The sequence below is a fragment of the Eublepharis macularius genome, chromosome 1 (genome assembly GCF_028583425.1).
Source record: "Eublepharis macularius isolate TG4126 chromosome 1, MPM_Emac_v1.0, whole genome shotgun sequence".
Lineage (NCBI taxonomy): Eukaryota > Metazoa > Chordata > Lepidosauria > Squamata > Eublepharidae > Eublepharis > Eublepharis macularius.
The window spans coordinates 164,334,086-164,910,801 of NC_072790.1; the positions used below are offsets into that span (position 1 = coordinate 164,334,086).

Here is a 576,716-nt window from a genome sequence, read left to right on the forward strand (position 1 = left end):
AAATCTTGAACCTGATTCGGTACTCCACTGGTAACCAATGCAGCTGGCGAAGCACCGGCGTAATATGCTCCCACACCGGTGCTCCAGTAAGAACTCGCCCCACTGCATTCTGTACCAGCTGTAACCGCCAGATCAGGCCCATGGGAAGCCCAGCATAGAGTGCGTTACAGTAGTCCAGTCTAGAGGTGACCATTGCTTGGACTACTGTAGTTAGGTCACGGGGAGACAAATAAGGGGCAAGCTGCCTGGTCTGCTGAAGATAGTCTGTTTATAGTTGTCAGGGCTGTTGTGCTTCAAATCAATCATGTTAGAGGTCTATATATAGGATATGAAGCATGAACAAACCTGAATGCGTGTACATGGTCCAGGCTTGTACACAGTGTATTTGCCTCCTTTTGCTAAGAATAAATATTTAAATTATTTAAATTTAAATCATTTTTTTCCAGAAAATTTTCCAATGCAAATTTCCCCAGAAAAATCCATGTTGCTGATCCTAAGGAGTGTTATACCTTTCTAAAGCCATTGATGTCAACTATCTTAAAAGGATATTACTTAGCTAAGTTGCACACAAAGTCCAGTTTAGGGGCATGACACTTTTTTCATTTCTAAAATTTAATTTGTTTTGTTTTCAGTGCTTGCAGTGAGAAACAAATTTTTTTTTGTTTTCCATCCAATTTAGATGACAATTTCAGTGACTGTACCCCTCTCTGACGTCTTATCTCTCTAAATTTCAGAGAGATGAAAGAAAAGGTTCCAGTTTTATAGAAAGTTATAATGAAGGGTTATGATTTTTTTTAAAAAAATGGATGCTATAGCATTAAGGAAGTTGTTTATCCAATTATCATGGAATGTGGGGAAACAGTTCTATCCCTGGGGATTCGTATGTGACAGAGTAGGCAACAACAGATATTTGGAATCTCCCCAAAAGCTGGGAGCACTACACAATAGGCAAAAGGAAGCATCTGAAGCCTTAAGAAACCAAGCTACAGGGCTGAGGGCAAAGCTGGCATTTGGGAGCCAGAAAGACAGCAGGACAGAAAAGGGATGTGCACTACGATCAGTATTAATCATACACAGATAAATTCACAATTTGTATATACAAATACAACACACAACAACTCAATAAACTACATGTGCTGCAATCATACAAAGACAGACAGATGTAAACTAACTAATCTGTAAGGGAAAGGGATTAATCTGGGAAGATGCCAAGTGTCTGGGCAGCTGATAAATTTTGGATGAGCACAAACTAAGAAATCTGGAGTTCCCTGACTTGGAATCTTCCAAGTGTTGTGGGAACTCACAAGTTACAATAAAACACAGAGGGCAAAGAACCAGGTAAGGGAGAGTGCACCAGGAGAGCTGACATTCAGGGAACAGAGCAAAGCAGGAAGATTTCAAGATGCACTAAGCACACTTTGAGGGCATTTAGCAGCTTAAATAGAGGAGCAACAGAACAACAGCAAAGAAAGCATTTGATTTTCCCAGGCTTGGAGAGAGCCCGGAGATTCAGGTGATGTCAGCAGACAGGTACCTTCTTGGCTGGAAGTACAGCAGCAGAAGCTCTCCTATTTGAAAATGTCCACATAAAAAAAGAGGGGAAGGTGGCATGTTAGAGGTAGACTTGGAATGTATCATGGAAGATGAGAAAGTTTAATTAATTAGAGATTGATGTTACTGTCTTAGAAAAGAATGTGGCAAGACAACAGAGCACTGTATCAAAGCAACACAATGCAAATGCAGAATTCACAGAGCCAACACCTTCAGATGGGCAATAAAAAGGGTCGCATTTATTTATTTACATTGATCAAATGGGCTCTGCAATGCCCACAAGCCAAAACCCCATTCTAAACCTAGTCACAGTGTGGGCCATTGGTGGAATATAGAAGACCTCCTCTTACCTGTGCACCTCTGACTTTACAGGCAAGGCCAGTATGGCTCCGAGCCTTGATCCATCACACACGTAATCCTTGTCAAGCCTTCATGTTGCTCGAGGGCAGTGTGCCACTTCCACTTCCACAGGCTTTTTAGGTCCAGATATTGACACCACTCAAGAGTTTCCTGTTTCAAGTCCATGAAGGCACTGAATTCCCAGGCCTGGCCAGAGGTTAACCCTTTACCATCCAAATGATGCCCCAGGGCGCTCATTCAAGCTATACTGCATACTATTCCAGCAACTCGACCCTTACTGCTACCACCAACATTGGCTACAATGCCTAGGCATCACTAAAAAACAAATAATTTCCTGTCACTCTTTTCAGAGTAGAGTAGGCAAAAAAATCCCACCTAGCCTAGTGCCAATCTGCCGGAGGGGAAAGAATTCCTACTTGGCTCTCAAATTGATGACCAGCTTGTACCCCTGCTGAAATAACAGTAGTGTGGGTGGGTGTTCCCCTCACTGGTGATCAAAAACGGTGGGGCAGATGCCTGCCAGCCCTACATGGCCTCCATCTTCTCAGCCTTCAGCTCTGTCTCAAAGAATGTATCATCATGACTTGAGGCTGTCCTCTCCACCCCCGCTACAAAACACTCTATTCCCAACGTCACTCGTGTGGCAAGGTCAGGAACATTCTTCTTATAGGTATGGCAAAATACAAAATAAACTACATTATACTTCTACTCTGGAGTACTTGGTGGAAATAACTCCCCAATTCTTAATTACCACCAAGTACTCCAGAGCAGCTACTAATCAAGGTGCATAGAATTGTAGAATTGAAAAGGACTTGAATTTTTCTGGTCTACCCATCCCCTGCCCATAATAGATAAGCATCATTATCAGAAATCCAAGATTATCTTGTACAAAATGAATCTGTTAATTTGAATGGAGAAGCTGTAATACTTGCTATCCCAGCTGGTACTTTGCTGGCTTTCTGGTCCAGTCTAAAAGCACAAAACAAAGGTATTGGTTGGAACAGAATTATCAGAGAGGAAGATCAACAGGAGGGGCGCTGAAATTGACCATGTTTTGTTCATTTACTAAATATATCAGCTATCTCTGGATATAATGCCATTGAGCTGAGCATTTCTGTTCATACACATTGGCATAACTTTTTTGCATTAAGATGGTGCTTTATGCAAATCTTCCTACAAGGCATTTATGCCGGCCTTTTAAAATAAGTTTCTACTCTTCATGCCACATTGAACGTTTTGAAGTCCTCAGAAAGACAAGGCGACAAGAATATAACCCATGCTACTTTTAACCTTCTAAGATTATAGCTGTAACATATTACTTGAAATTTCAGTTAGTAGAAATCTTGACACACTCTTAAAATCATAAAGGTGAAAAAATTAAGACTGTTGGGAAGAATTACACAGTAGCATGCATTTCTAAGCAAAATGAGGTATACCATTTCAAGCTGGGTCGGAGAGAAGAGATGGGAGCAACTGCTGTGAATAGCTCCCCCTCAAATCCATTAAATAACACCTTTAATTCAGAGGCCTGCTCATGGATATTTTGTTTGTTGTGGTTACTCTTTATTCCTTATAATTATCATATATCAGGTGCTCTTAGATATAAATATAGGTGTTCCTGAGGAATAATCACATGCTGTCTGAAACACTAGAGAAGAATAACCCCAGCTCTCACTAAATGGTGCACCTGAGCAGAGCCTGCACCATGCTGAACCCTGTCATGGTGGTGTTGCTCATGACTAGAGATGGGCACGAACAGCAATATGAACTAAAAAAACCCATGAACAGCCCGTGAGGCCCCATTTTAAATGAATGGGTGGTCGTTGCAAGCCTTGTTGCTGTTCGTCAAGCCAGACAGTCTGGTACCTGCAATCAATTCCCATGGCAACTCAGGCAGGGATTGTCTGAACTCTGTCTGAACTCCTGCTGTTGCCCTGGAAACCCCAATCTAAGCCCAATTTAGCTTGATAGGCAGGTCTTCCTTCCAAGTGTGGACTGGAGCTCCAAATTTGTTACAAGAGGAAAAGACCAGGGCAGAGGGGGGCTCCCAGTTCTGGCTTTCAGGGAGAGACAGCTGCTGTTAGAGAGACAGGGTGAGTGCATTGGAGCTTGAATTTTCTTTGTGTGTGGTGGGATAGGGATCTACCCCTTAAGGTTCCAGGGCTGCTGCCAGGCCCTGGGGCAAAGCTATTATTTATTATTGGTACCTTTCCTGCTGCCTGCTCAGGTAGGGTTTCTGGGAGTGGTGCAGTAGGGATCTTGATGGCTGGAGGAGAGCCTGCTGGAACAACGAACATGTTCGTGACAGGATCATGTTCGTCAGTGTTCATTGTTTGTTGTTTGTGGATGGCAACGAACAACAAACACCATGTTCGGGGGGGGGGTTCTGTTCTGACAAAGGAGCTGCCACTGCATACCAAACTACTGGAGATTTTTAAAGACCTCAGAGAAAAACTGCCTATCGTGCTCATATATTTTCCCTATTGAGGCAAACATGAGTCTGGGATATGCAATTTTGATCAGGAAAGCAACTTCAAGAAGGGGGTTAAATGCCCCTTCTCCAACACTAATGCTTCTATTGACTTGGTAGTTTCCTTTGGCTGCATTGCATTTTTTAAAAAGCGTAGAGATCCTGTCATGGATTTCTCATGAAATGCATGGTTTGGCCTTGGTAATAAAAGGAACACATTGTCCATACTAGGAAAATGCTGGATAACTCCACCAAATGCCATTTGTTAAAACATCCTATTTTATAGCATATTTAATTATTATGATTAATCCATGCCTATTTGTTGGTTGAGAAATTCAATAAACTGACTTCACAAATAAAAACATATACTACTAATTCCCCTTAGCTTATCCCCTGCTGATTAACTTCCCCCTTAGTGACAACTTGCAGAGGAGCATTTGTGTTGTTCTGCTGCAGCCAAAAACTGCTATGGCATCTTAAGATCGATAAATGTGTAATGGGATAAATGTGTGCAGAAGCCAGAGCATCTTTCTTCAAATGTCATATGCATCAGATGAAGCCGACTCCCAAAAGCGTATGCCATAACAAATTCATTAACTTTTAAGGTACCACAAGATTACTTGTCACTTTGTAGTAATTTATCAATCTGGAATTGGGTACAATATATTCATTACATGAATTTTCCTCAAAGAAGCCATAAAATAGCAAGAACAAAAGTCAAAAGCACCCAATCTGTCTAGCTAGCTCCTCATTCCCCACTGCCAGGGTAGGGGTGGGGGATTTTGCCCCACCTCTTTGCCATAGAGATTGGGAAAATTCTTAGAGCACCAATCATTGTAGTGATTTCACTTCCCAGTGTTCACTCAGAAGTGATGTCCCCATGTCACACAATGCACCTCCACTCCAACAAGCTCCTGCTAGTGCCAGGCACAGGCCTAGAGAGCAACTTTTCCTCTTGCCCAGTTCTTGTGATCCAGGAGGACTGGAAGTGAAGCATCCAGCAGCAGTCTGATTCCTGTAGTTCTAATTACAACTACCCAAGTAAATTTGCATCTCGTGTTTATTCTGCTATATATACATTCCCATTCTTCTGCAACTGATTCTATTAAATATTCACTGAATAAAAGATGTGTAACCCTATTATTTATATTTCCTGTTTGCTGTCTGTCAGCTAACGTTGAATAGATTCTAATCAATATATTTGTAATCCCTCTCCTATGAAAGAAAGTCTTAAGAAACAACTTCAGTAGTATTACACATACAAAGAAACCCTAAAGAATAAACCAAAACAAAGTCAACTTAGTCTGGATTTCCATAAAGTCCAACAGTCTTACAAAAATAGTACATGCCAATTTAGTTCTCACAATATCAGAATCCCCGCTAGGAAAAAGAAAGGAGGAGGGAGTAGAAATTTAAAAGTGCACCGCCTAATTCAGCAACTACATCAATGTAAGGAGCTCTGTGTTTGTGGTGACAGAAAGCACGAGAGAGAGAGAGAGAGAGAGAGAGAGAGAGAGAGAGAGAGAGAGTAGTTTAATGTGTCTTTCAAACTACTGGGAGCTTGACGGGAATGTTTGATGAGAAAGAAAAAAAAGGTGCTCCAGATTCCTTTTCCTACTTGTTTCTGATTCTTTGGACTAAAATTGTCAGAAGTTTGTGGTGCAGAACATCTTGGGGAAAGTAACCCAAAATTGCTGAGTGGAGAAGAAGACTTTAAAAACATCAAACACCTACAGCAAGGTAATACTGATTATTTCCCTACAATTTTTTTACAGATCTAATTTTTGAAGGTGGTAGGAATAGTGGGGGTTGAATAAATCAATACTTTTACAATTATTATTCTTTTGCAGTTTTAAGCTATATGCATGTTAGGGGATTCCCTGAAGGTAAGAAGTATAATGAAATTGCATTATAATTGTCATAGATTTTATACATTATTAGTGTGCCCACAAACTGCACACACACATAAATAGCATCTAGGTTTTATTGATATTATCTTACTTCAAAGTATTTTACAGGCAAGGCAGTAGATATATCATTTGTGTTGTGTCTTAAACTTGTATTCATTTTCAAGTGTGGCTTTCACCACTCCACCCCACCACCCCACCCTTGCCGTATCAGAATTGCACAAATATTTGAATTAAGATGTTGGTCTAATGTTATTTTTGTTTGTAGCAAATTTCTGTAAAGTTAGTCTTTTGTAAATATTTATTGCTATCTGCTGAGCAATGACATTGTAGTTAGTCCACTGAAAAACGAGGGACCTTCTTTAAATTAAGGAGAATCTGGCCTTGCTCACAAAACCAACTGACTGAGCCAGTTGAAGCACATTCATGAGGGACAAATTCCAGTTATGGTGCTTAACTGATTTGAGAATTACATGCTGGGTATTATACCAATTTCTGGTGGCAAAGATCAATATTGCATTTTCATACATCTGATTCACAACTTATGCCACAATTAATTTTAAATTGCTATAAGATTCTTTGTTATGCTGAATTGAAAAAGCTGTGTGTGTGTGTGTGTGTGTGTGTGTGTGTGTGTGTGTGTACACGCACACGCACGCGCATGTTGAATGGCTGCTATTCTAGTAAGACTTTGAAGAGGGCTAGCACTATCAAACTTGTCATTACAGCTCACCTCCTCCTAGAGAGATTGGATTCTTGATAAGTCAGACCAGTAGCAACATGTATTAACTGCCCCAAGCAAGCATTTCAGAGAGCAAAAGAGAGCTCTGAATGCTTGGTTGATATCTGCATCACTTTCAGGACAATAATGACATTAGAAATCTCAGGAAGGAAAACCAAAGGACACAGTCTGTCATTTCCCTCTCTCTTTGTTTCAAATTATTTGGAAAGCTAAACTGGTCCAAGTGGCAAATCAAAAAGCAGCTAAAATTGTTATTCATTAACACATCACACTGCAGCAAAAAGTATTCAGTCAAAGGCACAAGATTTTATAACAAGCATAATCAGGCAGCTTGCATTTAGGCATGTTAAAGAAAGTATATATTTTTACAAGGAGCACAGAATATGTTCCTTCAACCATTTCTCAGGCAACGGGATACTTCTAGATTTAGCCCACTGTTCGATGAAAAGATTTCTCTTTTGACTATATCCAAATAAAGAGCTATTTGCTGAATACAGATTGCCACCAGATTTTGAACAGACTTGTTTCTCATCTAATTTTAATATGATCTGACAAATTGCTTGGCAGAGGTGAGGTTTCTGGAATAACATGGAAATGCATTCATCCCTTTTTTGTTGTAGAAAAGCATGAATAAAACTAAAAATCCAGGAAACTCCATTACTGGCATTGGTTAAATATGACTCTGGGCTGAGGTAAGGGTTGATTGAAGCACAGTGAAAGCATGCACCTTTATTTTATGTTGCAATGTGCATGGCTATTTTATCACTCACCATTGCAAAGGCTTCTGAGGCCTGATCAGTGGTGGTAATATAAAACATCAACTCTCATAGAATACCTTTGAGATGGGAAGTGAAAGTACAAGTTCCAATTAACTGTCTTCACCATCCAGAGATTTATCATCCAGACAAAAACTCTTACTTAAAACTTTGTTTAGTCAAATTTTCCATATGCTTGCCAATGTTAGCTTTCTTTTTTAAAGCAGTATTTTGTTTCCAGGTTCTTAAAATTGCACTGCTAAATATAAATTAAGTAGATTATCACTGGCTAATCTGGAAAACAATTTTTAAAAAAATCTATGTGGAGCTTCAAGAATGGTAAGGGCACCACATTCCTAGAGTGGATATACTGGATTGTCACACATGAAACTGGAGGCAACAAGCTGAAGGAAAGTCAAAGGTTCCATTCACATGTTTACATGGCCTCAATGCATACTCAAGGGCAGGTGTTACCAGGTGTTATGGCTGAGTTCACAAGTTATGCTGAATCAGGGAGATGGACTACATAAATTGTGAACAAAGGCATGATCCCATCTCTCCTGTATATATTCAGTGCTAAAGGCAGATATGCACAGAGCTGGACCTGGACATGTTTCCCCCAAAGAAACTGATATGCCTCACTCATCCTCTTTGGCTTGGTATGGATATTGACTAACTTATCCTGCCAATCAAGAACTGAGAGAAAATGATGGTGAGGCAATCAAAGGATTCAGCCCCCTCAGCAGGTGAGCAGGTGCTTTCCTTCAAGTAGTTTAGACCTAGACATTTGCTGTTTCAGATCACAGGATCAGTCCTATGGCTCAGTTCTAAAATGAAAGTCCTAAGACATGTCCAAAAATAATTTACCCTTTCAGTTCCTACAAGCCCACGGATCCAGGGTAAATACACCTATTTATTTACCAAATTGTAAACCAGTATATCACCTTACCAAATGATATGGGAAATTTTACCTGATCAGAAATCTTGATAAATGGGAAATTCCCAAACTGACCTCACCACTTGGCATGAAAATACAGACAATATTCAGCTTGGTCAAACATAACCAAGAAAAAATTACTTGCTAAATACTATCATACACATTAAACCATAACCGCAGGGGTGCAGGAGCTTATTGTAATTACCCTATGATGGCAGAAAGGAGAGCATCACATGTTTAAGATTCCGCACACATTATATAATGCACTTTCAATGCACTTTATTAATCGTTTGAGGTGGATTTTTTGTTCCGCACACAAAAAAATCTGTTCCAAATGATCTGTAAAGAGGATTGGAAGTGCATTATCCAACGTGTGCGAAATCACTCCTAAACTGTTGTTTATCATTATTTCACATGATAAGATAAGGTCTGTTGGAACAAATATATCATAATCTTAGTTAATTTTAGATGAGAGGAATGTCTTGTTATACATCACAATATGTTTATAAATTGCTCTTCAGCACAGATGTAGCTTCCGTGCCATATATTACACTCCATCTGCATAAATACATCAATGTGGTTTTGACCCATGTTGTAAGACTATTATTTGAAACAATTTTTACTTTCAATATATTTTAAATAAACATCGACGGATATGGATGATCCTTGTAATATTTACAATGTAAGTGTGTAGCGATCTCTTTGAAAATTAATTACTTCTATAGTTTATTGGCTAGTTTCCTGGCTGGAACCCATCTATCACTACTGCTAAGCAATCTCTTTTCAAACCCATGATTCCCTTTAGAGCAAACAGAGTTTGGACAACATGGTGCACGATAGACATTTGGATTTCCAGCCTATCCCAAACCAAGAATTAGGGTAAATAACATACATGATTTTATATTCTCTAGATAGATTCTGCCCTCCATTGCTTTTATGAACTCATAATAAAAAGCCCCATGGCACAGAGTGCTAAGCTGCAGTACTGCAGTCCAAGCTCTGCTCATGACCTGAGTTCGCTCCTGGCGGAAGCTGGGTTCATGTTGCTGGCTCAAGGTTGACTCAGCCTTCCATCCTTCTGAGGTCGGTAAAATGAGTACCCAGTTTCCTGGGGGTAAAGAGTAGATGACTAGAGATGGGCACGATCGGCATTACGATAGAAAAATACCCACAATAATGGCATTCGCGCAATCAGGACCCGGCAGATCGGTGCCGTCCACGGCAACCGATCCAGCGTTCGGGGGGGGACTTCATCGGGGCTTGATTCGGGCCACCGGGATCTGATCGGGGATGCAGACAATCAGCCGCCAGTAATCTATTCCCGGGGCAACGGAGCCAGGGGAATGCCTGAGCTGTGTTTGCCCTCCTTCTGTCGCCCTGGAAACCCGAATGGAAGCCTAGTTTGCCTTGATTAGCAGGGCTTCCTTCCAACCACGGAGCAGCAACGCAGTCACCAGTTGGGAGAAGAGACCCAGGGGAGGGAGGGGGAAGGGGGTGTTCTGTAGCCATGGGCACTCCAAATGTTTTTTGTTTTTTTTAAAAAAACGAGGCTTTGTAGGAGGAATGGCTGTTTTTCTGTCTGTCACTCTCTTTTTTTAACCTGCTTTTAAAACACTGTACTTTGTGGGAAAACCTCATTCATGGCTCTGTGTGTGTGTTTAAAATATGCTTTTGGAAGACTGGCGCTTGCTTTTAAAATCGGGTGGGGGGGAATGGAGGATTCTGTTCCTGCTTTTTTTAAAAAGCTGGCTGAAACATGTTGACGGGGTGTGTCTCTCTATTTGGAGAGGCAGGGACGGGTTAAAAACTCCCCCCTGCTCTAAGAGTGTGTGTGTGTGTGTGTGTGTGTGTGTGTGTGTGTGTGTGTGTGTGTGTACGTCCCCTCCCTCAGGGGAGGCGGCTCGTCGCCAGGTTAAAAACTCCCCTCTGCTCTAAGTGTGTGTGTGTGTGTGTGTGTGTGTGTGTGTGTGAACGTCCCCTCCCTGAGGGGAGGCGGCTCGTCGCCGCCTCCCCATGCATGCCGGGCCCGGCGGTCGCCTCCACCACCCACCTTCCCACATAGCTTTGGCCTCCCCAATCCGATCCACAGATCGGAAACGAGAGATGATCGGTGTGGATCGGTGATTTGGGGCCATTGCCAGCGCCTATCCCCAATCAGCTTGATCGGTAATTTTTTTTGGATCGTGCCCACCTCTATAGATGACTGCGGAAGGCAGTGGCAAACCACCCCGTAAAAAGTCTGCCAAGAAAACGTCGTGATGCAACGGCCCCCATGGGTCAGTAATGACTTGGTGCTTGCACAGGGGACCACCTTTACCTTTAATGCCAATAAAGGTTGCTGCTGCTGCTGCTGCTGCTTTTATAAACTCCTATCAAGAACTTGTATGGCAGAAGCCCCCATTTGGACAGAGGTTGTGCAGAATTGCTTCCTGGTTTATTGTGTCCACAGAAAAAAGCTAGTTACAATTCTCGCCTTTCCTACCACTTAATCCTTGCCATTAAAAAGACTGCCTACACTGAAATATGTCTTCTGCTCATGCCAGATGATGGTTAGACTTTGATGAGCTTCCAGGCAAACAGAATTCCAGAGCTGTTAGGCAGCAATCAAGAAGTTTTTTTCTGTGTGCACAGATTATGTTAACAGGAGGTTCTCAGTTGATCTGACAGATTATGATCACACACAGAGCAAGATTCACTCTTTTAGCTATGCTGGGTCCAAGCCGTAAAGAGCTTTTTAATCCAAACCAAGCAACCAGAATGGAAGAAGGCAATGAAAATGTGAGGAAAAAATCAATGTGATTTGCTTCTGAACAAAATGTTTTTTTTTTCATCTCAAGGACATACTTTTGAAGTCTGAAAGGCACACCACCCTTGATGCATGTACCGTTCTGTAAGCTTCCTTTAAACAGATGTCCAAAGCAATTATTTGGGGTGTTTCTGCAACAAGTTTAGCATTGTGTACAGTGCATCCCCTCATAATGACCCTACTGAAGATTCTGATCTGAAAAGTCTTCAGAGATACTGAACAGTCTGTTAACTAATTTACACATTCAAATGTTTGATATCAGCCCACCCAAAAGCTCAGAATACTACTCCAAAACAGATAATAAAGTCTCAATTTATAAAAGATACCAACACAATGCTGATAGGGTTGCCACTTTCTGGGTGGGGCCTGGACATTTCCTGGAGTTACAACTGAACTCTGGACTACAAAAATTAATTCTCTAGAGAAAATAGCTGCGTTGGAGGACAGCCTCTATGGCATTATACCCCACTGAGATCCATCCTTTCTCCAAACCTTGCCACCCATTCTCTCCCCACCAATCTCCAAGAATTTCCTAATCTGGATTTGGCAGCCTTGAATTACCATCTCTATAAGGACCCCACAAGTACATTGCTTCAAAAAGAGGCATAAAACTGTGGATTGGGAGAGATTCCAATGGAAGAACATTCCACAATGGTGGAACAGCCATACAGTGCCTCTCTGTGCACTATTAATACAGTGCATTGGTGAAGCCATTAAGAAAGTGCCCTTGGTCTACCACAGAATTTGTAATAGGGCCAAGGAGAAAGAGACTTTTTAATGCTCAGCTATTTCAACAGTGTTTAGGGCTTTATGGTTCAACAGAAGCACTTTGAATCATATCTGGAAGACAATAGGAAGCTAGCACAGACATCCCAGTGAAGAAACGGTGGAATAAAATGGGGTTTGGGATCATACCCAGCATCCTCAATCTTTGCACATTCAGCAAAGAATCCAAACCAAGCCCTGTACAATATAAAGTTGTACTCAAGTAGCCTTTTATAATAGTCTTCTCCTGAACAGGTCTTCTCCTGAACACATGGAGGTCAAAGATGAAGCCAGCAGGTATATCCCTCAAATTCACTCACCTCGGTTGCTTCCACATGCTCCAATTTGGGGGGGGGGGGTTTCCCTGTCCCAAAGCCACATCTTCCCAATCCGCTTTGAGAACTCACCTTTCACATGCATCGTCCTCATGCATATTTTGTGGGTGTTTGTTGGGGGGAGGGGAAGGTACCAAAACAGAAAATGCATTATCTGCGCCTTTTCACAAATGACGTTGGCACATTCCCACCCAACTTTCCTTTATTTTTTTTGAGTGCATGCAGGACTGGGCTATACCATTGTCCTGTCTTTCAACTTTTGTAGAAACTGCTAGGGGAGGTGGGGGGGGGAGTGCTGCTAGAGCCCATTGTGATTGACAGTCCGATTGCTAAGTGATCCAATGTAGCAAGCACTGCAATATGACTTCCTTTCTCGTAATAGTACAAGGACTATTTTAAAATTTTTAAAAGGGGGGGGGATTATATGATTGTGCATGTGAGCCAGACACTCACATGTATCCAGGGGTAGGAGGGGTTGGAGATTTGTAGGAGGGCTCTTTTGAAGTGAAAAAAAGCCTCCAGATGCATCGATATGGTAGATAATCATGCAAAAAAGCAGCATCAAAAATGAAAATGGAACAAAACAAGTTTCACCAAAATAAAAAAAAAAACGCTTTTAAAACCGGGATCATCATGACCCCTTTGCACATGAGAAACAATCACATATGTGATGAGTGAAATAACCCACTAAAGTTCTGTTAGCAGGCCATCCCATTAAGGTCGTGTGGAAATGACCTTTATGCTGCACATTATCTGCACTATTTTGAAAGTCTAAACAGAACTACAGAACTATAGCCTTAATGTTACAAAGACATGAATAAATCTTGATAGGTCCAAAACTGACAAAAATACTTGCAGACTTCTCACTTGGTGGTGAATGGTTCTCCTAGCCATAGTTACAGCTGGGGCTTCCAAACTTCCAACAACATATTTAAATATCTTGGAAACCTGAGCACGATGTGACCATCTATTACAAGCGCCCCATCTCCCTCAAGGTCCAAGCCTTAACCCTTCAACTAATTCAACAAGACAAAATTCATTCCACGTCAAGAATTCAGAACTTAGATCAAATTGAAATGACAGTTAAAGCTGACAATCAACAGCATAGTAGTAATACAGAAATCAGATCTCCATATGGCTCAACACAGAAGCCTCATATGCAGATGGAAGAGGAAAAGGGATGAGAAGAAATTCTTTGGAAACCCTCATGGAAAATCCTGTGGGTTGATGAACAAACCCACAAATCTACTCCACCACTGTCTTCAAGGATAACTTTCCCCAAAATGAATAAAACCAGTTGTAAAGAAAATGGCTCTTCTTTTCAAACTGTGACCATCTTAGAATCTTTGTTTCAGGAGAAAAGCCTAGTTTACAGAGCTTGTTAGAAGACCAGTACACAGCGACCTTGGAGATAAGAGATTGCTTATTGGGGAGGTTTTCTCAGTGCCTAGCACCAATTAACATTCCTGAGAACAGATCACATATTGTTTGCACCTGTGGGAAAGGGGGGAACCTAAGCTGCAGATAGGTTTTGTTTCTTCCCACTCATGGGTTTCATGCTAGCAACAGTGACATCAATTTTGAGGTTATGATTGGCTAAACATGCCTGAGCCAATTGAGACCCTCACTCTTAAAGTTAGTTAACTTTTTAAAAGCTAGAAGGAGAAGCTAAGCAGAGAGAGAATCTAGCTTCCTTTTGAAGATGGCTACCCCAATGCAGCCATCATTTTGTTTGCTGTTATGAACTTAGAGCAATGGTCCTGTTTGTCTCTATGGAAGAGAACTTGTACCTAATTGTGACTGACTTCTGAATTACTGTGACTTGTTTAGTTAGAGCTAACTGCTAAGTCTTTGTTATTTTTCCCCACAGTCTATCTTGTCTTTTTGGATATCTTTGCACCAAATAAATAATTATATTTTTTAACTTGTTGTGGTTTTTGACTCCAGTCTTAAACCTCAAAAGGCTGAAGATAGTGTCTTCACCCAAAACCACCTACCAGGTAAAACTTTGTTGAGAAACTCTACTTGCAAACCAGTTTTGCCAGGTAGACTTTCTGGTTAATTTCCCTGAAGGGCTGGGAGATTTGTCCTTTTGCTCCTGTGCTGTTGGGATAGATGTTGGCTACCACAGCTGATGTGAGAGCAGTTTGCCCCCTCAGTCGGAATGAAAGGCAGACACCGTATTTGGGATCTAAAATGGGACGCTTTATTAAATTACAACATGCAAACATCAACTACGGCAAGAGCCTAACTAGCGGTACAGGTCGGGCCCTGGGGTCACTCCTAGATCCCGCCCCAACCTGTCTGGGTAAGTCACTCGCTGCCCTGGGTGCAAGCCATCCATCGAATGGCTGGGACCTGGCCTGGCCAGGTGAAGTGGTTCACCCCTTTAAAGCTCCCCCACCCGGCCGTACAGCAGTGGGGGGAGACTAGCTTATCCAGGGGTTCCCCACCCAGTCCTTGCAACTGGGCCATACAGCAGCCATCCGCTCCTGACAGACCCCAATTCCCCACCAATGGGGAGGTGCCAAGGGTGCTCACCAGCCCGCTCAAATTTTCCTCTAACTTAAATCCTTCCCCCAGGGAAATTACCTCAGTCCCACCATGCCAACTACTTCCCTCATCTCACAGTGCAAGGTAGGTGAAAAAACTCCAATCCCAATTGCCAATCAGGGACAAAGAGAGAAAAAATCCTACCTGGCCCCCAAAAGGCTACCGGCTAATCCTGCATGGCAATAGGGTAAGGTAGGTGGGCCAAGCACGAGGCGCGACTGCGAGCAACGGGGGCAGAGAAGCCTAGTAAGGCTGCAAACTCTACCCACCATTCATAGCCCCGTATGCAGGGCGCACCTTCTGCCTTCCTCCTTCTGAGGAGGCAAAGAATGGCCACCATCCTGAGTGGCTATTGCCACTGGCTGGGATGGCCGAACTCTCACTGGCAATTTTGTAACTTTGATTCAATTTTGTAACTTTGTTTGATTCAATTTTGTAACTTTGTTTGATTCTATAAGGATGCCCAGCGTGGACTTCTCCCTGGCTTGGGGTGAGGGCACACAGCAGCATCTTTGACACCAGTCTAAAGTAATTCCATAAATATCCACAAACATGACATCAGCACCTCAGGATCATGTATGGTTGACTACAAAAATACCTATTTAAATGTATCTATTTAATTTTTTAATTTATGCATTACTTTTCAGACTGACAGCCTACAGTCTAAAAGAATAAAGAGGGTGCAACTTTCATTGTTGACCTCTTGACAGAAACAGTCATCTCACATTAAGACTTTTTTTTGCATGTTTATATTTCTTAAACTTTACTCTTTTTTTTGCAACACTGAAAAATAAGCTGTGCTACATTTTTGGAAAATTTTATTGTATCTGGGTATAGGCACAGTAAAAGATTTGCACTGATTGTCAACACTTCTTGTATGGGTGCCTGTTTTTTTTAATTTCTGAATATGTTGGGCACAAATCAACATATGCTGCTCCCACACAAATTCCATTGGAAAAATGCAGCATTTGTGGGAGCAATAGCTGAGAGATTGTGCCCACTTATCATTACTGACAAAGCCAAGCACAAGCACATACCCCTAGTGTGCTTTGGCATCCAATTAGTCCAACAAGCTATTCAAGTCAAATGTATTTTTTTACAATTTTGGCCAAGAATTGTATTTGAACATACTGGTTTTCTTTGAAGAATGCCCATATTTCATGTGTTGTTTCGACGAGAATCAAAATATCTATCAGTCTACTGCCTCCAGGGTAGCATTCATGGCTAATATGTGATGTTTGTTTTCAGTGTCTCTGTAGGTCACAGTTCTCAAAATGTGAGAGTCACAAGTGCAAGCCTAAGCAGAATTACACCCCTCTGTGTACACTGAAGTTAGAGGGTATAAACTTGCTTACGGTAGCACAGACAGTTCTTTAGACAGGAGGACTGGCTTTCCTTCCTGTTCCAGATGCTCTGCAACGTGTAGCTTTGGCCCGAGGCAAGGGTTCTCTGAACAGAGATGAACAGCAACTTCCAAAGAGCTCTTAGTCTTTGGCTCACAGTCTGCATCATCAGACAAGTCAGCCAATGGGGCTAGGACTGGGCCAAGATGTAGTTTGGTTTATTTAGGTAGTATTTTTCCATGGTAAGCTGCTTTGGGTCCCTGCAGGAAGAAAGCAGGATATAAATTCTTAAATATATCAATAAATAAGGAGGTGGACAGATGCTGAAACTACTGTATGAGTGGTCAGTTCCCACTACACTAATATGGCAGTTGGTGTGGTGGTGTGTATAGGTGCTACCCAGAAGAAGGGGTTTGTTGTTTTCTGTTCCTCATAACTAAACTTTAAAAATATTAAAGAAAACTCATTTCAAGATTTAAGAACCCACATTCTAGTTCTCCATATACATTTTTCATTAAGTCTTATTTATTTATATAAAATTTGACTACATAAATCCTTAACATGTTTTTAAATCTAATTTATCTTCACAATTATTATCTGAGGTAAGCTGAGAAGTCAAATAGTGATCCATACCACCAAGGAGTTTCATAGCTGAGCAGCAGTTTAAACCACATTCCTTTATATAAGTTCAACATTTTGTCTACTGGAACTCCCTGGCCCTCATAAGTTTTAACTTGACAAATTCTAGCTACTTGCATTACAATATAGGGAAAAGGTATTGCCACACTTTAATTCCACTATACCTGTCTATTTCTCATATTTACAAAGGTTCCCCGAAGGCTTCCTGGTTTTTAGTTGCTACCATTTCCCCCAAAACGTAATTTATGTTCAGTACCAACGAATAATCAGTGTGACATTGCAGGTACGGTGTTACACATAAAAATGTTATTTTCTGGCACCAGTTGGTTACCATATATAACTCATGGTATGCATTTGATAGCATTTAGCTCTTCAGGACCAAAAAAGAACTTATTTTTCCCCAGAGCACCTGTGTGCTCATTTGCAATGCCAATGTTAAAAAATTAACAAAAATAATGCCAGATGGAAATTATGCCAAAAGCAAGGAAGAGAATGTTATTCCTGGAGACTAGAAAATTGTCATAAAGAGTGAAGGGGGGGGAGTATAAAATAGGCATACCTATGCCCTATCCTATTTAAATAGAAACATTAGAAACGGATAAGCCTTAGTATACGTTAAATGCACCAGATCATCAATCTGTAAAATTATTCAGCAACCTAAAAGTATACTTTCATTTACCTGTTAAAATGGCTTCCATAGATTCTTCTGGATGCCTGCTATGATTTCTTCTCTTTCAACATCAAAAATCTATGCTAATAAGCTGTTATCAAACCAAGATGGCCCAGCCCATTGCATATAAAGTATTTGGCATGAGTAACATTTCAGAAGCCCAAAACTGCAGGGGCTTTTGATAGGATTTATTATGGAGAAAAACAATAAAACAAAAATACAACACCAAATTTTAAACATATAAACTAAGCAGCCAAATTTAGAATGCTTAAAAATAGAGGTGGGCACAGTACGGAAAACAGACCTAATTTTGTCACGGTCCAGCCCAGTTCACGGTTCATGGGACTCGCCTTTTTCACAAACTTTGGTCTGTTTGGGGAAGTCTATTGGTCTGCAGTCTGTGAGTTCAAACATCCTGGCTCTGTTCGATCAATTCCCTAGGCAATGGAAGGGACGTCTGCTGACCTTCTGCAGCCCTTAAAAACTTGATGGGCAGTTCTGCCAGAGAGCTCCCATTCTGCTCTATGCAAACAAGGAGGAAGAATTAATTCTTTAAGCAACAGAGGGCTGGATGTTCTGCAGCCATGGGAACACCAAACTTAGCCCTCAAAACCTTGATAGGCAGTGTCAGGGCATGGAGACCTCTCCCCACCCCAACTTACCTGGAAGACCCAACAGCTAGGTCCCGCCAAAGTCCAAGGAGGAGGAGGCGGCCACCCCTAGCCCGGGGGAGGCCCCCACAGCCCCTGCAGCAGTGGGTGCTGGTGCCGCTGGAGTCATAAGCCACTGCAATGTGGCAGCCATAACAAAGCTGGCGGAGGCCCAGGCGGGCAGCCCGATGCCACCGGCCCATGCCACTGCCAGCGTAGCGAGGCCAGTGTCACCTGTCGGGGCTGGGAAGCACTGGCTGGGAGGCCAGACAGGCAGCAGCAGGCTGCAGGGGGGAATAACACACAGCGAGCTCTGCAGTGCGCCTGCACGCCAACAGGCACGCTGATGCTGGGCGCCAGGCCAGCCAGCCCCGAGCTGCGCAAGGGCAGAGTGGGCCCTGGAAAGAGCCCTGACCAAGGGGGTCGGGAGGAGGGCCCTCTCACAGGCTGGAAGGGCCACCCTTCATGAAGGAAGGGGGCGGGGAAAGAAGGCATCGGGGGAAGGCGGGGAGAGGCATGAGGGCTGTCCCATAAAGGCAGGTGGGGCAGGAAGAGCTGATGATGCATAGCTGGGAGACCAAGAGAGAAAGCAAGAGTGAGAGCAAGAGAGAGAAAGAGAGAGGGAAGAGAGCCAGAGCAAGGTGGCCAGAGGAGGTGAAAGGAGGGGAGCAGAGATCCAGAGAGGGTCGTCCCAGCCAGGAGAGAGAGGGAGTAGGGTGCTGTATACCCCCTCCATTTCCCCCCCCCCACCTCTGAGACCCATCTCCGCTCCCGCTACAAGGAGGGGCAGCCCTGGCAGCAGCACCCTCCTCTGGTTCCTATGTCCCAGCAGGCGACGCTCACAGGCAGCTCTGCCTGCCAACCAGAGAGCTCCCATTCTGCTCTATGTGAGCAAAGAGGATATTTGTACTATCAAGTCTAAACACTGAGAAAGCAGGAGATCAAATTTGTAACATAACAGTGCATGGGAGTGAGCGGGGTACAAGGTCAGAAGCACTGAGAATTTCTACAGTCCGTTAAATAAGACACCTGTAGCTTCTATAAGCCTGTGAATACAAAACAGTTATGGCATTGGTAATATGACATCAGGTTACAGTATGAAACATTGGTTCAGAACAGCATTACTGGTTCAGCATAAAAATAATGGCATGGATGCAGCACAGACATGACAGAGGAAGAATAAATTCCCTACGCAACAGAGGGATGGATGTTCTGCAGCCATGGCAACACCAATCTTAGCCCTCAAAACCTTGATAGAAAAGAGTCCAGTAGCACCTTTAAGACTGACCAACTTTACTGTAGCATAAGCTTTCAAGAACCACAGTTCTCTTAGTCAGATGCAAAACCTTGATAGGCAGCTCTGCCTGCCAACCAGAGAGCTCCCATTCTGCTTTATGCAAGCAAGAAGCAAGAATTAATTCCCTAGGCAATGGCTGGGAAGGTGTCTGTGTGGTGAGTGAGGGGGCTCTTCCCCCACCCTTTTCTGTTTGATTTTGCTTCATTGCAACTTTTTGTTGCTGCAAACCAATGCAAGTCCATTGGCATTTGCGACTCCTAGTATCTACTGAAAGTTTCCTGGGGCGGCCGGTTTGGGGGTCTGTAACTCAGACCTCTGAAATGCAATCTTGGCCAAACTCAGTGGGTGGCTGGAGGAGAGCCTGCTGAAGCCTTGTCGCAAGTTTGGCATCCCTAAGTGCGAAGGGGACGGTCCTAGGGCCCCCAGAAGTGACAGACTACAGACCGATGAACCAGTCCGTGAATAGGGATGGTCCATGAAAAGTTTGTGATCTGTGAAATTGAAAATTGATGGACCATGGGCCAGCAGTCCATGGAGCTTTCCTATGCCGTGCCTACCTTTACTTCAAAACCATCATAATACTAAAATCAGTATAGATCAACAACTTTCACAGAGGTGAAAGCAAGGAGTCTCGTCATGAATAAGAGTCAATCAACTAAATACCTGGTTAAAGATAAAAACTCTTCACCTGGCACTTAAAACAGGACAATGTTGATAGCAGGCAAACAGTTACATGTAAGAAATTCCAGAGTGAAGATGCTCCTACTGAAAAGGCCACCTCTAGTAGCCTCTAACCTCAGTACTAAAGACAGGAGCACATGAAGAAAGTTCTATACAGTAAACCAATTAAAAGTGTTCTATTATAAGGTTGCCAACAAACTGGAGAAAAGCACAGACATGACATTTCTGCCCTCCTAAAGATGGTCCCAGGCTTAATGGAATGTTATTTACAAGGTGATATCTCCTACCTCTATGCAATGAAAAGCTTCACCTACCCACAACAGACAGGACTTTTTCCCCTCCAGATTATTGGCAACTCTACTTTCCTTGTAATCTAGTGGACTGGGGGCCCTGAGACAAACCATTTAATCAAAAACTCCCATTGCCCCACCAATGCACCCTTTGCACATGTAGAAATCAAACACATTATTTCAAAATTGTATTCATATTAAACTTCATAGTCAATCTTGCACTCCCTTACTTTCTTTCCTCAGCTTTTTTTCCTGAAGAAATCGTATGTATATTATAAATATAATTATAAAAATATACATTGCAAAGCCATTTTCACCAGTTTACTTTACTGTACAATATGAAGAACACCTTGAGTCATAATGAGAAAGAGGGGACTATAAGTAACATACACAGGCACTTTAACAGCTGCACTTGTTGGATGTTTTAATTACATCATGTAACTAAATGTATTTCATACATTCACAAAGCAGAATGACAAGCCTTGCCCTTTTTGTAGGCAGCTGTGTTCCTCTTTTGTTTCTGGCTGTGACAGCTTTCGATAGCCTAGACTTTGGCAAGAAGCTGGACGAGCCATGTGTTGCGTTGCCAGGTGTTGCCTGATTCAGTCCACCAGACCTAACCATGGCTACTCCGACAGATAGACCCATAGCACCCCTAGTTGTGGGGCATATGTCACTACAAGGCAAACTATCAGGCAGCAGCTGCCTCCATTCAGGAAAGAGATTGTACCAGTAAAGCTAAAACAACAGGAAGAGACGTTCTGCAAGAGCTGCCTCACTTCAGCAGGTTCTGTTCTCCCCATTTCTGTTCAAGGGAATCTGTACAGCATCTTTACATTGCAGTAGCAGAGGTAGAAAGCAACCTGCTGTACTGCAGAGACCCAGTCAGATTGACCTTATTGCACTGCTGTATACAGGAGGGCACCAAGGCATACTTGGTACACACATGCTAGACTACTAGAAAATCTTACTGAAGCCAAACAGGTTTGGGTATTGTCCATGCCCAGATGAAATTAGAAGCCTTCAGTTCCATAATGGAAGAAAAGTGGAATATCATACTGCTGTCTTGCTGTTCCTGTCTACCTGATCAAGTCCCAACTGTCTGGTACTTGTCTTATTTTTATCTTTTGAAGGTGGCTTAAATTTTTTTGTTGTTTTGTTCAGCTTCCTCCCTTGAGTCTTTAAGGCTGCAATTTCCTGTGAGTAAGCACCACTGAATAAAATGAGACTTTCTTCTGAACAGACAACTTACTCCCTGAATCAAGTTGTGGGTAGATGTCTGTAATGGATATACATATAAATTCATGGGCACACAAACACTAGGGCCCAATGTAGTGCTTAGCCTACAATGTCACACACTGGGATTGCTGAGGTATATTTTTAACTGTTGATAAAAATATGTGGTTGGATGTATTTGTCAAAAACATTCTCTTAATAAGAACACTCACTTTGTCTTTAAATTAAAACAAGCTATAGTAGAGAGAATGTATACAGCAGCTGGAGCAGGGCCTTCATCAACATGTAAAAACATGGAGTGGCTTGCCTAGTGATTGTTGGTATAACAAGATGGTTACTTGTGCACCACTCTGTTTCTGGCTGTGAAATGTGGGAGGGCATGATGGCTGGCTAACTGGAAGCATTCTGGTTGCAATGTCTGACAAGGGATGGAGTGAGATGGCCTTGGGCTAAGAGGAGCAGCACTCCCATTCAGGGTCATTTATTTCCAGAAAGCTCTGAAGCATACCTGACGTGTTGCGCCAGACAGGATAACTGTGTATGGGATCACTATTGATAAATCAACATGGATTGCACCTGTGCAGTCTAAAGAGGAGACGGGAAATTCTTCCAGTCAGTCACTTCTGGAGATTGGGGGGGGGGGGGGAGACATACAAATGGACTGTATTTTCCTTTTTCTCTTATTTTACTAGGGGGGTCCCTTCCTGTTTGAAACAGCTGCTGCTCTGTAGCCATTTCTGAAAAGCAGTGGGAACTTTCTTTTTCTCTGCTTAGCTTCTTCTTCAGCTACCAGCTGCTTCTTAAAGCGCCATACAGCCTGAGGCAGGGCCTGGATGGGAGTGTCCCGGAGTTACCTTCATCTATTTAATTGTGTGCATTGGGTATGGAATAAGAATGAGCAACAAACAGGAGCCTGGCTTAAGGGGAGGTATTCTATTGATCAGTCTGAATTTAGCACAGACTATGAGTGCCTTACCACATATCATTTTTCTTCACCTAGATATTAATATGCCATTTTAATGTATGATTAACTACATGAAGGGAGACTATGTAAACAGCACAGAGTTGAATGAAATTCTACTGCTGAGCAGTCCTGTACAGAAAGATGTCAAGCTCTGTGTGGACATGTAAGAAAAATTTATAAAATCAACCCTGAGGTGTTTTTCACTGAACCAGGTCTTACACATAAATTCTTTGCTCCTAGACTAAATATGTACCTTCAGGGGAAAGTTGGCATCTAAAATAGTTCCTGGGCTACAAGAGGTACAATGCAAAATTTACACAGTACTTTGGTCTCTTTTGTGACCAGAAAATCTATTTAATGTAAGAATATAATTTCCATTCAAAAGCATAAATTTCAGCTTTGGAAATAGAGGTGACTTGGGTCTGAGAATTTGGGTTCAAGTCGTACCATTGTTATGGGCTAATTGGAAATATATGCACTGGAGATTTAAACTGTTTTTCTACAGTTCTTCATTCTCTCCCAGAATTCCCAAGATTCTCTAGGGTAAGGTCAGGTTTCTGGCCTGGGCTTAGAATGGAGATGGCTTAAATTGCACTGATGGATAATCCTTGCTGGATTTTGTACAAAGGACATTTGTCCCTGTTGATATGTTGGAGGAGCTACCTTTGATAGTTTCAGTCTTTTATGTCTGATTAGCCAGAGGATTTCCTCCAGGGGGAAGAGGCAACAGACTGGAACTTGTCTTGTTGTGGAGTTCTTGAAGCGTTAATTTTGTCTTCTATATTCTTCAATATTTATGTGAGGCTGCTGATGAATCTCAACCAATGCTTTGGTTTGGGTGTCATCAGTTTGCTCCATATTTCATTATTTCAGCCTACAAATGCAGTTGTCTTAGTTCTGAATCAGTGTTTTGAAGCTGTGATCAAATGGCTAAGGCAGAACAAGAGAAGCTTAATCCAGACAAAGTAGAGTTGAAGTTGGTAGGAAAGGCTGATGTTTAGGAAAGAATGAACCTACTTGATTTGGGCAGAGTGACATTAGATTTTGCAGATCAGGTTAAAAGCGTATAGCTCCATCCCATCTCTGCTATTTGAAAAGTAGATCAAGATGGGTAGCCGTGTTAGTCTGTCTGTAGCAGTAGAAAAGAGCAAGAGTCCAGTAGAACCTATAAGACTAACAAAAATGTTGTTAGTCTAATAAGTGTTACTGTCAGGCTATGGATGACAGGCTATGGCAGATAAATCACTGTACCATTGCAGCAAGAATCCAGGCTCTTAGTTAAATGGTTTTATTCAGAAATCAAATCATTTCCATAGATATGTCCATAGGGTTACTCAGAAGCAAGGTAAACTACTAAGCAGTAAGGATCAATTTGACAGGAATGGCAGCATGTGAGAAAACCTTTCCTCTTAACTCACACGTTTACTCCTTCCCCCTCCCATCAGTCAAACAGGACTTCTGGCGTGAACACGTCCTGAGAACGTCTCACATATTTGTACTATCTAGTCTAGACACTGAGAAAGCAAGAGATCAAAGTTTTAACAGTGCATGGGAGTGAGTAGGGTACAAAGTCAGAAGCACTGAAGTTTCTACAGTCTGTTAGATAAGACACCTGTAGCTTCTATAAGCCTGTGAATGCAAAACAGTTATAGCATTGGTAATATGACATCAAGTTACAGCATGAAACACTGGTTCAGAACAGCATTACTGGTTCAGCATGAAAATAATGGCATGGATGGGGCACTGACATGACATTTACTTAGGGGTGCACGCTGGTGGAAAATTCGGGTTTCCCACTTTGGGTTTACCCAAAGCAGGGAACTGAACCAGAATAACCCGAATCACGAAGTGGCAAGCTGCTTTGGGGTTTGGGTCTTTAAATCGCTTTGGTATGCTCCGTAAAGATTCAGAGCATACCAAAGTGAGGGGGAAGCTTTGCTCCAGCCCCTCCACCCACACACACCCCACTTAGCCCACACCCCATTTACCTCACAGGGATGCCCAGCTGGGCAGTGGGAAGGTGCACTGCCATCTCCTCCGCTGCTGCACCAGCCAACCTGGTGGAGGGAAGGCCGGAGCCGGCTCCTCCACCACCCACACTGCCTCCTCTGCCACCGCAGCACCCAGCAGAGCAGCAGGGAAGGCCAGAGCCAGCTCCTCCACCACCCACGTTGCCTCCTCCACCACCACGCTACCAAAAGAGGGGGGCAAATCCGGTGGACCAAAGGTCAAAACTACAAAACCCACCAGAATTATAATTTTTAGTTTTAATTTATAAAAGTGCCAAAGTGCAATGCAAAAATGCAATATCAGTGAAATAACTTAATAAATACATAAATAGGTGTTCAAAATACAAAAGGTGCGTCCATACATTATATACAAAATACAATAAATGCAATCAACAATTCACAGTCCGAAATATAGGAATAAAGTGCAAAGTTCCAGCGAGGTGGAAAAGCGCTGCTTGGTGGAGAGCCAACCGAGTGTCTTCTCATGAAGATTCACAGTCCCAAAATAAACCCGTTATGGTGCCGACGGGGTTTAGCAAGCAATATTTCTATTTAACCCGTTTCGTGAGGCAAACTCACTTCATCATCAGGCATGAAGCAATTAGGACTGACTATGCTGTAACATGGAAGACGTAAGAAACTTATTACAAATATGATTCAAACACCAACAAACGTATCTCTTCTCTTAATTAATGAAGTTGTACTCACAAATTCACAACAGTTCTATGCTCTGCTCTCCCACTGCTCCAAAGTTGGTCTGCGGACTATGTGATCAATTAGTGGGACTCAACAATTTTATAAAGGAAGGGTCTGATTCCATTACACAAGTTGTGGGTGAAATCCCGCAGGAACTTAAATATAAGAGACATTCAGGGAAAATTATAAATAACACGATAGATCCATTTCCTGATTAAGCCCATGCGGGGCCAAAGTGTCTAATTTAAATATCCATCTAGATTCCACTTGCAGTAATAATTTACCCAGGTCAGTGGCATGGGGACGGACTATCTGGTCGATGACAGAGACCCTAAATTCATTGTTAGGATGTTTGCATTCGAGAAAGTGACTAACCAGAGGCGCTTCCACGACCTTATTCCTAATCCTTGAAATGTGCTCTTGGACTCTTACTCTTAAAGCACGGGTGGTGCTCCCTATGTATGATGCAGGGCATTTACACTGGATTATATAAACCACATTTTCTGATCTGCAGTTGGTAAAGCCCTTCTTGGAAGGTAATAGGTCGGGTCGAATGACCTCATGCTTCACCATTAGGCTGCATACATTACAGGAACCGCATGCATGATGGCCTGTAGGTCTTATTGCGGTTTCCTCGGCGCTGGTGAATTCTGATTGGATCAGGATGTCTTTAATTGAGCATGTGCGTCTGTAACCTACTGCCAGCCCAGTCTCACACCCCTTGATAGTCCTAATAATATGCCAATGTATCCGAATGATGGAAATAATGCCGCCACAGCAGCCAGCAGGGCACCGTGGAAGGCCAGAGCCAGCTCCTCTGCAGCCCAAGCTGCCTCCTCTGCCACCACAGTGGCCAGTAAAGGGTTGGAGAAGCCCAGAACCAGCTCCTCCGCTGCCTCCACCACCACACCAGCCAGCTGGGCGCCAGTGAAGGCCAGAATTGGCTCCTCCACTGCCCACGCCACCTCCTCCTCCTCCACAGCTGCCAGCCACAGTGGAGAAGGCCTGGATCAGCTGCTTGGCGGGGATCTCCCTGCCAAATAGCTGATCTGCAGATTTAAATGCCCCTTTCCATGCTTCTTCACAATGGCACAGGAAGGGGCATTCAAACCCCCACCAGCTGGATCAGCTGGTTGGAGGGGATCTCCCCACCAAACAGCTGATGCCTGGGTTTAAATGCCCCTTTCCCTGCTGCTTCGCAGCAGCACGAGAAGGAGCATTCAAATGCCTGCTGGCTGGATCAGCTGCTTGGCGGGGATCTCCCCAGCCAAGGAGCTGATCCTGGGGTTTAAATACCCCTTTCTGTGCCACTGCAAAGTGACACGGAAAGGGGCATTTAAACCCCTGACCTGAAGCTCCCCGAAGTGATACGAATCACTTCAGGAAACTTTGATTCAAGATTTCCAAATTGGGCCCATCATGCTAGGCCTGATTCAGAAATCCTGAATCATTGCAAATCGGGTCCAATTTGGGTACTTTACCAGAATCGGAAACCCAAATTGCACACCCCTAGTGCTATTGGACTCTTGCTCTTTTCTACTGTTTGAAAAGTAGAGACCAAAGAGTATATTCTTTCTGTTTCATTTGATTTGGTAACTCTTCCCTTTTTTTTACCTAATTGACCTGGCCATATTTAGCCATGTTTTTATAATTATGTTGCTGGATTACTATAGTTCACTCTACATAGGGCTGCCCTCAGACACAACCAAAAAACTTCCATTGGTTCAGCATGTAACATCTGGGTTATCATCAGCACATGGGAACATATCTTGCCTATTTTAAAACAACTACATGGACTGCAAGTTTGTTTCCAAGTTCAAGTCAACAGGCTGGTAAAAGCCTTTAAAGAACTTCGTGGTCTGGGACTCACATATCTGAAAGAATGTCTCTTCTCATATTTATTTGTGCTCCAATTATGTTCCTTTGGTTGCCCCCTTTTGACAATTTCCTCTCTCAAGGTTCCCCCTTAATGTGTGCAAGAGCCCATTCCTTCTCGATAGTGGCTCCAATTTTATGGAAGGGCCTCTCTGAGGAGGCAGAGAGGGTACTGCCCTTAGGGTTTTTTTAGAAACCACGTTAAGGCTGTACTATTTGTTAGGGTGTTTAGGATCTGAGCTCCAGGCGTTTTAATGGGCACTTTTAAAGTATTTTTATGATTTTTTTTTTCTTGAAATATGTTGTGCCCAATCTTGCCAGATCTTGGAAGCTGAATAGGGTTGATGCAGGTGAATACTTGGATGGGACTGGCAATGGCAAGCCACTTCAAAATGTCTCTTGAAAATCCTCTGGGATCTCCATAAGTCAGCTGCAACTTGACAGCACTGTACAAACAAACACACACACAGTCTTAATTCTAAGTCACAAAGAGAAAAGTAGGATATGGATATTTTAATAAATAAATAAATAAATAAACTGCTTAGTTTTAAAGTAATATAAGTCAATGATGTCAATGTGACCTAAGGGAAGTTGCTCTCCCTCTTAGTCTCCGTTTATCATTTGTAAATTGACAATCATAGTAACCTACTCGGCTCAAGCCTTAAATTACTTGAGAGGGAGTTTTGCTGCTTTTGCACTAAATACAGTCAGGCGGTCTCATTATAAACAGTTTTTCAACACATGGGATTTGTAAAAATAAGGAAACAGGGGAAAAAAACTTTTCAGAATGTGATGATAATTGTACATCAAAACTACTTGCTAGCAGACATTGTTCCATTCCATTTTATTCAATTTATTCCATTAATGGTGTTATTGTAGTGATTTGATGATGCCATTGTCCTTATCCTTTAATATATTGTTTCTTTATTTTAATACATTGTATGAATAGTGAGGTATAAAACTGACATCAGATAGTGAGATACCAGATTTCCCTTTTTACCCCCCTCTTTCCTACCACCCCCCATCCTGATCCTTTTTAAACCTAATAAAATATATGAGATTCCAGATTTCTGCAATTTTTCATTTTTCATTATAATCTCATCCTTCCTTATTTTGTGGGTGTCAGTTGGTTTCATTTAATATCTCCTCATTTTTATTTAGTTCCTCTTCATACTGTACTTTCCCCCGGTATTTGCAAGAATTCCCCCCCCCCTTTTTAAAATTATAGTAACTCAACAAAACAAAAATACAAAAGGGTGTGACATATAGGTTAAAAAGATGTACAATAAAAACCACCCTTTAAAATACCGTATTTACCAACAAAGTACAGAGCAGTGAGTCACAAGCATTGTCTCGTATCAAGGAACAATTCTAATCGTTTTAAGAGGAATCATCTTGTGTATTTGAAGAACAGTTGAAACAGAAGTGCTGGCCGCTGTCATGCGCCCTTTTAATCCCACTTTGTTTGATATTTTGTCCTATGAATGTTTGAGGAAATTGTATTGGAATCACTTTTCAGTTGTTATTTATCTGTGTGCCTCTTTTAAGTACTGATAAAATAGTAGTAATTGACATTGTTAATTTCTATTGTATTTGAATATATCCATAATTTTCCGTCAGTGAATTCAAGGTGGTTTTATTGTACGTTTTTCAACTATGTGTCACACCTATTTGTATTTGTATTTTGTTTGTTTATTGGAAGAGTTTCCTTTTTTAAAAAAAAAATCATAATAACATGGGCTAAGCTATAAAGTGACTTCCAAACTTAAAAGGAGCTATATATAAGAGAAAAGAAACTATAAAAAAAGTTTTCTGCATCAAAGGAAACATGCAAAAATCAAACTAAAAATCCCATTCTTTTTTTTAAAATAGCTTTTTATTAGTTTTCTCATATAGGAATAGGGGAGGACAAGGGGAAAAGGTAGGGAGGGAATATCCAATATATATCATAGAGTCTGCTCGAGTTAGAATTCTGCTTATCTGTCCTTTCATCATAACATTTCATCAAACATTTAACTGTGATTATTAATAATATATTACAGTAGTGTCTTCATATAGTTACTACATTCAAGTCACTATATTTGTTTTTTATCCATTCATAAAATGGTGTCCATGGGGCTGCAAAATCTTCTTCTATTTGTTCTTTCATTAATGAAGCTAGTTTATCCATTTCTGCATTTTCCATTATCTTCGCTATCAATTCTTCTTCTCGGGGTATTATTGCTCTTTTCCAGAAGGATGCCAATAGAGTTCTTGCTGCTGTTACTCCATGAATTATAAAATATTTCTGATCTTTTCCAATTTCTTCTGGTACACAATTTAACAAAAATATCTCAGGTTTAAAAGGGATTGTACATAGTAAAATTTGTTGTAATAGGTTATGCACTATTATCCAGTATTTGTGGACTTCTTTACATGTCCACCACATATGATAAAATGTTCCTGTGCGTTTCACACATTTCCAACACTTGCTTGACATATTTTTATACACTTTAGCTAGCCTATCTGGTGTCAAGTACCATCTATAAAACATCTTATACAGATTTTCTTTAAAAGCAACTGATTTAGTTATTTTAATATTAACTTTCCATATCTTATTCCATTGCATCATTTAAAATCCCATTCTTAATGCATGATGGCTCCATGAGCATAATGCTTTTTCACTACTTAGGTGAAAATTATTGGATCATGAAGGTCCTATGATATGTATATGAGAGGAAGTGTATGAGTGATGAATGAATGAAAGCATAAACATTACACAGGTGTTGGCCAGTTGAGTGTGAAGCTGAATTCCTTAGGGAGGGGGGCAGCTGGAGTAGAAGTTAATTATCCTAAAGAGATTTCACATTTCTGCCATTTAAAATTTTGCAGTTTATGTTGCATTCTGAAGCCATAACTGTAGTGTTAGATGTTCAAGTGAAAGCTTATACCCCATATTCTGGTGAACTTTGTGAACAGCTAACACACATTCTGAATGCTTCTGACACTTTAATAACAATACTTCAACATTTTCAATTAGTATACCATGATTAAAAAAATATAAAAATAGTGCTTATCTTCATCTTCAATAGTGTCAAAAAGGCACTGGACAGATCAAACAAGCAACATCACCAAAAGGGTTTTGTATAATTCAGTTGTGCATACTAAACGTAGAAGGAGAGGCTTAATAAAACAGTAGGAGGAATGTGGTGGTATAGGGCATATTGGGTTGGATCCAGGTATTTGCTCAACCTGGAAAAATTGATTCCCAGGGTGACAGGAAGTAATGGCATGAAAGTGAGCAGGCTGCAGTGAGAAAGGGGAAGGAGCAAGAAAATGCAAGTTCACTCACCTCAGTGATGCACATGCCTATTATGCCTAGAGCCCTAGGAATCAATTTTCTTGGAATGAGAACAGGCCACTGTTCCTTTTGCTGATGGTTTGCTTGATGTAGCCCATTAACTGGTCTCAAATAAGCTGTGAGGAAAGAGGGAGGGCAAACTGGATCAGGACTGTAGTATTGGAGTACAACAGTACCAACAGTAATCTCTCTGCTCTGTTTCCCCCAACAAAATCACACCATAGCTGCTGTTAGTCATATTCCATATTTAGCACACTGATTATGAGAATAGTCTGCAAACAGAACATCTTTATGCCCAACAGTCAAATTTGTGAGCAAGTAGACAGAAGCCAGAATAACAGATGTCTGCGTTCCAGCTAGAGATGGGCACGATCCAAAAAAAATTACCGATCAAGCTGATCATGGATCAGTGCCGGCAATGATCCCGAACTGGAGATCCACACCGATCATTTTCGGTTTCCAATCCGTGGATTGGGGATCGAGGAGGCCAAAGCGGAGGGGTGCCCCGCTGTTCCCAGCTATGTGGGAAGGTGGGTGGTGGTGGCGACCACTGTGCCTGGCAGACATAGGGAGGTGGTGACAAGCCGCCTCCCATCAGGGGGCGGGGGGGGTCTGTGTTTGGCCATCAGAGCTGCCTCTCAGGGTTTGCAGGGATGAGATTGGAGTGCCCATGGCTACAGTACACCCCCTTCCCCCTCCCTCCGCGGGTGTCTTCTCCCAACTGGTGAGTGCTTTGCTGCTCCGTGGTTGGAAGGAAGCCCTGCTGATCAAGGCAAGTTGGGCTTCCATTCGGGTTTCCAGGGCGACAGAAGAAGGGCAAACACAGCTCAGGCATTCCCCTGGCTCCGTTGCCAGGGGAATAGATTGCTGGCGCCTGTGTGTCTGGCTTCCCGATCCGAGACCGATCACCCCGATCAAGCCCCGATCAAGCCCCCCCCCAAATGCTGGATTGGTCGCCGTGGACGGCACCGATCCGCCGGGTCCCGATCGCGCGATCACCATTATCGTGGGTATTTTTCGATCGTAATGCCGATCGTGCCCATCTCTAGTTCCAGCACAGAGCAATCTGCACATGGGACAAAATATTGTACTGCATGTTCTGTTGCCTCAGCATATGTCTGAATCAGGCATTGATGTATGGGAAGGGGACACATTCAGTAGCAGCCAGGAACATGTATTCTTGCATGCAGAATGCAAGCTCTGTATACCATACATCACTTGTCTCCTGCTTTCTTTCAAGGAGCACAGGATAACGTATAAAGAGTTCAAAGGTGATCTCCAATTCAGCTGCTGGTTAACTTTGGTTTTGCTTATATTCAGAAACAGAGCTACATACAGCAGTTGCTATTCTCTCCACTAGAAGCATAGTAGTAATCCCAAAACAAAGTTGATCAGGGTGTTTATAGCTATGAGGTCCTAAAGAAAAGGACCTATACAGTCGGCAAAAATATATCTTGTATAATGGACTGAGTAATCCTTCACCAGTTGCTCAGTTTCAAACCTTGTAACTTAAAGTTCGACTGAAACTCTCACACCCTGCTCCAGTGGTGGTGTATTTTCTTTTGCCATTCCATTTTTATAAACTATGAAATTTGACACACTAAGCTACCTTCTCTGGCCAAGCCATAACTGAGTCAACAATCTAAGCAATTTCTTGGCTCTCAGAGCCTGTAAGAATGTGTGCCAAATAAACCATTTAGTCTCTAAGATGCCAGAAGATATTTTATCCAGTTGTCTGGTTATATAAGCCACTGTACTGAAAAGGGTGCTCCTAGGATCATGAGCAAGACCCCCAGCCAGCGTAAGAGGATGTCTAATCCCTTCATGCCAGCAAATGAACCCAGACCTCCCCCAGCCTCTGCCACAGGAGCAGAATGGATGTGGCTTCACTACACATGCCACAGCTGTAAAGGCTCACCATCCACATCACTTTTTAATTTTTTTGTCTAGAACAGCAATTTAACCCTGCACTGCTTTACTGCAGTAGCAACTGTTTTCATAACTGTGTTTTTATTAAGATGTATTTCAATTTTTCCAGAAAAAAATTAGAGTGTTAACATTTTAGCTGTTACATTTAGATGGTAGTGATTATAGACTTATGCCATTAACAACAAAAGTGGGTTAAAGGAAAAGGAATCTGTCAAAAGCCTTTAAATCAATATGAAGCAACTGTAGCAACTATCTTTTGAAGACCATGAATCAAGGTAAGATTCTTGTCCTACTGGCCAAAGGTATGATACTTTTTTGTTCGGAGTGTGGCACTTGGACTATTATTAATTCAGGACAAATGAGAGCCACTTTAAAACTGAACATGTCAATATGAGTTTTGCATTCAAACTAGAACATTAGAAAACTCACTCATCAACTTGCCTCTCAGTGGAAAGATGCCCTTCTTTAAATCTGTGCCATGAGTAGGAATTCATCTGTTTGGAATCAATCAGAAGGAACATAAAAAGAACCTGGATCCGACCAGTGATCCATCTAGAGCAGCATGCTATTTCACACAACAGCCCACTAGTTGCAGTGAAGAGCCAAACAAACAGGGCATAGAGGTTGAGGCCTTCCCTTGATGGTGTCTTCCAGTTCTGGTATTCAGAGGTTTGTTGCCTCTGTACATGGAGATACCTTTTAGAATGGCTAGTAGCTATTGATGAATTTCTCCTCCATGGAAGCAAAAGTATCATCTGGTCCAAACTGCATAGCAGGACTATCCATGCTTTCACTCATAATGCCCACACAATCCAGACAGTTTTGTTGTAGAAACTAAGAAGATGAGCTACAAGGTACAAAGAAATGTGAAGGTGATGACAACTGTATCATTGTAAGGGTGGCGACATGACATAATCTTTCCATTCTAAGATGAGCTGTAAAACAAACTGGTAATGCAAGTTTTCAGCATAATGCAGCTTAAATGGAGAAAATCTCACTGTGGCTAGTACCTCCTCTGATATTGCAAATCACAGTATCATAGAATTTGACCCATATTTATAGACCATCTAGTCCAACTCACTGTTCAGTGTTAGAAATCCAAAAATAGAGCATTCATGTCTGTCCAACCTCTGCCTGAAAATCTCCAGTGGTGGAGAGCCTGCCACCTTTCCATTACCAGCCCTTCTTAAAGTTTTCCTCATCAATCTGTGCCCCAGGTTTGAATCACCACTCTGCCATGGAAGCTGGCTGAGTGACCTTGGGCCATTCACCCACTCTCAGCCTAATCAACTTCACAGGGTTATGATGAGGAAAAAATTGAGAAAAAGAGAATATTATCACTGTTCTAGCATGACAAGAATAAAGTGGGGAATAAATGAGGTATAACTAACTAACTACTAACTAACTAACTAACAGAAATTGCACAAGGAAATAGAACATGTAAATTGGTTCCCCTATTCCCATACCAAATATTCTTTGTATCTTCTGAAAAGTTAAATTTCATTCAGAGACCGTGAATTGAAGGTGATCATGTTTCCCACAGGCCATTTGCTTGTGTTATTTTAAAATGGCTCATACACACTTACTGTTTATTATATTATTGCTGCAACATCTACTATTGAAGAAATAAATATTTTTATGTCTGGACTCCCATGGTGGATCTCTCTCTCTCTCTCTCTCCGTTACGAGGCACTTCTTTATCCTGCATGGGCACCTAATAGAACTGCACATACTTATATAATACACAGAGGAGAGTGCTGGTTAAGGATATGAAGGGAAGCCAACATTGTTCAGTTAGTGACATCTCATCCAAATGGTCTGAAGCTGTTAATCACAAACTGAAACTCAATGTTATTAAATTAAACATACGGTTATACCCAAGACTTGTGTAGTATAGTTTAATAGTTCTGTGATGATAATCCAATTTTACTGTGCCCTCAAAGTCAGTCACTGTAGGGTCATCCTCTGGCCTAGTCCGTGACCTCAGGCTTGTATCCTTCCACTTGGTTCAACCCTTTGCAACTGGCACTAGACTTTTTTTATATTTCCAGATTTATAAACTGAGAGCTAACTTGAATCTGTTTCCAAATTCAGCTCTGTCTTCCTTTCCTCTCTCGTCCCCCAGTCCTTTTCTTGTCCCTTCTCAACTCTTTAACAAATCTTTTGACCACTTTTTTTTTCGAATACAAACTGTCTTCTCCCTTTGCTTCAAGCCTACCCTCCTATTGTTTCAAACACAAGCACATTTCTGTTGCCCAGACTAGGACATTATACACTCTCTCTCATCATCTGATGAGTCACAGATGGATTCCATTGAACAGCATTGTGCTTGAAGTAAAGAAAAATGACACGAGAGTTCTATGTGACTTTTGGCATGTGAATGATCCAATGTTGAACTTGCATCAGAGGAAACTGTACTCAGATCCCTGTTTAACCATGCAGCTTACTGGGTTCCTTGGACAAAATTCACTCATTGAGTTTAGTTTCTTTCACAGGGTTGTTGTCAGTATTAAAGGGATAATTCTTTTGTCTCCCTCTAGTTGTTGTCTTCCAGAAGGGGAATACCCAGAAGGTGAATACTTTTTAAATTTTGTTTGGCATTCTCCCAATGACTTATTGGCCCTCATCCTTGGTTTCGGTGCTATGTGTGTTTATATGTTTTTATTGAATTATTTAATATATACCATATTTTAAAAGTAGTTTTAATGTTGATATGTTTTAATATTTTGATATTCACCACCTTGGGGACCCTATTTGGGTGGAAAGATAGCATAGATAGCATAGCATAGATGGCATAGAAATGTTTTAAATAAATTTTTAAAAATGATCCCATATATATATAGGAATATATAGGAATAGGATAATAACATCACTGGTACTTGAACTGTTTTGACTCATTCATACAAGCAAATCTCTCCTGTTCGCTCAACTGGTAAATGAATGTGTGTTACTTCAGTGGCCAAGATTCAATACGAACAAGTGTAATTTAATCTACCACTGCCACCACTGTATTAGCAGTATATTCCTTAAAGTAAAAAAGGCAGATCATGTAGATATTATTAAATAACAGACTTTTGAAATTTAAGCGTGAAAATATTGGATTTTTACTTTTCAGTGAACTTTATTAAAGCTCCTGGACTCTCACTATGAAGGTTATTGCAATGGTTTTGGGTAAGTATTTAAGTAATAATCACTTCCATACCAGTGTTACATAGTAGTTAGAGCGTTAGAGGGTCTGGGAAACCCAGGGTCAGTTCCCTGCTCTGCCTTGGACGCTTGCTGGATAACCTTGGGCCAGCGACACACGCTCTCCGCCTAACCTATTTCACAGGAGTGTTGTGAGGCTAAACTGGAGGGGAGGGGGAGGAAAATTCTGTAAGCCATGTTGGATTCCTATTGGGGAGAAAGGCAGGATATAAATGAAGTAAATAAAAAAATAAATAAATATTGTCTCCCTATCCGTTTCATTTGTTTGTTTACTGTTATGATCTGCCTTGTAGACTCAGGACAGCTCATGTCAATTCTACTAGAGGAGTCATAGCTCAGTGGAAAAAATATCTAGAGCAGCACTGAGACAGAGCCCTGTCTCAGATTTCTGAGAGCTGTGATAGATAGACCAATTGTTTGACTTAATTTAAGACCAATTCATATTCTGGGGAAAGGCCATGGCTTACTGGTACAGCATATGCTTTGTTTGCAGAAAATCCTGGGTTCAAACCTGGCATCTTTAATTTAAGGTTCTCAGGTTACAGGTGTTTGGGGGCAACCTCTGCCCAAGACCCAGGGCAGACTCAGAGCTTGGTGGACCAATGAGCTTAGTCCTACGTTCAAAAGATACAAGAATCACTGTGTGTAGTCCATAACTCTTGGAAACACAAAGGTGGCAAACTGCATCAGAATACTGATGGAAAATTAAAATATTTATGAAATTTAAATAAAGGCAGAATTTAAGTGAATTTAAGAAAAATCACATTTCAATTTTCATACATCTTCATGCTACTAGTTGTGTATTTACCTCATATTTTTCAACTAATTCTGTTTTAGCTTTCCTCCTGAATTGTACATTTGCAAATAAAGAAGTGGCAAAGAAGAACAAAAAATCTAAACTATGTAAGTAAAAAAGGAAGCATAGTAGTGAGCATAGCTGGTTCAAAACAGAAGTTTCACACATATTGAAATCTGTATCTCTGTTACAGAATAGGCCCTGATTAGTACTTGGATGTCAGATCACCAAGGAAGACCAGGGGCACTATGCAGAGGCAAGCAATGGCAAACCACCTCTGAACATCTCTTGCCTTGAAAACCCCAGCAGGGGTTGCCATAAGTCAGCCACAACTAGATGGCACTTTTCACCACCATCTCTGTTTAGATGCTGCCTTCTGTCTTTAAAAAAGACATCGTAAAACCACTTATAAAAAATATACCATTACATAGAATGTGATTCTTGGCCATTTTGCTTACAGTTTTTACATATCTTAGGGAGGAAGCCTAAGCAGGTATCCTCAGAAGAAAGTCCCGTTATATTCAGTGGGGCTTACTCATAGGAAAGTATTTTTAGGATTGCACCATAACGTTCCCAGATAAAGGGCCACTTTATTATTAGATATATGATTATTGTTGTGGATTTTCCGGGCTGTATAGCCGTGGTCTTGGCATTGTAGTTCCTGACGTTTCGCCAGCAGCTGTGGGTGGCATCTTCAGAGATGTAGCACCGAAAGACAGAGATCTCTACAGCCTGGAAAATCCACAACAACCATCATTCTCTGGCCGTGAAAGCCTTCGACAAGATATATGATTGTTTCTGCACTATCAGGATGTTAATATTAAAAATAACTTTAGACTTGTGTGTTTACAGATGCTCCTCAAATTGAATGTGATATCAAGGCTGCAAGAATTATGAATCCAGAGTTCATTGCAAAGTGTCCCCCAGGATGTCAAGATGCTAAATATCGAGTCTATGGCACAGATATCTATGCTTCTTTTTCCAGTGTGTGTGGTGCTGCTATTCACAGGTCAGCAAAGGAAGAGGAAAGCATTCTCAGCAGTTGAAACTGGCAGCATGCGAGGGAAGAGTTCTACAAATTCAGCAGCTCTAAAGTCAGCTAGTTGGACTAATAACCCTTTTTAAGTCCCTTTAACTTTGTAAATTTGGTGTAATGATTAGACATGGGCACGAACAGCATTACGAACAGAAAAAAACCCATGAACAGCCCAAATCTGCTTTTCGCGAGCAAGCTGTCTGTGAGGCCCCATCCTAAATGAACAGGTGGTCGTTAAAAGACGTGTTCGTTGCTGTAGGCAGCTGTTAGGCAAGCCAGACAGTCTGGTGCCTGCTGCAATCAATCCCATTGGCAACCGGAGGGAGGGACTGAACTCTGTCTGAACTCCTTTTGGCTTTAACCCTTCAAAGTACTTCCAGCAGAAAGGCCCATTTTTGCCACTGTGATGAGAAAATGACAGCCAACAGGGAGACCCGTGGATCATGCCTTTCCCAGGGTGCAATCTCTCTGAAACTTGGAGGGTCTTCAGAGGACAATGATGACTATGTCCCCTGCAAATTTGGTGGGTATTGGACATTGGGAAGGTCAGTTTGTGGGATGTTTAAAGGGCCCTGCTCCTTGCACGTGGCAGGAAAGGGCCCTTTAAACTATCAGTTGGCAGGCGGCGGGGGGAATCCCTCCCTGCTGCCTGCCAGCTGATAGTTTAAAGGGATCTTTAAAGGGCCAGGTAAGTGGGTTTGAGGGGAGGGGGGCTGAGTGGGGGGGGTTGGGGGTGGTTCTGGCCCCCACAAATAACGAACAGGGTGTTCGGTTTTTTTTTTCCATTCGTGCCCATGTCTAGTAGCGATTACGAGCAGTGGGACTTTAATCTGGAGAACCGGGTTTGATTTCCCATTCCTCCACTTGAAGCCAGCTGGGTGACCTTGGGTCAGTCACAGCTTCTTGGAGCTCTCTCAGCCCCACCCACCTCACAGGGTGATTGTTGTGGGCATAATATGACATACATTGTAAACTGCTCTGAGTGGGCGTTAAGTTGACCTGAAGATAGTATATATATTGAATGTTGTTGTTGTTGTTGTTGTTGTTGTTGTTATTCCTGCCAGCAGCTAACAAGGTGTAACACTTACTTACATTCATATTGCACTAACAGTATTCGGGGGTGAAGACATGTTTAATGAAAATAAAACTCACATTGGGAAGCATCCTATTTTCTATGGTGGTTGTGGGTTTTCCGGGCTGTATTGCCGTGGTCTTGGCATTGTAGTTCCTGACGTTTCGCCAGCAGCTGTGGCTGGCATCTTCAGGGGTGTAGCACCAAAAGACAGAGATCTCTCAGTGTCACAGTGTGGAAAAGATGTAGGTCATTTGTATCTACTCAGGAGGGGTGGGGTTGAGCTGAGTCATCCTGTAAGAGTTTCCCAGGGTGTGGAATGCTAATGGCGGGAGGCTTCACTGTATCCTGAGGAGGTTCTTTTGCATATGGATTGGTACTTGATGTGCTAATCTTCTCTGCAGGGCTATTGTCGGGGATAGAATGTTTTGTTAGCCTGGTGTTTTTCAGAACTGGAAACCATGCTCTGTTCATTCTTAAGGTTTCTTCTTTCCTGTTGAAGTTTTGCTTATGCTTGTGAATTTCAATGGCTTCCCTGTGCAGTCTGACAAAGTAGTTGGAAGTGTTGTCCAGTATTTTGGTGTCCTGGAATAAGATACTGTGCCCTGTTTGCGTTAGGCTATGTTCAGCCACTGCTGATTTTTCAGGTTGTCCAAGTCTGCAGTGTCTTTCATGTTCTTTTATTCTTGTCTGGATGCTACGCTTTGTGGTCCCGATGTAAACTTGTCCACAGCTGCAGGGTATACGGTATACTCCTGCAGAGGTGAGGGGGTCTCTACTGTCTTTTGCTGATCATAGCATCTGTTGTATTTTTCGGGTGGGTCTGAATACTGCTTGAAGGTTATGCTTTTTCATAAGCTTTCCCATCTGATCAGTAATTCCTTTGATATATGGCAAAAACACTTTTCCTGTAGGAGACTGTTTTTCCTTGGTTGTTTGATTCATCCTGGGTTTGATTGCTCTTCGGATTTCATTTCTGGAGTAGCCATTTGCCTGAAGTGCGTGGTTTAGATGATTAATTTCCTCATTGAGAAAGAGCGGCTCACATATCCGTCTTGCACGATCCACTAATGTTTTCATTATGCCTCTTTTCTGTCGGGGGTGGTGATTGGAGTTTTTGTGTAAGTACCGATCAGTGTGAGTTGGTTTCCTGTAGACCTTGTGACCTAACTGAAAGTTTGCTTTGCGGATGACCAAGGTATCCAGGAATGGGAGTTTTCCCTCGATTTCTTTCTCCATTGTGAATTGTATGTTCAGGTGGGTGTTGTTGAGATGATTCAAAAACCCCATCAATTCTTCCTCCCCATGGCTCCAAATGATAAATGTATCATCCACAAACCGGAACCATACACTAGGTTTGTGGGGTGCTGATTCTAGAGCTGTTTTTTCAAAGAAGATGCCAGCCACAGCTGCTGGCGAAACGTCAGGAACCACAATGCCAAGACCATGGCAATACAGCCCGGAAAACCCACAACAACCATCGTTCTCCGGCTGTGAAAGCCTTCGACAATACATCCTATTTTCTCTTGGCTTTGCATCTGAAATGCCAAGCATGCATACCTGTGATTTGAACATGTGCAGAGCTATCTGTCTTTCCCTGCTTTCATACAGACCATCTGACATTTTATTTTTATAAATATAGATTTATCCATTGATTTGTCACTTCATTAATATAAGTACCCCAAATTACTTCGTGAATTATTGGGATGTGTCTTTGTGACCTCAGAGATGTCCATCAATGCTGTGCATAACCAGCTTGTGATGAAAACTTGAAAACTTGCTGATCCATTCTTTTAGAGCAGCTGCCCTGGGCCCCACACTGGTGAAAAGACGAAAAGCAGGCTCTGCTGCCTGCTTGTACCCACCCCATCTGGGGCTTGAGCATCCAGCTTCTAGAAGTGGCTTCTGCCCACCTCTCACCGCACCAGCAGTTGGGCAGCAGCAATTTTTGGGATTTTCTCCCATTCTGGATTTTTTGGATATGGCTTCTCCCTAGGTCCTGTGCAGAGCATAGAAGTAGAATGGTTCTTTCTTTCCCTCAGTATTAAGAAAGATGAGCTATAGAGCAAAATTAGGAAGAATGAGGTAATGAAAGTCAATACTTTATTACATGTACTCAGACACACTTTCTTATAATCAAGAGACAATTTGTACTATATGAATGCATGTCCAATACTCACATTTCTTTGTATGAAGGGCCAGATGGGATGGGATGACTGCTATTCTATGCATGGTGGACAGAGAATCCAGCTAGTGTGTGAGCCTCACATTCCAACATCCACACAAGGGCCTGATATTCAGATCAGATGTTCATGTGTACTGCTGTCAGAAAAAAATCCAACCACACACTATATACATGTGTACATCCAATACAAATATCAAACCCTACGCCACCCCATAGATGTTCAGAAATGGGGCTGATGTGCTGAAGGGAAGTTGAATGCTTTAGTGTGTTTATGTGGCTTAAAGCCATCTTAACCTCATCCCATGTAAATGTGATCTGACAGAGAAAAATGGATTTGCCAGATTTGCTTCTTTAGAATTTAAAATGTGGGGAGCAAATTTCAAGACTAATAAAAAGCTAAAAATGAGCATTTTCTTTTCAACATAAGAAATTATGTATGTCCTGAAAAGATATTAGCTATAGATTTTGAAATAAAAAAGTTTTTAGCTGCTTAGCATATATGTATTATATACATAATTAGAAAACAAATGTAGCTTTCCTTTTGGACTAGGGGCTAATTCCCCAAAATACCGCCACCTGCTTAGAGAGATATATTCAAGAATTTTCTTAAATTGCCATTAAAATAGTATAGAGAAATTTCATTCAGTTCATTGACTGACTCAAAACAAATTCAATAAGCCAAGCAGATAATATATGAAAATGGGTAGTGGAATCAATGACCAATATAATGGCCAAGTTTCAAATACTTTGTGTTCCAGGCAGTTGCTCTATGCATAAAGATGGTTGTTGTGAGGAAAAAATGGAGGAGAGGAAAATGATGTTGTAAGCTACTTTGGGTTTCCAATGGAGAGGAAAGTGGGGTATAAAATAACTACAAACGTGCTTGAGGACTACTTTAGACATTAAGAGGAAGTGGCGAAAGAGGAAGCATTGATGACTTTAAGTTCTCTTCCCTACACTTCTCACTCCAATCCAATGGCAAGGAGATACACATTCTCTTGAAGTAGGAGCAGAGTGTTTATCCTCCTTTTTTCAAGTGAGACAGACTGTAACTAAGTTCCTATCTAAGAAGGGTGAATGAATACACATATTTAAAGAGTTGAGGTGCACCCACTGGCCCTGCCCTCCCCTTATATATATCCTGTGGAACAAGTGTACGGGAGGGGCCACAGTTCAGACACAGATCCCCTGGGTTTTTTTTATTTATGTCATTTATAGTCCACCTTTCTCACTGAGGCTCAAAGTGGATTACACAGTGTGAGATTAGTACAGTCAATTTCCAGGACGTTTCCATAAATAATGTCATAGGGTAAATAAACACAATTTTACAAAGATATAGCATTAGTAAGAATCCAAGACAAAGTTGAAGAAATGCTGAAACAGAATATAAGCAATTCTAGGGCTGACATTAGACCACATGAAGCACAAGTAGCTCATAGGAGCACATATTTAAGACAACAGGTAGTATGTAAGGCAACATAGTGGTGAAGTCTATCGTCCTTAACTCATTCGCGAAACATCTGAGAGCCCCTTCCTACAGTACGAATGCCTTTTTGAATAATTCAGTTTTGCATCATTTGCGGAAAGTTAGGTGAGTGGGGGCTCTCCTGATCTCCACAGACAGACCATTCCATAGGGTGGGGGCCACCACAAAGAAAACCTGTGTACAGGCTGCTGTTGATTTCACCCATGTGCAGGGTGGTACCTGCAGGAAACCCTGTTCAGCTGCCGTGGAGGAACATAGGTAGGGAGGTGGTCTTGTAGGTATGCTGGGCCAAGGCCATGAAGAGCTTTGTATGTGATAACCAATACCTTGAACTGAGCACAGTAGCTGCTAGGTAGCCAATGGAGTGACTGCAGAATGGGGGTGATGTTCATGCTCCTGCTCACTCCTGATAGTAGTCATGCTGCAGCATTTTGCACTAATTGGAATCTCCTAGTTAATTTGGATGGGAGATGTACGTATAGTGCATTACAATAGTCAAGTCTTGATGTTATTATAGCATGGTAACATGCAGAAGATCCTAGTTTCAAACCTTGCAATCTCCAGTTAAAAGGATCAGGTAGTAGGTGGTGTGAAAGACCTCTGCCTCAGACCTTAGAGAACTGGAGCTAATCAGAGAAGACAATATTCATCTTGATAGACCAATGGTCTGACTCAGTATAAGACAGTTTCACATGCTCATGTGGATGCACTAGGTTCTGTCTGTGAAGTCAAGACTTCTGGCAAATTCAGGGTCCCTATTACAGATACAGGACTTAAATGCTTGTCATGTCAAAGGTTCTTGTCACATGCTGTATCAAATGCATATCAAGAGTGGAAGAAGCAGGCACAATCCCACTTCCCCATGCCCATTCACTCTTCTTGGAGAGTAAGGTGAACTTCCTTCAAGAAAAGAAGCTCTCACGAATCTCTTCGCCTGTTTGAAGCCACATGTTAAACTCTATACAGTCTAGATGATATTTCTAGGGCTTATACACATGTAGGTGCAGTTTTATGCTCCAGCGAACTTTTATAAGTGGAGGATGCCAGCATGTTTGTCCTAACTTCCCCTCTATAGAACATATGTTGCTTGTTTAAGGAGTTTATTGGAGATGATCTATGGCTGGGTTCCTGACATCTGTAGTAGTTTTGCACTTTGGTTAGGTTTGTGCTAGTCTCTAGAAACAGGGCTGGAAAGAAACTCAAGGGTCATCTAGTCTGATACCCTGCACAATGCAGGAAATTAACAGCTCTCTCATTCCCCCAGTGACCCCCTTGCTTAACACCCAGAGGAAAGCAAAAAACCTCCAGGATACCTGGCCAATTTGGTCTGGAGGAAAATTCCTTTGTTATCCTGTAACAATTGGTATTTCTCTGAGCATATAAAAATGATCAACCTAGCACCGGCTCATCTCTTCATGCCCTCCCTTTCCCAATCTGCCTGAATTCATATTCATGGAGTCATCATAGGTACCAGGTGTCTGTCTATCTTCTTCTTAAAAATCTCCAAATAGGGACAGTCCATCAATTCCCAAGGAAGCCTGTCCCACTGAGGAACTGCTCTGTCAGAAAGTTCTTCCAAATATTTAGTCAAAAACTCCTATTGATTTAATTTTAACCTGTTGTTTCTGGTCCAACCCTCTGAGGCAACAGAAAATTCTCCATGTGATGGCCCTTCAAAAACTTGAAAAGGGCTATTATATCACCTTTCAATCTACTCCTTTCTGGGCTAAACATACCCAACTCTTTCAACCTTTCCTCATAGGACTTGGTCTTCAGTCCCCTCATCATCTTTGTTGCCTTTCTTTGGGCATGTTCCAGCTTGTCAACATCCTTCTTAAACTGTGGTGCCCCAAAGTGAACACAGTACTCCTAGTGAGGACTAATTGGAGCAAAGTAAAGCGATACCATCACCTCACACAATCTGGACACTATACTTCTGTATAAAATCACATTTGCCTTTTTAGCTAGCATCACACTGCTGACTCATGCTCTCAAATAATAATGTAGATTTGAGGAGGGGCCTTTTCTTGGTAGTAGAGCATCTGCTTGGCATGCAGAAGGAATTTTATTCCACCAGGAATTAAATTCCAGAATAATTTAAATTTCTCCTTTTAGTAACCAAGGGTCAGGCTTTTTTGTGGTACTATGTGGCCTTGAGGATAGGAATGGAATGACAGGTACTCTGAGATATTAAAAAAACAAACATTTATTTTTATAAGAAGCGTAATAGTTTCATATTATTTCTAAAACTTGATGGTTTCAAAAGAGTAGTTCTCAGTTCTTAAAGTTACTTTACTTAAACCCAGTCACACAGATCTTCTCAGAGGGCCAAGCTACACATGACGAATGACACTTGAATGGCAAGTGTATTTCTCCCTGTTCACTTGCCCTCCACTCAATCCACTTGCCGTTCAAGTGTCATGCGTCATGTGTAGCTTGGCCCTCAGGCTTCACACACAGGTTGCCTGCTTTTAATATTAATTTCTCTCTCATTTACAAGTAAGACCTTTTCTCAAGCGCACACAGTTTGCCTGCTTTTCCCTGACTGAATGTTCTTTCACAAACACACAGTTCAGGTTTCCACATAGGTCATATTTCTCTCAGAACTGCTTAAAAATACTAAGGCTATACACAGCTTGCCTCTCTTGCCCTGACTGAATCTTTTTTCTCCACTCAGAGAGCGGAACTACAAGTGACAAAAGGCACAGGTTGGACACTTGTTAGCTTCCCTCAAGTTTTGATGGGAAATGTAGGCATCCTGGTCTCGCAGCTTGGCTCTCTGACTGCTGTCCAATGGACTTTTCAACTGTCACTTGTCCAACATTCCGCCAAGCTGCCCTGACTGAATCTTTTTTCTCCACTCTCAGTCTAAAACTGCATTCACTCCACCCACACTCTCAGTCATCAACCGATCATATCACTCACTCATCTCTCTCTTTCACCCCCACTCTTCATCTGTACCACACTAAGCATTTAAAGACACATATACACATTTACTTAAAATCATTACAAATCCCCCCCCCCTGTCCTTAAGTGGAACACATCTCTTTTTCAGAAGAGTTGTGTGCAGCTTCTTCTGACTTATGGAATGTTTTATTGTCTTTGCAGTTCCTTTAAGTCCATTTCTCACTCTTCTATGGGTTTATTTTAAAGTCTTTGGTGTCTAACTTGTGTCCCTTCTCTGCTGGGGTGTCATCTTACTCTCTGGGATGTTTCACTGCTGGGCTGAGTTCATCTTCTTCTCTGGGATGCTCCACTGCTGGGTGGAGGTCTTCTTCCTCTCTGGGATGCTCCACTGCTGGGCTGAGGTCATCTTCCTCTCTGGGATGTCCCACTGTTCCAGGTTCTGTCCCTGACAGTTTAGAATGGCTCAGGTAGTAGGTACTGTGAAAGATGTCTGCTTGAGACCCTAGAGAGCTGCTACCACTCAGAAAAGACAATACTGATTTTGATGGACCAACAGTCCAACTCAGTATAAGGCAGATTTGTGTGTATACTCTTTTGGAGATTAGGTCAGACAGACCATCTTCATTACGACAATCAAATTGGTTGGGCAGGATGGTAAATCTGACCAAAATTTGGAGAGGACAAGGATTTGCAGGGAAACCATGAATCTCCCATATTTGGAAAAAAAATACAGTCATACAGGGATCGGGTTGGGTTTTGATTGCATAAACATTCTTAGCGTCGCTTATTCCATGGTAATAATGAATTAATCTCCAGGCCTTCACTGGCTATTGCTTACTGATCTCAATCAGGAACTGCAGAATCTTTTATTTGTACAAAAGCTTGATTATGTATCTGTTGGGAATGCTTTATGATAGGGGTTTAAACTAAATGAAACATTAGGTACATTCAAACTCAAAATGATAATTCTCAAATTATAGTTAGTAAGTACCTTCTCATTACTGGACAGCAGAATATACATCTCAGTGCATTAACTCTTGGGTTGGAACATCCATTTCTGAGAAAGGTAGACCTAGAAGGCGAAGTTGCCATTTAGAAGCAGACAATAAAGACTAATAAAAAGATGGCACTTTTTAGCATGGTAAAGCACAGGTAAAAAGTAGCTTTTTGGCCTGGTGCAGTTATGTTTGTGATATGATTGTCTTGTTTTTGCAGTGGTATAATTGACAAGTCTGGAGGGAAAATTCTTGTTCAAAAAGTTTCTGGACAATCTGGTTACAAGGGTAGTTACTCCAACGGAATCCGATCACTCTCTTTGCCACGATGGAGGGAGTCCTTCATTGTTTCAGGTACGGTATTTTATATTTTTTGAATTACTAATCAGATGGACTGACAATGTATTGTTTTAGGAAGCTAGCAGTTCTCTCCAGTGTCTCAGGCACAGGTCTCTCACATCTGCAACTACCTGATCCTCTTAAAAAACATGATACCTTTTGCATACCAAGTAGATGCTCTGCTACTCAGCCAGGGACCCTTTGATCCAGGAGAATTTATTTATGTACTTACCACACAAGATTTAATCTATACAGAGTTTAATTGTGATACATTAGTATTCAAGAGCCCCCACCTTAGCTGACATGTATGCAAGCAGTTAGTTCATGCAGTAAAAGAATAAGAATTTTAAAATATCCATCTTTATATGTGAGGGAATGAAAAAAAGGTAAATAATGGAAGTCAATAGACTTTAGCAATGCTGGGTTGCTGTATAAGAATAACAAAATGGGCCTAGTGATTAAAGATTTTTAAAAAAGAGAAATAATCCTTCCAGAGCAATGTCAAGCTGCAAAACTTCCACTGATTTTTAAAGAGCTGCTGGATTTAATCATTGGTAGATGTTGTTAATAATTTATGTAGAGAAGCACACAGGGAGATGCTAAATGTAAAAGCAAATGTGAGTAAACAAACTGCAATAAGTCATCTGTCAGTGATATCTAGCAAGGAAAATTCAGAAGGCACAGAAGAGTTGCTGCCCTCGCTACCAAACTCATCATCAGCAAGCCAATTGCAGCATTGAAAACAAAAGCTATACTGACATTGTGTGCCCACTTATGAAGCACGAGCTGTTTGGGAGTTGCCCGCTTGGCCAATAAGGATCTGTATAAAAGCCCATAGAAAAGAAAGAGTTCGGGCTGCCAAGTCAGGAAGCAGAATGACGTGAACACCAGGCAAGTTCAAGAGGACGAAAATGAAGAACCCACTAGGAGGTCTGCAAAATCAGAGTAGTTAAATATGCTGGCTTGTATGTAAATGAATGACTCCGTTCAGATCAAAAGTAACATCTTGGCAGCAGACTATGAAAATCTTTTGCTCTGCATCTCTCCAAGTGAAACAAGTATGGGGGGAAAGCGGAAGCTATCTGCTTTGCCTTCAACTCACTTTGCATTTCAATTTTTTTAAAAAATGCTTTTAATTATTCTATTTCTATAGTATTTATTTAATACATAAAATATTCTTTGGTGAGGCTGCAGGGAAAACAAAGTATATGGATCTTAATTCCACTCAGACTTCCCTTCTCTTTTGTTTAATTAATTAGCATTTTTAGCCCTAGGCAAATTAGGTATTGTACATATCAGCCACAATGCAACTCAATCACACAACTTAAATCCATTGGAGCTTTAACAGTGCAGTTACTTCAGTCTAAGCCTTTTCAGCCTAAAGAATCTATCGGTCCATCTATATACAAAGAAGAATAAAAATAAAATCTAACACAGAACTGAATACGTAAATAAGAATTGCATCAGCCATTTGCAGCATTAAATATAAATGCAATGTTCTTATAAATGTCTGCTTCATGAATCTGAAGAAGTGAGCACTGACTCCTAAAAGCTTATACTGGATTAAATTTTGTTATTATCTAAATCAAAAAGAGTCCAGTAGCACCTTGAAGACTAACCAATTTTATTGTAGCATAAGCTTCCAAGAATCACAGTTCTCTTCGTCAGATGCATGGAGGGCAAAAAGAAACTGGTCAGATATAGAGGAGGAGAGGGGAGGGTGGAGTAGATGCAAACAGCTCCTTCTGATATGGAGATGCAAACAGCTCCTTCTGATATGGAGATCAGTTTGCTTCTGTTGAGGAAATCAGTTACCTCTGATAATGAGATAACCATTCATAGTCCCTATTCAGTCCCAGCTTGACAGAGTCAAATTTACATATGAATTCCAATTCAGCAGCTTCCCGTTGGATTTTATTTTTGAAAGGTTTCTGTTGAACTACAGTGACCTTTAAGTCTTTGATGGAATGTCCTGGTAGACTGAAGTGTTCTCCCACTGGTTTCTGGACGTTGCCATTTCGAATGTCAGATTTGTGTCCATTTATTCTTTTGCGTAGAGGTTGGCTGGTTTGTCCAATGTACAGAGCAGATGGACGTTGTTGGCACATGAGGGCATATATCACATTGGAGGATGAGCAGCTGTAAGAGCCAGAGACAGTGTAGTTGATGCCATTGGGTCTACGCAAAAGAATAAATGGACACAAATCCAGAGGTAACTGATTTCCTCAACAGAAGCAAACTGATCTCCATATCAGAAGGAGCTGTTTGCATCTACTCCGCCCTCCCCTCTCCTCCTCTATATCTGACCAGTTTCTTTTTGCCCTCCATGCATCTGACGAAGAGAACTGTGATTCTTGAAAGCTTATGCTACAATAAAATTGGTTAGTCTTAAAGGTGCTACTGGACTCTTTTTGATTTTGCTACTACAGGCTAACACAGCTAACTCCTCTGTTATTATCTAAAGAGTTTTACCATAGAGGTTTTGTCCAAACCCTACAGTGCTACACCATTGTTGTGATGGCAATTTGACATCTTTTCCAGTCATTTACTGGAATGGCATTGTGCCTTCAACATAACATCACCCCCCTCATCCCTTCGCCTACCTCTCCCTCCCTGTGCCTCCCTCAGCTCCCTACCATTCGGCCATGGAAGCTGGCTGGGTTACTTTAGGCCTGGCACAGTCTCTCAACCTAATCTACCTCATAGAGTTATTGTGATGATAAAATGGAGAAGAGAATGATGTAAGCTGCTTTAGGTCTCCATTGAGGACAAAGGTGGGGCATAAATGAAGTAAACAAATAATAAATAAGGCTCTAGACTGGGAGGGGGGAATAAAAGAAAAGCTGGGAAGGAAAGAAGGAAGCAGGGAAAGGGGAGAAGGGGTACCAGGAGGAGAGAAAAGGGAAACAATGTATGTAAGGATATATGGAGGAAATGAAGTGAGCCTGCAAGTCCTTGCAAGTTGTGTGTCTCTGGGTTTGTGTGCAAAGGTAACTGCACATTTTTGAGGAGCTAGGTGTTGTGTTTGTGTTTCACTTGCTTACATGATTTACATCTTGGTTGGTTCAATAGAATTGGTCTTGGAACCATATCCTTACAACGAAATGTGAAGTGATAAGAAAAAACAAATAAAATTCACAAGCTGATTCCTCAGCATTAAAGCACCTTTTCAAATAATATCCATAACAATGTTCCAGTCCAGCCATTTGTTCTTTTGTGTCACAGAGCCAAGTGTGTAGCAAGTCTTGCAACAGTTGCAAATCCTGGGTAATGGGTGAAAGGCAAAATGTAAACTTCAAGTGAGCTGAAGATTGATTTATGCTCTAAATATGTATTCTAATTTTGCATTAAATGTTCAATGTATAATCAGTGTCTTAAAACACGATTAATTTTATTTCAAGATTCCTAAATCTTGTTTTTTCTTGTTTGTCTATTTTCCATAGAGGGCAAACCCAAAAAAGGTGTGCAATATCCGTCCATTCTTGACTATTCATCTGTCAAAAGCCCATCTGTTAAAGGAGGCAAGTGGTTCATTTTCTGCTGAAGTTGATTTTTCCTTTTGAGTGTGTATGTGTCTCCCTATATGTAATGAAGTTATGTCCCAATTCAGTGAGTGAGTTCCAAACCCCTGTGGTCTCCTGCACTGCTGGATGTAGATGTGCATTTACAACTGCATTATGTTGCTCATCAGCTGCACTGTCTTTTGATGGAGTTAGAGGTAGCAACTCCAATATAATCACCTGTTGTTATGCTGACTAATTGCCCATACTAGAGGAATTAGTGAGACCAACAAAACTGATATTTCTTCAAGTTGTTTTCAATCTTCACTACTTACCAAGAAAAATGTTAATTGTACACTGTCAGAAGATCTAGCCAAAATATGGCAGAATTTCCATTTCTTGCAAGAATCTTCTAGAAGATGGGGCACTTAATAATTATTTGAGAATAATGAAGAAGTAGTATTTGAAGAAAACGATTTAACCTCTTGAGAAACATTTATATTATTAGTGTATTGTAATTGTTATTATTTTAGTTTCTTTTTTTGTCCCAACCCCTCTTTAAAAAGTCAGCAATAATTTATTTATTTATTTATTTTATTTTTTCAATTTATATACCGCCCATCCCCAGGGGCTCTGGGCGGTGAACAGTTAAAATCGATAAAAACAAGAACTAAAATCAATATACAAATAATAAAACAAATTAACAAAGTGCAGTGGTGGGGAGAACCCTCCCCCACCCCAAAGGTGGGAGGCCGACATGGCACCTCCCCCTTCAATCACCGAATGCCTGGCAGAACAGCTCTGTCTTACAGGCCCGGCGGAACGATAATATGTCCCGCTGGGCCAGGGTTTCCATTGACAGAGCGTTCTACCAGGCTGGGGCCAGGACTGAAAAGGCCCTGGCCCTGGTTGAAGCGAGGCGGGCTTCCTTAGGGCCGGGGACCACAAGTAAATATTTATTCGCTGATCGAAGCGATCTCTGGGGAACGTACAGGGAGAGGCGGTCCCGAAGATATGCCGGTCCCAACCTGCTCAGGGCTTTAAAGGTAAGAACCAACACTTTGAACCTGTTTCGGAATTCAACTGGAAGCCAGTGCAGCTGGCGCAGGACAGGTGTGATGTGTGACTGGTAAGGTATACCAGTCAGGACCCATGCCGCCGCATTCTGGACCAGTTGTAGTTTCCGGATCAGGCCCAGGGGTAGCCCAGCATAGAGTGAGTTACAGTAATCTAGCCTGGAGGTGACCGTTGCATGGATCACTGTAGCCAGGTCCTGGGGCGTCAGGTAGAGGGCAAGTTGCCTGATCTGACGAAGATGGAAAAATGCAGACTTGGCAACCGCTGTGACCTGGGCCTCCATCGATAGGGAGGCATCCAGGAGCACACCCAGACTCTTTACCACTGGCAAAGTTGCCAGTGGTGTCCCATCCAGAGCAGGGAGCTGGATCCCAACATCTGGCAGCCCCTGTCCCAGCTGCAGGACCTCCGTCTTCACTGGGTTCAATTTCAATTAATGATTAATGAATTAGTTTTATCACATGATATCAGAATATGTGGAGCCCCAAGGAAAGAACAAACAGACGCACACACCCCATGTCTATTTCCATTAGAGAAAACAGTGCTGGAGGGAAGATACAAACTCCTCCCCCGCCTTTAGAATATTCCAAGCTGCACAGAACAATCAAGCAGTTTTTAAAGGTGAACCTCCAAGAGTATGTATGACTGTAAAGGTAGGTTGGGGGACTCCCAACCCAGCTCACATCTTAGATGCACCCTTTATCATAGCTACAGGCTATTCTTCAGAGTACCAGCCCACTGGAAACTTCTCTGATAGGCACCACAGATCAATGCAGGGAAGACACAAGATGTTGCTGTGTCTTTCCCTGGAGGCAAGACTTGTGCAGTTACAACATTCCCTTTCCTTCCTTCCTTCCTTCCTTCCTTCCTTCCTTCCTTCCTTCCGAGATGCACAGATTACAGTAGCCATGTAAACAGCCTCTCATGCAAATGCTCGTTCTCACAAATTGTGTCTGTTGCTGGACCACTATTCCAGAGGCCACCGCCACATGCGTCAAAGTACCGGAATGGGATGCTGCTGTTTGTCAGAAAAGATGTGTAGTTTTGACAGTTTCTACACATAACATATCACATATCTCTTTAGATTAATGTGCCACATTTAAATATTAATACAGGAACTTCACTGCGCAGAGAATATCTGACAACTGCATCACCATTACCAGATACCCAAATAGTCACCTCAATACCAAAACCCACCATTATGACAAGAGAATTTGTCAGCACAACTCTAAAGCCAACAGCACTCCCAACCACTGTTCCCACAACAGTTACCACCAAAGTAATGATGGTTGCAACCTCAAAGCATCAGCATGCAATGCATAAAGTCAGGGATATAGGTGAGTAGAATGGAATACATTTGAAACTCTAAGCACTGTACAAATAGGCTTGTGGGATGTTACAAAATACTGTCATCTACAAATATCATATTACTTGGGCCATTGAAATAATTTCCATAATCTCATCTTTCGTTCTCCATATTGATTATGGCATTTATTGTACCTGCAGTAAGAGATGCTCTTGTTTGTTCTTAGGTTCCAGCCATGTCCATCCAGCTTACTCGTCAGTGGAAGCTGTAGCATCAAGTAAGTGCAGGGACAGGGATACAACATCATCATATCAAGGCTGTAATCCTAAACATATTTGCCAGAAAGTAAATCCCATTTAAATCAATTGGGCTAACTTCTGAACACATATAATTAGGATTACACTGAACACCCGTAGTTTCATTTTTAAAAAGTAATTCATTTGGTCCCTTCCACAAAAAAGGAAGTAAATTATCCCTGACAAATAGATACATTAAAGCAGCAATCCTATGAGATTTCTTTGGAAAACCAAAGGTAGTCAAGTGTAGCAAAGACTATGGAATAGTGATGGTTAATGGTTGTTGTGGGTTTTCCGGGCTGTATTGCCGTGGTCTTGGCATTGTAGTTCCTGACGTTTCGCCAGCAGCTGTGGCTGGCATCTTCAGAGGTGTAGCACCAAAAGACAGAGATCTCTCAGTGTCACAGTGTGGAAAAGATGTAGGTCATTTGTATCTACTCAGGAGGGGTGGGGTTGAGCTGAGTCATCCTGTAAGAGTTTCCCAGGGTGTGGAATGCTAATGGCGGGAGGCTTCACTGTATCCTGAGTGAAGCCTCCCGCCATTAGCATTCCACACCCTGGGAAACTCTTACAGGATGACTCAGCTCAACCCCACCCCTCCCGAGTAGATACAAATGACCTGCCAACATCTTTTCCACACTGTGACACTGAGAGATCTCTGTCTTTTGGTGCTACACCTTTGAAGATGCCAGCCACAGCTGCTGGCGAAATGTCAGGAACTACAATGCCAAGACCACGGCAATACAGCCTGGAAAACCCACATCAACCATCGTTCTCCGGCCGTGAAAGCCTTCGACAATACAGTGATGGTTAAGTATACTGAAAGTCAGCAAAAGTGCTACAAAATACTGTTGTTGTTTTAACATATTATTTTTAGAATTACTAATGTTACTGAAAAAGTGATGATGTTAACGTCTTTCTGAATGATGTCTTTTTTGCACAGATAATGCACAGTGGTTACTAATTTGCTAGCACATTGTCCCAGCAAATGCTCCTCTAGAAGGGAGCATGCTTTTCATAGAATTCAGGTCACTAAGTTGAGTTGCTAGAAAATCAATGTATCTCTCACTCAATGAATGCATTCTCCCCACCCCCCACCCCTTTTCTTGGGAACTCTGTGTAGAATGTTGTATCACAAATTAGTGTTGTACAATTCAAAAATTGTTTTAATTCAGTATCAGAAAACCAGGAAGGTCATGGTTATAAGTTATAACTTTTGTTAAATATCTGGATTATTGTTTTCATTCCAGAAAGTCACATGGGGGGGGATCTATTTTAATAATTATTGGACCAATACTCACAATTTAGTGAAAACAGTAATCATGCCCTTTCTGAACTAAAAGGAAAATTTTAAGTGCTTCCCCCCCACACCCTGAGGCATTAAGAGTGGGGAAGGGGTTGGAAGACCTGGCCTCCAGATTCTGCCACGGACAACCTGGGGGCTGAGGCAGGCTTCCTCTCTTTCTTTTCCTCCCCACTGCTGCTGCCTCTGAGAGGTACTTTAAAATGCCAATGTGCTTTTCTACCTCCTCAACATGATTCCCAATTCTGATAGTATTGAAAGCATAAATATTGGAATCAGGAATTGTTGGTGGGGGAGGCTTTTGCAGTATCCGATATTTCCAGTCCAATATCCAGCAGCCCACACCTATCACAAATGTTATAAGCAGTTACTGGCTAGTGTCCATGACGTCTGTAAAGACCAATGAATAGTTTTATCTTCCTAATCCTTATCCTGGTTCTGTGGACATTTATAATTTATAAATATATATTTTTGTTGTTTAAAAATTAGAGGTTGTTTGCTCCCTTGCAGTCCTGTAGCAAAGAAATGCTCCTTAATAAGCCTCCCAAAGCTGGCAACCACCAGTAAAGCAATTTCTTACCCTACTGAGTTCTACCACCAAATCATGATACCGTCTGCCCTTTTTAAAGTGCTATTCACTTGCTTAATTCGTCAGTGCACTTCTAACCAAACAAAGAAAAGCCATCAGACAAGATTTGTCCCTTGCACTGTGGTGATGCCTCCTGTGTTGAAACTCCCAGAATATTTGTTTTGTAGAGATGGAAATTCTCCGTTTTTGAACGGGTCTAGCCCAAAGGACCCACTAAGAGGTTATAGGAGCCATCCTAAGGAGATCTACTCACAAGTAAATTTCATTATCTAATGGGGCTTACTCACAGGAAAGTGTCCTTAGGATTGTAGCCTATAGCAGTACGTTAAATATTGGGGGGAGGGGGGATGCTTAGCTGTCCCCAAAACTCAGTTTCCATTCTGAGCAGCCATTTATCTTACATATATATGATGCATTCTGGGAATCCAGCTTGGCTAATTTGCATTCATCCATGTTATGGAGACTAAATGGAAAAGCAAAAAACCCCACTTTCCAATGCTTTAGTATCTGTTAAGACTGGAAAGTTATTTTATTTACTTTGTTAAATATTGTTACAGTTGAGAATTTTTTTAAAAACTTTTTGAGTTTTAGGAATGTTGCCATTTCTTCTTATAGATGTCTAATTCAGTGCATCGTTTAAAAAGTGGCCTTAGTGTAAAACCAAACAACCTTAGTGGTTTATCAGTTGTTTATACCACTTTAAGAACCTGAAGTCAGTCCCACACTGGAGGCATTCTTTGCCAACCGATCGATACCATTCTGGCATTAACTGCATGTAGAACTACAGCACAGGATCTATAACTGGTGAATTTTACACCATTTGAAATAATCCACCAGAGGGATTTTCTTATTCCCGCAGTGAGTGGTTCTGATCTGACTCTCCCACTGTTTATTAACATCTGTTGAAGTTTGCCACCGCAACCTTTTTTAAAAACGTGAGCTGTTTTTAGCTATTACTTAATGGCATCATGTTATTCTTTTATTGTTACTGCACTGCTGTTAAGCAGCCAATCTGCTAATCCTGCATCCAATGCCTAGGAAGCAATTTACACAACTCCTCCCTGCCCCAGCTGGAAACTCCAAATCCTCCCTCTCAGATTCAATATTCCCCATGGAAACTCTACACTAAGACATGGGCCAACTCTTGATAGAGTTACAAGTTCTGATGGTTTTTTTAACAATTGTGGCAGCTATTGCTGCATTGCCTGGAGCCCGCAGGTAAGATGATAACTAGTGTTGTTTCTTAATGGTGCTTTAGCGCCAATCATTTTTTTAAAAAATAAGGATGACAACAGCAGATGTTGCAGCATAGCCTGCTGCTAACAGGACAGGATTGTAATGATCAAGGTGGACCAACTGGAACATGGGGGAGGGGGGCATTCTTAACAGTATGCCCCAAGCAGCAACCCCTAGTCTGCATTACACCACATGACTGTGATATTTCAAAATAGCACAGAAATCATCCACAGCACAGAAGCCACCTTGAGTTCTTAGAGGAAGGTGAGGTATACATGTTTTAAGGAAAATTTAAAAAATGAATTATACCACTGTTTCACAACATTAGAAAATAATCACAACAAACTGGCATAATGAAAATTGGAAGTAACATAAATAAATAATAAGTGCAGAACTGCAGGTTATTATTGAACTCATCTGGAAATGCCATTGAGACTGATGGCAGTTGAACTGCAGCTGATTTGTGGATTGAATAGAGACTCTGAGTGGACATCTCATTACCAGAAGTAACTGCCTTAAGGCATTCCATTCAGATTCAGCAATGGAGGGACGGGATCACACCCAGCCTGGATTGTGCACTCCACCTTTTTTATGACTTTTGCAACTGATTTACATTTACATGGCCCTCACTTTCTGCACCCTTTCCTCCCTCCCCTCACCACCTATATATCTCTGGCCAGTTTCTTCATACCCTCCATGCATCTGACGAAGACAGCTGTGGTTCTCAAAAGCTTATGCTACAATAAAGTTGATTGGTCTTAAAGGTGCTACTGGACTCTACTATTTTGCAACTCCAGACTAACATGGCTAACTCCTCTGGATCTATGGGTTTAAGAGTTATAGTTGAATCAAGGGAGCTCGGGGGGGGGGTCTCTAAAAGAATGCTCAGCACCTCATTATCAGGATTCTTCAACCCATTCCATGGATGGTTCCACAAATCAGCTGCAGTTCAACTGCCATCAGTCTCAATGGCATTTCCAGATGAGTTCAATAATAACCTGCAGTTCTGCACTTATTATTTATTTATTTATGTTATTTCCAATTTTCATTATGCCAGTTTGTTGTGATTATTTTCTAATGTTGTGAAACAGTGGTATAATTTATTTTTTTTATTTTCCTTAAAACATGTATACCTCACCTTCCTCTAAGAACTCAAGGTGGCTTCTGTGCTATGGATGATTTCTGTGCTATTTTGAAATATCACAGTCATGTGGTGTAATTCAGACTAGGGGTTGCTGCTTGGGGCATACTGTTAAGAATGCCCCCCTCCCCCATGTTCCAGTTGGTCCACCTTGATCATTACAATCCTGTCCTGTTAGCAGCAGGCTATGCTGCAACATCTGCTGTTGTCATCCTTATTTTTTTTTAAAGTGATTGGCGCTAAAGCACCATTAAGAAACAACACTAGTTATCATCTTACCTGCGGGCTCCAGGCAATGCAGCAATAGCTGCCACAATTGTTAAAAAAACCATCAGAACTTGTAACTCTATTAAGAGTTGGCCCATGTCTTAGGACTTAAAGGTCACCATAGTTCAACAGAAACATTTCAAAAACAAAATTTGACTCTATCAGACTTGGATTGAATAAAGACTATGAATGGTTATCTCATTACCAGAAGTAACTGCCTTAAGGCATTCCATTCAGATTCAGCAATGGAGGGACGGGATCACACCCAGCCTGGATTGTGCACTCCACCTTTTTTATGACTTTTGCAACTGATTTACATTTACATGGCCCTCACTTTCTGCACCCTTTCCTCCCTCCCCTCACCACCTATATATCTCTGGCCAGTTTCTTCATATCCTCCATTCTTCTGACGAAGAGAGCTGTGGCTCTTGAAAGCTTATGCTACAATAAAGTTGATTAGTCTTAAAGGTACTACTGGACTCTTTACTCTCAAACCCATGTAAGTGTATCCTGTAGACATGTCTCAAGTATATACATCACGGTGTGCATCCAACCATCCACAGACTTCTGAGAGTAGGACTTGACCTCTTCCCCTTCCTACTGCATCCCTATGAGTCTCCTGGAAATTTTGCTCCTGGAGATCAGTAGACCATCAGGAACAGCACAAGGGGCAAAGTGGGGGATCTGCAGTGAGGAGGGGACAAGCCAAAATCACTGCCACACTTCTGCAAATACAAATGCTGTACTGTTGGAGGAAGTGTGTGGTTTGATACATACCAATAATATATATATAACTATAAATGTTGACTAATATCTTAGATAAAAATTTTAAATCCAATTTTAAGGATTAAGGATTAGCGAAAGAGTCTTTAACTTCACAAGCTATGACATTAAATTTTAAATTTACTTTAAAATAAATGCCTTATAATGGATTTGAAAACTGTAAGTGATATTCTCCATTCTAATGCCTACTTCAGGGCAGATTCAGGCGGTGCAAGGGAGAATTCAGAATCAAGGTATGTCCAATGACAAATAATGTAGATTAAACACATTTTCTAATTAAAACAAAGTTGAAGTTTACGAACTGACCAATAAAATATTTTTAAAGCATTCAGAAGCACTTCCAGCTACGCAAGTAACAGAAATATCCCTCGCATGAATGCAGGTAAAGCCTTTGTATGACTTATTTTGCTAGTTTCTTTGTAATAATTCTGTCTTCTTGTGTCTCTTGAAAATGAAATTTTGTAATCCCATTTTAAACATGTTTCTTCAGAAGCAAATCCTTCAGATTGGTCTTACTTTCCAAAAAAGGTTGCCAGGTCCCTATACCCTTCCAGCAGGAGTGGGGCGGGGGAACCTGGCACTTACTTCGTGCCTCATCTGTGTTATTTTTTGAGTGCGTGCAAAACGTGCACGTGTGCACGCACCCAGCACTTGTGTGATGATGTTATTTCCATGAAATGGTATCATCACACCGGCCATAGTGTGCTCCCACACTTTGCCTGGGGCTAATTCTGGGCCGAATTACACCATGAGAATATGAGACCAGCGACACCTTCAAGACCAATACAATTTTCAGGGTATAAGCTTAAACCTCCCTTCTAGAGCTTTCTAGAGCTTTCTAGAAGGGAGCTCTGAGCCTCTGACTCTCAAAAGCTTATACCTTGAAACTCAAATCCTACTGCACTACTGAAAACCAGCACAGCTACTTGCCAGAAACTATTGCTTCATCAGAAGAGGTTGAATAAAATAAACTGGATTGGCTTGATTAAACATTTTACAAATCTCACGCTAAGCTCTCAGGAGTCGGACTTTAACAGACTTCTGCACGACATGATCTGGATTGAAATGCCTAGCCTATTGAAATTAATTGAACCTGAAGTGTCTGATATATCTTAAGTGACTTCATTTTCCCCCCTTCCAACTAGAGATGCTTGGACGACTAAATAGCACTACATATTCAGCCCCCGGACCTGGATAGCCCAAGCAGGCTCAGCCTCAACAGATCTCAGAAGCCTAAGCACGGTTGGCTTTGATTAGTAATTGGATGGGAGAATTCTAACAAAGACAGAGGTTCAGAAGCAGGCAATGGCAAACCATTTCTGTTGGTCTCTTACCATGAAAACTCCAGCAAGAGTTGCCATAAACCAGCTATGACTTGAAGGCACTTTCCCCCACCAGATTAACAAGAGGGAACCTATCTTCTTGTCTTCTGAATATAATTCATAACACACGATCATTACATTGAATAACAACCTATATTGTTAGAAAAACAGACTTTTATTTATTTATTTAGGTTTTTTACTAAAAACTTTACTAAAATAAATCTCTTTATGGTTTTAGCCTGGTCTAGTGCCCAGACTTAAGATGATTGAAAGTGATTTGTGAAAGACAATGCTTCCCATCATATAAACATGTCTTCCATCCCATTGTCTCTTCTGGTCAAAAGGAGGTTCAAGTGAATTAAAAACAATATAAAAACTGGCAAGAACCAGAAATAAAAGTGAAATAAGTATACACACCGTGAGAATTAGTTTCTCTTTCAAACTGCTTTTAAACTACCATCGGTCTCTCTCTTCAAGGAGTGTCAAGTAGGCCCAGCTTCCAGAGAAGAATAAATGCAATATATGGAAGAATCTGTGCAGCAATTTACAGAGTCATGCACATTATAAAGATTTTTCTTAAAAAACAAAACAAAAACCATAGGCTCAACATTTTAAAAGACCAGAAGAGAAAGGACTGGTTCTGTACTATAAATATAAAAGTGTTCTTTGTACATAGAAAACGCATCCTTTTTCATCCTAGAATTTATTCCTCTGTAAATCTTTTTGTCAAATCACAGGTATTCAACGCCAAGAACCAATTGCTTCATTCCGAAAGCCTGCCAGTTCTACTGTAAATCTGGGTAATTTTTCATTTCAGCCTCTAGTAGTTTTTTTTTTTTTTTTAAACGGGAAATTTGGGATTTCTACAACATTTGATGTCTGAGCAGGGCTTTTTTTCTGGGAAAAGAGGTGGTGGAACTCGGTGGGTTGCCCTCAGAGAAAATGGTCACATGGCTGGTGGCCCAGCCCCCTGATCTCCAGACAGAGGGGAGTTTAGATTGGGCAATCTAAGCTCTCCTCTGTCTGGAGATCAGGGGGCGGGGCCATCAGCCATGTGACCATTTTCAAGAGGTTCCGAAACTCCATTCCCCCACGTTCCCCCTGAAAAAAAGCCCTCTGTCTGAGTACATTTTTCCTCCATTGCACTGGGTTTCTTCGCCTGAACAGAAGCTAGGGTTGCCAGCCTCTAGATGATGGCTGGATATCTCCCAGAATGACAACTGATTTCCAGGCCCTTGGAGCAAATGGTTGCATTGGAGGGTGGACTTTATGGCATTATACCCTGCTGAGGTCTCTCCCTTCCCCAAACCCCACCCTCACCAGGCTCCACCTCCCCACCCAAATCACCAGGCATTTCCCAATCTGGAGGTGGCAACCCTAAAAGGAAACCCCGGGTTCTTTCACCAGGACGTCAATGGGCTCAGACTAGAGTAAATTAATAGGACTGCATCGCAAAATTATTCTTTCCAGCCAACATCACTCATGTTGATTGAAAAGAGTTCTGTTTTCTTGGAAGTGGGCCGTATATGGCATCAGGGGCTGCCCCCCTAAAAAAAAAAGCCTTCCACCAAATGACCAGCATAATTACTATAGCATGTTGTAGGGCTATTTGCCAGCAGCTGGCAGAACTGAAACAAGTGATGAAATGTTCATCCTGACACACACAGTTTGTCACACCAGACTTCATCAGTATTGATAACATCAAATGGATTTTTTCTTACCCATGTTATAAAAATGTCAATTCTTTTGAAAACTTAGTTCAGAATAAACAGCTGTTCACAAAGTACACAAAATTCTTAGTAGTGCTACATTCGGCACAGTTTGTGTTCACATCTTGTGTTGATCTTATGTGCAGTTAGTTCAGAATACACACTTGTAATGTTTGTATTAAATGTCCTGCCTACTTCCAGAAACATTATTTCACCCCCTTCCCTGGTGTACTTTCCATTCAGGGTTTGCTTCAAAATCTGGTTAAGAGCATTTATCCTGACAGTCAATTCATAATTTCCTCTAGCTATTTCCCATACATGTAAACAAATTATATAAGACATCACTTTGCTCACTAGCTTATTCCTGGCATCAGCTTCTTTGGTTTGTGTATGTGTTTTACACTGCAATCCCAAATACATGCACCCTTAACCTCAGTTTTTCCAGAACACTGGACTAATGCAATACAGAAGCATTCCTATGTGCCAAAGCACACCCCCCCCCCAAACTATCGCATCAAGGTGGGTGCCACGCACCTGCAAAGTTCTCAAATATGTAAATGGCTCTATCAGCCTTGCAATCTAAGTGGACAGGGATGACAAAGAGCAGAAGGAAATTCATAGCACAAGAAAGGAAGAAAGATCAGACTGGCTAGAAAATTCTGGGAACAGAGTGAATACAGCTAGGAGTTTTAGGCCATTGGGCAGAGTGTGTTACCAGGCTTACTCAGCATGCTTCATGCTTACAAACAAGTGTATCGTTTCAAATTGTGTTGATTTATACCTAATCTTTCCTTTCCCTCCTCGGTTCTCCTGCCTCCATGATATCTCATAATACAAATGAAAACAATTAATTTCACAATATATTTAATACCATACACACAACAGAATGATAAATCTTCACCTTATGGTAGACAGCTGTGTACCTCTGCATGCTGGTCTATTTCTTCATAGGCTGACCTGTAAAAAGGATCCTGCTTGGACCATTGAATTGTAGGCTGCATGCTCAGGCTTGGGAAATTCCTAGAGGTGAGTCCTGGGGAATGTGGGTTTAGGGGAGGGAAGGGACCTTAGTGGGTTATAAGGCCACAGAGTCCACCCTCCAAAGCTGCTATTTTCTCTAGGGGAACTAATCTCGGTCATCTGGGCATCAGTTGCAATTCCAAGAGATCTCCAGGCCACACTGGAGATTGGCAACCGAATAGATTCTGTAGCTTGGCTCTGGGTGAATCAGTATACCAGGCATAGCAACTAGGGTTGCAAGTCCCCCACTGAGGGATCCCACCCTCCACCCCTGCCCATGCTTACCTGGCCGGCAGGGGGGAAAGCGGGGGAACAAGCCTCCTGGGGCGTGGTCCTTGGTGGCACACCATGCTCCTGTGCACTGCAGTGGGCCAATTTTGGCCCAAAATGGGCCCAATTAGGCCCTCTGCAGAATGCAAGAGCCCTGCTGGGGCAGTGCAACAGACCCTAGACTGCTCCTGTGCTTTACAGCGGACCAATTTAGGCCCATTTGAGGCTGAATCGGGCCTATTTGGGGCCGAATTGGGCTCATTCTAGGCCTAAATTGGCCCACTGTGGAGCACAGGAATACTCCAGGGCCTATTGCTCTGCCCTGATAGTGCTCCCATGATCCACAGATTTCAGCCCAAAATAGGCATGATTCGGCCCCAAATAGTCCCGGTTCAGCCCCAAACTGGATTAAATTGGCCTGGTGCAGAGTGCAGGAGCACTTCAGGGCCCATCATGCCACCCTGGGAGCACTCCCAGGGCAGCACATGGCCTGCATGATGATGTCACTTTCCAGAAGTGATGTCATCGCATAGCTCCAGGAGCACGTGCATGCATGTGAGGACAAGACTAAGGTAAGTGCCAGATCTCTCACCTCCCATCTGGAGGGTAAGGGGACCTGGTAACCCTACTAGCAACAGCTCATCCCTCAGCACCCCAATAGTGGTGAATGGTCACACTGTCAAGCTGCTGCAGCTCCATTCAGAGAGAGGATTATATTAATAAATCCAGTACAATAGCAATGTGTAGCTTCGGTTACTGACTTCCAGGTGAGGTCTGGAGATCTTCCAAAATTAAAAATGATCTCCAGAGACCATATCCCATGGAGGACATTACTGCTTTAGAGGGGGAGTCTATGGCATTATACCCCACTGAGGTCCTTCCTCTCCCCAAACTCTACCCTCCCCAGCTCCACCCCTTGAACCTTTAGGAATCCCAACCCAAAAAAGCCTATGACAATAAAAGCCTGTAACAGCAATCCCACAGGTTTGCATCTTCACAGACCATGAGCTCTAGGCCTCTGCCCAACATTGCCCTGTGGGTGCTACACTATAAAATGTAAAGGAGGCTCAATCAGAGTCTCCCATCCATCCATCCAAAAGTTTACCTCAAGTTCCCAAAATGTTTATTGAATGTTTCTTAACATTTCACTTAAAGCCATGAATGTTGTATATATTCCTGTTATTCCCCTTCTTATAATAAAACTCACTCCTGCAACACAGTTTTAAAAGGGGCTATTTTAAAAGTGTGCCATTTGTTCAATTAACTTTAGATTACGTTCTTAATTTAAATAATTATTATTCTTCCCTCATGTGTAAAAAAGCTACGGAAACAGACTTATGGAAACCTGGATCAAGCCTATTTGATACAGGTAAATACATTAGAGAAAGTCTTTTACCTGCCACCAACTATGTGAAGAAACTGTGAGGTTGTTTCTGAGATGAACAGGTGACAGCCAGAGACAGGGCTTTTTCAATAGTGGCACCTCACTTTTGACTGCCATTCCCCATGAGACCCATGAGAGTGACCCCATAGGTTACTCTCTTTTAGGCATATGTCAAAAACATCTCATATCAACCCCTAGCCTTTAAGGGGTTGATATTTTATCATCATTTTTAGTCTGAAAACTAAGCTGCTTGGTTATTTACTAATTATTTTAAGCTGCTCAATTATTTATGTTTTTATGTGCTGGCTAGATTTTTAAAAATTCCATATTTTAATTAAATTTGTAATCTTTTATTCTTTTATTATGTTTTATTTTGTTGTAAGTCACCCCTGGGAGGTTCCCAGGAGAGGTAGCATAAACATTTTCTAAATGAATACATTTCCTCTCACTATTTTATGTTTTATAGTACATTGGACCAATAGTGGCCATTTTCACACTACTTACTTGCTTCTGGAACATTGTGAAACGTAGCACAAAAACTGTGGAAGATAGCGCCTTCTCGCGAGAGTTTTGCGCGATGTCGTGCAAAACTCTCATGAGAAGATGCTATCTTCCGTGGTTTTTGCGCTACATTTCACGATGTTCCAGAAGCAAGTAAGTAGTGTGAAAATGGCCAGTGTTTGCTGCCATGTTGCTCCAAAAGCAAAAGCAAAACCAGTAACACAGTTCACGTAATACCTTTTATTAGGACCAAACAAAATAACACAAAATGGCGTGTAAACTGTTGAGTTCACCAGAACTCTTCGTGAGGCTGGATGTTACAAAATAAGAACATTAAAGGGAGTAGAATTAAAAAACAGATGTCTGAGGCCATAATTTTAAAACCTGTTTGTGCCAATCTTCTGTGCTTAATGCTGAGCAGGCATACAGATTTAAAATCATGCTGATATCAAGTTGCACCTTGGCTTTCTGAGAGCAAGAAGTAGCAAATGGTTTCTCTCTGTTGAAAAAACAATGGCCAACAATTGCCTCTGCATCCTTCTAACAATCAGACGAGACTCTTGAACATAATGATAAAAGTAGATTCATCTAATGAATATTATGTCCACAACCTGTTCGAGCCTGTGGGCACCTTTGACATTTTGACCCAGTGTGGTGAATGCAACCATTAAATGGCTGCTGCAGGAGGCAGAGCCAACCACAAAATGTCAGGGAGCGAGGTAATGCATAACTAATATTACCTCTTCGACATTTCAGGCAGAAGTTCTGTTTAATGGGATGCATTTTTAAATGAATACATTGTTTAAAAAAATATTTTCTTGCGTATACCTGTAGCTTACCTTCAATCATGGAGTGAATATCCTTGTAGTGTGAAGGCAGCTGCTGCAAAAGCAACATTTTAAAAAATCTGCACAGCCAGTCATCTCTCCAATGGCCAATCAGACGCCCTGTTCTGCAAACAGCCCCACCTGGCCCTGCTCACTTTCTGAAAACACTTGGTGGGCACCAAAAAATGTGTTGGCAGGCACCATGGCACCCATGGGTACCATTTTGGGGGACCATGGTATAAGTTGTTTTTAATCTCTTGATGACAGGCAAGGTTAAGTCAATGGGCTCAGAAGGGAGCTACTTTGTTTAGGATTGTACTGTAAAACTTTCCTGCATATATAATTCATATCTTATGTAGAACTATTTGTAAACTGGCCTTATTTATTCAAATCCCTGCAACTCCAGATTCTTAGAGAAATACAACTTAAGACACATTTATGATCTTTCAAACTTTTGTGATTCCATTTCATTTAAGACATGTTGATGAGTGCTTCCACTTGTTGCTTTTATGCCTAGATTGCAGAAACCAGGGTAGAAATTCAAGTCCTCTCTGCAGTCTTCCCCTGTGCAGGGATGTCTCATCCAATAGGCAGCTCTAGGCGACTGTCCAGGGGCCAAACAGACCAGCTGCCTCCCTGCCTGAGAGCCAGTTTGGTGGTTAAGAGCATGGGACTCTAACCTGGGGAACAGGGTTTGATTCCCCACTTCTCCACTTGAAGCCAGCTGGGTGACCTTGGTCAGTATAGGAGCACTCTCAGCCCCACCCACCTCACAGGGTGTTTGTTGTGGGGATAATAATAACATACTTTATAAACTGCTCTGAGTGGGCATTAAATTGTCTTGAAGGGTGGTATATAAATCAAATGTTGTTGTTGTTGTTGTTGTTGTTGTTGTTAGGGAGGTGCCCCACACCACTATGGAAAGCCGGAAGCAGGGAGCTTGTTCCCTCCCTCAGGAGAGAACAAGATAGGGCAGGCTTTGCTCTCCTTGCAGGTGACTAATGCACTGGCTACAGGGTGAAGGGAAGATGGATGGCATGTTCCTGCCTCCTTCTGCCTCCCTGTGGTGCAAGGGGAGGAGAGGAGAGGAGCAACTTAGGCATTGTCACGGGCTGGGCCAGCCCAAGCAGGGTGGTTCAAGTCCAAACCTTAAAGCCAAAGTCAAAGGGGAGTTCCAAGAGCAAAAGCCAAGTCAAACCGGTGGTCAGAGCACGAGATAAAGCCAGGAGTGAGTCCAGAGTCCAAAAGCAAGGTCAGGCACAGTCCAAGGTCAGTCACCGATAGTGTCAGGTCCAAAAGCAGGCACGGGCAAGGTTCACGAAACACGGAGTGGTTGCAAGCAGTAGACACGTTGCTTCCACGCCCAGCAGTTCCTCCAGACTGGCTCTTATAGCCAGGCGTGGTTTTCAGCCAGCTGCTGGGGCTCTATCCTGTCACTACTCATCATCACTCTCCAGCAGCTGGCGTTGGCTTAAGAGGCGAGCACTGCGCCGTCTCTCCTGGAGTTCCAGTCTCTGGCGCTGCCTGCGGCGTTCCTTGGGTGTGGGTGAACCTGGGGGGGTGGAGGCTCTTCGCTGCGCTGCACCTGTAGAAGTCCCTGGCTGAGCTTCCTCTGTAGTATTGGAGCTTGAGGGTGCTGGTGCCTCAGCTGCTGGCTGTAAGCTCTGATCAGCCAGCAGCTGTTGCTCCTGATTGCTGGCTTCTGCTGAATCAGGGCTAGGGCTGGCTACACAGGGCTCCTCTTCTCCAGAGGAGTCCTGGCTGGCTACACGAGGCTCCTCTCCTCCAGAGGAGACCTCACTCTCAGACTGGGCCATGACAGGCATCCTGGGCATTCTTGCATAGGGAATTCAAAATCAATAGAACAAACCTGCTCATGTGCAAGGGGTGTCTGAGACACTTTCTGTACTGAGGAGTTTTGCAGAGTCCAGCTTGGAAGAAGAGAAGTAGCTATCCTGACTTTCCATGTGGGCCAATTTTCTATTTACAGCACTGGTCCTGAGTACAAGGCTCAAGCATAAGTAAGATGAGAAATTGCACACTTCACTACGACCTGGGAGTTGGAGGGGGACAATCCAGGCTGCCGACCCACTGTCATGGTCAGCTTTGTTTATGTCACCATTTCAGAAATAAAATCAACTTTTCTTACATGACTCATGATGAGACTGTTGTAGACATTGGATGGGATTGTGTGTTTTTGAAGGCATGTTAAAGTTTGCATTGGGCCCAAAGGATATGAATCATGATGGAGCCAGGAAGTGGCATCATGAATCATGATGGAGCTAGTTAGGCAGCGGTATCAATTTTGATGCACAGATAAAGTTGTTCTTTGCACAGCATACCAAGCTTGGATTCCAAAATTTTACTCTTCCTGTATTTCCTTGAGCCCCAAGCAGTGGTCACACTTTTTAATACAGTTAAGTAGAGCTGAGAACAGTCAATAAACCAATCACTAAAATTTTGGTTGATTAATCAGTGGAAACATTTTTAAAATGAAGGCAATTTTAAACTAGTGAATCTTAAACAGAGTTACTTCCATCTAAATTCCCTGAATTCAGTGGGCTTAGACTGGAATAACTTTGTTTAGGATTACACTGTCTCTCAAAAAGATACCTCTGTTGAGTTGTTATTGATATGTAACGTTATTTACATTTTATTGTTCTTTAATCAATCTCTAATTAGTCCTTATAAGGTGATTTATCATTGCATTTGTAAGAGCTTTTTGTTTTGACATGTTCATGGTTTCTTTCTTTCTTTGCATTTTTAATTAAATAAGCATATTATTGAACATTCCAGGTTTCAGTTCCAAAGAAGACTTGGTCCCAAAACCTTTGGAGCCAGTTTCCCAGGGAAATCCAAGTATGTGAATAAATTGAAATGTCAGAATGGAGATAGCCATTCCTTAATTTTTTATCCTGGCCTATAATATACTCCTCTGATCTTTTTTGGGGAGTGGGAGGTGTTCTGGTTTGAAATTTTTTTCTGAGTGAAGCTGGACTGAGCTTGTATTTTTAATGATGGGCCATTTCCACACATCCCAATTATAGCGTGAACCTCGCGCATACTTTCGCTCTCTCCCCGCTAGAACCCAAGAATACCTGTCTTATCCCACTTCCGTTTATTCTGCGTTGTTCCGCATTATACGCAGTTGGTGGGAACTTCTGAAGATGATTCTTAACTTTGGGGAACGTACTGCCATTGTGGAAGCCCGCTCCCCTTTTCCTTTTGCTGGTGGGCAGTCCAAACAATTAAAAAAAAAAAAAGATGGATTTTGCGCAATTATGCAATTATGAGTTGATTTTTTTGGAGTGAATGATCTAATTTTTTGTTTATTTACCGTGGGTGCCTGGCAATTTGCGTAGTTCCGCCTATCTCTATTGGCCGGCCGGCTTTTTTTTTTACTTTAAAGAAATGCTTTCCACAGTTGCAATGTTTCAACGGGCTTACCGGTTTCAAATGTGTTTGCTTATTCTAATCTCATTCAAGTACTGAAATTTTATCCTGATGTGATTACAGCACTGACTTTCCAGTTTCCCTTCTACTCTGGCAAACTGCGGAGTCACACCAGTCTGTTGTGTGACTCGCACTTTGGAAAGTACAGTCATTGAGGGAACTCTTTCGCCTATCAACCAGTGCAACCAATAGCCCTCAAGAAAAATTTGCTGGAAAAAGAGCAGGCCTATCACAAGCCACCTTGTGGGATGGGCGCCGGATTAATCTATTGAAATAGCGAAATTATGCAAAACTCAGTCTCCAAACAAAAAAAAAGCAGAGACAGGGGGCGGTAAGGCCCCCGACATCAACTGTGACGGGGGCACTCACTGCCCACTGCCCCGTGATTTCTGATGCCAGTGTGAACTGCTGGGAGCAGAATGATGCGGCACGATGTGGGACAATGCGCAATGAAGCCGGTAGCTGGTAAGCGATTCATTGTGCCAAACTTGCGCAATTTTTGCCCATGTGGAAATGGCCATGGTTTATATAGAATCAGTACAATGTAACGGTTACAGTGCTGAATATTGAACAGGGGAGACCTGAGTTCAATTCCCAACTGAGTTAGAAGTTCACGGGGTGACCTTGGACCAGTGAATCTTCCTTAGCCTAGCATACTTCTCAGCATGGTTGTGTGAGTAAAATATAGGAGGGGTGAACCATGCATGTCGCTCTGAGCTCCTTAGAAGAAATATGGGATAAAAATGTGATAGAGAACTTGTTTTTAATTTGACTACTAATTTTGATGCCTGCTGGTTTTTTCTTTGAAGCCACCTTGGGTTCTTTGGAAGAATCCAGTAAATAAATGAAGTAGAAGTTCTATCCTTAGTTCTTGTGTCTTAATAGCTGTTCCCCATCCTCCATACTTTTGTCTAATCTGTTTTCAAAACTTTTTATTAAAACAGGCCATGTGAAATATATATAATTTCAAGACTAAGAAGTGTGTGTGTGTGTGTGTGTGTGCACGTGCGCACAAACGTGTGTTATGCTTAGGTTGAGCATGACATTGTAACAACCAGTGAAGGCTCTGGTTTTGATCAGTGGTGGTGCTGGAGGAAGAGATTAGCCTCTTCTTCTTCCTTTGCCCCTCTGATGTAAATTTCTCACCTCTACAAAATAAAAGCTATTTATTCTGCAGTGAGGGGGGAGGTCAGTACAGGTATCACCTTCTACTTTGGGTCTAAGAGCAGCTTGGAGAGGGGCTCATTTGAACTGGGATGTGGTATGACGAAGAGCTTAACCCCACCCCATTCTATACACATAAACACTGACAGTGCTCAGATCAGAATCAGAGCTCCCAGTAGAACTCCCACATTGTCTCCTTTGGCTGATGTTTTATTCTAATTTAAGTACATTGAGATGCTAACATAGTTGATCAAACTGCTGTCTTTTTACAGAAAGATTTAACATGGTCGACAATGTATTGTAGAAGGCTTTCACGGCCGGAGAACGATGGTTGTTGTGGGTTTTCCGGGCTGTATTGCCGTGGTCTTGGCATTGTAGTTCCTGACGTTTCGCCAGCAGCTGTGGCTGGCATCTTCAGAGGTGTAGCACCAAAAGACAGAGATCTCTCAGTGTCACAGTGTGGAAAAGATGTTGGCAGGTCATTTATATCTACTATCTATCTATTTATATCTATATCTAGATATAAATGACCTGTCAACATCTTTTCCACACTGTGACACTGAGAGATCTCTGTCTTTTGGTGCTACACCTCTGAAGATGCCAGCCACAGCTGCTGGCGAAACGTCAGGAACTACAATGCCAAGGCCACGGCAATACAGCCCGGAAAACCCACAACAACCATGGTCGACAATGTTGGTAATTCTACAAGCCAAATCATGCAGAGAGCTAGTTTCATGTTATGTTTTTGTTATTAATTTTTTTTTATCAGAATGTTGATTCCAGTCTTCTCCCATGATTACAATTTTTTAAAGATTTCCTCCCTTCTTTTAATATACATTTATTGGCCAATATGCCTGGGTATGTTATCAGAAAACATCGTCTGAGAACAAAAACATTAATTGCCATTTAAGTTTTGATTCCTTTCCATTTAATCAGTATTTTCTCACCAGCTTGTAAAAAAATAGAAATACGTTGTGAACTCTTGAAGATATCATTTGCAGGTCACTAAAGATCAAATAGTTCTTTAAATTAAAGGGAAGTCTGTTTTAACTTTGGGTGTGTCTGGCGTTCTGTGAACCAAAAGAGTAAGATGAGTAGGGACTTAAGTTTTTAAATGTCTACAACGAAGTTTTTAAATACCTGATCTGGAGAGACAGATCTGAAATCCACAAAGGAGATTATCATTCTTTGAAGAACTACTTTCATGTCTGGCAAAATAGCAATTGCCACTTGAATACAGTAGGGAATTTTCATTCCAAGGCTAATTAAAAAATACTTAAAATAGTTGTAAAAAGAAGAACGTAGGATATAATACAATGCAGAAGAAGTTGTGAAAGTCACACTGGCCTCTGTAGTGTGGTAAAATATTTCACATTCATACAGTATACTACTTAAGTGTGCAGATACAGAATAATAATATAGCAAGACTGAATGCTGCTTTGTATTACAAGAAAACACCTTGCATCTGGAAAGCTAGATGAGAGGAAGAAGGGTTCTAGCTTAGTAATCTCAGTGACATACAAGTTTTGTATGTTCAAGGAGATTTGTCTTGCAGGGGAGCCAGTCAATCATGAAATGTCTACCTGTATTTATCAATGATACAGTCCAGAAAGAGGCTTGTCATGTTCAGAACTGCTCATCTAGAATGCCTCTTAAAGTACAAATCCTGCAATGCTATTGGCCGCAGCTTGATTATTATCAGGCAACATGTGCATATCACTTTTGTAGTCATTCCATTGGCTTCCCATCACTGCCTCTCTCCCTATGCTCCACCGTGGCAGCTTCACTCCTCTGAGCAGGTCTTCTTCAGGTGGGCAAAACTGGAATCTGCCTGTACATATGTATTCTCTGCTGTGGCCTCTACTTTATGGAATGGCCTGCCTGTAAGGAAATGGTTTAGAGAGATATGTTGGAAAGGGATAGGAACTGTAGACTATACTATTGCGTACTGTCTGTTGCATACGGAATAGTTTCACATAATTTAATATGTCATGTCAATTTGCTTAAGTTTTGTTTCAGCATAGTTTTTAGCTCTATATTGGATTTCTGCTTGTTTTCAAATTTCTGCAATCCTTACTCTATGGTATTGTTTTTTAAAGTCCCAGACGTTGATTGTATTGACTTGTACTATGTAATCCCCATTGAGTCTCAACAAGAAAGACAGACTGTAAATAAATAGTTATCAAATGTAATTTCAGGTCTTGAGCATTGTTTAATTAGAGCATGTTCTGTTCAAATACCCATAAATCAAACTCCTCAGTTATTCTTTTCTAATGAGAGTAAGCAGAATATTAGTTCTCTGCTAAGTTTTGGTATGTTTTTATATCTCTGATAAATCAGAGAAGGAACATTTATCTGCTCTGCTTAAGATAGATTAGGTATTCGGATGTCTTATAGGAAAGACATGGAGTTGTTAAATTAATAGATTTTTAAGCCAACCCCCCACTCCCAGATAATACATCTATCCCAGCTAGAGATGGGCACGAACTGAAATACAAACCAAAGTTCAGCAAAAACTGGGCCAGTTTGTGGTTTACGAACCGGCGGTTTGTCAGAGCCCATTTCTTTTCTTTTCTTTTCTTTTCTTTTCTTTTCTTTTCTTTTCTTTTCTTTTCTTACTAAGAAAAGGGGGATACAGAATAAAGAGGGATGGGGAAAAGAAGTTCATATTATATCACTAATACATTGCACCGTTCAATCTAAAATATTTCTTGTCACATCAATATGTTCTGCAGATCAGCCACTTATTTGCAAATTTTTCCATTCATTTTAAATAGTCAGAACCCATTTCTGACGAACCTCCACGAACTTTAGGCTGGTTCATTTGGTTCATTTTTTGGTTCATCACTGCAGACAGCCTGGTGCTGATCAATCAGTTTCCTAGGAAACATGGGATGGACTTCCTGCAGACTTTCTGCTGACCCGGAAGTAATCTTCTGCTGGCCTGGAAGTGACCTGCTGCTGACCCAGAAGTGATTATTTGCTGACCCGGATGTGATGTTTTCACGAACCAAATGAACTGGTTCGTGAACTGGGGCAGGTTCATGAAAACCGCATAGTTGGGGGGGGGCGGTTTTGGTTCATGCCCATCTCTAATCCCAAGTATTTTCTCAAACTATTTGCAAAAAGAAAAATTATCAGAAAAAGAAATACCAGAAACATTCACAGACCATTATAAAGAATTATACCAAACTGATTATCCAACATAAAAGGTGTTGTTTTAATTATATTTTCATGCCTAAAATTTCAAAAGATGATTAATATTGTTCAAATGCCCAAAATTCAAGATAAAATTAAGAAAGTAGTTTAAAAATGTAAGATTAATAAAATACCTGGGCCAGACAATCTATTGGGAGAATATTGCAATATAATTATGGATCTCTTAATGCAACCTGTAGAGATCCTTTTTAATAAATCTTTGCAAGATTGTATTATACTGGTTATGTAGAAAAATGTATAATTACTTTAATCTACAAAGAAAGTAAAGACTTAGACATTGTTGCTTCATGTGGACCTATGTAGTGCTGAATGTCCACTATTAAAATTTTTTATCATTACTTGCAAACAGATTAAATTCTCTAATGTCTAAATACATAAATTTGAACCAGACTAGATTTGTAAAAGGAAGAACATTAATAACAATACTAGGCGTGAAATATCTGTAACCATGTATGTTGTAACGAAAGAAAAAGAAACATTACTGGTTTATCTAGCTGCTAAAAAGGCTTTTGATCATCTTGAGTGATAATTTATTATCCAAAACTTCAAGGTGGAAAATATATTGGGTAATTTTTAAACAATTCAAAAAATATATTATCAACCAAGAGCAGTATTGCAAATGAATAATAATAATAACATTCGATTTATATACCGCCCTTCAGGACAACTTAATGCCCACTCAGAGCGGTTTACAAAGTATATCATTATTATCCCCACAATGAACACCCTGTGAGGTGGGTGGGGCAGAGAGAGCTCCAGAGAGCCGTGACTAGCCCAAGGTCACCCAGCTGCCTTCAAGTGGAGGAGTGGGGAATCAAACCCGGCTCTCCAGATTAGAGTCCCGTGCTCTTAACCACTACACCAAAACCCTTTGTATTAACAATGGCACATGCCAAGAATGCCCATGGTCAGCAATATATATATATTGCTAGTGAAGAGCACTAACAGCAAATTGATTCAATGGAGCCTACAACTCCAAGATTACAACTCTGATATAGTACACATCAGAGGTAACAAGAAAGTCGTCGCTAATGTACTCTATAGGACCACCTATAGGACCACCTCAAGCAGGTGGTCCTATACACATGTATATGTTGTAAAGGTTAAATGTTATTAATGTAACTGTAAGTTTTAGAATGTTTAGAATGTTTAGAATGTTTAGAATGTACTCTATAGGACCACCTATAGGACCTGCCTCAAGCAGGTGGTCCTATACATATGTTTATGTTGTAAAGGTTAAATGTTATTAATGTAACTGTAAGTTTTAGAATGTTTAACTATTGATGTTGTTTTATATTGTTTATGTGCATGGTTCATCCCATTGCTTCAGAGAGGCTTGAAGAACCTCACCTTGCGCAATGTTCTCAAAGGGTGGGACATATGACAGAATGCACTTTAAAGAAGGTTTCCTAAGTGCGGCACTAGGCACAGCTGGAAGGGAAAAAGTTAACAATTGCCTGGAATGAGAGCTTGATTGACAGGCTGCTCCCTCCTCTCTTTGATTGGCCAGTCATATCCTGCTGTCAGGATGACAGTTGGTTGCTGACAGGATTTTGAGGAGAGTTTGTGTGAGAGTCTGACAGAGAAGGTCAGACATGTTCCCTTCTGGTGTAAGGGAAATCTTTTGCCCTTACTGTAACATCACTGTCTTGAGGAGAAATTCTAGGTAAGAATTCCCAGTGTAAAAGCCAGCACAAGCTGAAACCTGTTTACATAGCCACAAAAGAACTGGGGATGTGTTTTTGGCCGAGTGATTGGGTAATAAGCGGAGATTCCCATTTAAGTCAAGTGAAGAAGGGTTATATCTTCTTAGGTGAAGAATATTAATTCCTACCCAGTGTCTAAAGGGGGTGTTGACTCTGAGGAGGACCCCGGGTCTATTGTAAAGGGGAAACAGTTTTGAACTAACATCAGGAAACCTGAGTTGTAAAAGGGAACTCTGTGAAGAAACATTGTTCCTGTGTTAAACAAAACACCTCTCATTATTAAGGATTAACAACATAGAAACTAAGCTTAAAGGCAACTATTTTGCCTGTGACTTAAGGGGTATTATTGTTCTACCTACAAATTTTACCTCAGCTCTTTTATTTCCTGACTGCCCTTATTCCTTCCCTTGCTGTTCAATAAAGTTGTTGCTTTTTTGAACATTATAGAGTCTTCAGTACCATTTCCAACACAGAGGAAGTGGGCTCCTTCTTTCCATCAAGTTTCTGGGCTGGGCTAAAAAAGGGAAAAGTATAATTGCTTATCAGAGTGGAACACAAAACGAGCTTTAAAATCACAAACAGAGACACCCTACTTGGGGCTACATAGGCCAAGAATGTCCATAGTGAGTGAGTGAGTGAATGAGTGTGTATCCTCTCAGATAAATGAGGTACTAGGATCAGCATAATTAGGATCAACAGATAAAAGGGGTACTAACAGGAGATAAAGAATACAAATGAGCTTATATACATAAGATGTAATATTAGCAGGAACTGATTGTTTAAATTACTTAAAGCAAATATTGGCCTACTGTAATGAATATGGTTTGGTCTCAGAATACTGTTTGAACAAGTCTAAACTTGAAATGCTGGAAATAAAAAAATCCGGTATCATTTATAATTGACATTTATAATTGTTCTTTGACTCTCTGATGAAGTTAGCTGTGGTTCTCGAAAGCTTATGCTACAATAAAGTTGGTTAGTCTTAAAGGTGCTACTGGACTCTACTTCTTTGATTTAGTATGTAATAAATAGAAGTAGTTGTATTATGCAATATTTTTATGTATGTGTATGTGATATGTGTTATATGTGAAATTATACAGAAATTTTGAAAAGGAAAAGCATGGATTATTTTGTGTATTATTTTTTCAGATTGCAAGGTTGATTTATCATTCTTGATAGATGGGAGCTGGAGTATTGGAAAACGACGCTTTCAGATTCAAAAACAATTCCTCAAAAATGTAGCTCAAGCCCTGGATATTGGTGTAGCTGGTCCTCTCATGGGAATCATTCAGTATGGGTAAGAAACATATATATTATCAGACCATATGATGTCTCCACATCTTTATATGTAGCTATGATGCAAGAATTTTCTAGAGACATTAGTTTTTTTTTTATTTCAGTAGAATTGAGTCTCATGAAGTTACATAAGACCCCCAGGAATTAGTATTAAAATGTTATAGGATTCCCAGCCTATTTCTCTCAGTACATCACCATAAAACAGGGCCCATTAATTATCAGTTTCAGCACTGCATTCTTTGATCAGGAGCTCAGTTCTACAAATGATTTTAGTACCTATGGAAATGAAATGGATGAATGTATAGTTGGTAAACTCCTAAGTACACACTAAGCTGGATTCTGCTATTAATGATATACTCTTAAAGTAACCTTTAAATGTCCTTTCCTGGGGATAACACAAGGGAAATTTCTCTATATAAGACTTTATTCTGTTTTGTTTGAATATAGTGATGAGCCATCTACTGAATTTAACTTGAAGACCTATTCAAATTCTAAAGATCTGAAAAATGCTATTGAGAAAATACTACAGAAAGGAGGATTATCCAATGTTGGTATGTAACTTGAATGTTACATTTACACCTAATCATCTTAGGAATCAGAAGACCAGCAACAGTGGTATGCTAGATATTCTAGACATATTAAGGTCAAAACCTCTCTCAAGTCACTTCAGTCCATTTCTGGTTTTTTCCCACGAATGGAAAATATTATTTCCTCTAGAAAATTATGAACTAGCACCTGAAAGACCTATCTGAGTAAAAAACATATGACTTTGTGGCATAAATGCACCCATAGTGGACTGTGACGCCAAGTGTGGTACTGCTAGCCTCAGTGTGGGGTTCCAAACAGAAACTATAGCCTGTGTGGTATAATGGTTAGAGCATCAGACTAGGATCTGGGAGACCCAGATTCAAATCTCCACTCTACCATGAAAGCTTGCTGGGTGACTTTGGGCCAGTTATACACTCTTAGCTTAACCTAAGTCACAGTGTTGTTGTGAGGATAAAATGGAGGAGAGAAGAATGATGTAAACCACTTTCTGTTCCCTTTGGGGAGGAAAGGCAAGGTGTTTGTTTGTTTGTTTGTTTGTTTTTTTGTTTGTTTGTTTGTTTGTTTGTTTAAAACATTTATTAGCCATCTCTCTACCTTGCAAGAAATCAAGGTGGCTTACAATATAAATAAAATAAATCATAAAAAGAATAAAAATGAAGTTTAAAACCGTAGTTTAGGACTGCCAATAAACATAGAAACAAAGTTAATTAAAACCAGTGCTAAATAAAAACATGTTCAGCTGCTTCCTGAAGATCAGCAGTGAGGGGGCCAGGCACACCTCACTGGGGATGCTGTTCCATAATCGTGGAACTGTCACCAAAAAGGCGCTCTCACGTGTACCCAGCAGGTGAGCTTCTTTAGCTGATAGGACAGTCAGGACTCAGGAGAGACTCTCCCTGTGATCTTAATTTCCAGGCAGGAACATATGGGAGAAGATGGTCCTCTAGATACCCCAGTCCAAACCATGTAGAGTTTTAAAAGACACAACCAACGCTTTGAATTATACTCAGGAGTAGATTGGTAGACAATATAATTGCTGTTATATAAATGAAGCAAATAACTAAATGAATACCAAATGCCTACATTCTATGGAAAGAAAATAAGTAATAGGGTTTTCATGGAACAATCCATCCCATCATTCACCTTCTAAAACCTTTGCCATCCCTTGTTGATGTGGGGATTCGTGGGATGGCCTTACAGTGGCTAGTCTCCTTTCTCCACGGTTGGGACAGAGGGTGGTGCTAGGGGAGCAGTTGTCATCACATCACCCACTGGTGTGTGGTGTCCCTTAGGGGGTGATACTCTCTCCCATGTTTTTTAACATCTACATGTGTCCCCTTGCCCAGCTGGTGCGAAGTTTCAGTTTGGGTTGTCATCAACACGCAGCAGACACCCAAATTTATCTACTGATGGACGGCCAGCCAGATACCACCCCGGACAACCTGACCAGGGATTTGGAGGCTGTGACTGGATGGTTAAAGCAGAGCAGACTTAAACTGAATCTAAAGAAGACAGAGGTCCTGTATCTGGGTCGTGGGCTGTTGGGTATGAGGATCTGGCTCCCATCCTACAATGGGGCGCCACTTCTGCCTGCTTTGTCACTAAGGAGTCTGGGTGTGGTCTTGGATATCTCCTTATCGATGGAGGCTCAGATCACGGCAGTTGCCAGATCAGCATTTTATTACTTTTGTCAGGTCAGGCAGTTTGCCCCCTACCTTTCATCCGGCAACCTAGCAACAGTGAACCATGCAATGGTCCAGGTTGGATTACTGTAACTCAATTTATGCTGGTCTGCCCTTAGGCTTGCTCTGGAAGTTACAACTGGTCCAGAACACAGTGGCATGTCTTTTGATCGAGACTGTTCTGGTCACTTGTGACACTTGTTCTACGCCAGCTGTACTGGCTCCCAGTGGAATTCCGGATCCAGTTCAAGGTTTTGATTCTGACCTTTACAGACCTTAGTGGACTGGGACCAGCATACCACCTATCACTCTATATTCCCCAGAGAGCACTCCATTCAGCAGGAAAACACCTACTGGTGGTCCCTGACCCCAAGGAGGTTCGTCTTGCTTCGACAGGGTCTGAGACTTTTTGGCCCTGGCCCCAACCTGGTGGAACCCTCTGTCTGAGACAGTCTGGGCCCAGTGGGATTTATTATCATTCTGCTGGGCCCGCAAGACAGAGATGTTCTTCCAGGCCTTTGGTGGTTGAGGCAAGTGGGCCTCCTCCCTGGCCCCCCACCAGAGGGGGGAGTACTTCCTGGTTTCTGCTTTTATTTGTTGTTTGCCATCCGCCACCATGGACCCAAATGATTACATGTGGGATTGTGCAGTATGCAGTGCTGAGAGAGGGTTGTGCAATTGCAACTGCTCTTTTAATGCTACCAGTTTTGTCTGTATTGTATATATATAATGCTACTAGTTTTAATTGTCTATATTGTATTGTCTATATTGTATATTGTATTGTGTTTTAACTGGATGTTATCCGCTCTGAGCGGAGAGTGGATTACAAATTAAATTAGTAATAATAATAATAGTAATAATAATAGTAATAATAATAGTAGCCATTTGTCCCAATCAAGCAAGGATGATACACGTCAAGGCAGAGTCCTTGAAGGATATGGAAATCTACAGAGAGGTTTTATATAAATGCACATTAGGATGTGAGAAGGCCATTTTGACTGCATGGTTTTTATGGGGGCTCACATTTTCACAGACAATGCAATATGGATGGAAGTGTGCATTGCCCTTCAGTTGTCTCAGGCTATATGCATAATGCAACTAGAGTATGGCCATTAATATTTTTGGCTGTTTTTGTTCCTTTCTGTGGTACCGAGTGCACAAAAGGATTATGTGATTCATAAATACCTTATGACTGGAGGAGTAGCTATCTGTCTCCTGGTGGAGTCCAGTAAGTACCAATAGGAGATTTGGTAAAATGTCTATTGGAGTTATTGAAGATCATGCATCTGGGCCTAAGCTATATAATATCTAAGATAAACACCATTCATAAGAGGCCATGGGGGCACCTGGAAGACCTCTCTAAATTCCATTACAATGCTGTCTGCCATTTTACAGTTCCTGCTGTTCTTTTCAGTATCCAATACTATATAAAAATTTATTAATAGTGAGAAGCTTTCTCTTGGAATGCAACATATGCATCTTCTAGTAGGTAAATTAGAACAACTACACTTTGTGTTTTTTTTCTTTCCATTTTCTTCATAGGGAGAGCGCTTTCCTTTGTCAACAAAAACTTCTTTGATGATTCCAATGGGAACAGAGGGGGTGCACCCAACGTTGCCATAGTGATGGTGGATGGATGGCCCACTGATAAGGTGGAAGAGGCTTCAAGGCTGGCAAGGGAATCTGGCATTAACATTTTCTTTGTCACCATTGAAGGGCCAGATGAAAACGAAAAGCAGAATGTTATTGAACCAAATTTTGTGGACAAGGTAATAGAGACTGGGGTACATCAAAACAGAGATAAGACAATTGTTTTAGTACCGTGAACGGATTCACTTTGAAAAACAGTGGAATTTGAACTTTTCCCTCTACTTTTTTGGAGACACTCAATATAGAAGTGGGACGTCTTTGTCCAATATATGCAGAAGGTTGACTGGCTACTGCTCTGGCTTGTAGCTAAGGTGCAGTGAGTGGAATAAAATAGTAAGAGCATGAAAAGTACAAGAGAAGTAGTAAAGAGAAAGCAATCAATCTACTTCAAAATGTAAATCAAGATGAATAGTGTTAAGACATGTTTACTGAACACTGTGTGCCATTGCCTAGTTTTTCTCCAAGATATATGAAAATTCTGGACCCACTTCAGTTAGAACTCATTCTCAGAAACTATATAGTTTAGACTGGTTACACGTTACAGAATGTCCATTCAACTGAGTGAAGCTGGCATGCAGCTGTGGCTAGGAGCCTGGCAAATGAGCTCATGTAAAAGAGGCAGAGTGGACTTTGGGCACCGTCCTTCAAAAAACAACTTTCTCTCCCCCCGGACGCTCCTTCCTGATAATTCTGTACACTTTCTGCTGTCACTCTGCCATTAAGTACATTTCATGGAGCTTCAAAGGCCCTTAATACCTTCAGCTGGGCAGTCTCCAGGTTGAATTTGACTGACTAAAAATCTTGATTTTGTTTTGGTTTTGAAAGGGGCAGAGCTACAGTGAGCCTCTGTGCATTTGCCAGATTGGAAATGCAGAGTTAAACAAGATACAAATCCATATTCTATGATCAATGGTACCCTGACCTTAGATCATGGAAATATTTAGGAGATCAAAAAGGAGGTCAGAAAGAGATGTAATGAATCTTCAGTATGTACACAATAGGCTTCATTCAAATGATACTTTTGCAACATGAACACTGCTCTAGTGAAATGCATAAACAGAGACATGTCATTCCTTCCCTGAGATAGATGCTGCTGGGTTGTGAAGTTTCCCACTCACCCATCCACCCACATGGTTCTTTCTAAATATGTTACTGAAATAAGTTAGGAATGGACCTTACAGTGTGCTAAAATGGTACCTTTTCACATGAAGTTGTTATATGCCGAGTTAGACCAATGCTGTGTAACATATTGTCTTCTCTGACTCCAAGATCTCCACTTTGCCTTCTTTCCTAGTCTGCTTCCTCAAACCCTTTCTTAAATGGGATAGGCCAGGAACTTTTTGCATACATAGAAAGCATGTGTTCTGCCATTCACACTGTAGATGCATAGATGCATAGATTTATCAGAGAAACAATCACAACACATCTATAAATTAAAATGCAAATGCGCTCTTTTTGCTTCCATCTCTTTTTCAGGCTGTATGCAGAACCAATGGCTACTATTCAATCAATGTTCCCAGCTGGTTTAGCCTGCATAAAATAGTGCAGCCTTTAGTAAAACGAGTATGTGACTCTGATCGCCTAATGTGTAGCAAAACCTGCATAAATTCAGCAGACATTGGGTTTGTCATTGATGGGTCCAGCAGTGTGGGCACTGGTAACTTCCGTACCATCCTCCAGTTTGTAGCCAACATTAGTAAAGAGTTTGAGATTTCTGATACAGATACACGCATTGGCGCAGTGCAGTACACCTATGAACAGAGGCTGGAGTTCAGCTTTGATAAGTACAGCACTAAACAGGACGTCCTGAATGCCATCAAAAGAATCAATTATTGGAGTGGAGGTACCAGCACTGGAGCAGCCATCAACTATGCCTTTGAACAACTCTTTAGCAAGTCCAAACCTAACAAAAGGAAGATAATGATCCTGATTACAGATGGCAGATCTTACGATGATGTCCGAGGGCCAGCAACAGCAGCTCATCACAATGGTAAATATTATATCCTAAACACCCATTTAAATAGCTACAGCTGTGTATTACAATGCAGCTATTGGTCAAAAATATTGCTTTTAAATCTTGCAAACTCTTCTTCAAGTGCCAATTTTGCAAAGGAAATATAGTGCATATAGCTTACTCAGTTATGATTATGCCTCTCCCCCACACACAAATGTTGACACACCTGCCAAACATTGGCAGAGGGAAGGGGGAAAGACAGGTGAGAAGCACCAGACATTAAAGAAGCACAGGACAGCAGGGAGCTATGCTTTGTTGTACTTTGTACAATTACTATACTGGAACATGTTTTCTAGTGGTAATAGGAACACTACTTGAAATGTGTCCAATCAAATGCACATGGCTTTGCCCAGCATTAAGTACCACAGGGAAGGGAGAGATTGGCATTCCTGTGTTAACTAGCCTTCTCCCTCCAATTTTCTATAAATTATCTGAAATCATTGATACCGCCACAGTTCCCTGTGATGGACTGTGATTAAGTGCACAGCTTTCCCCCTCCCACAACAGGAGCTCTGGAGAAGATGTCAGACTCAGAACTGGCACTGAATTGTCAAGCTGCTTGATGCAACTGCATTTAGGAGAAGAAGCTCGCTCACACTTTTGGGCAGACACCAGTCATCTTTTACTTGCAGACTTCAAAGCTTAATTGAAATGTAATATGGTTTGGAACTATCACAAAGATCCATTACATGCTTTTATTTTTCACTTCAGGAATCATTGCCTATTCAATAGGAATTGCATGGGCTGCCCAAGATGAGCTAGAAGCCATTGCAACTGACCCCGATAGAGAGCACTCGTTCTTTGTGGATGAATTTGATAGCCTTTACAGATTTGTTCCGAGGATCATTCAGAATATTTGTACTGAGTTTAATTCACAGCCACGGAACTGAGCAGAACAGCACATTCCATTGCGTGCTGTATCAATGACTATCACACAAGGTAATACAAAATCTTATCCATGGGCATAACCAGTTAAGACAGTCAACTTGAGCTCTGATCCCTATACATGGCAATATGTGTGGACTGTAAATCATTGCCTCTCTCTTTTGTAGGTTTCAAATCTTATTTAATAGAAATACAGATATAATCCTTAGATTAATTCAGTTGACTCAAAGCCACTCTTTGAAATTACATAGAACAGGGAAAGATGCTCCAAAGTCTATATTACCTAAACGCATGTGATTTAAATCTTGGCTGTGTTAGAGACTTTATGCATTAATAATATTGTATTCCACCCTTTGGTGCAAGCAAGAGAATCAATGGCTAGACTTCATGTGACTTTCAAATGTTTTCATTAGAAGAAGACAGCATTTCCAGCTCATGAAAAATTCCACTTTATCCTGTTAGACTCCAAGTTCAAAGATGTTAATACACAATCCCAGTATTATATATACAATTTCAGGGGGTGCTGTTCTAGAAGTCCTCTGGGGGCTTCTGGTGGGAGGGGAAGCTGAAAAGACCCAAGATGCCAAGTAGCAGTTGCTCACAGTGCTTAGGATCTTGTCTTTTAGTTGGGATTTGTTGACAAAAGTGGACAGTGTGAAGCAAGCAAAGAACAACAACAGGTAAGAATTGAGAGATTTGGAATTGTTAAATCTGGAATAAAAATGAGTCAGTGCAACCTAGGTATCACTTTTCCTTTGGCTACTCCTTCATTGTATATTAAAGTTTTGCTGCATCCCTGTACAGGAAGAGTAGAAATATCTGGAGTAGCCCTGGGCAAAAAGATGTTTGTTGATCATTGAACCAACATGATTGCTGCAAGTCATGCTAGGCCAATTTTGCCTGTACCCCAAAAAGGAAATGAGAGGGAAAAACACATTGTTCCTCCCTTCTTGTCCTCACAAAGAACAGGGCCGGGAAGCTGCTCAGGTTGTCAACCTCCAGGTGGGACCTAGAGATATCCTGGAATTAGAAGTGATCTCCAGACTACAGAGATCAGTTCACCTGGAGAAAACGACAGCTTTGGAAAGTGGATTCTATGGCATTATACCCTGATGAGGAGCCTCCCTTCCTCTCACCCCAAACCACCAGGAATTTCCCAAGCTGGTGTTGGGAACCCTAAAGCTACTTCATGCCTTTCTGGGACACTGGTATCACAAGAAAATGGAGGAGGAGGATGAAAACATGCCTTTGGGTATAAGTCCTGAGTTCCTTGTGGCATTGCAAACATCTGTATCTTCAAAACCCACATTTTAAGTTAAAGCTGCTCACCTTTTATAGCATTAACAAATATAAAAATTCAGGCAATGTGCCAGAATATCTTTGCAAAGGTTTGGTTGATAAAATGTGATTTGTAAATCAACATTTTTTTTACTTATGTACTTGTATATTTCAAACAAGGAAGCAGCACTCCTTTTCCTTTTCTAACATTTTAAGGATATTTCATAGTAAGTTACTATAACCTTTTACAATAAAAGATAAGTGTGTGTGTATATATTAGGTCTCATGCCTTTGGATTTTCAAACACCTGTAAAACTAATGCCACAGTTTTTTTCACTAACATCCAAGGGGCTCCATCTCTATTTGGAACCAAAGACTGCATTGCAGACTATTTCGCTGCTGGATACATGAGGAGGCTGTCAGTACTAGTAGTCCCTGTGGAGTGACAGCAGCATTCTGGTGCTGAAAAGGTCCCTCCTAACTAATGAATGGGAAACCCTCTCATAGGGAGATGCCAATGATCCATCTAGAAGCTTCTGCATGCAAATTATGTTTCCCAGCATCATGCGATGGCCAGCTGTCATTAGGCTTATCCTTCTAACTAGGAAAACAGCCAGGATTATTCTTCATCGCTGCAGCAGTTTTTATCACTACTTAACAGTGGGGCTAGACTAAGGACTTTAAAAAGTTCATCTGCTTTTATGGTCTACATTCCAGTGCCATTCCACAGGCTTGTTTATTTGAAAGATTTAGATTCCACTATTCTTTCTTGTAAGCCTTCAAGGCAGCTTAAGGAAATACTTGAACAAACTTCATTAGGAATGGGCTTCCACCCTAGAACTGATTTCTTTCACCCTGCATTTGACATATACATCAGAAGGCCAATACATCTGGTGGAGCAGAACAAGCTCTTCCAGAAAACATCCCAACTAATCTCTGAATGGAGCAAGAAATAATGCTCAGGTCAGAGGGAAGAGGACTGCTCCTGCCTCATGTTCTTCCCAACAAGCTCGATGATAGTTAGAACGTTCACAGGTAGAAAGTTGATGAAATTGCCCCTTGCCAGTGGCAGCCCTGGACTTGATAGTGAAGCAAGAGCAAGGCCTCCCAAGAAGCAACCACTTACACACTAAACCAGGAGCAGAAAAGATAACATCTAGGATGGGGGCACAGCTGCTCCACACTGTTCTTCTTTCACACAGCTGGATTAATGGCAAAGTGCACAAGATGGAGGTTGATGGAATTTGTGCCACCTCTGAGCCCCAGCATCTTTTTTTCAATGCCAGTTTTACCCATACACCAAATGGAACTGCAAGTACTTTTGAACTGGTTTATTTACCAATTTTTTAAATATACATCCTTTTTCTTACAGAAGATTAAGAGAAAAATTCCTTCGTCAGAGAAAAAGACTTTGGACATTAGGGGAAAGTTTCTGACAATATTGTCTCTTGACAGACTTACAGAGATATCTTCTCTAGAAATTAAATACTCTATATTTTTATGACTGTAAGCTAGTTCACATGCATGATGGCAACATTTAAGGCCCAACTTGCATGTGTGAATGGGTCAGACTACTTTCATATATCCTTGTATCAATGCAAACACAAAGATTTTCAATAGGCTTTCCAGCTGCCAGTAATCAAGCACACAAAGAAGTAAAGTGATGTATATATGAGAACTAAGCTTACAAGAATTACCCTAGTTAAGTTTATTGAAAACAATTGGCACCATAAATTGAAATGATTAAAGCTTGTGGATTTAAGTACATCCATAGGCAAAATGTGTGGTAGGCTTTGTAGCTTTCATATACACTAAAAATGAAGAAGAAACGGGGAGGATCTTTAGCAACCTCCTTCTTTACCCTCTCGGGTCTTTTTTCTAGAGAATGGTTTGAAAAAACGCCCTCTCTGACTTCATATACCTTAAGCATTAAAGGAAAAGTCATACAAGGCATTATGGCCAACTCTAAAACATGAAATAATATGTGTGTGCATGCACGCATGTGTGCTATTTGACCTTTTCTAAACAGCCCAGAATTTTCTGGTCTCTACAGTAACTGAATTTGTAATTCAGTACCATCATCAACCACCAAAAACCAAGAATGATTTTCCTTGCAAGATACTAAGTTTTGAGCACAACCTACTGTATTGTATAAACCATTTCCAAGATAATGGAATCATGCCATCCTCACATCACTTCATTATTGAAGGCCTAATCTTACAAAACCAACACCAATGCAACAAACAGTGCAAATCTAAAAAGAGTTACTCTAGTCTAAGCCCATTGGAATCAATGACCTTAGACTGGAGTTACTCTGTTTAGGATTGCACTGAAAGTCATTCACAGATCTGTAGAAGCAATTGCTGGCATGTACTTTTCATATGGTGCCTGTAGACTTGCTTCACACATTTAGGGGGGAAAAAGAACACAAAGATGTTGAAAAATAGTATTTATTAGCACCCATTTTACATAAATACACAGTACAAAGGACATTTATTTGCTGCTGTAATATTTAGTAAAGCTGCTCTGTATAGTGTTACTTCAGAAAGGTCCATTTGATTTTACTCAACATAGAATGCAGGAACTGTACACAGAAATCCCATTTTGCTTAATAGCTGTCCAGTATAACTGCCTTCATTACTACCTCGGCATTTCCTCATTTAAACTATGTATTAATAAAAGATTATCTGTGTATACATAAGAACATTTGGCAAGCAAACAAGTTTATTCAAATTTGCTGTGGGTTGCTTTTCTACCCTATTTTAGGCCTATTTTAGATTTAAAAACGATCACACTCATTTCTCTGTGGCTATCTGTTCTGTTGAATATTACCAAGTTTTGAGAAAAATGAGAAGCTATTTTAAGATCTTCAAATATACATCCTTTAAATATTAATCTCATACTAAATGCTGAAGGATTAAGTAGTAGATTCTTATGAGCAAAGTAGCTCAACTATTGTTTAGTGAAGTATTGGTTGAGGAACCTTTTTGTGGCCGAAAAGTTCTAAAACGCACCACAAATATTGAGTTGGATCCAGTGACTTCCTTCTGCTAAGCAAGGAGTTTTCTGCCACAGCAAAACTTCTCACTTAGCAGAAGTCAATCTTTGGATTCAAACTATGGCCTTATTAATGCTAATGTGATGAAAACATTTACAATACTCATTAATACTTATTGCCCTCAAATGACTAACTTATTCTTGTCAAACTTCAGACAAACCGATACATGAAATAACATAACTGGAAAGCTTTTATGGACTGTGACAGTGAAACAAAACAAAGATAGAATGCATTAATGAATAACTAGACTGTTTCCCATTAAAGTTTCCTGTTGCTAAACAACATAAAAGCTTTATTTAACAGAAAGGTTATTTCCACTTTCACTCAGCAAAGAACGTTTCCCCAGCTGATCAGTATAATATAGGAAACACAGCAGCATAGCATATGTGAACCAGTGCTCTTTTTCCTTTCTAGAAAACCAATTAGAGCACCAACCATGTTCTGTGGTACACATACCCATGCAACATTCCCATTCACACAACACAGAATGACCAGGATACACCTGCCGTTGGTCTTAACTTAATCCAGTCTCTACTAACACTTCATAGCTTGATTCTGTCACAATAATTGCATGCACAAGCAATAACTTCGGGAGGTCCTAATAACTGGTATTTTCCACATAATGAAAGCTTCAAAATAGTAGGGTTCCATATTACAATTATTACAGAAGTGTGAACTAGTCCACAGTATAATGCAACCCTAGCTGCATCAGACAAAGGCAGCTTTGGCTCACAAAAACTTACACCTACAATAAAATTTGTCTTTGAGGTGCCATGAGCAGCTCTTATTTAAAATGCAGTCCTAAGTAAAACACACGCGCGCGCGCACACACACACGCACGCACAGAGAGTTCTATTTGATTTAATGGTGCATGCAAAAATCCAGTTTTAAAAGTGGCTTCACCTTCAGTTGATCTATGTCTATAGAATGAAAATAGGGTTTAAAAGTACAAGTGTTAAACATAAAACCAGTTGATTAAATTCAAACCTCTCCCCACAGGGCTTACAGAACAGTGCAAAAAAAACCCAGATCAAAACAAGGTTTTGCTTGTTTATCAATATTTAAATGGAAGTGTATGACCCCCAAAAGCTAACGATATATAGCAAAATCCAAATTAGCTTGTTAAAAAGCACTTCAGCCAAATCAGGGAAGACCCCCCATCAAGACATGAAAGTGTCTGTGAGGGGTGACTGAAAGTTTTTCACCAAATACAATGTTAGTTTCAGGTGGGTAGCCAATAGCCATGTTGGTCTGCAAGATTCATCCAGTTGCACATTAGAGACCAACTAGATTTCTAGGGCATGAGCTTTCAAGAATCAAAGCTCCGATGTATTGTCGAAGGCTTTTACGGCCGGAGAACGATGGTTGTTGTGGGTTTTCCGGGCTGTATTGCCGTGGTTTTGGCATTGTAGTTCCTGACGTTTCGCCAGCAGCTGTGGCTGGCATCTTCAGAGGAGTAGCACCAAAAGACAGAGATCTCTCAGTGTCACTGACTGTGACACTGAGAGATCTCTGTCTTTTGGTGCTACACCTCTGAAGATGCCAGCCACAGCTGCTGGCGAAACGTCAGGAACTACAATGCCAAGACCACGGCAATACAGCCCGGAAAACCCACAACAACCATAGTCAAAGCTCCCTTCATCCGATACAATGTTGTTGGATGTTCTAAGCCATCCCTTCTTGCTTCCCAGTTAGTCAACAAGACTATGCAGTCTTAGGGAAATTGCAAAAACTGATAGTCAAAATGAAGTATAACTACCTAACTTCCTAACTACCTTTTCCCTTTAACTGAACTCCTATTGCTATAATTGGCCAGTAGTTATTTTGTGTTCTTTTCCGTTTGCTCAGATGCAGGGCTTCAGAGAGTCACTGGCTGTAGCACAAGAGATCCTTTCAGTTAATTTGGACTGCTCAGTTACAAGACTTTACTTATTAAAATGTTTTGTCTAGTTTCAAAAACTGTCCTTTCTTAGAATGGCACAGATGCAATGGCACTGAAACCCATGTTTATCATAAACACCTGACTATGACAGGAAATATTTTGAAAGGCGCCCAGTCAGAAATCCAATTACATTCAAAACATTAATTCCTAGAACAACAAAAACAATTATTGAAAGTCTGACCAGTAGTCTTTATATAATATCTTTGGTTGCTTTTTATTAAGTTCTCCATGTAGGCAATAAGTGTATTTGACTTGGCAAGAAGTTATTTCTTTTTCTTTACAGAATTCCAACAAAACCAACTGCGTGACTCCTCTATGCTTAATTCACTGGCGTCAGAGCTTACATTTTGCCAGACTTAGAGCAAGTCAGATGAGGACCCTTACTTCCAAATCAAGTTCCTATATGTGATTTTCAGGATCTAAACACAATTTTGAAGTACTAAAGCCTAATGGATCCTAATCACATGAATCACAGAAAGAGAGAGGGCAGAAAAAATAATTCTGTCACATTGCAGTATGTGTTTAATCTGCTGATCCACTATAAGCACATCTTGCCAAATTAATTGTAAATACTCAAGCCAACTGTGGCAGAAAATTCTGGTTTCCCCACCTGCCTCTTCTATAGGTCCAATAAATAATTTTAATCTATTTTATCTAGCTCACTGTAATTCCACATTCTTCAGTCATAAGTGCCTAAATGAAGCTAAACTAAGGGTCCAAACAGAGGCAATGTTGGGAAGTCTGCAATACCTTCCCAGCATATTTAAAACAGATTGATTAGCTGATGTGCAATGCCCCAACTCAGATTAGAGTTGCAGCGCAGGGGCAGAAAAGGCCAATCCTTCCTCAGTTTTGCTAATTACAGCTGAGGCTATTAGCCCCCAAAAGCCAAAAAAAAGGCAATCAATTGTCTTTTCTCCTTTCTATTGCTAACAATACCATGGCATGATTAATAAAACTACACAGGAAGGGTTAAACTATTTCCTCCCATTTTCCAGTCCTAATCCAAAATTCAACCCCATGCTGTCTTCTAAAAACATTGTTTTGTATCCAACAAGAACCACGTTAGGAACATGGACCTCATGGAGTGTGCCTTTTCTGCTTCCTCTGTAGGCCACTGAGTCCCCTGAAATTTTGTCCCTGGGAGCAGCAGACCCTTAAGCACATACCCAATTATTACCAAGACAGATTCTACAACCAGGATTCAAAGGGCTGTTTAGGTTTGCATAGCTTCTGTGGTATTTTTTTCTTTGAATAATTCTCATCCCTGACCATAAACTCCTTTTGAAATGCAAAGAAATTTCCAAAGTAGGTTTCAATGTGGTGGTGATGGTGAGCGTTTCTGTTGTCAAGGAACTAATGATGTCGCTGAGCTTTGGATCCCCCATTTAAGTCTCAGGCGTTTGTGGACCTAATGAATATTTGCTAATCTGGAGAACAAGAAATAGCCTTGAGACCACCCAAACCCAAAGGGATAGCACAATTTAATTTATTTACTTCATTTATACCCCACCTTCTCCCCAGTGGGGACCCAAGGTGGCTTACATAATTTTCTTCTTCATTTTATCCTTACAACAACCCATAGATTAGATTGGGAGTATGTGACTGGCCCAAGGTTCTCCCAGCAAGATTCCATGGTAGAGTAGGGATTCGAAACTGGGTCTCCCAGATCCTAAGTTGCAAAAAAATAAAAAATAAGTTGCATAAGATGTATTGTCTTACAGAACTAAAGATAGAATTTTAAACTGGGTAGAAAATAGTGTCTGCACTAGACAAATCCTGATCTTTTATAACATTTAAAATTAGTAAGGGAAAAGTCGTTTGTTCCATAAAAAATGCAGACCCACAGAACACGTTTCTTTGAAAACGAACAAGCCGTTCCATTCGGAATTTTGTTCCTTGGTTCATTTCGTGCCCATCTCTATCAATGGTAAAGCACAGTTTGCATGTATAAGGTCCTAGATTCAGACCTCAGTTTCAAGGAATTCAGGTACAAGAGGTGTAAAACTTTTCAGTTAAAGTTTGCAGTCTGTTTTTGGTATAAAATAGCTCTGCATGAAGTAGAACAAGCCTACTCTATCATATGCTCTTTTTATATGTAACCTCACCCTGAGATCTCTAACCAAAGCAGAGCTATCTGCTTACAGTTTATCTCCGTTCTCCTATTAAACTCCTAATATGGATTTTCCTACTGTTCCATTCCGTTACGTGCGCTATTCAATCCATCGCCCAGGCAACGGTGGCAGTCTTTTGGTTGCCCCCAATCTGAGGCCTCCACGTTTGATTGGCAGCTGTTCCTGCGAACTATAGAGCTCCCACTCTGGCCCATCCAGCCAGGAAAAGGGCCAGCCCCTCAAAGTAGCTGCCAGCAGTCACTCCAGTTTTTGCCACTGCAAAGAGAAAATTACAGGAAAGGGGGGGACCCATGGATCATGCCTTTCCTGGGGTTCAATCTCTCTGAATCTTGAGGGGTCTTTTGAGGACAGTGAGTACTATGTCCCCTGCAAATTTGGTAGGTATTATACATTGGGAAGGTCAGTTTGTAGCCCCTCAAAGTAGACTCCAGCAGACACTCCAGTTTTTGCCATTGTGAAGAGAAAATGACAGGAACGGGAGGGATCCATGGATCATGCCTTTCCCGGGGTTCAATCCTTCTGAAACCTGGGAGGTCTTTAGAGGACAGTGAAGACTAGGTCACCTGCACGTTCGGTGGGTATTGGACATTGGGAAAGTCTTGTTTAGTTTGGCTGTGAGTGTGAAGGTGCTCGAACCGGTTTGGAACCGGCTCAAGTTTGACTAATTCGTGGTTCATGTTCCGTGAAAATAAACAAACCACCACGAACCACGTGGTTCGTTTCCCCCCCGTTTCGTGCCCTTGTCTACCCACTGAGGTTAGGCCACTTTCAAGTCACAGGTGAGCCAACAGTATGTTTGAATAAATCACTAACTCCTTGATTTTTTAAAGCCAACCTGACAAGGTGGTGGCTTCAGTGCCCTTCTCCCCAGTGTTTTTTTCTTTGTAGATTTTTAAAACATATATAGGAACCAATGAAACATGTAATACCCCCAACCTGTATTCTAGTCCCAGAAAAAATTTACCACATACTTTTTCTGAATGTGCAGATAGGCTCTTAGGCCTTCAATATTTCTCTACCTTTTTCAGTCTATCTAAACTTTTTATAAAAATATATGGAAGAGGTGAGGATGTGGTTTTCACAGGTGAGGTTTCACTTGACTTAATTTGCTGTGTAACTTACACTGGAAATCTGTGCTGTCTGGAATTTACTTTTGATTTTTTCTGCCTTCTATCCTGCATTAATTTTCATATACTACTCAAGGATGCCTCAAAAGTGCAAATGGTCCAATATCTCCTATAGCGTCTATGCAATAACAATGTTATATAAAAGAAAACAGACATGGAACAATCCTTGGGCAATCTGTAGTTTGGATTGCACCACTAATGCTAATCCCTGGTCAGCCAATTTAAACTAGTGGGGAATAGCTAGGCAGGTGTGGTGCAAACTTGTATGTGTTACAATGGGTAAGATCCAGACTAAATTGTCGAATAGCAGAATTGAAATTTCCTGCCTTGCCCCAACTACAGCCCACTGTACAAAATGCTGCTTCTAGTGGGATAGAAGACCATCAGAAATGGCATGAGGCAGTCTAAGGAATCAGTCAATTTAATCTAGATCCAACCCAATAGATTCACAAGTTCCTTCTACAGCTAAGCTCCTACATGTACATTCACCATGCAGTGATCAAAGTCTCAAGAGACGTTGCATGTACTCAGCCCCTCAGATCAATCCCTCACAGGTAAAGTCTGTATAAAACCTGACATCACCTTAACTATAATACTTTTCAATGAAGGCAGTTACTAGTTCAGCTATAACTGAGTGACAGTAAAAAGGAGGGGGAGAAAAAAGATGATCTGGTGATTAAACAGTCTGTTTCGAGTGCTTATAAACGCACAGAAGAGATGCCACTCAATTCTGCCAGGCAAGTAAAAGTTATTTTTCATCTCTAACTGGTGAAAGGATCTCAAAGAACTTTTATTACTTGTGCACAGTATGATGCAGTCTATATAATGCAAGCAGGATACTGACAAAGAGCCTAAAAAGTACAAATACAGAGCCCACAACTGCATGGTAGAACTATTTTTTTGATTTCCAAAAGCACTCGGCCTCGAGCTATTTGCCTCTTTTAATAGTCACTTCATTTGAAGTAAAACTCACTAAGCAGGATGGAGCATCTTTCAATCCACATTTGAGTAGAAACTTATTACATCCATGATTTAACCAGAATGAGTCTTAAAAACAAGCATGCTGACTTATTAATTATATGTACAGCAGTTTAAATATCAGCAACTGTGTATTATATTGCTTAAGCAAAGAGCACAATACTCATACATTTTATCCTTTGTACTCACAAAGCCTGAAGAACTGTTAATACTAAAACATTAAAATTACCAATAGAATATTCCCTTAGAAGTATTTTAATACATTCTGTTTACAATCTATATCTATATATATATCTGTATATAATCTCTTCTCTCTCTCTCTATATATATATCTGTACAAACACATAATATACACAATTTCATGTATTTGGTTTTCCAAATAAGCCTTTCTGATACCCTTAAAAATGTACATCAAGAGGACAAGGGGCATGTACATAAAAGTAATATAAATAAATGCTTATTTATGTAGTTGGACCTTCCACTTTGACTCAAATTATGTGGTAAGATGATGCCTATATATTTTAATTTACTTTTGTAATGTTATGTCTAACAGTGCAATCCTATGCAGAGTTCCTCCAGTCTAAGCCCATTGATTTCAGTGGACTTAGACAAGAGCAACTCTGCATAGGATTGTACCATAAAGGTTCTGTTTTTATTTAAGGGAACATACTGCACATCAGTATTGAGAGGAAATATAAAAAGTTTCTTCACATAGATTTGTGTTTTGAATGGAGCATGTAACATCTTCGAACCAAAAAGAAACAATCTAAATCTCTATAACAGAGCACCAAATAATTTAATCTGAATTCTTCATTGCTGGCTGATGTTTGATTATGTTCCAAATGAATCTGTTGAAGCCTAAACTTTTTTACAAAAGTGGCATAATTTGAAGCTCATGAAGCTGCTTTTGTGATTCCAAATACCTATTCCTAACCTGCAAAGTCTCTTGAATGAAAACATGATGCAGACTACCTTTCCTACAAGGATAACACCATCTACCTGTGGTCACTTCCACCAAGGACTACTATAACCTCACACAATTAATGACAAACAGTACAACTATACTAAAACATTTCAGGGATATAAGAAACTGCACAGGTTCAAAATTTTAAAAAAATCTTTTCAGTACTCTGCAGCCGTTTTCACACTAGGTGGACAGCAACTGAATCTCTCTCACACATAAACCGTGGCACATATAGTTGGCTTCAGTTCATGCTGCTATGGAATGTGAACGAAATAACCGTGTAGGCCAACTTGCTGAACTGGAACATATTTTCTCCTTCAATCAGCAATCCACAGGGAAGATGCAGATCAAGTAGGAAAATCCTTCTTGGCTGGCCCCGTCCACATGGCTAAATCACACAAATACTCCTTCGCAATAACACTGAGGGAGAAGTAGTCTCTCAACCCTGGGGCACTGCAAAAGGGAGTCTGAGGTCATATGACAGTGGTGCTTCATTCAAGACACAATGAAATTATTGTTTGGATGCAGCTAACATGCTTTTCAAGAGCAAGACCTTTTAAAGCCTGCACAGTTAGTCTTTCATGTTTAGTTGAAAAGGGGTAAGTTCAAAATGTTACTAAGCTCCATATGCATAACATCTGAAATAAGTCACATCCCTTGTAAACAGTGCATGCCACTCGGGTATCACATGAAGATGGATTAAAGGCTAATCTGTGGTCCCAGCCACTTCTTAACACATTCTTTCAAAGGTTTAAATAAAACATACATTTTATGCCTTTTATATATTTGCTTTTAATACAGTATGATTAGGGAAACATATTACCACATTAATATTTTTAAATATTTAACATCTTAAACCCCGTCCACCTAACATTACAGCCAGCAGGCTAAGGTTAAATCAAGTATTATTCTATATACATCATCCAGCAAGAGGAACCAAAGAAAAGAGAAGATGGGATGATATTAATTGGGTAGATCCAGGAGTCACATGAATCACCAATGTTTAACATTATTTAACTGAAGCACATGAATAAAATTCTTCAGTTGAAGAACAGGCAGAGAAGCTACCCTGCATCCTTGTCAACAACTCTGCATTGCTGAAACAGTTAACAAAAATTATGGGGGATCTCCATTTGTCACAGGCCTGCCTGGACAAGTATTGACACCATCAATTTTTTTTAAAAAAAGGTTCTTCTCCAGACTGTTTGAAATAGAGTATCCCAGTTGAACTCATGTGATGACTCTTTAATTTAAAAAAGAGCACCTCGCAAAAATAATCCTCCACCCCCCAAGACTAACATTCATTTGAATTAAAGGACAAGACTCTTGTTCTTGTCTTTTGTACAGCTTGTTATAAATATACGGCAGCTAGAAAGTAGGTAATTATTGCGTCATACGAAGACTTTAGCAAGTGCATCTGCTCCTCCACTGGCAATATAACATTTGGAAGGGTGGAATGCCACGTCATGAATAGATTCATCATATTTTTTGCGATGAGCTGTAAATTCTTGAATGCAAGTCTTGCTTTCAAGGTTCCATAAGCGTATTGAACAGTCATGGCCTATGTTAGGGGAAAAAAGAAAAAAATCTAACCTTTACAATCAACATTAAATTCATTAGGATACTTAAAGAACAAACACTAGGAGTACTTACTGCCAGACATCAAGTACAGGCCATTTGGGTCAACAGCTAAACTTGTGACTGCATCCAAGTGGGCTACCATGGAATGGATCAGTTTTCCTTTGCAATTAAAGATGAAATGTGATGTTACAACTTTTTTCACAAATTAATGCATTGCAGAACTTTATCAGAGTTTATTATAATGTGATATTTATGCTTTAAAAAGTTAAATGAAGTTAACTTTTCTTATTGGAAGAAGATAATTCAAGTTTTGATTCTTCTGGAAAGATCACTTGACTCTACTTGTAGACAGATCAAGACATGTAGCCATGTTAGTGTGTCTGTAGCAGTAGAAAAGAGCAAGAGTCCAGTAGCACCTATAAGACTAACAAAATTTGTGGTACAGTATGAGCTGTCGTGAGCAACAGCTCACTTCTTCAGATACAGATACATATCTGAAGAAGTGAGCTGTGACTCACGAAAGCTCATACCCTACCACAAATTTTGTTAGACTTATAGGTACTACTAGATGCTTGTTCTTTTCTACTGCTACAGTCCAATTGCACCAACAAAACTTTCAGGGTATAAGCTTTGAAGAGTCAAGCTCACTTCATCAGACAACTCTGCATCTGTAACAGTCAATGTCTCTTTAACTGCATTTTGCTAAACCTGTTCCCCAGATTTTGGATAACTGGGCTGCTTTTTTCTTGGTTAAAATTGGAGGTCACTTCTCTCTTAGACACTTATGGTATATTTTCTCAATTACCTCCAAGAAGAACAGGCAGGTATTTTCCTTGGAATTGCAGATAATGTGCCCCCCTGCATTTACACTCTCTCCTTTGCCTGGAGACAGGGATGTAGCAGTTCATTTGGTACAATGGAACTGCTTCCGGGAGTCACCTGAATCTTTTGGCTGAAATAAGGTTTTGGCTCAAGTGGGATGATGCAACGGCCCGTATAGTCCGTGGATACAAGGCCAGAGAGCAGAGTAAAGGTAACAATACAAGGAGCCATTAACTGTGTTGGATCATGGTGGATGCACTAAATATGATGTGTTACTTTTTTCAAAAGACATTTCAACCATTTTTAAAGCACTTTGATAGAAAGTTTGGGAGTTTATGTCCTAAACAATCTGACAAAGAGAACTGTGATTCTCGAAAGCTTATGCTACAGTAAAGTTGGTTAGTCTTAAAGGTGCTGCTGGATTCTTTCCTATTTTGTCCTAAACAATGTTACCATCAATTTCAGTAAAATAAAGTAGACCTAAGGGTTGCTTCTTATACATTACATAAATAGGTACAAAATATATTCCTACTGCCAATCAGTTATGAAGAGAGTACACTACTCAAAGAGAGTTTACCTTTAAAATAAAATAGGTGTCACATCTGTGTACTGAGTTGCTGTCTTAAAGCATGCCTTGCGAAAGACACGATTTAAACTTTGTTGTGGCTCAGATTTTAACGAAGTAATCTTCACTTACTGTTGTTTTAATAAAGTAGTCTTGTTACTAAGTTCCCAATGAACTTAGGAGGAGGTACCCAGAAAGAAATTTATATAACTGAATAATGTTGTTGTCTACTGTACAGTTTATGAATCTCTATATATAAAGATAAGTGTCCTGACTGACTCATCAATGCCCAGCCCAAACCCCTGGACCTAGAAATGTGAAATTTGTGGAGAATGTTCCTTTCATGATGTAGAGGCTCACTAAGAAGGGATTTTAAGAAATTCACCCCCTAAGGGGGTTAAAAAGGGGTAAAATGTGTTTTCCTAAAGGTGTGTGGCAGGTAGGCTGCTGCCTGCTTGCGCTCCCGCCCACTGCCAGCTTGGCCACTCTTCCCTAATTGGGCCAGCCTTTCAAGGTCATTTGCATATGCAGGCTAATTGGGGCTCACAACATTCCACATCTAATCCCCCCCCCGAACAGCTGGAACACAGAGATCATTTGCATATGCGGCCTGATTGGTCCTTACCCCCCACATTCTAAACAGTCTGCGGTTACTATTAGGAGTCATTGAATGTGTCCTGAGGTCAAGTGCACCTCTTAGTCTGCCCCTCAAACTTCACTGGGGTTGCCAATCTCCCTGTGGGGCCTGGCTTTCCTGTGTGGCTGGCAGGCTCCTGCCTGCTTGCACCACCCTCTTTCTGATTGGTCAGCTGTGGAACTTTGTATTCTGAGGTAAAAATCAGGTTACATACCCATAAGTATCATAACTGGATTTAAAGTAGTTAAATACTGCAGCAAAGCATGGGTATCAAGCTAGTATTTAATACATGGAGATAGAAGATGGGGTGCTAAAATGCAGAATAAAGAGGTTCTGGCAGATCTTCAAAAAGATACACAAAAAATGTCCATAATCCTTGACAATAAGTCACATACTACAGAAGACTTGAGGGCACAAATCTTCTCTTTGGCCCTATCATCCAACTTTCTTCGATATACATACATATCAAGTATTGCTGAGTAGGATGCTATAGCTTTAATATGAATACTACATTAGGACAATTTCTTTCAGCAGCACAGTTTGGCCAAGAGACTTTTAGATTCTTTATTTTACAAGTCAGAGAACTTGCAAAATTCTGTTTCGAACTTTACCTGTAACTGTTATTTTTATGTGACATGACCCTCAAAGGAAATCCTTACCTGTGTTGTTGTCATAGAATTTGATGTGTCTGTCCTCATGTGCTGTGATACTAATTGGAAGAGTTGGATGGCTGATTACTTTGTTTATTTGGCAAGAAAAGCTAGTAGCTAAGAGAAAATACAACACATACAATCATCTCCAAATGAATGTTAAGCTACATGAGCTACAAACTAACAGATAGATCTAGCAGGCTAGGCTGGTTCAAAATACAAATTATATTTAGCTTACTCAAAAAGCTTCTATGCTTCTTTACACCTATTCAATACACTAGATGAATGAAATCATGCCTCTACCCACAACCAATTAAACTTTTCATTTAGCCAGCACTGCACATTTTCAGACAACTCATTGAATTTCAAATCCATAATGAAGCTTTATACTGCAAGGAAGTTCCAATCCCATAACATTTTTAATGTATTTGTCATTTTTATTGACAAGGAGAGGGGAAAATCAAAATGTCTAGAGGCAATATATAGGAAAAGGAAACATAACAAAGGGAACTGAAGATCAGATAAGGTGCAAAATCCTGGCATATGATTGCCATACCTTTTGTCTCTTTAGAACTTTTCCTGGGCTATATCGTTCATACTTATGCTCACATGATGGCCCATATACACATTATGGCCAACAGCCCACAACAGATAAGGCACAAATCGCCTGTGTCCTAAACATCTATCACTGGCTATAGGAATAAAGTTTGGTGGGATGTTCCAACCCCTCCCTCACAGGAAGAACTCCCAGAAGAAGGAAAACCATGCTGACCCCAGCCATTGGTCAGAAGATAAGCAGCAGCTGCAAGGAACTGGCTTCCTCCCTCTCTGCCAGAAAGAACTTTGCTCTAGCTAGCAGCTGATCCAAGTCTGTAGGAATGAAGAAAAGGGGACACAGGCCTCTGCCTCCACCAGAGAACTACGGGCTCCTAAGTAAGCTCAGTAGCTATGGGATAAAGGGCCAAGTCCTCTTGTGGATCGAAAACTGGCTAATTAATAGGAAACAGAGAGTGAGTATAAACGGGCACTTCTCACAGTGGAGGGTGGTGAGCAGTGGGGTGCCACAGGGGTCGGTATTGGGTCCAATGCTTTTTAACTTGTTTATTAATGATTTGGAATTGGGATTAAGCAGTGAAGTGGCTAAATTTGCAGATGACACGAAATTGTTCAGGGTGGTGAAAGCCAGAGAGGATTGTGAGGCACTCCAAAGGGATCTGTCGAGGCTAGAAGAGTGGGCATCCATGTGGCAAATGAGGTTCAATGTAGCCAAGTGCAAAGTAATGCACATTGGAACCAAAAATCCAAAATATAAATACAAGTTGATGGGGTCTGAACTGGCGGAGACTGACCAAGAGAGAGATCTTGGAGTCATGATAGATAACTCACTAAAAACGTCAGCACAGTGTGCGACTGCCATAAAAAAAGCTAATGCTATGCTAGGGGTTATTAGGAAAGGGATTGAAAACAAATCAGCCGGTATCATAATGCCTCTGTATAAATCGATGGTGAGGCCTCATTTGGAGTACTGTGTACAGTTCTGGTCGCCACACCTTAAAAAAGATATCATAGCACTGGAAAAAGTACAGAGAAGGGCAACTAAAATGATTAAAGGGTTGGAACACTTTCCCTATGAGGAAAGATTGAGGCGCTTGGGGCTCTTTAGCCTGGAGAAAAGACGACTGAGGGGAGACATGATAGAGGTTTACAAGATAATGCACGGGTTAGAGAAGGTAGAGAAAGATGTGTTTTTCTCCCTTTCTCACAATACAAGAACTCGTGGGCACTCTATGAAATTATTGAGCAGTCGGGTTAGAACAGATAGAAGAAAATACTACTTTACACAAAGGGTGATAAACACATGGAATTCGTTGCCACAGGAGGTGGTGGCAGCTACAAGCATTGCCAGCTTCAAGAGGGGACTGGACAAATATATGGAGCAGAGGTCCATCAGTGGCTATTAGCCACAGGAGATAGATGGTATTCTCTTTGTGGGGAGGTGGTGCTCTGTTGTCTTGGTGCTGGAAGGAAGGCAGTGGGAGGGCTTCTGGTGTCCTGGCCTCACTGACAGTCCTTTAGATGGCACTGGATTTCTAGCCACTGTGTGTGACAGAATGTTGGACTGGATGGGCCACTGGCCTGATCCAACATGGCTTTGCTTATGTTCTTATGTTCTTATGGGCTCTTTCCTAAACTGCATAAATATGCAACTTGGCACCAGCTAATTTAAGACAACTCTTCTTGACTCTGCACAGCGGATCGATACACTACAAAGTGAAACACCACAACACTAACTTAGGAGACCTATACTTTCTGCTTTTAATGTGCACAGTGGGGACTTGTACACTCCACCTGTGGGAAGATCCACAAGCTTCCAGGTAACTACTGGGGAAGAATAGGTATCATTATAGGCAAGATAACCAAGTCCTATTTTACACATTGTGGTAGAAGGAGAGAGGAGATGCATTGGCACATGTGCACTCCCCATTTTTCTGTAACATATGAACACGCTCTGTCTCCTCTCCATCTGTTCACATCCCGCATCAAATTAATATTTTATATTCTCTAGGAGATCTTCAGAGCTTTGCATAAATTCTGTTGCCCAAAATTGTTTCCAGAGGTGTCTGTCAGTCTCTGCTTCCCAACCGTCTATAACTCCACTTCCCTTAGAACTAAGCCAAATGATGAGAGCCAGTTTGGTGTAGTGGTTAAGAGTGGCAGGACTCTAATCTGGAGAACCAGGTTTGATTCCCCACTCCTCCGCCTGAAGCCAGCTAGGTGACCTTGGGTCAGTCACAGCTAGACATGGGCACGAAAAGCATTACGAACAGAAAAAAAACCACAAACAGCCCAACTGTTCACGAGCAAGCTGTTCGTGAGGCCACATCCTAAATGAACAGGTGGTCGTTAAAAGCCTGCCTTCGGCAGCCGTTCAACAAGCCAGACAGTCTGGCGCCTGCTGCAATCAATCCCCTTGGCAACCGGAGGGAGGGAGGGACTGAACTCTGTCTGAACTCCTTCTGGCTTTCCTTCTGGCTTTAACCCTTCGAAGTACTTCCAGCAGAGAGTCCCATTTTTGCCACTGTGAAGAGAAAATGACAGCCAACGGGGAGACCCGTGGATCATGCCTTTCCTGGGGTGCAATCTCTGAAACTTGGGGGGGTCTTCAGAGGACAGTGATGACTATGTCCCCTGCAAATTTGGTGGGTATTGGACATTGGGAAGGACAGTTTGTGGGATGTTTAAAGGGCCCTGCTCCTTGCACATGGCAGTAAAGGGCCCTTTAAACTATCAGCTGGCAGGGGGGAATCCCCCCCCCGCTGCCTGCCAGCTGATGGTTTAAAGGGATCTTTAAAGGGCCAAGTAAGTGGGTTTGAGGGGAGGGGGGCTAAGTGGGGTGGGGTTTGGGGGTGGGAGTGGTTCTGGCCTCCACAAACAATGAACAACAAACATGTCTGGGAACAGTTCATGTTCATCCATGTTCATTGTTCGTGGATGGCACCGAACAACAAACAAGGTGTTTGGGTTTTTTTCCCCGTTCGTGCCCATGTCTAGTTACAGCTTTTAGGAGCTCTCTCAGCCCCATCCACCTCACAGGGTGATTGTTGTGGGGAAAATAATAACATACTTTGTAAACTGCTCTAAGTGGGTGTTATCCTGGAGGGCAGAATATAAATCAATGTTGTTGTTGTTATTGTATTATTTATCATTCCACTTTCTCTCTTTTTCACCATTTCTAATCTAGGCCATGACACATTTTCTTTGGTTGTAGGAGCAGCCTCATTTTTCACCCTACAGAGTTTTGTATTAATGATCATATTTTCTAATGATTGCTACCTCAAAATGTAACCCTAAGCTCTCATAACATTATTAAAGCTATGCCAGATGTATTGTTCTATATAAACAAACAGGAGTAACCCTGGTTGTCATCACAACAGAAAACATTCTTAGGCAAAGTGATAAACTTTGAGTTGGATCTAGTCAACTTTTTTGCTCATTCTCAGTCAATTTCTCTCCTTAGTACAGCTCCTATTCCTCATGGCTTATGTTCATGCAGGTCATGCAGGTCCCACAAACCCAAACATAGCCCTTTTGGTGATCAAAGAAGACCACTTTCCCCTTTTTTCACCAGCGGAAAAACTGATTGGATCCAACCCCTCAAAACTTCCACTAAGAACTATTGAGAGACATTACAATAAAAACATTGTTGAAAATACTAGGAGCCACAATGAAATTTATAGGTGCCATGGCAACTTGGCACCTGAAATTTATCAAGCCCTGCTCTAATCTCATTAGCAGTATGAATTGTGCCACCATTTGTTAGGACTAACTGAAGCAGGACAGTATCCTAAATATCAGTGATAACCCATTAAATGCTCCCACCACACAATAACATTCTGGATACCTACTAGTATCTATGCTGGACTCCAAGGTGAGAATCCGTTGTCTTGTTTCCATGTTAAAAATGCTTGTTTTCCCACTGTTAAATGATGCCACCATATGGCTTGGGTCACTGCTCACAAGGTCCACAGAAGACGGAATCCCCATCTCTATTTTTAAAAAAGTACCAGAAAGAATTACACACAGCTTATTAGTCTGAAGTCCTCTCTTCCAGTGTTCCATACACCCACCTGTACATGCGGTTTCTCTGCTGTGTTACTCTGTTGTTTTCTCTGTTCTCCCCACCTTGTGGAATGGCCTGCCTGAGGAGATCAGGAAGGCTCCCACACTCCTGTCGTTCTGCAAACTATGTAAAAGAGTTGTTCTAGAACTTTTCTATAAAGGTAATGGGGCTATACTATAACAGAACAGTTCAGGAAGACACTTTATAAAGGGAAAGGGACTGTGAATTATACCATTATATATAGGAGCTATTATCAGTTGGTTGCACATATCACTCGGTTGTCATTTCATTGTTTTCTACTCACTGGTCATTGGTAACACCTATATTTAGCACTAAAAGAACAGCTCCCTTCTGTATTCGTGCCAAAGACTGGGAACTTCATTTTTCTAAACTTTCTTCTTCATCAGGACCTGTTAATCATATGGAAGAAACTCCTGAGTGATTACCCCCATGGCCTAAGGTTTTGCCTGCAGAAACTGAAGAACTCCTCGGCAAAATGAAAACTGGGAAGGTGCCTGGTCCAGATTTGATCCCTATTGACCTTACCAGCATCATATTGCTTGGCAGAGCTCAATTTTGCCTCAGTGATAATTTTCTCAGTGATACATGAAATTGGTATAATTCCAATGGTTGGAGACAAGCTATTATCATCCCCATCCATAAAAATCTCACCAATTATTGTCTAATGAGCCCTTTGTCTTCATTAGGAAAACTTTGTTTCCCTGTTACTACAAACTTTATTAGATTTGGTGACTTATGAAAAGGTTCTAGGCCCTTTAAGTGGAAAGCCCTTATGGACTTTCTGCATGAGATGAAAAAACAAACTGATGATTTGTGAATTTGATTTCTAAGAAGATAAAGTTGGGAAAAATAAATAGAAATGAAAAGGTAAATTCTGGAGATATCAGAACTATACATTGTTTATAAAGATATGATAGGCGATGTAGAGAAAAATGGAAATGAAATATGTATTATTTGTCTTTGTTTTTTTCCTTTAATTTTTGTTCTTTTCTTCTTGTTCTCTTTTTCTACACTCCCCCCTTATTTTTTTTTCTCTCTGCCCTTTTTATTGGGCTTCTACTCTTACTAATAAAACAATAAAGTATTTAGAAAAGGTTCTAGGCCCTGAGCAAGCAGGCTTTGTTACTGGAAGATCTACAATAGACCATTGTTTAGTTTTATATCACTTAGCCAGGAAATATAGACACCAAAGCAGGATTACAGCTGAACATCAACAAGACAAAAGTAAGGACTACTGAGAAATTACACAATTTTAAAGTTGACAATGAGGAAATTGAAATTGTCCAAGATTTTCTATTCCTTGGCTCAATCATCAACCAAAAGGGAGACTGCAATGAAGAAATCAGAAGAAGACTGAGACTCAGAAGAGCAGCTGTGAGAGAGCCAGAAAAGATCCTTAAAAATAAAGATGTCTCTTTGGGAACCAAGATAATCCAAAACTATGAGATAATCCAGACTATGGTATTCCCCATTTCTATGTATGGATGTGAAAGTTGGACAGTGAAGAAAACGGACAGGAAGAAAATTGATTCATTTGAAATGTGCTGGAGGAGAGTTTTGCAGATACCATGGACAGCCAGAAAGACAAATAAATGGGTACTAGATCAAATCAAGCATGAATTCTCTCTAGAAGCTAAAATGACAAAATTGAGGCCATCGTACTTTGGTCACATCATGAGAAGATAAAATTATCTGGAAAAGTCAATAATGCTAGGAAAAGTGGAAGGTAGTAGGAAAAGAGGAAGACCTAAAATCTGATGGCTGGATTTAATAAAAGAAGCCACGTCCTCTGGTTTGCAGGATCTGAGCAAGTCTGTTAATGATAGGATATTCTGGAGATCTTTCATTCATAGGGTCACCATAGGTCAGAGGCGACTTGACGGCATATGAAACACACACACCAAGAAGTAAGCTATAAGTGGCTTTTATGGACCTCCAGGTGACCTTTGACTTGATTCCAAGAAATCTTCTATGGGACAAACTAGGGAAAACTTTGACTGATCAAGGACTGCTACGGTTAATAAAGACGTTATATTATTCTCCTTCAGCTTGGGTTCGTTATAGTTTGGAAAGCCATTTGTCCAACTCCCATTACAGAAAGGCGACTTACAAGGATGCTTGTTAGCCCCATTATTGTTTAATTTGTATATAAATGATATGGCACATTTTTTGAGAAACCTTAAATTTCACCCACCAATATTAGCCTCCAATATCAGTGGTATTATATGAGGACGACATGTTTTTGCTAGCTAGGTCTCCTGTGGGCCTTCAGCATTTGTCGAAAGCTTTTTCAGAATACTGCAATGCAGAAGGATTGACAATAAACCATGGGAAGTCTAAGGTTATGGTATTCTCTAAATCTATCCCTATACAGAAATACCTTTACCTTTACAGAAATACAACTGGCAAGTTAATGGAAAACCTGTAGAGCAAGTAACTCGGTTTTGTTATTTAGGAGTCTATTTTCAAGCTAATTTGGCGAGGAGGGCCCACCTTAAGAATGCTCATAACCGGTCCTTGGTTGTGACAAAGGCCATAATATGTTATCTTTATAATAAAGGTGGTCAGTTTGCCCCTGCTGCTATTTCAGTTTCTAATGCAAAGTAAGCGGTCAGCTTCTTTACGGAGCTCCAATATGGACTGAGGCCTGCAGAGAGACATTAGATTCCCCTTTGCTATTATTTCTGTGGAAGATCATGGATGTGCCAAATTGTGTGCCTAATGTCTCTCTACTGGGCCTGAAATCTCTGGAAGCGTGGGCTTGGGCAATGGAATTTGGGCTTTGTCTCTATTTATTAAAATCTGATTTATATGTCACATGGAAGAAATTAAAGGAGACCAGGCTTAACAGTAATGAGTTAGTGAACATGGGAAGGTTAGCAACATGCTCTTTGGTGAGTGAACTCTTGTATATTTTGGATTTTTTGAGTACTGTGTAGAGACCCCGTACAGTATGCTCTCCTTTATATCTCAGATTATCCTATCCAAAGGCGCACTTATGAGACTTAGATTTTTTAACTGTTCCACAATACAGGAGAGCATTTATGCTTGCAAGACTAAATTTTATTCCTTCTCAAGTTAAGAAAGGTGTAATACAAAGGCTTCCATATTCTGATAGACTTTGTGACTATGCTACTGGTCAGATAGAAACTCTAGAGCACAGTTTATTGGAAAGTAACATTTTCCAAGGTATAAGGGATGTATGGATTACTCTTCTTTTCTGTGACAATGAAGGGTTGGCCATACCAGACAAGGTAAAAATACTTCTCTGGAAAGTGTGAACTTAGGAATAACACTGGCTGTAGCCATTTTTTTTGCTTATATTTTTAAATGCAAAGGAGTTAAGTGTAGTAATGTCAGAACTTTTAAAAATGGAGGGGGGGTATTTTTATTTTTGTAGTATGTAGTGTGGCATTGCTCAAGGCCTGTTAGCCAAAGGAGCAGTATCATTAAAGTTTTCTACTCATTTAATACCATTTTTCTTCATTATATCCACACTGTATCGTGCCTAATATGCTATGCTCACTCAGATTTCAGCAATCCTACTCCTAGTACACTGCTCATTCAATGTTTCCTCATATTGATTGTAATGGCTTACACTGTCTGTGCTTATTAGATGCCTCTTTGTATGGATGGTTAACAAATTGAGACTCTAAGTCTCATTGAGAAAGGGAAGCAATATATAGAGTAAATAAATAAATCTATATGAAAGTAGCCATATTCCAAGATATCAGGAGTATTAAAATGTCAGTAATTACAAGTTTATCTGGCAAAAACAAAAAATATAGGGTTTCAGCCAAAGTTTCCATTCCACTAGTGGGTGTGCCTTCAGGCAATGGAAAGGGGCAATCTGCTGGGCAATCTTACGCCAGTGGAAGGCACCTTGGGTTGAAGACAGGCTTCATTGTTAGGAAACCAGAAAACTTTGACTCCAACCCATAGTCTCTTAAGTGCCAAAATAAATGTCTGAATGTTGGAATATTAAAAATCTATTTCAATCATGAACCATCTTCCATGAGTCCAATTATGAGTCCTTCCATGAGTCCTATTAACAAAGATATCTTCTGGCCCTACAGCAGGAGATGTGTCACTGCACACATCTGCAAGGAGAGAACTGCAAGGAGAATTAAGTGCTGGCTGACAACGGTGCAAAATATTGTGTGTGAGCAACTACAAATACATTGAAGGGAAGGTAGAGATTCTGAGTGGACTATGCATACAGTCCACTCAGCATACAGCATACAGAAGGAGAAGTTCAGAAACACATTCTTTTTAAAGAGAATAACAGAATACTGCTAAGATGCTGTACATAGAGTGGCTACTTAACAAAACAGTGTATGTAATTTGTTGCTAAAATTGGCCTCTGTACCAGATGATTGGAAAATAGCAAATGTTACCCCAATTTTTAAAAGAGGATCAGAGGGGATTCAGAAAATTACAGGCCACTTAGCTTATGACAGGTAAATCAGCAGAAACTGTAATCAAAGATAGAATTATTAGGTATGTAGAGGAGCAAAACCTGCTGAGGGGGGATCAGCATGGCTTCCGCAAAGGAAAGTCCTGCCTCACTAAGTTCTTTGAGCAGGTTAACAAGCATGTGGATAAAGACAACCAGTAGACAGCATATACTTGGACTTCCAAAAAGCTTTTGACAAGGCATCTCACCAGACTCCAGAGAATATACTTAGCAATCATGGGATATGAGGACATGTCCACTTATGGATCAAAAGTAGTTTAAATGGCAGGAAGAAGAAAGTAATCATAATAGACAGTTCTCACAATGGAGAGAGTCAGCCATGGAGTCCCAAAAGGATAGGTACTGGAATGGTGCTATTTAATTTGTTCATAAAAGATTTGGAATTGGGGATGAGCAGGGTAGTACCCAAGTTTGCAGGTGATACTAAATTATTCAGGATGGTGAAAATCATGGCAGATTGTGAAGAGCTACAGGACGATCTTTTTAAATTGGGTGAGTGCACAACCACGTGGCAAATGAAGTTCAATGTCAGCTTTCAGGCTTTAAAACAAGGGACATGGCTGTTCGCTCAGACACATACACTCTGTTGTCGCCATTTATTCTTCCTGTTTCTGGGCATGGAAATTAATCCTTTAGTTAGTTAACATCGTTATTTTTATAAAATATCATAGGGTCCATGACAAATCCCTAAATAAATTGCTGGTTCTGCTGTGGTTCAGAGAAATCATGGTTCTTTATACCTGCTAATATATGAATAAGAAAGGTCATCAATTGCTCTAAGGTCAAAGGGAAAGGAAATATCTCTGTGTTCACAGTACCCACTCTCACAAGCACACCAAATGGAGACATGTCAGCAGAACCATGATAAAATCAGTCTCTGGTAATTTGTATCAATGCACACTGTATTTCTCTGATTTATCCTGTAAATCAAGGCTATTAGGGTATGGACTTCCTTCCCTTGAAGACTTGTTTAGGATATTACATCCCCTCAGAATCCTGTTACTCACATTTTAGGTGTTACATTAAGCGCATCTTCTGACCCCGATCCCCATGTATCCAGACCTCCATTGCCTAAAACTCTTATGGTTAATCATAGAGTTGGAAGGGGGCTTATAGACCATCAAGTCCAACCCTCTTCCCAATGCAGGATTAGCCTAAAGTCCCTGACAAGTATTTGTCCTGCCATTCCTTGAAGAATGCCAATGAGGGGGAACCATGACATCCTTAGACAGCTGATTCTACTGCTGGATTACTCTTAATGTGAAGAAGTTTTTCCTAATGTCCAGCCAGTACCTTCTCCCTTCTGTAGTTTAAACCCATTGTTTCAAGTCCTATTCTCTGTTGTCAACAGGAATAGCTCCCTTCCCTACTCTAAGTGACAGCCTTTTAAATACTTAAAGAGAGCAATATCTCCCCTCAGCCTCATCTTCTCCAAACTGAACACTCTCAGGTCCCTCAGTCTTTCCTCATAGGACTTGGTCTCCAGGCCCCATATCACCCAAGATGGTGGCGTGGATGGGAGCAGGGTTGCTAGTTCCTGCTGTTTGTATTTTACTTATAGTTATTTCAAGCTGCTTTTAGCTTCTGCTCTGCCTTTTACAGCATTTCTAGCTGCTTTTAGTTTCTGCCCTGCCTTTTTTCGCAGGTAAGTTTAAATTTAAGAGAAGTAGTCCTTTGGTTATCATCTTACTATTACCTTTCCTTCACTATCCACAAAAAGCAAAATGACCTGCGGGACGGATTAACGCTGAGCTGAGCCAAGTTTATATCTGACGTCTCAGTGTTGGCTGCTGTGGCACTTTGGTGTTACTGGCCACCCAACTGCCCAGTGTCTTACTAGGCTGAACTGGAGGTTTGGGAGCCGGTGAGCCAAAGTGCTTAGAAGATGGCACCTGGAAGAAGTGCTCTGGATGGGTGTGCGGGTGTGTGGAGTGAAGTGATTATGCTGCAGAAGTCATTGGAGCTAGGTCATGAATTTGCCGGATTGGAGGAGAGGACGGTTTGTCGAAGCCTGGGAAAAGCTGTAGGGAGCCGGTGCTGTGACTGTGCAGCAGGCACTGTATGTTTCTGTGCCCTGCCTGCCTTGCCAAGATGCTGCAAAATCTTTGGGCAGACTTGGGAGCAATCGGGCAGTCTCAGAACTGATCAGAGGCCTCCAGAAACCTTCAGAAACCCCCAGGACTGTCGGTTGAGTCTGGATGCTAGGCTGTCTTACTTCTGTAGTTGGAGCAGAACTTTAGGCGCTGCACCCACTTCCCAAACTGGCTGGACTATCGTGGGCCTATTATTGGCCAGAGTTTAGGAGCTCCTCCTTATGGTACCACCTAGAACTTCTTCCTGACCACGGTATAAATTAATTTGTTTGAGGTTGCTTCTCTTTTCTCTTATAAAATCATGACCCTGCTGTTACTAGGATTACCACTGGCTGTTTTAAGAGCGTTGTATAAATGGGCGAGTAATACTGGGCTACAGCCCTTTTAGCCAGTTCTGCCATTATTTAATTGTTGTAATCATTGGAAATTAATGGTGTTATTACTTACTTAATTGTAATTATTGTCATAACCTGATTGATCAAGTTGGTGGGAGTGGGGTTAGCAGGATTGTTTTGTAAATTTTATCTAAGATCCCAGTTAAGGGTAGTCATTGCCATATTGTGTAGTACGTCTCTGAATCTCAATTAGGATTGCTGGGAGATGGGAATCATGGTGGACATGGGGGAGGAGACTGGTGAGGGGCTGGGGATCCCAGTACTCCAGGGACAAGGGAGGTATGGTGGTAAGACAAGATCTTGGAGGGGAAGGGCATGAAGATATGGGATGGCTCAGTGTCCTTCCAACCTACATCCCATCCTGAGGCATGTTAGTTGTGGGGCTAGGATGCTGAAGTGCCTCCCACTGGCACTGCTGTTGTGTAATGCCAGGTCCATAAACAATAAAACAGATACACTGCGGGATCATTTTGCAGTGAATAACATGGACTTGGTATGCGTGACCAAGATCTGGGTGAAGGATGGCGAGACGGTCACCTGGAATGAGCTGCCCCGATCTCCCCACCCCGGGGTTTCGGTCCTTCTTCAGTCCTGGACAGATGGTTGTGGGGAGGGGTGGCAATACTCATTCGAGAGTTGTTCTCCTTCAGGCTGCTCCCTGAACCAAAGATTATTGGCATTTACTGTGTAGGCCTGAAATGGGATGCTGAGTTTGGCTATCTGGTGTACTATCTAGTGCACCAGCAGCTATCCTGTTGAGCCTGCTGGAGGTTGTGGCGAGATGGGCTTTGTAGTACCCTAGGCTTTTAGTCTTGGGAGACTTCAGTGTCCATGCTGATGATGCTGCCTCCTCACAGGCTGTGGACCTGGTGTCTTCCATGGCAGCACTAGGACTCTCCCAATTTGTTTCAGCCCTCACGCACCAAGCAGGCCACACACTAGATTTGATCTTTGGAGTGGGGATTCATGTGGACCTAACTGTAATTGAAGCAGTGCCATGGTTGGACCACGTCTTCCTGAAAACTCGCCTAGGTGCACCAGCCCCCACCCCCCACATAGGTGGCAAGACGGTTTATGCTGGCCCATGGAGACTAATGGATCAAATTGGTTTCCAGAACGCTCTGTGAGATCCAGTGCCCCATGGTGGTTTGTTGGATGAGCTGGTGGAGGACTGGCATGTCCGTCTCTCCGAAGCCATTGACGAAATCCCTCCCCATTGCCCACTTCCCCCCCCCATGCCATGCTCTCCCCCTGGTATACAGAGGAGCTATGGTCTGCAGCTGCTAGAGGAGGTAAGGGCTTTTTGCCTTTCTTGGCTGTGGTGGGTTAAGCTGAGAAGCTAAGGGTGGTCCTCTCTAGCTTTGGGGCTTTTTGTGTGTAGTTTTGTGTTGATTTGAGTGTAGTTTTGAGGCTGTGTGTGTTTGGGCTTGATTGTGTTTGAGGGTGAGTGTGTTTGTAAGGCTGCTGGGGGTTGCTGGAGTACAAGCCACACACCCCCTTTGTGCTCACCTCCTGTGCTTAGCAGGAAGTGACCTTTTGCATTGAAAAGGCAACTGCTGGGCAGGGGCAGGGCAGAGCAGAGTCACCTGGGCTCAGGAGCACATGGTCTGCAGCTGCTAGAGGAGGTAAGGGCTTTTTGCCTTTCTTGGCTGTGGTGGGTTAAGCTGAGAAGCTAAGGGTGGTCCTCTCTAGCTTTGGGGCTTTTTGTGTGTAGTTTTGTGTTGATTTGAGTGTAGTTTTGAGGCTGAGTGTGTTTGGGCTTGATTGTGTTTGAGGGTGAGTGTGTTTGTAAGGCTGCTGGGGGTTGCTGGAGTACAAGCCACACCCCCCCTTTGTGCTCACCTCCTGTGCTTAGCAGGAAGTGACCTTTTGCATTGAAAAGGCAACTGCTGGGCAGGGGCGCGAGCCTTTGGCGCGAGCCGAAGGGCGAGAGCTAAAGGGCTCTTGGCCGGGGGATCATAGCCGTTTTCCTTCCTCTTAGTGTGTTGTTCCTAAAACAGAATAATGAAGTCAGAATGCCAGCAGGGGGTTGGGGGCTTTCCAGTGTATTGCACTGAGTGTCACATGTATGACTATCTGCCTTCTGGTCAGAAGTCCTGGATGTGTGCTCGCTGCAAGGAGCTCCTGGTTCTCAGGGAACGAGTACGTACCCTTGAGGCCAAGGTGGCTGACCTGGAGAAGCGGAGACAGTTAGATAGGCACGAGGACAAGATTCTCAGGGACAGGATAGATGTGTCCCACTCTAAAAATGGCAGCGTTCTTGTTGTCAAGGAGAATGAGGATCTTGTGGAATCAGGGCACCGTACTGAGGATAAGGGGAACATGCCCTCAGAAGGGACCTCTTCTTCAGTTGGTGAGCAGGTTTCCTTTCGCATCAAGGAACCATCCCTGGGTGGGGCGGGAGGGAGGCTCTTGGTAGTTGGTGATTCGATCCTTAGACAAGTAGATAGCTGGGTGGCACAACCGCGTTCTGACCGTATGGTGACTTGCCTGCCTGGTGCGAAGGTAGCGGACATTACGCGTGTTATAGATAGGCTGGTAGATAGTGCTGGGGAAGAGTCAGCGGTCGTGGTCCATGTTGGAACCAACGATGTTGGGAAATGCAGTCGTGAGGTCTTGGAACAAAAATTTAGGCTGTTAGGCAGGAGACTCAAGGCCAGGACCTCCAAGGTAGCCTTCTCAGAAGTGCTACCTGTTCCACGCGCAGGGCCAGAGAGACAAACGCAGATCAGGAGTCTCAATGCGTGGATGAGACGATGGTGTAGGGAGGAAGGGTTCAAGTTTGTTAGGCACTGGGATTCTTTTTGGGACAAGCGGGAGCTGTACAAGAGAGACGGTCTCCACTTGTCCCGAGAAGGAACCCAGCTGCTGGCACTTAAAATCAAAAAGGTGGCAGAGCAGTTTTTAAACTAAATGCTAGGGGAAAGCCGACAAGAGATAAAGTGTCTCTGGTTCAGGATGGTTCATCTCAGAGAGATGAAGGGCTAGGTATAACACTTCTACAGGGAGATAGATTAGAGTTGTCAACTGAGATGGAGACAAACAGTGCAGATGACCTAACTACGTCTCGAGGCAAAGTGTGCCGGGGAAGTTACAGGTGTTTATATACAAATGCTAGAAGTGTCCGAGGTAAAATTGGGGAGCTGGAATGTTTAGTGTTGGGCGAATCCATAGACATTGTGGGCATATCAGAAACTTGGTGGGATGAGGAAAATCAGTGGGACACGGTGATTCCTGGATATAAATTATATCGGAAGGATAGGGAGGGAAGGGTTGGTGGTGGGGTGGCTCTATATGTCAGAGAAGGTATACATTCCAGTAAGATTGAGAAGGTAACTGAATTAGATTCGCTTCTGGAAATGCTATGGGTTGAAATTACGGGCCCAAATGGAAACTTAACTGTGGGAGTTTGTTATCGCCCTCCAGATCAGAAAATAGAGGAGGATTATAAAATGATGACAGGATTAAAGATGGCTGCTAAACAAAAAAACTGTGTTGTAATGGGTGATTTTAACTACCCGCACATTGACTGGGCCAATGGGTGTTCGAATCGGGGGAGAGAAAGTGAGTTTCTAGACTGTCTCAATGACTGTGCTATGGAACAGATGGTTACAGAACCTACTAGGGGAGAGGTGATCCTGGATTTGGTCCTCAGTAATGCTGAAGACCTGGTGAGAGATGTAAATGTGATTGCACCACTTGGGAACAGTGACCATAATGTTACTGAGTACAACATATGTATAAATAGGAAATTGCCAAATAAGACCAACACAGCCATGTTTAACTTCAAAAGGGGTAACTTTTCTGAGATGAGGGGGTACGTGAAGAAGAAACTGAAAGGGAAAGTAAAAAAGGTCAAAACACTTGGGGAATCTTGGAGACTATTTAAAACTACAATCCTGGAAGCTCAAATTAAATATATACCGCTGGTTAGGAAAGGCACAAATAGGTTTAGGAAAAGGCCAGCATGGTTAACAAGCAATGTAATAGAAGCTGTAAAAGGTAAAAAGGATTCTTTTAGGCAGTGGAAAACTAGTCGGAGTGAGGTTGATAAAAAGGAGCATAAGCTGTGGCAAAAAAAGTGCAAGTCTGTGATCAGACAGGCAAAAAGGGAATATGAGGAGCATATTGCAAAGAACATAAAGAAAAACAATAAACAATTCTTTAAATATATTAGAAGTAGGAAACCAGCTAGGGAGGCAGTGGGGCCCTTGGATGACCAAGGCGTAAAAGGATTACTAAAGGGTGATAGGGAAATGGCCGAGAAGCTGAATGCGTTCTTTGCTTCTGTCTTCACTGTGGAAGATAAGAAGTGCATGCCCACTCCGGAAGCACTGACTTTGGGAGGGGTTTTGAAAGACCTGAGTCACATTGAGGTGACGAGAGAGGAGGTTATGCGACTGCTAGATAATTTAAAAACTGATAAATCACCGGGCCCAGATGGCATACATCCAAGAGTTCTGAAAGAACTCAAGTGTGAACTTGTAGATCTCCTCACAAAAATATGTAATCTGTCATTAAACTCTGCATCTGTTCCTGAGGACTGGAAGGTAGCTAATGTTGTCCCCATCTTTAAAAAAGGTTCCAGGGGAGATCCGGGAAATTACAGGCCAGTCAGCCTGACGTCAATACCGGGTAAGTTGGTGGAAACTATTATCAAAAATAAAATTAGTGGGCACATTGATGACCAAAAGCTGATGAGGAAAACTCAGCATGGGTTCTGTAAGGGAAGATCTTGTCTCACCAATCTGTTAGAGTTCTTTGAGGGAGTGAACAAACAAGTGGACAAGGGAGACCCGATAGATATTGTTTATCTTGACTTCCAGAAAGCTTTTGACAAAGTTCCTCATCAAAGGCTCCTAAGTAAGCTCAGTAGCTATGGGATAAAGGGCCAAGTCCTCTTGTGGATCGAAAACTGGCTAATTAATAGGAAACAGAGAGTGAGTATAAACGGGCACTTCTCACAGTGGAGGGTGGTGAGCAGTGGGGTGCCACAGGGGTCGGTATTGGGTCCAATGCTTTTTAACTTGTTTATTAATGATTTGGAATTGGGATTAAGCAGTGAAGTGGCTAAATTTGCAGATGACACGAAATTGTTCAGGGTGGTGAAAGCCAGAGAGGATTGTGAGGCACTCCAAAGGGATCTGTCAAGGCTAGAAGAGTGGGCATCCATGTGGCAAATGAGGTTCAATGTAGCCAAGTGCAAAGTAATGCACATTGGAACCAAAAATCCAAAATATAAATACAAGTTGATGGGGTCTGAACTGGCGGAGACTGACCAAGAGAGAGATCTTGGAGTCATGATAGATAACTCACTAAAAACGTCAGCACAGTGTGCGACTGCCATAAAAAAAGCTAATGCTATGCTAGGGGTTATTAGGAAAGGGATTGAAAACAAATCAGCCGGTATCATAATGCCTCTGTATAAATCGATGGTGAGGCCTCATTTGGAGTACTGTGTACAGTTCTGGTCGCCACACCTTAAAAAAGATATTATAGCACTGGAAAAAGTACAGAGAAGGGCAACTAAAATGATTAAAGGGTTGGAACACTTTCCCTATGAGGAAAGATTGAGGCACTTGGGGCTCTTTAGCCTGGAGAAAAGACGACTGAGGGGAGACGATAGAGGTTTACAAGATAATGCACGGGTTAGAGAAGGTAGAGAAAGATGTGTTTTTCTCCCTTTCTCACAATACAAGAACTCGTGGGCACTCTATGAAATTATTGAGCAGTCGGGTTAGAACAGATAGAAGAAAATACTACTTTACACAAAGGGTGATAAACACATGGAATTCGTTGCCACAGGAGGTGGTGGCAGCTACAAGCATTGCCAGCTTCAAGAGGGGACTGGACAAATATATGGAGCAGAGGTCCATCAGTGGCTATTAGCCACAGGAGATAGATGGTATTCTCTTTGTGGGGAGGTGGTGCTCTGTTGTCTTGGTGCTGGAAGGAAGGCAGTGGGAGGGCATCTGGTGTCCTGGCCTCACTGACAGTCCTTTAGATGGCACTGGATTTCTAGCCACTGTGTGTGACAGAATGTTGGACTGGATGGGCCACTGGCCTGATCCAACATGGCTTTGCTTATGTTCTTATGTTCTTATGACAGATGAAGCGGGAGTTGAGATGGCTTGAGCAAGTGTGGCAGCGGTGTTGGGACAAAGAGGCAAGATAATCTTACAAAGCGTTTATGAAAGCCTACTAGGTGGCGAAGGTGGCGAAGAAGGATTTCTACACTGCCTCCATAGGGTCTGCAAGCTCACATCCAGAACAATTAATAACATAATAATCACATTTAATTTATATACCACCCTTCAGGACAACTTAACGCCCACTCAAAGTGGTTTACAAAATATGTCATTATTGTCCCCACAACAATCACTCTGTGAGGTGGTTGGGGCTGAGAGAGCTCTGGAAGAGCTATGACTGACCCAAGGGCACCCAGCTGGCTTCAAGTGGAGGAATGGGGAATCAAACTCAGTTCTCCAGATTAGAGGCCTGCCGCTCTTAACCACTACGCCAAGTGGCTCTCAGTTATTTCAAGTGGGTCAGTCACTGGTCTCCCTATCTCAGGGAGATCGCCAAATTAGGAATTTGGATATTAGCTGTGAGACGTTTAGGAGCTTATTTGCAGAAAAAATCTTGTTGCTCCAAAGTGACCTACTGGCCATGGTTGATACAGTGAGGGAACTGGAGGCCCCTTGGCTGTCTTCTAGTCTAATTTTAGATCACTTCAGCCTACTCTCCCAGGAGGAGGTTGACGGGATCCTGTGGCTGATAAGACCCCCCACATACTCCCTGGACCCCTGTCCTCATGGCTGATAAAGGCCAGTGAGGATGGGCTGAGGGCCCCACTGGAGGCCATTGTCAACTTGTCTCTGAGCTCTGGTGTTTTTCCAGGGGTGCTCAAGGAAACTGTGGTGAGACCTCTTTTGAAAAAAAAAAAACCTTCATTGGACCCCACTGACCCATCCAGTTACCACCCAGTATCGAATCTCCTGTTCCTGGGTAAGGTGATTGAGCAGGCAGTGGTGGAACAGCTCAATGTTTTCCTGAAGGATTCCTCTGTCCTGGTCCTGTTTTAGTGCAGTTTCCATCCCAGCCATGAGACAGAGACGGTGCTGGTTGCCCTCACAGATAATCTTCCTAGACACCTGGACTGGGTATGTCGGTGCTGCTGGTGTTGTTAGATCTCTCAGCAGTGTTTGACGCAGTCAACTATGAATTGTTGACTGCCTTACAGTGGCTTGTCTTCTTTTTCCATAGTCTAGGACAGAGGGTGGTGCTTGGGGAGGAGTTATCAGCATGCCATTCATTGGTGTGCGGTGTCTCGCAAGGGGCAATACTCTCCCATTGTTTAACCTTTATATGCGCCCCCTTGCCCAGCTAGCACAAAGTTTCAGACTGAGTTGCCACTAGTATGTGGATGACACCCAGTTGTATCTGTTGATGGACTGCTGGCCTGACTCTGCTCCAGAAGTACTAATCAGCGCTTTGGAGGCCGTGTCTGGATAGGTGAAGCAGAGTTGACTGAAGTTGAATCCCTCGAAGACGGAGGTCCTGTACTTAGGTCATGGGCTGTTGGGTTTGGGGATCCAGCTCCTATCCTTTGATGGGGCACAACTTGTGCCCATTCCAGCAGTCAGGAGCCTACGGATGACGCTGGATACTTCCTTATCAATGGAGACTCAGGTTGCAGTAGTTGCCTGGTCTGCCTTCTTCCACCTTCAGCAAGTCAGGCAGCTTGCCCCCTACCTTTTGGCCCATGACCTAACGACAGTGATCAATGCAACGGTTACCTCCAGGTTGGACTACTGTTAATTCGCTCTATGCAGGGCTTTCCCTGGGTCTGATCCGGAAGTTACAACGGGTCCAGAATGCTGCTGCACGTGTCCTAACCGGTACTCCATATAGAGCTCATATTACTCCCATCTTGCAGCAAATACACTGGCTCCCTGTAGAATTCCAGATCAGATTCAAGGTTTTGGTGTTGACCTATAAAGCCCTTAGTGAACTGGGACCAGCATACCTGCGGGACCACCTCCTGCCATACGTACCCTGGAGAGTGCTTAGATCAGCTGATAAACATGTACTGGTGGTCCCTGGCCCCAGGGAGGCTCGACCAGAGTTAGGGCCTTTTCAGTCCTGGCTCCAACCTGGTGGATCTTTTATCCTTTCAGCAGGCCTGTAAGACAGAGACATTCTGCCAGGCATATGGTTGAGGCTAGTCTTTTACCCATCTAGTAAGCCTCCTTACTGGTCTCCTTTTAGGGGGAGGGGCTGTGTAGCCATCTCCCACCCCTTGCAACCAGAATGGCTGTTTCCTCCTTCCCTCTCCTCCCCTTAAGAGTTCCCCCCTCTATGCACTATTAGAAGGGGTGGTTGGTAGGGGCTGCATCCTGGGAATCGTAGTTTATTGTATTTTTACTGTATTTTATGCTTGCTAGGATGATCTATTCTTATTATGTTTTTAATGTATTTATACCCTGTTGTGACCTGCCCTGAGCCTGCTTGTGGAGAGGGTGGGCTAAAAGTCCAGTAAATGAATAAATGAATGAAACAGCCTGGTTGCTCTTCTCTACACCCGTTCCAATTTGTTCACATCCTTTTTGAAGTGAGGCCTACAGAACTGCACACAATACTACAGGTGGGACCTGACCAACACAATATAGAGTGAGACAAGGACTCCTGTGATTTGGATGTTATGCCTTTGTTGATACACCCCAAGACTGTGTTTGCCCTTTTTTGCTGCTGCATCACACTGAGTGCTCATATTTAGCATCCCATCCACCCCTATTCCAAGATCTTGTTTTACCCAAAAGTACCCAAAAGTGGCTACCCAAAAGTGTATTCCTCATCCAGTATGCATGCTTTGCATTTCTGTTACCCAGGTGGAGAACCTGGCACTTAACCATGTCAAATTGCATCAAATCTGCCTTCTTTCCGAGTGTGTTCAGATCTCATTGATTTCTATCCCTATCTTCAAGAGTGTTTGCTACTTTTCCCAGTTTAGTGTCACCTGCAAATTTAATGAGTAATCACTTCACACCTTTGTCCAGATCATTTATAAAAATATTGAAAAGCACTGGGTGAAGAACCGAGCCCCGTGACAATCCACTGGACACCTCTCTCCAATCAGACACGATGCCACTGACAACTACTCTTTGGGCATGGTTATCCAGCCAGTTCCCTATTTGTCTAACAATCCTAGAGTCCAGTCCACAGTCCACCAGTTTACCATCAGAACATCATGAGGAACTCTTGTCAAAAGCTTTACTGAAATCAAGATAAACTACACCGACAGCATTCCCCCAATCCAGTAAGCCTGCCACTTAATCACAGAAGGAGATGAAGTTGGTATGGCAGGACCTGTTGGGGACAAATCCATGCTGACTTCCCTGTATCACCATGTTGTCTGTCAGATGCTTGCAGATTGATGCCTTTAATATGTTCCAGTATCTTTCCTGGGACGGAAGTCAGGCTGACTGGCCTGTAGTTCTCAGGATATTCTTTTCCCTTTCTTGAAGATTGGGATGACATTTGCCCTCCTCCAATCTTCCAACACATCACCTGTCCTCCAAGAGGCTTGGAAGATGATTGACAAAGGGTCTGCAAGCTCTTTTGAAAGTTCTTTAAACACTCTCAGGTGTACTCCATCTGGCCATGGGGATTTGTACACATCCAGTGCAGCAAAGTGCTTCTCAAAAACTTCTCTGCCCATGTCAACCAACAGCCCTGAAGCCGTTTTGTCCGCTACCATTGCTAGGTGGTCTGTTCGCTCCTTCAGGGAGAAAAATGAAGCAAAGTAGGCACTGAGCCTTTCTGCCTTCTCCCTGTCCTCTGTCAGAGTTTTCCCATTTTCACTCAGCGATGGGAGTATCACCCTCTTCTCCTTCTGTTTGCTCCTCGTGTACCTGAAGAACATTTTTTTGTTGCGGTGAGCCCCTCCAGCCAGTCTCAGCTCATTCTGAGCTTTGTCCTCTCTGCACTCCCGGCGCCAGGGTCTCTGGCGCCTGTGGCAACCCCCCCCCCCCCGCGCGTGCACAGCACACACGCACCACGGACTGCGCGATGACATCATCACGCAGCGCAAGCCAGGGCATTCGCTGGCGGGTAGCTGGGGTGGCGGGTGGAGGCTGCTCCGCGCTCTGCATGCCACCCCGGCAGCGGCTCGTGGCTGCTGCGCCCGGCTGGGGGTGTGTGGCGGCAGTGGCGGCATGGGGCTGGCTGGCTGCAGCAGCTGCGGGCCAGCCACGCCAGCTCTGCGGCGCACGCCTCCGCCCCCGACACCCCCTCCGGTGCCTCTGCAGGGCCCTCGCGCCTGAGGCCACCTGACCTCTATGGGCGTGCCGGCCCTGCCTCTCTGACAACCGCCCTACAGTGTCTAGCTACCCCTAGATACTCTTCTTGGAATGCTTCTTAGATCCTCTACTGCATTTCTGTCTTGCTGGGACAGTGATGGCTTGAGCTTGCAATAGCTCTTCTTTTAGGAGGGCCCACCCTGCACTTGCTCCTTTCCCTTCAAGCATTCTTGTCCATGGAATAACTCTCATATCTCTAAAGTTTGCCCTACTAAAATCTAACCTGCATGTTTAGCTACAAACAGCAAAAGGAGTTCTAGGAGGACATGATCACTTCTTCCTAAGGTTCCCACCACCGTTACCCTATCAACCCTTTCTTGTTGGTTAATATCAAGTTCAGTATAGCTGAGCCCCTTGCCACTTCCTCCACCATTTGAGAAAGGTTAGGCAGGTCAGGAAGTTTTGTGACCCTGAACATGTAGCAGAGTTGGTCTCCCAGCCTACCTCATGGAAGCTGAAGTCTCCCACAACTACAAGATTGTGTTTCTTGGCTACTCTATTAAGCTGCTCATGGAGGGCAGAATCTACCTAACCTCCTTGGTCAGGCGGTCTGTAACAAACACCAACCACAATACTGCTCATCCTTCCCTCACTTATCTTCACCCAGACACTTTCCTCTGGGTTGTCACTCTCCTCTTCCAGTATTTCCTGACTATCAAGCTCTTTCTTCACATACAGTGCCACTCCATCTCCTCTAGAACACTCCCTGTTCTTGAATAACTTATACCCATCCACTACTGTATCCCAGTCATGGGAATCATCCTACCAAGTCTCTGTAATGTCTACTAAGTCATGTCTTTCCATCTGCATTAGTAGATCAAGTTCTTCCTTCTAACTGCCCAACCTTTGGGGATTAGTATATAGGCACTTGCAATATTCCCCCTCTTTGACCTGGCCTTCCCAGGTGGGCCTCTTCTATTTGCTTTCTATTTGCTTTCCTTCTTCCCCAAAATTCCTATGCCAGTTGTCTCCATTCCTCTGTGATATCAGTTTAAAGCCTTCCCAAGGAATCTCCCCTGGTCCCTTCTGAACACATTCTACCCTATCCTTGACAGGTGGAGTCCATTGCATGCAAGCAGGCCATCATCAAGAAAATGTAGGCCATGGTCCCAGAATCCAAATAGCTCCTGCTGGCACCATGAATACAGCCAGTGATTCACTTTCATAATCTTCTGTTCCCATTGCATTCCTTTTCCTCTGACAAGCAGGATTGAAGAGAATACCACCTTTGCTCCCATTCCTTTCAGTTGCCTCCCGAGGACTTCACAGTCAGCCCTAATGTGTACAGTGGTGTTCATGGCCGTCTTTTGTTCCCACTATATCCCATTTGGACCATCATAAATGGATATTGGTCGATTGGTTTGATTAGCCCAGCCATCGAGTCTATGATATCCTTGATCTTCACCTCTGGCCAGCAAATCACCTCTCAGGCCATGTGGTCAGGCCTGGTCACATGAAGTTCCATACCCCTCAGTAGAGTCACCAATCACCAAGAGTTTCCTTTTCTTTCTAATGTTATTTGTTTGTAGCTTCATGGCACTCCTACTTGTTCCTTCCAGTCCTTGTTGCACATCTGCCAGTGATTCTGTCATGCCATCAAGGGCCTGGAATTGATTACTCAGCACCAGTGGCATCGAGTGCTGTCTTGTTCTGCACTTTCTGGCTCATGCTGTCAATCTCTGAGGAGGTTCATTTGGAAAATGTTCTGTTTCATTGTCCTCTCCACCACTCTCCCCATCCCTTTGCAGGCCTGAAGACTTTGTTGATGAAATCCTCTTTCTTTGATCTCTTAAAGTGTACTCTTGAAGAGTAATCCATCATGTACTATGTTTTCCCATTGCATACTCAAGCACCCCAACTTCCACTCTTAGCCCAAATTAATCCAAGGTGTCTAGCTGGCATGGAGAAACATAACAAGTGTCCAGATTGATTAGTCTCATCTACATAATATTCAAGTTGTCTTAGTATAAACGTAACCTTAGTATAAACGTAACCCTGACTTTCAAGCAAAGCCTTTGCTTTGCTTGAAAATCAAACTGTACCTTACTTGGAAGTCACAATTATTCATCTATTCATACACCAGGTCCTTTTGAGGATTGCCTTAGAGAAGCCCAATCTGCCCCACCAGAGTTCCAATGGACAGGTTGCATTATTTCTATTTCTGACCCACATTTAAACGTACACTAGGAAAATCATAGCTCCTAGCCCTCACTCTGCAAGCACTGATCCTGGAGGTTATTTTGCTGGCTGAATTAAAAAAGCCCCAGACTGCATTTGGAGAATCAGTCTAGAAAAAAGACAGTTAAGGGGAGACATTATAGAGGTTTATAAATTTATGTATGGGGTGGATACCATAGATAGGGGGAGTTTTTTCTCCCTCTCTCCTAATACTAGAACTCAAGGGCATGTAATGAAATTGTTGGGAAATAGACTCAGAACAGACAAAAGGAAATACTTCTTTACTCAACAAGTAATTACATGGTGGAATTCATTGCTGAGGAAGTAGTGATAGCCATGAGCACAGATAGCTTTACAAGGGGATTAGACAGATTGATTGAGGAGAGAACCATCATTGGTTATTAGCCATGGTGACTGAAAGGAGCTTCCATATCCAGAAGCATCAGATTTTTGAATACCAGTTCTAGGAGGCAGCAGCAGGGGAGGGCCTTAGCCTCTATGCCCTGTTTGCCCTCCAAGGCAACTAGTAGGCTGTGGTGTGAAACAGGATGCTGAAAACAGGGTTAACATACCTGTAACTTATGTTCATCGAGTTCTTCTGTGCTGACACACATGGGACTGCGCAGGCGCAGGCCAGCCGCCGGAAGATTTTTCATCGCTTTCCTCAGCTCTGAAGGGGCCGTTGGGCATGCGCCTCAGCGACCGTTTCCCGCCCAAATGGTCACATGTTCCAAAAGCGACCAACGGCCCCTTCCCTCAGTTCAGCCTTGCCGCCGCTATCCCATACAGAATTTAAGTCTCCTTCACAATAATTACCAATTGAAGAATTCTCTCTTTTTTCTTTCTTTTCTTTTTTTTGGTAATAGTAGTTCACAGCGGGGCAGGAGGGAGGGATGTGTGTCAGCACAGAAGAACTCAATGAACATAAGTTACAGGTATGTTAACCCTGTTTTCATCTTCGTTATTCTGTGCCTCCACACATGGGAGAGTACCAAGCTTCACACAATAAGGAAGGTGGGGTGAAATCCAACTCAATTTTATTATGTACCAAAAACATTAGCACAAGATAAATAACTTGTTCAAAAACATTAAATTTGTTCAATAAACTATATACGTATATACATATACAGAGTTTCAGTCTCCATCATTGGAGCAAAGCATTCAAGTGTATTGTTATGAAAACAAGGAGTGGAGGACAGCCTTGGCCACAGCAACATCTTGCTCTGCATTAACATCCATAGCATAATGTTTTACAAACATGTCAGCAGATGACCACATCGCTGCTTTGCAGATGTTAACCAGCGGCACACCCCTGATCAGCGCTGACGAAGCTGCCTGAGAGCGTGTGGAGTGAGCACTGACCCCCAGTGGACAATCCACCCCGGCCAAAGCATAAGCCTTAGTAATGGCCAACACTATCCATCGGGACACTGTTTGGGACGATGCCTTGTGACCCCTGTCCTTACTTCCAAAGCAGACAAAAAGATGGGGGCTGCTACGGAAGTCCTTTGTCCTGTCCAAATAAAAGGCTAAGGCCCTCCACAAATCTAAAGTGTGAAGGGCCTTTTCCCCTTTAGTAGATGCATTCGGAAAGAACACAGGTAACGTGATCTCCTGCGACAGGTGGAAGGTGGACACCACCTTGGGTAGAAACTTAAGGGATGGTCGCAGGACCACCCTATTCTTATGGAAAATAAGAAATGGGGGGTCAGCCCTGAGTGCTGATAACTCACTAACCCTTCTAGCAGATGTTACAGCCACCAGAAACGCTACTTTGTAAGACAGTAAGTCCAAAGGGCATGTAGCTAACGGTTCGAAGGGAGGCAGCATCAACCTAGATAGTACTAGGGAGAGAGACCACTGAGGCACTGGTGGTGACACAGGCGGGTAAAGATTAAACATCCCCTTTAAAAACTGATGAGATTTATGGTGTGAGAACACCGTACAACCATCAACCTGCTCGTGAAACGCGGAAATAGCCGCAAGGTGTACTTTTAGGGAGGTAACCCTAAGCCCTTGGTCTTTCAAATGACATAAGTAGTCAAAGGCGAACCCTAAGGGGCTACTAATAGGCACTACATTCCTTGAAACTGCCCAAGCCTCAAACCTAAGCCACTTAGCTTTGTAAGCCTGTCTAGTGGAGAGTTTCCTTGCATTTAGCATGACTTTCTCCACTTGCTCAGAATAAGTTACAGGCAGGGTAGAATCCACCAGACAGACAGGTGCAACTTCTTGGGCTTGTGGTGGAACAAGCTCCCGTTCAGCAGAAGATCCTGCTGGGGAGGTAGACTCACATACGCCCGATTGGACATCTGCAACAGTTTGGGGAACCACACTTGTCTCGGCCAGAAGGGTGCTACCAGAATGCAATCTGCATTGTCGTTCTCTATTTTGCACAACACCCTCGGTATTAGCAGGAATGGTGGAAACATATAGTGCAACCTGTATGTCCACGTAAATTGGAAGGCATCCCCAATAGAGAGGGGGTCGCTCCCCGCCCTTGAACAAAATATTCGGGCCTTGGTGTTTGCTGACGTTGCAAACACATCTATGCTCAGTTGGCCCCACATCTGGAAGATCGGCCAATGTACTTTACGTTTAGTTCCCACTCGTGGTCCAACATGTGCGCCCTGCTCAGGGCATCTGCCCGAACATTGTCTGATCCCGCTACATGTATAGCACGAAGCATCACACCATTCTGGATCGCCCATTGCCAAATGAGGGTGGCCTCCCTGCAGAGAATCATAGATGCTGTGCCCCCTTGCTGGTTTAGGTAATACATGGCAGTCGTGTTGTCCGTCTGCACCAACACCTGATGGTTTTGTAGAAGTGCTGCAAGGGACACAAGTGCAAAACGAATAGCTCTTAGTTCAAGAACATTAATATGCAGGTTTCTTTCCCTTTCTGACCATACATCCTATACGCACACAGCACCACAATAGGCACCCCATCCCTGCAGGGACGCATCTGTGGTCACTGTAACCTCAGAATGCAGATAGCCAAACAGGGTCCCCTTAAACAAGTTGTCATCTGACAGCCACCAGTCAAGGGAGGATAGAATGACCCTAGGTATGGATAACTTGAGAGACGGAGGGTGGCGCATAGCATCGTACCTCCGCACAAACCAATTTTGAAGCGGACGCATACGCAGTCTCGCAAAGGGTACTACTGAGGTAGCAGCTGCCATGTGACCCAGTAAGCATTGTATCATGCGCACAGATTGGAAACAATTTCTCTTCAACATGGAAACCAATCCCTTAAGAGACCTGGCTCTTTCCTGTGGAAGTAGTGCTTTACCCTCAACTGAGTCTAATACTGCACCAATGTAAGAGACCTTACGGCTGGGTACCAGTTTTGACTTATCCAAATTTACCAGCAGACCCAAACGTTTGCATGTGCTCAGTACTAACTCTACAGCGTGCACAAGCCCAGCCTCAGAGTCTGCCACGATGAGCCAATCATCGAGGTAAGCAAAGATGGCACAGCCTTTCTCTCGAAGGAAAGACACCACAGGAGCCACACACTTGGTAAATACTCGTGGCGCCGTGGATAGGCCGAAGGGAAGCACTCTATAACGGAACACCCTTCGCTTGTAAATGAAGCCCAGAAACTTTCTGTGCTCCTCTAGTATTCCAACATGGAAATAGGCGTCCTTCAAATCAAGGACAGCAAACCAATCCCCCTTCTTTAGCAAGGAAATTACAGCAGACAGTGTGACCATCTTAAACTTTGTCACCTTTAGAAAGGCATTGAGACCCCTTAAATCTAGAATGGGACGTAAACCCCCATCCTTTTTGGGGACTAGAAAGAAACGAGAAAAGAAGCCTTTCTCCGACTCCTCGTATGCCACCTCCTCCACAGCACCCTTGGCCAAGAGAGATATGATCTCATCCTCTAGCTCAGCCATGGTATTATTCACAGCCCTTAACGGTGAGATACACCTAGGCAGTTCAGTGAATTCCAGCCCATATCCTTTGTTCACAATCGTTAAGACCCATGAGTCAGATGTTATTGACTCCCATTCAAATAGGAAAGGCTTCAGCCTGTCCGAGAAAGTCAGGGCTGTGACTGGTTCATCCCGTCAGAATTGCCTCCCTGCTCCTTGTGGATCTTTTTGCTGAGCAGGAGGTTGAGATGGACGGGGCTTGAAAGGCCTACGCCTCTTGGGTTACTGCGCAGGAGTGTAATGGCGCTGAGTAGCAGGATAATGTTGGAAGTAAGGACGTTGCTGGTATCTTCCATGGTACTGGTACGGGTTGTATCTCGTAGGGTACCATGGCTTAAAAGCAGACCTGTCTGCCGAGGTCACTCCCAACGACCGAGACGTCTGCCTATCCTCCTCCTTCTTCTTCAGCGCCTCATCCGTGGTCCTTGAGAAGAGGGAATCCCCTTCAAAGGGCAGATTCTCAATTTTGGTCTTCACCTCTTGCGGGAGAGCCGTTGACCGGAGCCAAGAGTGCCTTCTCAGGATCACCGCTGATGACATACTACGGGCTGCAGTATCAGCTGCATGGCTCCCCGCATTCATCTGCTGCTTAGAAAGGCGAACGGCTTCATTTTGCAGCAGGGACACCACCGCCTTCTTATCTGCAGGCAAGTCAGCGACATAAGAAGTCAGCTTCTCCCACAGGTACAGCTGATAGCCAGCCATGATGGTTTGGTAGTTGGCTATACGGAGGGCCAGGGCCGTCTGCCCAGGGCGTCCATCTTCTTCCCCTCCTTGTCTGGCGGGACGGAAGAGGAACCTGACCGTCGGTGCTGGATTTCCTCAGCAATCAGGGATGAAGGTGGAGGATGTTTGACAAGCGATTGCCACGTGCCTTGCTTGATCTTGTACATCTGCTCAATCCGTTTTGATGTAGCCGGCAGATCCGAAGGCACTTTCCACACCTTCTCCACTATTTCCTCCATGCCCTCCAACATAGGGAAACCCACCGTAGCTGGGTTGTCACCATAGATGCGGCACAGGAGCTTGTCCTTCGTCTTAGGCATGGCCGAAGAGATATCAATCTCCAACGCCTTTGCCATATGGGCTATCTGGTCGGCGTAGATACGGAGATCCTCATAAGAGGAACTCGTACTGGGAGCCACATTGTCATCTGGAGACGGCTCCGACAAGGATTCAGAGCAATACTCGTAGTCAACAGCAGCCTCCTCCTCATCAGAAGCAGGAACCGACACCTCATCAGCTGGAAACGGTGGTGGTAGCCACTCACGCTGCCTTGATGTTGATGGCCTCGGATTCGAGGAGTCGTACCCAGCAGGAGCCCCCTTCCATTGGCAATGGTAAGCAGGTGGAATATAGGAGGCCTGCCGGTGTCATGATGCCAAGGAACACTCGGAACCGACACTTTCCACATTGGAGAAAGGGAGCCGACTCTGAGTGGAGGAAGCTGGAGACGCGGACGAGCGCTCTCTGGGTGTGCGTTGGATCCGACGAGGGGCAGCCGGGCTCGGTTCTGGTGACGGGGAACGATGCTCACCCGAGACCACGACATATGCCCCCGGATCCGGTACTTCCTCCGGAGCAGAACGGTCTGGTGAGTTCAGATGAGGGGAAGGCGTGCGTGGATATACTAGCACCACCTCATCAGCAGACTTGTGCCGTGGGGACCAAGAGTGCCGATGTTTGGACTTCTTCGGCTTCTTTGACGGCGGCTCCGAGCTGGCTCTCGGATCCGACGCCCTCTTGGTGGAAGACTTCTTGCCAGCGATGTGTGGTCTCGGAACCGCAGTAGCCTTCGGATCCGGCATCGGAGTTGACAGGCAGGTAGCATCCGACACCATCGGATCCGATCCTGAAACCGACTTCTTCAGATCCGACTTTGACGACGCCTTTTCTCTTGGCGATTTTTGAGACATCGCCACTTGTGAACCCGCTTTTGATACTGCTATACTTGCCGGTCGAGATGTCGACACCGACTTAGCAGAGGCCACAGAGCCTGCTCGTGAATGCCATTCGGCCGAGGAGCTAAGGGCAGCCTTTGGGGAGGACAACAGAGTTTTCCCCGCCACCGAAGGGGGTCTGGGAGTCTCCTCTCCATCCAACACTTTCTGCCACAGCGATGCCTTCAAGCACGCAGACCTCTCCTGTCTGGCCTTATGGGTAAACTTCTGGCAGATCTTACACGTTGGGACAATATGACCCTCCCCAAGGCAAAAAAGGCACAGATCATGCCCATCTGTTTGGGCCATCTTCATCTGGCACTGAGCACAGTGCTTGAATAAGGCCTTAGAGGCCATGTTTAAGGGGTTCAGCAATACGCGTCGTCGAGTAACAGTCTGAGTCAATACACACCAAGTCCAAAATCCGTCCAAATCAGTCAGAAGAAGAGTAAGTCAAGTCTGAAATCCAAGTCAATACCGAAATAATCAATCACGGAGTAAGCAATCAGTATAAAGCACGGAGCTGCGAAGCAGACGTTCCCTTCTAGCGGCGGCAAGAAGAGAACTGAGGGAAGGGGCCATTGGTCGCTGTTGGGACATGTGACCGTTTGGGCGGGAAACGGTCGCTGAGGCGCGCGCCCAACGGCCCCTTCGGAGCTGAGGAAAGCGATGAAAAAACTTCCAGCGGCTGGCCTGCGCCTGCGCAGTCCCATGTGTGGAGGCACAGAAGAACAAAGATGAACCACTGTTCCAATCTACCAGGCTCTTCTTACGTTCTTAACATTTTTCAGAAAACAAGTAGTCTTACGGGCCAAAAAGTCAAATACAATTTCTTTACGGCTAGATTCTAGCATCACATTTAAGTTACTTGTATTGATCTGTGATGTACAACGTTACAAACAGCTGTTCAATCTGAAGGTAACCAACTGAATGATGGGACTACTCCATGTAAGCAGTTTAAGTACTGCACTGTTGAAAAGGAATAGTTCTCATTCACCAGGAATTTCCTTTTCTCTTGGCACTGGCTGGAATTTATTTCCAGTCTTGCCCCACTGAAAGGTAAGAGCTCCAAGGCGCAAAGAGGTAAAGCTGCAGTACCGCAGCTCAAGCTCTGCTCACAACCTGAATTCGATCCTGGTGGAAGCCGGGTTCAGGTAGCCAGCTTAAGGTTGACTCAGCCTTCCATCCTTCTGAGGTTGGTAAAATGAGTACCCCAGGTTCCTGGGGGTAAAGTGTAGATGACTGGGGAAGGCAATGGCAAACCACCCCGTAAAAAGTCTGCCAAGAAAATGTCGTGATGTGACATTCCCCCCATGGGACATTAATGACTCGGTGCTTGCACCTTTACCTACCCCACTGAAATCTCAGTAAAAGAAGAAAACTCTGTTTTGTAGATTTGATGGGAACTGGCTTTTTATTGTATTCTAAGTGCCAAGGAAAACAAACACACCTATGAGAATTTCAAATTTGTTACTTATTCCTCAAGAAGGAAATCAGTGGAGGGTTCAAATATATAAAACTTACTTGTATATTTTTATTGCAGAAAATTAATCACTACCCAAATATCTTTAAAGGTATCAGTAAAGATTAAATTAAATGTTTATTTCTTATACTTCTTAAGGTCAGAATAAAGAACTATATCAAGATACAGTTGAAGGATATGTGCATGGTTGTTGTGGATTTTCCAGGCTGTATTGCCGTGGTCTTGGCATTGTAGTTCCTGACGTTTCGCCAGCAGCTGTGACTGGCATCTTCAGAGGTGTAGCACCGAAAGACAGGGATCTCTCAGTGTCACTGAGAGATCCCTGTCTTTCGGTGCTACACCTCTGAAGATGCATTGATGTGAAGATGTGCATGCATTGGTGGGAAAATGCACCACAGTAAAATGAGGTATTCTCTTTGCAGCATTTATGGATTTAAAACAAGCTTTCAATTAAATCACAAGAGAGAAACTTTAAACTAGTAAAATCCGTAACAGATAAAAAGTTATTATGGCGAATGCAATGACTATTATTCCAACTCCTCGGCCCAAGTTCGAACGAGAATTTTAGGATAACTAACACAATAAATTCCCCCAAACAAGTGTGTTAGGCAAGGATGCTTATTGGCCCCTCTTGTTCGATCTCTATATAAATGATCTAGCTATTATTTTAAGCTCCCTATTTGTCGCACTCTCTTTCTTTAGCAGATTAAAAAAATACCATTAATGTTATACATGTATGATGCCTTTCTTCTTTCTCTGAATATTGTCTAAAGGAGGGACTTTTTATAAATACCCAGAAATCTAAAATCATGGCCTTTTCCAAAGCAAGAAATATTCCTGAATATAAATGGCAAGTAAAAAGAAAGAAAATCAACCAGGTTCGACAATTTGATTATCTGGATATCATATTTCAAACCAATCTAAGCTGGAAATTACATCTGTAAAGTATTAAACACAAAGTGAAAGTATCCAGCAACGCCTTAATTAGCTTTTTTCATACTTGGAGTGGGAATTTTACACCTGGAGCAATCAAGGCATTTAATTCTAAAGTAATTCCCCAAATAGTATATGGTATTGAGGTTTTGATTGATGCGGTAGTTGAATTAATTGACCAACTACCAATGCAAATTTTCTGTAGAATATCAGGCATGTCAAACTGTGTCTCTAGGGTAGCTCTCAGAGCACAGCTAAATCAGAAATCTCTGGAAACTTTAGGACGGCAAAGATCATTTCTGTTATATCAAAAGATGCTTACGATCAAGGAGGGGCTGCTAAGTTGTATTAGAAAGGAAAAAGGTCACTGAAAATAGATTTCAGTCACCGGGCTTTAACCCAAATCATGTATATGAGAAAACTTCCTTGGATTTTAGTTGTACAGAGGAGAGAATATGATGAATATGCTCAATAGCCACTCATGGCTTAAACCCCTCTAATTCTATTCCACAATATGTTTTTTACTTAACGGTGCCCCTCCTATAGAAGGGTGCTTATGCTGGCTAGGCTAAATGCCTTTCCATCTACGGTTACTGAGGGCTGCTATACTGGTATACTTATTTGGATATACTGTGTAAATGTGGAGGTGGTCAAATTGAAACTTTGGAGCATATTCTGTTGTTTTGTTGCTTTGGGGAGGACTTGAGGAAGAAACATTTAGGGAAGTTTCTATTTTATAAATTATATTTTTTGCAAAGATTAATTCAGATGTTATTATTAGATAAGAAGTTGAGAGAGAGAGAGAGAGAGAGAGAGAGAGAGTATAAGCAGAGCTGCTGCAGAGGAGGCTTTAGCTGCTTTGAGTGAGTTCATTCTGCTTTTTTTGTGAGTGAGAGTGAGAGAGTGAGTGTGTGTGTGTAAGCAGAGCTGCTGGGGTCACCTTTGCAGAGGAGACTTTAGCTGCTTTGAGTTCATTCTGCTTTCCATTACATTCAGGGGTTTCTGTGTATGTGTGTGCTGCTTGAGTTCATTCTCTTTTATTTTCATTGGGGGAGTGGGTGGGTGGGGTTGTGTGTGTGTGTGTGCTTTGAGTTCATTCTGCTTTCTTTTCATGGGGTGGATGAGGCTGTGTGTGTGTTGCTTTCATTCTTTTGTTGACTGAAGTTGACATTGTTATGGTTCCTACAGCTTTGGAAAGCAGATTGGTTCTGTGTTAGTTAAATATATCAGTTATGGTTATTTGTATTAGTGAATCGTTAATTGTAGAGTTGATTTTATAATAAAACCATTTAACATCTTGACTATTTTCTTTGTGCTTTTGAAGCAATTTTTCTCCAGGTAGGCTTGCCAGCTCTGAGTTAGCAAATACCTGGAGATGTTTGGAGTGGAGCCTGAGGGGTAAGTGTTGCCTTCTGACACACTTCCGGAGATGTCAGGGGGCGTGGCATATGCAAATCAGTTATGGCAATGACATACTTCTGGTGATGCTAAGGGACGTGGCATATGATAAAGAGTTATGCTATGAGTTCCTGCAGCGCTTTTTCTACAAAATGACCCCTGGATAAGAAGATTAAGATAAGAGATTATTAGATGAGAAGATTTGAAGTTTTTTTAAAAAAATCTATTTATGGTTTTAATTGTATAAATTAATTTTAATGTGTTTTTAAAATGTTGTAATCCACCCTGAGCCCTTCATGGGGAGGTCGGAATAGAAATTCAAAGAAAATAATTTTTTTAAAAAAATAATAATGATAAAAGGATTATGTTGTTGGTTGCAAATTTTCTGTCAGAGGTAATTAAACGTAAAAGGGGGATAATAATAGGGTTGTTTCAGCGTGATGCTATTTGTGGCCAATTGGCTGTTAAAGCAATATCATTTAAGTAAGGATATGTGCATGTATGAGTTCAGCATATTCTGTTATAAATAATTCAGATCATGTGTGCACACCTACACACACACTCTTATACAAATGAAATGTCTTATTCTGATCCTGGGAATCTACTGCTTTAAAAAGAGTGCTAAGAGATAATGATCCACCAGCATTAAGCTATATAAATATGTCAGAAACAGTTATCAAAAAGGAATACTGGTAGTAGCATTATTTTAACAGTTCTAAGATTCAGAATGATATTCTTTACCTTGATTATCATTAAATATGTTCAATGCTGGAGAGATCTCCAAAGCTTTCCATAACCGTATAGTGCCATCTGCTGAACAGGACAGCAAGCGCTGGTGTGTTCCACTGTAAACCAAACCCCACACTGCATCTGTGTGGCCTATAAATGCACCTCTTAAGACAGAAGGATCTGTAAACATATATTTTCAGAATGAAATCCAGAAAAACGTATAACTTAAAATTTCTAAAAAACATCTTGTGTACGTCAATAAATTGAAAAATCCCAATTTCCGTTTTAGCATTTTGTTTTTAAGACTAGGCTCTACCTTGTTCTTGATGATACTCATCTTGCCTCCAAAATTACTCAACACTAAACATGGACATGAAGCGAAATGCGAATCAAATCATGTAACAAATAGGGCCAATTCGTGTATTGCAAAAATGCATTTCGTGGGGCTGCGTTTTTCACAAAATCCACGACTTTGGGGGCTGATGTGTTTGATTTGTGAATGCTTCATGATGCCAGACAGGCTGGCGCCAATCCATTGCTTCCTTAGGCAACATAGGCCCGGAATGTCTGCAGACCTTTTGTTGCCATGGAAACCCCAATTTTAGCCCACATAACCTTGATAGGCAGCTCTCCCTGCCCACCTGAGATTTCCCATTCTGTTCTATGAGAGCAATGAGCAGGGGGGAGATGGGCTTTTTGTAGCCATGGGAACACCAATCTCATTCCTCCAAACCCTGTTAGGCAGGTCTGTCTGCCAACCAGAGAGTTCCTGTTCTGCTCTATGTGAGCATTTCTTATATAAGGCACAACTCTGTGCCTCCTGCTTTCAGTTCCAGTAGACAGGGAGAGGGAGGAGCTGTTGCTGGGATGTGGAGTGAGAGAGAGTGGATTTGGGAGCTTTTGGCTGGATTTGCTGCTGCTTCAAAAGAGACTTAAAAGCCTCTTTCTTATTTTCTGTTCTTGTCCTTGCTGGGAAGGTTGTGGGGTTAGGGTGCCTTTGAAGTCTCCCTGTGAGTTTGGCATCTCTGGGTATGAATAGGGCCATTGTAGGGCACCAAGATCTGATGAATCACGAACCTAATGAATCGTTTCATGAAATGGGACAATTTTGTGGAAGTTCGTGGTTCATGGAACACGACGAACCACGAAACTCAGGGTTTGTTTTTTCCCCGTTTCATGCCTATCTCTACTCAACACATTCTGAACTACTCCTTCCATATCTTTTACCTGTTTATAAACTCTTGCCTATCTCTGACTGCTTCCAAGTAGCAGAACTGTCTCACACAATCTCTTATACTGCATTCCCAGCTCATCTGGTTCATTTTACATTATTTCCTCAATATACCCATTCTGTGATTTCATATTGAGACCCACTGCATTCAACACATTGTCATATATATTTAGTGAACATTAGCAAAATTTGGCCAAAGGGGGACACTTACCATAGGAATCATAGGGATCAATATTTGGGTTTGTAGTATTCCAACCTTGGATGAGACCATCAGTTCCCCCACTGTAACACTGTTCCCCACTGCTACTCATTACCACACACAGCACTGGACTACTACAGTAGAAAACATGTCAAAAATACTTTGATTAATGATTTTTATTGTCAGGGCCAGTTTGTCAACATCACATACACAACATCACATACACATCGCATGCACATACACAACCAAGATTACATATGTATAATATTCTCTAGAGGTCTTGGAAATAAAAGGCTGGTTCACAATACTTTTTCTGGGCACAGAAACTGGGCTGGCTCACTGACTTTTCCTTGTGAATCCCACAATGAAAACAGTGAAGGCATTCTAAGTATTCAACCTTATTCTTTTTCTCTCACACACTTTTCTGTCACTGATATGAGAATCAAGTTCCTTGTCTCAGAGGCAAGGTGCTATGCAGAATACAGGCATGAAATTTTGTTACTTGGAGAACTTACTATTTTCAGTAAATGAATACAATAGGGATAGGCAAGAAGCGCTCTTCAGGGAGAGCTTTGATGAAGAAATGACTAGATCCTGGGTAAAAGGTTTAGCCATTGGTACTGAATGGTAGTGATCAAGGGAAAGAAGCTGCTAGATTTGGCATTTGTTTGGATGTGCTGGAAAACTAGCAAGTCACAGCTTTTCTGAAGTTACTTGCCTGAGGCAACTCCAGCCACAAGATGAAGCCATCTCATGATGGCTTCCTGGATTGAATCAATCCACAATTCAACCCATAAAAATGGTTGCATGAATAAGATACAAGAAATTATTTTTATTGTTGACTATTTTACTTACTTATGTGCTCTGAAAGTGTATATAGGTTCAACATCAAGAGAAGCACTCCTAAGGAAAAATAAAAATAATAGCATGTTAAAGATTTATAGGGCATGAACTACTGGCAAACATTTGATAAAGCTTCAGAGTTAACTTTCAAGTTGCCTTAAACATAATACAAAAACTTTCTAAAGATTAATCTATTTATGTACGGGTAATGAGATAATGATTTTTTATCTCTGGGTGTACTCTTCTGGTGATTTTGACTGTTACCCTACTGAAAAGAAGTACTTCCAAGTAATCAGTAAAGAAAATGGCTGTGGGGTAAACAACAACCAATAGTCAAATGCTTTCCTATATCAGAAGAAAAGTAAAGAGGCTCCTAAGAAGCAGATTAATAGTTTACAGTTCACAGTACAATTCAAGGGCTAGCTATAATAAAATCTAACATTTAAAAAAGTTATTATAAATATTAACTAATAATTCATGCCCAGGCAAGCCCAATCATCTCAGAAGCTAAGCAGGTTGGCCATGGTTAATAACTGGATGCGAGACCTTCAAATAAGAACAGAGTCACTATGCAGAGGCAGGCAATAGCAAACCACCTGTTAGTATATTGCCTTGAAAACCCCAGCAGGGGTCACCACAAGTCAGCTACGACTTGACAGCACTTTCGACCACCACCACCAATTCACTAGACTCATTCCCCTTACCAAGAGGCTATGGCAACTGGCTATGCTAAACAGTGCTAATGTTCCTTATTTATTTGCTTCAATATAAGTTTAGTTTCAAAACTACAGACATTTAAATTAGAATCAATTTTTCAACTAGCATGTGTGACGGACTCAGCTTCAGATGCTGAGATTTCCAGCACTTTTAGTCCTAGGACTAACGTGAGGAAAACCAGCACTAACTCCTACTTAGACTCAAGAGATCTGGGAATTATAGAGGTCCAAGGAAGTGGGTAGAGAGGAGTCTCCCCTTCAGTGCCAGGAACAGGGTTATAGCTTATAACTATAATGCCTGCCCAGTATGTAGGAAGCTTTGTCTCAGTGGAGCACCCTTAAGGTCTGGAGAGGAGGGAAAGTAGTGTTTGTGTTTGGGTATATAAAGTGTAACATCTGTGAAGCAGATGTTCTTTCTCTGAAAGAAGCCAGCAACCTAGTGTTATACCAAGTGTTTCGTGCCCCACACAAGTGAAGATCCTGTACAAAAACCTTTCTGTTTCTTCAGTTCAAACACCTGCCTACCTGCTTTTTGACTTTAACCTACTGTAAATACACCTTCTGTTACCTTTTGAACCTCCCCAAGCCTTTTGTGCCAATTTCTGCTAAAGGGAAGCGCAAACCCCTGATCTGTTCCCTATTAAGACTTGGCTGGGTAACCATTTTTAATGATCCTTAAGGGTGGGACAAGAAGGAAAGTTGAAACTTATCATCAACCACGCTACCAGAGGCTTTCCAGCCCAGTATACAGCTTCACAGGCTTAAAGAGGAGAAGTTTTACCTCAGTGTAGGGGAAGGTCAATCTAAGTCTGAGTTGGACGTGGGTTTGTGGCAGCATGCAGCTTGTCTATGAAGTAATTTTATAGTAAAGGGGCTGGCACCTGTACTAACAAAATTATGAATTCTGCATTTTCTGTTCTTAAAGTAGTAAGATATGTTTTAGGTATGAATTTTCAAAAAGTAAGTAATGCACACATTTCAACTTCCCCCATGATATCCATTTTTCCTCTAGGCAATGAAGGGGAAAGAATGGGAGTTATCCCCCCTCAACTTCAGGTTTTCTAGTAAATCTATATGCTCAGAATCAATTAAAGGAAAAAAGGTGGAGGGGAATCCTGAAAAGAGAGATATAGGGGATAAAAAATAAATTTCTTAATTGTTCCCTGCTCCTGTAATACCTCACAAGCCTCCAGCTTGTGTAATCTTCAACAGGGTTCGATCTAACAGGGCTCAATCCAAAAATAGTCACTTGAAGAGATGATGACCAATTGTTTAATGGAATCTACTTTACATTCTGTGCCAAAACAGATCAGAGAATAGTGGATCACCTCTTCTCTATAAAACAGAAACCTTTTGTAGGTTGCCAGTTGTAACATACACAGATGAAAAAGTTACCAAGAGAATGGAGGGAAAGAGAAAAGAAGCAACAATGAAAATCTTTGAAAAATATTTTAGATGGCTGCCTAGCTCACATTCTCCAAGGAGAAGGTTTTTATGATGTCTCTGTTGCACTGAGAGAGAAGGTGATGCCCTGCCTAACTGAGGCATGCGTAGTGCATCTGATCATCTCCTAGTGAGTGGGGCAAGTGCCAAAAGTCCTTTTTTAGTGTAGCTCTTGAACGTCTGCACAACAGGCTCAAGTTTCCTACAAATACAACAAAACCACCTAATTCCTCCAGTGGGACATTAATTATTTTATGAGATGCACAACCTACAGTTTTCATTTCAGTATATCTACCAAAAATGACCTTACTTTTTTGCTGGAGAAGTTTTTTGTAGATTCCACATTTTTAATGTGTGGTCCTCTGATGCTGTTATTAATACTGGTTCAACAGGATGGAAAGCTAGACCTCTTATTCCGTCAAAATGGCTTCTTAAGGTAAACTTGGGATTCCAAGTCTTCCTCAGGGCATCTTTATTGTTTGCTATCTGTTTAAATAAAAACAAAAACCTATAGTTTAAGGAAGCGTAACGGAAAAATATTAATCAGTATTGATATATATTCACTTTCCTGTTCCTAAACATAAAAGTAGGACTCTCTGTTGGAAGAAGTAAAATGGAAATGTGATTTCCCCCCCCTTTCAATTTGATTCTTTTTTTAATTGCAACAGTACAACTGAAGAATAAGGTAGAAATAAAAATAGCAGAAGGGTTGTACACCCCAGATTCCTGCATTCTAACAGTGAAGTCTACACAACAGCATGAGATATAAATTCAATGGAATAGGCCTAATGAATAGTGAGCAAGTTATGGATATTCTACCTTATCGTTCTTCCATAACTTGCTTCAGCCTCTGATAAAAGCTCCCTTGGCTCTGAAGTCTGGACTTGCCCTCACTCTTTCTGTCATATCCTGTACATATACTTGGTACTGAAAATGCTGGTTTTTCAGCACTGCAATTTTCTCATCAACCACATCACTCCAAGGATGCTTATTTGTGCTACCTCCTTTCCCCTACCTTCACAACTCAATTTGCACAGAAGGCGGTTTCTTTAAATATCTACACAGTTGTTTGATTCTTTCCATTGCTTTACACTCTGTGCCATGGTGGCTGTCAAAAGATTTCAGTTGTTCACACAGTTAATATCCAACAATAAATCCCCTCATAATGGCTAGCAATAATCAATCTTTAAACTGGTCCCATATTAAAAAAGCATCTGTTGGTTATTCCTGAACGGTAAACAACTTTCTATAATTAAAATAACTGATCAAATGTTATCCTACAAGCACACAAGAGCATGCTGCCTGTAACAAAGCAGTTTCTGAAAGTACAGGAATCAGTGCAGCATAGAGAATCATTTAAGGATTTTATAGAGATGATATTCACAGGAAACCAATTGTCAGTTATGACTGTAAGAGCACTCTTATGAAAGTAACCATTCATTTAATCTTAGCAGACTGTGTATATATTTTCTGTTAATTTTCTTCCTCTCACAGGAGAGGGAAAGAGGAGCAACAACATTCAAGAAGATATGGAGATAAGGAACATAAGGACAGTCTTTAATTTTCTAGGCATTCGCTCTTGCTGTCTTTACAATCCTGTAATCAGGTCACTATTATTCCCAATAGGCATACTGCTTTACACAGTGCATAACTGCCCTGTGAAACTGGCTGCCACAGGAAGAAGAGATGGCTGCCACTCAGATGACTTAAAAGGTATATTAGACATTCATGGAGGATAGGTCCATCGGTATCTGTCAGGCATGATGGCTGAATGGGATTTTTATATTTGGAGGCATGCTACTACCTCTGAATGTCAAATCCTGAAGAGCATTAGCAGGGGGAAGCTTTGGTTTCTCCCGTGGGTCTTCTGGAACAGCTGGAAACAGAATGCTGGACTTGATGGACCAAGGAATGAGGTCAAGGGAAGAAGCCTTGTCTGGTCCCTGACAGAGACTCTATGGCACAGATAATTTGATTATTGGACTTCACTATGTCCAAATGGTGGTGGGGTCTAAGTATCTCCTTTCAAGGTTGCCATCTTGGTCACTAGGCTGGACTTCTTTGCCTGTAATACCTGCTAATTTCTGCAGATTAAGGTGCTGTTAATGGGTTGGAACTTTCTGCTTCTTCCATCAGAGGACCTGCTCTGATGGAACAGGGAGAAGGAAGCAACGTTGCTCCTTCTTCCTCCTCACTGCAGCCACGAATCTCCATGGGTCCCATGATCCCAGGAATTAACTTACCCACAGGTGAAAAGTGTTAGGTGGAAGGGCGGGAGGAAAGCAGGGAAAGTCAACAATCCTTATGTGAGCAGATCACTGGATCCACCTCATGTTTATCACCAGACAACAAAAAGCTTCTAGTAAGCTCTTTTAACTTTCCTACTTACTTCAATAGACAGAACCACTTAACCATTTTGCATTTACAGAAAAGACTGTGTACAGATCTGCCTTCCCACCAAGTGAAGGAGGGACACATTTGTACATCAGAGCTAGAAAGTATATCTTTTATGAGCAGCATCTGTCAACTATTTAACAACATTGTCTTATATCTTTGATGAAAGGACATACAACTCCTAAAAACTGACAAGTGGAAAAGAGTACACTATGCACTACAACTTACATCGTAGGTCAGTGAATCTGCCTCATTAGCTACTGTAAGGCCTGCCAATTCTCCAAGACCAAGTTCACTTTCAAGGGCCTCATCTGCTCCCATAATAAAAGATTTTCCAGATGAAGGAGGGAATGTTAAAGCTTCCACTGAAAGAGAGAAAATAAAAGCACTCCATAGTTCCCAAAGCTGTGTATTACATTGTTACTTGCAAACTATTCCTAGGAAATTTAGTTTAGTAACCTCATAAAAAAAAGTTTATGATGAATCCAGAAGGAACCAATACTTGCCAAAAATAGATTTCCTAAATGCATATGGCCTTGGAAACTATAACCCTCAACACAATTAGATACAAAAGAGGCAACAGTATATAGCTAACTGCACAAATATGAGAGCAGAAACCTTTAGGGCCATTACATTCTGGAGGAAAAGATCTTGACTATTGAGGGTGAGATGAAAAACTGCGAAATATTGCTATCTGGCATTTGGGGCTGCAGCATGAAGAGAGAATTAAACAGAACTCCCCCCTCTCTGCATCAGCAATTCAGAGCAAGCTCTGTGAATAAATAGCTTTGCAAGAGGGGAAGGGAGAGGAGGTTTTTTAAACGGGCACATTACATGCAGATCTTAACCCTCTTCTCCCTTTATAACTTTGATTAAAGAAGAGCAAACTAGTGCAGGGGAAGAGATACCGTAACTCTTCTCATGCTGCTTTCCCTTTTTTTAAAAAAAAAACACATTCTTCAATTTGCTTTTACCCTTGCTGTGAAAAAAATATATATAAATACTTGCAAAATTTTAACCAGCAGCTCAGGAGCAACAAGTTTTGGTGGGAAAGTAACACAAGTAAAAAAGCTTCTCATCCTGATGCCGGTTTCTCCCTGCCAGCTGCAGCCCCAATAGCTGCATTCTCTTAAAAAAATAAAAAAACAGTTGGGTGGAACAGAACTGCAAAGAATGTGTAGTTTTACCTTCAACCTCTAAACTACAATATGGATTAAAGTGCTTAACTTTGGCTCAATCTCAATTTGCCTTTAAGGCCAAAAGAGAAACTGTTCTAGGGAGCCCCACGGATAGAATTCCCTTTCCCCCCCAAGTAGCTGAGGCACAAGCTTTCTCTCTGCATCAATCCTGAAATGACTATGCGAACTAGCTATGTGTCCTATTGGAATAACACACAGATCTGGATAAAGAACTTACATGCTTGCCCCAATGGCATTATCAGCAGTTCTGTAGAGTCATTTCAGGTCAGGAAAACAGCAGAGGAAAGAAGGCTCAACACCCCTCACCCACAGTCCTAATCCAAATCAGGCTCTGATGCACCATACTTTTAAAAGAAAAACGGTTGAGAATTCATAAGCAATGAAGTCATCAAGGATTTTCTGGAAGACAAACTTTGAGACAATACTTAGCTACTTTGTGGTGGTGCAGCAATGCTTTATATTGATACGGGGCATTAAGAGCTTAACCCCACAATAGCAATTTGCCAAGTCCTGAAAAACTGCTACACAAGTAATTGCTTTTAATGCATAGAAATGTGCAAGTATGCCAGATGGGGACATCAAAACAGCACAAAACAGCAAAAACATGAAATGATCTACTCAAATAAAATAATGTACAAGCAGAAAGCATTTCAAGCCAATATGAAATATACAGACTTATACACATACATACATGCAATACTAACCTTCATCTGTTCTGTTTATCTCATGTTCAATAAGTCGTGAAGTACTAGGTCTAGTGGGTGGTACAACTGATGGTTGTAATGAAGGCAGATCATCAACATCTCTCAAGTTAGCAAGCATATCTTGTAGTTTTGACCTGTTGGGCCCTGGCCAAAACACAAAAATGTGCAAAGGTTTATGTAAACTTTATTAATAGTAAAACTATTTGTATTAAACATGTTATTCCAACAATTGTCAATGGATGCTATCTTTAGCAAACGTGAAATCTTAAATAAAATTAGTGGGCCCTTGTGGCCAGAAGTAAACTAAGTTTGTGGCATGAAATAAGATGTTTGAAAAAGGAAGTTATGAATGCAACTGAAATTCTGCACATACATTTCATGGACTTGCATGATAATGTAAAATACATCCAACCGACAGCAAATGATAAAATGATTTTTATTTTTCCAGAAATTACAAACACGTGTGCATTACATTTTTGTGCATAAGTTCTGAAATTTTCACAAAATCAATCTTTCATGTGGTTATTTTAGCTTGGTTGTGTCATAATCTAAAGAATACGACAATTACTTTAGAACAAAAACAAAAGCAAAACAAATCAAGCAAGAGTCATTGTTTTGTTCTTCCTGAAGCTACATGTGGTGAAGACTCATGCCCTTCTCAACACTTACCTGCATTTTGCTCCATCATTTTCCCACATCCCTGTTTTGATTGTTTTATATAGGACTGAGGCTGAAACATATCTTCGGTAGTTTTTCCTGTTGTAAGTTTAATTAAGAATGGGAAAATATCTTACCCACAGTCCATAACTGTTTGTCCTAATCTAGTAAATAACACAGCTATCTCTAGGCAGCTAAAGTGTACTGTAATATGGCTGAACTTCACATACGTCAAAACGACTTTTCAATACAGCCTTGCAAAATCACAGAAATTTTCTCATGGCAGAAAAACTCTTGTACCCAAACCCTGCTAAAATGACAATCTAAATCACAACCTGGCAAACTTAATATTTGCTTTGGGTAACCTAAGTAGGATTTTGCAAGATTGTATCACTGCCTGCAAAAACACACAAAATTCTATAGGCATGTGCATTCATCACTGATTAGTCTGGAAGTATAGAGGTTTTACAGCACATCATTCAGGTTTCCACTCTGCTCTGGATTTCTCATCTTAACTTCCTCATCTAATAAAGCCAACTCATCAGTTTTAAATTCCTCTAGATTATATGGAATTAATGTCTCTTCCAAGAGTGTTTGCAACTGAACAGATGCTTTCAATTTCAATAATAATGGTAAAAAGCTACTTGACTTATTTTTCATAGGACCAATAAGTCAATGTTCATAAAACAGTGCTTGGTGAAGTGGAGAGGGAAAATAAATTCTGCTCTTTAATCAAGTGATCCTACTGAAACATTTAGGTGTCTCGTTCAGAAAACTGTGCCAACATTCTAAGAAACAATCTAGTAAATCAGAAAGCAATGGCCAGCAAGTTATCAAAGAACTGAGCCACAGAGCTCTGAAGCTCTTTGCCTTAGACCTGAAACATTTAATGTTCTGGTTTTAGAAAGGAGGCAAGTTGTTGTTTTCCATGCCCATGGTGTCCAATCTTTTTGCTAAATGTCCCACTCCCACTTTAATTAGCGTAACACAGTTCATATAGACCTATGTCTTCATTTTTCACAACGTGTTACTCATCAAGACAAACACAGCCTACCATTTACGTATTGTGACCTACCAGACGTGACACTCCCCATTTCTGCATCCCTAGTCAAAAAGTGGGGGTTTATATTGAGCCTTGACAAACTACAATATATGGCTAGTGTGTGGTGTTTACTGTGGTAGGGTCACAAGTTGTGCAGGCATCAAGGATCTTATGTTCCAGTCCAAAGTGCTTCAAATTATTGCTGTCTGAGCCACTTGCTATACGCATTCATATTCCTTGCAAGTTATAAAGTGAACCTCAAACTGGGGTGGGGGGCTGTTAAGGGATATATGGAAGAGTGAGAGGCCATCTTTGGCCAAAGTGGGCAAATAGGAATTAAAGGATTTTTATCACTTATGTTAACAAATTCTACCATCTAGTGTGCCTTTTGCAACTGAGTCCCTTTGAATATTACTAAGAATGAATTTTGTCATGTTCCATGTTGGTACAGTGATCCAATTATATTTTATATTTGAACTTCATTCTATGAACTTAACAAAACTTACACTACGGTATAACTTGTTTTTAGATACAGCCTCTGAAACATGTTATAAGTTAGCACTTAATAAGATAATCATATACCTTATCCACATGGGGGAAGCTTATATTTTAGCAACTTTGCAAACACACTGACAGTGACACTTCTTTAAAATTAAGCATATTCTTGCAAATGCCTTAGCATATTTCAACTCTCTCAATTATGTGCCGTGGTTTCATCAAACACCTACAAATATTCTCATAATATATCTACTTCATCTGAAACATAGCACCTGATACTGAATACCAAAACACCTCTCACTACATATTTTTAGAGTACAGTTTTCAAATAATAAATTTATATTACAAAAGATGTAACACACACAAAAAAGGTATGATACACAGGGCTAGAAAGTAAACTTCGAATACTGAGCCAGTTGTTTCCCTGGCATGAAAACAGAACTTCAGATAATGAAGTTTGACAAGGGCTGATGATTTTACTAGAAGGCCTAGTAAGATTTATTTTTCCATTTCGAGCCCTGCATTCAAATTATGAGGACAGTATGGCTTGTATGAATTAAACATTAAATACAAACAGGGGTAGAAATTAATTTATCAACTTCCACTACTGGTTAAAAATATGTCCAGACCAACGATCTTCTGTTGCACTTTTTATGTACTGGTTTAGCTTGTCCCTGAAATTGCTCTTTATAGGGTTTTCATATGCACACGCTTTTTTTGCCAAAACTATGTGCTTGCTTTTTGCTTATATGTGTGCAGAGAGCTGTACACATGCTTCCCACTTATTCCTCTGAGCCCCGCAAGAAATAAAGAGAGAGAGAGAGAAAGGGAGGAGAAGGAGGGGAAAGGTCATCCAGATCTCAACAGGGACTGATAAAGTTTTGTGACTTCATGTAACACTGCTTACTTTGCTTAGGGGGAATCATCTTATAGCTCAAGCAAAAACTTCAGCTGGTTTGGACATACTTTAGCAAGAAGTGTATATTTACCTGTGATTTCCAAATATGTTTATTAATGGCTGTATTAACAATTTTCCTCCCAATTATCCTACTGGATAAAAGCAGTACCCCTACAGCTAATAATTTTGTATTTTGAATATCATTAATTTCAACCCCTTTTAAATCAGTAAACAACAGGAAAGCAGTCAGGAGCAGCAAAGTAAAAGAGTAAGTAGTTTGAGGAAAACATTGAAAGATAGATAGTATTGGCGAAGTGAGAGAGGCGGGATTTATGATCTTAAGATGCAATGTTTTCCACTTACTCTTCACCCCCTTTTTCCCCTTGCGCTCCTTTTTGTATTGTTCCTTCAGTTTGGTTATTACTCCCTGGTCCACATTCCAGGCTTCAGGCATGAGACACTGGTCTTCCTTTTCTAGACAAAGTAAAACAAATGAAACATCCTCTTTATGTCATTTAATTTGTTTTGGAATTGAAAGAGGCAGCAGCTACTGATACACACATTTTTATGTCAACAACTGAAGCTGAAGCACTGCAGTTGAGACTGCCTTTCCATTTCATTTGTTCAGAACCTTTAAGAAAAAGAATGATTTGGGACGGTAGTTACTGAAGAATTACAAATTCTGCCCCAATTCAGGTCTGAATAGAAAGTATTTCTTCCTTTGTTAATTTAATTTTTAGTTACTCAAAGTCTATTATATTTTAATCATCCTTTTGCATTACTTAAGCATTTGAACAGGCACTTAGCCTTAACTGCATTTCTTTTATATTTCACGTGAGCTCAAAGTGACAAAAAAATCAAAGAGAATCTAGACATGTTGCTGTATCAGAGTGCAATGGGAACAGCAAGTCTGGACATTTCTCCTGCACAAGTGAATGTATCTTTTAACTGTGATATTTAAGAATTTCAAGACATAATGCAAGGAATACATCCCTAATTTAAACAGTTTTCAAGTTATGACAATACACACTTCAGCTACAAACAGCATAGGGCACACAACTGTATTCCCAGTTTATGTTTCAAGATAATCAGTCCCAGAGAATACTTTTTTTTACTTGTTATCTGTTCTTTGACAAAAAACAGCAACACCCAATTCCACAAACCACATTTTAAACAAATACTGTGTAGATGCAAATTCTCAGACTGCAACCAAAGGCAGCTTCTCTCAACTGCTATAGATCCAAACCAAGAGTAGTGTGAAAATACAAACTAAATGAAGAGATACCAACTAATGGGGAAAGAGGCACTTCAAAATAAGCTAATATTAAACATGCCACCTGAACTGATCTTGCTAGTCCATCTCGTCTAGCTGAGACACCACAATGTTTGCCATATCTTGAAGCATGCATAAAAATATAAAATAATGTCCTCGGAACTATTTTCAAAGTGCAATTTAGGATTTTTTTTAATGTTCTACAATCTGTTTACCTAAGATTGCTTGTATTATAATGAGGACATGAAGTTCTGTTGGAGCACTCTCTGTTTGCAACACTAGGGAGAAAAAAGTTGCAGGGCTGGGCACTCCAGGCCCAGATGATGGGGTTCATGTAACAGATAGCTAAGCACTGCTACCACCTCTATTAGGTCCTGTAGAATGGCATTCCTCTTGCTGCCCCCAACACTTTGGGTGGATAACAGGGTTGCCTTAGCTGCACTCCACCTCAAATGTTATCTAGTAATGATATAACCCCTTTTATCTCTGGTTACCCATCTTATGCAATGACACATATAGAATAAATCAATTCAATGCCTTGCTTATTTTAAAAGAAAAATATTTAAAACCCTAGCCTCTTCCAGTATAGTTAAACAAGTCTCTGTTTATTGTATGAACCAAGCAATGCTCTATTAATTTGTATACATGAAAAGGTCATTTTCTTCCTTTCATCACTGAATACTGATACAAAGCAGCATCTTCCCAGTCTATTATCCCATGCACACTTACCTGGGAGTAAACTCCACTGAGTTCAGTGGGACTTAACAGTAAATAAGTATATTATCGAACTTAACAGTAAATAAGCATAATTGGTCTGCCAGAATAATTAACCACAAAACCATGTTTTCAAGCTGAATGGAAGAAGCATTCACATCAGTGCCAAATGAATGATCCACAGAAAAATAAATGGAGCTGTAGACATAAGAGACCATAAAATGTTCAACAAAATGGAAGTGACAAATTCAAAGAATTGAGAGAGTAAAGATCATCAGGAAATATATAAGTTAGAGCTGGAGGATCTCATAGAACAGATCTGTGAGATCCTCTAGCTATGAAACTTTCCCCTTCTTGTCGCAGGATCCATGTGCTCCTCAAAAACTGGAGAGGGAGAGTCAGAGGGCTTTTTAGACTAACATTAGGCACAATATGGAAATAAGCAGTGAGAACAGGGGACAGTCTCTCTACCCCTTTGGGCAAGAAGCAACAGCTCTCAGATTCACCTGTGGGCCATATTGCAGGCGATGCAGGGGAGGTAGGCGGGGAGACGATATGGCGGCCGCCATGTTGAAGTGGGGGTGGGGAATGACCAGGAGCCAGGGGAGCACACCCAGGCACATCCAGCACAGGCCCTTGGTCTGCGAGGCTGGTCCCCTCCCCCTCAGCAAAGGGGGTCTGGGGAGTGAGGAATGGCTGGTGCATGCCCAGTTGGGGGCTGTTAGTCTGCCTCACTCCCAGGTGGCAGGGGATGTTTCACACAGGGATGTATAACCACGTGGCATCCCACTGGCTGTCATCCTATGGTTTCCCCCCCTCAGCAGGGGTCTGAGGAGGTGTGTGGGTCATCAGCTTGGCAGGTGGGTCAGCTGATGTTCGGATCCGTGCCCTATGCACACCTCCACTCCCTGAGCTGTAATCTCAATAAAGTTTTGGCCTTCTTTACCTCCAGCACTGTGTGCGTGTGTTTTTGTCACCATGCCCCCTCCCCGCTCTCCTCTCCCACTTAGCACTCACCTGCAACCATCCTGCACACAAAAAGGGACTTTGCAGGAGTAGGTATAAAGTTTACCATAATTCAGGATGAAATAGAATAGTCAACTGAGACTGCACTAGGCAAGCAAAGAGTCACAAAGGAATGCTTCAAAGGGGTCAGGAAACTACTGCAGAGCAACATTAAACGAATGCCATAATACACATTTGCTTGTGTAAGACTACAAGAACATTGCTGTAAACTGGTATGACAGATACTTAAGAAACAAACATTGAAGGCAAAAGCATATTTTAAATCTTATTTTGACATCTGGATCCACTGGAAGAAGACTGTGGACCAACTTCAAATAACTAGCAATTACAAACAGGTTCAGATAAGGGGGGGAAATAAGAAATGAGCGCAACACATTGATTGGCTTCAGAAATATTGCAAACTCCATCTGAGGACTTCCCTGCTCACAATGTTACATTTCCCTACTTGAAGATGAGAAGTTAGTGTGCGAGCACATACCCCATTTCAAGTCCAAACCTTTAATGCTGATGAACATCAAAAATCTTGTTGGTCTGCCTCAGAACATCACTTGCACAATGAGAGTCTCAGGAAACCTATAACTGAATTAATTGTTTCCTTCCTAACAACCATCAACATGTACAAAGTTACAGCAGATGAATGACCTACAAACAGCCAGTATAACATTGTATAATTAAAAACATCTGCTAGATTTTTTTTAAAAAAATAGTTATTTTTATATTATGCTTTAAATAATACTCCAAAGAATAAAGCCAGCTTTTACCCTATAGAATCCTACACTATGCAACTAACAGAGAACTTTAGGTAACTTTCTAAGAAAACAATTTTTTCTAGACAGAAAATTAATACAGGAAAAAGGGGATGGGGTGGCAGGTGTATTTGTCCATAACACCACAGAAGTGTTTACTTAAGGATATTTCAATCCCAGTAAAAGTGACAACGGGTTTTTATGCTATGTTTTTAATTAGATTCTTTTAACTTTCTTACCCCAGTCAGTACCATCTCCTGAACTTCTGGATTCTCCATCTCCTTCATCAGATGTAGCCAAGAAGTCAAACTCCTTCAAGGCTTCTTCTGTATCTCTGTCTTCACTACTATCAGAAAGCACCCTTTTCCTGACAATCTATGAGGGACAAAACATTAAAATAAAAAACCGTGTTATTTTTAATCCAGTGCTAAACAAACACATAAAATGCAAGCAACAAAATAGAGTCTGAAAGATATATACATCATTCCTCAGTTTAATTCTACCTGAAAATAGTAAGTGATGTACTGTGTGTTTACAGCTTGGTATAAATATATTCCAAGTAACATATAATCAGTGATTGCACTGCGAAAACAAATCTGAGAAGCTAAAAGGAAGACATGCAGAATTTTCAAGTGGTCAGGAGGGGAGGATAGTTGTACAATAGAAGGAAACAAACTTATTTGATTGACAGTATATCAGTACCACAACTTTAATCACATTATAAATAAATAATGGCTAGGTGTACTGAAATGGCTACAAGAATGAGTTGTGATCTGGAAGGTTTCCAGTTCAAATCTCACTTTTACCACAGACTTAGGTAGCCTTAGGTAAACAAATTTCTCTCAATATCAACCCCCATTTGCAATATGGGAGATGTGAACACTGGCCCTCCCTTGCAAGGTTTAAGGAATTATTGTGATAACATGTGAGGCGCATTGAACAATAAAATGCCACATTAAATCCAGGTTACAGAACCCAGTTTTGGGTTTGTATAGATTTTGCTAGATTGGCTTGCAAATGAACGCTCTGTAATAAAGGCCTTTCATGTTTTTCTATATAAACATGTATCATATACACCCACAGTCATATACACATTTTGTCGTATCAAGGAAGAAAAGAGCCTTCACTGTAATTGTTGTTTCAGTATTAGCCTACCGTTGAAGTATCCATGATTGTTCTCTCTCTCCTATCAATATCATCATCGTCATCTTCATCACTGAATTCAGCAGCTGCATTTTCAAGGAATTTAAATGTCTCTAGCAGTGAGGCAGAGTCTGTCAAATCTGGTTTCCTAGATAAACAAAATAAAAACAGCAACACAATTTATTTTGACTCTGTTTACTTGTGTTCATTTTTATAATCCAAAATAAAATAAATCAAATTTATAATTAATCTTAATATTCACAATATAGAGATGCAAAAACAGTAACCAACTTTGGTAACTATTACAAAAACTGAAATTATGCTTTAAAGATGTTCACATTTGGATAAAACATTCTATACATTGTTACAAGTACACTATTTTTTAAAATGCAATGAGAATAGCTGATAGTTCAAACAGTCAACAGTGACATAAATATCAGGGATGTGCGCTTCGGGTTTCAGTAACCTGAAGCAAACACAGATCAACCTTGATTTGGGTTGATATGTGTTTCCCTAATTGGCCCCAGCAGAGCTGCCCCAATTCAGGAAACCCAAAGCAGAGCAACCCGAAGTGATTCAGGTTGCTTCGGGTTGCTCTCTGTAGCCTTTTTCCCTTGGAAAAAGGAAAAAGGCTTTAAACGGCTCTTCTGTTCCCTCTTCCCTCCCCTGAGGTCAGGAGAGGGAGAGGGGGCATTAGGGAAGGGACTTGAGATTGGCTGACATAACAAGCCAATCACTGCAGCAGCTAGCAGCTCTTCATTTCCCGATTGGTGGTTCTCTGGGAGTACACTGTGATTCTCTGGGAGGACATTGTTTTTTTGAATTTTTTAAAAAAATGCTGTTGCAGTGAGTGGCTGGTTTGAATTGGGGGCTTGTGCAACTTAAGCCATAAATTGGCAAGCTTGCCCTGCTTAAGCCATGTGCTTGCCTCTCTCTGGGCTGGCTGTGCTGCTGCTGAGTGACTGCTCCTGCTGCTGAGTGACCTGCTGCTGCTGCTGCTTCTGCTGCTTGCTTCTGCTGCTGGACCAACTGGATTTTACTGGGCTACCCTGGTGGACCTAGACAGGACTGTCTGCAACAGGTTTGAGAGTCACTGACTCACATTTTTTTTCTATTGGAGGGAGAGGGTGGTGGTTGATTCTCTAGTCTTGGTGGCCTGAAGGAGGGGGAAATTGTGGGTAAATCTTCTGTTTGATTGCTTCTTAAATATTGCTTCTGTTTAATCATTGCTCTGTGTGTGTGTGCTGGAGAGGGGGGGCTGAGTTTTGGCCTTGTTCTGTGCCTTGATTCTCTTGTTGCTGCATTTTAATCCATTTTAATGCATTTTAATGTTGGGCAACTGGGAGGGAAGCACACTTCTTTTACTGCTGCTGTGAGGAATTTGGTGCTGCCTTTGCTGTGTGTGGGCTTCTTTGATGCAGTTTTGCTTCTAGGGGTCCACTGATTCATTTGCTTCCTGTTTACTGAATTGCTTTGCTGGGTGCTGTTGACTGGAGAGGGGAGGTTGCATATTTGGGGAGGTTTCTGAGAGCGTTCTAAAAAAGGGGCTTTTAAAAGGTTTTTGGTAGTTTTTGGATGTGACACTATGGTGCAGTTCCTGTTGAGCCATTTCAGTTTTGTTAGGTGAGGGTGTAATGAATGTTGTACTGATGCTGTTGTTGTATGCTGTAACCCAACCTCAGCCCACTTGTGGGGAGGGTGGGGCAGAAATCTGAGAAATAAAATTTTTAAAAATTATTTTTGGTGTGTTTTTGGTTGTGTTTTTGATTCTCTGGTGTGATCGTGGGGGTTGATTTAATCTAGGACTGTAGATTGTGATTAAACATTGATGTGATGTTTTTAATGAAACTTGGGAGGCCGTGGGAGGAGGGTTGGGAGAGGATCTCCTGAAGGTTTGGTGATTTTTGCATCCAAAATGCCACCCCCAGCCTCCCAGAACTGCCCATTTGGTTTGTGCTGAATTCAATGAATGATTCTCTGGCGTGAAGTTGATCCCCTTTCATCAGTTTAGCTGTATTGAGTGAGGTTGATCATTTTTTCACTTCTAGTTGCTCACTCATGTGCTTCATATGGTTTTGTGCATTTTAATCAATTTTTTCTTATTTTGATTCTCTGGTGTGAAGTTAGTCCTCATTGGAAATAACGTGGCTGGGCGGACCTCCTTTGGGGGGCCATAACTTGGCCCCCCAAGTCCAATCTCCCTAAAACTTGGGAGGCCTTGGGAGGAGGGTTGGGAGATGCCCCCCTGAAGATTTGGTGCATTTTGCTTCCAAAATGCCACCCCCAGCCTCCTGGGAACCTTCCCCACAGTTTTTCCCATAGGAAACAATGGAGATAGGCGGCAGCTGGGGGGACCTTCTTTGGGGGGCCATAACTTGCCCCCCCAAGTCCAATCTCCCTGAAACTTGGGTGGCCGTGAGAGGAGGTTGGGAGAGGGTCCCCTGAAAATTTGGTGCAATTAGGGAAGAAAATGCCTCTCCAGGCCCCCGGATAGCTGGGAGCAGTGTTTCCCATTGGAAACAATGGCCGAATCTTCCCTAATAAACCCGAATCTGCTTAAATACCTGAACCCGAAGCAGCTTGCTGCTTTGGGTTTCGGGTTTACCCAATTATTTTTTCCTAAACCAGAAGCAGGAAACCCAAATCTTTTGGGGGTGCACACCCCTAATAAACATGATGACCTATATATGGTATTCTCCATTTTTTGTCTCAGCATTGAGAAGTTATCTTTTCACTGATACTGTTAGATGTTTATCAGAGTTACAACTTTCTAAGGGCATTGACATTATTGTATGTCTCCTGGTGTCTATATTATTGCTTTGGAATTTTAAAAAATAGAAATATACACTTGTTGAATTTAATTCTTCCCCAAGATATAACAGATACTTTCTCAGGCAAGACAAAATTAAGCCATGATGCAGATGCTCCTCAGTACATTACCAGACATTACAACTTACCTAAAAAAGTTCATGTTTGGAATTAGGAAAACAAATAAAAGGTTATCGTCAATTTCTGGATATAAAATATTGCCATATCAAAAGGCGTGGAATAAGGATTGCAATATTGTGGTAACAGAAGATAAGTGGCAACAACAGTGGGGCAATTAAATATTCACCACCAATATAATAAGTATTAAGCTACAAACTGTAAAGCTGATGATGAGATGGTACTTGACACCATCTAGGTTGCAGCACATGTCCCATTCGATCTCCCCTTTATGTTGGAAGGGATGTGGGAGTAGAGGGACATATATGCATTGTTAGTGGGATTGTGTCTATATCAAGCAGTTTTGGAGTAATGTACTTAAATATATAGAGAAAATGACCACGTATCAGTTACCTCTCCAGCCGGAGGTGATACTACTAAATGACTGGCATGATATCCCCATCCCAAAAGAAAGAAAAGCTTTAATAGCTCAATTGTTGGCAGCGGGTAAATCCGTTCTCGCGGCAGCCTGGAAGAGTGAAAACTGCCCAACCATTTCCAACTGGTTGCTGAAGGTCTGGGATCTCTTTATTTTAGCCAAGTTGACTGACTACACCAAACAACGTGAAAACCCAGATTACAAATCACATTTTATTGAATTTTGGTTTCCAGTTCTGGAATTTCTGTCGACAGATAACTATACTAAACAAATTGTTAAACCTAAAGATTGTTTTAATGTTCTACTTAGTTTGTAAGAGTGTCTTTATTCAAACTGTATAAATCTTTATGACGACGGAGTCATAATTTTGTATTTGCAACCATTTAGATTGCCTAGACAAATGTTAACTAATTGGTTTCTCTGTTTCCTTATACATGACGTTGATTGTTCTTGTCTCTCTTTATAAATACAATAAATACATTAAAAAAAAGAATTAGGCAAACAAAGAACCGTAGAGGTAAAAATTTTGGATTAAGATTTATGAACATTACACAACACTGCTGGATCTTGAGTTCCAGTGATTTGATTCTTGAGCATGCACAGAATTTAAACATCTCTCAATTAACCCTTTGCTTGATCAAAAACTACTAGGGAACAGTCAACCAACACTGCAAAGAGACTGAGCAAATCACATGACTTCTACACTGCATGCCCAACACTATTTTCTACACTATAGGCTGGAAATGGATATTTGAGACTAAGCAGACTAGCCAGTTTTCATTACAAGAGGCATCTAACAAAATGGAAGCAGGACCAGTTATCAGAGCTTACCCTTATGCCCTATGAGCCAGGGTGATTCTGGGGAGTTGCTATGAAGCCTTGGGCATTTTACTGCCAATCCTGATAAAAAGCAAAGTCTATGCACATGTGTTTTTTTCGGATGTGCATTAAGCATATATTAATAGGATCTCTCAAAAACTGCTCATACATGTACCATCAATAGATTATTTTCTTTAGTCAACTAGTACCATATTATAGAAATGACTCACATTATAGTCCTGTTCATACATACTTGAAATGGTCTACATGGTGTAGAAGAATAAGGTTCCCTACCTTTCACCTCCAGCCTTGCTAGCCCTCCTCCCATTAATTAGAAACATTTAAATGGGATTTTTGCACACAGAATCCTACACACACACAACTGATTTCAATGATCTTTGAATCCTCTAACTGAGGGGTAAAGATCACACACCTGTAAAGATCACAGACCTTTAAATGTCACTATCTCAGTCTACTGTTTCTCTGTGTGACTTACATTGAAAACAAGAACTACAGTCTGTGTCCATATCAGGATCAAAGAAGAGATAGACACAAGTGAGGTTGTCTGATCCCCACCATGAATATCTTTTACAAGATTTAAAGAATGTATGAAAGGAAGGCATAAAGAAAGCCATCACTTAATTTTTAAAAAGCAGTTTCCCCAATGCATACCTTTTACATATCAATGCATTCCAGTTTTCCCAATGCATACTCCCTTCGCGGGACTCTAATCTAGAGAGCCGGGTTTGATTCCCCACTCCTCCACTTGAAGCCAGCTGGGTGACCTTGGGCTAGTCACAGCTCTCTGGAGCTCTCTCAGCCCCACCCACCTCACAGGGTGTTTTGTTGTGAGGATAATAATGACATACTTTGTAAACAGCTCTGAGTGGGTATTAAGTTGTCCTGAAGGGAGGTATATAAATCGAATGTTGTTGTTGTTGTTATTACTACTACTACTACTACAAGTAACAGCCATATACCATGTACATTTGCTGTACAAAGAGCAACTCTTACCAGTTACACAGATCAAGCCTTACTGCATCCCTTCTATAAACGTTGCTTCAAATTAATCTCCCTTAAAAAAAAGATTTCTTTGCTATTTTGAGCTACTATCATGCAGAAAGCACATCCCCATAAGCCACTGGAAAAAGCATGGGAAACAGAAGTAAAAATTAGTAACAGAACTAGAACTCTTATCCTGTTCACTGCCTGTTTACAGACCAATTCACTAGTTCATGCTGTTCTTGATGGAGCTTCAATATAGAAAGCAACAAGAATTGCAAAAAGTATTATATTCAACGTGTAAACCTCTGTGGTGGTTTCCAGACAAGAACAGACTTCAGTAGTTTCCCTGCTGCTGAATGCTGATACAGGAAAGCAGCAAAGGGACTTCCATGTGGCAGGCTCAAGGGGGACACTGCCACTTTATCCCCATGAAAATCATTCAGATACTTGCAGGGGAGGGGGGGTGACTTTGAACAGGAAAGGAAGTGTTCAGCGTTTGGCTCTCTTCCTGGCATTTATTCCAAGTGGAAACAATAGGTTCTGCTCACATTCTGACTAGGCTTTGTGGCATTAGCACACACCCAAATCTGATGGCCACACTGTGTTGTCAGAAAAGTCAGGTGAGGAGAGGAAGAATTACCCTTATTACAAATTGGCAATGTGCTATTATGTTCCCAACATGTCTCTGGAAGAAGAGGTCGCTATGGAAAAATGGTACCAAAACAGCAACCAAATGGGGCTGCAAGGATTAGCAAACAGCATAAGAAGGTAAACATGGAAGGGGATTTTCAAGACTTCAACCCCCTATCACTTTTTGAACCAAGATGTTTGCCGAAAATATTGAAATAAGCCTAATTTTAAAATGCAGGGTTTTTTTTTAAGTGAGTGAATTTTGACTTCATTGAAATGTAGATTTTAAAATGAAGTCACTACTATGGCAAAACCTTACTTGAATAATTTTACCAATTCATCTGAATCATAAACAACTTCAAGGATACAACTTGAAATCCATTTGTTAACAGGCTTAATTATGATCTGATTAAAATAAATGTTATTATATGTCAAAGTAAGTTATTTAAAAAGACATTTAACAAGATTTCCTGTTTCACAAAAATGAAATTTATTGCCTAAACAACCATTTTTCATATCGTCTCCATTAAGACATACACAGACAGTTTTTAGCAATGGTGCCATCAGTATTTAACACAGTTAGGGCTGCTCCAGTTAAAAATCTGATTTTTAAAGAATTTAAAATTTAAAATGTGATTTTTAAAAACCTTTTTATTATTATACATTGTATTTCAGATGTCAAACAATGCAGCCTCAAGAAGTATTCCAATTTGCAAAGAGAAAAGTAACATCATTAAATAATGAAGCAGGGGTTAAATTAAAAACCAGCTGGTTTACTAAGCAAGGCTAGAGCACACTGATAAGGCAGTTTTTGTTTTTCTTCTGCCAATGATGTTAATAATAAAGATCATCCTTTACATTCACAGCAAGCACAGGAAAGTCTGAATGTTAATAAAAAGTTAATTTTTAGTATCCCCTGCTGAGTTCATTCATGCTGAGTGATGGTACTTATCTTTTGTAAAACCTGTGTGCTGATCTGAAGAACATGTCTCTCAGTAAACATTATAAAACATGTGTGAGTAGGATTATATCTGCAAATTATCAAAATAATGTTTCCATTCATGAGCTTGAAATCTTCCAGGATCCTAAGTCCACATGATGCTCTCCACTGCAAAAGTTTTCATTGGGATCTGTACATTAGTAAATACAGTGGCTTGTGTAAAACTGACCTTGGCAGAATGAATAACTCTTCCTTAAGGAAATATTGTGCCATCTTTATATCACCATGGGGAGCCATTAAGTGTTTTGCTCTTTTAAGATAAATGGTTTTCTGTTAAGTATTCTTGCACTTGCTGATTTATAGCCACTCTGATAATAGTTTTTTAAAAGCTCATTCTCATTAATAGAGCTGTCCCAGAAAAAGAAAAAGAATTTCACAAAACTGAAGTCCATAAAGCCAGAGATCTTCAGCCAAGCAATTTAGTTCTTCACTACTCCAAACTCAAATTTGTAACTGACTATTTGAACTTTTACTTGTATGGTTGCACTTTATTACTACAATGCTTATTTGGCAGGGCACTAACAGTCCTGTTACATTCCAGGACACAATACTACATCTTAACAAAATAGACAAGTCACAGATGCAACCATGGTCCAATTTCAGCTTAACGACTACATATCACAATATACTTTTTAAAAATAAAAACAACTATCATAAATAACTTCTTGCATCCTTTATTTCTTAAAAAGTTTCAGGGGAAAAAAACCAAGCTCACTCCATATACTTTACTTCAAGTCCAGCATGTTACGTTTAAAAGCATAATCTGGAACACACTGTCAGCAATACTTGCCCAATCATCACTTTTTCTTTAATCTCAGCTTCTGTTCCGTTCACCATCGAGTCTTGGTTTTTGTCATCTTCCCCAGCTGGCCCATCACTGGAGAGGCCCAGCAAAGTTCGTACCCGTTTTGATTTCACATCCAGTATTGTGTCAGTGTATCCTACCTCTTGCAGATATCTGTATTAACAGAAACCATGCCAGTTACTGAGGAGCTGCCAAGAAAGATGTTAAAACTGATTTCTATGATCTTCCCCAAACTGATCTATAATTAAGTGCTAAGAAGAATGGGACAGTGTGCTGATGCAACAAGCTTACAAATCATCTTATACCAGCTGTGGAGAAGATCATCTCTTGCGGTGCCAGTCTCTACAGTCTCCAAGAAAAGCAAAGAGCTCTGCTGTCAGTTTATCAACAATACAGAATTCATTATATCTGCTATAAGGCAAAACAATTCTTGAGACATTTTCAATTACCACAACATTATTTTGTAAATACAGTAACTTTTACATGCAATTCTTCATTTAAATTTGCAAACATTAACAAAACACAGATTTTGACTAAGTTATTTTATACTATAATCTCCAGGATCTAAATTACCCATTCTACCACATTGCACTTCCCTCTATTTATCCCAGTGTGACATAGGGGTTAGAGTGTTCAGATGAGGACTGGAGAGACCCAGGTTCAAATCCCTAGCTGGCTAAGCAGTTCACAGGTTGGCCTTAGGCCAGCTGCACATTCTTAACCTAAGGTATCTGACAGGATTGTTATAAAGATAAAATGGAGGAGGAAAGAACCATGTATGATGCCCTGAGTTACTTGATGGAAGGGTGGGATAAAAATATAATAATCCCTATTGTCCTACAATAAGCATTTCACAGATTTGTAGAGAAAACAATTATGTAGCAAGCATACATGGCTCAGTTATTCACTATGCTCTTGAAGTTTGTTTGTTTGTTTATACCCTGCCCTCCCCACAAATGGGCTCAAGGCGGCTAACAACCTTCATAAAACACAGTGAATCAATCAAAACCATATAATCAATAATAATCTTTAAAAGTCATTAAAATAGACCAGATGCAGGCTATTTAAATAAATATTTGGGAGTCCGTATATGGGCATAGTTGTTTATAACTTGACAAATTAAGCAAGGGATAATACTTGCTGGATGTTAAGTTAGCTTAAAACATCTCTGCTTTTATTTTTTTAACAAAAATGTGCATTGTTTTGGGAAAACTGGATCATGTTTTGCTCACCAAATCCCCCTAACTCCATCAAACTCAGCGTTTTTGGTGCACGGGCTCCTTCGGTCTCACATAATTCCTAAAAAATTCTAAGAAGTCTATAGATAACAGAGGACTCTCAGTAGAAGTGGCTTTTAGGGGAATGACTACTATTTTATTTATTTATTTTCATTTACAGACTGCCTTTCATTCTGGGAGACAAGGCTGATTACTATAGAACTGTTCAGTCAATCAGTAAACTGGTTACAAAATTTGTTAATATTTGAACGGTACTATTTGAATCTAACAGCAAAGATACCTACTAAAATAAATCTATTCAGTCAAACAGCAAGTGGATTACAATTTACAAACTATAATATCTGAGTCCAATAGGAAAACCTCCTAATAAGGCATAATGCAGTGGAGCTGGGACTGGAGAAATGGAAGAAAAATGTTATCACTAATAGAGATCTTTAAAAAATATATTTTAAAAATATATTTTTTAAAAAATAACTATAGAAAGTGCCAAGAGCAATGCAAAAAGACAAAAAATAACCAAAAATATATAATAAAATTCCAAAGAATAGAACTGTGTAGTTAAAACAATGTAAATCTGGTTCCATATATAAGTACCTTCCCCCTTATGTAAAAATTACTGAACAAATGTACCCAGTATGCATAGGGATGTCATACATTACAGATAGCTTACAAATTACCAGGTACTATTATACACATCATAATATAGGTCACATAGACTGTATGCTTCTTTGTTGGGTACTGTCTGCTAATAATAATAATAACATTCAATTTATATATTGCCCTTCAGGACAACTTAATGCCCACTCAGAGCGGTTTACAAAGTATGTCATTATTATCCCCACAACAAACACCCTGTGAGATGGGTGGGGCTGAGAGAGCTCCAGAGAGCTGTGACTAGCCCAAGGTCACTCAGCTGGCTTCCAGTGGAGGAGTGGGAATCAAACCCAGCTCGCCAGATTAGAATCCCGCGCTCTTAACCACTACATCAAACATACAAGACATATGCCTACCAGGGAGCTTTCCATGTTGCTAAACATGCCATGTATACATTGTTTCAGAAAGATTTCAACTTTGTACTTGGCTTTATGATTGTTTTTCAAATTTTCGGCTACCATACCATATTGTATCTCTTTCACTGAATGTCATCACTGTTGTCCATTATGGTACTTTGCTGTTGATTAAATTGTATTTTCATTTGCACTGTGTAATCCACCTTGGATCTCAGTGAGAATGGCGGTATCACCACCACCACCACCACCACCACCACCACCACCATCATCATCATCATCATCATCATCATCATCATCATCATCATCATCATCATCAACATCATAATTTAAAAAATGATGTGTATAATAGTATCTGGTAATTTGTAAGCTGTAGTGTATGACATTCCTATGTATATTATGCATATCTGTTCAGTAATTTTTACACAAGGGGAAGCAACTTTTATATGGAACCAGACTGACATTGTTTTAACTACACAGGTTTATTATTGTTTGGAATTTTATTATATATTTGTACTAATTTTTTGCTTCTTTGCATTGATCTTGGCACTCTGTTTTGAGCTAGCATCAGGTAAAATAGTTTAGAGCTGGCATCAGCCAGCATCAGGTAAATCAATTGCCATCATCATCCAAATGTGCTGGAAACAAGCATACTAGGGCAAATAATAGTTTTGGTGACACTTACTGTCTGAGCAACTGGCGTCCCTGTTTCCATATTAGCTGACTATTTGGCTGTAAATGGACTTCATTTTCATTCCCTTCATCTACCAAAAGAAAACCAGGTTTTTAAAAGCACAATAAAACACATAGCTGGGAGACTTGATTTTCTCAGTTTTATGATCTGGAAGTGACTAAACATTCAGAAGTGCTGAAAATCAAACTGAGAAATGCATTGTAGAAGCTGTGGACCAAATTTAGGACCAAATTAGACAAAGTACTAAAGATCTATGAATGAATCACAGAGATTCAGATCAGGATGGCAGTTTCAGGGGGGTTCTTTTCCCATGACATTTTTCAGCCTCACATAGTTCCACCCCCAAAGAGCCACTCTTTGCTTAAAGAAAACATACAGATTGCTTGCATGCTTCCCCCAAAAGAGCACCTGCATATTGCCCTGTCCCCACACCAAAGCCCCAACCTGATCCTGTCACTGCTATGTATCCATTACAAAAATTTCAAAAGATCCAAGAGTGGATTTCTGGCTGGCCCTTAAAATAAAGTATATTTTACACCACCCCTTGGTTGCCACCCTTTTGGATTCCTTTTTTCTTAAGTTCTTGTGAATTTTTCTGTATTTAAGATAGAAAAAATGTTAATTTACATCTGAAGAGTAATGTAAATTTACTCAATTTTTTTGCACAAATAACAGCAATTAGAAAACTATAAAGTATTGGAGAACAAGTACACATTGCACACAATAATCCAAAACAGAATATATTTTAATTAGTTCAATCAGTTTATTACTCCTCCTAGTGAATTTTTTTCATTAAAAGGGGAAATTCTTTGGCAATCAAGAAATTGTGGAGCTCTGGTCATATATACTTGCAACTTGGGGAAATGAGGATATGCAACTGTATTTTTCTAAGAGAATTCCTCTAGGACTTCCATCCTAGATTACAAATTCACTTTGTTTTAAAGTGGGCACAAGAACCAAATAAGAGAAACCACAGACTGCAATATATGATAGGAAGACTGTAGATGGACATAATTAATGTTACATACTGGAAATAAATGTCAGTTTCAGAAGCTCAATATAAAATTTGTTACCATGGCCCCAGATTAATGTCCCCAACATTAGCATTTGCTGATACATCCAGAGCAACACAGCTTTCATTTAAACAGAAGAGGGCACATTTGTAAAGGAGACTCGAGAGCAACCTTTAAACGAAGCTGAAGGATCACCTCAGTTATTCCTTCTTCTTGTTATGCTCCATAGCATAAGTGAGGCATGTGCAGAGAGGAAGTCTTTTCCTTAAAGTTTTCTGATGAGAGCAAAAGGAATTACTGCTGCTCTTCCTATTCTTAGCCACTCAGCTGATCACTAAGAAAAACTTAATTCATCCTTCTATCTCCAAGGGAGACTGAGTTTTATCACATGACTATATTTAAAAAACACTTTTCTCACTTTTACATTTGTTTGTTATTTATTGAACCATTTTGGGGTAATCTGTATTACACATTTTAAAGAAATAAGTAACAAATACTAAGAAATTATTGTATGGTTCTAGATTTATCTCTTATTATTTTCTAAAGTTAATAATCATACTGAGACATAGCAACTCAATATTTTTACTGCATGACCCCAACCAACACTGAGAAGTAGCCTGCCTACCTATTCAACAACCATTCAACTTGTAACTATATTTATGGTATAAAAACAGTGGGTCAATTCAGATACAACACTGGTACCAGGATTTAAAAATTGGATGAGAGAGAGCAGACATAGGTCCTCCTTCTCGCATGATTTACAATTCATATTTTGAATTCCATTCTGTATCCAGATCAAACAACTGCAACTGGTTAAAATAAAGAGTCACTTACTTCTATGCTCACAGTTAAGGCTTGGTTATAATCAGGGTTTTAAGGCAAAAATGTCAGCTTCCCAGGCTTAACTGTTTTGTTATTCACACATTTGTACAATATAATCCGTTTTTCTTCTTTTCACACAAAATTAACTCTTACCAGAATCATAGTTGGGAGGTTTCATGTCTCCCTGATTTAACTCTGTACCATATTTTAACTTGTGATATTTAGCTCTGAAAAAGAGGAAAAATCAGTCAGTGTGCATAGATATTCATTGTCTCTCTTTTAAAGGACCACTATAAGAAAATATTGTGTTCCCATTCTTTTCCAATATACACCCTGCAAATATCCTCTCAAGATGATTTTTCTTAAAATGTAAAGAATAGTCTAAATAATTTCATTGTTACTTAAACATACTTGACTTTTATTCTGCCATTGTTGGAAATTCATATATCTCACTAAGCAGACTCCTACAAAAAGGACCAGTATGATTGCCAAACCTGCAATCTAAAGACGTGAAGAATTCAATCCAGCTGTGCATAGTAAGCCTGCCAAACAGCCACAGAAAAACTAAGAGTTGCTGCCAGAGCAAGAGACATAAACAAGTAATACTGCCAGGAACAGCACTAAGAGAGATCCTGCCTCAAGGAAAAGGCTTCAATCTTCCATTGGTTTGAAGCAATGAAAAAGGCAAATAAATTCCTTATTTTAAAAATATGATTCATAATCTAACCATCAGCAAGAAAAGTATGAAATTTACACACTGAGTGCCCATTAAAGGTTATAACTTTTTATCACCTACAAAAACCTGTGAGGTTAAGACTAGACATGGGCACAAACAGCATTATGAATGGAAAAAACCCATGAACAGCCCATTCGTCTGTTCGCGAACAAGCTGTTCGTGAGGCCCCATTCTAAACGAACAAGTGGTTGTTGCAAGGTTGCCTTCGTCAGCCGTGTCCGGGGTCAGCTGCCCAGCCCCCGGACTTGCTGACAGGCAGCAGCGGGAGGCAGCCGAGAGACTGCAGTTCAACCACTCTGTCTGACAAACAGAGCCAGAACCTGCCTACTCCAGGGGGAAGGGGCGAAAGGCCAAAGCCTCAGAAGGCTGGAGGGAGCAGGGAGAAGCCAGCTAGTCCCACCCTCCAGGGGGAAGAGAGGGGGCTAAGCAGGCTAGAGGAAAAGGGCCAAGGCAGGGAGAATAGGGACCCAGCAACAGCCCAAACAGAGCCCTTACCTGCCAAGGAGGAGAAGCAGCCACTACAGCCCAGAGCCACACCCTGGCTAGAGGACAGCAGCCTGGCTCAGGAGGTGCTGGGAGCCAAGCCTCTCCAGGTGGAGCTGCCACAGGCATTCTGGGGGAGGAGATGGGTAGTCCCGCCCGGCATCAATGAGCAGGCAGCCCAGAAGCTGGCCAGGGCAGCTCCTCGCGAGCAAGGCCAGGCATGCTCAGCAGCACAGAAGCCGGCTGGGGCAGCTCCTCGTGAGCAAGGCCAAGGAAACCTCAGCTGGGGATGGCTCGCATTCAACCCCACCCTGCCAGCAAGGCAAGGAAGCCAAGAAGGGATTAGTGGTAGGAGGGGAACACCTGAGGGAAGGCACAGCTGGGCCAAGTCAGGAGAGGGAACAACCCTAGAAGGAGTGATGGCGTGGAGTGGAAGCAGAGCAATGCGAGAGCAAAGGCAAGGAGGAGGCAGCGGAGGCGACGGCGGCGGCGGCCAAAGAGGGTGGGTGGCACAGGTTGAGCAGGCCAGCGAGTGGACTGAGAGGGAGTCTGGGTGATGTATACTGCCCCTCCTTCCACAGAGCAGGGACCTGCAGTATCCCTGGCGCCCCTCTGACGTCAGGGCCGGCCCAGCTGGGGGCCCGCCCAGCGGCGGCAGCGACAAGCCCTGACAAGCCATTCGTCAAGCCAGAGAGTCTGGCGCCTTTCAATCAATTCCCCTGGCAACAGAGGTAGAGACTGAACTCTGTACTCCTTCTGGCTTTAACCCTTCAAAGTACTTCCAGCAGAGTCCCGTTTTTGCCACTGTGAAGAGAAAATGACAACAAAGAGGGAGACCCATGCATCATGCCTTTCCCGGGGTGTAATCTCTCTGAAACTTGGGGGGTCTTCGGAGGACAGTGAGGACTATGTCCCCTGCAAATTTGGTGGGTATTGGATATTGGGAAGGTCAGTTTATGGGGTGTTTAAAGGGCCCTGACCCTTGCACGTGGCAGGAAAGGGCCCTTTAAACTATCAGCTGGCAGGGGGGAAATCTCCCCTGCCACCTGCCAGCTGATAGTTTAAAGGGATCTTTAAAGGGCCACAAACAACTAACATGTTTGTGAACAGGGTCATGTTCGTTACTGTTCGTTGTTCGCGGATGGCAACGAACAATGAACAGCTTGTTTGGGTTTTTTTTTCCTGTTCATGCTCATGTCTAGTTAAGACTGAAATATATTGCAGTCTGATGGACGCTAAGAGGCTACAATATTACTATATTGTATTACTATACAACACTACTTTATATAAAAATTTCTATCTACAGTGTGATCCTAAGCAGAGTTATTCCAGTCTAAGCCCAGCATTAAGTAATGTGCATTAATATTTGTATGATATTTTACAGTATTTATGCTTTATTTTATTTAGATATTTATACCCCACTTTTCTCCCCAATAGAGATCCAAAGCAGCTTAACACATCTTACCGATTATTAAAGGGGAATACCAACAGATAAGGCAGGGGTTTTATATATTCTGTGAACTACAAGAATGCAGAATGATATGACTCTGTAACTTTCACAAAAGACAGACCCTGGACCCAAGAGACTGAGGTGGACTGACCATGTCCTACAAGGGCTGGAACGATCAGCATCAGTTAAAGGGGATAGGGACGCCCAGAAGGAGATGGAGAAATTGGCCTGTCTAATAGGATTCTGGAGAGAACGATTTCCAAAACTGTTCCCCACAGAAACACACAAAATCTCAAGAAAATTTAGTTTGTTCCCCCAAATAGTAAAGTTCATTAGCAGGGCAGCAAACAAAAGCATCCACAGACAAACTGGAGTTTGGCATAGTCAGGGAGTCCCCAAATATACACAAAAAAATTACACTGCAAATTAAAACAGTACCACAGCTCCATAAACCATTTCCTGCACAGGGAATATTAAACACACACATATGGGGGCGGGGGGGCGGGGGGCTGGCCACTGTTAAGACCCAAAGAGCTTAGACTATCCCTAAGATTTGGGTCGGAATGCAGTTTCCCAATCATTAGCCTCTTACACAGTTTCTTGCATGCCCTCAAATTGTCACATCTATTATTCTCAAGAGCAACTATACCACAGCATTTCTTTAAATACGGTCAAAGCAGAAACCAGCCAGAGAAGCAGCTTGGACTTTAGACGACCAAGGAATAAAAGGGGGTATAGCAGAGAAGCTAAATGAATTCTTTGCATCTGTGTGGAATGTTTGGGGCATGTACTGAGGATACAGCCACTATTTTCAGGAAAGTAGCCTGAAGAATTAAGTCAATTAAGTCAAATAGAGGGGAAGTTCTAGACCTATTTGTGGAAATTAAAAAGTCTCCAGGTCCTAATGGTATACAACTGAGAGTTTTAGGGATCTCAAATGTAAGACTGTCAATCTACTTGGCAGTAAACTTGTCACTAAAATTAGCCACTGTACCGGAAGAGAGAGAAACAGTGTTGCACTTACCTGTAACTGTTGTTTATTGAGGTCTTCCGTGCAGGCACACATGGGACTGTGCACGCCGATTCAGAGGTTTTATTAGCTGAAAACCACCAGGGAGCACCCTCACCTCCCACTCCACATGTGCAACCATTTTCCCGCCGAAACAGCCCCTTAGGAGGAGGGGGCGCTCCTGCCACTCTCAGTTACTCTTTCGCTGTCATACTCTCTAGGTAAGTAAAGAGTCTTAGTGGAGAAGGAAGGAGGGTATGTGTGCCTGCATGGAAGACCTCGATGAATAACAGTTACAAGCAAGTAAAACACTGTTTTTCATCTTTGGTCTTCCTGTGCAGTCCCACATGGGAGTTTAACAAGCTATTTACCTGGGCGGTGGATCTCAATGTCTTTACAGGAATATCGATTGAAGACCTGCTATATCTACTGCTGCCTTCTTTCTGTCAAGGATTTCCAGGGCATAGTGCTTAACAAAGATGTCAGCCAATGACCATATCGCTTCCTTACAAATGTCCTGGATTGGAACCCCTCTCAGCAGTGCTGCTGCTGCTGGCAACCTAGTGGAGTGAGCATGCACTTCTAGGGGGCAAGGTAAGTTAGCATACTTATAACACAGCCTTATTGCTTGTACCACCCACTTCGAAATGGTTTTTGCGTTGGTCTTTCTCCTATTGGGTCCAGCAAAACAGACTGTCACGGGCTGGGCCAGCCCAAGCAGGGTGGTTCAAGTCCAAACCTTAATGCCAGAGTCTGAGGGGAGTTCCAAGAGCAAAAGCCAGGTCAAACCGGTGGTCAGAGCACGAGATAACACCAGGAGTGAGTCCAGAGTCCAAGAGCAAGGTCAGGCACAATCCAAGGTCATTTACCGGTAGTGTCAGGTCCAAAAGTGGGCACGGAACACGGAGTGGTTGCAGGCAGTAGACACGTTGCTTCCACGCCCGGCAGTTCCTCCAGACTGGCTCTTATAGCCAGGCGTGGTTTTCAGCCAGCTGCTGGGGCTCCATCCTGACGCTACTCATCGTCACTCTCCAGCAGCTGGCGTTGGCTCAAGAGGCGAGCACTGTGCCGTCTCTCCTGCAGTTCCAGTCTCTGGCGCTGCCTGCGGCGTTCCTTGGGCGTGGGTGAACCTGGGGGGGTGGAGGCTCTTGGCTGTGCTGCACCTGTAGAAGTCCCTGGCTGAGCTTCCCCTGTGGTGTTGGAGCTAGAGGGTGCTGGTGTCTCAGCTGCTGGCTGCAAGCTCTGATCAGCCAGCAGCTGTTGCTCCTGATTGCTGGCTTCTGCTGAATCAGGGCTAGGGCTGGCTACACAGGGCTCCTCTTCTCCTGAGGAGTCCTGGCTGGCTACATGAGGCTCCTCTCCTCCAGAGGAGACCTCACTCTCAGACTGGGCCATGACACCGACAAAGAGTTGTGAGTCTACTCTATATGTTTTAGTTCAGACCATACAGAAAAGGATCGCTCCCCTAATATCTACTGTGTATAACGCCTTTTCTGCCTCATTCAATTGATCACAAAAGAAGACAAGTAGCACAATTTCCTATGATACATGAAATTTTGAAGCACCTTTCAGTAGGAAGTCCAATTTTGTCCTCAACATGACCTTTTCTGGATGGACTTTCAAGAAGGGTGGGTCAACACTCAGAGCAGCTAGCTTACTCACCCGTCTTGCTGATGTGATGGCCACTAACAGTATGACCTTCAATGAAAGCAATCTCAGGTGACATGTCGCTAATGATTCAAAAGGTTTAGCCATCAATTTTGTCAACACTAACTGTAAGGACCATTGAAGTACCACCCTTTCAGCAAATGGGAATATGTTCAGATCTTTCAAAAATAATTTAGATGTATGGTGAGAAAACACAATCTTATCATCAACTAGGACATGAAATGCCAAGATAGCTGCCAAGTATACTTTAACAGAAGAGTTAGATAAACCCTTCTGTTTCAGGTCCAACAAAAATTCCAGGACTGTGGACAATGTGCAGTCAGTAGCACTCAAGTCTCTGACCTTCACCCAGGCCTTAAATCTGTCCCATTTTAGATCATAAGAGTGCCTGGTCGACAGCCATCTGGCGTTCAGGATGACTTGTGTCACTCCTTGAGAGAGTGTCTTATTAGGGACTAAGTCAATTTATTCAACCGAGACTGCATGGATAGTCGTGAATGGAGAGTTAACCAAACCATGTGGAATACAAAGAGGCACAAGACAAGGTTGCTCATTGTCACCTTTGTAATTTATACTGATGCTTGAAGTTTTGAATAGGGACATAAGACGAGAGAATTCGAGGTGTTAAGGTGAAACAGGAGAACTATAAACTGAGAGCCTTTGCAGATGATTTGGTGTTGTTTTTGGAGGACCCTTTGAAAGGAATTGAAACTCTAATGACAAAATTGAAAGAATTTGGTGTGGTGGCTGGTTTTAAGGTTAATAAGCAGAAAACCAAAGTCTAAAATATGTCTAACCAAGTTTAAAACCAAACTAAAAATATGAAAACACAAGATCAAATGAAACTTGAGAGCAAAACAGGGTTTAAAGTTGAGAAAAACGTAAAATACTTGGGTATTACTTTGTCAAATACGAACTGTACGTTATTCCAAAATAACTATATTAAGACTTGGATAGAAATTAAAAGGGATAGGCTAAGATGGGATAAAATTCAATTATCTTTGTTGGGAAGAATAGCTACAATTAAAATGGATGTCTTACCTAGAATGTTATTCTTATTTCAGACAATTCCTGTATTGACAACAGAGACATCATTTAAGCAATGGCAGAAGGATATATCGAGATTTATATGGCAAGGCAAAAAGCCAAGGGTTAAATTTAAAGTTCTACAGGATGCAAAAGAAAGAGGAGGTTTGGGCCTCCCAGATTTGAGATTATATTCTGTGTCTGTTTGGTTTGGATGAAGGAATGGATACCGTTAAAAAATAGAAGATTACTGGACCTGGAAGGGCATGATCTAAAATTTGGGTGGCATGGGTATCTACGGTATGACAAAGTTAAAGCCAATGCAGAGTTTAATAATCATTATGTAAGGCGTGTAATCGTGAGAGTATGGAATTAATACAAACTTAGGTTTTGTTTGAAAATACCTCTCTGGCTGTCATCGCAAGAAGCTCATTTTAGAAGGGAAATGGTTAGTCCACCTAAATTGTTAACTTATCAGGATTTATTGGAATTCTCTCAGGACCAAGTTAAAATTAAATCAAGAGAGGACTTAGCAGCAGAAGGGCACGCCTGTCAGTGGTTTCCATATATGCAAATTTTGGAGAGATTCAAAATAGACAAGAGTAATTATGACTCTGAGAAACCTAAAACTGAATTTGAAATAGCCCTTTGTACAAATGATGAACATGTTATTTCTAAAATGTATAAACTTTTGTTGAGGTATGAGACGGAAAAAGAGCAAGTAAAAGAATGTATAATTAAATGGGCAAAAAAATGTGGACATGATATATTAATGGAGCAATGGGAAAATATGTGGACAAGAGGGCTGAAATTTACATTAAACTCCAGTATTAAAGAAAATTTTTACAAAATGATGTATCCTTGGTATATGACTCCTGAAAAATTGGCTAGAATGTATAAGGGGGCGTCAAATGTATGTTGGAAATGTGCTAAACAAGAAGGGACATTTTTTCATATGTGGTGGACATGTAAGAAAGCAGAGTTTTTGGTTGCAGATACAATCATTGATGCAGAAGATTTTGAAGATTAAACTTCAGCTGAAACCAGAGACTTTTCTGTTGGGAATAATGGACAGCCAGTTGGAAAAAAGTTTTAGAACACTGTTTTTATACTTTATTACAGCAGCAAGAGTACTTTATGCACAAAAGTGGAAAACTACAACATTGCCTACAGTGGAGGAATGGTTGACAAAAGTTTTGGAGTTTGCGTTAATGGCAAAACTTACTGCATTAATTAGAGAAAGGACATTAGTTAACTTCTTGACTGAATGGAAACCATTAATAGACTTTTTGCATGAAATGGATAACAAGGATTTGTTGACATCTGGATTTATGGATTAAGAAACACGAACAATAGAAAAAAGAGGGGGTTTGTGACTAACTTAGAATAAGTGGGACTCCAGAAATGATATATACTTGTTGTGGAGAAAATGGGAACTCAACTTGTGGTGTAATTTAGGGGGGGGGGTGTTTTCTTTTTTCTTTTCCTCTTAATTTTATAGATATATGTATTGTTAGTGTGTCATGTTTAGAATTGTGTGTTTTTTCTTATTCTCTGTTTATTGTTTATTATGTTATGGTGTATAGTTTACAGTTTAAATAAAGAAAATTCAAACACCGAGAGAGTGTCTTATTGCCATTACTAACCACGCTGTAAGTTTGAGTCTTGATATGTCATGGTGGAGGATCCCCTTCCATGACAATGGATTCAATTTCTCAGGGAGATGGAGTTGACATTTCAGTCTCACTAGCCCGTGGACTAGGGTTGCCTGGGCCTGTAAGGGGTCAACACAATTGCCCTCGTCTGGTCCGCCTGCATCTTGCTTACTACCCTGGCTAACAGCAATATTGGTAGGAAAGTGTAATAGAACCGCCCTGACCAATGGAGCTGAAAAGCATCTCCTAATGAACCACGGCCTTGTCCTCCCCTTGAACAAAATAATCTGGTTGTTGTGGATTTTTTGGGCTGTATAGCCGTGGTTTTGGCATTGTAGTTCCTGTGTACAATATATCTCCCTCTAAATGGCTAGTAATTAACCAGTCATCTAGATACGGATATATACAATTCTGAGTCCTCAAATAGGCCATAATCACCGCCATGCATTTGGTAAAAACATGGGGCACCATGGAAAGCCCAAAGGGCAAAACTTGATATTGGTACACCTTTCTGTCATAAGTGAACCACAGAAACTTCCTATGTGCCTCAAAAATAGATAAGTGGAAGTACATGTCCTTCAGAGCAAGAACAGCAAATCAACAGTCTGGTGTAACAAGTGTCATAACTGTATGCAACGTGGTCAATGAGTATTTGTCATGTGTGCACAAACCCATGCCATTGATCTGCTTACTGTATATCTACTGTATGATTTTATGCCGTGCTCACTTTGTGCTTTGTAAGGTAGCCACATGTCATGCCATTCTTGGCTTGCCTGAAAACAAAAGTACTAATGCTGATTTCACAGAGAAAGTAACCAGGCTGTTATCTCTGAAAATATGCGGTGCTGGCCTTGCAGCTGGAACCAAAAATGTAATTTCCCAGGGGACAGAGACTTTGCTTTCTTTGTAATCTTCTGCCGTTTCTATCCCGACTAAGCTATTGTGTTCTCACACAACTGCTTATATTTTCGCACCTAAATGCAAACTGCTCCAAGGGAGGGGGAATAGTACTCCCTATATCAATAGTGCCTTTGCTTGTGTAATCATTCCTGCTAACCTTTCCCATCTGGATGTACCCATGAATGTAATGGATCTCTGAATAAAGACCTTTTCAACCAATGAACTGGAGTGCTTGCTGTGAGGGGTCTAGGGGTATATCTGTCATGGACTGCCGCCCCTAGAACTGACAGTATTAATAAATGTGTTAAGTTCTTGCAAATCTAAGATTGTCCTGTGTCCCTCTTCTTTTTTGTCCACCATGAAGAATCTGGAGTAGAAACCTAACTTAGATTCTCCCTCAAGTATTTGCTGTACTGCTTCCTTGGCTATCAGAGCTTTACACTCAGCTTATAACTCAGGACATGCCAGTGCACCAGCCAGTGATATTGCCTCTGTGCAGGATGTGAATATCCTTGATAAGGCTGAAAACGGCACGCTCTCCCCTTATATTACAATTGTCTGAAGTGGTTCCTTCCTTGTCCTTGATGAGCGGGGGGTAACACTCCATAAGAGTGCACCGTTAGTCTGTCCTTCCATTCCCGGGAAAGATACTCATTATTTTTTTCAGAAAACAGTCTTTCCCTTGAAGGGCAAGTCTTCCATTTTGTTCCTGGTCTCCACAGGGAGTGCAGTAGCCCTCAACCAGGCTTGGCAACACCACTGCTGATGCCATGGCTCTCGCTGATGTATCAATCACGTTCCTGCCAGTATTTATCTGATGCTTTGCCAACCTTGTGGCCTCCTCCTGGATCACTTTTATAAAAGGTCTTTGGTCCTCAGGCAGTTTAGAATGGAAAGCAGCCACTTTACCCCATAAGAAAAGCTGGTATGCCCCCATCATTGCAGCATAGTTGGCATTTTTATTATCAGAACTGCACAGGCATAAATTTTCCTACTCAACACATCCAGTTTCCATCTCTCTTTGTCAGAGGGAGTGGAGTGTGTACCATGCCTCTGCTGTGTTTGCATTTCCTCCGTGACCAGCAAGGAGTGGGGAGGATGGATCGACAGGTGAGAGTAGGCACCATCCTTGGTCTTGTAGAGACTCTCCGCCTTTTTAGTAGTGGCGGGGGTGTAAGCAGGCTTAAGATTCAATGTGTTAATTAATTCTACGAATCCCTCTACCACCAGGAATGCGATGTTGGATGTAGATCCCGAGTACAAGTGCTGCAAGATTTTATCTTTAGGTTTGGGCTCTGCTGATGAGATATCTATCTCGAGAACCCTGGCCATCCTTAGCAGCTGTTCTGTGTAAGAACAAAAGTCATCAGTCGGTGATGTCTCCCCTGTCTCTCCCATTGTTCCTTCAGGGGATGTCTGAAGGTGGGCTAGGACTGTTCCTGCCCTGATAGGGGTCTGTCTCAGCCTCCAGCTCTGATAGCTGAAAGGCCATCCTGGAACTGGAAATAGAGTGATGTCTTCTCGAAGGTGCAGGTGATGATTCCCTCTACATCACTTCGGTGAAGAAAGTCTTCCCTGGGTCTATCTCATAGGTAGATGGTTCCCTTCAGTACTAAAGCCTCTAATCTCAGGAGTAATAACATTCTTCCCTTGGAGAGCGATGAGATCTTTGCCTCCTGCAAGGAATTTCTCCTTGTTCTTCGGAGGAATGCACGGATCATGACACGAAGTGACTGAAATGCGACTTACAGCAGGCTGAAGGAGTGTATGGTGGGTCAACTACCAGGACCACCTGTTCTATCCACTCCTATTGCTGAAGTGCACTCTGGAGCTCCTGTGTAGACAGATGTTTCGTCTTTTTGGTTTTCTTCCTCGGAGGCTCCTCCTCCGACATTTCTCTCTCAGTCAGATCTGACTGCATACTTGGTGTCAATGCCCCCCCCGGGTGCCTTTGACGTCGGGCGTTGGGTACCAATCGTTGGATCCAACCTCATCGAGGACCTCAGTTCCGAGTTGGATTGACGTGCTCAGGACAGATCCAGAAGGCTGGAGACCTCGAGTGAGGTTGAGGGAGCTTGGCTCCGAGGAGTCTTCAAACCCGAACAGATCAGATCCAGAGTAGTAGACCCTTTTGATAAGGTACCTCACCAAAGACTTGTGTTTGAGCTTAACAGTCATGGAATAAGAAGACAGGTCCTCTTATAGATTAAAAGTTGGTTAAATGACAAGACGTAGACAGCAGAAACAAAAAGAGTTCTCTTAACAGAGAGAAGTAAGCAGTGGAGCCCCACAAGGATCAGTACTGGGGCCAACACTATTTCATTTGTTCATAAATGATATGGAACTAGAGTGAATAGAGTACTTGGCAAGCAAATGACAGAAAACTATTCAGGATGATGAAAACCAAGGCTGAATGTGTATAGATGCCCAGGAGGATCTCCACAAATTGAGAGGGCAACAATGTAGAAAATGAAGTTCAATGTAAGTAAGTGTATGTTGATTAGGGATGTACAATTTGGGTTTGGAATTCGGTAAAAATTACCAAATTTTACCTAATTCGGTAAAATTTGGTATTATTGAACTGAATCCTGTTTTACCGAACCCTGTAATACCGAACTTACGTTTACTGAATTTATTTGGTTAAATTTGCCCACTCTGCCCTTGCTGAGTCTTCCCTTGCTGTCCTTTGCAAAGGAACAAGAAGAAAAACTGCTTTCTGCTTTTTTTGACCTGATGGGAGGGGGGAGGAGGGAGCTGGAGTGAATCAGAGGCAGAAGGAGGAAGGAGAGGAACAGGGAAGGGAAGGGAATGGAGGGGTGAGTGTGAGTGGCCAATCCTTGCAGCAACTCTCCTTCTCTGGCCAATGGGATTCTAGAAAAGTAGAATATCTTTTTTAAACTGTCCTGCAAAGAGTTAAATTGAAAGTTTGTTTGTTTGGTTCAGCTTCTCTGTGGGTGAGGTGCTTTGGTTAACTGGTTAATTTTTGCCAGTTCTTTGGAGGGGAGGCGTGTTTTCCCCTGCTGTTAGCCGCTACTTCTTTACTAGTCTGTGTTTCTGTTTTCTGTTGGCATAGAGATTTGGTTTGTTCTCTGTAGATTTTTGTTGGTTGTTGGGTTGATGTTTGTACAGGTTCACTTTTAACTAGTGGTGTTTGGGTCATGTACTTTGGGTTTCCATTTCTGAGAGTGCTGTGAAGTTTTAAAAAGTGCTTTTAAGGTAGACTAGTTGTAGGTTTTGTTGTAAACTAGCTAAACTAAATTGCTAGCTTTTAGGGATCAAATAGAGGGTTTTTTCCTTTAATAGGCTTGTATAGGGATTAAGAAGAGTTCAGGTTCTATTCTGATTCTTCTCTAGATAAATAAGCCGCCCATTAGTGCATTTTAACTAGGATTTCCCTGCCTACCTCTGGCTCCCTTGGAGCGAGGCCAGGCACCTTAGAAGTAAGTTTTTTGTTTAAGGCTTTCCTGTAGATTGGGGTTCAATTCCTGAAGAGGAATTAAGCTGCTTCCTGGTAGTGTAGTGCCACAACAAACCTAAATAGGGCCTTTTAAAAAGAGATTTCTGTGCCCATCTTCAGGTCCAGTCCCACAAAAAGCAAGCTTGTAGAATAGGTAGGTAGATTTTAAAACAAACTGATTTTTGGCTAGGTGCTTTGGGGGGTGGGCAGGCCTGTTTAACAAGGTTAATAGTTACTAGTTAGTGTAGGATCCAGGGGACAGAAAAAGGAGATCAGAGAGGCGCCCTGGGGGGAAGGCGAGGGCTAAGACTAGAGGAGGGGAGGGCTGTGGCTGTCCCCTAACCTGAACAGAGGAGGCCCTCTCCAGCACAGCTGCGTTCACCAGCCTGACTTCTGGTGACAGCAAGAGGGTTCCAAGGCCCTCTTTTCTGAGGCAGCTGCAGGAGCACCACCCCCAGCACAGATGCCTGAGGCAGGAGCTGGCCCTGGACAGGGGCCTGCTGCTGAGGCTCCTCCTCCTTCAGCTGTTGAACTCAGGGGCAGCATGAGGAGTCTTTTGGGATGGGCTTGGGGGACATGAGTTTTCCATCCATCATGCTCATCCCAGGGACTCAAAGAATGTTAGAGGAACTGGCGGAGGGACCCACCATCAGTGAGATTGCCCCAGTGTTCTCTGAGGCTTGAGCATTTGGTGGAGCAGCAGACCACCCTCACAGCATGGTTCTCTGAAAGCAACACTTGGAGGGGGGAAGGGGAGTTCAGTTGAGAGGATTGGCTCACCATTTCCCAGACAGTGGAGATCCTGAGGCCCTTCAAGGACTTCTCTGTCATAGTCTCATCTGACATGGTTACCCTGGATCTGGTCATTCCTCTGGTGCATATGCTCCAGAGTGCTATGGCCTTGTTCCTGGACCCAGATAAAAGATGTGCAAACCTGGTTCCAGGAGTGCACGCACTTGTGAGAAGGCTGCAGCAGAACATTGCGTTCCAACTTCAGACCCTCACCGAAAAGAAGTCATATATGTTGGCAATCATGTATGACCCTTGCATCAAGAGCACCTTTACCAAGTAGGCCAGAAACCTCACCAGAGTTGTGTGGGTGAGGCGTAGGCAGGCCAAGAGGGGCCTCCTGCCAGTAGAGGGGAAAGAGGAGGGACCCAGCTCTGCCTGCCTCTTCTCAGCACCAGGAGGTCCATGGAGATGGAAATGCTGTAGCATGCCCTCGGCCCCTCTGGGAACACAAGGTGCATGATGCAAGATTCAGCAGAGACAATAGTCAGGGACTACCTTGCAGAGCCCTGCAAGTTGCTGTCTCTGCTGAACTACTGGGCCAAGGAGGTGGTCTGGCTGGACCTCTCTCTCAAGGCTCTCGGACCTCCTCTCATGCTCTCTGACAAGTGTGAAGAGCAAGCGTGTCTTTTCCCATGTTGGCGACATTGTCAGCTCACATCACACTCGCCTGCTCCCTTGGAGAGTTGATAAGTTGGTCTTCTTGAAGGTCAACACGTGGCTCTTTGATTTCTCAACTCTAGACTTCCTGTGTGAATGAAGTGAGCCCTCTTTGTGGCCTGAACCCTCTGGGAGTCTATGAGGTGAGAAAAAAATGATCTTTCCAAGATTTAAAAGTTACACAGAAAACCAGCAAGAGAATGACAGTTGATTCATTTGGCACGATATGCGCACACTGCAATTTGTATTCCCCTCCCTCCCCAAACCAACAGCCTGTGTTAGCACAAATTTCTGCAGGTAATTGAGAACCAAGGTCCCAGAAATGTTGCCGTCTTGCCACTGGGATGGGAAGAGTCAGGGAGGAGATGTTATTGAAAGTAGAAAATGACACACACCGTGCGTCATCGAGGAAACCCAGAGAAGCACCCAAATGAAGCTAATGTTAACTGAACTGCACGGACGGCAATCGAAACTCCCCTCTGCCCGGAGATCAGGGGCGGGGCCACCAGCCATGTGACCATTTTCAAGAGGTTCCAGAACTCCGTTCCACTGCGTTCCCCCTGAAAAAAAGCCCTGGATTGTTGTAATATTAACTTTTCTCACTGCAGAGTTGGGAGGGATGGTTGATGTTATGTTGCTGTTCTACTGTTAACTTTCCTCAGTGCAAGGATGAATTAATTTATAACTATAAAATTCATAAGTGAGCATGTAAAACTATTATTTGGCTTATATGGAATTTAAAAGTTGTTCTACTGTTAACTAATGTAACTTTCCGAATTGCAGCAGGGGGAGGGATGCTGGTTGATGATGAAGGGTACTACTGCACAGAGAGAATTACTTCCACCTTTTGCAGCTGTGTTCAGTGAATGCCACTGTCTTGGGCTTGTGGCTGGGTACTGCTTGGTTCTGTTCTGTGGTGTTCCCCAGCAGCTGAACCCAGTGCCTAGCTGCTGTGAATGACGCTGGTTCTGTTGAGCTCAGTTGCAAGAGTGTCCCTTGCTTCAATTTGGTTTGAGTGGAATAGATGACAGTTGGTCTCCTTGCATCAGTTTTGTTATTGGCGGGGGGGGGGCATTCCCTTGCTTGAGTTAATGTCCAGTTGCAAGACTGTACAGTTATAAATTAACTTACCCCTGCATTGAGGAAAGTTAACAGTAGAATAACATAACATCTACCAACCATTGCTTCAGTTTGGTTCTTGGGTGGACCATTCCCTTGCTTGAGTTTGCTTCCCTTGCTTGAGTTTGCTTCCAGTTGCATGATTGTCCCTCCTTGCTTCAGTTTTGTTTGGGTGATTCTCTGGTGTGAGGTTGGTTCTCATAGGGAACAACGGAGAGTGTCTGGTCAGCCTGCTCAAGAGGTGCTGGGTTGGGAGGGCTTCAGTTTGGTTTTGTTGGGCTGTCTGGTGTGAGCTTGTATCTGGGAGTGTGCCTGTGGCCATGGCAGCCTTGGTCTATGTGTTTCTGCAGTAGGACTCAGCTTGGAGTTTTTTCCCACAATAGAAACAAATGGAGAGGGGGGCCATGAAGTAACCCCCCCTCAGGTCCAATCTCAATGAAATGTAGGAAACTATAGGAAACAATGGCCAAATTTTACCAAATTTGCTTTGACTTACCAAACTGAACTGGAGAATCAATTTGGTATTTGGGGAATACCATTTTTTTTTCCAATTTGGTATTATTGAACCAAATCAACTGATTTTTTTTTCAAGCACACATCCTTATTTGTCTAAACTTACTGAGACTGAGAGGGAGAGAGACCTTGGGGTCATAGAGGATAGCTTAATGGAAGTGTCAAACCAGTATAGTATAGCAGTGATATGCTCGGGATTATTAGAAAAGGGACTGAAAATAAAACCATTAATATATAATGCACCTCTACAGGTCAATGATGTGGCCTCATTTGGAATACTGTGTGCAGTTCTAGTCACCATATCTTAGAAAGATCACTGCAGAGCTGGAAAAAGGAAAGAAGAGGGCAACCAAGATGACTGATTAGGAGGTTGGAGCACCTTTGCTATGAGGCAAAGCTGAAGAGTCAGGGACATTTCCATTTAGGAAACAGACAATTAAGAATTGTTATATCAATATATCGATATTTAATGGCTGATTTTTTAAAAAAACTGAAAAAGCTCCAGTGGTGCTGGAGTGTGTGGGTGGGTGGCTGCTGGCCACTGGACCAAGGGGCTAGGGCGGGGAGAGGAAACACTGGAGAATCTGGGATTTCACAGTCTAAAAAAAGATGGCTATGGGAAGACATCATAAAAGCTTATAAAAATACGCATGGGGAAGTGAAAGTAAATACAGGGAACTTTTTATCCCTCTTCCATAATATAGAACTTGAGGGCACCCAATGAAGTTGCTGGGAAATACATTTAGAGCAAATAAAGGGGCCCCTCTGGAATAGAAACAGCAAGTAAAGCAAAGGAACAACCTGCCAGAGGGCAGAACACAATATTACTATATCTAATGCTGAAATATATATTATTGGATTTATTTTTTATTTTTATATATTACTTTCTTATATGAAAAATGCTAAGTGCTGAAAGTGCAATCAAAGAACAATAAATACCATAAATACAATGAATACAAACTATTACAAAGGTCCTTATCAACAATAAATACACTACTTAGAACCATAACAGGATGCAATAATCCTATAAAGTCCAATTTTTAAAGTCCAACTAGTGAAGACACAATGCAAAAGTACTTATAAAGGTAAGTCACTATTTCCAAATCTTTATTCACTGTTTTTTCTTCTTTTGCAGATATATGGATGTGGCTCAAACCACTAGGAAAACTTCCCAGGGATTCTCCAAGATGAAAAGGTCTTATGAAAAATTCATAGTTGCAGATGGGTGGAGCCTAACGGGCATTGCCAGCGTCTACTTCCCATTTCATGATCAAACTTTATCAAAGGCTCACAAAATAACAGAACATCCACTGTGGAAAGATATTATAATAAAATATACCGAAATAAATTCCTATGTCTATTTTTGCAAATATAAAGAAATACATAGCACATTACTGACATACAACTTTTAACCAGTCAGTCTCATGTTACCAAGTTGGTGTGGTATGGACGGAGTGGTTCCCATAAAAGGGGCATGCTACACAATACTGAATATAAATTCATTAACTTACCATCAAATATTCAATTTCATTGTTCAGACCCTTAGGTGCTAGTGAATTTAGTTTAAAAATCCACTCTTTCTTTGTAATAATTTTTGTTGTAAACCAAATCCAAGAGATGGTTTAAGTACACTCAACACTGAGAATTTAAAGACATTGCTACCAGAATGACAATTTACAAAATAAGAAACTAGAGGTGCATCCATGATTTTATTTTTAATTCTTGATTTATGTTCTTGTATTCTAATCTTTAAAGGTCTGCATTTTTCCTGGGAAGGTAGTTTTCAACATATCAACTTTTGGGTTGTTACCGTATATAAATACAGGGAGGGTAAACTAGGGGTGAGCCCTTTCAGGAAACCTACAGACAGGGAGTCATATTAGCATTTTTCATCATTCTATCCTGGCCCTTTAAGAAGGCATATTTCTATGGGCCAATATTTAAGAATCAAAAGAAATTTTACCAATAATAAGACTTTTGAAAAAGAGAGTAAGTTTTTGAGTGAGCCATTTTTGGCAAGAGGATATCCAAAACAGGTTATAGAAGCAGCCAATAGGAAAGCTGTTCATACCCCCCGTAGTGCGTTATTAACACCTAAAAACAGGGAATCCAATAGGTCAATCAGATGGGCAATTGACTACATCCCACTGTCCACTAAAATTAGCAAAATTGTTGGCAAGCATTGACATGTTGTAAGTGACTTACCAGGGTCTGCAGAGGCTCCAATGTTTGGATATCATCGCACAAGGAATTTAAGAGATATACTAGTGCATTCAAATTATCAAGAAGTTTCAGCCAAATTTTCAGAACCAATAGGGCATTTTCCTTGCAGAAATTGTAATATATATAACCTTTCAATCAAGGCATCACCTATTCTGAATCCCAGTATAAACAAACCACTCTCTGATTCCACCCTTTCCACTTGTAAAACAGCTAACGTCATATATGTGATACTATGCCCTTGCCAAATGTTATATGTAGGGAGTAAGTGTAGACCTTTAAAGATTAGAATACAAGAACACAGATCAAGAATTAAAAATAAAATCATGGATGCACCCCTAGCTTCTCATTTTGTAAATTGTCGTTCTGGTAGCAATGTCTTTAAATTCTCAGTGTTGAGGTTACTTAAGCCATCTCTTGGATTTGATTTACAACAAAAATTATTACAAAGAGAGTCAGAGTGGATTTTTAAACTAAATTCACTAGCACCTAAGGGTCTGAACAATGAAATTGAATATTCTTATTTTTTATGAATGTCATTGTTAACATGTGCTGTTCCTTTAATATTTGATGGTAAGTTAATTACCTATGAATTTATATTCAGTATTGTGTAGCATGCCCCTTTTATGGGAATCACTCCGTCGATACCACACCGACTTGGTGACATGAGACTGACTGGCTAAAAGTTGTATGTGAGTAATGAGCTATGTATTTCTTTAAATTTGCAAAAATAGACATAGGAATTTATTTCAGTATGTTTTTTTATAATATCTTTCCACAGTGGATGTTCTGTTATTTTGTGAGCCTTTGATAAAGTCTGATCACGAAACGGGAAGTAGACGCTGGCAATGCCCGTTAGGCTCCACCCATCTGCAACTATGAATTTTTCATAAGACCTTTTCATCTTGGAGAATCCCTGGGAAGTTTTCCTAGTGGTTTGAGCCACATCCATATATCTGCAAAAGAAGAAAAAACAGTGAATAAAGATTTGGAAATAGTGACTTACCTTTATAAGTACTTTTGCATTGTGTCTTCACTAGTTGGACTTTAAAAATTGGACTTTATAGGATTATTGCATCCTGTTATGGTTCTAAGTAGTGTATTTATTGTTGATAAGGACCTTTGTAATAGTTTGTATCAGGGTGGATTTGATTTAAATCAAACTGATTTAAATCACGATTTAAATCACGATTTAAATCACTAGTCATTAAGACTTGATTTAAATCATAGTTTTCTACATAAAGACTAATTCTTGCTGGTATAACTTTAGTATGCAAGTAGATGCCTGCCTTACTGATAGGTAAAGGAACTTCATTAAAGTATTCCCAAACTGGGTCTCTTTTACGGCCTGCTGCCATTATAGGTTTTTTCCTCCAAGGAAGGAATGTGATAAACCTCAGGTCATACACACAAAAGATCCAAAGACTTGTGCAGTATTGTGCTCAAAAAGTTTCACTTTCATTTTGTACTGCTTGCCCCTCCCTCCTCACACTTAGTTTCTTCTTGTGCAGATCTATTCCACTCCAAACAATCAGAAAAATATTGTTTCTATTCACTGAACTTCTTGAAACTTAGCACTGAAGGGGTTGATTCTGTCTTCATAGGTTTGTAGAACAATAGGATTAAGGTCTTTTTCTCAACTCTGTTCATGTTATAACATTTTTGCTGTGAAGAAGAGGCATGTGATCTCTGCTGAGCTGACACAAATTCAGTTTTGAGAACTGCAAAACCAAGCATCTGTGATAATATATTGTAGGCAGAGAAACTGCCCAATAATCTTACAAAAACCTCTGGAAGAGCATGACATTGTGAATGGATTAATGGAATTTATTTACCAAAAAAATTAAACATATACAGCCTTATTCTACATAATTAAAAACTAATCTTTATTTCATGATGGAATAACCTTTGGATGGTAATATATTTTCCTCAAAAAACATTTTATTTTAAAAAATCCGATTTAAATAAAAAAAAAATCCGATTTAAATAAAAAAATCTGATTTAAATTAAAAAAATCTGATTTTTTTGATTTTTTAAAAAAAATCATTGATTTTTATCCACCCTGGTTTGTATTCATAGTATTTATAGTATTTATGATATTTATTGTTCTTTGATTGCAATTTCAGCACTTAGCACTTTTCATATAAGCAAGTAATATATAAAAATAAAAAAGGGAAACACGTTTAGGGCAGACAAAAGGAAATACATCTTTACCCAGGGTCACTCTACACATGACTTCATTTACAAGTTCTACACAGAGCCAACCCATGCTCAGTAAACACACTCATCAGCTCCAGGGAATGGTTTCTATTAAAAAAGGAGAGTGTAAATGGACTCGGAAAGCTGCCACTGGGGGGAGGGAGAGTTCCTGCCTTTCTCCCAAGCTTTTTTCACTTGTGAAAAAATAGTGTGGAGGAGAGACATTTCCCCATTTCTGCTACTCCACATGGAAGTATTTTGTACACGTGAGGAAGAAGAGACACTCCCCCCTACATACACACACACTGGTTTTGCTTGGGGGGAAAAAGCTTGGGAGAAAGGCAAGCACTCTCCCTCCCGTGGCGGCAGCTTTCCAAGTCCATTTGCACACTCTGTTTTTAATAGAAGCCAATCCTCAGAGCTGACTTGTGTCTGCAGGTCAGCTCAGAGCACAGAGCACAGGTTGGCTCTGTAGAGAATTCGTAAAAGAAGTAACATGTACAGAGCACAGGTTGGCTCTGTAGAGAATTCGTAAAAGAAGTAACATGTAGAGTGCCCCTTAGTAATTAAACAATTATAGATCATTTTAAAAGGATATTAGACAGATTCATGGAAGAGACATCCATTGATGGATACTAGCTGCGGTACAGAGCAAGAAAATCTCTGAATAATGGTGCTGGGAGGCAACAGTATGGAGGGCCTCTGTCCCTCTGCCCTATTTGCTTAGCCCTCCAGTGTAACTGGTTGGCTGCTGCATGAAACAAGCTGGACTAGATGAGTCACTGGTCTGATCCCGTAGGCTTTACAACAAAACTTTCCATGTGGAAGCCCCACTGTCACTGTGTTGTATTGACCACAGCAGAAACAACAGGAAAACCACATAAGCCTATCCACACGTGGAAACCACTACTGACTAAGGTCTCTTCTGATGGTGTTCACCAACAAGTTAGCTCTAATGATGTTCAAACAGAGCTCCACTCACATCATAGATGTTTCCCAGCTCCCTCATTCAGCTGCAGCTTCTGGAATCCTACAGCCACTCTGGAGGGTTGGGGAACTCTTAGAATAGCATGGAATGTAGGTGTGGGGTTCTACAGTGAGAAGGGGAAGCAAGCAGGAACTGTGTAAACAGAAGTGCCCTTCCACTCATGAAAGAGCTTGGATCCAATCCATTACTTTCTGTAACTCAAGTGATATATACTACACTCATGTCAAAAATGATGCTATACTCTTCTTGTAGAAGCAAACAAGAAAAAAAATCTCTACATTGAAAAAAATCACTAAATTGTCTCATTACCACCAACTCAAAATCTCATGTACTCTGAATGACAATTGCACCCCCCCTCCCATCTCCTTTTATTAGAATCATGGGTCAACATGTCCAATCCAGCCCCTTTTATTTAAACTGGCCCATTTTGGTTTAGGATTAACTTCTCAAGATCACATAGCACTCTATACACAAAAACTCATATAGCAGGTGAAATAGGTCTGTGATATAAAGTGTGATGTAGTGAAAGGGAATAGAGATCTGATTTTTCTGATGTAACTATCTTTAAAAAAAATAGTCTCAAAGTTTAGTCTCAAGCTTAAAAATTTCCAACTGTGAAAATCATGGATCATATCAGAAAATGGAAACTTAAGATAAGCCCTCAATTATCTTCAATACAAATACAGACAAAATTCTATTAAACAGATAATAAATCAAAGTCTCTGTTTCAACCTGGGTGGATTATTTATCTTCTCTTGAATCTGTTTTTTTCCTTTTGGTCAACAGAATTCCTCAAAAGTATTTCTTAGTCTGAAAAAGATACTGAAGATGCAGATCTAACTAATATCAGCATCCTCTGCATGGTGAATTTTACATCAGACTTTCTGCATATTTGGCCCATGAGGATCAGATTCACTTTATTCATCGGTTCTGGAGACTGAATTGGGGTATTTTGACCATGTGTGCAGAACTCTAGAGAGATATTGATGCAGTACAGGTCCAGAACCGATGAAAAAGTTCCATGTGGAAAAACTCATCCTTATCTGTACCAATGCTGACCTCTGAAGTATTGTAATTTGACTGATCTTCCTGAGTATCTTAAGAATTTACAAAGGAGACCCTCCATGTGGAGTTGCATGATGTTCTTGACAACCGATTTTTTTTTATCATAATACATCTTTCCCCTTATTTTTTAAAACTTAAATGCCTTCAACTCCTCCCTAAAGAGTTTTAATTCTTTATCTAACAGTGTTAACTTTTGATTCATAGTTCTATCATTCTGAAACCCCATTATTCTGAAACTTTTTCATCTATGGAAAATTGCAGTTTTACCACATGTTGAAATAGCCTAGGGAGGGGGGGGTTATTTTCCCATTAGACTTAAATCAGTAATAATATTAGCTGAATTGGGGACATCATGATGCTGCTCTCAGCTTCAGCTCTTCCAAATTTCTATCAATGTCCAGCTTTTCTCTTAACTGGCCTAGAAATCTAGATTTATCACCACACCATTGTAAATACACTGCTCCTACAGAAACTGCTAGATTTTTTTTAAAAAATCTAATATGATATTTCATCCTAATCTTAATAGCAAACTTGATCTTCTGGGCACATCTGGGGGCTGATTACTTTAATTAGACGTTATTTATGCCTAAAGCCTTCTCTCAACTTAACATGCTTTAGCTACAAGCCAGCAATGAGCAGTTCAGACAACATCAGTACAACAGTCCAGGTGATTTGTCAACACTATTTTATCAACTGGTGCACTGGTCAGAAGATTAAGTGGTATTTTAAAAAGGTGTATTCGTTGCCTTTGCATTTTCACACAATCCCTTCAAAATTTTATAGTACACTTTAGAACATTAAAGTACTTATTTAAAACCAAAATTGAAACAGTCGTTACAATCTACATCTATCTCATCTTCAAAACCTATCACTCATGTCTCTCATTTGTTATCAGTGGTTTGTCAGAAGTTTTCTGCAACTAAAACCTGGAAGTGTTCCCTCTTTCTATTTCATATCAGATAAGAGCTTAAGGCAAAACTCAAGAATAATCAAAGGACAAAATTTATTTTTATATGCATTAACATCTAAACTGTAACATACAGCTGTTTTGCACACATACAGCACAAGTTATGGCATTAGTGTCTCTTGTGGGGAGGGGAATGTGGAAATAATAGGGATTTGAGGGACATTATGCTTTTAAAAAATTTGATAGGCAGTTCCTGTGATCACAATTCAAAATATAATAACTGAATATTAAGCATAGTACCTTTCTTGTTTAAGAGCATATTCCAACATTTTTATTCTTCGCACTAGATCCTTCTTCAGATTCTCTTGTCCTTTTCTTTCCCCCTGAAGAAAGGCAATTTGGGCCTGAAAAAGACAACACTTTACATAGAAATGTTGTTTTAAAAAACCAAAGCCTAGCTGCTTCCCTACAACTGTTCAATGTTAACAATTGAGAATTTTTGAAATATTTACAATATTACCTAAGTTCTTGAGGCAAAGAAAGCCCAAAATGTAAACTGTGATCCAGCATATGCAGTGAAACTCTTAGGAGTCTGCTCTTGTGATGTAACCCTCTACGAATAAAATGAAACAGAGGTCCAAAGGAGCTCTGATTCATGAAAGTTCATGCTGGAACAAATTATAATAGTCTTTAAAATGCCACTTCTGTTTAATTTTGCTCCAAACAATTAACACTGTTACTGCTTTGAAGTTACCATCTACTAATAGAATTTATGACAGTTACAAAACAATAAGGCCCAACCATCACAGGCAGTTCACAGATTTCTAACTACAGTACCAAAGAAACCTCTCACTTCCAAACAGAAATACTTGTGGATTTTTCTGTTCCAAGGTATCATTCATAGAAAGATGTCATCTGCCACTGCTGGAAACTTAAGTGGCAGGGCTTTTTGCCTTACTATTCTCAGCAGGAGATTATGTGACATTAACATGGTTAACTTTCTATTACCCTGTGTATTGACAGTTTGAATTCAGAATATAATAAACAGTTATGATGTGCACCGAGAGAGTTCCATATATTTATTTTAAGGGAGTTGTTTTTCTAGCCCATTCACTATACCAATGAAGAGAAAGCAGTCCCACAGAGCATACACAGGTGAGAATGTCACTATAAAACTGTATGGAAAGAAGTACAGCCACCACCCATCAAAATGTGCCACGAACTTCTCTTACTGTTGATAATATACCCATAAGCTGTATCTTCCAGACTAAACTGTAATACAACCAGTAACACAGTGCTGAGAATAAATAGCTGAGATGAACAAGGGCTTCCATGTTCAAGGCTTTTTTTTCAATGATCCAAGAACCAGCATGATGTAGTAGTTTCAATGTTAGACTAAGACTTGGGAGATCCAAATTCCAGTTGCCCATAGCCATGAAGCTCACTAGGTAACCTTGAGCCAGTCAGCTTTTCTTAGCCTAACCTCTTTCAGAAGGTTGTTTGGAGAGTAAAATTAGGAGCGGAGAACCATGAACACCAGCCTGAGCTCCTTGGAAGAACAGGTGAGGGGGAAATGTGATAAAATATGAAGGCTTTGATGGTGGTAGAGATACAGCACTCACTTTCTTTTACTTGAAAACTTCCCTAATGCATTATTTGAAATAGTCAAAATATAACACCCAATAGCGTGCTATGTTAACTCAAGCATCATCTGTTTGCATACCAGAGGCATCAACCAAAGTCTGACTATAAAATATTTAACAGTATTTTGATACCAGGAATGCAAATCATATACTTTTGAATGTAGCCTGACCAACCCACCTTTAAGGTTATCCCATAGACACTCCGAAGGCAGTTTCATGTGATTCATTTTTACACATACACCCTAAAAATATCACCAACAGGTTCTGTCACCATTTCAATTCAGTTGACACAATTTCTTAATGAAGATGGGGAGGGGCTGAAGTAGAAATAATATGTTTTCTCTGTATGGGTGGAACACATTCTCTAAAGTTCAAGACCAAATGTATTCAACAGTACTAAACCAAGATGAAATCTACCTCAATACACAATTTAATACAGAAAAAAACATATTAACCTTTCAGAATTAAACAAAAGCAAATAAAGATGACAAAGCTAAATAAAATTTAAAGCTAATTATTCAGAGGGAGAAGGTCCAACCTTTTTAATTCTCCTATATTTTCAAAGCAAGTTTAAAGTGCTAAAAGCTAACCCAAGGTCTTAGTTGACACTGCTGCAGTCATCATCCCTACCCACAGTATTACTACCTCCTTAAAACAAGGGATTACTGAATCATTTCATATTAGGCCGTGTGCACAACTTTTCCTATCCTTTTTACCTGGAGTGCTATTGCTCTTTAAGGGAAACTAAGATACATAAACAGACTTGATAGTGGCACAATAATAATAACCAGTTTTCAAATCCCCAGGTCCATCCACCTAACAAGTTTCTACTTCCAAATTAATTCTAAAGCTATTTTTACACAGCTTAAAAATGGATCTTAATATGAATATTAAACAATTAACCCCTTTTCAGCTTCTTGTTATGAAAAGGCAGAGAAGCATAACTGATCACCCCTTGGTCCCCCAATCTTATTGAGCTTCCAGGTTCTTTTGGAATTCTGACACAGGCTGATGGTTACAACCACAAAGCCAGGCACAAAATGTCAGGGACTGAAGTTATGCATGCATACATAACACTAATACTAACTCTTCAACATTTCAGGCAGAAACTCTGCTTAACAGGATTTCTTTTAAAATGAACATATTGTTTTAAAATATTTTCTTTTATCACTACCTTCAGTAATGTAGTGAATATTCCTGTACTGTGATTGCAGCTGCTGCCAAAGCATTTTTAAAAATCTTCACAGTGAATCAAAACTCCAATGGCCAATCAGGAGCTATGCTGGGCACCCCATTCACTTTCTAAAAACACAAGGTGGGCACCAGGAAATGTGTCAGTAGGCATGACAGCACCCACAGGCATCACACTGGGGATCACACTGACATAGACCTAAGAACTATTTGACACATATCTCAATTCCCTTTCCTAAAGATTCCTCAAAGCCAGGATCAAAGGGCAACTTACGAAGATCCTCAATGATATAAGCATTATGGCTCAGGCCACAGGCATCTGTACTACTCAAAGGGCACAAACAGAAACATTATTGCAGTCACCTATAAAGAGTTCACAGCCTGTCTTACCCTATCCCAGACACCCAACACAGCTACCTAAACTGACTACAGGGCAATCTGTTAAGGGTAGTGCACTGACTACAGGTGCAAGAAAGGCACTTGTGTTTTCTTTCTGTAAAGCACACATGCTTCTATTTTGTGAGGTACAAAATTCTCTGTGATACCTCAGGCAGCTAGCTAAGGGTGACAGGGTGCCTGCAAGAAGTTATCTATGTATGCTGGGGATCTAAGAGTATTCATTTTGAGAGGGTTTTTTTTTTTCAAATACTAGGTGTATCACAGTATGCTGCCCTTAAAGAGAGACTTTAGAACGAGAAAAATATGAGCCTCAATAAGAATTAAATGCTTCAAAATATGTTTCTCTGAAAATGTTACATGTAGTCCCACTCACCATCTGGAGGCAATCTTTCTCAGAAGCCCAGAGACTGCTTTAACTGACCTGACATGTTTTCCAAAGTTCAGGCCACTCTATGTAACTAACACATAACAGTAAGACTAGGATAACATGATTTCACACTGGAACTCCCCAGCCCATTTGTTCAACAAAATAAGATGCCACTTTTAATAAGAGTGCATATATGCTAATCTTTTTAAGACTTGCCTAATAGTATTATTTTATTTCTTTAGTCATATTGGGCATTCTTAACCTTTAAGTATAATTAAAAATAGAGATTCCATCCCACCTCTTGGAAAGCTGTTATATAATTTGAATAGCTCAAACACCTCAGTTTCTGAAGGCATTAACCATCCTACACATACCGTCTTTCACTACATTCAGTTCTCTTTCCAAATTAGACTCCTAGCTTAGCCAGGTGCATACAGGCATACTCTCCCTCTCTCTCTCTCAAACACACACCACGTTTGATTAATTGAATCCATTTAAGCAACGTGCAATAAAAATCTAATATGGGAAATCATGTTGCTAATAAGAGCCTAGTGTTGTTGTTGTGTATACTTCATACATAGTCTGAAGCAGCACAGTGTTATCAGAATAACAATGACTACAAAAATTAATGAGACCTGAAGACCAGATAGACTGCAATATGAAGTGAAGCTTTACTATTCATTACAGAAGATTTAAATGTCACAGATAGTGCTCTACTTAAGTGCTTTACTCTGACCATTTTGGTTCAGCTAAAATAATGTTTAAAACAAGAAAAAGGCTGAAATGAAAGGAAGAATTGTCAACTGCTCAGAGCACAGCAAGAGTAGGCAATAGAATCAGTGTTTTATGAGCACTGATAAAGAAATCTTGAAGAGCTAAACTTCTCGACTTCTGTTAATTCAAATTACCAGTATTTATAACTTGGTATTTAGCAAATTTCTATGCCATCTATACCATAGCTATTATAGAGACAAGTAAAGCTTATTGTACTAACTGGATGATGCTCGTTCCCATACCATTTTATGTACTTTTTATGATAAATTATTGTGCCTCATCTACTACTTACTTTATAGTGCTGTTCCCAAAACGAAAAAAGTAACAGAATTGGAAGAGGGCTTTAGCTCTATCCTGAAAAGAAAAAGGACTCAACCCAGCTGTAACTGGCAGCTCCAGATGGGGATGTGCATCCTCATTTTCACTCAGGCAGTTCAACGAGGACTGAGTGAGCACTACATTAAGAATGGTGATCCTCTCACCCAGAAGCCTATCTCAAGTCACATCTGTGGCAAATGTGGAAAGCTGCTTTTATGCACGTATCTTTTTTACTTTTCTGGAGTAAAACTTATGGTTGGAAAAAAAGGAAAGCATCGATTTAAGAAAAAGGGGAAAGCATATTTATTTCCATACCACTTTTCTGCCCTGACAGCAGGCTTACATATTGGGTTCACAATAACAGAAGACTATGACTGAATTCACACGTCCCAGCATAGTGCTAAACTATTGGAATGATAGCGTCTTCCTGGTGTGATTTCTGACATCATCGCACCACAAGAGCAGAATCGTGGCGCGATGATGTCAGAAATCGCGCCAAGAAGACGCTCTCATTCCGATAGTTTAGTGCTATGCCGGGATGTGTGGATTCAGCCTAAGTTATGATAATTAGACTTTTTATAGGCAGTAGTGACTGTTAACAGGGAAGACAGTGGTGCTCCCATATGCTGCTCCTTTCAATAAATGACTTGGGAACACCAATTCCAGTTCACATATTGATGAGATTTTCCCTGAATAATGGTGCTCACATTAATATAGGTAGAACGTTACTTGCTGTCTCTGGGAAGACTTTGAGTCAGATTGAGAGAGTGTTCTAAACATAGAACTGACAGATTCCAAATTTCAATTTTTCACTATACAGCATTCTATTTATCCTTCTGTATGTTTTTTTCATGAAAAATACAAATTCCCAAAGACATTTCCCATAGACACTTGATTTATGTTTTAACTGAAAAGCAATTAACAGCCCAGGACACAATAAAATACAGGTGATAACTAAATCAGAGTGCATCCATAACTTCAGTAGAGAGCTTACTCTGCAAACGCAGTCGTCTTATTTTGAGAACACACACCATCTTCCCCTACCCTGGCAACCAATGGGGTGACAGATGTCGCAGCCAGATCGCCCTCATCATCTTCCCCTACCCCAACTGAATTCTTCAGGACTCCTGTTGAATATAATTTTGTTTACCCACACCAGTTTATGAATATAATCTCCACAAAAAGTTGTCTCTCCACATGCGTTTACAATACTCTTTTAAAAATCAAGAAAATCAGATTCTGTATTTACATAAGCAAAACATTACTCCTTGCACAAGTCAACCAGAATGCTTATCTGTTCTGCTTTCTAAAGAGGATGATGTATTTTGCTTCGCTATGTACAGGAGTTCACTGAAAACGGGTAACACTTGTCTTACTCTAGTAATGAGCATACAATTCAGGCTTAGTGATAAAATATGCTTACTAATTTTTGATTTTGCCCTCACTGGGAGAAGAGCAGCAGCCAAGATTGTTCTGAATTTCTTAGTCTAAAACCACTGTTCATGTGTAGCCAAAAACTACTTAAGACAAATACTGTTCCCAAAATGTTGCTATCGCAGAATGAGATTTCTCCCTCAAACAGTACTTTTTCATTTAGAATACTATCTGCTTTTTTGCAGTTTGAAATGCTGTTATTTCTAGATGCAAAAGAAGAAAAGGAACTTTGATGTCACCTTTCCATCCCAATACACTTTCTCAAGAAAAAATTATGAGTTAACCATAGCACCAACAGAAATTTTCCATAGTTATCACTGCAGACCAAAGTGTGTACTTTAATATCAAAATGTTATTTGTTTTTCCAACATTTCATCCATGGGTGACAGCCATAGTCTGGCATGCTTTAAGCTACATCCTTCTATGATACATGGCAGTGGGCTGAATTCATGACACAATCCAGAAAGCTAATTTAAGAGGAATAGATATTCTACAATATCTATCTAGATGGATATCTAGATGGATACAATATCTATCTAGATGGACTTTTGACTTTTTTACTTTATTTATATCTCTTGGGAAACTATAGACCTCTATGTAATTATGTGAGTACTTTGGGCTCCCCCTCTAAGGTTCAAAAAATGATCTGCTGTGCAGCGTAGAGGACCAATCTAATTGTGGACAATAAGAGACTTGCGGAGGGGAAAAAAAGAACAGGCTGGGGAAGGACCTGGGACTTCCTTCGGTACATTACACAGGCAATGCAAAACCTGTAAAAAAGCCACCCTTCATACAGTTACAACTGAAAAGTCCAGGTTGAATGCTATCATCCTTTTATAAGAGTTCACTATTCACTGAGTCTTCTCATGTTACACAGCATATTAAAGTGTGTTTTTTAAAAAAATCTTTCCTGACTTGTGGTCAGAAAAAACACCAACCTGTTACTGCAGAAAGCATTTTGAGGAAGGTAAAGGAGAGGTAGAACCTAAGTAAGAACAGGCATGATGGGTCTCATAACAATGAAGTAGGTATTAGGACTTTGGGATGCATGACCTATCACACTCAACTACTTTATTAATCACATTATTAATCTTACATACCACAATAAGCAAACAGATGCCAAATACAAAGAGTTGTATACAGCACATCCAAATGAGTAACTAATCACCTTGAAATCTCCAAGGCAACAATCATTAACAGCATGGCTACTGCAGAAACCAGGCTTGAGACATGATCATTATACTACAAACTCAATTGACAGCCTCCCACTTCCAAACAATATCCTTGCATGGTATTTCAGAACACTTTGGAAACAACAGGATCTGAAATGACACTCCTTCCCTCTACAGCTGGATTACATAATGGCTGTGTTCATCCAAATCAAATCTTCAATGAAGTCCTAAATGGAGAAAGAACACCAGCGAAGTGGCAGCTAGTCTGTCAGAACAGTTTCTCAGATTGCATTTCACCCACTCTCCACTTAACATCTTTTCAAATCTCAAAAGTATGATTAAACACTATCATTTATTTCCTTGGCTCAAAACAAATCCATGGTATTTCATATTTCTAATTTCTGAAATTTCACTGTAAATTATATGGAGGCTACCAGAAAAAAATGTGAATCTTATGTTACACAGACCGAGATTCTTAGTTCTTGTATAATAATACAACTTTTAGGTATAGAACCAATGAAATTTGAACACATATTGACATATCATTGTCATTAATTATCAGGTTTGATATACAGCATTAGATGACTTGATGCAAACAAGTTTAACTAGAGACAGCGAGAAAATAGGAAAGTATTATTTTTTAAAAATGTAACCTTTTAGAAGTCAAAATGAACAGGATTATGGTATGAAGGGAAAATAGGTGGAAAAAAATTAAAATGCTCAGCAACACAAACAGAAGGTCCGTCCAAGTTGTACTAAAAAAAAATAAAAGAGTCTAGAACTAAGTCTTCTATACACAAAGCTGTCGCCTAAACATATAGATATTCGCTATTGTTCCTGGAGTATTTTTATTGCCAATAATGAAACAGTGTGCTAGTGGTTGCCCTCTTTCATTCCATTCTGCACTATCCACCTTGTGTCTCAGCAAGAAAACTGGACTATAAATAATAAACTAGACTCAGACCTCATGTTAGATATGGAGGACTGAACAATTAATTCTGTACTGTACTTCTCATGTAGAAATATGGCTGAAGCTATTTTTTTTTAAGATTATAGAACAATGATGAACTTCTCTAGCAGCCTTTCCCTACTTTAAAAAATGTAAAGCAGCAGATGCCTCAAGTTTCACCAGGGATTTTTGTTACCCTTCCTCCCCATACAGTGCCCAGTTCAATAATGTGCATGTTTACCCAGAAGCGCTACTGAATGTAATAGGACTTACTCCCAAACAAGTATGCACAAAATTATAACATAAACTAGTTTAGGTTAAAGCTTGAAAATTCTCAGAACCCAGATCACACCAGACAATTACTATATATCTGATCAAACATTTTTTCCAACTCTTTTAAGTTTTAAATTTTAATCACAGTTTTTTTTTTTAAAAAACATGAAAAACTGCCACATGAAGCAGGGAGATATCTCTGTGACTGACAAAAAGGTCAACCCATCAGTAGTGAACAAATCCTGCTTCCACAACAAAGCAGAATAGCCCTCCACCTCTCAAGTTCAAGCTAGGGGAGAAGATTGTGCATATGACCAAACGGTGGACAAACTACTTAAATTACATGCATCTGTATATACACCTGATTGGTTGCTTCTTCAACAGGCTGAGGTACAGAAGCTGCCTCCCCTAGTTGCTGTAGTCTATCATTTAAGGCTTTTCAGAAACCATTAAAATGTGAAACACCTGAAGGACCCAAAACCTAAGACATTCAACTGAAAGTAATGGGGCTACTCCATTGTAAGTATAAAATCTAAACCCTTCCATCATAAATGCTGGCAATTCTCCCCAAATATTTGTCTTATAATATTCTGAGTTTAACAATATACAACATGTAGACTTTATACTTCTTGATACTTGTATAAGTTGCAAACATGCACTAATATTAAACACTATGCACATGCACATCCAGTGACCCCACTTATAAGAGTCAGTGTAGTGCAGTGGTTAGAATGTCAAACTAGGATCTGGGACAATGAGGTTCAAATCCCCACTCTGTCATGGAAGATTGCTGGGTGGTTTTGGATCAGCAAAACACTTTCAGTCTAACCTACTCACAGGGTTGTTGTGAGGATAAAATAGGAAAGAACATAAGCTGCTATGGATAAACATATGGAGCAGAGGTCCATCAGTGGCCATTAGTCACAAAATATAGATGTCTAGGGCAGTGATGCTCTGTATTCTTGGTGTTTGGGGGAGCAATCAGTGGGAGGGCTTCTAGTATCCCTTCCCCACTGGCAGACCTCCTGAGAACACCTGGTTTTTGGCTACTGTGTGACACAGAGTGTTGGACTGGATGGGCCATTAGCCTGATCCAACATGGCTTCTCTTATATTCTTATGTTCTGCTTTGGGTTCTCATAGGGCTGAAAGGTCGGGTATAGATGAAATAAATATAAATAGTGACTAGATTTCCACACATGCCATACATATCCAAAAGTTTCCTCGAAAATTCACAACAGACCCTAACTGAAATATCCATTTTCCCCCATTCTGCCATACTTTGGTGTGCCTAAGAAATAGAAACTAGGGCAGGACTACACAGCAGCAGGACGTCAGCATCAGCGTCTTCCACTGAGTTCTATATAGTAATAGTAATACTGTTCTACTGGCATCAGTGGGGGAGAGGAGGTAGAAAAGTCTCTCACCTGTCAAACATAACAAGCCTTTAAGGCTCCATCATTACATGGTGATTGTAAGGATATCTGAAACAATATGTCAAGTGTTCTGAACATTTGAAAAATGGGTGCAAAATGAAGACCAAGATGAGAGACATCCACACTAGTCTCACAGCAATAAAAGCAACGAGTTTTACTCTCAAAAATAATAGAACGGTAGACACACACACACACAAGTATACATAACAGGAACCACGAAGGAAACGAGTCGTCCAAGGGCTTCCAACTCGGGTGGCTCTCCCCTGAGCAGCAGCCAGAGTTTTCTTTCTTCAGAAAAGCAACAACCACAGCCTCAAATTGGAAACTCTCCCCACCTCATAAGTCCAAATGGAAGCTAACAGCTGGCTGCAGCAACTGGGCGGGGAAAGGCTCTCTGCATATACTTAGAGACGCAGAGTAGCACAAAGGCCCCAGAGCGAGCCCAGGCACCGAAAAGCTGCCCTGGGGCTCAGCCCGGACTCCTCTGAAACGCCGGGGGTGGGGGTAACGTATGTACAGAGGAAAGATGTACACGCGTCTGTGTGCGTACACGCATCCTGTTGACAGGCGATGGGAAAAGACGCTACCTGCAACTCCGCCCGCTCCGCCTCCCACTCGGCTCTCTCGGCCTCGAAGCGGCCCCACTCGTGCTGCAGGAAATGCAGAATGCCGGGCACGCTGTACTGAGCCCGCGCCGCAGAGGCCGGCGCCGGCGCCGCCGTGGACCCCCCAGCAGCCACAGCGGCAGCTGCAGCCGCCGCCGCCGCTGCCGCCTCCCCCGGCTCCAGCCCCGGCCCAGCCCCACCCGGAGGCGGCGGCAGCAACAGCGCGTTGTTGTTGTTATTGTTGCTGAAGAAGACGCCAGGCCCCGCCTGCTCGTCCATGGCCGGAGCCGTCGTCGCGGCCGGAGCCCCCAGCGCCGCCTGGGCAGCCCTCACAGCAGCGCCGCCGTCGCCGCCCGCACCGAGCCGTCAGTCGCGCCTCAGGAGAAACAGCAGCGGCGGCAACAGCAGCAACAAACTGGGCGCGTCCGGTCGGCCGTCAGCGCCTGACAGCCTCCCCCGCCGCCTGCTACCGGGCGCCGCTAGGGACAACACGAAAACGCGTTCTGCATCGGCAGAGCGGAGGCAGACTGGGAAGTGTAGTTCCTATTCGGCACTGGCCAGATTCCGCGTTAAGTGCGAGGCGAGTCTGTAGAAGTACCTCACCAGTTACGGCCAGGCAGATCACCAGTCATGCAAACCTCTTGCCGCGCACAAGTAGTTTCTCCGGCAAGATTCGTACCCTCCCGTTGCCTTTCCGGTTGTGAAGTAGTAAAAGGGCTTTTCGAGGAGTGGAGCGAAGTAGAGCGATGTAAGAGAAAGGGGGATCCCTTGGTTCCCTATACTCCTGGGTAATATTGTATCAGCTAAAGGCCCTGAAGTTTTTCTAGCCATATGAACATACTATTTTTGAAGAAATAAATGTTTAACTTTTTGAAATACAACATAAATACTTTATTATGGAGAAACTACATTTAAATAAAATTCTTTATTTTTCCAAAATACATACAATTACACAGGCAAGTATATTTGATCTTATTGCACCATGTGTTGCCTTAAGTTGCAGCTATAGCTGTGGGCAAAAATATGTTCTATTACAATGTATCTTTTATGCTTATGTACTACTTCTGTGTATCTAGTTGTTCTTTCAAGGAACAGCCTTCATGGGTTTAGGATCTTTTATAGTAACTTGCTGAGGCTCGGAGTTAGTAACTTGCCGAAGATGATCGATTTAGCTTCGTGACTGAGCAATGATTTGAACGTTGGCCAACGTCCTTATAACATAGCTAGATGAAGCTGCTGTATGCCATTGGTCTACTGAAGTGAGTACTATCTACTCTGGCCAGGGTCGCCAACAAGCCTGGAGGAAAATGTCCTCTAACAGAGGATGGATGGAATATTATTTTCTTCAATGCCATGAAAAGCTTCAGCTGCCCATTTCTACACATTAACCCTTTATTAAGGGGGCAGGCAACTTGTTATCAACTCTTTATTTCAAGATGCGCACCATGTCTTTAGAAGTACATGCAAGTTTAAATTCTTCTTAGATCAGCAGTCAGGCCCCTTCCTCAAACTAAGCTCTAGTTTGAGCTGGTTCTGTCATTCTGATCCAGCGTGATTGTTGGAGAAGCTTGTTAATGCAGCAGCAACCCTCCTCCTTACTTTTTCCAATCTTTTAGTTTGGAATGTGGTTTCCTACATAGACTTGGCCATGTGGATCCACAGCACAGTGACCTCAAGGCTAAACTATTGTTATGCCTGCTCTGTGGATATGCCCTTGAAGTTAATTCTAGGTGGTACAGAATGCAACTGCTTAGTTACTATTGGGAGATAAGTAGAGTAGTATGCATATTACACCAATTCCACAGTCATTCCGTTAGTTACCTATCAGTTACCAGGTTCTGTTCAAGGTACTGGTTAACATATACAAAGGACTTCATGGCCTTAGACCCTCATATCTTTAGGACCACCTCTCTTGTAAAGCCACACGAGAGCTTCGCACATCTGAACAAAGTCTCCTGAAGGTGCCACCTTGCGTATGAGCAAGATCAATAGCTGCCCATACATATGCATTCTCTGTTGTGGCCCTCACCTTGTAGAATGGTAAGACTCCAACACTTGTGTCATTCCATAAATTAAGTAAAACAGAATTTGTCAGAAGGGCATTTTTATAAAGGTAAAAGGGATATAAGGGAATGGAGTGGCTCAGGAAGAGTTTTATATAGGGAAGAGGACTATAGTCTGTGCTACTGTGTATGACTTTATCTCTGTTTTGTACTATTATCTGGTTATTACTGCATTGTTTTGTACTTTTGTAATTCCATTTCCTGCATTGCTTAACATCATGTCTGATAATTTTGTACTATTTCTATGGTTGCCAGGTTCCCCAAGGGCCAAACCTGGAGGGAGGGGGCAGCAAGGTACTTACCTCCCATACGCTTCTATCATGCCAGAAAATGATGTCATTTTCCAGCACAATGTGGGAGTATGCACGCTTCTCTCCCCTGGGTGTCTCTCGCACCACTGGCTAGGTGAGTGAGACCAGGGAGTGGCAAGTGGGGGCAGGGAGGCTGGCAAGCCAAACTTTCTAATTTTGTAGTCCTGGGTCTATTGCATTGTGTTTAGATGTGTCTTGATGTTTCAGTGCATTGTTTTAGACTGTGTAATCCATTTTGAGTCTCAGGGAGAAAGACAAACTATAAGTAAATAAATAAATATACTGAAAAGGTTGTCTATTGTTTTGGTAAGTCTATTAGTGCTATTGTTTGGGTAAATGCAGTTACTGATTTTAAAAAAAAGGTTTTGGTTGCTTTAAATCTGTTGTGAGCAGATTTTCTAGAGGCATCTAAGAAATAATTCAATTAACTAAGGTATTTCCCCCCTGAAAGTTTCAGTAGTAGATAAAAGGATGCATTTATTATATTCTTCTTTTCAGCTCCCATTTTACCACCACTATAGCACAAAACAGCAACCTAATTAATCAATATGTTTAAAAAGTTACTAATTCAACTCTCTGTAGCACAGTTAAATGTGTGTGCAAGGCCTATTGCAGCTGAAACCGCTTTTCAAGCTGTGCAAGCAACTTCAGCCTTCCATTAAGATCCTAGAGCTTTGGGGCATCCAGAACTCTGTAATCAAGACACAGTATGGTGCTGAATGAAGGGGTCAGTTGTATAGAGTATGGACTAGCATAAATATTATTTTGATACACATATGCCAGTTGTGGCAAAACTGAAGTTTGACTTACTGATGGCTAGAGGCTCCGGTTATTTTGCAGAACTAGATGATAAAAAAGTCTGATCAGTTTGGAATTATAATTTGCATTTTTCATTGAGTGTCACTCAATAAACCCTTGTTCTTAGGAATAATGCGCCTACATTTACAAGCCCCTTTTCTTCCGTCTATGGTTGTGTGTCTGAGTGCAAGAAACCCTAAAGGCTAAACTAGACCTCCTAAGCAGACTCATTTGTTCAAACCTCCATCTGCCTCAATCAGTACCAGGAGGACCAATTTTTGCAGCAAAAGGGGAGCTAAACCGAAACACATAAAGGGAGCTGCAATAGCATTGCCAACTCTGGTTTGGGAAATTTCTGACGATTTGAGGATGGAACTTGGGGAGGATGAAGTTTACAGAGGGGAGAGACTTCAGTAGAGCATAATGCCATAGAGTCCACTCTCCAAATTTTCTCCAGGGGAACTGATCTCTTTCCTTTGAAGATCAGTTGTAATTCTGAGATCTCTCCAGGCCCCAGATGGAGGCTGGCAACCCTAAGTGCCAATCACTTCTAGGAATAGGGCTGCCAATGGACCTGAAGAAACATGCCCTGATCTTTTAATAAAGGTTTAATGAATGCAAATGTGCTGTTGAAGCTTTTCATGGCATGGAGGTAAATAGCATCCCATTAATCTTCTGTTAAAGTAACAGGGATTTTTTTTCTCCAGAATTGTTGGCAACCCTACTTAGAGATGCTTGGCTCAGCAGCTTCTAACTCTACACAAAGTATAGCCTGGCAGGCCAGCCATCTACATACCTGTATGTTTGTATGTAAGTTGCACACTGAGGTGGTCATTGTTAGTATCAAACTAGATATGATGTTCTCCTCATGGCAGCTACAAGGATGATGCCATTTTTAAATGATTTTAAAATACTGCAAGGGCCCAGTCCTGCAGCGTAGCACTCTTGTCCCACCCAGACACCTTTTCAAGTGCTGAACAGCCAGGGGGGGGGGCGGTGTTGACTAATCTGGCACTTGGTAAGGTACAGGTGGTGATGGTCCAGAGCTCCTCAGCCCTTGCAACATTTTTAAAAATCACTTTAAAATGGCAGTGGCCATGAAGATGCCATCACATTTAGTTTGGCCCTGACCAGTGTTCCCGCTAATGTGAGCACGTTGTGATACATGGATTTAGAATCCATGTATGAATGACTGCTTGAATTGTTGCTTTTAAGTGAGAAACAATACAAATTCGTTTGTAGTTTATGTATGTATGTTTTGTATTTTTGTAGACTGAATTAAAAAAAAAAGGCGTGCTCAAAACGTAATGCAAGTTGTTGTTTCAGCTCACAGAGTAGATTTTTAGCTCACAACACCGCACAGCTAGAGGGAACATTGGCCCTGACTGGAGCTTTTGTGACTGTGCCAACACAGCCAAATCAGACTGGATTAGGCAAGATTGATTTTTCCATAGAAGTTCCACTAAAATAAATGGAAGACTGAAATGTGGGCTCAAAGTCATAGCATAAACTAATAGCAGCAAAAAAAAACCCTCCAATATTATTAAAAGTTGCGACTTTCACAAAATTGCTACTACTTCCAGTAAGCAGGATCTTTCTTTCATCAACTTGTTACAGATGGGTAACCATGTTAGTCTGCTAGTGTCTTTAGAAGGGAGCTCTGACTCTCAAAACTTATACCCTGAAATTCTTGTTGGTATCTACGTAGGGTGCCACTGGATTCAAATCCTGCTGTTACATGTAGTAACTATTAGTAGTATGTATTTTTGCAGCAAGTGTTTTGATAGTGGACAGGAACTCATAACTGCAGATGGGCACGATCGGAATCACAGTGTGAAAAAAACCCCGATAATGGTGTTTGCGCCATCGTGACTCAGCTAATCGGTTCCGTCCACGGGAACCGATCCAGCGGTCGGGGGTTTGCTTGTTCGGGACTTGATCGGATGGATCGGTTTCTGTTCAGAATTGCAGACACTCTTGCGCCAGTAATTTATTCCCAGGGCAACGGAGCCAGGGAAATGTCTGAACTGTGTTTGCCCTCCTTCTGCCGCCCTCGAAACACGAATGGAAGCCCAGCTTTCCTTGATTAGCAGCCTTCCTTCCAACCACGGAGCAGCAACCCAGGGGAGGGAGGGGGAAGGGGGTGTTCTGAAGCCATGGGCACAAAGGTTTTTTGCTTTTTAAAAAAACGGGGCTTTGTAGGAGGAAAACCTCATTCACGGTTCTGTGTGTGTGTTTAAAATATGCTTTTTGAAGACTGGCTGCTTGCTTTTAAAATTGGGTGGGGAGGAATGGATTGGAGGATTCTGTCCCTTTAAAAAAAAAAAAAAAGCCCACACACCCCTTGTCCTGGGGAAAGACGAACAGCGCGGGCAGCCTCCCAGCCACCCGCACTGCCTTTTGCCTTTCCCGCAGGACAAGGGGAAAGGCAAAAGGCAGTGCGGGTGGCTGGGAGGCCGCCCGTGCCGTTCTTCTTTCCCCAGGACAAGGGGTGCATGGGCAAGCCGGCGGCCCCTTGTCTTGCAGGGCAGGTGAACGGCGCGGGCAGCCTCTGAGCCACTCACGCTGCCGCCAGCTCCGCAGCGCACCGGGACAGCCGGCTTGCTGTGTGGGGGGGGGGGCAACCTAGGAGCGCGCGCGCACGCGCGCATTGCCCTGGGCGCTGGCAACCGTAGATCCAGCCCTGGGAATGTCCCCTCCCTGAGGGGAGACGGCTCATTGCCGGGTTAAAAACTTTTCCCCCTCTAAGTGTGTGTGTGTGAATGTCCCCTCCCTCCCTGAGGGGAGGTGGCTCATCGCCGCCTCCCCCTGCCCGCCGGGCCTGGCGGCCGCTGCCACCAACCACTATTCCTATATTGCTGGAAACAGCGAGGCGCACTCCCGCGTTGGCCTTCCCGATTCCAGATCGGAAATGGGACTTGATCGTTTAGAATCAGTGACCTGGGTTCAGCGGCGGCCCGGATCCATGAACGGCTTGATCGGTATTTTGGGGGGGATCGTGCCCACCTCTACTCATAACTAGGCTGGGGTGGAGAGACAGAATAGGGTCTCCATGAATCTGAACTGTGACTTTAAGGTGCTTTTGACTTTGAAATGACCCCATGATTGGAAAAGGTAGTCATATGTAGAAGTAATTAAGGGTAGCAGGCACAGGCCTACACCCATCATGAGCCACACTCCTTACAATAAATTCTGGTATGAGGAACTACTGCAACCACCACCTCTGAGTGCCTGTCTCCTATGTGAATCCTTTGATAAGGCTGGAACCTGTAGTTTTATGTACATAATAAAGTTTTATAGCCTTATTTCATAGCAGCACTCAAATTAGGCTGTTCTTTCTTCTTTGTTTCTGCTGCTGAGAACAAATCATTCTAATTAGTCATAAAACACTTTCAAAATATTTAAAAGTGAAAATAGATTATATTTGCAAAATGGAACCTAGACTGATACTCATTTTCAATTCTGTAAGGATTATGTTAAGTTTCTATTTTAAAAACAATCTTGCTCAGCCAGTTTTAGCTATAAGATCATTTGATGATTCCCACTGCATTGCTGAAAACAACTCAGGCTTCTGTGACAATAAATCAGCCTCGCCCTACAAAAAAATCCATAATTTACAAGGTTTGTGTTGTGTAATTTATGAAGCCTGCAGACAGTCCTCAACCAGTAGCATGACAACATCTAAGATTAGATGAAACTGCTGAACACTCAGACAACAACCTCACGGCACTAGTAGAGCCAGGTATGTCAATTATGGACTATGCAACAATTTCATACAAGGAAAGTTCCCCTGTAAAACAACAGATCCAGCTGATCAATGATGCTCTCAGTGGCTCAAGCCATTTTTGAATGCCTTGTTGCAGACACCAAACCTAATAATTTAAAAGGAAAAATTAGCACTTGTTCTGTGGTCTCATGGATAATCATCGCCAATCGTTCTAATTGAGCAAGGTGGTAGGTGGAAGTTCCCCATTGTTAATCAGTACATCGGGTTGGATCCTATGGTCTATTTCTAGCAGTACAGAGTGCTTCTACCAATGGAGAGGATGGCAGTTACTGATCCCCCACCCCCTTCGCAGTGCAAAACACATCTCATGTCCCAGTGCTGTTACAGGTTGTCAGGGGGCGGGGGCGGTGGGTACTGTTAGCAGTCAGACCCCTCCTCCCACTGAGAGCCAATTTATAGATATAAAAATCACAAACTTCCTTCCTCATATAGCATAAGTGCAAGACACTGCCTGGCCTGAAAAAAAACAATACGGCTCACAGCCAGATAGAAGCCTGGAAAATATTTTAGGAAAATCAAAGCAGTTGGCTGACTAAAGACCCCCTCCATGCCCTGGAGAAACGCATAATTTAGGACAATACATCTTCCAAGAATTCCTGACTAATCTCATCCAGGTTGTGCTTCACTTCCCCTCACCCATTTATCCTGAGTAAGCACCACTTAATGCTATTCACTAAACTTGGTAGCTTTTCCTATCTGGTATTCAAAGGGTGATCAAGCACTATTTACACCTATAGTCCACCTCAGGTAGACCCATTAAACCTCTCCCAACTCATTATCCACCTCCATAAAACTCGTTAAGTCATTGTTTTAGGAGCTAAGATGTCAGCTTGCCCCAGGGGGCATTTTGCCCTATATCTGGATTCCCTAGCCACCAGCGAGCGCATGTCCTTAGATCAATACATACACTCCCAAATCCATTTGGGTCTTCTCTTCTTCTCCATGAAATGCTGGCTGTTTCACTGCTGCCTCATTGGACCTCCTCTTCAAGATCAGTAATTATCACTTTCCCTCCTTTTCTTCCCTGATTTTCTCTTAGTTAGCTTCAAACGTGTGCTGTGTGTGAAGTTTGTACGTTTGCCCTTTTATTTCTCTTTTAATAAAAACATTGCCAGTTGAACATCTGGCTGGTTAATTTTGAAAGTTCTCTTAAGGGAATAATCCCCATAAACATAGGCGGAGAATCCCAGTTACCCCCTCTCGCTTGTCTCCTTTAAGCTAATTTCCTCCAACTAATTAGGAGACTGCCTATTTGGGTAACAGCACATCAGGTCACAAAGCACAGATGTATTAAGGATAGTGTATACTACTAATTTTTATAGGGTGATAGTAACACTTGAGCTTACCCAGAAAGCCTATTCCTGAGTTCAGGAAAGCACTGAATCCAATACTGAACATGAGGGCGTTCTGTGGAGGATCTTTAACCATTATGTTAAACTTTTGGCTATAATATCAGGAGGGTTGTCAACAATATGCTGATAATATCATGCTTTACATCTCATCATCTAAGCTTCTGGAAGCTGTTGTAGCAGTCTTGCAGCGGGGGTCAAGTGGCTGAGGGTAAACAAACAAATAGCATGTTTGGTTGATGTTGATCTACTTGTCTGAGAGTACTGTTGGACACCAACTTATTGACAGATAGGCAGGTTGTTGCTTTTTGTAGGAGCATCTCCTTTCAATTATATCTATCTTGTAAACTGGCCCCTTGTTTAGACTGTTGACTTACCCATGCAGATCCACACTATCTTAACTTCCAGATCAGATGACTGTTAAAATGATCTGTTCAGGCGTCAGCTGCTCAGAACATCTCCAGTGCTGCATCAATTGCATTGGTTACCTATTTCCTTCTTTACCAAACCACACCTCCTCACACAAAGTATCTTCCTCAGACAGCCTTCTCCTTGTGAGGCCCTCTATTAATCACATGCTTTCTCTGTGATACCTCCAGTCTTCTACAATGGCTTACCAGAATGGGTGTAAAGAGCACCATCCTTCATTACATTCAGAAAGACATGTGAGATGGTTTTGTTTCAGAAGGTAAACTGGGCAGATGTGACTGTGCTTTAACCTGTGTGCTGTTTTATGTTGTCAGTGGCTATTATGTTTTTGTGATCATTTGATCATTTTTGTTGCCTTGTTATCTGCCTTGAGTCTAAGAAGATAATGTGGAATATAAACATGCTGAATAAATACAGGAACTCTGAACATGGTCAGAAACCTTGTCCTTTGCCACAGGTATTTGGGATAGAAAGCAGAATCTCTTTTAAATGCATAATGTAAGAGACTCTGAAGGTAGCTTTTAACATTGTTTTCAAGATTCATCACTAGTGAATACAAATTAAGCATTACTTTTGATGCACCAATCATGATAGAAATGTATTAGGAAAAAGAAAAAAAATCCTCTCTTTAAATGAAGCAAGTTGAACAGTAAACACAACAGAAAATTTCATCCTCTGCCTTACAATTGCTAGAAGGCTCTGAAAAAAATCTTTGGAATAAAGACCATTGAAAGTGCTCAAAGGCTCTTTCTGGGGTCCAGACCTGCAGAGGCCTGTGATAGAGAACCTTTATGAAGGATTATTTATACAAATCCATGGAAGTTAGATCTATCAAAGGCATTAGACAGGTTAGCGAATTGGAACCTCCCTCTCTGGCGGGGGCAGAGACACCATGTACTATCGCCTTTATGCACAGGTTGTGAGCCTGGTATAATTATTTGGCTGCCTGCTCTTGGAAACAGAATGCTAGACTAGCTGGGTGTCTGGTCTACTCAAGCAGGGAAGCACTTATGTTATTATTCCCAATTTGCATCAAATAATTCTTTCCCTTTATTTAAGGCAATTTTGCTGCAGGGTGATTTTTCTTTCTTTTTGTTTTTTGGAGCCTCACACATTACACAGGCCATAAAGAATAACATAGCATGTTGTTATTCTTTTATTATATCTAGAAAAAATAGGTTGGCCAAAACAGTTTCCTTATGGCAACTGTTCCAGAAGCATCAGCTGTAAGGTGTTAGAATGACTCTACACACTGATTAATGAGCTTGCCATAATGACTTTGAACAAGCTCCCTATTCCTGGCAGGTAAAGGAGATAGTGTGGAAGATCTCCATGTAACACGAGAGATCCATGAAGTGAGCTGCTATACAAGTCATACAGGTGTTATGAAAGAGCTGCCAGGCAGAGACTGCCTTTATCATGCTGTATATTTTGTCCTCTAGAAAGCGTTTTAGATATATAAAGATCTTTTTGCTTGAACAACATGCTAGCTTGCAACTGAAAAGACAGTCCCTTATTCCAGGCTGTAAGTGACTCATGTGACCATTTCATATGTTGTAGCTCTGTCCCCTAAAAGCTGAAGTCATATTTAACAGGTTCCACAAAAATGAGTGGTGCTGAGGGAATCCAATTAACTATGTGCATATCTTCCCCCCCCCCCCCGCCTTTGAAGTGTGCTAGTCTTGAGAGTTGGGGAATGCTCAAGAAGAGCGTGGTATACTGCATGGGGGCGGGGGGGGGGGGAGGAGAACAGCTACAGTTCTAGATGATATTGGCAGAAATCTCCCCATACTTTTTGTGCAAGCTATGAAGTGAACAGAACAAGAGATTATGCTAAGGAAGGAGGGGTGGCTCTGTACTGCATTCCACTCTGCTTTCAAGAGTCCCCTGAGTATGAGAGCAGCTTTGGGAGGGCACAGGGGTTGGGCGAGATCCTTTTCATAAGCCCATTCTGTTCATGGTTCTTTGGATCCAAATCTTTGTTGTTTTCTTTCAGACTACCCTATGGAATTTACTTTTAAGCACACTGATCTGGAATGGAAAAGATATAATTAATATGTTTGATAAAATATCCAGATCTCTACTTTAAATGGAAACATGCATTAATTCACCTGAAGTTTCTTGTGTTAAATAAGAATGAAACTGATTTCCTCCTTTCCCTCTCAAATGTGTATGTGCATGATGGACATATATTACCCAGCCCAAACATTCCTAACACCCAACAAAATACAACACAAAGTGTTTCATTACGGGAGATAGTTTAACACAAGATTCCAATACATCAAACCTATTCCATTTCATAAAAATCTATGTACATACAAATAATATTATGTCCCTTACAATGTAGTCGTACCACAAACCTAAGAACATAAATGACTAGTGGTCAGCCTCAAACACATAAGAGAGAGACAGAGAGAGAATGAATGCTATACAGCAGCCGAGATGGAAGGAATGATGTATTGCTTGGTGATGGATTTTATGATCGGTTCCAATAAGAAGAAATCAGAAAAAGCTAGTTTTGAGTTTAATTGTTGGAGTGGAATGTACTGTGGGTGGCGGTTGCCTGGCAGCTGCCTTGGCTTTGCTTGCCTGACTTGCTCGAACTGCAGTTTCCAGCCGTGTTTTCAGCTCAGGGGCTGCTCCCATCACTGTCTTGAAGGCATGAGGGTAGAGGGGCCCAATACGTGTGAGGTCTTGGAGGGCAAACTCGTGGAGTTCTTTTGATACCATGGATGCAGAGGAAAAAGCATTTTCATTCAGCAAATAAGATATGAGGGTGGGAACAAGCAGGGCAAGCAACTGCACTCCTAGAATCAATAGAAGCAGAGACAGAAATTTAATATTTTAAAATCAGGACATTGACGCAGGGCTTCACATCATTTATTTCTGTTAGAAAAAAGTCACTATTCCATTTTTCCTACTGCAAATCTGAAAGAGACCTGACAGCAAAGGAACTATTTTTAGGATCTGCTCACAACTCCACACTGAGCTCAGTTCTAGTACAGTATTTCCTAAGGTACTCTGTTACCATGGGGACAGATATAGCATAAAACTGCATTTAGCAATACATAATCAGTAGAAGAGCAGAGTCACAACTTTTAGATACTTTGTCAATAGCTAGGATAATTTGTTTAGCGTATCCCAAAGCATGTAACCTGCAGTATCACAGATCTGTTAGCTACAAACGTATGTCATGTTCCAGAATCCCTCACATGAATGTAGCTTTAGTGGAAGAATCAGTTGTGTGCAAAAATAAAAAGACACCTTTGCTTTTCCCACGGAAATTAATGACAAAGAACAGGGGAATGCCATGCGTATAAATTGCTGGATTAGAGCTATAATCTTCAAACGCAGCACTTCAGACAACTGATTTCTGTGAAAAGATACTGTTCTGAAGTTATTATATGTTTGAGGGCAGAGTATTCTGAATTCTTGATACCTGGGGTACAGTTTCTTTCTGGATTAAAACTGGAAGCACACTTCACTCTTACTCTCTAAAATACATAAACTGCAAGACATCTCCTTGGGCTGCAGCATGGCCAGTTAATATTGTATCCTGGCCTGCTCTCAGTCTTGCCCATTTGTATTTAAGGAATTTCACTGCATCCTTTACTCTTATTTGGGATTATGTTACTGGCCATATATTAATAAATATTTTGGGAAGAAAGATCAATGCTGCATGGAATCATCCCATCCCAATGTTAAGAAAGAGTGGTCAATGCAAGGCCCTAGTGTGGGTCCTAGTACAGAATTTGAGAATTAGTGTTCTAGCGAAGCAGTATACTTACTATTTTGTTCCTCACCAAGAGCAACCAACGTTTCAAGAACTTTAATTCCTTCCTGGACTGCTAAAAGCTCTGTTTTGTTGTTTGGTCTGTTTTTTTCAACTCCTTTCAGTTTCTCAACCATGACTGGCGCCAGTGAACGGATGTATGGGGTTGACAGAGCACGATTGGTGTGTTGGAATACGGAAAGAAGAAGCTGGTAGCATTTGGCTTGAACCTAATCAATATATAACATTGATGTATTAGTTTAAAATTTGCTATGAAACTAACACAACTCATGAAAGAGAAAAAAAGTAACTAAAACTTCTTTGTATTTCTGCACCATGTCTTGCAAAGACAGAAAGCACTCAGTGTGGGAGAAATGTGCTCCATAATAGAGCACCACCTCTGCAATGGATGGCATGCTGCAAAAACTGAAGAAAGGATCAGGATCTAAGCCAGTATTACTCAGAACTGAATTATAAAAAGAGGAATGATGGCAAAAATAATACTTTTACTTATGACTAGGGCTTTCAGACTTTATTATCTACACTGAGTCTTGAATACAGTAGGATTTAAAATCCTATTAAATGAAGCGATTCTAATATTCAGTCTGTATCTCCTTTACCTTAGTGAAGCAATACTGGTCATGGTAGAAAGCCCTAGGATTATCTAGGATGGGTGAACCATCACCTTTACTACACTCCTATTTGAACTCACAGTTAGAACCGTTTTATTAAGGCACCATCTCTCCCTGAACAAACCCACAAAGCAGCTTTGGTTGTCTAATCTGCAGCTCCTCTCCATCCCTCCATGCAGAAGTATGAGAACTGTCACTGTTCCATCTTGGGCTTTTATACTGGCAGTCCATCTGTTGTGGTAGAAAGGTGCAAGATGCCAGGTGATCCAAATTCAAGTAGGAACATAGGAATGGGGCTATAAACAGCTCAAATTACAAGTTGAGTGGAGATAACCAATTTCCCAACTGCCAGTTAGGGACAAGACAGATAGCTATTTGGACAACCTGAGTTGGGTCATAAAGGGTTGAGATATGTGACCTAAACTGACTGGAGAACAGGGTGTATAGTGATCCATGTGGGATTTCACTCCCAAATTTGTGACAAGGCAAAGGGAAACACATTCAGCTGGGGCAGAAAGGGTTAAAAGATCTGGACACCCTGTCAGAAGTGCTCTAGTTAGGACCAGTTCATCAATGAGTAGGTCCCAAGGTAACAACAGTGTCTATACAGCTTAGATTAACCACATATGTTTTGGTACCTTTCTTAGTTCTGCCATAATCATGTACTGCTGTGATATACTTTTGCTAGGTACTTCTGCTCTGGGGTCTAAACTTATGTTATAGTAAATAAAGATCTTTATTTACTATGTTCTTCATTGCCTTGCTGCTTCTTCCATGCATAGGTTAGAACCTCTTGGCTAGCAAACAGGAAAAGTGGGGTGAGAGCAACAAGTGCAAACATTCTACACATATGCATGGAGCACCCCTACTGGCACCACAAGCTGCCAATAGACAATGAAAAGGGCTGAATTTGCGTGGTGGCAAGTTCCCCATATAGCCAGTGGGAAAGGGAGCGAGTCCTGTGATATGCACGTGTGTCAACTTTTAGAAGGCTATGGCTTCAAATAGCCTTCTGAAGCCAGTGAAAGAGATTGATACTAGTTCCTTTTCTGTCCTGATCCTTTTGTTATTATTAGAGGTGTGCATGGAAAGAAACTTCAGCTGATTCAGGTTCAGTATAATGAACTGGGGGGGAAATCCGGTATTCCCCAAATACTGAATTCATTTTCCAGTTCGGCTCGGCAATACAGAGCAAATTCGGTAAGATTTGACCATTGTTTCCAATGGGAAACCTGATTCAGGGCTTTCTGGGGGCCTGGGAGGGCATTTTTGACTGAATTTTACCACATTTGTTGGGGACCTACTCCTAACTGTCCTATAACAACCCCCCCCCCCCAAGATTCAGGAAGATTGGACTTCGGGGGGCCATTTTATGTCCCTCCAAAGAAGGTGCCCCCATTGTTTCTATTGTGGGAAAAAGTGAATCCCACTGCAGAATCATATTGCTCATGGGTGCCATGGCCACAAGCACATTCCCAATTACAATCTCCACACCAGATAGCCCAACAGAACCAAAATAAAGCTCCCCCAAAACTCAGAACCCCCTAAGCAGGCTGACCAGCCACTATCTATTAGTTTCTGTTGTGGGGGAAAATGAGTCCCACTGCAGAAAAACAGAGTTGCACTTACCTGTAACTGTTGTTCATTGAGGTCTTCTGTGCAGGCACACATGGGACTGCACATGCACAGGCCTGCCGAATGGTGAAGTTTTACAGCTAAAAATTCTTCTAAAGAGCACCTGTCTCCCAGAGCGCATGTGTGAGCGTTTCCCACCGAAAATGCCTGCCCTCCTGTGGAGATGGAGCCCCCACCCTCAGTTCATCCTAGCTGCCGGCCTCCCCATTAATTACAAGGAGAACCAAGCGGGGTAGGAGGAAGGGTATGTGTGCCTGCACAGAAGACCTCAATGAACAACAGTTCATTGCAACTCTGTTTTCACTGTTGGTCTTTTTGTGTAGTCCCACATGGGGGATAAGCAAGCCACTTACCATGGAAAAGGGTCGGTTCTCTACTGGAACAATGATTGGAGAACTGCTTGGCCCACTGCTGCCTCCTTTCTGTTTGCCACATTGATTACTTAGTGTCTGATGAATGTATCAGGTGATGCCCACGTGGCTGCTCTGCAGATATCCTGAAGAGATACGACTTTGAAGAATGCAGTGGATGCTGCTTGTGATCTGGAAGAATGGGCATGAACCTCCAAGGGGCAAGTTAAGTTCATGTTTTTATAACATGTTCTGATAGCCTGTATAACGCATCTTGCAACTGTCTGTGACGTGGCTCTCTTCCCCTTATTAGGTCCTGTGTGGCACATGAACAGCTGATCATCTGTCCAGAAAATGGCCATGTGATCTAGGTAAAATAAGGTTGCCCTACGAACATCTAAGGAATGTAACTTTCTCTTTGCTTCTCTTGTGGGTGTAGGGAAGAAGACTGGCAGTATGACTTCTTGTGACATGTGGAATTTTATGACTACCTTGGGAAGGAATTCTATGCTTGGTCTAAAGACTACTTTCTCTTTGTGAACCTTCATAAAGGATGAACTCACCTGAAGGGCCACTAGTTCGCTAACTCTTCTAGCAGATGTGATAGCCACTAGGAAGGCCACCTTCATGGACAGAAAACACAAGTCGCATGTGGCCAACGATTCAGAAGGTGAAAGCATTAATTTAGCAAGAGCTAGGTGTAAAGACCATTGATGTACAATGGTAGCTGCTTTTGGGAACATATTTTGTAACCCTTTAAGAAACTATTTGACCGTATAATGGGGAAAAAAACACTTTTTTTTATATACTGGAGCATGAAAGGATGGTATTGCTGTTAAATACACTTTGATGGATGAGTTTGATAATCCATTGTGTTTCAATTGTAACAAAAACTAGTATGTGTGCCAATGGGCAGTTGTATGGGCCAATTCCCCTATTTTTACACCAATCCACAAACTTTTCTCATTTAAATGAATAAGATTTTCTGGTGCTAGGTTTCCTAGCGTTCAAAATGACTTCTGCTATCTCTTGCGTAAGTTTCCCTACTGGAGAACCAGCCATGCCATCTGTTTGAGTCTGTTTATATTATAGTGTTGTGCTCCTCTGTAACTGAGGCACAAGGGGTACATGTTGAAAGCTGCTCCCTGAAAGTTGTACCAGTCGATGAAACCATGGTTGCCATGGCCAGAAGGGTGTCACTGGTCCCATCTGACTGGATTTTGCTGATCATCCTTGTTATAAGGGGAATGGGGAGAATGCGTAAAACAGGCATCCTGACGAGTTTATTTGGAATGCATCCCCTATGGAGGCTAGATACAGACTCTACCCCCCACCCCACCCCCAGAGCAAAATTTGGGGGCCTTCCAGTTTTCCCTTGTGGCAAAAAGATCTATCTCTGATTGACCCCATTGGCAGAAAATCTGTCTTATGTAATGACCCTTCAATGACCATTCATGGTTGGACGAGCCTAGCCTGCTCAACTTGTCTGCAAGGACATTGTCTTCTCCAGAAATGTGAACTGCTTGAAGAATGATGCTCCTCTCTATGGCCCACTTTCACATGTGTATTGCCTCCAAGCACAGCGTCCTGGATTTTGTGCCACCCTGCTTGTTTAGATAGAACATTGCTTTTGAATTGCTGATAAGTATTTGTACATCCTTCCTGTCACAATATCTGCAAACAAAGTAAGGGAATAACTTATGGCTCTTAATTCTAATATGTTAATGCGTAATTTTTTCTTCTCTTTTAGCCATAGCCCATGTGCGAGCATGTTGCCACAATACACACACCCCCAACCTGATGCAGAGGCATCTGTAGTCATTGATATATCAACCCCTGGTGACCCAAAGTCCACTCCAGCTAGTGGGTACATAGCTAATGTCCACCAAGTTAGTGATTTGATCACAGCCCTTGGAATGGTAAACCTTTTCCTCTGTGAGTACACAGTGGGACGGTAGACAGAAACAACAACTGTAGTTTTCTCATGTGAAGTCTGGCTATAGGGATCACAGCCGTAATGGCTGCCATCAAACCCAGCAATGCTTGTATGGTGATGGCGTGTTGAATCCTCCGTCTAGAGAACAGTTTTATCATATTTCGTATTTTCTTTGCTCTCTCCAATGGTAAGAAAGCTTTGTTTAGAAACCCATCAAAGATTGTGCCTATAAATTGTACCCTCCTGGAAGGATTCAGATTAGACTGTTTAAAATTAATTAGGAACCCAAGTTTCTGGCATGTCTCGACTATAACACCTATCTGCTTTTGCAACTTTTCTTTTGTCTTTATGGCTGATGCTGTCCGTCTGCTGTGTTGGAGGCAATACTCCGTAAGACCTTGTGGTCTGTCTGTCCTTTTTCTTTTGGGACAAATATTTGTCCGTTTTAATGGAAAATGAGGTTTGGCCTTTGAAGGGGAGATCTTCCACCTTATTCCTTGTTTCCACAGGTAATGCCATGGAATGCAGCCAAGGATGTCATCTGAGGACTACAGCAGATGCTAAGGCCCTGGTGGAGGAATCTGTCATGTTCCGCCCCGTATTTATCTGTTGTTTAGAAAGCTTTATGGCCTCCTCTTGGATGACCTTGGCTAGCGATTTCTGGTCTTTGGGTAGCTTGTCCACAAATGAAGTCATGCTATTCCTCAGGAATATCTGGTAAGTCCCCATAATCGCTATATAGTTGGTGATTTTCACATTTAGGGCTGCTGAAGTGTAGATCTTCCTCCCTAGCCCATCCATTTTCTTTCCCTCTTTGCCAGCAGGAGTTGAGTGAGGACCTTGCCTATGCTTTGATTGCATCTCCTCTGTGATGAGGGATGATGGTTGCGGGTGCGAAAACAGAAAGGAACAAGTGTCTTCTTTCGTCTTGTACAACCCCTCAGCCTTCTTTGATGTTGGTGTTAATGAAGCTGGTTTCTCATAAAGTGATGTAATCATCTCCACAAAGCCCTCAATAATAGGGAAGGTGATATTTGCTGGGTTGTCCTTTGGTTTTGGCTCGGTGGCAGAGACGTTGCTGTCCAATGATTTTGCCATCTTAAGCATCTGTTCTGAGAATAGCTGAAAATAATCTGTTCAGGAGACAGCCCTGTCGGTTGTCTGTGCCTCATATCCAGCGATCAATCTGATGGTAAGCTTGGGCTCTCTTCATCCTGGAAGGGTTCCGGATCTGACTCAAGTAGCTGGGATGCCATGGAAGATTTAGACATGTAATATAGATTCTTGTGTCTTTTAGCTTGACTAGGTTCCTCACAGGTGGATGAGGCAGACTCCATTCTGTATGGTTCCCCAAATCAATGCCATAAGCAGATGGGGTTTGTTGTCGGAACCAAAGCGAGCACTTGTGGGAGCAACAAGGATGAGAGTGCCCCCATTCCAGTCTCTTTGATCTGGGGAAGCCCAGGGTAGCTGGCCCTTTTCCTCTGAAGAATATCCAGACTGCGATCTAGAGTGAAGTGACAATGTTTTTGGGACCCTCTATGATTTGGATCTCAGGAGAGTCTCTTTTGACATCAGCAATATGCTTGGTCTTCTCCGATTTCTGAAGGCTGCGTTGTGATTTTAGCCACGCCTTTTTCTTAGGTGGTTCCTCTGGAACCTTTTTGCGAGCTTCCCTCTCTATTGCTGACTCTGGGCAAGAGTCAGTGGTAGTCACTCTCCTTGACTCCGCGTGATGTCAAGACAGTTTTGCCCTCATCGGTTCCAAGGGTCTGGTGTAGATGCCGGCTCCAAGGTTGTTCCAGAAGGCTTTGTATCTCAGAAGTCGGTTGTCAGATCCAATGATGTATGCTCGGATCTGAAGGGCTCGTGGGTCTCGAAGCCAAAGCCAGCGACGGAGTCGAATGGCATTTTTGGGTCCAAAGTGGTGCGGTCAGATCCAAAGGGGCACGCATGCCTGAAGTTGATGGTTCCATATTTGTCAGATCTGATTCACAACCAACTCCGATAGAGCAGAAGATTTTTTCGTCTTCGTAGCTGGGCTGCTGGATGCAGAAAGCACCTGCTTCAACAATAATGTTTTTAATCTAGCAGCTCTCTCTGCCCACACCTTTGGGGTAAATTTTTGGCAAGTCTTGAAGGCCGGGACGTTATGGCCCTCCCCAAGGCAGAGATCATGCCCATCTGTACAGGTCATTTTTGTAGAACATTTTGTGCACCTTTTAAACAATGCTTTCTCTGCCATCTTGCAGGTTTTTGTAACGAATTTGGAAGGGTAGTTCTTGGTATAAGAAGAAGCAGCTACGATGCATGCTGAAAAGAACCTCTCTGTCCGGCAGCAAAAGAGAAACTGAGGGTGGGGGCGTGCTCCGCAGAGGGCGGGCGTTTAGGGCAGGAAATGCTTACGCATCTGCTCTGGCAGACAGGCGCCCATTAAAAGAATTTTGTAGCTGTAAAACCTCACCATTTGGCAGGCCTGTGCATGCGCAGTACCATGTGGGACTGCACAAGAAAATCAACAATAAACACAAGGATCATGGCTGCTATGGCCACAGGCACACTCCCAATTACAATCTCCACACTAGACAGCCGAACAGAACCAGACTGAATCCTCCCTCAAAACCCCAGCACCTCTGAGCAGGCTGACGAGCCACTCTCCATTGTTCCCTATGAGGACCAACATCACACCAGAGCATTACCCAAATCAAAATGAAGCAAAGGATAGTCTTGCAACTAGCAGCAAACTGAAACAAGGGACTGCCCCCACCCTTGAACCAAACTGATGCAAGGGGAACACTTCAAATAAATAACAGAAAATTAGAATAGTAATTTTAAGGTTATTAAACAATAGCTCAGTTTATCTTTCTACATCTATTTTGAACTTAGCAAATGCTTGTTTTTAAGACCTTTTCCCCTTCCCAAATATAGCTAGATTTTTTGCTTTTCTCTTTTGTATCATGTGAATAACATAGAATTCTATAATCATAGGGCTGGAAGGGACCTCCAGGGTCAACAGGTTTATTTTAAAAACTCAAGGCTCTATCCAGCTAAGTTAAGCTCCTTTTGTCATTGTTTTCAGTGATAGATTCAAGCCTGTGTTGCATCTTTTCTGCTGAAATAAATCGGACTGAAAATTATTATGTTGTAGGAAGCTGGTGTTGTTGAACACATTGCCTAGACTTGTTTAACTGTATTTCCAGTTGCAAGACTGTGTCCCCCCCTTGCTTCATTTTGGTTTGGGTGATTCTCTGGTGTGTATTAATATTAGGTTTAATTGTATATGGCCAAAGGCCATCACAATACAAAGTTAAAAACAGTAAAAACAGAAATCTGTCTTACAACTGTGATGTTGGTCCTCATAGGAAACAATGGAGAGTGGCTAGTCAGGGGGTGCTGGGTTTTTTGGGGAGGCTTCATTTTGGTTCTGTTGGGCTGTCTGTTGTGTAGATTGTAATGGGGAGTGTGCCTGTGGCCATGGAAGCCATGATCCATGTGTTTCTGCAGTGGGAGTAGTTCCCGCCCCCCACAATAGAAACTAATAAAGAGTGGCAGGTCAACTGCTCAGAGGGTGCTGGGGTTTTGGGGGGGAGGCATTCATTTTGGTTCTGTTGGGCTGTCTGGTGTGGAGATTGTTATTGGGAGTGTGCCTGCGGCCATGGCAGCCATGATTCATGTGTTTCTGCAGTGGGAGTCATTTTTTTCTCCACAACAGAAACTAATGGAGAGTGGCTAATATGTCTTCTGAAACTTTTGTAGATTTTCTTTTGCAAAATGCCACCCTCCCATCCCCCTGAACAGCCCCCCGTTTTCCTCATAGAGAATGGAGAATTGAGGTGGCTGGGGCCAAACAGGAGGGAAGCAGTGATTCTTGCTGACTGCAAGAAACACTGCTGCCAGGGCTCCTGAAGTTTACCGAGTAAATTCGGTAAACTTCAGTTCGGTATTGTCGAATTGCTTCATCAATATTGGATTAGGTTCAGTAATGCTGAATTTTATCGAATCAGGTAAAATTTGGCATCTTTACCAGAACCTGAATCCAACTCACACATCCCTATTGATTATATTAATTGTTATTATAGCTGAGCATTTAAAATTTTTGTTGTAAGCTGCACTGAGTACCTTTGGGGAGAAAAACAGAGTACAAAAATTTTAACTAACTAAATAAATAAAATCTGTATAACTTTGTACTGTTTTACTGTATAAGTGAATTCAAGCTACATATTGCAACTGTTAATGATAGGAAGCAATGACAAGTAGTTTAACCTGGTTCTAAAGAATGAATCAGCCAGATGCACAAAGGACAAACATAAGAAGGCCTAAGGTATGCCATCCCATGCTCACTGCATTCCAAAAGCTGGAAAAGAATAAAGGTTACTCTATTATTGTTTGTATATTTTGCTGTGTCACAGATATTAAGGAGACAGAATTATGGGTTCAGTGGATTAGTCAAATAAGGCTTCTCTTACATTCCAGAGCAAGCACTTTAAAATGTTAAATTGAAAACACGTTTGCACTATGCACATACTAGCCAGGTGTTGCACACTTAATAACCTGATTTATAGTCTAATGCCACAAGCCATCATGGAAAATTCATGTACAGAAGTGGCTTTGGCACAGGAATCCCTTTGCTAGAACAGGATCCAAAGCACTACCTGCATAATGAAAATAAAGCCAACACTTGTCTTATGGAGCAAGATGGCATTTTTTGTTTATGAAAACTGTATATGACATCAGCCAGTTTGGCAATGGAAACCAAAACCAACACATTTTAACCATTTTCTTTCCAGACACAGATTAATGTAAGTAACAAGATCATACACAGGGTTTTAAGTGAACAAGCAATACCTTTTCAAAAACTTCAGAGGAAAGAGTGGATTCTTAATTACCACTGGATGGTAAGCTAGAGGGCACTACATTCCTCCTGTATGAAAAACTCACCCATGGATCACATGAATTCAGTGCAGTTTTGAATCTGCTCATACAACCGTTCTGTAATGACTGCACTCCAATTATTTCTGTGCTTGCAGACCACAGGAAGAGTGCAATAGCTGTCAGCATGCTTACTTCATCCAAAACAGGCTTTGAGGCCTCTGAAAAAAATCCAAAGAAAACAGGCTGAGAGCTCATACTGAAAAGTTTTGGGATTTGTTTTCTCTTTCGTTTGAGTCAAAGTAATCTTTGACAAAACAAACTGCTGAATTGAAAATGCATAGGAATACATTTACCATATATGGAAAACTGCAAACTCTCAGCAAAACCCAATACAGAGTTTTTAAAGCATTAGGAAGGCCTTTTAAAGGCTATAAAGTAGGAGTATTAATCTTGTCATGTCTGTCCCATCCATGCCATTATTTCAACGGGGCTGCTGGGCCGCCTTATTGAGATCCTAAATGGCTCATTCGACTGTTCCATTAGAAACAAATGCCCTCAATCCTGAAAAAGTTCTATGGCTTGTACTACAAAAAACCGCAAGTCCTCTGGGTTTCCATCAAATCTGGCTTCCAATTTAAACCATCCTTGCGGCGGTCCCGCACCAGGACCTCCGACTCCCTGATGCCCTGCTGACTGCTGGATCGGGGCCGCTCTGGGGGGTTGCTGGAAGGGTCCCTGCACCATGTAGGGTGTGTTTTGTGCGCCATCTGTTCCATATACAATAGGGGCTGCTTGAGTCACCACCCCATGTGGTGGTGGAAAGAGTTGCACCCGGGCCCCCAACACTCTCCAAGGGGGGGTATGCTGTGGGGCCTCCTGGTAGTGGATGGCCCATTTGTAATCCTGTCCCCATTGGGACTACAATCTGGGCTCCCTGGTGCTGGTGAGCCACTGGCTTTGGGACCATGACCCATACATTAAGTAGTCCACTGGGGAAGTGATTTTCAAAGGGGATCGTTGTACGAGATATGTGTGGACTCAGAAAAGGGGCCGGGAAGCGCCCTCCCCTTTAGAGACTGTTATTAACCACCGAGGAGGAAAAAGCCATTCCCCTTGAATATCAGGATTTAAAACAAGTATTTGATGAAAAAGAAGCTGATGAACTCCCCCTCATAGAGACATGGACTGTGCTATTGAATTAATTCCAGGGGAGAAGTTACTTAAAGGGAAATTGTACTCTACGTGCCTCAGAGATACGAAGGAGCTGAGAGACTTTATTGATAAAAACTTGGCATGAGGATTCATCCGCCCTGCCAGCTCCACCCATGCCGTGTCTGTATTATTTCAAAAAAAGAAAGACGGGAGGTTGAAACTATGTACTGATTATCGTGGAATAAATGCTGTATCCATGTCGAATGCTTACCCCCTCCCGTTGATCAGAGACTTGCTCAGTGTGATGGCGCAAGGAAAAATCTTTTCAAAATTGGACTTAAAAGATGGCTACTTTCGAGTACGAATAAGGGAGGGGGATGAATGGAAAACTGCCTTCAATACCTCACTGGGGCAATTCGAATATCTTGTGATGCCTTTCAGCCTGCAGGGGGCACCGGGTGTGTTCATGAATTTAATTAATGAAGTGCTGCACAAGTGCCTGTACAAAGGTGTGGTTGTTTACCTAGATGACGTGTTGATTTATTCTCCTGATAAAGAATCCCATGTGGAATTGGTCAGAAAGGTGCTGACGGCTTTAAAGAAGAACAAACTACCAGTGAAATTGTCTAAATGTGAGTTCCATAAGGAGGAACTGGATTTTTCGGGTACTGGGTCTCACATCAAGGACTTAAAATGGACCCGGCAAAAGTCCAAGCCATAGTGGGGTGGGAACCCCCCAAAACAAGAAGGCAATTGCAATCGTTTCTAGGGTTTGCTAACTTTTACCGACCCTTCATAAAAAACTGCTCAAATTGCTCTCCCCCTAACAGACTTGCTAAAGACCAAGGGGAGGGGAACACAAAAGAAAAAGCTTAGTGCTAAATTGAATTGGACTGTGGAATGCCAGGAAGATTTGAAAAGCTGAAAAAGTTGTTTATTTCAAAACCGGTTCTACGGCATCCCGATGAGAATCGGAAATTTGTGGTCCAGGTCAATGCAAGTGACACTGTCATACAAGGGGTCCTCCTACAACTGAATAGAGAGGGAAAATTGTATCCTTGCGCATACAGTTCTAAAAAATTCTCTGAAACTGAACGCAATTGGAGAGTATGGGGAAAAGAAGCTTTTGCGGTGAAATTTGCACTTACCACCTGGCAACATTGGTTAGAGGGGCCAAAAATTCCTTTTGAAGTACAGACTGATCATAAAAACTTAAAAGCGTTACATACACCCCGTAAGCTGAACGTCAAACAGTAAAGATGGGCGGAATTCTTTTCCAAGTTCAACTTCACACTGAAGTACCTCCCTGGCCAATCAAATTTCTTAGCAGACGCACTTTCGTGCATGCCCCAACGCGACAGCCAGGAGGAGGAGATAACATACAGTTTTCTCACCAGCTCAACTAGGAGGAGCGGTAACGACACAAAGCCAAGCTGCGAAAACACAAAACAGCACGAAATCTGATCCCTCAGAATGGGGAGAGAGGGTAAAAGCTGAAACGGAAAAGGAGGGGGGAAATGTGCCCAAAGCCGATCTGAAACAAGAGGGAGATGGACACTGGTACAGAATGGGCAAATTATACATCCCAGCCAATTTAAGAAAAGAAATTTTGCAGCAATGCCATGATGCCAAAACTGCTGGACATTTTGGATATCTAAAACCATACAGTTAGTACAAAGACAGTTTTGGTGGCCAGCTATGATAAAAGGATGTTTCTCAATATGTATCTTCATGCCCAATATGTATAATGGGAAAATCTAGGAGGGGAAAAACCCCTGGACTGTTGCAACCCTTAGAAACGCCCCCTAGACCATGGGCTGTGATTTCAATGGACTTTATCACAGACCTTCCCCCTTCAAAGGGGTACACAGTAATCTTAGTAGTGGTGGGTTTATTCTCCAAGTAGGCTCATTTTATTCCCTGCACTACTATTCCTACAGCCAAGAAATTGGCCAACCTTTTCATGAAGCATACAGTCAAACTGCATTCATTTCCTACTAAAGTAATATCTTGGATCAAGGTGTACAATTCGTTGCCAACTTCTGGCGGGAGCTTTTGAAAGTTGCTGGTATTGAACAAGGTCTTAGCTTCGCCCATCATCCTCAAACCAATGGACAAACTGAATGCACAAATCAAGTGCTAAAACAGTTCTGAAGATGCTACATTAATTATCAACAGGATGATTGGATTGATTTTCTTGATTTTGCTGAATAAGTGTATAACAACTCGCTACACAGCTCTACAGGAGCTCTACAGGAGCTCCTCCATTTAAAATAGTACATGGATATGAAGGAAATGTCTTGTCTTTTACTACAACACCTAACCTCCAGCAGTCAGGAGATTTAGGAGAATGGTGGACTAATCTAACTTCCCAATGGGAAATTATACAAAAGACTTTGGACAAAGTAAAAGAGGACTATAAAAAGTTTGCTGACAGAAAACGTTCTGAACAGTGGACACTGCAACCAGGAGATTTTGTGTATTTCTCCACAAAATATATAAAAGGGGAGCAACCAAGCAAAAAATTAGGATGGAAATTCTTAGGGCCATTTTTATTAGGAAATTAATCAACAGACTGTAGAAATAGAGCTCCCCAAAAACTTAAGACAAATCCATCCCGTTTTCCACTTCAACCTTCTGAAAAAGGCTCCCCCACCTGATCAATGGCATCCAGAAAAGGGGGGCACACATCCAATGCTAATTGATGGACAAATTCATTATGAAGTAAAAGAGATCTTGTACTCTAAACTGAAACACAACAAACTATCTTGTCAGGTGGAAAGGCTTTGATGAATCTTATAGAGAATGGGTAGAACAATCCCACGTGAATGCTCCTAGACATATTGCAAAGTTCCACAAACTTTATCCTACTAAACCTGGCCCTTGAGAAGAGAGGGCCATCTTTGGGGAGGCAGAAATGTCATGTCTGCCCCATCCATGCCATTATTTCATGCTGACCTGTATTTCTGAACCAGTGTTTCATGCTGTAACTTGATGTCATACTGCCATGCCATAACTGCTTTGCTTTCACAGACTTACTGAAGATGCAGGTGCCTTATCAAACAGCTGTGGAACTCTCAGTGCATCTGACCTTGTACACTGCTCACTCCCATGAATTACTGTCTCAACTTTGATCTCCTGCTTTCTTATTGTCTAGACTTGATAACTGAAGTATGCAATAAATTCTCAGGAACGTTTCGCACCAAAAGTATATATTTACTGATGGAAGGGGGAGAGGAGTAATTGTCTTTAAAAGGAATGATTTTCTCCCATATTGTTATTCCTGTCAACCTGTTTTTTACTGCTTAGTTGCTAACCTTGCTTCTGAGTAATCCTATGGACGTATCTGTGGAAATGATCTGATTTCTGAATAAAACCATTTAACCAAGAGCCTGGATTCTTGCTGTAATGGTACAGGGATCTATCTGCCATAGCCTGTCATCCATAGCCTGACATCTGCTTCCCCCCTCCCCATACTCCAATATGTAATTTATTTCATTACTGGTGATGTAGAGGTTCTGAACCAGGGTCTGATTTGAGGTAATGTTGATTGGAAAGGCTGAAGTCCTGAAGGGCATGGAATCCTGTTGACACTAACTAATTCAGTTAAGACCCATAGGGTTATTCTGGAGAAGTGAGTTAATGTTGCTGCAAAAAGCATTCTTCCAGCTTCATTTAGCCTGGAGGATGGCTCCCTACCTTGATTTGGCTGATCTGTCCATGTAGATCCATGCTATGGTTATCTTGATGATAGTATATTATAATGAATTCTACATGGGACTGCCCTAAAAGACAACTCAGAAACTCCAGTTGGTACAGGACACACAGACTGGCTAATATCAGGCACTAAATGGGCAGTGCATTCTACAGACAGTCCATTGGTTGCAGGAAAGGGGGGGGGGAGCCAGACAGTTTAAAAGCCTGGAAAATATCTTATCCAGAGGAAACAATGGAAAATGGTGGGTCAGCTTGTTCAGGGGCCCAAAGAATTGGATCTTGGGGTCCAATCCTCCTGAAATTTGGGGGGTCTTTAGTAGACAGTCAAGAGTAGGTTCCCTGCACATTTGGTAGAATTCACTTAAATAATACCCCCCTCCTCAATCCCTGACATTTTTCTCCATAGGGAATGATGGCTGGTTAAATATGGGATACTCTGGGATACTGGATTTTTAAAAAAATCCCTGAAACCTGGTCCTGGACCCAGATTACCTGGATTTTTTTTCTCTTTTGGTGTACACCCTAGCCACAATAAATGGGCCAAATTTAATTTAATGGTAGCAGCATATAGGCAAAGTAAACAATAAGAAACCACAAACGTGTGGCCGTATGTAAGGGGGGGGGGTCACACTCAACAACTGCTCATTCACGTGGATTCTCTGCAATGGTTCCCTTTGTAGAATGGCTTGCGCCTGAGGTGGTCAATAAGGCTCCCACATTTTTGTCATTTTGACAAATGTGCAAAATGCAAATGTTCACAAGGGCATTTTTCTAAAGAGATCAGAGCTGTAGTATAACAGAATAGGATGGGGGGAGGGTGTCATGCGATCATGGCAGACGCCCAAGTTCCTTGCCCCAACCCCTGTCTCTTATCTACAATCTAATTAAAGCATTTTAAAGCAGCAAGCCTTGGGGAAAAAAGATGGGCTAAGTCAGGGGAGGGAAGGGGAAGCCCTCCGGTTCGACTAAACCCCCTATGAAAGCATTCCTATCTACAGATCTCCTGTTTGCTTATTTTTTACCTATCCTGATTTAGTCTTTATCTAACAGACAACTGAAAGAAAACCAGTTAGTTTTTTGAAGCTAAATTTGGATATGGGGAGCCACAAAGGCTCCCAAATCATCTAAAATCAATTGCATACTGTTAAAAACAAAACAGGAGAAAAAAATTCTTTCCTACTAAATAATTTGGCAGAAAGACAGTAAAATTGACCATCTAGAAGGTAATTGTAAAGAATGTTGGCACCCATATATCTTTTTACATCTGTCAGTCCCTGGCAGTTAGGTCCCTCAAGCTCTCCATAGTTAACACACAGGTGTTCCAGCTGAAGCAACTTTATTGAGATCCATACAGTTCAGAATGTTCACACAAAGGTGGCAATTGGCAGAAGTGACAATTCAAACAAAGGCATTATTAATTATAGGGAAACTTCCCACCCTTCGGTCCGTTGACATTCTGGCCCAAAACCCCAAAGAAGACACATGGGAACTGATTAGATGGAATACAAAGTGAAAATATCCCAGTCTCTGGGAAAAGAAACAACGTTCGCTGCTAGCAGCTCACCTTCAAGGACACTTGCTGGAAATGTGAAAGTAAATATTTTCAACAGATAATGGAGAGGCCGCACTGGCTCTCCTGCATTTTATGTTAGCAGTTTAGACACCCTCAGATGATATATGCAGTACACAGAATATAACTTTGGCAAACAGTTATGATCAGCACAAAATGCATAACACAATATTGGCAGGTATGCTGGCATACATGACAACATCCAAGACGAATAATATCAAAAGACAAACAGTTAAAATCCTTATGCACAGGTTTGGGATACCAGTCAAACTGCTCCATACAAGTAAAACATGCTTTTCTAATGGGTGGAAGCAATGAGGCGAATCAGAAATTTTAACGCGCCATTGGTGGCATAACATATATACAAAAAAACTTTTGGGACAGTAAAATCAAAGTAATAGAACTTATTATGTGGCACCCAAAACCACATGGTACATTTATCTGAATCCCTGGTCCTATTAACCAATTTCAACAATTAGAATACACAGTTGTATATAATGTAAATATTTTGTAACAAACAAGTTATTTTGTAGGCAAGTAAATCCTTGGTTTAGGGGATAGGAATTATAATTCCAATTGATTAAGCTTGTTTAATGTCTACTTTATATTAACTTGTTTGTACAATTTAAAAAACCTTTTGAATAAAATATAATTTTTTTAAAAAGGTCATGTTTATAAGAGATAATATTGTAGACTATTGCAATTATTCTATGTCACCTCCTTTTTTAGTATCTTCTACATTTCTAACCCTACTTCTTCATTATGGTATCTCATGCTACAGATAATTTTTGTTGCCTTAGACTAGTTCTTTGGTTTGCATTGTACGTTCCCTGGAGGGCATAATGCTCTGCAGACTAACATTTACTGGTGGTCCCTGGCCTCAAGGATGTTTGCCTGGCCTCAACCAGGGCCAAAGCCCTCTCAGCTCTGGCTCCAGCCTGATGGAATACCCTCTCAGCTGAGATCCGGGCACTGCGGGTCTTACTACAGTTCCACCGGGCCTGCAAAATGGAGATGTTCCGCCAACCCTATGAAAATGGTTGAGGAGCTGGCGAACTATCCTGCTGATCCCTTGCCTGGACTGTTCCCCTTCTAAAGCCTAACTGAAATCTGTCGTGCCTACCCACAGTGATATGTACTGAAGTTACTGTCCTGCCACATTTCAGAGGTCCTTGTTGGACTGTATTTTATTGTTTTATATGATTTTAAATTGAATTTTGTAGTATTTTATGGTATTTATATATTGTTGTGATTGTTGTATTATGATATTGTGACCTGCCCTGAGCCCACTTGTCAGGAGGGCGGGATATAAATTCACTATATAAATAAGTAAGTAAATACATAAATAAATAGTTTTCCAGTTCTGTAATCTTACTCCTTCTGCATTCTTTATTGGCCTTTGCTGCCCGATTGAATTTCTTATTTTTTTTATTTGCCTGAAGCCTCAGTGAGAAAGGTGGGCTATACATGAAGATACTATTATCAATCATTATCAACACATTAAATTGTTCTCCATAGCAAATTGTTACTTCAGCTTAATTTTTAACTAGCTTCAGTAATTACAAGCAAATTACCTGGTTGAGAGTATTCCAAGATGGAAGCCAGGGTGCTGCGGATAAGGTTTGTCCACTGTTTGTGAATTTCTTCATTCACGGCCATTGGAAGCATTACAATGTTTTTCAGACCTTGAAGTGCTGCAGTGACTGTTGGAGGAATCTGATTTCCCATTGTTTTTACAGCAGTTTCTTTCAACACTTGTGTTATTAGAAATAGGATTGTGGGTAATATTGTCATGCATCCTGAAACAAAAATATTTAATGGCAATTAACTGAAAGTAGTGTCGTACACAATGACACAATCCACAGATCTGTTAGGGGATGGGGGGGGCAATGCATACACTGGGCTCTATACAAGTAAGCAATATTCTGTTCTCTTCTGTTGGATTACCCTTATTGTTATGTATGCAGTAGGGGTGTGCAAGAAAAAAAATTCGGATTTCCTGCTTCAGAATTTCTGAAGTGGGGAAAAAAGTTGGAAATAGTCAGCTGGAGGGAGGGGGTGTTAAAGTGTAAAGCGCTCCCTGTGCCGTTTGTGTGCCGGCGAGCTGGGCAGCAGCTTGGAAAGGAGCATTTCACCCCAGCAGGCGGCACTCAGCCACTTGTTGGGGAAACCCCTGACAGGCAGCTGATTCAGGGGTTTAAATACCCCTTTCCGACCTACTGTGAAGCAGCATGGAATGTCGGGGGGCATTTCACCCTCGCAGCCTGGACTCAGCTGCTTGTCAGGGAAACTCCCGACAAGCAGCTGATTTGGGGGTTTAAATGCCCCTTTCCGACCTGCTGCGCAGTGGCACGGAAAGGGGCATTTCACCCCCGCAGCCTGGACTCAGCCGCTAGTTGGGAAAATGCAGCGGGCATTTAAACCCCTTGACCCGAAGCTTCCCAAAGCTATACAAATCGCTTCGGGAATCTTTGATTCGGGGTTTCTGAAACGACCCCCTAATCTTTGCGAATCGGGTCTGATTTGGGTATTTTTCCTGAATCGGAAAGCCAAATTGCACACCCCTAGTATGCAGCATTACCCAACTCACTGAAGATAAACAGGATGATTCTTGAATGCACGGAGTTCCAGTGCATATCAATTCCATTTGACCACGTTTGTTTTTCTTTCCTAATTTTCAAGAGATAACAACATGACATTTCGAAATTGTCATCTTCCTAGGCCTTGGGATGAGATAAATACTCCTTTTACTGCCACCAATAAATTCAAGAGCTTCTAAAAAACTGTACTTTAGTACATAAAAACATTATATATTCTACTATACAAACTATCCTTACAGTAGCCTTGGATCAAAACCTGTCCACACAGTCTACAAAAAGCCCCGAGTTCTTCCCTGAAGAGCAAAATTCTTCCTTGAAGAGCAAATAATTGCCATACAGTTCTGTTAAGCGATACCATTTTGCACAAATAATGAGCACTGAACCCAATCCAGAGTTATTTTAAGATAGTCTCTGGATACTGTGAAAGAATGAACCTCCAAGTGTCAGAAGGAAAAACACATTAGAGTACCCAGTACCAAATCACACCAGGAAGAGGCAGCAAAGTGGATGCAGAACAAAAGGCAGACTAGTGAGTTGTGGCAGCGGCTTATACTATTTCTCTGGGAGTAAGTAGCACAGGAGCCTGAAAGAGGGCTATGCCACCAGGGGAAAAGATCACTATCATTTGATTTCTGGAACCCACTAGGCTGTTTAAATACTACCATAAGCTTGCCAATATCTCTGAAAGTAGAACAAAGAGATGGCATAGGAAATATTTCATACTAGCTTTCAAACAGATGTTATGGATTCCTATGAAAGCTCTGCTTCCATTTATCAGAAGGGGCTGGGACAGTTCTAGCAAATTTCTCTGGGTTGTCAGTGCCACTTAACCACCCAGACTCCATTTTTGGGTGGCTGTTTTCTATGTTTAATGTTTTCCTTTGATCGCTTAGCATTTTTTTCTGCAAAATACATGAAACAACACATCTTAAGAAAGATTTTTACATTACCAGCTGGAGAACACAGAGTGGGCAGGTCAGACAGAATGGCAACAGTGGCAGCTACGAGGCGAGCACTTTCTTCTGGGAGTTGGGCTCTGTTTGAGATATGAGTTGGAGAATCTGACATTTTTGTGCTTAGATGGGGCATGTGCCGTACTAGGATAAACATTAGAAGTTCCATGGCAGCAAATACAAGAGATTTCCCAGGCACAAGACCCCCACTTTCTCCGCCTTCACCCAAGATAGTGCTAGTGTCTTTTTCCTTTATATCTTCTTCATCTGAACAAAGAAATATTGGATAAAAGAAAATACTTTTGAAAAATGAAAAATCCACTACAAGACATACACAATATAAAGAGGCTACAAAGTCATGCATAACAAAACTAAAAGCGTAGCTACTCTTACACAGTATTCAAAACATAAAACCAATTAAAATTTAGAATTCTAAATATTCAATGCCTGTACAGTTTGCATTTCTTTATTTTTACAAAGAGCATAAATGATAGAATCAAATGTGACAGGATGCTTATATTATTAGCCAAATGAGATATATACTGACTTATTTGACTTTTCATGGTTTCTGATAACACTAACAACAATACTAACATCTCCATCTCATGCAGTTATAGAGGGCCTCCGGTCTACCAGTTCAGTTTCTCAGGAAGTGGAAGGGCTGAAGCAGGACAGAGCAGGCACAATTCCAGTGTGGATGTACTTCTCCAGAACTAGCCTGTTATGCTTTATTGTCTAATCACATTGTTATATTTGAAGATTATTAGTGGCTGTCGTGAGAACTACATTTCTTGCTAATTGGCAAGGTGCAAGTTTTACAATAAGTAAACATACAACGAGAAAGAATGTTTCAACATCTAAGAACTAGAAGTACTTTAATTTCATTATTATTAAAATATTTAATATCTCATCTTTTCTGTTGGCTTATCGTGAAGTCCTTTTACCTTACAATTTAGCATAACACATTTGCTTTGCTCTCTACAGAGACAAGTCATAACTTACAGATCAAGATATATTTTTCCCAATTAGCAAACATACAAATAGGAGGAAGATGACTTTATATAGCCTGTTTCCTAATAAAAAAACTTTGCTCTAATACAGTTAATTAGTTCTTCAGTTTGGATGCTATATCGAAAAAAATGTGTGTATCTTACTCAATGTGTTTCTTTTGTCTTGCAAATGATCTTGAGCAGCTCTTACTATCTGCTGCACAACTCCAGTAACAAGCAGCTGGACTGAAGGAGGATTGCAGGTCAGCAGGAGACGGTGGAGCACACTCAGAAGTTCAACACCAAGAAGCTATTACCAACAAAAGATTATCCGAAAGTCTTCAATAACTTCAGACAAATTTACTCCCCTATTCTTCACTAACCCCACAAATATCACATTTAAACTGCGTAAGAAATTCTTACACTACCGCATTTTACGAAGACTAAGTTGGGGTCTCCAAACTTTTTGAGCTTGCTGGCACTTTTGGAATGATAACACAGGATGGGTGCAACCCAAAAATGCCTGCAGGAGGCAGAGCCAACCACAGTATGTCAGAGAGCGAGGTTATGCATAACACAAATACTAACTCTTCAATATTTCAGACAGAAGCTCTGTTTAACAGGATGACTTTTAAAAATGAACAAATTGTTTAAAATATTTTCTTCAATACATATAGCTTACCTTCAGTCAAACAATGAGGATCCTTGTGACTTAGTGAGCACAAAGTGCAAGTTTTATGCTTATGCTTGCTTCTGTTGATTTCATAATTATTTTTTAAACAGAGAAAAATCAGGGCAAGACTTTAGACAAACATTTCCTAAACTTTTTTACTCCATGAAATAAGCCATGTCATTTATTATTCAAACAATCCATTTACAGTTCTGCATGCTAAGATAATTCTACAGTGAATAGTTTGTACTGAGAATGTCCTATCACTATACCTGATCTTCTGCAATATGGATTCTGGCACAAGGGGAATCCAATAGAGTGTGCAGTGCTTGTAAACAGGATGTGACATGTTCAACAGGTTCTTCTGGCCGAGGGGAACAGAGGAACTGTATACTGACACCTAAAAGCAAATTATTTCAGCTTTTTAGACAAAACAAACTTTTGGAAAATGTGTTAATAAAACATTATCTACATTAAATGTCTGCATGTATGTGAAATACTGATTTTAATTGTGTTTTAAAAATATGGCTGGGCATAGAATTGCATCCATCATACTCAGCCAGAGAGGATTCTTCTGAACTAAAAGAAATAATCAGATTTCCTCAAAAGTTTTAAATTGGCCTGTTTCTGTACTCTAATGAACCAGTGGCCTTTTAAAACAAACAATATTTTTAGCTGATAATATAACATTGTTCTATCACTCTAGAATTCTGAAATAATAGCATGCAAATATTACCCAAAATCAAATGCATTCTATCTTTGTTTATCTCTTGCAAAGGTTTGGTGGTAGGTGGTGTTCCTGGTGCTGGATTTAACATAATTGATGTGGCCCGTTTCTGTGGATTAGGTGTTGCTGTTGATACTTCTTCAATTGATTCAAAAGCAATAAATCCTGTACTGTTCAGCCACAGTGCAACTGCATGTAGAATTGGAGCCCATGAATTCCGGTAATGCAGTCTAGCTGTATCAATGGTCTCTGGAGTATAAAATGCCCCACCTGTTAAGCCAAATATTACATTACATTTTTAGCATGAGAGTGGTAGTATAACAGGCAAAAACAGTAGAAAGCACGTTAACTTTTCTTGCTTGCAGCATTTTGCTAAGATTGCAGAAAACTTAGAATTTCTGATACACACATGTGCACAAACCAGGACAAAGGGAAAACGGTAAAAAATTATATACACATGGCAGCTCACTATGAATATATTTAATTATGAACATGGCCAAATCTGTTGACACTTAAATCCAGAAACTGGAGCCATGATTAGACAAGATAGATCTTTCTACAAACCTGAAATAAAACCTACATTTGCAGAAAATCTGAAATCTTAAAACACAAACAAACACTTGAGGGGATAACACTGCAGGCTTCTGCTCTCCCTGGAGGCAGGCAAGGAGGAGTGACCCACACACCAACAGGAAGAGGAAGAAATAATCGACTTTCTGCCTCCCTGATTGGATGGTGGGAATCACCCAAGATGTCCTCTGCCTCAGAGGAAGAAATGTGGAATTTCCACACTTGACATGTTATTCTTGAGAAGGGGAACCTTTGTATTTTGATTGTTTGAAATACATATATATCATTGTTATTTCACAACAAGTTATTTATATGGATTACTACATTGTTAACAGTGTGGTATTTGTACCCTACAGCCATGTACTTTGTACTTTATTTGTACCCTACCTATGGTGACCCTATGAATGAAAGACCTCCAAAATGTCCTATCATTAACAGACTTGCTCAGATCTTGCAAACTGGAGGACGTGGCTTCTTTTATTGAGTTAAGCCATCTTGTTTTGGGTCTTCCTCTGCCTTCATCTTTTCCTAGCATTATTGAATTTTCCAGTGAGTCTTGTCTTCACATGATATGACCAAAGTATGATAGCTTCAAAGTCTTTCTACACAAAAAAATCTGACACGTGAAGAACATGTGTCAGAAGATGCAATGTTAGCTGGGAAGGGTAGTTTTAAAAAGACAGAGCTAGTGGCAGGGCAAAAGCTTTGCTATACACTGGAGCTGTGTGAAGAGGCTGTGAAATGTCAGAAGGGAAACTTCAGCCCATTATAATCTCTCCAAGTCCGGCTCTGGAAGGCAGCTCCAGCCCATTTCCATTCCTTGCTGCCCTCTGGTTGAGATCCCATACAGTTTCAGACTGGTGAGGTGAAAGTGACAAAGCCTTAGGGAGGCAAATATGAAATTAACAAACCCTCTGAAGAACAATCTCCACCAGCTCTGTCTTTTTAAACTACACTTCTCGGCTAACATTGCAGCTCCCTACACTTGATGAACACATGCTGAGGCATCTTGTATAGAGAGACTCTTAGTTTTGTCATTTTAGCTTCTAGGGATAATTCAGGCTTGATGTAATCTAGAACCAATTTATTTGTCTTTTTGGCTCTCCGTGGTATTTGTAAAACTCTCCTCTAGCTCTACACTTAAAATGTATCAGTTTTCTTCCTGTCAGCTTTCTTCATTGTCCAACTTTCACATGCATACATAGTAATGGAAAATACCATAGTTCAAATGATCTTGATCATCTTCCCCAGAGAAACATCCTTAACAATCTTTTCTAGTTCCTTCATAGCTGCTCCTCCAAGTCTCAATTTTCTTCTGATTTTCTTGGTTGCAGTCTCCCTTTTGGTTGATGATTGAGGCAAGGAATAAAAAATCTTGAACAATTTTAATTTCCTCATTGTCAACTTTAAAATTGTGTAATTCCTCAGAATTCATTACTTTTGTCGACTTGATGTTCAGCTGTAATCTGGCTTGGGCACCTTCTCCTTTAACTTTCATCAGTTTCACTTTCAAGTCTTCTTCACTATTTTCTGCCAGTAAAGTGGTGTTATCTGCATATCTCATATTATTAATGTTCCCTTCACTAATTTTCACTCTACCTTTCACTAAATCGAATCCAGTTTTCCTTATGCTATACTCTGCATTGAGGTCGAACAGGTAGGGAGATAATATGCATCCTTGTCTTGAAACCTTTGCCAACTGGAAACCATTCTGTTTCCCCATTTCTGTCCTAATAGTTGACTCTTATCCAGAGTACAGGTTGTGCATCCAAATAATCAGATGTTGTGGCACCCCCATTTCTTTTAACACTCTCCATAGCTTTTCATGATCTACCCAGTCAAAAGCTTTGTTGTAATCTATAAAACATAGGCTGATTTTCTTCTTTGTAAATTTGCAATGTGACCTTGAGTGCCTCTTCCTTTTCTGAATCCAACTTGAACATCTGGCATTTCTCATTCCATATATGATAAAATAATATTTGCTATAGAATTTTGAGCATCACTTTGCTTGCACGTGAAATTAACACAATGGTCCAATAGTTGCTGCTCTCTTTGGCATCCCCCTTTTTTGGAATTGGATTGTAGACTGTGTTTCCAGTCTGTGGGCCATTGTTTTGTTTTCCATATTTGTTGACAGATTCTTGTTAAGATTTTGATGGACTCCGTTTCTGTAGTTTGAAACAGCTCTGTTGTATCCCATCTACTCTCGGTGCTTCCCCCCCCCCCATCAGTTGCTTGTAGTGCAGCTTTCACTTCACTTTTTAAGATTTCTGATTCTTCGTCAAAAGATTCTTCTTTGAAAATGTCTGTCATTCTTCCTTCCAGAATGTGCAGAATACCATATTAATTAAATTAACATATTATTACAGGATCCAGAGAAAACCTTATTGTAAATAATACCCAGCACTCAAAGTTAAGAGAAAAGTATGTTTTATGAAGTATAATGCCTTTTTATTTCTTTCTGTAGTTGGGAGCTGTCAAAGGCGCTGCCGCATGTCCTCACCACAAGCCAGGGATAAGTCCACGCTGGGCACCTTTATAGAAGCAAACAAAGTTACAAAAATTGCCAATGAGAGACTCCTCTCACATCAGCTCTGGTAGCTGCCACCAGACCTTTTATCTATCCCAACAGCACAGGAGCAAAAGGACAAATCTCCTGGCCCTTCAGGGAAATTAACCAGAAAGTCTACCCTGCAAGGCTTGTTTACAAGTAGAGTTCCTCAACAAAGTTTTACCTAGTAGGTGGTTTTAGTTCAAGACACTGTCTTCAGCCTTTTGACATTTAGGAGTCAAGAACCACAAGTTAAAAAATATATTTATTTGGTGCAAAGATATTCAAAAAGACAAGATAGACTGTGGGGAAAAATAACAAAGGCTTTGTAGTTAGCTCTAACTAAACAATCCACAGTAATCCAGAAGGCAGTCACAATTAGGCACAAGTTCAAATTACCTCAAGTTCTCTACCATAGAGACAAACAGCAAACAAAATGATGGCTGCATGTTAGGGGAGGGTTTTTTTTAGTATTCTGCAGCCAATTTATAAGCTCCCCTATTGCCACTTACCCACATATATTTCAAGACTCCAAGACACAGTGATTACAGAAGAAAAATGGTTTTATTTATTTCAGAATAAGCCCAGACACATATCATCTCTTTTTAGGCACATATGTGATAAGACCAGTAGCATTGGAGGTAAATACCCTTAACACTGATTGTTTACAGAATACTGGTTATTTGTTTTACAGAGTAAAAGATCTAAAGTTAAAACAAATAATACATTCCCCAAGATACATGGTACCCAATGGGTCTGATAGACGGGACAATCAGATTTTACTGTAAGATAAACATTTCAATGCTGGAGTCATAATTTTGTCATGGGTTCAAAATTCTTCTGGGAAATAACACAGTCAAGGTTAAAATCTTAGTTGGAAAGTGAAAACAAAAGAACATGTTTGTAGATAAAAGGAATTTTCTCGCTTCACTGCAAGATTGAGCTGACCTGTAGTTTAATCCCAGAAGCCAGGGAGAAAGAATCTGCTAACGACGTAAATTTGCCTCTTGTGTGTGTGTTCAGCTTCAATTGTGTTCCCATATAGGGCATTAGGTGAAAGGTCCTTAAAAAAATCCCTTAATACTGCACTGGGGTAGCCATCTTCAAAAAGAAGCTAGGTTCTCTCTTGGCTTAGCTTCTAGCTTCATGCTTCTAGCTCCAAGTGTCTAGCTTAGCTTCATTGGCATTGCTAACTAAGAGTGAGAGTCTCAATTGTCTCAGGCCTGTTTAGCCAATCAGAACCTCCAAAAGTGATGTCACTGTTGCTAGCATGAAACACTTGAGTGGGAAGAAATTGAACCTATCTGCAGCTTAGGTCCACCCCTTTCCCACAGGTATGGGATGTGTTCTGTTCTCAGGAATGTTAATTGGTACTAGGCACTGAGAAATACTCCCTAATGAGCAATCTCTTATCTCCTAGGTTACTTTTTACTGGTTTTCTATCAAGCTCTGTAAACTAGGCCTTTCTCCTGAACCACAGATTCTGAAATGGTCACAGTTTGAAAAGAAAGGCCATTTTCTTTACAGGAGCATATTATATATTTCCCTAATTTATTTTGCAAAATCCATCAAAAATGCATTGAGTGGTGTTGTACTGCAAGGCCAGTACTGCAAATGTCAATGAACTATGCATGAAACAGCTTCCACTCTCCATAGGAATGTTAATGGAGATTTCTGCACCCGCCCCTACCTTCTAACCTGAGTGTTAAAAACTCGAGGCTTGTGAGATATGTTAAGGGATGGTTTCTTTTAGGAGAAGGGAGTAAATATATGAAAGAAGCTGAGCCTGCCAAATTCTGTCTTCTCAGATCATGTCTTTCCAAATCTGCCTTTCAGTCTGTACTTAGGGGCCTGCAAAGATTGTGACCTGAAAGGAGGCGAGATAAACCAGTAGAAAATTCCACCCAGCGCACAATAACATATAATGGCAGAACTCTTGGGCTAGATGAATAGTTTCTTGCTCACCTGTAATTGTCTTGATTTCTGATGTTTAGAACTAGGTGAGCAGGTCATCTAGTCCTGAACTTGCATGCTACAAGGAAAGACAGAGGTATTTGGCCACAGCCTAGGGAAAGGAATTTGCACGTATATCCCAACCCAAATTTCATCTCCCTCTCTTCCAAAACTATATAACCTGTCAGAGTTTCTGCCTTATCTGCAGTTATAAGAGTTATAGAACTTACGTTCAAAGTAGTCAGAAGAACACTTAAAAAAACAGAGTTTCGCTTACCGTAACTGCTGTTCATTGATGTCTTCTGTGCAGACACACATGGGACTGCGCGTGCACAGGCCTGCCGACCTGATATTTTTTCTTCCAAGCAGAGTCCACTAGGGGGCGCTCGTCCGCCGACTGCGCAGGTGCGGGACTTCCCACCCAAACGGCATCCGGCGACGGCGCCCCTTTACCCTCAGTTTCTCCATTGCTGCTGTCCAACCCTAAAAACACAGGTCAGGAAGGACACAGCGGGGTAGGAGGGAGGGTTGTGTGTCTGCACAGAAGACATCAATGAACAGCAGTTACGGTAAGCGAAACTCTGTTTTCATTGTCCGTCTTCTGTGCATCCCCACATGGGAGACTAACAAGTAGCTTACCTCGGAGGTGGGTGTGTCCCTCAAAGGAAGAGAGATTGGAGAACAGCTTGTCCCACCGAAGCCTCCTTCCTTTCCATAACATCCATCGCATAGTGCTTCGCAAATGTCTCCGAAGAAGACCAGGTAGCGGCATTACAGATGTCCCGCAGCGGAATGCCCTTCAGGAAGGCTCCCGAAGTAGATTGCGCCCTGGTAGAGTGTGCCTTCACTTCCAAGGGAGAAGGTAGGTTAGCCTGAGAGTAACAAGTCTTAATAGTTAGGGATACCCAACGAGAAATAGATTGAGAGGAGGCAGCCCTAACCTGTCAAGCACCACGGTAACAGACAAACAGCTTCTTATCCCTCCTAAATGCAGCCGTGCGGTCCAAATAAAACAAAATCGCCCTACGCACATCCAGAGAGTGGAGGGCCCTTTCCGCTGCGCTAGCCGGGGCAGAAAAGAAAACTGGAAGGACAATGTCCTGAGAAACATGGAATTGTGTCGCCACTTTGGGCCTAAAACGAATATCAGGCCGCAACACCACTTTGTTCTGGTGGATTTTAAGAAAAGGAGGGTCAAATCTGAGGGCAGCTAATTCACTAACCCTCCTTGTAGAAGTGATTGCCACTAAAAAGGCGACCTTAAGGGAGAGCCATTTCAGGTCACAAGTCGCTAGAGGTTCGAATGGGGCCTTCATAAGCTCTGCTAGAACCAGCGTAAGGGACCACTGGGGCACAACAGCAGTGGCCGGGGGAAACACATTATTCAATCCCTTCAGGAACGACTTCGACAGACTGTGCAAGAAGACTGTCTTCCCATCAATTTTGTGATGAAAGGCCGAAATGGCGGCTAAATAAATCTTAACAGACGAGTTGGATAACCCATCATCTTTCAGGGACAACAAAAATTCAAAAATAGACGCCAACTGGCAGTCCCAGACATCTAGTCCCTTAAGAGCAGCCCAGGCCTCAAAACGCCGCCACTTTAGTGCATAAGACTTCCTGGTCGTGTCTCGCCGAGCGTTAAGCAAAATTTGCGTCACTCTATCTGACATTTCCCCTTGCCCAGTAAGCGCCAAGCTGTGAGATTCAGTCTGGGTAGATTGTGATACCACATCCCCCTGTCCGAGAGGAGGTCCGGGCTGAGCTCGAAGCAGTAGGACAGTCCCCGGGACAGAGACAGCACGTGCTGGAACCAAGGCTGGCGAGGCCAGAAGGGGGTCACCAGGATCACTCGGGAGCCCTCCCGCTGAATTTTGCTGATGGTCCTTGATAACAACGGAAAAGGGGGGAAAGCATAAAAGAGATGACCCCTCCAGGTTAGTTGAAAAGCGTCCCCCAAAGAGTGGAGACCTAACCCCCCTCTGGAACAGAACAGGGGGGCTTTCTTGTTGGACTCCGTAGCAAATAGGTCCACTTCCGGGAACCCCCACATCAGGAAGACTTTGTTCAAGTAACAGTCTGTTAAAGTCCATTCGTAATTGTCCTGTACCATGCGGCTCAACTTGTCTGCAACAACGTTCGAAGTGCTGGGAATGTGCACCGCCTGGACGTGAGTGTGACTGGCCTGGGCCCATTCCCAGATGCCGATGGCCTCTTCGCACAGAACTCGCGAAGTCGTGCCACCCTGCCTGTTCAGGTAACACATGGCTGTACTGTTGTCCGTATGGACCTGCACAGATTTCCCTTGTAGTGTATCTGTGAACGCAATAAGGGCGTAACGAATGGCCTTTAGTTCTAACAAGTTAATATGACTATCCTGCTCAAGGTCAGACCACATGCCATGGGCTCTGAGTGAGCCACATTTCGCACCCCAGCCCACATTAGACACGTCAGTGGAAATGGTAATTTGGGCCTGTACTGGACCAAAGGGAACACCCTGGAGGAGGTTAGACTCCACGCCCCACCAATCCAGGGAACGAATGATTCCCCTAGGTATAGAGTATTTCCAGTTCTGAGAGGTTACCTCAAAGTCATGGACAGATAGGAACCACAATTGGAGTGGTCTCATGTGTAAGTGGGCAAAGGGGGTGACCGCTGTAGCGGAAGCCATCAGCCCCAGTAGGCGCTGTATCGTAGCCGCAGATTGGAATCTGCACCTCCTAAAAAGGGCAACCATCCTGCAAATCCTCTGCGCCCGTTCAATTGGAAGGAAGCCCTTATTGGCAACTCCGTCGAGCACCATACCAATGAAGGTAAGTCTCCTAGAGGGGAGAAGGGTAGATTTGTCAAAGTTAACCAAGAGCCCCAAACGGGAACAGGTGCGTACAACACACTCTACTTGTTTCTGAAGAGCTTCGGCCGAAGACGCTGCCAGAAGCCAGTCGTCGAGATAGGGGTACACCGTGCAACCTTGCCTTCTAAGGAAAGTCACTACAGTAGATATGCATTTCGTAAATACCCTGGGGGTGGAAGACAACCCAAAGTGCAAAACCTGGTACTGGAAAACCTTGTCCTCGCAAGGAACCGAAGGTATTTCCTATGATCTGGGTGAATAGCTATATGGAAGTACGCGTCCTTCAGGTCTAGGACAGCGAACCACATATCATCTGGCATAAGCTGTAGCACAGTGGCCAGCGTGAGCATTCTAAACCATTTAGCCCTGACAAATTTATTCAACCTTCTCAGGTCGAGGATAGGGCGTATACCACCATCTTTTTTGTCCACCAGGAACATCCTGGAATAAAATCCCAGAGGGGAAACATTAGGAGGAAGAGGTTGAATTGCCCCCTTTTCTTGTAAAGCTAACACTTCGGCTTGTAATCTGTCCGAGGAGGTTTGCTGCGAAAAATCAGGCAGAGACAAGTCAAGGTAACTTTCAAACTGAACTTTATAGCCAAAAGAGACAATGCTCAAAACCCAACTATCGCTAGTAACTTCGGACCAAGTCGGTGCAAATGCAGACAGTCTGTCCCCAAACACTACAGGCCGTCCATCATCTAGTCAGAACTGTTTGGTCTGAACAGGGGGTTCCTTAGGATCCGAGACTTGCCGGTTTCGACGAGACCTGTTATTAGGTCTCCTACGCTGGTAGGGAGCAGAGGCCTGTTGGTAAGGCCTGTAGGACCCATAGGGAGGATACGAATGAAACCTCTGGTAGCGCCCCCGGTAGTTCTGATAGGAACGGTATTGGGTGCGGTGATCAGTTGGCTGTCTGGAAGAAAGAATGCCATAGGACTTAGCCGTGAGGCAATCTTTGCGCTTTTGGGACAGGTAGTCATCTGTCTTAGAGGAAAACAGAGTCTGTCCCTCGAAGGGCAGGTTCTCTACCTTATTGCGTGTTTCTACAGGCAACGCAGTGGTACGGAGCCAGGAGTGACTGCGCAAAACAATAGCTGACGCAAGTGATCGGGCTGCTGTATCAACAGAGTCACAGCCGGTGTTAATTTGCTGCCGAGACAGACGTAAGGCCTCATCCATGATGACTTTAGCCAAGGGCCTCTGGTCATCAGGTAACTTCTCGAGGAAGACGGCAACTCGGTTCCACAGGAAGATTTGGTACGCTCCCATAATGGCAGAGTAGTTTGCAATTTTCAAGGTCAGCGCTGCCGAGGAATAGATCTTTTTCCCCAGCGTATCAAGCTTTCTGCTCTCCTTGTCCGCAGGAACCGCGTGCGTGCTCTGGCGTTGCCTCGCCTGCATCTCCTCAGTGACCAATGATGAAGGAGGAGGATGAGAGAAAAGGTAAGGACAGTCATTGTCCCTGGTCTTATAAAGGGCCTCCAATTTCCTCGAGGTGGGATATACAGAGGCAGGCTTTTTGCAAGTAGAAGTGATGACCTCTGCCAAACCCTCGGTCATGGGGAAGGCAATAGTGGACAGGTTGCCAGACTGCACATACTGGAGGATTTTGTCTTTGGGCTTCGGGTTGGTAGTAGAGACCTCTATCTCCAGACACCGAGCCATACAGAGCATCTGTTCCGAGTAGAGTCTGTAATCCTCAGATGGAGACACCCGCCCGGTTCCGACAATGATCTCCTCTGGTGACGGATCCGAGGGAGGGCTAGGACTCGATTCTCGGATCCGGTCAGAAGAGTGATGCGAGAGACCTCTTTCAGGAGAGTCGTAACGTGAGTATGCACTACGAGCTCCCTCCCCCCCAGTCCTCTCTGCCGGAAAACGGAGAGTACGAGCGGTGGGATCTTGGGTAGCCTGATCGATCAGCAAGATAATCCCCACCACCGAAATGAAGGGATAGATCCTCCCGAAAGGGAAAATCCCTATGGCTGGTCACAATTTCCCCTTCCTCTCCAGATGACGAGCAGGATGGAGATCCGAGGGGAAGGCGTCTTAGGCCTATCCCAGGAGGAATGATCGGTCTGGACCGAAGTGGACAGACAATGCTTGGCCTTCTTTTTCACCTTTTTCCCTGCAGAAGCCTCGATAGAAGACGCCGAGCTCCGCTTCCGATCTTTCCGCTCCTTCTTCTCCGATAAGGTAGGTTCGAAAGTCGGATCAGATCCGAGCGCGACTACGGGACGCTCAGCCGAGCGATCCGAGCCTTTAGATCTTGCTGGCTTAGTGGAAGGAGGGGCCGGATCCGAGGGCATCGGTTCCGGGGTCTTCGGATCCCCATCGTTCGGTTCCTTCCGAGATGATAAAATCGGATCCGACGAAGCCTTCTTGGCTTTCGGAGCCAAAGGAACCGCAGACTCCGAGTGTGAAGAAGACCCCTCCCGGTGCTTACGGACCTGGGTCGGATCCGAGTCCGCTCGAAGAGTCGAGGGAACCGCTGGGCTCTTAGGAACCGATGTACTAAGGAGGGCCCATTCCTGGGAACGCAGTCTATGGGAAGGAGTACTGCGGGCCGAGCCTCCGAGGGAAGGTGGTTTTGGAGAGGAAGAAGGGGCCCCGGTAGCACTCATGGCCCGATTCCACAGCAAGGCCTGTAATCTATGCTTCCTCTCGGCCCTGGCCTTGGGAGTAAAGCATTGGCAGTGCTCGCATTCCTCCACCTTGTGGCCCTCCCCTAGGCATTCCAGACAAACTGAATGACCGTCGGTTTTGGTCATCTTGGTGGAGCAGGTAGGACAGAGCTTGAAAAGGGCCCTCTCAGACATCCTGAGAGAGGATCTCACCAGCAAAAAGAACGAAGATCTTAGATACACTTTCGGTTTCTCTCCGCAGCAGACTAGAAGACTACACCGGTCGGCGGCAAAAGAGAAACTGAGGGTAAAGGGGCGCCGTCGCCGGATGCCGTTTGGGCGGGAAGTCCCGCGCCTGCGCAGTCGGCGGACGAGCGCCCCCTAGTGGACTCTACTTGGAAGAAAAAATATCCGGTCGGCAGGCCTGCGCACGCGCAGTCCCATGTGGGGATGCACAGAAGACGGACAATGAACTTGTAATTTCCAGGACCATTGGGGGAAGGGAGAAGATTCAGGTCAGATGATGTGTGCCTTATGGTACCCATCCCCTGCTCTTCCCTACCAGCTTACTAAAAGGTGAAATCTTGAGAAGTTCAATTTCCCCTCCCCTCTCAATTCCTTTCCCCAAACTGAGGTCTAACTTCTCTCGGCATGCCGTGGCTCATGGAGAATGTTTGGGGCTCACCTGGCTATTTTATTTCTTTTTAAATTTGAAAACTATTGTTTTTATGGGAATCTCACCAATATGGGAATCTTTTGTTTCTATGTGGCTCATTTTGTTGCCCTATCTGCCCATGAAACGCAGTATTAAAGTATAGTATAGAATTATTATGTTACTACTATTATTACAGTATAGTATTGTTACACTCTAAATAAAATCTCATGGCTTACCATCTGGAGGAAGCTGACTTGCAAATTCCGCTGGTAAAGTCAGAAGAGCATAGTCTTTAAGTGCAGCTAACCAGAGACGGCTGAGGGTGGGCAGTTCGGGCTGCACAAGTGTGATTAAACTGTCTGGTGGCAATTCATCTACTGTTCCATAATCATCATCGTCATCATCTCCTCCATTCTTCACTGGCTTCTTTGGTTTGGTTTCTGCTTCTTTTTTAATCTTCATAGCTACAACATACACCTGTTTGACAAAGATCCATGTAAAGTATTATATATCTGACCCAAATACCATTATTCTACCCCAAAAAACATGTAATCATAGACGCAATGGGTGTGTTCTTTGCATTAAGCAAACAAACCCCATTCTGCGCCACAGTAATTCAAACTGTGCATGAGGGTGAATTTTGCAGCACAATTTTAAACCTAATCTTGTATCTGTAAAGGGAATACAAATATTCTTAAAAATGCAGGCTGAGACTCTTAGAATGCCCAGTATCCAGTACTTTTTCCAAACTCTCATATGCTTTGGAGTCACAGAATGCAAACACAATCCAGATTACAAACCATCAATCAGAAGTGTAATAAATGACCTACAGCAGTACCACAAAATACAATTTTAATGAAGTGCCTGTCTATTTAAAAATACAAGAACAGAAACGTTTAATGAGCCAAACGTACAATCAGAAAAATAATCAGAAAATATACCACTCTCATAATTACTAAATTGATTTAACTGAAATGTTGCAATTCCTTTGTGTAGGCACAGAGAAGCAGTTCAAATAAATTTACCTCAACACAGTGTATTTTATTAGTCATTAAAAGTATCTACATAATAATTAAACTCTCAGCCTTAAGAGCGAGAAGGTCTGCACATTAACCCTCTCTTCCAATTCAAGCCAACATGAATAGCAGAATCCACTTAATTAGCTTTGTTAAGGAACCTCTGGACTATGAAATGCTTGAGACATTCATTTTTTCAGCACTTTTAATCAGAGAAATTGATTTACTAACCCTCCTCCCATTCATCCTTACAATGATACAGGTAGGTTAAGTCAGCTGCTATTTTTGTTTGTTTTGCTTACAGGGAAGGGAGGCTGAGAAAAGCAAGATTAGTCAGCAAGTCCATACTTGTGTTAGAACGTCTTCCCAGACTTAAATTCACCTATCAGATCATGCTTGCTCCCAATTCCTATTCTTTTAATGTAAACCAAAATTCTACTTTTTAAATTGTGTCTTTTGTGTGTTTTTATACATGAGGTTTAAAGATAACTTATTTTCTGCTGTATCATAATGCACAACAGAGAAATAAAAATTTAATTTTTTTTTAAATCACTACATCCAGACATCTAAGAGAATTAGGAAGCATCTCCCCTCCTTCACACCCAACAGATGCACAGTGTCATCTCACAGATGGAAACAGCTCATATAGCACTGTTGAGGTAAATTTTTCATCTTAATTTACCTTATTCACAATACCCTCAATAGGCTTTACCAAAATAACCTCAACAGGTATTTAATGGAAGGCAATCCTATGTAGGATAATTAAATGTTAACAGTAGCAAACTGAACAACGATTCCAAGAACTGGTAGAGTTCTCTGCACTTAATATATTCCTGACAAACCATAAAGACTGCTTACAATTAATGCACTTTTCCATCTTCACAAGAGCTAGACTAATTTATTGTTATATAATAACAGCATAAAAAAAGGCTTGCCTCAGCCCAAGCTTTGAGTACTGCCAGTTTTTCCATAGTAGTTGCACTCTCCCTGTACAACTGGGTACAAGACCCCTTTCCTGTTTGCACTTTGTCCAGAGAAGAGACAAGCAGGTTGTGAACACGGCGGAGGTCATTCAGGTCGCTTACCACTCCACTTCCTATCCAGGTGCTACAAACCTACAAAGGAATATAGTAGGCAACATACATTTTATAAATAACCACTCCAGAACGAGAACCAGTCACTTTGAGGAGACAAGGGTTCAAATCCCCAGTCAGTCATGAAGCTCACTAATGATGCTCACTAGTGAACTTTAGTCAGTCACTCTCTTCATTTTTTATTTTTATTAAGACTTATGTATAGTCAAAAGAGAAGCCTAAAAAAAATTACAAAAAAACTAATAAAAACAAACAAAAACAACAAACAACATATAGAAATAACAAGACATACAAATAATACAAAGAAACAACAGAAAAGGAAAGATCAGACTATCAAAACTAAAAATGATTCTGATTTTCTCCGCAACAAATATTGGTATCATTTTCAAATTTACACTTACTCTAAAAATGATTAAAAGATCACTTTTTTCTAACGTTCAAATTCCTTAGTCCATAAATCCACAAATCATCAAATTATTATCTATTTCATGTAAATAATCTATGAAGGGTTTCCATTCATCAACAAACAAAACCCTACTGACTTTTTTCTGCCCCCCCCCCCCATAACACTCTTGATCAGTTGATTCTATATGGGCATATTTGTGTAGATCCCATCAGGCAATTTACAGAGCAGAGCAAATAAGTGGAATAGACAGTACTGGAGGGGGTACCTACAAGGATGCCATTAGGTTAAAAGAAAATTCTGACATTCAGTGAGCACGGCAAGTAGGAAAAGCTGAAACAATGCTTCTTTTTGTACCTGGCAAGCTTTTGCTGTAATGTCTGAAGGGGTATCCTGTGAGAAAGCTGGCCTTAAAGCAGCCCCAACCTGAGGAAGGAAAAACGTGGTAATTCTTGCAAAACAGGTATGTGAAACAAGAATTCAGACACTAATTAAGCTTTGTACCTAGCACATATGAAATATGTAGACGTTGTTCAAGTTTAGCAGTTGTTTTTTAAAATTGGAAATGAAAGCTAATTTCAGAAGCAATTGTACCTATGAGGAGGTTCCATTTCATTATGCATTATTATAATTTTAAATTTGCTCTTCCTAGCTATGTTCACAGTTCTATTTTAATAATGGAAAGGGAGCCTGCAACAAGAGATCAACATATTGTGTGAACTGCCACAGCCATGGCTGCTCATTGCTTCAAGTTCTACAATTTTCTAGTTGTGACTTGGCACACTGAAAAACAAGAAAAGTTTCTGCGGCAAGGGGTTTCCTAAATTATAATAATTAAGGGAAGGAAACTCTTCTTCTAGAGAAATTCATCTTCTAGAGAAAAGCAGTTTTCTTCCAGGAAAATCCTGACAAATAATAAAGACTGAATAAAACCTAAGCAAGGTGCTCAGTGGAAACTTCACATTTACCCTAGATCCTACACTAGCGAGAGACACTGGAATTGGGTCTGCTCATTTTCTTGAACCATTTTGAATTGGCAGAAGCACATAAGATAGTCTTACATTAGCCTGATATTGCTCAAGGATCACATGGCCTGGAAATTCTGGTTCAGGAACAGCCGCAAATTTCTTGATGATGTCTTCAAGTGCTTGGAGACCAGCCATTCGCAACTGGTTGCTATGGTCAGTTGCAGCCATGAATGCCATGCGAATAAGATCAGAGAGGTGAAGAACTAGAAGATCATCTGAAATAGAAGGAAGACAAGCACTCATTAGTTCAGAAATCATCTGGTATTGCAGCCTGCTCCTACCACATCCATTTCACCCAGAAGAACTATATTATAACATGCACATTTGAAACTGTCTCAGCAAACCACCAACAAAAGCTGAAGAAAAGCTTTAAAAATTATGACCTCTTGTGGGTTCTATATATTTCCCCTCCTTAAGATGGGAAATAAGGTTTTAGGAAAACTAGTTTTATTCATGGCATAGAAAATCTAAACTGCAATTAGCTTAACTCACAGTGCTTATTGTTCACAACGGAACATGTGATTACTTCTAATATTCTGCCATTGGGTAGCTGAGATTAAAGGAGCAATTCACTCACAGTACTTTGGAAACAAAAGCTCAATTCAGACCGTAAACAGATCTATTGAAAGAATGCAAGGAGGAGAGAAAGATGAAAAGTTAAATGACAAAAAAAATCCTGTAACTATATAATTTTTGTTGCCCTTAAATTTCTTTCTAAATTGAGCTTAATTTAATGTTAAATTGTATTGGCCTAGGGTTCTTGTAAATGATGCACTGACCAGTTCCATGGGGTTTTGAAGGACCATGTCAGTGTAAGTAGTCAGTAGATTGCCATATTTTAACATAGATCCAGAGGAGTTAGCTGTGTTAGTCTGACAAAGAGAGCTGTGGTTCTCGAAAGCTTATGCTACAATAATGTTAGTTAGTCTTAAAGGTGCTACTGGACTCTTTAACATTTTAACATGCTGTCTTTAAAAAAACCATAATGAACACTGATAAATATATCCAATGCTGTCTTATTTTGTTTTTTCTTTCAACAGAAGTTGAAAAATGTCCTTCTTCATAAGCAGTAACACAAAGATATCTGGGAATTCTTAGAAATTATACACTTTGGCCAAATGAGTTGCAAAAGAGGCAGAATAGGAACATAAAGCTTGAATCTACTCTAGTCCAAAATCTTGCCTCTAATTGGAGAGGTATATGCATCAATGGGCGCTTGTGGGAGCCCAAGCTTTCATTAAAAAAAGATAAGGAAAACTCTTCTGGATCAAAACAAAGTATTCTGCTTCCAACAGCGGCCAGCCTAGTCCTTCTGAGAGAGTCCACAAGAGGCTTTGAAGGCCACCAGCCCTCATCTGCTACCTGTTGCCCAACAATAGGCATTCAAGGGCACACTATACCTGAACCTAGTAGTTTCACTTAGTAATCACAGCTAGTTGCTGTTGACATAACATTTCTCCATGTATTAGCTTTTACCCAGCATGATCAAGATATAGATTATAGTATTTGAGAAAAAAATTTCATCAGTAAAGTAAGCTGTCACAATCTATACCAGCCAAAGCCTTTAAGCAAGTACAAGGCCAGCTCAAGCACAGCATATTACAGTGCTCTCATTTTGAGGTTACAAAGCAGTCATTAAAATCACCCTTGTATCCCAATGCTCCCATTACCACTGTGAAAGACACAACAGTTCCCACATTTTCAGTCATGTTTTAATCTCACAGTTATTGCTTTTAATGGTGAGCTACTCTGAAGTTTCTATAAGTGGGGAAAGCAGCATACAAGTATTTTAAAGGAAGACAAAAACTGCTTACCATGCATGGTTTACAAGGCAAGTCACTGGGCAGGCTAATACTTTTTTCATTGACAATAAGTGTCAGGATGGTACCCAAGAGACTAAGCGGCTGCTTTCTCTACCAAATTGAATTAAGAACTATGAAAGCTAAAGAAATCCCAGTCAAAGTGCCAAATACTAAAATTACTAAATATAGAACAAATATATATCAATATTTAAAAACGTGTATTTGTTTCATGACAATATAAAAACTATTACGGGCTCAAATATAACCTCAGTTCAGATTAAAATCATACAAAAAATTCGAACAAGAACCTTATGCAACCCAGACCAAATGCATTTCACCCATGTGGCCTTCTTCAGTAGCCAAGCATAGTTATTATTACACAGTCAGACAATTCAATAATATGACAATAATTAGTTAGAATTATGTTCCAATTAATATCAATAACTCAAGGCAGGGATATAATTTAAAAGCCTCATTTGGAATCACCCTCTGCTCTAGTCAGGTACGTGTGTCTTGGGTAGTATTCCAATTGTGTACTTGAAAAAGACATTTTAAGAATATCCTTCCTGGTCTGGTCCAAGAAGAATCAATGCTAAATGCAGTCTGTAGTAGAGATGGACACAATCCAAAAAAAGTTAACGATCAAGCTGATTGTGGATTGGCGCCGGCGACAATCCCGATTTAATGACCCGCACTGAGCATCTCCCGTTCCCGATCCGTGGATCATGGATCGTGGATGCAAAAGCGGAGGGGCGCCCCGCTGTTCCCAGCGATACAGGAACAGTGGGTGATGCCGGCAGCATCTGTGTTTGTGTTTGGCCGTCTGTGTTTGGCCGTCAGAGCTGCCTATCAGGGTTTGCAGGGATGAGATTGGAGTGCTCATGGCTACAGAACACCCCCTTCCCCCTCCCTCGGTGTCTTCTCCCAACTGGTGACTGCTTTGCTGCTCCATGGTTGGAAAGAAGCCCTGATGATCAAGGAAAGCTGGGCTTCCATTCGGGTTTCCAGGGCGACAAAAGGAGGGCAAACAGAGCTCAGGCATTCCCCTGGCTCCGTTGCCAGGGGAATAGATTGCTGGTGCCTGAGTGTCTGGATTCCCGATCCGAGCCCGATCGCCCTGATCCAGGCCCCTCCCGATCGCTGGATCGTTGGCCCTTGGATGATAACGATCCGTCGGGTCACGATCGCCATTATAGTGGGTTTTTTTCGATCGTAATGCGGATCGTGCCCATCTCTAGTCTGTAGTCACTTAGTAGTGTGTATTGAACACACTACACACAGGAAGGATATTCTTAAAATCTCTTTTTCAGCAACACAATTGAATTACCACCCAAGATACACGTACCTGACTACATCCCTCCCTTGAGTTACTGATATTAATTGGAACATAATTCCAAATTGGTCCTATATTCAGTCAGGGTCGCATAAGATTATTGGGGGGTTGTATGATTTTAATCTGAATTGAGGCTATATTTGGGCCTGTAATACTTTTTATACTAGTAAATACTAATAAATACATGCATTTCTGTATATTGATATATATTTATGTTCTATATTTAGGAATTTTAATATTTGGCCCTTTGACTGGGATTTCTTTAACTTTCCTGGTTCTTAATTCAGAGTGATCAGTTTAAGCCACCACAAGACTTCTTTGAAGCCAAACTGAGATAGTTATATTATATAGCAAAGAAACCCAAAACAAAACAAAACAAAACAGTGCTCCTTACTTTTAGGGTTTTTGAGTTTGGCAGACCGGGCCAGAGCAAGATCAAAGTGGGCTTTGTTTACATTTTCACAGAGCATGATAATTCGACACAGGCAATCAGCAGCAAATACTCGAGTAGCCCAGCGAGGAGTCACAGAAGGCTTTGATTTATCTTCTTCACCCAACGTTGTAAACATTGTGTCATCATCCATTTCATCTTTTTTCTCTGATTCTTCATCTTTTTCACCTCCCAATGGAGCTGTAGTGCTCATGTCTACAATACAGGAGATACCCTACTTGAAGATGTTTCAATTTTGACCACAGTTTTGAGAAATTGTTTATAAGGTATACTTAATTGTTTCTTAGAAATGGAGTAACATCAGTAGGAAGGATATCTTAGTATGCTTAAACAGCATACTAAAATCTATGCTTCGAAACATGGAAAACAAGATTATACAAGATAGTTTACTCAAATGCAAGAGTAGGGTTTTTTCCCAGATATGCCATAAAAAAAGAGAGGGTCTTAAATTTGCATACAAGTTAATTATTCCAAAAATAAAAATATCTGAATATAACATGGGAGAGGGCACATCTTATATTCAGTATTGTCATCTTTTCAAGTAAATATGGTACAATATTATTAAGATCTCTGCATCTACACCTCAAAAATCAGCCACTACATGGATCAACTCAAAATAAACTTTCAAAACAATAATCTTATTTTAAACTGTTCTATATTGTAATACTGTTATTTTAAACATTTCTATGTGCCTTTCCACACAAATAGGGTCTCCAGGCGACAAAGTTCAAAACATTTCAACATTAAAACATTTGACATGTTAAAATAGCATTTAAAATAAAGCATATATAAAATATTTAAACAAATTCAATAAAACCTATCAACACACATAACACCACAACCATGGAGGACGGCCAATAACAGTTAGTGGAGGAGTATCAAACCAAACAAAAAAGTCTTCACCCACTAGAAGATGACAACTATGAAGGAGGTAGACAAATCTCCCTGGAAGAGGGAATTTCAAAGTTTCAGCTTGCAATTCTTACACAGAGGCACACTGTGTCCAAGTTGCTAACCTGAGACTAAGTTTTTGAGTGAAAATGGCTGAACCAGTTCAGGACTATAAGGCTTGTGGCCTAGCTCAGAAATGTATTTGCAGAGCTGACTGGAAACACCTGTGGAGCAGTGTCTAAGTTCCCCAGAGATTCGATCTTGGAGAGAGAGTTCTCAGAGAGCTCTGTGTTAACTAGGGGTGTGCATCCCGAAAAGATTTGGGTTTCCGGCTTCAGGTTTACCCGAAGCGGGGGGGGGGAGGGAATTCGGAATTATGATTTTACTTGCTTCAGTATGCTCCGTAAATATTCGGAACATTCTGAAGTGAGGGGGAGCAACTCCCCTACCCCCCTCCCACCCCCAGGGCAACCCCTCCACCCCCTACCCACTTACCTGGCCGGAGGGAGAGGGGGAGGGTGATTAGCTGGGCGGTAGCAGCAGCATACACAGCAGCACGAGGCTGCGACGGCCTGGAGCCAGCCGGCTCCTCTGCCACCGCACCACCTCCTGACCTGCAGGGAGATGGGGAAGGCCGGAGCCGCCTCCTTCAGCCCTTCCTGCCCCTCAAATGGCCGTGGCATCGCAGCGGTCATTTGAGGGGCAGGAAGGGCTTTCTCTGCCTCCTCCTCCACCCCGCAGGTGGTGGGGAAGGCTGGAGCCACTGCTGCTGCAGACGCCGGCTGCAACAGTAAGTGGGGCTGGGGGGCTGGGGTGATGTTTAAAGGCCCCTGCCTCTGCTTGCAAGCAGCGGCAGGGCCCTTTAAACTCATCCCCGAAGCTTTCCGAAGCATTAGGAATGCTTCAGACATTTTTTCCAAATCGGATTCCCGAACTGCACATGCCTAGTGTTAACTCCCTACTTTTTCACACAGCTGAAAGGCCAATTAACAGCTTAGCCCTGATTGGTTCTTGAGTTGCTGGGTAATTCACTGAAACTTGAAAAGATGGCTTCTCAGCTCACTCTTTTCCCTCGACTAGTTTTCATCATGATGTAGGTATTCCAGAGAGAAGCTGACAGCTGTATGCTATTCTATCACCTCAGCATGTCCTTACACCGAACCAACTAGGCATGAGAGAGGGCTTGTTTTCTAATGGATGGGTAAGACATACAACAATGGAAACCACTTAGAGATGTTTAAGTTGCTAGCTCTCAAGTTTTAGAAAGGCAGTTTTAATATGTAACAACAGTAAGAATTTCTTGTTTCAATGCTTGTCGCCTAAGAGTGCTTCACGCTTTTGGAGACACTCCTTAATTAATCAACTTATCTTTTAGTAAGCTGAGTCTGGAATTCATGTCTTGTGCACAGGTGCATCCCAAAAATGAACGCTGTAACTGGAAAGCCTGGCCTTTGGGAAAGGAAGAGCTTTTGATCTCACAAAAAGGGAACATGTCCTGCCTGTCTAGTTGCTGGAGTGTCTGTGATCAGCACCTGGAACTGGGAGGTGAGGTGATGGGTCCCCTATACACATCACTCCCAAAAGAATGTAAGAAAGGGGGATCGGGGTTTATTTACTTCATTTATACCCTGCTTTTTCCTAATGGGAACCCAAACCAGCTTGCATTGTTCCCCTCTTCTCCATTTCATTCTCACAACAACCCTGTGAAATAGGACAGGTTCAGGCTACATGACTGGCTCAAGATCACTCAGCAAGCTTCCACGGCAAAGTGGGGATTCAAACTTGTGTCTCCCAGATCCCAGTTGAACACTTTTAACTACTGTACCATGCTGGTTCACTTTCTGAATCATCAGTCAGACTGGAAGCTGAAGCATCTTGGTATTAAACAATGAACATGCTGAGATCTAAAGAGACATGGTAAAAAATGTATGCACACGTTTCTTCTTAAAGATGGTGGAGATAGTGCTTTGAAACTTTAGTGTCAGTATAGTAAAAGGATATTTAAAAATGAATGTTTTTAAAGTATTTGTGCATGGCATAAATATTGGCAGGGTAGTACAGTCACAGGAAATGTAGAATTATCCTGCAACACCCCTTTACATAAGGTAATGAAATTCAGAAGACGTCAATAGCTTGATTCATGCTCAGACTCCAAGAACTTCTATTAAAAATGTTCGAAGAAGAAATTGGAATCAACAGAGCAGTGACTCAGAGGTTTTATTTGCCTATTCAGTACTTCATAAATAACCCTCAGTAGACAGTTTTGTCAACATATCAAGTACATCTTAAATTATCTATAAAACCTTGTACAGGTATACTAAATATACCAAAGGACTGAAGAGGACTAAAATTATGATGCATGTGTAAGGGGAAACATAAATCAATACCCAAATAACTGTATGGTATAAAGCCCAGGGGGGAAAGTAGTTTCCAAGAACAAATAATTCTGTACCACTTAGCTCTCAATTGAGTTACTCCATGATAAATACAACATTAAAATAGTAAATTTTAAAAAGGTTGCAAATAATCTCTAAATTATAATCAAGAGAAACTAATAAAAACTGAGTGTGTTACCTTGCAACTCATTTCCCTCCTTTTTCCCTTTCATGACACTGAAGATTGGGAACTTTCACAAAAATGTTACTTATCATGTATGCCAGCATACCTGCCATGACTGTATTCTGCATTTTATAATGGTCAATGCTGTTTTGTTCTGTTTGCCTGAATTAAATGCTGTAGCTCTGTGTGATCATCTGAGAGTGTCTTACCTTCTGATATTAAGTGCAGGAAAGCCAGTCTCTCCATTATCTGTTGAAAATATGTGCTTTCACTTTTCTAGCAAGTGTCTTTGGGGAGAGCTGCTAGCAGCAAACATTGTAACTTTCCCAGAGACTGGGATATTTTCCTTCGTACTTCATGTAGTCTAAACTAATCTGTTCCCATGCAACCTCTTTGGGGTTTCGCGCCAGAATGTCAACGGACCCAGGAGGCCGGGAAGCTTTCCTATAATAGCAATGCCTTAGTTTGAATCGTCGTTTCTGCCAATCAACACCTCATGGTGAATACCTGTACTGTAGGGATCTCAATAAAGCTACTTCAACTGGAACACCTGTGTGTTAATTGTGGAGGGCTTGAGGGACCTAACTGCCAGGAACTGACACTATTAGTGATACTGGCATGCACACTCACTGGTGGATATTCTACCATTCAGGAATTTTCTTTCCTTAGAAGAGTAACTGAAAGCACAAGTATCTTCTAGATCTTTTCTATTTCAGTTTATGAGGGGAATAAGTTAATTTTTATTTAGAAAATGTCTATGCTGCCTCTCAGAGAAACTACTTGAGGAAGGGTGTGTGCAATATTTTACATTTTAATCAATTATGAAAAGGGTATCATTTATGCTGGTCTTCAGGAAAGAGCAGTATGCAAACTGAACAGAAAATGACTTCTAAATGCAATAAAAATTTTATTTGACACTTACAGGGAATGGGCAGTTCTGGTTAATCAAGATATTGTTCTACCCCATCCCTTTCCCAGAGGAATTTGTAGCAATCAAACCCCACCCTATCAGAAATGCCATAGTGATCTCTCCCAAGCCTGGTGAGACCCTTCTCTTTCTCCAGAGCCATCCTTTGCAGCCGGCAGACAAGAAGGCCAGCTGCTGGGAGCCCTCCCACAGAGATAGCTCTCTACAGCTCAGGCAAGCTGAGGAAGAAGGAGGCACTGAAGGAAGATGTCAACTTGCTATCAGAAGCCCAGCACTGGCCAGAAACATCAAGCTGACCAACTAGAGACATGGGAGTGAGACACATGTGAAGATGCAGGGATATGGTAACTGAGGGGTAGGAGCCTACCCTCTAGGCAATGCAGGATAACTGCTGGATAACAAAGCTTTTAGAGTAAAAGGCTTCCAGGGGCATGAAAACTAGAATCTGTTTAGTCAGATTTCATGGCCACTTTCAGATACTCACCACTGGATGCAGCAAGGACATCCTTACATAACATTAACCAGTGAGAGAGTTTTTCCACTGCTAGAGATGAAAGCATATGCCCCAAGGTATCATGAATATCAGAACAGAGTTTTCTATCAGTCTCATGATCTAACATTCCAAAAAGAACTCCCTCGAGTCCAGTCTCAGTGATGTTAATCCCCTGATGATGGCCATGCATGTCTCTCCGTGAACCAAGTCCTGGAGCAAAAGGATTAATATCTGAAAATTAAGAGACAATTTTCATTAGCAACGGGCAGTAACATCTGACATTCCAGATATTTCTATTAAGTACTGGCAGCACACAGTCCAAGGACATCAAGTTTAAAATATCTTCAATAGTGTGTGGTATCTTCAATTAATTGTGTGGTATCAATTGGATTTTTTTTTAAAAAAACAGTCTCAATCAGATTAAACAGAAATTTATGACATTCTCTAATACACCACTTGGAATCGGAACCTCAGTTCTGATTGATGGCACAGTGCCATCAATACCAGTAGAGTATTATTACAGAGTAAAACAAGTAAAAAATATCAGCTCCTGCCCAAAGGGCAGACTAGGAGACAACGAAGGAAGGTGTGAGATGAATGTATCAAATCTAGTTGAAATTTCCACTGATGGGGGGCAATTTTTGCTGATCCGTCCTCCTGTGGCTGCCTCTTGATCCCCCACTGATGAAGTGAGGACTCCCACTCATTGACAGAAATCCCTTCTGATTTCCCAATGTGAGAAAACACAGCTGAATTTATGTACACTACATTACAGATGGGGATGAGGACTAGGAGTGGAAGACACAAGATAATATAGGAATAATCTAAGTAACTGATGCAATGTATCATTCTGCACCTTGCTTAACACCCCTGTTCATCCAAACTGGCAAACAGTCCCTCAATTTGCAAAGAAGTATTTGTGTATTTTGACAAGTCTATATAAATCCTTATAAAAGAATGAATTAGTGAGATTTAAAAAATCTTGTTGGCTAACAGGCAAGCTGATAGCAGAAACATCTAATAAAAGATGGATAACCATGTACTTAAGGATATAAAAAGTATTTTCTGCCAAGTCACAGCAAAGGTCCCTCTAGCAGAGATCTTTCTCAGGTCTGCTATGCAGAACTGAAATCTGTTTAAGATCCTGGGGATCAAACCTAACCTTCTTATAGCATGCAAAGTTTGTGCTCAACACTGAGCTCATCCCCAGCCTAATCAAGAGAGAATATCCTGTAAAGAACAATTCTTCAGAATATGGAAGGACACATCCATATTGTTAGATAAGACTAAACACTCATGCGCAGGATAGTTGAAATTATATTGGTGTCAAAATCAATATTGGTTATTTTTGTTTGGTTTTAACATATGTAAGCAAAACTTACTCATTCCATTATTTTCTTTATCTCCAGCATTTTTTGCTAAACTCATGGCATATTCACATACTTCTGCTGCTTCTCTCTGAGCAAGCTGCCGTAAACATGCTACAGCAGCCCGACGAAGGAGCAAGTGGGAACTGCACAAGTGAACCTGTAACCAGAGCCAGAGAACAGTCAAAATTGCTGTTTTACTTTGAACTACCTCACATACACTATTCACAACTGGCAATCAACTGCTCACTAAATTAAAGTTTCTATTATATAAGCAATCAATTTAAAAGTAGTTAATATTTAAATACAAAGAAAAGTAATCCATTGACTTCAAAACAGGGTCAAGTATTAATTAAAAGGGAACACTTCACCACAGGATTGAGACATGCTCCATCAGGCCACGCCACTTAGAGCAACTATAATTTCTGCCATCATATGAGAACCCAGATATTCAACAAAAACTACAACTACAAGCACAACTAAAATAAAGAATACAAATGAGCGGCCCTTCCAGGTCTCAGTGATTTCAACAGAAGAGAGTACAGCATGTGTTCAGTTCTCACATGAAAACCAACAGGGCTTTGCAGTGCTTAACTCTGTCTGGATTACAGTAATGTTTACTTCTTTCAATAAACTCCCACTGAAAGTTGTTTACAGATGTGGATTTGACTAAGAGTTAAAGAAAGCTTAGCAGTTAAGAGTGGAGCTATTCAACACACACATAAGACTCCATCTGAAGAACCAATAAACATAACTTCAACAATGGCCAGAAGTACAGTAGTTTCCTAGTGGAGTTTCCCCCCACCCCCATTAAAAGTTTTTAACAAGACCCATTGGATGTGAAACATACACAAAGGGGGGGGGGGAAGAGAGAGAAGCCCCACTGTCCAGGGAGACTCAGTAGAACCAGGGTTTAAAGTCCCAATCTTACAGAGCCCCCCTGAGCCCAATGCATGGGGGTGGTGGTAGTAGGCTGAAGCCATTTTCCCCCAACTAAGACCTGGCACAGAGGCTGGGGAAAAACAAGCCCCTGGCTTTACCAGACTTTATCTGAGTCAGCTACGCTGAGTCTTCACAAAAATTTACAAAGGTAGCTAGGCCAACTTGGCTGGACACTGGTTTAGGTTAAAGCCAGAAACTGAAGAATATTTTGTTTTTTAAAAATTGGTGCATAAAAGATTGTATTTGGAAAGTGTACAAAAAGAACGAAAACGAACAATAAAGATATAACTAGTCCTAAAACTGTACATATCCTGGCAGAGTCTTTTGCCAATCTAAGTCATGATGTTACCTTGCAGGTATACCAGAGCATCCTTAGCAACAAATTTCAGAGTCTGAGGCAACAAAGTGGGTAATAATCCAAGAGAGGCCTCAAAGAGAACCCGCAAAACAAGACACGGCTAAAAGTAGATGCTCTGAGCAAAACCTAAGGTCAAATCCATAACTGACTTTTCCATTTTATGCCTAAAGGCACAGCAACCAAGGAAGAACTTAAAGACCAATCAGTGCTCCATAAAAGGAGCCCCGTGGCACAGAGTGGTAAGCTGCAGTACTGCAGCCCAAGCTCTGCTCATGACCTGAGTTTGATCCTAGCGGAAGCCAGGTTCAGGTAGCCAGCTCAAGGTTGACTCAGCCTTCCATCCTTCCGAGGTCAGTAAAATGAGTACCCAGTTTCCTGAGGGTAAAGTGTAGATGACTGCAGAAGGCAATGGCAAAACACCCCGTGACAAAAAGTCTGCCAAAAAACGTCGTGATGCGACATCTCCCCATGGGTCAGTAATGACTCAGTGCTTGCACAGGGGACTACCTTTACTTTTAACAGTGCCCCACAGAGTCAATGCTCTGCATCTACATCAACTCACATAGCACTGCAATGAGCACATACTGCTCTGCTTCTCGAAAACGCAGCAGGCCAGATAAGCCTAATTGGCTGGATCATTTCAGCCTTGCCTCCCCAACCTTGAAAAGGCCTCATTTACAGGAACGGTGTTGCAAAGCAGTCTTTTAGAAAGTGTTCTCAGCATGATATCACTTGCCCACAATTCTTATAGACTCTGGACATGGCAGGCCTAACTCTTTTGAGCAAACAGGTCAGTTTCCTTACAGAGGGTTCCTTGAGAAGTCTCATCTCCCAAAAGCAACACTTTGAGAAGCTCACTGGACTGCAGTAGGAGAGGGGAAAGAGGCCAGAAAGTCTCATTCTGCTGACAGAAGCACCTTCAATTAACGGAAAATGACCTTTGGATCCACACTGGCATTTTACATAATTGGTGAATATCTTATGTATTCATGGAATTCTAAATTTCTAGCTGTGGTTTGCCCATACCAATTTTTAAAGATGTAAGTTGTAAATTTTATGAAATTTGATGCGATCAGTTGATTTCCAATGTCTCAATGTTAATATTATTTTGTTTAAAAAAGATGCCAAAATGCTCAACAAGTAGATAGATGTGCTCAGCTGAACCACAAAGATGTGTTAGGTGGAATCTTCATTGCTAATGTTCCAATGTATCAATTTTATAGCACTGACAGAATAAATGAGCGTATTTTATACTTACGCAAAGACTTGGAACGAGACTGGAGAGGTTGACGTGCCGTGGTGCAAACATGTGAAGCTGCTGAAGGCAGGATATAGCAGCTGCCTGAACAAGAGAGTCTGAGTGATCTTGTGTAATAGCACACCCCACCAAACACGATGAGCGAATTGTTGAAATGGTGGCTCCATTGCCTAAAGAAAATGATCAAAACAACCTCAACACTTTCATACAATTTTATCTTTCAGTCTCTCACATTTATTTCTACCTCACTGCTTGAAAGGGTTTACAACATTTACAAGTTAGGATCTTCTAAGGCACAGTTAAGAGCCCTTCTTAACAGTAATGCATACTGATTTGAATCATCTGGGTTGTGCCATTCTACTAAACGGTTATAAAGTAAGTAGAATTCTAAGGTGAGTGTGCCCAATTTACAACTGCCATAATCTCCAGCATATTACTACAGGCAGTTCTTGCTGGACTAAAAGACTTAAACTTGCAGTTAGAAAATCAATCTGCTTCCCAAACCAAAAGTGCTGGCTTTTCTCCACTTCACTACTCAAAAGATAACTTCCCATCAGTCTCACAGCTACTATGTAGAGAAGGCACAAAATTAAACTGAAGAGGGAAGGGTTCTGTGCAGTTGTGCAGGGCTATATACTAATCCCACCAGACAACCAACTTCTGTTATTATTTGTACCCCCTTACAAATTAAAACAATTTGGAAAATTCTAGAAACACAAGGAAGGATTCTCACAATATATACAACCTAATGTCATTTGGTATTACTGCCAATTAAACCCAAACCAACCTGATTTTTTACACTCATGGAACTAAGCCAAAAGATCCTAATAATCAGAAGTACTATTCATACACAACATGGAGCAATTGAGCAGGTTTAGAGGTGCTACATAACTGGAGTTTCAGATTATTTGAACCTCATTAAAGAATGTTCTACCATAGCCCACGAACACCAACACTTGAAAAATACTAACTAAGTAATTCTCAATACCCCTTATTCAATGAAAAAAATGACTATGTAACTTAGGAATTTGTAATGGAATTCCTCAAGTAACAATAATATGGAAGAGAGGCAGGGATAGAATTAAGACTGTGATAATAAGCATATTACTTGGGAAGTTTAAAAAAGTATTAAAGCAACTTTAAGATGTGATCCTTTTATTCATTATAAATACTAAAGTCCCACTGAACAATTTATGTGAAGATATGTACATAGCTGGACACAGAATTGTAATGTTTATTCTTATTGCTGTGTAGTCTTACCTTGTAGCTCAGGGCCAACAGTTGTTATTATAGCACCAAGGCATCGACCCAAACACTGGTGTACTTCTGTGTGTGATGGAGGCACAGTCAGAAGTAAGGTAAGAACCAAAGACAAAGTAGGTTCCACATATCCACGGTACATTGGCCCACTGGAGTCCACTATTAAAGCAAGTGAATGAAGGGACCAGGTCTAGAAGAAGAATGAATATTTCTTACCCAAACTTTAGCCTCTATGGCTACCACAGACAAACCCCCTCCTCACTGCTAAGAGGACAGTTTATGGATGGAATATCATAAACTCCCCTTCCTCATGTCTCATAAACCCCAAGGCACTGCCTGGCCTAGAGCAAATGTCAGCCAGGCAGGAGTCTTGAAAATTACCAGAGTGTGACTTAGAGCAGCTGATTGACTGACACCCCTCCATGCCCCAGAAAGAGACGTATAACTTAGGACAATGAGGTCTCCAAAGAAACTCCTGACTTATCCCATCAACATTGATAGGAGTTCCAAGGGGAAGGGGAAGATGGAAGATTATTAGAGAATAGGAGAGGAAACACTTCACAGAGCCTCAGGCATTTAATCCTATAATTCCAGTTATCAGAAACAGCAGGCGGTTCTTCCACCAAGTTTAATGAGGCTGAAAACACTAGTGTATGGCTGGGCCTAATATGTGCTTTGAACAGTGGGGAAGGACACTAGTTTTTTGAGGAACAGTTATGGTTTTCTAGCTATTAAAGACTGAAAAATTGCTGCAACAAAATCTGCTTGCTCGTGATCAGAGAACTTAAGTTATTTTTAAGTGATTATAGAATTTTTTGCCTATTCTGTTTAGATAGCCATGTTTTATATTCTTCTTAAAAGAACTGTGGTATAACCAGAAAGCAGGTTCATGTCACTTAACTTGTGCTGGGTATTACCTATTTACAAGCAAGGAATGTATAAGAACTTACAAGGGTCACTACATTTCCTGCTGTATCACCTTCCCCCACTATTTCCTCTTTCTCTCCCCTTTTACTCTCCCCTTTCCCTGCTTCCTTCTCTCCTTCCGATTCACCAACCAACCTTTTTAAACCTGCCCCCACAGACTCCTGCTTGATTATTTATACCCTGCTTTTCTCCCCAATGAGGATCCAAAGCAGTTCACATCATTCTCCTCTCCTCCATTTTTCCTCACAACTCTGAGAGATATGTTAGGCTGAGAATGTGTAACTTGCCCAAGGTCACCCAGTGTGCTTCCACAGTGTGAATCTGAATCTGGGTCTCCCAGATTCTAGTCTGAAACTCTTAACAACGAGCTCACATTGGCTTTCGTGGGGTGGCTGCTGTTGCACAGAATGCCTTTCTCTCAACATTAAAAAACTGCAGTCTCTTTTCTTGTCACACACTTTAATAATTCAGTAGCATACTTTAAAATGCAGAGGAAGCAGTGGGAAGTTTCTCTAGTCCAATGTCCTATTTTTCACATTGGCCAGTCAAGGCAACAGCCACCCCAAACAGCTGCCCCCCCCCCAAATTTGGCATTCAAGATTATACTGCCTTATGACTATTGTTTGCTTTGATATCCTTGATATAAACTGGAACTAAGACATTCACTATTATTCACAACGCACGTTAACAGTGGAAGGGGAATCACCCCTTGATTGATTCTTGGAAAATGTCAACTTGGCCACCTCACTCTTTTTTCTGTTCATAACATGAACAGAGGGTTTTTTGTTCTACTGTTAAGTTTTTGTTTTGTTTTTTTAACTCCCCAACCTCGGAAGAGATGAGAAAGAATGAGCCTGGAAGGAGACAGGACAAACACAGAATAACTAAAAAGAGGGTAGAAAGGAATGAAGACATACCAGGTTGGACAAACAGGCTTAGCAACATCCCATTTTCCTTTGGCCTTCTTGCACTTCACAATACATGGAGAGCTTTCTAAAAAAAAACCTCTTGGCTGCCAACAACTGAGACAGACTCCACTAACCAGGAAGGCTTATTGCTCCGCCCCTAGTGGCTGAGAGCAGAACTGCACAAAGGTTAAATGCATTTGCTGAATACAAGATGGTTCCAGCTTCAGGAGCCCTCAAGATCTGACAGGACCAGGGAATTTTGTCCCCCTAGAGTCCCTCTCTTGACAGCCCTGTTTGAAGGCTGACTATACTTTTGTGGTTCTCTAGCTGCTAATGAGAGTGTTCATTTCTTAAAACTGCAGGTGCTGCTTCTATTATTGGTGCGATTAACCTTTATTTTAATTTTTTTTTAGATTTGTTTTCTTGCAAACTTGGAGCATTTTTCAGGTTTGTAGAAACAGCCGTCTTGTCTGTTCAGGGCTCCAGTCTCTGGACTTAAGTATTCACAGATGAGTCACATGGAGAATTAGACATACTGATTTTACCTGGACTTCAGGTGACGTTCCATCTTGTGCCAATGCCAGCAGAATGCTAACACTGGTTTTCAGGTGTTGTCCAGAACCTATTCCACCGACGTAACGATGGAGACAGCCAAGAGCCAAGGAATGGCCTGTTCTTGATACAACATCTCTAGCAGATTTCAGCCTGTCAAGATTTTAAAGTTTAATTTATGTGAAGTGTGTGGCCAAGACCAATCAAAACAATGCTTACTGTAAGACTGATTTCTGAGGTGATTTAAGATTAAGCTTTTAGTGGACAATAGTGCTGAAGGAAAAATCTTTTGCACTGATCAACTATATATAAATGCCTGTGATTGCCTTAACATCTTTAGAACAAAAATTAGTAACTATGTATAATTTTGAAGATGTTCACGTGCTGTACTCGGCACACCAAACTGAAAATGTTGTACTATCTGAAAAGAGAAATCTTGGTATCACCATAGAAGGCATTAAGTTTTACTTGGAACAAAACACAGCATACTTGTCAAAGCTGTACTGAGCCATTCGGGCAATGAAAGTTGCTTCTCCAACCACTTGTGCCATTCTGCCAAGAGCTTCTCCTGCAGCACATCTCAGAATGGGATTAGGATTGTCAAGTGCTCCCATAACCAGAGTCAAGGCAGATTTGCGAACTTCTTCTGGACCCAATGTACTCTTATTCTCAGCTAAGCCCTTTTAAAAATGAGAAAAATATAATGAAATTATGCATAAACTCATTTTCAAAGAATAACCTATCACAATTATTGTACCAAGAAATAAATTTCCAGATACAGAAACATTTTAGTCTTGTCATGTTATGATAAATGCCTTATACGGTTGACTCCTAATCATAAATAGTAAAACCCTACTAGTTCTAACTAGGGATGTGTGATTTGGGTTCGGTAAGAAATTCCTAATTTTACCTGATTCGGTAAAATTCAGCATTACTGAACCCTATCCAGTATTGCTGATACAATTTGAATTTATTTGGTAAAATCTGATAAATTTCAGGAGCCACAGCAGCAGCAGTGTTTCTTGCTTCATTGTGGTTTAGGTAATTCTCTGGTGCGATGCTGGTTCTCATAGGAAACAGTGGAGAGTGGCTGGTCAGGCTGCGCTGGGGTTTGCGGGGAGGCTTCAGTTTGGTTCTGGTGTGTAGATTGTAATTGGGAGTGCACCTGTGGCCATGGAAGCCATGATCTATGTGTTTCTGCAGTGGGAGTCATTTTTTCCCCTACAAAAGAAACAAATGGAGAGTGGCTGGTCAGCCTGCTCAGGGGGTGCTGGGTTTTTTAGAGGGGGTTCTTTTTGGTTCTGCTACGCTGTCTGGTGGGTAGATTGTAATTGAGAGTGTGCCTGTGACCATGGCAGCCATGATCCATATGTTTCTACAGTGGGAGTTACTACTTCCCACAACAGAAACAAATGGGGTGGCTGGGGACAGCTTCTTTGGGGGGCCATAAAATGCCCCCCCTCAGGGTCTAGTCTTCATGAAACTTGGGGGGGGGATCTTTAGAGGACAATCTAGAGTAGGTCCCCTGCAAATCTGGTGGATTTTGCTTGCAAAATTCCACCCCAGCCCTGAATAGCCTGCATAGTTTTCCCCATAGGGAATAATGGAGATTGGAGGTGGCTGGGAGCACCTTTATGGATCCCCCAAAGTCCAATCTTCATAAAATTGGGGGAGATCATTAGAGGATAGTTAGGAGTAGGTCCCCAGCAAATTTGGTAAAATTCAGTCCAAAAATGCCCCCTCCCAAACTGCCAGAAAGCCCCAAACTGCGTTTCCCATTAGAAACAATGGCTGAATTTTATCAAATTTGCTCTGCATTGCCAAGCCAAACTGGAGAATGAATTTGGTACTCAGGGAATTGGCACGATCAGTGGCTCCACTGCTTCCTCTCTTAACCCAACTTTTCCTTCCTGGTGATGTCCCAGCAGGCAGATTGGCCTTTTTGCTATTAGAACCATGTGTTGTTCCCTGTTCACCCACACTCAGACCTATGGAATCTGTAATCAACAGACTTCATTTTTTACAGCTGCCCATATGCATGTTTTATCTGTTGTGGTTCCCACTTTGAGGAATTGCCTGCCTGAGGCAGCTGGGAAGGCCCCTACAGTTCTGTAATTCTGCAAACTGTGTAAAAGAGAATTGTTCAGGTAGGCATGGTGCTTTTATAAATGCAGCAACATTCTGGTTTATTCCACTGTTTAGTGTATGTATTATATTGCTCTTACTGCATTTGGAAGAATGCTTTCTTTGCAGCAGCATTAACTTGTTTCTCTGGCAATAATGCCATATTTAGAATAATCTCTAGGCTCTTAACCAAGTCAGTGTGTTAGCTGGACATCCTCAAAAGCAAGAAGCACTGTGTCCTTCAAGACGTTGGCCTTCCCAACAAAATTAACTCCATCTTATCAGCATCCAGTTTCAGCTTGTTCTCCCTTAGCCATTTAACCACTGCAGTAAGGCACCAGCTGATAACCTCTACAGCATCACCAGTCAATTTGGATAAAGAAATATAGAGCTGGGTGTCATCTGGATATTGATAAGAACCTATTCTCAAACCATTAATGATTTCTCCTAAGGTCTTACACAGAGATTGAACAGAATGGGAATAGGACTACAACTTGGTGAAGTTCACAGGCCAAATGGTATACTGATCACAACCGGTCTCCAGCAGCAACCCTCTGAGTCTGGTCCATAAGGAATTATTTAAACCAATCCAAAGTATGTATCTTAATCCTTACTTCTACCTCCACATTTTTCAACAAGATGGTATGGTTCACACCACCAAAGGCTGCTGTTAAATCCAGTAACAACAACAGCAGAAGCAGCAGCAGCAAAAAAAAAAAAAGAGGCACAGCCCTTATCTACATTCAGATGGATATTGCCAACTAAGGTCACCAGTGCTGTCTCTGTCCTGGTTTGAAGCCTGACTGAAAGGGGTCTAGACCAGATGATTTACCTAAGAACTCCTGGAGTTCTGCTGCCACTCTCTATAAACTTGCCAAGGAAGGGCAAATGGTTACCACCTTGAGGCTTGACTACTGCAATACATTTTACATTGGTCTATTCTTAAAGACAAATCAGAAGCTCCAGTTAGTACAGAAATCCAGTCTGGTCACTACTGGGTACTAAGAAGAACATGCCTCTCATATCCATTCTACAGATACAGGTTACCTATCAGTTACCAGTTTCAGTTCAGTTCAATTCAATCTACAAAGCCCTCAATGGCTTTGGACCCACATACCTGTAGCTCTGCAGCTCCTGCTATGCGCCACCTCGTTTCGCATCTAAACTAAGATTTCTAAAAGTGCCACCCTGCAAATGGTTAAGATCAGCAACTGCCTCTTCACATGTATTTTCTGTCCTGTCTCTCATCTTTTGGATCAGCTTGCTTGAGGACAGAAAGTTTCCTATACTTCTACCATTTTGCAGAATGTGCAAAACAGAAATATTCAGGAGGGCATTTTTATAAAGGGATTAGAAAAGTAGTATAATGGAACATGTGAATACCTCTGAATTACTCTGGCACAACTGCAATCATCAGAAAGGAATTTGCTGTGCAAATACACACTCCCTAGCAAGGTCTCAGTTTAAACATTATTAAATTTTAATTACAGAAAAAGCAAAAATAAACAACAGGAACACAGCACTGTATTTTTTGAACCAGGCTCACCTTTAATGCACTAAGAACAGCAGTGAAGATATTAAGCTGAACAGCTTGCTGACGGACACCTTTTGCCTGCTTGACACATTCTGCAAAGTGATCCAACATCTGAAGCCTGTAAAAACAAACAGTAAGGGAGATGTTCATTGAAGGAGAGAAGAAAAGGACCTGGAAAAACATATTCTGGAGGTATGTAATTGATGGTTGCCTCCAAAAGGCCAAGAGCTATGCCACAATGTACAGTAATATAATGTAACTGGGATGACGTAACTGTGCATGTTGAAGATGTTGTAAGAAGCTGCATGCATTGATTTAGGGCTATTAACAGCATCATCACAAGGCAAGCTCTTTGCAGAGCTCCTACTGCACCAAACAAGACTGGGCATAACTGTCTCTGGTTTTGTAACAGCTTAGTAGTGGGCCAATCTGTTTACCTTCTGGCCCTCCACATGGTCAAAAGATGTACACTGGTGAAACTGGATCACTAATCAACTAAAGTAGCACCAATTTATTCCCAAAACATAAGCTACAAAATATTTATGTTTCATTCATATTGGCTGTGCTAATTACAACAAAATAAAGCATGCAAGTAAGTTGTGAAAAGCTTCCCACTCACTGCTGATTAACTTTCTCTACATATACAAATAAGCAGTCCACACCAAGGATTTAAGTTCAAATAGTACATAATGTAGGCTTTTTGAAAAAACATGTATACATTTGTCAATTGCTGTAATTTAAACAGGATTCTCATTTTGATGTTGGTGAATTAAAAAATACAATAATGAGGCATCAGTGTATAAGCTTATTATGACAGACCTGTGTTTGTAGGAAACATGCGGAAAAACCACTCCAAAGAGAGCCACGGAGGCATCAATGACTGATACACCCAGAGGAAGTGGACCGGGTACAGCTTCACCAGCGGGGATGCGCAAGTAAATGGAAGATGGGTCATGCTCTAGAGCACCACTTCCAGAGGCACTGTTTGGCTGGAGCTGTAAAGCATTAGAATATTTGAAATAAGTTTCTAAAATATTTTTCACACATTTAACATTACATATTGGTTCAGGAAAATCTACCTTACTCGAAAGAGTGATTACTTGAGCAAGCAATAGGCACTTTCAAACTTTTCTTGTTCAACAGAAATCTTCTGTTGTTTATTTGCTGCCAAGTAAATCCAAAAATAATTACATCTGCTGGTTGCAGCAAATATGTTCAATATTTCAAATCCCCAAAAGAGACTGAAACATTTTCATTATGATTCACGTGAAACAGTTAATGGTTGCAATCATATAATTACTAAGACTGTGTTACCTCATTTGTACTTGCATGCCCCCCCAACTGGTTACAATGGAATACTGTGAATAAGCTTCAGTCCCTGAGAGGCAGGCACAAGAATATGGGAGAGCAAACACCATGTTTTGTGTCTCATAATGGATCTTGCAGCTATAATCTTGCAGCGACAATAACGTCTGAAGAAAAAACTTTTTTTTCCAGGAAAAACTGGGAAGGGCAAGGGGCAAATCAAGCCCCACCAAGTTGGAAGACAAAAGCATCCCTCCTTGTATTATCTGGCACATGGTACGCAATCACTGACCATTAATGTAATCTGGCTGCTAAGTGCTCTGTGATAGCCTGGGATACCCGATTCAGATCTTCCCATTGTTCACAAAGGATGACTCAGTATCATACTTTCAGTTTTACCGATTTCCTCAACTAGACTTTTTGCTAAAAGATTTTCAGGCACACTTGGTGATTCATTGGTAAGTTTAATAAGAGTTTAATAGTAAGTTTGATCATTTTAGAAGTACAAATGTTTTAGTATGATTCCTGCGGAAGCCTAATCAGCTTTGGTGAGGAATCCCCTGCTCTTACTTCTTCCTATATTTCTTCTCTTATTTCTCTGCTGTCTCTAACAAGAGTAAAGACTAATTCTCCCTCGCCTCAGTAACACCCCATCCCTCATTATTTCTCTGTAAACCAGGTTATCCCAAACTCAGAAATTAGCCCTTTTGGCTAACTATGACTTTCAAAGGCCATGGAACTAAGAGATCCTGGTTCACCTGAATGCAGTAGCTCCTGACCCCAACAAGTGTATGTGTGCTCAACTATAACCTTGGCAGCAACCAAGGGTAGCAACCCATCTTGTCTGGTCACCTCCCTGATTTCTCAGGCTGTATGCTGCCTGAGACTGCAGGGGCGGGGGGAGAGGGAGGGGGGGAGAGATGTTTGATATCAAACTGAAACACTAAGGTAAGGAGGCAAGAACCAAAAAGCTGGCTCATTGAAAGGAAGGTAGCCATGCTCCACTGTGGGCCTGGACACTCCCCTGACAATAGTCCTATTCTTTGGCTTCTTGAGGGTCATCAAAATTTAGGCCATGTTTAAAGATCAGAGTTTTCTGGGCAGTAACTGACCTTTTAGGATCATCAAGGAATCTGCCTCACAATGCAGGGTTCCCTGAGCTAATTAATCATAAGGAAGGCTAGGACATAAGCCATCTCCCAGTCTTTGTTAATGAGGCTTGCCGCTCAGATAAATCGATTAAGCCACTACCCATCCTCTGACCAACAGGCCTAAGCTGGCCACCTGTCAGGTAAACTATTCATATCCATATTTGGAGTTCTCTCTACTTTCCACCCTCCTAAAAATTCAAACCTTCCAATCAGATTCAAACTTTCTAGCCTGAATCCAATCAGCCCCTAAATTTTGTAGCTGGTTTCTGGATCCTACTTGCTACCTCAGCCCCACAGTTGTTCTACTCTTGCTGAAATCACTTAGTCTCCTCTGATCTTCCTGTGGATGGCAAGAGGCTTCCAGTACACATGAGCTTTCCTTCTTCCTCCTGATTTCTATGCAGACTAGGAAAGGTGTATCTTTGTTCTCCACCTTTAATCTATCTCCCTTTATTTTTCAATTCACACTGTACCACACAGATAGCTGACATCCTGCTTTTCTTTGGTAGTCAGGAAGACTAGACACTCACTCCTTTTCTGTCCTTTTCCCGCATATTTACACCTTAAGCTTAGAACTGCTGCTCCAATTGGAATTGGAATCGTTTTGGTTGATATTTTCTAGGTTTTGGTAGGAAATGTGCTTGTGCTATTTTAATAGCATGTTATTATTTACTTAGGAGATGCCCCTCCCCCCTTCTTAATATTTTACACAATCCCTTAATAAACTCCATATATCTCTTTAACCCTTTAAATCTGTTTAAGTTGTTCTTTCCCTGCTGAATCATGCTCCTCACAGCCATTCGTTCCCATTCTCTGTTCAAACAAACAAGCTAATACACCATACCATTCTGAATATGCATGTTCACAAGTTTGCACAGATGAGGTAACAACTGTATAAAGTCTAGTCTTCATAAGCTATACAACACAGGAAATTATAGAAGACCTATCAGGTAATTTCACACACAATTTCTATCTAGATGTATAGAAAAGAAGCACAAAAATGTGATTGATTAATAGATGCTTTAGTGTGTACAGTCATCAGGTGTATCCTCATGAAGGATAAGTCTATCAACAGCTGCTAGCCATAGTGACTAAATGGAACTTCCACATTCAAAGAGAGTAAACCTCTGAATACCAGGACCAAGAGGAAACAGGGTGAGGCCTCAGCCTCTATGGCCTATTGACTCCCCCACCCCCGCAGAGTAACTGGTTGGCTGCTGTATGAAACAGGATGCTTGAGTAGATGTACCACTGGTCTGATCCAGCAGGGCTCTTCATATGTTCTTATGCCTAATGGAGATAGTGGTATGGATGTCTGGAAAAAAGTAGTATGTAGTATCCATCACCCACTAGTCAATGACTTTGGTTTATTAGTATAAGTTCTTCATATGCATGGCAACATTCCTCTGTAACAATCTGACGGACGAAATAAGGAATTTCACATTTTAACTTTAAAGCAGTCTGGATTTAGTAGTTTCAGAATCTAACCTAAGCCTCTAAATATGGAAATTAGAGGAACTGACTAATCTTAGCAGTATGTACTATGAACATGGATACATAATGCAATATTTATTATAGAAGAGTTTTTTAAAAATGCAGAAACTTGAGAACTGGGAAACTGCAAAAATAATGATAATGATTATAATAAAGGTACCTGATTCTCAATAGATTTATTACCTGATCCTCAATAGATTTATGATCTGTTTCCTGTAGCCAGGAGCCAAGAAGTACACTGTCGTCATAATGGCAAAGTGATCTAAGAAGGGATGTTGTAGTATTTGCAGAGTTGTCTGTCAAAGTGAATTCTGCCACTAGTTCCCGAAGGAGGGCATTAAATGATCCTAGAGAAAAAATGTGTAATATAGTCTTTAAAATGTGCAAAATATAGTTTAAAAAAGGCACATCTGTCAACAGTTTAAAAAGGCACATCAGTCAACAAATATAATAGAAGCAAGAGCTGATCCAGTACAATGATAACGTGGCACAGGAAAGCCAGCAACAACTTTTAAATAAGTAACAAAAAAGTTATACAGTCAGCTCCACACATTAAGAGCAATAGTCAACAGTTTTATGTAATTTACCTTCATATGTTTTTGGTGGTAACAAAGCCAAAATGTCATAAAGTCTTAATCGGACCATTGCTGCACTAGCCTTCAAATGAGCTCCGTGGGCTTTGATTACAGAAGGAATGCTATGATGTTAAAGGGAAATGAAGATTACATTTCAGTAGAAAATATTAAAATTAAAATTTAAACTGTTGATTTGGTATACGTATCTATAATTATTAGGATTCCAACCAGTTTTCAAGTTAGAATAGTTAATTATAAAATTAATTTTGTAACAGAAGTGCATTTTCTTATATCATCTTATTCGGTTTAAATTAACCTATCTTTTTATCATTTATCATTTTATATTTTATGTTTCTCAAACAAGATGCATGTCTTCCATGTTCAGAACGGAGAAATAATTCAAAGAAAGAATTCAAAAATTTAAACATTAAAGATGAAACACAAGAAATAAGACTAAGCTGAAATGTCAACATTCTCTTCATTTTGATATTATGTAAAGAGGAAAATAAAATATCTCTGACTATTTTCTGTGCATATGCACCTGCAGAGAACAGATTATTCTAAAAGAATAAGTCACAGTGGAACACAGAAAAGCATACTTACTGAGACATCATTGTCATAGCACATTCAATAGGAGTCATCAATTTTCGAATAACATCTTCCGTTAGAAGTTCAGGACAGTGAGCAACAAAACTCCTCATAGCTAATAATGATAAATATATTAGACAATATTTAATTCAGGTTAGTCAGGTAAGGAATTTTAGTATTTAACAAGCAATGTAATTCAAATGCTGGTAGAAATGCTAATTCCTTCCCCACCAAAAAAGGAATTTAACTTGCACTTTGGTTTGTTAATTAAAATGGCAACAGAATTATCAAAATTCTAAACTAGAGAACTACAGAGAAAGAAAGGACATAAAGGCCTTGTTATACATAGTTGGTTATAACCTGCCTAAAATTTCTGCCCATACAATGGGAGAAGATTTTCACTGATCCCCTCTCCCTGAGGCAGTTTCCCCTAAGCTATTCCAAGGGCACCCCTCTCCTAGGACAATACTTCAGGGTAGGATTCTTGGGTGCTGCAGTACTGAGGAATAAGGGAAGTTCCAACCACAGAAATTTAGGCACGATCCAAGCCACTATCTTCTAGAGTGAAGGCAGGAGTCCAGACAAATTAGTTTCCCTAATCAGACAGAAAGTGTAGTAAAAATCAAATGCAGACTGGTCAAGCAATTCAAGGAATATACTACCACAGGAAACTAAAATCCTGTTCACTAGCATCCATGGTTGGCGGGAAATGCTTTATTACACTAAATGTGGTTGAACTTTCTGCCCAGTGATCAAAATCCACTTCTGTATTTTAAATAGATTACATTACTTGGCCAAAATCTGCTCATGTCTTCTGAATGCTCTATGCCTTGTCAACTTGCCTGAACTCTTTCAGCTGTCAGGTGCTTGCAAATGTCAGGGGCTTGCAATTACCTGTCATACCTGGTCTGCTTACTATGTGCTTATGCTGTATATTATGAATACATATTGGAGCAAATGTTACTTGCATTATCCATTGAACCTGGGGTGTGAAATTATGCCGAGGAAGAACACATTCCCACCGTTATCTGTGAACTTCTTTGAGTCCTCTCTCCTTTCTTGGGGAGAGGTGCCTAGACAACCTTGGAAATTACTACATCATCCCTGTTTTTTTCCTGCTTGGCTGACAGTTAGAGAAAGGAGGGAAGATTAGGAATTTTCCCACTTTGCTGACAGCTGGGGAGGGGGGAGGCGGTTTGAAACTGCCGGCACTGGGAAAGCTTATATATGTAGATGCTTGTCTGCAACCATTATTCCTGGCAAAGATGGTTTAAGTATACGATACTGAGAGCTTATCAATAAAGAACTTTTACTACTTATAGTGAAGACTTTTGAGAGTTGCTTGGCAACCTTACATCAGCTAGGCTTGTGGTGTTATCAGAAGGCCAAACTGCACAATACTTGCAGTTTGGAGAAAAGCCTCACCCTCATGTCATTCTTAAAGGCAATCCTCCAAATAAGCAAAGCTCTTGTGTTATCTGCATGGACTGAAATTGTACCAGAACCTTCAGCTATGAGATTCTTACCACAGAGAGCTCCTGCACGTCCTTCCAAAGTTACTTGCCATGTAAAAGAATCTCCACGAGCCTTCTCTGCTTCCAGCTCTTTCAGAGAACGGGGGAAAACATTTCGCCACAAGAGCAACATCTTGGGAAGATGATAACGAACAACTGAAGGACCTGACCAAGAAGACAAATCACTGTAAAACAAACTAACACAATATAGCCAAGTCAATATAAAAGCCGTTTTTATGAACAGTCTCTTAAATTCCCCCAAGTTCTCAAATCAACCAATTCCTTGTGTTAAAAACGTGTTTGAAAATTACTTTTGCAGTCCCTTAAAAACTGTAAAAGTTTGCCATTTTCACCACTATAGGCATTCAATTCCAAAGGGCAAGAGCCACTGCTGAGTAGAGATGGGCACAAGTGGGGAAAAAACACCGAACAGGGATTAACGAACATAACTCTTTCGCAAACATGTTCGTGTTCGGATGTTCGTCGGGGCCAGAACGGGCCTCTCGGGAGTTAGAAAGCCCATATTCGCAGGGAGTGTTCAGCAGTCTCTTCTCCAGCCATCATCCAAGATTGATCAAGATCGCAATACGAATCTCAGAATTATACATTCCCAAAGCCGGCGCCCCCAGGAAACTACCATTCAACACAATAGGAGCCATCAGTTGATTTTGTCCCCATTTCAAGAGATGGACCCCAGACCCCTGGCGGGCTCGGGAAGGCGGTGTCGGGCCACCTCCCATGTAGGGGGCGGGGGCTTGGCTGCGCACCAGCAGCACCCCCCATGTGCCTGCCCACCAGGCCTAGGAGAGGTCAGTATCGCCAAGTCAGGGAGATGGGCAATGATGGTGGCTGCCCCACCTGGCAGGTTCAAGGAGGCAGTGTTGGGCCACCTCCCTTGTAGAGGGCAGGGGGCTTGGCCGTGCACCGGCAGCACCCCCCGTGTGCCCGCCTGCCAGGCCTAGGAGAGGCCGGTGTCGCTAAGTCAGGAAGATGGGTGTTGCCGGTGGCCGCCCTGCCTGGCAGGCTCAGGGAGGCGGTGTTGGGCTGTCTCCCTTGTAGGGGGCGGGGGGGGCTTGGCCACACGCCAGCAGCACCCCCCATGTGCCTGCCCACCATGCCTAGGAGAGACCAGTGTTGCCAAGTCAGGGAGATGGGCGATGTCGGTGGCTGCCCCACCTGGCGGGCTTGGGGAGGCGATGTCGGGCCGCCTCCCTTGTAGGAGGTGGGGGGCTTGGCCACGTGCTGGCAGCACCCCCTGTGCCCGCCCACCAGGCCTAGGAGAGGCCGGTGTCGCCACATCAAGGAGATGGGCGATGACGGTGGCCGCCCCGCATGGCGGGCTCAGGGAGGCGGTTGATGGACTTGGCTACCACCGGATAACCAAATGTCCCTGAAACAATCTGCTAAGAACACCCTCTAGCAAGACATTGTGGCGTACGAGGAGGCCTTACACATACACACACACACATCCTGGTGGGTCAGAGACCACAAAATACGTCCACCAGATGGGGACAGAATGGCATCGCAGCAGATGCTGATGTCCGTACTTCACATGGTGCGAAGGCTGTTGCTGCCAAAACACAGCGGCTGGACGTGATGCATTGGACAGTTAGGTACATGGGCTACATGTACATAAGTTTCTCGATAGACAGGTGCATAGTTGTATGGGATAAGTGTATAACATAGAGAGATGCACAGATACACTGGATACCTGTATCGGATAGACAGGTGAGACAGATATAGTGGACAGGGATATTGGGGAGGCAAGTGTGTTGCATCAATATAATTTTTGTCGCGTCATTAGACACTTGGAATGGAATAACCAAGGGTGAAAGTGTGGCCACCTGGCTGCCATCGGAGACATGGTGGGCAATTCAGCACCCTAGACAAGATGGCATTGCAGCGGAGGCTGATGCCATTGAGGAACCCTCCAGCCAGCCATGGTGGAGCCGGGAGGACAGTTAGGCCAAACTGAGACCCACAGGTGACGTCACGGATCCACCTGGAAGGAATGCAAAGACTGCTGCAGGAGAACCTTGTCCACCCCTTGTGTGTCGAAGTGGAGGTTGCTGCCAACATCACCCTCCTTTCTGCCTTCACAGAAAGGACGGGACCCATTCCCCACCACTTAAAGGAGACAGCAGGGGCCACATATAGGGTGCACCGTGCTGCACAACTCAATGTGCAACAGCAGCTGAGCTGTCTTGTGCCCAAATGTGGTGGCCGCAGACATTGCCCACCTTTCTGCCTTCGCGGAAAGGATGGGATTATTGAACTGTTCCCCCCGGTGAAAGGGGACAGCAGGGGCCACGTATAGGGGGCACCGTGCTGCACAACTACATGTGCAACAGCTCCTGAACTGTCTCTTGCCCAAATGTGGCAGCAGCAGACATTGCCCATCTTCCTGCCTTCGCAGAAAAGATTGGATGGACGGGAAAGGTCGTTGGGAAGGGTCGGAGAGCTTCCAGAGAGGGAGAGATTGAAAAAGGGACTGGGAATTTTTTATAGAGAGGACGAATGGTTCCCTGCTGCTGTGCGGAGCAGGACCGAGAAGACCATAACATTTGCGAGGCCTCATCTGAGGTACCCACTGAGCTTGTCCCTAGACCTTGGAAACGGCCCCGAGAACGGAGGATGGCTTTAGCAATACCCCACAACTCACAGAAACCTGACCCGAGCAGGCAACAGGACAGGTAATAATAATGAATATGTTGGCACCTGAACCTTGCAGCGGCCACAGGATCTTGAGCCCGCAGCAGCGGAGCTTGGCCAAGAACCTCGGCAGACTGGGGTGGCTCAGAGCTCAGGCCAGTCCAGGTCTAGGGAGGGATATCCAGGCAGTTGGAGGTTGACCTTAATAAAGGTCAACATGTCCACCCAGTCCGGGTGCAGACGTGCACGGCAGGGATGGAGGAGGTCTCCCAGGTGGGAGAACACTCACTCGCTCTGCACGCTGGTGGGAGGGCAGGACAGGATGTTCGTGGCCACGATGGACAAATCCAGCCATACGGCAGATTTACATGACCAATACTCCAATGGGTTGGACTAGGGTGGCTCGGTGGGCTCCACAAGGTACTCTCGCACCATGGTCCTTGCCGAGTCCTCCACCGTGAGAGACTGTGCTGCGGCTAACCACACAGCCCACTGATGAGGACCAGAGATCGGGTGGGCCTGTTTGGGTGGGTCTCTCCTGGCATGTCTGTTCCCACCTCCTCCCCTTCGCTGCCTGCTCCTCGCCCCTGCCCATTTCCCTCCATCCTGCCTTCTCTGCCTGGAAACGGAGCACTGCTCTGCAGAGCTCCTTTTTCCAGCACTGCATCTCGCTCTCCCGCATGGCGATGCTGCCCTTGATACGGGGGTCACAGAGGGAGGCCATTTGGTACGGCACCTCGTGGTGCAGAGGATGCAAGTGCTTGGCCACGCATGCCTGCATCCTCCTCACAAAGTCCCTGGCCCTGAGGAGCAGCTCTTCCTCGTGCTTGAGCTCATTAGCCAGGAACTGGTCGAGCCCGTGGATCAGGGGGATGACCTGACCCAGGCTGGCCTTGTACGAGCACAAGAGCTCGGTGGCCTCCTTAAAGGGTTTCAGCAAGTGGGCCATCTGGGCAAGGACTCTCCAGTCCATGGAGCTGAGGCAGAGCTCCTCTCCTTTCCGCAGAATGTCTGTCAATGACAGGATGTCTTGCAACGGGCCCTTCTGCTCCACCAGCTCCCCCTGGAACAGCCTACGGGAAGAGTTGACGCTGCAGGAGAAGTGGGAAGCGATGCGCTGGCACTTGTCCAGCAGGTTGCGCGTCCACAAAATTCCCTTGTCCCAGCTGTCCCTTGGCTTGTTACCTAACCTGAGAACATCCCTCATGACCAAGTGCAGCTTGTGCGCCATGCACACCAGGCCCGGAAAGGATGCCTTTCTCAGGGCTGCCAACATGTTGCTTCCTGCATCCGTCACCATGAAGCCACGGACAAACTCTTCCCCCCCGCCCCATCCACTCACTCAGAGCTGCCTTGATCATGGTGGCGATGTTCTTGAACATCGTCCATCCCCCTGGCCTGGAGAAGAACTACCCTGTAGCCTGGCATCAACCTTGGCACCTTGTTTCGGTGGCCTGTGCTTGGCCTGGGCTGGCAGAGGTCCTCTGGTTGCCACCAGTGGGCGGTGATGCCAAGGTAGCCATGATGGCAGCCACTCCAGAGGTCTGCCATAAAATGGAGGGTACAGCCATTGGCAGCCAACAGCTCCCTGAGCACCATGTCTCGCACGCACTGGTAGAGGGTGGGCAGGACTCGCCAGCCAACGGTGCGCCTTGACGGCATGGAGAACCATGGGGCAAAATGCTGAAGCAGCCTGCAGAAGCCCACACCCTCCACGATGGATTGGGGGAATACTTGTAGGGCAATCGTCTCCGCCACAATGCGAATGCCTGCCTCCTGAGCCCTCAACCTCACCCTTTTCACCAGCACTATCCCCAACCCCGAGGGAACAACCTCTGCAAGGATGGCCTGCCTGACCATTCTGCGCCCATCAGCAGCACCCTCGGGGCAAGGGTTCTTGCTTGGGGTAGATTCTGGTGACCCTCCCACTGATCCCTGCTCAGAAGAGCTGGTAGCCCTCTTTTCCCCCCCACTGGATGTTACACTGGGCGAGGATGGAACCAGCAGCCCTGGAACCAGAGGGGATAGATCCCTATCCCACCACACACACAAAAAATTCAAGCTCCACTGCACTCTCCCTGTCTCTCTCTCAAAATGCTAGCAACTGCTCTCTCCCACTCCACTGAAACTGGAAGCCAGAGCTGGGATCATGTTGCCTTTTACAACCAGAGGTCCCATGGAGCAAAACAAGGAGATCTGTGGTTGGCAGTTAGAACTGCCTAACAGGGTTTGGAGGGATGAGATTGCTGTTCTCATGGCTACAGAAGACCTCCCCCACCCCTGGTCTTTGCTCCAATGTAACCAATTTGGAGCTCCACACTTGGAAGGAAGACCTGCCTATCAAGCTCAGTTGGGCTTAGATTGGGGAGTGCAGACAGATTTGTTTTCTGGAAGGCTCAGTTCAATGTTAAAATGCTGGCTTAGCATTTTTCTGTGTTACAAATTTATGATAAGATTGATCTAAATTAATCGGAGCTGACTGCTTAGCCATGTTTTTCTGAAATGAAATGGGAGCTTGTCAAACATAAAAGCAATATACATAGGCCAGTTGTACCCTGTCAGTTCAACCTACCTCAGAGGACTGTTTTGAGGATAAAATGGAGATGATTATGTGGTAACCTGCTTTGGATCTCCATTTATTTAAATGAAGTAAATAAATAAATAAACAAACAGTAAGACAGTCACTTCAACACACCTAAAGTCATAAGCGCACCAAGCAAAAGCCATCCAGCCTGTGTTCGCTGTAAAGACAATCTACTGTTTTGTGCAGCAGTTCGTAAGAGATCCTCAGCGATACTAACCACCATCTGAAATTAAGGGAAAGAGACACAAAGGACTATAATTTAGGTCTGAACACAACCAAAGAAAGCTGATAGGCTAATTAGCACAAGATTAGCTGACAAAACAAGCCTTCCTTCATCAGGAAAATTATCATAATTGACTTTTAACCTCAAAGTTATACTTGTTTTATTGTTCTCTGTATCTGCTAAGCTACCCAAAAGTTTTTTTAGAAAAATAAAACAAAATCCTTTAGAGCTCTAATACATATACGAATATTCTTAAATAAAATGCCTCAATAATTTATTTAATAATTTCAACTGTGTTTTATGTTAATGTTATCTTACTGCCCTGACACAGACTGCTTGTTTGCATTATCAGCTACCACCTGATTAACATACTAAAATGTTTTTGAAATGATAAAAGTAAAATCACAGCTGTAAAATATTCAAAAAGTATTGGCTGTGATGCAAAGCAATATGAGTATGCAAGTGACAGTCACTTCCCCCTGCCTGCCCAAGCAGCAAACCTCTGTTCAAGTTTTAAAAAGTGATGCTGCAGCAAAAACCTCAAAAATGTTAAAGCTGTGCCTGCAATTCTTGCCTGTATGCATATATTGTTTCATTGGACCGCAGCTTGGAGCTATTCTCAAACTGCTAATATTATTTTATGACATTTTGCACATACATATGCAATAAAGATTAAATTTTCACAATCTCACCTTTCCTTTTGCATGGGGAATACCTAAAGGACACTGATGCACTCCACCTAACAAAGCAGCCATTGCAAAACTATAACCACTAACAGCTTCTGGTGATGTCTTCAGATTATTTAGCCTTTCTGCACACCGGTCCAAAAAAGGAGTCAACTGGAAAGGCAAGGCCACAGCTACACAGCGCAAGCACCATGCTGCAGCAAGTCGGGCAGCCATACTGGGATGAAGAAGAACTGAAGTAACGGTCTCTAGTAGACCTAAAAGTAACACAAACAATACCAGAACTTAAGAAGCCACCAATACACTTCTGTACAGAAAAAGAGAGGCTGATTATGCCACTGAGTCCCTTCTCTACACATAGCAGAAAGCCAGGAAGAGTGCAGAATCGAAAATTTAAGACTAATTCAATTTTTTCATCTTGATCAAAGCACAGAGATTGCGTGCACCAGTCTTCCCTCCACAGACGGCAAGCTGAACTTCACAGACAGCTATATTGATAATTACTTGATGAAAGTAACTGATGCACAAGAGTTTATACAAATTATTTCTTTTTAGTTTGCTTTTAAATCATTATAGGTGCAAACTAAAGAAAGCCAGAGTTGCTTAAATGGCTTAATTTCTTCTCTGGACTGCATCTGGTATTTAACACCGGAAGGAACTCTGTAGATGACTGTGTGAGCTTATAACTGATCTTGAATTTAATGTCTTACCTGTAGAAGGTTCCTGAATAAGAGGAGATGCAGTGGCATTCAAGCTCTGGACTAAACTCCCAAGCTCTTGAAGGGCACAAACCATCACGTGCTGGCTTGCAGCAACATCAGCTGCTCCCGATTTATTTTCAATATTAGCATCATTCACAACAGCTTCTGTCAAGGAGTATGCGGTGGGGTGGGGAGGACAGAGAAGGAACAGAAATATTACACAGTGTTCTGATAAACTGAGATAAGATAAATAATCATTAATAAATTAATAAAAAAGGAGAAATAAGAGAGTAATTGAGGCACAATGGCTAAGCAACTTAGCTGTGACCCATGAAGAAGAATCAAATCTCACTTCTGCTATAAGTTAAAAAGGTAGGCTTAAGCAAACTAACTAGGTAGAATTAGACAAGCTAACCATTCATTTTTATCTTGCCTCTCCTACAAGGAGCTCAAAGCAGCATATGTTGTTCTCCCCCTCCTCATTTAGATAGGTTAGGCCAAATGACTGGTTTGTGGGGAGAGCAGACTATTAATCAAATCAATCAATCAATCAATCGAATAAATAAATAAGATCATCCTGTGAGCTCCATGTCCAAATAGGGATTTGAATCAGTAGTAGTCTGACACTAGTCTAACCACTATACTAGGCTATTAAGTTGCACTATTAACCTCAGTTCATTCATCTTTAAAATGGAAAGAATAAACGAGTAAGGATATGCCATAATAAATCATTTAATGGTTCTAGTGGACTGGTTGAACCAGAGCAAGGCAGCCTTCTCAAGCCTCAGCCTAAATAGGCTGGGGACTCATCAGGCACAACTCCACTTGCTGGCTGGTGTTGAAGCTGAGGCCACGCTGAGCAAAAATCCTGCAAGGAAACAGCACTCTCTGTATTCTGCTCAGGGTCTACAAGGACGTTACAAGCAGCCAATTTGGCACACTGCCTCCCTCAGCCAGGGCTTTCCATCACCACTACCCCTGTGGAGTGGGAGAGGGTCCGGTGGGGAGAAACAGGCCCGGGCTCAAGTCCTGTCTGGAGCCCTGTCTGGAGGCCTCATGGGCTGGTGGCAGTTTCTCCTGCAGCCTCTGGCGCTGCTGGCTCATCAGCAGCGGATGCTTCTGTAGTGCTGTGTCTTCCCTGGTCTCACTGGTGCTCCACAGCCACCAACCTGGGCTCCTTGGGCTCCTCCCCTGAGGAGTCACTGGGCCAGTCAGAGGAGGTCATGACAGACTGCCTCAGAATGAACTTGCAGAGGTAAGTATTTATACAATAAAGCTATAAGGCTGCTTTTCCTCCACAAATATTTTACATTTAGATTACCAAAAAGCTACCTTTTAGTACCTTCAAAAATAGGCTCATAGCTAGAAAAAAATGTGTCATACTGCATTAATGTTAAAAGGTCATACGTATAAAAGTACTGTGCTATTTAAAACAAACCCTTTAAATTACAGCTACATGAACCACTGAGTACTAGTAAAATCCTCATACTAGAAAATAGCACAATTAGTGACTTGTGTTATCTCTGTCTTACCTACTGCCTTCATCTGTTTACCAATAGCCTGGCAAATGTCTTTAGCAGCAGCAATCTGTGCCTTTTCACTTAATAAACTGCCTACAGTTGCTCTGAGGATAAAAGAAACACATCTTCGAGAATACACAGCTTCTACATGAGTCTGAGTTGCCCGGGGATGAGAAACCAGATCCAGTACATGAGACAAGAACGTAGCAAAATTGCGCTCCAACCACTGACCTCCTAGTGTTGTGACAAAGACTACATAGGCCTACAAATATAAAACACATATTAACACAAAATGGAGAATTTGTTCACATTTCTTAAAAGAACAGAAGGAAAATAAAAGAAGGCAGCTTAATGATCAAGAAATTTCACTGCACACAATAGCTTTCTTTCAGATATAGGTACACATTTTTACCTATGCCACAATATAAATATATTAAATTTAATTCTATATAGCCCTTCATGACATATGGGATAAAATGAAATATCTTGGTATTTTTTATGATTATTTACAGGTATTTATCCTATTCTAGAAATCCAAATGCATTCAGGTATGGCTCCATATGCTGACTTCCATTCATTTCCTTAGATAATGTTGTCAAATAGGAGAACAATACTGATTCAACTGAACTCAGTCGGTGGCTTCTGCTGGCAGATATCATGAACACATTGTAGTTGCCAGATATTTGTTGGATTGAGGCAACCGATGCACACCAGGCAGTTTAAAACAAAAAAAATAAATTTTCAAATTATGGGTAGCTGGTATATCACACCCACACATGAAAAGAATTTAGACTGATATTGGAAGAGTTGCAATTAAGGAAAATACTTAGAGTAAAACAAAGCTTTTAAAAATTAAGCACACCTGAGTAACTCCAACTCTCACTTCTCGATTGACAGATCCTCCTACTTTTAACATCTCACCACCACTTTTTAAGAATCCAGATCCTCCTCGCAGAAAGCCTGTAGCCATGAGCTCCAAGACTTCGTCCAGTGTAGCCCGTTTCACATTCTGGCGCATCACTTCAACAACAAACATTTTTTTTGGTAATTTAATATGTTAAAGAAATATTGTTTGGGCTCATATTGTACTTATGATTTTGAAAAGTACCACTGCAAGCCTTGTTTCACAACAACAAAAACCTACCTGGTATTGCTTCCAAGGAGGAAAAATCTTGAGATGACATTGATATATTATGGTATTCATTCACAAGCCAAATTCTGAATCGTATTTTGGAAACCAGTTCTATTGATTGCATCATTTATCTACATAGGTAGAATTTACTTTAACTACTTGCAAAACTTTAGGAGGAAACATGAAGAATTCTCTAACTTTAGAAATATACATTCCACTTATGTGACAGCATGATGTTGTGAAATCATAAAATAAAGGACAGTAATTTTACAGACAACGAAATTTTCAGTACCTGCTGCTTGCTTTGGTATCAGTGCTGTGGCCATAACTGTTCCCAAAAGTTTGGATACTGAAACTCGTACGCCATAATTTGAGTTTTCTAGAGCCTTAAAACAGAGAGTTGCTACATTTTCTAGTTCTGCTGTCCACATAAACACAGCTTCATTTTGTAGTTCCAGTAGGCACTATTTAAAAAACAAATCGTTGAAAACCTTTAAAATGCTTATCCATCTGTCTGTGAACATAGCTAGCACAACTGTTACAATCACCTGCTTAACTTATAGTTTCAGATAACCTGACTGATATAACTGCTTAAGAAAATAAATTGAAATCCTTACACTTTCAAATCATTTCCAGCTTTCTGAAGATCCTAAACTGCTGTTGATACACTACAGCTATTACTAGATTTGGAACTAGAGACTACTACCGGATAATGGTGGGAACCTCAAGTTCCTTTCCACAAACAATTCTCAATACTGTGCCTTCCTCCACTCCAATATCCTACAACCTCAACCTTGCCCAAAAGTCTTTCCAGTTGTAGACAGTTGAAAATAAAAGGTGAAAGTAGGCTTTTTATCATAAGTAATAAATTAGCATTTTAATGCTTAGAGGAGTGATGCACTGTTTCTCCAATAGCACTTTATTTTTGGCAAGCTCTTACTCATCATCAGCTGGAATCTCATTACAAAAACTTGATTAATATGAGAATAATACGGTGCTAACATAAATTGCTCTATAGAAGCCCAAATGCCTGCCAAACACCATACAAACATGCTGACTGTAATCCCATATCACGCTGCATCTTTTATGTTTTGTCACATCTATTAATGACTGCTGGGACAGACATGGGAGTGCTGATCCCATCCTCAAAGTCAACATCAGTATTACACAAATCACTCAATACAAAAAGACCTACAAATACAAGCAAATTGAGAATTATGTTGCTATAATTTGCAATAAATAAACAAACCTACTTTTGCTACTGCACATCGCACTGCCATAGACCTGTCTGTCAGGAGAGATCGGGCATTCTTATAAATATCACGATGGCAAGAAGCTGCAGCACCCCCAAGACCACTCAGAACTTTCTGTAAACTCATCAATATTTCACTCCGGCCCTGTGACTGGAAATTGCAATGGGATTTTGAAAAAAAAAAGGAGACCAAGAAACAAGGCAATGGTCATAAGCAAGTTGTTTAATATTTTTTATAACCCAACCACTGGTATTAATTTTCATCTTATTTCAAAATATTTAATATACATTGAAATGACATGCTTTCTAGCTCCGCACTACATATTTTTCTTACTATCTCAGCCTTTATGGTTTCCCAGATAATGGCCCCTGCTTCCCAATATTTCACCATTCACAGTGATCTTGGGAACAGATCCCCCACAAATGGTAAGGGTCTACTGTATTGCAGGGCTTTCTTTTTATAAATTTTCATTACATTCACTGCATATTACTAATGTAAGATGACTGCTACTCATTTGCCTCTTGCTGACCAATGAAAAAAATATAAAGAAATGCCACCCAGTCAATTATTGAATTATTCCATTTAAATAAAGGAATCTTTTAAAAGCTTTAGAAAACCAACTAAAAGGGATGCATGATGGACACAACCAATCATCTTGGAAATGCACACAGCTACCACGAGATGTGCACAGAGATGTAGCTTATATAATTCTATGCAGATAATGTATGCATCAAGTTTCTGTAAGGGCAAGAGTTTTTTTTCAAGCAGCCCCATCATTGTGGAAAAATGGGGCAGCTACCCACTGATCACAATACCAGTTAACAGAACTTGCTGACAGCCTAGCAGTCATGCATGCTCTCCTAGAAGTTATCTGGGGACAACCATATTATAAGTGAATTAGACCCAAGTGGCAATACAATAATTAGTTACACAGGGAACAACAGAGAAACAGCCAAATGACACAACAACATTTGTTTGGATCAACTACAGCCTTTCCAAGTCATAGTTTAAACTAATGGCACCAGATGCTATTTCTGACTTCTGGCTTTTTACAACTTCTACCAGCTAAACGTAGAAGGAAAATGAAAAAATACACAGACCATTTAGAATATTACTAGTAACAAAGCCAATGGTGGGAAAAATACAACGGGCTCTAGAAAGGGGAGGGCAGGCATTGCCACCTTCTTCGCTCCTGATCCCAAGCTGGGTGAAGGGAGGGTGGGCATTGCGACCTGCTCAGCTCGTGATTCCAGCTGGACGAAGGCGGGGGGTGGGCATTGCCACCTGCTCCACTCCTGATCCCAGCTGGATGAAGGTGGGGGGCGAGCATTGCCACCTGCTCTGCTCCTGATTCCAGCTGGATGAAGGTGGGGGGCAGGCATTGCCACCTGCTCCACATCTGATCCTGACCTGAGCTTCCCACCGCGGTGCACTCTCGGAGGGATGAGCTGCCTCTTCTGGGCTTCCCTACACAGCAGTGCCCTCTGGAAACGCACCAGGGTAGGAAGTGAGTTGTTAGGAACATAGTTTGCCTTTTATATAGTAGGATACTCACCTCAGCACTCTTCAGAGATTTTAAGAGATTGTTAACTGTTTCTGGGAAAGAACTGCCAAGCATTCTTCCCATTTTTTCATAAAATGCTCCAACACATGCCACAGCCGTGCTGCAAAAAGGTAAAATAATATCTAGCAATGTTATGTCAAGTAAATGGAAGCTTCAAAACAAAAGCTAAACACTGTCAACCCCTGGCTGAATAATTTATATAGTGCACTGAGTTCCCAAGAATCTCTGCATTCTTAGCTTTCATTTTCAATATAGAGTATCTTTTAAAAAAATAAAAGGCATCAATTCAAAAGGATTAGTAGTGAGAAATCAAAACAGATACCAAGCTACAGTACTTACAATGATCCCTGGCCTAAGAAGAGACTAACATTTTAAAAATTTATTTTGAAGGATGACGTGTTCACCACCTTCAATTTGGCATATCAAAAGAGTATTTTGCAAATATAAATTAAATAAGTAAACCACAGCCTTTTATGATTTAAGAATGCTGTACCCAGCAAAATAAATAACATCAGAAGCACATTAACACCAAAAGTGTGTAATTTAATACTAAAGAGAAAAAATTTACAGGGCCATCCTAAGCAGTTATAACCTTCTAAGTCTATTGACTTCAGTGAACTTAGAAGGGAGTAACTCTGCTTAGAATGGCATTATTATTAACCTACAGTTATAAATGGTTGCTACTGAAGATACACAAAAGTGATTATCACAATGACAGGTATGTATTTATTTGCTTCATTTAAAGCCTACCTTTCTCACTGAAACTCAAGGCACATAATAAAATATTTTAAAAATTCCATCATATATCATAAGACATACACTGTAGTAGGACTTGGATTACACAATCAGAAAACAACGCAAACAAATAAAACCCTAAGGCATGGAATACCATAATGCAGAAAGTGAGTTACAAAGATAGAAAACAATGCAATAGAAGCAAGGAGATACATACAATAAGCATTGAAACAGACTGCACTCCTGCTGTGGTATTTTGTACCAACAGGAGTTTCCAAATTGACTTTAAGATCAGACCTGTGTAGAGTACATTACCTGCCTTAAAGAACAATTTAAGCCAATCCAAAGCACATTTGTCTCTTACTTCTACCTCTAAAAATCTCAAAGTGCAGAGGCACTTTTCTGCAGCTTCCCTTAAATCCTGCTAGGCAGCAAAGAAGCAGACCCACAACCATGTCATCCTGTAAGTTATCACTACATACTATAATGTGCTGACCCAGTCCTCTACCACTGTGAGGTAGATTTTCCTTCCCAAACTGACAAAGATTTTTTGCAGAGGTTGGGAAGCCTTTGGAAGTGTGTAACATAGAATTCCTTTTGTCTCACCTTTCAACAACATATATATTGTTGGTTTATTACCCAGCCTAAGCAGAGGAAAAGCAGAGGCCTACGTCTCCTTTAGAATGAAATGACACTAGAGGCTAAGTAAAGTTACTAGCAGATTTACTCAACAGGCAGGGTTGGTATGTAGATAGGCAGGGAAAAGAAAGCTGAGGTAAATTTTGCTTGTTGAACAGAATACTTCACAAGTATGAGGCACAATAGTCTTCTTAATGCTTAGTTTTGAATATTTACAGATCTTAGATGTGAGAGGTTGGTAGTTTCAGACTTATGTTACTTAAACTAAAGTTCCTCCAGAGATTTCACTTCACAGCTTAGGTGTACAGACTTCCACACACAGCACTCTTTTCCTTTTACTCCAAAATCAGGGTATTCCACTGAGTCAAAACCACCTTTCCAGACACTAGGCAGGAATTATTCTTCCACTAAAGACATAATCCTTTTCTTTTGGCTGAAGGGGAGTCTCCTTTTATTATCCACTTCCTTTACCAATACGTTCTAGCTTGTCTGAGTAATATTAGTGCTGGCTTTCCCGCTTTAGTTCATCAACTAAAAGCTTTTTAATAAACCTTAAGCTGTCCCAATAAGGGCAAACTTATTTCCTCCTTTTTCTCACACAGAGGATTCTCAGTCTGACCTTCTCTGGTCAGATTCCAAGCTTTGACTCTCCCCTGACAATCCTGTTAGCTCAAATTTCTTTCTTCTTCTTGCTGGCCAATCACAGAGAGAGGGAACAACATGCCTCCCATCAGGAAGCTGTTTTAACCTTTTACCTGCCTCTCTCTAGATGCAGCATTTGGTAATCTTTGCTTTAATGCCCATTCCGTCACACATACACTCCCCAAAGAATTCTGAAATACACCACACTCAAAGCAAGAATCATTAGAAGCAGCCAGCTACCTTCTGAGTGATCTGTGTTCACAAAAGTTAACAAGCTGACCACAACCTTTTTATCTATTGGTAAAAATATTCTTCTTCTGTTTGCAACATAATACTTACAGTTTGGTTGGTAAGTAGGCAGAAGTATCATCTTTGTTTTTAATAATATCATTACACTTATCTAGTGTTTGAAATACAGTAAAAGTGTCTCCAATGCTGTAGAGAGCAGCTAGATTTTTAGCTAGTAATTTCCGAGTGGGTGGCCCAGGAGAACTGCTGATAAGACCAGTTAACTGCTCAACAAGCTTTTTTTGCTTTTCTTTTACATCTGTCTGTCAACAAAAACAGAAGCAAGTTTATTTATATCAGCCATCCCATTTTAGTGCTTCTTTTGTTCAAGTGATTGATATTCATGTAGTTTTATTTTAGGTTATTTTTGTTATGCATGTTCTATCATGAATCATTTTGTTTTTCATTAAGATAACCGCATATCGGATAGTTTATTACACAAAAACAGTACTAAACTTGTCCATCACTGCTTTCCCCCAACTGTTCGCTGACATTTCTTTGAAAGTACTCATACAAACTGACAAAAAATTTCCTCATATTACTACTGTGCCCAGAAAAACAGAAAAACCTTGAATTAGTTTAAAACTTGAACTCAATTTCATTCCAATCACAGTCTCTCTCAAGGTGGTAGAGTTAATGACATGAAGCATGAGCCCAGCTTAAACGTTTTATATAGTTCAGTGGTTTTTTTAAAGAGTTGGAGCACTCAAAGCTTCAAGATCCAAGCACAAGAATGGGCATATAATCCAAAAGAAATCCTAAAAATAACAGCTGAAAGAAAAGTTAATTTACCTTGTTAGCAGCTACAAGCACTTTGTCAAGGAACCGTAGCCATTCAAAAATGAAAACTGGTCTCTTTGCTTCTGTAATTTGAGCCAATGCCTCTTCATTTAATAGTAAACTGTGTGCAAGCTCCATGGCTAGCTAAGTTCTGACTTTGCTAAAAATGCGCTTATATCCTACAATATAAAAAGAATATATATATACTATAAAACAGCATATTTTACAATTTTTTCTTAGAGCTAGTGACAACTAACACACAACTGATTACCATTCAACAATATTTGGTGGTGGAAAGTGCAGTCAGGTTGTAGATGACTTATGCAGACCCCTCCTCATGTTTTCAAACCAAGGGACTAACAGAGGTGACTTTTCCATTGCCTGCCTCTGCACAGAGACCCTGGCCTTCCTTGGTGGTCTCTCATCCAGTTACTAAACAAGGCTGACCCTGCTTAGCTTCCATGATCTGATGAGATCAGACTAGCCTAGGCTCTCCAGGTCAGGGTTTAGCAGTATTTACTACATCCAAATTTGACAAAACACTTCGGACTAAGCATCTGAATTCATCTTCCAACTTCAACTTAATATAGTTTTGATCCTCTCTATCAACAATAAATATAATTCATTAACATAAAACAAAAAATTGGGGGAAACTAACAAAACATATGAATGTGTAGCATGGCTACACACACACTGGGCCAGTGTCTGGGCCAGTGTGTGGCCATCACTTCAATCCATTAACTGCCCAGGGGAAGTGCAGCCTTAGTGATATAGACTTTAAAATTAGAATTGAATGGTAATGAGAATTAATAATTATAACTATACTAAAATTAAAGTTAATCTTCAGTTTATGCATTTTCTCTGTCTTATTTCAGAGATTTACTTCTTTTAAAATTTACCTCGTGGTCTAAAAAAATGGGGACTGATTATACATTAAAACAGACAAAATGAGCTTTGATTAATGAAAGCTTATACCATAGAAAATTTTGTTGGTCTCTAAGGTGCTACAGAACTCAAATTACCAGTAACTTATAGTACAGCAATCTGCATTTATTGGGTCCAGTGGTTCATTCTCCCTCATTTGATAAATTTGGAAGTGTTAATTTCACACTGAACTTTTCCACTTCTCTTTTTAAAATGTGGATATGGAACAATTACAAACTGATATATTTTCCAATGTTTACTAACACATACTATGATTTTCATAAAGTGCTTATTAAGAAAACAATGCAGTCTGATACCAGAATATGAAAAAATATTCTAGCTGCCAAATGGCTACAATTTGGAAAATATGCACATATACAATACACACTAAAATGATTCATGTACAGAACTAATGCATGCTCTACACAGGCCATGGACACAGCAGAACATGTACCCAGGACTGAGGCCTGGAAATCAGGGCTGCACCCTTTGACATATTCAGCAGTAATACAGGTGCATGCTCCTCTTAGTATGAGCAGAGCACATTCATATATGATAAGAAAGGATTAGGAAGGACAAGGCAACTGAGGTGGGCCAAAGCTATCTGTTGACCCCAGTTTGCTTACACGAGAGAAGTGGAACAAGTTCTAATGATGGGCATACCTGAACCCTCTAAAGAGGAGGGAGGCACAGTTCAGAGGAACATCACCTAGTTCACATGCAGGCAGTTTCAGTCTGTCTCCACTGAAGATTTCCAGACAGCGGCTGTTGGGAAAGATCGTTCTCTGCCTCAGCCCACAGAGAGCGGTGGCAAGGTGGCACAACGCAACCTGGCACTTCCAGGCTTGTGCCACCCTCTTCCTTACAGAGACCTCCGCAGTGACGTCTGGAGTCCGCGAGTCAACAAAAACCGCCCTGAAAGCCTTCTCCATGACGCGCCCTCGCAGGCCGAATCCTCCTGCTAAACCGCCGCCAGCCGATCCCACTCCCCACCTGTAAGAGCCCAACTGCTGCTCCTTTCCACAAAGGCCCCGCAACATCCTCTCCAGACAACGACCTACCTGTTATTACATCAGAGCTTCTCTTTGCGCCCCGCCAGCCGGCCTATTCACTCGGCCACGGTACTTGGCAGAGGGAAGGAAATACCCGACACCACTACACCGGACGCTGCCCGAGCTTCTCCATAGACACCCGAGGAAGCCCCAGCTCAAGCGCAAGCGCAGAAGAGACGCAGGAAGCAAGTTGGAAAAGAAGACGCATGCGCCGGCTTCTGGCCTGTCGCGTTAGGTCGCCCGGTTGTGTGGGTTGAGGAGCATTTTCAGCAGGAGCACTGCGCAGGGGTAAGATGATGGTATAGCGAGTATTGCTGGGAGGTATTAGGTGGTAAGATAGGACAGCAGTCTGAAGTTGTTTTCTTGGATGTTGCACTGGCTTTAATGTTTTTTTCTTCCGAATAAGGACATTTGGGATTGTCTTTCGAGTGAGCAATGGAGAAGTGAAGTATTTTAATTTCTAAACAAAAGCCTTTGACTGCAGCTGTAGGTCCATTTACTTGGCAATGTGACCGTTGACCTCTATGGGATTTATTTCAGAATAAACGTATCTAAGAGCAAGCGCTGCACGATGCTGGGTCTCAGCCCCTCTGATAAATCCCCCGTTTCAGTGGTGGAAGTTAAGAGGCAATGCTAACTAGGGGTATGTCGATAAGGAGGGGGCAGATGTGCGTAACCAGGGGTTCTAAATCATAACGTTGCTGTTTTCAAAGAAAATAAAGTATTTATTGAACATCATACTTGTCAGCATCTGTTAGGTACACTGATGACTGGTGAAACCGCATATCTACATTTGTATAAACCTTAGACTAGTTAAAATGTTCATATGCTTAAAAATGAAGATAAAACGTTATTTACAATGCATTCTAAAATCTAGCAAAATATCATTATTAGGAAAGAACTGCAGGTGGAGTACTACTAAACATGGAGGATACAGAAGAGGACTACATGTCTGATTCCTTTGTTAATGTACAGTTAAGTGGATTATTTTTCTAAACTTGATATCATAATTGTCAGCACCTGTCAGTACACAGATGGACAGTTGAAATTATTTTTGAGGACTTTTGTAACTACATGGTAGTTTTTCAGGTATCCAATGAAGGGCTTATATTTTATATAAAGGGTCTGTCTTTCAGTTGTGCACAGTGCTTCTTATCTACATTCTCAATACATCCCAGAACAATTCTAAAGGAACAAATTGGGAATCTTATTGCACACTTAAGAACATGTATGTACACATCCATCTGTTTTCTGTCTGTTCCTCATGGACATCCTTATACAGACTAACAATGCAATCCTAACCATGTATATTAAGAAGTAAATGAGTTAAATAGGACTTACTTCCTAGTACGTATACTTAGAATTACAGCCTACCTTTTAACTGTCCCATTGTCCTCCCTTCCCAATTCCTTCCCCTGCAGCCCTTTCTTTTGAGTTCTGGATAGTCTGCTTCTCTATATTCAGAAGGCCTGGCACAGAAACTGGTTGGGTTCCAAGTAATTTATATTCTTCCTTTTGCCAATGATGCTAGCCTTCCAGTTCTCAAGTTCTCACAGCATTCTGTGAACCTAATACATTTACAACAATACCATCTTGTAGTAATTTATTACACAGTGTCAGCTATTTGTTTGAATCCATTTCAGTGTTGTATAAATAAGCTTATTCTTTGCAGAAGAATTTATAATTTTATTACCAGAATTATAATTTAGTGTGATTGAAGACACTATTTGCTCAGTGTGACATTTTGTAGAATTTACTTTTTAACAGTGTCATCTTAGGAAGAGCTTTGCCCCTCTAAATTCATTGACTTCAGTGAACTTAGAAGGGTGCCGCTCTGCTTAGAATGGCACTGTAAATTAGTGTTTGACAGTGCAACACTAAGAACACTTTCCAGGGAATAAGCCCCAATGAATAAAATCAGCCTTAATTCTACATACTTAGGATTTCCCCCTTAGATTTGTCAGTTCACTGAAGTGGATCTTGTTGCTATTTCCTTCCATGTTTTATAGAGAGAAATAATTACTATATAACCATTTAACTTATGCTCTTGTTTAGTCAGGATGTCAGGCCAGGAATGCCCATGCTGAGACGTGTAAAAGAAACTTTTAAAAAAGAAGAGAAACAAAAAGAAGCCAACCAAAAAAACAGACAAAAGAGTATAAAAGAACAAGAACAAGAGCAACGTGATAGTGCTTTAAAAATTGCTTTGGGAAATGAGAATAAAGGCTTTGCTATGCTTCAGAAGATGGGGTACAAAAGTGGTCAGCCTCTAGGCAAGAGTGGTGAGTTTGTTACTTGCTTTCAATATGTGACTGTAACATGGTGCCAGTTTCTATAGGGATTGTCTTTAATTCTAAGAAGTTCAGGGTACAGGTCATATCTGCACAAAACTAGCTTGCTAACACTGGTACAGCTGCCAGAATAATGAAAATCCAACACAACGTTTTGAATGGGGTGGAGCGGGGAGCATGCAATCAAGCCCTACACCATCTCTGGTCCAACTAGTTTACCATTCTGTTTCCAACAGTGGTCAGATGCCAACAGACAAAAGCACCCCTCACCTGCTAACTGTTCCCCAGCATCTGATATGCATAATTTTATGGACAGCTAACATATCACACCTTTTCTATATTAAAAAGCCCCAGGATTTTTTGCTTTGCATCTTAAAGCAAACCGTGTGATTATTTTGGTTGCTTTTTTTTGCATTCTTTCCATCTCTTTAATATACTTTTTGAAATGCAGTGACCAGAATTGTAGATAATATAGAACTTTCCTTTTTTAATTGCTGCTGCATTCTGAGGTGACATTTTCAATGAGTTGCCAACTACAATATCAAGGCCTTTTTTCTTGTTCTGTTAAATTTTCACCACTGAACAATTTGGTGTCATCTGTAAACTTTGCTATCTCTCTGTTCACCCCCAGTTCCAGACATTTTGTGCCACTAAACCATGTATTGGTCTCTGACCTTTAGAAACCTTTACTTGTGCCTGGGAGAAAACAGTGAAGCAATAATTTAGGATACTATCAAAGCTAGATGTTTTCTAGTCGAAATGGTATACTGCAGCATTAGAGCTGTATACCAAGTGTGTGCCCTCTTGTGGCAAGAGAGAGCCTACAAAACATCACATAGTACCACTACAGAATCATAAAGCCATAACTCTGGAGAAAGTTGTGGAGCAGAAAGCCAAATCATGTGCATTGTTGGTAAAAAAAAGTTTGGAATGAAGCAAACTTATGAAAGACCATTTTATACTATAGATCAGTTGGAACAGTGCTTGATAGCCTTGGTATATCATTCGTTCTTGATCTGTTCTGCCTCACAGGCTTATTGTAGAAATAAAATGAGCCATCTCTAAGTAAACAATTCTGCGTTTATTGGAAGAAGTAGGAAAACCATTGTGTCTCCTGTTCATTATCTACTGTCTGCTCTTCATAAACAGTATGCTCTCCTTTTCTGCAGGAGAAGGGATTATTGAGCCTATTCCTTTGAACATGAACAAAGGTGTGTGAGAAATCTGTCTTTTACTTATTTTTTTAAGTAAAAATAAAATTCTGAATGTGACGCCTCTCAACATGTTCACCTAAGTGCTTTGAACTTGCAATAGGTAGAAGCGGGCTTGGGCATGAAGAAGTTAAAAAACGAAAAGTTGAAGAGAATCTGGAAAACTACAAAAGAAAACTTCATATGCAAAAACAAGTAGAGAAGCAGGCCACCAACCTTTTCAAGTAATGTACAAGACAATGACATTTATGTAATTCTTTAAAAGAAACATTTTTTAATGCTCATGACGTTTTATGGATGCATGGGGAGAAAGGGTGATTAACCTAGAAAGTAATGCTCTTTATCTAAACAAAAAGAGTGCTCATTCATAACATGCATACATTTGGAGGGTTCAAGGCTGCAACCCTACATGGAGTTATTTCTTTTTTTTTTTTTTTTTTTTTCTCTTTATCTTTCTGATCTCTGATTTGTTTTTTTTTTTTTTTTTTTATATATATATTTTTATTTCAATTATTAACAAAACTGTTTACAATATGAAATACAACATGGGTAAATTGTTAAAAACTACATAACAGAGAAGGGTAAAACATGGAAAGACAAATTCAAGTTGAATGATCTGATATATTTTGGATTATAGATTCAGGATTGTTTGGTATATTTTATTGGGAGGATATAGATTTTCTTTAGAAATGTATTCAAAAAAAGGGAACCATTTTTCCATAAAATTTGTTGTTTGGGGGAAATTTTCAGCTTGATAGATTCCATCATTGATTTTTTCAAATAAAAAATGGTCCCATATTTTAGAATACCAACTGGTAATTGTTGGTACAGTATGTGATTTCCATTTTAAAGCAATTAAATTTTTTGCTGCCATTAAGAAGACATTGATGAGGTCTCGTCGAATTGGTGGGATCTCTATATCATCCCATTGATTCAGAAATATCAGCTCAGGTTTCTTTGGTATTTTGTAGCCAGTTAACAAAAAGATTTGGTGCAAGATTGTATTCCAGAATTCTTCTATGTAATGACATTTCCACCAGCAATGTATATATGATCCTGTATCCCCACATCCTTTCCAACATAAAGATGAACTGTGAGAATAAATAGCTGCTAATTTTTTGGGTGTAAGATACCATCTTGTTAATATCTTATAGGACTGTAGTTTAATACTAATTGTTGATGAATTAAATATTTTAGAGGACCATAATATTTCCCATTGTTCTTTTGATAATATTTTGTCACAGTCTTGGTGCCATTTTGACTGATATGTTAAGGTTTTAAGTTTAAGGTTTTGTAGCAAAATATTATAAATTTTGGAGATTACTCCTTTATTTGAAAGGCCTTTCCTATCTATAATTTGTTCAAATGCAGTCTTTGGTTGTTTCATAATGTCCTTTAAGTTTATAGAAGAGGCTAGATTCTTTAATTGAAAATAAATAAACCATGATATATTACTATTAATTTTTTGCTCCAATTCCGGTTTATCTAGTAAGCCTTCTCGGGAGGCAATATCAGTTAGCCTTGTTATGTTGTTTTGGCTCCATTTTTTAGTGAATGCGGGTGAGAGACCCGGTGGAAACCAATCCTGAAAAAGAAAAGAAGAGAACCTGGAATATTTGGGGGTGATTTTATTTCTATAAGCATCCCATACTTTTAGGATAGCTGTAAAAAAGATGTTTTGTTTAGAGTTTGTTGGGCGGACGTGTTGTTTATTCCATAGAAGATCCTGAATGGATTCATTTTGTTGTGTGTTTTGTAAAAAGTTGATCCAATCCATATGATCTTCCTTCTGTATTATAGAAATTACATCTTTTAATCGTGCAGCTTTTTGATAGAGATCAATATCTGGGAAATTAAAGCCTCCTTGTGTGTTTTTTAATCTTAGTGTTGTAAATGCAATTCTTGGATGTTTATCTTGCCACAAAAATTTATTGAAGAAGGTTTGCCATTGTTTTAAAAGTTTTGGTGGGATTAATATTGGAATTGTTCGAAAGAGAAAAATTAACTTGGGAAGTGCAAATGATTTAATTAGATGGTATCTATCATACCATGATAATTGTTTTTTATTCCAGTCACTTAATTCTGCTCTTATTTTAGCCATTTTATCTATGTGATTTAACTTTAGTAACTGGTTGAGGTCAGATGGTAGGATTATACCCAGATATGGTAGTTTTTTTGGTTCCCACTGGAATTTATATATGTGTTTAATATTCAATTGAGTTGTAGTTGTTGTGTTTAAAGGAAGTATGTTCGACTTGGTGTAGTTTACTTCTAATCCTGAAATTTGACCAAATAAACTTAAAAGATTTGATAAGTGTTGAAGCGATAGGATTGGGTTTGTGAGGTATAGCAGCATATCATCTGCAAAAGCACTGAGTTTATATGTTTTAGAGTTAACTGCGATTCCTTGAATTTGGGTGTTCTCCCTGATTGCTATTGTCAGTGGTTCTAAGGCAATTGCAAATAAAGCAGGTGACAAAGGGCAGCCTTGTCTTGTTCCTCTATGTAGATAGATTTTGTCTGAAGTGTTTCCATTTATTTTGACATGCGCTGTGGGTTGTGAATAGATTGTCTTTATTATACGTCGGAAATTTTCTCCAAAGCCCATATGGTATAGTGTTTCATCTAAATAACATATTTCTAAGGAATCGAAGGCTTTTTCGATATCTAATGATAAGAATAGAGCTTCAGTATGTTGATTTTTGCATATAGACATTAAATTTAAAGTTTTATAAATATTGTGTGTTAAATCCCTGCCGGGCATGAAGCCGGTTTGGTCCTTGTGTATATAGTGAGTGATAAATGAATTAAGACGTTCGGCTATAACTGAAGTAAATATCTTGTAATCTTGATTTAAGAGAGAAATTGGGCGAAATGAGGCTGGGGTTTTATGATCTTTGCCTTGCTTCGGAATTACTATAATAGAAGCAGTCGACCATGAAGGAGGCTGTATTCCTGTTGTTAGTAACATGTTACAAGTTTCAGTAAGGGGTTGTAACAGAAGTGGGGCAAATTTTTTATAAAATTCTGCAGGAAATCCGTCTGGTCCTGATGTTTTGTTGTTTTTTGATTTTTGTATGACTGCTGCAATTTCTTGTGTGGTGATTGGATTCTCCAGTTTTGACTGATGTGCTTTTTCTAATTTTTTAAGATTTTTAAGTGATTGCAAAAAATGGGATATGTTTTCTATTTTTGGTTTTTTTGATGTATATAGTTGATTATAGTAATCTCTGAAGATATTAATTATGTCTTTTGATTTAGTGTATATTTGTCCTTTTTTGTCTTGGATTACCCTGATTAATTTTGCTACCTTCTTTTCTTTTATTCTCCAAGAGAGAATACGTAAAGTCTTTGGTGTATTGAACCAATGTTTCTGTTTTAAATATATGAGATTTTTTTGAATATTATCTGATTCTATGGTTTCTAAAAGTTTGCGTTCATTTATTAGTTTCTGGTATACTTTTTTACTACCATTCTGTTTATGTAGGAATTCCAAGTGTTTAATTTTCCCTGTAATTTCTTGTTTTTGAGCTTTCTTATCCTTGTGAATTCGTGATGTTAATGCTATTAGATGTCCTCTAGTGACAGCTTTTAAAGCGTCCCAAAAAATATGTGGTTTTGTTTCTGGTGTTGTATTTTCTTTCATGTATTGTTTGATGATATTCTCAATTTCCTTAACATGATTTGAATGGTACAGCAGTGATTTACTAAATGTCCAGTGTTTTTCAGTTTTTGTTTCTGACTTAAATGAAATGGTGCAAGTAGTCCAAGCATGATCTGAGTGGATTATGTTACCAATTTCGGTTGAGTTTACCTGATTAATTAATTTTTCTGAAATTAAAATAAGGTCAATTCTGGTGTAAATGTGATGTCTAGGTGAGTAGTAAGTAAAGTCTTTTTCTGTAGCATGAGTTTGTCTCCATACATCAATCAGATTGTGATTTTTAATCAATGTTGCCAATTTAGTATTGTGACATTTCTTATTGGATTTTTTATAGTCTGACCTATCTAATTTGTGATTCATTATGAAATTAAAGTCTCCACCCACAATCAGTTCGCCTTCCTGAAATTTTTCTAGATTAATTAATAGTTCTTCTATAAAGGTTATTTGCCTTTGGTTAGGTGCATAGATGGATGCCACTGTAAGAAGGTGATTGCCTACAGTTCCTTTTACAAATATATATCTACCCAGAGGATCAACCTTTGTAGCTTTATGAAAAAAAGGAGTATTTTTGGATACTATAATTGCAACCCCACGTGCTTTAGAAGTGCCATATGCATGGTATTGTGTCTGAATCCATCTGTCTTTCAGTGTTAAAGGATTACCAGCACGAATGTGTGTTTCTTGAAGTAGAGTGATATCTGGTTTAAGTTTAGCTATATGTGTAAGTATGCGTTTTCTCTTAATTGGATTCCCCAAGCCTCGAACATTATAAGAAATTACTTTTAGTTCAGAACACATATTGTAACTTCTCCCTCCAATTTCTTCTTAGAAATAAATTATTTTTTGTGTTAAAGAAATAGCTTTTAAACAACTTATTTGGTAACAGTAATGCTATTTAGTATATAAAATCTGAACGATAAGACAATTTTCTGATGACAATACAGCACTTGTTATAACTTTACATTTTGATTATACTTAACTGTGTATTATAAACAGTAATACTTCTAATATCCGTAAAGTAACAATATAAACTTGAAGTAGTAATATAACTTTCTAATAACAGTAAAACTCTTCTATAACTCTCAACTTTGTTTATAACTAATTATTTGATATAAAATAGTAACACTCTATAATATAGGAACAATAACAATCCCTATTATCAATAAATTTCTGTTTAACTTGAATTCGATTAATAAGCCAAAAGGGGAAAAAAATAAAATTTAAAAAAAAAATGAAAAAATAATGGAAGAAACTGAAACTTATCCTATATAACCCTCTATAATTCAAGAGATAAACTTCTCTCCTGAATTACTGGAAAATTCCAGAATATCTGGGTAATTCTAATTTGGAAGCTAATTAAATTACTGTATCTTATAATCTGCCCCCCCGAACCCTTTGTTGATATTTTGATGCTATGAATGGCATTTGTTTCAGTCATTGGAATTAGAGCTTCTATTATTTCTAATGCAGAGTTTGAGACTTCAGTTGTGCCTAATCGGTATCTTGCTTCCTTTTTGTGGAGTTGAAGGATATGATCTCTTTCTTTTGTTAGATATGTTGTCTAACTCCATAGGCAGTTCCAGGTTAATGCTCTGTAACAGGCATAATCCAGTTTCTTGGTCTTCTGCTGTGTAGGTCTCTCCTTGTTGTTTTACTTGGAGTTTAGTAAAGTTTATCCATCTATAGTTGATTTTAGCTTTCCTTAAGGCTTCTGTTACTGGTTTAAGTTCCTTTCTTTTATTTAAAATGTCCTTTGGCAGATCAGTTAACACCAGGATAGAAGCTCCTTTGTATGTAAAGGTGTTTTGTGATCTTGCCACCTCCAAGATTTTTTTTCTTGTTCTCCAATCGACAAATGTTGCTACAACATCCCTGGGACTTCTCCTTTTGGGATGATTAGGGTAGCCAAGGCGATACGCTTTGGAAATTAGAGGGCTGATGCCCTCTTCTAATTGAAGGCATGTGGCTAGCCAGTTAGAGAGGAAAGAGATTAAATCTGCATTTATTATTTCAGATTCTTCAATCCCTCTAAATTTTAAGTTCTGCTGACGGTTTGCAAGTTCAAGGGTTTGAATTCTATTTTGCATGTAGTCATTCTCTTTTTGTAAGTCTTGCACATCTCTTTGCAAGGCAATGCTAAGATCCATTGCATTTTCAGCTTTTAGCACTGCTTTGTTAATGTCTATTTTAATTTCTGCAATTTGCTCTGTTAAATTGGAAATTTTTTGAAGGATATTAGACTCCATAGCTTGAAGTAAGGCTGGTAAGCTTAAGTCTGATGAAGAGTTACTTACTCTGCTTTCCTCGGCAGCCATTTTGAGTGTGTCTTTTTCAGCTCTGATTTCTGCTGCTGGTGTTTGGGAGACCAGGAAAAAATCTTGAAGCTTTTTAGCAGCCTTACTGTTTGCTTTCTTCTTTTCTGTTGTTTGTTTGTTCATAGCATTCATTTTACAGTTGTTAGGTTGTTTAAAGGGCTCAGGGTGAGACAGAGCTCAGCTTTAGGCGGCCATTTGCTTTTGCTGCGAAGCCACGCCCCCCCATGGAGTTATTTCTGATGTTTAGGATCAGGGTATAAGTTTGAGAGTACTCATGAATATCTGGCAAGGGAAAAAAAAATTAAACATTTTTTTACTAAGGAAGTACAAATAAAAAATGGAACTAAACCAGATATGAATTTTTCCCCTCTGCTCACAGGAAGTAGTCGTCTCTCTGTGTGGAAGGGAACCATATAGATAGGTATCAGAACCGTATTCTAATGTCAGACCACTTCTTTATGCATACAGCATTACTTAGCTGGCTGTGTTCACTATTCTTGAGCACAATGGAAGCCTTATAAGATACATGTTTCCACATCCAGTGTTCCACACACATCTTCAACCATTTAGTGTGCAGGGTATTTGTGCTTATACTGTAACAAGGAAGCAGGGGCCTGGAGACGGCAAGGGAAGGTTTCTATGTACTCTGAAGGGCCATATTTGTTCCATTGTGGGTAGTACAGCACTGGGGATTGTGCACATAAGGCAGTCTGGCTGCGATAGGAAGAGTTTTGCCAGATACCCGTGGGGCTTATCTCCATGAGCAGAGTCAAGTCAGACTGTGTGATGGGAGGTAGAAGGTGTCCTTCTTTGTGTTAATTAGTTTTAATCTCTTGTCTTTTTTTCAAATTCTTAAAAGTTTTATCAAGATCTAAATACATTTGTTGTTCTTCCTTCAGCAAATTCTCTTTTCAGATAGAACTCCTATAGGGATTAAAGCTGTATGTGCAATTTCTCAACTAATTCTGATCAAAGTAAAAAAAATTCCTGTTTATGTTAACTACCTTTTGAAATCAACAGAATGAGAATGAAGACCAAGCAAGAGGAATTGCAAGTAAAACGGGACCTGGAGAAAAGTCAGAAAGCCTGTCAGCAGTTAGATATGCAGAAAGTAAGGGGTTCATTTGTTTGCAACATTTGTAATCCAAGCATTCATAGTGGGCAATGTATTTTGCACCTCCATTTTGAAGCCTTGAATATAACTCCAGAAAAATATTTCCAAGCCTACATATTGAAACATACTAGCAAGTCAGTTGTGACACTGACAGACTGAAATAAAAGAAACAACTCTTCTGTGGAGTCCAAAAATGCCCCTGCCTGGTTGCCTGAGTCCATAAGTAATTGGCTGTTCTTGTGTAATTTGGTTTACACATGCAGAAAAGTGGGATGGCAGAGTCTTGACAAAACAGGCAGACAATGCATGAATGAATCCTGAGGTGATCTTAAGGTCTGTACCACTTCAGCCTAAGGTGATGGATTCCAGCATTACATTTCCCATAAAAAACTGGCACAAGCCATGATGGACTAAGCTTTAAGCTAGGGGCTGCATCTTGTCCATACAGCAAGGGATAAGGGGAAGAAGTCCCAGTCATGATATATAAAGTTATGCAGAATTTTAAAACTACTGCAACTTCAAGTCAACCCTAATTAAACGTTGTTTACAATAAGTTCAGAGTTTAAGGAAAAGGGATTGCATGTTTTCACTTTTCCTTTGTTCCCTTAATCAGCCTGAAATTCTTCAACAGAATATGTATAGTATTTTTATTCCTTTATTAAACTTTCTTATATTTTGACTATTTATGCCTGATCTCGGGAAAAACACAGCACCTTTCAGTTTTACTCTCTGAAGAGTAATGGAGAGGAGTAGCAGATAAACTCCCCACACATGAGCACAATAGCTCAGACGTGCAAAGCTGCAATAGACCACCATTGTGCTTGATTGTAGGTGTGCAGCAGTTGGTGTAGCAACTAAACATATCCTTTAACCAACTACACAGGCACAAAGTGCTGGATATGCAGCTCCATTTAGAGGGAGATACTCTCAGTTATTAGTGGCAGCTGGTGATAACAATTTTATTTTTTGGGTACCCCTTGGGCATGAAGAGATGGGGTGCTGTTTCCAAGTGGAGACTTGGGATGGCCACAGTTTTTCTGACCTTTTGGTAGGCAACCAAAAGGACTAGGAGGGGCTTACAAAGCCATTCTTTCATACGTTTTTAAATTATTTTGTAGGGCTTTGAACTTCCCAGAGAGGCTTGGTTCTGGTTAAGACCAAGCGGGGAGAAAGATGATGTGGAGAAACAGGAGGAGGAGGAGGAAGAGGAAGAAGATGACTTAAGTGTATGTTCAAATGTTGTTTTAAGCAAGAATATTCTGTGTTGGTATACAATGGTTCCCCAACTTTTTTGAGCCTGTGGGCACCTTTGGGTGGTGGGTGTAATCACAAAATGGCTGTTGCAGGAAGTGGAGCTAAACACAAAAGGGCTACCACCAGAAGCAGAGCCAATCACAAAACGTCAGAGAGTGCACTAATGCATAATTTTAATAGTGACTCATATATCAGGCAGAAATTCTGTTTAACAAGATGCCTTTTTAAATGAACGTATTGTTTAAAAGTACTTTCTTACATATACACAGCTTATCTTCAATCATACAGTGAAGATTCTTGCACTATGGTGGCAGCTGCTGTTGAAGCAACATTGTTTAAACATCTGCACAGCCAATTAGGTCTCTAGTGGCCAATCAGAAGCTTCCCTTAGCCCCACCTACTTTCTAAAAACACTTGGTGGGCACCAGTTAAGGTGTTGATAGGTTAGGTACCATGGTACCCATGAGTACCAATGCTGGGCGCCCCTACTGTATACTTTATAGGTCAAGACATGATTCTAGTAGCAGCCAGAAGTCTTATTTTTTGAGTAATGGGACATTTGAGAAAATATTGTGGGAAATGTCTCTTGACTCATTGTTGCAGGAAAAAGATCTTTCTGGTTCTAACTTTTTCCCTGTCTAAAGCAATGAAACTAAACAGTTATCAAAGTAATCTTGTTTCTGATGTTTTCTTGATGCTGCTTCATTATAACTTAGCATACAATTTATGTATTTGGTGTATTAATGAAATGTAAAAGTAGAAAGGCCTTTGTTTTCTACAAGCAATATTGCAACATGAGAAAGAACTGCAAACTGCTTTACCATATGCTATATATCCTAATTCTCCCATCTACAAGGCAGGAAAAAATAAACAACAATTGAAACTACAAATTTTATAGCAAGTGTATATTATTTGAGCAGAAACAGTCAGACTACCAGCATATTTGATTATCACGTTAAAGCACTGAAAACATTTAACTCTTTACTAGTTTATCATCCAACATCATAGCATATTAATCATTGACAAAATTAGTTATAGTTAAACAAAACATAATCCTTGAAAATGTGCATGTCTATATGTAGGATTTTTCTTACTCTGTAGATTCTTACATAAAAATCTGCATACTGCAAATTAATTGTCATTGATTTATACTGAGACTCAAGACAGTTTACAAAATGTAAAAATCAGTTCAATCAGACAACATAAAACATCCAACAACAATGCAATGCATCTAGTATTTCAGAAATTAGGAAACAAAGCAAACAGGAAACTGTATAAGGCATGATATACCATAAACAAAGCTTGCAGTGGATTACAAAGATACAACACAGTGCACTAAAAGCAAGCTATTGCAGTAACTACAGCCCTTCTTGGACAGTTCTGTCATACTATATTTCTGGTCCCCTTATAAAAATGCCCTCCTGAATGCTTCTATTTTGTACATTCTTGCAAAAGTATTTACGCATTTCAAAATAGAAAATATTTTTATGGCGTTTTTTCAACTGGAAATGCTGGGGCAGGGGAAGGAGGAAGGTTCTCAGGGGGAAAAAACCCAGGTGTGTGGCGGAACCTTCCCCCACCATCTTCACCTCTCTGGTTGAGCTGCAGAAAGTCCTCTGAAAGGAACATCCGATACCAGGATGGTGTTCCGATTTCTTTAAATGCTATTTTTAAGATGGAAAGGAAGTAAAACACCATGTGACTTGACCATCATAAGTAATCTGTAAGAAGAGGGAGCTCATCATACCGGGTTTGATTCCCCACTCCTCCGCTTGAAGCTAGCTGGATGACCTTGGGTCAGTCACAGCTTCCCGGAGCTCTCTCAGCCCCACCCACCTCACAGGGTGATTATTGTTGTGGGGATAATAATGACATACTTTGTAAACCGCTCTGAGTGGGCATTAAGTTGTCCTGAAGGACAGTATATACATCGAATGCTGCTGTTGTTATAGATTTATATCAAGGGTGGTCTTTTCATAGTTAGTTATTTTCAAAATGTGGTTTAGTGGCTTATACATGGAGTGGTATTACATTCCTGAAATTTAAGAAGATATGGGCTTTTTTGGAATTCCTAGATTTGGATTTTGGAATTCCTTAACAGGGTTTTATGCTTAAAACGTTTTATTTTTTGTGCTTTACATAGGCATCAGATAAATTACAAACTTTGACAGCATATTTAAGAGACAAGTATCTGTACTGCATCTGGTGTGGAACAGCCTACGAAGGTAAGAAAAAATCCCTTTTACTTAAAAATACTGAGAAAGTTTTACTTATGACCCAGCTATGCCCTTGGTTTGCTAAGAGTAAAACTCTCAGAAGTAGTATGGTGGTTTGCACCTGCTGACTGAATTCACAAGAAATATTCTAAATTGCATTTATCACTTGAAAACCAAAATGAGTGAAACAGGCATTATCCTGAATCATTCAGGGCACGTAGTCTACTGTGCAGCACTCCCCTCCCCTTTCAGTACCCAGAAAATTCCAATTCCCTTTCAGAAGTTGGCCTCTTGTCGCATTTTCCCCCAAACCTTACTACGTGGTATATGAAGGTATGGGACCATTTGATCATGGAGAAGTTAACAGACAGGATGCAGTTACGAATGAATCCAGCCAAATCTTCAGATTTTTACGAGAAGTGGTTTCCTTTCCTAGATTTCCTCTCTAAGGAAAATCTACTCGTTACAAGGCTACCGTATTATGAGATCGTTAATCCGGAAATTTAATTTTGTGATTGAAACATAGCACTATATCTGTAGTAATTGAATCAATCTAGTTATAGTGTTGTATTGGAAATTTTATCACTACCACTATTGTTTAGTTATATAATCTTTGTTATGATAACATTGTACTGAAAAGTGGTCATTTCTTTATTTGTAATATTTTTTTCTTTAATAAAAAAAAATATTATAAAAAAAAAAAAAGAAGTTGGCCTCTTGTGATTCAATTTCTTTTCTTCATTTCATTTATACCCCACCTTTTTACACAATGAAGACCCAAAATAGCTTACATTCTCCTCCTATCCTCCATTTTATCCTCAAAACAACCATCTGAGGTAGGTTACGCTGAGAGTATGTGACTGGCCTAAGGTCACCCAGCAAGCTTCTATGGCACAGTGGGAATTTGAAACTGGGTCTCTTAGCTCTAGTCCAACATTCTAACCATCACATAACCTTTCACAAGCAAGGTGATGTGCATCTACTTACTGCGTTGTTTGGCTTTTGTTGCCCTAACACAAGTGTAGCAGCCATGCTTACTCTTACTCTTTCTGGGCCTCAGAGACACTTCCAGTTTGAACTTTGACAGACTTATTCAGCTTAATTCAACCTGGTGAATTCTTCTCACTTTTCTGAAGAACAGATGTCTGCTTGAGTTCGGGATGCCCACACAAGAGTCAACCTATGTTATGTTATAATAATGCAGCATCAAAGAAACACCAAAACCCTACTGGAATTGTGTAAACAAAATGCTGCTGATCTGCAAGTCTAAACATTGGTAGATATTTTGAGAATGGACCTTTGGACACTTACTGTGAAGGGCCCTTCTCCTCTGATAAGGAGGACATCTTGGGTGATTTCCACTGTCCAATCAGAGAGGCAGGAAATTTAAAAAAAATTCTTTCCTGCGTACATGGAGGATGGAATTCCTTCATGGGTGGTTCCGTATGAAGTAATAGATCCGAGAACTGTTGATAATGAACAGCAATGTTTAACGTACAAGGAGATTACACAAATACAATATTCAAAGCTGAGAATAAAGACAGAAGAAGAATTGTCTCCTTGCTATGGATGGTTTCAGTACAGACAGATCAGAGATCTTTATAATGCGGACTGCCTGAGGTATAAGATTGGAAAAATCGGAGTTGGAGGAAGTGTTACTCCAAGAAGGCAAGAAAGAAATATCTAAAATTTATAAATTACTTCTGAAATGGTATACAAAGGACGAAACAGTAAAAGTCCAGATGGTGAAGTGGGCAATAAATTTTCATAAAGAGATAACGATGGAGGCGTGGGAGCATCTATGGAAAAATACATTGAAGATTTCAACGTGTACGAACGTCAAAGAGAATGTGTACAAAATGATCTACAGATAGTATCTAACACCAAAGAAAATTGCGCTTGGAAATACCAATATGTCGGACAAATGCTGGAAATGCAGACAGCATGAAGGTTCACTATATCACATGTGGTGGACTTGTGAAGTAGCCAAGCAGTACTGGGGAGAAATAATTGAAGCAATTAATGAGATTTTGCAAATCCAAATTAATAAGAACACAGAACTGTTGCTACTGAACCTTGGAATGGAGACTGTTCCAGTGCAGTATAGAACATTGTTATTTTACATGACTGCTGCGGCAAGACTTTTGTATGCGCAGAAATGGAAGACACAAGAAATACCAACTGTAGAAGACTGGATTTATAAATTGCTGTACATGGCAGAAATGGACAAAATGACAAGGAAACTTAAAGATCTTGACCTAGGGCAATATATTACTGATTGGGGGAAATTGAAACAATTTTTGGAGAAAAAATGGGATGTAAAAGGAGAACTGTGGCAGTTTGAGAATTTTTAAAGAAAAATAAGGATAAGAGAGAGAGGGGGGATCTTACCATATATAGGGGAAATGTAACTATAAGCTAGTATAAGGGTTAGGGGAATTCTTTTTCAGAGTATATGAATAAGGGTATAGTTAAATAAATATACTAATGGGGTATACTATATATACTATATATAATATATTATGTTAGTGGATCAGATTGTATATTATATAATGACTGCGCAGTATGGTGTTGTGTGCTGTGCCACATTGGTGGCAGGGCACACAGTAAGGGTTTTAATACATATTATATTGACAGTAGTATATTTGATAGAATATATGTTTAAAAGGAATAGAATAAGTTTAAACTAAGATTTTTGTAATATATTATATTATATTATACTGGTCTGCTATATTGAGGGGTATAAGATGTATACTATATTGATAGTATAACCGATAGATGTATATTATATTGATAGAATATTTGATAGTATAATTGATAGAAGTATACTATATTGATAAGATATTTGATATATATGATAGAGTATCTGGGAAAAAAATTAGAATGTGCTTAGAGTAAGGGACTTTATTAAGTAATAAGAGGGGTTAAGGGTTGGAAAGCTGTTGGAAGTCGATAGGGAGGGGGGAGGAAAAGGGTGGGGGATAGGGTTAATTAGATATCGAGGGAATGTATGTATTAAATTTGACAAGTATGCTCACCAATAAAAAAAATTTTTAAAAAATTTTCTTTCCTGTTTGGTGTGTGGGACCACCCTTCCTCAGTTCAGGTGACTCCACAAAGCAGTAAACTATTTAAGACGTATCTGTTTTGTTGTCGAGACCTGGTAAGCCTAAGAAACTCAGAAAAAGTAGAAAAGCAACAGGAATTTTAAGGATGAAGATCCAGGGAGGTCAAGATGTCCTCCTTACTTCAGAGGAGGAGGACCCTTCAGGGCAAATGTCCAAAGGTCTGTTCTTCTTCTCAGGCGGAGGACATCTTAGGTGCTCTCAAAGTAGTTTTCACTTTCTGGGTGGGATGCGATCTTCATCTTGGATGATGTGCTGCAAGACTCTCCTTCCAAAGGCTACGCCTGCTGAGTCATATGTATGCAATTTGTAATGTTTTATGAAAGTTGGCACTGATGACCAAGTGGCCACTTTGCATACTTCTTTGACTGAGGCATTCTTTTGGAAGGCCACATTGGTGGCTGCACTTCTCACTGAGTGTGCCGTAACCCCTGTAGGGATTTCTAAATTAGGTTAGAAAGGAAAGTCCCATTAGAAAAGTAGCAGAGCTAGCCTGCTACTGGACTGCTCTTCTTGGAGACAGGAATAGAAATGAGGAGGGGTTGTCCCATGCACAGAACAATAAAGAGAAATAATTTCCTGCCTCCCTGATTGGATGGTGGGACTCACCCATGATGTCCTCTGCCTCAGAGGGTGAACACTCACTGACATTGGCTTACAAAAAGGATGAACTAGAGTGAGAGGCAGGAAGCCTGGAAAATGGTGCCAAAGAGACTGCTTTGACTTAAAATCATGCTTGGTGTAGTGGTTAAGAGCGGCAGGACTCTAATCTGGAGAGCCAGGTTTGATTCCCCACTCTTTGGCTTGAAGCTAGCTGGGTGACCTTGGGTCAGTTACAGCTCTTTCAGAGCTATCTCAGCCCCATCTACCTCACAGGGTGATTGTTGTGAAGATAATAACAACACCGTTTGTAAACCACTCTGAGTTGTCCTGAAGGGTAGTATATAAATTGAGTGTTGTTATTGTTTTTTATCTGCTGCCCCATTTTAAAAATAAAATTGAGGGAAAGGATGTATTGTTTCAAGCCCATCATTATGTTCTGTTGGAGAATTAATTCATAATTAAGAATTCTCTGCCTTTTCAGGTAGCTGAAATACTAGCATGTCTGAGTAACTGGACAATTAGTAACTGCTGAGAGCCATTGCTCCTAAGCTGCCATGTCTCCCCAAAAGGGAAGTCTGTGACAAAAGGTTACCATACCCTTATTTCTATCTGCCTTATCCCTTACTTTCTGAATCACTTGCAAGTAAAAAAATGCTGTAATCCAAATTTTTGTTAGTTGTTCACTGCACTATAACAAAACAAGTAGGAACCTCCTGCTCTTGACAATAGTGGAGAAGATATGACAGTCATGCAGATTTATTTCAACTAGCTGGTCTGCTTTCTTGTTTTTTGATTTGCTGTTATTTTTCTTTTCCAAACTATGTCACCTTCAAAACATTTAACTTCAGTCTAATGACATTTTCTTCTGCCATTTGTATAATTTTTCTCTTTTCTGTATTCAGATCAAGATGATTTATCTTCAAACTGCCCAGGAGACACTTTTGAAGATCATGAATAATTTTCAAAGGGCAAATCCGTGTTTAAAATAGCACAAGATTTATACGGACTAATGATGATGGCTGCTTACTTTTGACAGGACGATGTTTTGGGGGGATTTTATATATTTAAAATGAAGCTACACTCACTGAAACTGTTGGACATTTGAGAATATTTTGGATTTTTCTCAGCTCTCCAAACTAAGGAAATGCTGCACCAGGGCACATCTGACTCAGTTTTTGTTTATTTGTGATTCCCTCTTTTTCATAATACAATAAAGCGTCTTCCCCTGAAGGAAGGCCAACCTACCCTGTCTGTTTTTGCTAAGGGTGGTATATAGGGCTACAAAGATCGTAAAAGTGTATTTCAGAAAAAAATGAAAATAATTTACTAGGAATAGAAAAGGTTCTGTTATCTCCCCTTAACCTCTCGACTCGGGGGGAAAATAAGCAATGCCCTAAGCAAGCAGCAGCCCAGTTACAGAACGAAGGGAAAGGCGCTGTAAGGATCACAGAGAATCGACAGGAGGAGGGACAACCAGTGCTGGCTCCTGTGGCAACTAACAACAGGGAGGGAACGAATTATTTTAAACATCTGCATGCGACCTTTCTACCCAAACATGGTCCCCAAGGTGGCAAACAACATTTTAAAACAATTTAACATTTAAAATAGTTATTGTTTAACATCCAGTTGGTACGAAGTTTCAGGCCTGGGTATCATCAATATGCAGATGACACCCAGCTGTATCTGATGATGGACGGCCAGCCCGACTCAGCCCCAGATGTTCTGGAACATGCGTTTTCAGCTGTGATTGATTGGTTGCAACAGAGTCGACTGAAACTGAACACAACAAAGACGGAGATCTTGTACTTGAGCCACGGGGGACTGGGTTCAGGACTCTGGCTCCCGGCCCTCGCTATGGTACAGCTCGTGCCAGTTCCGAGGGTTAAGTGCCTGTGGGTGATCCTGGATGCTTCCTTGAAAATGGAGGCACAGGTCGCAGCCGTTGTCAGGTCTTTTTTCCACCTGCGGCAGACCAGGCAACTTGTCCCCTACCTGTCTACCTGTGACTTACTACAGTGATCCAGGCAACGGTCATCTCTAGGTTAGACTACTGTAACTCGCTCTACGCAGGCCTACCCTTGAGCCTGACCTGGAGACTGCAGCTGGTGCAAACTGCAGCGGCGCGCATCATTATGAAAGCACCAAATAGGGCGCATATTACACCAATACTACGCGAGCTGCATTGGTGGCCAGTGGAGTATTGGATCAGGTTCAAGGTTCTGGTGTTGATCTATAAGGCCTTGTGCGGACTGGGGCCAGTGTGCTTGAGGGACCGTCTTTCCCCGTATATTCCCCGGAGGACCCTCCGATTGGGAGGAAAAAAAACAGTGCTTCACTTACTTGTAACTGTTGTTCATCTAGGTCTTCCGTGCAGGCATACATGGGACTGCGCATGCACAGGCCTACCAATTTAGGAGATTTTCATAGCTCAAGATCACTAGGGGGCACTCTCAGCGCACATGCACGGCCTTCTTTCCCGCCGAAAACGGCTCCTTAGAGGCGGAGCGCCCCTGACATACCCTCAGTCCTCTTTTGCCGCCCTACAGCAAGCTAAATACCTGAATACTCTAGAGAAGTGGGCAGCTGTGAATAGGGTGCAATTCAACAAAGACAAGTGCACAGTATTACATCTGGGCCACAAAAATGGGAAGCACAAATACTGGATGGGGGATACACTTCTGGGCAGTAGTATATGTGAAAGGGATCTTGGGGTAAGAGTGGACTGTAAACTAAATGTGAGCAGTCAGTGTGATGCGGTGGCAAAAAAAAGGCTAATTCAATCTTGGGTTGTATCATAGCATCAAAATCACAGAAGGTCATAGCCCCTCTCTATACTGCCTTGGTCAGGCCGCACCTGGAGTATTGTGTGCAGTTCTGGATGCCTCACTTCAAAAAGGATGTGGACAAAATCGAGAGGGTGCAGAGGAGAGCGACGAGGATGATCAGGGGTCTGGAGACCGAGCCCTATGAGGAAAGGCTGAGGGCCTTGGGAATGTTTAGTTTGGAGAAGGGGAGGTTGAGGGGGACATGATTGCTCTCTTTAAATATCTGAAAGGCTGTCATTTGGAGGGCAAGGAGCTGTTCCAGTTGGTAGGACCCAAAGCAATGGGCTTAAATTACATGCACAAAGGTACCAGCTGGATATTAGGAAAAACTTTTTCACGGTCATAGTAGTTCAAAAGTGGGATCAGCTGCCTAGGGAGGTGGTGAGCTCCCCCTCACTGGCAGTTTTCAAGAAGAGGCTGGATGAATACTTGTCAGAGATGCTTTAGGCTGATCCTGCACTGGGCAGGGGGTTGGACTAGATGGTCTGTATGGTCCCTTCCAACTCTATGATTCTACCAAGAGTGTAAGCGGGGAAGGAGGGAGGGCATGTGTGCCTGCACGGAAGACCTAGATGAACAACAGTTACAAGTAAGTGAAACACTGTTTTTCATCGACGGTCTTCCTGTGCAGTCCCACATGGGAGATTAAAAAGCTTAATACCTGGGTGGAGGTACTGCAGACTCATCATAGAAAGATTGATTGTAGGACTGCTGTGCCCACCTCAGTCTGTCTAGAATGTCCAGCGCATAGTGTGTGCCAAAGGTATCGGCTGATGCCCACGTCGCCGCCTTACAGATGTCTTTAAGAGGGACACCTTTCAGTAGAGCTGCTGACGACGCCTGGGACCTGGTAGAATGGGCATGAACCTCCAGAGGGGAAGGTAAGTTAACAGCTTTATAACACGTTAGTATTGTCTGTACGACCCATCGAGCTAAGGTTTCAGAGGTTGCCCCGAAAAACACAGAAACAGATTGGAATCTACCCTAAAGGGTTTTACACGATTCAAATAAAAGAGAATCGCCCTACATACATCTAGTGAGTGAAGGGGTTTCTCCGCCTCCGAACTCTGTGTGCGGGGAAAAAACCGGTAAGGATATCTCCTAGGAAAGGTAAAAACTAGAAACTACTTTAGGCAAAAAGTCGATTTTAGATCTAAGAACTACTTTTTCAGTATGAATCTTTAGATAAGGGGGTTCACAGGATAACACAGCTAATTCCCCCACCCTCCTAGCTGAAGTGACGGCCACAAGGAAGGTCACCTTCATAGAGAGGAAATGCAGAGGGCACGTGGCTAAGGGCTCGAATGGTTTAGACATCAACTGGGTCAAAACCAATGGTAAAGACCATTGAGGGACAATGGCCCTAATTGGGGGAAATAAATTGTTTAGACGTTTCAAAAATAATTTAGCCGTGCAATGAGAAAAGATCGTTTTGCGGTCTATTGGAGGATGAAAAGTGGAAATGGCCACTAAATATACTTTTACCAAAGAATTAGCCAACCCCTTTTATTTGAGTTCCCATAGAAAATCAAGAATTTCAGGCGAGGGGAGAGACCGTCCTTACAGGAGAGAGTCCAGGTCTCCATCTTTGCGAGCTTATTCTTACGCAGGTTCAAGAAGGACCTTGCTACCGTCTGATACAGACTTGGCGAGAGGCACCGAACATACCTGGGCTAGTGACTCTCCGATGTTGGAGTCTCCTGACAGATTGGCCCCACGGAAAAAGCATCTCCTACAGATGACTTCAGGGCATATAACGAGCTGCTCCAACGATGTGACATCTACGAAGCTGAAATTTACAGATAAAATCCTGCAACATATATACTCGGGTTCTACCCCTACAGTTGCCTTTCCATTGATCAATGGCTTTGTAGAGTTGCTGAAGGGCTTAAACTTGAAGCCTGCATACACCCCGGCTACCAACAGAAAGGTGGAAAACCTGTATCGAACTAAAGATGACATCGGCACACCCCCTACTCCTATAGAAGTTGCTATAGGAATAGGGACTGTGCCGATGTCTGGAAGAGGGGGCCGAGAGCATACTCTCTAAGACAGCCTTGTCTTGCTTAGATGAATGCTTCTGCTGCTGCTGCTTCTTTTCCAGGCCGGACCCTGCTGATCCCGGAGCCGGAGTCGGATCTGAGGGCTTCGGAACTGAAGAGGGGTCCTCCTGACGTGAAGCCGGTGGAGTAACAGGCGGCACCAAAGGTGTTTGACTCCAAGGAGTCTTCAGGTCGGGAGTCCTCCGTGGGGACACAAAGACTGCAATCGACGTCAAGGGTGGTCGACTTCTAGGAGTCTTTGGAGCCGAAGGTCTCTGTTCCGAGTGGACAGCCGGTTCCGACGAGCTTCAAACCGAGGTGATGGTCAACTCGGTGGCGATCTAGGTTCTGAATGAGTTGATGAAAGTCGGGAGCATGGCATTTTCAAGCCAGTGGACTCAGGGCCAGGTCGATTAGTGGAACCGGATGAGGCAGGTGATGGTGCCGTAGCCAGTAAATCTGGCCACCATAGCACACTTCCAGAAGGAGACTTGCAGTCGACCCGCCCGTTCTGCCCTGGCCTTGGAAGTAAAGGTGCGGCAATGCTTACACGTTTGATTGTTGTGGGTTTCCCCCAAACAGTACAAACTCAAATGGCCATCTGACCTTGTCATTTTCCTATCGCAGGATACACAACGCTTGAAGAGAGCTGTTTCCGACATCGCGGCGAACAGAAGAGCTAGAAGCCTCTACTATCAGCGGCAAAAGAGGAACTGAGCGTATGTCGGGGGCGCTCCACCTCTTAGGAGCCGTTTTCAGAAGGAAAGACGGCCGTGCATGCGCTGAGAGGCGAGAGCACCCCCTAGTGATCTTGAGCTACGGAAATCTCCAAAATTGGCAGGCCTGCGCGTGCGCAGTCCCATGTGGGACTACACAGGAAGACCGTCGACGAACAATTGTTATTGGTCCCTGGCCTCAAGGAGGCCCACCTCACCTCGAGCCAGGGCTTTCTCAGTCCTACCTGGTGGAACGCTCTGTCTACTGAGACCAGGGTCTGGCAGGATTTACTCTTTCTGCCAGGCCTGTAAGATAGAGTTGTTCCACCAGGCTCATGGCTGAGGTTGGGCCTCCACTGGCCGGAGGATGCAACATCTTCCCCCCCTCCCTGTGAAAGTTGCACAACACTGTTTTTCAGCTGTCATGACTGAGATAGCCCTTTCTTAGGTTGCCATTCATCTAGCCTTAGATGGTAGATACACCTGAAGCAGGGCCTCCCAAGATGGCTAGAGTGAACTAGTAGGTTCATATGGGAGAAGGTGATCCTTAAGTTATGCTAGCCCTAATCTGTATGAGGTTTTAAAGATCAATACTTTGAATTGGACCCAGAGGCAAATTGGGAGCCAGTGCAGCTGGAACAAGACTGGAGTGATATAGTCATAATGACCCACTCCACCCCCAATAAGCATCCGCATTCTGTACCAACTGTAATGTCTAGACAGTCTTCAACGGCACCCTACATAGAGTACATTGCAGTAACCAAATCTAGGTGCTACCAGGGCATGGACTACAGTGGCAAGATCTTTCCTGCCCAGAAAGGGTGCAGCAGGCTCACCAACTGAAGCTGGTGAAAGCAACTACTGCCGCCTATTGATCCACCAAGAGGCCCGGGTCCAGCAACACTCCCAAGCTATAAACCTGCTCCTTTAGGGGTAGTGCAACCCCATCTAGACAATGAGATAATCCATTTCCTGGGTCAGACCTTCCCTCCACCAGTAGCACCTCTGTCTTGTTGGGATTAAGTTTCAGCCTGTTAGCCCTCATCCACTCCAAAACTGCTTCCAAGCACTGTTCACAGTGCCTCCCAGTCTCAGTGCCAAAAGGTGGTCCAGAAGGATACCACATTTGATGGCATCAAAAGCCACCTAGAGGTCCAGGTGAATTAACAGGATTACATTCCCCCATCCATCTTCTAGCCACCAGGACAACAAAGGCTGTTTCGGTCCCATAACCAGGCCTGAACCCGTACTGGAACCGATCTAATCTGCTTCATTCAGCAGGTGAAGGAGTCTTCTACATAATTGCCCTCTGGACTTACGGCTGTTCACTCCTACACCCTCTTGTTCCACCTCTTGTTTAACACCAAGCACCAACATTCAATAAAAAGGAGAGAGATGAGTTCTGATTTACTGGTTGGTAGCAGATAAACTTTGTGCTCTCTAAAGGGTTCTCATTTGGCCTACTAGAACAATGTACTTAACTGCGAAATAACTATAAACCCTTTTTCATAGCTATTTTTACTGGACAGTCAAGACCCAGTGATGAACAATAAAGATTTATTTACAGCAAATAAGGTGTGTTTAACAAGGTAAAGGTTTTGTGTGAAATACTGCAGTATAGAATGTATAACTTGCTCTCAACCCTTCCCAGAGATTAAAAGTTTTCCTAATGGGAGTTAATACACTGAAACTGAGCCTTAGTTAACATACACAAACGCTATGGGGAGATTTGATTCCCCTTTCCCTCGACATGTTCTCTCAAAGCTGGAGGTTTACCCTTTTGCCTCATAGTCTCTGGTTCTCAGAAACTGCCCAGGTAGATTTGGTACTTCTGGATAGGGATGTGCAATTCAGGTTCAGTATTCCTTTAAAAATATTACAGGTGATGGTGACCGATGCTTAGAGCCAAAGCTCCTGAACCCTATCCACTCCCTGGAGAATTTATAAAGCATCTATTTGCCTGATACACAAATAATGATGGGAAAGACTTCAGCAAGGAAAAAATAAAGAGACTGCAGCTGAATCCCTGGCAGTAAGTTTACTTCCCTCACAGCGTGTCTAACACTGTGCAGGACCCTGGGAAGAAGTGGATTGTAAAATGGCAGCTGAACAGACAGAAAGCACTGGTGAACACACAGCTTTAACAAAGCATGATTTAAATGAGTTTATGAGCAATTTAGAGCTAAGAATAACAAACAAACTTGCTCAACTAATCGACCCAATTTTCCTGTAGTTAAAAGAAATAAAAGATTCACTAAAAGAAGCAGCCAAAATGGCAGATACTGCATTGGAACTGGGAATCACTTTGCAAGAAGAAATAAAAAAATCAGCAAACCTCTGAAGACAATATGCACAACAAAATAATAGAGCTTGATATAAAATTAAGGCAAAATAATTAAAATTCAGAGGAATACAAGTGGTGAATCACAGAACTTTCAGTGTTTATACTCTACATGGCTAGCAACAGTCTTGGACCTGGAAAAAGGTGTAGCGCCAGTGATTACAGTAGTGCCAGTGATTACAAGAGCTTTCCGTATGCCCCCACCCCCGCCTACACCTCAATCCAGATTTCCAAGAGATATAAGTGTCTAGTTCCTTCACACACAAAATAAAGATAAAATCTTCAGGCTGGCCCGTCTTAAAGGAGGGCTTGAAATATATGAGAAAAAAATAGAATTTTTCCCAGACTTACCACAGGAGATCCTACAAAAACGTAAAGAACTGAGAACAATTACATAAATGCTAACAGAGGCAAACTTAAGATATAGATGGAACCACACCTCAAAGTTAATAGTACATAGAAACAATGCTACACCAAGCTCATGACAATGAAACAAGAAAGAATCTATTAAGCTGCTGAACTTAAAATCACCTATAAAGTGAGACATATACAACGCATCTAAATCTTTGTTTACCACATTCAAACAATGCTGACTTGATCTAAGCTGAGAGGTTTCTATTTCCTCCTGTAAAGCAGATTTTTCTGGCTCTCTTTCAGAAGGGTGAAGTACTTATAGGATGTGATTTAAATCACATAATAAACCCTCATTTAGATGGAACATACAAAAACATGAGAGATAAAAATCAAGACATCTCAAATTTTAAGTAGCATTTTAGAATCACATAACTTGGGAGATGTTTGGTGTATCTTAAACCCAGGAGTAAAGGAAATGACATATTATTCTAATGTTCACGATATATATACTCATATAGACTTTATTTTGGCATCAAAATCATTAATCACTCACATATAGGCTTCAGAAATAGAATTTTATCTGACCACGTGTCATCTGGTAAACAAAATCTCTGATGCAAGGGTCACAATGGAATTTAAATAAGTTATTGAATGAGAGTGTCCATGAACAAATATCTTAAAAGACTCTTATTTTGAGTTTAATTCAAATTGTGGAATCACATTTGATGTTATTTGGGATGCTTTTAAAGCTGTTACCAGGGGTAAATTAATTTCAACTGCTACTGCGTATAAGAAAACTAGACAAAAAATGGTGTCTGATTTAAAATTAAAAATAGATCAATTGGGGAAAAAACATATGAAGTACAGAGGTAAAAAAAAACCTTACTTAAATTAAGCGAACATAAAAAATTGGGCATACTTGAAACTTCTAAAATACAAAAAAGGCGTATTTAAAACATCTTTTTAGATAAAAACCCTAAACGTTGAAGATGGCTCAATTGTAGAGTTTTTAAAAAAATCTTATTTATTTAATAAAATCCTCTCAATGAGATTCATTGACAAAGACTAAAGACACAGTTCAATCTTTTCAAGAAGTCTATCAGAAATTATATACTTCAGAACACACCCACCTACCAAACATCTAATACTTGATTATCTTCACTCCATCAAATTAAATACTAAAATCACTCCTGAACATGGAAACCATACGGATCAACCAATCCATTTAAATGACATGATAAAGGCTACTGAAAAACTAGAAACCAACAAATTGCAAGGTAGATACGGTCTACCTTAGAAAAAACATAGCAAATAGCACCATATCTAGCAACAACATTTAATTATTTGAGGTCAGAGGGGTAAATGCCATATTCATGGAAAGAGGCAAGGAACATAGTAATTCCAAAAGAAGGAAAAGATCATACTAAAAAGAAATCATATAGACCTATATCTATTTTAAGCTTGGACTTAAAAATATTTTCTACAATAATTGCATTAAGACTGAATAAAATAATTCCTAACTATATACACAGGGACCAAACCGGTTTTATACCTGGCAGATCCCTTTCAGATATTAGAAAATCTGAATCTGATCAACCACTGACAAAATAGTAAAATAGAATAATTAATTTTGGCAATAGATGCCAAAAATTATTTGACGTTAGACATTTCATTCTTAAAAATAGTCTTAAAATGTATTGGTTTTGGAACATATTTTCTTAGAATAATAGATACTTTATATCACTTCCCTAAGGCACAACTTTTTATAAATAATTTTAGAACAGATGACATAATGCTAACAAGAGGTACTAGGCAAGGCTGCCCTTTGTCACCCATCTTATTCGCTATCTCAATAGAACCACTAGCACATGCCGTCCATCAGGATCAAACCATCAGGGGAATCACGATAAATTCCACTACACACAAGCTTATTCGCAGATGTTGTCATATATCCATGAGAATCACTAGACAATTTGGTCAAAAATATTCAATCTTTTGGAGGGATTTCCGGCTTCACTATCAATTATACAAAAACGGAACTATATCCCATGTATATAATATTACAACAAAAAAAATATATTAGACCATTATCAATTTAAATGGGTAGTCAAATCTTGGAGGCATTTGGGAATAAACATTCCTCTCAATTTAATGGAACTTTTTGAATTTAATTTTAAGCCTCTCAGCATACAATATACATAATATACTGAAGGACTGGACAAAGATTCAATTGTTAGGAAAAAATGAATTAAGTCAATAATCTTACCAACATTTTTATTCTTATTTCAAAATTTACCAATCAAAATTGGTTCAAAAGATCTAAAATTATGGCAAACAAAATTTAACAAATGCCTTTGGTCAAACAAAGGACCTAGAATTAACATTTATTTATTAACTAGACCCTCAAAATTAGGATTAGGCCTTCCAAATCTTAGCAAATATTATGAAGCAGCTCAGATTAAAAACATCTTATCTTATAACTCACTAAATAAAGAACAAGCATGGCTCTAAATAGAACAAGCATATGTAATGCCTAGTAATTTGCAGGAAATAATGTGGAACAAGCCTAATATGATTTCAAGCAATCCTTTTATGTTAACTACACACAAATATGGAACAAAAATAGAACATTTTTAACACCTGGTACTTCTCCTATAATGACTTTTTTGCAACAAAAATGGTTCCCTCTAGGTCAGACTTTGGATTTTTACAGGAACTGGAGAAATAACAATGCTTATAGATTTTGTGATATTTTTCACAAAAGTCATCTAAAGTCAAAACCTCAAATAGAACTGGAGTATAAGATGGAGATCCCATGGTACCAATATTTTCAAATTTGCGATGTGATTTATAACACAGATACTAAGACTTTAAGAGACAAACCCTTAACCTCATATACTATAAAAAGTATAATTTCTATACTCTACAAATTTTTGAATAAAAAATTATGGTCAACTGTTACTATCCCAAGTTAGGAACCACAGACTTCACCATTATGTTGCAATACGTATTATCTGTTGCTTTAAATATGTACTCCTATATACTACCTGTGCTTCATGTTGTTTAATGTAAGTCCTAGAATTGATTATGTTCTGTTTCAGCAATTCTTCAACTCTGTATTGAATCCTTGCTAATGCTGTATCTTTGTAAACTTGTATTCATTTACCCGATGACATTGTTTATGGAAATGTTCTTGACACTGTATGGAAATGCCTGCCCTTGTCCTTGCTACTGATTGTACTAATCTCACAATATGTAATCCGCCTTCAGTCTCGGTGAGAAAGGCGTAATATAAATTAAATAAATAAATAAATAAAAGGATTGTGAGATAATCATAAAAGAAGAACACTGGAATTGTATTTGGTCCTCTAACTTATATACCACTAAATTTGTAAATATTAGACTCCGCTCTTGTAAAATCTTTGCTATATAGTATCTAACTCAATTAAAACTCTCTTATTCTAAAGCCAGCAAAGACTTTAGATGTTGGAAATGATGTGGCATAACAGGCACATTTAAACATTGTTGGTGGACATGCCCTAAGATTCAATTGTACTGGGAAGTCATATCAGCCATAGAAAAAATAATAGGCTATACATTACACCGTAACCTTAAAATCATATTGTTGAATTTATGGTGTAATAATAATTTACCAAATCTGAAGAAGTACCTAGTGTCTCTATTGTTAATGCCAGCCAGACAACAATAACTCAAGCTTGGAAGAGCGATAAAATTCCTACTATTAAACATTGGATGTTAAAAGTCCGGGACCTAATATTAGACAAAATAACAGATCAAATAGCATCATCAGAGAATCTTAATTACCACCCCTTTTTTACAGAGAGATGGCTCCCCTTTTTGGATTACACCACAAAATATACCTCCAAAGAAACCATTGTACCTAGGAAATATATTGAGACTTTTATCTTTATTAAACATGCAACATTTGTAATTATGTGAACTTTTTCATAAAATTATATTGTATTTAAGTCTGGAACAAAAAACTTCGGCAAGTATACAGTCATATATAGTTGTCAAGAGTAATCCTATGGTTTAGATCTCTAAGGTTCTTGTTTCAATTTCCACATAGTTAGTTGTAGCCATTTGGGTTCTGGAAGAAAAAGAGGACCCTGTTATAGTAGGTTGGACGATGGCAGAATCCTCCAAGGCCAAGTTACTCCCATGATCTGAAAACCTTGGCTTCCTGGGCCAGAAGGAGACAGTAGGACTCACTAACCCCCCCTCCCCCCTGAACCCTGTTGAGAAGCTTGGCAGTCAATAGAAAGGCATACAAGTGACATACTGGTCACAGGTGAGTTAGAGCATGTCCTGATGCTTGAGAGGTTTTGAATAGAGGTGGGAACCTGGGAATTTCACAATTTTCTGAAGTCATGAAAAGGACTATGGTTCTCAAGCTGATTCACTGCCAATCTAAAGAACGTAGGATTCAGTAACCACTCCCCTAGGTCTATCTGCTGTCTGCTCATCAGTTTCTGTGTTTGAGGCACCCTGAAGATGCTGACATTGCACACTTGTCAGGTGCTTTTCTGTCCAATTCAGGAGTCGAGATACCTCTATTTGAAAGGTGTGAGATCGCATTCCACCATGTCGGCTGAATTGTGCTTTTGCTGTGAACTTGTCTGTCTTGGCTAGGAGGTGCCTTCTAACTATTAGATGCTTGAAGGCTAGCAGCACCAACCTAACTGCACACAGCTCAAGCCAAATGATGCTGTGTTTCCATTCCCTCAATGTCCACTTCCCCTGGGTTGTCAGAACCAGGGGAGCTGAACAAAAGTTGCTCCCTTGTCCAAATTCTGCCAGTTGCACCACAAAGTCAGGGATCTGTGTAGCTCTGGTAAAACTGGCAGTCTTCTGTGACAATGACTTAGAATGTTCTATTGGAACTGTCCAGAGTCCACAGAAGGGAATATGGATAGAAACGGGTCCACTGAACCATGTCCATGGCTGAGACAATGAGGTCCAGAATTTTGATTAAAGCCATCTTCTGCCTTCTTGGTTGCAGGTCTCTGAACAACCTGGACTAGGCTGACTTGTTTCTCCTTTGTAAGGAGGTAACAATCCTTGCTTCCAGATGGATAATGTCCTGAGTCAGGTTTAGATGGCTTTTGGAGATATTCCCTAGGAAACCTTGATGGTACAGAATAGGTCAGGTATTGTCTAGATTCCACTGAGTACTCTTCCTAGATGGGCATCGTATTCTTTGTGGACACCCAGGGAGATGAAAAGAGGCATTATACTGGTAGTGGAAACCCTTATAGGTGAAGCAAAGGAACTACCTGAAAGTAAAGTGCATTGGAACATGCAAGTATGCTTTTCTGAGTGTGACTGAGGTCACCTTGATGGAGAGCTTCTAGGATGGATCTGAAGGATTCCATTCAAAATTCCATTTGACTACCATCTTGTTGACAGACTTCAAATCTAGAATTGCTCTCCATTCACCTGATTTCTTTGGCACTAGGAATAGAATGAGATAGATTCCCTTGAAGAGCTGATTCTAAGGCACCAGATCCATGGCTCCAATCTGCAAGAATACGGCCTGAGACATCAGGGAATTTTGCAGAGGATTCCTGGATCCGGGAGAAGGGACCAACTTGAGGATGGCTTACAAACTCTTATCTAGTAACCTGACTGAACAATTTTTCTGTGCTATCTGTCATGTTGGGATCAGTACCAAACATGGCTGAACCACTGCATCCTAATAATACAGTCAGGTAGAGCCAGACTTTTTGCTGAATAGACCATTGTCCTGGGTTGACGGGCGGGGAGGAGGGGGGTTAAGGCTAAACTTTTTCTTGTTCCAAGGTGGCTTGGAGCCTCTGTTGTCCCTTTCCTCAAAGGAAGAGTGAAAGAGACAAAGGAACTCTGCTATCTGTTCTCTCTGTCTCTAGCTGATGAAAAGGAGCTGGATGTCATAGCCTTCCTTTTATCCTCAGTTGATCTCAACTAAAACTTTTTCCAGAGCTGGATCTTCTGGCTAAGATATTTTTCTTTGGAGAGATTAGACTTGGAAAGGTTGACCTTCCAGTGTTTAAGACAGACTGCTGTGAATGACAATGTTGTCCGCTTGAGCTCAGGAACTGAACTGGAGAACATCATGAAAGACATCTGCCTTGAATTCCACTGTCTCCTGGTAGGGTTCATGTTGCTCTCCCTGCAAAGGGGAGGGCAATTAAAAACCCTCTGCAAATGGACCATTCTCTAGGACATTGTTGTGGAGTCTGGAGAGGAATTTGCAGAACCAGCTGGTGACCAGGCAGAGAGAACATGGTCCCCTCTGTGTGCTGCCAAGGCCTCTTTTTAGTGTATGGGAGACCTCCTGAGGTCAAACACTGCCTCTCTTATGGTGCCTGTTCTCCTGCTTTACCCTCTTGGATCTCTCCCGCTACTGAGTTGGAAATTGACAAGGCACAAATCCTTGGAGGTCTGGAGTCATTATAAAAGGTGGGCATGGTATAAAGGGTGTTTGAGGGAGAAGCCCTGCTGCAACCAATCACAAACACTTAGAAAAGGTGGGAAGCCAGTGTTCTGAGCAAACAGAAGCATTCCCATTACATTGGGGGGACAATCATAAGTTGCAGCCATGCAGCTTTGAGCTGCCTGCAAAGGCACTAAAATGGGAGGCCATCCTGGGCAATCCACTGGCAGGGGGTGAGGGTGGCTGCCTCTGCTGATGAAGTTGGAACTGATCCAGAGCAAGCCTGCCTGCTGGTTCCCACCGAGGTCTCAGGGGAGGGCCAGAAAGGTTTTTCAGTACATTTGATGCCTGAGCAGGCAAAACCGGAGCCTCAGATGTTGCTAGGCCTAGGTGGAGCCAGGGGGATCCAGGAAATCCTGGCCAATTGCTCAGTACTTGGGGTGACAATGGCATGGCCTGGTGCCAATCACCACAAACCCATGCTGGGATGATGGCTTGGCTTGGCGCAGTTCCGATGCTGTGTGCTGCAAAGATCTTGCCTTTGAAGGAGTCTTGGCCTTCTTCCTCTTGGTCACTGCAGCTAGAAATTTTAAGGTCTAGAACTCTAGATAACAGAGAAAAATCTCTTTCACTTTCTTCTTTCCTGCGTGGAGTGAGCAGAGCAATGGATTGGGGAAAGTCTGCTCTGTATGGGTCCTCTTAAGGATCATTTTAATTAGCATAAGCCCTGCCTTGGAGTGAGTAGGAGGTGTTACCCAGAGAAGGTTGACTTTCCCCCAGTGAAGGAGAATGATCACAATTATCTGCTGCATCATGTAAGCCATACTTGAAGTACCAATTCACATCTCAATTATTCCTAAAAGTACTGCACAAAAACCTGGTTGAAGGAAACCAATTAAGAATACCATTCTACAGGCAAGGCTGAGAAAACCGATTATCCCTTTTTATTTGCAATTTTTAAGAAACAAGATTACAAATTTGCTAGAAAGGAACTATAGTACAGTGAAGTAGGCCAGTTTCCAGAGCAATGTGGGCCAGCACTCACAACAATGGAAGATTTCTGGAAATCAGGAGATAGAAGAGACTTATCCCAATGAATTTCAGCAGATCTATTATGTTCCAAACCAAGATCTATCAGTAGCAGGGTCCCCTGGTGCCTGGTGGTGAGCAAACTCTTGGCATTTTGCCCCCATTCTCAGGTGGCGGCAAGCCACTTGGTAATCACCCGCCACCAGTAGGCAACCAAGGCAAACACATGGCACATGTGCTCCCAGCAGTGTGGCACAGAGTGGTAAGCGGCAGTACTGCAGCCCAAGCTCTGTTCACGACCTGAGTTCGATCCTGGCGGAAGCCAGGTTCAGGTAACCAGCTCAAGGTTGACTCAGCCTTCCATCCTTCCAAAGTCGGTAAAATGAGTACCCAGTTTCCTGGAGGCAAAGTTTAGATGACTGGGGAAGGCAATGGCAAAACACCCCGTAAAAAGTCTGCCAAGAAAACGTCGTGATGCGACGTCCCCCCATGGGTCAGTAATGACTTGGTGCTTGCACAGGGAACTACCTTTACCTTTTTTTTTTTTACCTCAGGTGGCAGCAAGCCACTTGGTAATCACCCGCCACCAGTAGGCAACCAAGGCAAACACATGGCACATGTGCTCCCAGCAGTGTGCAATGGTATCACTTCCAGAAGCGTCATTGTCATGCTGGCTGCAGGAGTGCTCCTGTGCTTCATGTGGTGTTGATTTTGGCCCCAAACAGGCCAATTCTCAAAGAATGCTGGCACAAAGTGTGGGAGCACTCCCATGGTCAGCATGACGACATCACTTCCAGAAGTGACATTGTCACATAGAGGTTGGGAGTGCTATAGAAGGTTGGGAGTGCTATTTTGTGCAAAGAAAATAATTCCAGTGAGTACCATCCCCTGCCAGTTGCTTAGGGAGACCTGGCAACCTTAACCAGAATACTGATCTTCCATCTGCCCACCCCTGATGTTCAAAGTTGGCTTATTAATCTGCTTGTAGCTTTAACACACACCAGTATCTTCCATGGCACAAGGGTTAAGCAAGCAGCACACTAGCGTTTAATAATTATGTAAACTGATATTAAATAATGAAGGATAGGAATAGGAGACATTAACTGCCTAGAATGTATCCTTTAAAAATGTTTGCCCATTAGAGAACCCATGTGATATAGTAATTAAGAGTGTCAGTCTAGGATCTCGGAGATCCAGGTTTGAATTCCCACTTTACCATGGAAGCTCACTGGGTGACCTTGGGCCAGTCATATACTCTCAGCCTCACCTACACCTTACAGGGTTGTTATGAGGATAAAATAGACATGAAGATAATCATGTAAGCTGTTTTGGGTCATCACTGGAGAGAAAGGCAGAGTATAAATGAAGCAAATAAATAAATTTAATTTTTCAAAGAAAGATCAAAAATCCTCACTTTCTTCCCCAACCCTTTACTTCTTCGATATGTATTGTTACCTCCAGTTTGCATGTGGGGAGGTAGTCTTTTAAAACTAAAATTCATAATGTTTTGCCTTGTGATAGTTTACAAAACTTAAAATTTGTTTTTGGTGCTCTGCTTTATGTACACTTTTCTCATAAGAGCCCCAATTAAAAACTGCTAACCTTGGGGGGGGGGCACAAAAATCTAATATGGCAGCACAGTAAGAAAAGTCTAAAATCTTTTAAAAGTTAAAGGCAATAAAATCAAACTTCCCTCATCACTGCCAGCTAAAATGAAGATCAAACTGAAAGATCTAATTTCACTAAAATGCAGAGAAGCTAATACAGCCTGTCAGTGCGCAGAGGATTCCACAACCTGGAAGACAACACTGCTGCCTTGTATACTCCTGATTATTTGACTTTGCATACTGATTCAGCCTACCGAAACCATCCCCAGCAGATCAGAGCACTCTGGAAGAGGCAACACCCCTTCAGAGGGAAAAGGCCCAAGCAGGCTGTGTACTTGCTTGTCACATATGGATTAGGATAACAGTTTTAGACTTTCAATGTTACAAAGAAATCTTTAGACCAAAATACTGTGATCGTGTACTGAGATATTTGCTACCAACTGTGTACTCTATGTTGTTTGGTTTGATTTAAAATTTCCAAGATCCTTGTTGCTTTTGGTCTGTCACACGGGTTTTCTGAAAGCATTTTCTTAATTAGGGCTCCCTGAAAAAAATAATTAAAATATTAGTAAGAAAAAATTGTAATGGAAGATGGATTCAAAAAATTATGAAATTATGAAAAATTTACTGCAGTATACCTCTGTTGGAAAATCCTCATTAAATGTTTGTGAAAATCTGCATTTTCTTATGTTAGGCCACTCCTGGGAAAAAAATCACAGAGATAAAATACAAGTTAAGAAAAGCTCCACCAACACAATTTTCACTGGCTAAATTGAAAATTGTAATTCTGAAATAGACACCATCTGCCTATTCCCCTGAACTTGGCCAAATAAATGCCTCTTACATTCATAACTGGATAGAGCAGAAGCAAGTGTGCATGTATACCTTAACGCCTAAGGAATGGAGTAGGTAACGATAAAAATTATATCAACACAGAAAGCATATCAAATAAAAGATGTGTGGATTCTTTCGGTAATGGGTAGCGATATAGTGCTTTTTTAAATCCTGTTTTTCAGTTTCAAGAGATGTTTTTAAAAATCTTTCATGATGGACACAAAAGAGTAGTAATGCAAAAGAAGTGTCTTAGAAATACATTTGGCATTCAACATAGCTATATAATATTTTATATAACAGACAGGAGGTCCTTTAAGTGCAGGATATCAAAAATACCTAGAATCCTGAAGTCTGTCATATGTAAATGGATTACTAGAAGAAGAAAGATAACCCCTGAAAATGTGAAAAATGTTTAAGACCCAAGGCTTAGAGAGTCCCTTCTCTAAACACTCAAGTGTACATCCCTGTATGGTTAAAATACTTCCAAGCCACCAATAAAGCTGAGATTTTGTACACAGCCACAAAAGTGGGATACTTTGGCCCCCTCCCGGCCGGCAGCCAAGGGCTTGAGGCCGGGGGCCGCATTTGCCGCCGCGGAGAAAAAGCGGCAGCATTCCCCCGGCCTCGTAGGGCCTTGTGGGAGGAGGCGGGGCTTGGCGCCTTAACAGCACAGCCCTGCCCCCGACTCCGCACTCGCCGCCTCGTGCTCAGCCCACCCGCCTGCCCAGTGACGGTGCAGGTTGCTAACCAGTCGCCTTATGGGGGCTAGGTAGGAATTTTCCCTTTTTTCCCTGATTGGCCTTGGGAACTAAGTTTTTCACCTACCTTGCACTTCTTACTGGAGCTGTGGCTATTGGCTATGGTGGTGCTGTATAGGTTATCACTGGCAGGATTTAGTTGGGGGGATGTTAGCGGGATGGTGAGTACCCTTGGCACATCCCCATTGGTGGGGATATTGGGGGCCTGTCAGGATCAGCTGGCATGCTTTGCGGCAGCCAGTTGAGAGGGCAGGCTGCCTGGTGGGAGCCCCTGGAAAAGTCCTGCCCTCATGCTCTGCGGTGGGGGTGCTTGGAGCTTTAAGGGGGAAACCATGCACCAGGCTGGCCGGATCCCAGCCATGCAGTTGGATGGTTTGTATCCGGGGCAGCGGGTCTCGCCCAGACAGGTCAAGGCGGGGTCCTGGGGAGTGACCCCAGGGCTTGACCTGTACCGCTGGTTAGGCCCTCGCCAGGTTTCACTGGTTGCAGTTCATGTTGTTGCCATAAATAAAAAGTGGCCCTTTATTACCCAAGCCTTGTGTCTGCCTCTTTATTTCAACTGGGGGGGGGGGGATATACATCTAATGGTTAGAACTAGTGATGTTTTTTATCCCTTAACAGGCAAAGATCCCAGCACAGATTTTTCCTATACACTGCGGGGTGGGGAATGTTGGGATGTAAAAACAGTGGCAGAACAGAGGGAAATTGTGCCGCATCTTTACTTGAATCAGACTATGATTTGGGAGAAGGGTACTTCAGTAACAGATGGAATAAGTCTCTACAAACTTGAAGAATGCAAGCTCAGAGTTCTGTATCACACTCTGTGGGTGGCAACTGTGAATACTAGTGGCTCTATGGAAGTGGACCTCTGTTTGTTGATCCAAGAGAACTGGGCTGTACCCTCTGGCATATACATTCCCTGCATACACTGATTCCAGTAGAGAAAGGAAAAGAACCTGCTTGTGGCAATTGTCCGGGGTCAGCAGCCCAGCCCCCGGACTTGCTGGCAGACAGCGGCAGGGGGCAGCCAGGAGACAGCAGTTCAGCTGCTCTGTCTGGCAAACAGAGCCAGACCCTGCCTACTCCAGGGGGAAGGGGCAAAAGGCCAAAGCCTCAGAAGGCTGGAGGGAGCAGGGAGAAGCCAGCTAGTCCCACCCACCATGGGGGAGAAAGGGGGCTAAGCAGGCTAGAGGAAAAGGGCCAAGGCAAGGGGAACAGGGACACAGCAACAGCCCAGACAGAGCCCTTACCTTCCAAGGAGGAGAAGCAGCCACCACAGCCCAGAGCCACACCCTGGCTAGAGGACAGCAGCCTGGCTCAGGAGGTGCTAGGAGCCAAGCCCCTCCAGGTGGAGCTGCCACAGGCATTCTGGGGGAGGAGATGGGTAGCCCCTCCCAGCATCAATGAACAGGCAGCACAGAAGCTGGCCAGGGCAGCTCCTCGCGAGCAAGGCCAGACAGGCTCAGCAGCACAAAAGCTGGCCAGGGCAGCTCCTCGCGAGCAAGGCCAGGCAGGCTCAGCAGCACAGAAGCCGGCTGGGGCAGCTCCTCGTGAGCAAGGCCAAGGAGACCTCAGCTGGGGATGGCTCGCATTCAACCCCACCCTGCCAGCAAGGCAAGGAAGCCAAGAAGGGATTAGTGGTAGGAGGGAAACACCTGAGGGAAGGCACAGCTGGGCCAAGTCAGGAGAGGGAACAAGCCTAGAAGGAGGGCAGGGCGGGGAAAGGAAGCCCTATATAAGGTGGCTAGGAAGAGCTCTGAGGTGGTGGGTGTGAGTGAGGAGTGATGATGTGGAGTGAGAGCAGTAGGATGCAAGGGTGGTGGCTTGCAGGAGAGTTCTGGAAGGAGGAGATGAAGGAGGATGCAGAGGGTAAGCAGGCCAGGTTGAGCAGGCCAGCGAGTGGACTGAGAGGGAGTCTGGGTGAGGTATACCGCCCCTCCTTCCACAGAGCAGGGTCCTGCAGAGTCCCTGGCCCCCCTGTGACGTCAGGAGCAGACTGCCCAGTGCCACGCCCAGTGGCAGCCGCAGCAAGCCCTGACAAGTTGGTGGCCCGTACGGGGAAGGTCGTTCCAACGCAGGCGCCAGGCGAGGGGATGCATCCCAATGCCACTGCAGAGCTCAGACCATGGCTAGAGGCACACCTGGACGAGGTGTGGAGGAAGCTGGAGGCAACCTTCCAAGCAGCTCAGGTGAAGCTAGCACAGGCGGTGGAACACCAGATACAAGCCTGCACCCCCACAGCCACTCCACCAGTGGTATGCGCATTCGCGTGGGAAATTAACCCACCAGCCGGCAAGGCGGTGCAGGGGCTGTGCGCCACCGTGAGAATAGGACGGCAGACCCTACAAGCCCTATTGGACTCAGGGAGCGCAGTATCAGCAATTCGTTCCCAACTTATCCCAGCTGACACCCCAGTGCATCGCTGGGTCCCGGTGACAGACGTGATGGGCCGCACCCAGCCGTACCCTATGGTCTGGATCACAGTGGAATACCTGGGAGCGCTCCGCCGCCTGGAAGTGGCCAAGGTAGCCCACTTACCGCTCCCTATGCTGCTGGGGAGAGATGCCCCGGGGTTCTCCAGGCTACTTAGGGAGGCAGCCGAGGGACGGGCAAACCCACAGGTTGCCCCAGCGCTGCAAGTGGAGGAGGCCCCCGACCCGGATGAGGGTCCCTCTACCAGACCAGGAGCAGGCCCGCAGGCCAAGGAACCAGCGGGACCCCTGGCCGACCGCCCCTTCTGCGAGGCCCAAGGGGCAGATGAGTCCTTACAGCGCTTGCGGGAGACAGCAGCTCGTGAAGAGGACCGAGTGCAGGATGAACGGAGGTCCCAACGGCTTCCCCGCATTGAGAAGCAAGGAGGGGTGTGGGTCCGCCTAGCCCGTGCCCCAAACGGCCAGGGAGAGATCCGCCAGCTACTGGTGCCGGCAGCTTACCGGGCAGAAGTCCTCCGCACGGCCCATGAACACGCTTGGGCCGGGCATCTGGGGCACCACAAGACCCTGAAGAAGATCCTCGAGCAGTTCTTCTGGCCCTCTGTGAACGCGGACGTGAAGGCCCACTGCCGCTCGTGCCCCACCTGTCAGCGGGTGGCAGCCCGGCGCCCACCAAAGGCCCCCCTCTCCCCGCTGCCCGTCATGGAGACGCCCTTCCAGCGCATCGCGATGGACTTTATCGGCCCACTGCCACGCATGCCCCGGGGCCACCGCTTTGCCCTGGTGATTGTGGACTATGCTACACGATTCCCTGAGGTCATCCCGCTTAAGACGATGCAGACCCCGGGGATGATACGAGCCCTGTCCAAGCTTTTTGCCATGGTGGGACTGCCTGATGAAATCTTGACAGACCGGGGGGGGGGCCGTTCCGGGCCAAAGCCATGCGTCAACTCTGCCAGAATTTGGGGATCCGGCAGGTGTTCACCTCGGCATATCACCCTCAGACTGACGGTTTGGCAGAGCGTCTGAACCAGACCGTCAAGGAAGCCTTGAGGAAGATGACACGGGACAAGCCTCGACAGTGGGACCTATACATCGATCCCCTCATGTTCGCCCTTAGGGAGACCCCGCAGGCGTCCACTGGCTTTAGCCCCTTTGAACTGCTGTACGGGGGCAAGCCGCGGGGGATGCTCTCTCGGCTGGCGGAACAGTGGGGTCCCCGCACCAGCAGCCCTGCTCCCCCCATACCGGAGTACATGAGCCAGCTCCGTGGGCGGGTGCAGCAGTCCCAGGCTGAGGCCAACCGCCAGCTGACCCACGCCCAGACAAAGCAGAAGGCGGCCTATGACCGGGGCGCAAGGATGAGGACCTTCCAAGTCGGAGAGAAGGTCCTGGTACACCACTCGGTGTTCCCACGGGAGGAGGGGGACCCATGGAGGGGCCCTTACCAAATTCGGAGGGTGCTGGGCCCCACCACCTATGAGCTGCAGTGCGGGCCAGGCCGACGCCGACGGAGAACCCTGCACGTGAACCTGCTCAAGCGGTGGCATGAGCGGCCAGAGGATGGGTGCGCCTTGGCCGAAGACCCCTTAGACCTCCCAGACAGCGAGCTGCCATGGACCGCTGACGCCCCGGAGTTCGAGGAGCCGAAGGTGGATCCACAGCTCAACCCTGCACAGAAGGCCCAGCTACAGGCCCTGTGGAAGCAAGCGCCCGGGGTCTTTTCAAGACGCCCCGGGGTCACGAACCTGGTGCACCATGCCATCCCCACCCAGCCGGGGCAATCTGCACGGGCAACCTGGCGACCCATCCCCCGGAAGCAGTGGGAGGCGGTGGATCGGGAGACGGAGGAAATGCTGCGCCTGGGGGTGATTGAACCGTCCCGAAGTGAATGGCGCAGCCCCATCGTGTTGGTGCCAAAGCCAGACGGGTCGACTCGCTTCTGCATCGACTACCGGGAACTGAACAAAGTGGCCAAGTTCGACGCATACCCCATGCCGCGGGCGGACGTCCTAGTGGGGCAACTGGGGCCGGCCCGGTACTTGTCCGCCCTCGACCTGACGAAAGGGTACTGGCAGGTACCAGTGCGCCTGGAGGACCGGGAGAAGACGGCCTTCGCCACCCCCCGGGGCCTCTTCCAGTTCCGCCGCATGCCCTTTGGCCTCCACGGGGCAGCGGCTACCTTCCAGCGGCTGGTGGATCAAGTCCTGGGGGACTGTCGGGACTTTGCAATGGCTTACATTGATGACATCGTCATCTTCAGTCCCGACTGGCCCTCCCACCTACAGCACCTGGAGAAAGTCCTCACCGCACTCCAGAAGGCAGGGCTGAAGGCCAACCCCAAGAAGAGCCACTTGGGATTCCAGGAGCTCAAGTACCTGGGATTTGTCATCGGAGGTGGACAGATCCGACCCCCGCCTGAAAAGGTGGCCTCCATAGGGGATGTGCCCCAACCACAGACCAAGCGTCAGCTCAGGAGGTTTCTGGGGCTTCTTGGCTACTACGGGCGCTTCATCCCCCATTTTGCGACCCGCTCAGCCCCCCTGACGGACTGTCTGAAGAAGGGCAGCCCTAGTCGCCTCAGCTGGACGCCGGAGCGGGAGGCTGCCTTCCAGGACTTACGCACTGCACTATCGGACACCACCAAGCTCTGGAATCCGGACTTTGAGAAACCCTTCGTACTGGCAACTGACGCATCGGCCTCAGGCCTGGGGGCGGTCCTGATGCAGGAGCAAGATGGAGGGAGGGTGCCCGTCTTGTTCCTGAGCCGCAAGCTCCAGCCAGCGGAGCAGAAGTATGCCACCATTGAGAGGGAGGCCCTTGCCATCAAATGGGCCGTGGGGGCTTTGCGGTATTATCTGGCGAATAACCCCTTTACATTGGTGACAGACCATGCACCCCTCCAATGGATGCACCGGATGAAAGAGCACAACCCTCGCATCCTGAGGTGGTACCTGTCTCTACTGCCATACCGGTTCACCATTACCTACCGCCGGGGGACCAGCCATAGGGATGCGGACTTCATGTCACGGCTCTTCGAGCCAGACCCCCCCGAGCCAGCGTCCAGGCTAAGAGGGGGTGTGTGTCCGGGGTCAGCAGCCCAGCCCCCGGACTTGCTGGCAGACAGCGGCAGGGGGCAGCCGGGAGACAGCAGTTCAGCTGCTCTGTCTGGCAAACAGAGCCAGACCCTGCCTACTCCAGGGGGAAGGGGCAAAAGGCCAAAGCCTCAGAAGGCTGGAGGGAGCAGGGAGAAGCCAGCTAGTCCCACCCACCATGGGGGAGAAAGGGGGCTAAGCAGGCTAGAGGAAAAGGGCCAAGGCAAGGGGAACAGGGACACAGCAACAGCCCAGACAGAGCCCTTACCTTCCAAGGAGGAGAAGCAGCCACCACAGCCCAGAGCCACACCCTGGCTAGAGGACAGCAGCCTGGCTCAGGAGGTGCTAGGAGCCAAGCCCCTCCAGGTGGAGCTGCCACAGGCATTCTGGGGGAGGAGATGGGTAGCCCCTCCCAGCATCAATGAACAGGCAGCACAGAAGCTGGCCAGGGCAGCTCCTCGCGAGCAAGGCCAGACAGGCTCAGCAGCACAAAAGCTGGCCAGGGCAGCTCCTCGCGAGCAAGGCCAGGCAGGCTCAGCAGCACAGAAGCCGGCTGGGGCAGCTCCTCGTGAGCAAGGCCAAGGAGACCTCAGCTGGGGATGGCTCGCATTCAACCCCACCCTGCCAGCAAGGCAAGGAAGCCAAGAAGGGATTAGTGGTAGGAGGGAAACACCTGAGGGAAGGCACAGCTGGGCCAAGTCAGGAGAGGGAACAAGCCTAGAAGGAGGGCAGGGCAGGGAAAGGAAGCCCTATATAAGGTGGCTAGGAAGAGCTCTGAGGTGGTGGGTGTGAGTGAGGAGTGATGATGTGGAGTGAGAGCAGTAGGATGCAAGGGTGGTGGCTTGCAGGAGAGTTCTGGAAGGAGGAGATGAAGGAGGATGCAGAGGGTAAGCAGGCCAGGTTGAGCAGGCCAGCGAGTGGACTGAGAGGGAGTCTGGGTGAGGTATACCGCCCCTCCTTCCACAGAGCAGGGTCCTGCAGAGTCCCTGGCCCCCCTGTGACGTCAGGAGCAGACTGCCCAGTGCCACGCCCAGTGGCAGCCGCAGCAAGCCCTGACAGCAATTTCCTGTGAACAATCAATAAAAACCCAAGCCTTTGTCAGAATTGTGTCTGTCTCTTCATTCCGAATGGGGGGGGGGGACAAAAATCTCTTTTCTACATAAGTAAGTGCTGGAGCAGCAGAGGTACCAGAACAAATAACTCCAAGATGTTTCCAGTTACTTTTTTCATAGGCTCACTTCCATTGGCAATTTTCTTCTACTGCATGCATTTATGGGATTCCTTTTTGGAATACTTTTCCTATGCATTTATCTTAAGTAAAACATGGAGGTAAAAATTAAGAGGGTTTTCTGATAGCTTACCTTGGATTTCTCAGTTTCTGTTTTAAATATGTGAAGCATTTCATACAAAATTAATCCTAAAGGAAAGATATCCACTTCTTTTCCATATCTGTTCCCTGCCTGCAAAGTATACAAAATATCACATGTACATTTCTATGTCTTAAGAATAAGTTTCAACAGGACATTTTCAAAGAGCTTAATCTCATCGACTTTACAAAAGTAAAATCTAACATGAGGGACAAGTTTGTCTAAACATAAAATATGTATAATTTTCAAAACTACTAGGAACTTCCAGAATGAACAGAAAGACAAAAGCTTAACTTCATAACAAGCCAGTAATATAGCAAGACCTCATCACATTCTTTGAGTATGTTTCCTGCTAATTTTATAAAGGCCTTGCAAAGTGTTATCAGAACCACAATCATAAAATTGCGATTGATGTGAAGTCACACTACAGCACAGATCACTCAGAGTTGGTCCATGTGGACACAAAACAAATGACTAGCTTCCCTAGGAAAAATGTGTCAATGCATGTACACAAAACAGGCTTAAAAAGAATTACCTGTTCAGGGGCCATATAACGTTTTGTCCCTCTGTTTTCTGTTCGAAGTACTGATAGATCATCTACACTTGATGTTACCAATCCAAAATCACCTATCTTTATTTTATCTTCTCTAGATATTAATATATTTAGAGGCTAGAAATGAAAAACACATATTAAGATTTGTTATATTTTTTTTAAAAATCTATTTCTAGTTATACAGTTATACATGGTTACATTTGGCCAGCACAACAAACAAACATAAAGCCAGGATGTGCATAAATGCAGTTTGTTTCTGAGCTCATATTTACACTTCTCCATTTTTGAATAGAGAATCTCACTTAGAAACTGCCCATGATGCAGGCTACTAACAGCATGCTACCAACAATTACTCTTCTAGGTGTTAACAGTCCAAACAGTCTCCTAATTCACCTCAAACTTAACAACTCCCTAGTATACCAAAGAGCAAATGTGCTGTGATGGGAAGGCAGAAGACACATAGATCCAGAAAGCTCAAGATTTTAGGCCATCACTGAGGGCTATTCAGACATTCAGAATCTCTCAGAGCAGACTAAGTTCCATAGGTCTACAGTGATGGACCGTCTTAATGGGTCACTATAATCTATCCCCGTCTTACCCGTGGGAAATCTATACAGAGGATCCACTGATGAAGGCAAAGAAAAAATACCACCTATTATTCATAGTACCCAAGCTGCAAACTCTGAGGACTAAGTCTGGAATTCCTTAAGCAATTTCTCCTGAGGTGCAGACTGGCATTCAAAGGCTTTCCAACTTTATCAGTTTAGAAATACACAATTTCACAGAGCTTTGTGGATCAGACATACTCACAGCAAAACAATGTACACTTAAGTACAATGTACTTTCTTGTAAGTGCAGCTGAGAGAGAAATACTTTTGACCTAGGGGGTTGGAAATATGTTTCGTTCTGGCAGACAAGAGTCTGAATGTACTAAACAAAGAATAAGAAAGACTATATAAAAGAATGAGCATCATATATGTTTAGGTTTGTTTGTGGTTTTAAATTAGTATTACCTAAACTTAGCCTCTGGGATGAGATGGGACAGGACAAATAGAATTCCAGTGCAGAATAAAGCTACCTAACAATTTGTCATCAGCCATTAAATTTTACCTATTATCTATTTACTTACCTTAAGATCTCTATGAATTAAGTTTTTTGAATGAATATACACCACCCCTTTCACTATCTGTTGGAATTTCATTAATGAGTCATCCTTGCAGTTTTCTGTCCCTCTTTTCTGATTCATCCAATCGTCCAGTGTTCCCTTCTCACAAAATTCCATTTTTATGAACAGACATTTATAATCTGTAAGCCGTGAGCTGTAAAAATTAAAAATGTGCCACAATATTAAAATGAAGAATCTGTAAGAGGCCCCTTCACTCACAAATGAAATAAACAAAGTAGAGTTCTACACGTGAAGGACAATCAGGGAATGTACATCACCACCAAAACAATGTGGAAATACACTTTGCCACAACTATGCAATCACAATTTCCCCTTCATCAAACCCCTTCCAAAAATGAGTCACAACTCAAGAGAATCATCAGAATATACCATCTATTGCAGTTAATTTAACATAACTAGACAAATTCCCTCTACAGTGGTCATAAATATATACAATACATATGTCTTATTGGAATAAGCTGTGCACTCTTTCCCCGCTAGTGTGCACTAAACTTCAGTCATACAATGATTCTAAGTTCATCAAGAAAACCGTAATAGGTAAGTCTCTCAAGTAAATGTCCAAAACAATAATCTGAGATGTTTTCCTCATAAGTAATCAATGAGTAATTTCTTTTCAGGTATCGAAGAAGGCACTGTAGAACGCCACAGAGGCGTCCTTCACCCAACTATCAGGGCCGGCGTCTGTAGCCTGTTGTTTCGTCCTATAACCTCTTCCTGGGCGATGACTTTAATACAATACTGTGTGTCTTCTGCTCTGATTCTAGTAAACCATACCTTGCATTGGTGAAGTAACAGGCTGCACACACATTCCCCAGCTGTTACTGCACCAATGCAAGGTATGGTTTACTAGAATCAGAGCAGAAGACACACAGTATTGTATTGAAGTCATCGCCCTTAGTGAAGTCATCGCCCATTAGTGAAATAGGATTGGATACTACTATATTTTCCACTAGTGAAAAAGGGAAGAGGAGCCACTTCTAAAGATGGGCCAAGAATAATGGGGGGAATGAACTGATCTCCCATACGACTCTTCGCTTCAAGATAAATGTCTTTAAAAGATTGCAACATCCTCAATTTAGAGCAGTTATGTTCAACTGCAGAATGTATGCCTCACAACATACATTTCTCAACTTCAATCTACCTCCTCCAGGATACCATATACTATTATGGGATTAAGTTGGCTAATTCTGTCACTCCCATTTTCAAATGCTTAGCCTTTGTTAGGTCATTGGGAGGAAGGGTTTTTCTGAATGGCACTGTATCACATTTACTGATAGGCACAGGATCATAAAGTTTGTAATTAACAGGAATGAGAAAAGATCTGTAACAAATCATGGAGGAGGGAAATTCCATTTTCTTTCTCCTCACCATCAAAATTTTATAAGCAATATTTTACCATCTATCATGGGCAAAGATTTTTGCTACTGTTAGGGAATTTTGGGGTGCTCTATTATTTTCTATATGTGACTGTTTGTGGTCTAAATTGACTAGAGAATTTGTGAATAAAACTCCCCTCTCTCTGTGCCCATCACCCCTCATTCCATCCTGTATTTTGGTTGTAATAACACGATGGCCTGGCTATGCACAGTCAGTTTGTACTCTGAGAACAAATGAAGGCTATAGGGATGGGGTCACAGATGCTTCACTAATGAGTTGGGGATCATAGACTTCATCACCATTTTGCCTTATATATTATCTGCTGCTTTAAATATGTACTCCTATGTACAACTAACGTTCCATGTTGTCTAATGTTAGTCCTAGTTTGAACACTTGATTTATTATTCAGACAAGGAAAGAAGAGGGACCTCATGACTGACAAATAGAGGTGATAAACTTTCCCCCAACAGTTGCCATAGTGTACTTATCAATATTATGATAGAAGAACTCAAATTACATCATGCCATGGATTTACCTATCATCACTTATGCTGTCCTCTGATTCAAAAGTGTCTTTTCCAATCCAGCAACCGTAATACCGGACAATGTTTTCGTGGTCAAGTTCTGCTAGATTTTCCACTTCACGTTCTGCTGCTACGGCGTCTGTTTCTTCACTGGTTGGAAAAAGTTGTTACAAATATTCAAAAAGGTATAACATTCTTGAGTATAAATTAAGTAAGAAGATGGAGAGGAGCAAGATTTTGTAAACATGCAGTTATATACTCTGTTTTATGTTTTTGTCTATTGTCTTTTTCTTTTCATATAAAAACCAAATAACTGTAAAAACAAACATTCAAAAGTGCTACCCTGAAATGATGAGTTATTCTAAAAAACTGTTGTTTATAGGGTTAGATATGAAAAACAAAAAGAGGGAATAATTAGGTAATTATAAATTGTTTTCAAAAATTTTCTGATTTGGAACTCATTGCACAGAAAATATATTAAAAAAATTAAAAAGTAGCACTAGAAAGGCATGATGTTGTATCATTACTATAACTGAGATGTTTTTAAAAATTTCAACCATAAAAATTCCAATCTGATTAAAATAAAAAGATCAGTCTTTACTTTTTTAAAAAACCAACATTTTTATTCACAGAGCACAGAACTGGCATTAACAATCAAAAGAAAAGCTTTCATTTTCTTGCTTACAACTTTAGTAAGATAAAGTTCCATTTACTTGTTTGCTGCTTTTGAATGAAATTGTCCGAAGTCTACAGCCCAGCCCCTGGACTTACCTGGAGAAGAGGACGGGAGACCCCCGGGAGACAGTGGCCCAGATGCCTCAGCAGACAGCCAGACCCAGCACCAGTCAGCCACAGGGGGAAGGGAAGAGACACCCAAGCCTCAGAGGGTTAGAAGGGGCAGGTGGAGGACAGCCAGCCCCACCCTCCAGTGGGAGTCCAGGGGGCCAGGTAGGGAGAATGGGGGCTATAGCAGACAGAGAGGGCCAAGACAGTGGGGACAAGCAGCCAGCAGCGGGCCAAACTGAAGCCTTACCAGCCAGGGAGGAAAAGCAGCCTCAGCAGCTCAGAGCCACGCCCCAGCCTGCAGCCCAGCTGGAAAGCAATAACCTAGCCCGGGGGATGCTAGGAGCTAAGCAGCTCTAGGTGGAGCTGCCTGAGGCATTCTGTGGGAGAAGATGGACAGCCAGCCAAGGAGGCTCAGCTGTGCCTGCATTCAGCCTCAGCTCAGCCAGGGAGGCTGGGCAGCCAGCCAACAAGGCACAGGTGGACCGGCCCAATGCTTCCAGCCAAACGAGCACAGGTGCAGCTGCCTAGGCCAGCTACGGCCATGGGTAGAAGGCAGCAGAAGGGCGTGGTTGGCAGGTAGAGCATGGCTAGGCTGAAGGGATAAAAGGGAAGCCCACCCACAGGGTGGGGTGGGTTGAGTAGGAGTGATAGAGTGGAGTTGGAGCAGAGCAAGAGCGGCGGTGAGGAGGAAAGTTGATGGAGGAGGAGATGGTAGAGATCAAAGGGGATGAGTGCCACAGGTTGAGCAGGCCAGAGAGTGGACTGAGAAGGAGTATGGGTGAGGTATACCGCCCCTCCTTCCACAGAGCAGGGCCCTGTCACCCCTTTGACATCAGGGCCAGACATATCGGTGCCCCGCCTAGCAGCGGCCGCCGCAAACCCTGACAGAAATAACCTTACAGCTAAGGAGGCAAACCACTTAGGCCCCAATTTACCTACAATAGTGTGACTGCCACTGTCAGCAGCACCATAGATGTTCCCAGCTCAGTGTAGGCACATAAAAAAACCATTAACCCATGTGGTTTATCTTGACAGCACGTAACATGAAATACGATGTGGGTATTATTTAAGCACACTGGTGTGGATCCAAAGGTTGCTTCCTGCCAGTATAAATAACTTCAGCCAAAGGAAGGGTGGGGGTGATTTTCACCAATTTTCCTGTTGTGTTGTAGTCCACTGAGCTCCCAGAAATGCTTTTCCTGGTAGAAAGAGAAACTGGCAAAAATTGCCTTCACTTCCCCTGGCAGTTTACACCAGCAGAAAATTACTTCTGAATCCAACCTACTGTCAAGGCAAAGCAAGTTGATGAAAGATTATGCACTAATGTATCTTGGTATGTGAGCAACTGTGGAGCCAACAGTAGCCATGCCATTACAGAAACATAAAAAGGATCTTAGATAAAAACAATGCTGTGCATATTTTCTTTCATATTTTATAAAAGTTTCTCTGCTATAGTGTTTGAAAAAACTTAATACACAGCCAAGCAACTGAACAATAAAGAGATATATCACCACAATTGGTATTTATCAGGTAAAACACAGACAAAACAATAATTGTAATGGAAACAAAGCATATACTTTTAAGAGCCAATAATAGCTTAATAAAGGTAAGCACAGGATTACTTACAAACTGAGTTTCACTCGTTTGACAGCATACTCTCTCTTATCAATTCCATGCTTTGCCTTGAAAACACACCCAAATGCACCACGGCTAATTCTCTTTATATCTACAAATTCCTCAATAAACCTGTTTGAAGAAATGAAAGTAAAATTTAGTGTTATATAAGGCAAAATCTTTGAACATATTAAGGTGGCAATACAGCCGCACGATGGTGACAGTTCTAGATCCAAGAGGTCACGACAGAGGATATAGAGATAATATGCCCTGCTTCCATACACTAATCCTTAGATCAGATTATTATAACATTTACAGTCTGATCCTATATACAGTTACACCCCCCTAAATCACAGAATCATAAGAGTTGGAAGGGGCCTTATAGACCATCTAGTCCACGGCTGGCCAAACTTGCTTAACGTAAGAGCCACATAGAATAAACGTTAAAGCTGCAAGACATGATGTACTGAAGTGACTTCAGAGAAAGAGGCAGATTTGGGGGAGTGCCCTGAAAGTGACATCACAGGAAGGGGCAGGGTTTGGTGCAGTATGCTGGAAGTTCCATCACTGGGAGTGGAGTTTGGGAAGTGCCATCACCTGACCTTTGACCTGGAAGTGACAATACAAAAGTGATGTCACAGCCTTGCTAGGCACCACCCCGAAGTCCCAGGTATTTTCCAAGTTGGACCATTTGGATCACTTGCCTTGCTACTCTTAAATGAAATATGCAGTGAGGGAGGTCAGGAGAGTTCCCACATACTTGGCTTTCTGCAAACAATGCAAAACTGAATTATTCAAAAAGGCTTTTTTACTCACACAAGTCAGTGGTATTGTAGGGAGGGGGGTCTGGGATGTTTCGCCAATAAGTTGGGAACCATAGGCTCCACCATTATGTTGCTTTACATATTATCTGTTGCTCTGAATATGTATATACTGCTTGTGCTTCAGGTTGTCTAATGTCGATCCTAGAATGGATTATGTTCTGTTTCAGCAATCCTGTATTGGATCCTTGCTAAGGCTATGTCTCTGTAAACTTGTATTCGTCTACCCTATGACATTGTTTATAGAAATGTCCTTGACACTGTATGGAAATGCCTACCCTTGTCCTTGCTACTGATCGTACTGATCTCACACTATGTAATCCGCCCTGAGTCTCAGTGAGAAAGGCGGACTATAAATGTCATAAATAAAATAAATGAATAAAATAAACATGAAAAGTATCTGAAAAGGGGAGGATATTAAAATGTATGCATGGTAGGAGAAGAAAAAATAGAAAAGGCTTGGAAATGGAAAAGATCAAAAGGCATAGTTGACAGGAATGTAAAAGTTGGGGAGATCAATACAAAACCACGGATGGGTTCCCTTCCACCCAGCTCCTGTAAAGGCAACTCAGCCACCAACTCCCAGCATTTCCCCAAAGGAAGGGAAAGGAACCCCCACAAACACACACCACGTGCAATTCTCTCTCTCCCCACTGCTCCCTTCTATCCCCTAAGTGACAACCTTTTAAATAATTAACAGCAATCATGTGATGTCTCCCTCAACCTCTTCTTCAAACTCATCATCCTTGTTGCTCTTCTCTGTATCCATTCCAATTTGTCCACATCCTTTCTGAATGTAGGCCTCCAGAACTGCACACAATACTCCAGGTGGAGCCTGACCAATGTGGTATATACCGGGATAATGACATCCTGTGATTTGGATGTTATGCCTTTCTCAATACATCCCAAGATTGTGTTAGCCTTTTTTGCTGCTGCATCACATTAATTGCTCATATTTAACTTCCTATCCACTCATATCCCAAGATCTTGTTCACATACACACACTGCTACCCAGAAGTGTATCCCTCGTACAGTATGCACGCTTTGCATTTTTGTTAGCACTACTCATGTTAAATTGTATTTTATTCAAATCTGCCCACTTTTCCAGTGTGTTTGGATCTCCTTCAATTCTATCCCTGTCTTCATGAGTGTTTTCTATTCCTCCCAGTTTGGTTTCATCTACAAATTTAGTAAGTAAGCCCTTCACATCCTCATCCAGATCATTTATAAAAATATTGAAAAGCATTGGGCCCAAGATTGAACTCTGTGGCACTCCAATGGACACCACCCTCCAATCAGATGTGATGCCACTCATAATTACTGTTTGGTTGCAATTATCCAGTTCCCTATCCATCTAACCATTCTAGAGTCCAGTCCACAGTCCACCAGTTTATCCATCAGAACATCATGAGGAACCCTGTCAAAAGCTTTACTGAAATCCAGATAAACTACATCAACAGCATTCCTGCAATCCAGTTAGCCTGCCACTCGATCATAGAAGGAGATGAGGTTGGCCTGGCAGGATCTGTTGGGGACAAATCCATGTCGGTCAGATGCTTGCAGATTGACATCTTGTTTATTTATTTTATTCGATTTATACCCCGCCCTCCTCACAGATGGGCTCAGGGCGGCTAACAACATTAAAAGATACATTAAAATCACAGAAACATAAAATCAATAATAATTTTTAAAAAATCATTAAAATCATCTTTAACATCTGTTCCAGTATCTTCCCTGGAACAGAGGTTAGGCTAACTGGCCTGTAGTTCCTAGGATCATCCTTTTTCCCTTTCTTGAAGATTGGGGTGACATTTGCCCACCTCCAGTCTTCCAGTACATCACCTGTCCTCTAAGAGGCCTGGAAGATGGTCTACAAAGGGTCTGCAAGCTCTTTTGAAAGTTCTTTAAGCACTCTTGAGTGCACCCCATCTGGCCCAGGGGATTTGTACACATTCAGTGCAACAAGGTGCTTCTCTACAACTTCTCTGCCAGATGGAGTACCAATATATCTATTACAATCAACCACAAAGTAGTGGGAAGAAGTTTTGCCCCCTCCTCTTTTCTATGATAAATGATTCAGAGTGTATTCCACCCATATGGAAGAAAGTTCTGGTGGTACCGATTTTTAAGAATAAAAAGAAAAGGCAGGACCCACAGAACTGTCGCTGAATTACCCTCCTCTCAGTAACTGGGAAACTATATGAAGCTTATTTAAGCATAAGATTGAAAGAATGGATAGAGGAGTAATAAATTTTGAGTGAAGAACAAGGTGGGTTCCGCCAAGGATGCTCTGCAGTCCATCACTGCCTGGTTTTGGCCCATTTGATTGAAAAGCATACTACTACAGTAAATAATCATTCATATGTAGCCTTCATGGACTTACACTCTGCATTCGATAGTATATCAAGAACTAGACTATGGCAGAAGCTAAAGGAAACCATGATCAGCAGGCGCTTGCTGTGGCTACTGACTAGATTATATCACAACACAGAAGTGAAAATCAGACGTAGCCCTGAAGGCCAGACTACAGATCCCATCCCAACCTCTAAAGGTGTCCAACAAGGTTCTTTTTTATCCCCTTATTTATTCAATCTTTACCTCAATGATATTGTTAAAGCAGTTTCAAGACCTACTCATCATGCACCCATGCTCAATAACCAAGATCGTTCAATTCTAATTTATGCTGATGACACTGCATTACTATCTCACACATCGATAAGATTGAAATGCATGTTGGCTAGTTTTAGCTCCTACTGTGCTGATGAAGGCTTAACTATAAATACTGAGAAATCCAAAGTTGTTGTCTTTGCAAGAGGATGCAGCCCGAAGAAAAAGGACTGGAGAATGGCAGATACCAACACTGAACAAGCAACAACATTTAGATATTTAGGAAGTACATTCTCTCAAGACCTATCTTGGAAAAATCAGTTCCAATCTATCTCCTATAAAATAACACCATATTTAAATGCCTTGAAAAGGTTTTTTCACACAGAAGAAAGGAAACATTATCCTGCAGCTATAAAGACCTTTTGGGGTAAAATTAATCAAATGATATTTTATGGTGCTGGAGTGTGGATTGAAGGTATATCTGAGTCTATTGATTCCTTCTTATTAAAATTCCTGAGAAAAATAACCAGGTTACCAAAATCTGTATCCCAGTACAGCTATCCACCAAGAATTTGCAGTCACTTCTTTAGAATCAGTAGCTTGGCTCGATGCATTTAGACTCAAAATCAAGATCCTTTTTAACAAAAGATCTAAACTCCTTTTTAGATTAAGACAAGATCTCTTCCAGAGTAAATGGAAGAGGTTGGTTGATCAGAGAATGGAACAATTAGGCTTTACTCCAATGTTACTACTTTCTGTAGGAAGTGAGAAAACTGCATTCCAAAGGGTCAAAAAGCAGGGTTAAAGAGCCAGTTTGGTGTAGTGGTTAAGTGCGCAGGACTCTAATCTTGAGAACCAGGTTTGATTCCCCACTCCTCCACTTGAAGCCAGATGGATGACCTTGGGTCAGTCACAGCTTCTAGCTCTCTCAGCCCCACCCACCTCATAGGGGATAATGATGACATCTTTTGTAAACTGCTCTGAGCGGGTGTTAAGTCATCCTGAAGGACAGTATATAAATCAAATGTTGTTATGTTATTGCTGCTAGATTTCAGAAGCACAAATCAACAAGCAAGAAGGGCATGTTCCCTTGTTTATAATGGACTCGAACATCCAGACACTTTATCAGCATATTTTAAGTCCATGATGATACCTCAATATCAAGATATTTTCTTGGCTGCTAGACTGAACGCTGTATTAACTCCAGAAATTAAAGGTCATTTTTCTGAGAATTCTCTTTTCAGAACACAGATGTTTCTGCAATACAGGGAGGTTAGGAACCTTGGCTCATTTAGTTATTGAATGCACACATTTCAGCAAGGAGAGACAAAGATGGATTACTCCTATACTTTAGGCTGATCCTGCACTGGGCAGGGGGTTGGACTAGATGGTCTGTACGGCCCCTTCCAATTCTATGATTCTACTTGAGAAGAATGAACTCACAAATATTAATCAGAGCCTTTCTTTTCTTTTACATTACCAGGAAACCATACATTACCATTTGGAGGAGGGCAGGGAGCTGTTCCAGTTGGCAGCAGAAGGTAGGACCTGAAACAATGAGCTTAAATTACATGCACAAAGGTACCGGCTGGATATTAGGAAGAACTTTTTCACGGTCAGAGTAGTTCAAAAGTGGAGTCAGCTGCCTAGGGAGGTGGTGAGCTCCCCTTCACTGACAGTTTTCAAGAAGAGGCTGGATGAATATGTCAGGGCTTGCCGCGGCTGCCGCTGGGCGTGGCGCTGGGCGGTCAGCTCCTGACATCACAGGGGGGCCAGGGATTCTGCATGACCCTGCTCTGTGGAAGGAGGGGCGGTATACCTCACCCTGACTCCCTCTCAATCCACTCGCTGGCCTGCTCAACCTGGCCTGCTTACCCCCTACATCTTCCACCATCTCTTCCTCCCAGGCCTCTCCTTCAAGCCTCCACTCTCCTTCTTGCCTTTTCCTTGGCTTCTCTCCACTCCAACTCCGCTCCATCACTCCCACTCAAACCCACCACCCCAGAGCTCTTCCCAGCCACCCTTTATAGGGTTTCCTCTCTCCGCCCCGCCCTCCTTCCAGGCTTGTTCCTTCTCCTGACCGGGCCCAGCTGTGCGTTCCTCCAGGTGTTTCCCTCCAACCACTAATCCCTCCTGGGCTTCTTTGCCTTGCTGGTAGGGTGGGGTTGAGTGCGAGCCATCCCCAGCTGAGGGCTCCTTGGCCTTGCTCACAAGGAGCTGCCCCAGCCAGCCTCTGTGCTATTGAGCTTGCCTGGCCTTGCTCACGAGGAGCTGCCCCAGCCAGCCTCCGTGCTATTGGGCTTGCCTGGCCTTGCTCATGAGGTGCTGCCTTAGCCAGCTTCTGCGCTGCCTGCTCAGCAATGCTGGGCGGGGCTACCCATCTCCTCCCCCAGAATGCCTGTGGCAGCCCCCCCTGGAGAGGCTTGGCTTCTAGCAACTCCTGAGCCAGGCTGCTGTCTTCTAGCCATGGTGTGGCTCTGGGCTGTAGAGGCTGCTTCCTCTCCCTGCCAGGTAAGGGCTCTGCTTGGGCTGCTGCTGCTGCTGGTGGTACCACATTCCCCCTGCTGTGGCCCTTTCCCTCTGGCCTGCTTAGCCCCCTTTCTTCCCCCTGGAAGGTGGGACTGGCTGGTCTCTCCTTGCCCCCTCCACCCCTCTGAGGTTCTGGCCTTTTACCCCTTCCCCCTGGAGTAGGTAGGTTCTGGCCCTGGTTGCCAGCTTGGGGGGTGGGGTTGCTGCCACCCTTTTGTCCCCTGCTGTTCCCTCTTGTCAAGTCTGGGGGCTGGGGCTCAGACCCCGGACAGAATATTTGTCAGAGATGCTTTAAGCTGATCCTGCACTGGGCAGGGGGTTGGACTAGATGGTCTGTATGGCCCCTTCCAACTCTATGATTGTATGATTCTATTATTCTAGGTCACTGGCATCTTATCTTTTAGTAATTCAGTCCAAAATTAGAAAACTTTTGTGATTGGAGTGAGATTCTTTCATTATTATTATTGGTGGTGGTGGTAGTAGTGGTAGTTAGGGATGTGCGCTTCGGATATCCGATTTGGAAAAAATGCCCAAATCAGACCCGATTTGGAAAGATTCGGTATTTCCGAATCAGGGCCAGCATGCTGCGTAACTTGAAGCCAAGAAATAAAATCTTTTTGCAAGTGATTGTGTGTGTTCTGGTGATTCTCTGATGTTAGGATAGTTGTGGAACTACTGTCTAGGAGACTGTTGTGATGTTACACTAGTGCCATGTGCCTCCCCTTTAATGCTGTAACTGAAAGCTAAAAAAATAAAAATTTTAGAACTTGAATCAACGTGTGTTTGTGTGTTATTCCCTGGTGCATGTGGGGGTGCATGTTTGTTCCCATCATAGAGAACAATGGGGAGCGACTGGCCAGCCCGCTCTGGGGGTGGTGGGGAACTTGGGGGTGCATGTTTGTGGTTCAGGTGTGCTTTCCCAGGGAAGAGTTTGTACTCAGGAGTGTGCCCTCCACTGTGGCACCCCTGGCCTGTACGTAATTGCCCTGGGAAAGACAGTTTAAAAGTTCCCATCATAGGGAACAATGGGGAGTGGCTGGCCAGCCTACTCTGAGGGTGATGGAGAACTTGGAGGTGCATGTCTTTGGTTCTGAGGGGCGGCTTGGGGTGTGTGCAGTGTAGCCATGCTGTGGCTGTGGCCACTGGCAGCCACAATCCATGTGTTTCTGCTGTGTGGGAGTCCTCCCCACAGTAGAAATAAAATGGTGTGGTGGGAGAATCACCTTTAGAGGGCCATTACATACCCCCCCCCAAAGTGCTATCTCTCTGAAATTTGGGGAGGGCATGGTAGGACAGGTAGGAGCAGGTCCCCTGAACACTGGGTGCATTTTGCTTGCAAAATGCCACCTCAAGCCATGTAGAAAGCCCCTTTGTTTTTCCCCATAGGGAATAGTGAGAGTGGAGGAGGATGGGGGCACCTTTTTTGGGAGGCCATAAAATGGCCCCCCAAAGTGCAATCTCCCTGAAACTTGGAGGCAGGTGGGAGGAGAGGGAGAAGCAGTTCCCTTGAAAACTGCCCCAAGCCACCTAGAAACCCCTTTTGTATTTCCCCATAGGAAATAATGGAGATGGGGGTACGTTCTTTGTGGAGCCATAACATGCCCCCCCCCCCGAAGTCTTATCATTCTGAAACTTGGGGGTCGTTAGAGGAGAGTTAGAAGGACCCTACCAAGTCTGGTTTGCTTTCTAAAGAAAATGTGCCCCCCAAGCTCCCGGAAAGCCAGGAGCCTGTTCTCCCTTGTGCAGGGAGACAGCATGTCGATGGACTTTTGTTTACATCTAATGTCGTGAGATACTGTGAACATGCCACCAGTGTGCGTCTACCAGCAGAGGAATCGAACGGAAAAAGAAACTGACATAGGAAACAAGGACATTTCTTTATTGAGTTTCAATTATTGGTGAATCTGGATATCTTTGCACCTTATTGTAAGATTGTTGTCTGTAATCTGTATGATTCTGTTTAAATTACTGTATTGCAAGAAATAGGAAAAGTTGAGCACATTGCACTTTGAAATATACTGAGAAATTATATGTTGGTATTTTGTTTCCTGTGGGTTTCCCCCCCCCCTTCTTTTTTGTCTGTTCTCCATTGCAAACAAAGGCCAAATCTTTTAGAAGCAATTCGAATCGGGTATTCCGAAGCAGCTTGCCAATTCAGAATTCCCTTTATTCCAATTTTTTCCCTGATTCAGGTAAACAGAATCAGGAAAACCAAATCACCCTGGCCCTGCACACCCCTAGGTAGTAGTGCTTTGGGTTTTGTTTGTTAATGTGGGATCAGGCTCAAGGCTTTGGCCAAAAGAGCTATACTGGGAAAGGAAAAAGAAAGCAACTTCTTTGCTCATGTCAACCCGCAGCCCAAAAGCCATTCTTTGCCTACTACCATCTCAGGGGGGGGGGGGCTGTTCTCTCCAGGGAGAACAGCAGGCATTGAGCCTTTCTGCCTTCTGTCTGTCAGAGTTTCTCAATTTTCACCCAGCAATTAAGGTATCACACACACCCCCACACACTCACCTTTTATTTGCTCCACACGTATCTGAAGAGGCTTTGGCCTCTCTGACTGCTGCCCTACAGTGCCTAGCTACCCCTAGATACTCTTCTTTGGATGCATGTCCTTCCTTCCATTTCTTGAACATCTCCTTTTTCCTCCTTAGCTCATCACAGAGTTCACTGTTCATCCCCATTGGCTTCTTAAAGCCTCTACTGCATTTCCATCCTGCTGGAATGGTGAAAACTTGAGCCTGCAACAGCTCTTCTTTTAGGAGAGCCCATCCTTTAGTCACTCCTCTCCCTTCCAGCAATCTTGTCTATGGAAAAGTTCTCATCACATCTCTGTGTTTATTAACATCTGCCCTACTTAAATTTAACCTGCGAGTTTGGCTGCAAACTCCCTTGGTATCCTGCAGCAAAAGGAATTTTAGGAAGATGCAATCACTTCTCCCTAAGGTTCCTACCACCTTTACTCCATCAACCAACTCCTTCTTGTTGGTTAATATAAAGCCCAGTATGGCCAAGCCCCTCGTCGCTTCCTCCACCATTTGAGAAAGTAAGTTGTTGGTCAGGCAGGTCTGGAAGTTTGGTGACCATGGGCATACAGCAGAGTTGGTCTCCAAGCATACATCAGGGAGTTGAAGTCTCCCATAACTACAAGGTCACGTTTCTTGGATACCCTATTAAGCTGCTCACGGAGGGCAGAATCCACCTCATCTCCTTGGTTAGGCAACTTGTAACAGACCCTAACCACAATACTGCTTGTCCTTCTCTCTCTTATCTTTACCCAGACACTTTCCGCTGGGTTGTCACTCTCCTCCTCCAGCATTTCCTGACAATCAAGCCCTTTCCTCACATACAGTGCCACTCCACTTTCTCTACAACTCTTCCTGTTCTTTTTAAGTAACTCATGTCCATCCACTACTGTATTCCAGTTGTGGAAATTATGCCACCAAGTCTCTGTAATGCCTACTATCTTTCCATCTGCATTAGTAGATCAACTTCCTTCTTATTGCACAAGCTTTGGACGTTGTTACAGAAGCATCAGAATCCTTGCCACATTTCCCCTCTTTGATCTGGCCTTCCCAGCTAGGCCTCTTCTATTTGCTCTCCTTCTTCCCTCAAATTCCTATGCCATTCAAATTCATTTTAATCAATGGGTTTAAATGGGTATAATTCTTAGAATTGCACTGTTAAGAATCCCAGTCATATCTTCATATTTAAAAAAATGGGTTTTCAAAATTCATTTCCAAGGAATATAGAAACAGTAAACAAAGATCATGGTAAAGATGAAGATACACTAATTTCTTTGTTTAAGGCAATAAAAACGGTGTGTCGCTTACCGTAACTGTTGTTCATCTAGGTCTTCCGTGCAGGCACACATGGGACTGCGCACGTGCAGGCCTGCCAATTCCGGAGATTTTTATAGCTCAATATCCTTAGGGGGCGCTCTCGCCTCTCAGCATGCATGCACGGCTGTTTTCCCGCCGAAACAGCCCCTGAAGAGGCGGAGCACCCCTCACATACCCTCAGTCCTCTTTCGCCGCCCTACAGCAAGTTAAGTACCAAGAGAGTGAGCAGGGAAGGAGGGAGGGCATGTGTGCCTGCATGGAAGACCTAGATGAACAACAGTTACGGTAAGCGAAACACTGTTTTTCATCTACGGTCTTCCTGCGCAGTCCCACATGGGAAGATTACAAAGCTTAATACCTGGGTGGAGGTGCTGCAGATGCATCACATAAAAATCGAATGTAGAACTGCTGTCCCCACTGCTGTCTCCTTTCTGTCTAGGCTATCCAGTGCGTAGTGCTTCACAAAAGTATCCGCCAAGGCCCACGTCGCCGCTCTGCAGATGTCGTGAAGAGGGACACCCTTGAGAAGAGCCGCTGATGATGCCTGGGACCTGGTGGAATGGGCATGCACCTCCAGAGGACAAGGTAGGTTAGCACTAGTATAACATGTCAATATAGCCTGGACTACCCATCTCGAAATAGTCTGAGATGTCGCCTTCCTACCCTTTTTATGTCCCGCAAAACAAGCGAACAAGTTGGAGTCTAGTCTAAAAGGCTTTACCCTATCTAAATAAAAAAGGATAGCCCTACAGACATCCAGAGAATGGAGTGCTTTCTCTGCCTCCGAGGCCTGAGCAGGAAAGAAAACCGGTAAGGCCAGTTCCTGTGACAGGTGAAACCTAGACATGACCTTTGGCAAAAATTCAACCTTGGTTCTAAGAATAACCTTCTCGGGATGGAATTTCAAATAAGGGGGCTCGCAGGACAAAGCCGCTAATTCCCCTACCCTCCTAGCCGAGGTGACAGCCACCAGGAAAGCTACTTTCATGGACAAATAATGTAAGGGACACGTGGCCAAAGGTTCGAAAGGTCTAGACATTAAACAAGTTAACACCAATGGCAGGGACCACTGAGGAACAAGAGCCCGTATTGGGGGAAACAGGTTATTCAACCCTTTCAAAAATAATTATGCAGAATAATGGGAAAAAACTGACGTTCTGTCTATAGGCAGAAATAGCTGCCAGATAAACTTTAACAGAACTGTTAGCTAACCCCTTCTGCTTGACCTCCCACAAAAACTCCAGTATGTCAGAAAGGGCGGAAAGAAAAGGGTCCAAATCCCTCTGCCGACACCAAGCAGAAAAAGCGTAGGACTGTCGAGTGGACAGACATCGTGCATTTAGTAACACGCGAGTCACTGCTGAGGAGAAGGCATGACCTGTCTGATCAGCCAAGCTACAACAAGTATAGGGGCAGACTCTTCCCGCTTAGAAGCAACAAAAAACCAAAGGGAAGGCAGCGAAGAATTATATACTCTGCAGCTGCAAGAGGGTGTGGAACCAAGGTTGCCTCGGCCAGAATGGGGCCACCAGGATAACAGACGCCCTGTCCCTCTGGATTTTGCTGAGGACTCTGGCTAGGAGTGGGAACGGGGGAACAGCGTAACACAGGGGTCCCGACCACCCGAGTTGAAACGCGTCCCCACGAGATTTTAGGCCTACTCCTCCTCTGGAGCAATAAAGTTGAGCCTTGCGATTCTCTCCTGTCGCAAAGAGGTCTAAGCCTGGAAACCCCCACCTGGAGAAAATCGGGGTCAGATACTTGTCTTGGAGGGACCATTCGTGATTGTCCCTGTGAAGTCTGCTAAGATGATCAGCCGTAGAATTCTCTATCCCCAGGATATGCACTGCTTGAAGCCATACAGAATGTTCTATGGCCCACTTCCAAAGTTTCAGCGCTTCGAGCAAGACACCGTGCCACCCTGTTTGTTTATATAGAACATCGCCGTTGTGTTGTCCATCAGGATCTGGATGGACTTGTTCCTCACGGCATCTGAAAAGGAGATCAGTGCATATAAAACGGCCCTTAACTCAAGAAGATTAATATGCTCCTTGCATTCCAACTCGGTCCACACACCGTGTGCATAAGACCGTTCACAATGAGCCCCCCAGCCGAATAGAGAGGCATCAGAAGTGACAGACAGGTAAGTCTGTCGATGACCAAATTCTACCCCCTTGAACAGGTTAGAATCATCCAACCACCACTCTAAAGAGGACACTACCCCCCTAGGGACCGAGAGCCTCTTATTTTGGGAATCATGGCTAGGGGAAAAAGCTGAATTAAACCACAGTTGTAGCGATCTCATAAATAGTCTCGCCGGTGGAATCACTGCAGTCGTGGAGGCCATGCAACCTAAAAGAGTCTGGATAAACCGGACAGACTGGAAGCGACACCTTCTAAGTTTGTTAACAAGAGTCTTAATTTTAGATGCACGTTCAGTGGGCAAAAAGCACGCATTCCAGACCCCATCCAAGACTACCCCTATAAATTGGATGGAATGCACCGGGAACAATTTCAATTTCTTTTGATTAACAAAAAGTCCCAAATGGAGACACAGTGTTAGAGTGACGGACACCTGTCTAGAGATATCTGCTGCAGAATCGCCAACAAGTAGGCATTCATCTAGATACGGAAATATGCAGCAACCCTGGAGTCTCAAATGGGCCACCACCACTGCCATGCACTTAGTAAACAGCCTCGGGGCAGTGGCCAACCCAAAAGGTAAGACTCTGTATTGAAACACCCGCTGATCATAAACAAAACGTAGAAATTTTTTATGTTCAGGGAAGATAGAAATATGAAAGTAAGCGTCCTTCAAGTCGAGGACCGCAAACCAGGAATGTAGGGGTAAAAAGGTCAACACCATCTGCAAAGTGACCATCTAAAATTTTCGAATCCGAATAAACTTGTTCAGGCCCATAAGGTCTAGGATAGGCCTAAGCCCTCCATCTTTCTTCTCCACCAAAAAGAGGTTGGAGTAAAACCCCAACCCAGCGGAATCACTAGGGACTTCCTCAATCGCCCCTTTTTGTAAAAGAGCAGTAAGCTCCATCAAGATCTCCGTTTGCGGAGGTTCCGAAGGAAAATCAGGGAGTCGTAAATAGGGTAATTCCAAAAATTCAACTTTATAACCAAACTGAACTATAGAAGAAACCCAAACATCAGAACAAACGGAACACCATTCACTCCAGTATGCACTAAGCCTGGCCCCAAACGTGGGGTCAGGGCCCTGTAGTTGTCAGAATTGTTTGTGAATCTGGGTTTGGTCCTTAGCCTGTTGTTGTTGGGAGCCAGGCTTGGGACGTTGGCCTTGCCTCCGTCTGGAAAATGCAGACTGTGGGCTCTGGTAGCTCCTGTGGGGTTGGTAAGCATACCCTTGATAGGGTTGGTATAGTTGTTGTCTGCTGCGCTGAAAGGACCTATAATACGGTCTAGAAGAATGTTGTGGAGCCTGATGGAGGACTCCATACAAGAGCCAGTGAGACTATCAGTCCTCTTTTTCGAGAGGTACTCATTGGTTTTCTCCAAAAAAAGTGTGGCTCCCTTGAAGGGTAGGTCTTCCACCCTGTTCTTCGTCTCTGTTGGGAGAGCTGTCGTACGAAGCCACGCATACCGGCACAGAACAACTGCCGAGAGGAGTGACCTAGCAGAGGTGTCCACCATGCTTCTGCCAGCGTTAATCTGATGCCAGGAAAGGCGGGTAGCTTCTTCCTGTATAACCCTGAGAAGGGTTCTCTGATCGTCAGGGAGCCTCGGAAGGAAAGTTGCCACCTTCTTCCACAAGAAGAGCTGGTAGGCAGCCATCATAGCCGCGTAATTTGCCACCTTGATGCCAAACGTGGCCGAAGTGTAAAGTTTCCTCCCCATGGCATCCATTTTCCTGCTGTCCTTGTCAGCAAGAGTAGACACTGATCCCTGTTTGGGCCACACTTGCATTTCCTCCATCACCAACGAGGATGGAGGTGGATGGGGTGCAAGAAACAGATGAGCATCATCCTTAGTGCGATAAAGGCTCTCCACTTTCCTGTTGGTGGCTGGAGTTGATGCGGGTCTAGTATTCAACTTGTTCCAAAGACCGGCTAAGCCTTCGATCAAGGGAAAGGCAACAGAGGGTGTAGATCCTGAATAAATGTGTTGTAGGATTTTATCCGTAAATTTGGACTCTGTGGACATAACTTCCAGGTCCAATGCTTTAGCCATACGCTGGAGAAGCTCGTTGTATGCCCTGAAATCATCGGTGGGCAACGTCTCCTCTGAAGGGCCAATTTCTCTCTCAGGCGAATCAGATAAAGGGGATTCACTGTATCTGGTTCGGTTCCGACGAGAATCGACTTCAGACGGGTGTGGTGTCCGTCTAAACTCGTCATAGGAGCCAGCCCTAGGAGAAGGAGATAGAGAGACCCTTCTATATGGGCAGTCCGAGAAATAGGAGCCTTCTCATAGTATGGGATGGCCGCGTCATCCCCGAGTTGGCGTTCCCTCAAACGGCTCCGATAGGAGTAAGGGCTACAACGGCGTTCTGATCTGCTCTGACGGCTCCTAGTAGAGTGTATCAAGCCCGATTCATAAGATACTGATCATGGCCTACCCAATGGAGTGGGGGGCTTATCGATCAGGATCACATCCTCCTCCTGCGTCGCCCTCGAGGGGGCGATCTTAGGAGAAGAGCGTTCCGCGGACTCTTTCCATCTCTTATCTGGAGGATCAGAACCAACCGCCTCCGTCGGAACCGATGGGGGAGACGAGATCAAGCTCTCCAATATGGCTTTATCATGCTTCGCTGAATGTTTATGCTTTTTCTTCTTCTTTTCCAGCTCGGTCGCTGCCTTAGAAGTCAAAGACGGATTCGAAGGCCCTAGGAGACAAAGTTGCGTCCTGGGAGGATGGCAGGGTTACTTTTGGAACCGAGGGTATCCGACTCCGAGGGGCAGCATGGTCTGGTGAAGCAGGAGCAACAGATAAAGTTGAAGGAGGTCGACTCCCGAGAGACTTTCAGAACCGAGGGAGCCGGTTCCGACGAACTCCATGCCGACACCAACTTTCCTAACTGCTCTTGGCTGGGAACCTGGAGTCTTGGATCCCGTAAATTCGGGAGCAGGCCGAGAGAAAGAGCCGGACAAGGCAGATGGTGGTGCCTTTGCCGGGGGATCCGTCACGGCCATCGAGCGCTGCCAGAGGGAGGCACGCAGACGACCCGCCCGTTCCGCTCTGGCCTTGGAGGTAAACGCGCGGCAATGTTTGCACGCTTGGGTATTGTGAGTTTCTCCAAGGCAGTACAAACAATTGGAATGGCCATCTGACCTTGTCATTTTACGATCACAGGTCTCGCATTGCTTAAACAAAGCTGTTTCCGACATTGCGTCTCGAAGAGAAGAGCTGTAAACCTCAACCATCAGCGGCGAAAGAGAAACTGAGGGCATGTGAGGGGTGCTCCGCTTCTTCAGGGGCTGTTTCGGAGGGCAAACGGCCACACATGCACGCTGAGAGGCGAGAGCACCCCCTACGGATATTGAGCTATGAAAATCTCTGGAATCGGCAGGCCTGCGCGTGCGCAGTCCCATGTGGGACTGCACAGGAAGACCGTAGATGAACTTCCATTATTCTAATTTCAACAAATTATGCCCAAATTATTCCTATTTGAAAATAATCGAAAATTGTTGTTAGTTGCCAACACAACCACAGAGCAAGACACCCTAGGATGTGGACAGTCACCTGAATTCATATATCAATAGCAGAAATCCATGCTTTCCACAGCTAATACTGAAAGAGTAACCCTGGTATATATCCTCAAAACTTCACATACGTGCATCAGATCTAATTAAGCCTCGCAGACATGTAAAGATGGCTCTGTCCTTCACACTCTAAAAGCTCAGTTCAGTCACAGACATTTATAGACAAGGATTCATACATAGCTATGAATTAGTTGAAGGAACAATTGGATATGAAGAGTTAACAGTGGGGAGATTCAACCATGAGATGTTATGGCAGCAAGGACCAGGTCTGATAGGTTCCTGTGAAAAGGTTGGGCAACCCATTTTATGCAGTGGCAACTGACATAGATAGATACAGCCTGTACAAATTTTATTTCTGTGGCTTGCTAGGAAGATTAACATTAATTCTCTTTATGTTCCCCAAGGACTTATCCCTTGGAAAATAATGGAGCCAGGGAAACATGGGTATAACATCTGGAGCACAAGGGAAGTAATGGGAACTAGAGACCTTAGCAATTGTTATAACTGAAGTGCATACAGAAACTGGAATCGTTTGTTCAATACAGAGAATGAAGAACTATCCCAGAGAAATTACTGGAACTAAGAAATCAGTGTAAAAATTATTACATCTATAGGCTGCAACTCTATGCAGGCTTATCTGGGAATAATAAACATAGATTGTTATCAGGCACCTAGTATTTTAGAGTGCAGTTACCTACCCCACAAGATGTAGCTCAGTTTTATAAGCCACATTTCAAGGTCCAGTACAGCAGCAACTTTAATGCTACGATTTGTACAAGATCCATTATCTGTAATCCAGGGGGACGTTACTTGTATTGGAGCATTAAAGCAGCACACAGGGAGGCCCCATGCACACTAGCACCAAGGACAAGTAGTTGCACACATCCACACTATACATTCAGAGTTGCCTGGCCACTGCTGTAAATGGAGAAGCCTGTACTCTCACTGGACACTAGACTTTTGCCTTTTATTTTATTTATTTAAAACTTTTATTAGCCACCTCTCTACCTTGCAAAAACTCATGACAGCTTGCAATATAAATAAAATAATTACCATAAAATAAACAAAACAAACTTTAAAAACATAATTTTGTATTGCCAAAAAACATAAAAAACAAAGTTAATTAAAAGCAGTCCTAAATGAAAATGTCTTCAGCTGCCTCCTGAGCATCAGCAGTGAGGAAGCCAGGCATACCTCCCTGTGGATGTTGTTCCATAATTGTGGGACTACCACTGAAAAAGCCCTCTCACATGTACCCACCAGGTGAGCTTCTTTAGTTAACAGGAGAATCAGGAGGGCCTCTCCCTGTGATCTTAATTACTGGGCAGGAACATACAGAAGAACATAGTCCTTTAGATGCCCAGTCCCAAGCCATATAAGGCTTTAAAGGCCAAAACCCATTGTGCTTGGGAGCAGATTGTTAGCCAGTGTAATTGCTGTAATATCAGGCTCATATATTCTTGATAGCTGCCCCCAACCAGCAATTTAGCCACAGCTTTGTGCACTAGCTGCAGCTTCCAAATGCTCTTCAAGGGTAGCCCCAAGCAAAGCACATTGCAATAATCCAGTTGAGATGCAACTAAGCAATGGATCACTGGGCCATTACCTGACACATTGTGCTACTTTTATCAAATGCAAGAGAAAGCAGCCTGTGTTTTCTAGATTACAGAAAGCTTTTGACTGTGTGGATCATGAAAAGCTATGGATGGTGTTAAAAGAAACAGCTGTACCACAATTTAAGATTTTTTTGATACTCAATCTGTACTCTGGACAAGAGGCTACTTTTAGGACAGAATACAGGGAAGCAAAATCGGTTCTAATTGGCAAAGGTGTCAGAGAAGGATGTATAATATCACCCTATCTGTTCAACTTATATGCAGAAAATGTCATAAAGAAAGCTGGATTAGATTTAGAAGAAGGTGGAGTGAAAACTGGTGCAAGGAACATTAATAATCTGAGATATGCAGATGACACCACGTTACTGGCAGAAAATAATGAAGACTTGAAACTACTACTGATGAAGGTTAAAGGAGAGAATGACAAAGCAGGATTACAGCTGAACATCAAGACGACAAAAGTAATAACTATTGGGGAATTACACAATTTCAAGGTTGACAATGAAGGAACTGAAATTGTTAAAAGGGTCAGGGGGAGTCCAGTGGCACCTGGTGTGGGCTTTCGGGGATCACAGTTCTCTTTGTCAGATGCATCTGGCGGGGAGAGCTGTGGTTCTCGAAGGCTTGTGTTGCAGTGGAATTGGTTGGTCTTGGAGGTGCTGCTGGACTCTTTGATTTTGCTACTACAGACTAACATGGCTAAGTCCTCTGAACCTTTACAGAAGCAAACTGATCTCCACATCAGAAGGAAATGTTTGCATCTACCTCGCCCCCCCTCTCCTCCTCTATATCTGACCAGTTTCTCTTTTTGCCCTCCATGCATCTGACGAAGAGAACTGTGATTCTCGAAAGCTTATGCTACAATAAGATTGGTTAGTCTTAAAGGTGCCACTGGACTCTTTTTGATTCTGTTCCTTTGCTCAATCATCAACCAAAAGGGAGACTGCAACCAAGAAATCAAAAGAGCAGACATGAAGGAACTAGAAAAGATTCTTAAAGATAATGATGTGTCACTGGAGACCAGGATCAAGATTATCCAAACTACGGTATTACCCATTACTATGTATGAATGTGAAAGATGGACAGTGAAGAAAGCTGACAGGAAAAAAACTGATTCATTTGAAATGTGGTGCTGGAGTTTTGTGTATTTCACGGATGGCCAAAAAGACAAATAAGTGGATTCTAGATCAAATCAACCCTGAATTCTCCCTAGAAGCTAAAATGACAAAACTGAGACTATTGTACTATGGTCACATCACATGAAGAAAAGATTCTCTGGAAAAGTTAGTAATGCTAGGAAAGTAGGTGGTAGGAAAAGAGGAAGACCCAAAATGAGATGGCTTAACTCAATAAAAGAAGCCACGACCTCCAGTTTGCAATACCTGAGCAAGGTTAATGACAGGACGTTTTGGACATCTTTCATTCATAGGATCACCATCAGTTAGAAGTGACCTGACACACATAACAAGTGAAAGCCAAGGAAAAATAAATCGTATTGAATATTCAACAGTAGTTTCTTCTTACCTCTTATTGACTGTGTATTTGTTTTCTCTTTGATGCATCTTTGAAAATGTGGGTGCCAATGGTGTGTCTTTCCTTAGGAAAATAAAAAGTTAAAATTAAATCTTGTAATATTTATGTAGCGAACAGAATTGCCTGTGAACATTTTCACCAGCTGATAACTGATACAGTACAAAGATTAGGGTACAGTTCTCAAATGATGTACATATCCATCTCATCCTTTTTTATCCCACCCTCCCTCCAAAGGGCTTAAGGAGACACACAAGGTTCTCCCTTCCCAGTTTCATTCTCACAACCACCTTGGTAAGTCAGACTGAGATATACCTTTTAGACTTCACAGCAGGACCTCTGGGACTTGCCTATATTAACATAAAGAGGAAAACTTTTTTCAATATAACAGTAGTACTTTGGTGCCAAATGCTTAAATTCAGCGGCTTCTCTCAAAATCCTAAAGTAGCCAACATTAGATATCTCAAGACTTGGGTCAAGGATTGAATTCCTGATCCCTCCATCAGCAGGTCACCAGTTGGAAGAGGTTCTTCAAGTCTAATGTTGCTCAACACAAACATAACAGACCAAAATCTTCCTCCTAATCAGGTGATTCACTGCCTGCTACAATGGCTCCCAGCAAGTAGCCACTGTTAGAAGATAACAGTGCAATCCTAAACAGAGTTAAAGTCAATGAGCTTAGAAATGCTTGATTCCACTTAGGAGCGCCTCCTAAGCCACCCCCCCTACACTTCTAGACTATCTGCCTCCCTGCTGCCTTTTGCTTCCCATAACTTGTCCCTGGCCTGCTCAACATCTTTCTAATTTCACAGTTTGAGCCTATAATTTTTGTAAACATAAACAACCATTCTAGTTTTAATACATTAATTATGTCTTTCTAGGAGAAGAATTAATTTCAGAATGCAGAAACAAATAGCTGACAATCTGTGATACAATTGGTTTTCATATCATACCAGAGCACACGAAGAAGCTTCATGTAGTTGTTTGGCATCAATTTTAGCAGCCAGTTTATCGTTTACACTCTTACATTCCAAGTCAGAATCCACACCACTGTAAAACAAATAAATACATTTCAGTAGTATTTGTTTAATTTCTACTATTGAGTTCAAGGTATCTACACCAGCATCTCATCCCACAGTAGTCCACCCTTCACTCTAGAGGGCCAGTAACAGGGCACAGAGACTGAGCCCTTCCCCGATGTTGTCTCCTTAAGGCAGCTGCAAAAAATACTTTCTACAACCTCACTCTAGCCTGGAAGATGGCTTCCTACCTCGACCAGGCTGACCTGGCCACCTGGATTCATGCTATGGTAACATCAAGAAATGACTACTGTAATGCACTATACCTAGTTCTCCCCTCTAAGTTAACTAAGAGACTCCAGTTGGTGCAAAATGCTGCAGCTCGGCTGTTATCAGGAGCAAGCAGGAGCATGGGCATCACTCGCATCCTGAAGTCACTCCACTGGCTACCTATCAGTTACTGTGCTCAGTTCAAGGAATTAGCTATTACGTACAAGGTGATATGGTGATGAGAACCATGCGATATTCCAAATGAGGACACACCATTGAGCTATACAGGGGCATTATATTACTGGTTGTTTCTCAATCCCTTTCCTAATAGCCCCCGAGCATTGAGTATACCTTTTACGCTGCAGCATGCTGGATTGATATTTTCATTGAGCACCCCAGGCTCTCTTTCCCTCTCAGTCTAAGCAAACTATATTAGCATATACTTAAAGGAAGAATTTTTTTCTTCCAATGTGCATCATCTTACCCACCTTTGAGCTTCCTTTTCCACACTGTTGCCCGCTCACCCAATTTCTGGATATCCTCTTACAGCTCTTCACAATTGGCCTTAGTTTTCATCATCCTGAATAATTTTATGTGATCTGCAAATTTGACCATTACACTGCTCATCCCCCAGTTCCAGATAATTTATAAACAAATTAAATAGCACTGGCCCCAGTACTGATCCTCCACTGCTTACTTCCCTTGTCCATTTATTCCTACTCTTTGCTTTATGTTCTTAAATCAATTTTTAATGAAGAAGAGGACCTCTCATGACTGCTATGATTACTCAGGAGTCATTGATGACTCGTCAAAAGCATTTTGAAAGCCATAGTACATTTCATGTCTACCAGGCTGCCACTAACTATATGTTTATTCACTTTCTCAAAGAACTCCACCGTAGGTGAGGCAGGGCTTCCCTTTGCAGAACCCATGCTGATTTTCATTTAGTAGGCTTTGTTCTTTTACATATGTGGTTATTCTGTCTTTGATTACAGTTCCTACTAATTTGTCTCAGACAGATGTTATGCTAACAGATGTTATTTTGTCAGAATTACAGGTATTAGGCTCCCAGAATTACAGCTGATCTCCAGACTACAGAGATCAGTTGCACTGAAAAAATGGCTGCTGTGGAAGGTGGACTCTATGGAATTATACTCCACTAACATCCCTCCCCAGGTTACACACCCAATCTCTAGAGCTCATAACCCTAAACCCCTAAGAACTCTCAGATGTAGGCCATCAGGACACAGAGACTTACTGGTTTTAAATTTCCACAATAGGTCTAAAATTTCATCTCTTGTCATCACAATTTAACTCAGTTCTTCAGATTCCCTTCCTGAAAGTGTTGGCTATGGCATGGTACATGCCTTACTCTTTCTACAGTGAACATAAATGCATTTAGCGTCTCTGCCAACTCCCCATCTTCCCTGGCAATGTTTTTATTCCTTGTTCATCCAAAGACTTCTTCTCTGGCTGGTTTTCTGATCGCACTGGGTGGAGCAGCCCGGCGGCACCAGCTCTCCCGATGCAAGAGGGACGGGAGAGTCTCCCCATCCCCGCCCCTTTTGCACCGGGTGGAGCAGCCCGGAGGCGGCGGCTCTCCCGACGCAAGAGGGACGTGGAGATTCTCTCACCCCTCTTGCGTCAAGTAAAGAGAACAGTGGGGAAGTAGGCTTAAGCCTGCACCCCGCCGCCAGGCACTCCATTCACCCGCTGCTGATGGGGACAGGGAGTTCCCTGGCCCTGTCAGTGGTGGGTGAAGGGGGCCACGGGAATGTAGGCTTAAGCCTGCTCCCCGCTGCCAGGTGCTCCGTTCACCCTCTGCTGATGGGTACAGGGAGTTCCCTGGCCCCATCAGCAGTGGGGGAAGGCAGCAGCGCTGACCCAATGCCATGGAGATGGAAAAACTCCCCGTCTCCCTGGCATTGGGCGAAGTGGAGGCAGCAGCGGGAGGGGGCTAGTTTAAACTGGCCGCCCCACTCACTGATGTGATGCTGGGGAGACAGGGAATTCCCCCCACCTCCCTCTCCCATCAGGTTCAGAGGAAGCTGCGGGACAGGGAAGCTTCGAAGTGCTTCGAATCTTTTCGGAGCATTTCAAAGCGGGGCCAAGAAGCAATTTCTGAAGCAGCTTGCCGCTTCAGAAATTGCTTCTTTCTGACTCTTTTTCCTGCTTCCTAAATTATGAAGTTGGAAAACCGAATCTTTTTTTGCTGCACACCCCTATTCTGAAATGACCGTGTACAATGGAAAATTCAGCAACTTTTAAAGTCTGATCCTCTCCTGGAGTTTAGGTCCTCCCTAATGATTGCAACTGATCCTATAGTATCTGTGTCAGCCTACAATTCCGTAATATTTCATGTATCTGATTCACTATGTGTGAGACCTGATAGCCTTAACAAGGGGATGATTAAACAGATAAATCCTGTAAACTCATGGTCTGACAGCGAATGCAAGGAAGTAAAAACTCTGTTACGTAGTGTCTATAGTCATTATCGTGACTCAAAGGCCTCAACTTTACTGCCAGAATATTTTAAGCTTAAGAGTCAATTGCTTCAGCTTACCAAAAAAAAGAGGTAGGAATACATTCATGGGATGAATTATATCATGCCTAGACTTTAAAGAATTTTAAAAAAATGGGGCTATAGTCTCGGAGGCATTCCGCTCTGATGATCCTTCTATGTCTGCCATTTCCTCTTATGTCTGGTTCCAGTATTTCTCAACTTTATTCTATCAAGAGCAAATTTGTGTCACCGATCCATCTGAGTCGTCTTTAATTGATTAACCTGACTGGCCACCTGTGTCACCAGAGGAATTCAAAGAATTAATCCTGCATCTGAAATCAGGAAAGGCACCTGGCCCTGATGCCATCCCCTCTGAAATTTTAAAATTAGACCCGGACTGGTGGGCTGCCCCCCTTGCATCTCTGTTTACAATAGTAGATAGAACAGGCACAATTCCTACAGTGTGACTGAACACAATAGTGGTCCCATTATATAAAAAGGGCGACCATACTAACCCTACCAATTATAGGCCAATTAGCCTACTCGCCATAATGGGTAAGCTATACACTAAGCACTTATTGGCCAAGCTTAATTTTTGGATGACACAGAAGTGTATTTTAGGCTCTGAACAGCTGGGTTTTTGTAAAGGGAAGACCAAACTTGACCACTTTATCACCCTAGCTCATTTAATTAATAAGTACACTGTGAGAACTAATCTGAAATTATTTGTGGCTTTCCTGGATTTAAAGGGAGCATTTGACTCCGTTAACATGCATCTTCTTTGGACTAAATTAGACCAGTTAAATATAGATAAAAGACTTCTTATGCTTATTATGAAATTACACACTTCTAATACCTGCCAGATTAAGTGCTCATTAGCAGGCAAACTGATTTCAAAGGTTCACGTTGACAAGGGCGTCAAACAAGGTTGTATTTTAGCTCCCTTTCTATTTGGTGTAGTGGTTAAGAGCACGGGACTCTAATCTGGAGAGCCGGGTTTGATTCCCCACTCCTCCACGAAGCCAGCTGGGTGACCTTGGGCGAGTCACAGTTCTCTGGAACTCTCTCAGCCCCACCCACCTCACAGGGTGATTGTTGTGGAGTAATAATAACACTTTGTAAACTGCTCTGAGTGTGCATTAAGTTGTCCTGAAGGGCGGTATATAAATCGAATGTTATTATAATGTTATTATTGATCTCTTTCTCAGTGACCTTGCTGATCACCTATTTGCTGCTGCCATAGCCCAAAACTTGGTGTGATTCATGTGCCTCTGCTTTTATACGCTGATGACACAGTTTTGCTGTCTTGCTCTAGAATTGGCCTAAGACACTTGCTGATTCGTTGTATTGGGGTTTTTTTGCTAAAAACAGGCTTCAGCTGAATTATGACAAGTCAAAAATCATAAGTTTTTTCTAAAACTTGGAGACCATATAAATGGGCCATGGATGGGAAGGAGATAGAACAAGTTAAATATTTCAAATACTTAGGTATTTATTTTCAATATAATGCGACTTGGTCCACCCACCACAAGTATGCAGCGAAGACAGCTGACATTAGTTCATCAGCTATAGCACTTTTTTTTATTCCAGAGGTAATCAATTTGTACCAGCTGCTTCAAAAAATGTTTAAGTCCAAAGTGATTTCACAACTATTGTATGGTATTCTGATTTGGATTAGGGTCTTTGATTGAGTCATCGAACACGTTCAATCTAAATTTTTGCAGAAAATTCTGGGCCTATTGAAGTGTGTTCCATATGCAGTTATCTGCTTAGAAACTGGTTTAATTCTAGTGGAAACGAGGGCCTGGCTTATGACGTTTAAATACTGGCTATATTTACATTTTAATTGTGACCCTATATATATCAAATACTTTCAGAGCCCAATATGTCAAATTGGTCAATGTATATCATGGAAAAAATTAAAGGCATCTGTTTTTTTTACAGATTCCAGATGCCTCCGATTTCAAAGCGGAAGCAGGCAGTTTCACTTTCGTTTGATCAGCATCTTTTCTGAGACCGGGATTTCCCGCTCTTTCCTGTGCCGGGTCAAGGACGCTGATCAGACAAAAGACAAACTGCCTGCTTCCGCTTTGAAATCGGAGGCATCTGGAATCTGAAAAAAAACCTGCCAGCATTGAGTAAGTAGCCCGTTGCTTTAACAACATGTGGGAACGGCCATAATTCTGATTCATTATTTATTAAAATGTCCTTGAAATTGACTATACTAACTCACACAGCATAATCCGCCCTTGAGTCTCAGTGAGAAAGGCAGACTATAATGACACAAATAAATAAATAAATAAATAAATATTAAAGCATTTGTATAGAGGCCTCTAAGATGCTGATGCCAACAATATTTTGGTTATATTTTCTTCATTGTTAGTCAGCACACATGCTTTACCCTGCTTGCACTTCTTATTTGTATTCATCTCCTCCCTGGGTAAATTTGCTGCTTCCTTAATGGAATCATCACCTGGATTTACTGCATGCCAACTTCTTTCAAACAAATTCAGCAAACATACAAAATTATCAACAGATAATTGATTATTATGGGAAAGGATTCTTCAAATTTCAAAGCAAGAGAGATGCTCCATTTCCCTTTCTCTTTGCAATCTGTTCATACTTCAATTCACTGGCAGGTACTTGATAGAGAGAATGAAGCCACTCTATCACAGAGAGCCTGCATATTAGCAAAAAACTTTACCAATCAAGATCCATTACCTCTTAGACCTGAAAGACAAATATCTAGATTGCAATTTAAAATGGCTTCAGTGTTTTCAACTAAGGCACATGCTGTCAAAAGAATGAGGGCTTCTGAAGATTAGGTAGCAGTACACTTCTTTTGAATCATTTTAAATCATTTTTAATTCCAGAACAAAGATGATGAAGACTGCTTCTCTCCTTGCAAAAAAAATTGAGGAAACACGGCAGCATAAATTAGACTTAAAGTGTTCTTCTGGACAACTTTTAGGTCTTTAAATTGCCCTTCCTTATCTTCTATATCTATGGTAGTTCTCTTGCAATGTATGCTTCTGCCTATTTGTGCATTTGGTTTTATTGTACTGATTTACAATTAACCGTAAACTACTCAGAAATATTTGAAATGCAAACAAAAATTTGGGGTGGGGAATTATGCTTATGGCATAACAGCTGCTCCCAGCCTTGGCTCAGTCTTCCCCTTTCTGCCATGACAGAAATCCCCAAACCAATTATCATATAAGCACACCATTCTTTTTTCGACGAGTAACCTATTACAAGTCCTCCTGTCTTGGTTCAGTTTTTGTCTTGAACAGGAGGAAAAGGCAGTGGCTGCAGAAACAGCAGAAGCACAGTGATGCCTGTCCCTGATCAGGGAATCGCAATGCAAACACAACAGCCCATAAAGCATTATGTTCCCAAGTGCCAAGGGCCCCTGACGTAACAGAGACAGAGCCATGTTTGGTCTTCTGGAGGCAGCTGTAAACACCGTGGGCAGCCAGGCAAATGTCCTTCTACAAAGTTACACTAGTAAGTTTCATTATACATATAACTTACTTCATAGATGCCTCTTCTGAAGTTTCCTGGGAACTACTGAGTGACGTATATAGAGAATCAGCACTTTGTCTTGGCTGGAAAATAATACATATTAATCCAGCAAAAACAAATTAAATATCACTGATGGTGAAAAGAAAAGCACTAGTTAATTACATCCATTATTCTGACAGCAAAAAAGTCAAGATAAGAATGCCATTTTTACCCAGGAACCTAGTTTTATAAAAACATTTTAATATCATCAAAGTGCTTTGTAAATTAATTTAAAATGGCAAAGTTATCACATGATGAGATCATCATCATAAATTGCACCCTGCAGAGGATTTCTGTGAATGAAAAGGGAGAGGATTTCTGCTTCTTCCTTTCCACTGCAGATCCTCCAGCCCCATCCCCCAAGGGAGTGCCATAGAAACAGATTTCTGGGCTTCGGCAGGAAAGATCTGTTATGCTCATATAAATTCCTTCTGTCAGAGAAGATTTCTGTGAGATCCAAGTTGGGGGTGTACACCTCAAAAATTATTGTTTTAATTTTGTGTCAGAAAGTCAGGAAGGTTGTGATTATGGTTTTCATTAAATATTGGGAGTATTGTTATGTTCTGGAAAGTTGTATCAGAAATAATACTCCAAAGTAAGTGAAAATGATAATCATGCGTTTTCTCAACTAAAGGAAATTAAAGTAATACTTTTCAATATCCCCTACATTGGACAGCAAGAGTGGGGAGGGAGAGAGAGAAGAAGCTTCCTCTTCCCCTAACTGGTCTGTGACACATTGGACTGTAAACTTTAAAGGGCCATTATTTCCTATAATTTAAAACATGACTTATTCTACAGATTTTGCTCCCAAAATCAAGGCAATTATTTCTCTTAACGAAGAACTTGATGTTAAGTATGTAGAATAAGTCTGTTTTAAATTTGCATGATGAAATAATAATTAATTAACATGTTAATTCATTTATGTTAATTTATCTTTACTCTAAGTGTAATACATACCCTGAAATTTGGTTGGGCCTTTATCTTTTCATATGCTTGCTTGGCAGCATTAAGTTTTGCTGCTTGCTTGTTTTTTCCTGTACCTTCACCATAAATTTTATCACCAATTTCACAGGCACAGAAAAAGCTAGATAAAGAAGACAGAGACAAATTAGTTATTACTGAATACATTTCAGCCAAGTGTAATACCAAGTTCCCAGAGAATCACGTGTGTACCTCTCAATCTGATACCATCAATGGGAGCCAACTCTGCTTATATCTAGGGTACTACACAAGGAGGTTTTAAGGACAGGGAGGGGCTAGTAGAAATAAGAGTAGAGCCATTGCTGCCCTCTTGCATTCTATCACGGGTGAAAGTCTCTGGGTTCTCAGAACCAGCAAAGTAAAATTACACCAAATAGGATATTTAGCTGAATTAGAAGCAGTTATCCATAACTGCACCACTTTTCTTGCACAAGATGCTACTGCAGAAGCTGCTGCAAGAATTGCTAGTTGTTTCAATTCTACAGGAAAAAAGAAACCTGAGCTATAAATATATCACGTATCTATTCCACAGAGCAAAAAGATAACTATGGCTAACAGCCATAGCATTCCATGTCTGAAAAGCTGTCAATAATAGATTTTTTTAAAGGTAATTTGCATGCTGCTTTAATTTTCAGTTAATAACTATCTGTTATTTGTCTAGTTTTTTTTTTTTAATGTCAAACATATGACAAGCTTGTGGTCCCAAAGTAATCATAATAAATTTAATTGACTTTCTGCAGAGAAAAGAGTATCTAGAACTGAAAATAAACCCACCAACATCTACATTACGAACAGAATTTTTAAAAATCCCCACACACACCCTCCACACACACCGGCACCATCCTGGAATTATGTATAGCTTACTTTGGCTTATGGTCCTCTCCAGTTTTATCCTTAAAAGGATACTGAACAGTGACTTTATTCTTTAGTGCATATTCATTGAGCAAGGAAATATAGTTAGGTGAAGATGCAACATCAGTTAAACTTGCAGCACACTTGGGCAATTGTAGAGGTGGGGGTGAGGGGGACGGGGATGGCTGCTGCAGGGGTGTGGAAGCAGGATGTGCCTGTAAAAAGGAAATGCATGAATTAATTTACTTTATAACAGAGCCTGGCTGCTGACTCCAAGATTCAAACTGAATTCTCCATTTGCTAACTACAGGAAAAGGCCATGTCTGTTCTTACATTAAATTCTATGTTAAGTTACATTTTTGGTGACCATGGTGACAAACGCAAGGCAGAAAAAAGGCTGGCTGAATACAGGACTTGGGTTTGCAGGCATAGTAGAAAAAATGGGCAAAAATGGTTTATTTTTAGGATTTTATTCTAAGGTACATGCCTAGCAGGTTTTCATTCGCCGTCGGTAGGAAAGGGAACGGGGCAAAGGAGTGGGTCTTTCTTGGTTGAAAGCAGATGGTTACAGATCTATAAAGAGGAAGTGACAGGAACTGCATAGGATCAGACACTGGCCAGACAGAGCTGCATATTTCATTTCCATATTTATATTTGTTCTCCTTATGCGGGATTCTGCAAGTTCACAGGGGTTCAGCAGGCCACTTCCATACTTCTTTCTGACCCTTAACTGACTCTCAACTTCTCCCACCATTCTATGACTTGATCACTCATCAAGCCATTCTGGGTTTGGTGGGGGGGATTATTAGTTTTTTTACACACTATATACTAATATTTGTGCATTTGTGTAACAGATACACACCTAAGTCCCTGAAAGAACTCTTAACTGGGGAGAAAGGACTGTGTCACTTGATCCATGTCATGTGAGATTTTATGGTAAAGTTGGTTTAAAGTAATTCTGTAAGCCACCTTGGGTCCTTCTTTGCAGGAGAAAGGTGGGGTAAAATAAATAAATAAAAATAGTGGCAGGAATGTTGGACGAGGATCTGGGTGACGCAGGTTCAAATTCCCACTCTGCCATAGAAAAGTAAAGTTATTTTGGGCCAGTCACATAACCTCAGTGTAACCTACCTCACAGAGTTATTGCAAGGATAAAATTGAAGAGAGGAGAATTATATAAATCATTTTAGGTCCCCACAGGAGAGAAAGGCAAGCTATAAATGAGGTAAATAAATAAATCTCAGTGCTCAAAGGGGCTATTGCTGTTTTCTGGCTAAACATTTTCTCAAACATCAGCAGTGTTCCTGCACTCTACAAAACCCACTTACGTTCACTTCCTGGTGTATAGCATCCCAAGCGAATTTTGCCGCAAGACTTCTTGCCTCCTTCTTGGATTTACCCGTCGCTGGGGTATATTCTTTGTTTTCTATTACAACTACTACAGTGAATCTGTAATAATGAAAATAATTCACAAAACGTTTTAAATGTCTTTAATAAAAGTGTAAATCTCAGGTAGCTTTGATTTCTGTAAATTTCCTAATGTTTATAAAATATGCATTGAAATACATTTAATTCTCTTTTCCACAGTAACAGTACTTAAAAATGTTCATCACTTCCAGAGATGAGAAAGAAAAGGAAGAAAATACAGAGGTTTTATGGCTCAGCAACAACTAGTTATATTGTGCCATATGCTAAATGCCATCTCAAGCAGCCTAAATTAGGGTAGGAGACGGTAACCACATATAAGAAACACAGAAAAGATATGTAACAAATATGATAGTGAATGGTAATTAGAATGCAGCTGTTCCTTCAGACTGAACATTAGAATGCATCAAACTAAAAGTGACTGGTACAGTATGGTCTTTAGGGATGTCCCCAATGGCCTAACAGAATGCTGTTATACACAGCCAAAAAGTGGAATAGAACTACTCCAAATAAATGTCTTAAATGAACACAGGGGACAGGTTCAAAAGTAGCAGTCTGCATGAAATTTCAGGAGGTTCACAAATTACATCAAAATATTCTATGGGCACTCATAAACATATTTCATTTCTATGTGGACAAGGAAAATTGTTGGGTACTAGGAAATTTAGCATATTTCAACCTATACATTTGATTTATCATTTGGAAGGGCTATCTTATATACTAATGGCCAAATGGCCCTGATGTGAGGATACTTAAATCTAGAGACTGGAGCCTAGGGCTGCCAGGTGCCTATACCCTTCCAGCAGAAGTAGGGTTGCCAGTGTTCATTTTTTGCCCAGAGAGTCTGATATCTGGGGAGGGCTGTTTGGAAAATTCATCCCCAAATACCAGGCACTTGGCCCAGCTCTCCCCTCTACCTCATGGGTTGCCCAGCCCAGCTGTCCAGCTTCCTGCAGCTGTGCAGTGCTGCCTCCAGACCAGGAAAGTTGCCTGCTAGCCCAGGCACCAGGCCATAGCAATGTGGCACCACCCAGAAGTGGTTGACCAGCCAGTCCAGACACCCAGCCAGTATCCTACAGCTGCACAATACTGCCCAGGAGTGGCTGGCCAGCCCTGGATATCCAGAGGGGGATCAGCATGATAATGTCACTTCCTGGCCAGTCCTGGGCACTCAGAAGTGGATCGGTGTGATGATGTCACATTGCCCCAGGAACATGTGCACAGAATGAGTGCATACACATTGTTCAAACAAAAAGTAAATTCCCCCTGCCACTCCCTGGGGTCTGGTGTAAGTCTGGACCCCATCTGGCAACACGGGAGGGGGTATGAAGAGACCTGGCACTTACTAGGAGGACGATTTTCATCCTGGTAAATACTCTCACCACTGGCATGATGACATAAGTTCTAGAAATGATGTCATTGCACAGGCAGAGGGAGTACTCCTGCACTTTGTGCAGGGCCAATTCATCTTGTTGGGGCCAAAATTGGCCCTTACAAAGTGTAAGAGCATGCCTGCTGGCACAATAATGTCATGTGAGGAAGTGACATTGTCACAACCCACCAGGATCACACCCAGTGTGTGCTTGCCTGGGTTGCCTGCAGGTGATGGGTGACTGCTGGCCATTTTGTCACCTCCTGCCGATTGCCAGCAATCGCCAAACAATGGAGCAAACCACTAGATTGCTCGCCATCTGCAGGTAACAGGAAACCCTGGCCATGAACGAGCAAGATAGATCTTCCTACATGCCTGAAAAATGCCCCAGGTTTGCAGAAAAATCTCAAATCTAAAAAACCCCAAAATGAATAAAGGAGCTCCTGTAGCTTTAACCAGATACCCTCAATGGCTGTTGCTAAGCAACAAAGTAACAGTTAGGTCAGTATTCCAGGCTCATTGGGATCAGACCCAGAAACAGGGTTGCAGGAGAGGGAGCACCCAGTGCTTACCTTCCCAGTGCTCCCGCACCCATGTCATTTCTAGGAAGTGATGTCATTGAGCAAGGCTGGGGAGTAACATTGTTGATCCAGCCTTGGGAGTCAGTAATGTCATTGTGCCAGCCCCAGGAGGGTGCCGGGGAGACCTGTTCACTGCCTTTCCCCCTGCTGGCCAGGTAAGCGGTGGCGAGGTGTGTGTGAAAGGTGGGAGCAGGGGATCTCCCACCCATACTGGGGGAATGAGATCCTAATCTAGAAAGCAATCACCACATAACCTGATACCACATGACATGCATGATTCACCCAGGCCTGACTGCTTGTTACTGCTCAACAGCAGCCTGCCTTAAAGCCAATATAAAGCAGAAGTTAGAGTTTCAGAGTAGGATGTTGGTGACCCAGGTTCAAGTCATTACTCTGCTGTAGAAGCTCACTGGGTGACTTTGATCCAGTGACACACTCTCAACCTAACCTAACCTTCTGGTTTGTTGTGAGGATAATATGGAGGCAAGGCACCTGGCACCTACCCGGAAGATCTTCTCACGTGGTCCTGGTGGGTACGATGATGTCCCTTCTGGAGCTGATGTCATTGTGCCTGGCAGCAGACATGCTGCTGGCTTCACAGGGACCAATTTGGGCATACCTGCTGCTATGCATGATGACATCAGTTCAAGAAGTGATGTGGTTGCACTCAGCAGGAGTGTGCCCACTGCATGCTGGCCCAGTAGGAAGCCATAGGGGAGAGGCTGCCTGGGGTGGGAAAGGGAAAGGTGAAAATGAGGGCACAAAGGCAGATGGGAAAGAGAAAAAGAAGCAAGAAAAGAGGAGAGACTATAGGTGGGGCGGGGAAGGGAAGAGGATATTGAGCAGAAGGGGAACATGAGATGACCCCTGCAAGTCCCTGAGGGTTCCCCACTTGTACCTTTCTATCTGGCCATCTGTGGAATAGTCAGTTTAATACATTCTAATGGTCACTGATATCATTCCCTTCAATAGTCCTCTCATATCCAAGGATTATTTTTTGATCTGTATGCAATTAGCCAAGAAATACTGTAATCTCAGTGATTAAATTATAAAGTGAAAAAGAAAATAATTTTCTTTGGCCTGCGAATGAGAGACATTTTCTAATCTCCTGCTATTGCCACTAAACTATTTTACCAAAATGGCAAAAACGTGTGCAGTATTGAATACAGAAGCAAACAGGTCATTGCTTTCCTAAAGACCGAACTGACTGAAGGATGCAAGGAATACTTAAACATTCTAGTAGACTCCACCACCTATGAGAAAGGTAGAATGTTGCAAAAGGAGCCCAACTTCTCAACGCGTGCCAGCTGGAGCCTATTTTATCACTCAAGATAGGAAGGAATTACTGAAAAGTAGGCCAAAGTTTATCAAACCTGTTGTACACTGTAGGCCTTCCTCCTACAGTCCCCAAGCTGCTCCAAAGAACTGCCTATTATTAGGGTTTTTTAAATCCCCCCTTCCTCCAAGGGACTCCAGGTGGCGTACGTAACCCCCACCCACCCACCCACCTTTTCTCCTTGCATCAACTCTGTAAGGTCAGCTGAGAAAGAATGACCAGCCCCAAGTTTCAGGGTAAAGCAGCGATTTTAACCCAAATGTCCCTAGTTCTACTCTAACCACCACGCCACATTGGATATTTGCTGCTTGCAGCATAGGTTTGCCCAGGTGGAGGAAAGTATGCTAAACATGCTCACAGCCAACCAAAAATGTAACACCTCCATCCTACTCTATTCATATAACCGGCAGCAGAGTTTGAACTCGGTCCTCCAGATTCACAGAAACAGGGATGTATATAAAAAGCTTCTTCCAGTACTGAAGGCATTAAAAAGCCCTTGTCCAGGTAGCAAGTATGAGCCAAACGAGACATCAAATAAAGGCATGTGAACCAATGACTTTTTTTTAAGTTAATGACAAGCAGTCTCAGAAGACTATGTCAGGAGCAAAAGAGCAGGGTGAGTGGCTTCACCAGCCACTTTTTTGCTCAATGCCCCTCCCACTGGAGAAAAAAGATACAAGTATATGATGTATGGTGTATGTATCAGAGATCCTGTGGAAGTTTGTCACAAACCTTGTCTTAAAATGCACTGCCATGAGCAATAGCTTTCATTTGAATTCTCTAACTCCTTACAAAACTACTAAAATGTATAAAGTATGGCAACCAGACTGCTACCTGGAACATCCACAGAGAACATATTATACAAGTTCTCCAAGAGCTTTTATGGCTGCAAGTTTATTTCTGAGTACAGTTCAAAGCAGTGGTCTTGGCCTTTAAAGGAAGGAAACTAAGGAAACTGGTTTTGGAGGAGAAGCAGGTCCTAACCTGGGATCTACCTTCAGGAAGGGAAGAAAGCAAGGAAAGTGATGCATTTCCAGTGCAACTCAGAAAATGTGTCACCTTTCTGCTTAAGAACTGCGTCTGGAAAATGGACAAGGTCAGGCCTTCCTCTCCAGACCCAGCCCTGCCCCATGTTTGTGTTGTGGGAATGGTAACACTAGGCAGGGTAAGAACCAGTGATAATGAGTGAAGTGAGGATGTTAGTTCAGCTGATGAGTTATGCAGAGCCAAGAGGTGTTGAGCACACTGGAATGGAGCTTTCTATCACCTCTCTACCTATCAGACTCTGGGCCTTTAGCTAATACAACAGCACCGCACATCATGCCTTGCTTTGTTTTTTACTTGTTTCTTTAAAATATTTATAAATGCCTGTCTTACCAGAACTGGGATCAAAGGCAATTAGAGTTACAATGCAAAAGATCAATAATAAATAAAAAACAAGAAATAAACAATACCTAAATGAACAACCAATGCTCAGGGTCACAGAACTATATAGTTAATGTGCCAGAGTCTCATTCATTATTGAGATTAAACAAACAAATCATTCCGCCAGAGCCATGCACTACCACCAAGAATTAAAAAAAAGGGGTAATCAGTTTGTCAATCCTTTCCATACCCAAGGCGGCTGAGGTTCCGGCTTTTTTATAACATACTCCAATCCCTCTTGATAGCCTTTGTAAACTTACATACGATCATGAGGAGGGCCTGTGATATTGACATCTTTATATTCCATTTTCCATTTTTTTTTCTGACAGTCTTCATTAAGTTTAGCCATATACACGCGGGGCACAGCATGATTGTCTGCCATTAGCGTATGCCTATGAGAATGAAAGAAATTCTGATTAAAAGATGTTGCATCCTTAATTAATATTTCTCAGCTTTGCTGAAATATGAAATCCTAAACCAGGTATCAATTGTTCTAGGTCTTTGGAAGCACAGTACAAGAAACCTAAAGATTCTCTTCTACCCCTTTTGTTTCTGCCACTCCCTCCTTTCTCTAGGAAGCTAATTACAAGCACAGTAGCCACACACCAATCTCAATGGTAAATCATCCCAGCAGTCTCTACAATGACTCAGAGGCACTCTCCCAACAGGAAAGAAGCAAAACATATTCTCCACTCTCCCTACACAGGCCACTGCAGCAACCTCGAGGGCAATACTCTGGTTCCCCAGGGAAATGGCTATATAAACTTTTCCTGCCACTTGCAAATGGCAGATCCCTTTAAACTATCAGGGGGATCCCCCCCCCTGCCACCTGACAGTTTAAAGGGACCTGCCGCTTGCAAGAGGCAAGGCCCTTTTAACTGCTCAAACCCCAGCCCCCACCCCCACACTTACCTTGCCCTGCGGGCCCGCAGCATCCTCCTCCTCCAACGGGGGGCGGGAAGGCTATTTTTGGCCTCTTCCACTGCTGCATGGGCCCGCAGGGTGGTGGTGGACGCTGAAAACTGCCTTCCCGCCCCTCAAACAGCTGCCTCCACCACCACGCCCATCGGATCCCCCCCGCCACCTGCCAGCTGATAGTTTAAAGGGACCTGCTGCTTGCAAGGCAGGAAAGGGCCCTTTAAACTGTCAAAAGTCCCTTTCCCTGCCACTGCTAACCCCCAGTTCGTGCCAGTTCATAGTTCCTGGTTTGTGAAAACCCACAAACTTCATGGTTCATTTTGTGGTTCGTGCTCATCTCTATTCCTTCGGGGAATGACAGCCTCTGGCAGTAGAATGAGTATTCTGGAACTGGACTAAGAGCCTCCTGAAGGTAATTACAGTCCCTGGGTCTGGAATCAGCATTGTAGTCCCAGGGGAGGTCATTTTATTCACAGAGCTGTCATTCTAGGGCACTTACAATACTAGCAAGGACTGTCACTTCACTCAGGGGATGCCATTCTAATCCCAAAGCACTGATTCTAGTCTCAGGCCTGTCACTCAGCTTAGGGCTATCATTCCAGTTTGAGGACACTTATTCGACTGTCTTTCCATTCAAGGGGCTGTCATTCTACTCCCAGGAACCATCATTTGAGACATAGAACACTCTCTCTACATGCAGAGACCATGGCCGATTCCAGACGGCCCTCCCCGTCCCGAAACGTCGCGTGGAAAACACGAAATACCGCGTTTTCTCACGCGAGTTTTGCGCGACGTTGCGCAAAACTCGCGCGAGAAAACACAGTATTTCGCAGTTTCTGCACGACGACGCACGACGTTTCGGGATGGGGAGGGCTGTCTGGAATCAGCCCATGTGTGACTCATTCCATTGTTCCTCTGAATTTGTTCTGCATATTATTTGCACTTTGGTTTACTTTAATTTATATCTAAATACATTTCAATGGAGTTCATTCAAATCAATTGGCATTGATGGCTCCCATTATATTCCAAGGGCCTTCAGGCTGCTCCTATTGTTTCCAATGGGCATGTCACATTAGTTTTAGAGCATACTTGCTAGGACTGTTGTTAACAAACAAGTACTTAAAGCACTCCATAAACGCCAATTTCAGCAGCTGATGCAGACAGTGTCTCTGAAAGCTAAAAGCATCGGTGTGATTCTATGCATGTTACTCAGAAGTAAATTCAGTGGCCGTTACTCCAAGTAAACGTGGCTAGGATTACAGTCTGAAACATTTCCATTTACTGGAACTCAAAGGGGTGATGGAAAACGCTGGCGTTATAGCTAACATAAGGACCCCCTGCTGCGGTTTTCAGGGTAGACACTTGCAGACTTGGTTTGCCATTGCCTGCCTCTGCATAACATCCCTGGTCTTATTTGGAGGTTTCCCAACCAATTACTAACCAAGGCCAATCATACTTAACTTCTAAAATCTGAGAAGATCAGGCTGGCCTGGACTAGCTTCCGTATAAACATACATAGGATCAGGACGCATAGAGAAAAATCCAGAACAGTTGCTCCATAGCACACCTTAGAACGTCGAGGGGCAGAACAGAATGGCTCTCTTCGGAACGTTTCCTGCACCAGCGCCATGGAAACGAACAGGAGCCATCCTCGCGCGCCAGGCTGAGCTGTTTTTACAGATGCGCTAAAAGCCATTTGCGAGGGCGGCACAGCCCTCCCCTCCCCCACTCCCGCGACAAGTCCGCCAGGCGAGGCCCCGGCCCTCTGCCCCCTCCAGCGATCGCGTTTAGTTCCGGCACCTCCTTCCCACACAGCTCCAGCCCCCTTCCACTTACTAACGAAGCCCGGGATTTTCCGACTGGTCCCCCAAATAAGCTCGACTCGCTTTGCTGCGAAGCGCCGCGGAGACCGCCTGCCTACTTCCAGAGCGCCGCTTTCGTTTCCCCGCAACTGATTCCAGGCTCCGCTTCTTCCGCAGCGGAGGCACCAACGCCAGAAAATCGAAACTGAAAGTAGGCGCCACTGCTAGGAGTCTCTGCTGCGGTAGGGAGCAGGATGCCAGGTTAGGCGCCCCGGGTGGTAGCGGTACCACTCTCCCCGTCAGTTTTGCCAGGCGGTTGGAGCCACCGAAGATTAAACAGGAGTCCAGTGGCGCTTTAACATGATTCTAGCATAATCTTTCTTCAGTCAGAACTCGCTTGGTCAGAAGCTTGAAGTATACCTCTGTTATGCTCGCGCAAACATATTAATATGTAAAGGTGCAAACTGCGGGAAGTGGGAGGGGGCAGTTGAAAATGAAAAGCAATCAAAAGAACAACCAATCCACTAAGAGTGCCTAAGGACTACTCTAGGAAAGTTAGAACAGAAACTGATCTTATTAGAAAAGTGCAAGAGACAATAGGGATTTGGCTAGACTAATTAACATCTCTAGAAGATGTTATGCTAAAATATTAGCACCCATAGTGCATAAGAAATCTCCCATCCTTGTTCAAGATAAGGATTTAAGTGGTAAGGTTGCCAACTCTTGGCTAGGAAATTCCTGGAGACGGGGGTGGGGGCTGGGGAAGGCAGAGTTTTGGGAGAGGTGGGAGTTTGGTAGGGATGTGATGCTATAGAAGCCACCCTTCAAACCTGCCATTTTCTCCAGGGAAACTTATATCTGTAGTCTGGAGAGCAGTTCAGTTGTAATTCTGACAGAATTCCAGGCTCCACCCGGAGGTTGGGAAGCTTAAGTATTGATGAATCTTAAATTCCACACTTTTGTGTTGTATTTTCCCTTAGATGATCTTTGTAGAATAATGACCTTTAGACAAGCAATAGAATGCTGTGGATAATTAAAGTGTGTTCTCCCAGCAGTCTTTGAAGTTGGCAAGTGGAAGAAGGTTATGTGCAGAAATTTGTGATTCACATGTGATTCACATGACATGAATTCCAGACTCAGCTTAGTAAAAGATGAGTTGATTAATTAAGGAGTGTATTTAAAAGCACGACGCACTCTTACTTAGGCAACAAGCACTGAAACGAGAAATCCTTACTGTTGCCACATATTAAAACTATCTAAAACTTGAGAGCTAGCAACTTAAGCATCTCTAAGTGGTTTCCATTGTTGTATATCTTACCCATCCCTAGAAAGCCCCTCTCTCATACCTAGTTGGATTGGCATAAGGACATGCTGCGGTGATAGAATAGCATGCAGCTGTCAGCTTCTCTCTGGCATACTTACATCATGATGAAAACTAGTAGGAGGAAAAGAGTGAGCTGAGAAGCCATCTTTTCAAGTCTCAGTGAATTATCCACAACCCAAGAACCAATCAGGGCTAAGCTGTTAATTGGCCTTCAGCTGTGTGAAAAACTAGGGAGTTAACACAGAGCTCTCTAAGAATTGACTCTCCCAGTTCTGGGGAACTTAGCTGTTGCTCCACAGGTGTTTCCAATCAGCTCTGCAAAGACATTTCTGACCTAGGCCACAAACCTTTTAATACTTACAGTTCTGAATCTAAGTTCAGCCATTTTATCTCAGAGAGTCTCAGGTTAGCAACTTCCTTACAGGGTATGGTGTACCCTTCCTAATGCAAACATGATAAGCTGCTGTAAGAATCTCTTGGTTTTTAAAAACTGCTGTGAAACTAAACTGCACATAAAATTAGTAGGATAAGTTCAGGTGGCACAAAATGCAGTGACTGCAGCTTTCTTTTAGCAATTCCTTGATACCCAGAGGAAGTGGGGGGGATGCACAGAATCATGAAGCAATCTGACATGTTCATGTGGAACATCCTCTTCTCAAACACATACGCTGTGTAGCACCAAGGTTATCCTGAAGTAATTATTCCAGGCAAACCTTGTAAGGCTGTTAGATGCCACGGAGAGAGCAGAAACTTCCTGCAAGCTGCAAGCAGATTACAAGGACCCGGCAGCCCAGGTAGTAGGGCATTGGTCTAGTTTTCCCTGAAATGGCAAACCTCCCAAGCTGGAGTGCTTTAGACAGCAGGTGGTGTCTGACATGACTGGATAATTCCCCCCAAGTTCATATTCATAAAAAAGTGACATCAGGCAGGAGCCCTTCTCCCCAACAAAATGTTGTTGAATCTTTGGAATCACACCATCTTCCACAGAAGTCTGAAGCAACACAACCCAGGGATATGCCCACCTTACCTGCAGATAAATATCTATTTCTCAGCATTGTCACCAACAGTTACCTGAACCTATAGGTGTAAACTACAGGGGGGGGTGAGGGGCTCAAGCCCCCCTGGATTTGACTGGGGGCGGGCAAACCAGTGACAAGCTCACATGAGGAACTCAGTTACAATGGCAGATGAAGCACAGGACTGTCCACCCTTCCTGCTGTATCATATTACAGTTTCCATGATACTTTGGGGCTTTGTTCCTGTTTTTTGCTCCTTTGTATTTGTGTGTTTATTAAAAATTTATAATTAAAAAAAAGAATTGTGGTTTATATAAACAATTTACAAATAAATGTTACAGAAGAATTAAGAGACTCTGATGGAAGATGGAAGGCAAACTTCCCCAAAATGTGTTTAATTATATGGAAATATTACAATTGGAAGATGCTTGGAGGATCAAAAATCTGAATACTGGAAACTATACTTTCTTTTCTGACAGACACCAAACACATTCAAGATTGATATGTGCTGGATAAAAAAACCTGAGTTATTTATATTGTTTATTAAACAATATGAATACTATTTCTTTTGATGTAATTATAATTGTGCTATCGTTTTTATTTTTATTTTCTCTGTTCTGCTTATATTTATAAAAACAAAATTTATATAAAAAAAGAATTTATACACTGACTTAAATTACCTCTGGCTGTGACCCACACTAACAGCGCAATCCTAAGAGGGGGAGGAAGTGCATAGGGAGAGAACCAAGGCTTACGTGGGCGTAAGTGGCTTCTATGTGGGCACAAATGCCCTTCCATTGGTGGAGGCACGAGGCATGCTACCACTGCCATGCCACCGCCGGTGGGAATGCCTGGCGGGCAGGTGGGCAGAGGCGGAGAAGTGGCGTAGGGCCCCACGTCGGTGCAGGAGGGGGCGGGGCAGAAAGTGGGGCCAGAGTTAGTTTGCTCCCTAAGCCCTTCCAGAAGCGGGAATGCTCACAGCAGCCCAAAAGAGCTATGCCACGGAGAAAAAAGGCGTAGCCCATAGGCGCCCATTGAACGGGGAAAACTCGGCCCCCTCTCTGAGCGCCCCGCCCCCACGACCTGAAGGAGCATAGGATGGGAACTATCACGGGGGCTAATCTGCGTGCGCTTCCGGCATGGACAAGCTCCCCTCCTCGTGGCCAATCACCTGCAGACGCAACCTACAAAGCATCTGGCCACACTGCCCATGACCTCAGGTAAGTTAGCGCGCAGCTGAAAGCTCTGCCCGTGTGCTTTGTGCCGTGGGTAGTTTGAACACAAGGCGGGAAAGAGGGTACCCACAGTGGCAGGCACTGAGTGCACTTTAGGGACTTTGCGAGAAAACTGGGAGAACTTTCAACTCGTGCAAGGGAAGAAGGGCAAAGTCCAAAATGTCTGGCTAACCATAACCACTCAAGTTTCCTTGCAGGTTATCTGACTCTGAAGTTCCATCTCAGTAAGGAGTGAGGAAGCACTTACAGGTAAGAAGGAGATGGGGCGGTTGCTAACCCAGCTCGCTGATTTGTGCTGGCTACCCCATCACTTGAACTCGCTTTGGCTAGCCTTGGTAGGGGAGAGGACGGTGGCGGCAGCCCCTGCCTGCCCCAGAGGCAGATGCCCCGAAAACTACTCTTGACCAGGTGTTTGTAACTACGTGCTCACTTTCTCCCTTAAAGGTAAAATCACCCCAAAGCAGAGTGCTTCCTCACCAGAGGGTCTTGCATCACCTGGTCGCCAGCTGCACCTGTGGAGCTCCCGCTGCTGCTCTCTACTATGTGCATTTTCTCAGATGTTGGAGTGTGGGCTTTGGCTCGGCTGAGTTGCTTGCTGCACATGTGTGTCTTTCCCTTGCAGGCACATCGCAACTGTCCGGGAAACAACCAAGCATGTCTGCTTCAGCCCCCCACCCCCAATCCTCTGCAAGTGTCATTCAGATCCAGCCCAGGAAGCGATATCTCAAGGCAGTCAGCATCTCTGCCCCACCCCTGGGAGCACAGAACTAGGGCTGCTCAAAATGCATTGGCTACCGAGGGACGGTGGCACTTTCCTCAGTTTAATAAAACGTGTTGAAAAACAACAAACTTCTGAATTTGCATGCCTGACTGACATTGTCATTAGCCCCTCCCTCAACACCCTGTCACACATGTCCACTCACACATCCCCACAAATGTATCAAGCGGCACCCCGTCCAGCCTCCCTGCCCCCTTCTTCCCCTCAATGTGGGGTGGGAATTGAACTGCAGCCCATGAATGTCTGCTGGGTGGGGGGGAGAGGCACTGAGGACCTTCATTCTCTGATAGGCTAAGCTGCTGGCATCTAATAAGCCAGGAAGATGGTCACTGCAGGTGGAAAGCTACTGCCAGAGGGTGGAGGATGTGTTTGCAGAAGCAAGGATGGACTTGGTGTGGGGAGAGTCTGTCAGTTCACTCTGGGGGGGGCATCTCCCCAGTACTGGAACATGGCTGTCAAGCTCCGGTCCCCATTCTTGCTTTGTAGAGATGCAGTGATGTGTTCAAGTTGCACAGCAGCAAGTCTGAGCGCGTTTTTCATTCCCCTCGTTTCCAAACAGCCTCCTGGCCTCCCACGTGGTTCCCAATGGGTGTTCCTGTCACTCATTGACGGCCCCACCTCCCCCCCCCACCTGCTTCTCCGGAGCCTGGGGACTACTTATGGTTGCCAGTCTCCAGGTGGTAGCTGGTGATCTCCCAGAATGACAACTGATTTCCAGGCAACAGAGATCAGCTCCCTACTATCTGGCCCTACTTTTCAGGGAGGGGGAACCTTTTTCTTTTGGTGGTGGGAGAGGCGGCGGGTATTTGCAGGTGCACTGAGCTGCAGCCACCAGTCCGGCCCTCCCTATTGGCTGCGCCACCGGTTGCCCCTCGCCTGAATGTCAGGGGAGGGTGTGGCCATTGGCTGGTGTGAGCAGGGTTGTTGGGAACGGTGGGTGGGACCTCCCAGGGGCCACTGCATCTCACACTGCCACGCTCGGGCGCCAGTGGGACTATCCTGCAAAAGTCCATAAGATGCCGTGCAGCACCGCCCCATTTACACCGGCACACGAGCGATGGCGCTGCCTGGGGAGTTAGGACTGGGCTGCCTGTAGCTTAGTCCTTAACCCTAGCTGGCTCCACACACTTTCATGTAGCAATAGTCAATGCAAGGCCTCTGTTGGACATAATTGCAACATAATTGCTTGGCTCCAATTTACATTTGGAAAACAATGGCCCACGGACTGGAAACCCTCAGTCTACATTCCAATTCCCAAAAAAGGGGATGCCAAAGAGTGTAGCAACTATTGGACTATTGCGTTAACTTCCCATGCAAGAAAAGTGATTCTCCAAATTCTAAAGCAAAGACTCTTACCATATATGGAACGAGAAATGCCAGATGTTCAAGCTGGATTCAGGAAAGGAAGAGGCACTAGAGATCATATTGCAAATTTACGATGGCTAATGGAACATACCAGGGAATTTCAGAAGAAAATCAGCCTGTGTTTTATAGATTACAGCAAAGCTTTTGACTGTGTGGATCATGAAAAGCTATGGAGAATGTTAAAAGAAATGGGGGTGCTACAACATCTGTACTGAGCATGAGGCTACTGTCAGGGACAGGTAGAATATGGGGAAACAGAATGGTTTCTAATTGGCAAAGGTGTCAGACAAGGATGCATATTACCTCCCTACCTGTTTAACCTCTGTGCAGAGTATATCATAAGGAAAGCTGGATTAGATCTAGGAGAAGGTAGAGTAAAAATTGGTGGAAAGAACATTAATTAACAATTTGAGATTTGCAGATGACACTACGTTACTGGCAGAAAATAGTGAAGACTTGAAACAACTTCTGAAGAAGTTTAAAAGAGAAAGCGCCAAAGCAGGATTACAGCTGAACATCAAGAAAACAAAAGTAATGACTACTGAGGAATTACAACATTTTAAAGTTGAAAATGAGGAAATTGAAATTGTACAAGATTTTCTATTCCTTGGCTCAATTTGTGACCATTAGTTTGTCCTATACACATGGTATGTATATTTGTAGATCTTAAAATGACTATCCTAAAAGTGAATTTCAAAAACAGGACACAGCAGGAGATTGCTGAGATATCACTATAACCACTGGCCAACTCCCACCTTTTCCTAGGTTTGGCCCAGCCCAGGGGCGTTGTTAGGGGGGTTCCCATGGGTGCCCGGTCCCCCTAAATTTAGGTCCTTCCCTAAATCCTCCATGGCCCTGCCTCTGTAGATAGTGGCAATGGAAGTCCCTCCTTGTGATGTCATTGGCTGCTCCCTGTGATGTCACTGGGCCCCAGTTCTTTTAAGGACCTGATATAGCAATGCCTCTGGCCCAGCCCCAGACCAACCCCTCCAGGAAATTGGAAAGTCTACACCCCTGCCTGAACTTCACTTTGAAATGTGCTGCAGCCTTTCCAGTGGTGTAAGGTACCAGGACGTAGTAATTTAGAAACCACTTTCACTAGAGAATGTGCCAGGAAACTTACCATTTGTGTCCAAACTTTCTCATCAGAGGACCATTGACTCCCCATTTTATTACATTTTTTTTGCATATAATTAAATTGCAATTTACAAAAAGAGCTAAATTTGTTCTTGTGCAATCTTAAACAGGTCTGCTCAGAATCCTACTCAGGTGTATTCATTAGGTCTTACTCTCAGGAAAGTGGTTTAGGATTAAAAAGAAGAATGTGCTCTCTTTTTTTTTAATATTTTTATTTTTTATTAACTACATTAACTAACAATACAAAGGGAAGAAAGGGAACAAGGGGAGGAAGGAAAAAAAAACACAACAACTACAACATGTAACAACTATGCTACACAAAATGTTTTCCCTTCATACTGCCATTATTCAAAAGTTAAAGCTTTATGTTATGTTGATGGAGTGGTTGACCTTACTAAATGCAAATTACAATTTAAATTCAAATTAAATTTTCCTTCCCCTCCTGGGTCCCGGACACAATTCTCTCTGAGCAACTGCAGCCGCAGTGCTCGTTTCCTCCCCCCCCCCCTCAGACTTCTCCTTTTCGTCTTGCTTGGTGCACTGAAATTCCGGATTTTTATCCTCAAAATCCCTTAGTTGATCTTCTGATAATATCTTGAAAGCTTGATCTTTGTGACTGAACCAGATTCCTTCCGGAAATAACCATTTGTACTTTATTCCACGTTCTCTCAGAAGAGCTGCGAACTTTTTATACTTAAAACGTCTTTTCCGAACTAGAAATGGGACATCTTTCAATATTTTAACTTTATTACCCAAAAAGTCCAAATCTGCATTGTATGAATTATATAGGATAGTGTCCCGGATCCTCTTAGATGAAAAATCAATGATGATCTCGCGAGGCAGCTGACGCTTCATTGCATATTTTGAAGTAGCCCGACGGACTTCCAAAATGGCGCTTTTTACTTCTTCTTTAGTTGCCCTCGCGGGTGTCGCCAGTAGTTCCGAGACCAGACCCCGTAAAACCTCATTTTCCTCCTCTTTCACATTCTGGAGGCGCAAAATTGTCTGTGTTCATTCCACTTGTAGCCCGATCAGCTGGTTCTCCACCAGCTTAAGCTCTTTATTCGTAGCCTTCACGAGTGACGCACTTTCCCGAGCAGACTTCTCTGCCGCCCCCCCCGCTGCTTCCTTAATGGTTTTCACTTCGCTCTCAATTAAGCCCACCCTTTGATCTGTTTCGTTCAGCTTGTCAACAAAGGGTTTTATGGCTTCACCAACCGCCCTCCGCACTACTTCCTCCAACGACTCTCCCTTCAGGGCAGCCGAAACTGACTTGCCCAGAGCGGGACTTTGTTTTTTTGTTGCCATTTTAGGGGGGGGGGAAACCGCCAACCAGATTCTGAAACTCAGCGAAGGGGAAGAACGAGCCTTCTTAGCTTCAGATCCCACCACTCCTTCGCGTGCGCTTGTAATAACAGAAGGGATCCGCTTACTTGCAGGCTATCGCCTAATTCTGCTCTTTGCCGTTTTCCATGGCCCGGCAGCACTCAAGGCGCCGCGCACGTCTGCCGGCCTCCATAGGGACAAACGGGCAATTAACCCCCCGCATTGATTCCGGGGGGCTCTTCCCGCAGCGTCCCGGACCCAGCCTCCCTCACTGGGAGTTTTGGGGGCTAATCTTCGCAGATCAGCCGCCCGGACAGGGTGCTCGGGCGCTTCCTCTCGGACCTGCGAAGAGGAGCGTCCGACATGGCTGAGAAAACGAAAACGAATCAAGAAGAATGTGCTCTCGAGTCACAACAACTTATGGTGATCTCTTCCCTGTGGTGTTCCAGGCATGAGATGAACAGAGATGGTTTGCCATTGCCTTCCTTTATATAGCAATAGGGTTACTAGATTGCATTAAAAATATACTGGATTGCATTATAAAATATACCTGGGCTTGGTGTGTTGATGTCACTCTGGATTGATGTGATCTCTGGCCACTCCCCTGGCATTCAGGAGGCTGGGCGGGCAAGCAGTCCTGTTATCCAAAATGTGTGTGTGGGGGAGTTCCTTGTGAGTTGGGGAAATTAGCTTACAAGGAGACACTGTGAGCAGGGCCAGTGCCAGAGTTTCTGGTGCCTGAGGCTGGGGACAGCTTCAGGGCTGTTGCTGCCCCCATGTGCGCGCTCTTTGCATGTGCACACATCTGGACTGCGTGATGACATCATCACGCAGCATTCACTGCGAACTGGCCCCATGGTGCGGCAGGCAGCTGGGATGGTGTGCGGGTGGCCTCCCAGCCCTCCCACTCAGTTACCCTGCGCTGCCCCAGCTGCCTGCCGTGCCTGGCCCGCAGCTGTGTACAGGTGGCAGCAGCAGTATGGGGCAACTGAGCAGGAGGGCTGAGAGGCTGCCCGCTCAGACTGCCCTGTGCTGCTGCCACCAGCACGCATTCCCGGCCGGGCGCAGCAGCTGCGGGCAGGCGGCCGGGGCGGCACATGGGCAGCTTCCCAGCCCCCACCCCTGGGGCCCCCTCTGGCACCTCAGCGCTCGAGGTAGCTGCCAGACCCACCTCCATGGATGCGCCGGGCCTGGCTGTGAGAGGGGGTAACTAGTAGGATCTCCACCAATATATAGCAGGATTGTTCCCTTAAAGAACTCTCAAGTAAATAGAGAGATGTTCAACAGGAACGGTTTTTATTAAAGGAGCAGCAAGAGAGCAATCACGTGAAATATACACAACACACACAGAGCTAACTAGAGAGGACATGGGTTCTGGTTGCTGCCAGGTAGGCTACCTTTACTGGGGAACTGCCAATTGGTGCATGGGACATATGAGAAGTTGTAGATACTCAGAAGGTTTTTTATCTCGATCCAGCACAACTATGTTCAGAAGGAGATCTTTTTGAATTCAATGGGTAAGTGTAGCATTAAGCTGCATAGTTTCCTGTTCAAGTTGTAATAAAGTCATCATGGGACCATTCTGATACACCTTGTCTTAATCAGCAAATAAGTTGACAGAATGTTGTGCTGATGACAACATTCTATTAAATTAATACATTTTCAAACATTATCAGCTATATATCTGCTAGGCAGAATGATCTGAACAGGCATATTGGCTATCATTCTATTCAATAGGTTTGCTACGAAGCATTTTGGTTTAAGAGTGAAATTGGATTCCTTTGAATCTGCAAATATCAGAACTGTAACTGTCCACATGACCCTCCAGGATTCAGGAATAATATCAGAATCCTGTATATTAAAATGTATAAAAGGAATTGCATAATTTGGCTTTGAGGTTTTACGATTTTTAATGTTCCCAAGTGTTTGTAAAGTTGCTATATTTTAATAGCTTGTTCTATAATTCTGTTGTATTAATCTGATAATGTAGGCATGTTAGTTATTAACATATATTTTCCCTGTAGCACTATCTAGTGAATATCCTGATTCATACTGGTTTTGTTTTGCTTTAATAAAATCCAGCAAAGCTAGTCATGTTATTGCCCATATTAGTAGTGGACACAAGGTGGCGCAGGTATCTTTTTCAAATACATGCAATACAGACTTTTTTTTATTTTTCTGTTTTAATTTCTTTCATTCATAAACCAAAACTGGGATATGGTTATATTAGGTTTCTGTCCCAGATCACTAATTTTCCTTAATAAATCTTGTCTTTTACTTTCTTTTTAGTCTTGATGACAAATTGATGAAGTACAGCATAATCCTAAACAGAGTTACACCTTTCTAAGTCCACTTCAACGGATTTAGAATGGTCTAACTTGGTTTAGAAGTGCACTGGTAGGCAGCACTTGTAAGGTCTTCTCACAGTGCAATTCTATGGAGAGTTACTCCAGTCTAAGCCCATTGACTTCAATGGGCTTAGGCTGGAGTAACTCTTCTTAGGATTGCACTGTAAGTCTCTGAAGGCCTGGAAGTGCAAATTACAACAGCTCCTGCATTTTTCTACATAGGAAAAGTTCGGCCTGAGGAAACACAAAATGGTGAGAAAACAAAGAATCATGAGCTTGATTCATATGATGGGGAAGCAAAATTAATACAGTATTTTTGAGGCAAATAAGATGTTTATTGTAATTAGCATTCAGGTGTTCAAAGTGATTCATGTATATATTCTTAATGATGCTAACAAGAATCTTGTACATTAGATCATTATTATGCATACATTGCAGACAGAGAGCCAAGCTACAAGTGACGCCTTACACAGGTTGGACACTTGTCAGCTTCCCTCAAGTTTTGATGGGAAATGTAGGCGTCCTGGTTTTACAGCTTGGCTCTCTATTACAGCTGCAAGACCAGGATGCCTACATTTCCCATCAAAACTTGAGGGAAGCTGACAAGTGTCCAACCTGTGTCAGGCGTCACTTGTAGCTTGGCTCTGAGAGAGAGTGGTTTGATTAAGGCTATCAAGTGAATTTATCGCAGAGACAAGATCTTAATAGATTCACAGTCCAGCCTTTCAGCTGTTTTGCTAATTAGTACAGAATGGGGCATAGGACAGAGGCACATATCTGTATGTCAAGGTATCTGTGTGTACACACACATTGTGTATGTAAAAGTGTGACAGTCCAGATAATACAGAGATTGTTCAGGTAAGCCTAAACCCAAGAAATATGGCAATGGGCACCCTAAATAGTTTCAGCTAGTTCAGCAGAAGGTACAGCAAGATGGAAAAGTAGGATGTGACCACATAGGCCACAAAGTTTTAAATGAATCTCATATCTTTGCAGTGGGACATAAACATAAAAAACTCCAGATTCTTCTGCTCCAGAATTCTTTCATGACTCATATATGTGAATCTCTTAACTCCTATTATTTAAAATGTTAAGTATTTGGGCCCATGACTTTGAAACAAAAAAAAATACTGGGGTGGGGTGTTAATTTTTTGTACATAGACATCTAAACCACTTTAGTTACTGTATTCTCATTTGGAAAATGGATAACTAATAAGCATAATACCATGCTTCTGCAGTGCCATCCTAAGCAGACTTACACCCTTAGGATAGCACTGCCGATGTTGCAAAATTTAAATGGTGCAGTGTTTTTGATATTTTAGCATAGCACCCAGTTTAGTTCCTGCTAAACACTCTTCAAATTTTGCATCCATTTCTTTGCTCTGAGCTTCAGTGAACAATGTCTTCCAGTCACCCACTGCACCTGTATAAGAACAATGGCAAATTAATTATAATATTTGTGGCTCCATACATAGAGGCTTAGAGATTAGATGCATAATTCTGGACTGTAAAGTGATTTAATTGTTTCAATTTACTCAGAATTATTAACTTCTGTATCCTATGAATATGTGAGCTGCTTTTACCACTCAAGATTAAAAGAAAAATTATAGTTACATATGTGTGCATCTTCTTTGATCAACATCCAAAAAAGGTGGAGATGTTAATGATAATCTAACTGATTTGGGGTTTTCTAGTTTGTCTATTCTGGATGTATTTATCTAGCACATTTTTTCTCAGCCTTTGTTCAGAGAGCTCACTCTTCTCCCATTCTCCTCACAACACTGTGAACAAGCTTTCTAGCAAAGCAGGGTTTTGAACCCAGGTCTGCTAGATCCTACTAATTCAGTACTCTAGCCACTACACCACACTGCACTGCATTATTCATGAAGGAGCCAATTGGTTGCCAATTGACTGTAAGAAACTTTCCTAGCCTATTCACTAGCTTTGGAGCCCATTGCAATGGGCAAAACCCTTTTCTATTCCCTTGGCTGGTGTTTGGTTTTTTTTAACTGCATGTCTTGGGAGACAGCTTTTGTACTGGGCTCCATTCCAAACCACTCATCTCAACCGTTGGACCCATCATTTCTGCCCTGGTTCCACCTCAGACTTACTCCATACTCTGCCAAAAGCAAGGCCTCAACCAGGTACCAGAATTTTTGAAGTGACAATACTAGATAGACAGCATAATGATACTCATGGTCCCAGCTCTGTTCTCAAAGGCTCAGGAAACACTCATACACATTTTACCCAGTTTTAGATGATGTGTCAGTTGTAGATGTGCCTAAAGAAGGATGACTACTGTCACATTCTCCAGGATGACTTTAAAGACTGTTCAGAAACTGCAGTTGGTACATTGATTGCAATCTTATCAGAGAGTAAGCACATGGAATTCTGTTCACTTGCATGAACTTGTGGAGGATATATAATTTAATTTGGCCACATGTCACAGCAAAAGCTTATTTTAAAAGTCTTAGAACCAGACCACAGGTTACACACTAAATGTACAGCTGCTGTTGAAGAGAGCTGTTGCACATTTAACTTGCCTCTTCTCTGTCATGTTTAACAGAGCTTTAAGAGTCGATGTCACAACATCCTGCATACCCTGCCTCTGCTCCACATCATTGGCTGTTATTGATGGATCCCAGGAAAAAGCAGAACACTGTCATGTCATGACACAGCCAAGTCCAGCAGCAGCCGTGTGCGCTGTTTACTTTGGCCTTATTTTAAAAGGAGTTGTACTACAAACTAATCAGGAGGATGATGTTCACTAAATGGTTCATGTTACTGGAAGAAATACATGGCTGCTTATGTAGATCTTTGAAACTGAGATGATTATTCTGCATAAAATAGTACCTTTCCTGAAAAGGACAGGAGCAAATGATCCATGGGTTTCACTGGATTTACTACTCATTTCTTGAAATGTGGCTTTGTCTGCAATAGTCCGAATTGTCTCATCAGGCAGGGAAAATTCATGAAACTGAGCAATTTGTTTCACTGCTTCATAAAGGTTCTGTAAAATAACAATACAGGACATTTTGTATCATTTCATAAATATCTTTGCTACTTTTGGTGCAAGTTGTTAAATATTAATCTTCCCTAAAATCCATGGATAAGGAAGGCTAGAAATCTCGGTCATTATTCAAGTGTTTTCTATTTCATGCTGCCCAAAATGTACGTTTCCATTGGGCAGGATTCAGAGAGTCATCAGTAGGCAGTGGCAGGGGTGTACCTTTGACACCTTCCTCTCCCCTAAGCAATTTCTTCTGATCCTGGGAAAGTAGGGTCTCTGTGGAACTCACGTGGACCAATGAACTATGGAGATTGAGAGTGGAATGGAGGAAACCACGCCTCTTCCTTCTTCCATGAGCAGAGCTGTACTCAAGAAAGGAGGAGGAGAGAACAATTTTGTCCTTTTCAGTTTCCTCACTGCAGCTCTCCCAACTCATGTGGCACATGGATTCTGTGACCCCAGAGACCCACTCCCAGGGTTAGAAGGGTCTGCTAGGGGAGGAGAATGTGGCTGTCTTGAGACAATATTGAAATAGTGTATAATAAAACACTAATCTCACTGGTTTAATGATTATGATTACTGAACGATCATGGCCTTTTTAATACCACCCGCCCGCCAAGATAATAAAAGGGGATATTGCTTTGAAACTGCATGAACAATGCCACAAACTGCCAAATAATAAGTGGAAGAAAATAAAAGATTATCCACTATGCATGTCTTCTTCAAACCTGGAATGCAATATTAAGATGCCGGGATTATTTAAGAGTAGCCACTAATGATAAGGAGCTCATCTGATCAGAAAACTGAGTGGGAAAATTGTTCTTTCGATTTCATAGAATACTCACTTCTTTCATGTCTTCAAACGTCATGATCTTGATATTTTCATCATCCACATGTTTATCCCAAACAAGAGCATGGTCAAAATAGGACTTCCAGCAAACTGAAATGAAACGCAACCAACAAAGGCAGAGAAAATTACACTACAACATTTGTTTCAGTTTATGAAGGAAGATCAGCATGTGATTTAAGATGAATTGTGGTAACATAAAAATTGGTTGACACAAATCAATGTGATGATTGGAGAGTGAGGAAATGTTTGAATTCACCCCATATTAATCAATAATAAATTTGAATTCTATCTTGGACATGACATTGATTTGTGTGCAATCCTACAGACAGTTTCACCATGCTAGGCTAGTCATTCTCTGTTATGATAGGAGATAAAAAGATGGCCTGTAACTGAACCATAGGAAATCAGAATGCTGAGAAAACTCTCTTTTCCAAGAAGAGAGGATAGTAAATATCTAATGTTGCCAAACTAAGAGGAGATGAGGTTCCAAACATTTGGCTCACAATCATACTGAGCCAGGAGGCCTTCTTTCCTCCTTCCAGCTAAGCAAAGCTGTGAAATAATTTTTTTTAAAAAAACGATTAAAAGCTAAGGGGCAGAAATGCAGAGATTAGCTCTATATATCACTAAACAAATCCCCTTGTGAAGTTATAGAGATAATGAGTCACTGCTTGACAATGTTGTCAAAGGGCTGAGAGTATACAAATTGAAAGTGAACCCAGACAAGACAGAAGTGATGCTGGTTGAAAAAGCAGAGATCTTGAAGGACCTTTGATGGGGGCCAGTTGACCCTGACTGACTCAGTGAAGAGGCTAGGGGGTTATATTGGATCCAGCACTGCTGCTAGAGAAGCAAGGAAATGCAGTGGCACAAAAGGCCTTCTCCCAACTTAGACTAGCCTGGAAGGTGGCCCTCCACTTTGACACAGCTGATTTGACCACCTGGATTCATGCCACAATAACATCAAGACTAGACAACTATAATTCACTCTACATAGGTCTCCTCTAATAGTCAACTTGGAGACTCCAGCTGGTGTAAAACGCTGCAGCTTGTTTACTTTCAGGAGCTAGACAGAGCATGCAATTCACTCCCATTCTGCAGTCATTCCATTGGCTACCCATCAGTTACTAGGCTCAATTCAAGGCTCAATTCAAAGCAGGGCTGGATCAAGGGGGGCGGGGGGGTAGTCGGCTCCTGGCACCACCAAAGAGGGCGCAGGCAGCAGTGTGGGCAGCCTCGCAGCCCCCCGCGCTGCCTTTCGCCTGCCCCGCAGGACAGGGGGTGGCCGGCTTGCCGTGCACCCCCTGTCCTGCAGGGCAGGCAAAAGGCAGCGCGGGGGCTGTGGGGCCACCCGTGCCGTTTGCCTGCCCTGCAGGACAGGGGACGGGCGGCCGCCCCCTGTCCTGCGGGGCAGGCAAATGGCATGGGTGGCTGCGCTGCCTTTTGCCTGCCCTGCAGGGCAGGGGGTGCGCGGCAAGCCGGCCGCCCCGTCCTGCGTGGCAGGCGAATGGCGTGAGCGGCCCGCAGCCCCCCACGCTGCTTTTGCCTGCCCTGCAGGGCAGGGGGTGCGTGGCAAGCTGGCCACCCCCTGTCCTGCAGGGCAGACGAAAGCAGTGCGGGGGGCCGCGCTGCCTTTTGCCTGCCCCACAGGGCAGGGGGTGCCCAGCAAGCCAGCTGCCCCCTGTCCTGCGAGGCAGGCAAAAGCAGTGCGGGGGGCTGCAGGGCCGCCTGTGCCATTCGCCTGCAGGGAGGCGAATGTCGCGGGCGGTTTCCCAGCCCTGCACGCTGCCTCTATTCCACCCTGCGTGATGACATCACCGAAGTGATGTCATCACGCAGCGTGGGGAGCGCATGCGTGCGAGATGGCCGGCCGAGGGTTGCCCCAGGCGTGGGCAACCCTAGATCCGGCACTGATTCAAAGCCCTTCATGGCCTTGGACCCTCATATCTGTGCAACTGCCTCTCACCCCATGTTCTGACATGGCACCTTTGCTCATCTGAACAGGGCCTTCTGCAGATACCACCCTGCATCGGGGCTAAATCAACATCTGGCAGTACACACACTTTCTCTGTGGTTGCCCCCACCTTATGGAATGGCCTGCCTGAGGAGGTCAGGAAAACGCCCTGTTTCCTGGTGTCCGGGGTCTACAGCCCAGCCCCCAGACTTACCTGGAGAAAAGGATGGGAGACCCCCGGGAGACAGCAGCCCAGGTGCCTCAGCAGACAGCCAGGCCCAGCACCAGCTGGCCCCAGGGGGAAGGGAAGAGACACCCAAGCCCCAGCCAGCCACAGGGGGAAGGGAAGAGACACCCAAGCCTCAGAGGGTTAGAAGGGGCAGGTGGAGGACAGCCAGCCCCACCCTCCAGTGGGGGGCCAGGTAAGGAGACTGGGGGCAACCCAGAGGGGGCTAGAGCAAACAGAGAGGGCCAAGATGGTGGGGACAGGCAGCCAGCAGCGGGCCAAGCTGAAGCCTTACCAGCCAGGGAAGAGAAGCAGCCTCAGCAGCTCAGAGCCATGCCCCAGCCTGCAGCCCTGCTGGAAAGCACTAACCTAGCCCAGGAGATGCTAGGAGCTAAGGAGCCCCAGGTGGAGTTGCCTGAGGCATTCTGTGGGAGGAGATGGACAGCCAGCCAGGGAGGCTCAGCTGTGCCTGCCTTCAGCCGTCAGATCAGCCAGGGAGGCTGGACAGCCAGCCAACAAGGCACAGGTGGACCGGCCCAGTGCTTCCAGCCAAATGAGCACAGGTGCAGCTGCCTAGGCCAGCTAGGGCCATGGATGGAAGGCAGCAGGAGGGCGTGGTTGGCACGTTGAGCGTGGCTAGGCTGAAGAGATAAAAGGGAAGCACACCCACAGGGTGGGGTGAGTTGAGTAGGAGCAATGGAGTGGAGCAGACTGGAGGCAAGGAGGAGAGTCAATGAAGGAGGAGATGGTGGAGATCAAAGGGGGTGAGTGGCACAGGTTGAGCAGGCCAGCGAGTGGACTGAGAGGGAGTCTGGGTGAGGTATACCACCCCTCCTTCCACACAGCAGGGTCCTGCAGCATCCCTGGCACCCCTTTGATGTCAGGGCCCGTCAGACCGGGGCCCCACCCAGCGGTGGCCGCTGCAAGCCCTGACACCTGGCTTTCTGCAAACTATTTAAGACTAAATTATTCAAGAGGGCTTCTACTCCGATTATAGAGCTGTCATAAGAAACAGCTCAGAGAGATGCCTTGGCAAGGGACAGGGATTGTTAGGTACTGTCTGCTGGTGTAGATATGCTTCTACTGGCTAGTTTGATGTTACTAAAGATATCATGTAAATTACTTACACTTTAATTTAGAAAGGTTTTGTCTATGCGTTCAACATTTTTTTACTCGTTTTCAAATTTGCAGCTACCATACACTCTTATATCTTTTTTTCATGGAATGTCCTAATTGTTGATCATATTCTATTTTTGCTTTGTGAATGTTCTAGCTATTGATTATATTGTACTCACTTGCAGTATGTAATCCACCTTGGATCTCAGTGAGACTATAAATAAACGAGAACAACAACAATAATTTTGAAGCTGGAATTCAGCTGTGCCCTCCTTTCTGGATTTAGGGTTGCCTGCTGCAGGTTGAGAAATTCCTGAAGATTTTGGGGGTGGAGCATGGAGAGGGCGGGCTTTTGTGGGGGGGAGGAACCTCAGCAGGGTATAATGCCATACAGTTCACCCTCCAAAGCAGCCATTTCCTCTAGGGGAACTGATCTCTATGTCCTGGAGATTAGTTGTAATTCCAGGAGATCTGAAGCCACTATCTGTGGATTGGCACCCCAATCTTTATTAGCTGCAAGCTGAAGGACCACATGCACACTCAAACTGCAGCTACTCCTTAGTCACTTGAAATATGTTTCACTTCATATTTCATGACCTTAAATTGTGCCTTGTATGAAGTGTCTTTGTCTTCCCCATATTACACTCAAAACTGGACAGAATTTGAGAATAGAATGCTAGTGTTTTGAAATTCACTAGGGAAAAGTTTATTATAATATATACCTTCACCACTCATGAACTTTTGAAAGAATTCATCCCATGAAGTGATATTTGGAAGCAGAGGATTTTTGTTATAGAAATGGAAGTAGGATACAGCTGCATCTTTGGGATTTCGAAATATCACCAATATCTATAAAAACAACGAAAGGTACATTACATGTTTGTGGTTTAAATCAAATAGTAATGATGTGAAACTACTAATTTATCAAACTCTGGAAAGGGTCATCCTATCCTAATTAAGTGCTTTGGATTTTTCATATATACTCTAGAGAATAAGAGACTGCCACAACAAGAAGCAAGAAGTTGAGTAAAGTGGACTTGTGTTCCAGTAATAGAGACACTCTTTCCTTCATATTCAGGATTCAATTGATTGCCATATCTGGGTTCAACACAGAATTTTCCCCAGGATACTATTGACTGTGAGAAACAAAGCAGGGAAGGGACCTATCTTGTTCAGTATGTTTTGCTTTAGTACCTGTGACAAAGAGCTGTTACACGGTCCACATGGTGGACTGTTAACTGACATGCTATGTATGGTCTATGCTGAGAACTTAATTTTCAGATGCACATGGGCCTGATTTGGATCAGATCCACCTGTGGTGTGCTAGGAGCCCATGGCGCAGAGTGGTAAGCTGCAGTACTGCAGTCCAAGCTCTGCTCATGACCTGAGTTCGATCCCAGTGGAAGCTGGGTTCAAGTAGCCAGCTCAAGGCTGACTCAGCCTTCCATCCTTCCAAGGTTGGTAAAATGAGTACCCAGTTTCCTGGGGGTAAAGTGTAGATGACTGAGGAAGGCAATGGCAAACCACCCCGTAAAAAGTCTTCCAAGAAAACATGGTGATGTGATGTCCCCCCATGGGTCAGTAATGACTTGGTGCTTGCACAGGGGACTGCCTTTACCTACCTTACCACCTGTGGGGTAAAGGGACTTCAGCCTTCTCCTCACATTGTTCCCTTGGCTCTCAGTGGCCCAAGGGAACCACTATTTGCTGGTTGAGGAAACTTACTTGTACTGACGCGATGTCCCCTACACATACTGATGGCTATGTCTAGTTTTCCAATAAAAAGGTAAACAGTAGGTTGTTGGGGGCTGTTTCAGGTCAAGAAAATGGCATGGTGGGTAGTCTGAAGCCTCTTCTTTACTTACTTTACTTTATTTGGTATTTAGCCCTCCCTTCCCACAAGCGGGCTTAGGATGGGTTTACAACATCCATAAAATATATAATTATATAAATACAATTAAAATCATATCCTAACTCAGATGGCCTATTGTACATTCCTGCCCTCAAATACAAAGAGGGAGACACCCGGATGGATGGGATGTCATTGGATCGGAGAAGGCGATGGGAGGCTCAATGATGGTCCTAATACTGGCCTCAACCATATGCCTGGCAGAACATCTCTGTCTTGCAGGCCCACCGAAATGATACCAGATCTTGGCGATCCCGAGTGTCTTCAGACAGAGAGTTCCACCAGGTTGGGGCCAGGACTGAAAGAGCCCTGGCCCTGATTGAGGCCAAATGAGCCTCCCTGGGGTCAGGGATCACCAGCAAGTTCTTATCTGCTGAATGAAGCGCTTTCCGGGTACATACGGAGAGAGAAAGTCCCTCAGGTATGCTGGTCCCCATCCATTTAGGGCTTTAAAGGTCAACATCAACACCTTGAAACGGACCTGGAACTCCACGGGAAGCCAATGAAGCTGCTGCAAAACTGGTGTAATATGTGACCTGAATGGAATGTCCATCAGGACCTGAGCAGCAGCATTCTGGACCCACTGTAGTTTCTGGGTCAGATCCAAGGGTAGCCCTGCGTAGAGGGAGTTACAGTAATCTAGTCTAGAGGTGACCGTTGCATGGATCACTGTGGTTAGGTCCTAGACTGAAAGATAGGGGGCAAGTTGCCTAGCCTGCTGTAGTTGGAAAAAAGTAGTCTGGGCCACAGACGTGACCTGAGCCACCATAGATAAGGAAGAATCCAGGATCACGCCAAGACTCCTAACTGACGAGACAGGCACCAACGGGGCCCCCTCAAAGGCCAGAAGACAAATCCACGTATCCTGCAGCCCACGGCCCAAATACAGGACCTCTGTCTTCACAGGGTTCAGCTTCAGTCTGCTCTGCTTCACCCAACCAGATACCACCTCCAAGGCTCTCAACAGGACGTCCGGGGCCGATTCAGGTCGGCCGCCTATCAGCAGATATAACTGGGTGTCATCCACATACTGGTGACAACCCAGTTGGAAACTCTGCACCAACTGGGCAAGGGGGCACATATAAAGGTTGAACAACAGGGAAGAGAGTATAACCCTGTGAAGATCCCAAGTAAATGTGTGCATGTGTCTTTAAATGCTTGGTTTGAGCTAGGTGAAGAGTGGGGGTGAGAGAGGGAAGAGTGAGTGATGTGATTGGTTGATGACTGAGAGTGTGGGTGGAGTAAATGCAGTTTAGACTGAGAGCGCAGGGAGAAAAGTTTCAGTCAGAAGAAAGCAGGCTAGCTGTGTGCTTCCTGAGTATACTGAAGTATTTATGACAGAAATATAACCTGTGTGGAACCTGAACTGAGCATGTTTGTGAAAGGACACTCAGTCAGGGAAAGAGAGGCCAACTGTGTGCTGCCTATATTTGAAGTATTTGTGAGAGAACTTTTGAGTCTAGTGAAGGAGGCTAACTGTGTGTGAAGCCTTAGAAGAGATCTGTGTGAATGAGTTTATAGGAAGTAACTTTAAGAACTATTTTTATGAAACCAATACGCTTCTTGAAAAATAAACATTTATTTTGTTTTGTTATATCCCAGTGTAGCTGTCATTGCTATATCCCATTCATATCCTCAGGGCCACATAGAACCACGAAGGAGCCTGACGCTTAAACACGTTACCAAAGGGGAAATTTGAATAAAATATTTTGGAATAATATATTCCTGGTGGCAGCAAACTACCCAGAGGGTGTAAGGGGAAGATTAAAAGAAAACTCTACCCCAAAGAAAGTACAGGTCATAACACACCCCCTGAGGGACGCCGCACACCAATGGCTTGTGCGTGGACACTCTCTCCCCCAGTGCTACCCTCTGTCCCCGACCATGGAGAAAGGAGACAAGCCACTGCAAGGCCGTCCCTCAAATCCCCACATCGGCAAGGCAGTGGTCCAACAACTCATGGTTGACCATGTCGAACACTGCTGAGCGATCTAGCAATATCAGCAGCGCCAACCCACCTCGATCCAGGTGTCTGCGGAGATCGTCCGTGAGGGTGACCAACACTGTCTTCATCCCGTGACCTGGACAGAAGCCAGACTGGTATGGGTCCAGGACAGAAGTCTCTTCCAGGAAAACCTGCAGCTGCTCGACCACCACCCGCTCAATCACCTTTCCCAGGAATGGGAGGTTCAATACTGGGCAGTAACTGGATGGGTCGGCAAGGTCCAAAGATGGCTTTTTAAAAAGAGGCCTCACCACGGCTTCCTTCAATGCCTCGGGAAAAACCCCAGAGCTTAATGATGTATTAATAATATCCTCCAGTTGAGCCCTCAACCTATCGACACTGGCTTTCACCAGCCACGATGGGCAGGGGTCCAGGGAGCACATGCTGGGCCTAACCAGCTGCAGGATCCTGTCCACCTCATCCCTGGAGATCAGACTGAAGTGATCTAAGGTTGAACCAGAAGATGGCCAAGGGGCCTCCAGTTCCCTTACTGTATCAACCACGGCTGGCAGATCGCAGCAGAGAGACAAGATTTTATCTGCAAAAAAAGCTCCCCAAAGCCTCACAGCTAATAGCCGAATTTCTATTTTGGCAGTCTCCCTGAGGGAGGGAGACCAAGGACTGAACAACCTCTCATACAATGTAGTCCTGATCCAAATCAGGCCTGTGTATATTTCTGAATTAATTTCCCAGCACGGTCCACCCATAGCAGAATGACTTTTAAGTCCATATGGTGGACACATATCCTTCATGTGGACTGTGTAATGTGTGAATTGGCCCAAAGATATGGCAGACCTTTAGACAGAAGGCACCACAGTTCCAGAGGCATTGTCTTTGCAGAAATGACAGGTAAGAAAACTCTGCTCCCACTAGCTCTAATGAATTTAAAATAGGCATGAAGTTATATTATCAGATCTATATTATGTCAATATTCACTGTCCACAGTTAATGCTATATAATGCAGCATTATATAGTAACAGCAATAATAAAGATGGTTACTTACTTTTGTCTTTTTTTCAATGAAAGACTTGGGAAGGTTATCATAATGGAGATGAGTAACAAAAACACGTGGGGAGGGCTGGTTTTTCAACTTCTAAAATGAAATTTATATCAAATTAATGTCATTGTGTAATTTTAAAGCTTTCACATCAGAGGAAGATTCTTTACACCAGGACAAAGCACTGCTATTAGTGTAACAGATCAGTGGGATGAAGGGTGAAATGTCTCTGAAATCTCCCGGCACAAGTATGCCTCTGCTTCCTCCTGGACTGGGCTATCTGTGAGCACAAGAAATAGAATCATGAAGTGCCTCTCCCTGAAGTTTATGCACATGGTCCCAGTTATTTTGCTAAGAAGTTGAATCAAGACTGGTCCTGGCTGGCAGAAGAGACAGTATTGGCTCCTAGCCTAATCAATGATTCTCAGGGTAAATGGCTGGGTTGACTCACTGGCTTATATTCACCACTGGCTAATGAATGTTTCTGTGTTCTGTGTCATTATCTGAAAACTGAACCCGGTTATGAATATGAGTGTTTACCATAAAATGCAATAGAGGCCCAGCTTTCCACTGGTGTATTAGTATAAGGTTGTAAGGTTTTGTAGGGAATGAGGTTATCATATGCTCTTCTCAAATTCCAACTTATTGAAACAGTGGTGTAGTTATAAGAAAGGGAGACATTTTGGTAGGGATTCAAGCCCCATCCTCAACTTTATATCCATGCTACAGAGAGCATCAATTAAAGATACATTCAGTTTGAAAGAACTCTGGCGATATATAATTGCTGTGGTATTGCCACTATGCCTAAGTCCTCCTCAAATATTTACAAAGGAACAGTGCAACCCGTAGCTACACTGTTCTAAGCCCATTGACTTCAATGGACTTAGAAAGGTATAATTCTGTTTAGTATTGCATTTTAAGTAGCTGTTACTAGGTTAAAGACCAATAGGACTCTTATGAGAGGGGAGAGCTATAACTGGGGTGCCAAGTAACTGCTGTACTAGATGCCAGACTCTAACCACTCATTCTGCTAAAGGAATATGGCTGAGAGGACCAAGGCATGAATGCAGGGTAAGACAGGATTATGTAGAAAGTTCAGGTTGGTTTTGTCTTCTCTTACTTGCCCTAATACCTTGTGTATAAGGAGTTAGCTATATTTTTCATGGCTGTAGAAGATCTATGGCAGTAGTTGGCTGAGCTCTGAATCTGTCTCTTCTCCCCTCCCAGCTGAAAATGCAGCATGGAATCAAGGGAGCACAGCTTTGGTTAACTCCAAACAGAAACTTTAACAACAGTATGGACCGATTTTTTATAAGTAACTTGAGAGTGAAACCTGATTTAGTTTGCTTCTACAGTATATGATATACAGCAGGATATGTCTGAGTTGTCAGGGAAAGTCTAGCCTAGTTTTTCACAGCCAAGTTAGCCCTTTCAATTAAAATATATTTTACATTTCTAACTCTCCGTGTCAAAGTGTAATATATATGTGTATGTGTGTGATTTTATATGACAGTAGATTACAACTGGTTCCAGAGTTCAAGTAATCAAATTGTATAAATGTTTGTACAGTCACATACTGTACCTGTAAAGTGTCATTTTCTTTGTAGGATACTGTAAACTTAAAACATGTACCATGCAGGCCTATACAGAAATACACTAGTCTTCCATTGAAAATTAATGAGTTTAGACGGGATTAACTACATAGGTTTGCACTGTTAAATACTGATGGTTTTTGAAACTAATGTTATGGATTTATACTGACCTGAAATTTTTCTGGGGGTCCAAATTCAATCATTTGGAAGTGCTCAGGAGACGGCAAGTCCTCGTTACCTGGAATAGCAGCTATCATTTCATTCAGAATATGTAGTGTCCAGTTTGTGCCTGCAACAGAAAAGGGAATAGGGTCAAGGGACATTAGCTACCCAGTTCAGTACATATTTACATAAAACATGTGGGCTTTAAGCATGCCTAACTCTGTCTTGGACTGTGGCCACAGTCTTTAAAATTAACTGCTCCTTTCATTCAAAAATTTACTAGACATTAGCAAGTAATGAGAAAGGTCATTATCCCTTCTCAATCTATAATATCCTGCCAAACAGAAAGTGACCAATAAACGAATGCAATGCAATGCAATGCAAAGCGATCAACAGATGTATGCAATGCCACTACAATATTTACTATATTTATATTCTTAATGAATATGAAGGCCTAGTCCCACTGAAGTAGAAAATCTATGTCTGAGCTGTACACACTTCAGTCTATAGATCAGGACTCTCCTGATCAATTGCTGTGCTTTACTAAAAAAAAAACACCCCTCTGTAGAGACAATTAGAAAGCAGAAGAAGGATTCAAGCCCCGCCCTCCTCTTGTCATGCTAGTTTCCTGTGAATGGGAATAATTTTTTTCATAGAGAACATTACATCATATGAATCCAAGTGGTATAGACCCCTTAGACACTGGGTTTCTTCCTTAGGGACAACAAGGTCTAAGGACAGAGCTACATATTAGGTGTCTTAACATGTTTTTCTTTCCTTTTCAACTTTCCCAACTACATTTTCAAGAGGGAGAACAGCATGTGGGAACAGGGTTTTTTTAAAAACTCTTTACCCCAGTGAAGGAAAATAGCTTGAAGGGGGGCAATTTCCAGCTGAAAACTGGCATGGAGGGGAAGGATTAAAATAAAGTTCCCACTCCACCTTGCGCCTTCCCCTGCGCCAATTCAGCCTCTGGAAGGCAGTTCTTTTGATTAAAAAGCAGCATCCTTGTAAGTAATTGAACTGTTCATGGTGACATTCACATTACTTCCCTGGGATGAATTTGTCAATATAAATTCACATATTCTGAACCCAATGGTAACTTTACTTCAGCTGTGTTTCAGGGCCATTGCAAAAGTAAACAGCGTAAAAACAGTAAAGCACAGAAGAAAACAGAAAGAGCTTTGTGGAGTCTGCTGCCTAATGAACTCATTTACATTGCCAGTAAAACACATGTTGAAAGAGTATATTCAAAGCGTTTTCCTTTTTCCTTTTTCATTGCATGATCCCTTGCTGGAGTAGGAAGTAGTGCCCATAATGGAAACAGGCATAATTTCCAAGAAAACTGAAGCCCTTAGCAGCATTCTCTTTCTCAAGAACATTAACTTGCATATCATTATCAATGGTCAGAGAGCAAGTGATAGCCCTTTCTTTTTTAACATTTCCCTTCAAAAATTGACACTTACCACATTTTGGATAAGCAACTATTAGCACATCATCCTTTCTGGCTTCCATGGCTTCCAGTGCTTCAAAGGTCTCAGGACTGCAAAGGCGATCAGGATACAGCACCCCTCTGAAAGTAGTCAGCAGTTCACCATTCTCTTTCTCTTTACAGGCAGCAAAAAAGGCCTCCATATATTGAGCAGCAGCACTCTTTTTACTGGCCATGGTTGACTCTGTCTGCTGCTTCTGCCTTGATGCCCTTTCTAGCTCTGCTAAAGCTAAGTGGTGAAAAGAGGTCCCAGCTCTTCCTTTATCTCTTGTTCAAGAAAGAAAGGATATTGCAGAAGGGAAAACAATGCTGAATCACGCAAGCTCACTCAGCAACTTTTGATTTATGCTCTGACTTGTAAATCTATCTGGTTTCAACAACTTAGGGGAATTAAGAGTTACTTAATCTTTTCCTTTCTGGGCAGTACTCTTGCTGGGGAAAAAAATCAACTGGAGTTTGTCACGCTAGAGGCCCTCGAGGGTTGGAAAGAATAGACTGCAATCATCTAAATGCAGTTCCTTATTGTACAAAGAATGACAAGAATATACACCGATGACTTTTCTTCTTCAGCAGGTTGTTGCAACTCTGTGACATTAATTTTAAAACTGGACATTTTAAATTTGCTTCAGAACTAGGAATAATAATAGTTACAAGCATGTTTGTTCGTTTGTTTATTGTCTGCCTTTCTCACCAAGGCGCAAGGGGGATTAAAAATTTAGCCAAGTAATAAACATTATAATAACATTGGATCACAAAATTAGAAAATAACGCAATAAAACAGTATAAGACGTAAGAAATGCAAACCCAAGAGTGTGTGTTCAAAGCACTTCACACACCTTGCTACAATGCTTACAACAGCACTGTAAATGGGGCTAGATCACAGATCTAATTTCTATGGGTAGCCCCAGTATGCAGATCAAAAATCCACAAGGAGGGGGTCACCAAAGATTGTACACCTGCCTGGAAACTTGGGGCCACCTCTAGAGTTTGCCCAAAAATTTCAAAACTTTTTAAAAGGAGTGTGAAATTCCCCCCAAAGTAACAAGTGATGTTTGTGCATGTTGTCACTGAGGGAGGGGGGGAACCAAGCAAAAACATTTTAATACGTAATCCCTGTGATTATGTTCATCTTAGCTAATGTGATTCTTCCATCCCTATCAGCACTCTTAGAAATCGCATTAAATGCTTGTATTTGGGTCCATAAGAAATCAGGATTTACTTTTGTAACATTCCAGAAGAGCCTAAAATGTCCCATTGTTATATTGTATCATTATGCCGCATGCCTGAAATGCTTGATTTAAAGCATACTGGTACATTGGAGAGCAAAGTTATGGTGGTTAACTGGCAAGCATGAACAAGTTGAGACTGAATTGTAACACAATTGTTAAATTCAAGGTGCTGGTTATTACCTCCATTTATTTATTTACTTCATTTATACTTCTCCTTTCTCCCCAATAGAACCTAAGCAATTTACATTCTCCTCCTCTCCTCCATTTTATCCTCACAACAACCCTACGAGGTAAGTTAGGCAGAGAGTGTTTGGCCCAAGGTCATCCAGCAAGCTTTCGTGGAATTCGAACCTGGGTGTCCCAGATCCTAGCTGAACACTCTAACTACTGTAGAAAACTGGTTGACTAGTTGAATCATCAGTTTTAACAGCCAGTTTGGAAGCTAAAGCACCTTAGTATTTAACAATGGACACAAAAGCCCTTCAGGGTGTAGGACTCAAATATCTGCAGGATTGTCTCTCTTGATATGCTTTGATAAGATAGTTTTTTTTTTTTTTGGCTTAAATATTTTTACCCAACTGTTCTTCAATGCTGGGAACTCCAGACAGCTTACAAATTACAACAAACATACCAAATGCTATTTAAACCTATACATTGTTAAAGCAGATTATGAGCCACAAAGAGGTCCCAGGCTGGTGTTGGTTCTTCTGGCACAGCTAACACATGGGGCCACAGGCTGAGAGCCAATGGCTCGTGTCTTTATACAAGCCCAGGCTTCCAAGTAGGTGGCGGCTGGAGATGTCCCAAAATTACAACTAATCTCCAGACCATAGAGATCACTTCCCCTGGAGAAAATAGGTGCTTTGGAGGATGACCTCTATGGAATGATACCCTGTGGATGTCCCCACCCCCACCCCAAATCCTGCTCTCTGCAGGCTCCACCCCAAAATTCTCCAGGAACTTCCTAACCTGGAGCTGGCAACCCTACTTCCAATGCCTGCAAAGAAGGAAAGGGCAGATGTTCAGCACAGGTCTTGCTCAATTCTTTCCCCTCTTCCACAAGCTCATAGAAGGTTCCCAGGAGCAGGAGGTCCCCAACTCAGAACTCCAGAACTCTATTTCAGGGTAGGTCTGAAAGCAGCCACTGCTTTCCTAAGAATCAAGTCTCCTTAGTCATTGCCTTCCCTCTTGAAAATCTTATTTGTTATAGCTTTTCTGTTGCTTCTTGGCTGCTCTGAAATCATCTCAAGAAAGTGGCAAAGCATGCATTTATTTACATTTAGGGTCATCCAGTGAGCATGTAAAACAGAGAGCTCATGGGGCAATTTGAAGGTTACAGTTGGTCTTTAAGATGCCACAGTTGTAGGCTGTGGTTTATTTGTTTAATGATACCCTTTAATGATTTAAACAGATGAGTATTTCTGTATAGTTTTTGTGTTGCCAATGTTGGGAGAAACTCCTACTTAAAGACATCAATCCTCTGTGGATAACAGATTGTTATATACAATTCCTGAGTTTTAATATTAAAAGTGTACAGTGCTCGTAAGTGAAATAATACTGTCAAAATATCGTCAAGGTCTTATAAATATTCCACTATGTATAATAAATACTTATAATAAATACCAATAACTATCACAACTATGTTCACATCCTGTTGATCTGAATGTTCCACTTCTATAGCACCAAAGGACTATAAAAGTTAGAGGAGATCTTCATCTCTCTGTGTTCAGTGTGTATTTTGGATGGACAGCTGGAAGCATGCTCTGATAATCTGCAGTCAAGAGGGTGCTCTTGTAATATGCTACTCCGGATTCGGAGATAAGTCTGGTAATAATAAATTTCCTCTTCGTAACTTCCCTTGTCTTTGTTGATTTCAGATTCACCGCATTTGCTCTCACAAGTTACCAAGCTGACCAGCTGATCCACAATAGTTGCATCTCTAGGAATGGCAGTTCCAAACCACAAACGTTGTATGTCCAAGATTAAATGTCCATTATGCGCCCAACAGGCTGCTAACTTTAATCCTGTTTTGGTTACCTTTCTCAAGCATGTCATAGATGTACATAAATGTTTTCCCTAAATTACACAAGCACAACATTCAAATATGCACAACAAATAAACTGTGGTCCAATTCCTAATAAACAACATCATCAATAAAGTGTTAATAATTCCTTCAATAAAGTATAACTTAAAACACTGCAACGTGATTTCTCCTTTGCAATGTCTTCTGAATTCAAATCATAGCAGCAGGGTATGGAGTACTACACGTAACCTAATTTAATACGTGAGTGTTCGTTGACTCCAATTGCTACAGTGAATGCTATGATGTCTTTAAAGGTACACAAGAGAGTGCAAGAAAAGCTTATCTACAGTATTATACCTCACTTGCAATCCCTCAATGTTTCACAAATAATAAAATTTAGTTTGATTCCAGTCTCGAGGGGTAACTGTGTCCAATTTGAAAATCCAAAAGGATTCCTGCCTCAGTAAGTCTCTCTGTAAGTTTCTTACATCCCAGAATATGGTCCACAAGGTGCCAATGTTTTTTCACAATCTTACTCCTACCCGTGACCAAATGGGTGTAATCAATTGCCCACTGTGAGCATGCATCTTGCTCATGGTCCCTTGGTTTAAATAAGTCATCCCTACGCACTTTGGACACCCTTTTTACTGCTGTTTCTAGTACCTGAAGTGGGTATCCTTTATTGTAAAGGTCTCTCCTTAACTTATCCCTTTCCTTCATGTAATCTTGTTGTAAGGTGACATTGCAACACAAACATAAGTATTGCCCATATGGCAAATTTCTGCCATATGGCAGAAGATGATGGGGATGGTGGGAAGTAAAACATAAGTATGAGTTCCTATCTGTACTCATTGAGAGAAAAACAAGATATAAACATACCTTAAAATAAACAAATTGATAAACAAGACAGTGAAGACATCATCAATATTGCCTACTTTGGGGGGTGAGTTTTTAGTCATAAGTCTCAACTACTGTTGTATCCATGTACATGAGTGTGTTAAGCCTACCATACTTCCCTCCAGTCTGCAAACTGCACAATTTGCCCAGCACTGCTTAAAGTTAGCACAGCATTTATTTTATGAGTTGGCAGTCTATGAACACTTATCTGGGCGTAAGTTCCACTAAGCTCAGTATGACTCACTTCTGTGTAAACATCCACAGCATCGGGCAATTAGATTATACAGCTACTCTGTTTCAAGTAGTGAGAGTAAACTGTATTGTGCCAATTAAATTAAACATTAACATCAAAAATGTCAGCTCTACTGAACCGAGTAGGCATAGTTCATGAGCACCAGACTACAAGTGGAAACCCACAACAAAGTGTTGCAATTAAATGAAATGAATCTGCCTTATACTGAATCAGACCATGGGTCCATCAAGGTTAGTATTGTCTACTTAGACTGGCGCAGCAGTTCTCCAGTGCCTCAGGTCAAGAAAGGTCTTTCACATCAGCTGCCTGGTCATTTTAACCAGAGTTATCCAGTGATGGAGCCCAGGATTTTCTGCAGGCCAAGCAGATGTCCTACAATATGGTTGACAACCTCCAGGTGGTGTCTGTAGAGCTCTTGAAATTACACCTGATCTCCAAGCAACAGAGATCAGTTCCCCTGGAGAAAATGGCTGCCTTCAAAGGTGGGCTCTATGGCATTATACCCAGCTGAGGTCTTTTCCTTCCCCAAACCCTGCCCACCCCAGGCTCCATCCCCCAAATATCCAGGAATTTCCCAACTCAGAGCTGGCAACCCTATCTACAAGTGAGCCAGGGGAGGGCTATACTGTCAGAGGAGGGTTATATTGGCTCCTCCAGATTGACTTGCATTCTGCTCTCCATGTGCAGTGCAATTAAAGCCACTTGCTCAATACACAAGATAAACATAGATCTAGATTTCAAATGAATACCTATTCACGTCACAGTCTACACAGGCTGTGTCCAGTTTCTACACTCTGTCTTTCAGTCAGTTGTGGGTTCCCCTTAATTCCTTTATAGATAGTGCCTGATTTGAATTAGTACCATGGCATGTGGAGAGAAGGGGTTTCAGAGTTCTCCCTGTGCCATTTTCTTGACCTGAGATGACTCTCCGGAACTACTCTATGCCCCTCTGGGGTGACACACCTGTACCCTGGAATACTCTTGTGTTTCCCCAACAGGTCAAATAATGCCCCTTATGGGCATTTCAGGTTCAAAAATGGTAGAGAAGGAGATTTAACCCCCTTCTCTTCACATGCCATTATCCTGATTGGAACTTGGAACTCAATTCTGTAGAATTGAGGTGAACTTGCAATTCATTTCTATCTTACAATAAGAGTGGGGAACCCAGACAAAACCTGTGTAGATCATGAGAAAGGTATCAAACAACAGAGATTTGGCGGTTGATTTGCCATTTGGTTCATAGCCAGTTGTTTTTCTCTCTCTTTCAGAACAGATCTTGTTGCTTTATTGCTTTAACAGATCACAAAAGTGACTTCTATACAGTTGGGGTTTTTTTAAAATCTCTCAATATGTTGCTAGTTGTATGTGCGTGTACTCTGCTGTCAAGTCACCTCTGACCTATGGCACCTTTATGAATGAAATACCTTCAAAATGTCCTATTATTAACAGGCATGCTCAGATCTTGCAAACTGGAGGACGTGGCTTATTTTGAGTCCAGCCATCTCATTTTGGATCTTCCTCTTTTCCTACTGCCTTCCACTTTTCCTTGCATTATTGACTTTTCTAGAGAATCTTGTCTGCTCATGAAGGGACCAAAATACTATAGCCTCAGTTTTGTTATTTTAGCTTCTAGGGGGAATTCAGGCTTGATTTGATGGTCTTTTTGGCTGTCTATGGTATCCGCAAAACTCTCCTCCAGCACCACAATTCAAATGAATCAATTTTCTTCCCTGTCAGCTTTCTTCATTGTCCAACTTTCACATTCATACATTGTAATGGGGAATAACAAGTTTGGATTATCTTGGTCCCCAAAATCTTATCTTGATCGTTGTCTTTAAAGATCTTTTCTAGTTCCCTCACAGCTGCTCTTCCGAGTCTCAATCTTCTGATTTCTTCGTTGCAGTCTTCCTTTAGGTCGATGATTGAGCCAAGGAATAGAAAATCTTGAACAATTTCAATTTTCTCATTGTCAGCTGTAAAATTGTGTAATTCCTCAGTAGTTATTACTTTTGTCTTCTTGATGTTAAGCTGTAATTCTGCTTAGGCACTTTTTCTTTAACCTTCATTAGTAGTCGTTTCAAGTCTTCACTATTTTCTTCCAGCAGTGTCATCTGCATATCTCAAATGTTAACATCCCTTCTACCAATTTTCACTCTACCTTCTAAATCTAATTCAGCTTTCCTTATGATGCGCTCTGCATGAAGGTTGAACAGGTAGGGAGATAATATGCATCCTTGTCTTGACATCTTTGCCAATTGGAAACTATTCTGTTTCCCCATATTCTGTCGTGACTAGAGAAGGGCACAAACAGAAAAAAAACCCGAACATGATGTTCATTGTTTGTTGCCATCCATGAATAGGGATTCATGAACACTTACGAGCATGACCTGTTCACAAACAAGTTTGTGGTTAGATGTTCGTGGGGGCCAGCAGGCTCTCCTCCAGCCATCATCCAAGTTTGGTCAAGATCTCTATTGCACCACTCCCAGAAACCTGACCTGAGCAGGCACCAGGAAAGGTACCAATAATAAATAATAGTTTGGCCCCAGAGCCTGGCAGCAGCCCTGGAACCTGAAGTGGTAGATCCATATCCCACCACACAGAAAGAAAATTCAAGCTCTAATGCACTCTATCAAAATGCCAGCAGCAGCTGTCTCTCCCTCTCCACTGTCTGCAAAGCCAGAGTTGGAAGCCCCCCTCCCCCCTGGTCTTTGCTCCCTTGTAATAAATTTGGAGCTCCACAGTTGAAAGGAAGATCTGCCTATCAAGCTAAATTGGGCTTAGATTGGGGTTTCCAGGGCAACAGCAGGAGTTCAGACAGAGTTCAGATAATCCCTGCCTAAGTTGCCAAGGGGATTAATTGCAGGTGCCAGACTGTCTGGCTTGACAAACAGCAACGAACGAGGCTTGCAACGACCACCTGTTCCTTTAGAATGGGGCCTCACGAACAGCTTGTTCTCGAACAGCAGATTGGGCTGTCCGTGGCTTTTTAAAATTCGTATTGCTGTTCATGCCCATCTCTAGTCCTGACAGTAGCCTCTTGTCCAGAGTACAGGTTGCACATCAAAACAATCAGATGTTGTGGCACCCCCATTTCTTTTAAGACTCTCCATAGCTTTTCATGAGCCATACAGTCAAAAGCTTTGCTGTTATCTATAAAACACAGGCTGATTTTCTTCTGAAATTTGCTGGTATGTTCCATTAGCCATTGTAAATTTGCAATGTAATCTCTAGTCCCTCTTCCTTTCCTGAATCCAGCTTGAATGTCTGGCATTTCTCGTTTCATATATGGTAAGAGTAGCTGCTGTAGAATTTGAGCATTACTTTGTTTGCATGGGAAATTAATGCTATAGTCTGGTAGTTGCTGCATTCTTTGGCATCACCTTTTTTGGAATTGGAATGTAGACTGAGGGTTTCGTCCCTGGGCCATTGTTTTTCCCCATATTTGTTGACAGATTCCTGTTAAGTCTTTGATGTGCTCAATTTTTGTAGTCTGAAATAGTTCTATTGGTATTCTATCTACTCCACATGCTTTGTCTCTCCCAATTGCTTTTACTTCAATTTCTAAGATTTCTGGTTCTTCATCAAAAGATTCTTCTTTGGAGGTATCTGTTATCCTTCCATCTCTTCTGCATAGTTCTTCAGTGTATTGTTTCCATCTTTCCTTATTTTGTCCTGATCAGATACTGTATTTCTATGTTGATCTTTCAGCATCTTGAGTCGTAACTTGAATTTCCCTGTGATTTCTTGGGAGGAGGGCAGGCTAGAAATCGAATCAACAAATAAAATAAAATAAAAATAAATGTCCTGGAACTTGTGGAACAGAACTTGTTCTTCCTTTTTTGTTGTTGTCTTCTATTTCTTTGCACTGGTTATTATAATAGATTTCTTTGTCTCTTTGTGCAAGTTACTAGAAAGCTGCATTTATAATTCTTACTCTATTTCTATCAACTTTTGCTTTTGCTTCTCATTTGTCTTTAGCATTTTTAAGTTTTCTCAGTCATCCATTTAAGCTTTTCTTTTCTTTTGGCTACAGAAATAGTCTTTTCCACATTCTTCCTTGATAGTATCTCTGGTTTCAGCCCATAGTTCTTCTGGTTCACAATCAATTAAACTTACAGTGCAATCCTAAGCAGAGTTACCCCATTCTAAGTCCATTGGTTTCAATTGACTTAGACTGGAGTAACTCTTCTTAGGATTGCACTGTTAGTATTGCAAATCTGTTCTTTACATGGTCTTTAAATTCTTCAGGAATATTATTTAGATTTATTGTCGAAGGCTTTCACGGCCGGAGAACGATGGTTGTTGGGGGTTTTCCGGGCTGTATTGCCGTGGTCTTGGCATTGTAGTTCCTGACGTTTCGCCAGCAGCTGTGGCTGGCATCTTCAGAGGTGTAGCACCAAAAGACAGAGATCTCTCAGTGTCACAGTGTGGAAAAGATGTAGGTCATTTGTATCTACTCAGGAGGGGTGGGGTTGAGCTGAGTCATTCTGTAAGAGTTTCCCAGGGTGTGGAATGCTAATGGCGGGAGGCTTCACTGTATCCTGAGGAGGTTCTTTTGCATATGGATTGGTGCTTGATGTGCTAATCTTCTCTGCAGGGCTATTGTCGGGTGTGGAGTGTTTTGTTGGCCTGGTGTTTTTCAGAACTGGAGCCCATGCTCTGTTCATTCTTAAGAACAGAGCATGGGCTCCAGTTCTGAAAAACACCAGGCCAACAAAACACTCCACACCCGACAATAGCCCTGCAGAGAAGATTAGCACATCAAGCACCAATCCATATGCAAAAGAACCTCCTCAGGATACAGTGAAGCCTCCCGCCATTAGCATTCCACACCCTGGGAAACTCTTACAGAATGACTCAGCTCAACCCCACCCCTCCTGAGTAGATACAAATGACCTACATCTTTTCCACACTGTGACACTGAGAGATCTCTGTCTTTTGGTGCTACACCTCTGAAGATGCCAGCCACAGCTGCTGGCGAAACGTCAGGAACTACAATGCCAAGACCACGGCAATACAGCCCGGAAAACCCCCAACAACCATTATTTAGATTGTTGTTTGGTGCTATGATTCTTTTAGTTTTTCTCTTCAGCTTTATTCTAATTATTGATATTAGCAACTCATTATCTGTGCCACAATCATCTCCTGGTCTTGTTTTAGCAGAGCAAATAGAGCTTCTCCATCTTCTGCTTCCAATTATGTAATCTATTTGGTTCCTGTATTGGTCACCTAATGATTTTCATGCATACAATCGTCTTTTTGGTTGCCTAAAGCATGTGTTAGTAATGAAGAAGTTGTTGGCTTCACAACATTCTATGAGTTGCTCTCCTGCTTCATTTCATGATCCTAGTCCAAACTTTCCAACAATGCTGGATTCTGCTTTGTCTTCTATTTTTGTGTTCCAGTCACTTATGATTTTTAGCATATCTTCTTTAGGTGTATGATCAATTTTTTCTTGGACACTTGCGTAAAAGTTTTTGATTTCTTCCTCCTCAGTATCTGTAGCTGGGGCATAAACTTCTTATGTTAACAGGCCTTCCATGAAGTCTGATTGATAAAACTTGGTCAGATTTTGCATTGTAGCTCTTGACTACTTGTGCTATGTCTCACCTCACTATTCGAGCAACACCATTTCTTTTGAGTTTGTCATTTCCACAGTAAAACACTTTACGGTTTTCTGACTGAAAATGTCCTGAGTCGGTCCACATTAATTCACTCACTCCCAGGATTGCAATGTTTAAACCTTCCATTTCTTGTTTTACAATTTCTAGCTTACCTGGCGTTATACTTCTCACATTCTATATTCCTATTAGGTGTGTCACACAGCTTTGGATGTTCTTTTTGCATCTATTCACATCTGCAACTGTACGTCCTTTTGGCTTTAATCCAGTGTCATCATTAAGAATAACGCTATTTGAATTTGTCCTCGGCTCTTCCCCAGTAGCCAACTGAGTGCCATCCAACCAGGGAGTCCTGTCTTCCAGCACTATATCTTCTTTCATTTTGGACTGTCTCATCATAGGGTTTTCAAGATAAGAGATTATTAGAAGTGGTTTACCATTGCCTTCTTATGTGTAGCTCTAACAAGGGTTAGCTGACGTGACACTGTCATTGTCTGTGAAAGATCCTCCACCAGTGTCACCTTCCACTACTGCTGCTGCCCAGTAGCTAGCCTTCAAGAAAACCTCAGCTCTTATCACCATTGGAACACTCAATTCTCTTTTGCTGATGTTATCATTGATTCCTGAAAGGGGTGGATGCATCTTATTCTGGTGTCTCAACTTTGACCATTCCACTTTGAGTGACTCTTCCAGGAGTTTAGACTGTAATTACGATGGTGTTGCTCTTAACTTCACTGACACACTCAAACCCCCTCTCCACGTTAAGATGTGTATCGAAGAGGGGGTAGGTAGTTACACGTAACAATTTCCAGTTCCCAGAATTAAAAATACTAAGTTTATAAATGCAATGGTATTATAATGATGTTAAAATACCCATACAGGAAGAAACTTCTGATGGTAACCTTATACATCAAACGGGCAAAACACCATGCCACCATCTAGTTAATCCTATAAAACTGGTTTGATTTAGAACTATAGTCCCTAGCATATATAACAACTTTTACCACAGGAGATTAATGAATAATAGGTGACAAAGTCTTAATCAAGAAAAACAATCCTTCTCTGAATCAAGACAGATTATGTATTATTGTTCTCACGATACCTTTGAAAGAAAAGCATTCTAAAGTTCCCTTTAGGATAAACAGCCTTATTTCTAAACCAGTTCAGCTGGAGTACCTGGATTTAAGCAGTTTACCCATGTGTAATTTCACATCTCTTTTCCCCTTAATTAGTTAATTTCGAGTAACTACAACTTTCTGGTTGGCCCTGTACTCACAATTGCTAACACTATTTAGAGCAAGATTCAAGTCCATTTGCCAACTAGAGACCAACTAGATTTCCAGGGTATGAACTTCTGAAAGTCAATGCTCCCGTTGTCAGATACAAGGAGTGGGAAAAGGTAGGAGACTTTATAACCTGGGCAGAGAGTGGGAGGGATATTGCAAATTAGTGTTTCAGGAAGCTAGCTACAATATATTTGTAATTAGCTTGATAGAGCAGGGATGGGAAGTGCAGAAAATTAGCATCTGTGGTAAGAGAAAAATCCTATGTCCGAATTCAGTCCTGGGGGGTCCATTGTTTTAAAGTTGCAAATAAACTCAATTTCAGCAATCTCACATGGTAATTTCCCTTTGAAGTTTCTCTGTTTGAGAAGTGCAACTTTTAGGTCAGCAATGGAATGTCCTGGAAAATTAAAACATTTTTCCACTGGTTTTTGAACATTGTGATTTTTTATGTCAGATCTATGCCCATTTATTCTTTTGCATAGGGACTGACCTGTTTGTCCAATGTAGAGAATGGAAGGGCATCGTTGAAACTTGAAGGCATATATAACATTGGAAGATGAACATGTGAGTGAACATGAGATGGTATAACTGATGTTGTTGGGTCCAGTGATGGTGTTGATAGAGTAAATATGAGGACAGAGGTTGCATCTTGGTATCTTGCAAGCTCTGGTTCCAGAGTCCATGTCCATGGACAAGTAAGATACTTATAGGCAAACAAATATGTCTATATCTATATCTGTATCTATATCTATGTATATGAATGATTTTTATAGTAGGATTAGTAAGAAATAAAGAGTAACAGTTTTGTTATTTTTTTGTTTTGACTTAGTATACATTCAATACATTACTAATTACTAGCTTGTGCAGTTATGGTCTTTAAAAGTGTTATATGAAAATACAGAAATATCAATATTACCATCAATAGTGTCTCCCTTTTCCACCTACTTCAAGTGTGGAAATAATAAATACTTAAGTGGTGCTGGGGTGCTCAGACATATCTGAAACCAACTCTATCTGACTTGGACCCCCTCTTATAGTCTGCAAGGAATGGGGAAGGAGACTTCTCTCAGCCTGTGCAAAGGGACTGGCACCACACAGAAGCAATCCTATTAGCATCATTGTCTTAATACAGATTCTGGGAAGCCATAGTTCAAATTAAGCCATGACACTGTATAATTTGTTATCCCAATAAACTCTCAGTGAATTGAATGGTCTTTTGTTTTCCATCAGCTTTGTTATTCAAGCTATCAAAATATATGAACCACAACAATATTCCTTGAAGTGGAAGCCTGTTACAACGACGAACATTTTCTTATAAATGAAGCTTCTGGTGAACCTGAGACTCCAGTTTCAGAAAGTTTCAGTTTGTAAATATGGAATGGAACAAATAAACAAAAATAATCTTCTGATGTAGAATTTTAGCTTCAGTTTAAATAATGATTCTGGATAAAAAGTCTGTAATCAGGTACAATATAACAATTCTCTTTATTTGAAAGTCATTTCAGTGGATTGTCCAGGAAAGTGCATACAGTATATCAGTGCTTAAACACGCATATTTTATGACTAGCCTTCATATTCAATATTTTGAGTAGAAAGATTTAATGACTCACTGGAATAAAATTTACCAAGTTGTTTTTCCCCCCTGACAGGTGTTAAAATTTCCAGAATCTATGTTACAGAATTCTAACGTGGTAGAGGCGGCTGTCCCATTCTCCATGTGTTCCATGGTCATGATCTTACGTGGGCACTCACACATAGGAATTGATGAGAACTTACAACTTTTTTTTTTTAGTATTCCTGTTAATATATTGTCGCTTCATGAGCATGTATCTAAATGTGAAATTCCAACCAGGATTCTGAGGCTGAGGCAGTGAATCATACAATAGCCTTCCAGTCTGGCATATGAATTTCCCTTGAGAAAGTTCTGTCCTGACCGTGATGAAGCAATCATAATCCTGTTGCTGCCAACCTCAAACTGTAAAATTGCTTTGCATACCACAACATTTGCATTTCTATTAACACCCAAAATCTGAACCTGTAATTTGCCTTCAATTTGCTAGTTCTGGAGCCTGTTTATACTATCCATTTGATCCAAAATTACAAAATATACAAAATTAGTGTGGCATGGTCAATCTGCTTTGTCAGTTCTGCAACTTCTGCTGTTTCTTGGTGCACAACCAGGAAAAAAAAGCATCAAGTTCACTATACAGATCCTTTCTTTAACTCTGTAAAGCAGGAGAAAGGAAGGGTGTTATTTTGTGCTTTGACTCTAGATGGGCCATTTAAAACCTTCACATCTAAAAAGCTATTGAAAAAGCTACCACGTTATTTTCTGTAATGGAAGAAATAAGACAGTAAGAGCCATCTTATATTTCATTAACATTTGCTGGAAGCTTATGTGAACTTTTAGGTTCAACAGAACTCATCATCCAAAACTCATAGTATGCTAGGACAAGTTGAACTAATAGATGTTGCTTAAATTATTTCTACTGCTTTTCACTGAAAAATCACATTGTGGAATGCGTCAGTAAAGATCTGATGACATGAAGATGATTATTAGTTTATATTATTTAGTAATAATCAAAGCCCGCAGCTGCAGCTGACGACTTCATTTTTCTGGATTGCTCAGTTGGCTATTTTATCATGATGTGCTTGTTATGTAATAATATTGACAGATCAAACATAAGGATGATTTTGAAGACCTAGCTAACCGCACACGTGAAAGATGGCTAATCAGGCTGTCTCTATGCGATCTACAAGCTGCCTTCTCCAAACAGGCAAAGAAGGACTTGCAGTGCCATCCTAAACCGAGTTATACCCTTTAAAATCAACTGAATGGGTTTAGAACGGTATAACACTGTTAAGAACTGAGCTGTAAATTTTGTACCAGGGCTTTAGCCTTAGCCGCGAGAACTTGTGGGCGGGGGATGTGCGTGTGTCGTATTAAAAACTAACAGGTGTACTGTGGTTTACACAACAATCAGTGTTGGTTTTCGGGTACCGCAGAACTCACTCTACCTCGAGGAGGTCAATCCCAAGAAAACATTTCCGGTCTCAGGCTGCAATTAGAAGTGAAGCAATTTGCTTCTGCGCAGTGAATGGTTTACCGGAGCGCTCCCCCCTTACACGCGCGTCACCTTCGGCACTTTAACACGATTCCGGACGCCGCGCTAACCACGAGAGCTTCGTGGGCCGCATTACGCACGCGCAGACTCCCTCTCCTCTCGGCCCGGGTAGGAGCGCAGCGGGTCTACCGTCATCGAAAAGGGCCTATCCGCGTCCTGCTGTTTCTCGCGGCGTCTCATGGCGCTCGGGAGCTTCCAGCGAAGCGAAACGGGCCATTGGTCTCGCTTGTTGATGCGAGGGGAAGGGTTGGACGGTGCGCGGCTGCGTGGGCCGTCTCTGCTGTGGCCGCTGCCATGGGGTTGCAGGGGATCAAGGCTGTTTTCTTTGACTTGGACAATACCTTGATCGACACGGCCGCTGCCGGCCGGAAAGCCATCGAGGAGGTACGTCTCGCGCTCGCCTCTCCCTCAAGAAGCAAGTCAGGGAGGGAGGGAGGGAGCCTTGGGAGGGGGGGGGGTTCCTGTTCTGAACCTGGCTCTTTACGTCTTCGGACGTGCGCCCTCCGCCAGTCCCATTAGTCTCCGCTGGTGGAGCCCGTGCCAAGGAGACCTCTCTCTGGGGGGCTCGTTCCAGAAGCTTTTGCACAAAGTCCCGTGAGGTGGCGGTGAGTCCTTAAAGGCTAACATAAGTTGTCCGTGACACCAGAGCCTGTGTCAGCGGCAGGATCTGAGTCTAGTGGCACCTTAGAAACCAACAAGACTTTCACAGTGAAAGCTTTCCAGAGTCAGAACTCCCTTCTTCAGATACATGAAATGAAACTCCAGTCTGCAGATTTCTATATTCACTCACACACACGAGAAAGAACCAGGGTAGGGGATATTGTCGGATTGTTTCTCCCAAGGAAAGTTAAGAGGATATATTAGATAATCCTATGTCTCTGCTATGTGTGATACTTGAATTGTCCTTGATAGTAAAAGCTGAGAAGACAAGTGATTGTTCTAAGTAAGTTCATTCACAATCAGAGAAAATGATTTACACCTTTATGTGAGAATGCATTGTACATTCCTGCACACTTTGCTTTCTTTACAATTGCTGTGTGTGTGTGAGAGAGAGAGAGAAGTAGTGAATTCTCACCAAGAACAAAATAATACAAAACTTTGCATAGGTCTTCATGATAGCCGTATAACTTCAAAAAAAATGGCCATAATTTGCAGCATCAAAATAGATGACATGCTAAGACAAAATTCTTATTTGAGGATGATGTGTACATGTTCTTTCAGTGTTTAGTTGAAAAGATTTTGATCAGTGGGTTCAAACATTTATCTTTGCATAGAGAAAACTCTGATGTACTGACTTTCCTCTCTTGTCCATATGTTACCTAATGTTGTCACTACAGCAGAAGTCCTTTTGAAAATATAGTATAGAACCTTTAGCTCCAATAGTGCAACTAGAAACTAGTTTAGAGAAGTGTAGGTCTAAAATTGGCTGGTGTCTTCCTCTAGGTGAAAGTGTAACATTCACTAGCAATCCATCTGGGCTGCTTTGCTTACTTGGTTGAGCAATATAAGGAGGTGGTGGAAGTTCATGGGTATATATTTTAGACATTTCTGTAACTTTAGAGGTACATGATGAAATTCTGAATGTTGCAGAAGTGATTGAGATACAGTGCTCTCAGCTCATGTTCCATGTTTGCTGCAAATTCCTACTTAGAGTGAAGAAAGTATCCAAATCTAATGATTGTGTCAGCGGGGGGTGGGGGGAGTCCTGGGTGGCAGTGACATGCTCGAATGGCCTGGCTGGATGTAAACATGATGGACAGGAAATGATGCAGTGCTGCTAGTAGGAGTTTGTGGCCTGTGAGCACAGCCTAGCAACTCAAAAGAGAGAGAGAGGTGACAAGATAGCAGAGGCTGTTGGAGGCCCTTGTGTGGAGAAAAAGGCAGAGGAAGGCAGCTCTGAGGGCAGGGGGGAAAGGAGACTGTCTGAGAAAGGATTGGAGGATACTGCAGTCCTCGACTTACCTGGGGCAGCATTGGCTCACAGGAGGAGAGTGTGGTGGAGGTGCACGGAGAAGCAAAAGTTAGACCTGCAGCAAGAAGAATTTAAAAAACAAAAAAACAATGAGGAAGAACTGAGGAAGAGACCTTGAGGGAACCCAACCACGTCCAGTGTGGGACCCAGGGACCTAGTATGAGGCTGTGCAAAGACACCTGACAGACTGAAAGAATCCTAAAAGGCAGGTTGGTGCAGGTTGCACTCTTAAATCCATGCAGCTCATTTCAGTGCAGCGTTTTTCTTTCCTAGTACAAAGAAACCACTAAAACTAATACAGTTCTGTTTTGCTAACAGGTGATAAAGGCCTTACAGTCAGATCATCACTGTGATGAGAGAGAAGCTCACATGATCTGTGATAAAGTCCAAGCTAAACTCCTCAAAGAGTGTCATGATCCTTCTAAGATGTGTATAACTGACCTAAGAATTCAACACTGGGAAGAAGCTATACAAGAAACAAAGGGAGGGAGAGCCAATCGGAATCTGGCTTCGGAATGTTATTTTCTTTGGAAAACAACTCGTCTGCAACATTTGACTTTAGCAGAGGAGACCAGAGGGATGCTCAATGACCTTAGAAAAGATGTCCATTTGCTTCTACTAACCAATGGCGACACGCAGACGCAGAGAGAAAAAATTGAAGCTTGTGCCTGCCAGCCCTACTTTGATGCTATTGTTGTAGGCGGAGAACAGAAAGAAGAGAAACCAGCATCATCCATATTTCTTCACTGTTGTGAACTTCTGGGGGTACAGCCTGAGGACTGTGTGATGGTTGGTGACTCTCTAGATACAGACATTCAAGGAGGCCTGAATGCAGGTTTGAAAGCAACAGTCTGGATAAATAGAACAGTAACTGCCCCCAAAGACACTTTTCCAGTTCCCCACTATATAATTTCTTCTGTTCTTGATCTCCCTGGGCTTTTACAGAACAAAGAGGGTGTTAACTCAGAAATTAACCAAGTGTCTAGCAGTTGCAATGCATATGATAGCTCTAGCAAGGATTATAGGTCTTTAGGTTACTAGTGGTGGGGATGAAGAATGTTTTCATTTGTGGGGTTTAAATTTGTTTTTCTTAAATTGCTCAATAATGTGAACATAAAATATATACTGGCTACTAACTATGTTTGAATTCTCTCTGATTTCTACATTCTACCCATCATTTACATGTGGTCAAAGTTTGACCCTGAGGTTTTTCACTCACCATAATAAGCTTATTGGTATGAACATATACATTTATTTATTTAAAAAATTATTAGCTGACTTTTCACCCACAAGGAGCCCAAGGTGGCTTATAATCAAATATATATATAAAAACAACTGTTAAAAACACAAATTTAAAAAACATAGTTAAAATACATTTAAAAGTGGTTAAGCAAAAGCCGTTCTAAGTAAAACAGTCTTTGGCTGCCTCCTGAAGATAGAAAGTGAGGGGGCCAAGTGCACCTCCTTGGGGAGATCGTTCTATAATTGTGGGGCTGCATGCATAATTGTTGGGCTGCTACTGAAAAGGTCCTCTCCCATGTAGCCACCAAGCAAGCTTCTTTGGTTGAAGGAATAATCAGGAAATCATCTCCCTGTGATCTTAACTTCTAGGCAGGAATGTATGGGAAAATACAGATACCCTGGACTCAAGCCAAAGTTAGGGCTTTATAGGATAAAACCCACACCTTAAATTGGGCTCAGAAGTGGATCAATAGCCAATGTAGTTGCTGTAATATTGAAGTCACGTTTTCCCAATAGGTGGCCCCAACCAGTAGTCTAGCTGCAGTATTCTGCACTAACTGCAGCTTCTGAACTGTCTTCAAGGGTCTCTCCAAGTAGAACACATTGCAGTAGTCCAGTTCAGATGTAACTAAGATGGATGGATCACCATGGCTAGATCTGACTGGGTCCGATCTATCCAACACAGTAGAGCTCGGGAAGGGTTTGTTTGTTTTTTAACACAGGCCTAATTACTGCCTCCTTGAGCACAGGTGATACAATTCTTGCCCTCAGGGAAGTATTTATTGCTCCCCTTACCCAGCTAGCCAGGCCCTCTCTTGCAGTCTTTATCAACTGGGGAGGGCAAGAGTTGAGAACACAGTTGATCTCAGCTCTGCAAGGATCTTGTCCACATCCTTGGACTTCACAAGCTGAAAGGTATCCATATAAATTGGGCAAGCAGATGCCAGAGGTACATCATCTGACCGTGCATCCATGCTGGCATCTAAGAGCAGATCTTGGTGAGTTTATCCACGTATTAAGTAACAAATTTATCACAATGAGCCATTGTATGGTCAGAGTCCAATTCCATGAAGCCACGGATTTGTGAATTAAGTAGCAGAAATCTGGTGACAAAAAAATTCTTAATCTCTTTTTGTTTAAACAATCCAGTTTCCAATAGCAGTCAAATCTACAACTCTGTTACACCTGTGCTTAGAATTTAAGAGAGATTAAACCTTTTGTGAATTAGTCCTGAATGCCTTTGCCAGTATACAAGATAGACTGCAATTACTTGGGATTAATAGTGCAGCCCTAAACAAAGTTACTCCAGTCTAATCAATAGAGTAACTATGTTTAGGATTACACTATAAATCTCACTTCAGTGGGACTTGGTATGCACAGGAATAGACTGGTGTAAGATAAGCCAGTAGTGTCACATCACATCTGTTTGTCTCTAATTCAAAATAAATTCATTCTAAAGCTGATCCCATTGATTATAGTGACAATGCAGCATGTGATTAGAATCATTGTGTTTAAAAGCCAGCACAATTATAACGAACTGCGGTTCCAAATAGCTTAAATTCAAAAACTTGTATTCTGCAGGCAACTTGTCTGTGTTTTAAAAGTACAAGCAGTTTTATGGGTGTGTTTGTTCTAGGAATCTTTTAGTAAAGAGTAGAGGTGGACATGGACCAGGAAATGGACCAAAATTTGATACGGACCAGCCCAGTTCGGCATTCACGAACCAGAAGATCATGGGATGCGCATTTTCCTTGGACCCGACGACTTATGGACCAGTCCGTTGGTCCATTGGTCTGTGCCTCTAAAGCACCTGTTTCCGTGCCCCTTCCTTGCAAGCAGCACAGAATTGGGCACTCCCCATGGGGCTGGCTTCAGTTGATAAGCGGGGAAGCTTCCTCCCTGGCTGGCCAGCTGAAGCAAGTGGTCCTGAATCGCAAAGTGTCCCATTCCATGCAGCTTGCAAGCCACGGGGAAAGGGGTGCTTTAACATTTAAACCCCCTCGGCTTGCTCCAGCTGTCCCGCGGAGACTCCCACGTGGGTCAGCTGGAGCAAGCCAAGGCTTGTGAGCCACGGGAAAGGGGCGCTTTAACATTTAAACCTCCATGGTTTGCTCCAGCTGACCCATGGGGACTCCCCTGCGGAAAAGCTGGAGCAAACTGAGGGGGGTTGCAAAGCACCCTTCCGTGTGGCTTGAGAGTCCCATGGAAAGGGGCACTTTAACTTTTAAACCCCCTCAGCTTGCTCCAGCTGACCCGTGGACACTTCCCCGCCTGCCAGCTGAAGCAGGGCATGGGGTTTAAAGTGCCCGTTTCCATGACCCTCGCTTGCAAGCAGCTTGGAAACGAGTGCTCCCCCATGGGGCTGGCTTCAGCTGACAAGCCCCTGAAAGTGATAGACCATGGACCGACAAACCAGTCCATAAACCAGGGCGAGTCCTTGAAAAGTTCACAGTCTGTGGTCCATGAAACGTGACAGACCACAGCCCAACGGCCTGTATTTTTTCCCCAGTCCATGCCCACCTCTAGTAAAGAGAGAAGGGCTGTGCCTAAAAACTGGGTTTCCTGTACTTTCTTCTCTGTGTTTTTGAAAGGAAGAGCATTTTTAAAGGGTCGGTTCTGAAACTATGCTGGGAGTACAGGAATTTACCAATCCTTCCTCTCAGCTGTTTTTTCTGCCTTCCTTCAACAGTTCCAAGATCTGAGGGGGGAAAGCCATTTGTGAGGAAATTTGTATAAGAGGGGTTATGGGCTAGTAGGTGGGAACAGTTCTCCCATCCCTGCATTAATCCGGTAAACACATATTTGCTGAAGTTTTGTAGGTCAGTTCTACAAAAGGAACAAATTATTTTTGTTGAAAATTACTGAATTGCAAGTTGAGAAGTACAAGCATAGGAAAATATTTGTGAAGTGTATAACATGAAAAGCTATGGCAAGATTCACAGTAAAAATGCAATTCTAAACCTATAAACCTTCAGCAGTATGACTTGAGAAGATACTGCATAACCTCATTGTTATTTCTGGTGAGAGGGCAGTTTTAAGATAAGTTCACTCATGGTGAATCAAAATTATTATTTAAAGATTCATATGGTCACTAGTATCATCTTCTAAATCTTGCTGTTCTGGAGTTTTGTGAACTGCATTGGTTTTTGAGGCAACTTTTCTTAAATAAAAAGGAACCCGACTCTTAGGGGACGTTCAGGTAATACAGTCATTTAACAGAGACATTACAAGGATATGCATTTAGTGAAGCAATATTGTACATTTGTGACTGTTTTAGTGAATTCTTTACAGCAGTGAGGTGAAGACATTTGCAAGGGATGTAGAACAAGATTGTCTACCGTTTGTCGCCTCAGACTTCTGAGATTTTGCTTTTGGACTCCTAGTTTAATCTAAATGGTCACAATGATCACTTCTGTCATTTTTGGTGTATCAGAAAATAAGGTGGTGCATATTCTAATTCCTTCTGCAATATATACGTCAGAATATGTTTCCAGAATTAAATATTGTACAAGTAAATTGTGGTGATCTTTGAAAAATTCACTACATAGGCCTTCTGCATCCACTGAACTGGAGACAGCCTGAGGCATAAAACCCAAATGGCACAGCTCCATAGTGGTTAATAGAAGAGGAATGCAACACAAATACATGAATCCACCTTACAGTGAATCAGACCCTTGGTCCATTAAGGTCAGTATTGTCTCTTCAGAGTGGCAGCAGCTCTCTGGGGTCTCAGGCGGAGGTGTTTCCCATCACCTCCTGCCTAGTCCTTTCTGGTTGGTAGACTGTTTGACTACTGTATAGGGTTTTATAGTTAGATCTTGCTAGGTAGCAGAGCTGGGTTTTTGAAGGGTCTTGAACCTGTAGTAACCTAGGAGGAAAGCTAGAGTAATTAACATTGATTTTTAATTTACTGGTGATCTCTGAGGCTGCTGGGGCAAAACAGGCAAAAAACACTCGGAAGGTGCCAGTTTTCACACTAAAAAGGTCAGTTAGCAACTGGCAGCCAAAATGGTTTACACAGGCAGTAAGAAAGGACCTTAAGTGAGTACCTGGACATCAGAAACATCTTTAGATCCATTACCACCACCATGTCATGTCATCAGTACCTTGTTGCAGGTGCCATAAGACCACTGCTATGTCTTAATGGGATCTGTACAATGTAATTGTTTCTGTAAATGTGTAGGTATTAGAGATGGGCACGAACCAGAAAAAAAATGAACTGTGTGGTTCGTGGTTCGTCGCATTTCATGAACCATTAACTTTCACGAACCTGCCCTGGTTTGCGAACTAGTTTGTTTGGTTCATGAAAATGTCACTTCCGGGTCAGCAGAAGGTCACTTCCAGGCCAACAGAAGGCCACTTCCAGGACAGCAGAAGGTCTGCAGGAAGTCCATCCCCTGTTGCCTAGGAAACTGATTGATCGGCACCAGGCTGTCTGCAGTGAATAACTAAAAAACGAACCAAACAAACCAGCCTAAAGTTCTTGCTGCATGGTAGCCCGGTTCATCATGAACTTTGGTTCGTATTTCAATTTGTGCCCATTTCTAGTAGGTATAGGTTGTAAAATTGGATGACAAATGCAAAGATACCAAACAGGCTTAGAAAGGAATGCCCCCCCCCTCCACAGCAGCAGTATTGTTGGGGGCTGTGATGCCTCTTATATGTTGCTGAATTGTGCTTTTCTCTGGCATACCATTTAGGGCACCCTAGGTGTCAGAGCTGCAGAGTTTCTGTTGACTTTGGGGCACTGCTGCCTGAGTTCTTCCTCCACCTCTGCCACTTAGAGTGGAGGGCCTGTTCCAAGACTTTCCCTGTTTGCAACTGCCATATGAAGGTGCGAGAAAATCACAAAACTCCTTTTCCATTAATTTAAACATAGTTTATAACTCAATCGATTATGTTTTTGTAGGTATGATGGGGCATCTTGACTCGATATGCCTGTGATTCCCTCCCTCCATGTATTTGACAGGACATGGAACTTGGGTTGCCTCACTTACTTAGTATCCTTACTGCTTTTTGGGATCAGAAAAGTAGTATACATATATAAAGCTCGGTGTGCTTACCACCTGAAGTTGGGCGCAAGCTAAGTGTCCCTAAAGTCTCACTACACATAATTACTCTAATCATTAATCCATGAACTCACCTGCAGGCACATATTTGCAGACAAGTTACAAAAGAAACACCTGGTCAACACGGGGATAATACCAAATCTCTTACTAATAAATGTGTGTTTGTAATCTTGTACCAGTTCTTCAAGAGCACCTTTCTTCACTTAAAGTGGTGGGGAGGGCAAAAGGGTTTTTTCATCAGGCTGTTGTGCTTAACATTTTATTCTTTTCAAATTGACAATCCCAATGCCTTTTTTTTTCTTTGGTGTCAGCATGACTTATTTTTCATAGCATCTAAAAAGCTCTTGTTCACTCATTAGAGCATCTGTTGCAAACAGGTTGCAAGCCTTTGTTTTCTAAACTGTTGATGTTTTTCACTGTATTTTTGTTGGCATTTCACTGAGAGGGGTCCTGAATATTCTCCTTTTTTCTTTCAGTATGAAAACACATCAGCAAACTGAAACAACCTGCTTCCTTCCAAACTGCCATTGGATGAAAATATTCTTTGCTTTCATTCTATCTTTAGACTTCATATAATGAGAGAAAGAATATGAATATCTATGTTTGAGTTAGCTGGTTAGTTTCTGTGGTGTGCATATTTGAACTTTTGGTGCATTATGTATTTGTGTATTGTTGTAATCAGTAATCCTTTGTTTTATGTTGTAAAACAAGGTTTTGTTCCTTCACATTTTCTGATTATCTAAAACTAAATTAAGTTGTACCCAAATGAAAACTTTCCCCCAACATTTACCTTTTCCCATCCCCATCCCTATGGTCAGATTGGCTGTTAACACTGATCTAATTTCAGCTTTCCATACAGTATGCTGTATGGCTCATTTGCTTGAATCATGAAGTGTATTGCTCATCTCATCAATACCAGTGCCATGGAGCACCTTGCATTCTTACTTACCTATACTGCAGTGGACAAAAGGTGGAGTGAGGACTAGCAGTACATCACTCACTAATTTCCTATGGATCTCCTAGTGCTGATCGCTGGGCTGCTTGTGAAGAAGACTGCTGGATTAAGAGAATCTCTGTCTGATCCTGAGGTTATTTTTAAGCAAGACTCTTCAGTAAATGTGCATACATGGTGAAACTGAACACATATTTATGTATGTCTTACCTAGGAGAAGTCCTGAATGTGCATTCTTTCTTGATACGTTAAATACGTGTCAGTGGACCCATGAGCCAAGTGTAAAGTTAGTCCTGACCTTCAATAAATATAGACAATGTGGTTATGGAGGTTCCTGTTTTGTGACTTTTTAAAGAAATCTAAGGCCTGCACAGACTTCTGTTCAATACACATACAGGAAATGTTCATTTGTTGGAAAGTTAATTAACATAATTTTTGTTAAACAATATTATTTAAACAAATAGTTATAAATCCTTTGATGTTGTTTTAATGGCTTTCCTAACCACTCACTTGTTTTACTAACAAATGGAGACATTTTGAAACCAGAAAATGCTGTTTTAAAGAAATAGTTTGAAATATAATTCTTACATATATTGTGAAATATGTGATGATCCTTCTATGATGCAGATACTAAACCATATTTAGAAAGGAATAATTTAAATTGAACGAATGCCTGTTATAATAGAAATATGTTGATTGTACATATATTAGGTCTATTATTTAGAGTGATTTTTGGAATAATTGCTCCATATTAATGTATATGCTTGATCATTACCTTCTATACTTTTGATAAAGAAATGCATTGGGGAAGATGAAACAATGCATCCATTTTTCCAACTCCTTTGAGTGCTTGCATACACCTATGCTTATGTATATATGCCACCAAGTCACAATCAACTTAGGGCAACTCCATCAAGGGGCATTCGAGGCAAGTGAGAAGCAGAGGTGGTTTGCCATTGTCTTCCTCTGCAGAGTCTTCTTTGGTGGTCATCTGTCCAAGTACTGACCCTGTTTAGCTTCAGTTATCTGATGAGGTTGGGCTATACCAGGGGTGGTCAAACTGCAGCTCGGGAGCCACATGTGGCTCTTCTAGACAAATTGTGCAGCTCCCAGTGGTCTCTGTGTATCGCCATGGCCATACATTTTATTTTAGCTTAGTTTATTTCCCTTCCTCCCTTCTCTCTTTCCATGTCTTTCCCTCCCTTTCCCCTTTTTTCTTCCTTCTTTCTATGTCTTTCATATTTTCAGTAAAAATGTTGAGGTTGCCAGTCTGACTCAGAAAATACCTGGGGACTTTGGGGGTGAAGCCTAGCAAGGATTGTCACTTCCAAGTCAAAGGTCAGGTGATGGATCTCCCCAAGATCCACCCCTTCTGATGATGTCATACTGTACCAAAACTCCACCCTTTCCTGTGACGTCACTTTCAGGACACTCCCCCGAACCCACTTCTTTATCTGAAGTCACTTCAATGCACCATGTCTTGTGGCTCTCAAACATCTGACGTTTATTCTATGTGGCTCTTACATTAAGCAAGTTTAGCCACCCCTGGGCTATACCATGCCGCCTTCCCTCCAGCAGGCACCCATAGGAATTGTTTATTTTTATAAGATCCTATCAGCAGAGATTCCATGCCCATCACTGAAACATACTTCAGCAAACTGAAACATTCTGAAATTCAGTTTTCATCTGAGGTTGATAAATATGGATTTGGGAAGCTAAAGTTTATCAATCATTTTTGGGCCAGAGTTTATTGCAGTTGAGATAGTAAGCACCAGGTGGCATATTCTGACTTGCATATGCTTTGCAAGTGCTGTAGCTATAGGACTTTCTCTTTGTTTGGATTGTCAGACCCATGTTTGATATATCTATTTGAAACTACAGATAGAACAGAGAGGAATATCTCAAGCTTAGAAACAGTATATTTCTGAGTATCCAGTGGTTCAGCAGTTCCCTCATCCTGCTTCTGAGGTGATTGCTTAGCAGCCATGACATTTTGCAGAACACTTTGTGGCCTCTCTATGGTTACAAGTGTCTTTAAATCACAGCTGACTTATGGTGACTCCTGATGGGGTTTTCATGGCCTGCCGCTGCAATCCTGGTCTCCTATCCAATTACTAACCAAGGCTGACCCTGCTTAACTTCTGAGATCTGATGAGATCAGACCTGCCTGGGCTATCCAGGTCAGATCTGTGGCCTCTCTAGTGAGAGGCCAAAGGGAGAGCAGTGAACATAGCTCATATCATCCATCAAAAAGAGTCCAGTAGCACCTTTAAGACTAACCAATTTTATTGTAGCATAAGCTTTCGAGAATCAAGTTCTCTTCGTCAGATGCATAGTACAGAAACTGGTCAACTATAGAAGAGGAGGGGAGGAGAGAGAAGATGCAGTTAGGGGGGGAGGGGGAGGGTGCAACCAAAACATTCCTTTGCTAGTAAATGTAAACATCTCCTTTTGGTGTCCTTTCGGGGTCAGTTGGCTTGGGTGAGGCTTCAAGGGAGTTTGCCCTGTTAGTTTGCAGCAGTAAAACAGCTAGACCATCCAATTCCTATGTAGTATAAGCCTTCGATAACCACAGCTCTCCCCGCCAGATGCATCTGACAAAGAGAACTGTGGTCCCCGAAAGCCCACGCCAGGCGCCACTGGGCTCCCCCAGACCCCGCCTCTGTAAAGGAAATCTGTTACCTGTGATAATGTGATAACCATTCATAGTCCCTATTCAGTCCCAGCTTGATAGAGTCAAATTTGCATATGAATTCCAATTCAGCAGCCTCCCGTTGGATTTTGTTTTTGAAAGGTTTCTGTTGAACTACAGCGACCTTTAAGTCTTTGATGGAATGTCCTAGTAGATTGAAGTGTTCTCCCACTGGATTTTGGACGTTTCCATTTCTAATGTCAGATTTGTGTCCATTTATTCTTTTGCGTAGAGCTTGGCTGGTTTGTCCAATGTACAGAGCAGAAGGACATTGTTGGCACATGAGGGCATATATCAGATTGGAGGATGAGCAGCTGTAAGAGCCAGAGACAGTGTAGTTGATGCCATTGGGTCCTGTAATTGTATTCCCTGGGTAGATATAGGGGCAGAGCTGGCATCTGGGTCTGTTGCAGGGACTGGTACCTGTGCTGGTGACTCTGCTGGCCGATTCATGGTTGTGAGTGAGAAGTCGTTTAAGGTTGGGGGGCTGTCTGTAGGCAAGGAAAGGTCTTCCACCCAGGGCTTCTGAGAGAGAGGTATCATTTTCCAGGATGGGTTGTAGCTCACTGATGATACGTTGGATGGGTTTGAGCTGGGAGCTATAGGTGACAACCAGTGGTGTTCTGTTGTTAGTTCCTTTAGGTTTGTCCTGGAGCAGACTGTTTCTGGGTACTAGTCTGGCCCTGTTGATTTGTTTCTTCACTTCATTTGGTGGGTACTGTAGTCTCAAAAATGCTTGTTGTAAATCTCTTAAGTGTGAGTCTCGGTCGAGAACATTGGAGCAGATACGGTTGTAACGTAAGGCTTGGCTGTAGACAATAGACCGAGTGGTATGTTTAGGGTGGTAGCTGGAGGCATGTAGATATGAGTATCGGTCTGTTGGTTTCTGGTATAAGGTGGTATTTATTCGTCCATTATGTAGTTGTACAGTGGTGTCCAGGAAGTGTACCTGTTGTGTAGAGTGGTCCAGGCTTAGGTTGATAGTAGGGTGAAAGTTATTGAAGTCCTGATGAAATCTCTCAAGGGCTTCCTTCCCATGGGTCCAAATGATGAAGTTGTCATCCAGGAATCTTAAGTATAGTAGTGGTTCCAGTGGATGGGAGCTGAGGAAGCGTTGCTCCAAGTCAGCCATGAATATGTTAGCATATTGTGGTGCCATGCGTGTGCCCATGGCTGTGCCATTAACCTGTAGATATAAGTTGTCACCAAATTTGAAGTAATTGTGAGTGAGTACAAAGTGACACAGTTCAGTGGCAAGGCGTGCTGTGGGTTTGTCCAGGATAATATTCCGTATGGCTTGCAGTCCATCTGCATGTGGGATATTGGTGTACAGGGCCTCCACATCCATGGTTGCTAGGATGGTGTCATCTGGTAGGTTGTCAATGGACTGTATTTTCCTGAGGAAGTCAGTGGTGTCCCGTAAATAGCTGGGTGTGCTGGTGGCATAGGGCCTGAGGATAGAGTCCATGTATCTTGAGACTCCTACTGTGATAGTGCCTATTCCTGAAACAATGGGGCGTCCTGGGTTACCTGGTTTGTGGATTTGGGGTAGTAGGTAGAATCTTCCTGGTCGTGGTTCCTGGGGTGTGTCCGTATGGATGCATTCTTGTATGTCCATGGGGAGTGTTTTTAATATTTTATTGAGTTCCCTTTTGTATTGCTCCGTGGGGTCAGAAGGTAGTATTTTATAGAATGTTGTGTTGGAGAGTTGTCTTTCTGCTTCTTGTATGTAGTTATGTTTGTCCATGATGGCCACTGCTCCGCCTTTGTCGGCTTCCTTGATTACGATGCCAGAATTATTTTGGAGGCTGTTTATGGCCTCTCTTTCTGCACAGCTGAGGTTCTGCTTTAGGTGTTGTTGTTTGTCAATTATCTCAGCCTGAGTACGTCTACAGAAGCATTCAATGTAAAAGTCCAATGAGGAGTTGCAGCCCTCAGGGGGTATCCATGTGGAATTCTTTTTTCTGGAGTTTTGTAACAATGATTGTGTATTGCTGGGTTGGGGGAGGGTGCTTGCTGCTGTGATGGTGTCTGTTCAGTGCTTTGTTCATTGTTTTGTTCAGCAGAGTAGTTGAAGAATTCTTTCAGTCTTAGACGTCTAAAATAGGCCTCCAGGTCTCCACAAAGTTGTATGGTTTGTGCGGGTCTGGCTGGGCAAAAAGATAGTCCACGTGAGAGGACAGATTCCTCTGCTGGGCTCAGTTTGTGGCTGGAGAGATTAATGATGTTGCTTGGTGGATCCAAAAGGTTTTTGCTCCCTGTTGCATGCAGGAGTTTTGAGAATTTCTTCTCCTTCTTGTTCCAAAATCCAACGGGAGGCTGCTGAATTGGAATTCATATGCAAATTTGACTCTGTCAAGCTGGGGCTGAATAGGAACTATGAATGGTTATCACATTATCACAGGTAACAGATTTCCTTTACAGAGGCGGGGTCTGGGGGAGCCCAGTGGCGCCTGGTGTGGGCTTTCGGGGACCACAGTCCTCTTTGTCAGATGCATCTGGCGGGGAGAGCTGTGGTTATCGAAGGCTTATACTACATAGGAATTGGATGGTCTAGCTGTTTTACTTCTGCAAACTAACAGGGCAAACTCCCTTGAAGCCTCACTCAAGCCAACTGACCTCGAAAGGACACCAAAAGGAGATGTTTACATTTACTAGCAAAGGAATGTTTTGGTTGCACCCTCCCCCTCCCTCCCTAACTGCATCTTCTCTCTCCTCCCCTCCTCTTCTATATTTGACCAGTTTCTGTACTATGCATCTGACGAAGAGAACTTGATTCTCGAAAGCTTATGCTACAATAAAATTGGTTAGTCTTAAAGGTGCTACTGGACTCTTTTTGATTTTGCTACTACAGACTAACATGGCTAACTCCTCTGGATCTATGACCATATCATCCATGAGCCTATACTTCAGCTTAAAATGCTACCTAGCAATTCAGCTACAACTATGGCATAAACTTTTTATTTGTAATGCTTATTTAGTCTTAGCATTCATTTAAATATTCTTACAATGTATTTAGGCCTCTGCGTTGTAGCTATTTGCATCACTATGCTCATTCAGCTTCTCAGTACATAAGTTCAAACTATTTACAGAGTAGGGGTGCCAGATTGAACTTGGTGGGAGGGCTGGGGTGAGGACAAGGGGCCATGTGTGTGAGACTGGTTACATTGCTGACATCACTACCTCACCCAATTTGGTGACATTTCAGTATTCTATTATATTTTTCTGTCACTGCCCCTTAGAGTGGCAGTGGCCAATGGAGCTTGCCAACAGGAGGCCTCCTGCCATAGTGGGAGGTCTGGCAAGCCTAATACAGAGAGTGAAATATTCAGTGTTTTACTCAAATAACACATTTAGTTTTTATTTATTTTTAATTAGCATACATAAACAAAACTTTACATCAGTATTTATCAGTGTTTGCATATAAACAAATCTCCATTAACCTCAATACTCGCATACCATATTTAACAAGAGGTGATGAAGAAGCCAAATCACTTCATTGTTTTTGTTCACAGAGTAAACAACCTGTCAAGTTGCAGAGCAGAAGGCTGTTCTATATACCATTCAGTGGCATTTTGTACACAGATATATGGTAGGTAAAGGTAAAGGTAGTCCCCTGCCTGTGCAAGCACCGAGTCATTACTGACCCATGGGGGGGATATCACATCCTGACGTTTTCTTGGCAGACTTTTGTTAACGGGGTGGTTTGCCATTGCCTTCCCCAGTCAGCTTCACTTGAGCAGAGCTTGGGCTGCAGTACTGCAGGTTACCACTCTGTGCCACGGGGCTCCAGATATATGGTGCTGCTTTGTCTGAAACTGCCAAATTCTACTTTAATCTTTTTGAGCACATTTGAGTTTGAAGAACTGCCAAACACACCCAGCTTGACAGAAGTGTAATTTATTTAACAAAAGGGAAAACAAAAATTGTTATCTTTATGAAGTAATTGATTTCTTCAATATCAAATAAATGATGTATTTAACATTATTTTTATCTTTCAAGGGAAGTATTAAAATTAAAGTATCCAAGGGACAATAAAATAATTTTCCATTAAATACAGTTAGTAGAAAAAGTTTCATCCATCCTATTCATATTAAATGATCACTGAAGGAATCCAAATTTCTGATCATTTCTTTTAAGACCTGAAGCAGCTGATATGATAGCCATATTGATAATTTAAAAATTGATCAGGTGTGTGTGTCTAGGGATATTTATATGGATGTGTGAAGAGATGAAAGGATATATGCATATGCATATGTGTATATATTTATGCATGTGTATGAAGGGATGTAATTAGTTGTTAATAAACATGTACTAATAAGCTAATATAGTTTTTTCATATGATCTTTATGACTGATTTATTATCTAAATTTTTCTTCGATATGCTACAATCTATGGAGAGATATTTTGATTGAAATAGTCATTCTAGAAACATAAATTTGTTTTTGTTCATGTAAAAATTATTACTCTTTTTTTCTTCCTGAAGCTACACTGCAGTAAATTTTACTGTAAGGTAATGATTCAAAGACCTTTGCAACAAATATTTTAGTAGGATTACAAACCTCCAAGTGGGGCCTGGAGATCTCCCAGAATTAAAACTGATCTCCAGACTATAGAGATCAATTCCATAGAGATAATGGCTTGGAGAGTGAACTGTATGCCGTTATACCTTGCCAAGATCCCTCTCCAACCCAGACCCTGCCCTCCCCAGGTTCCACACCCAAATATCCAGGAATTGCCTATCCTGGAGTTGGCAACCTTATGTTTTAGACTTTTGCATGATTTATTTTGCTTCTTATTATAAAGTGCAAATTTCTATGCAAGACAGCAGAGGTTCATGTCCTAGACACAGGGATCCCACAAAGCCTCTCTTTTTCTTTGAGGATATCACCAGATACCTGCTAAAGTACCCATTAAAGTCTGTATTTGCAAAAATTTCACATTTCAGTCCGTTATACATTCAAGTACACATTCAAGTCTGGTTTTGCAAGAAAAAACCTTGGGGAATAATTGGTTGAAAGACAGCATGCAAAATCCTATCCTTCTTGGTGCAGAAAATGCACCAAGAAGGCCTGATTATGATAACCTCAAGTAAAATGTTCAGAATTAACATCCTTACCCACAAACCACTTGATGTCACTGGATCCAAGCCCGCTTAAATAGCAATGCTTCCGCAGAATTGCTTGGTGAAATTTAGCTTAACCACAAAGACTTTAAGGTTGTATTCAGATGTCAAAGCAAGCACAGTTTGTTAGTAATGAGAACAAACCTGGTTTACACTCAGCCTTCTGTATTTCCTCCCTGAGTTTATCCTGTCTTAGAATCCCGTGTTGTAGACAAGAAACAACCTTCTTTTATTTTTATTTTTAAAGGCCAGATTTGGCCATGACTGTTTCTTTCAAACCAGGAAATAGCTCCAAGAGAATAAAATAACAGAAAGGAGCATAAACCAAGGCTTGTTTGTGAGCAAACTGGAATTTTGTTTGTGACTGAAGGCAATCAAAACCTTTGCTTGGGTCTAGGTGGTAGCTTTGATTGACTCCTAAAAGGAGGGAGGAAATATGTCATGAAAAAATGAGGGGCCAATTACTACAGCCATTATTTGGAATCGTGCAGCTGCTTCTGATTGTGGTAGTCCCCAGTCCAGCACCTTGATTAACAGCAATAAACACGAGGACCAGCAACACGCGTAATGCTGAAGGGTGTCAGCTTGCATTTTCCCTGACTCCTGTCCTGAATACCTTTTGTAAATAATTGCCAGAAGCTGCAGCCCTATGAATTTGTGATCTTATGTATGCGATATACATTCTCTATGAGCCCATTTGCCTTTGTTGCATTTTCTCCAAAATAAAAATTAGTAGAATAAACCATGTTCTCTTATTGATGCTTTATTCCTCACAACAAAGACATCTTCAGGCTGTCTCAGGCCCATGTGCTGGCATCATGGCAGAAAAACAAGTGCTTTCTTTTTCTTCTGATTCTGGCATTCTTAATTTGGGCTATAATAGAGCAATCATTTGAATCATTTTGAAAACCAATTATGTGCTGAAAACAAATAGTAATGATGAGGATTCATCCTGTATCTCCCAGTTGTTGAACTCCTAGGGAAAAAACACTTAGCTGCAACTTGCAAGCACTTAATAATCCATTTTCGATCAACCCGTCCGCTGTGTTGACACAGAGGAACAAAAACAAAACAAAACAAGAAACTTGCTTTCACTCTGCCAAACCACATACCTTGGCAGCCTATAGCCTAGGAGATAACAAAGGCGTATTCAAAAGACTTGGCAGTCTTCCTGGCATGCTACACCTTGGGTTTATCAAGTCAGTCACGCTATGCTGTCTGTGCAGTTTAGCCTGAGTAGGACATCATGTACGAAACATTCAGAATTTGAGCCCTGATTCTTGTCTTAGTCTTAAGAGGGAATACTGGGGCAACCAACTTCATCCATGAATGTGAGAAGTAATTCTTGTTAAAGCTGAATTTGTGTCCTCTAGCAAGACATAGCTCACACTTTACAGGTTGGAGTAGAATACTCTTGTCATGTTTCCTCAAATCTTGAGTCTATAGATGTTTTTATGGTTATGCATGGAAATGTGCAGCTATTTATTCTGGTTAATTTAATTTCTGTAGTTGCCTACCCCCAACAGTCTGGTCATGCTCAAAAGCCCTCGGAAAAGTGCTACACTATTTTCCACCTTCATCTTATTTGAGTGCTCTGAAATTGGCACACTTCCTTTGTAAAATGGAACTCATACTTATGCATGGTCAATAGGGTGCCATGTGCCTGCCAGAGGCAGAGGATTTCCTACCCCCGCAGGTCCTGCCAGTTGGCACTCCAGCAACTACTGGGAGAAAGGATTTTTTAAAAAGCACCATTGGCAAAATTATTTCCAGGAAATCCTGGAAATGATATCAGTCCTCTCTAGAAATTCCCAGAAACTATGGTAAAACCTAGATTCCTAGAGAGGTGTGACATCAATTCCAGGTTTTCCTGGAAGAGACATCACGCTATTGCTGATGGCTACCGCTTATGTCCTACAACATTCAATCTCCCCAAAGTTGCCAGGTTGGACCTGGCAAATCTATCAAATGGTTCTAGTTTCAGTCAACTAAATCCATGGAAGACATAATCATGTCTGTCTAGCTTCTTTTCTCCTCTTTCCTTCACATGGCTGATGATGATTAAGGTGTCATGAAAGTTTCTGCAATTGTCCTTTGGTAGTGTTTATTAGGGCTGAAGCACATATTACCTTTGGCCAACTTCTTCTCTTGGTCCATTTGATCAGAGATGTGTTGCAAGTTCTGTGCTAGGAACTTAATTTCTAGGCACACACAAGCCCAATTGGCATCAGGACAGTGATGTGTGCAGATGGGGTGCTTAACTTTCCTCCTTGTACGATTTTTCCAATCTGAAAGTTGTGTGCAGGCCACCAGTATACATGGTCTGAATAAGACCCACATGTACTAGGGGATCCAGGTCTCCCACTACAGCAGAAGACTTCTTGCTCCCCGCCACCAATTAGCAGGCTGGTGTTGGGGGGGGGGATTAAGGGGGCTCCTCAGCATCACTAAGAAGACTAGTTCTCCCGCTAAAACAGCTGATCTCCAGGCCGCTCTTTCTGTTGTGCGCTGGCCCACTGAGGACCAGTGTGGGAAAAATGTTTTTAAAAGTGGCATTGTGCAAACAGCTCGATGTCACTTCCAGCGAGTGTTGTCATGTTATTGGCATGTTCAGTTGCCTTGGAGAAAATGGCTGCTCTGGAGGGTGATGGATTACATGGCATCATGTAGTCCCCCACTTAGGACCCTCCTCTCCTCAAGCCCCGCCCTCCTCAGGCTCCACCCCCAAATCTTCAGGAAATTCCCAACCCAGAGTTGGCAACCCTAGAAACAAAACTTCTTGTTTTGCTACTTCACCCTGTGAGATATTTGGCTGATATCTCCCTTTCGGGAAAGATGAAAACTGCAGTGTTTTGCAAGCTAAGGCCCTGGATATCAGCCAGATATTAGGAAGTATAGCTGGAGAGAAAGGGGTAAGCAGAAAAAGTACAAAGGAGTAAAGAGGTTCATTGAGAAGAGGCAGTTCCTCACTCTCCTTTTCTATATGATTCAGCCAACAGATTCAGGCCTTTGGGATACATGCTTTCTTTGTACCAAACGGAGAATTCATTGCCACACCCCTTTCATATATACATAATTCCAAAATCACTCTACTATGTACAGAGGTATCAACCTATAATCCTCTGAAGCCAGTGCACGGCTTCAGAAAGCCAGCTGAAGAATCCCATTTGATGAATAAAAGACTGTGCTAGGTAGAGTTGCAAACTCCAAGTTGGCAAATTCCTGGATATTTGGGTGGGAAGCCTGGGAAGGGTGGGGTTTGTGGAGGGGAAGGGCCTCCATGGGATACAATACCATAGAATCCACCCTCCAAAGCAGCCATTTTCTCCAGGGGACCTGATCTCTATTGCCTAGACCAGCTGCAATTCTGGGAGATCTCCAGGCCCCATCTGGAAGTTGGCGAGCCTAGTGCTAGGAAAGGTGGTATTTTTTTCCTACCCCAGGAAGCACATCATGGAAAAACAACTCCTGCATGGCTGAAGGATGCATGTAAAGAACACCGTAAGGGTTCTTGGAGTTTTAACCACATTAATTAAAGGAATCAGACATTATGCCTACCTTCAGTGGAATGACATGACTTGTGTATCACTCTGCTTAATAACATGAGTCCATCTTGGAGGTTTCCCTAAATGTAGAATTAGTTTTGAGTTTCAAGCAACTCTGGCTGAGCTTTATATTTTGATTTATGGCTTTGAAGTGGTTCATGCAAATAAAATGGGATGGTTCATAAGCAGCGTGAACCTGGAACTAGAAGAAATCTCTATTTCATCTCAGAAAATTTGGATTTTATCTATTTTGAGTCTTAGAGCAAAATTTATTGGACATGAATTCCTTTGAGCCAACTAAGCATATGTTGTTAAAGAACTGTTGAGAACCAAATCCATCAAGTGTGAAACAGACCTTACTTGGCTCCATCATTCTTGGCTGAATGACCATGCAGGTGGTTTGCTGGTCAATTACCCCTTTATGTATAGCCAGTTTGCATAACAAAAGATTTTGTGCATTATATCAAATATTTTTATGTTAAAGAGATGAATTCAGAAGTTGTTCAACCTCTGCTGGAAAGCTATAAAGTTGTGCCTTCTAGATTAAAATGGGAATTTGGCTGCCATTGTTAAAAATAAGAGAACCCTGTAAAACCAGCCTCTTTGTTTGTTGTTGAAGTTCCCTCAGAAATCTGGAAAGGTTTTGAAGACAGCCAGTCTGCCTGTTTCAGTAGAATAGATGACAAGGGCATTGCCCCAGGCCCTGCCCCCCCAAAGGAGGGAGGGAAGGAGGGATGGGGAAAGAGCCAGCAGCCCAGTACTTCTCATGGCTTACCTGGGCATCTTCTGCTGGGCTTGAGTCTGGTTATATGAATACTATGCCCAGCTTTGCTGGGCTGGGCACATACACAAGTGGCTCACCTGGACTGGGAGCAGATTTTAGAAAGCACCCATTAGCCTGCCCACCCAATGCCATGGAGCCATTCAATCAGTGCTGGGGAAGGCCTGGGGAAGGGACAATACCCCCCTTTGCTTTATTCTCCCTCAACCTGCCCTCAGCTGGCAACTATTCCAACCCCTTCATGTTTTTTTCCCTTGTCCCTCCCCTTCCCTCATCTCCTGTGTGCAGAGACACTATCCACTTGCCAGGTGCAATTCACCCAGGCCTGGATCTGCCTTTCTTGGGCTTCACATCACCTTCCCTGGGCTGTGCATGGCCCTTCTATCCTGGGCTGGACCAGCCCAAATCCAGGAATTAGACCATCAACACACTGGGAAATTCCTCTGTAGCTCTAACAGCCAGTCTGCATGCGCCTGAGGCCTATCAATTGAGGAGGGGCTGTGTCAGTTGTAGGTCATCTCCTTTGCCTGTAGAAGGTCTCAAGTTCAATCTCTTGCCTTTCCAGGTTACAAGGACCAGGCAGTAGGTGATGTGAAAGACCTCTGCTTGACACCCTACAGAGCCACTGCCAGTAAGACTATAGCAGGCCTCAAGGAAAATGTTTTATATTATATTGATTATTAACTAATAAGTGCTATATTGTTCTGATTAATTAACATTTAGAAAGATTAAATAAAATCCTTCTTCAGAGTAAAATATAGCTGTCAAGTCAGCTAGATACTGTTGGAACAGGAAACTTGTAGCCTGAGAAAAGAAGAAGTATATTGCATTGTATATCTCAGAATAGACTGCTTGAAAGCTAATGAAACTACTGAATTAAGAGAAATGTCTGATTTATGCCACGTAAAGAAAAGGTCATGTCTGGGGCAATGATCTTGATGATGAGGCTAAAATATTGTAATCAACTATGTACCACATGCTGTGTGATGTAAGCAAGCTTGACTATTTCAGCATCTGAACTCTCTCTATTTGGGGCTCAGAGATTTTGAAGTGATATGATATCACATCTGAGCCAGCCGGCTTAATAAATTTTCGTTCTTGAGAGTCTGTTTGGTTTCAAGTCCTTGGGCAAATCCCTAGTCCTGCTACAAGACCAGACTTTGATAGCCAATATTCTGACTTAATATATGGCAGCTTCACATATCCAGGTTTTGTCTATTATCTAACCACTCCTTTTAGTATCATCTGAGATATTAGCTGATTTGGATTCCCATTTTTGCCCAGAGTTTTGTTTCTACTACTTGTAGAGCTAGAAATACTAAAGATAAAAAGTTCTGCCAATTTTTAAAGCAAAAATGAACCATATTCTAGCCAATGAGGAAAATCACAGCTATGATATGCTTGCTACATTTCACCCTGATGGTTGCCATCTCTGGCTTGGGAAATTCCTGGAGATTTGTGGGTGGAACTTGGAGAGGGCAAAATTAGGGAAGGGGAGAAAGCTCAGCAGGGATATTATACCACAGAGTCTACCCCCAAAGCTACCATTTCATCCAGGTTAAATGGTCTATTGTAGTCTGGAGTTCTGTTGTAATTCTAGAACTCCAGGACACACCTGAAGGTTGGTAAAGATATACCATGACAAACATTATTTTTATTTGAGAAGAATGGTCATCTGATCATTTGTGAGTGTTGGTTTTTGTTTTTTGTTTTTTTGGTAGTTACCAGGAGCAGAAACCAAGCAACTAGTAGACAGGGCAACAATTAATATGCTTGATTTCAATATCATGCAAACCAATCAAGCAAATTATATTCAAATAGGGCTGCCAGGCATGGCCTGGCAACTGGTGGAAGTTCAGAGGGCAAGGACATCGGGGGAGAGCACCCTGGGTGACAGCATGGCATCACTCCTGAGAGAAACCTAGAAGTGATTTCACACCTCTCTAGTAATTGCCAGAACCTCTATTGTAAAACTGTACAGTGATTCCTCGAGATGACTGACATCTCTTCTGGATTTTTTGGGAAGTGACATCATGACATCATCATGATGGTGAATTTTATATTTATTTTCCTCCTGCTGCCTCTCCAAACAATGCGGGGGAAAGGTTGCCAACAGGTCTCCTGCCTATGTTCAAATCAGGTCATCCAGACCTGAAAAAATAGAATCTGACAATCCTACACCAGGGGCTAAAGAAAACTCAAATTTTTGCTGCCTTTCTGAAGTTGCAAAAATGGAGAGATGTAGGTGATTGAACACCTGGCTAGTAATTCATGCCTGGTTTGTGCTTTTGGCTTGGTGGGTCATCATAACTAAAGCACTTCTGATGAGCTAGGTTTGGTGGGCTCTTTGAATTTTAGCCACTAATGGTGCCCCTTCTTCTAGTATAGAATCTTGATACACTCCTTACATAAGCAAATTCTATATTAATACATATTGTATAACAACACTGACAATGATATCCCATGAAGAAATCAAGCTGTTCTTTGCCTTTCTTCACCTGGTTCATATGTTGACTTGCCAACTTGGTTTATTTCCCACTAAATCTCAATAGGAGTGTGCATATTGGGAAAAATGAGCTGAAATTGCACACAGAAATTGCTGGTTTGGCACGGTAAATCAGCTGCCAGAATGCTTAACCAAATCCAAGAAATGAGGCTGTAACAACTCCCTCCACTGTCAAAAAGTTTGTGTGTTTTGTTTCAGTACTTACTACGCAAAGGCCACACCGACAGACCAGGCAGTGGTGGGCTGTCTGGCAGCATCTTATTTTTCTTAATGGCAAGTCTGTCTGCACTCATCATTCAAACAATTGGCTCCAAAGGGGAGAGCCCTTAGTGTTAATTCTGTTAGTGGGAAGGGTAAGTGTGCGGTGTGCATGAGTGTTTTTATGCACAATACAAGGAAAGTCCAGCCCGGCAACATCCATATGAGCAGGCACACGTAGGTTTGAGGAGAGAGAGGTCTCCTTCATCCTCTGAGCTCCTGGCTGCCATAAAGTCATGTTATGCAGATTAGGATGAAAATTGGAAAGAAAAAGCAATTATTAAAGGAGAGCCAGGAAGTTCCAGGCACGTGGAGCTGCTTCATGACCATTCAGTGGTCTCTGCTGCTGCTGTCCTTTGCTTAGGTACCATGGTTCCTCAAGGACACTCATTATAACTTAAGAAGTCCTCCAAAGATAGTGGACTGAGGAGCACCAGGAGGAATTTCATCTTGCTAAGGAAGCCTTCTTGCAGGCTTTTTGGGCTTCTCTAATTAAAACTGTTAACCCAGCAGTAAATGATGGGGAGCTAGTAGGTGTTTGCACTGCACACTCACATGCACGCACACCCAAGTTTTTCCAGATCACTATTCTACGTGGAAGGACTGATCTGGTCAGATTTTTTAGTTTCTGGCACAGCAAGGAGACTGTTGGCAGATTTGCATTTTTCTACCTTTGGCAGATCAGGCAGTTTGTTCCCGACATCTCGACCAATGGCCTAGCTATAGTAATCCAAACAACAGTCATCTCCAGATTAGACTACTGTAACTTGCTCTATGCAGGGCTGCCCTTGAGATTGATCTGGAAGTTACAGTTGGTCCAGAATGAAGCAGTGTGCATCCTCACTGGGACACAGTTTGGATACATATATGGCCTGCCCTGTGCCAGCTGCACTGCTTAACATTTGAATTGCAGGTCAAGTTTAAGGTTTTGACTATGACATTCAAAGCCCTAAATGGACTGGGACCTACATATCTATGGGACTGCCTTTCATCATATGTTTCCCAGAGAGCCTTCATTTGGCCAACAAACACCTTCCGGTGGTCCCTGGCCCCAAGGACGTTCATCTAGCCTCGACCAGGGCCAGGGCCTTTTAGGCCCTGGCACTGGCCTGATGGACCTCCCTCTCTGTTGAGACTAGGACCCTGTGGGACTTCTTACAGTTCTGCTCGGCCTGTAAGATGAAGATGTTCCACCAGGCGTATGGTAGTGGATGAGGTTTGGGTAGGCTGCTTGGTCAGCCTCTCTGCTATGGCCCTGGTTCACTATTTAGCAGAGACATCTGCAACCTGCCCTCTCTACCCTAATGAATTCCTGATGAGGTGTATTAACATCACACATTGCTGCTTGGGTTTGGTTTTAATTTTATATTTTATATTGTATTATTGATTTTTATTGTATTTTATGGTATTGTAATATTATTGATGTTGTTACTCACCCTGAGCCTGCTCATGGGGAGGGAGGGCTAGAAATGCAATAAATTAAATTAAATTAAATTAATTCTTTGGGGTTCATTGTTGCGTGAGTTTTCATGTACTTGAGGAGAAATTCTACAGCACAACACTTGCCTTGATGTGTGCCTTCCCCAAGCATTCCTTGGGGTCCATAAATATGGAACCCCGCTCTCAAAGTCTATGGGTTGACAGTTTAGAGGGATGACTGTCTTCTGTGTGATTTTGGTGCCATTGTATGCTGCCTCAGAACCTCGTTTCCCTACCACTTCTTGAAAAGAAGAGCATGCTTTCAAATAGACATGGGAACAAACTGCATTACGAACCAAAAAAACCCCACGAACCGCCTGATTGTCTGTTCATGAACTGGTGGTTCGTGAGGGTCCATGGCCAACAAACCAGTGTTCGTTGGAAGCCCGGTTCAGTGCGTTCTTCTGTGGTTCATGAAGCCAGACAGTCAGGCACCATCAATCAATTCCCCTGGAAACGGAGCTGGGGGAATACCTGAACTCTGTCTGCATTCCTTCTGTCGCCCTGGAAACCCGAATCAAAGCCCATCTTACCTTGATTGGCAGGTCTTCCTTCCAACCACGGAGCTGCAATTGGTTACAATTGGTTACATGGGAGAAGACACCCCGGGGGGGAGGGGGAAGGGGGATGTTCTGTAGCCATGGGCACTCCAATCTCATCCCTGCAAACCCTGATAGGCAATTCTGATGGCCAACCTCTTGTACACTGGGCCAACATCAATTGGTGGCTCTAATTGTATCGAATGGGAGTTTCCTGGTGGTGTCGGATTGGAGAGGGTATAACTCCAAGATCCCTATTGCAATCTTGACCAAACTTGGGTGCTGGCTGGAGGAGAGCCTGCTAAACACTGCCTGGGAATATGGGCTCTCTAAGTCCAACGGGGGCCGTTCTGACACCCACGAACCATGAACCTCAAACCGGTTCATCAGCGGGAAATGTTCGTTGTGGTTTGCTGATTCGGGTTCGCTGTCAGCACTGAACCACGAACCGCTGGTTTGTTCAATTTTTTTGGTTCATGCCCATGTCTATTTTCAAACTATAACAGCAAAAAACTGTAATGGAACAGAATTATTCCAGAACCCCCAGAACTTGAAACTGAAATGGAAACTTTCTTGGTGCACATCCCTAAATCTCAACCCATGTTGGCCACCTTCCCGGTTTCACACTTCTTATGAAGCCTGCCATAATTCTTTAAACTCATACTATAATGAATCAATTAATATCTAAGCTGGCACAGCACTCTGGGGGATTTCAGAAACCCCAGATTTGGGCTCCCATATTGTTTATTTTACCTGACTGTCATTAAAAGGGTCCCACAGTACAACTGCAGTGCTTATTATTTTAATTTCCAGTGAACCCTACCAATGAACTTTGCTGGATAATAATGATGTAGAGGAATGACCTTCCACACTTGGAAGAGCTCAGCTCTGTTTAGTTCCCTTTAACTGGCCCCAGCTAGGCAGAATTAGCAGTGGGGCTGATGTTTTCATTTACTTACTCAGATGTATCATCATTTGGCTTAATACAATTTAAACCATCTCAACAGGGAAACTCAACAGGGAAACACAGAGATGATTTCTGGGATTCTTGTTCATATTTATTTGGCAGGTTTGGCAAATCATAGAGTATACAGAAAGCAAATTAAAACATCAGGCTTTATATTTTTATTCTAATACATACACAAAAATATATTCTATTTTGGTAGTTTGTTTTTATGCTGATTTGCTTTACTTTAATGCTTTTAGTATAATTTTGTAACATTTTTTTAAAATAAAAGGACATTAAAATTTAAATGATAAATAACAAGAAATATTCTATGTGCTTTAAATTTCATTTAACCTTTGTAGGTATTTTTAAAAGCTGGATGAACATTTTAAAAATATTGCTAGCCACTCACAAGGTCTAGAGTTCTGGTGCCACTCAGATGGGCTTCAAGATCTCAGTGGTTGATGCAAAGGCCGTGACTGAAGCCGGAGTGTAATTCTAACGCCAACATGAGTGGAGCAGCTGTTCTGATAAGCTGTGCTTAGAACCTCCCGGTGTTTAAAACATGCCTTGCAGTTTGGCTGAAGGGTGGGGAAAGGGAAATGATGGTAGATCAGAAGCAAACCAAAATAGCACATCATCTTGAGTGGGTGTGTCAGGAGGACTTTCTGGATTACGGCCAATGTGTTTAGGATAGGTGGTAAAAATAGTTAATTAGTTGTTGGCAGCCTTACGGCTATAGCTAAAATGAGCATGAAATAAAGAGGGAGTTCCAGCAAAATTATAACTTTCTTGAACCAGTTTAAACTGATGCGGGATTGTGCCAGTTTCACATGTCATAGCTGCATCCAGAAAAATGAGTTCTGTGAAACATCCTCTTATATAGGTCTAATCAAGGAGATCATCCTGCCTACATGGTTATCACCTGTCATTTGGGGTCAATATAGCAATGACAATTCTTAAGAAATAAATGCATATTCAATGTCACAAATAATTTCCAGTTTAGATATGAGTCAATTCAAGAAATGTATTTCCATTTATTATTAGTGAATTATAACTTTATTTGGATTATTTTTCAGTTTAGTACACAAGAAAAGGACATATCTGGAAAGATTAATATCTGATCTGTTTCTCTCTTTCTGGGAACTGTAATTCATTGGGGTCTTTTGTACTGAGAGCCAGCCCCGCACTGAATAGTAGCTCTGCTGATCATCATTATCCAGCAAAAAATGGAAACAAAGGCTGCTGGGGAAGAGCTCAGCTGTCTCCACAAACAAATCTGACTCATAGCTTTGAATATGAGTGACTAGCGGAGGATGAAGAAAAGTCAAGCTCCAGTAACTTTTAATGACAGATCTTGTTAGGGTTAAAAAAACAGGACTGCCCTCATGCTGTGATTAAATCTCAATGGGAACCCATCATCCAAACCATTCCAGGTTACAGCATTGTGAACAGGCTTGTTACTCTCTAAATTAATCATTCTGAGCCACTCACAGTAACAGGGCCTGGATATACAAAAAACTTGAAACACAAAACACACTGCAGGCTGCCAAACTGAAGACTAAATTACTGGTACAGCAGCATTGCTATTTTCCCTCTTCAAATCCAGCCAGCTCCAGTTCTCTTTTCATTCCAAAAAACAGGATACAAACTGGGTCAATGTAGGAAATGATACGCCTCAAACTGGAAACAGAACTGCAGCCAAAGCCATCCTCTCTTTCTTCTAAGAGACTCAAATGCTGAAAAAGCCAGGGTGACCCAATAAATTGGCTTGGAGCATAGCAGATCTGTGTTCACATCCCAGTTCACCTCAGGGCAGGAAAGTCTCTCATTCTAGCTCCAGCTTTTTATTTGTAATGTGGAAATGATAGTAGTCACAGAATTGTTGTGAGGATGAATGTTATCGCAATGCAAAATGGTTTGTATGTGGAAAGCCAGTTAATGTATTAACTAGGCAAAAAGGTGGTATGGTCACTTCGTGCAGTCTTTGCCCAGCTCTGCATTGCCCCTGAAACATGACAGTGCAAGAGACAATCATTTTGGTTGACCAGAGCACATGGTTAATTTTTTCATGCTACCACCAGTGGGACCAACAGAGAAGTGACACTGACTAGGGAAAGTATCCAGGAAACAAGTTGTAGACCAAGGCTGATGTAGAATGCAGCAGCTCAGTTATTATCAGGAGCTAGGTGGAGCATGCGTACAGCTCCCATTTTGCAGTTACTCCACTGGCTACCTATCCGTCAGCAGACTCAATTCAAGGTTTTGGCCATCACATACAAAGCCCTTCAAGGTCTTGGCCCTTCATATCTGCATGACCACACTTCTCTGTGCTCTCCATGACAGCTTCTCTTATCTGAACAGGGTTTGGTGCAGATACCACCCTGCAAATGGGCAGAACCCACAGCTGGCTGCACATGCGCATTCTCTGTGGGGGCTCCTCCGTTATGGAATGGTCTGCCTGAAGAAGTCAGGAAAGCTCCCACTCTCTTGGTCTTTTGCAAACTATGCAAAACTAAACAATTTAGGAGCAATTTTTACTCAGGTAATAGGGCTGTGCTTTAAGGAAATGGTTTGGAGAGCCACTTTGGAAAAGGGGTGACTATACTACTGGGTACTTTCTCTTGCTGTAAGTATGCTCCTACTGGACAGTTTCTGTATTGTTTAATAGGTCATATCAAATTATTTTTTTCAGTAATGTTTCATCCTTGTATTCCTGTATTTGAATTTATGCTTCTGTACAAATTTCTGCAATGCATTGTTTATTGAATGTTCTAGGTGTTGATTGTATTGACTTCTCCGGACTTCTTCTTCTTCTTCTTCTTCTCTCTCTCTCTCTCTCTCTCTCTCTCTCTCTCTCTCTCTCTCTGTGTGTATGTGTGAGAGAGAGAGGGGGGGTTCTAATCCCCCCTTTCTCCCTTCTAGTAGAAAGAGCAGTCAGCACATGATGAAAATGATTAAGAAAATGTCAGATCAGAGGTAATTCTCCATTGATCCCTTCTTGGTTTGACAGGCATCACGTCATTGTAACAGGACTTGAACTGTACTAAAAACATAGGACTCTTACGTAACATACATGCCAGAGGGCTTCTCAAATTTGGTCTTACAGCAGCAACCCCCATAATCACCCCAAATATCCACTCCAAGGAGGGGGGGCTGAAATGGCACCTCATATGCCTGCTTCTGGAGGAACTATATCCCCCTGGTTCAAAGAAGTTAATATGGTCTAACTTTAATTCATACAAACTTTTGAATGTGCATGGCCGTTTTCACATGCGCCCCAGGAGATCATGCAAACTCATGGCATGAAGCGTCTTCCTAGCACGATCTCTTGGCATGATCCCCTTTAATGACCTGATGACGTCAGAAAAAGTGCCATTAAATGGGATTGTGCCGGGAAATCGCACTAGGAAGACGCTTTTATGTCATGAGTTTCACGTGATCTTCCTGGGGCATGGCTGTGTGAAAACGGCCCATTTTCGTCTTAAACCTCAAACACTGATCACAGGCATCTGCATTCACAGTCAGCTAGTTATGCGCCTAGCTGCAGGTCAGTATCCCCATTCACATCATAAAGTTGAGGGCACCCATTAAGCAGAATAAACATAATGAAGCAGATGTACATTCTGCTGTCTATCCTGGCAGATTTCTCCTGCGGGACTGAGGTGACAGTATAAAGTATTCCTTGATTTTGTAAAGCAAGCTATAGTTTCATTCACTGTAATATAATAATAATAATATTTGATTTATATACTACCCTTCAGGACAAATAAATGCCACGTTCAGAGTCGTTTACAAAGTTTGTTACTATTATCCCCACAACAAAACACCCTGTGAGGTGGGTGGGGCTGAGAGAGCTCTGAAGGAATTGTGACTGACCCAAGGTCACCCAGCTGGCTTCAAGCGGAGGAGCGGAGAATCAAATCCAGTTCTCCAGATTAGGGTCCTGCTGCTCTTAACCAATTTACCAAACTGAAAAACTGAAATAATAAACATACTAGGTGGAATTCTGTGTTTCGAAGACTCTGGAATACTTGTCACAGATTTCAGCACAGCCAGGATTTTACCCACATACTTCAGTGGAATTAATGTGGAATTATGTCTGAGTAACTGTGAACATCTTTGCATATTGTTGTGAAAAGAAACAGATATATGCTGTGAAATTAGCATGAGTCACAGTGAAGATATATTGAGGGGAAAAAGAAACAGAAGTGGCTTCTGGACTGGAGTTTTTGTCTCTGACATGTGTATGAAGGCAGATACACTTAACACTATTTTCAAAGAAGCTTCCAAAAATAACTCATTTTAGATGCTAAGATTCACTTGAATATGAAAATCAAATCGTAAGTGTGAAAATGGATGCCATGAATAAAACATTGCTATAATCAGTTGTACAAACTTTTAAAGATTGCTTAGCAATTGTGGCTTTCTGAACATGTGCTTATTCTTCTGAAACAGAGTTTCAGTGAAGGACGGTAAATTTCCCCAAATGTGAATTTGTTTTTTAACAACAACAGTTATTGTTATATCGTGCCTTTCTGTCCTCATCAGGACCACCAAGGCAGCTAACAGAGTAAGAATATACATAATAAAAAACACATATTAAAAATAGGGTTGCCAGCCCCAGGGTCTGCTAAGACCCCGTAGCTTCTGCTTTTCAACCAGAAGTTACATCATTGGGGCCTCTGGAGCATGCTTGCATACGTGAGGAGACTGGATTGGGGGCCCTGCCTGCCTAGCAACCACCCCGTCCCCTGCTTTTCATGTAAGGGAATCTGGTAACCCTATCAGAAGGGGACAGGCAAGTCTCTCTGAGGAGAGAGATTCAGAGTACCAGTTAGGGGTATGTAAAATGAAACAGATGAGCTAGAAATACACTCAAAAACTGCTGTTTCATTTTGTTAAAGTAGCTTCTGGAATGCTGAACCAAATCTAGGAAATTAAATTGTAACAAGTCCCTCTCATGAAAAACTTGTGTGTTTTGTTTCAGTTCATACCTTGCAGCACCAACACACAGGCACTGGGCTTGCCTTGCAGGGCAGCATCTTGTTTTCCTTAATGGCATCCACCAATTGAATCCCAAGGGGAGACAGCCCTTATTCTAACATTCTAACTCAATGAACATCAGACAGAAGTCAAAGTATCTAGATACTATGGTTACTTGTTCAGGCTGCATTCTTTGAATATCTTGTGATTAAATATTTTCATATATGCTCAAAGTTTGGACAACAGTAATAGCTTTAAGTACCATTAAATTATGTCTTTAGAGTGATGGCTCTCATGAAGTGAAATCCCGCAACTAGTGGGATGCTAGTACCCATAGATGGAGCCCATATGACAATTTATAGACTGTTAATGTGTTCTTTTGAATGCATTCTTATTTTTTTTATCTAGGAGGTGACAGTTTCTCTTGTTCTTTCTTACACTTCAATATTATTTTAAATGGGAAACAAGCACATTTATTTTCTCAAATGATATTTTAATTACTGACATCATCGTTCATCGCAACGGGTAGCCTTTTGTTATAAAAAGGCTTAATTACTTTTTGAATTTTTCATGGAACCCATACATGTAAAGTGCTTTTCTTCGGACTTTCCAAGACCTAAATTTGGAGTTGGCTCACTACCAGCGCACTCAAGCAAAGTGTCACGTAGGTAGTAGCAAAGCCAATTTTGATGAAGTAATCATAGTTGACTGCCTCGCTTGCGCTACCCCACAAAAATGTCTGCAAACAAAAAAAAAATTGGGCAAGCATATTGGTTTTGATTCTGAGTTCATTCACATACAGCGTGGCTATGACAAAAAGCATAGGGACACCTTCACGGACTGTTGCCTACGCCTCGGCACAGCTTTGCAGCCGTCTGTTAGACAAAAAGGGAGCCGGATGCAGATACCTTAATAAGCATCCCATCTGTGAGGTCATTGGGATATTTCAAACAACTTTCAACTCTCATTAGTTTAGAAGGTTCTATAAGCATGCCTGTATCTTTTGTAACTTCTGCAGCCAAACATCATGGGAAAGTCTTTGAGCTGAGTGACATTTCTACCCATGGGTAAGTCTTTAATAATGAGGTCCCAATTTATGGTAGTTTTTTTTTGTACTTCCAGACCTTACATGTTTAAAACAACCTTTCACATCATGAATTTCTTCTTTAAATTTCTGTAATACCCCAGCTTCTGCCATGCAAATCTCATTATTTCTAATAGGCCGCAATTAGGAGGACCTTCATGCTGGTGATCACAGCCATTCGGAGCTGTTCCAGGATGTGCCCCTGTATTAATGAAATGCATACATTTGATAAAGCAGTGGCAAAAGGCTACTTCTATTAGACTTTTCTTTCTACATGTTAAATCTTTTAAAAATAATCTTCTTAAAAACTTTACAATTCTTTGCAATCATTTTATATCAAACCAGTAGTATGTATATCAGAATAAATATAAAATAAAAATTAATGATTTGTTAGATTGAGATAAGGAATTATGATAAACGGTTCATTACATGATGAAAGTTAAAGTTAAATGGTGCATCACAAAAGTCAAATAAGGAAAGATTTCTTGATAAACATCTCCAAATTAACTTGGAGAAATCAATTGAAGTAAGTAAATATTTTTAAAACACAAAAATGGTATGATGTGGCTAGATTGCAAGACTTTTCTAGGAATATAGAGTAATAGGGAAGAATGATGACTGAAGATGGATTTAGAAATAATGAAAATTTAGAAGAAGAGGAAATTGGTGAAAGCTAAGAAGAATTTCTTGCAGATAAAAAGATATGAAATTGCTTTCTCATATTCACAGTTTAAGAATTAGAACAATTACAGCCCTCAGTTGGAGGAGTAGAGGGTCCAGTTTAGTATCTGTGTCCTCAGGTGAAGTACCTGTAAGAATTCTTAGCAGAGCAGTGTTAGGTATAAGCTAAAACAATCTTTGTTCTTTAAAAAGAAACATATTATATAACCGAAAATCAGTACAATATGTATATTCATAAATAATCAACCAATCTCACAATGATAACTACTACTAATATCTATACTTATGCTAACCTTTAATTACAAACTTCCAATTCAATATAACATAATATTGAAATCATATACATTTTTCATCTTTTTTTTTTTAAGATCAGTGAATCTAACCAGCTTCACCACATCTTATATTTTTTCTGCCAGTCTTTCTTATCTGGAACATACTTTGTTTTCCAATGACTGGCTAACACCAGTCTTACAGTTAACAAATTCTTAACCACTTCTGGAATCCCAAAGGGTTTATCATTTCAACATAATTTAGTAGAAGAGTCTCAGGCCCTATTCCCAAAACTTCAGATTTTATACCTACTATCATTGTCCAGTAAATTGGTGCAAATTCACATGTCCACCACATGTGGAAAAAATCATCTTTAGAGCAGTACCAACATGTGCCTGAGGAACTGCCATACTTTTTGGATAATCTCCAAGGAGATAAACTGCTGAACCTTTTGAAAACAATTTTCTCTTAATTGCAAACTAATTGAGAACAAAGACTCTTCCAAATATACATATTGCCATACGTCTTGACTCAGTGAGTATCCTAGACATCTTCTCATCTTAGATCGTGGCATTAACTTCCTGCTCCTCCTCCTCCATATTTAGCAGCACAATATACAATTTAAACAATAATCGCTCAGTATTTCCAAGCACCATTTCCTCAAATCTGGAGGGCTTTCTCAGATTCTTGAACATCTTTACAAAGGAGACCAGATAGCTTTTTACTTGTAAATAATAAAAGGTGGTTATTGTATTCTTGCTTGCTAGTCCTACTGCTTCATAAGGGATGATTATCCTTAATCAAATCCCCATAGCATGCCACAGCTCTGATATAGTACACTTCTAGTTATTCTTCTGAAATTTCTCTGCAATATCTCAGAGGCATATTTAGTTGAATCTGTCAAGTTCCAAACTTTTTATTTTTCTCATTAATTCCACTTTTTAATGTTTTTAAAGTGGAATTGTGTTATCTCTCCTTTTATCTAAACATAAAATCTGGGTGTAGTTTGATTGTTCTCTTCAGTTTTTAAACAAATTCTGTAGTTTGGATCTCATTATATGAGTCTCATTATATGAGACGTCAAACATGGATTGGGTTGGAGTTTTCCCCAACCCAGCTCAAATTTCATGTCTGACCTGGACTCAGCTTTGAAATAGCTGGAGGGTGGGGAGGAATCAGCTGCAGAGCACAGTGTGGCAGCAAGAAGGACTTCAGCCTTCCCTTCCTCCTATCCTGTGCCACTATTGACCACAAAAAATGGTGAGGGGGGCTGTTTCTCTTGCTGCTGGTTCCATGCGTCTGCCTAGGACATACAAGGCAAGAGGTGACTCTCCATCCTCAAAGGGAAGAAGCAGATTGGTAACTGTGTGAAAAGAAAGTTCAGTTAGGTTGGTGGAAGAAACAGAGGAGCAGACTAGTTCTGCTGGGAACTTACTGCAGCACCTTAGGGATCTGGTGTTATTAATCTGTAAGTATTTGAGCTCTGGCTACAGACAAGGAGAATTTGATGAAGGGAGCGTTGACTCAGGACAAAGTGCTTATACCCTTGAAGAGTTTGTTGGTCTTTAAGGTGTCAGGATCAGAATGCTCTTTTGTATACCTATGCTTAACCGACTCCATATTTAATCCTTTCAGTGTTCAGTGCTTTCTTCCCCAGGTGCAGAGGTTCCCAGGCAGCTATCTCACAGACCAGCATTGTTTTGGCTACCGACGTTCCACCAAGAACCGGCCTTGGGGAAGCTTTCGCTTTTGCAGCTTCAAAGGGAATATTTTGAGAACTGTGGGGGGAGGATGGGTCAGCTATGATATTTAATATGTATCTCTTGCTTTGCCTGGCATTGGTAACAAAGCCTATGTACCAACCTGGATGTTGCATTCAGGCCAGTGGACTATAATAATCTTTTTCTTCATTAAATGCTTTTTGGAAACAATGGACTTTTGTCTAATTGCAGAAGGCAGACTGGAGTAAGGATTTTATCTAGCCACAGTTCTGACATAAGGTGCTATTGGACTGGAATTTTATTTCACTGTGACAAACTAACACAACAGACCAACAGACTGAAACTGAGGAGCAGACAGTCTCTTCTGGGAGTTAGCAGAAGCTCCTTGGGGATTTTCTGTTATTAATCCAGAAACTTTTGAGCATTGTTCACATTTAAAATTTTTGAAATATTGGAAGGAATTTGCATTCTGATCACTATGGCTGTCCTGCATGACGAAAGGAATGGTGATGTTTCTTATAGCTATCTCTTAAATATGCCTTTGGCTCTGGTTAAACAGCTATCAGGGACTGGAGGAGGTGACACCTCCCCTTGGCTGCAGAGAGTGGGCAGGGATGTGTCCTCTGTGCTTTGTCTGTTTATTTGTAAATAAAGGAAATACTACAAAAGTGCTCTAGTGCTCTCTTTTGTCAAAAAGGCATCAACCTGGGTAGGCTCTAGCCTCTGTAAATTCTGACCATTGAGAGAAGTGGAGAATGTGTGACAATAAAACAAATGAATCCTGTTTGTCAGTTTTCACCCACATCTTCGCTTGCAAAAGATCTAATATTAAATGAAACCAAATAAACTGGAAGGGAAAAGCAAAGTCAGTGAGAGTGCCACAAAAATGGTGCAAGGAGGAGAGAATCAGCTTTTCTCCATCAAGACTGTTTTCCTGTAACATCCACTTATCTTTTTCTTCATGATCATTTCAGCAAGCCAGTGGAAAGCAAACTTCCTGAGCTGTCTTTATAGCATTAGTACATTTTTGCATAACATAAAGTGTTCTTTTTCTGTTTACAAAAAGTCTGTCAGAAGCCTGTGCTTATTCCAGCCAGTTCACCACCAGCTGGAGTGGCCCACTTCTGCAGCCTCCTGCCTTTCATCCATCATTCAGTTTCTCAGAAGTAATTCTGTGTGAGTTATTGAGAATGCAGCATCTCTTAGTTATGCACACCCACTCCCTCATGCTCAGATACAATAGCACGCAGCAGGATGGATGTTCAATACAGTAAGATATAATAATTGCTAAATGATTGTATATGAATTGTTAGTATATGTTATTTATGATTGTATGCATGTATAATAATTTAGAAAACATACTGAGTGTAATAATTGTAAAAGTTATTTGTACTGTTGGTGATTTTGAAAACAATAAACAGAATCTGGAAAAAAGAGAATGCAGCATCTCAAATGTAGTAGAAATGGAGCTAGGAGCTACACCCCATACATTGGTTCACAATAGCACGTGGAAAACAAGGGCAAAGGAGTAGAAGTAGCTATAATCTGGTTCATTGCATTTCATTTATTTGAGGAATTTATATGCCACCCTTCCAGAGATCTGCTTAAGCAGGTGGCTTAAAACAGGTGGGTTAGACCTACAGCAGTACTTCTTGGACCCAGAGCCTACAGTATATGATCATTGTAATTAATGCTTTTCCTATATTAAAAACAAATGTTTCACATTGTGATCCTGCTTTTCCTCCAGTAGCATAGCCTGGTTCTCTCCACCTCCATTTTATTCCCACAACAATCTTGTATTGTAGGTGAAGATGATAGAGAATGCCTGGCCCAAGTTCACCTAGGAATTTCCATGGCTGTGTAGGGAGTCTCTCCAGTTCTAGTCCAACCACTCCATCACACTTGCTCTCAAAATGCAATTCACCGTTTACACTGTAAGTGTTGCATAGGATAAAGAGAGTAAACACCAGAGGCAACACATAGGCAGCCAGACTTCAATTACACTGGACTATATGACTGTGAAAATGTACTAACGTGCACAAGTGGCATGCAAGCCAAACCTGAGTGTGTCAGATGACATGGACATGTACTCATTGCTTCACTAACAGTGAAAGCCTAAGCAGAGTTACTCCAGTCTAAGTCCATTGATTTCAGTGGGCTTAGACTGGAATAATTCTGCTTAGGATTTCACTGTAAATGTTGTATATTCCCATTTTTTCAATCAGTTATTTGACCACATTACTTCACAGATTTACAGGTAGTGAAGAAGCCAACACGCCTCAATTGTAAGAATCAAAACAGGTCAAACAATATCCATAGGTAGGGATGTGCAATAATTCTACCCCGCCCCTGCCCCCAAAGCCAGTATTTTTGGTATTCAGGCATTGGGAAGGCTATAAATATCAGTATGCCTAATATTCATTTCCTCCCATACTGGATCAATTTGGATCAATTTTTTTAGGATTTTGAAATTAACTGGGTCCGTTATTCCCCTATGGGGAAGTATTTCTAGGGAACTGCTTTTATACGAATGGCAGAAAAATTATAGTGGAAAAGGGAATGTCCACTAAAGACCACCCAAGTTTCAAGAAGATTGGGTCAAGGGATCCAATTCTATGCCACCTGAAGAAGATGCCCCTAGCTGCTCTCCATTGGTTTCATTTCCACCAATAAAGCTGTGGCCTTGATTCAGGTCATTCTGATGTCTTTTAGGCATTCAATAGATGCCTGCTCTACATTCTTGAGGAAGGTTTTCTCAAGAAACCATGCTATAAGATCTTTCAAAGCACTATGGACCACAAAACCTGTTCCTTTAAGCTACAAATGCAGGTCTTGCTGATCCTAACAAAAATGGTTCACCCTTGCAGGAGTGTCTGCCCCCTGCTGTTACTGGATCTATCCAAGAAGCAGCAACTCCTGGGACAACTTTGTGCTAGTCATCTGGGATGACAAACAGTGGCTAGAGAACTTTTGGATGACAAGGGAGACCTTTGAGGAGGTGGTGACATCTTTTAGAGATAGTTTGCTCCTGCAGTTCACCACCATGTGGGAACTGATCCTGGTGGAAAAGTAAGTGGCTGTCATGCAACTGCTTCTAAGAATTCAAAGATCAGTTTGGCATGGGACTGTCTACAGTGGTGGAGACAGTCCTGAAGGTTCTGTTTTGCACTAGAGATGCACCTTCTTCAGACAACAGTGTGGCAGCAAGGACTTCAGCCTTCCCTTCCTTGGGACAGAAGTAGCCATTTCTACCTTCTCTTTCCAAACTGTGCTGCAAAGGATCCTTGCCATGTCTTGTGTACTTTATCACTCCAAGCTTTTGTCCTTCTGTTTCCCCATCTCTGGATCCTCAACCACAGCAAAGAGCTTCTGGAACCCTTGCAAGACTGACCATCAGCTCCCTCCTCCCTTTTTTTGCTTTTTGAAATGGGCAGTGATGTTGCAGCGCTGCTCTGGCCTTAACCCAAGTGTTCCATGGAAACCATAGTGTCTGAGGAAGTGTTTGGTCGCTTCTGCCTATCTAGCATGTCTAACAGCCTGTCTTTCCACCATTTTGTCCCATTCTGGATCATGGATAATTTCCCCACATTTTATTGGCTCAATGGACAGAACGCACACTCCCATCAGCCCAAGGGAAGATGCGAACAATACAGCAATTGTTCCTTTTTCCTCCAGGGGACAGTGGACCACATGGGCTGCTTTATAGATGCAGAGGTGGGCTGGAATGGCACAAACCACAACACATTTGTTTTTGCTAACTTTTGTTTTGGATGCTGCCTACCCTGTGAAGAAATGGCTCATGAAGCCATATGGAAGAACCAGGAATCGTTGGGAGAGGCACTTTGTCTACGCTTTTGCAAGGGCATGGAATGTGGTGGAATGCACTTTTGGACTCTTAAAGGGAAGGGAGGGAGGAGAAGCACAACCAGCGTAAGATTTCTGCACACAGATAAGATGCATTAACACTGGCTTAACAGTGTCTTCAAAAAAGGTCATGGTATATGCACGGGGGGAAAGTTGGAGAAAAGCTCAGGAAAGTTTGATTCTGCATCTCATGCCTCCTTTCAATGTGCAGAACTCTGGAGATCATGAGAAGCAGAATAGAATCTGAATTGCTGCAATGTGACCATGCAGAAAAGGCTACCGTCTACCACTGGTTTACCTAGAATGACTTTACAAATTGTCTCATCAGCCTTATCAAGCTTTGAACCTGAACATGAAGATCAGTGACCTTGAAAACTTGTGCTACTGGACCACCTTCCTCTATGGAGGTTTTGTCTTCTTGGGGAGAGGGGGCTCTGACTACAAGATGGAAATTTCCATGTTGGCCTTTTACTCCATACCAGCCTGTATCAGTATACTTTCACTCTTGGATTCCCCAGTATTTGCCAATAATTAAACTGCAGCCACCCAGAGCCCCTGTTTGCATTGGACCCACTCTTTCCCTTCTGTACCTTTTTTGTGATTTGAATAGCGCTTATTTTCATGAAAATGCATAAAAGTTCCTCATATATTCCAGTTCATTTCCCCTTGCACAGAAAATAAGATGATGATGACCAGAAAGCTAAAGGTGCAGCCTGGTATCAGTTCTACCCAACACACCACTCAAGGAACTATAATGACCATCAGACGCTGTAGGCTGGTGTTGGTCCTGGAGATACATTCATTCTAATCCATGCAATAAGGGCAGGCTGTTAAGATGAATGTGATCTATGCATTTAAACAGAGAGAGAGTTTGCAACACAGCATAGAAATTAATTTGTAATGAGACTAAAGTGAGCAGCAGATCCCACCATCCCATTGAGAAAATCTTCCAAAGTCTGTGAAAACTTGTTATGTGTCAGCTTAATGGACCTCAAATGGGATTTTACAATTGTGAACATGTTGATTTTAAAGCAAGTAACCCAGAGGATGAGCTGAATGGAATGTTTCATTTAATGCCTTTATTCCATTGTTTAAACAGGATAAATGGATTTGGTTTTTGCCAAATATTTTACACTGTATAAATCACTCTAAGCCATGGAAGAATTGTGCTGAAAGAATTAATTTCTGCATGACAACACTTGTCAGCACTTTTCCATTGAAATAGGGGCGGGGGGAAGACTCTTAAAGACAGCTCCTGTGGAAGAGGCTATGGCCTTGTTTACAAAGTAAGGAGAGTTTGAACTCCTTATACATTTAAATAGCTTAATCTGTAGTTTGGGTGGTTTAAGAGAGGTCTGTGGCTTGCTGCTTTATTGTCTGCTGCCCTTTTTCATCCACACTAAAGTGAGTAAAGTGCCTTTCCCTTTTTCTGTGGGCTTCTGTATCAAGAATTTTAACAAAAAAATTTAACAAAAAAATGGTTTCTTCAGAGACATAACCTCTGAATTTGCTTCATGATCAATTTGTGAATCAGTGGTTGAATCAGAGTGAATCCAAGGTCAGACACACTCTCTAATCCTGACTTTCCTCCTGAGACAGGTGGTGATCATAGATTTGTATAAGATTCAAGATACTGAGAAAGTGTATGTGATGACTGAGCGGAGAACTACAGGTAGCAGAAGGTAGCAATCTGGAACAGGGCCAGGAAATGGTGTAACTAAATTAGGATGCAAGGTAAACTGAACATTGGCGGGAGGAGGAGATTTGAAGTGGAATTGTCATTTGATGTAGCAACTTGTGTGTTCTTTGTAATGTCAAGAGCTCACTAAAATAACTTTGTCTGAAACAAATATGTCAGAGCTTGATGAATTCTTCCACATGAACATAGTACAGTTGTTTAAAAAGGCTATTCAGTATTTGATGTGGGGCTTATACTTTAACTTTCTGATGTCATTTGCTTTGATAATGAGAATATATTTAGTATCCATCTCTGTTCTACAAACAGTTTCTCTCAGTACAATATGAGTTATTATTTCCATTATGGTTTAGCTATTGTGGGTTGGGGGGGGCGGAGTTGGCTTTCAGAAGCAGTATGCGGGGCCAATATGGGGAGGGGAGGAGGGCCATGTGGCCTGTGTCTCAAGCTCAAAGGGTGACTCAGATTTAGATCCTTGTTCGTTTTTTTGTATTTGACACATTCTGCAAATTGTTTTTATGTGCATTGTGTGTCATCATTTTTCATTTTATTATTACCAGGGTTTTCAAAAGCGGGAATTGGCCTTGGTGTTGCTTGCCTTCTGAGGGGGTCTGATAGTATGCTCTAGAAAAGCCATCTGATTTTCAAGAAAAACATTTACTTTCACACCTTTCAATTGCTCCAATTTGAGAAATCATGGAATGAATTTTTGATTCTTTACCTTTCCAGAATTCCAGATCTTTGTTGACAATTCAGAGATTGCCATCTATGTTGTCAGTGGATGAAATATGTAATTTGGGGGTAGCTGTGTCCTTTACATATGTAAGTTTCCAATATTTTCAGTTCAAGTAATTCAGGTAACATCCATGGCTGTGCCCAAGAACTTGGAGAGCCAGTAACAGCCTGAATAAAAGCCAGACTAGACGTGATGGTGTTCATAGATCCCTGACAACACCATTTTAAAGAGATTTTAAAAAGCTATCTGGTGGGCTGAGGAGCTCTTGTTCTCCCCCCCCCCCCCCGCCGCCCTTTCAAATGCTGAAACAGACATGCACACCCCTCCCTATGCAGCCATTCTGGCACTTCAAAAGGTGGGGTGTGTGTGTGAGAGAACATTGACCACCACACTGTAGGCCTGATCCTGATTGGGCCCTTGTAGCATTTTTATATCTCTTTAATATGGTGGTGATAACATCCATGAGTCCAACTCTAGCACATCTAGTTTGGCCTTAAAGCATATATTGGGATAAATTGGATCAGCAGTCTGACTCAATATAAGGTTTTCCTATGCTCTGTACATAATATCGAAGACAAAGACAGGATTTTACAAGCCAAGTAGCTGATATTATTGAAGAAATAAAACAACTTACAGTGCAATCTTATGCAGAGTTACTCCAGTCTAAGCTCATTAAAATCAATGGCTTTAGATTGGAGTGACCCTGCATTGGATTGCAGTGTTAAAGATCAATGGCCCAAAAGTCTACAGGTAGCACATCTTGTATTAGAAGGTATGGTACAATGACCAAAGAAGAGAGGGATAAAATGGAAATGATTTCATGATGAGAACTTCAAGCCTGAGGATTGAGGAATCATATCTACACAATACCTGGTGAACCACAGTTTTTATTTAGAAGAAATGTTTTTGATACAGCTTTGGACAATATCATCTGTGCTATAGAGCATAGGTTCAAAGCAATGAATAACATTTGTTTTACATTCTGTTCATTTCTTAAATATGGGACATTAGAAACTGGAAGAAACTTCTAAATGTCTCCTTCACAAGTATCCCACAGATCTTTCTGAGAATTTTCCTTATGAAATGTTGCACCTGAAAAAGAAAATCTCCAAGCCTACTTTTAGAAAAGAATAAGAACTACCCTGTTTGTATTATTAAATTAGATTTACAAGCTGTATCTTGCTTTCAGTGAAGAGTGCATAGCCCTACAAATTTTTTGCACACTGGCAGTGACTGTGGCAGAAGCTGAAAGAAGTTTCAGCAAGCTAACACGCATGAAAAGCTGCAGGCATTCTACAATGGGGCAAAAACAGTTAAGCCACCTAGCCATTTTGTTTATTGAGTGTGAACTTGCAAGATAAATTGACTTTGGGGTGCTAATTCATGATTTTGTAATAAAAAGACAAGAAAAATAAAGCTTTAAATTGTCTTAACATTTACAGTTAGATTAAAAAAAAATAGACATTGACAGCATGACAACCAAAAGGTTACAAAATAATTAGCAAAATAGTAGGACTCTCAGGCTGGACGTTATTATTAAAGCAAAGGCTGGCATTTTTTTTTTAGAAACGTAGAATACATAACAGTAATTTCAGAATTAAACTTTTTTCATAGTTCATGAAATTGTCTGTATGGGATGAGGGACTGTGGTGTCAGTGTGGAAGGGTGTGTGTGTATTACAAGTTTGTGGCAGATCTGAAAAAAGAATACTTGGACCCTGCCCACACATCTCCCCCAACCAATTGAACTCATTCTCTAACAACTTTGCAGGGAACAATGGTGTCTGTGGTTCCCAACCCAGTGTTTGCTGCTGAAATTTGAAGGTTGGCCATACAATCAAACTTTTTTTTTTAAGTTCAAATGACTCACAGATGTTTCCTAGCCCCCACTTAAGCAGGTGAGGTCAGCAGCACATTCCAGGAAAGCTGAGCAGCCATTTACCATTACAGACTAATGTCCATCAGAACTCTTTCTCACCATCAATTGCCAAGCTATGCATGAACAGAAATCTAACATTGGTCCTTTTTTCATTGTGGTCACCTTTCTTTTTCCTTTTTTTAACCATTTGTGGTCTTCTTTCTGATAACACAATTCCTAATAAGTTTCACAATGGCCTTTACACTAACTCAGGAGGGTTGTTAATCTTTTCTTATTTTTATTAGTCTTCACTAGCATTATTCACAACCTGCATGCAACATATGATGGATCTGATGGTATCAGTTTCCTCTAACTCCAGGCAAATTCAAGCCACAGCAGGCACATCTCAAGATGAAGATAAATGACTTCAATGAACTTTGCCCTAAGGTGCTTTTACAGATCTTACCTGGCTAGACAATATTTATTTCATTACTGTTATTACAGCTATCACTTAAAGATGGCAGCTGTGAAGCATTCTGAAACAAGCAAGTAAGCAACTTGTAATCCTGCTTTGAAGAACAGATGGACAATTTGCCTAATGAGCCACAGGGCGACCTATGACTGACAATGCGGACTCTGGCTTTTGCAGAAGGAAGTTACGGAGCTCAGGGATTCAAAACCCAAGCTGATCACCAGGGCCAGGTACTCATTTCTGTGGGTCAGGCAGAGAATGTCTGTAGACCCATCCATTGCACCTCCCCACCACCACTTCTGGCTACTTTCTCTCATTGCTGCTCTCCTCCACCCTACCTACCACAATTGTGACTACACTGGAGGAAATAGAGCCTGTGCAACTTCCTCATACTCTTTTTAGTTCTATCAGTGCTGACAGATCCAAAAAGAGTAACAAAGAATGGCTGCACGTGGGGGCCACTAGGCTGACTTCTTAGAATGGATAGCATGACTCACACCCTGCTTTCTTCACTGACTTCCATCATTCCTCCATTGTGAATTGGGATAGTGGTACCCAGTGTATCCAGTTGGAATGGGTCATCCACAGGGCTGAGATGTTTATCAGGTGCCCAGTCAGGCGGGTTTATGATGATAGCTTTCAGGAGGGCTGCTTTGACCTCGAAGGCAGTAATGGGCCCAAAAGACCATAGGACGGTAAGTAAAGGGGCTGCTGTTAGACCTGCCTTCTGTCTATTTCCCTGCCTTCCCAAAGCAATGGTACAGACACCTCAATGGTGGCACTAGACTTCTATCCAATAAACCATTTGCAGTAGTACATTGGTAGTGGTGCCTGTCATCCCAGTGCTCACATTAGTAATTTATGTGCCCTATCTTATCATAGAATCATAGAATCATAGAGTTGGAAGGAGCCATACAGACCATCTAGTCCAACCCCCTGCCCAGTGCAGGATCAGCCTAAAGCATCTCTGACAAATATTCATCCAGCCTCTTCTTGAAAACTGTCACTGAAGGGGACAGTTTCTGTGCTGTCTTATGCAACAATGCCATGCAAGAATACTGATGGGGTGGATCCAGCCATTCTGACCAGCAAAATATGAAAGCTTCTTCTGGTTTGTAGAGACTGCCTCCAACTTAAGGTTCACAGAGCTGATAAGATGTCTTGATTTATCTTTCCTTAATATTTATTTGCCACATATGCTTTTGTGCGGGGAGGTAATTGGTACTCAACAGTCAATATCCTGATTTCTGTAGAAGTCTGACCATGGGACATTTTTACAGTTAGTAGTTCAAAAGCAGGGCCGGCAACACCATTGAGGTGGTGAGGCGGGTGCCGTGGGCACTGGGGAGCCGGAGGGGGTGCTGGAGGGGGTGCCGGGGCGGATGCATGTGCCACAGAGCTGGTGTGCCTGGCCCACAGCTGCTGCAGCCGGCCAGCCCCACGCCGCAGCTGCCACTGCCGCCACATGCCCCTGGCTGGGCGCAGTAGCCACAGGCCAGGCAGGGCAGGTGGCTGGGGTGGCATGCGGACTGCGGGCAGCCTCTGTGCGCCGCCCCAGCCACCCGCCAGCTTTGCTGCGTGATGACATCATCATGTGGTGACATCATCACGCAGTCCGGAGGTGGGTGGGGGGTGGCCACGGGTGCTAGAAACCCTGGTGCCAGCGGTGTTCAAAAGCATGATATAAAGTCTTAGAATAGTGCCAGAAGATACCAAGGCATGCCCTGCACATGTGACAGGATAGAAGAGTTTCCTCTTTACAACCTTGCTTCAATCAACCTTGGGATGGGAAGCATTTTAAGAAATAGCCGGGAGCATATGTTGGGGAGCAGTGAGGGATTTCCACAGGGAAGTTTGGGCTTTCCTCTGCAAAAATGTACCCTCCTCTTTGCCTCAGGGTGGCTTTGTGCCTGCTGGCTAGCTGCACAAGCAATGAGAGAGTGACACAAGAGATGCAAAGGGGAGATATGTTACAGTATTGATTAGTGTATGAGAAACAAAATCTGAATTTCCCAATTCATCTTTACAATAACCTGGGTAATGTTAACAACAGTAGAATCTTGTTTTGTGACGTGAAGATATCTTTGTATCTTACAAGTTGCTCACAGATTTTGAGGTCAAAACGTTATAGTAAAAATTAATTATCACTGGCCTAGAGAAAAATGTCCTGAACTTTTAACAGAGGCTTAATGTGTGGAAATAGACTGCTGAAACAGTTCATGACGTGAGGACAAATAATATCCCATTAAACTTTAATAAAGACAGGACATTTTTCACCAGGCCAGTTGGCAACTCAGATTATCACACTGATCATAACAATATTTCTCAAAATCAAACCCTCTAAGATCTTATAGGAAATCTGTGTGTTGCACTAGGATTGGAGAGACCTGGATTCAGATTCTCATCCACCATGAAAATTAACTGGGTATCCTCAGGCCAATCTTGCTGTCTCAAGTTTAAGCTACCTCATCAGTTGTGGAGGAAGAGAAATTCATGTATGGGACAAAAATGCATTAAAATATATATTAGTTTTATATTGTAGCCCAAGATATATTCAGAATCCTTCTCAGACCTATTCAATGGGGCTTACTCCCAGGAAAGTTTTTAGAATTGAACTGAACAACAGATGATGGCAACATCTATTTCCATCTGCAAAGGACTCACAATTTGAAATCTAGGATTCACAAATACAAGAACAGTTCAGTCAATGAGGTTATCATAACTGTAACTGTGCTCTTTGCGTTAGGTATCTGCACCAGTCTTTTCTGCCAACAACACTTGTTTAATTATTACTTCTGTTGATATACTCATCCCAAACACCACCACATGTGCTAGCCTGCCGTAGCATAGTGGTGAAGTGGCTGGGCTGCAAATCAGCACTCTGTTAATTTGACTCCCACTACTGCCATAAACTCTGCAGGTAGCCTTGGGCAAGCCACCCCTCTCAGGCCCAGCTGTACTGTGGGGATAATAACACTGACTTTGTTCACTGCTCTGAGTATGGCACTTATCTGTCCAAAAGGGCAGTATATAAGCACAATGTTGTTGTTGTTGTTGTTGTTGTTGCTGTTGTTGTTGTTGTTGTTGTTACCACCATGTCTTAGGACCACACCATAAGACTATATCCTGAAATCTAACAAAATATTTGTTTTTACTTTGCACCCCACACACTGCAAGAACTCACTGAAAGCATGGAGTTGCCAACAGCCTGGAGGAAAAAATATCCTGGCCCTTTAATAGAGGCTTCATATCTGGAAATAGGCAGCTGAAGCTTTTCTTGCCATGGGGTAAATAACATTACCTTGTAAATAACATCCCATTGAGTCTTTGTTAAAGGGACAGGATATTTTTCTCTAGGCATGTTGCTAGCCTATGGAAGCAAAGTTTGCTGCTAAGACCCCTAGTGGTAGATGTCAACACACTTCAGTGTAGTAGGTCTAGAATGATCACCTTGGGGAACTGTCTCTCATTTATATGATGAGATTATGCCTGTCAACTTTATTAGGGGAAGTGGTGAATCTCCTGTGTTAATTACATTTGGGAGCCCTGAGGGCCCTCATTTCAGCAGGCAGAATTTCTGAGGAATGTAGGAAGTTTAGAAATCACTCTGTTCTTCATAAGAACCAGTCTTTCCTCCAGTCCTATTATCAGTTAACTTGTTTACACAAAAACACACAAAAAGGGACCCACAAGAAATTGGGGGCATTTCAGTTTCCCTTCCCCACTATTTCTTCTTTCCTTTCTATAAAAGCTCTGTGTGTGTGTGTGCGTGCGCACGCGTGTGCACGCCATCAAGTTATAATCTATTTATAATGACCCCAGCAACGGGCTTTCAAGGCAAGTGAGAAGCAGAGATGGTTTGCCAGTGTCTTTCTCTGCAGAGTATTTTATTGGTGGTCACCCATCCAAACACTGACCCTGCTTAACTTCTGGGATCTGATGAGATCAGGATATACCACACCACATTCACTCCTAAAAGCTCAGATAGCCCCTCCCCTTTTCCTGCTTCCTTTTCTCCTTCCCATCCATCATCCAGCCTACTTTTATCTGCTCCTCAGATTTCCCTCCTTCTCTCTCCCTGGCAGCCTTTACAGCAGGAAAATTATGATCCAGTGGTCTGGTGCCTGGTGCCAGTTGCCAGGACAGGCACAGTTGCACAGGGGAAAACTGCAAGGACTTGTGAGATGCACCTCATTTCCCCCCATATTCCTTTCCCCACACTATTTCCTCTTTCCCTCCTCCTGGCAACCCCCATATCCTTCTCTCCTTCCCACCCACCAACCTACCTTTTATCTCCCCCCCCCCACTGCATTTATACCTCACCTTTCTCCATAATGGGGACTCAAAGCCACTCACATCATTCTCCTCTCCTCCATTTTACCCACACAACAACCCTGTAAATTAAGTTAGACTGAGAATGTGTAACTGGCCCAAGGTCACCCAGTAAGTTTCCATGGCAGAGTGGGGAATTAGAACTTGGATATCCCAGATCCTAATCTGAAACTCTAACCAGTACACCACATTGGCTTTCTTGAGGCAGCTGCTGGTGAATAGTAACAGGCAGCCAGGCTGGGGTGAATCATGCAAGTCATGTGACAGCAAATCATTGGGCAGATGCTGCCAGGCCTAGCCCCAATGAATCTTCCCTCAAAGGCCAAAACATCCCTGGAAAGGGCACTGCTCCCTCCTCTTGCCTTTTACTGACAGAAACCAGGGCTTGAACAGCTCCATTGGATCTAATCCAGGTACCCAAGCTGTTTGATTAGACCCATCCACCCCTCTGCCTTTTATTCTTTTCTGTTGACCAGGGATGAGAACATGTCATTTTAGTTTACTTTTCCGCAAGAGGGAAAAAAGTATGCTCTTACAACATCCCTTGTGTTGTTCAAAACATTACCATCTTCTAACTTGGATCCTTAGGGTTGATACGTTCTCCCCATTGGGTTTCCTTGCCCTCTCAGAGTTGCTTGTTTCAGATGATTCCCAAGCTTTCTCATGCCCTTTTCCATACCGAGCACCTCTATTGAATCTAAGGATCTTTATGTACCAGTCTAGCTCCAAGTGTCAGCAAGTTTATGACATGAGGTAGGCTTCACAGGCCAGTCTATGAAGTTACAGCTCCCACAAAACTGTTCTTGGTAGCTACTTGTCTTCCTAGGCATTCTTCCACTCAGCTGGTAGAATATCATTATATAACAGCAAGTTCCTTGCTGTTTCTCCAACCATCAAATTTCCACCAAAGTCTGTAACTTTTGTGTCTCAAGAAACACACTAAGAAGTCATTTAGATGCTTTTAATACCTTAGTCCAAAGATTATCTTAATTTCCAGCTACTTTGGTTGTAACATCATTTAGAATGTGCTTGAATTTTTTTTTAAAAAAAGTCCCTTACATACTTTCATTCAAATCAGTGATATTTCTTCTTGCCATCACTGTTGGCACAGAACGCAGTGACAAGCATGTTGACTGGAGCAGGCCATAGGGACCATATCACTCCAGTCTTGTTCCATCTACACTGGCTTCTACTTTGCTTCCAGGCCCCATTCAAGGTGCTGGCGGCCCTGTCATCTGAGGCTAGATGGGTAGAAACCCAAGAAAGGGCCTTCTCGGTTGTGGCACCAAAATGTAGAATTCTCCTCCCCAGAGAGATTTGTCTTCCCCCTTTCTCATTACCTTTTGACCCCAGGTGACATGACATAACATGCCTTTTTTTGTTTGTTTGCTGTTCCCTTACTGACCCTCTTTCCTGTACAAGTTTTTAATTTTTAGTTGTTGTAGATTTTCTGGGCTGTATGGCTGTGGTCTTGGCATTGTAGTTCCTGATGTTTCGCCAGCAGCTCTGACTGGCATCTTCAGAGGTGTAGCACCGAAAGACAGAGATCTCTCAGTGTCAATGTGTGGAAAAGATGTTAGCAGGTAATTTATATCTACTTAGGAAGGGCTGAGTTATCCTGTAAGAGTTTCCCAGGGTGTGGAATGCTAATGTGAGAAACTTCATTGTATCCTGAGGAGGTTCTTTTGCATATGGATTGGAGGTTGATATGCTAATCTTATCTGCAGGGCTATTGTAAAATGTAGAGTATTTTGTTAGTCTGGTGTTTTTCAGGACTTGAAACCATGCCCTATTCATTCTTAAACTCTATTCTTTCCTGTTGAAATTGTGCTTATGCTTATGAATTTCAATGGCTTCCCTGTGCAATCTGACAAAGTAGTTGGATGTGTTGTCCAGTATTTTAGTGTCCTGGAATAAGATACTGTGTCCTGTTTGAGTTAGGCTATGTTCAGCCACTGCTGATTTTTCAGGTTGGCCAAGTCTGCAGTGTCTTTCATGTTCTTTTATTCTTGTCTGGATGCTACGCTGTGTGATCCCGATGTAAACTTGTCCACAGCTGCAGGGTATGCGGCATACTCCTGTAGAGGTGAGGGGGTCTCTATTGTCTTTTGCTGATCGTAACATCTGTTGTATTTTTCTGGTGGGTCTGAATACTGTTTGTAGGTTGAGCTTTTTCATAAGTTTTCCCATCTGATCAGTGATTCCTTTGATATATGGCAAAAACACTTTTCCTGTGGGGGACTGTTAATCTGTGTGAGTTGGTTTCCTGTAGACTTGTGACCTAATTGAAAGTTTGCTTTGCAGATGACCAAGGTATCTAGAAATGGGAGTTTATCCTCGATTTCTTTTTCCATGGTGAATTGTATGTTCAGGTGGATATTGTTGAGGTGGTTTAAAAACTCCATTAGCATTCTGTACCCTGGGAAACTTACAGGATGACTCAGCCCAAACCCACCTTCCTGAGTAGATATAATTTACCTGCTAACATCTCCACACATTGACACTGAGAGATCTCTGTCTTTCAGTGCTACACCTCTGAAGACATTAGTCACAGCTGCTGGCGAAACATCAGGAACTACAATGCCAAGGACACGACCATACAGCCTGGAAAATCTACAACAACTAACATTCTCCGGCCATGAAAGCCTTCAACAATATATTTTTAATTTTTGTTTTTAATATATGTATTGTTTTTAAAGGGTTTTTTAATGATTATTTTTAACTGTTTGCCACATCGAGGGCCAGAATTGGATGGAAAAGTGGGATACATTTTTTAAAAATAAATTATATACTGTAAAACTTTTCAAGATACAATAGAAGTCACTATCTTGTCTTCTAGAAAGCAAAACAATATTTGTATTTATAAAACATAGTGCCTTGGTAGGACTGCTTTACCAAGACAAAACACTCTGTTAGCTTTGCTCTACAGCCAACAGTTAACCATGCGAGAGGGGGGGGGGGTCTTTAACATGTCTCCAACTGAATCAGAGTTTCCCAAATGAGAAGAGAGCAAGGATACGACACAGGTCTGGACATAAATTTCAGTAAGTTTTATTTGAATCATTCTGCATAGGTTACATAGACTCTAAGTATCATGATACAGCATGGTCTTAGCATTGCAATAGCTTGATCAACAATACAGCAAGAACAAGACATAGTGAATCATCTTACCAATCCTGGAGATGTCCCAGAGATTCTCGTTGATGGAAAGAATGGGTGAGCACCTTACCCAACCTGAAAGGAAAAGGAGAGAGACAGCAAGGAGGTGTTCCTTCCTTTCTCTCCTCCTAGCTTCTTAGACTCCATGGTTTTCTTGCTCATTTTTATACTGTTTTGGCTTACATCAACCCATTCAAATTCACCAATGAGATTCCTCAGAGTCATTCCTGGCATTGGAAATCACCTAAAAATTGCAGCATTTGCAGATTTTGCGCTGAGATCGTGACATCTGTAAAACGGTCAGGTCACTCTGATCCCTTAGTATTTGCTATCATTACTCATACGAATATCATGTATCAGCGAAAATCCCCTAGATCTTAGCTTATTGCCATGTCTCCATTCAAAGTTCATTTAGACTCCATTTTGTTTGGTTCAGTATATCTTTGGTTCCTTATGATTGAGGCTTATGTGATTGATATATGCATGGTGATTGCTGAGTTATTTCATGTAGAGATATAGTGAGATTGATTGAGCTGTGAATATATGGATATATGCATGCATGTGTATATGTTTTCCAGTAATGCAATCATGTAATTAGTGTCAGCGTGATGTTACAGCCAAGACAGTGTCTCTAAGTGTCTCTGAATGGTTTGAGCTGAGTCTGAAATCGGTCAGTCAGTGATTCTTTTCCTAAAACCAAAAGCTTTTTAAAAGAATCTCTCTTGCTGTGGATTTTCCTCATGTTCCTTTCTTTAATTGTGTTCCCATGATTGTTAGTGTGTGCATAGTGTCTTCCTTCTTTGGACATAAGAATAGATGTATGAATTACTGTGTTTTAACGTCTTTGAATCTTAAAAGAGAGAAAAGTTATCCGTTTAAAGTAAACCTCTGAGTTTTTGGTCTGTCAGCCCCTCCTTTTCTGCTAGGTTTCTGTGACACTGAGCGTGATCAGGTTCTGGCCGACTGACAAGATACTGACCTGCTATCGATTTTTGCTTCTGTACACTGGCTAATGCAAACAGCAAAAGCAAACACTTCGTCCTTTCCCGTTCAGAATATGTCATATTGGAATTCGTCCCAAATGAGCATAGCTGTGTGTGTCAAGTAAAATAGTCTGGTGCTTTCCATACTTAAAATGGATTCCAGGATCTTAGAAAATAGGCCGGTTTCACTTATACAGGAATACAACAACTCCAAAGGTCTTGCTGACCCTGCCCAACTCCCACTGTCAGCTCTTTGCCTCTCAGGAGAACTTTCACAGACTCATGTTTTTCCATTGACTAAATTTCATCTTATTTCAAGATAGATACCATCTGTACATGGAAACTTCAGGTTTCATGAAGTTGGAGTACCATGTTGCCATGACAGCATTAGCAATACTGTCACAACCCCTTACAGACTGCCTCCCATATGAAAACCCTCTCTTCCTTGGGTTCAGAAATTCAGATAGGTCACAATTCGCCACCCGTCTTGCCTGTCTTTACTAGGCAGAGAGCACTGACACTTTCAAATGTACAAGGTCCTCTTGCCTCCTTTTCTCAGAGATGTCACCAGACCGGGCAGCCAGTTCCTTATATTAAATATTGCCCAAAGTTGTTGGGGTCAAGGAACACCATACTACTTTGCTTTACCGCTGCAACCAATTTCCACAGATCTGTATTTGTAGAAAAAGCAAGGTGTGCATGCATGCACATGCGTTTCTTTTCCCTAATGGAGGCAGAGGTCCCACATGGGTTTTTTTCTGCCAGTGGCCCCGTACTGTTTTGGTTTACCCCTTGATTTCTACACACATTTTTTGGCCTTTAATTTTCACTTCTTTTTTTTTGTTTTGTTTTTTGTTTTCATCCCCAGTTTTTTCCGTGTTCTTTTGAAACTACTTTTACTCTAATCATTTTCTGGAAGCAAATTTTGAGTCACTCCTCCCCCCCCTTCCATAATGTTTCTTTTGGTTTCGTTGTAACCTGCCCTGAGTTGTAACCTGCCCTGAGCTCGCTTGTGGGGTGGGTGGGATAGAAGTCTAATTAATTAATAAATAAAAAATAAATGAAATTTGTCCCTCCCATTCCCACCCATTTTCTGATAATTGGATACTCACCATTGTTGAGCCACTCCCCCCCTTCCCCCCCTTCCTGGATTTGTTTTCAATATTTTCTTATAATCATCAATTTCATATTGATATACTGACCTACCATTGTAATAATAGGTGCAGCAGATTCTCTGAATTCTTTGCTTTCATTTTTTTTTAAAGTTAGTCTCTAGCCCCTTCCATTGCAGAGATATGCCTTTCTCCTTATATCTCCACAACGGAAGGGGCTAGAGACTTGCTTTTTTAAAAAAATGAAAGCTGGGAATTCAGAGAACTTGCTTTGCCTGTATTATTACAACACTAGGTAGGTATAGTGAATGAAATTAACATTTTTTAAAAAAATGCAAGAGCCCTAATAGCCCAGGAGAGAGGGGTGGCCACTTCTGGCTCCAGAAAAAGCAGTGCTGTTTGAAAAGCACATAGCCACTGCTGCTCCTGGTTCTGTCCTAACAGAGGCTGGTTTGCCTTGCCAGTGCCCCCCTGAACCATCGGGGGAGGAGACTTAGGTATTGGTGGCAAAACTCTCTTTTTAGGCTTTCCTATTTAAAGACTGGCAGTGTGTTGATTTTCAGTCTTTTTTTAAAGAATCAGCCCTTATATCAATATAGTGATATAAAGCATACACAAAAAATAAAAGAGGGTTGCTGTGACGTCACCAATGATGTCACCAATGACATCGCCTGAAAATCCTAATTATTTAAGGCATATGAAGAAGAAAATAAACCAATTCCACAATTGTAAAAATGTAATGGGAGGGCAGACATGTGGAAAAATCATACCCAAACTGATTTCAATGCTTGTAGATCTACTATTAAGAAAATTAGGAATAAGTCAAACTTACAGAAAAGCCCATAGATCACCATCAGACTACTATAAACGAGGAGTGAACTTTTATTAAAGATTTAACAACACAGGAACGATTCATAAATACATAGCTTCTTCTCTCTTGAACTTTTCACCTTAGCATCTTTTCAGGTTTTCAGATCTTTTAGTTACTAAGTATAATTTTCTTCCTTGGCAAGCACTATTCTTAGCTGTTATTTTTCTTTGTCTCTAGTTGAGAAACCTTCCTCTGCTCTACACAGCTTTCCCTCAACTCCTTCACTGCTCTTCTACCTGTTTTTTCCCACTGTCAGCCTGGCCCCAAAATGCGTCAGCTCCCATTGCTTATCTCTGGGAAAGGTGGAACTGGAGCTGTCCATCACAAAAACTGGAATCAGATTGTTAGTCTATCAAGGTCAGTGTTGTTTATTCTGTACTGCAGCAGCTCTCCGGAGTGTGGAGCTCTCCAGGGTCTTTCATATGACTTACTAGCTTGATACCCATGCTTTGCTACCATATTTAACTACTTTAAAGCCAGTTATAATACTTATGGGTATGTAGCATTTTTTAGGTTATGTGTGTGTGTTTTTTAGTTGGTTTTGTAGTATAATAGCATAGTCAAACTGTTGAGAGAGACACGGTAAAATATGCCCTACCCAATAACACACCGTGACCGACTAACTAAGATTGGGAAGACGTTACTGAACTGTGATATAACAAACTGAAAAAACAAATTTCATTAAGCTTCTTCACAATACTCTACATGCAGCAGTTAGCATACAAGCTCCAATTACTGGTGAGCATTACGCTCTTTCCCAACCGAAGAAGGGAAGATCGCACAAATCTCCCAGCAACACTTACTTCCACTATGGGTCTTACGTAGATGGCTTACGCCATTGGGCGAGCCGCTATTATGCACTTTAGAGGCTGTGATTTTTTGACTTGCTGCTTTATTTATTGAGGTTGTATACCCATTGGAATTGTGATTTTTGTAACTGCTTTGAAGAAGGGGCATCCGGAAACGGGAACCTCTAGCTGGCGAACCCATCAGCAGTTACAGAATTTGTTTTTGAAATATTACTGTTACAGATTGATGAGGTGTGGGGTAACTTGTGTGCCTCCGCGTGTCTTTTTTTTTTTAATTTTTATTGGTGAGTATACTGTCAAATTTAGTACATACATTCCCTCAGTATCTAATTAACCCTACCCCCACCCTTTTCCTCCCCCCTCCCTATCGACTTCCAACAGCTTTCCATGTCTATTGCAAGTCTTTAAAGATTGCCATCTACGTAAGACCCATAGTGGTCTTTTTTTGAATTGTTCACGCCTTTGGGATATAGTATTAAGTTGCCTTAGCCTGTGTGCAATACAAATTATTTTGTTTACTCTGGAAGTAAGTGTTGCTGGGAGATTTGTATGTTCTTCCCTTCTTCGGTTGGGAAAGAGCGTAATGCTCACCAGTAATTGGAGCTTGTATGCTAACTGCTGCATGTAGAGTATTGTGAAGAAGCTTAATAAAATTTGTTTTTTCAGTTTGTTATATCACAGTTCAGTAACGTCTTTCCAATCTTAGTTAGTCGGTCACGGTGTGTTATTGGGTAGGGCGTATAATAGCATAGTACCTGAGTTTCACAAAGGTGTTTGAATAAAGTGAAGTGTGATATCCCTATTCAGAAGTCTTGTACCATCTTTCTTTGGCCAGATGTTCTGCCTTACCCTCTGCTGTTCTGGATGGCAGATTTAATAAGACTCCTTGGAATGAGAGGCTATGTCCTTGCATACTTGGGGAGGTTGAAACCCAGGAACATGTTTTCCTGAGATGCCCTTTCTATAAGGAAGCACATATGAGATTTATTAGTCCCTTTCTGGAAGGTATCTCAGAACATTCGGATAAGAAAAAATTAGAGAAACTGCTGTCAAACTCAGATTTTACTGCATTACACCAGATAGCGAAATTTTGTGCTCTGGTCGTTAAAGCCCATTAGAGTGTAGGCCTCCATTTCGGTTGCTTGCTTAGAACTATGCTGACTTCCTGGTTTTTACAAATTTTGATAGATATTAGGAAATTATGTTTTTAAATTGTATATACTTATATGCTTTATGTTTTAAATGGTTGTAAAATGTGCACCTAAATTTTATGTTTAATGTACTGGCTAAGTGCTGTAATAAAGAATACAAAGAATACATCTTTCTTCAACTGTTTGCAGTTTCCTTTACCTGATTTTTACCTCAGAATACAGAGTTCCACAGCTGACCAATCAGAGAGATGGGGGTGCAAGCAGGCAGGAGCCTGCCAGGCCTCACAGGGAGATTGGCAACCCTAGTGAACTTTGAGGGGAAGACTGGGAAGTGCATTTTACCTCAGGACACATTCAATGACTCCCAATAGCAACTGCAAACTGTTTAGAATGTGTGAGGGTGAGGACCAATTAGGCCGCATACGCAAATGACCTTGAAAGGCTGGTCCAATCAGGGAAGAGTGGCCGAGCTGGCAGGGGCAGGGGTGCAAGCAGACAGCAGCCTATGAACCTCACAGGGAAGCTGTATCTGTTTGGGAAAACTCATTTTACCCCTTTTTACTCCCTTAGGGGGCGAATTTCTTAAAATCCCTCCTTAGTGTTTACATCATAAAAGGAATGTTCTCCCCAAATTTCATGTTTCTAGGGCCAGGAGTTTGGGCTGGGCATTGATGAGTCAGTCAGGACACTTGTCTTTATATATATAGACTAGCTTGATGCCCATGCTTCACTACGGTATTTAAGTACTTTAAATCCAGTTATAATATTTATGGGTATGCAACATTTTTTGGTTTGTTGGGGGGGTGAGTTGGTTTTGTAGTATAATAGCATAGTACCCAAACATCACAAAAGTGTTTGAATAAAGCGAAGCATGTTGATACCAAAAACTGATTAAGTGAATTTCAAAATGTAACATTTATTGAAGAGATTTTTAAAAGGAAAAGATTGTAGTGCAAGAAATAGTGAAAAATACATACAACCGGTTTTTTTTCTACTGAAGGACCTCTTTGTAGACCACATTGGTGGTTTTCCCCTCAGGTGCTAGGATCACCAGGCTGCTGGGTGAGCTCACTCTGGAGTAGGCCATGTAGAATTGCCCATGTGAGAAGCAATCCTTCCGCAAGTCAATTCCTGCCACCTTCAGTGTCTGACACTGGGACTTGTTGATTGTCATAGCAAAGCAGGCCTTGAGGGAGAACTGCAGTCTCTTGAATTTGAAGGGGTTCTCTGATAGTATTAATGGTATGTGTGGTATGAACACTGGCTCCTCCCACCCTGAGCACTCCCAGTGAATAATGTGGCCTTGATGACGTTCCTGTGGAGGGCTTTCACTCGCAGTCTGGTGCCATTGCAGAGTTTGGGTGGATTGAGGTTCTGAAGCAGCATCACTGGAGCCCCCACTTTGAGGAGAAGCTTGTAGGCTGGGAAGCCAGGAGGGTTGAGTATGTTGAGGAACTCCATGGGGTAGTGGACTGCGTCATCCATTTGCACCACTGAGTCCATAGATCTGTACTCCATTTCTCCCCGTTCGAGGGAGTTAAGTTGTGTTTGATTAATGATGGCACCCTTGTCGTTCTTGGGGGTCAGAATGGCATGCTTGCACAGCCAGTCCATGGACTTCTCCGTGATAGTGGTGATATCAGGGTATATCTTTGCTGTTAGGTCTGCTAGGGTCATCACTACTGTGCCCAGGCCTGCAGGACAACTTTACCTTGGACTCGGGACTTGCTGGTCCTTGGCTACTGCTGCTCAGTGCACCACAGGAGTATGATGCGCATAATTCTTTGCCACATCTCTAAGTTGCTTCCTTCTTTTAGCATCAGTATATCTTGTACAACGTCTGCCAGGAGGCTTCTTGGGAGCAGTAAGAGGTGATGGAGGCAAGAGGTGTAAGGCGGAGTTGGACTAAGGGAGGGGTGGTGTGGTGGGCAGGTTCATGTGAGAGGTTCGCATTGAAATGGCCCCTAGAAAGGTCATGTACCATCTCCCCATGAACATTTAAAAACTCAGTTGCCATACTGACTTTTATATAAAATCCCTTTTCAGAAGTCTTGTACTGTCTTTCTTCAACTGTCTGCAGTTTCCTTTACCTGATTTTTACCTCAGAACACAGAACTCCATGGGCTAGGAGCCTCCCAGCCACACAGGAAAGCCAGGCCCCACAGGGAGATTGGCAACTCTAGAGGGGAAGCCTGGGAGGTGTATTTTTACCTCAGAACACATTCAGTGACGCCCAACAGCAACTGCATACTCTTTAGAATGTCTGGGTGATAATGACCAATCAGGCTGCATATGCAAATGACCTCAGGGAAGAGTGGCTGAGTTGGCAGTTGGTGGGAGTGGGGAGGAGAAGCCTGTCAGCCACACAGGGAAGCTGTATCCCTATGGGGAGACACATTTTACCCCTTTTTACCCCCTTAGGGGACAAATTTCTTAAAATCCCTTCTTAGAGCCTCTATATCACAAAAGGAACATTCTCCCAAGTTTCACGTTTCTAGGTCCAGGGGTTTGGGCTGGGCATTGATGAATCAGTCAGGACACTTGTCTTTATATATATAGAAGATTACCTGATCCTTTTTATCAGAGATGTCAAAGATTAAACCTGGGACCTTCTGTAAATCAAGCAGATGTTCTTCCAATGAGTCACGATCAATATATGCTTAGAAGCCAATATGCCTGGTTCCCTACTGGAATGACTCTCATACAGTCAACACATAGCAGTATATCTATAACTTTCTGTGGTTTACAACTTAAGGTAATTTGTGTGGCTTCATTACAATCCTGAGAATGCAAGTTTATTAATTATATCTGTAGCCTACCTTTGTCTCCATCCTGGAAGTCAAGGTATCTTACATAGGATTCTCAAAAAGTAGCATCACAGGGACCACTTTGCTCATACTCAAACCATGGCAGCAATGACACTGTCAGCACAAGATGAGCCACTTGGCTCAACTTGTTTGTGGCCACCAGTGACCCTCTAGGGCCCAGAATACCTGAATACCCATTCAGGTATTCTCCAGACCCAGAAGTACATAGTTCCAGTAAGGTTGTTGTATCTTCTGTTCTTCAGCCATACTATGGGTGTGTGGCTGAGCTGAGATTTTAATCAAGGACTTTCATATTGATTGCTGCCATTTTTGAAAATATGTTTAAAATAAAAAAATGAAATGATAACCTCTCAGTATGCTTCCTCTAACAGTGCTACAGGGTACCTTAAGGCTGCAAACTGAACATTGCGCTGCAGGATTCCTTATCATGTCACTATAGATATGCATCATCAGTCTAGGTTTCCCAACAGGCCCGGAGAAAAATGTCCCATCCCTTTAATAGGTGTCTGATGTGTGAAAATCAGAAGCTGAAGACTTTCATGGCATGGAGGTAAATAACAGCACCAGCAAATAACATCCCATTAAGCCTCTGTTAAAGGGACAGGCAGTTATCAATTCTGTCTGCCTCTATGCATATCCTGGGAGGACCATCTTTCAGATCATAGTGTTCAGAGATTTGGTGTTGCAGAATGCCTTAGATCAACCTGATCTTTTACTTCATCTATTACCTGGAATGATGTAATAATGATGAGACCATCTTGGTTGATCCTGCTCCCCCCATTCTGCCTTGATTATTGTTACTTTACATGCATTTTTAATTTTTGTGCAGACAGATACAAAGGCATAACCAGATATACCTGTTATTCACCAATGACCTGCGAGAGTTTAGTTTATGCTAAGCCTAGAGTCATGTCAGAGTTTGCACGCAATTCCCCAATAAATTTGCTGCAGGCAATTAGTGGATGGGGGGAGCGGTGGGGTGGAGGCAGAAGGCTTTAAAGTGATGGAACCTTATTTCATTCTCCTTTAGCCTCTTCAAATATGTAACCTCTTTCTTTTATTCAACATGCAGTCAAAGTTACACACACTGTCCCAGCTAAGAAATGTATAATTTAAACCACATTTACCAGGACAGTATTTGTTGTAATTTGTTAAAAGTCACTGCAGCAGCTAACCTTCTGAATGTTTTCTTTTTTCTTTTAAAATTTGGTTAATAAAAGCCAGATTCTAACAAAAAGTAGTGTAAATGGCAGCAGAAACATGTTGGCTTTGTGAATGTGAGAAAAATGGCACAAAGGTAGCAATCCTAAGCAGGCTTACTCAGACCATTTTATGCAACAGGGCTTACTCCCAGGAAAGTGTTCTTTGGACTGCAGCTAAAGTCTTGTATCCCAATCCTGTGCTTTAATTTAAAATAATGTATTTACTCCCAAACTAAGGAGACAATCCTCTGCATACACTGAACATTCTGTGGCCTATGTCTGAGTAAACAGGCATAATCTAACTGCTTTGTGAAGAACGGTGACGCAAAACCAATACAGTATAAATCATACCTGTTTGGGTATGTCCTTCTTTTCTGGTTGGTATACCAGTTTAGAATATTTGGATATAGCAGGGGGGTTGGGTTTTTGTTTTGTTTTGTGTAAATACTGTAAATATTATTTTGTACAGAAGGGCAATAATAAGAGAAGATATATGGGTTAAATGGCCAGTTAGATTGGATGTGCACAATAGGTTGGAATTAGGCACATTCTCTAGTCCATGAACTGAACATAATTTTTTTTAAGTGCCTACTTTACAATGACAATTGGTCCAATAAAAATCACCATGGCTATCTTTTATCAATTACTACAGATCATACTCCATTGTTAAACTGAACCTGTTTCCACAGAGATTGTTTGTTCCGTCTTTACTCCAAGTGGACTGTCACAGACCCCTGGGGAATAGAAGTGCACTGAACATGGCCACTGTCCAGGAGGTGTGCCTCACCAGTCCAATTTTTCACCAGACATATTGGTGGGACAATGGGAAGCACAGTGTGGAATGCTTGCCTTTGTATCTCATTGGCCAGGCAGCCATATTCTAACAAATTCATCACAGCTTGTTCTAATGGCCTAAAGAAGGCAGCCCCGACCATCCCTCCTTTGTAGTGCTTTAATGTGTCAGGGCCAGGGCTTTTTTTCTAGGAAAGGAGGTGGTGGAACTCAGTGGGTTGCCCTTGGAGAAAATGGTCACATGGCTGGTGGTCCCGCCCCCTGATCTCCAGACAGAGGGGAGTTGAGATTGCCCTCCGCGCCGCTGAGCGGCGCGGAGGGCAATCTCAACTCCCCTCTGTCTGGAGATCAGGGGGCGGGGCCACCAGCCATGTGACCATTTTCAAGAGGTTCCAGAACTCCATTCCACCGCGTTCCTGCTGAAAAAAAGCCCTGGTCAGGGCTCTATTTGGCCTATGCTGCAGTTCTGTTAATACAGTTGTGGCCTTGTTAAACCCATGTATCATGTATTTCTTCTCGCGTGCAGGAGCAAAACAAGTTTATATTGTAAGAGTGCAACTGAATCCAGTCCTGCCATTAAGACAGCATCAGCATCACACCAGTGCTCTGTTGCTTATAATGGCTATCTATTTGATTCACAATGAGCGCAGGATTATGCTGACACTTTCCCTAGAATTGCAGTCTGCAATTGTATCTATGTACAACCTGGTTCATACCAAGTGGACATTTTCCCTATACTGTCATGAATATGAGCCACTGCTTCTATGTAGGGGAATCAGACTGTATGAAATTGTCCTAAGAGAGATTAGTATGGGGTTAACTTGAATGCCTGTCTGAATACATTTAGAAGGGAAACATACGACTCCACTGAAAATGGTGGAATCAGAATTGTGCAAATTACCTGCATGCTATTCCAAGATATTTTCTATAGCAGGGCTATAATGCACATGTTGATTAAATCAAATGCAACAAATCAGCACTGACTCAAATTATCCATGTTCTTCCTTAATTCAAAGGTAAGAATAAATAGAAAAGGACACAACCCACTGAAAAGATCTCCTGCACAAGACGCTGTAACTGTGTGTTGTGTATAGAAGCATGAAAAAAGCCTAGCATATACAGAAGGGAAACAAAATAATCCAGGAGGGTGGGTGGGTGCTGGAACTGAGTGTCTTTGCAGTTCTTAAAGTGTTTGTAATAAAAGCACAAATATAAAGGATGGGCACAAAGTATATTTTACGGCAGAATTGTAATCAAATAGTCAACAGAATACAGATGAAAAGAGCTTTTATGAACTGAATCAACTTCCTCTTTCTAATCCCATAAAATTCTTCCCCTTGGTCTGCATGAAGTTTTGCCCGAGGCCTGTTTTTATGGTTGAAATTATATAAACATGTGAGCAAAAGGTTTTGAAAGGAACATCTAACACTTGCGTACTGTGAACACAGCTCTCTTCCACAGGCATGCAAGTGGAAGTGGGCTGTCTTGACTGTCAAGTATTCCACCTTTCAGTCAATAACAAACCCCACTAAGTCAGCAAATTGACAGGGTGTTTCTGTCAGAAGGAGAGGTAGAACATTGTGGCCTTTTGTTTCTTCTCAGAGCTATATGAGTAATACAGTAGGAAAGCATTCATAAATGAACATCTTCAAAACCCCAACAGAACATCTCTCAAAATGACACAGCAATGGATTTGAAATGCATCACTCCTTGAGCAACCTGTCAGTGCCCATGACACACAGATAAATTTACATGGTAGCCACCATCATAGCAGACATGATACGTTGGATAAAATGTTTCCAGTGATACAGCATTGCACGCTAGGGAATGGAATGGAGGAAATATGTTGGACGAAAGATATTTCGATCCCCCGTAGTAAATAAATATGAACTCTGTATTGATTCCTAAAAACAACCACAATTATCCTTAGGCTGTATAATGTACCAAGCAACTGCCTGTGTTAGTTTCAGTATAACCCTAGATAGCTAACCCTCAAGATATACTGTGCAGAGCAAATCAGCAGCACACATACACATACAACCAAAGAGACCAGCACAGTTGAATTATACAATCAATGTTCTACAAGATTTCCAAGGTTTAATCTTTCAAAAGTCAAAGCTCCCTTCGTGAGATATCTGACAAAGGGAGCTTTGATTCTTGAAAACTCATACCCTGGAAATCTTGTTGGTTTTTAAGGTGCTACTGGACTCAAATATTGCTCTTCTACTGTAGACCAACATGGGCATCTGAAACAATCACAGCTGTTCATCTTAAGGATGGGTTGGAGTAATAAGAAGGGTTGCCAACAGGCCTGGAGCAAAATGTCCTATCCCTCAATAGAGATTTAATGTAATGTTTTTTATGTGGGGGTTACTGATAGACAAGAGCCCTGTGGCACAGAGTGGTAAGCTGCAGTACTGCAGCCCAAGCTCTGCTCATGACCTGAGTTTGATCCTGGTGGAAGCCAGTTCAGATAGTCGGCTCAAGGTTGACTCAGCCTTCCATCCTTCTGAGGTCAGTAAAATGAATACCCAGTTTCCTGGGGGTAAAGTGTAGATGATTGGGGAAGGCAATGGCAAACCACCCCATAAAAAGTCTGCAAAGAAAATGTCGTGATGCAACATCCCTCCATGGATCAGTAATGACTCAGTGCTTGCACCTTTACTTTTTTTTTTACTGATAGGCAAATCTCACTTCAATGCTTGATTGGGGCTTGGACCTGTTTAGTTTCTCTGGTCCAGACTTTTGACAGCTTCCTTAATTAATGGGAGTGATCTACTTGTATAACCAATATGATCCATCTGCTCCCCTCCCCACTAGGTTGTCAGTGACCAACTGTGTGAAACGTGGGTAAGGAAACTTGTAGAAAAATGACAACACAATGTGTTAACAAGACAAATTGAGGAATCTGGTGGGGAGGGGGGAAGCAGTGGCAGCTCCAAAACTTGTAACATTTAGTTATGCTATAACAAGCCATGGTAGGATATGAGGAGGCCCAAATCATATATGGAGAAGTAATGATAGATTACACCTATTCCAAAATTTAAACGTGCTGTGAGATGCCCTAGTGTCTGAAATCAAGGATGCAAAATACAAGGATCGGGGTAGGGGGGGACTGATGATAGATGCTGTCTGTGGAGCTTGTTACTTAGGAAGATACACCAAGTTAGAGTTTTCTTCAGAGTTTTAGAAGATTTAGAGTAGTTGATGGATGTGTTCTAATAGCTGCTTGTTAATATTTGCTACTGGCCTGTTATTTTATCTGACAGCCTGTGTTTCATGTATTTTAATTATAAGTTCCATTGAGGGTCCTTTTAGGCCAGAAAAATAGGGCATTTTAAAAGCAAATAAATAACTACATCTGAAGGTGAGGTTTGAAGAAAGGGAAGAAAACAACTCAGACTGGTATTATATAATGAAGATGACTTTTTTAAAGCAACTCATTGAATTTCTCTCTCTGGAATTGTAATACAGAGCATTAAGACATAGACTTCTGGATCTATTCAAAGTCTTTGAGCATTTGAGGATGTGAGTTGCACATCTGTAGCCTAGGAGGATGGTTGTGGCTATCAGCTCCAAATTCAGTTTATCAATCAGTCCTAAATTCATAGACACTCTCTAAATCAATAGATAAAGAATCTTTAATGGACAATGTCAATCTAAAAGCAACAAAAAGTAAAAAATGTAGAACTTTATACAATTTCCTTGGAATCCAAATTTTAAGCAGGCATTAACAAAACTAGACTATATTATTTCTATTTTGTAAAACACAAGTGTAAATAGTTATATGTTTATTGTAGTATTATCTTTGTATGTTATTTTTTTTTAAAAACATGCAATTTCTTGAGTAATAATTCTCCTTCCTTCAGTCCCAAGTAACATGGTGGTTAAGTGGTTGGGCTGCGAATCAGCACTCAGCTGGTTCGAATCCCAGTACTGCCATGAGCTCAGTAGTAGGTGGCCTTGGGTAAGCCACTCCTCTCAATTCCAGGTTTATTGTGGGGAAAATAATAACACGGTTCACTGCTCTGAGTGGAGCACTAATCTGTCTAGAAGACCGGTAATTAAGCACAGTGAAGAAGAAGAAGAAGAAGAAGAAGAAGATGATGGTGGTGATGATGATGATGATGATGATTTCAGTCACAGTAGCTTCTCCAGTTTGCCACATACAGTTGGAGGGGATCTTGGAGGTCATGACGTCCAACACAATTAACTTCAGGTTCTGCTTCTGCCAATAAAATCTTTGGGCAGTTACATGTATGAACTATTTAAATAATTATATGTTGCCTTTCTGCCTGGTACTAGATATCCAAGCTTGCTCACAATAAGAAAAGTCTGAGTATAAATATAATAAGGCAGTGGTGCCTATTATGGAGGCTGGGAGGGCAAGAATGTAAAATGTCCTCTTCCCAGTCCTCTTGCTCCACCTGCTGCTCTTTCATGGTTCTGTGATGGCCATGAGGGAAATAGCCGCCACCCTGAAAACCTACTGCCTAGCAACTAGTGCCAAGGAGTAGCAGATGTTCCTTTGGGGACGGGAGAGGCTTTTCTTCACCCAGGCAGATGGAGAGGAGTGTGCAGCTTCCTGCAGCAGTGATAAATGATGAGGGAACTGCGGGGGGGGGGGGGGCAATAAAAATGATTCCTCCCACTTGCACACTGAAGTGCTACCTCATTCTTCAGTATATATAGACCAGGTCTATGAGTGAAAAAGAGCACATTGTATACTGTGCTCCAGTTTCAAATTTCATTTTATTTATTAGATTTTAGGACGCCTTTCCTCCAAGGACCGTAGAGAGGCATACATAATTTCTCCCTCCTGTTTTTATTGGATATGTTTGTAATAGACATTTATTAATTAAATTCTAGGGCCTGACTCTCTGGTCCATGATAGTTAAGGGAGGTTCTTTCCTCCCAACCTGAGATCTCACACATCCACTCTATTTTGTAGCTTTGGGATGACCACAATTTTAAAACCACAGAGGTTTTAAGAAAAGTCCTTCTGAATCAGAGCAGTAGTCCAGCATCAGGTTTCACACAATGGCCAACTCATTGTCCAGGATGGCCAGCAATGGACACAGAGGCCAAGGCCTCCTACTGCTGTTGCCTCCTGGCACTGGGATTACAAGATTCCCTGTCTCTAACTATGGAGGTTTCCTTTAGCCATTATGGCTAGTACCCATTGATGGCTCTCTCCTTCATGAATCCCCTCCTAAAACCCGCTGTGCTCATGTCCATAACTACACCCACTTCCCCAATTTTCCCCTTGTATAAAAATGTCAGTGAGGAAACAACGGAGTGTAAGGTTATAATCAAGTGAAAGAAAGGTTATCTAACATATTGGTATATATTTCATAATTTGGATGATAAGCAGCAAATAATATACAAAATAATGATTTTGTCTATAAGCTATCCTGAGATAGCCTTCCAAAATGCTACTGAAGGAGGCCTGTGACAAGCAGCCATGGACAAAAGAGATCAAAGGTTACCGTTTCCTGACATGGGCTCGATCCAGCCTTTTCCTAATCACAATTGCCAGTTCATAGTTATTAGTAATGCAAAGTATCAGATGCATTGATATAAAATGTTGACTTCAGGAGCTAACAAATGTGCAACATTGTTTCATTTAGAAGCACTTTGCTCATCTGCTAAAATGTTCAATACAGAAATACATAGGACAGAAGCACTGCCTTGATTTGTTATACTGGCAATTTCAGAATGGGTTTCAAATTATTTGATCATTGACAGCCCCCAATCAAATATTTTTATTGTTTATTTATTTAAAATTATTTATATTCTGCCTCTCCACAATGTGCTCAGGACATATTATAATAAAAGCAAACAATAAAACACCCTCAATAAAAACTACAATCATCAGCATAAAATAGTTTGCACAACACAAATCTAAAGCACAGACAGAACGTTTGACCAATCTCTCTTTCTAGATCTTAACACTGGAGGGAAATGATAAAGATAATTAATCCTAGTACTTAAAAGGGGAGGCATTTGAGAGAGGCAGCAATTTTTTTTTCATGCAGGGTCTCAACTAAACAGTTGGGATCAGGAGAGAATTTTTGTCAGGTGAAATTGATTATGGGCTTTGTAGAAGACACGCGAGATCCCTAATACGGGGTTCCAAACCTGCAGAGCCTGCCCACAGGCTTGCACTTTTTAAATTCTGAAGGGGGGCAGCAGAGAAGTGGCTGCGATTAGCGTTGGAAACAAGTGGGGATCGCTGGGCTACTGTAGCTCATAATTCCCCTCCCCCATGTTGTCTTCAAAGCCATCAGCCTTTTGCATTGCAGAAGAATAAGGCGTTAAGGTACTCTAGAGACACAAACGACACGAGCCATTGGGTTGTGCAGTTTGGTGATTTCTGGAGTTCCTCCCGGCAGATTCACGTGTGCATATGTAATGAATATAGAAACATACACCTTTACAATGTTGGCTTTACTGTATGGTTCCATTATCTTCAGGACAGTATCAGCCTGCGCTGAATTAGCGCGACCACACCAACCTGGTTTTTATAAAGCGGCCCGTATTATTTCTACACCGTTATCAAACAGATCGGTTGGGGGGATGCGAGAGAAAACTTGGGGCAGCCAACGACACCTTTCGTGTCCCGGCTTCTCCATTCGGTTGCACTTCCCAGCTTACCCCCCTTCGGATCTCGCGTGCGCACGTGGGTGAGCGTCTGAAATACGGGGAAGGGGAGGCGAGGGGGTGGAGATGGCCAGAGGCTTCCAAGCAAGAGATCACGCAAGGCGAACTCTGCACGCAACTGGGAGGCGACTCTCGGAGGATAGGAAACTTTTCCGGCCTCCAGGGGTAAGAAGCTTTTCCGCGGGCAGGCAGCGGTTTCGCCGAGCTGCTGGGCGCTCGGGAGCTCAACTCGCTCGCGGGGCAAGACGCGCAGCTTGGGATTCAGGCAAGAGAGCGAGACAAAATTCTGCCCGGTACCAAAAGGTGTTGAGTCCAGCTGGCGCCAGCCGGCCACGTACTGAACAGCCTGCCTGAGCCTCTCCAGTCGCTAGCTGAAGCGCTGCTCGGATCGCTCACGCTGCAGGCGCGGAAGACTGTTAAAAGGATGGTCTGGACTGACTGAAGTACTGCGCCCGAGATCTGTTTATATAGGCCCGCCAAGAGGCTTGAGGGCGACAAGAACCGGGGGCACAGCTACTGTTCTCTTTCTCCAGTTCCGCGAGCGAGCTCGACTGAAAGCCTGCTTACTGTGTGTGGAGCTTGCATTTTGTTCCAGGCATCATGAGCCAGAAAGTGCTGGGAGCTTTCCTTAACAGGTCGGTCCTGTTCATAGAAGTTTTCTTACTAGTGTTTCTTGCATTCTTTTCTCCCTGGTATCCTTGTGGGAGGATGGGGTGCACTGCGGATCTCACCCTGGCAAAGGGTGGCTGGCTGAAGCAATTAATCATCGAAGGCAATCACTATGCTGTTACTCTCACACACTCCTTCCTAAATTAGATATTCCTGAAGAATATACCCAAAGTAATTTCTCATGCTCACCTCAATACTAAAGCAACCATTGGAAGTCTCTTTTTTAAAATACAACTTTCATCTATCCAGAGGAGTTAGCTGTGTTAGTCTGTAGTAGCAAAATCAAAAAGAGTCCAGTAGCACCTTTAAGACTAACCAATTTTATTGTAGCATAAGCTTTCGAGAATCAAGTTTTCTTCGTCAGATGCATGGATCATGCATCTGACGAAGAGAACTTGATTCCTGAAAGCTTATGCTACAATAAAATTGGTTAGTCTTAAAGGTGCTACTGGACTCTTTTTGAACTTTCATCTAGGTGAGCATGCTTGGGATCAGAGCCAGAGGTTTTTTAAAAAAAAACTTACTTTAATTTACCATACGTTCACATTGCTATATGTACCAGATATGGAATCTTCCAAACCCTCTAATATTCTGTAGGAGGAACGGGATCACTAAGGGTTGTTGTTCATTAAAAATGTTAGCAACCTTTTTGTCTAAAGCACTGCAATGAGCATTTTTCATTCAATTCAGATGCTTTGTGTGCCAAAGTGTGATTTAAAACTAAGTTTGTGGATTAATTTCACCAAGTCTTATAAATTGGTAAATTCTTAAATAAACTGATTTGGTGTAGAGTGACTTGCAAGACTGTAGGATCCCATACTTCTAGCCTCAAGGAATTCATTTCATTTTCACATAATGACCCCAATCCTGCTGCAGTTAACTGTGACTCTCACTGAAAGCAATGTGACTAAATTCAAGCATTTAAGGTTAAATTCCTGGATTGGTTTCAAGGCAAGAATCCTATGAAGAGCTTACTTTCAGTCAAAAATACATAGGCTTGGGATGTGTCTCGCAATTAGCTTTAGCTTGATCAAATTAATGTGTTTGGCAACAAGATGCAAGGCTGACTCTTCAAGTACAGTTAGATGAAAGCAAATTCTGTTAGGATCAACAGATTCACCTTCATGTATGCAATCCTATGCACACCTGGGAGCAAGTGCTGTTGAAGTATGTGGTATTTATGATAACACATGAGAAGCGCTGGGCTGCACACATGGTTTTCATGACTTTTTGTTGAGAAGAACTGCAACATTTTTTATTTGGGCAAGCATGTAATCGCTAGCAACAATAAGGAGACCCTTTTAACATATCTGTGTTCAAGGCAATCAAAATTATTATGTGATCCATCTGATAGCAGTTTTGAGCTTAAGGACAAGCTTTCTGACATGATGTCATATATGATGTTATCTACGCTGCTCTGTTCACACAATGCCCACATTGTCATCACATGTTGTTCATGGAGTTGTCTGTATGTGACAAATTCCTGCATAATGGGGTAGATACACCCATCATCCAGGAAGCCTTCTGCCATTGTAAGAAACCTTCCTCCATCTCAAGTGGCTCTTCTGTTGGAGGAAGAGCCACTGAAATTAGAGGATGGCTCCATGGTTTGTTCAATGGAATAGAATAGCAGTAGGATTCATGCCAACATTTTGCAGTTCAGGTTTTTGTGCCAAGTTGACACCTATTTTTCTTCTGACTGGACTCTTGAGCCTTTAAACAGAAATTTAATAGGTTCAGGCCCTGCCTGGCAGAGAAATACAGTAAAGGTTCTACTCTTTCAAGTTTTTGGTATGAAGCAAATGTATGGGAGAAGAGGGCTGCTAGAGAAAGGGTTTAGGTGGGTAGCCGTGTTGGTCTGCTGTAGGACAGCAGGATATAAGTCTAGCGGTACCTTAGAGACCAACAAGATTTCATTCTTCAGAAGACAGGAGCTCTGACTCTCATAAGCTTACACTCTGAAAATCTTGTTGATCCCTAAGGTGCCACTGGACTCAAATCTTGCCAGAGAAAGGAGGGAACCAAACACTCAAGGTACCTCTAAAAAGCAAGAATTAAAGGTTAACTTCAGAAATGGGTGGAGAAAGATTGAGAGTCATTTTTAAAAATTTCAATATTTCCACTTTTAAAACTTTAATATATGTGTTTCTATCTCATATAAAACTAGTATTTTGTCCAGTAATTAGTACCTTTGCTTCTGAAAAGTCCTGGGCAAAGCCAAGTGTGTTGATTCTGGATTAATTCTATACTGGATTGTAGCCCTTGTTTTCTATTAGGTGATCTTGCTAATCTTTTTTTTTTTTTTGCTTGTGAATAGAGACAAACAGAAATCTAATTTTACAGGTCCCCCTCTATCTTCTGATATACACACAATCTACTGGTTTCGTGCACAAGGAATGTGGAGTTTATACTCCTAGATAGCATAAAAGATTTATTTCATTCCAAGCTAAACCTTTAATAGGTTTTTTGCCATCAATTCACAGCCGATTTATGGCAATCCCGTATGGTTTTCAAGACAAGAGATGTTTCCAAGATCTGACTGTTCTCATATGGGCTATAACCACTAACTGTTCTGTTCAGGAAAAACATAAACTACAAAATGGAAAGTTTGAAGAGTGACTAAGATTTAATTGACTTAAAGTCATTCAACTTTGGTTCAAAGCGTTGCTCTGCACTGTCAGGACTTCGGGGCACGTTTGTACATCCACGAAGCCACTTAATACATCCAACAGAATCAAGTGGTATAGCTTTTACTGGGCTGACCATTACAGGTCGCAAATACACATTTGGATTCTTCCCCCCAGATTAAAAGGGCGGGGGGAATCCATGTGTAGGAAGCGTTACCAAAGCACTGCAGTGTTCAAAGATGCCCGCGCGGCCAGGAAATCCTTCTAACGTGGTCCTCCTTTTGCCCGCAGCATGCTCCCCCGGGGGCTGGAGGAAGCGATCCCCGCCGGCGTGCCTCTACTGCAAGACGTGCTGCTTCTGCTGCTCTCGCTGCTGGCCGCTTTCCACGTGGCGAAGCTTCTGGTGCAGAAGCGGCTGCGCCGAAGGAGGCTGGAGCCGCCGGGACCTTTCCCGTGGCCCCTGCTGGGCAACGCCGCTCAGCTGGGCCGTGCCCCTCACCTAGCTTTCGGGCGCCTGGCGGCCACCTACGGCGATGTCTTCCAACTGCGCCTGGGCCGCTGGCCCGTGGTGGTCCTGAGCGGCGAGCGCGCCATCCGCGAGGCCCTCATCCGCCAGGGCGCAGCCTTCGCCGGCAGGCCGCGCTTCCCCTCCTTCCAGCTGGTGTCCGGCGGGCGCAGCTTGGCGTTCGGCGGCTACTCTGAGCTGTGGAAGCTGCAGCGGCGCCTGGCGCACTCGACGGTGCGCGCGTTCTCGGCGCACCGGCTGGTGGAGCGGCCGCTGCTGGCCGAGGCGCGCGCGGTGGTACGGCTTCTAGTGCGCGCCTCCGCCGGCGGCGCCTTCGTGGACCCGTCGCGGAGCCTGGTGGTGGCCGTGGCCAACGTCATGAGCGCTCTCTGCTTTGGCCGCCGCTACAGCCACGCGGACGCGGAGTTCCGCCGCCTGGTTGGCAGAAACGAGCAGTTCGGACAGGCCGTAGGGGCGGGCAGCCTGGTAGACGCGCTGCCCTGGCTACAACGCTTCCCCAATCCGGTGCGCTCCGCCTATCGCGCCTTCCGCGCCCTCAACCGCGAATTCTACAGCTTTGTGCGTCGCAAATTCGTGGAGCACCAGAGTAGTCTCCGGCCGGGCGACGCCCTCCGAGACCTCATGGACGCCTTCATCCGCCTCCAGCAGGCCCAGCCCCGCCTGCAGGTGGAGCACGTGCCGGCCACCGTCACGGACATTTTCGGCGCCAGCCAGGACACGCTCTCCACTGCTCTGCAGTGGCTCCTCATCTTCCTCATCAGGTGAGCTGATCGGTTGGTCCCGCTACCAACTGGAGGCCTTCGGCAATTTAGCGCTTTGAGCTCATGTCCTCTAGAGTCTAGACTAACGGAATCTTGTCCTGCTGATGGGTTTATTGTGATATGAGTTAAAGGTATGTTATGTCACAGTCAGTGCTCCAACACATTATGGCCCGCAGCAGAGTTAACATAACTTTTACTCTCCAAACACATTGGGACCCTCAAGCAAGTTTTGGACAAACGGTGTTAGAGATGTAAAATTCATGGGAATTTTGAAACCAAAATTGTGCCTCCACCCTTTTTATATTCGAGATAAAATTGCCGAGCTGTAATAACTGCGGCAGATGGAAAAACAAGCTGGTCCACTGTAGAATGTAGCTTGACATACTGTTGAGGCAACCATTTCTATTGGAAATGGCGTGGTGGGGGGAGGGTTAAAAGTCTTTCCACAGCGCTGCAATTCAATCTAATTTTGGCCCTGCTATAACTGTCTATTAGTCTCAAAACATCCAATCTCTTGATGTGGAAAATGGCCAGTCTCCCACGGCAATGAAAAAGGCAAATTCTATGCTGCAGATTGTTAGGAAAGGGATTGAAATGAAAATATAACAGCCAGTATTATAATGCCCCTATAGGTCTATGGTCCAGCCTCATTTGAAATACTGTGTGCAGTTCTGGTCATTGTATTTCAAAACAAACATTGCGGAGCTGTAAAAAATACAGAAGAGGGCTAACAAGATGATTAGGAGGCTTTACATCCATTGGCACCATAGAAGCCAACAAGATTTTGAGTGTGTAAGCTTCATCAGGGAGCTCTGTCTCTCAAATGTTTTCATACTGAAAATCTTGTTAGTCTCTAAAGTGCTACTGAACTCCATGGCTATCCACCTAAAACTACCAAGATTATTAGTTTGGAGCACCTTTCCTATGAGGAAGGCTAAAGAGTCTGGAACTTTGCAGTTTATAAAAGGGACTAAGGGGTGACATGATAAAGTGTTTGTGGTAGAGGGTGGACAGAGAACTTTTTCTTCCTCTCCCATAAGACTAGAATTTGAGGGCATCCAATGAACTTGATGGACAATAGATTCAGGATGGACAAAAGGAAATTCTTCTTTCCACAATGAGCAATTAAGATGTGGAATTCACTGCCAGAGGATGTAGTGATGGCTACAGGCATAGGCAAGCTTTACAAGGGGATTGAACAAATTCAAGGAGGATAGGTCTACCAGGGGTTAATAGACATGGTGACTAAAGGGAACCTCCACATTCACAGGCAGCAAACCTCTGAATATTAGTGCCAGGAGGCAACATCAAAAGGCTTCAGTCTTTATGCCCCCTATTGTTGGCCCTCTGTAGCAACTGGTCAGCCACTGTGTGAGACAAGACATGAACCATTGGTCTGGTCCAGCAGGACTCTTCTTATGTTTTTATTGTGCCCCTCAGCCTGAGGAGAGCCAGTTTGGTGTAGTGGTTAAGAGTGGCTGGACTCTAAGCTGGAGAACCAGGTTTGATTCCCCACTCCTCTGCTTGAAGCCAGTTGGGTGACCTTGGGTCAGTCACAGCTTCTAGGAGCACTCTCAGCCCCACCCACATCACGGGGTGATTGTCGTGAGGATAACAGCAAACTTTGTAAACGGCTCTGAGTGGGCATTAAGTTGTCTGGAAGGGCGGTATATAAATTGAATGTTGTTATTATTATGAATAGATTTATATATGTACCCAAAGAAGAGCAGTTGCAAAGCGGTTTGACTTTAAGCTGTTTTCAGAAGCCCCTTAGAGCTGTGTACACAGGTTTCTCGAATTGCTTTGCTTTGGTGTCTGATGCCTGTTATTTGAATAGGCTTTATTTTTGTTGCTTGCCTTAATGATAGAAGCCATCATTTTTCTCAACTCAAAGCTGGGGAACTGAGGCTGAAAGTGCCTCTCCCTGAGAGTGTGCAGCAAGTCCATAACTGAGCCCGTTCCCAGGTTCAGCTCCACAAGCTTCGTGGTTCTTGGCATTGTTGTTTGAGCACCATTCTGGAGCCATCCATTATAGAGTAGAACTCAGTCGATCACATCCACTGTTGGCCCAGGAGCACAGGATGTCCACTAAGTGTTTCACTGTTGTGGCTATAAGCCAGTTGTGCAAACAACACAGTGTGCACTAATCATGCACTGGTATTGATAATCCCTAAAATGAGAACTGAGTAGACAGTTTGTGTGTGTGTGTGTAATTCCACATGGTTGTGTAATTTGCCTTTATTATTCTGAAGATATTGCCATCAGGTCACATGTGAAAGCATGAGGGTTACACAAGCTTTTTTGTTTTCTGAACCATCAGGTTAGTGTGGTGCCTAAGGCATTTTACCTCAGACAATTCTCCTTAATATATTAGCGTATGGAACCAAATTAACTCCAGTTAGCTACCTCCTTTTAAATTTTGGTGTTGCTTCAAAATTATTTTCTGGTGACTTGAAATAGACAAATCATTTAATGCTGGCTTAATGTTGTTTCATTTCTTTGCTGTTAGGTATGTGTGTGTTGGTATGGGTGGTTATAGACAGATGTCAATCGTGCATGAAGGGATGATGGAGGAGAATGTAAAAAAAGGACTGGAATGGTGTTACTGGAGGCAGACATTTTAGTTTACACTAATGGGCTGAACAAATGATGCACTTTTCCAGTGCCTGTTTCTACTAATTTCCTTCCAAGAGGTGGTACAAAAGTTGATTCTCCACAAGGAGAAGGAAGTCTGATCCCACAATTTCTGTTTAGCTGTTCATTTTGCCATTCACTAATTGCAAGGCCTGGTAGTCGCAGCTGCTTGTAATCAATCCTGTGTCATTGAACCCATATACTAAAATCTAGTATTTCACTTTGGCCACAGGCCACCAGGAAGTTTTTCTATGGCAACCCTTTTGAAATTAATGCTCTTACCACATTCTTGCACTATTTCCATTCTTTCAATTGGGCTTGTGCAGGAAAATTACCCTGTGGTTGTCCAATTATCTGGGTGCTTTGGCTGGTCTTGGAAAAGACACCAAAGCAAAAGAGAATCAGATTCTCTTGAGAAGTAACATAAATCTGGTGCTTTTATCAAGTTGCCTGCAAATATTAATTTTGAACCTTCCAATAAATAAAATTAAGCTCTTTTTAAAATAAATAATGAAACTACCTACTTGTTGCATGGAATGTCTATGATTTGGACATTGCTGCTTTTCTTCCTTGGATTGCTTTTCCTCCTTTCATGGTGTGGAGTGCATTCCCAGCTCAGATAACAAGAACAGTACTCCTTTCAGCAATCCAATCAAACTCTGATCCAATCAATTTTTTTCATATTGCTGTTGTCTCCTAAATGAATCCACTGATTTAAACAATTAGATCTATTAGATCTAGTTGGCCAGAACACTTTGTGACTGTAGCAGACCAAAACACAGCAAAGCAGAGAAATAACCTCCCCCAAACCTGCTTAGATCCTCTCCTGTAACCCAAACACCTAAGGCTGCAAGAAACAAATGAGCTCATATGATGATGTGAAGGTATTAAACTTAAGTTGTGCAGGTAATTAATTCTTTGTTTGTGGCAGAATGAAAATATAGAGGTACAATGGGAACAGGAGTGGTTGCTTATGAATAACTAACACAGAGTTCTGGGAGATTTGCCAAATCTGAAAGTTTAAGAAAAAACACTTGGTTATTCTGTAGTGGTGAGACATTGCGTTAGAGAAAAGAAAGCTAAGGAGTCAAATACATTAGACAAAGGATTGCAACACGTAGTCTCTGCTTTTCAGAACAAGGTTTGAACAACCTTTTTCTTATACTTCAGTACTTATTATGAATGTACAACAGGGAATAAAAAAGAAAACTACCATTGTAGAGACTTGGTCTGCAGTCTTGCAGTGGGGTTTAAGCAGCCTTTTATGTGGGTTCCCTGCACAGGCATCTTTAATATCCACATTTAACTCAGTTGAGATATTTGGGCAGAAACAGCATTAAAAATAGGGAACTGGTAAAAATAATTTTTAGTCACTTCATTTTTTTTGGCCATTGTTTAAGATATTGAGCAGAGGAGAGAGACGTGAAGAAAGATCTTTTGAGCTCATCTCCTTAACTACTTCCTCAAAAGTAGGCAAATAGTGACATTCAAGGAGATAATTTCTATTGTGTGTATAATGTGTTTGCATTTTCCTGGCAATATTTGATGTTTGACTTCTTTGCTGTATAAATGCTGGGGAAGTGGACAAATCCTCCTGAACAATTAACGATAAAAAATTCCTTATGTCAAAAATAAGGGGGAAAAATAAATATGTGAACCTGATTGGTTGTAGGCAGATAAGGGTAAAAAATTAAGCAATGATTATGGGTTGGATCCTGCAGATTTCAGGTGGCTTCTAGCACTAAGCAAGCACCATCATTGATGGAATGGATCTGCAATATCCATCTATATCTGAATACTGTATTCTGATATTTCTTGATGTTGTTAAGTTTTGGACTTAGAGGCACGTGGCATGCAGTTTGATTCTGTTTCCCTTCAGCAAAGGGAGCTTCATAAGACACAACAGAGTATAATTTCTCTCTCCCTTCTTTGACACACGCACAGGAAAGGGAATTTGCCTGTTCCCTTCTGCCAGTGAATGAAGACTTTAGTTTGGCTTGGCATTCCCTCAGTGAACCCTCTTCCCTCCCCAATGTTTTTGTTGTTTTTATCTTTTGTATTTATTTTAAATTGTTTTAAATATGCATTTGTGTGCTGGTTTTAATGGCTTTTAAGATGATATTTTAATTTGTATGTTTTAACTTTGCAAGCTGCCTTGGTAGCCCTGTGAGGACTGAAAGGCAGGGTAAAAATCTTGTTAAATAAATAAATGGTAGCCCTGTGTGTACCTCCCATATTCTTATCCACTCAGTCAAAGAATGCCTGTTTGGAGAGCTTGTTCCTTGACTGATTGGAGGCAGAAAGGCTGGTCAGGGATATGGGATGTGCACAGTTCCTTATTATGGCATGATTGCCAGAGCGTATGCTTCAAGGGGAGGTAGGGAAATCAGGATTCTGTTACATATGCCCAGTGTGGATACCTCCATGGATGAATGCACCATGCACAGTGGACTGGTTCAAACCCATAATGGTTTATTGATAAACCAGTTCAAGCAACAGCCTTGAATAATGTCCTCAGTATTGCTGTTAAGATACAGGCTGTTAAGATTCAGGTGGAGAAATATACACTTCCCACACACAGAAGACATTTTGGTTTCCACCTTGAAATGACATGAGTGAGCGGCTTTTGGATTGCAGAGCAGAACTGCACATTAGAAGGAAACTATGGGGTTCCCAACACCTTTTTTTTTGTAACACAAAATGGGGGGTGGAGTTGCAGCAGAGAATTGGAGAATGGTGTGAAGGGGAACTTAATCCTTCCATATCTGCTAATTATATTTTCCCTGACTGGACTCCAAATCCAGAAGAATGCCAGTGGAGGTAGGGAATGGTCTAGGGAAGGCACGTTTACTGGGAGCAATTGGCAAATGAGGAAGGAGTTATTAAGTGTTTGCAGATTGTTCCTCTCAGACCCACCCACCTCCTACATACACCCATTCACATTGTCTTGACTACTGTGGCTTTGGGATACACAAATACCCAGATAATGTTTAGTTCTGCCTTAAGATGAATTGTGGGAGGAGTTTAGAACCAGTTCTTAGTGAAACTGTCTACTGATTGGTGTGATTATGGATCAGTTTGTAGATTTCTTTTAGAGTGCTATAGTGGTTAGGCCCTCAGTACACATTACAGAATCCATGTCGTTTCTGTCAACTTGTGTCTCTTTTACAGCCCTGTAAGAGAGGTGGAAAGAACAGGGGAGTGATACCATCCTTGCAAAAAGAAGCTGAAAAGAGTAAGGCTATTCTGCCTAGTTTCCTCTGATAGACCGGGGAAATTGTTTGCCAAATTAGCATTGAAAGAATAATGCATCAAAAGAACAATACTTTTGTTTTACGTTTTTAGCATCAAAAATGCAGGGATATATAAAAATTTAAATGGCACTCTTTAAATGGAAGATGATGTTTTGAGTCCCAACAGTAAGATCTCTGGCAGGCAAACAGGATCAGGGCAATTCAACTCCATAGCAACAAGTTCCCCCAATATTTCTAATTACAATATAAACCACTGGTAACTAGAGGAGCAAGATTTGGGTCCAATGGTACCTTAGAGACCAACTAGATTTCCAGGGTATGAACTTTCGAGAGTCAGAGCTGCCTTCAGAAAGGAGCTCAGAAGTTCATACCCTGGAAATCTATTTGGTCTTTAAGGTGCTACTGGACCTGAATTTTGCTCTTTTACTACAGACCAACAGGGCTACCCACCTGAAACTATCCTTAGAGGTACCATCAACTGGCTAACATTCTATTATTAAATGAAACAAAAATGGGGGGGGTGGCATCGGTCTCGGAGTAGATGGACGTGTGTTGAAGGAGCTCCGACTCCCCCCAGCCTGGAAACATGCAAAATAAAGCTGCTACTGCAAAAAAAAAGAAAGGAAGGAGGAAGCAAGGGTCTGGGAAGAAAAAATCGCCGACCAGGTCGTACCAAAGCCAGCAAATACTTTTATCAGAAGCGGTTCCCGTCGCACAGCAAAGCCGCAGTCATGAAGTAGACAAAATGGCCAACGGAACTTTGGAAGCTGGCGCAGCGGTAAATACTTTCTCTGCACCCCTTGATAAACAATTGGCACAATTGCAGCAAGCTCTTGTAAGGCAAATGTCTGAACTAATACAGCCTTTATCAAACCAGCTGGCTGATATAAAGTTAGAACTACTTAAAACAAATGTGAAAGTCGATAATGCATTAGATATGGCTTTAATGTCCCAGCGTGATATTCACGATCTACAAGAGTCTTCTGACTCTTTTCAAGCAAGAATAATCAATTTAGAAGTGGCTGTAAGGAGGAGAAATTTAAAGCTACACGGAATAGAAGAATCCCAACTTAACAACGATGATTTAATTTCAACTCTAACTTGCTGGCTAAGAAAGCAACTAAACCTGCAAGAAACTGGGAAGCCACTGATTGTAAATGCTTTCCATATCGGCTCTGAAAAGGTGGCTGAGGCAAAGAATTCATCAAGAGACATTCTTATAGAACTAGAGGACTTAAATATTAAAAAGCAACTTATGGAATGAGCCAGGACACAAGTTCCTCTACTCTTCAGTGATAAGACTATAAATATCTTTTCTGACTTGTCCAATGAAGTGCTATCCAAGAGAAAGGAGCTGAGATCTGCAGCTTTGGTGTTAAGAAGAGCTAATGTACGCTATAAATGGGTGAATTACACCAATCTTTCCGTCATTCATAATGGAAAGCAGATTGTAGCCTCGGATCCAGAGGAAGCAGAACATCTCCTGCAGAGCCTAAACCTGGAGTCTCCAATGGAGGTCAACAAACCAAGCTTCAAAAGAAAACTTCTGATGTCACCTTCTCAGCAAAAAGGGAGTAAAATCCCAGTTAAAAACATTTAATTTAGGTTATAGCCACTGTGGAAATACATTCTCAGAATTTTGCAAAAAAAATAAAAATAACCATGATAATAGAAACATAATTATCATATCCAGGAGGGGGGAGTAGGTTTGGTTCCTTTGATACTGCTCCCACATTTTGATAGTGGTTCCTTAGGAGTAGGTAGTTACCTTACGCTAGAGTATTTTATACACTAGCCCAAGAGAACACTATTTGAACAGTTTTGTTGAAAATTAACTTTAATTTACTGTTAGTATATTAATTAATTAATTAATTAAAGTAATATTTCATTACGATACAATTTCATAAATATATACAGTTTTATTTTGGGAGGGGGTGTTATAATTATTGATACAATAGTTAAGTGAAGAAAGTTAGGTAAATAGTTTGCTGGTTCGTTTTTTAAGATAAATACATAAATAAATAAATAAATAAATAAATAAATAAATAAATAAATAAATAAATAAATAATAAATACACATTTAGATATATCTACACAGAGTATATTTGAAAGTTGATTTTGTAGTTCATAAGGGGTTGAAGTTTATAGATAGGAAAGTTAGAGATACTGAAATAGTGTCATTTTATTTTATCTTTGTTTATTTATTTACTTTTTGAGGTTTAATTTATTTTGGTTAATCATTTTGCAATTTTAGGGTTACAAATTATGTGTAAAAAAAGAAAAAGGGGAGAAAAAAATAAAAATAAAAAAGGGGGGAAGGGAGAGGAGGAAGGGGAAAGAGTAAAGCGGGGGGGAAGTGATAGGAAATTAATTAGTAATATATACACATATATATAAAGAAAAATAAAAAATATAAAAATAAAATAATAATAAAAATAATAATAAATAAATAAAAAGAAAAAAAGAGTGGGGAGGAAAGAGTTGAACTCATAAAGCTGTTTTAATGTTGAGTATATATTGACTGAAATTTTTGATTCTAAGGATTTAGAATTTGTAAATATCGTGATTATTAATATTGTAATAGCAGATATATTAGTGCATATTATCTTTTTGTTAGGTTTGTAACAACCCTATAATACGACTATTGTTAACAATCTAGTTAAAAATTTTATTTTAGGATTAAGCCTCTATTATCTAGATATTGTTCTACTGCATGATGTCATCAAGCATCAAAGTTATTTCCTACAACGTTCGCAGTTTGGGAAATCCGATCAAAAGGAAAAGAATTGTTAATGCCCTGACTAAGACGGGCTCTGATATCATACTTCTGCAAGAAACTAATTTTCATCCAACCCGTTCACAAAACCTACCTACTAAACTCTATCAGCAGCAATTCCATGCTTTTGGCACTTCAAAAGCGAGAGGGGTATCAATCTTAATATCAAACAAGGTACCTTTCCAGCTAAAAGACATTATCAAAGACTCTCAAGGAAGATTTATTTTTGTAAAAGGATCAATTGAAAAGCAAAAATTTACTTTTGGTTCACTTTATGCACCAAATCAAACCAAACTTTCTTTTATAGAGAACGCTTTGGATATATTTGCTCAATTTCAAGAAGGCATCCAGGTACTAGGTGGGGACCTAAATTATATTATTGACCATAAATTAGACAGAACCAAAACCAAAAAAGAGAAACCGAAAAGTGGAAAATCGATTTTAAAATTAGCGCAGATACTTGATAACAATAACTTTATAGACATATGGAGATACCAACACAACACAGAAAAGAACTTTACTTATTTTTCCCCTAAGCATAATATCTACACTAGAATAGATTACCTTTTCACATCAAAATATCTTTCCAATAATTTAATCGAATCTGAGATAGGCAATATTGGTTTATCTGATCATGCTTGGGTCCAACGTGAAATATTAATAGATCTCAACCTATCCAAACCTAAAAACTGGTTGTTAAATAAATCTTTACTTTCAAATCCAACAGCAATTAAGGAAATAACTAAGTATATAGAAGAAGGCCTACTGGATAATGACACAGAAGATGTTACACCAAGTATCCTATGGGATGTGATAAAAACTGTAATCAGAGGTCGCATAATCTCACTTTCGGCTCATATAAATAAACAAAGAAATGCAATGAAACAGGACCTACAAGACAATATTAAGCTTTTGGAAGAAACCCATAAAAAAACTTGCAGTAAAAAAATTTACAAGAAACTTTTGTCTCAACGTAAATTATTAGAAACACTGGAAATAAATAAAATTCAAAGAAACCTCCAATTTGTCAAGCAAAATTACTGGTATAATTCGCCCAAATCTTTATGTCTTTTATCGTATAAGATAAAGGAAAAAAATCATTGAATCATATCACAAAAGTAACAGATACTGATGATATAAAACATTTTACAGCACAGGGAATCCTAAGAACCTTTGAAAAATATTACACACAACGTTAGTCTTCCAAACACCCGAACCAAAAATATATTCAAAAATTTCTAGAATCATGCAAAAATTTAAAAAAATTAGATAACGATCATAAAAATCTACTAGACAACCCAATTACCCAACAGAAAGAGAAACAATAAAATCATTACAGAATAACAAAACACCAGGCCCTGACGGGTATCCTGCTGAGTACTACAAAACATTTGCAATACAATTAAGCAAACCCCTGGCTGATGCATGCAACACAATTTTAGATCAGGGAATAATGCTACCAACTTGGTCAAACGCAAATATAACAGTAATTTTGAAACAAAATAAGGACAGCACTAAACCAAACTCATATAGACCCATATCTCTTTTGAACCAAGATTATAAGATCTTTACTACGATTATTTCCAAAAGAATCAACTCCTTTATAGCGCAGTACATCCATCCAGACCAGTCAGGTTTTATTCCAAACAGAGACCTGATGAATAATATATACAAAACCCTAAACCTGATTTCACACGGCCAAGCAAACAATTTGGAATCTGGCCTTCTGTCCCTCGACATAGAAAAGGCCTTTCTCAATTGAAATTCAATACCTCAAATTAACATTGAAACACATGAATTTTGGCCCCAAGTTCTTAAGATTAATAGATGCCATGTACTCTCATCCGTCAGCTCAAATAAAAATCAATGGTAATGTTTCTAAAAAGATCTCTATTCAAAGAGGCACGAGACAAGGGTGCCCACTTTCCCCAATTGTATTTGCCATTTCTATTGAGCCCCTAGCAGAAAAAATTAGAGACACAAAGGAAATCCGAGGTATATCAACAACTTTAAACAATTTCAAATTAAGTCTGTTCGCAGATGACTTGCTTATTTACTTAGTAGACCCAATACAATCATTCAAACCCCTTCAAAAAATATTAGAAGAATTTAGCCAGATCTCAGGTCTGACGGTTAATTATACCAAATCTCAGTTTCTACCAGTTTTTAAGCATCCTAACACATCTAATTGGATTAAAAAGAACTGCAATTATCAATGGTCTCCTGACCAGATAACCTATTTGGGCATCAACATCCCTACTGATCTGAAAAATTTGTTGAAATTCAATCACAACATTGCTCTTGATAAAATCAAAATTAATTTAAATAAATGGAATAAACTGAACCTCAGTTGGTTCGAAAGATATAACATAATTAAAACCTTTGTAGTACCAAAATTGTTATTCTTTCTCCATGCAATTCCTTTATTGGTCCCTCAAAAAATTATGAAAAATTGGCAGAACCTACTAAACAAATTTTTATGGAACGGAAAGAAACCCAGAATAGCCTTTAAGACTCTCAGACTAAAACACTCAGATGGAGGATTCAACTACCCATATTTAAATATGTATCAAATTGCGATTAGATTATTAAACATCACACAAATTTTAAAATCTACAAGCATTTCAGATTGGACTAAAACTATAACCCAAATAAAGAAATATCAATAATTCAAAGCTTAATTTGGAATGGTAAAGAAAATCAGTTGACAGGAAAGATTGATAACCCCTTTTTTAAGGATATGCTGACAAATTGGAACCAACATAGGAAAAAGATCTTACCCACCATATCAAGATATTCATCATTTTTGGGCCAAAACTGGTTTCTCCCTGGCCACACTATAGGCTTTGCAAAAACTTGGCAACAAAACGACTTAACCCGGCTAATCGATATCTCCTCATCCAAAGGCATATTAGACAAGTTAGAAATAGAGGAAAAACTTCAACACAAATTACAATGGTTTACATACCTCCAATTAGCCCACATGATGAACCACATTAAGGTAGCACAAATCTTTAACACCCCTCTGACAGACTTTGAGATTATTTTAAAATAAAAAAACTTGACTCAATAATAATATCTAAATTTTATAATTTGCTCTTAAGCACACTTGAATCCAAACCTCTAAAGTACCAACAAAATTGGCAGCTCGACTGTAACTCAGATATTTCTGTAGCACAATGGAAAGCGATTTGGACTTCAAATCTACTACAATCTAATATTATTTCTGCTAAAGTCCAGTCTTATAAAAATTCTGCATCGATGTTACCTAACCCCCCCAAAACTCTCTCTAATCTATCCAAAGCGTTCTCTACTCTGCTGGAAAGGGTGTGGCGAAGTAGGCACATTCGCACATTGCTGGTGGGCTTGCCCATATGTTGAGCAATATTGGAAAGAAATTTTAACAAATATACAAGATATCACTGGATATTCTATCCCATTTGATCCAAAACTAATTTTTTTGAACCATTGGGAATCTGTAGATGTTCCTGAAATAAGGAAAGAGTTAATTTGCAACTTTTTGGTGGCCGCCAAGTCTCTATTAGCGTCCAACTGGAATTCATCTAAAATCCCCTCTATTGAGAATTGGTTAATTAAGCTATGGGATTTCTTTATCCAAGAAAGAATTGCGGAACTTACTAGTCAATCACAACTCCGTTCAAAAGAATCTAACTTTGTAACTAACTGGTTCCCGTTCTTTGAATTTCTAATTATCAATGATATACATCCTCCTAAACATTTATCTTTTTTTTGGTTGCCCTAAGTTAATGTTCAGACATTGTTCTAATACCTGAGAATTACATGTATTATGTTTGTTTGTTGATTTGTTTTACATTGTTTGAAAGTTGAAATGTTAACTGTTATTCAATTATATAAACTAAATAAAAAATTTTAAAAAACAAAAAAACAAAAGTGCAGTGGCACCTTAAACGCCAACAGCATTTATTTCAATATAGTCATTAAGTTGCTATTACACTTCTGTTTTATTTTACTATAACAGAGTGACATGGCTATCTCTATCCCTTTGCAATTAACATTCATATCCAGACAAACACAAGTTAGTTATATTTGATCACTCATTTATTCAGTTCTTAAAAATAAGAAGCCAGATGCAGGCCCAGGAGCAGACACACAGTTCCAAAGGATAAGGTAGACATGAGGGTTATGTAACTTACAATGAATGTTGGACTAGGGAGACCAGAGTTCAATCCCCATCCCATTGCAAAGTTCACTTGTTGATCCCCAACTCATTCATTCATTCAAACCTACCTTATTGTAAGAAAAAATATAAGAGGAGAGAATTCTGTATACCACCTTGAGCTCTTTAGAGAGATAAAATGAAAAATGTAGAAGATAGATATATAATATCTTATTTATATCTTTATTTTTTTCCCACAAGGTACCCAGAGGTGCAGGCTAAACTGCAAGAAGAAATAGACAAAGTGGTTGGCAGGGGCCGTTTGCCATGTGCTGAGGATCAGCTTCTTTTGCCTTATGTCATGGCTTTCCTTTATGAATCCATGCGTTTCAGCAGCTTTGTGCCTGTTACCATTCCACACTCCACCACAGTTGACACCACACTGATGGGCTACCACATCCCCAAAAACACAGTGGTCTTCATCAATCAGTGGTCAGTGAACCATGACCCGGTGAAATGGTCTGCCCCAGAAGATTTTGATCCAGCAAGGTTCCTGGATGAGAATGGATTCCTTAACAAAGACCTCACTAGCAGTGTGATGATTTTTTCTGTGGGCAAACGTAGGTGCATTGGAGAAGAGTTATCCAAGGTGCAGCTCTTTCTTTTCATTGCCATATTGGTGCATCAGTGCCATTTCACTGCTAATCCAAAGGAAGACTCTCAAATGGATTTCACCTATGGCTTGACTATTAAACCTAAGCCATTCACAGTTAATGTTGTGCTTCGGGAAAATATGGATTTGCTGGATAGTGCAGTACAATGACTGCAGGCAGAAAAAGACTATGATAATGGCCTAACAACCATTAAGCTTGGAATTTTGAACTCCATCTTTATATTTGAGTAAGGATTTTGTTCCATACTTTTCTTCATATTTAAATAAAATGCACTGGAGTAAAATATATTCCAGTATATATTAGTATTACATGAAGTGAAATAATACATTTTTTTAAAATCTAGATTTAGTTTGCCAGCTTATATATTTATTATCATTTATTGCTAGCCAGAAGCCTTAAATACATTCTTTAAATAAATGTGTATTTCTTAACCTTGATTTGCCTTTTTTTGTTCTACTTCTCATCATAGAAAATCTCTCTTCCTGCATAGTAGAGAAGTCCTGTTTTGTGCCTGTGGCTTTGAATGACAATATTCCAGTGCCTTTAGTCATCAAATCTCTCTCCATTTAAATTACAAACATTCTTTTGAAAAAAGAAATTTTTAAGAAGCTTGATTTTAAAATGCAATTCCCTTTTCTTTATATAAGCAAGCTTTATGCAGTACATGTCTTATGTATCTTGATTCATTTAAATGTGTGTATATTTTATATGTTATTGCTATCAAATACCTGAAAGACCATAATATTTTAATCAGATCATCAATAGAAAACAGTCTAATGAACAGAACACGCTCCTGTTGATTGAAAGCTCCATTGGGTATCACCCACTGATACATGTTCAGAGATAGAAGTATCAGTCATTTTAAAGAAATACATACATTCAATTGGGTAAATGCAAGTTAAGGTTGGTTTTTTATTAATTCATCAATTAAGGTTTGATTCAGTTATACTAGGAAATTTGAAGTATAATACTGATGGAGCCAGCTAGGGAGGATGGTGGTGGCACAGTGCCCCCTCTGTATGCAGGCTATAGCCACATCTGCAGTTTCTCAAAATGGAAAATATCCTCCATTCTTTCAAAAGGTAGGGTTGTGTAGAGGCGATCAAGACAATCTGGCAAGTGACTGAGAACTTTTACTATTACAGGATTATTATTTTATTTTTTTGGTGGCAGTATTTCTCTAATTTCCCACTAACACTATAGGCCCTGCTGAGCTGACTGCAAAAGTCACCATTCTGCAAGTTGCAATCTGGTTACTGAATTTGTAATGCATACTGTAGTCCTGCAGTGGAATGGAATGTTGTGATAAATTACAATTATGTTACTTTCAAGAAATTCAGAGGGATCTATCTGTAATACAGCAATACACTCCTGTGTATTTCAAATATTAATCTCTTTAGGTAGAGAATAGCAAACAGAAAATGATTGAAGGAGAGTCTCCTCAGATAATTTCACAGATTCTAAAAATAAAACAATTTGTATCCTAGAACTTAGCCTACAGCTGTGAACAGCTCTGAAATATATAAATTGTTTTTGTACTCAGGTCTGTTAGATCTCATAGGGTTGCCAACCCCCAAATGAGGCCTGGAGATCTTCCAGAATTATAACTGATCTCTAGACTAGAGTTCAGTTCCCCTGGAGAAAATACCTGCTTTGGAGGGTGGACAGTATGGCATTATACCTGGCTAAGGTCCCTGTTCTCCCCAAACCCCACCTTCCTAAGGATATACCACTAAATCTCCAGGAATTTCCCAACCTGGAGTTGGAAACCATATCTGTCATTAAGGTAGTATCAATTCTATAAAAATTATAAAGAATATTATAAAGAATTAATGTTCAACAGAATAGTCTCCATAATGTAAGGACTACTAATTTTATTGTAACAAATTCTGGTTTTGAATTTTTTTTCATAAATGCTTTAAAATATATCTGGTTGGTAACATGACATTTGTAGTTGCCATACAAACAGTTGCACAGATAATTTATGAATTTGAATGTGATGCAGCAGAATTTATTGCGTACTTACTGGTTTGTTAGATGCCCCATTAGACTCCCCTCGTAGCACAGATGATTGTATTTTTCACATATTAAATAAAATTATTCTTGTATTGCATCTGCTGTGTTTATACTTGGTTAGAATTATTTCTTCTTGAGTTTGTCTAGTGCTTTAAACCTAGGGTTTTATTTTATTTTTGTGACTGTACTCACACCGGTTCCAAATACTGGCACCTTTTTGGGGGGCTCTACTAAATCCTGAGTGAGGAATTTGTGGAAATGTGCGCAACCTTATATATGAAGTGTAGGTAGGTAGGTGTGTGTGTGCATGTGCGCCATCAAGTCACCTCTGACCTATGATGACCGTATGAATGAAAGACCTCCAAAACATCCTATCATTAACAGACTTGCTCAGATCCTGTAAATTGGAGGATGAGGCTTCTTTTATTGAGTCAAGCCATCTTATTTTAGGCCTTCCTCTTTTCCTACTGCCTTCCACTTTTCCTAGCATTATTGACTTTTCCAGAGAATCTTGTCTTCTCATGATGTGACCAAAGTACAATAGTTTTGTTATTTTAGCTTCTAGGGAGAATTCAGGCTTGATTTGATCTACTGTCCACTTACTTGTCTTTTTGGCTGTCCATGGTATCCGCAAAACTCTCCTCCCGTACCACATTTCAAATGAATCAATTTTCTTCCTGTCAGCTTTCTTCACTGTCCAACGTTCACATCCATACATAGTAATGGGGAGTACCATAATTTGGATTATCTTGATCTTGGTTCCCAGAGACAGATCTTTATCTTTAAGGATCTTATCTCGCTCCCTCACAGTTGCTCTTCCAAGTCTCAATCTTCTTCTGATTTCATTGCAGTCTCACTTTTCGTTGATGATTGATCCAAGGAATAGAAAATCTATGAAGCCAGGTAAACTAGACACAATTTTAAAGTTGACAATGAGGAAACTGAAATTGTTTAAGATATGAGTACTGGCACTTTTTTAAAAAAGTGAAAAAACACTGGCTTTAACTGCAAGAATTGCCATGAGGTCCCATCTTTCAGGAGATCACAAGGACCAAATTTTGACTGCCTTCTAACTAAGCACCTTTTCCACACCCCTCTGGCACATTGTTTGTGGTTACCTTTCTTTAAAAGCAGGCAGGGAAGCCGTCAAAATATAATGCGTGAATGTTTTGCATCAGTTAACCCTGTATTAGTGGGTTTGCTGAAAAAAATTGAGAGGAGGCAGAAACGTAACAACGGGAGGGCTGAGAGACATCTGTCTTTTGTAGGTTTGCTTAGGACTGTACCGCACTTATGGCTGCTTAATAAACTTTTTCATACTGATTGGCCTGCTTTAGTCAGTTTAACCAAGGTGGGAACATTTTAAGTCACTGAGGGCAGAGTTTTGACAAGATTGAAGCTGGAAAGTAATGGGGGGGGGCGGTATAGCTGGAAAGTAATGAGTGGGGGGAGACAGCTTGGCCTGCTCTTTTACTGTTTTTGACAAGATATGGTATCTGCCTATGAAACATCCTGCTTTTTCCCCCTATCATGAACTGCCACAGTTATCAATTATTTTAGGCCATTTGTGCCATTTGTGCAATAACAACAACAGCAACAATAAGAGTGCTTATATATTGCTCTTCTAGACTGATTAGTGGTGGTAATCATACTAACACGGCTAACTCCTCTGGATCTATAGTCAGTGTTATCTCCACAATACAGCTTGGGAGCTGGGGCTGAGAGGAATGACCTATCACCGCCACGGCTGAGCTCATGGCAGTAGTGGGATTTGAATCAGGAGAGTGCTGACTCACATCCCAACCACTTAACCACTATACTATAGCAGGGCAAAACTACATGTTATGACTCATGTTGGGACACAGGTGCCCAGCCCAGCTCATAGTCAAATGTTAGGGCAGGGAGTAACCTTTAAAACGTCTTTGTTAGCCTGCACAGCTACAAATGCTGCATGGAGGAAAGAGGGTCTCTTCAGGCTTCTTCCCCATGCCATTTTTGCCAGTGGAAATGGCTGTGAGGGGGGCACTTGTTTGAACCTTCCTCTGGCCCTACATGCCCTGGAAATAGACATGTGAAACCCGAGGAAGGTGCAAACAGCCCCCCTCCCCCCAACGACTGTTTCCACTGACAAAAACAGTGTAGGAGGGAAGCCTGAAGCACTTCCTTCTCTCTCACTGTGTTTAGAGCTGTGCAGGACAACAAAGATAATTTTAAAAGTTAGTCCCTTCTCTAACATTGGAGTCAGGTTGGACATACAGCTTACTGGACCATTAGCTCTCTGTTAGCCTAACCTACCTCACTGAGAGGTGAGAATCATGTGTGGCACCTTGAGCTCTTTAGAATAAGGATAAGATATATACGTGATAGAAACGTATCGCATCCATTCAAAGATACAAGGATACCCATGCACGGATCTTTCCTGCCATGAGGCTTGTGATGGGCTTCTGTGAAGGAGGGGGACTGAATGAAATCTCATTTTCCTCTTACCCAGGCAATGTTTCTGACTGCCCAAGAAGATTAATTAATGGAAGAGCAAGGTGGAGAAGGTTTTGTCCTCACTGATGCCCCTAGGCTTGCATGGCTTTTATCCTTGTGGGTCCCACAACACCCAGCATTGGCTTTTTGGAAGTCTCAGGAGTTGATGGTGGAAGGTAGAGGCCAAGCAAGCCCTACATTGGTTCCATGTTTGCAGATCACCCATCAATGGCACAGCTATTTTCACTGCTTCAAAAGCAGACAGAGCTACTGGTTATATGTCTAAGAGCTGTATCTCTGGTTTGTGAACCAAAAGCCTCAAGTCAACCTATTCTTGGTCAAAAATGGTATCTCTACAAGGAATCTTTCCTGGTTTTGATGCTATGGCCTTGTGTAAAATAGCTTTAATTTTTTAAATACAGGTTCCTTCCTGAGTTGTTGACTTTGGAATGACTGTCTCTAGTTTGCAATGACTGACTAGTTCAGTTCAAGCAAAACAACTACTTTGAAGATTAAATCTTTTTCCTAGATAACCTCTGGAGTGGAAAGGAAGCTTTGAGGGATTTATTTTAAGTATAGCAAGAGTCTGCTTCTTTCCTTTTGCTGAGGTTCTGTTAAGCTGAAGGGCTTCAGTGGGAAGTCTTCTGTCATGTTTCAGCTTGTTGTGAGACATTAATGCAATTGGCCTCTTCTGTTTCTGGCAAAGGTGAGAAGGTAGAGCAAGCATCCAAAGCCTGGGACAATATGCCCTGTGGGTATGCTTAGCAAGTTATGCAAGAATAAAAGGGAAGTATTTCCCCCCTAGTTCTTTCTGATTTAATGTTATTTCATTTGGGTGTCTCCTATTAACATCCTGTGCATTGTTGCCAAATGGTACCTTCTCCAAGTGTGTGACAAGTCACTTTGGAACACTGAGCCAATTACAGATCAGTTAATCCCGTCTGGAAAGGGGAGACCCCACCCCCCACCAAGAGAAAACAAGTCTTAGTAGAACTAAAAAAGATATGATACGAAAAATTGAAAGAGCCAACTGTAAAGCCCATTTTCTCTGTGTATTTCAGATAACGCAGCACATCTCAGTGGTTTACTTGAGCTAGGTCAGTGGCTTCTAGAAATGCTTAACAAGGGCAAGCTTATGTCCTTGGCTTCTGTAAAAAGTAGTTGCCTGGATGGCACTATTTGTGCAGTTTCCTCATGCCACACAATGAGGGGGGAGGCTAGTTTTGTTGCAGGGAGTCCCTTGTGTAATGCTGAAACATGATGTTTCAGTATTACACAAGGGGAACATCCTAGAACTAAATTCATACTAGAAGAAAGTTAGTACATGAAATGGTAGGGCGGGCAGTGGCCTTGCAAGTGTTTTCTTCATTTAAAAAAAACCCTGTAAGTGCTGGTGCAGAACTTATACAGAGTGATCTGAATAAACAAGAGAGGGAAAACCTTCACCCAGCAGCTGACCTTTCACCAAAATAGCTCTTTGGCTTCACAAAGGCATGAAGACCAGTTGCAAAAGAGACTGGGTGAATAGAAAGCATTAAAATGGGACTTAATGGACTTCAGAAATCTATTAGTAGTTAGTAGGGGGTGCAAAATGAAACTAACAAGCTGAAAATACACCTAAAAATCACTGTTTCGTTTTGTTAAAATGGCTTCCAGAAGAGTTAACTGTGTTGCCCGCCTGCCTGCATTTGGGCAATGGATATTGGCAGCGATTAATGAAAGAACACTCAATTTTGCAGAACTCTGAGAGCAAAGCTACAAGTGACTTCATGTGGAGAACACTAGATTTTTCTCGCAAGGTTACCTGGGAAGTGAAGTCCGAGTGGTCCTTCCCCTCTCTGTTAGAATCACTGCCTGAAGAGCCACAAGAGGACTTCGTTCGGGGGCAGGCAGCTGCTACTTTCTCCCAGGGAGTTCTGTGGGCTGCCTGCTCCCGGGAAGCTGCTCTGGAGAAAGCAGCTGCGTCGGTGAAGCTTCAGCCGCAGCGACAGCAGAAGAATCTGCAGCAGATCCTTCCACTTCCACTGCGGCTGAAGCTTCACCGACGCGGCCGCTTTCTCCAGAGCAGCTCTCCAGGAGCAGGCAGCCCACAGGACGCCCTGGGAGAAAGTAGGAGCTGCCCGCCCCCAAATGAAGTCCTCTTGTGGCTCTTCAGGCAGCGATTCTAACAGAGAGGGGAAGGACCACTCGGACTTCACTTCCCAGGTAACCTTGCGAGAAAAATCTAGTGTTCTCCATGTGAAGAAAGTCACTTGTAGTCATACTCTGAGTGTTGTGGGAATGAAACTGCAAAGCACAAGGAAACATGGCAGTGACAGGTAGCTGCAAAGGTAATAGTTTATTGGCATTGTCACTTGGACAAAGAAAAAAGTGAACACAAAGCAGGATTGTTTTTAATGCTGTTGCCACCACTGTTAATGCTTTGTTAGCCAGTTTCCCATCCTAGTGTGCACCCGCCAACACTTGCCTTCTTTGTGGTCTATTGCTGCATAGGTGTAGCGTAACTGAGGAAAAATTTGTTGGATTGATGGTTTAGAAGGAAGGGGACTAATGGTCAATGTGGTTTGGGGTTAAAAGCAGAAGCAACTGCCCCAGAGCCTTGTTTCCCTAACCCTCCTTGAAAAGAACAGTGTGCGTATGTGCCACTGACACTCACCTTCCCTAAACATTCTTTGGGGTCCATAAGCACTGAACCCCATTGTTGTGTGGGTTCAAACTCGGTGGGTCGATGGTTTAGAGGGAGGACTGTGTTCTGTGCATTTTTGGTGCCATTAGCTGCAAAAACAACTGTCCCAAAGAATAAGGCTGAAACTCATAATGAAAAAACCAAATTGATTAGATCTGAATCAGCAACGCTCCACCCAGAAAAAAAACAGTAACAGTACATAGTTTGTCTGGAAACCCTGGATTCAAAACTGAAATGAAAACTTTCTTAGTGCACAACCCTACTTGTTACAATGTATTTTTCCTGTCTCTGTTACATCTCCTCAGTTTTCTCTTTGCTGCAGTTGCTTTATCCAAAAAGTCTACCTGTTCGAATCATATCTCACTTCTGAACTTCCTAGGTAACTTTATGCAAACTGACACCTCAACTTCAACCCTCCCTCCTGCAATCTGATGATACTGGCATACGTTACAGAGATGTTATAAAGATGCTATATATTAAGGGTTTGGAAAACTTGAAATTTCTATATGAATGCTAAGCATTATCATTTCCCATCTTGAATCTTTTAGACAGCTTTCAGGATGTTTCATACACATTTGGTTCCTCTGCGATGCGTAAGAGAGGGGATTGGCCAGCCTCAATTGATCAATCATGCTTTGCTTCGGCTGAAATGAACCAGGGAAGCTGTTCATGACAACCCCAGATGTTTCTGCTTTCTGCAGTAATGAGAACCTCCTGTACTGCTGGCCCAGTTCTCCCTAGCATAACAATACCCGTGCAATCAACAGAAAATATTCATGGCTTCACCTAGGGGTCCAATAGCAGGGTTGGGTTCATGAGCAGAGTTGCCAAGGAAACAGCTGTCCCAATGTTCATCTGAGTGAGGAGAAGAACTGAAATCTTTTAAATGTGAAAGATTTTCCACAAGCAAAAGTGCTTTTTATATCACTGCTGGAATATGTCCACTTGGGAGCATCTAGTGCTTCCAGTACGCTGCATTAACAGAACAACTGATACAAAAAGCAATACCACAGAGTTGTTGTGGTGGTGCACTTTCTCACAATACCCCTTTCCTATGATGCTGTGGCAAGTCTACAGATCAATTTGTAGATGACTGGGGTTATCAATAGTGGTAATATACAGCTGGTAGGGGTGGGATTCAGTCTGAGAGATTAGAGCTTTCAGAGAGAAAGTTTTTAATACAGTTAAGAGATGTAACTAGTTATATGCCAAAGGTCTATCCTAAAATGATTTTGTTCTGTTGCTTAAAAGATTGCACAGATTACTTGGATCTTGAACTAGTTATAAATAGACATGGGCCTGATCCAAAAAAAAATTCCGATTCAGCTGTTCGTGGATCTGGGCTGCTGCCAAACGCAGGCCACCGATTCTAAACGATCAACTCTCGTTTCCGGTCCACAATCGGGAATCGGGGAGGCCAGCACCCAGGGCAACTGTAGTCAGGCTCTTGCGCGCGCGCACACGCGCTCCTGAGTCGCCCCCGTCCATGCAGCAAGCCAGCTGTCCCGGTGCACTGTGGAGCTGACGGCAGTGCGAGTGGCTCGGAGGCTGCCCGCGCCATTCACCTGCCCCACAAGACAAGGGGCAGCCGGCTTGCCCGCATGCCCCTTGTCCTAGGGAAAGGCGAACGGCACAGGCGGCCTCCCAGCCACCCACACTGCCTTTTGCCTTTCCCCAGGACAAGGGGCGGCCGGCTTGCCCACGCGCCCCTTGTCCTGGGGAAAGGCGAACAGCGTGGGCAGCCTCCCAGCCACCCACACTGCCTTTTGCCTTTCCCCAGGACAAGGGGCGGCTGGCTTGCCCATGCGCCCTTGTCCTGGGGAAAGGCGAACGGCGCAGGCAGCCTCCCAGCCACCCGCACTGCCTTTTGCCTTTCCCCAGGACAAGGGGCGGCCGGCTTGCCCACGCGCCCCTTGTCCTGGGAAAAGGCAAACGGTGCAGGCGGCCTCCCAGCTTCCCGCGCTGCCTTTTGCATTTCCTTTGTGCCCACCACTTTCCCCCTCCCTCCCCTGGGTTGCTGCTCTGTGTTTGGAAGGAAGCCTGCTAATCAAGGAAAGCTGGGCTTCCATTCGTGTTTCAAGGGCGACAGAAGGAGGGCAAACACAGCTCATTTCCCTGACTCCGTTGCCCTGGGAATAAATTACTAGCACCAGAGTGTTTGCAATTCTGAACAGAAACTGACCCATCCGATGTCCCGAACAAGCAAACTCCCGACCGCTGGATCGGTTGCCATGGACAGAACCGATTAGCTGAGTCACGATGGAGCAAATGTCAAAATCAGGGAGTTTTTGAAATCGTAATTCAGATCGTGCCCATCTCTAGTTATAAATTTGCTTACTGTTGCTAAGTAGGCATTGCTTCACTTTGGAGAAAGGTGAATTTGCCTCCAATGTTCCACTGGTACTGAACACTCTGGCCAATTGTTTTAATGTCAAAGCTAATATATGTTAAGAGTGGAAATTAATTTGCATGCAGATAACTTGATTTATTGCTCACTGAAATGATGAATTTAAGGATAACATTCAGCTATATTTGTTATAATGGTATGTACTGTATATTAATTGATATGTAGCTGTAGCAGTGTTGTATTTTATATTGATTGGTATCAGTTTTAGAATATTGTAAAAATACAAATAACACATTTTTAAGGAAGTATGAAAAAAAATCTATTTTTTCATACCCTCTCCTCCTATGGGAAGTGCATTCTTTCCATTCAGTTGAATATGAAAATACTACATGTCCCAACAGAATCTTTGGCCTCATGATCCATGCACCATGACAAAACAGAAAGAACCTGAGGTTTCTAACTTTCTCTTCTGACATCTAGCTAAGAGAAAAATCTGGAAGTGCATACCAGTCTTGCAAGTTCTAAATCTTCCACTGCTTCTGGTTCTAGTATATTTCCTTTACAGCATCTTTCTTGACACTAAAAAGGATAACCATTCATATTCAAGGATTAAAGCAAGATCTACAATGACCCGGTATGAGTAATTTTTCCCATGTCAAGTATTTTATTTCTTTCTCCTGTATAATTTCAAAAGTTGCTTGCAAAGGAACAGGCTTGCAAGCCCTTCTTTGTTCCTTCTGCTTGGACCCCAGGGAGGTCAGAAAAACCTACGGCCATCCCAAGTCTCTGTTTGGTGATGCACCCCTTCTCCTCAGTCTCACTGGGATGCCAATTACAAACAGGGTAACCACCAACCGCCACCAATTACTCTTAGGAGTATCTCCTTCTAGACAGAGTCATATGTCTCTTACTCTACCTGCATTACTATTCGGGGGTCCTGCCTAGCTGCTACACCTCCTGCTGTCCTCCTACAAGCAAACTTGAGGGATGATCAATCACAGCTTCACACTTTAGAACTACTGTGGTCTAGGGATGGAAAGCTTCTCTGCTGCACATCCCCAGTGCCACACTTCAGATAGCAAGACTGAATAGATTTGATGTTCTTCCAGAGATCAGACTTAAGAGTATTTATAATATAAGCAGTTTAATAAATGAATAAAGGAACACACATGTTCCGTTTAATCAATTTGGACTTAGCAAGGGAAGGTGAAAACACAATATTCTGCCCCTATACTAAGTACTTCCTAAATCATGCTGAATTTTAGGCCAGGAAAGCTTTACTTGAAGTTGCGGTGACTTAAGAGTTCACCATTACCGTAGATCTCTAGGAAGGGACTCCTCTCCATTTTCCCCTGCCTTGTGGACAAGATGGAGTCCCTAGATGAAAGCTTAGGAAATCACAGCTTGTAACAGGAAGAGCCACCCCAAATGGAAGAGACCCTTCTCTGCCGTGTCCAGATATCATCATAACTTCTCCCCCCACCTTTTGGGATGGCCTTCCTGTCCCAGAGGCAGAATTTCCCCTTTATCACTTTGATTTTCCCACGTTATGGCTTTGCATGTGTCTTACTAGCAGGGGAAGTTCTAAGCCATAAGCTTAACTAAGAGTGCTCTGGCCGGGGAGCTTGATGGCCTCTCTTCTGTCAGCTATCGTGCTGCAACAGGGCTCCTCTGTGATCAGAGAGCAGTCACAATAATTGAAACATTTATGATGAATTCTTGGGCCCTTTTCGCACTTATGGTTTAAACCATTTATTAGCATTTGCCACGATCACGATGGCTTCAGCATGATACCCCCACATCCCACACTGTCCAAGGCAGTTTCAATCTGGCATCTTGTTTTTCATATTAGACAAGCTTTGAAGCCTCGGTGCAGTTTTGGGCTTTCAGGACTTTGCAATTCATGTCACACCTTTTTTTTCTATAACTTTGAGCAGGTGTAATAACATTGCAGTGTTCAAACCCATCCCCCCCGTTATTTACTGATTGGGCTGCCTCCTGCCCACTGGAGAGGCAATTGGTGGAGTTCTAGGGGAAGACATGTACTTTTTGTACTTGTTCCACTCTCATTTACTGTTTTTTAAAGCCAAGCCGGGAAAGGGTTAAAATGTGGCTGCCTCATCCCCTCCCTTCTCTTTGCTTTGCAACCACGAGGAGAGTGACAGCGGGGGGGGGGGGGAGTAGCCAATTAACCTGGTGTTTAAAGCCAGCAGGGAATGAGCAGCAAACTTAGGAATTGTTCCTGGCTTTGAAAGAAAAATAAGAGAGTGCGTGTATACCTGGGAGGAAGGAAGCCAATGGAGAAGCAGCCTCATGATCCTTACCTTGCTTTACTGATAAAAATGGCGGAAAAGGCATTCAGAGAGCTGAGTAGGGTGGGAGTGGTTAATTCTGCACAGACCAATCAGCTCCCAGGGAAAAGGAGAGGGGTGAGAAGAAAAGCAGAAGAGGAGTATAGAGTTTGCACTGACATTAATCCGGCCAAATGTAACTCAGCAGCAGCTTCAAAATAAAATCGCAGTATGTCTGCAGGAGGAAAAATCCAGAATATCGTGGACAAACATCAGCATTGCATCCCATGACTACCTCGCAAGTGTGAAACTCCTGCAAACATGGGAAGCAGAACAGATCCTGAATCGCTTTAAAGTCCCAGTATGAAAAGGACCTTGAGTAGAGGCTGTTTCTCGTTCACCAGAATAGTTGTTTTAGTTCTTTGGAATATGATAAATCCTGTGGAATTTCTTTTAAAATGTTCTAGGTAAGATGACAATTATTTGATCATTGGATATTAATATTTATTTATAATTTCAATTTATAGACTGCCTTACTCCTGAACACCCTTAGCTCAGGGTGGTGAGCAGCAATATAACAATTTTTTTAAAAGATCAGTATCATTTTACAATGTAAATATAAAGCAAGAAAAATTCTTTGGGGCGGAAAAACTCAGCATTTAAATGCTGCCCTTTGATTGCTGTTACTGATTTTTGCTTCACTTGAAATTAGAATGTTAATGGCCTAAAGTATTTCATATGTACAGTCATGTGGTAAAGCAATTAAAGTACAGCTAGGAAAAACTAGATTGCATGTCCCACTGTGCACCGAAGCTTATTGTCTGACCTTGGACTAGTCACTTTCTTTCAGCTTTACCTAATTTTTATTTTTGTCTGTAGTTGTCTCAGTGATCCCTCCTTCCTGCCTTAATGTTTTAACAGTTTTTTCCCTCTGGTTTTGCATGTATTAAGCATAGCTGCTGTAGCACAGTGGTTAAGTGGCTGGGTTGTGAATCAGCACTCTGCTGGTTTGAATCTCACTATTGCCACGAGCTTAGCAGGTGGCCTTGGCTAAGCCACTTTCCTCAGCCTCAGCTCCCCAACAGTATTGTGGGAATAATACATTGTTCACTGCTCTGAGTGGGGCCCTAATCTTTCTAGAAGAGTGGTAAATAAGTGCAGTTATTATTATAATTGTTTTAATTGTTTTTAAGATGTGTTTTTATTAAGAATGTTTTTAATCTGTTCACTGCAGGGTTATACGTTTTATAAATAAATATTTAAATAAAAGTTAAGCTGTGAATGGGACCTGAGACAATTGCTCCACCCAATGCACTATGATGACAGGCTCTACTCTCAGCTTTCTATGTGCACAACAAGCTCCATGGGGGCTGGTTTAGTATTGTCATGGGCATTGCCATCATTTGCACACACAGATCTCATTGAGTAAACACCACCTTTTTAATCTATAAAATAAAAAGATGACTAAAAGCCCAACTAGAAACCAGCATTTTATTTCCATTCCTAAAACACTAGCCAAGAACTGCATTTTCCCAGAGCTCTGAGTGCTACTATGTATGAACAGTTAAGCACGTGCCTTTGTAGGACTGGTGCGGTAGACTGTTGTTCTTCTATCTTATAGTAGGCTGTCAGTTGAGCGTTAAAAGCACAAATAAGTTTTCCTGTGAAGTTTATTGCAGTCTCGATGTAAATATTTCACAGTATAAGTTCAGTTTCCTTACAGGATATATTTTTTCTCTGTCTGCTAAATAAGTTTTAATATAGGTTCATTTATACTAATTATTTTTAGTTCATGCAGTACATTCATAATTATTTTTTATGCGGCAGGTAGTAAGTTTAGTTTTAGTGGACTAATTGGAGGAGCTGATTTAATCAAAATATGTACCCTTCCTCTACACTCTCAAACAACCACCTGGGACCAGTTTTATACATGGCTATCCTATGCAGTAGTTACAGCATGAACATCAAAACTGTGGTGCTGAGACTGAGCAAGCAGGTTTTTGCTCCACAACCAGCTCTCACCGGCCTAGAACTGTGGTCACATCTACAAGACCATGTTAGTTCTGGTCTGGTACTCTTATAGCATTTCTAGTTAATGTTGTGGGCCTGCCACAACTCTCCAAATACCAATTCAGGAAAAGAAAATACCAAAATCCCTCTGAAACTGTACCATATCACTTTTTCTATATGCGTTCAGCCAAGTCTTTTTGTCCATGCAACTTCTTAGGATTTATTCTCGTCAGTTGTTTTGACTAAGATGGAGGGTTGCATTTTCTGACCAAATACTTCTGTGGCCATCTTTGCTTTGTTTTTCTTCCTGTTTTATTGTATATTGGAGAAACAAGAAAACAATGAAAAACAAACATAAGGATGTTGAAGCTCTGCAAGCTCACACCGAGCAAGACATTTGCAAATGGATACTGTAGAAAGTGAATTCCATTGGTATTTGAGAATTAGTTTCATAGACATTTTTCTTTCTCCCCATAGGAGTCCTTTGTCTCAGGTGAAGTTACTGACAGGACTGCAGTTGCAGCTGAGTGGTCTGCCTGCCTGCTTGGAACAAAAATTATTACTAATAACTAAAAACTTGGCTGGAAGGCTTCTCTGTTTAGGAATTTGGTTTGGCTTTCCCTTTAGCTTGGATATGAATAGCATTTGGTTTGGCAAGAAAGCTGGGAGAGATTCAATATACTTATGTTGGTGGGTGGCTCAGTGAATCCAATCATCAGATCATTTGCTTCTGAGGGTAGGAGTGGGGAATAGATTGTATATTAATGTCGAACTAGTGAAATGGCAGAGGCTTCTTCTCTTTTCAGATGTTTTTGTGGCAAACCCTATCAAGTCAAAGAAGCAACATTGCTCAGAAGAAAAACATAAAATAGATGCCAGAGGCCTTTGGTATCAAAAATTAGTTTGTCTCACCATACGTTTCACATTTTTCTACCAGTTTTGGACAACTTAAAGGTGTCATGGTGATGAACCGAGCAACAGGCAACTAGGAAAATAAGAAGTAATGTATAGGCGTGATAAAAGTCCAGTTGATTAGTAAAAGCTAAGAAAAACAATCAGCAGAAACCTTGCTGGAAAGAAGCACAGAGGTCTGAAGAACACACAGACTTTGAGCCCCAGCATCTTTAAGCATTAGGATAGTTCTTGAACATACACTATTTTATTGACTTAATCAATCTTGCTTACAGGTTGTAAATCATGTAGGGAACAATCCTAAGGTCTACTCAAAAGTAAGTTGCACAGTATCCAATGGGGTTTACGCCTAGGAAAGTGCTTTTAGGATTGCAGCTGTAAAGTCCTCACAATACACAGATGCTATAGTGAGGATCAAAGACATGTCTGGTATGCAGGGGAAAAGGCAAACTTATCTTTCTTGATTTCAAGAAAGCATAGCTCAGTAAAACATTTGCCTACAAAACACCATGTTCTACACTGGAAAATCACAAATGAGTCTTTATCACAGGATGAGAATGCAACAAATTGCCTAATGTTCAAATAAGTAGAAATTAGGAAAGGGAGGGGGAAATACTTACAGACCATAGTTTTTTTCAGTTACTTTTTGAAGAGTTCCAGATTGTTACACTGGCCATGTCCCAGCTGTCAGTTTACCATAAAATTTAAACTGGGCAGTTCTTCTCCCAAAGCAACTCATCTACGGAAGTCACTTTGCCCCCACCCACATGCATGTACAGAGACACCACAACAGCACACCATTATATTAATCTCATTTAATGTTTTTGCTTTCAGATATTTCAAGCAGAACATTAATTTCAAATGGCTTATTTATAAAGTCTTCACATTCCTATTTAAAATCCAGAGATTAAAAATATGAATAGCCTTTGCAAGAGTAATTTCTCCTTACTATATAATTTCAAAAAAGCAAAGGAGCACACAGAGATAATGTATTTTCTTCCATGTCTGTGCAAATAGAAATTTTGCTACATACAATTCTGTGCAGGCATTAGAGATTAGCTTGCTAATCATTCTCAGTACAAATGCCTTATTCAGGAGCTACCAAGCATCCATTGCCAGCAGTGGATTTCAGGCTGGGAGTTTCCCAGTTATAATCTTAGCATTTTAAATTAGTAAAATAGTCCTTATGAACTTTAAAAGAAAGGAATGGATGATGTCCATGTGCTAAATTCCATGGCATCATTCATCTATAGGCCCTCATTCATAACCTCTTTATTCCAGACTAATTCTATTAAAGGAAAGGAATGTTGTGATTGTGGAAGTCTTCTGCTTCAAAGACACTCTGAGTAGACATTGGCAAGGAGAAATGTGACATTTCATCTAACTCTAGGGTTTGCTACATTTTCTTGATACCAAACCAAGGAGCAGATGTGTCAAATTTATTTGTGCAATTGCCTCCAGTTCTTGGCTAGCCTTGCATTAGAACTAGTACCACAAAGAGAACTGGATTGCTTGCATGCCTCCACAAATCTATCTAAATGGGTTAGCAGCAGCAGTAGTAATATGCAGAACAGAATTGCCCTGCTTATAGCACCCACCGCACACAAACAAGGGTCAGGCACTCATTACTGGCTCTGAAATAAACTTGCTTGAGTGTTGTAAGCTTGCATAACTCGCCCTCATCTTTTTGCACTGGATCAGCTTCAAGATTAATGACTGTTCTTTGGGATTATGCCCAACATGGCTATAAACACCACTGAACTCAACAAGATTCACATTTACACTTTTGAAACTGAGACCTAAGTCTGCAGTATCATTCAAGCATGATAACTGAATGTGTTCAATTTATTTTCACAGCTTCAGAGAAAGAAGTAAAGCTTCTAAATCCTTCTCAGCCTCTTTATCCTAAAACAGGAGAGGGAAAAAAGAGAATTTATATCATTACATATGGAATACTACCCAAAGCCACTATACTCAAGTGTCAATTTCTGCATCGAAACAAGAGATTATTTTCAGTATACTGATTTTATAATGTGATTGAGCATGTTTTAACTTGTGAGACTCTTCCTTCCCCAATGCCAGCATCTGGCTGTCTGCTAGCCAACTAGCTGTGGCAGGCAGGTGGACTCAGGCCTCAAATGAGCAGGGAATAGACTGCACCACCTTGATCCTTCTCCTGCCCTGAGAACAACAGCACACTCCAGCTGTCTGTTTCTTTGCCTTCCTCCTCAGCTATTCACAGGAGCCTGCTTTTAAAAGATTCCCCTTTCCCACTTCCCTGGGTTTCCTCCTAATCCCCATCCAACCTCCTTGACTGGCCCTTCACCCAGCCTATCCAGTGGGAAGGCTGGGTGGCCTATGCAGTTCCCTGGCCCCTCCCACCCCTTTTCAGTCCAGTGTGGAGCATTTGCTTAGCCCTCTGCCAGCTTTCTTGGCAGCTGGGAGTCTGTGCTTGCCTTGCCCTAGCTGCCAAAGCACTCTTGTGAGCCTGGCTGAGGTTGGGCTGCCTGTGCTGCTGCAGGAGGCATGTGAGTCAGCTGCATGGGAATTGGGTGGCCTAGAGCTCTGTGGAGGCACCTGCAGCTGAGGGGCTGGCAGAAGGCCAGGGGCAGGGCCTATGGAAGGTGCCTGCTGTTGCAGTGCTGGTGGGGGTGATAGAAAGGAGAACAGCATTGCTGGACTCTTGTAGTCTGCCTAGCAGAAACTTTTTAGTGGCAAAATACTCTACAAAATGCTAAATAAACTAAACTCACTTGATGGCCTTAGGCAAGATGCTATTATCTTACCCTCATCCTCATCTGTAATATAAGGGGAATGATAATAGGTCCACATTACAGGGCTGGTATGGACTACTGCAACCATGTATGAGATGTGTTTCAAACAGAATGATACAGGAGTTATTTTGAGTAAAGGAACAGGCTTGTGGACTTTGGTATTGTGTATGGTATATATTATTTGTTACTGTCTGCATTATCTTGTTTTTAGTGTATTGTATTTCTACTTTCATAATACTATTTACTTCTTAACATGTTAAGTTTAATACTTAAGTTCAGATTTCTGCTTTGTTTCACATTTCTGTAGTCCTAGTTGTATTACATTGCTTATATATATATATATATATATATATATAAATACATTGGAGGTACCCAAAAATAGGTGTAGTGACTGTAGCTTTAAGAAATGAAAGCTCTTGGAGGTAATTGCTAGGAAACCATACCATTCTGTTAACCTTCAAGCCTTGGTTTCTGTAAGTAAAAGGCAGGGGAAGGCAGCAGGACCCTTTCTAGAGATGTTTTGGCCATGAAGGAGGACTCATCAGGCCAGGCCCACCAGTGACCACTGTGTAACAAGCTAGCACCCAACTTGCGTGACTCATCCAGGTTGGGTTGGTTGCTACTGTTCTACAGCAGCCACCTCATGAAAGACAGAGAGGTGCAGTGGCTACTCTCCACTCTGATGCAGAAGCTCACTGGGTGATTTTGGATCAATCTTGCACTTTCAGCCTAATCTACCTCACAGGATTGTTGTGAAAATAAAACGGAGGCAAGGAGAATGATGTCAACTGCTTTGGCTACCCACTGTGGAGAAAGGCAGAGTATACATGATGTGAATCGTTTTCTAACCTTGTAATCCAATCTTATTACACTGTTTATTGTTTGTCTTATACTTTTCCTATTGCATTGTTTTAAGCCTGGTAATCCATATTGAATCTCCACAAAAAAGACAGACTACAAATAAAGTAAATAGATATATAAGAATGCAAACCGTAACACAATGAAAGAAAAGTGAAGCATGTATTTGAGTATAAATCTCATAGGCACATTGGTGTCTCTGGACAGGTTTGCACTCTGTTCTATGGGATTAAATTGTAGAAAAATAGGTTTGGGTTATATATTAGGAAATGACTTATAAAAGAGAACAAGCTGCTTATAAAAGTTCTGAAAACTGTGCATCTTTAAGGAAAAGTGACACAGACAACTGTCAAACATCATCTCAGAGTGCTGGATGGGACTGCATAATAAGATAAATTGATCCAGCTCTATAATGAATGTGTTTGCTGATAGCTTTCACTTGGTGGGTCATATAGCAGTAATAAGCAGCTGTTAACTAACCAAGTAATCAAGTATTAGTGCCTTGGAAAACATTTATTGTACATTTTGTACATCTTTGCCAGAAAACTGTCAGTAATCAGAAGAGATGTCAGATTAACTTCCACAGCTTGTAAGTGAACCTTCTGTGGTTCCTAAAGCTTCAACTACATAATTGTATATTTCAAAATTCTAGCATAAAGAGATCTTCATAAAGATAATTCTTTCACTCAAGCCTCTCCCCACTCTCAAATTCTCTTTCAGTCAAGTGAATTTGAAGCCTAGGTCTTATGATGGGTCCCTACCCTTAGGCTTGGTAGCCCTAGATGCTGTTTCAAGGCAAGTAATTATAAATTGCCCATAGTGATTTTAAAACACACAGCTTCAGACTAAAGAGCAACCATTCTTGTGATCAGGGTGACTAAATGTATTGCCAAGTGCCTGTTCCTCATTTCTATATAAAGAAGCAAAGCCATTTTACTGTAAAATAAGAATCATCATCATGACAGTTCTCTTTTAAAAGTTTCATAACCTTACTCTTTTGCCTTTTTGTAATAATATACGGAAATGCATAACCAACTGCCTTCCATTTTTATGGGCAATTGCCACATTTCACAAAGCTTGGAATGTGGGCCTTCCCTCTCTTCCTCTAGGGAAACAAAGCCATAAGCATAATTGACCAGCAAGGTTTTTTTTTGTTAATTCCAGTGGTTGCCAGCACAAGAGCCACAAAACAGTACAACTATGAATGCACCCTAGATTGATGCTACTAATGTTAATGTAGGAAGTATCTTGGTGATCTGGGCTACCCACATGAACACAAAATCCATACATTATGGCTGGCTCACATGCCTCACTGGTAAAGGAGAACAACTGAGGCAGCAGCCTCATTCCGAAGGTAACAAGCAAGTCCTCAGACCTACCTCTTTAGTAACAGAGAGAATTGAAAGCGCAGAATCACAGCACTTCAAGGCGTTAGTACTCTGGCCAAGTTCTTTGTAGCACTAGAGGTTTAAATAAAAAAGGACAGTACAATCAAATTGGGCATTGGGCAATAAAAAAGGACAGTACAATCAAGTTGAATAGAAATTTTTAAAGACTGTTTCAATTACCTTTGCCAAATAGACATAATTGTATTTAGAATATCCAGGATGTATTTCTTCTGCCTGAGTAAAAGAGAATGCCAAATAATAATTATTGTAATAATCAGCAATGGCATAATGAGATAAATACAGTCAACATAACATTTCTAATGACGCACACAGTTCCTCCAAAGTAAAAGAGTCTGAAGTGAAGTGACAAGAGAAGACGCATCACTAAGGACACTTCTGCATTTCCTGTCATGACAACAGTGACACTGCAAGATATAAGAGGAAAGAATCCAAGGCAGTTAACACAGCAAAGAGCAGGACCACTGTGAATTGACATTTTGCAGAAGGAAAAGCAAACTGTGCAGTTCATGATGTCAGGACTCGAGGTGAATCTTGTTCTACTCCAGCCAAAAGCCAGCGGGGCAGTTAACACCAGACAGCCCAAGAAAAGCCAGCATGGAAGTGCTTTATCATCTATAACCCAAGACTATGCATGCTTACTCTGAAGTAGGCTCATCAAGATCAATGGAACTTATTCCTAAGTAAGCACACATAACGTAAGCACTCTGCCTTAGAGACAGTTGTTGTTGGCTGTCACATCATGGTGTTTGAGCTTGATTTAAACATGATGCAAGTAGGAGAACAGAACTTATACATGGCGCTTTGCATTCACACAAAACTTGTTCAGTTGGCCTATAAGCTGTGCAAAGCAGGTACAAGTGGTTCGTTTACATGCCAGCACAATATCCTTAAGGGCTGTGGGTCTCTGGCACACAAACTAAACAGTGTGGGTACTTTGCATGGGTAGTAGTCCAGTTTAAAAGAGACCAGCGGCGCGATGGCGGCGGCTGAGCAGGACCGGGAGCTTGACGAGCTTCTGGAGAGCGCCCTCGACGACTTCGAGAAGGCCGCGCCACTCCCTCCGCCTGGCAGCAGCAGCAGCACCAGCACCAGCAGCGCTGTCGAAGCCCCAGGGGCCGCCAGGGGAGGCTGCCCAGGACGGGCTGTTCGCCTCGCAGGAGCGCTTCTTCCAGGAGCTGTTTGAGGGCGAGCTGGCCGCGCAGGCCACGGCCGAGTTCGAGCGCGCCATGCGGGAGCTGGCCCAGGAGGAGCCCCACCTGGTCGAGCAGTTCCGGAAGCTCTCCCAGGCCGCCAGCAGAGTTGGAAGTGACGCCACATCCCAGCAAGAGTTCACTTCCTGCTTGAAGGAGACCCTCAGCGGCTTGGCCAAGAACGCCAACGACTTGCAGAACTCCATGGCAGCTGAGGAAGAGTTGGCCAAGACCATGGAGGGACTCTGCCTCGAGGAGGGAGATGGCGGCCAAGGCAACCTCTTGCCCCTCATGCAAGGCATCATGCGGAACCTCCTCTTGAAAGATGTGCTTTATCCCTCGCTCAAGGAGATCACGGACAAATACCCAGAGTGGCTCCGCAGCCACTGTGACTCCTTGCCGAAGGAGCAGTACGAGAAGTATCAGGAGCAGCACAGCATTATGGGGAAAATCTGCGAGCAGTTTGAGGCGGAGCGGCCCAGCGACGGTGACATAGAGCACAAGGCCCACTTTGAGCTGATCCTGGACCTGATGCAGCAGCTTCAAGATCTGGGCCACCCTCCTAAGGAACTAGCTGGGGAATCGCCGCCTGGTCTGAACTTTGACCTCGAGGGACTGAATTTGCCAGATGCAGCCAGTACAGGAGGAAAGCAGTGCCGGATCATGTGACCACCACCCATGTGGAGTGGAGCACTGCGTCGAGGGAAGGGCTGCGCTTTTCTTAATCACCAGGGTGCTTGAAGCAGGCTGGGCTGACTAACATGACTATTTATGTTTAAAGATCCCAGTAGGGTAATTCTAAGTCTGGGGCTTTCAAGAAAGAGATGAAATGAATGTGAGTGAATAGGAGGTGCCCTTCCCAGGCCCCACTGCTGTCTCCCGAGTGGGCCAGAGAGGTCTGCACCCCACTCTTGGATTTTTGTAAATCATGCTCAGCAGCACCCATTTCGGTGTGTGTGCTTCTTGCCCCAAGAGCTTAACAAACTGGCCGGACCACTGTTTCCTGACAGGCAAGGCAGGCAGCAGCCAGCAAGGGTGTCCTGCTGTGGGTCTCCAATGGGGGGCTGGAGGGTTCTGGCCTTGTGTTGGGGGGCTTACGCCTTTGTAACTCAACTCCTCTTTGCTGCTGATGACTTTTTGCTTGCCCAAGAGCTCCTGGATGGCTTCTGTTAGGACCCTGACTAAGCGCTGCCTGTGTCTACTGGTGCAGAGGAGTTAGCCGTGTTAGTCTGTGGTAGCAAAATCAAAAAGAGTCCAGTAGCACCTTTAAGACTAACGAATTTTATTGTAGCATAAGCTTTCGAGAATCAAGTTCTCTTCGTCAGATGCCTGATACAGAGACACCAGTCTCTGTATCAGGCATCTGACGAAGAGAACTTGATTCTCGAAAGCTTATGCTACAATAAAATTGGTTAATCTTAAAGGTGCTACTGGACTCTTTGATGTGTCTACTGGGTGAGGCTAAGGTGGAAGCCCAGCAGGCCTAGATGCTTCCCAGGGAAGGCATCCTGGAGGGGTTCAGCTTCTCTCTGCCTTTCCTTGCAGCCACTTTCACTGTCCTACCTGGAACACTCCATGCCGTTGGGCAGAAGGGTTGTGGTTTCCCTGCCTCAGTGTGAGGCTAGAGGCCCCATCCATGGCTGCAGCCCAGCTGGGATACTTGGAGAGATGGAGGGAGGGCAGGGGGGTGAATTTCCACCTCCTGCCCATGCTTAAGGGTGGCAGAACTTGATGGCGTTGGAACTCTTACGAATAAAATAAAAAAGAGACCCTGAGGCCACAAAATCTCTTTGCCTTGCCAGTCTCATGATTAAATTGGGCCCAAGAAGCCAGCTTTAAGAAACAGTCAGGCAGCATACTAGCATTAACCTGGAAAAAACATGAATGCAAGTAGATACTACCAAACAATTCTTAGAAAATGCCTGGTCATGGAAAAAGGCCCTTCACTGCATGTGGCATACACAGAAAACTCATGCAATACAGTAGATGAGCCAACTCACCTTAAAAGAATCTTGGCCTTTTAAAAATTGAAGCTGGAATGTTAAATTGAGTTTACATAGATGAGCACAGTTACTGTAGCACAGAAATCATTAAGAAAGCTTTTTGCTTTTGCAGGAGCTTTGAATTTATAGCTGCCGAGAACAATTTGTTGAGCAAATCTCTTGAACACCAGCCACTTGGTAGGTGGGCCGTGAAAGAGAACTGTCAAGAAAAATAGTCTCTACCTTAAGAAAATTCTGCAAAGCTTCATGTATCGTTGAAGTTGGCGGTGTCCCAAAAAGAGCAGTAGCAACTTTCTTCTCAATCCAAGACAACTGAGCTACCTTTGGAAATCCCAAAGAAAGAGAAAACATTGGTTTATACTTCTCTAATATGAAATAACATTTACAAGCTGTCATAATTCAAATTAAGCTCTTTCAAGGAACAGACATGGGGGGCATGGTTTATAGACCCATATTGAATATATTTGTCTCATTTAAATAAACAGTCACCTACTTGGGGTTTTTTTTTAAAACAAAACTTTTTCCCATGGAGGGAGAAAAGTAAAACAGTGAACATTACTATGACAAATTAAGGCAGCAATTTACTAGGGAGAGCCTCATTGAATTCAGCAGGATTTTCTTCCAAGTAGACATGATGAGTGTGCATAATACAAACCATCTCTTACATGAACAGAAGGAGCTTCCTCTCATGCAACAGATAAATATAATTTGACGAAATCACTGTTCTTTATTAATTAAAACAATGACATTTCCAACCTATGTTATACTGTGCCGATAATGAACTACTCTGGATTTATGCAAAAACACATGAGAAAGACAAAAACTGCCTTTCAAGTCTGCATGTGAATGTGATTCCTCCCCCTGCACTGTGCTGCTGTTCTGCAGTTTCAAAAACCACCTGGCAGTCTGACCCTCAGAGTGCTTTGCTAGGTTGGGACCCCAAAGAAGCAGTTAGAATTTGGTGGCAGTTTAGGAACTGAGATGGGCATGGAATGGGCCGGCAAGATTTAAAAGAAACTTTGAGCATTCTTTATGGCAGTTCAAACCACCTGTGGCCAGGCATCTGGCTCCTGCGGGAGTATTGCTATGTTAGCAATGATCTCAGCTGGCACTGATGGAGCACACACGGATGGACGGAAGAACAAAATGAGGAAAAATGGCTTATATAATATCCCTGTAGACCACCCAAAGTGTTATGTATTTATATGTGCAATCACACACTGATACCACACAAGGTTCAACTGTGATGTAATGGCATAGTTGCTTTCAGTTTTTCCACTGCAGAGTTTGTAACTGGCTTCTTAAAATTTGGCTTACACTCATTCAAATGTGAGATCTACCTGGCATGATACATGTTCTCTTACTAGATCTAATAATAGGTGATGTATTGAGGTTTCATTTTGTCTTAGTTTGGACTGCTTCCCCAAAGAGGAACTATTTTACTTGACCTTCATGCTACTGCTTTAAAAACGTCCACCAACTTAAAGTAGCACAAAGAACATTTAACATGTTAGTTGTTAGTTGTTATATATGGCAGCAGCCATGGGATCAGGCCAATTATGAGCAGAATTCTATTAATCAAAGAGGGACGATCTGATTGCTTCCCTCTTGCTGCATTCCTTCAGAAGTTAAAGAGACTCTTGGAAATGTTCTGGGATGTGACACAGAAGGATCAGCTTGGTGAGAAGAGATGAGGAAAAGCTTGCAGAAGCAGAAATGCCTTCCACATAATAACCTCCTTTTTATTGAAACAGTAAACTGGAGAGACTAAGATTAATTCTGTCCTGCTGCTGCTTTAAATCAATGGAGCAAAAAGAATGAGTATTTTGTACATCTCAGAATACTTTATTTTTCATGTTTATTTGCCACCTCTCTTCTAAGACAGTCACAGGGCAGCACTCATGGCATTATCCCGTTTTATCCTATGGCATCCTGTGGGGCAGGCTTGGCTGAGCATGCACATGAGTGGCCAAAAGTCACCCTGTGAAATTCAAGGGCATGCCTGTGAAAATTGGTGCAAAAACTAATGTTGAAACACAGATTAATTATTCTCCTATTCTTATAAGATGGATACACCAAGGAAAGCCAAGATATAATGGATCAAGAGGAGTTCTGCTGGGGAGGGAGGTCAGATCCTTCCTATCTCTTTCTGTCTTCTTCAGCTTTCCATGCAACAACAACAACAACAACAACAACAACAACAACAACAAGCCTGCCCCTGAGGATTAAGGATAGGAAGAACAGCTAGTGTGAGATTGCCAGCTGTGGAAAGACTGTCCTATCCCTTTAATAGAGGTTTGATGAGTTGCTATTTACCAAATTTACCATCTCTATGTCATGAAAAGCTTTGTCTACTCATTTCTACCTCTTAACCTCTATTAAATGGACTGGCATGTGGCAACCCTAGCTGTAGTGCAGGGGCTTACTGAAAAGCCATAAAACTTCAGGATGTTCCTTGGATCCAACCCTGTTTTCAAACATAACAAAGGTGGTTGATTTTGAGCTTAGTCTTCAGATGTCCAACAGTGCCATTCTATGTTGAGTTGATTTCAGTAGCCTTAGAAGGGTATAACTCTGCTTAGGATTGCAGTGTAAGAGATTATGAGCTCACACTTTCTATGACAAAGCCCATTTTATTTGTTACATTCCAGTCTTGCTTTTCTTCCCATAAGGCTTAGTTAGGCTCAAAGAGAGTGATTTGCCCAAAGACTTTCACAGTTCAGCAAGCATTTATACTTAAGGATTTGCTCACACCAAAACCATCTTTGAACCATTACAGCTATTGAACAAATGCACCCTACTTGCTACTACTATATCATACAATTTTCCCTCATGCACTTAACCTAATAGAATACAGAATTCTACTTCCCTGAATTTTAATAGAGTCTAGATTTTATCCAGTGCCTTGCTTTAGAAAGAACTTTCCCTCTTGAAATATGTTGTCTAGATTACTGATAAGATCAAGAATATGATCCTTTTTATTCTTTGTAACTGTGCTAAGTTGCTTTTTTGACCTACAGAAATTTGATACTGTTACATTCGCAACACTTGTAGTATCCTAGATAAAACGAAAGAACATGAAACGGACACACTGGTAATAAATACAGCCGTAATTATGAAAATGCAGGCCTGGTGTTTTCTGTCTTGATCACTAATGGCTTTCAGGTATAAGCAGAGGCATATTCAGTAGATTTCACATCAGATGACATCTTTTGATGTCCAGATTACTTATTTTCACCAAAAGTAAGCAACATTTCAAGGGAAAATTATGGAGATTATGATTTACTGGAAGCCAAGCTAAAGTATTAAAATGGCACCTGCCATATTTAAAATAAAAATGTGTGTGATTTATAGCTTAAAATCTAAACAATAATGTAATTTTTTGAAACAGATATGTGGATTTCAAGTAGCTTTCTTTAAGAGAAGCTATGGGGGGACTGTCTTCACTACTTAGTTTGTACATCTAGGTTAACATCTTAAACTTATGTAGGAAAGTTAATGTAGGAAAGTAGTCTGTAAGCTATTTATTTCTTTATCTCAAGAAGTTGTAGTGTTTGCACCCTTCTGTAACAAGCTTTTGCCCGTGTCTGAAACTAAGCTTCTACTAGCCAAGAGAAAGATATATCTTTCTCCTGGAAAGCTTTCAGCAATTAGTTCTCAGACCTGTCAAACAGATAAGTTCTTTGAACCAGCTGTTTATCAGTACATTTATTTATATAGGGTTCAATCTTGCTTTGCAATTCTTTATCAAACACACAGACACCTGTCTAGAGTTTATTTCACTTTATTGAAAATACACCCTAGTTTTTTAATGAAGCAATTAATCAAAATATAAATAGCTATTAATATAAATCCTATAAAAACAGAACACAGAAAGGCAAAAAGAAATAAGTTTGCTAACATTTCTTAATAAATTCCAAGGTTAACATAATCAAAGTTTCTATGAAATGCATAGGTAAAAATAAGTTCTCACCTAAATTCTCTCAAGAGATTTCTTCCATCAGAGCTCTACCATTCTATCTGTGTTTGCAATTTTATACATCATCATATGCAAATATTTAAGGTCTATTCACATGATAGCACAAACAAACAATGATTGGTCAGACGCTTCACTGAATATTCATAATTTCTATAGTACAACCTTCCAATTAGTAAAAAAATACGTTATACTCAGACTTTCAAAACAAAACTACAAATCTCTGAGAAGTGTCAGGAAAAGTTAAGCTGAGAGATCACCATTGGTTGAATCTCTGATAAAGGAACATTCATCTCGATACAGTCCACTATTTTAATTAACTGTCAAAAGATTAAAGCACACCTGTTAGAATTACCCAACACACAGAAAAAAACACACAGACGGTTCATGCAAAGTCTGAAAGTTCATCTAGAGAATACAAGAGCTTGGCCTAGTATTGCTCAGTATTGATTATTGTCATGTGCTTTTATCTATATTGGTGCAACACTTCATTGCTCTCACTTCCTTTCCTGCATGGAGCTTGATGCAAAACTTCCTAGTTTAATCAAGCTCTAATTGATGAGATGTTCAAATGCAAGTCTCTAGGTGAACTGGAGTGTATACTCTGCACAGGCATAGATTTTAAAACTTTATTTTAACCCCAGTTTAGAATCCTGGCTAGTGCTGAAGTAAAGACACTCCAGTTCATCAAGACACCTGCTTTGGGATGACACAATGAACTGCAGCCTGGCTATAATGAGATATTTTGCATTAAGCTCCCTGTACTAAAGGGAGAAAGGAAGTGGAAGGATCAAGGGTCACACGTGAGCACAGCAACAAGCTGTGTTTGCATCTGATTGCAATTTAACTGCGACTTGTTGTGTTGAATGAATTCAATCCAATATAGTGGCATTTTCATAAAAGTGAAAGTGCACAAATACCAAAAGAACATCCTGAAACAAATGGCAGTGAGGTGTACTCACAAGCCACTGCATCAAAGCTCCAGCTCCATCTCTTCTGTTTCAGCCTTGGCAAATGTCAATAAAGAAAAATATTAACAGAGCAGAGACTGATGTTATTAAGGATTAGGACACACCTATAGAAGGCACAAGTGGGCCATTAAGTTTAACCAATACTGCTGGGCATGAATAATGGAGAATTTACCAGTTTCACTTCAAAGTTCACTACAGCAGGACCCACAACTCAGTATTAAAATGCACGCAGAAGAGCCGAAGTACAACCTTCAGCATGTTATTTTAAGGAACTCCAGTAGCTTGAGCTGGGACAGCCACTTGCCTGAGGCCCTGGAAAATCACTGCCAGAAAGAAGACTGGACGAGACAGATCTTACATTTATGCATACTCCCTTTTTCCAAGCAAAGGGAGTAAAATCATCAAAGATGCACTATGTTTAAATAGACCTAACAGGAGTAATGCTAAGTAAATTAACTTGAGGTTCATAAGCACCACATGCCACTTACTTCATAGCACCATCTTCCAAGGAGATAATATAAAAATGGATCTCGAGGCTTAAGTTCAATTGCTTTGTCTAGATGCTCCTGTAAGAAAAAAAATCACCATGAAAAGCTCTTGCCCTTTGCTTCAGTTGTTTGGAAAATGTCATGGAGAATGCAATGTGGGTGTTCCTTCTTAATTATTGCCAACTGAGTAAAAATTTTAACTGGCAAATAACATACTTACGTTAAAAAGCCACAAACTACAATTAATGAACAGACTTGCACATGGTGCACTAGACCAGAGGACATTCCATTTAATGGTCTCATCAATAACTAACTAAAGGTTTTACAAAAATCAAAAGCAAAGAAAGTAAGCATAGATGCATGTCTGACAAACAAATTTTGTTATTTTTCGTGTTTCAATGCATATTGCAAGTTGGAGGCCTGTGAGGAATCATGTTGCAGGGCAGGGGGAATCATCTGGGAATTTCTCTCACTCATACACACACACAGATCTTCAATCCAGGACTCTACATACTCAGAGACCTGAGGAGACAAATTTTTCTGTTTCTTTCCCCTCTTGTATTCTCAGCTGCTCTCAACATTTTGTACCTTTTGTTAAGTGTTCAGTCCTTATCAGGCTGGGGTTTTGATATTTTAAAGTTTTTTCCTAGGCTAATTTATAAAGTAATATTTTATGTATACCTCAAGAATATCCCCAAGATATGCCGAAACACCTGCCTTGTCTGTGGGTGGCCTGGCACTGCTTTCAATATCAAAATTTTGCAGCACCCCTCCAAATTTCCCTCTCTTTAGACAACCAGCCCCCACCTCTTTCTTACAAGTGACTCCTACATGCCTTCAATATTTTGGGCTCCCCAACATTATTTTGTCCTCACCAATATATTTTTTAAATTCTAACTTATACCTGAAAAATCCCCTAAGTAGGAACCTCTTCTGTAGACCATGTTGTACTGCTTTTGTCTTAGTACGGGTGCTACTTCTTTACTATTAGATATAGTGACAGGGTGAGGTCATGAAAAGAATTGTGTTGTATGTGTGTGTGTGTGTGTGTGTGTATAACATATGACAATTTGGAAATTCTGCTTCAAAATCTTCCAGAATTTCCAAAGCTCCCAGAACCTTGAGCAGGCCAATTTTGCCATTCCTCCATTTTCTTTCTACTGACTCTCAGCTATCCTCACAATTCAAGGTTTTGGTTATCCCATACAAAGCCCTTTAAGGCCTTGGTCCCTCATATTTACAGAACCGCTCCACTCCCTATGTCCTCCTGCCATAGTACCATTTTTTTTTTAGTTTGATAGGATTATTTAATCCTCTACAATCGATGGTAATAATTTTGGCCATATCTGTCATAACAGAAAGTAATAGATGATTTGCAAAGAAGTCTGCATACGGGAAGAAATGTAGATTGTGATCTACTTGTACTTAGGACTCGGAATACTAACACAGGAAGTATTACTGGAATGAGGCTGTAATAGCCTTAGAGTGTTGGTGATTTTGTTCCATGACAGTATCATAACAACACGAAAGCAAACAAATACCCCCTTTTCCCTACCTCTCATATCCCCAACAGACACACTCCTCTCTCCCTGATCCTCATCCCCCCCAAACTCGTGAGGCAATAAAAGCCTCTGTTTTTGAGCAATTTTGAAACCCAACAGAGAAGGAAAATAAAATTTAAAAACCCCTCTTCTCTAAACCTCTAAACTGAGGTGACATCTCGGAGGTCTTTGGGTAATCATTGATCACCCAAAGAGAGAAAGGCTAGCTTCTGCCTCCCATCTGAGAAACCCTATTTTTGAGGAGGTCTGTAAAGATGAAGAAAGTGAAAAATGTGTACAATACCCTGCCTTCCTCCCCCTCCCTCAAGTGATGGAAGAAAATGTTAAAGATGGCCAGACGTGAGAATTAAGGTGCCTTTGGATTTAGGCAGTCAAAATTTGCATGAGAACATCTGGATTGGACCAAGGTAAGTTATGTGAGTTGCTTGATTGGGATCTTGCTTGTCTTTGTGTGCTTCAATGACTTTTTCAGAGATTCCAGTGGCTGCTTATTGTGTTTAGCAAAGGGTTGCAGGTTCAGTGACTGTAGAAGTAACTTGCCACTTTCAAGGTTGCTTGTTTGATACGTTTTCCTGTTTCGATAGACCACCAAGTTGGGGATATAGACTCATTTGTATCTAATGTTAGCATCCGAGAGTTTGGTTTTTATTTCTCAACATAACACTGTCAATCAACCATGCCTATCAGGTGGAGTTAGTTTTACTCTAAACACTGACTTCAAAACTGCCAGGAGGAAGCAATTTAGTAACAACAGCTTAAAGAAGCTACCAAAAACATACCTTAAAGAGATAGCCATTCTTGATTTTGTTCTGTATACTTTCAAACTGAGACAGATAGCCGCACATCACTGCAAACCTGAAAGGGAAATGGGACCAGGGGTGTGTGGGGGGATGACAACAAAGATCACAATAATTTTCATCATGAATGAGGCCAACCTGGCCAAGATCCTAAGTAGAGAGACACAGATCTATGAAACTAACAATATAACCAAATGTAATGTGGCATTCACAACAGATTCAAACCTAACCAAACATTATGCTCAAGTATGCAACATCTGGTCCATTAGTTGATGAAAGCATTCTGATGTATTAAAATGTGTTAATAATACAAAAAAACCTAGGAAAGGGCCTGCCACAAGTTTTCTTACTTTGATAGAAAAGAGAGAGGTGCAGAAAACAAGGCTCTGGAGATATTTGTATGGCAAACACATACATTTGTATCATACGTTTCTTGCATTTCTGTATTTTCTTTGTTGGTGGTGCTGCCCTTGTAATATGTCTACTAAAAACATATGCATGCATCATCTGGAAAAAAAAATGAAGACAGCACGCTTCCTTGTTCAGAACTATTGACGTGAAAATTTAATACTCTAATTAATTGACTAAAGCTCATACAATAAATTGACTAAAATTTAATGTGCAAGAAACCTAATTTTAATATAAAAGTTATATAGCAGTATATATTTCTGTCATCTTAGGATATCCCTAGTATAGTTTGAATCAAATTCTTACGCACAGCCTTAAATGATTCAACTCATTTTTCCATTCTTGACTCAGAAACATAATATACTTTTTAAAAAACTGGGAGACGGCGCTGAGGCTATAAGAATGGGAGCTTGTCTAAGTGAGCTTAGGTCTGAGGGGAGAACTGAATGAGGAATATTATTGTTCCTTCTCTTAGTCATTATACAGCAGTATTTGGATAGTTAAGGGCAGGGGAAGGAAATGGGAGGGTACAACTTCATTGTGCTTTAACATCTTGGAGGAAGGTAACCAGACAAGGAAGCAAGAACTATGGGGGAAGGGAAGATGACAATTTTGTTTTCAAAATTAGCCATGAGATCTGTCAACTGTCATAGTTTATGAGAGGCCCTTTGCCACTGACATTGTTGAGGAAACATTAGAACAACTCTTGTCTCATGAACCACTCAAGGGTTAAGGTCAAGTTAATTATACAATATATCCAAACAACTTAATTGTCTCTGCATTTGAGAGACCCCTTTCCTCTCCAGTTTTGATTCCAATTCATTTTATACTATTTGTACCTCTGCCTTCCCTCTGAAAAACTGCAAGTGGCTTATACCAGTAGAAAAGAGATATTTTTCCAAGGGTCACAGCCTCCCCCACCCCTTTATGACTCGAGCAATATGTGCTTTTAAGACATTAAGCAATTAGATTTCCTTTACAATATATATTCACGATATTCCCAACCCAAAAGGGATGGCTTTCAACTCAGGACAAGAATTAATGTCTTTTAGGACCCCATCACCACTCCTCAATCAGTGTGGTTGGTAAGAGTAAGCAGCAGTGAAGGATAAGGTATGTCAAGAATTTGGAAGGGAAAGAGGCACTAAAAACTGAATTTCTCATAAATTGCAGAAATGCAGGCAACATTTTCTTTTCCAACTCCCTCGGCTCATTAGGCACTAATCAGATAAATTCAGCATACCATAGCTAAACGGATTGCAGCTAGAAAAGAAAACAATGAAAAGCAAACAAGCTAATCTGGGGTCTCGCAGTATCTCCAGGTCTGTGCGTGACAAGGGAGAAAGGTGCTGCCTTAACTAAATTAAGAGTGATCCTTTTTCATATAAAGGCCTTTCCAGGCAAATGAAAAGCTGCTCGTAAGTCACACTAGCTCCAATCTGATGTTCATACCACCATATTTCTCCCCCTATAATAGTTGTGGGCATCTGCTGTGTGTGAAGAGGGGCAAAACCTGGGATGAGACACACATGCATACTGTTTTTTAAGAAATAACTTTCAGAGATCGGTAATGCAGAAAAAAAAGGATGAATGTACATGTGAAGACAGTCAATAAAAAGATAGATAAGCAACAGTCTAGGTGTTTTATTTAGAATATATATTTGTGTTCAACTTTTTAAAGAAAAGCACAAAAGCACAAAAGCAAGCGCGCATGCTTCGGACTGCGCGATGACATCACGCGTGACATCATCACGGGAGCGCATGCGCTGCTGCCGGCCCGATCGCTGCAGCAGGCGGCTCTGATGGTGCGTGGGTGGCCTCCGCCTGCCCGCGGAGGCTGCGCCCGGCCAGGGGCGTGTGCTGGTGGCGGCGGCGCGGGAGGGATAGGAGGCTGCAGCTCTGTGGCGCGCGCTCCCGCCCCCCGCACCTCCTCCGGTGCTCCCTCCGGCACCCCACGCCTGAGGCCACCATCTACCTGGCCTCAATGGGCGCGCCGGCCCTGATGCTTTATATTACACAGTGAACTGAGTGGAGGATCTGATCAGAAGCAATGGCCCCTGCAGAGAATGGAATCAAGGCAAAGAAGTTGCAGAAAAGGCATGAGGGAAAGACAGGAAATAAATCCCCATGAAAGCACCACAAGGTTTGACTACTGGGGATCAATAAACATGAAAGAGCAGGACTGAAGATCATGGTTTAAAAACAAAAGTGCAAAAGAGAATACATAAGCAGAGGGAATTCACTGGAGAATTATGCGGAGAAGGATCAATACAAAGGAAAGAAAGAAGAAGTATGTTATGTAGGTCAGAATGCTGAGCAGTCAAGAAAAAGTGTCCAAATAAGTAACGGGTTAAAACAGAATGGTAGATTATAAAAAAAAACAAAAACAAAACGGAAGTACATGAAGAAAGACAAACTTGACAATAATTTGCAGTGGACCAGATTATAGTAACATGGCCATATAGTTAAAGAGAAAAACAGCTGTAGCAGCAGAAGAGATACAAAAGCCAGCAGGAGAAGATGTAAGATTAAAGGGATGATCAATCTATATAGAGATCTTAATGACTGAGATGTGGGCTGCAAACTTGCATTTGATGAAGCTTATTTAAGTCCTACAGAAGTACATGGAAGTTAAGACATCTGTCTGTGAGCCTTGGTGAACTACTGTGAAATTATAACTCACTATCTTAGAGGAAAATGCAATAGAAAATACCCAGCCCAAAACTTGGCCATGATGGGGTGGGCGTGGGGGCGGGGGAGAAAATAACAAATAAGAACCATGTGCTCCACCTCGTGGCTCATTCAAGAATTTGCAATACATGCACATGCTTTGCACAAAATTTTCATGAGCTAGCCGTGAGAATTTGTGCAGGGTTCATTTGATACACAAATTTCGGGATGAAGGAAAAAACAGTCAGATTTAGCAGTGCTCAAAAAGAACATTACTCAGTCATACTACCACTCTAGAAATGTCACTTTCCAAAACTTGTTATATTGACACAGAAAGAAACGGACACAAAACTTAACACAATCTCACTGAAAAGACCGAAAATCTGAAGCATGCTTCCTACTTTAAAAAAAGAGAGAGACATTAATCCATTAGTAAATGCGTTTTTTACCACTGTGAAATCTATTTCTGTTTCAACAGTAACTATGTTCTTTGATTATTCATTTCTCTTAAGTACTTTAGCTGCTCTGATTATCAGTAACTGATCTATGCAAAAAAATACCAAACACAGATAAGTTGTAAACCAGTAGCCACCCTGTTATAATAATGATTATGCTGTGGTATACATTTTAATACTTGAATCCTGTGAAGTATCACATAGTTATGGAAGCATAAAGCAGGGCTCTCAACAAGATCTGAGCCCTTTGAACCTTTAATGAGGCATCTGATCAGATGCCAAAATAGCTTAGACTAGCCCAGTTTTGGAAAGGTTCAGAGAGTTTCTAGTTTAGACTTATGGCTAACTCAAAATACAAGGGATTCCCTTTACATACAAGGAAAGTGACAGCAAATGCCTGCAATAATGATACTCTTCTCTCTCTTCCATTGCATGTACGCATACTGGGAAGATGCAATTGACTCTGACTTCCTAGCATGTAAATGTATGCTGTATGCTTTAGGATTGCAAGTTGTTTACATAAGAGATCAGCCAATATAAGTTCATCCTACTTCCATTCAAGACTTACCATTGATGACTCTCTGCACTTGATGAATCAAGACTAACAGCATTTTCACCCCTAAGTTTTCCTGAAAAAAATACCGTAGGATTAGTTTATTTATTTATTTAAAATATTTATAGCTTGCATCCTAATGCGTCCTTCTTGGGGTGGTTTCCAAAATTGATGAAAAGAGCAAATCCAGTAGAAAAACAACAATTAACTGAAACCCTTAACAGGCCGTATCAAACCAGCAGTAAAACATAAGAACCCACAACAATATTATGTAAGGTCTACCAATAAACATTTGTTCAAAAACATACTGTACAGTAAGATCTTTCCATTTGCAGACTATCATAATCTTGCTTCCAATTACACATCGTTAAGCTGGTCCATTTCATACCAGTCCAAAATGTATTTACTTGGGAAACAAGTTTGAGTTGAATCAATACCTTAGCCCTAAGAAAGATGTGCCTACACCCACTGATATCAAATAGCTTAGGCACGCCTAACTCCACAGAGTTTCAGGCAGTAAATAGAATGACTTACACAAAGCAACTTATAATTGTACTGTTCCATGGTAAGCCCAGTAAATGGTCTGGAACATTTAAGGCTGGAACTAAGTAGGTGCTGGTCTAGATCTGCCCCTGGAATGGGAGATCATTTGAAGCCCCATATAAGTGAGGCATGTTAGCATAATAAATAAATATTATTCAAGCTTATTTAAGTCCAATCACTTTTAAGTGCAAGATAGCTCTAACCAACTGGCCTTCAATGATGTCCTTGTGGTACATACCTCCAGGATAAACATTACAGATGATAATTGAAAAAAATATTATTTACAAGCAGAGACCAGTGAGACCCACATGTAGGGGGAATCCCACCCTTCTCCCTCTCACTTACTTGCCTGCAGCTCCACCACCTCCAGGGGCCTAGCCGATGTCACAGCAATGGCTTGAGCTCCTGCTCCTTCCCCACAGGGAGAACCTTGCTTCCCCACCCCCGCCGTGTTCTGCTTGCCAGCTCTGCAGTTCTTACTTTTCTGTCACCCCGCTACCCTGCCTATCCATCTGTTCTCCCTCTCGCTGCCCTGACTAGAGCCATGGTGACTCATGCCTCCCCACATCTAGGTCAATGGGTGGTTCCCCCTTCTGCAATGTCTCCCATATCGGGGGGGGGGGCGTGAATGCTATTAGGCTGCACAGGAGCATCTCTGCACAAGCACAATGTCCCTCTGTTTGGGGAAAATTTAATCCCCCATTGTTTTAAGTTTTCATCCAGGTTTGCAGAAAAACTTCCTTCTCTCTACAAGGCCCCAATCTGTGGTTTAAATATCTGCAGATAGGGCAATCTTGAGCTCTGTTGATGCACAGATGAGAACACCCCCCAATCTGGAAACTTCACCCATCTTCAGTAGGATCAACTAGCCCTTTGGCCAGCCCCTGTACCCTTCTGTGGGAGAAAAACAGAGTAGGTCAGCCCATTCTCTCAGTTGGATATAAGATTAGCACAGTTCCTCTGTTGCCATCTTGTATCTTATAACATACAGCCTACCTTCAGAAGCATAGTTCTTTTTCTCTTCAACATTTGTAGTTAGCTCAAACATATCTCCATAAGCTCGGGCAAGTCTCCAAAGAAAGCCAGCACAGTCTTTGTACTGCACAGAAAAAGAATCAGACATTTTCAGTTTCCTTCACTGTTAACTATTAATTTCATATATAATTTCCTTTGACGTGCTTTTTTTTTTTAAAAGAGATGTTAACATATTATTCCTTGCATACCATGTTCAGAATGCAGATAGTAAACTGAATACATTTTATTACTTCTGTATGTCTTTCTGGGTACATCTGTTGCAAAGAACAGCTCAAATCTTGGCAGCAAAATAATGTACCCAATTTTTTTAACAATAAATTCACAGCTGTAACTCCTTTGCTGTACAGGACCCAGATATTTTTCCCTTAAGGAAGAACTTCTGTTGTGGGTATATCATGCTTTCCTAATTCTAAAACTATTGAGAAAATCAAATTCTTCCAATGTTACTTAGATTGCCAAATGGAATATAGTTGTGAAAGTCACAGGTATGTTAGCATTACTATGTCATGTCTACTTCATGATCTTTTCTTCTAATTAAAAAAAAAACCTGTGAGCTTTGTATGTCCTTGTGAAACAACTCCAACACAGAAGCTAGAATTGTTTAAAACCCAGGACTGTACATGTGAAGCAGCAAGAATACTCCTTCATTCTGAAATGTTTTCATTCTTTTATGCATATTCATTTCCAGGTTGTGTATTCCTTGCAACTATTCAGATGCAGAAACCAACCACAATTCATCCATGCTATGAACACAAGCCACAAGTTCTCAGGCTCGCACATTTCCGCCTTTTCCCCCTTGCACTTGGAGAAATGTTTGAACACTTCCTAGTTTTAGAAGTCTTTGTTTTTATCTACAATTCATTGTGATATTAAAGTCTGGTTTTTTTCTATCTTTCTGGGTAATGAGTTTCTAAACTACGATAAAACTGTGGCTTGGAACCCTAGTAACCAGGGAAGGGAATTCCAGTTTGTTATCACATCCAAATTTAAGGTGGAAAGAAAGACCAGAGAGTCTAAACCAGAATGTCTTCAATCATGGTTCTGTAGGACTGACTCTAAAGAGATGATTTGGTGTCCTCAGACAGCAGAGTTTGGAGGGCAGGAGCCTCTACCTTGTCCTTGCCTCTGTCTGCCCCTCCCCTCCTCCCAAGATGGAGCAGATAAAGCTTCTTCTTTCCTTATTTGTCAGCATTCTGAAAAAGGGCAGGCATTGGGACCCCGCCCCAATATACTTTAAGTCTATGAAGGGGCAATGGAACTCCCCCTACCCACATTAATGAGCCATGTATACGCGCTGTTGCCTCCTACTTACAGCATTTTTGTGGCCCAAAGTCACCATGGAAGAAACATCTCAGGTGCACAAAAGGCCATGTAAGGTGGAGCCAACATTGTAATGCTTCCGTATGCCAGTGTTGCTCATTTTCTGGCATGGGCATCACTAGTACTGGGAAGTGCTGCAGCACAGCTTCTGCCACATGACATGGGGCATCTCAGGTTATTTTCATGGCACAGGATGAAGCCATGCTTCATCAGCTCTTATGCTGCAAAAAAACCATGAGAAGATGACCCATATTTGTATGCTGGCTTCTGCATGCACTAAATTTCACATTTACCTCCAGCTCTGCGTCCGTGAAAGGTGTGATTTCTAATTCCATGTTAGCAGATTAATGCTTCAAGTATGGGCATCTCTCCCTCTTTATTGAGAAACCACCAACACTCCCTGTCACTTAGATTAGGGAGAAGAGTTTTCAGCATCAAAATATATGCACAGAAGGGTGTACAGTGCCATCAAGTCACACCCAACTTATGTTGACCTCATAGGGTTTTCAAAGCAAGAGATTAATAGAAGTGGTTTGCCATAGCAATCCCAAACTTCCTTAGTGGTATCCCATCCCAGTACTAACCAGGATCAAGGCTGCTTAGCTTTGGAGATCTGACAAGATGGGACTATTCAGAACCATACAGATTGTATAGACCTGAGCAATGCTTTAAAAGTGCCAAAATCCTTTAGGTACTAGTAACAAATTTTCAGGCAGTTCTATCAGGTGTCAAAGCATTTTCCAGTCCCATTTAAAGCCAACTTCCACTATTAAGTTCAAACATTCAAAAAAATTTTTTTTGAACGTGCCATACATTGTGATGAATCTATACACTTGGAAGAACATTAGTGTGGCGCATGTCCTTTGTACCTTTTCCTCATTTTCAAGCAAAAGTCTGAAGCTCTCTCCTCTGTCACCGTCTGAACCACAGTGCAATGTGTCCACCTGCTGTAGAAGGTTAAACAAGTCTATTTTTTCTTCTGGTGTCAGAGCAGATGTGGAGGAGCTGACCCATCCTTTTTCTTCCTCGGATTCTCCTTCGGTGTCCGTGTGAGCGGTAACATAGCTAAAATACACAACCAATACCCAATAGAGAGAGAGTCAGCACTCAGGTAGCAAGTACAGTTCTGATGTGAACTGTCTTTACAAATTACTCAAACTTAAGAATATTGTTCTGTTCACATCGGGCGCACTGTTTTAAAGTATCCACTGCTACAGTGAACAGATCAATGTTTGTTAGGCAAGTTTTCCTGGAACACTGCATTTCAAAGGAAGAACCAGAACATGAACACATAAGTTCAGAACTCATGTGGTCTTGATAGAATGTATGCTTCTGTCTTCCTTTCCATGAAGTCACTGGAAAGCAAACTACTCAAGTATTGCAAAAATAAATTTCAGCTTGAATTGCAGTTGAGATACTGCATTGCTGAAAGAATGCAGCATTCTATGTATAATTATTTCCAAAGGTAGAATTGTCAAAGGCAACTGACCACAAAATTGACCCAGTTAAACTTTTCTAAGTCACAGCTGTTTCAGCGTGACAGTTAAAAGCGTGCTAAGTAAATGAAGTGAGCGGGACTTAAATGTGCTTATGTACAGTCTGCTTATGTGTCAAAAAACTGGAATGGCAACTATCCAAAACTATGTACAACCAATTCCAAGGGGACTTTGAACTTGCAGATCGTAAACAGGAGGCCTACCTCCATATCAAGTGGCGCTTTTTTTTTTTTTGTAAACTGAGGGACTTTGAAAAGCATATTGTGATATGGCATGGGACAGGTTCACAGATCAAGGAAAAGAATTCTACTGAGCATGTTCAATTAATTAAAGCCTCTATAATAACTCCCTGGATACTGTTTTGATATAAGCAAGCCCAGATTCTATGAAATTTAAACTCTACTGCATCTTTTCTCAATATATATTATTACCACCTTATGTTTCTAAAACATTTAATGTCTGAAGTTAAAAACTTTGAGAAGACAGTGATAACATGACAGTTTAAAAATACCAACTGAAATTGCTTGAAGACATTGAATGGTAGCAAAGATTTTAAAAAATTAATAAATTTCAAGTTCCTGCATGATATCACGAGCTTTGGAACTAGCAGTTTTGATCCGTCACAAGAATCAGTGTCATTCACAGAACCACCAAGACCTTGAGGTAAGAGGAATTATCTCTTTCATGTCAACAAAAACTCCCTCCTTTAAAAAAGTCAGTGAAGACCTGATTGTTACAGACTGAAAAGGTAGTAATGGGTTTGACAAGATTTCTAGTGCAAGTACAAATTATCAAGAGATGTTTGCATAATGGGTTCAGGAGTGGAAACTAGTCAAAGGGTCCAAATTGCTAATTTTGCTGACCAAAATTCCAAAAAAGCTGACAAAAAACTAACAAATTACTGTTCAATTTAATTTCAGCCTATCAATAAATTAGTGGTTTAAGAGTAAAACTGGAACTTCATTAAAATTTATTATCTTGTTTCCACCACCCCCATAGCCAGCCATCACACACTTTTTTATTGAATTTTTTTTATGATAATAATTTATTATTGTACAAAATTTAAGGCAAAAAAGATTACTTTTAAAAATAATTGCATACTGCACATAATAAAAGAGCAAATCATATTAAAACAAAATATAATTACTGTAAGGTAAGATTTGTCTTTGCTTTTACTTTATCTTTTTTTTTTGCTGAAAAAAGAAGTTATTAACGACCTCTTTTGTTTCTCAACAGTTTTCTGCACTCCATATGCCAGCATTTTCTCTTGACCACTTCTTCCTTTGCTTTCTCCACTCCTTCTAGCACGAGCTGTGCCATGTTGAATCCCACCATATCCTTTTTCTCAGCAGCCTCCTTTACATGTTTGGTTGCATCACTTAGCAATGTTCGAGCAATCATTCCCTCCTCGTTCTGTTCTTGTCTCAGATTTTTCAGTTTTACTTCCTTCTCTTGTATACTACCCTTTTCACTTTCTGTCCTCTTAAACCTTTCTAACTACTCTGCCTTTTCCCTTTCCTTCCTTCCTTCCCTTTTTGTTCCTTCTCTTTAATGGCACACTGTTCATCACAATATTGCTTGTAATGAACATGAGCTATTCTTGCTATCTGTAAAAGCTCCTGTGAGATATTAACACAGCGTACCTTGTTTTCATATACATGAGATAAAGTTTCTTTGACCATCAAGCGGGCATTCAAAGTTCTCTCTGACATGCTGGCCCTTTCATCAGTCAAACTGAGTCCAGATTTTGAAAACCCTCTTTCTATGTCAGCACTACCATGTGATAATGATAATGCTGCTTTCACCACCTTGGTAACCAGTGGGTATTTGGGATCTCCAGATGGTTTGGTCTTTTCAAAGAACTGATTCCAGTATGTATCTACGCGGCAAGTTTCACTGACAGTTTCATCTTCGAGTCTAATAAGTTGCCATTCATCCACAATCATGCCCAGTAGAATAGCCTTTGGGAGCACTGCTGCTACTTTCATTATTTCCTTCTGGGTTCCTTCCTTGACTCGCTGTGCTGGAGCTAAACATTGGAGAATTCTGAGGATGGGCTTGTCCGAAGATGACTGAAGTAAAAGGTGTTTGCAGGCTGCTATGAATTTTTTTTTTGCTCCTGTTAAAAAGAGTAGGTGTTCCTTTTCAGAAAGTTTTTTCATTTCATCGCAGATTCTGCTGTCACTGATTACTTCTCTCAAAGGTACGTAGTGCTCAGTCATCACTAAAGGCTTCAAGAGACAATGGTGCTGAACTCTTACAAACACAATTCATTATGGTTCTTGAGTGCTGTTACTTCACTATGCATCACATGCACCAAAGGATTTTCTTTCTGGAACACTCCAGTGAACTTTGTAAATAAGTCGTGCAACAGAACATCACCTCTGCTTTCATGGCCTCATGTTTTAAGAGGTTAATTATGTCTCTATGCTTTGTGGAAGATTTTCCAAATCACTTTTACTTTTAGAAACGAAGTCTTTAATGTACTTAATAACTGGGAATCAGCCTTCCCAGGTAGAAATGGCTTCTGAGGTACTGTGAACCCAACACGTTTAGTGCTTTTAAAGGCTGAAACCAGCACCTTGAATTAAGCCTGAAAACAACCTGGAAGCCAGTGAAGTTGGACAAATACTGGCTTTGTGTGTTCATTGTGAAAGTCCCAGTTAGGACTCTTCAGCTGGTGCAGAAGGCCACACCTTTTTTCTGGACCATCTTCAATAATTCAGCATTATAGTAATGAACTATGACGAATGAGAAGAGTTAAATAATGTTTGATTAATTAACACAGTCTGATAATATTTACCCCAAGGCATCTTACTTTTGAACAGAAACTCCCACTTTCCCAGCTTGTTTCAAAGACTTAAATTAAATCATCACAACTTGGTAACTAGACATGAAGTTACAACTATAAAATAGATTTATAACATATGCCAACTTCTACTTCCAATTAGAGACTACTTAAAAACAATTATGCAAAGGCCATGCTTTGAGCCAGTCAATTCAGCTCTGAACAGTGCAAGCAAAGATGAGGCATCCTCTTCCCACGTGCATCCCCCAAAATACCTTTTTGCAGTGGCTTTCCAACATTACGCACACATACAACCCAAGAACTGTTCAGGTGATCTGATTCAGGAAAAGCAGTATATAAATAAATGTTTTTGAGATGCTAAAAAAATTAATAGCAGTGAGAATTTAACTGCAAGCAATTAAAAAAACTAATCCTTTCTTAAAGTTTGAAATATGTTAAATATACTTACCCGCCTTCACTTTCCGCCTCTTCAGAACTGTTGGTGTCTGACACACCTCGAGCAATCTCAACTTTCCGCTTCCGTGTTGCTCTGTGTAAAGGACTGGTTCTGTGAGTATCGGTTTTCCCCTGGAGCTCATCTATAACAAGTTCCTCCAACTTTGGAACAGCTTCTTTCAGAAATGCCACCTCCTTTTTAAGTTCTTCCACACTTACCAGTAAATTATTCAATTTCTCCAGTATCTGAAGTTGTCTTCCTTGCAACAACATTACTGTTCCTTGTTCATTTTGTGTTTCACACTGAAAATCCACCAAATCAAAATTGCTCTCTGAATTCAGAAGTGTAGACAAGCGTAGAGCTTTCCTTTGTTTTCGAGACATGCGATACCAAAGCGCAACTAAACTTATTCCAGCAGCTCCTATCATTAGGCTAAATATTAGCCTTTTGTTTTCAGAATAGGCCATTCTTTCCTTCTTCTGAAATTACAAACAAAGAATAATAGAAATTGGCTTTTAATACTCATACAGTGGATGAAAAGGATAGGGGAAGGTCCCTTAAAAAACCAGTTAAACAAGGTCATTGATAGGAAGTTAGGCAGTAATACTGAACACATTTACATGGAAATAAATTTCACAAAAGTCAAATTTAGCATTTTATTTACTTCATTTATACCCTACTTTCCCATCAAACAGGGATCCAAAGTGGCTTACATTGTTCTTCTCTCCTCCAATTTATCCTCACAACAACTCTGTGAGGTAGGTCATGCTGAGAGTGTCTGAGTGGTCCGAGGTCACCCAGGAAGCCTCCATGGCAGAGTGGGGCTTCAAATCTGGATCTCCCAGATCCTAGTCTGATGCTGTAACTATTATCCAACATGGATAATAAGAATGAGATGAATTCACATGATAACTGCAAAAAGACTGTTTTCATTTTTGGTCTGCCTGTGACTGAAACCAGTTTGAGACTTTTCGAATTAATCAATTTAAAACCTAAAGGCTGCCATTATTAATACAGTGGGAATTTATGAAGTAGTGTTAACGAAGATCTTCAGAAATTATTCTACATAATGTACAAAGACCTCACATTACCATGACCCAGATATCTCCCATCTCCATGGCCCCTGTGCAATTTGTTCATCCTCAAATATCTTTCAAGGCTGGCTTGCTGTTTAGCTTACAGAGCTCAAGGTTTAACTTGCAGAAAAGTGGGGATTTTCCAACAGTATAATCAGAGGCTTCAATCCAATACAAAGCTCAGGGAATAGGGCAGTGGCTGCTGTTTTATTTCAGTGGTCTTTTAAGACCTTCACTACCTACTTTGAGCCTTTGGAATGTGGCAGGCTATAAATCTAAATCTTAATAAAATACAAAATATCAAAAGTGATCTCAGTATTATAGAATACGACTGTTTGAAATGCAGGTGAACACCGAACAGTCACTTCTCTACATATTCATTTTTTCTAATACATTGCAATCTGGTATGTTTGGTGACTAGAGAGCTGGCTAAGAAATGTATGGATTCAAGCAAGTCTATGTGAAAAGTCCATTTTCCCATAGATGTCCTTAGGAAGAGTTTTATTTTTGATTTAGGCATTTATATTCTGCCTCTCTTAAAATTAACACAATTTACAGATGCTAAAGTAGTCAGGTTTTTTCCAATGGGAGGTTTTGCTTCAGTTTGGTACTTAAGTGGAATTTTTGGGGGGAGTACCCACACAAAGTTGTCCCCAAATTATACACTTCCCTGAATTCTCTCTCCCTTTCTGATCTTTTCCAAACTTGTTTTGATCATCATCACCATCATCACATTTGATTTATATACCAACCTTCAGGATAACTTAACACCTACTCAGAGCAGTTTACAAAGTATGTTATTATTATCCCCACAACAATCACCGTGTGAGGTGAGTGGGGCTGAGAGAGCTCCTAGAAGCTGTGACTGACTAACTCAAGGTCACCCAGCTGGCTTCAAGTGGAGGAGTGGGGGAATCAAACCCAGTTCTCCAGATTAGAGTACCACACTCTTAACCACTACACCAAACTGGCTCTCATGCAGTGGAAGCATGTTTGCATACCTTGAGGAGAAGATGTTAACGTTTTTGAAGTTTAGCCCATTTCAGCACGGTTTCCTTTGCCTCAGCCCCCCACAGCCACTATTCATACTTCAGTCTATGCCACCAGAAGGTTTTCCCAGGCATTTTTAAAACTGGCAATTCCTAGTTTGCTGTAATCTAATAGCAATCTATTGGCATGATCTGCTAGTTCCTCTGAATTCCCATCTTTCAGTATTTTAAATTCTAACAAATCAAGTTGTAAAAAATCCATAATCGCTCAATTTTTTATTCAGAGTACTCATTTAAATGCTTAGTATTATTACTTCTTGCTGAAAATTACTGATTATGTCATTAGTCCAGTATTTAATAAAGGTTGTTATTGATATAAAAATTACTTGTTTTTTCAGACTTCTCAAATGTATTTGTACACACAGTTTTTTTAAAAAAGTTTTAAACTGTTTTCACTGGGTGGATACATCTCTCTCTTTACATCTCCACAATAAAAAGAGCTACAGACTTTTTAAAAATAGGAGCTAACAGATCATAACAAAAGATCATTCTAACATTATAATGTGATCATGATATAATAATAATTGACTTAAAAAAAAAACTCTAGTGGTGTAGCAGGGGGGAAAGGCAGAGAAAACAAGGGCTGACAGAGGAAAATGCATACAAAATTCTCATGTGGACACTTCACTGCCTATGTAAATGCCTCTGGATTCAAAGCAGTGATGAAAGAGAAACAGAATGCTTGCAATGTGAATGCGGCCTTAGCACAATCCTGACAGGACCAAATAATACAGTACAATATTACACATCTCAGCTTTAAACAAAATCTCAGCACAAAAGAACTCAATGAAAAGTGTTTTGCATCCCTTTCTGACAGTTTAACAGGGAACGCTGCTAATCTGCTCTGGATTCCACAAATCTGGAGATTCAGCAAGGCTCTCAACCTTTCTCGTTCTGATATAACCTGAAAGAAAGGAGGAACTGCCTGGAGTCTTTTTTGGCATGATCTAACTTAAGAGTGAGTTTATAGAGAGAGGGGGGGTCTTGTACTTACTCTGCTACAATTCCCCTTTGGTAAAAACTGAACAGCAGTGGCCTGCCTCTTGGCCAGACTAGAACATACTTTGCAAAGTAAGGTGGTAATCTCCTATGCAGATTTACTTGGGAGTTTGCCTCATTAAATACAGGGAGCCTTGGTAGTAGAAAGTAGCATTAAAGCTGCCATCAAGTTGCAGGGGACTTATGAAGATCCCATGGAGTTTTCAAGGCAAGAGACAGAGATTTGTCATTGCCTGCCTCTGCAAAGTGACCCTGGACTTACTTGGAGGTCTCCCATCCACGTACTAAACCTGGGCTAACCTTGCTTAGCTTCTGAGATCTGATAAGATCAGGCTAGCCTGGGTCATCCAGATCAGGGCCAAAGAGTCTCCATACTGACTAAACATGAGTAACATGAGGATATTAAGTCATAAGCCAATGCACACTTGCCTGGAAGTAAGCCCCATTGAACACAGTAGGATTTGCTTCTGAAGAAACATACATCATATCAGAATTGGATCAGACCAGTGGTCCGTCTAGTCCAGCATCCTGCTGCTGCGCACAGTGGGGAATCAGTTCTAGAGGGCCAACAGGGCACAAAGGCTGAGGCATTTTCCTGATGTTGCCTCACTGCCTCTGAATGTGTTGGTTTCCTTTAGTTACCATGGCTAGTAGCTGCTAATCAGGTGTTAAGGCTGCAATTATAAATATGTCTACTTGCAAACCTGTTTATTGCAACCGGCCATACTTGGCATTAAGAAAGGGGGACAGGGCCACAAAACTGTTTGTAGTAGTGGTAACAAACTGAAAGGAAATCAAGGGGATCTACTTCAAAGGAAGGCGTTTCTGTTCAAAGTTTCATAAAGAGTTAATTCCTTGACGTTCGGAGAAAGCGGCCTCTCTAATTTAAGAGCAAAGATGGGTTGAAGCAAATTCTTAAAGCAAAGAATGGCTAACTACAGGTCAAATGATAACAGCCAATGGGAAACCTCGTTACAATATAACAAGAGAACATAACTAGCAACTGACCTGAACAGTCGCTAAGTCTTGGGCGAGCAGTAGGTAAACGGGCAGGGATTGGGCTAGCCGGTCGGAGAGGCTCTCTGGTGATTCTCCAGCTGAGGCGCGCGAGGGAAGACTGAGCTCAGGTACAGACGGCTGACACCGTGGACGACCACCTAGTCTGGTGCACACAAGCACCTCTTTCGCTAGCTGAAGGGAGAACCCTGCCTTCTGAGCTGCTGCTGCTGCTTGGCGCGACGAACGCCAGCATGTCCTTCGTACCCGGCAAGCTCTTGCGTAGAAGAAGACACACAACCTCCTCTGCTCCGGTTCCTGAGAAGGCGGAGGATAGAGGAGGCGCCGAGCCTCAAGGGCCGCCCACACTTTCCGAGACCCGGATCGGATGGGCGGGCAGTTGGCAGTAGGCGTCGAGAGCGCGCCTTACCTGTGTTTTCTGGTGCTTGGTGCCTTCGCTGCTCTCCAGGGAGTGGGCTGTGCACGCTTTAGCGAGCAGGGGCCGTGAGGGGATGCGTAGCCGTCTCTCGTTTCCTTCCTCGCTTTTCTGTTGGGCACGTGCATTTTTCCTCAGAAAACCGAGTCTGCTCTACTGGAGGTGGAGGAGAGGAAGTGACACTGAAAAAGCTACGGGGAGAGCTTGGGGTAGCAGCGGCTGCAGCGTTATTCGCGAACATCCTTTCTCTATTGTAAGGGATGGAGCTGGCGTGGTGCACCTTGTGGCAAAATGTCTTTCACCACTCGGATTAAACCGCCTTTGAGCCTCTCTCCTATCCTTAGTGTTCATGCGTGAAGGACAGTAAAGCATTGCTAAACGCACTTGTATGCAATTTCTGAATCGATTAATAGCTGTGCTGGAAGGTTGTATTTCAACCCCTCTTTTGGTTTATGGTGGTGTTCTGTTCTGATGTGCATTTGTAGTCTGCCACCCATCATCTCCCCCCCCTCCCCAATTTGGTAAAGCCATTAACTTTTTAGCACCTCCTGTCTCTACGGAAGAGAGTCTTTGATAACTTTAACAAGTATCATATTTCACAAGGTAGAAAATTGCTTCCTTCAGAATGAATTCAGTTGCATATGGCAAAGCCACGTTGGAGCAGCTGCATGGAATGATGTGGAAATCCATAAACTCAAGTATCTGGCATGGACCTGATGTTTCAAGGATACTTGCACAGGATTATCCAGGACTCTTGGAAGAATATATGTGGAGATGGCTTACAGTGAAATCCTAAAAAAAAAAAACACAAATCCAGTAGCACCTGGAGAATCTTGTTCGTTTTCAAGGTGCTACTGGGCTTGAATTTTGCTCTTTTACTGCAGATCAATGTGGCTATACACCTGAAACTATCCTAAAAACACTTTCCTATGAATAAGCCACATTAAATAAACCTTAGTAAGATTCTGAGCAGATCTGCATAGGATGGTGCTCTACTTGCAGTTCAGATCCACTGAGTACAGATAAAAACAACAGTAGATCCGGTAATTCAAGAAAAGCGTTCACACATGAGGGATCATTTCCTGACACTTAGCTGGGAGGTAGTATTCCCATGTTGTATTGCTTTTCCATCTAAAGGACCTGCTGGGCAGCTTTCATCAGATAATCAATAATGACAAAACACTCAGCACAATTCAGAAATACATTTAAACCAGCCCCCAACAACATGTCAGCACTGAACTAGTAACAGTAAAGTACCTTAAAAAATGAAAAATAAATAAGCTTGGCTAGCCGAGGGCAAACCAGACTTATTTTTTTTTAATCTGGTTTCCTTATGGGGGATCATTTCAGTTAGTATCTTTGCCATGTACAGCAATTATGCAGTTTTTCTTGAAGTCAAAGTAATAACAAATCCACCCACTGAGCCACAACCCTTAAAATAATGGCTAAAAAACTAGCCAAGACCATCAACTCCTCATCACTTTAAACTAACCTTTCAATACATTAGTCATCCAGGAATCAGGATTAAATCCTGCTTGACCCTGTTGTTTTGCCATGTTTCACTGAGACCTGGGAGGGATGAGCTGGGTGTGCTTAGTCTAATTACTTTCTGATCTTAACCCATGTTTATCTGTAATTTTCAGGCAAGCTAATACTCCCATTTTTCTCTATCCATTGTTTTCACTGGTCAAATAGTGAAGCAAGATGCCACCCACTAACACCAAGAGCACACATCTTGTACTATACAAGGTTAGCCAACCAGTCTTGTTGTGGGGCCAAACTGAGGCAGGGAAGATGCAGGGCTGGTGCCCATGTATGGCCAGGTGGGGCAGTTGCCATTTGTTTCTGGTGGGGCCCACTGCTGCTGCTTCCCTACAAATGCATCTCCTCTGACGTCTGCACTTGCACCCTTCCACTGACCATTTGTGAGTGCTTTGTCATCATTGCTCCCAGCTGCACATGCTGCCTAGCACTGCTGAAGAAGTGCTCACCAAATTCTGGAGCTGGTACTGCATGTATGCCACCTCGAGCTACTTGGACGAAAGATACAAATTGATACAATATGAATGGATGAAGGAAGCATAGATATTCCTTTAAATGAAGAGCTGATGCTGGGAAGAAGCCATCGCTCAGTGGCAGATACAATATATACAGAGTTTGCATCTGGCAAAGGAGCTCTGACTCTCTTTGACTCTTATACCCTGGAAATCTTGTTGGTCTTAAAGAAGCTACTGAACTCCAGTGTTGCTGTTCTACTGCAGATGAGTATGGTTATTCTCCTGAAACTACGCGGAGGTCCCAGATTCAGACCTTGATGTGAAAGATTCTATTGGAGGCTCTCCCTCTACCGGGGGAGAGCCTCCAATAGAATACCTGGCTAGATGAGTCAATTTCCTGACTCAGTATAGGGCAGCTTTGTCATGTGTATGCAAACACACCAGTTATCAGGGAAGTTAACTCAGAAATCCCTTGCCTCTGAGGTATGTTTGTGGTCCACTTTGTATCACTCTGGTGCACGGCCAGAGATGGTGGTGCGCCACTTCAAGGGATGTAGGAGTGACTTTGATTTACGGTGGTGTTAACTGCTTATTCATAAGAAAAGAAGCCAACGAGTGTTACATTTGTTATATAAGAAGTATTTATTGTTACAGATGCAAGGTGGACTATTCTTGCCCCTGAGGAAGTCTGTGGATGAAACTCATGTGCTAATAGCTGGCCCCTTGTAGGGCTTGATGGGTGTGAACTTCCACTGCCTTTCGTGTTTACAACTCCACCTGAAAGAGAAAAATAGAAAGTTAATACAGCATTGCTGTCTTCATACTTACCTTGTATATGAATTTCTTCCCTGGAACATTTCTTCCCAGCACACCCAAAAAAGGAAAAAAGAAGATAAAGGACTGCTTTAATGTCGGGGATGTTTTTTGTGCTGGATCTACATTTAAATTACTGAGGCTATTACTGTACAGGAATATTATGTATGTACAGAACTATTCTTGAGTCATATTTATTGTATACTATTTATGAGTGATATTTATTGTTATTCATTGTAATTATTGTACTAGTATATTGGAAATTGTCTTTGGAATTACAGAGCATTTTTTGATATCTTTAAATGCCCTTAGTCACTTTATTAGATCAAACAATGTATAAAATCAACATTAGAGTTGTGTTTGAGATTGTGATTCATTTTCTTCTTCTGGCTGCAGCTTGACCGCTTGGGTTTTTGTTTTGCATATCAGGGGATCCTCTTTTGGTTCTAGTTGGAACAGAAGTCTCAGCAAGTTATTTTCTGCCATCTTTCACTTGTGAGTATAACCTCTTTTCTGTATGGGTTATATGGCAGTAATTTAGGAACCAAACTTGGAACACAAATGTAAGTTATTTCTTTAAACCAAATCTTTTAACAGAGCAATACAACTTTTTTTTTTAACCAAATGCATAGGTGCAACAGAGAACAGAAATTTGCTGCCAATAATGTCTTTGCGTTCAGCTAAGTAACTGCTTGTATTTTGAAACCACTTCAAGGTAAGCACAGTCCAACTTTTTGGATCCTACCAAGTACCAGAGTCCTTTGCTACAGACCTTTTGATTATGGAAGCAACTGGAACCTAGGCTTCTGTTTTCATCTTGGGATTTACAGCCCTTATTCAAGGTGAAAAGAGCTCATAAAATTATATCTAGCTCCTCAGCAACCAGCCTCTTCCTCACCTGCCTGGCTCCAGATACTGACTCCACCCTACTGAGCTAAACAAACTAACTCATGGGGGTTACATGAGCATGCTTTAACTCCCCCTCCCCAACTCAAGGTAATTTAAATTATAAGCAAAGGATACAATACCTTCCATTGCAAAGGATACATTTCCTATAGTTAAACTGGAAATAACACCATCACTCTGTCACAAGTGGAGAATCATGACTGGATTCAATGTCTACTATAGGCCTTTAGTCTTATTAGAGAAAGTTCTAGGCCAATTCCCCTGCCAACCTGGTACTCATCAGAGACTGAGAAAGTTCTGCTGGCAGAAGAATTTTTAACCTGGTCCCTGAACTGTTGGGTTTTGTAAGAATGCAAAACTTTCCAAAATATGGCAAATTGTAATACAGTTGTATGTTAGAACAGTCAAAGAAAGTCACTAAGCCAAAACATTTATATATACAGAGATGTGGTCTTAGACCAGTATATTAAGTGCTAAATATGGAGATTATGTTGCAGAGTAATAATGTTTGTAGACTGGGAGTTGGACAATGTTAGCTTCGCTGCTGATAGATAGCAAGTCCTAACCAAACAATATAGCTGGGCTCAGGCTGGAGAGTTGCCCTAAGCAACAGAAGCTCCACCCCTTATGTTTTAAAGTGCCACATGATCAGAGGAAATGTTCAGACTTGGCTGAGTGTAGTGGCAGGATACATGTCATTGTATATAATTTCAGGTTCAATACATTATGTTATGGTTCTTTAAGACCTTAAATTTAAAACAAAATGGGAATGAGTAAGTGCACGCTACCTTCAATATCAAATTATACAGTACTGTGCCTTTTTCTTCAGAAGTCTGCCCTTCCTCTCTGACCTAAGCATGTGAACTTACATCTCTTTCTCATGAAAAGCATAGAATCCATCATTACAGAATACTCTCTTGTGATATCCTATCAAAATAAACCATGTGAACTCTAAGTGCTTTGTAGTTTGTAAAAAAAAACTTGTTACATACTAAATAGCAAAGGAAGTTGAATTATGCTCCTGAATTGTCAGTTCCAAACTATGCAACTGTGGAAACAGCTCATGTGCTGCTCTTGTCACTGGTGCAGTTGCTTTTTCTCTTGTTATAAAATCTACTACCACAAGATGGCATTTGTGATTTTAAAATGTGCGTTTGTTGTGGTGGTATGGGTAGACCTATGTGGCTTGTACAGGTTGATTATGAATATAATTGTGTAGATTTTTTTGTCTGTAGATTATCTGTTTGACTGCTGAATGAACTATACCAAGGTTGCCAAACTTTTCTTTAACGAGAGCTACTACTGAATAATGAATATTAATTATCCCCTTCTGCCCCTGCATGTTACCAAGTTTTGTTCTATCTTAGAAACAAAACATGAACTAGGAAGAAATGAAGCTGTCAGCTAAACCTAGAGCAGATACTTTCATAATCTTTTCCTGGGCCTTCTTGAGGATGCACCTTTGTAGATTATCTTTACCAGGAGAGTGATTGTGGACTGTTTTTCTGTTGATTCTCCTGGATCTCTCACTGGCTTTCAATACTATTGCCTTTAGGATCCTTTTAGAACTGGTGTTAGCAGTCAACCCTGACCCTCACACTGATAGGGAAGCTTAAGTATGTGGCTGTATCATAAGCCCTTCTCATGTGCATTAAAAACACAGAAACACTGTTTGGAGAGACAAGGAATGGCTGTCGACCCCTGAACGGGAGTCATAGGCAAGACTTGCTATCAGCCCCACACCCCCAGAGATATGCAAAGATTCTAAGACAATAGAGTCTTCCTGGAGTTCCTGAATTAATCACCTCCACACCCTGCTGATTTTCCCTTATCCACTCTCACAATCTGGGCTATTCAGGGATCTGATAAGTCCACCTGTCCAGCCATCGCAGGTCATCAAGCATCCTTTTACCTTTAGTAACACCCGGGAAGGTTTAATCAAATCTTTCCCAGTTTTATTGTCTCACCTCTGGAGACAGCCATTAAGTTACTGTTTTTGGACAGAAGACACCATCCTGCCCCAGGGTATGTTCCACAGTAATTGGGCTACCTTCCGACATAGTTCCATGTGTGTGTTCTTGGATCTGACCCATCCTTGGACGCTTGTCTGAGCCTCTCATTTCCTGCCATGAAGAACTGGTCACTCAAAGATACTCTCTCACGGAAGTCTCCTGCCTTCCAGACTGGTAAGTATCACCCAACCCTATACTCCTCTCCATTTTTTCTCCCGGTTTTCTAGTTAGCTCTGTGTGTATGTTGTGTGTGATTTCCTATGTGTTTGCTTTTGCTACCCCTTCAATTAAAAACCATTCCTGTTGAACATCTGCTTGTTTTATTATGAATTCTCTAGAGGAATGATTCTTGTATACATAGGTGGAGACATTATGATAGTTACCCCCTCTCGCTGCTTCTCCTTGTACACTAATTCCTCCAGCTCACAAGGAGATCCATCTATTTGGGTAACACAGGAGTTACCAACCTTTTGAAGCCAGTGAGCTCTTCTGGAATTCTGACATAAGGTGATGGGCTCAACAGCAAAATGGCTGCTGCAGGAAGTATAGCCAGCCACAAAATATCAGGGAACAAGGTTATGCTTAACTCCAACATTTCAGGCAGAATTTCTGTCTAAGGATGCCTTTTAATCTGCACATCTAATTAGATCTCCAGTGGCCCTCAGAAGCCCTGCTGGACAAGAGCCTCACCTGTCCCTGCCCACTTTCTAAAAACACTTGGTAGGCACCAAGAAAGGTGTCTGTGGGCATCATGGTGCCCAAGGGCAGTAGTGGGGAGCCTTGTTCTAGAGCCTCAGATAATTGAGGATTGATATACTACTTTGTGGGGGTTCCACTCTGTCCTGAAGGGTCCCTTCGCTATACAAATTGCACTATGGGGTTCCTCAGGGGCCAATATTTATCTAAATAAAATTATTTGGAGTAGTCACCCAGAGTTATGGAGTGCAGTGTCATCAATATGTGGAGGACTTCCATTTCTGTTTGTTCTTTTCATCATCTGCAGATGATGACTCTGGCATGCTTGGTTTTGACTATGGATTGGATAAGGGAGTAAACTTGAGCTCAGTCCAGATAAAACAGATGTGATTTTGGTGAGGGATTGACTGAGCTGATTGAATGGGAAAATTCCTGTCCTGGGATGGGGGGGTGCAGGCAATTACACTTTTGAAGGATCAGTTTCACAGCCCAGGAATGCTTCTGAATTCTTCCTTGTTCCTGGAATTCCAGCTGTCATAAGTGGCTCTGAGTGCCTTTGTTCAGCTTCAGTTGATTGGCTGGCTGTACCTTCTGCTAGAAGATTGGGACCTTATTGTAAAACCTGCTTTTGTAACCTCTGTAGTAGACTACTGTAGTTTAGTCTTTCCAGCTATAGGACTTCCCTAGAAGATGGAAATTTTGGCTGGCTAGTCCAGAATGCCACTGCTAAACTATTTGGTGTCAATTTTGGAATGCTTTCTACTGGGATGTGTACCAAGCACCTTTCTCAAGGAGAATAAAATTTCTTTCTTTTAATTTGCCTATTCCCCCTATGCCTGGCTTAATTCTTTGGTAATTTAAGCTTTTGATATCAGATGTCTGCATTCATATTTTTGGATTTATTATGGTAGCTGTCTAAAATGGAAATATTTTAAAATTGCAGTATGGTTTTAATTGTTCTATGCCAACTTCAAACTATGCAAGAAGCTGCTTAGAAGTATTTGTAAATTTAAAAAAACCCAGCTCTGTATGCCTTTGTTATGCACTGCCTGAATGAGGACCGATTTCTAAGTCTTTGGTTTTGTACTCAAAAAGCCTTGAACTTTTCATTCAAAACAGCTATGTACCTTTCCAGCTAAATCTTCAAGAAGGCAAGATGGGTTTGACAAGGTAGGAGGCTGCTGTGTTATTTAAGTCAATGAAATACCACTAATGGGCTCCAGAATGATTATATTTCACCATTATTATTGGACGTAGCATTTCATGCTAGTGTTCAGGGCCTTGTATCCATGCTGCCTAATTAAAGAAAGAGGAGGAAAGGGCAGGAATGAGCAATAAACTAAAATTACAAAGCACAGACTTCCTGTGGTATTTGGCTGGACAAAACGGAACAGGAGGTCACCATTGTTCAATTGGCTGCTGGCAGTAATACTTTTCATTCATTCCTCACCCTATTTTCTTAGAACCATAATGCATATTTACTGTGTGTGTGTAAGCATGTGCTACAAAAGATTCAATGATATTCTATGGCAAGCACAGCCTATATGTCCCATGCCTTAAAAAGCATTACAGTAATTGTTGGCGTAGACTTGGGGCATTATTGGAAAGACAGGGACATGAAGGGTACCTCTGCACTTGTAACTTTATATCATTCCCTATTCTCAGGAAACTTGGGAAGTGTAGTTCTGTAAGAAGCAAGAGGAAGAGAAAGCTCTAACAGAAACTTCTCAGGACACTCACCAAACTAAGAATTGATGCCAAAGACAAGTCAAAAATGGGGTGGACAGGAGCCATGGCAGATGAAGTAATATAACACCAACACCAATTTATAGCACTGTTACACATTCTGAAAGCTATTTAGATGAGGTCAGAGGTACAAGTCTGTTATGTTCCTTTTTGCTTGTAGATCAAAATTAAGGTACTCAGGTTCCTGCACTGAGGTTCCTGCACTAAGGTTCACACAGTAAAGACAGGTGTGCTCAAAACAAAACCCATTTATTAATAAGCAACAAGAAAGCTCTTATGCTTCTAACTAACAAAACAGCACTAAGCAGGGATTCCACCCCATGGACTAAACCAACTCCCACAAACATCTGGGGAGGGGGTGAAGCAGACCATTCCATTGTAATATGCAATAAATATACTTCAGAGGCTTCATTAGTGGCCCTGCTTTCCTTTGCAGTGCCTCATCAGTTCCTCCACATAAAAAAGCTCATTGTGTAAAAGCCATGCTGAAATAGATGCATTTGCCCAGTTCTATTCCTCACATAGCAGCACTGAGAGTTGATGTTGGCTCAGCATAGGGGCTGACTCACTTATCCAAGTCAGTAAGTACTAGAACAAGTGCTTTTCTTTGGCAACCATGAACCATGCTAGGAGCTTAGCTGCTGTTTTAAAAAAGCTACAATGGGACTGTATCCAGACAAAATTTATTTCATTTTGTTAGGTTTTAATTTCATGTGGGCAATGTGCTGATTGCCTCGTAATTATGTACAAGATAAATTTACATTTATTTAAAATACCAGCTTTCCTTGTCAAAATGTACCTGTTTAACATATGATTGTGGAGAGAAGTCTAAACATGTAATAGAAACTAAGGATGCTGTGAATTTCTCAGTGAACCTGTCCATCAGTCAAACTTACCTTGCTCACCACTAGTATTCAGACAGTGAGGTGATCAAGGATACATTTGGATTACACTAAGCAACTTGAACAGCTGCTGGATAAGTTTGTAGCTGCCTGTTGGTCAGAAGCTACTCACATCAGATCAAGGATCAGCTGGGAGTCGATTCTGATTCACTCCCCTCCCCCCAGCAAAATTGCTACACAATAAACTTGCAAAAGGGAGAGGGGGGGGGAAATTCCTTACTCCCCCCCCTCCTTCCAAGCCAAGTGGGAACAGAAGTAACGCTTTTCATCTCTGTCTTACAAAAGGCAGAGAAAGGGCTGGTTTCTCTTCCCTCCAAGTTCAGAAAGGACAGAAGCAATGCTTTTAAATCACAGTATTGTAGAAGAGAGCGGAGAAAGAACTTGTTTTTCCTTCCCCACTCCTAAGTGGAGGAGAAAAGAAAAGCAATGCTTCTGAGCTCCCATTGCAAAAGGGAGAAGAAAAAGCTTGTGTTTTTTTCATTTTTGCTGCTACTCAAGCCAACAGTTTGGGGCAGGGGCAGGGAGAAGAGAAGAGAAATGAGCTGGCTTCTGATCATTGCTTGCCACTAAATTTTCCAGGATGGATGATCAGGTAGGAAGCAGCTCCTGATCCCTCCCTCTCTAAAAAAACAAAACACTTTGCTAGATACATAGTAACATTTCCCCACATATGATCAGAAGTGAACTTCCAGCTGATCTGGTTTGTGATGGCTGCAAGTAGCCTGTTCCTGCAAATACACACAACCAGATTGCAAACAACTGTCCACTGATTAATTAGCTGTCTGATCACCACTGGCAAACAATAAGTGAGCCAAACTGGTAGCTGTTCCAGCATCCTTAACAGAAACATATTGAAGAAGTTAGTTATCGACAGGACCAATGTGGCCCAGACAAAAGCATCTTTGGCTGACACCAGCCTGAGGGTATTTAATAGAGGTGTACAATCTGAGATTTGTGAACCAGCAAAATAGCTGGATTTATGCCAATCTGCCGGATCACATAGGAGAATCCTGGATTGGATCTGGGGAACTGAAATCTGCTGGGGTGGTTTATTTGACTGCAGGCAGCTGCTGCAGGCAGCCACAGAGAGAACAGCAGCAAGCAAGAGGCAGTTGCTCAAATGTAACGCTTCAAGCCTCAGCAGAAGAGCAAGATGAGGCTGGCAGGGTGGGATCTGGGATTCTCTGATTTGACATTGAGGTTCTCTGGTTTAAAGTCGGTTCCTTTGCTTCACTTTGGTTCTTTTGGGATTTGTTGACTAAGCTTGCATGGGATTGGATCCCATGGCTTTTGGCCAGAGGTTGCCTTTTCTTAAGGTTTCCCTTTGCCTGGAAAGCCTTGGAAATGTTTCCCCCATAGGAACCAATGGAGAATGGCTGGGGCACCTTGTTCAGGGGCCCATAGAATTGGACTCCAGGGGCCAATTGTCCCATAATTTGGGGGGTGGGGTCTTTATTAGACAGTCAGGAGTGGGTTCTCTACAAATTTGGTGGAGCTTGTTTGAAAAATGCATCCTCCCGGCCCCAATAGTTTTCCCACAGGGAATAATGGCCAAATAAATTTGGAATTCTCTAACCAGATAAGGGAATCTGACCCAGATTTCAGGGATACTGAATTTTTTGGGTATCCCTAAAATCTGTACCTGTATCACCCAGATTTTTTTTGTGTGCACACCCCTACTATTTAATTTAATTGTGACAGAGAAGTGGAAGTTGCCCAATTTTATTTACAGCCCATTTTCAGTCTTGCTGTGATCAGTGAAGTTTAACCCCAAGTAAATGTGCACACAGACTTAGTGCTGTGTTGGGGTTTTAATAGTTAAATGTATGCTGTTTTAAGTTTATGTTGTCTTATACTTCATAAGCCTCATCAGACAGGTTCTCTTATTTATTTTCTAAATACATAATAAATAGTAAGCAGCCTAATTACTTTAGTTATTACATGTATTTATTTTGCTCATATCCCAGGGAATAGTTTATGGCCTTCTGATTAAAAACCTAGAACTGATTCACAAATTACTTATGGGATCATTTTGACTATCAACTTGAAAGATCAAAGTCACTGTCATACATTATAACTAATGAAAATGATTTGCTGAAGCACAGCCAATGAACCTTAGCGTGAAAACAGAAAGTGTTTAGGAGAATAGTATAAATATCTGGGCCGGGAAATCAGCAAATTCAAGCAATCCTGAGACTTACAGTATAATACCTAACACTAGAAAGTCATCTAAAGAAACCAGTCATTCCAGACAAAAACAGTATGGCATTTATTCCACTCATGAGAAAAAGCAAGAGACCAAAAAAGTAAAGTGAGGGAGAGGTTGAAAGAAAATACCTACACCTTTTGAGGATCCAAGCAGGGATCTATGCACTGAGGCAAAGATTTGTCTGTCTGCCTGTCTGTTTGTTTATAGCCTGTCTTTCTCTCTGAGACTCAAGGCAGATTACACAATATAAATTTTAAAAAATACAATAGCATAAGATATCCAACAAACAATGGAATGCAATAGGATTAAGATTACAAAATTAGAAACAATGTAAATATTTATGACATGGAATCACAAAAGTTAAAAATAATGCAGTTAAAGCAAGATAGTAGAATAGTAGGACAGTAGAATACACTCTTGTTCCCTTTGTAAACACTCCCTCCATTCTAGAGGCTAATTCAAAGGGGAAGAGAAGCAGGGATACATATGAATCTCACAAAACAAGATCATCTGGGCAGACAAAGCATCACTTTGGGGGCAGATTCTGGTCCTAGTAATGACTGAAACAAAAAGATTGTTTTCTTTCCAGGCATCAAAATGCATATGTAGGCCTCCAGACATGTCAAGAGGGCAAAAGTGTGCCAGTTTGTACTTGTAAAAAGTGAGTGGGAAAACACTGCTGACTCAAGTAGTTCACTGCTGACTCAAGTAGTGCACTGCTGACTCAAGTAGAAAGTACCCTATAAATTATCATTTGAAGCTTGTTTAAAATTCACCTTCCCTTTTATTGCTGATTCCATCTCTGCAATTTCATTGGATAGTCCTGGTTCCTTAACAAGCAACTTCACATGAAAACAGAATATTCAGAGGAAAGTGAGTCTTGCCAAATATTTATATACATCAGACAAATTTCCCTGACAAAAAAACCCCTCAGAAAGCAATCTTAAGCAGAACTTCTCAGAATTCTACTATTAAATTGGGCTTACTCCCTGGAAACTTTTCTTATGTGTATTGTCAAATATTGAGAGTAACAGTGCAGAGTTATACATTTCTAAGACCAGTGACTACAATGGACTAAGAAGGGTATATCTCTGTTAAGGATTGTACTGTAATATAGTGGATAAAAATTTCCAAGATTAGGGCTACATTTAGATCGTACTTGTTGTCATAGGGTGAAATAGTAAATGAATAAAATATTACTGTAAGAGGCTCAAATTAAATATTAATTTAAAACATTTAAATTGATTTAGCAGCTCGACAATTTTTCTGTTTTTTCTGTTTTTAACAAATTACAAATCCTGAACATTTAACTAGGATATAAATAAGTAGCACTGCAATGTAGAACATTATTTGAACTTTAATAAACTGAATTCAAGGTGGACCAGCTGTTTATTCAAATGTATTCAAAGACATCTGCATATTCAAATGTATTATATCTGCCTAGTTAAGCACAATCAAACTACACATATATCAAGATTTATTCTGAATCTCAAAGAAAAGTTAAATGAAAAACATAACATAAAAAGCATTGAGATTAGCTCAATGTAGCCCAAACTGACATTTGCATTCTAATATCTACCACTACAAGCCTATCTAATTGGATAGTCCTATAATGAGTCCAGAAAATAAGGTTGTTTTCGTAGTTTACAAATAAATCTCATATATATGTAAGATGCTTGTATTTTATATTACTATGACTTACAAAAAGTTAGTTTCAAGCAAATGCATGCTTTTCCTATTTTATCACTTGTTTTTCTAGTGTGCAGCCAACAATTGTTCCTTCCCTGCCAAATATGGACTCAAAGCTGGAACTTTAGATTCAAATCTCCACTTCCCTACAGCCTTGTAGGATATTAGCACCATGAGACTCAGTTACTGAAGTGCTGAATATGAGTCTTCTGGGAAGCTCTCAAGTTAAAAAAAGAAACAGTCACATGGTTGTCATGAAAAAAAACCTTTTATGTGCTCCTTTAAGCTTCTGTCAATTCAGATGAGGAGGTACTTGGCCTGACTGTAACCTCTACTCCTTAAAAAACCTTTGTTGTCACAGATATTTCACCTTCCTCCTCTACAAATCTACAGAGATAAAGAAGACTGGACTTTTCTATCTACCCTAAATATGGACAGCAGTCTCCGCTTTGCAAATTTTCATGGTAAATAGAAGAGAAAATCCAAAATATGCTTATCAGACTTGAAGTCAGTAATAGAACAGAATTTTGCAAGTACCAAAGGAAGATGTTCAAATATGATAGCTTTCAAAATATAATCCCTCATTAATGTGCATGTATGTGTATGCACACACAGGTAGCATTTCTCAAATCATTTGGATTGTGGCCTCCTAGAGCAATCCACATTTACCCATGTAACCCATGGTTTCCCTTTCACACCATAATGCAGATTGCATCAACCCCCCTTCCACTGTTGTCATGCCATGGTCATGATTCTCCACTCACCATTAAAAAAAATTAGTGCATGTGTAGTACTGCTCAGGAATAGTGCTAATACTACCCCTTTAAAAACCCGCACATTTGCATCCTGAATAATGCAATACTTGAATCCTTTGGAAAGGCTAATTACTGGAAGATACTGGGTTTTCCATTGTGGTCATCTACATTGAAAGGTGACTTGAGCCTCACAGATTGAAGGAAAGGGAGAAAGCACTTCAGGAACCTTTCAAATGACAATTCAGAGAGAAGAGATAAAACAGCCTTAAGAAGCTGCTCTGACCACCACAAAGTCTCAGTTTTGTTGCTGTCAGCAAGGACTCCCGAGACAGTTCATTGTGAATTGTGAATATGCAGAGGAATGGGGGCATTTCTTTCATCCAAACTGAAAGTGTAATTTCCCTTCCTAACACACGAAAATGATTGACCTGACAATGGCATGCTAGAAAAGATCTTTTTTGCGTCATTTAATCAGTCATGTCAAATTACTTATGTTTCATGTCTGTATTCCTGTATTTAAATGTTATGCTTCTTTCCAAATTTCTGCCATGCATACCATATTATATTGTTTATTGAATGTCCCAGCTGTTATTGCATGGATTTAAATTGTGTAATCCACCTTGGGTCTTGGTGAAAAAAGTAAAGAGCCGGTTTGGTGTAGTGGTTAAGAATGTTGGGACTCTAATCTGGAGAACCGGATTTGATTCCCCACTCCTCCACTTGAAGCCAGCTGGGTGACCTTGGGTCAGTCACAGCTTATTGGAGCTCTCTCAGCCCCACCCACCTCACAGGGTGATTGTTGTTGTGGGGATAATAATAGCATACTTTGTAAACCGCTCTGAGTGGGCATTAAGTTGTTCTGAAGGGCGGTATATAAATTGGTGGTTGTTGTTGTTAAATGATGCATACGTACATTTTCCCCAGGTTTAAAAAAAGTGGAGTTTTTAGCAGAAAAACCTGAACATGAATGGAGGACAACATGTTCACAACGTGCACATGAATGGAGGACAACATCATGTGTGTGTGTTGGGAAAGGCATATGAGTAAAGTTGCTGAAACAGAAAAAAATGTGTGAAATCAACCCTGGGTGGACTCGTGAGAGTATGGATCACTCTGGGCAGACAGCACTAGTTGGGGGACAGATACAGTGGGCTGCGATGGACTACACTTTTTAAAGACTTGGAAGTGCTGTACAAACTGCTGAAGGACTGTTAACAGTTAATTGAAGCCCCAGCCAGAAGGAAGAGACAGACACAGGCTTGGAATAAAGGGCCGTTTGTTAAAATGACCATAAATGTAATGCACGGGCAAGAGCTAACTAAGCGGTACAGGTCAAGCCCAGGGGTCAGCACCCTGACCACCGCCTTGCCTGTCTGGGCGAGCCCCAATGCCCCGGGTATAGGCGATCTCCTGAATGGATGGAACCCGGCAGCCAGGCCTTGGATCCCCCCTCAAGCACCCTTTATGCCCCAGCTGACTAGCATGGGGTTAGGCCTTGCTCCTGGGGATCCCCTCAGGTGCCTGCCCTCCTAGCAGAAGCCGTCAAAAGCATCCCACCATCCTGGCAGACCCTGCACCCCACGCTTGGGGAAATGCCACAGGGGCTCACCGGCCCGCACCCTATTCCCAAAATCTCCTGCCAACTATTAACTAAACATCACAACCCAACAATAACTCAACCACTGCCATTAGTGCAAGGTAGGCGAAAAAACCCCATTCCCAACAGCCAATCAGGGAAAAGAGGAAAAAAAATCCTATCTGGCTCAGAGCCCAGCAGCCAGCTAGTCCTGCACTAAAAACAGGGTGAGGTGGGTGGGCCGAGCGCTCGAAGAGACTGAAGCTGGGTAAGGGCGGAGCCGCTGGTAAACGGCTCCTGGCTCCGCCCCCTAGCAAAGCCCCGGATGCCCGGGAAGGGAGACTGTCTCCTTTCCACCGAGCGGGGCTTCAAAGGGCGGCTCCCAGCTTCAGCGGCATTCTGCCGCGCTGGGAGAGCCGCATTCTTCACAGACACAAAGCTTTGAGTGACAAACTACTCTAAGGAACCTGATTAGGTAGCATGAGCTGGAAAGAGGAGGGTCTGTTTTCAATCCTAGCTGAGTGGATTCCAGTATGAACAGTTGGGAGAGGAAGTCCTAAAGGAGAGTGGTTTAACAGTGACAAGAGAACTTGGGAAAAGTGGGCAAGGAATTTTGGGACGTAGTTGCAGACTCCCATTCAGGCCAAAGAAAGGGTATAGATCTAAGGAGAGGAGACATTCCCTACCCAGTTAAACAAGAAGGTAGCTCTGGAGAGTGGAGAGATCCCTGGTTGGGTGTGGTTGGAAACTGCCTTTTGGAGACCTTCAGTCAAAAACTGAAGGAAAGCACTAGTGTTTGAAGATCCAGAGGAGTTAGCTGTGTTTGTAGTAGCAAAATAGAAAAGAGTCCAGTAGCACCTTTAAGACCAACCAACTTTACTGTAGCATAATCTGACGAAGAGAACTGTGATTCTCGAAAGCTCATGCTACAGTAAAGTTGGTTGGTCTTAAAGGTGCTACTGGACTCTTCAATTTAGTGTTTGAAGAGAAGGGGTTTGGGGTACTGGCATTCTTAAACCCAAAAAAGAAAGATAAAAAAGTGAACTAGAATGTTTGGGCAAAACACAGGAATAAAAGCCTCTAAACATAAGAATTTAAGTATCTGTGAAGAGCATTAGAACTGAAGTCTGTGCATGTACTGATTTTACCTTAGAGATTTCTATGTTGAATTACTTCAGACATTTTCAACCCCTGATTTCACCTGACTTTCCCCCTCTAAATAAAATAGTTATTTTTGAATTTTAAAAACTCCTCTGGTGCCGTTTCTGCTGTTTAAGGACAAAGAAGAGGGAAAGAGGAGGAAGGAACATCATACTGGCATATTAGCCAAAGGTGATAAAAAGGGCAATGAAAACTTGAGCTTTCAGCTGTAGGCGAGGAACCAGAACCTGCTCTTTTCAGGAGAGTCCTCAAGCAGCTTTGTCATTAGTCAACAGCACTTCAGTCTTGTCTGGACTGACCATCAATGTATTGGTCCACATCCATCCCATTAGCTTCTTGAGGCACCTGTTCAGGATTTCTGCAGACTCACTTGACTCAGCTGTTAAGGAGATAATAGGGCTGAGTATTATCTCAGCTGGTGGTGGCACCTCACTCCAAATCTTGCAGAGGTTTCATGTAGATGTTAAACAGCATGGGGGACAAAATGAATCCCGGCAGGACTCAATATAAAAATGCCATGGGGTTGATAAGGAGTCTGTCAGCACCACCTTCTGGAACTGGCAGAAGGAAACCATTCTTGGCCATGGTATATGCAAACTGTAATGAGACCTAGCAGCTCCTTAATTTTACTCTGCTCCCTACCTTGGTCTTACGCCCTCCTCCATAAATCCTTTTCTTTTTTCAAGTTCCCCAAGAAGGGGAGGGTCTTAACAAAGGAATTTTTTTTCTTCAAAAAGATGTGGGTTTTACAAAATAATGTATATTACATAAACAGCCTCATTGATTGAAGTATAGAAAATCATCTGTGTAATATGGAAGCAAATGGGACAACATTAAACTATACTTAAATAAAACATGATCTTACCAAATTTTGTAACTCTAGCAGTTTAAATTCCAAGTAAATTATCATAACTCAATTTTATTCCAAGAACTTGGTAATACTTCTACAAGTCTATTACTAGTTACCAGGAGGGACAATTAACCTTAGTTAGGGCTGCTAGGTCTCCAAGTGGGAGCAGGGGATGCTCATTCCCAGGCTTTGTCCCCACCAGCACTCACCTAACCAGCAGAGCGAAAGGCCTAGGGAACAGGCCCGGGAGGCAGAAAACCTCCTGAACCAGCATGAAGTAGGCATGCTCCTGCCAGCCATGACAATGTTACTTCCTTAAGTGATGTTATTGAGCCTGGCAGCAGCCATACTCCTGAGTTTCATAGGGATCCCAATAGGCCCCTGTGAAGGGTGGGTGCTTGCCTGCTGATGAGAGGAATGACGTCACTTAAGGAAGTAACATTGTCATGGCTGGCAGGAGCATGCCTACTTCATTGCCCCAACTGGGAGTGCATGTGCACGAAGGAAAGTGTCAGGTCCCCCTCTCCAGCCAGGAGGGTAAGGGGAGCTGGGAACTCTAACCTTAGTTCATATCTAAAAGCTTTTGGTTGGAAGTTTTAAAAAATGTGATTAACTGGCATTTTGGAAACAACAGGGAAGATAACAAGGAAACAACAAGCATGCAAGGGCTTCTGAAAAATGTCACCTAAATCCTATGTAATGGCCCATCCATACATTGATTCACCACAAGGGGAAGGAGACCAGGCATGAGCTTGTTAGTCCTCCACCCCATAAGCACTGAGTTGTAGTGGCACTTGCAGAAGACTTTTGTAAATCTGAGGCGTTAGTAGTATACCACCATTTATTTCCCTATCTGGTGCCAAACCTACCTTGTGAGCCAGGCCTGGCTATTTAGTACTATCTTGTTGACCTTGTTACCCTGCTTGGGAGTGGGTTTGTTTTCTCGTTAAACATTTGCACCTTGTATGGGAATGTAGGGGATGTAGGGGTATTACTCCCCTTCAAAGACAGAAGTAAACGCACAATGCACTTGTGAAACCAAGTATTCTAAAACCTATGTAAGTCCCATGGGACCACCCCAACAGTGGAATCCTGGCCCAGTGCACTGCTGTGCATTTTGCCAGAGGGAGGATTGTCTGCTGTTATACTTCAGGGATTCAAAACAACTGAAGGGAAGTGAGCCTATATTATTCGCTTGTGGATCTAATTTCTTTTCTGTAGTCTTTTCTAAAAGTGTGTTCATTGTTCTCTATATCACAAAGAACCATTGCCTCTTGGTAACACAGTCGTTTGCACAGTGTGGATATTTCTAGGCAATGTCTGCACACATGCCCCCTCCCTGATTGGATGTGGTCATCAGCACAGGGCTCTAGTGTCTCTGGTATGAGTAAGTGAATGGCATCAATAATGGAAAGAAAAAGCTAATGGAAGTGTTTGGCTCTCTGTAATTCCATGTTTCCCACTAGGTGTTTTATGCCCCCAGATGGGCCTTTTGTACAGTTTCAGAGTCATGGGCATTAAGAAGGAATCTCTTCAGACTATGTTCATGGCAATGTAAAATAGTACAAGAACAATTCAAATACCTTTATTTTATTAAAATCACAAAACAAGTGGAGTCATTCATTACCTTGTTTGCATACAACTATGATTTGCATCTGTAACTCATCTTGCCAACTATATTTAAAGTCTACTAGTGTTTTTGTAGTTCTTTGAACATGTTGGCAATTTAATCTTGGTGTTTTTAAAAGTTGAAGCCAATCTTGCTACCTAGTGCTACATTTAATACGTGCAACTAAGTTGCGATATTTTCATTGCATACTACATCTGGACTTCCATCACAGCTTTGCATTAAAAACAGAATTCCTGCCCATTGAGTTTTAATGAAGTGTTCATGTTATGGTATGGTAGCAGTGGTATTGGGTATTTTTTAAAAAAAAAACTGTTCAAAGAGGGAAATCCTCTGGCAGTTCTTTTTATAATGGCAGATCAATCCATCCACATTTTGTTACACTTTGTTTTCATTTCTAATTTTGCCAAAACTAACTTTGAGGAGGAGTTTTGTTCCTTTTGCTTTCTGTCTCATACTTCAGTGTGTGTGTGTTGTAAGAAGAATATCTGAAATGTACAAAACATGGGAAGTGTGCCTGAAATGACACCTGTGTTGAGGAGTTCTACGTTTAATGGCTATTCAAACGTATTTCAGAAGCAGTGGTGTGTAGTGGTGATAATAACTTTTAAAGCTCAGAGCCATTACTGGGGATACAGTCTAACATACTAGGAACAATACGTTTCTATGTACTCACTGCTCTGGCCCCATTACGCTAAAAATACTTATCTTGTGAATTGAAGAAATACTTGTCAGTGAAAGGGGAGCTGCTTTGTGGTGAAATTTGGCTTACATTAATGCTTAATTGCTAAGCAAAAGTTCATAGTATTCAGGAGTCATCTGCTAAAGCTATGCACCGTCAAGCATCAAATACAAGCAAGTGCTGGGCTTGAGGGTTTTGGGGGCGTTTTTTGGTTATTGTTGTTGAAGAATGAGCTCTGCTCCCCTATCTTTGCTCATGTAATGAGAAACACATGGCTTCCAGATCCAACACTGTTTCCCCACCCCATGCTTCCAATTGGCTATCTGCTTTGCATTTTTTTGGTTTTTAAGAGCATTGCACTATTATCTAGTCAAATAAATGTTAGTGCTTTTACATTTTAAAAACTGCTCTGAGAAGACCTGTTGTTCAGGTAGCAGGTATTTATTGTATTTTTAAAATTTATTTACATTATTTATAGTCCACTGTCTCACTGGTACTCAAGGCAGATTATGCAGAGTAAGTCAACACAATCATAGAATGAGACATCTAATAAACAGAGCAATAGGATTAGGATTGTAGAAATATGGACCCAACCAGAAACCTGAAAATAGCAAAGTATTAACTTGACACATTAACTGCGCAATCCTATGGCTGGCCCCAACGCCGGCGTGGCTGCACAGGCGGAGCAGTGGCGCCGCCAGGCCGTATCCTGTGCCAGCAAAGTGCAGCGGCGCCAGCTCTGGCAGCGGCGCAGAGATGCAAATTGGGAGAACCAGAAAGCATTGTGGGCGGGCCTGACGTGCGGCCACCGCCAGGCGCAGCCAAAGGGCGCTGTTCCTGACAAGCAGCAGGGGGAGGGGCCAGGATAGGCGCAGCCAATGAGCAGCACGTGATCCTGGCCAGGCCTCAGAGCAACAGGCAAACCGCGCCCATGCTGGCAGACCGCCCCGGCTCGTGCGTTGGGCGGGGCTCGCAGGTGGGAAGGAGAGGGGTGGGCGTGGTCTGAGGAGCCTCTCCCTCGTTTGCCCAATGTAGCATCAAGTCCATGGTGGCCGCGTCCAGAGATGTTGGCATGGGACTGGCAGGCGCCCTGCCATGAGGATCCCAGGGCAGCAGCCGGTCCCAGCAGCAGGGAACAGCCACCAAGTGGCACCGAAGGGGAGGGTTGTCCTGAGGCTGCCACCAAGAGGCAGACACAGCGGGCCTGCCCCCGTCCCCATCCCAAGGCAAAGACCACAGACACGTTGCACAGAAATCAGTCTTTATTTTTATACCATCCCACCTCCCCCAGCAGATGTGAGGAAGGGGAGGCGTGTAGGAGGGGTAGGGTGTTGAGGGACCATGGGAAGGCACGGCCCCATTTGGAAGGACCGGCAGCCAGAGGCCTGTCGATGGCCTGGATGCTGCTTCGCCAGCCCCCCCTGCTCCCCCCTGCTCTGTCTGGCATGCTACCCTGAGCTGGGGTGCTCACGCAACTTGCCAGTGGGGGGAGCCCTCCCGGGGTCTGGGGTGGCCACCCAGCCTGCATGGCCCGGGCGGGGGGGGCACAGTGGCTGCCAGCCGGGGGACCTCGGGCTCCCGCGTTTCGGCCACTTTGCGCGGATGGCGTGCTCCTCCGCTGCCCCTGTGGTCCAGGCCTGTGGCCTCCCCTGCAGGATTGGTGGGGCTGCCGGCCTAGGAATGGCTCCCATGCCCCAGCAGGGCAACACAAGCAGATGGTGAAAACAGGAGACGGCACCAGGCCAGGACGGAGCCACTCGCAGCCTCGGACACACCCCTTCCCTCCCAACAACCACGCTGTGTTGGCGCGGGAGCCTCACAACTGCCCCGCAGGATTGGATGCGAGGTGGGACGCCACAAGGTGGAGGGTGTTGGAATGATCAATGGGGCTGCTGCAGACACCCGAGGGGCTGGACCCACTCTGGGAGGCGGCCGCTCATGGGACTGTGTTGCTGCGGCTGCAACAGGAGCGGCCCTTCCCAGGCGTGCGAGACCTCCTGCCCGGGATATGGCATCCGCCTGCTGCTACCCTAGTTTCTTCACTGATGGGGCTCGGGTTCAAGTGAGCAGACTGTTTCCCCTGCCGTCTCCCGCCCCCTTGTAGCACCCCCCCCCCGGCAACCCTCTCCCTGGCTTATCAGATGCCAGCTGCTTGTCCTACCAGGGATTGAATGCCCTCGGTGGCTCCCCCCTCCCTGCAGACATGCCCTGCCCCAACCTCTGCCTGACTTTACCGTGAGGGGCGGGAGGGGCGGGGAGGCAGAACGGGGTCTGTCAGATACATTTGTAGTGATGTGCAGGTGGAGATATGTGACAGGAGTGTTGGGGGAGGGGCTGAGGACGAAGTCAGGCTCGCAGACACAGAAGGTAGTTGTTTTACAACTCGTTTTATTGCACTGGAAAAAGCGGGCTTGTTTTTAGGCTAGCAAGGTTGCCAGAGGATTCCACACAGCCCTCCTTCCCGTCCAGAGGGGCGGGGCTGAGATGCAGGTCACGGCGCGAAACTGCTTCCTGGGCTGCAGCCAACCGTCTGTCACGGATGTTTGGGGAGGGCGGGATGTGGAAGAGCAGCCATGCCCTGGATGTGCCTGCGGGAGAAAAAGACACGTAGGCTTTGCCTCGTTCCACTGGCGAGGCAAGCCCCGCACTCCGCCATCTGGGAGGGTGCACATAGTCGAGGGCAGCAGCGACCAGCTGATGCACGACAGTCTGGCGAGGATGCACCCAGCCTTGGCAAGCCACCTTTACGGGAGGGAACGAGGTGGTCATTACAAACACCTGGTCACAAGTGGTTTTCGGGGCGCCTGCCTCTGAGGCGGCCAGGGGTGGCCATGATCACCCCCCACCCCTGCTTGGCCTCACCTGAAGCGGCAAGTGAGCGGGTGGGTTCAGGTGAATGGGCAGTTACCACTAATCTGCGGAATGGGCCCCCCTCCCCTACCTCCTCCTCACCTGTCAGCGCTCCGTCCCTCATCACCAGGCGGGAACTCCGGAGTCCGGATACCTGCAAGGAAACAGGAGAGGCTGCAGTTAGTTCGCCAAGTGTCACTCCCTTCTGTCACGGAAGGGTTAATTTGTTTGTGCTTAGTTAGAGGCAACTGGTTTGCATGAGTCCAGTTAGATGTTGAGTTGTTCTTCCTGCCAGGGTGGAAAGGGAGTTAGCCAGACATTTGCATTTCTTCCCTTTGACGGGAAGTTTCCCCACTTTTTCACAAAGTCCCCCAAGTGCATTCCATGCCCACCACCATGAATGCCCTCTTCCCCGCTTGGTGTTCAAAGAGGCCACACCACGCAGCACACAGACAGAGGGACAGAGCCTCCGGCCAAGCGCTCACTTACCTGAGGGGTTTGGGCGGCGCTGGCCGGATGTTTTGTAGGGCACGGTTGCGGATGATTGGGTGTGGGGAGGGGGGCTCGTCCACGCTGGGCACGCACGCTGATTGGTCCCTGGGATAGTTCTCATCCTATGCTCCTTCGGGCCACGGGGGCGGGGCTGGGTGCATCGGTGACGGGGCCGGTTTTTTCGCCATTCCATGGGCACCTATGGGCTACGCCTTCTTCCGTGGCGTAGCTTTTTTGCGCTGCTGTGGGCGTTCCCGCTTCTGGAGGGGCTTAGGGAGCAGACTAACTCTGGCCCCCCCTCCTCCCTGCCCCCCCACGCCAGCGCGGGGCTCTACGCTGCTCCTCTGCCTCCGCCCAGCCGCCTGAGGTTTGCGCCGGTGCCGGCCCGCCAGCGGGCCAGCACCGCGTCCCAGCGCGGGCGGAGGGCCACTTACGCGGGCGTAAGGACCAGATACGCCATTGCAAGCCTTAGTTCAGTTCCTATTCACTTTCCCTGCCCCTCTTAGGATTGGGCTGCCTATGATGTAAAATTTACATAGTAAATACATATTTAAAGCAACAACAGTATGAACTATATTCAGTAGTATAGACCACATTCCCTAACTAACCCTTTACCCAAGTAACTTTCTGAACCATTCTGTACAGTATAATCCTGTTACTTGTATAGAAAAGCCCTCTTGAATAATTCAGTTTTGCATAGTTAGCAGAAAGTCAGCAGAGAGTGAGCCTTCCATCCTGACCTCATCAGGCACGCCATTCTATAAGATGAAGGCCACAACAGAGAATACGTGTGTATGGTCAGTTGTTGATTTTGCCCATTTGCAGGTTGGCACCTGTGGAAGGCCCTGATCAGATCAGCAAAGCTGTCATGCTGGAGCATAGATGGTGAGACGGTTCTGCAGACCTGAGGAACCAAGGCTATGAAGGACTAAATATGTGATACCTTAAGCTACCTTAAACTAAGCCTGGTAACTGAGGGGCAGCCAATCAAGTGATCACACAATGGGAATAACATGAATGCTCTGTCTAGCTCCCAATAACAGCCAGCTGTGGCATTCTGCACTAACTGAAGTCTCCAGGTTGGTTTTAAGGGGAGACAAATGTAGAGTGCATTAAAGCAGTCTATTCTCAATGATACTGTGGCATGGATATTGGTGGCCTGATTGGCTGTATCTAGACTGTTCCCTGCTTGCAGCCCTTCACAGCCACGATTGGTCAAATGATATAATACTGAACTAGATGGACCAATAGTTTGACTCAGGATAAGGCAGCTTCTAAACCTGTATAAGTTCTTCATATACATTCACACAAAAATAGAATTCAGAGCAGCAACTGCCATTTTTAACAATCCTGTCATGCAAGCTGTGCTCACTGCTCACATCTCTTTGAGATCAGTGGCAGGTATGCAGTGCAAGCAGGAAATAAAAACTTTTGCCCTGTTTCTATGACTTTAATAGCAGCATATACATAGAAATTGTAGATAAATATTTGCCTTCACAGGAGCATCATTGCTAAATTTATGCATGCCATATTCTTTTTAAAGGAGACGTTAGGCCAATACAAAACAGCTGGCAATAAGCAGGGATCCAAATTTAAGAAAGAAATTGGGCTCAAATAAGAGTACCTTGTATCTGATCCAAATGGCTTGGAGTAGCCATCCCAAATATCTGGGTAGTTGGATAAATCAAAAAGTTGGATAAATTAGGGAGGAGTTGGTCACATGGATGTGTTAGTAATAGAAGGAATTGAAGGGATTATTATATTAATTCATGGAAGGAAGCTGTTCCAAAGCAGACCAGCAGAGCTGAAAGCCAGGACAGCAGCCATTTTGAGAGCAATTGTTCTGCTGCAGTAACATATATAAAACTACATGCTGCTGTGGATAAGTGGAGTTTATGGATGTCTGAGCTGTGTGTGAAATTAAATGTGTGGGCACTCAGTTATGTTTATTTCACAAGAATGTTTAATTTTGCAATTGAGAGGAACCTGTCTGGATATTACAAACTGTAACCAGCAAGCCAAGATGTAACGGGCCCCCCAAAAGCACTCTTGTCATTATACATTGTGAAATAGGTTCTGGAGCAAAGTCCAGGTAACATCATAGAATGTTGGATGGCAGAGCTCTTGCACTGCTCTGAATTAGGAAGCAACATCTGTGGGAAGCCTTGGCATTTGTGCCTTGTTTACTAGCCTTCCTGAGCAACTAGGTACCATGTGTGAAATCAGATGCTGGATTAGAAGGACCACTGGTCTGATCTAGCTGAATACTTATGTCCCATTTTTTTTCAATGAAATCTATTCAGAAGAGCTTCCTAAAAGCTTATGCCCCAGAGTAACCTGCACAGCTTTGGCAGGGGGAGTTCCATATGAAACATTTGAATTTTCCACTTCAGGCACCAAATGTTTTGGGGCATCCAAACCTTCTGTTTTTTTGTTTTTTTTAACCTCTGGCATTTCTAAGTAACAGAGAAACATGCACCCAGGTGAATCCTCAAAGAAGGTACAATTACCTAAATTTGTAATTTTATGTTGAAAGCTGTAAATCAGCCAAAGTGCAAGCTTTAAAGTACAGCTTTATGAGCAACAACAGTCTGATTGGCCTAAACTTGTTTGACTGCTTTAATTAAGAATGGGGTATTTTAAGAAAGAAGGTAATTTTAAAGTCAGTTTAAATAACTTTATTAAGAGCCATGTACCCTGAAGATGAAACCCAAGTAAACTGAATTGTTAAACAAGCTTTCAACTTAATAAACTACATGACTAAGATTTTCCAGGAAAATGGTTTTGTCTCTGCATAGACCTCATGGAGTCAATCATCAATGAGATTTAAAGTTTTTTCTTCCTTAAAAAAAATCAGCTTAGAATAAATTCTGTCCCCTCAAGAGGGTTTTGTGGCTTAAAGGCACAGTATGGTTTCCATCAACAGAATAAAGGATATACGAAAGGATTTTCACTTCCCCACTTAGGAATTTTAGAAAGAGATGTTCCTGTATAAAGATATTATAAACAAGGTCAATTTCCCCCCCTCATGTCTTGTAACCAAAAATACAACTTTGTTAATGGATAGTCATTTCATCTGAAATGCCTTTGCTACAGTGCACTGTACTTCTGGCATCTCATATAAAACCCTGTTTTATATGAAGAAAGGAAATCCAGCACTCAGTTTACATGTTGTACAAGGATAGGCTGTAATGGGGTCTCTTGACCCCTTAATGTCCATCTTCCAGGATGTTATGTTCCAGAAGTATGTACTAGTAGAACCAGTCTCTTACTGACACAGTGACACTCACTCAGTGGCTTGGGAGCCACAACTGGCTCTTTGATATATTCTTTAAAATGTATTGTCATGTTAATAGAATGATTCACTGACTACAAAAGGAACAGAAATGTCACCATACATATTCTCATATGTATTCAGAGAGCCAGTAGGTGTAGTGGCTAGAGAAATGGACTAGGGTCTGGATGACTCAGGTTCAGTTCTCTGCTCTGCCATGGAAGCTTGCTATGTGACCTTGGCCCAGTCACATACTCTCAGCCTAACCTACTTCACAGAGTTGTGAGGAAAAAATGGAGGACAGGAGAATGATGTAAGGCACTTTGGGTCCCCATAGGAGAAGAAGTAAAATAAATGGAGTAAAATAAAATAATAAAAATAAATATATGAAAAGTTTAAATATGAAAAAGCGTCGTCATATTGGGTTTTATAATTATCAAGATGCCTCCCCATCTAAAATGCTGCAACAGCATATCTTATCACATTTTAGCCCCCTTTTCAATATGTAGAGGTAAAAGACTGGGTGGCCATCTGTGATGGACTCAGCTTCAAATGCTGGGATTGCCGGATAGTGTAAAGGGGAGGATAATTGACAAGCCCCCCCCCCCCACACACACACATTGTGGCTAGCCAGAAATGGCAGTTGGTGATGGAATGTTGAGGAGTTGATAGTTGGAGTATACTGACAAGTGAGAAGAATTGGAGTCTGGCTTCTGACCAGAAAGGGACTGCCAGAGACTCCTCTGTGTGAAGAAGGAACGGGAAGGTGTACCATTTAAGGAAAAATCATTATGTTCATGAAGCGCTTGTAGTCCTTGGACTAAAATGGGAAAGACAGCACTAACTTCTGTGTAGACAATGACACAAGAGATCTGGGAATTGTAATGGGCCAAGCAAGTGGGTACACAGGAATAGAGTTATAGCTGAGGCCCAGTATCTTGAAAGGGTTTGACTCAGTAGAGTACCCTAAAATCTGCAGAAAAGGCGAAGTGGTGCTGTGTATGTGTGAAAATAGGAGCACCTAACTTAAAGGAGTGCCAACCTCAGAAAGAGCTTACTGAAACAACTTTTAAGTCTGATAACACAAACATCTCCCACACAAGCCAGCAACTTAAGAACCATACCAAGTGTTTTGTGCCTCACACCAGTGAAGTGTTCAGTTCATAAACCTCAAAGTTATTTCCATTTTAAACACCTGTCTACATGCCGTCTTATTTTACCTGCTTGTAAATAAACCTTCTGTTTCATTTTGAATCTCCCTAAGCCTCCTGTGCCAGTTTCTGTCTAAAGAAAGTGCAAACCCCTGATCTTGCCTCTACCTGGACTTGGCAGGGTAACGATACCACTTACATGTTCCTGAAGGGTGGGACAAGAAAGAAAGTTGAAGCTAAATCTCAACCACACTACTAAAGGCTTCCTAGCCCAGTATTCAGCTTCATAGGCTTAGGGAGAAATTTTACCTCAGGGTAGAGGAAGGTCAGCCCAAACCTGAGTTAAATGAGGGTTTGTGACACCATCTCTCCCTGTTGCTTTTTGACCTGGGATTGTAATTATTGGTAGGCTTCCTAGTCGCCTGCCGGTGGTGGGCAATCTCCTGGGAGTTTGCCCTGTTGCCTGCCAATTGCCCTCTTGCTGCCTGGTGATCAGCAAGAGGTGGCAAACCCCACAGAGATCGCCTGCCACCAGCAGGCAACCTAGGAAAGCATGCACTGGGCACTTTGAATAGGAAACGGATGTAGTTTCCTACAATGGGTTCATCAGAA

At 42.0% G+C, this 576,716-nt stretch overlaps 9 protein-coding genes across 21 annotated transcripts; 4 read left to right on the forward strand and 5 right to left on the reverse strand.

The window, feature by feature from the left end:
- Positions 1-5,911: 5,911 nt before the first annotated feature.
- Positions 5,912-84,524, forward strand: VIT (vitrin). Of its 6 annotated transcripts, XM_054978343.1 has the most exons (20): positions 5,912-6,121; positions 35,341-35,372; positions 35,916-35,971; positions 36,845-36,910; positions 37,656-37,812; positions 46,705-46,838; positions 50,267-50,344; positions 52,516-52,737; positions 52,933-52,983; positions 58,516-58,554; positions 58,647-58,703; positions 60,381-60,443; positions 63,964-64,011; positions 68,151-68,213; positions 76,046-76,193; positions 76,640-76,743; positions 79,966-80,192; positions 81,550-82,063; positions 82,799-83,026; positions 83,937-84,524. In XM_054978343.1, exons 3-19 carry the CDS (start codon positions 35,947-35,949, stop codon positions 82,975-82,977), a joined length of 2,175 nt encoding a protein of 724 aa, XP_054834318.1. In that variant the 5' UTR covers positions 5,912-6,121; positions 35,341-35,372; positions 35,916-35,946; the 3' UTR covers positions 82,978-83,026; positions 83,937-84,524. The 6 variants fall into 6 exon arrangements, with proteins under 6 accessions (XP_054834318.1, XP_054834274.1, XP_054834284.1 ...); XM_054978299.1 differs by lacking the exon at positions 63,964-64,011; XM_054978309.1 differs by lacking the exon at positions 63,964-64,011 and having other exon boundaries at positions 83,942-84,524.
- An 8,757-nt stretch (positions 84,525-93,281) lies between these two features.
- On the reverse strand, positions 93,282-196,278 carry STRN (striatin). Of its 2 annotated transcripts, XM_054976665.1 has the most exons (19): positions 195,794-196,278; positions 185,552-185,655; positions 162,561-162,634; positions 160,564-160,642; positions 157,619-157,786; positions 150,023-150,158; positions 149,107-149,242; positions 145,472-145,582; positions 142,683-142,769; positions 142,014-142,157; positions 140,339-140,475; positions 138,027-138,202; positions 135,570-135,617; positions 134,727-134,848; positions 133,297-133,464; positions 103,116-103,256; positions 98,719-98,826; positions 96,108-96,194; positions 93,282-96,015 (listed from the first exon to the last, which is right to left on the reverse strand). In XM_054976665.1, exons 1-19 carry the CDS (start codon positions 196,088-196,090, stop codon positions 95,846-95,848), a joined length of 2,493 nt encoding a protein of 830 aa, XP_054832640.1. In that variant the 5' UTR covers positions 196,091-196,278; the 3' UTR covers positions 93,282-95,845. The 2 variants fall into 2 exon arrangements, with proteins under 2 accessions (XP_054832640.1, XP_054832648.1); XM_054976673.1 differs by lacking the exon at positions 142,683-142,769.
- Positions 196,279-206,795: 10,517 nt separating this feature from the next.
- HEATR5B (HEAT repeat containing 5B) lies at positions 206,796-288,708 on the reverse strand. 3 transcript variants are annotated; one of them, XM_054976685.1, is made up of 37 exons: positions 288,575-288,708; positions 288,177-288,278; positions 286,602-286,768; positions 285,861-286,072; positions 283,497-283,605; positions 281,942-282,091; positions 280,981-281,152; positions 280,419-280,576; positions 279,569-279,818; positions 278,046-278,201; positions 277,342-277,592; positions 276,538-276,649; positions 271,203-271,355; positions 269,692-269,791; positions 269,101-269,210; positions 268,697-268,860; positions 265,383-265,558; positions 264,576-264,681; positions 261,395-261,585; positions 260,899-261,058; positions 258,519-258,708; positions 257,259-257,428; positions 254,716-254,860; positions 253,325-253,564; positions 248,406-248,657; positions 244,910-245,091; positions 244,206-244,274; positions 243,287-243,466; positions 241,572-241,812; positions 230,133-230,393; positions 229,669-229,796; positions 228,892-229,036; positions 227,735-228,004; positions 225,759-225,983; positions 217,812-217,963; positions 208,337-208,550; positions 206,796-207,355 (listed from the first exon to the last, which is right to left on the reverse strand). In XM_054976685.1, exons 3-37 carry the CDS (start codon positions 286,725-286,727, stop codon positions 207,051-207,053), a joined length of 6,225 nt encoding a protein of 2,074 aa, XP_054832660.1. In that variant the 5' UTR covers positions 286,728-286,768; positions 288,177-288,278; positions 288,575-288,708; the 3' UTR covers positions 206,796-207,050. The 3 variants fall into 3 exon arrangements, with proteins under 3 accessions (XP_054832660.1, XP_054832667.1, XP_054832673.1); XM_054976692.1 differs by lacking the exon at positions 288,177-288,278; XM_054976698.1 differs by lacking the exons at positions 206,796-207,355; positions 217,812-217,963 and having other exon boundaries at positions 208,352-208,550.
- A 56-nt stretch (positions 288,709-288,764) lies between these two features.
- GPATCH11 (G-patch domain containing 11) lies at positions 288,765-307,603 on the forward strand. 3 transcript variants are annotated; one of them, XM_054978578.1, is made up of 9 exons: positions 288,765-288,853; positions 289,460-289,539; positions 290,621-290,847; positions 292,026-292,067; positions 292,171-292,291; positions 299,067-299,157; positions 300,279-300,386; positions 302,558-302,639; positions 307,261-307,603. In XM_054978578.1, the coding sequence occupies exons 2-9, from the start codon at positions 289,490-289,492 to the stop codon at positions 307,314-307,316; spliced, it is 777 nt and encodes a 258-aa protein (XP_054834553.1). In that variant the 5' UTR covers positions 288,765-288,853; positions 289,460-289,489; the 3' UTR covers positions 307,317-307,603. The 3 variants fall into 3 exon arrangements, with proteins under 3 accessions (XP_054834553.1, XP_054834547.1, XP_054834539.1); XM_054978572.1 differs by lacking the exon at positions 307,261-307,603 and adding an exon at positions 302,911-303,156; XM_054978564.1 differs by lacking the exon at positions 307,261-307,603 and adding an exon at positions 302,911-303,156 and having other exon boundaries at positions 288,836-288,853; positions 290,625-290,847.
- A 14,294-nt stretch (positions 307,604-321,897) lies between these two features.
- Positions 321,898-375,095, reverse strand: EIF2AK2 (eukaryotic translation initiation factor 2 alpha kinase 2). 2 transcript variants are annotated; one of them, XM_054973785.1, is made up of 16 exons: positions 374,992-375,095; positions 372,498-372,629; positions 367,427-367,547; positions 366,111-366,313; positions 365,223-365,349; positions 364,236-364,309; positions 357,863-357,959; positions 357,225-357,259; positions 356,904-356,975; positions 338,245-338,364; positions 335,845-335,982; positions 333,877-334,066; positions 332,730-332,864; positions 332,189-332,287; positions 324,347-324,409; positions 321,898-324,252 (listed from the first exon to the last, which is right to left on the reverse strand). In XM_054973785.1, exons 2-16 carry the CDS (start codon positions 372,617-372,619, stop codon positions 324,142-324,144), a joined length of 1,707 nt encoding a protein of 568 aa, XP_054829760.1. In that variant the 5' UTR covers positions 372,620-372,629; positions 374,992-375,095; the 3' UTR covers positions 321,898-324,141. The 2 variants fall into 2 exon arrangements, with proteins under 2 accessions (XP_054829760.1, XP_054829844.1); XM_054973869.1 differs by lacking the exon at positions 374,992-375,095 and adding an exon at positions 374,723-374,791.
- Positions 375,096-386,076: 10,981 nt separating this feature from the next.
- Positions 386,077-401,151, reverse strand: LOC129330757 (sulfotransferase 6B1-like). Its single transcript, XM_054980942.1, has 7 exons — positions 400,774-401,151; positions 399,316-399,434; positions 397,560-397,649; positions 393,365-393,491; positions 389,342-389,436; positions 388,340-388,496; positions 386,077-386,909 (listed from the first exon to the last, which is right to left on the reverse strand). Exons 1-7 carry the CDS (start codon positions 400,973-400,975, stop codon positions 386,779-386,781), a joined length of 921 nt encoding a protein of 306 aa, XP_054836917.1. The 5' UTR covers positions 400,976-401,151; the 3' UTR covers positions 386,077-386,778.
- A 14,088-nt stretch (positions 401,152-415,239) lies between these two features.
- Positions 415,240-418,344, forward strand: NANP (N-acetylneuraminic acid phosphatase). The gene is made up of 2 exons (XM_054986464.1): positions 415,240-415,620; positions 417,527-418,344. Exons 1-2 carry the CDS (start codon positions 415,531-415,533, stop codon positions 418,247-418,249), a joined length of 813 nt encoding a protein of 270 aa, XP_054842439.1. The 5' UTR covers positions 415,240-415,530; the 3' UTR covers positions 418,250-418,344.
- Positions 418,345-487,177: 68,833 nt separating this feature from the next.
- On the forward strand, positions 487,178-501,838 carry LOC129332247 (cytochrome P450 1B1). The gene is made up of 2 exons (XM_054983217.1): positions 487,178-488,194; positions 501,258-501,838. Exons 1-2 carry the CDS (start codon positions 487,200-487,202, stop codon positions 501,817-501,819), a joined length of 1,557 nt encoding a protein of 518 aa, XP_054839192.1. The 5' UTR covers positions 487,178-487,199; the 3' UTR covers positions 501,820-501,838.
- A 2,139-nt stretch (positions 501,839-503,977) lies between these two features.
- On the reverse strand, positions 503,978-548,595 carry RMDN2 (regulator of microtubule dynamics 2). 2 transcript variants are annotated; one of them, XR_008596848.1, is made up of 12 exons: positions 548,293-548,595; positions 544,173-544,639; positions 540,289-540,484; positions 538,061-538,163; positions 536,537-536,597; positions 532,418-532,493; positions 530,077-530,154; positions 524,864-524,962; positions 521,608-521,661; positions 521,419-521,499; positions 515,656-518,312; positions 503,978-504,594 (listed from the first exon to the last, which is right to left on the reverse strand). XR_008596848.1 is itself a non-coding variant. In XM_054976731.1 (11 exons), exons 2-11 carry the CDS (start codon positions 544,625-544,627, stop codon positions 518,259-518,261), a joined length of 1,257 nt encoding a protein of 418 aa, XP_054832706.1. In that variant the 5' UTR covers positions 544,628-544,639; positions 548,293-548,595; the 3' UTR covers positions 515,189-518,258. The 2 variants fall into 2 exon arrangements, 1 of the variants encoding a protein (XP_054832706.1); XM_054976731.1 differs by lacking the exon at positions 503,978-504,594 and having other exon boundaries at positions 515,189-518,312.
- Between the last annotated feature and the right edge of the window lie 28,121 nt (positions 548,596-576,716).

Bases quoted from the DNA above. Each gene is read 5' to 3' on its own strand.
- GPATCH11 (XM_054978572.1), top strand. From the start codon at position 289,490: ATGGAGGATACAGAAGAGGACTACATGTCTGATTCCTTTGTTAATGTA. The intron at 292,068-292,170 runs GTGTGTGAGAAA...AACTTGCAATAG, and splicing joins TCCTTTGAACATGAACAAAG to GTAGAAGCGGGCTTGGGCAT. The intron at 299,158-300,278 runs GTAAGGGGTTCA...ATTATTTTGTAG, and splicing joins AGCAGTTAGATATGCAGAAA to GGCTTTGAACTTCCCAGAGA.
- LOC129330757 (XM_054980942.1), bottom strand. From the start codon at position 400,975: ATGGCCAGTAAAAAGAGTGCTGCTGCTCAATATATGGAGGCCTTTTTT. The intron at 397,650-399,315 runs GTCAGTATAAAT...ATTTCATTTTAG, and splicing joins GACCCCCAGAAAAATTTCAG to AAGTTGAAAAACCAGCCCTC. The intron at 389,437-393,364 runs GTATATATTATA...GTTTCATTTCAG, and splicing joins AAAGTTCATGAGTGGTGAAG to TTTGCTGGAAGTCCTATTTT.
- STRN (XM_054976665.1), bottom strand. From the start codon at position 196,090: ATGGACGAGCAGGCGGGGCCTGGCGTCTTCTTCAGCAACAATAACAAC. The intron at 160,643-162,560 runs GTAAGAGTTAAT...TTCTTTTGGTAG, and splicing joins ACCTCCCAACTATGATTCTG to ATGAAGGGAATGAAAATGAA. The intron at 145,583-149,106 runs GTAAGAAAGTTA...TACTTTGTCTAG, and splicing joins AGGAGATGGTACTGACTGGG to AAAAGGAAGACCAGTGTCTC.
- EIF2AK2 (XM_054973785.1), bottom strand. From the start codon at position 372,619: ATGGCAGACAATCATGCTGTGCCCCGCGTGTATATGGCTAAACTTAAT. The intron at 365,350-366,110 runs GTAAGCTATACA...TTCTTTATCTAG, and splicing joins GGAGAGGACCATAAGCCAAA to CTTTTTCTGTGCCTGTGAAA. The intron at 338,365-356,903 runs GTAAGAAGAAAC...TTCTTCAAACAG, and splicing joins AAATACACAGTCAATAAGAG to GTTTATTGAGGAATTTGTAG.
- NANP (XM_054986464.1), top strand. From the start codon at position 415,531: ATGGGGTTGCAGGGGATCAAGGCTGTTTTCTTTGACTTGGACAATACC. The intron at 415,621-417,526 runs GTACGTCTCGCG...TTTTGCTAACAG, and splicing joins GCCGGAAAGCCATCGAGGAG to GTGATAAAGGCCTTACAGTC.
- VIT (XM_054978343.1), top strand. From the start codon at position 35,947: ATGAAGGTTATTGCAATGGTTTTGG. The intron at 46,839-50,266 runs GTACGGTATTTT...TATTTTCCATAG, and splicing joins GGAGTCCTTCATTGTTTCAG to AGGGCAAACCCAAAAAAGGT. The intron at 50,345-52,515 runs GCAAGTGGTTCA...ATATTAATACAG, and splicing joins AAGCCCATCTGTTAAAGGAG to GAACTTCACTGCGCAGAGAA.
- HEATR5B (XM_054976692.1), bottom strand. From the start codon at position 286,727: ATGGAGCTTGCACACAGTTTACTATTAAATGAAGAGGCATTGGCTCAA. The intron at 243,467-244,205 runs GTACAAAAAGAA...ATTCCTTTGTAG, and splicing joins TTACAGCAAAAGCTTGCCAG to GTTTGTAGCACCTGGATAGG. The intron at 229,797-230,132 runs GTAATATTTGCA...ATTTGCTTTTAG, and splicing joins TAGAATGCATTTGATTTTGG to GTGTCAGTATACAGTTCCTC.
- RMDN2 (XM_054976731.1), bottom strand. From the start codon at position 544,627: ATGGCCTATTCTGAAAACAAAAGGCTAATATTTAGCCTAATGATAGGA. The intron at 521,662-524,863 runs GTAGAGACTATT...TCTTTTACTCAG, and splicing joins CTTTGCAGAATTTTCTTAAG to GCAGAAGAAATACATCCTGG. The intron at 518,313-521,418 runs GTAGGTCTGAGG...CTCCTGTTTTAG, and splicing joins TTCTCTCTGTTACTAAAGAG to GATAAAGAGGCTGAGAAGGA.
- LOC129332247 (XM_054983217.1), top strand. From the start codon at position 487,200: ATGCTCCCCCGGGGGCTGGAGGAAGCGATCCCCGCCGGCGTGCCTCTA. The intron at 488,195-501,257 runs GTGAGCTGATCG...TTTTCCCACAAG, and splicing joins CTCCTCATCTTCCTCATCAG to GTACCCAGAGGTGCAGGCTA.